General features: G+C 42.4%; 2 protein-coding genes and 1 long non-coding RNA gene across 11 annotated transcripts in view; 2 read left to right on the top strand and 1 right to left on the bottom strand.

Annotated features, from left to right (window-relative positions):
- The window catches only part of LOC311521339 (uncharacterized protein), a gene marked incomplete at its 3' end in the record, with an annotated part of 19480 nt that extends 5560 nt beyond the window's left edge, over nt 1-13920 (bottom strand). The window contains exons 1-4 of the mRNA XM_084629620.1: nt 13864-13920; nt 11739-11791; nt 8542-9010; nt 7375-7429 (exon numbers count right to left, since the gene is read on the bottom strand). Of these exons, the coding sequence (XP_084485746.1) occupies nt 7375-7429; nt 8542-8962 (476 nt within the window). The 5' untranslated portion in view covers nt 8963-9010; nt 11739-11791; nt 13864-13920. The remainder of the gene's footprint in view (nt 1-7374; nt 7430-8541; nt 9011-11738; nt 11792-13863) is intronic.
- Nucleotides 13921-62247: 48327 nt separating this feature from the next.
- Nucleotides 62248-437193, top strand: NEDD4L (NEDD4 like E3 ubiquitin protein ligase). Of its 9 annotated transcripts, none has more exons than XM_084629492.1 (31): nt 62533-62712; nt 147298-147371; nt 229318-229399; nt 235037-235075; nt 240131-240184; nt 315117-315167; nt 338211-338272; nt 338393-338495; nt 347201-347367; nt 357807-357939; nt 358195-358371; nt 364592-364666; nt 367120-367179; nt 375464-375595; nt 376123-376242; nt 378377-378574; nt 384817-384894; nt 386863-386917; nt 391263-391321; nt 404295-404360; nt 405820-406049; nt 409682-409803; nt 411113-411183; nt 413640-413735; nt 419745-419818; nt 423394-423454; nt 424312-424371; nt 424890-424997; nt 428631-428727; nt 429537-429609; nt 431721-437190. In XM_084629492.1, exons 1-31 carry the CDS (start codon nt 62665-62667, stop codon nt 431821-431823), a joined length of 2928 nt encoding a protein of 975 aa, XP_084485618.1. In that variant the 5' UTR covers nt 62533-62664; the 3' UTR covers nt 431824-437190. The 9 variants fall into 9 exon arrangements, with proteins under 9 accessions (XP_084485620.1, XP_084485618.1, XP_084485619.1 ...); XM_084629498.1 differs by lacking the exon at nt 62533-62712 and adding an exon at nt 63583-63600; XM_084629494.1 differs by lacking the exon at nt 147298-147371 and having other exon boundaries at nt 62248-62712.
- A 42011-nt stretch (nt 437194-479204) lies between these two features.
- Nucleotides 479205-487480, top strand: LOC311520398. The gene is made up of 4 exons (XR_014711579.1): nt 479205-479343; nt 483515-483570; nt 485396-485524; nt 487183-487480. It is a non-coding gene; the product is annotated as an uncharacterized lncRNA (long non-coding RNA).
- The last annotated feature ends 21403 nt before the right edge of the window (nt 487481-508883 follow it).

Consider the following 508883-nt stretch of genomic DNA (forward strand, 5'->3'; position numbering starts at 1 on the left):
GCTAAAACAGCCATCTATAAAACCAGAGAGAGGAGGTTGGCCAATGAAGCTTCCTGCGACTGTAGGGCCGTTTTCTGATCCTCAGTACATTCACATATCTGGGCGGAGATCCACCAACTCCCTTGATGCCTTCGAGGAAGTCCCCCCCGCTTTAGGCCATCAGGTAACTCAGGAAGGTGGAAGACCATGAGTGTCGAGGAAGCCCCCCCACTCTGGGCCCAGGCAAGCCTGAACACTTCTCTCCCCTGAAGGCTGCTGTGTTATACATTGTGTTTGCTTTTGTTTTGTTGCAGTTTTGTTTGATCTTTTTTGGTGATTTTTTGTAAGTGTGTTATGTAAATAAAATTTTGTCCTGCTTCAAAAAAAAAAAAATCACTTCCCGGCTTTATAATTCTATCCCAGCTCCTCTCCCAGTTGGGCTTCATCTGCAGTTAGGTCTTATCAAGCCCCCGGCTCCTCTCCAGGTACAGCATATGGTTAATTGCCCCTTTCTGGCCAACATTAAACTGGTCAGGACTTGTGTGAGGTGAACACTCCATCCCAGGTAATCATACACAGCTCAGAAAAAGATCAGCTCTGGCCTTTCAGTAATGTTAGTAACATATATTTCTCGTCATCCTCTGTCTCATAGCGTTGTTACATTTGTCATGGTGATGACCATTGTAAAAGTGACAAGGACTACTTTAGAAATCACCTTGAACTAGATTCCGATACCTTTGTGCTGGGTAGCACTGTCCTCGGTGAATAGTCTCATTAACTTCAGTGGGGCTCCCCTCAACAGTCAGGGAATCAGAATCTGTCCCTGCATAACCAGCTTAATAATGATATCAGCACATTCACTTTGTTGTTTGTGTGGTACGATGTTATCTTTGCTTTGTAGTTAGGGTGGTGATGAGATGCTAAAAAACCATTTAGAGCTCCTATTCTCAGCTCCAGACCCTTTGCTCAATGGTTGCTGTTGAGCATAACTCATTCTGTTGCTATTATAACAGCTGGGTTTGCTACTCTTCTCTGTCTTCATCGTTGCAATGCAAATCATGTAGTTTCACTGACAAAGCATATGTTGTTGCCTTTTATTAACACGTAAGCATTAAATATGCATGCATATGCTCTATAATTACCAAGCAGCACTTCACATAAAGAAGTCTGAGTCTTGCAATGTGCACAAGATGAAAATGGCCTAACACGTTTTTCCTTTTGAGTGAATTCATGGCTCCCTTTCAACATCAATTCCTCCTGATATTAGGAATAAATTGGCAGTCAGGGCTCAATCTGGCTGCCATTGAAATCAAGGACTTCAGCTGAATGGTATTGATTTCAGAATGAAAAAGACAATGTGAAAGCTGATTTTATCAGCTTTTGATGGGGAGAGGGGAATCTCAACAAGTTATATACATCAGAAGTTATACTACAGCTTTATGATCTTACCTTTTAGTAAAGTAGTAATATTTTTATCCTTCATACTATTACAATTATAGAGTGGACATCTTTTAATTTTTATGGATCTTTTTCTTTTTCAGAGTGGTTGTATTTTATAAAAGGAATGAGAGGAAAGGTGTACAACAAACTACAAATGTGTTTAGTCCTTGAAGATGTTAGGGCCCCTGGCTGATTATCCACTAGCCCTGGTCTCTTTGGGGGTGGAGAAACTCAGAGTATTATTGTCCATTCTACTATGTAGTATTTTTCTTACAACAGTTTTGTACTGTTTTGATAATAATCATAGAGGACACAATGAAGGACAAAGACCACAAGAAATAATACTTCAAAAAGATTTAAATGACATAACATTATTGTAAATAATGTTGCCCACAACTTCAGCTTCATATTTTTCATGCCAGTAGTTTACAATAATGAAAACAAGAAACCACAAGATGAGAGTGGGATGGAGGCAGAGATGCTTTACAATGAGGGGAGTCCTTTCTTCTATAAAGCCGTTGAGAGGTATGATCTGTTGAACCAGTTGTGCAACAAAGAATCATCATACAACCTTCCCTATGCTGCTATGGCCAAGGTTAGGCAAAATACTCCAGCGAGTTCAAATCTCATGCACTTGAATGTTGTTGCTGGAAATGTTGTAAGGGAAACATCCTCTAAAAACTATTTATTTCTCTTTTAAATACTAATGGAAATAAGTGAGAGAGTGATACTGACTTAATACAATAACTGAACCATTAATCTTCTCTCACTTACCTCTTCTTTGCCTCACTACTTATTTTAAAAAACTAAAACAAGAAACTAGCAGCAGCAAAGACATGCACATGTTTAAACAGAGTAATCCTGTGATTGTGCTGCTGTAGCCCTCATTCTTTTTTCCCCATCCCATTTCCTCCTTGCTTTTGGTAACCCTCCCTTATTGTATCATGTCTCAAACTTAGAATGGGGCAGGTCCACACCTCTCTTTATCTTGTGAGAAGCACCTAGCACACTTCAGGCAACTAGAACATAGTAAGTAACAAATGTGAGATGGAAGATATTAGCATATGTGGTGTGACTGTGAAAATGGGTAGTGACTGCTCCCACAGCAACTTCTGTGAGCAAATGTAACACAGCCCAAAGTGAAAAAAAACATTTGTAATGGGAGAACCATGACACAGTGGTATTTATATGGACATGCTTCTATTCCACAGCAAACTTCTTGAGACCTGAGATATGCTAAGGACTGAGATTATGGGACAGTTTCTTAACCAGTATAAATTGGCAGAGCTCCCTTTACGTCAGCAGAACTCCTCTTTCACTCTAGCTGTGTACCCTGACCTAGGACTGGTATCAACAGTACAGACCTCACCACCACCACAGCAAACATCCTTGCTGGCAGTAGAAGTCAAGGAATGAATGAGCATGCACAGAAAGCCACCTTTCCTCTCCTAGAAGTCTGCTTAGGACAGGGTAAGGGCACTGTGACAGAATATACCAGTGTACACTATTGTAGTAATCCTTGTACAAAGTGTGCCTTGTGACGTATCATTTCAAAACTCACAATTTGCTGGGCATTATTATCCTGGTAAAATATGTTTGGCAACATTGTATGTAAAGTTATAAGATTCCACTGTATGGTGTTACTAAAATACATTCCAAGGCTGGGGAGCGGCCAAGCCAGTTCCTCAGAGGCAAAGGGCAAGCTAGTGCCTCAGGTCAATGGGCCATTATCTGTTAAGTGGCTATTCATTGGGAGGAAAAGGGGCCTGGGCAGAAAATCTACATTTTAGTAAGGACACAGCCTGGGGTTCCCATCCACACAGTCTGCCTGTAGCCATAATCCCTGAAGATGCTTCTCAAAGGTCGGAGACAACTATAAAAAAGACAGGGGAAACACGCCCAGGGACCTCTCCTCTTCTCTCTTTCTCTCTCTCTGTCCATTGATTCATTGCACCAGCAGGAACAAAGGAAGCAGCCATTATATGGAAGAAGGGGTCCTGGCCTAGAAGTTTGGCCACTAACACTATTGAGAGCATGTGGTGAGAAAAACTTTGCTTTGAATTTAACATAGTTTGTTAAGTTGAACATTAGTTGCATTTTATCTTTATTTCTCTTGTAACCATTTCTGACTCTTATGCCTCTTTACTTGTGTTGACTTAAAATCTATCTCTTTGTAATTAATAAACTTGTTTCATCTAAACCAGTGTGCTTGAACGGAAGTGTTTGGGAACCTCCATTTGGGATAACGGGATTTGTGCATATCATTTCTATTAATAAAATGATGGACTTTATATGAGCTTGTATTATCCAGGAAAGGGGTGGGCACATACATTTGTGGGGGGAGATTTGGGGCTGGGAGTGTGTGGGGGTCACCCTGCTGTATAATTCAGTCTGGTAAAAGCCTGGGTGTGACTGCCAAGCTACAAGTGCACACAGACATAATTGGGAGTGATTTACAAGCTAGAGACTGTTTGTGAGCAGTCTAGGTGTGGAGGCAACAACAGCAAAGCAGTGTAAGGGCACCCCAGGTTAGAGGGCAGGAGTGACACACCTACTCACTAGTCTAGATTATACCCAGGGTATGTCACAAGCACATAGATAAAGCAGTGTGTTTTGCCTTTTTCTCCAGGATTGCGAGCATGGCAGCTGTCATGAGTTCTAAATTCAGAGCTGCCCTGCAGAGATCCTCAAAATGTTTGAGACTTTATTTTTGCACTCCTCTCCAACCTAATCAGCTTCCTTCCCAACTGAAGGCCAATCTTGATTCAACAGAGCCCAAGTTCACTATATTTAGCTACATTTAACTATTTTTAATTGTATCCTCTGTAGATGAACTCCACTCTGCTTGCATAAAGCCTGTGTATTTTGGCCAAGGTAGGTGAAGTGTGGAGGATTTGGAAAGGGAATTCCACCTCACCAACCATGCCAACACTGGGCCAATGAGCAAGGCTGCTGCACACCTCCCCACATCCATTGGAGTAACACCAACAGTCACTCCAAGGCAGTTTGAATCTGGGGATCCTTAACATCAGTTAATTAGACAAAGTGTCTAAAATTGGGCATGCAAAATTAGTGGACATTGAAAATGTTGGCTTAAGCTTTTATCTATGGGTAAGGAAGCTGAGATGATCACAGCAATATTCCTGACTCAGGATCCTATTCTCAGCAAGCACATTTGAAGCTTATACATAGTGTACCTTCATGGCCATGTGTTAAAATGGCATTGTGCCAGCTCCCGAGGGGGTATGCCAGTTTTAATAGGACATATGTGCTAAGAAAAGACACATTTAGTAGGGCAGCCTGTCTAATGCTGCAAGTACCAAATCTTCTGCCAAAAGTCCCTTTTATAGAAAACTACAGCCCTGTTTACACGTGATCATGTTGCTCAGTGCCTATGTTCCTAAAGAGTCTACCTCTTCTGGGGAGGAAGGGCAGACAAAGGGGTTGTGGCAAAAAAAAAAAAAAAAAAAAGTGTAGTACCACAGAATGGTCATGAACTCATTCAGAACACATGGGATGACAGGACATCTGTTACACAAAAACACAACCTTGAGGCATGTGCTGTAAAGGCAGGACCATGGTAAACAATGGCTCTGGGATGAGTTTTTTTCATAGAGGAGGCAAGCAGCTGGACCCACAAAATACACGTTGTGCATTTTCCCTGAAAAGTGGAAGACCAGCAGTAGATTCATAATACATACTGACTGGTGAATGATGCCCTTTCAATTTCTTTTCTTTAAAAAACAAACTAAACAAAAAACGCTTTGCACCGATCAATTCTGCATCTGATTCGTGCCACCATTTGTGACCTAACTGTATGTGGGTTGGCGAAAGCAAGATCACCATTGTGTGGGGGTTGATTAAAATTAACAGATCGGCTGGCTCTAAGTCACGAATGAAATACAAAAGTAAATTGACATAAGGGAAACTTGTGCTCATTATGAGACAGAGGCTGGAACCTTTAGCATATCTCTGACAGGCATATATAGAAAACCTATGTATTTTCCTTTTAGGACATCAGCTGCAGTAGTGTAATCAGCTAGCCTAGTAGGGGTGAAGTGATGCTTTTTTTGCCTCTGTCTTCACTAACAAGGACAGCTCCCAGACTGCTGCGCTGGGCATCAAAACATGGGGAGTAGATGGCCAGCCCTCTGTGGAGAAAGAGGTGGTTAGGGACTATTTAGAAAAGCTGGACGTGCACAAGTCCATGGGGCTGGACATGTTGCATCCGAGAGTGCTAAAGGAATTGGCGGCTGTGACTGCAGAGCCATTGGCCATTATCTTTGAAAACTCGTGGCGAACGGGGGAAGTCCCAGATGACTGGAAAAAGGCTAATGTAGTGCCAATCTTTAAAAAAGGGGAAGAAGGAGGATCCTGGGAACTACAGGCCAGTCAGCCTCACCTCAGTCCCCAGAAAAATCATAGAATCATGGAATATCAGGGTTGGAAGGGACCCCAGAAGGTCATCTAGTCCAACCCCCTGCTCAAAGCAGGACCAATTCCCAGTTAAATCATCCCAGCCAGGGCTTTGTCAAGCCTGACCTTAAAAACCTCTAAGGAAGGAGATTCTACCACCTCCCTAGGTAACGCATTCCAGTGTTTCACCACCCTCAGAGTGAAAACGTTTTTCCTAATATCCAATCTAAACCTCCCCCACTGCAACTTGAGACCATTACTCCTCGTTCTGTCATCTGCTACCATTGAGAACAGTCTAGAGCCATCCTCTTTGGAACCCCCTTTCAGGTAGTTGAAAGCAGCTATCAAATCCCCCCTCATTCTTCTCTTCTGCAGACTAAACAATCCCAGCTCCCTCAGCCTCTCCTCATAAGTCATGTGTTCTAGACCCCTAATCATTTTTGTTGCCCTTCGCTGGACTCTCTCCAATTTATCCACATCCTTCTTGTAGTGTGGGGCCCAAAACTGGACACAGTACTCCAGATGAGGCCTCACCAATGTCGAATAGAGGGGAATGATCACGTCCCTCGATCTGCTCGCTATGCCCCTACTTATACATCCCAAAATGCCATTGGCCTTCTTGGCAACAAGGGCACACTGCTGACTCATATCCAGCTTCTCATCCACTGTCACCCCTAGGTCCTTTTCCTCAGAACTGCTGCCTAGCCATTCGGCCCCTAGTCTGTAGCGGTGCATTGGATTCTTCCATCCTAAGTGCAGGACCCTGCACTTATCCTTATTGAACCTCATCAGATTTCTTTTGGCCCAATCCTCCAATTTGTCTAGGTCCTTCTGTATCCTATCCCTCCCCTCCAGCGTATCTATCACTCCTCCCAGTTTAGTATCATCCGCAAATTTGCTGAGAGTGCAATCCACACCATCCTCCAGATCATTTATGAAGATATTGAACAAAACCGGCCCCAGGACCGACCCCTGGGGCACTCCACTTGATACCGGCTGCCAACTAGACATGGAGCCATTGATCACTACCCGTTGAGCCCGACAATCTAGCCAGCTTTCTAATTTTTCTAAGTTTTTAATTTCAGGCTTGACAAAGCCTTGGCTGGGATGATTTAATTGGGGATCGGTCCTGCTTTGAGCAGGGTTTGGACTAGATGACCTCCTGAGGTCCCTTCCAACCCTGATATTCTATGATTCTATGTGGGGGAGGAAGAGAGGAGGAAAAGTGTTCACACAGCTCATGTTTAGCTCTTCAGCCATTATGATGTCATCTGTGTTGGGGCATTTTCCATATATGATGTGGGAGGGAAGATTTATCTTCCTGTTTGCAGCAGATAATGGGAGAGGGGTGCTTGCGTGGTAAAAAGGGGCCGTGGCCAGAGCTTTTCGTTTGGCTTTCTGAATCATCCTCTGACAAGTTCCACATACTCATGCAGCCTAACTTCTATGCATCCTCCGTAGCCAAAAGGATAGGACTCAGATTTTCTATCAAACACAAGAGCCTTGTATGGGAGCACTTAAACATTTCATAATACATACTGCAAATTCAATACTTGCTGGACAACGGCATCAAATAACATCTTCCTTCTAGAAACTGAAGACACAGCAAATAAAATGATTGTTATTATGCTGTATTTTACCACACTCAAAAATACGCCTGATACTATACAGAGAAATATGTGTCCCTGCCTCAAAGAGCTTGCAATTTAAGGCACCAATCCTTCAGTCAGATCGGGGTGAGCACCGGGTCTATGCAAATGTGACTGCAGGTTCAGAGTGTACTTTACACACCATGTGATGAGTGAAGACAACACCCAGTATGGTAGGGATCAGGTGAAAGGACAATATTATAACAATAAAATCACATGGGTGATTCAATTAAAGCAACAGTACAACTAGATGGGTCCACTAAAAGCTTCTGTGACCAATCCCACCATCAGCGCTCGTCTTTGCCCTGATCTTTTGGGTTCTCCTCATGAGTTCACCCACTTTAGCCTCCAGGCAATATTGCTCACTGGGTTTGGATCCGACCTGAGAGGGGATATATGCTCAGGATGCTTTTTTCCTTTCAACGTGTCTCCTTAAAGGTTATGAGGTTCTCTCATCTTTGAGGATTTCTGCATGGAATTATCTGTACATTAGTTGTAACAAAATCAAGATTTATCAAAAATAGACAAAAAATGCAATTCAAGCAAAGGAAACAGTTTGCTTAACGTACCTAGATTTATACTTCTCAAGAGCTGAAAGAGCTCTTGAGGAGCTAAGACAGTCTCAGCTTAGTTACAGACTAAAAAAGAAAAGTGAATGGTTTATGACCCTTCAAATATATATGACCCCTTATGACCCTTCAAATATAATTAAAGGTGCGTGAACCGCAAGTAAAAAACCATCCTGATGGTAGGATGATATGGCCATAATTATATGAAACATTAACAGCATGGGAACAATTTAAAAGGGGTTGAGAAATTTTTCGACAGCCCAAGGGCACCTTTGTACTAGTGCAGTTAACTACACGCGCACAGGTGACATTGTGAGCCCCGGCCGGGTACGGTGTGTGGAGGGAGCTAGCCGTGCGAGGCAGAGTATAGTTGGCCGGGCCCCAATTAGCCATGCTAGAGTACTGGGAAGAAAGATTCGCATAAGCAGAGAACAGTGTCTTATTCTCCATCTCCTCAGGGTGATGACATACTGGAATAAGGCATGTACCTAACAAATCTCCGGCTGCTACAGAATTAGATAGACAAAAGTGGGTAAAATTTGCTATTGAAGCCAATCTTTCCCATATGTTATATGTCATTCGGGCTCGTAACGGGGGAAGCGCTTCCGAGCCAACCCCTACAGGAAATAGCAGGCACAAAAGGCACACAATCATCACAGAATTAGCAGTGATTTGGGCGAGAATCGCCACAAACAAAGTCTCAGGAGTCTCTGGCTGTTGATCTGCTGCCAGTCTTCGTTGGGCCGCGGCGACCAATGCTTTTACTGCTCCCCATGTCATGGGCCGGTTTGGGACACTATGCCTCCTCCGTTTCCGTCCCGTCGTTGTCGACTCGGGGGGCAACGCGGTCTCCTCCAAAGTCAGCTGAAACTCTGGTATGGGATTCGACAGCCCCTGGTGCCATGCCATGTTGTTTAAGTGCCGGTCGCACACACCGAGCTGGAACCCACAACGGTCCTGCAGGGAGAGACACAGCAGCATATCCCCGACCCCAAGTGATTAGAGGTACTGGGCCCAGCCACTGTGGATCGGGCAGCTGATGGTAAAAGACACGCGGTCTTTCCAGTACCTCAGATTTGTGAAAATGCCGATCCGCAGGGGTCTGCTGATCTGCATTCAGTGTTAAATTATTTAAAGTAAACAAGAGGATATGCATTTGTTATTGAATGTCTCCTAAGGTTCGGAGACGCAGCTCCCCTTGTTTTAATTGTTTATCTAGCAAGGTTTTGAGTGTGCGATTGGCACGTTCAACAATGGCTTGGCCCGTGGAATTATAAGGGATTCCGTATTTAAGACGGACGTCCCAGCGGGCACAAAAGGTGGAGAGGGCTGCAGAGCAGTAGGCTGGGGCATTATCTGTTTTAATTTGGCAGGGGCGACCCATAACAGAAAAGCAGGCCAGCAAATGGTGAATAACTTTGTTAGTGGCTTCCCCACGTTGTGGGGTTGCCCAAAGGAAGCCCAAATAAGTATCAATGGAAACATGTAAAAACGAATAGGGGCGGAATTGTGGCACATGAGTAACATCCATTTGCCACAGCTGATTTGCTGCGGTACCTCGGGGGTTAACGGCATAAGAAAAAGTAGGAGCAGCAGCAGCACAGTGGGGGCAGGAACGGGCATGATCAGCAGGAAAGTGAAACTGCCGGGCCAAAACAGAGGCAGACTGATGAAAAAAGGCATGGCTTTCAATGGGGTCAGAAAAAAGGGAATTTACCTGACCACGCAACGCGCAATCAGCGCGTGCATTGCCCTCAGTGAGTGGCCCAGGCAGAGGGGTATGACTGCAAATATGAGCAACAAAGTAAGGGAAATGATGAGTGGCAAGAAGATGCTGCAAAGACAAAAACAGGCGAAGGAGGTCTGCATCAACCTGAGGGGTAATGAGGGCAAGGGGTAAATGATCAATTACCTGATAAACATAATGGGTATCCACAATTAAATTAAAGGGACAATCAGCAAAAAGTTGAAAGGCCAAAATAACAGCAGCCAATTCTGAACGCTGTGCAGAACGCTGAGGCAGTGTAAAACGAGAATGCCAACGAGGGGGGGTCACCCAAATGATAAGTGACTACACCTCGGTGGGGAGAGCCATCAGTAAAAAGAGTGACAGCGGAAACAATGGGTTGAGAGCGGCTAAGATGATGAACAACTAGGGGCACCTTTTGGGTAATGACCAACCGAGGATCTTTTGGAGGATTGTAAGAAATCTCTCCCACATAATCACAAAGAGCAACCTGCCAGGCCAAGGAGGTGTGGCACAAAGAGTCAAATTCAGTACGGGACAAGGGGAGCACAATGGCAACTAAATCAGTGCCAGTGAGTTGCACTGCACGGTGGCGGGCTTTACGAACAAGATCAGATAGGACATCTAAATACGGATAAATATTTCGAGGAGGGGTGGATGAAAGGTATAGCCATTCTATAATAGAGACGGCTGTGTCTGTACGGGGTACAAACAGAGCCGCAGTTGGCGTATGAGGGGTGGCAAGAAGAACCAATCGTAAGGGACGGACCTCTGGGAGTCTGTCCACAAACTGCTGACTCAATGCTGCATTGATTTGTCGAATGCAGGCAGTATGCTTTTCAGTGATGGCAATAACTGCACCCGGTGCCCGGGCTCCACGCAGGAGCTCAAACAACGGCTGCAGCATTGAAGTGGGGAGACGAAAGTAGGGCCGAATCCAATTTAAATGACCCAAAATCTGTTGTAATTTAACAAGGGTTAGGGGTTGAGGTAGAATTAATTCCGGACGAACCGGAGCAGCATAGGTTTGTAAAACCTTATATCCGAGGTAGTGGTAGGGATAAGAGCGTTGGATTTTTTCTGGTGCCACTAACAGGCCATTTTGGCCGAGAATCTGAGATAAAGATTCAAGATGTTGTGCCGTGACCCGGGGACCACTTAGCAAAATGTCATCCATGTAATGGTAGACCTTTAGCGAAGGGTACTGGGCACGGAAAGGGGCAAGGGCCTGATCCACAAAAAGCTGACACAAGGTTGGACTATTTTGCATTCCCTGGGGCAAGACCTTGCACTGATACCTGTGAGAGGGTTGCTGATTATTATATTGTGGCACCGTAAATGCAAATTTTTCGCGATCTTGAGGGCAAAGGGGGATGGTGAAAAAACAATCTTTTAAATCTAACACACAAAGTTGATCGGTTTGAGGAATTAAATTTGGATTTGGTAAGCCAAATTGCAAGGGGCCCATAGGTTGGATGCGTTTATTTATTTCCCTTAAATCATGTAACAGCTGCCAAGCACCCGATTTTTTCTTAATAACGAACACCGGGGTGTTCCAGGGACTAGTGGAGCTCTCCAGTCGCTGTGCTTGCAAATGCTGCTGCACAAGCGAATGAAGCGCTTTTAGCTTTTCTAGAGGGAGGGGCCACTGGTCAATCCATACGGGCTCTAAGGATTGCCATACCAAGGGTAATGCGGAGGGCACGGTGGGTGAGGGAGGGTTTTGGGCCATCAGATGTTAATATCAAGGGTGGTGTCTAACTTTGTAAGTAAATCATGGCCCCAAATATTGAGGTGGACAGAGAGTACAAAAGGGCGGATAGTAGCAAGGGTACGGCCTCCCGGTTTAGAGACTGTGACCCAAGACAAACTGTGGCGCCCGGGTTTACTACCCCCGATCCCCCACAATTCTTTAGAAGGAACCGTAGGCCAACTAACCGGCCACTCCAGATCACGAATCACCGTAACGTCAGCTCCAGTGTCCACCAGCCCTGTAAAAGGAACATCATTTAAGAGAAGTGTTAACTGAGGTTTCGAGGGGCGGACTGACATTGTCAGAGCAACAAGTGGAGAAGACGCACTGTGAGACGGCGAGTGAGACAACGTCTATCCAAAGCCGCCTCCGCCCCAAGTTCGATCCTCGGCAGCTGGCACCTGATAGGGGACTAAAATCAATTGTGCAATTGACCGTCCACGCGGGAGCGACTGTGGAAGATGAGTCCACACCTGAACCTTAATAATGCCAGTGTAATCAGCATCAATGACCCCTGGAATGACAAAAAAGCCCTGTTTCCCAGCATGTGAGCGAGGGAGAACAAGACCTACAAAGCCGGCAGGGAGAGGTCCCGTCACCTGTGTAGGTATGGCACAGACCTCCCCTGGCAGCCGAAAGTCTGTGTCCTCCTGCATGATCAAATCAAGCCCTGCACTTCCAGCAGTCGCCGCCCTCATAGAGTCTACGGATTTTAAGGCAGAGGAGCGGTTGTCTGAGTGGGAAACACCCCCGTTTGGCCCTGGGTTCGGGGGGGACCCGTCGCGCGGTTTCCTGACCCGCTACGACACTGATTAGCCTAGTGATAACCTTTCCCACACTTGGGGCACTTCTTGGAGGGTCGGGCTGGTGCCTTAGATGAGCGGCACTCCCGCTGAAAATGACCCTCCTTACCACAGCGGTAACAACGCTTCCCCTCCTTCCCAGTTTTTCTCAGGGCGGCAGCCAGAACTCCAGCCTTGTGGGCTTGTGTGCCAATGTTCTGGCACGCCCGCAGCATGTCTGAGAGCTCTGAAATACCAGAGGCTTGCGCTGCCTGGAGAGCACGGCGGCAATCCTCGTTTGCATTTTCAACTGACAATTTTAACAGGAGCTCGTGAGCTGCCTCAGTGTTATCCACCTGTCGGAGGATAGCCTCATGCAATCTGTTGGTAAAATCCAAAAAGGACTCTGAGGCACCCTGACAGATACTGACAAAGCTTTTGGTAGGCTTGCCTGAATCCGGGACCTTCTTGAAAGCATGCTGGGCACAGGTGGAAATAATGGGGAAGACGGCCTGAGGGAGTTGAGACTGCATCTCAATAGTAGCAAACGGGCCCTCCCCTGCCAAATGCTCATAAATGATACCCTGCTCTCTATGTACCTGAGCTTGGCGTTCTGCCATCTGCCGATACTCACTAATCCAAATAACATACTGACTGGGTGATAACATCATGCGCAGCAGCGTTTTCCAATCCTCAGGGATTAGGGAGTACCCAGTACCTATCCCTTCAATGAGACCACGCACAAAGGTGCTAGTCAGGCCAAACTCACGAATTGCTTTCTTTACCTCTCTAACCACCGAGTATGGCAAAGTGGTCCAGGTGCCCACGGGGTTGCCCTGGTCATCATTCTGCCAGGTCACCGGGCAAACTGAGACCAGATCAGCCAGCTCCTCCGCTGTGAGATCTGATCGAGCTTTCGCTGCGTGAACCATTTGTTGCACCAGCGAAAGCTTCTGAGCAGATACAGATGACCCTCCGGGGGGCCCCGGAGCGTGGGGCCCCACGGACGGAGGGTGATCACACACTGGCTCCGGTGGGGAAGGCAAGGGAGGCGGTGGTAATGAAGACACTGGGGGCAAAGCAGGGAGAGGGGGGGCTGTGGGTATGGGAGAGGGTCTTTCCGAAGCAACACGCTGGGTTGCATCAGTAGAAAGGGGGGAGAGCTGCAACGGGGATGGCTACAGGAGCCGACGGGCGTGGCGAGATCACCAGCCTCGTGAAAGAGGGCCTATCCGAGGTGACTCGAAGTATCGCGTCGCGACAGAGGTGCCAGGCATGTAAAGCCTGCACGGGCGCCCGAGGCTCTTCGTGCAATGTCTGGCCCAATCGCTCCCAGTCTGCTAGCTTAAGGCTTCCGGCTTCAGGATACCACGGGCACTGGGCACGCACCTCCTGTAGCAGGAGAGTAAGTGCTCGAGCGGGGCAGTCATGCTGAGCCTTACGCAGCAAATACTGCAGCTCATTGCGGTGTTGCACTTGCAAAGCAGAGAGGGAGCTTCCCATACTTACCACAATGAAAAATACTCACCGGGATCCACGAAGCGGATGAGTGACGCGTCTGAAACCCTTGCCGGGCGAGGTGAGTGCTGAGTGCCCCACGTTGGGCACCAGTTGTGGCGGTTCAATGATGAGACAGAACACAGCTTTATGCAAGCAAGCAGGCTGGTCAGCTGAGATGGGCTGTTCTGCCCCCCCGCCTTCCACCTTCTCCTTTTATTATATTTCTCCCCCCTAAGCATTACACACTGCTACCACAAAAAGATACACAAAGGAATGTATGACGTTGATTAATATACTTATTTACCATCCTTTATCTACTACAATCCTGGTTCTCAGGCCTTGAGCCCAGGCTAAGAAAGCTTCCCACAGTTGCTGTCCCAACAATCAAGTTCTCATGGTTCATATCTAGCCCTTGTCCTTGGATAGAGCAATGTGTGCATTGCTTCTACAAAACAGTCAGGGTGTGCCCCGCCTGCTTCCAGGTGGAATAGCTAAACATGAACCCTTCACACAGGGACTAAATTTGGAGTGACTCGACCAGGTCATTCTCTTTAGTCCTGCAGTCAGTCCTATTGAACCGTGTTATGGTGAGCAGGCAGGCGATACAGATTGCTAGCAGTCCTATTGCATCATCTTCTGCCGGGCAGCCATGAGATGTGGATGGCATGCAGTCCTTCTGCACCGTCTGCTGCCAGCCAAAGATGTAAAAGATAGCTGGAGTGGATCAAAACAAGAAATAGACCAGATTTGTTTTGTACTCATTTGCTTCCCCCCCCCCCGCCTCCCCCGTCTAGGGGACTCATTCCTCTAGGTCACACTGCAGCCACTCACAGAGAAGGTGCCGCAAGGTAAATCTAGCCATGTATCAATCAGAGGCCAGACTAACCTCATTGTTCCAATAAGAACAATAACTTAGGTGCACCATTTCTTATTGGAACCCTCCGTGAAGTCCTGCCTGAAATACTCCTTGATGTAAAGACACCCCCTTTGTTGATTTTAGCTCCCTGAAGCCAACCCTGTAAGCCATGTTGTCAGTCGCCCCTCCCTCCGTCAGAGCAACGGCAGACAATCGTTCTGCGCCTTTTTTCTGTGCGGACGCCATACCAAGGCAAGCATGGAGGCCGCTCAGCTCACTTTGGCAATTAGGAGCACATTAAACACCACACGCATTATCCAGCAGTATATGCAGCACCAGAACCTGGCAAAGCGATACCGGGCGAGGAGGCGACGTCAGCACGGTCACGTGAGTGATCAGGACATGGACACAGATTTCTCTGAAAGCATGGGCCCTGCCAATGCATGCATCATGGTGCTAATGGGGCAGGTTCATGCTGTGGAACGCCGATTCTGGGCTTGGGAAACAAGCACAGACTGGTGGGACCGCATAATGTTGCAGGTCTGGGACGATTCCCAGTGGCTGCGAAACTTTCGCATGCATAGGGGCACTTTCATGGAACTTTGTGACTTGCTTTCCCCTGCCCTGAAGCATATGAATACCAAGATGAGAGCAGCCCTCACAGTTGAGAAGCGAGTGGCGATAGCCCTGTGGAAGCTTGCAACGCCAGACAGCTACCGGTCAGTTGGGAATCAATTTGGAGTGGGCAAATCTACTGTGGGGGCTGCTGTGATGCAAGTAGCCCACGCAATCAAAGATCTGCTGATATCAAGGGTAGTGACCCTGGGAAATGTGCAGGTCATAGTGGATGGCTTTGCTGCAATGGGATTCCCTAACTGTGGTGGGGCCATAGACGGAACCCATATCCCTATTTTGGCACCGGAGCACCAAGCCGCCGAGTACATAAACCGCCAGGGGTACTTTTCAATAGTGCTGCAAGCTCTGGTGGATCACAAGGGACGCTTCACCAACATCAACGTGGGATGGCCGGGAAAGGTACATGATGCTCGCATCTTCAGGAACTCTGGTCTGTTTCAAAAGCTGCAGGAAGGGACTTTATTCCCAGACCAGAAAATAACTGTTGGGGATGTTGAAATGCCTATATGTATCCTTGGGGACCCAGCCTACCCCTTAATGCCATGGCTCATGAAGCCATACACAGGCAGCCTGGACAGTAGTCAGGAGCTGTTCAACTACCGTCTGAGCAAGTGCAGAATGGTGGTAGAATGTGCATTTGGACGTTTAAAGGCGCGCTGGCGCACTTTACTGACTCGCTTAGACCTCAGCGAAACCAATGTTCCCACTGTTATTACTGCTTGCTGTGTGCTCCACAATATCTGTGAGAGTAAGGGGGAGACGTTTATGGCAGGGTGGGAGGTTGAGGCAAATCGCCTGGCTGCTGGTTACGCGCAGCCAGACACCAGGGCGGTTAGAAGAGCACAGGAGGGCGCGGTACGCATCAGAGAAGCTTTGAAAACCAGTTTCATGCCTGGCGAGGCTACGGTGTGAAAGTTCTCTTTGTTTCTCCTTGATGAAACCCCCCGCCCCTTGGTTCACTCTACTTCCCTGCAAGCTAACCACCCTCCCCTCCTCCCTTTAATCATTGCTTGCAGAGGCAATAAAGTCATTGTTGCTTCACATTCATGCATTCTTTATTCATTCATCACACAAATAGGGGGATGACTACCAAGGTAGCCCAGGAGGGGTGGTGGAGGAGGGAAGGAAAATGCCACACAGCACTTTAAAAGTTTACAACTTTAAAATTTATTGAATGCCAGCCTTCTTTTTTTTGGGCAATCCTCTGCGGTGGAGTGGCTGGTTGGCCGGTGGCCCCCCCACCGCGTTCTTGGGCGTCTGGGTGTGGAGGCTATGGAACTTGGGGAAGAGGGCGGTTGGTTACACAGGGGCTGTAGTGGCAGTCTGTGCTCCAGCTGCCTTTGCTGCAGCTCAACCATACACTGGAGCATACTGGTTTGGTCCTCCAGCAGCCTCAGCATTGAATCCTGCCTCCTCTCATCATGCTGCCGCCACACTTGAGCTTCAGCCCTGTCTTCAGCCCGCCGCCTCTCCTCCCGGTCATTTTGTGCTTTCCTGCACTCTGACATTATTTGCCTCCACGCATTTGTCTGTGCTCTGTCAGTGTGAGAGGACAGCATAAGCTCAGATAACATTTCATAACGAGTGCAGTTTTTTTTCTTTCTAATCTTCACTAGCCTCTGGGAAGGAGAAGATCCTGTGATCATTGAAACACATGCAGCTGGTGGAGAAAAAAAAAGGGACAGCGGTATTTAAAAAGACACATTTTATAAAACAGTGGCTTTCAGGGTACTCTTTCAGGGTAAACCTTGCTGTTAACATTACATACATAGCACATGTGCTTTTGTTACAAGGTCGCATTTTGCCTCCCCCTACCATGTGGCTACCCCCTCAACCTTCATGCTTCATTCACCATTCCAGAGGATATGCTTCCATGCTGATGACGCTCGTTAAAAAAATAATGGGTTGATTAAATTTGTGACTGAACTCCTTGGGGAAGAATTGTACAACTCCTGCTCTGTTTTACCGCATTCTGTCATATATTTCATGTTACGGCAGTCTCGGATGATGACACAGCACATGTTGTTGCTTGTTTTAAGAACACTTTCACTGCAGATTTGACAAAATGCAAAGAAGGTACCAATGTGAGATTTGTAAAGATAGCTACAGCACTCAACCCAAGATTTAAGAATCTGAAGTGCCTTCCAAAATCTGAGAGAGACGAGGTAGGGAGCATGCTTTCAGAAGTCTTAAAAGAGCAACACTCTGATGCGGAAATTACATAACCCAAACGACCGAAAAAGAAAATCAACCTTCTGCTGGTGGCATCTGACTCAGATAATGAAAATGAACATGAGTTGGTTCGCAATGCTTGGGATGGTTTTTGAGCAAAACCCATCATCAACATGGACGCATGTGCCCTGGAATGGTGGTTGAAGCATGCACATCTGGCACATAAATATCTTGCGATCCCGGCTACAACAGTGCCATGAGAATACCTGTTCTAACTTTCTAACTGACATTGTAAACAAGATGTGGGCAGCATTATCTCCTGCAAATGTAAACAAACTTGTTTGTCTGAGCAACTGGCAGAACAAGAAGTAGGACCGAGTGGTCTTGCAAGCTCTAAAATTTTACATTGTTTTATTTTTGAATGCAGTATTTTTGTAAATATTTCTATATCTGAAAGTTCATCTTTCATGATAAAGAGATTGCATTACAATATTTGTATTAGGTGAACTGAAAAATACTATTTCTTTTGTCTTTTTACAGTGCAAACACTTGTAATAAAAATAAATATAAACTGAGCACTGTACACTTTGTATTCTCTGTTCTAATTGAAATAATTGAAATAAATATATTTGAAAATGTAGAAAATATCCAAAAATATTTAAATAAATGGTATTCCATTATTGTTTAACAGTGTGATTAATCGCACTATTAATCATGATTAATTTTTTTAATTGTGATTAATATTTTTTATCGCTTGACAGCCCTAATTAGTAGTACCATAATGTGCATTGAAATTACATAAGAACTGGTGGTGATACACTGGGCACATTAATAGAAATGCCTTAATATGTATTTGATAGAATTTTTCTGATGCCTTAGGAAAATAATATGCCTTTAACAACTCTGTGTGAAGGATTATTGTTCCCTTTTCAACCGAACAAAATGAGGAGATTAAAAAAATTAAATATTAATATTGTATTCAGACTGATAGAAATCTCAAAGTTAAGGCAGGTACAGATCCTCTGACCTTTGTTCAGATTGCTCTCCTTTGTCTTTTCAGTGATATGAGTCAAGGACAGAATGGTTCTGCCTTACCTTTGAACTTGCAAGGTTTAGTTTACCCTGTATCAGCATTGTAATTAAGCAATAATTGATTACAATGCATTCCTAGGTGATTATTGCACATCTTTGAATAGAGTTTCAGCAAACACTCAGTGCCTAAAGCCAGTTGGCTAAAATGCAAAAAGTGCAGAACCACTTGGAAGTAATGTACACAGTGTAAAATCTTGTCCCTATGGAAGTCAATAGGAGTTTGCCATTCGTCTTCAGGGGAGCCAGGATTTCATCCAATGTCTAGAGTATTTTATTATTGCTTGAAATGGAAGTGTTGATACAAATATTGGGTCAGATCTTTTCTACAATTTGAGTCAGTTGCAAAACACCCATTGACTTAACAGGCAATAGAATCAAGCACAGGGATAAGACTAAGCCCCTGAAATTACCAGGTAAAACTGAAATGGATAAGAACTCAAGAACAGCCCATTCAGATAATTTCATGTATGTCTGCCATTTTTAAAGCCATTTCACAATGTTGTTTAAAGTGACTCAGGGCATGGCTACACTTGCAGATGTAGAGCGCTGTGAGTTAAACCAGCCCTTGGAGAGCGCAGCAGTGAAAGCGCTGCAGTGTGTTCACACTGTTAGCTGCAAGTGCACTGTCGTGGCCACATTTGCGGCACTTGCAGTGGCATTGGGAGCAGTGCATTATGGGCAGCTATCCCACAGAGCACCTCGTCCCATTCTGGCACTGTGGCTTGTGGGGAGGGTGTGGGGCATCCTGGGTCCTGTCCCAATGCCCCATGATGCATCGTTTTGCATCCCAGCAATCCCTGAGCTTCTGTCTACTTTTGGTGCCATCTTTCAACGTTTTTTGTACTGCGCGCTCTGTCTTCCCTTTCAGTCTGCGGGAATGGATCCTGAAGTACTGAGGAATATGCTGATGGGTCTCGCCAGAACGTCACAAATTGCAGTCGAGTTACTCCTTAAGCTACAAACCAACAGTGACGAGTCCGATGATTGTGTCGACTCGCATAACGCTTATGACATGAGATTGTTTGTGGCATTCATGGACATGCTCACCGCAGTGGAACGCTGCTTTTGGGCTCAGGAAACAAGCACTGCGTGGTGGGATCACATCGTCATGCAAGTCTGGGATGACGAGCAGTGGCTGCAGAACTTTCACATGAGAAAGGCCACTTTCATGGGACTGAGTGATGAGCTCGCCACGACCCTGCGGCACAATGACATGAGATTGAGAGCTGCCCTGATGGTGGAGAAGTGGGTGGCTATTGCAATCTGGAAGCTGGCAACTCCAGACAGCTACCGATTGGTTGCTAACCAGTTTGGAGTGGGAAAGTCAACCGTTGGAATCATGTTGATGCAAATTTGCAGGGCCATTAATCACATCCTGCTCAGAAGAACCGTAACTCTGGGTAAAGTGCATGACATTGTGGCTGGCTTTGCACAAATGGGTTTCCCTAACTGTGGAGTGGCGATAGATGGGACGCATATTCCAGTTCTTCACCGGCCCACCTAGCCTCCAAGTACATAAATCGGAAGGGGTATTTCTCTATGGTTCTCCAGGCACTTGTGGATCTCCACTGGCATTTCACTGACGTTAACACAGGCTGGTCTGGAAAGGTGCAAGACGCGTGCATCTTTTGAAACACAGGCCTGTTGAGGAAGCTGCAAGCCATGACTTTCTTCCCAGACCAGAAGATCACCGTAGGGGAAGTCGAAATGCCCATTGTGATCCTTGGAGAACCCGCTTAACCTTTAATGCAGTGGCTCATGAAACCCTACACAGGGAGCCTTGACAGCAGCAAGGAGTGGTTCAACAACAGGCTGAGTCTGTGCAAAATGACTGTGGAGTGTGCTTTTGGCCATTTAAAGGGCCGCTGGCACTGTCTGTAAGGAAAGCTGGACCTGGCTGATGACAACATCCCCACGGTTATATCTGCATGCTGTACTCTCCATAACATTTGTGACGGGAAGGGTGAAAGATTCACTCAGGCATGGACGTCGGAGGTTCCACATCTGGAGGCTGAATTTGAACAGCCAGAGAGCAGGGCTATTAGAGGGGCCCAGCGTGGGGCTGCAAGGATTAGAGAGGCCTTGAGGGAGCAATTTGAGGCTGAAAGCCATCAGTAATATTTGGTGCCCTGCATGGGAGTGAAGTGCAGTGGTTCCAATGTTAGTAGAAATCTGTGTTTGCTAATTATGATGCACTGACTTGTAGTGCCTGTTGCTTTCCTGGGCTAAGGTGTCTTTTACTTAATGCAATAATAAAGAATGTTTTCAGAACCAAAAAATTCATTTATTGAGAAGAAAATTAATTTATTGAAAAGAAACACAACTGCTTGGGAAACAGAAAGGGCAAAGGGGTGGGGAACGGTCCAATCACAAATTTGCGTATGTCCTGTTCTCATACTCAGCCTTCCTGCCTGGAGTGCTGTGCAATGAGTACTGCACTTCTGGCTGGCTAAAATGCAGGGTGATGGGGGTTGAGTGCAGTGGGTAAGGGTCATAGTTTGCAGGGCTGGGTGGTGAAGCTACAGGTGTTGGAGGCAGCTGGTGGCAGTAAGAATCCGGATGGTGGGGAAAGTGGGTTGCAGGTGACATGGGGGCACAAAGGAAAGAGTTTTGGGACAAGGGCTGCCGGGGGGCGGGCGCAGAAGTGCTCCACCTGCATTGCTATGAGCGCCTGGATCGAGTCCGCTTGGCGCTCCAAAATGCCTAGCAGCCGCTCCGTGCTTTGGCGCCAGCGATCTGCATTCTGCTGGTGCACCCTCTTTTCACTCTCCCGCCACTCCTGTGCTTTTTGATTTTCGTTAAGGGACTGCTGCATGACTTCATGCAGCATGTCCTCTTTGCGTCTACGTGGCCGCTTCCTGATTCTTTGGAGTCTTTCGGACACTGATAACAAGGACGGCTGGGATCTCAAGGTTGCATCTGTAAAGCCAAAATGCAACACTTAACAGAGGCAGCATTGTTCACACCAGACAGAACAACGGTTCGGCCGTACTTAAAGCCAATCACAGTCTACACAATAGAAGAAATTGCCCATCCCAAAGTGAGCACACAACCCACAGGAGCCCCAAAATGGTGAGTAAGCACAGGGTCAAGTGTGACCAATTGTTTCACGGCCGTACTGTCCTCTGGGGTTCTGTGGCTTGGGGAGAGCCAACAGCTGCAGGGGGCCCCTGTATTGAACACTGTCCCCACTTTTTCCATTGGAGTTCATCCTGGAAGATATCTTGCTGCTGAGGGTGACCTGGGAAGCAAGGGTGGGTCTTCTACTACAATGCAGCTTCTGCCCTGGCCCAAATGCAGCTTGCCTATGTTCAGCAATGGTCCTCCCACCCATCACGGCACAGTGATGCAGACATGTTAGCCTTACTGGGCAAGGAGCTCAGTAGTTCTTCCAAGGAACCTGCGCAAGCGCACTGCCCAACTTCTGCATGAGACCTTTGAAGAGATCACTGAGGCCGATTACCGTGATGTGAAAGAGCACATCAATGCCCTATTCCGCATCTAGGCATGCATGCAGCCCTAATCTTCCTCGCCCCAAGAGTCCACACCGAACAACTTCCTTTCCAAAATAAAAGCCGCTTATCAGGGACCTCCTCTGGTGTTTTGTCCTTCCCCAAGCACCGGCCGCCGTGACTGGCTACCTTCCCCCTGGCTTGAGAACAGCTTCTGGCTGCATGCATCTAGGGATGCCGGGCTATCTTCCTCCTCCTCAGCACCCTTGCTCCTGCTTTCCTCCTCCTCCTCCTCCTCCTGCCTTGTGGAACCGGGCTCTGAAGTGTCCATGTTGGTACTTGGAGTGTAGGTGCGGTCACTCCCACGTATTGCATCCAGCTCTCTGTAGAAACGGCAGGTCATGGGGGCAGCACTGGAGCAGCGGTTTGCCTTGCAGGCTTTGCGGTAGGCATTCCGCTGCTCCTTCACTTTAACCCTGCACTGCAGAGCATCCCAGTCATGGCCCCTTTCCATCATGTCCCTTGATATCTGCCCAAAGGTATCATAATTCCTACAGCTGGAGTGCAGCTGGGACTGGACAGCTTCCTCCCCCCACACACTGATGAGGTCCAGCACCTCGCCATTGCTCCATACTGGGGATCACCCAACGCTGGAGGCATGGTCACCTGGAAAGATTCGCTGAGAGCACTCCATGCCTGGCTGAGCAAACAGGAAGGGGATTTTCAAAATTCCCAGAGAATTTAAAGGGCAGGTCTGGTGGTTGGTCATCTGAGGGCAGGGCAGTAGAGTTTAAAGTTGTCATAAATATAAAGGGAAGGGTAAACCCCTTTGAAATCCCTCCTGGCCAGGGGAAAGCTCCTCTCACCTGTAAAGGGTTAAGAAGCTAAAGGTAACCTCGCTGGCACCTGACCAAAATGACCAATGAGGAGACAAGATACTTTCAAAAGCTGGGAGGAGGGAGAGAAACAAAGGGTCTGGGTCTGTCTGTAGTCGTCTTGGCCGGGGACAGAACAGGAATGGAGTCTTAGAACTTTTAGTAAGTAATCTAGCTAGGTATGTGTTAGATTATGATTTCTTTAAATGGCTGAGAAAAGAATTGTGCTGAATAGAATAACTATTTCTGTCTGTGTATCTTCTTTGTAACTTAAGGTTTTGCCTAGAGGGGTTCTCTATGTTTTTGAATCTAATTACCCTGTAAGATATCTACCATCCTGATTTTACAGGGGGGATTTCTTTATTTCTATTTACTTCTATTTTTTATTAAAAGTCTTCTTGTAAAACACTGAATGCTTTTTCATTGTTCTCAGATCCAAGGGTTTGGGTCTGTGGTCACCTATGCAAATTGGTGAGGCTTTTTATCCAACATTTCCCAGGAAAGGGGGGGTGCAAGTGTTGGGAGGATTATTCATTGTTCTTAAGATCCAAGGGTCTGGGTCTGTGGTCACCTAGGCAAATTGGTGAGGCTTTTTACCAAACCTTGTCCAGGAAGTGGGGTGCAAGGTTCTGGGAAGTATTTTGGGGGGAAGGACGCATCCAAACAGCTCTTCCCCAGTAACCAGTATTAGTTTGGTGGTGGTAGCGGCCAGTCCAAGGATAACGGGGGTAATATTTTGTACCTTGGGGAAGTTTTGACCTAAGCTGGTAAAAATAAGCTTAGGAGGGTTTTCATGCAGGTCCCCACATCTGTACCCTAGAGTTCAGAGTGGGGGAGGAACCGTGACAAAAGTGATGACCAGAGTGGCTAGAACAGGCATTGTTGGACACTTCTGGAGGCCGATCTGAGCGCATTAATAGACCAGGGCATCCAAACTCGTGCTGTGGTGCTCCAGTTGGGCTGCAGCAAGGGTTATGCTTCTCGTGGAGGTGGATTACCAGGAGCGCTCCAGCCACGAAGTCCGGGCACTCCACATGCCTTGCCAGTGTGGACACGTCATGAGTTAGGGTGCCCGGGGCTGCTTAAATGCATTCTAACTCGCAAATGTAGCCAACAGTGTAGCCAAGCCCTAAAGTACAGGTTATGTCAAAAATAAATTAAATATGTGGATTTGACTGGATGGCACACAGCATTGCCAAAACTACAACAGGCATAGCCCCAATCCAAGTATAAGAGAGAGAAATTTTCTGTTCCACTGATGTTCTAAATGAATTAGGGTGGGATTTGCAAAAGCACCAAGCATTGGCTTAACTCTGCTCCACCTGAAATGGATGGTAAAACTCCCATTGACTTCAATGAGAGATGGGTTTGGTCAAAACTGAGTCCTTTTGAAAATCCTGTCTCTAAAGTTTCAAGTGACGCCTGATGCTAAAGCAGCAAGAATCGTACAATGCAAACTTACTAGGAATTCAAAGAAGGAACAGCCACTGCAAGGGTGCAATAAATGTGTGTGGGGGGGAAGTGTCTGTGTGCACACAAAGGTGTAAAAGAAAATTCTCTATTACTATCATGCTTGTCTTATCACACACACAGAAGTAAAATGTTTTGGTTGGTCTCCTGGCCAAACTTGATCCCACTCACTTATAATACTTTCATCATTTTATGGTGTCCTGGCATGATAAGGCCATTCATCCACTGAAGATATTTTTTTACTCTGCTGAGCCAGCAATATATCTTTTAGTCAACCCATAAGCTCCCCCTCCCACTACATATATTATTCTGTCCTCCTGCAGAGAGGAGATTTAGGCCAGCATGGACTAATTTACCACAAAATTGTGGGGCTGAGAATTCTTTCCTTCCAGTCCCCTTGTGGAGCTGCATAGCACCCAAGCCAATTACTTGGGCTGTGCAATGAGGCTGTGAAAGGATGAGGTATGTCAGGGTGGAATAACAACAAGAGGGTCTGATTTGACCTGATGTGATACACAGGTGCAAAGGGATCACACTGTTCTTTATAAGCAATTCCTGTCTCCGACCTGACAAACTCCCTACACCTAATACACCACTTTCATGGTATTGATCCATAAAAGGTAACTTGTGAGGTCTCCACTGAAAGAGTCTGTAATTTATCGGTACTCATAATCATGGTGAGAAGTGTGTACGGGTAATATTTAAGGAATAGGTTTCAGAGTAGCAGCCGTGTTAGTCTGTATTCGCAAAAAGAAAAGGAGTACTTGTGGCACCTTAGAGACTAACCAATTTATTTGAGCATAAGCTTTCGTGAGCTACAGCTCACTTCATCGGATGCATCCAATGAAGTGAGCTGTGACTCACGAAAGCTCATGCTCATATAAATTGGTTAGTCTCTAAGGTGCCACAAGTACTCCTTTTCTATTTAAGGAATAATGTAACTATACTGAAAATTTTGCCCTTGTGGTCTTGGAGCAAAAAGTGAGTCACCAAGGAATCATCTCTCTTAGCAATATCCCCAGCAATGTCCCATTCAAGTGGGAGGGAGTTGTCAGTTATGTAATCTATTGCTCAATTATCTCCCTTTGCACCAACCCAGAAAAGTCAATGGAAAACCATCAAAAACAAACCATAAACATCTAAACAACTTGGAAGTGAAAAGGAAGGACAATACAGGAAGGGGACCCCCTGTCTGTGAACAAAGATAAAAGACTGATTCAGTATATCACAGGGTAGAGAAAGGCACTTTGCAGCTATTTGCCAAGGACCTTGATGAGCAAGGGTGCTTAGGGAAAGACTGGTTTCAGAGTAACAGCCGTGTTAGTCTGTATTCACAAAAAGAAAAGGAGTACTTGTGGCACCTTAGAGACTAACCAATTTATTTGAGCATAAGCTTTTCTGAGCTACAGCTCACTTCATTGAATGCATACTGTGGAAAGTACATAAGATCTTTTTATACACACAAACAATGAAAAAATGGGTGTTTACCACTACAAAAGGTTTTCTCTCCCCCCACCCCACTCTCCTGCTGGTAATAGCTTATCTAAAGTGATCACTCTCCTTACAATGTGTATGATAATCAAGTTGGGGCATTTCCAGCACAAATCCAGGTTTTCTCCCCCCCCCACCACAAACCCACTCTCCTGTTGGTAATAGCTTATCTAAAGTGATCACTCTCCTTACAATGTGTATGATAATCAAGGTGGGCCATTTCCAGCACAAATCCAGGTTTTCTCCCCCCCCCCCATCCTTCCCCCCCCCACAAACCCACTCTCCTGTTAGTAATAGCTTATCTAAAGTGATCACTCTCCTTACAATGTGTATAATAATCAAGGTGGGCCATTTCCAGTACAAATCCAGGGTTTAACAAGAACGTCTTGGGGGGGGTAGGAAAAAACAAGGGGAAATAGGTTACCTTGCATAATGACTTAGCCACTCCCAGTCTCTATTCAAGCCTAAGTTAATTGTATCCAATTTGCAAATGAATTCCAATTCAACAGTCTCTCGCTGGAGTCTGGTTTTGAAGTTTCTCTGTTGTAATATCGCAACTTTCATGCATGTCTGTAATCACGTGACCAGAGAGATTGACGTGTTCTCCGACTGGTTTATGAATGTTATAATTCTTGACATCTGATTTGTGTCCATTTATTCTTTTACGTAGAGACTGTCCAGTTTGACCAATGTACATGGCAGAGGGGCATTGCTGGCACATGATGGCATATATCACATTGGTGGATGTGCAGGTGAACGAGCCTCTGATAGTGTAGCTGATGTTATTAGGCCCTGTGATGGTGTCCCCTGAATAGATATGTGGGCACAGTTGGCAACGGGCTTTGTTGCAAGGATAGGTTCCTGGGTTAGTGGTTCTGTTGTGTGGTATGTGGTTGTTGGTGAGTATTTGCTTCAGGTTGGGGGGCTGTCTGTAGGCAAGGACTGGCCTGTCTCTTCTTCTTGGGGCTAGCAAGTGCTGCAAAAGACCGAACATTGCGGTGAGAATCTACTTTATTAAATAGGAATTAAAAGTAACTATTAATAAGCGTAGGTCCTAGTTCCCATTTTATAATATTTAACCATTTGTTTCCATCACTTACACTTGTTTCTATTTTAATCTCTATTCTTTCTTAAATAAACTTCCTTTTGTTTCACTATAATTGAACTCCAGCACCGTGCATGATACAGAAGCAGTGGGGTAAGGTAGAGCTGGCAAACTGGGGCGCACTGCTCTTTTGGGAACAGAAGAGCTGGGAGTTCTGTCAGTGATGGGGCTGGACACTGAAGGGGGACACTTTTGAAGGGAGACCAGGGCTGGAGTGCATATATTATCAACCTGCAGGGCAAAGACAGGGCTGATGTAGCCCAGAGGAGAGTGCTTGCATGGCTGACAGGCTGGATGGGTTATGGAGCTAACACCCAGCTGGCATAGGCAAGTTCCCTTATGCTGGAGGCAGGTGGCAAAAAGGAAGTGCCTCAAGAAACAGCAGCCAATCCAGCCTTGCTGCAGATACCAAAAGAGTGGCACCATCTTCTAGTATTTGGCTTCAAAGACATAATATTTAAAAATTAGTCATTCAAAGATAAATAACAGAATTCTGACCAAAATGCAGCTAGATACTGTTTGGAGGTATAACCCTAAAATGACCATTTCAGTCCCAGTAAAAACACTGAGCTTAGAAATAATCAAAAATGGGAAAACGATTTCACAATTTAAAAAAAATAAAAATGGTTGTTTCACAGGGCTTGAAATTGACCATGCTTCTGTATGTTTATTAAAATGTGACTGGAAATATCATGAAAAATTATTTAAAAAATTATTGAAATCATTTTTAAATCAAATGTTGTTTGCCCAAAACTGAAAATCAGATTTTCAGTAAACAAATATTTTAATATTTTGATAAATGATTTATATTAAAATTGATGAAACTTCAATACACATATTAAATGATGTCATAGAAACATTGCAAAAATGGAAAACTTTCAATAATTTTGAAAAAAATGCCGAAATTTAATTTTAAAAAAAGGTTATTGAACTAAAAACGATGTTCTTACAAAAAAAATGTTACCAGTTATAAAATGAGACAAATGTTCAATTGCAGCTAAAGAGCATCTAACGAGGGCAGCTGCTTTCTTCTGTGTAGAATTCTGTTTGCTATCATTTTTTATGTAAAATAATTTAGTTTCTTTTGTTTTTAAAGCCACAGGCTGAAAAAATATAACAAAAAATGTATTACCTAAGTCCACAGACTCAATGGAACAACCAATTCACTGCGAACTGGGCTTCTACTTTTAAAAAAAATTGATTTATATTCCTCCCTTTACACACACAGCAATTATTCAAAAGACAAATACCTGGTATGACAAAATCGTAAATAAATCTATTCTTCAATTAAAAGTACCACCAAATTAAAAGCCACTCTTTAGTCAGAAAGTTAATTTTTTCCCACTTACAAGTAACGCTTAAGGTCACAGATTAGAGAATGAAATATTTATCTATTTTTTCAATTTATTTACTTTGTGCATTTTACAGCACTTTTGCACTTAGTCAATTTCACTCTTTTCCTTTCATAATCAGTTGGGCCATGATGCTGCTTCAGATCCATCAGCATTTTGGAACATTCGTATGTAAAAATCTTCAGACAGAAGCGTGATGGGTTTTTTTCTAAGTTAATGGGGTCCCCTTAATTAAGGAATAGTTCTATATGTGATGATTTTGCAGTCCCAGCTCTTTATCTTTTGAATAATGAATGCCTGGGTAATTAGAGAGTCACATTTGTTACTTCTATCCCAATTATTAGTTCCCTCTTTTTCAGAGATACACTCCATTTCTTTTATATCTGATGGCAGTTAGCACAATCCACCTGTCATCATAAATCAGCAAAGATTACTGACAACAGGATGACTCAAGAGAAAAGCCTTGTATTCCTATGTAGATTCCTAGATGTTGCCACCCTGTCAAAGGTAGTCAGATCAAAAAGTGAAAATCTGTCAGCAGAAAAAAAAATAAACATTTTACTTCAGAGCAGTAAATTGGGATTCTTGGCATAATGGCCCACTTTCTGTTGAAATCAAAGCAGTGACCTGGATTTAGCCCAGCTGAGGATCTGAAGCATACTGCTGATGTACTGACACACATAGGGGCTTTTGTAAAGATAACCTGTTGCTGGGAACTTGTGTCCTATACTTTTGCATTTGCTGGGAGGTTGTTATAATAAACTGTTGCTGGGAATTTGCAAACTCCTAACAAATAGAATATGTGGTATGTAAATGTCTAAAAGGCCCCGGCAACAGTTCATCATCATAAGACTGTTTGGTAAGCCTATGAAACAGCCCACAGATTTCAAAGTGCATTTTTTGCCTAGGCTATGGCTCTATTAATATTGCTCAAATCAAGTCGATAAACACCAAACCATCTGTGTTTTGTGAAGATCATGGTTTATTTATCTTTTCTTTGAATGAGTCCACTGACAATGCATGATTAAAAGTAATAGGGATTTACAATGTAAATTTAAGCATATATATTGGCATGTTAAAATGGTCTTCTTGGTAGCATTTCCTGATATTTCAGTGACAGCTGGTACTATTGACTTCAGCAAGGGAAACAAATTATGAGCACAAATAATGGAAAAAGCTGAGCTTTTGCAGTGGTTCAGTCTATTCAGTGATGTTCTATACCCTCTTGCTTTATTTAAAAATACTAGAGTCTGCTTGTTTATTTGGAGGTTTGATGATTATTTAACATTTTTATCTAGTGCAATAGTGTGCATGGTCCTTTTAAAGAGAATAAAGACATGATCTTTAATGTTTGCAGTATTGTTGTAGCTGTGTTGATCTCAGGATATGAGAGATTTAAGGTGGGAGAGGTAATATCTTTTATTGGGCCAACTTCTGCTGGTAGAAAAAGACAAGATTTTGAGTTTACATAAAGCTGAAGAAAGGATGAAAGTTTGGAAGGCTTGAGAGAAAGGTTGGATTTTGACAAAGAATTCGAAGGAGTAAGACAATCCCACTGAATATCTCTTTGGATCACATTTTTAGCTCATTTCTACCTAATGGAGTGGTTTTTATTCTGATGGATCACAGTGATATTTCACAGATCTCTTCCATGCTTATAATGTATGTGTGCATATTTTAGGTATTATGGTTGTAATTCTGCTTTTCTTAATATTCAATAAGATGACCGAACAAACCAAATTGAAAGAGTCACTTTCTTCATTCCACCAGCCTTAACTATTGTGGAGGTGAAAGACATATTCCCTCAGGAGAATGTAAAGAGAGCAGTTGTGGCTGGCTGGTTTCTTGTGCTCTCCCACTCCTTGTGCACACATGCAGTGACTGGCCACAATTTGTCCCTGTATAGAAGGCTTAGAGATTATGATTCTACTCTCATTTGCCTGGTGCAAATCAGCAGTAACTCCATTGAAATCAATTGAATTACATTGGTGTAAAAAAAAGAGTAAGTGAAAGGAGAATTAAGCTCAAAGACACATTTTTTTGGAGCAGCTCTAAGGCCTGATTTCCAAAGACACTCCCTCTGAGACCCCTCTTTAGACACCTATAAAAAGAAAAAGTATGTATCGCCCCTCTGACATGGTTAGTTACCACCCTTTACCTTGTACTTGTTGGTTTGATCAAAACATCTCTTGGCATCACGTTGTGATCTGACTTTATCTTTAAGAGGGAGTCAATGTGTCCTTGTATCATCTCCGAGGAGTATGTTTGTACCATACTTGGTATCGGGGTGTTCTGGTACCACCTTCTGGAATGTGTTTGTGCGAGTGTCCTGTGCCGAGTACTTCTCAGGAATGTACTAGGCACAGGACACTAGGCAGTACCAGCCCTGTTCTTGCCAGGTTCTGTGAACTTGCATGCAGGCAGAGCCTGATTTCTGCTCACAGCCTGACTTGTGCTAACTTTGCTTTATATTAGCAGGCTTTGACTACTACTTTAGTTCAGTCCTCAGACCTCATACCAGGCCTCTTATACCAGGCCTCATGTCTCAGGCTCTCTCTTTCTACTACACTGGTGAAGAGCCTTCTGCCACCATGCTCCAGGAATCCAACTTTGTCAATGGTCTGATATCCTCTATCTGCTCCAGGCTGACCCGTTCTCAACACAGATCCACTAGATCCTGAACCATGCGGATATTTGACCCAACTCAGATTTCCAACTAGAGAATGACCTTCTCTATTGAAAGGTTTGTATTTATGTTCTGGAGGGACAACCTAGGTTTCAAGTATTGAAACTATGCCACAATTTGCTACTTGTGGAATCTGATTGTGAGAAGCTTCTGGTGGTCAGGCATAATAGCTTACATCAAGGATTATATAAGGTCAGATGAGCTCTAAGCCCATACCAAGAACCCACAATCAAAACCCCTAGGTTTCCTCCAGCATCTGCCCACGTTGCTGAAGCCTTGGTCTACTATATCAATCGACTTTGTTGTAGAACTGCCATGGTCCCCAGGATACCCTGTTATCCTGGGTGTTGTTGACCTCCTAACCAGGATAGTGCACTTCATCCTGTGCTGTACTGTTTCTAACACACAAGAGATGGCTCAACTCTTCCTGGAAAATGTCTTCCACTACCACAGGTTCCCAACAGGCATTGTATCAGACTGGGATCCCCAGTTCATGTCCCAATACTGGCAGAAATTTCTCAAACCCCTTGTAATTGAGTCCCTCATCTTGCCCACATATCACCAGCAGACTAATGGACAAACAGAGAGGGCCAATCAAATCTTGGAGCAGTATCTTCACTGCTTTTTGAGTTACCACCAGGACAACTGACTTCCCCTGTCGTGCTACAATGAATACACATTAACAATGCAATCAAAGCCTTGACTCAACATAGACCATTCTTCGCAAATTATGGCTTTCATCCTCACTTCCACCCTGACTTGCCCATGTATTCCCTAGTCCTGACTACCCACCTATGCTGGGTGCACCAGGAGCTCAAAGAATACTTGCAGTCTGCCAAAGAAGCCTATAACCACCATGTGGCCCAAGATCATCAGGCTGCCCACAATCATATCATAGGGGAGAAGGTTTGGATCTCTGTCTAGAACCTTAAATCAAATCATCCATCTGCCAAGCTAGACTACCATACCTGGGCCTCTTCAAGATTATAGAACAAGTGAACCCAGTGGCCATCAGGTTATAGCTGCCCTAGCCCTTGAAGATCCACCCTGTCTTCTACATCTCACTTTTTTAGAGCCCTACACTGAGAACCCATGTCCAGACCGCTCCAACACACCACCACTACCCATAACAGTTCAGAGACAGGAGGATTACCTGGTCCACCAAATCCTCAGATCTCAGTGAGCTAGGAGAAGGTTTCAGTCCAGACGACCAGTCTTGGGAAACAGTAAAGAACATCCACACTGTAGCTCTATTGTGAGAGTTCCATTAGAAGAGCCCAAAGCCCCTGGGAGGTGCCCTCAATGGAGGGGTGCTGTCAGGAATCAGGGCCTGCAGCACAGCCAGTCTCCAGGCAACCTAACAAGTGCAGCTGACCTATAGTAGGGCTACCTGACTGGCTATAAGAGTCAGCAGACTGGCTCTCAATCCCAGCAGCAGCAGCAGTCCAGCAATGGCTCAAAACATTTGCCCATGGCTGCAATAGCTTCTGCTCCTGCCTTGTTCCAGACCTTCTCCTGCCTTGGAACTGTCTTGCCTCATGCCAGGTTCTGACCTTGGCTCCAATTCCAGACTTCTGGCTCTGGGATCTGGCCTCTGACTGTGGTTCTGACCCTGGACTCCAATTTCTGGCTACCGACTCCCACTCCAGCTACTGGGCCTAACTCCTGCTCCAATGACTAGCACAACCACCCACTGGCAAGGAGACTATAAGATGGGTATGTTAAATTAGCTCCCACCAATTAATTCACATTTTTTTCACCTTTTTCCTTTCTCTTGGTTTGTAAAGTTAAACCATCTTAGATTTCTTTATACCTATTTAAGCCATTAATATTTGCATTACATTAGTGTCCACAGGGCCCAGTCAGCTCTGAGGCCCCACTGCGCTAGGCTGTGTGTATAGGGTTGCCAGGTGTCTGGTTTGTGACCGGAAAGCCAGGTCAAAAAGAGACCCTGGTGGCTCCAGTCAGCACTGCTGACTGGGCCATTAGATGTCCGGTTGACGGTGCTGCAGGGCTAATGCAGGCTAGTCCCTACCTATTCTTCCACCGCGCTGTGCCTCAGAAGCGGCCAGCAGGTCTGGCTCCTAGGCAGCGGGGCCATGGGGCTCCACGCACTGCCCCCGCCCGGAGCACTGGCTCTGCACTCCCATTGGCTGGGAAGCACAGCCAATGGGATCTGGGGAGGCAGTGCCTGTGGGCAAAAGCAATACGCGGCGCCTCCTGGCCCCCCTGCCTAGGAGCCGGACCTGCTGACCACTTCTGGGGCTCAGCGCAACGCCAGAATAGGTAGAGAGCCTGCCTTAGCTCTGCTGTGCCACTGACTGGGAGCCACACAAGGTAAGCCCATGCCCCAACCCTGAGCCCAACCCCCTGTCTCAGTCCTGAGCCCCCCCAAACCCAGAGGTCTCACCTCCCCTGCACCCCAGCCCCCTACCCCAGCCCAGAGCCCCCTCTCACCCTGAACCACTCATCCCCGGCCCCAGCCCAGAGCCCACACCCCCAGCCCAGAGCCCATATCCCTTCCCAACCCCCTGCCTCAACCCACAGCCTCCTCCTGCACTCTGAATCCCTCAGCCCCACCCCCCCACCCTGGAGCCCCCCTCTCAGACCAAACCTCTCATCCCAGCCCCACCCCAGAACCTGCACCCCCAGCCGGAGCCCTCACCCCCTCCCGCATCCCTACCCCAGCCCAGTGAAAGTGAGTGAGGGTGGGGGAGACTGAGCAACTGAGGGAGGGAGAATTTAGTGAGCTGGGGTGGGGCCTTGGGACAAGGGCAGGGCTAGGGTGTTCAGTTTTGTGCAGTTAGAAAGTTGGTAACCCTACGTGTGTGTGTGTGTGTGTGTGCGTGTGTTTTAAAAAAAAAAAAGTTACACTTCCAGACCAGGAGTTGCTTTATTAAACTTAGTATAAAAAAAAACCCAAATAAACACAGCTTACAGAAGTCCCATTGCTACTGAGTCCTTTTAGAGCACACTCAACTTTGCTGCTGCCACCAGAACTATTCCCTTTGACCCCATCAGCAGAACTTCAATCCATAAGGGACAGGGCATAAATAAATCTACTCCCTTATGAGTAGGCATAGCAGAATTTGATTTTAATTTGTTTATAATTTCAAGGGAAAATGTTTAATGTTTATTTTTATGGGTTTTTTACTTTTATATATTTAAACTTTCACAATTGCGCAAAATTATGTGGCGGTCAGGCAATAGGCGGTCAGACAATTATTTAATAACAGACACTGAGATTCAAAACATTAAAGCTTTACAAAACAACAAATTGTCAAATTTTAAATGTTAAAAAACAAATTGCCGACATCACATGTTAAAATATACAAATTAGATACCCTTAAATCAAACTCGAATGAGTTCTCAAGCAGAATTTTCTTACTTTGCTTATCCGTGTATTTCAGTTATTATCAAGGGAAATATTTATGTGTGCAAAGTGAAATCAACATTCACCAATAAAAATCTAATTCTTCCACGCCTGTTTATGAGTGGTACTGTCCCCTTGTAAATGTAATGTCATCCCGACATATCTATTAGCCAAATATAGCAGGCGTCCATCCATCTGACTTATAAGCAGTAGTCGATGAGTCCCACAAGGTCTACTTGCCATTCTTAATTGAGTCTTTGGGTCTTTCCTCTGTCACAAGTTCTGGTAATGATTTGTGGAAGTTTCTGCATCTCTCCAGTTTATTTCACATTAAGCAGAAAGTTTCTGTGGTAGTTTTAGTTCCACTATCCAACTGAATAGTCAGTTCTGAAGACCTGAAATAGCCATAACTCCTATCTTTGGGGATGTGATCAATGGTATAACCATGCAACTCCAAGTCACTGGGGATATGGCAAGCTATTTAGAAAACATTCTAAATTAACATAATTACAAACTATCCACAACTATAAAACAATTCATTGAGAACAACAGTTATACCATAAATCTGTGACAACTAATTGGCCCCTTAAAGGCAGTAGTGCCTCTTGGTCAGCCCACTCCAACATGTGGCATGGCCCATTAAGGGTCTAATTGAGAGAGCTATAGAGACCTAAGGGGGGTGACTCCAGGAATGAATCATAATTGCAGAAGGAATCCTGTTACTGTTCCTTTAAGGATGTAGGGCCGGAAGTCATGCAGAGAGGATGGGGCAAGGCTCCCCTCTCACCTAGCCAATAAGGAATGAACTGGGAGAAGGGGTCAATATAAATGCTGCTTCTTCCTTCACAGGAGATGCCAACAAATACAGCAGGGAGCAAGGAAGCTCCTGCAGGCCCTGCATTAACAGGGAGAAGACAGCAGCAGAGGCGGGCTGCTTGCTGAACCCTCCCAGCCTGAAGGTAAAAGGACAGACTGGGAAAGGGACAGCTGGGGAAGAAGCTTCCTGAGGCCCACTCCAGCTTCATGAAGGAGAGTTAGGAGGCTCCTGTATTGAATAGAGATTAAGAAGGATTGCAGAGAGAGAAGAACTGGAGGATTTCAGCCCTGAGATAGGGCTCGAGCTAAAAGAGCCTGGGTAGGAAGAGATCCAAGGAAGTAGCAGCAACCAGTCAAACTGAGCAGTATGTGGCTGCTGTGTATAGAGACCTTGGTTTGGAACCTGGAGTAGTGGGTGGACTCGTGTTTCTCTATCAGCCACAGGTAAAGGACAATAAACCCCAAGAAGAGGAGAGGCCTTCTCTGGGAGCCTGAACAAAGGGCTGAGTTTAAAGGGTCAATAGTTGGAGCTGAAGGTCCTAGTGAGGACAAATAAGCTATCTATTGATTGGACTCTTTAATACCCCCAGAGGACCAAGCCACTGAAGACCCACCAAGGTTGGACAGCAGCGTACAGGGGATACTGGGGCAAGAAAAGTACCACACTCACCTGCTAAGAGGTGCTCAAGAGGTGAGTACCTCTCTACAAAGCCAATATCATTTCATTTACCAATATTATATGAATCTTGGTTAGAATAAAGGATAAGGTACACGAATAGGTACTTGGTATGGCATGTGACAAACATGAGGATAACCCCATGGTGCATTCACCAGTCCCATCGCTGGATTTAGACACTGATAAGTAGGTGTCCATAACTGTCCACATGTCAGTGTCTGTGAGGCTCTTTTCTCTCTAGTCAGATGACTTCGTATGTGTGATGGGATCCTGAGGTACAACCTGGAACTGTGGGACTGCTGTGCCCCCTTAACTCTCCAGCCTAGGCTGTCTCTCACAATGCTTTGCTAGTGACAAGCAGCAAACCCCTCCAGGTGCTGTTATCACTCAGCCACCAGCATACAGAGACACACCCAGCTACATTACATCAATGCTCTCTAAACCACTCATGAACTATACAGAGGGAAACACCAGCTAATCCCCCCAACCTTGCGCGGCAGAAATGTACTGTTCAAGATCTTCTCTTGGACAACGCAAGCTCATTAATCAGTTTGCCACTTCGTCAAAGGATAGTGGACATGCACCAGCTTTTGTAATCTGCGCTGATTCCCCAAGCACTTTAGATAAACTCCCTGATAAGGATAAAACATTAAAATAAGTTTAACAACTACAGAAAGATAGATTTTAAGCGATTATAAGTGGTAGACATAAAGGTCAGAGAGTTACCTATGAAAATAAAAAGTAAACATGCATTCTGAACCCTAAACTTGCAGATGAAGCAAGATTTGAATCAAACAGCTTTTCTCACCCCACTGGATGTTGGTGGTGGGTTACAGTTCTTAATACACAGGCTGAATTTCCTTCTCAACCTGGGACCAGTCCCCTCAGTTCAAAGTTTTTGTTTTCCCAGCATTCTTGTTGCCTTCAGCGTAGGTGGGGGAGGAGAGGTGGTCTCATGATGCCACTGTCCCTTATTTTATGCTCTCAATTCATGTCACAGGAAAGATACTGGTCTAGGCATGTCCTGGTGGACCTTGCTGAGCCACAGAGCTGGGCAATCCCCATTGTAAATCTCTTGTTTACAATTTCGCTGCTGGTCAATCGCCCATGATGGCTGCTTAACGCCCATTTGAGTGTGGGTCACCACCTTTATTTTCATTGTAGAACTAACAGAGGGTATCTCCCAAGCCCACAACATATTTCAATATCAACCATATAGCAAAATCTCATAACTTCATACACACTAATGATATACATATTTTGACAGAACAATCAGTTTCGGTAGATCATGATCTTTCATACGGTATCTTACATGGCATGCTTTGAATGAAATATCACAACCATGTACCAATGATGAATCTGGGGATTGCAGGGTGCTACTTTGAGATACAGTGTGTCACAGCATGTCACTGGATAATTCTGGTGATTGGTCATCTTGTAGACTACAGGTTTGGGGCTCCATGGTCCCATTTTGGCATTCATGTCTTTCTGTGGCAGGTACAAATGTCACATCAGCCTGATCAGCAGTTTCCAAGTTTAGAGGAACATCAGCATCCTCATTTCCCAGATGTGGGTGAAATGTTTCTCTCTCTGCATTCAGAGTCTCTGTGCCATGGGCTGTATCTGGTACCATCACACAATGTAGTTCATCATCACTCTCACTCTCAGAATCATTGGAGTCCAAATTCCTGTCCTCATTTTGATCTCTTACTGCACTAGTTTGCCTTGTTCTGTGTCTTTCATTGTTGTGGTTTAGAGTGTGGTGTTATATCCAGGGGCAAGGAAGTCACAGGGAAGTATGATTGCAGTGGGAAACTCTAACACATCCTAGTCCATCTTCTGCTTTTACTTCATAGACTGGATACCCCCTTTCCTTTCAAGTACTACATGAATCTTATCTTTCCAACAGGATCTAAATTTGCACGGTGTCCCTCTCTCTGAAAGATTCTAGACAATTATTCTGTCACCTGGCAAGAGGGCAGCCCCATGCACCTTCTGATCATGATTGTTTCCATGAGCAGCAGATTATTGAGAAGATTTTGGTGCCAGTTCACTAACTTCTTTCATCTGCTGTTTCCATTTCTCAGTATAATTTTTATTGTCCCTGTCACAGCTTCAGGGTAACTGCACATGTATTCCCTTTCTGTGGTCCCTTGAGAGCACCCACTTAATGTTTCCAGCTCCCAGCCATCACATCTCTTGGGTGGAAACCCATGTCTCTCTCCTTCCTGACTGGGGTTTTAAAGTGGCGCAGCTCCCTGCCTTACATGGTGATATCCCCAGCAAGCCAGTCTGCCTATAGGGCAACCCCTGTGCATTGCTCTCTTTCCAAGGTCTTTGTCACAATTTACCACATAAAGTTACAATTTACCACATAGCTCTTTCTAAGCAAGCACACTTGTTCTTAAAGGTAAAAGCATTACAGAGAAAACATAATAAAGAGTTTTAAACACACAGTAAACATACCAGGAGTCACCCATCAGTCTTATGGGGCCTAGTAAGCTAAAGTTTTTCCAACCATTATGCAAAGAATGTGGGTCTCTCTTAAACGAAAGGTCCTGTCCATTTGCTTGAGCAGAAAAAAGGCCTTGTGTCAGTTCAAGATCATCCTTTTATGCAAAAAGCTCTTCCTTTTGTCTTCTAGTCTCTGGAAAACCCAGTTTAAGCCAGTATATTTAAACCACTCTAGGGGTGGTACCTCTCTAGCATTGTTTAGTTTCAGTGATTTGCTTTAATCTCTCTCTCTTACTTTCTCATTCACACACACACACACACACACACACCGCTTTTTGTCCCTGAAGGAATTGTGGTAACCTTGCCCCTGGAGTTGTATACAATCCCTGGCCCACAATGATGCATAAACTTAGTACAATATGATCCCCAAAAATACTGCATGGGATTGCAATGTCTGTCCTAGTCCCCAGGTGCAGATTCAGAATTTATAGGCCAACCAAATGTAATGTTAGTGGGCAGACTAGTTAGTGGGTTAATCATGACCTTCCATTTAAAAAACAGAAGAGTGACAACTCAGTAGCCTCATCTTGTGTATAATCATAGGCATGGAGTATTTATTAAAAAAGTCCTTCCAGTCTGACTTTTGTTCTTCTGGAAAAGTTTTCAATGTAACCAGCAGAGTTTGGTCAGCCTTTCTACTTGCCGATTGCCCTGTAGGTGGAATAGGGTTGTGCAAGATGTTTCAATTTTACAGTAGTGCTGTAATCTTTTGAATAAATTATTTTCCAACTCTGCGCCTTGGTCATATTGGATTATTTTGGGGAAACCAAATTTTAAAACCAAGTCATCGAAGATCTTGTCTTGCCTGCCTTTTTGGTGGTAGGGTAGACTTGGACAAACCTAGTGAAGTGACTCACTATGACTAAGATGAAAAGGAGTACTTGTGGTACCTTAGAGACTAACCAATTTATTTGAGCATAAGCTTTCGTGAGCTACAGCTCACTTCATCGGATGCATACTGTGGAAAGTATAGAAGATCTTTTTATACACACAAAGCATGAAAAAATGGGTGTTTACCACTACAAAAGGTTTTCTCTCCCCCCACTGTGAGCCACTAGCCATTAATATTACTCTCCGCTGTAATATTACCAGCAGGAGAGTGGGGTGGGGGGAAAGAAAACCTTTTGTAGTGATAAACACACATTTTTTCATGCTTTGTGTGTATAAAAAGATCTTTTATACTTTCCACAGTATGCATCCAGTGAAGTGAGCTGTAGCTCATGAAAGCTTATGCTCAAATAAATTGGTTAGTCTCTAAGGTGCCACAAGTACTCCTGTTCTTTTTGTGAATACAGACTAACACGGCTGTTACTCTGAAACCTATGACTAAGATGTATTCATATCCTTCTTTACTTCTGTCAAGATGCAAGTTTATTGATACAAACCCAAATGGCTCTGTTTTAACTATATTAGTGGAGCACTGGTAGGCTGGTGAGATTTCATGCACATTGTGTAGAGAGTTGTCACTTTGGATGGGCTATTACCAGCAGGAGAGTGAGTTTGTGTGTGTGGGGGGTGGAGGGTGAGAAAACCTGGATTTGTGCTGGAAATGGCCCAACTTGATGATCATTTTAGATAAGCTATTACCAGCAGGACAGTGGGGTGGGAGGAGGTATTGTTTTATGATCTCTGTGTGTATATAAAGTCTGCTGCAGTTTCTACAGTATGCATCCGATGAAGTGAGCTGTAGCTCACGAAAGCTCATGCTCAAATAAATTGGTTAGTCTCTAAGGTGCCACAAGTACTCCTTTTCTTTTTGAGATTTCTTTAGCATCCCCACATATGCAGACTGTACAGTACCCATCTCCTTCCAACTAAATTAGCTATTCTGGTTTGCTTCTTGAGTGTTAGATGTCAAATGGAGGCAGGTCCTGGTAAATCAGATGGAGTGCCAGCTTTTCCTCTGCTCTGTTGCGACTTCCTGACTGGTCCTGTTCTTTACTGCCACATCTGTAACAGGTTTCAGAGTTGTAGCTGTGTTAGTCTGTATCAGCAAAAACAATGAGGAGTCCTTGTGGCACCTTAGAGACTAACACATTTATTTGGGCATAAGCTTTCGTGGGCTAGACTCCACTTAGTCAGATGCATGGAGTGGAAAATACAGGAGAAGGTATAAATACATGAAAAGATGTGAATTGCCTTACCAAGTGTGAGGTTAGTGGTCCATTTCAGACAGTTGACAAGAAGGTGTGAGTAACAGCAGGGAGAGATTAGTATTGGGGAAATTAAGTTCAGATTTTATAATGACCCAACCACTCCCAGTCTTTATTCAGGCCTAATCTGATGGTGTCCAGTTTGCAAATTAATTCCAGTTCTGCAGTTTCACATTGGAGTCTGGTTTTGGAGTTTTTTTATTGAAGAATTGCCACTTTTAGGTCTGTTATTGAGTGACCAGGGAGATTGAAGTGTTCTCCCCCTGGTTTTTGAATGTTATGATTCCTGATGTCAGAGTTGTGTCCATTTATTCTTTTGCATAGAAACTGTCCAGTTTGGCCAATGTACATGGCAGAGGGGCATTGCTGGCACATGATGGCATATATCACAGTTAGATATGCAGATGAACGAGCCCCTGATGGTGTGGCTGATGTGGTTAGGTCCTATGATGGTGTCCCTTGAATAGATACGTGGACAGAGTTGGCACCGGGGTTTGTTGCAGGGTTTGGTGTTTTTGTTGTGTAGTGTGTAGTTGCTGGGAAGTATTTGCTTCAGGTTGGGGAGGCTGTCTGTAAGCGAGGACTGGCCTGTCCCCCAAGGTCTGTGAGAGTGAGGGATGGTCCTTCAGGATAGGTTGTAGATCCTTGATGGTGTGCTGAAGAGGTTTTAGTTGGGGGCTGTAGGTGATGGCTAGTGGCGTTCTGTTACTTTCTTTGTTGGGCCTGTCTTGTAGTAGGTGACTTCTGGGTACCCTTCTGGCTCTGTCAGTCTGTTTCTTCACTTCGCCAAGTGAGTATTGTACTACTTCTGCCAGATTGCTTGCAGCTAGCACTTCCTCTTCTCTGGGGTTGCCTGTCTGCATAGCTGCTCATACCATTATCAGTTCTTTTGTCACATGCCTGGACAGCTTGCCTTAAGGTGCCACCGGACTCTTCCTTGCTTTAATATGTTAACTTTGGTATTCACACCTTTGATGTAATCAGTCAATACCGGCCTTTAGTACCCTTATCTCATTAACTAGTGTGTCAACTTTGGATACTCCTTTTCTCTTGGGAGGAGGCAGATGCTGCTTTGCTTTTAACTTGTGCTCTGTATAGGACAGTGGTTTCCAACCTTTTCTCTGCCATGACCAAAGATACCTTTAATTATTTTGAGGCACACTACCATGTTGTCTCCAAATGAACTTGCCCTCTTATCGCCTCAGCTTAAGCTGTTTACCACCCTTGCCACTCACAGTCTGTACAATAAAGTTAATGTTTTAGAGTCTAACATCATTAACTTTATTGTTCAGATTGTGATAAGAATTTTCAGTTGACTGACACATTCACATCAAGACCCCAGTTCTGCCCCAGCCCCATCCAGTTCTGCCTCCCTAGCTCCCCCACTCCCACCCAGCCCCCACTTCATATCAGTTCTGTTCCCCCAGCTTCCCCACCCCATCCTGGGGGGCTGCAGCAGGGTCCCTGCTCCCCTTCCAGGCTGGGGGTGGGGAGCGGGTCTAGGGGCTCTTCCCCCAGCCAGCGGCTGCAAGAGGGAGGTGGAGGAGCAGAGGAGCTGACCCGTTGCTTACAGGAGGAGTTGGGAGAAGAGAGGGAGATTGAGCTATGGTTGGCTGGTTGCTCTTCCCCTGGGGGAGGTGGGGCAGTGAGGCAGACAGCCAATCAGAAGATGGCTTTCCCCTCTTCCTTCCTCCTCCTCTGCCCCCAATCCATAAGACTCATAGTTGCTATTTTAACCTTGCTTTGGGGAATGGAATGTGACGCATCATAATATTTGAAAGGGGCCTCCTCCCAGAGAGCAAAAGTACAGACTCTAATTAAAATACAAGAGAAGGGTTTTTTTGTTCACATGCAGTTTTTAAAAAAATTTCACGGCACACCGGTTTGAGCTGATGGCACATTGGTTGGGAAATACTGTACAGGGTAATTGCATAGAATTACCTGTTTAGCGTGTGCCTCTTTCCCCTCTTTTGCTGTTTCTCTACCACATCACTTACAGCAGTGTGCAGTTTATCAAACAACGTCTTATCTTCACCCTGATTATCTTTTAAATAAGGCTGCATCAGTCTGAATATTGTCATTCTGTGATCCTGTCAGGACTGAATAGAGAAACATGTTTTGTACTAGGACAGGGTCATATCTTAGGTCAGAGTCAGATTCTTGTGAGGCAAACCATACTTTGTCTCGAATCAGATGCTCAGACTAGGATGTCCCAAGGTGTGTCTTGTGGCTCTTGTGCTACTCTTGAGAGCTGCTGGTGAAGTTCAGTTGCACCTCTTTTTCCTGAAAATAGGACCTTAAAATGCACCTCAGTTTTGGCAGGCTCAGATTAGATTTCCCTCCAAGTAGCCTGTCAGGCTCAGTCATGGGCAAACTGCCCTGATCACAACTTCCATGATCTCTGCCTCAGTGTACTCCTTCCGAATGTGATTAACCAATCTTCTTGAGCTCAGTGATACTCAGACCTCAATGGTTCAGGAGCCAAATTAGTGATCAACATTACCCAAAAGAGCCATAGTAGTGTGAATTTATTATTTCATTTATATATGTTTAGCTATAATATTCTCACAGCAAAATGGCTGACCAGTTTGCTAATAACTCTGGTTAATAACTTATATTGGTTACTAATAACTAAGACAATTAGTTAATAACTTAGATTGGTTACTAAATAAATCACACTGTTTTAATATCATGTGCTTCAAAGAGCTGCAGGAGACACATGAAGGAGCCACTTGTGGCTCCCAAACCTCATTCTGAGTATCATTGGCTTAGCCTCTCCACTTGCGGAGAGTTCCCAGTCTGTCCTGTTCCTCTCTTTAAAGTTTGTTCTATTTTCTGGGGTGGGATAACAGATTTTCCATGGGGGTTTAGCTTTTAATTTCTTTCATGATTTCCTGAAACTGTATTTCAAGAAATTTTAGTTTTTAGCCTACTGTTTCTAAATTGTTTCTACTTCAGTTGTTTCACTTTGCTCCTCTTTTGCTGTATTAATGTAGTGTAAAATGTTTTAATGCCAGCAATGAAGGCAATCCCTGATCTTCATAAGTGTTCCATTCATAAGAACATAACATAACTCTTCCAAATCTTCCTGCTCATTTTAAGTAGTTTCTTAGACATTTGATTAAAGCAAAATGGCTTTTTGCTACAGTTTCGCTGTGACTTGTCCCAGAAATGTCCAGAGTCATATACTTCTCTTAAATGCTTATTCTTTAGTGGGTGTAAAAGTCTTCTGACCTCCCAAGTCCTCTCCCAGCCATAGTGCTTGTAAATAATTAAATCTTCCCTGCACGCTTTCCTGAAACCACCGACAGCAGCTTCTAGGAAGGTTCATCTCAGAGAAGTCAGATCATTGAAACTCTGCCTGTCCTGCACGGCTCACCAAACACTGCACTCCCAGACCAGGCACAGGTTTAAAACTGGAGTTTTAATAAACCAGTGTATTAAAAAAATACAGTTTGCACAAGCCGCATTTCTTTTCAGACCTTTTAGAGCACATCAGTCCTTAAAGGGACAGAGCACCCAGTACATCGAACCCTTACATTCCCTTCTGAGTACTACACAAACACACCGGACTACACATCCTCCGAATATGAGCCCTGACGCCCAGGGGCTCTGGAGGGTCTGCAAAAGTGTGTGTGAGGAGGCAAGCCACTCACTCAAATTCAGCCCACTTGCCCCTCTGTCGTGCCAGCAGGGCAGCGGTTTTGCTGGTACGCCAGCCAACTCTGGTCAGGGGCCAACCCCCTACCCCGCTGCTCATTGTGCCCTTACTAACTTCAAGTTCTCAAAAGTTGGGGGGGCTAGCCCTTTATACCCTCCTTCTCCCTCCCCCCACCCCAATCTCAGGCACCTATGATGATGCCTGGCTTTCCTTTCCCATAATCTCTGAAAAAAGTTTGTCATACAGTCAGGCTTCTTAGCATGAGCACAGTAGCTTCATCCAGAAAGGAGCTGTTATGTAAAAGTTGAAACCAGCCGCAATACAGCCAAGAAATGAATTGAGACAAACATTTCCATTGTTGTTTGAATAATCTTTTACTATTGTGTTTCAAGTAGCACACATTCATAACTCACCAACACAGTACCACACATCATCTGAAAGCAGGAGTCCTGAAAGGAGTGAGTATTGCATTCATATTTAGATCAGTTGTCTTGCAGGATTTTGCTCTACAACAATATTTTACAACTGTGAAGCCTCTTGCAGTTTGGAAATGTAAGTAATCATTTCCCATATGATGTTGATACTGTGAATGTGTTGTTGATCTTGAGGGCTTGCTGCAATGCCTGTCCGTTTTCTGACATGTTTGGGGAACATTCCAGGACTGAGATTGTCGGGACACATTTATTTATGTATTTATTTGCCTGTCTGATTCAATTATATTTCAGGGTTGTGCTGACCGGATTAGCTAATATGCCTATATTGTAATATCTCAACTTCTATAAAAATGCAGCAAATGGTCAGATTTTTGTTTAATAAACCTAAATAAAATGTAAAAAAATATACCAGTTAGTCATAGGGGCTCTAACTCTCCAAAACTCTAAATAAATGCTTACATGTGCTTCCATCCATTCATGTTTTACAAAGCACTTCAAGTGTACATTTAAGTGTTTTGCTGGACTAGGGCCAGGAAGTTTTGGCAACAGCACAGCTATGTGGCTAGAGTGCATTTATGTCAAATGCTTTTTCGTGGTCACTGCTAATCAGACAGAATCTAAACAACAAGAAACGAACATGGAGATACGAAAACATTATTTCAATGATGTAAAAATGAAAGAGTCCTACTTCTGGTCAAACCAATTTGATTATATCTAACTGGCTCACACTGTATTTATTAATAGTAGTATTACCATAGTACCGAGGTGCCCCAGTTATGGACCTGGACCATTGTGTTAAAAACACAGAGCAAAAAGACTGCCCCTACCCCAAAGAGTTGAAAATCTATGCCTGTCACTTGTACTGTTTGAGTTATTAAATGTTTGGATGTTTTCGCTTTTTAAAAAGCAAAATACACTTCACTGAAATCTATTGAAAGTGTATTTTAAATAACTGTGTCTCTGTTCAACAGTGAAAGTGAGATTAGGGAGGTATGTTCTGCTCGTGAACTACACACATCTTGGATACACAGAAAGTAGAGCTTCTGAAGCAAACAGGAATGAAAAGCAGAACCACAGTGACTAAAAAGAAAGCTAAATTAAAGCTTGATTAAATCTGATACAACTGTGTCAGGACAAAAGAACATTAAAAGATCCTCTCATAAGACTTTCTCATAAAATTTTTCATTAAAAGACAAACTTCTATTTAAAATTGCTGTGTTTTAGTTTGTTTTGTTTTATTTTTAAATTGTAAGTTTAAAATCTGCCTTGGAACCACTATTCTAAATGCTAGTTTTTCCTGGCTCCAGTCTTTTATACTATAAAAACCAAAGGGCAGATCCTCAACAGATGTAAATTGCCATATCTCCATTGACTCTGCTGGAGATCTGTCCTTGTGCACATAATATGCAGTTTATCAGAAGACCAAGAAGGTCTGTTATAGTGGAAGTGATAGTGTAGTAGTTTCTAGATGGACAGGTCTGGTGGAAAAACTCAAATGGTGGAAAAAAAGGACACCTTCCTGGCAGATGTCAGCCACCATCTGAGAGAATTGAGGGGAGAACTTCATGCCCCCAATTACTAGAGGGCTAAGGACCCCTAATAATCCTGTTACTGCTAAGGGGGGGCTCCCATAGTTGTCAGAGGTGGTTGCTGGTTTAGTGCTTTGCCCACATCAAGCTAATATAGTTTATCTATCTAAATTAGGGATTTACACTGTGCATCACCATGTTATCTGAGGGCCTTGTAGTTCTGAGGGCCTTTCCATTCTAAAAGTAAATATATCAAGGATCTCTGAAATTTCCTCTTCAACCCCCACTCAACAAGGCTGTAGATTTCTTTTTGTTTGTTTTTTTATATTCCCCCGACTGAACTGTATAAGAGATCACATGCATAGAACTTCTAGCTTTTCCAGTCAGCATAGGCAGCCTATACCAAGAACTGACTGTCTCCAAGAAGGAATTATTTTTGAGTTCCTGCTCTGCAGGTGTACTGTACTGTTGTTAGCAGAGATCTAACAGTGACTGAGACATTAAAAAATGTAGTTAAAGGGTTAAATTCCACAAGAAAAATGAGGGAAGGAACCTACCCTCCTGATCTCATGGAGCTATAACCCTTGTGACCTCTGCACTATCTCCCCATGAGGAAAGAAGATATTGCGCTTGATTGGAGGGAAGAAGAGGAGTGAATGGTGGCTCCACAGTACTGAAATTTCACTGCTCTGTCCATTCTCAACTTGATCAGCTCCAAAATCCCCACCCACTCCCACCTCTGTTATTGGATGCCAGGAGTCCTCCTAGCATGGTGCTCTGCAGTATGCATGGTGAAGGTTTGTATCCCATGAGTGGTCTTCCTCAGTCTTGACTGGAATCCATGCACATACGGCCCTCTGTGTACACACCCTGTAGGTGTGGGTTTTTTTGTCAGGGGGATGATTTACTCTGTTACCACAAAACTCCTTAAAACATTGATTACTATGCACGCATTTCTGTAACTGCGTTCCACAGTTCCCAGAGCCTCAGGTTCTTGAGTTCTACAACCAAAAGATCCTTTTCCGTGCCCCTCTCTGCTCCCTCACCATACCTCACTCACATTGGTTGTGCTTGGCCAGTGAGGACCCAGGGTTCTGTGTGAAGTTCACCTCCCACCCAGGGAAGAAGGCACATTGCGTGCTCCACCATCTGAGCACTTGCTCTGGCGGGCCGCCCCACCAGCTGCAGTTCCTCGCCCTGGCTGCCCTGCCAGCTGCTCATTCACCAGCCAACTCTCAGTCGCCTTCTGCGGCTACCTTCCTCTCTGCTGTGACCTCTGCACATCAGTCTCCTAGTAATTTTCAGCTCTTTGCAGACTGGGCAGAAACACTGCCTCACCTCAAGTGATTTAAGCTCTCATTTCACCACTTTAACATAATGAAAAGGTTCCTAATAAAGCCTATTTAGCTCTATCATTGAACAGTGAGAAGAAACAGGTTAAACCAGACTAGGGACCCTTAGGGAGAGTCCACATCTCCTGCCTGGGACAGCTATCCCCTCATCCCTCTTACTTTCACAGGGGTCTGGCATTTGAGCCCCTGCCTTATTGAGTTCCTTTCAACAGAGTGTGACCCCTCAAAGAGGCCAGGTTCAGCACAGTTCTGCTCCCCTTTACTCGTGCAATAAAAATAACATGGATAACAACATTTCACTACCCCTGCATTCAGTACTACAGAGTTTTGTAACCCAATGCCAGCCAAAGTTGATCACTTTTGAGCAACACAGCACCTGTCTACTGAATACCTACGCAGAGAATTCAAACCCTTCCAGGGTAACAGAGTCTTTTAGACAAAGTGCAACCAAAACACAAAACAAAGGAATCTTCAGCCCAGTCAGGATTGGCATCCAGACGGCTTCCTTGCAGGCAGGCCCCAGCAAGAACAGCCTGACTCAACAACCACCACCAAGTACCTAGACAATCTAACGATCTGGTCCAGGTCCACCCTCTACAATGGGCTCTGGCCAGCTACAGTCCTCAGACAGCACCTGGCCATCAACCAGGCTTCTTGCCCACATGTAGGAGCAGTCTGTCTGTCTGCTCTCAGACTCATAGATATTAAGGTCAGACGGGACCATTATGATCATCTAGTCTGACCTCCTGCACAATGCAGGCCACAGAATCTCACCCATCCACTCCTGCGATAAACCTCTCACCTATGTCTGAGCTATTGAAGTCCTCAAATCATGGTTTAAAGACCTCAAGGAGCAGAGAATCCTCCGGCAAGTGACCCGTGCCCCATGCTACAGAGGAAGGCGAAAAACCTCCAGGGCCTCTTCCAATCTGCCCTGGAGGAAAATTCCTTCCCGACCCCAAATATGGCGATCAGCTGAACCCTGAGCATATGGGCAAGATTCATCAGCCAGATACCCAGGAAAGAATTCTCTGTAGTAACGCAGATCCCACCCATCTAATATCCCATCACAGGCCATTGGGCCTATTTACCATGAATATTTAAAGATCAATTAATTGCCAAAATCATGTTATCCCATTATACCATCTCCTCCATAAACTTATCGAGTTTAATCTGAAAGCCAAATAGGTCTTTTGCCCCCACTGCTTCCCTTGGAAGGCTATTCCAAAACTTCACTCCTCTGATGGTTAGAAACCTTCATCTACTTTCAAGTCTAAACTTCCCGATGACCAGTTTATATCCATTTGTTCTTGTGTCCACATTGGTACTGAGCTTAAATAATTCCTCTCCCTCTCCGGTATTTATCCCTCTGATATATTTATAGAGAGCAATCATATCTCCCCTCAACCTTCTTTTGGTTAGGCTAAACAAGCCAAGCTCCTGGAGTCTCCTTTCACAAGACAGGTTTTCCATTTCTCGGATCATCTTAGTAGCCCTTCTCTGTACCTGTTCCAGTTTGAATTCATCCTTCTTAAACATGGGAGACCAGAACTGCACACAGTATTCCAGGTGAGGTCTCACCAGTGCCTTGTATAATGGTACTAAAACCTCCTTATCTCTACTGGAAATACCTCGTCTGATGCATCCCAAGACCGCATTAGCTTTTTTCACGGCCATATCACATTGGCGGCTCATAGTCATCCTGTGATCAACCAATACTCCAAGGTCCTTTTCCTCCTCCGTTACTATTAATTGATGCAGCCCCAGCTTATAACTAAAATTCTTGTTATTAATCCCTAAATGCATGACCTTACACTTCTCACTATTAAATTTCATCCTATTACTATTACTCCAGTTTACAAGATCATCCAGATCTTCCTGTATGATATCTCGGTCTCTCTCTAAATTGGCAATACCTCCCAGCTTTGTATCATCTGCAAACTTTATTAGCACACTCCCACTTTTTGTGCCAAGGTCAGTCATAAAAAGATTAAATAAGATTGGTCCCAAAACTGATCCCTGAGGAACTCCACTGGTAACCTCCCTCCAGCCTGACAGTTGACCTTTCAGTATTACCCATTGTAGTCTCCCTTGTCCACCTTTGAATTTTCATATTGATCCCCATCTTTTCCAATTTAACTAATAATTCCACATGTGGCACGGTATCAAACGCCTTACTGAAATCTAGGTAAATTAGATCCACTGCGTTTCCTTTGTCTAAAAAATCGGTTACTTTCTCAAAGAAGGAGATCAGGTTGGTTTGGCACGATCTACCTTTTGTAAAACCATGTTGTATTTTGTCCCATTTACCATTGACTTCAATGTCCTTAACTACTTTCTCCTTCAAAATTTTTTCCAAGAGACCTTGCATACTACAGATGTCAAACTAACAGGCCTGTAGTTACCCAGATCACTTCTTTTTCGTTTCTTAAATATAGGAACTATGTTAGCAATTCTCCAGTCATACAGTACAACCCCATAGTTTACAGATTCATTAAAAATTCTTGCTAATGGGCTTGCAATTTCGCGTGCCAATTCCTTTAATATTCTTGGATGAAGGCTATCTGGGCCACCAGATTTAGTCCCATTAAGCTGTTCGAGTTTCGCTTCTACCTCAGATATGGTAATATCTACCTCCATATCCTCATTCCCATTTGTCATGCTACCATTATCCCTAAGATCCTCATTAGCCTTATTAAAGACTGAGGCAAAGTATTTGTTTATATATTGGGCCATGCCTAGATTATCCTTAACCGCCACTCCATCCTCAGTGTTTAGCGGTCCCACTTCTTCTTTCTTTGTTTTCTTTTTATTTATAAGGCTATAGAACCTTTTACTCTTGGTTTTAATTCCCTTTGCAAGGTCCAACTCTACTTGACTTTTACCTGTCTCACTTTATCCCTACATGTTCTGACCTCAATAAGGTAGCTTTTCTTGCTGATCCCTCCCATCTTCCACTCCCTGTATGCTTTCTGCTTTTTCTTAGTCACCTCTCTGAGATGCTTGCTCATCCAGCTTGGTCTACAACTCCTGCCTCTGAATTTTTTCTCCTTTCTTGGGATGCAGGCTTCCGATAGCTTCTGCAGCTTTGACTTAAAGTAATCCCAGGCCTCCTCTGTCTTCAGCTCTCTGACTCTCTGGGACCCATTTTTCTAGAACCTGCAGGAATCACTCCTATTATCGCTGCTGGGCTTCCTGCTCTGAAGTCCAACACCTAGTGCAGGTGTGACGGGGCGGGGCTCAATGAACAGCGTTGACTGGCCCCAGGCCTCCTAGCCCTTAAAGGAGCCAGTCAAGACCCTGCCAAGTGCAGGGAAGGATCCAGACATGCCTACAGTGCAATTAGGCAGACTTGAAAGCTATCTGAGTTATACACATCAGGATGGTATTTTTTGACAGTCTCTGTTTGTGGTACAAATTATATACTTATTAGGATCAACATGAATACACATCTTTCTTATATTTTTCTTAGATGTATGTAATTGTTACATTACCAATACTCAGTGAAATATTTCAACACATCAGTTAGTGGAACAATAATATCATATTGTACTCCTCCCCCTGCCATGGCCCCCGCCCCCAGTAAACTGGTTCTTGGCCCCAGAATGGGCCTTTGCTCTTTTTTTAAAGAGGTATTTGTCCAACACTGTGAGAAAGGCACTTACAGACCGAAGGACTGTGAGTTTGCATAACAGACCATATACCATATTTCCCCTTTTCTACAGATATGTTCAAATATTTAATATCAGTAAAGAAAATGGGGGGTGGGGTGGGGCATACATTTTAAAGGGATAAAAGGAAATCATTTTTATTGCAGTATATAAACAACCCAGGCAATTCATTACTGGAGGTTATTAGTGGGGAAATGGTTTAGTGAAATTCAGAAAAGGATTAGTCATTTTTATTAATAGGAATAACATCTGCTGTTACACAAGCTAGGTGAAAAAGTTACAAGGGTTATTTTTCTTCATGCTTCAGGGCATAAACTAATCCCCAGCTAGGGCTGGGAAGAAATTCCCCTTCCATCTTTCTGGTATAGCATTGCACATTTGGCTAGGGACATTACTAAGGCTTCCTTGAATCATCAAGTATAGATCATAGTCAGAGGCATGGTGTCCGACTGTTCTGGTATGGCAATTTCTATTGTTCCTCACCTCCAATATGTAAATATCACAAGGTGCCACAGCACTATTCCCCTAACTGCATCTTGTTCTATTCAACTATTTGAAGCTTGATCCTTAATTGTGAATTTCCATCCATAATACATGTTTAATCTGATTTTTGTCTGAGACTTCAGAATAATTTAATGGACCTTTGGTGTATGAAAGAATAGCTCTGAGGCCTGTCATAAATCACTCAAACTGTACACTGGAGATTTAGGATGTCAGCAGCATCCCTCAAATGAGTTACATCTCCATATTCACTCTAGGGTCATCTATTATCCTAGATGTAGTAGCTAAAGTGGAATTATGCACGTAATCTTCATAAGAAAATAAACCCGTAATCTCCGTGATAAATGTCATGCTAAGGCATCACAATCCAATAAACCTGATGCCTTAATGCCAGAGAACACTAATTTTCTGCTCTAGCATCAAAGATCGTTTAGAGTGTGGGCGGGAAGAAGGTCACCGCGTGGAGGGACACCGCAGCACAAATGTCGGCTATCCATGCTTCCTTAGTGGACCCCAATTTAATCGATCCAAGTGACAATTCAACCCTTCAAGTCCAACTCTTTCAATTTGCCTACAGCCAAGTTGCTTGTCCAGTACAAGGGCTGGTCAGGAATGTGGATTTTTGCAGTCTGTGATGAATATCCCATCCCCATGCTTTTGGGGGAAGATTTGGCCAAACATGTGAAGCTAGCCAAGAGGGTGGGAATGGTCACCCACAGCCAGGCTAAGCAAGCCGTCACGCCTAGCTTTCTTCTGGAAACTTCTACCAGGACCCGGTCAGAGGTGATGGAACTGGATCCCATGCCAACATCTGCAACAGCAGTAGTGGATCCAATCCCAGAGACCCAGACAGAGCCAGCCCCAGAACCGGAACCAGCGGAACAACCAGCACCAGACCCATTGCCAGCACTGAATCCAGTACTTGCAACCCCAACACCAGAGGGCCCCACCGAACCTGAACCGGCAGCAGCCGATAACCCTACACAAAAGGCTCAGCCGGAGCCTGAACCCCAACATAGTGCACCAGCGGAGAGCGGTTCACAGTCAACAGAAACAGCCACATCCCCTACATCACTTCCAGAGGGACCAAGCCTAGGTCCACAATCCAATGAGGAACTGATGTCTCCAGCATCAAGCGAACAGCTCCAGACCGAACAGGAAGCAGATGAAAGCCTCCAGAGAGCTTGGACGGTGGCACAGAGCAACCCACCGCCTCTCAGCTCTTCTAATCAATCCAGGTTTGTTGTAGAAAGAGGACTTTTATAAAAGGAAACTCTTTCTGGTGGACACCATGAATATTGACATCCTCAGAGACAGTTGGTAGCTCCAACTAAGTACCGGGTAAATCTCTTAAGCTTAGCCCATGATCATCCTAGTGGCCATGCTGGGATGAACAGGACCAAAGACCGTTTGGGGAGATCATTCCACTGGGAGGGAATGGGCAAGGATGTTTCTACCTATGTCCTGTCTTGTGAGGTATGCCAAAGAGGGGGAAAACCCCACGACCAGATCAAAGCTCCTCTCCAGCCACTCCCCATCATTGAGGTTCCATTTCAGTGAGTAGCTGTGGATATTCTGGGTCCTTTTCTGAAAAAGACACCCAGAGGAAAGCAGTACATACTGACTTTCATGGATTTTGCCACCCGATGGCCGGAAGCAGTAGCTCTAAGCAACACCAGGGCTAAAAGTCTGTGCCAGGCACTAACAGAACATTTTTACCAGGGTAGGTTGGCCCTCCGACATCCTCACAGATGCAGGAACTAATTTCCTGGCAGGAACTATGGAAAGCCTTTGGGAAGCTCATGGGGTGAATCACTTGATTGCCACCCCTTACTGTCAAACAAATGGCCTGGTGGAGAAATTTAATGGAACTTTGGGGGCCATGATATGTAAATCTGTAAATGAGCACTCCAATGATTGGGACCTCATGTTGCAGCAGTTGCTCCTTGCCTACAGAGCTGTACCACATCCCAGTTTAGGGCTTTCACCATTTTAACTTGTATATGGCCACGAGGTTAAGGGGCCATTACAGTTGGTAAAGCAGAAATGGGAGGGGTTTACACCTTCTCCAGGAACTAACATTCTGGACTTTGTAACCAACCTACAAAACACCCTCCGAACCTCTTTAGCCCTTGCTAAAGAAATCCTACAGGATGCTCAAAAAGAGCAAAAAGCCTGGTATGATAAACATGCCAGAGAGCGTTCCTTCAAAGTAGGGGAACAGGTCATGGTCTTAAGGGCGCTCCAGGCCCATAAAATGGAAGCGTCATGGGAAGGGCCATTCATGGTCCAGGAGCGTCTGGGAGCTGTTAATTATCTTATAGCATTCCCCACCTCCAACTGAAAGCCTAAAGTGTACCATATTAATTCTCTAAAGCCCTTTTATTCAAGAGAATTAAAGGTTTGTCAGTTTACAGCCCAGGGAGGAGATGACACTGGGTGGCCTGAAGGTGTCTACTACGAAGGGAAATGTGCTGGTGGCATGGAAGAGGTGAACCTCTCCATGACCCTTGGGTGTATGTAGTGACAGCAGATCAAGGAGCTGTGCACTAGCTACGCGCCGACGTTCTCAGCCACCCCAGGACTGACTGAACAGGCATACCACTCCATTAACACAGGTAATGTTCACCCAATTAAAGCCCAACCTTACCGGGTGTCTCCTCAAGCTAAAACTGCTATAGAACGGGAGATCCAGGATATGTTACAGATGGGGGTAATCCGCCCCTCTGGCAGTGCATGGGCATCTCCAGTGGTTCTAGGTCCCAAACCAGATGGGGAGATATGTTTTTACGTGGACTACCATAAGCTAAATGCTGTAACTCACCCAGACAACTATCCAATGCCACGCACAGATGAACTATTAGAGAAACTGGGACGGGCCCAGTTCATCTCTACCTTGGACTTAACTAAGGGGTACTGGCAGGTACCGCTAGATGAATCTGCCAAGGAAAGGTCAGCCTTCACCACACATGTCAGGCAGTATTAATTTAACGTACTCCCTTTCGGGCTGCAGAATGCACCCACCACCTTCCAAAGACTTGTAGATGGTCTCCTGGCAGGATTAGGAGAATTCCTGGGCAGAACCCTGGAACATCTACAAAAAGTCTTTGACCGCAAAAGGGAGACAGGACTAACTGTTAAGGCTAAGAAGTGTCAAATAGGCCTAAACAGAGTGACTTACCTTGGACACTAGGTGGGTCAAGGAACTATCAACCCCCTACAGGCCAAAGTGGATGCTATCCAAAATTGGCCTGTCCCAAAGTCAAAGAAACAGGTCCAATCCTTCTTAGGCTTGGCCGCATATTACAGGCAATTTGTACCGCAATTCAGCCAAATCGCCGCCCCACTGACAGGCCTAACCAAAAAGAAACAGCCAAACGCAGTTCAGTGGACCGAAGAGTGTCAGAAGGCCTTTAACCAGCTTAAAGCGACACTCATGTCTGACCCTGTACTAAGGGCCCCAGACTTTGACAAACCATTTCTACTAACCGCAGATGCGTCCGAGCGTGGTGTGGGAGCAGTTTTAATGCAGGAAGGACCTGATCAAGAATTCCACCCTGTAGTGTTTCTCAACAAGAAGCTGTCTGAGAGGGAAAGCAACTGGTCATTCAGTGAAAAAGAATATTACAACATTGTCTACGCTCTGGAAAAGCTATGTCCATATGTTTGGGGACGGCGTCTCCACCTGCAAACCGACCATGATGCGCTACAGTGGCTTCATACCGCCACGGGAAATAACAAAAAACTTATTTGGTGGAGTTTAGCTCTCCAAGATTTTGATTCTGACATCCAACACATCTCAAGAGCTTCTAACAAAGTGGCTGATGCACTCTCCCGTGAAAGTTTCCCAGAATCAACTGCTTAAAATCGTCCTTGAGATGTGGAAAATATTGTTAGTCTTTATATACTTGGTAGTATATTTAGACGTGCATGTGTCTTATTAACTCTGTTTTCTCCTGGAGCCCCAGGAAGAAATCCCAGCCAGTGTTTCACCCTATCTGTGATTTGGGGGGCGTGTCATAAATATAAAGGGAAGGGTAAACACCTTTAAATCCCTCCTGGCCAGAGGAAAAACCCTTTCACCTGTAAAGGGTTAAGAAGCTGAAGATAACCTCGCTGGCACCTGACCAAAATGACCAATGAGGAGACAAGATACTTTCAAAGCTGTGGAGGGGGGGAGAAACAAAGGGTTCTCTCTGTCTGTGTGATGCTTTTGCTGGGACCAGAGCAGGAATGCAGGTCAGAACTCCTGTAAAGAGTTAGTAAGCAATCCAGTTATATATGCGTTAGATTCTGTTCTGTTTAAATGGCTGATAAAATAAGTTGTGCTGAATGGAATGTATATTCCTGTTTTTGTGTCTTTTTGTAACTTAAGATTTTGCCTAGAGGGATTCTCTATGTTTTGAATCTGATTATCCTGTAAGGTATTTACCATCCTGATTTTACAGAGGTGATTCTTTTACTTTTCTTTAATTAAAATTCTCTTTTAAGAACCTGATTGCTTTTTCATTGTTCTTAAGATCCAAGGGTTTGGGTCTGTGTTCACCTATGCAAATTGGTGAGGATTTTTATCAAGTCTTCCCCAGCAAAGGGGGTGTAGTGCCTGGGAGGATATTTTGGTGCGGAGACGTTTCCAAGTGGGCACTTCCCCTGTTCTTTGTGTAACACTTTGGTGGTAGCAGTGTTTAACCTAAGCTGGTAAGAATAAGCTTCGGGGGGGTCTTTCATGCAGGTCCCCACATCTGTACCCTAGAGTTCAGAGTGGGGAAGGAACCTTGACAACATGTGACTTGTCCATGTGACTCCAAAACTCCATCTTGGAGCTGGCCTTTGCAAAGGAGAGAGGAGGGGGTCTCCACCCACAAGTGAAAGTCTATTTAAGCCCCTGGGAGACCCCCTCCATTTTATCTTCAGCTGGCTCAAGAGAGAGCCTCTCCACCCCAAATGATACCTGGAAGAAACTAGGACAAAGGACAGTAACTACAGAGGGTGTGAGTGATTGCTGGACTCAGATTAGAAGAAGACTAGTCTGTAAAAGAAGCTTTTACATCTGAGGGTGAGGTTTCATCTGTAATCACTTTCTTACTGTATTAGGCATAGGCTTGCGTGTTTTATTTTATTTTGCTTGGTAATTCACTTTGTTCTGTCTGTTATCACTTGGAACCACTTAAATCCTACTTTTTGTATTTAATAAAATCACTTTTTATTTTAACCAGAGTATGTATTAATACCTGAGGGGGGGCAAACAGCTGTGCATATCTCTCTGTCAGTGTTATAGAGGGCGAACAATTTATGAGTTTACCCTGTATAAGATTGATACAGGATAAAATGGATTTATTTGGGGTTTGGACCCCATTGGGATTTGGGCATCTGAGTGTTAGAGACAGGAACACTTCTTACGCTGCTTTCAGTTAAGCCTGCAGTTTGTGGGACATGGTTCAGACCTGGGTCTGTGTTTGTAGCCTGCAAGCATGTCTGGCACAACCAGGCAGGGTTCTGGAGTCCCAAGCTGGCGGGGAAGGCAGGGGCAGGAGTAGTCTTGGCAGATCAGGGACTTATTCCCTTACTGAATGAGGGAGGCTACCTAGTGACAGAGAATGTGGAAAAAGCTAATGTACTCAATGCTTTTTTTGCCTCCTTCATGAACATCAGCTCCCAGACTACTGCACTGGGCAGCATGGGGGAGGAGGTGACGAGCCCTCTGTGTAGAAAGAAGTGGTTCGGGACTATTTAGAAAAGCTGGATGAGCACAAGTCCATGGGGCACTGCATCCAAGAGTGCTAAAGGAGTTGGCGGATGTGATTGCAGAGCCATTCGCCATTATCTTTGAAAACTCATGGCAATTGGGGGAGGTTCCGGATGACTGGAAAAAGGCTAATGTAGTGCCCATCTTTAAAAAAGGGAAGGAGGAGGACCTGGGGAACTACAGGCCAGTCAGCCTCACCTCAGTCCCTGGAAAAATCATTGAGCAGGTCCTCAAGGAATCAATTCTGAAGCACTTAGACGAGATGAAAGTGATCAGAAACAGTCAGCATGGTTTCACCAAGGGCAAGTCATGCCTGACTAATCTAATTGCCTTCTATGATGAGATAACTGGCTCTGTGGATGAGGGGAAAGCAGTGGACGTGTTGTTCCTTGACTTTAGCAAAGTTTTTGACACGGTCTCCCACAGTATTCTTGCCAGCAAGTTAAAGAAGTATGGGCTGGATGAATGGACTATAAGGTGGATAGAAAGCTAGCTAGATTGTCGGGCTCAACGGGTAGTGATCAATGGCTCCATGTCTAGTTGGCAGCCGGTATCAAGTGGAGTGCCATAAGGGTTGGTCCTGGGGCTGGTTTTGTTCAATATCTTCATTAATGATCTGGAGGACGGCGTGGACTGCACCCTCAGCAAGTTTGCAGATGACACTAAACTGGGAGGAGTGGTAGATATGCTGGAGGGTAGGGGTAGGATACAGAGGGACCTAGACGAATTAGAGGATTGGGCCAAAAGAAATCTGATGAGGTTCAACAAGGACAAGTGCAGAGTCCTGCACGTAGGACGGAAGAATCCATGCACCGCTACAGTCTAGGGACCGAATGGTTCAGTAGCAGTTCTGCAGAAAAGGACGTAGGGGTTACTATGGACGAGAAGCTGGATATGAGTCAACATGAGTCAACAAGGGCACATTGTTGCCAAGAAGGCCAATGGCATTTTGGGATGTATAAGTAGGGGCATTGCCAGCAGATCGAGGGACATGATCATTCTCCTCTATTCAACATTGGTGAGGCCTCATCTGGAGTACTGTGTCCAGTTTTGGGCCCCACACTACAAGAAGGATGTGGAAAAATTGGAAAATGTCCAGTGGAGGGCAACAAAAAATGATTAGGGGACTGGAACACATGACTTATGAGGACAGGCTGAGGAAACTGGGATTGTTTAGTCTGCGGAAGAGAAGAATGAAGGGGGATTTGATAGCTGCTTTCAACTACCTGAAAGGAGGTTCCAAAGAGGATGGATCTAGATTGTTCTCAGTGGTAGCAGATGACAGAATGAGGAGTAATGGTCTCAAGTTGCAGTGAGGGAGGTTTAGGTTGGATATTAGGAAAAACTTTTTCACTAGGAGGGTGGTGAAACACTGCAATGTGTTGCCTAGGGAGGTGGTGGAATCTCCTTCCTTAGAAGTTTTTAAGGTCAGGCTTGACAAAGCCCTGGCTGGGATGATTTAATTGGGTATGGGCCCTGCTTTTGAGCAGGGGGTTGGACTAGATGACCTCCTGAGGTCCCTTCCAACCCTGATATTCTATGATTCTACAATCAGTTGGCAGCCTCAAGGGGGTTTCTGTGATCCAACCCGTCACAAACATTTTCCACCTGGAGATGGACATGAGCTATAAAGCTTGACTCTTTATCTGGATTTTTGACCTACTACTACCAAACTCAAGATTATTTGTATCTGGGATTTTGTTTTAGTGAAGGGCCAGCTGCAACATTCGGATTTTCTGAACTTTCCCAAAGTTCAGGGGTTTTGGTTCAGACTCATCTCTGTAAAATGCAAAAACGGAGTAAGGAACATCCAAAACCACTCTGCATTATAGTTATTCCAATATTGGCATTGCTTTATAATGACAAGTAGCTGTCATTTTCACAGATGTATGCTGTTGCACACCTTAATTAGATTAGTGAGTTTAATTATATGTGGCCAGTGAGTGATCAGACGTTAATAGAATCATGAAAAGTTAGGGCTTCTCTAATTTTACAGTTGACAGGGAACACTGTAAGTATGGAGCTGCAGATGCCTTTTCAGTGCCTCCTCTTAATTGCCACAGAAATTGATGCCTAAGTGTCACTGAATTTCATGACCAAGCATAATCTAATTTACATGGAAAATCTCATGCCTGGCTGAATGACATTATGAAACTGGTTTTTAAATTTCATTTGCACGTTTTAGATTAATCAACATCCTAAGCAAGGTGAAACTGCCCTGAGTCTTCTGAGCAAAACCTCTATTATTCTGAAAAAGTGTTTAAAACCTGATGGATTTTCAAAATGACTTTAAAAATGGGTAACACAAAGCTATTAATATTCCTGAAGGAAAAGAATAAAATTGATCTTGAAAAATGGTCAGGGCTTTCCCCAAGTCCTGGCTACAATATCAGGAGCATATGGATTGGAGTTTGGGAAAAGTGCGTCTAAGCAAATGTCTCCTTTTCCTATTCACCTGAAAAAGGGAAGATTCTTGACCCTAAAACTAGTTTCTCATGTTTTATTGTTCCATACCATAGGGTGACCCGCCCTTCTAGCAAGTGCTGAAACCCTGCATGCAAATAAAGACTAATTTCTGATGACTTACTGTAGCAAGCACAGCTCACTAACCCCGGTTAGTGGATGAAAAGGAGTTATGGCTTGGGCTCCCCGTTCCAAGAGAGCTAAGAGCTAGAAAGAAGGGTCCTACAGGAAAACTCAAGGAACAGTCTGTCAGAGAGATTGTATGTGAGAGAGAGAGATTGCACATATGAGTGAGTTTAGGCTGTTTTACGCTAAGTTGCTGTTATTTCAACTGTCAATAAAAGAAGAACCCTGGAAAGCAAATGTCTACATTACACAATTCCCTGGACTGATAAAACCCAAAGTAACTTCTCAAATCAGCAGAGCTTGAGAGAGCATGATCACAGTGCATAAAACAACCAAGTTCCACTGAGTTGCTCAACAGGCCCTCCAGTCCACATTCGGGCTGTGCTCAGTCCTGTGAGATACAAAGAGTGATGGGAGCACATCCTGTAGCATCACTGCAATGCAAGCACACCACTCTGCATTGGACATGAATAAAGTTGCTGGTGCTGGAAGCCATGTGTGACTGGGGACCAGGACATGGAGCAGTCCTAAACACACAGTGAGGTGACTTTTGGCTAGGGAACAGTGAATAGGTAGATAACATGACAAGCCAGGGGGTGGGGTGGGATGGGGGGAGAGTCTTGGGGAATTGTGGGAAGGCACTGGAGAACTAACAACCAACAATTGTATTATGACACTAAGTTGTGTCCACACTAGAGATAAATGATCAACATTTGAAGGCTGTTCGCTGGTGGTCTGCCCTTACTTCTGACCATGCTAGCTGCCTCAGGTGATGGCATGAGCAAGACAGGACTGAAGGGGTTTTGTATCTGGATGAGGAGTGAGTTAATTGGAACAACTGACTCAGATCTCAGAGTACATTGTCTTGATCTCATAGACTTACCCATGCCTCATCATGATACCTGGATTGGCAGAAACTTACTAGAGAGAGATCTTATCTAATCCATCTATTTTATCTATTTGCTTTGGGCATTTATGCGGTATGCATCACCAAGGTATCCAGTTGCCAATGTCCAAAAGTAAAGTCGGTAGTAGAGGATTTTCCAGAGCAGGCATAGATTCAGTACTGCCATACAACTCCTTTCTGAGTCAGAGTAGCCCCTTTAAATGTGATCTAGGACACTTAGCTTTCTCTAAACTGCAGGTTCAGATTCTGAAATCGTTTAGCTTATTTAATAGATTTCTGCATTTATGCCCTTTGTTCAGACTATTACATTTCGTGCTTTAGAAATATATTGTTTTCTCTGAATCTAAACATCCTAAAGCAATCACACCTAAAGGGAGACCAAATAAATGAATATAATAATGCTTTATTGTGTATTTTAAAATGATAATTAAAATATGATTTAGAAATGTAAAACATTACCATCTTATACTGAAAATGTAGGTTTTATTCATTTTTAGAAGCACAAACCCTAGTGTCATAATTGTTTTTATGAAATCAGAACCAAATATTTGGAAACAGCACTTGTTTGTGTTTAAACATTTCCCCCTCCTTTGTTTGCAACCCAAACACTGCTGCACAGGAGAAGAGGGTGAAACTAACTTCTTCATAAATAAACTCACTAGCTTGTTTGAGAGAACTGTACACAGGAACCAAGGAGCATAAACAGCCAACAGCCAGCCAGGTTTTTACAGTCCTTTCAGTCGGAATAATCTCAGGCAAGCTAAGTGAGGACATTTATTCTTTATTATTTTTTACATCAGATTGTTAACCTGTCAGTGTCCGTTTAATTTTATGGAGGCAATTGCACATCTCGGCCACTGAGAGTCTCCCTTCCCCTTTGTCTCCCAGAGAAACTTAGGCGGAGTGGAAGCCCAGATAGAGGGAGTGGGGAATAGAGGGGACAACACAAAGCCATCTCAGCACTGGGGATATGAACCAAAAGCGCTAGACAAAGAGCAAAGGGGTGGCAAGAGTCTGATCAGAGCGGCCCATTGGGAACCAGCCAAGGAGATTCCTCCACCTCCACCTCTCCGGCAGCAGCCTCCCCACACAGCCTGGGGAGCGTTACAGTCAGTCCCCCTCGCCCTGCCGCTCTCCCCTCCTTCCCCCCTTCCTTTAATTTCCAAAAACTGCTACCAAAAAGGGGGTGGGGGAAGCCAACAAATCAACCCAACGTGGCGGTTTTACGCCCCTACCGATCGCGTCTTTGATTGGGCGGGTCAGGCTCTTTCCCCGCCCCAGTGGGCTGTGGCGGCGGCGGGGTCTCCCTGCTGCTGGGAAGGGACTGGAGCTTGCCTGGGGTTTGTGTGAGCGGGGCGGCGGCCTGGCGAGGCGGCGGCAGCAGGGGCGCGGGGAGCAGAGACGGGGCAGGATCGGTGCAACGGCCGCTACCGAGCCAGCCCGGAGCTGAGCAGCAGCAGCAGCGGGAGCGGGGCTCGGGGCTGCCGCCTCTCGTTCCCGCCCACCAGGCAGCAGCTGCGGGAGTGCCCGCCCCGGCCCCCCGTCTGCAGGGAGCACCCTGCCCTGGGGGAGGTGCGGGGCTTACCTGGATTTACTTGCCCGCCCGCATCGGCGGGGCAGTGCCCTCTGCCAGCGAGCCCTACCCGTGCACGGCCGGAGAAAGAGCTGCCCGGCTTTCGCTCCCTCCTCTGCCGAGCGGGGCGCTCGCCCAGCGGGACCCATGGCGAGCGGGGCTGTGGAGCCGGTCTACGGACTTTCTGAAGACGAAGTAAGTCGCTGGGGCTTGTGACACTTTACCTCCCCCGCGCCCCATTCCCGGCCGCGGTCCCAGCCCGCGGCTCGGAGGGGCCCGGCAGGAACGCCCTTGCACCGGCCCCGCGGCTGCCGCTGCCCTGCGCCGGGCTGCCCGCAGAGGGCTGGCGGGGAGGAAGCTGTAATCCGGCTCGCGGACACCCGGCCGGGAAAGGCGCTCGCGCGGCGGCAGCCCCCAGACCCCCCCGCAAACAGCAGAGCCCCGCTCCCCGCCTGCAGCGTCCCTGGCTCCGGGGAGAGCCCCAGCGCCTCCGCCCCGCTCCCTTAATGGCGAGGCTCGGGCAGGGAGACGGAGCGTAGCCTCCCAGCCGTTGCCGCTGGCCCCCGGTGAGGCGGGGCGGCGCTGGGCTGAGGAGCCCTTCTCCGCCCGCTGCCGGCAGGTGCTGTGAGGCCGGGGGCAGGGCGCCCCTGGGCCACGGTCTCCGCCGAAGGGCTCGGAGGCGGTAACCCGCTGGGCCCTCGCGGCACTGTCCCCGGCTTGGGTCCCCCCCCCCGGGCAGCCCATCGCACCGCGGGTGGGAACGCCGGGAGCTCCGGTGTGTGGGAGCCGCGGGGCGGCGACTGCGCAACCCGTGCTGCGTTACTCAGCACGCAGGTATTTCCTAGCCCGGTGAACGGGCTGAGCTGCCGGCAGCGGCCGCCTCGCTGGGGTTCCCCTTCCTCCCCGCCCACCCTTTGGGGGGAGGGAGCGTGAGGGCTGCGTGGGGTTTGACGACGGCATGGCCGGGGGCTGGCGGAGCCATTGTCAGCCTCCGCGCTGGGTCTGAGCGGGGCTCCGGGGACGTGTCGGGGCGTTGTGTGCCGTCAGTGCCGACTGCTGCTTCTGGCTGTGTCAGAGCAACTGGTATGTCCGCAAGTGTGACTGTAGGTCGCCGGGCACACCCTGTGTGTGTGTGTGTGTGTGTAATATCGATGTACATAATAATGGATGTGTGAGGTGCCTATGTAAATTATCTTTATCTGGCAGGGAGGCCATAGTTCAGAGAGTGTTTTATTTTTAAATCTGTAGAGCCTTCAGTCTGCTCTCCTGCGAAGAACTACACCAAGTGCTCTTGCATAAAGCCCATGACTGTTAACTGTTTAGATCCAAAGAGCAGGCGGTGTCTTATTTTACCTACACACTTACCATGTAGGTATGCATTGTCTTCAACTCCTGCACTCTCGGTTTGTTGCCTTGACTCTTCAGGGCAAGGTCTGCCTCTACTTGTGTGGCACCTAACACAGTGGGGCCCTGATCCTGACGGCCTCCTGAGTGCTGTGTACCGTATAATTCTGTACAGCAGGGCCCATGTATTTTTATTTGTCTGTAAGGACATGGGGCATTGGCACTACATACCTGATATCTTGGACGTTTGAGTTCTGTTGTACAGACACTCTTTATGCCACTGTAGTGTCAGCTAGGCCTGCCTTGTTCTTCTTCTCTTATCTGATCTTTCACCTTGTCAGTAGAAAGGAGGCTGTGTCCCCCAGAAAGTGGCAAGATGCAGACATTTGGGAACAAAGAACTAGGCTTCAGACTGAGGTATTGTAGGTGGAAAGACAGCTGCTGCTCCCAAGTCTTACTTAAGGTCTCTCTGAACACACTGTGTAGGAATACAAATTGCTGAGGGGCTAAACACATTTTGTTATATATAATGAATGAGACTAGATGTTTGGGTTGCATGCAAAGTGTTTTATATCTGGGAGCTAGTGTCAAAGTCAACTTTGTGTTTAATGGTGAATGGAGATGGAGCTTGATTGTCTTATCAGTCCTGCTGGTTAGCCAAATTATGCAGTGTATGCCAGTTTTATTAACTAGTGCCTTGTGTAGAAACATGGGTGGTGCTAACAATTTGAACCTTTGCAGACAGAATAGTCCATTCTACTGCCTCTGATTGGAGACTGCATTGTTGGGATGCTGTGTGTGGCAAAGAATAGTTACCTTTGGTCAGTATGCATAGTGGTCAATATAACAAATACCCAAACAAAGGTGACATGTTCTATTTATAAACTCTTCCAATTTCATATATCATCTTAGGGTCAACTTTAATGCTGCCACAGGCCAGCATCTAGATAACCAAGGAAATAGCTAGTAGCTATGATTGAGTGTAAATGCTGTTGAACTACTCCAGTTCTTATTGACATTGACTGTTGTACTCAAATTGAATCAAATCTAGGTGACTACATTATTGAATTCAAACTAGATAGGATCCTTTGTGTGTGGGTGTTGGTGTGTTGAGGATTGTTTCGTTTATAAAGCTGTGAAAGCGAACAGATACAAACAAGTTTTGTACAAACGTGGGGAAGAGAGAATGCATTAGAGGGGGTTTAGCTGTTCAAATGATTAAGATGAAGACAAAATTAGACTCTCTCTGCAATTCCTTTCCTCCTTCATCTGGCTTTATAAACCTTCTTCATGTACTCTTCAAAAGCAATCTTGGCTATATGTGAATCCTCAGGAACAAAATACAGCGGAAGCTCAATCTAAAGAACTCTCAGCACTCTCTCCTTATTTTGTTGACTGGGATCATCTGAAGGCTTCTGATGTCACCCAAGCGGATCAGATAACTAGGATTCTATTGTAGTATAAACTGTAAAAGGCTCAGAATCCTGCACTGACATAGGCCTGTTACTGTAATGCTTGAGGGCTTTAATAAGTTGAGGAAACAACTAGGACAACTGCTGTATCTGCAATACTTTGCCACTTTGTGGAGGTTTGGGGCATTCATGTCTCAGAAGATCCTAGCAAATGTATAGCTGTCAAGAGAGCCCAGGTCTAGGAACTACTATGCTGCTTTCAGAAGAGATGGATGAATAGTGACCATTTAATTCTGTGGCTTTTCTTTTTCTTGTTGTGTGAGAGAGAGCTTTTTCCTTTTGATACTTGTGCTTGTAAAAGGTGTTGGATTTGGCCTATACAGTGACAGTGCAGGCTTTCCATTCTGCTCCACCTGACAGGTTTCAGAGTGGTAGCCGTGTTAGTCCGTGTCAGCCAAAAAAAAATGAGGCGTACTTGTGACACCTTAGAGACTAACAAATTTATCTGAGCATAAGCTTTCGTGGGTTAAAGCCCACTTCATCAGATGCATGCAGTGGAAAATACAGTAGGAAGAGAGATCTACAGAGAACATGGAAAAAATGGGGGTTGCCATGACAACTCTAACATGAGTAATCGATTAAGGTGGGCTATTATCAGCAGGAGGGAAAAAAACTTTATCACAACAAAAGTTTTTTTCCTCCGGCTGATAATAGCCCATGATAATAGCTGATAATAGCCCACCTTGTTAGAGTTGGTATGGCAACCCCCATTTTTTTCATGTTTTCTGTATGTGTGTATAATCACACACACACCCCTACTGTACTTTCCACTGCATGCATCTGATGAAGTGGGCTTTAGCCCACGAAAGCTTATGCTCAAATGAATGTTAGTCTTTAAGGTGCCACAAGTCCTCCTTTTTCTTTCTGCTGATACAGACTAATATGTCTACCACTCTGAAATATGTCAAGTAAGTATGTGTTAAATAGATATTAGCTTGGGTTTCAAGTACCTAACTAAAAGAACCTCTGTGGCACTGCAACATTTTTGAATAGGCAATGATACCGCATTTAGAAGTGAAACCAGACAACTTTAAAATGTTATGGGAAGTGATAACTAGTTGACTATGTATGTATTTTAAAGTCTGAAACGTCGAATTAGAGTAAATTTAATAAGTCATGCTGAAATTTTAGGTGACTTCTATGATGGATTTGATGCACTGTTAACAATAAATATAGCTCCTATAACTCTCTCTCTGGTGATAGATTGTACCACAGACGATGCAAGTGGGAAGCGAGGTTAGCTTTTTGCATGTTACGTTTGGCTGTTCCTGATGGAGTTCTATTGTTCTGGAGCAGTCTCCCTTGCGAAACCACGTGCCTGTGCTGTGGAGCATCATTCGTATTGCTAACAAATGTGAGCTGCACAGGTTTCAATGGGATTATGGGAAGTAGTCTGTAAAATTCCAAAAGAAGAAACTATTACAGCTGGTTTCTTAAATGTATTTAACGTAGGCTACCATCACTGTCTCCCTTGGATCCTGAGAACTCCTTGTTTTTTCTCTTTCTGTGGCTGATACTGGAACAGCAGTTTTGCTTTAAATTCCTAGTTTCGCTTCCTCGAATATATTTGCTTACTCCACTCCAAAGGTGAATTTTTCCACCCCTCTGGTCCCATGTTCCTTCCTTGTTTTTGAGAGGGTCAGGCGCACATGAGAGTTGGGAGATTTTTTTTTTTTTTTTTTTTATGCAGTAAAGGAAAAATCAGAACTGGTTGTGGGAGTAAGTGTGTATAATTTTGTGTGTGCACTTTTTAGAGACGAGTCTGAATCAAAGCCAGATCCGAACATCCTGGAGGTTCGGCTCAAGATCTGAACTCTTCAGTGTAGGTTCATCACTCCCTGATCTTTTTAAAAACCGAGACTCTAACTTGGATTTTGTGTGGGGTTTTCAAAACTGCCTAAGTCACTTAGTGCTTTTGAAAATCCTTTTCTTAATTCATGTTGAGGTGAGAAAACACCTAACCTATTGGAAGATTTTCTGTCTCAAAATTTTTAAGTCACATATGTAATCTCTTGAAAATATAAAAAATAATCAGACACTTATCTGTGATTTGTCTTCCTACCTTTTCTGAATAGTCTATGATAAAACAAGTTATGAAGTTAGTCATGACACAAACAATACGCTAATTATGAGCAACTGAAAACATAATTGCACAACAGTTAATTTTTCTGTATTTAAACAAGCATTAAGAATTTCAGTGGAAGATCTTCTAAACCTTTTTTGATTTCTCTTTGTGATACTAGATTCCTAACACAGTGTCTAATAACCTTTTACCAGATATAAGTAAAATTCTATATTCAGATTACAAAGTTGAGATAAAGAACCATTCTTTCTTTGAAGATAAAGTGTAAAGAAGTGTTTTAGGTTGAATCTGTCGGGTATACTGCTATTAAACCCTTTTGTGGGGCACAGTAATGCATTAGTGATGAAATGAGGCCAGTAAAAATTCTCACAAGCCAGTCAAAATGTTTTTTAAACCTAGTGAGTTTTGTCATTTATCATTGAATATTTATGGGGGCAGATCCTCAGCTGGTATAAATTTCCATTGAAATTTGAATAAGCCATTGAAAAGCCATAACTATTTACATCAGTTGAGGATCTTCCCAATGGTGTTTAGAGATTGATGAGAATTGATGTTTGTTTCCTGTTGTCAATAGGCTGCCTTCACGATGTGGCTAAAATTAATGATAATCTGCTATAGAGATTGGCAGCCTAGCTTGCGATCCTAAAAACAGGGATGCTTGTTTAGTACACAAATATAGTAAGCTTTTTTAAAAAGCTGTGTACAGCTTTTTTATATATATATTTAAACAGCATCTTTGTAATATTTGTCAACTGTTTTGCATAGTAAAACATTGAAATGCCATTCTGCTGAAAGAAACCTTTTTTTTTTTTAAAAAAGAGAACATGAATCATAGAATCATAGAATATCAGGGTTGGAAGGGACCTCAGGAGGTCATCTAGTCCAACCCCCTGCTCAAAAGCAGGACTCATACCCAATTAAATCATCCCAGCCAGGGCTTTGTCAAGCCTGACCTTAAAAACTTCTAAGGAAGGAGATTCCACCACCTCCCTAGGCAACGCATTCCAGTGTTTCACCACCCTCCTAGTGAAAAAGTTTTTCCTAATATCCAACCTAAACCTCCCCCACTGCAACTTGAGACCATTACTCCTTGTCCTGTCCCCTTCCACCACTGAGAATAGTCTAGAACCATCCTCTCTGGAACCACCTCTCAGGTAGTTGAAAGCAGCTATCAAATCCCCCCCTCATTCTTCTCTTCTGCAGACTAAACAATCCCAGTTCCCTCAGCCTCTCCTCATAAGTCATGTGTTCTAGACCCCTAATCATTTTTGTTGCCCTTCGCTGGACTCTCTCCAATTTATCCACATCCTTCTTGTAGTGTGGGGCCCAAAACTGGACACAGTACTCCAGATGAGGCCTCACCAATGTCAAATAGAGGGGGACGATCACATCCCTTGATCTGCTCGCTATGCCCTTACTTATACATCCCAAAATGCCATTGGCCTTCTTGGCAACAAGGGCACACTGCTGGCTCATATCCAGCTTGTCGTCCACTGTCACCCCTAGGTCCTTTTCCGCAGAACTGCTGCCTAGCCATTCGGTCCCTAGTCTGTAGCTGTGCATTGGGTTCTTCCGTCCTAAGTGCAGGACCCTGCACTTATCCTTATTGAACCTCATCAGATTTCTTTTGGCCCAATTCTCCAATTTGTCTAGGTCCCTCTGTATCCTATCCCTGCCCTCCAGCGTATCTACCACTCCTCCCAGTTTAGTATCATCCGCAAATTTGCTGAGGGTGCAATCCACGCCATCCTCCAGATCGTTTATGAAGATATTCTACCCCTGGGACACTCCACTTGATACCGGCTGCCAACTAGATATGGAGCCATTGATCACTACCCGTTGAGCCCGACAATCTAGCCAACTTTCTACCTACCTTATAGTGCATTCATCCAGCCCATACTTCTTTAACTTGCTGACAAGAATACTATGGGAGACCGTGTCAAAAGCTTTGCTAAAGTCAAGAAACAATACATCCACTGCTTTCCCTTCATCCACAGAACCAGTAATCTCATCATAGAAGGCGATTAGATTAGTCAGGCATGACTTGCCCTTGGTGAATCCATGCTGACTGTTCCTGATCACTTTCCTCTCATGTAAGTGCTTCAGGATTGATTCTTTGAGGACCTGCTCCATGATTTTTCCAGGGACTGAGGTGAGGCTGACTGGCCTGTAGTACCCAGGATCCTCCTCCTTCCCTTTTTTAAAGATTGGCACTACATTAGCCTTTTTCCAGTCATCCGGGACTTCCCCCTTTCGCCACGAGTTTTCAAAGATAATGGCCAATGGCTCTGCAATCACCAGCCGCCAGTTCCTTTAGCACTCTTGGATGCAACTCATCCGGCCCCATGGACTTGTGCACGTCCAGTTTTTCTAAATAGTCCCTAACCACCTCTTTCTCCACAGAGGGCTGGCCATCTATTCCCCATTTTGTGATGCCCAGTGCAGTAGTCTGGGAGCTGACCTTGCTCGTGAAGACAGAGGCAAAAAAAGCATTGAGTACATTAGCTTTTTCCACATCCTCCGTCACTAGGTTGCCTCCCTCATTCATTAAGGGGCCCACACTTTCCTTGGCTTTCTTCTTGTTGCCAACATACCTGAAGAAACCCTTCTTGTTACTCTTGACATCTCTTGCTAGCTGCAGCTCCAGGTGCGATTTGGCCCTCCTAATTTCATTCCTACATGCCCGAGCAATATTTTTATACTCTTCCCTGGTCATATGTCCAATCTTCCACTTCTTGTAAGCTTCTTTTTTATGCTTAAGATCTGCTAGGATTTCACCATTAAGCCAAGCTGGTTGCCTGCCATATTTACTATTCTTTTGACACATCGGGATGGTTTATTCCTGTAACCTCAACAGGGATTCCTTGAAATACAACCAGCTCTCCTGGACTCCTTTCCCCTTCATGTTAGTCCCCCAGGGGATCCTGGCCATCCGTTCCCTGAGGGAGTCGAAGTCTGCTTTCCTGAACTCCAGGGTCCGTATCCTGCTGCTTACCTTTCTTCCCTGTGTCAGGATCCTGAACTCAACCAACTCATGGTCACTGCCTCCCAGATTCCCATCCACTTTTGCTTCCCCCACTAATTCTTCCCGGTTTGTGAGCAGCAGGTCAAGAAAAGCGCCCCCCCCAGTTGGCTCCTCTAGCACTTGCGCCAGGAAATTGTCCCCTACACTTTCCAAAAACTTCCTGGATTGTCTATGCACCGCTGTACTGCTCTCCCAGCAGATATCAGGAAAATTAAAGTCACCCATGAGAACCAGGGCGTGCGATCTAGTAGCTTCTGCGAGCTGCCGGAAGAAAGCCTCATCCACCTCATCCCCCTGGTCCGGTGGTCTATAGCAGACTCCCACCACTACATCACTCCTGTTGCTCACACTTCTAAACTTAATCCAGAGACACTCAGGTTTTTCTGCAGTTTCATACTTGAGCTCTGAGCAGTCATACTGCTCCCTTACATACAGTGCTACTCCCCCACTTTTTCTGCCCTGCCTGTCCTTCCTGAACAGTTTATAACCATCCATGACAGTACTCCAGTCATGTGAGTTATCCCACCAAGTCTCTGTTATTCCAATCACGTCATAATTCCTTGACATCACCAGGACCTCCAGTTCTCTCTGCTTGTTTCCAAGGCTTTGTGCATTCGTATATAAGCACTTGAGATAACCTGCTGATCGCCCCTCATTCTCAGTATGAGGCAGGAGCCCTCCCCTCACAGACATTCCTGCCTGTACTTCCTCCCGGTATCCCGCTTTCCCACTTACCTCAGGGCTTTGGTCTCCTTCCCCCGGTGAACCTAGTTTAAAGCCCTCCTCACTAGGTTAGCCAGCCTGCTCGCAAAGATGCTCTTCCCTCTCTTCGTAAGGTGGAGCCCGTCTCTGCCCAGCCCTCCTCCTTCATGGAACACCATCCCATGGTCAAAGAATCCAAAGCCTTCTCTCCGACACCACCTGCGTAGCCATTCGTTGACTTCCACTATTCGACGGTCCCTACCCAGGCCTTTTCCTTCCACGGGGAGGATGGACGAGAACACCACTTGCGCCTCAAACTCCTTTATCCTTCTTCCCAGAGCCACGTAGTCTGCAGTGATCCTCTCAAGGTCATTCTTGGCAGTATCATTGGTGCCCACGTGGAGAAGCAGGAAGGGGTAGCGATTCGAGGGCTTGATGAGTCTCGGCAGTCTCTCCGTCACATCACGAATCTTAGCCCCCGGCAAGCAGCAGACTTCTCGTTTTTCCCGGTCAGGGCGGCAGATAGATGACTCAGTCCCCCGGAGTAGAGAGTCCCCGACCACCACCACCTGTCTCCTTCTCTTGGGAGTGGTGGTCGTGGAACCCCCCATCTCAGGACAGCGCATCTCATGCCTTCCAACCAGCGGAGTCTCCTTTTGCTTTCTCTCCCCAGACATATCATCTGGTCCACTCTCCGCAACGGTACCTGTGGAGAGAACATGAAAGCGGTTAGTTACCTGTGTCCGCATTGCGGGAACCCGGACATTCCCCCTTCTTCTTCTTCTGGAGGTCACATGTTGCCAAGCTTCTTCACTGGCCTCTTGGCTCCGCTGTGCACCCTGCTCTAAATCTTTAGAGCTTTGTGCCCGTAGAAGCCTATCCTGAGTTTTGTCCAGAAAATCCTCCGTTTCTCGTATGCAACGCAGCATCGTTATCTGTTATCCTTATGACTGGTGTATGTATAACAAATGCAACAAACTGCTGAATAGCTGTTAAGCTTTCACCATTATTAGGTAAGAAATGCAAAAGTTAGTGTTCACATGTTATTGGAACACTGGTGCTATATAATTATTCTGTGCTGTATTCAACAGTCTGTCTTATACACTTGCAGCATAAACACTAAAACAGACTATATAGCTGTGGCTTCCAAAGTAGCCGAAGGGATTTGGACACGTAATTACCATAGAAAGAATGGTATCCATATTCCACAGTAACTCTAAAAATCTCACCATCACAGGTTAACTGGCCCCTTTAAAAGTGAGCATGGTCTAGTGCATCTATGACTGATCACCTGCTGCCTAGTTGGGCTTAAGGGAAAGTACCTGGGCCTGATAAAGGGGGAAGCAGGGAGAGGAAGCTATGGCACTTTACATTGACCTAACCCATGTAGTGTAGACCAGTGGTTCTCAAAGCCGGTCCGCCGCTTGTTCAGGGAAGGGCTGTGGGAAGTGGCGCGGGCCAAGGGACGTGCTGGCCGCCCTTCCCGCAGCCCCCATTTGCCTGGAGTGGCGAACCGCGGGCAGTGGGAGCTGCGATTGGCTGAAACTGCGGACGCGGCAGGTAAACAAACCGGTCCAGCCCGCCAGGGGCTTTTCCTGAACAAGCGGCGGACCCACTTTGAGAACCACTGGTGTAGACCATGTCTTAGAGGCTTCTGCTCTTGTCTGTTTGGAGTTGGTTTTCTGGTTAAGAGCACAGCAACTTGGCTGTATCTTTTCTATGCAAAATGATAGGACCTAATTGCAGTGGGAACAGTGACCCATAATTGAAAAATGGGCTGGAGGCTCTCTTCAAAATAAAGTAAACTACAAAAAAAGAAAACCAAAACATTTTAAGAGACAAAATATGGAAAACTCCACCTTGAGCCTGGGGCAAGTGCTAAGTATTTTGGAAAGTTATGAGTGTGCAAAGGTGGGGCGGTTGGTAACCTCTCTGAAACGTCACAGCCAATGCTCCTATTCTTAATTTACAGTCACTTGCAATTGTTGGAGATATGTACGATACAAAAAAGCCAGTTGTGTTACTGTAACTGCATACCTGTTCCTCCTCCCCACCTTGGGTACTGTACAGAGTTTTGATTAGTAAAACAGAGAACTGACACTTGCATCAAGATCTTGTGAAAAATAGCGGCTGCATTAGATGTTTGCATTTTATAAGCAAGTGGCATTGTTATGAGCGTCAAGGATGTAAGTAATTATATGTGTGTGTGTTTTCTTGCTATGACAATAAAATTACTGGGTTGCAGTTGTCTGTGTAGTACAGTAATTTTGGATTTTTCTTTTTTTTTTTTTTTAACAAAGGCTTACCTTTAACCCTGCTTTTAATGAGTAATAGGTATGTACTTTTTGTATTCGCAGCACTAGCAAATAAAATACTAGCTTAAAGTATTTAAAGTAGTATAGCTTTGTTAAAATGTGGGTTCTGTGGTCTGGCCAACCAGTGTCTTTCATGACAGTGGAAAATAGGCTGTCTTGACATTCTCTCTTGAACGCTGGCGAAGTATGGTGCTGGATGTGTCTCTGCAGTGATTTCTGTAATGCTACTGAGGGGCTTGCGAAAGAGAGCTTAGCTTCTCCATCTCTTCCCTTTTGTTTCTTGGTTCAGAATTGTTTCAAGCATCATTTCATGGACTGGCTGTTGGAGGGCACTGCCCAATGGTAGAATGAAAGTGATCACGTCCATCATTGTGCATCAGTAGTGCTGTCTTGAAAAAGACACCTTAGCCTCTTGTATAACATCCCAACATAACTCTAGGGAGGCATCAGGCTTCTTGATATTATGAACATGGCTCTGTGAGGCTGTAGCTACTTAATAAGCCTGTGTATGCAGTTTTCTTTTTTTGAGCTGCTATAGCCGGTCAGACATTGAGTGAAATTTGGGTAGAGTTTTCAGAGGGGAAGCAATAGGGGTGGGCTTTCGGATGCTGGAAGAAGCAGCATCACACAGCCTGAGGAGGTGATTGGCATCTGCAAGTGTGAGGGCTTCACAGGGCATAGCCCCTGCCTCTTGTAGCCTGGATGCAGCTCCTCCTTGACTATAGACTCTCTGTATTTCAGACTTGATGCATCTGCTCAAGGGAGCTGTGTCAGGGTTTGTGGGATAGGTGCAACAATCCACAGGTCTCGGCAACACTGTCACAGTGCTGCATCTGAAGCTAACCGATATATGCAACAACTATTCAGAGAGTCCTGGAGCAAGAAGAAATGGTGGAGTACTATCTAGTGTAGATGGAAACCTTGGATTTCAAGTGATCCACTAACATGAACTGCTTGGCTGATAACTGAAGCCAGGTTTAGCACTTCTGACTGACTTAGATTAGAAGAAGATGGGAATTTAGTAAACTTGAGAACAGTAAAACCTCAGAGTTACAAACACCAATCACACACCTCATTCAGAACCAGAAGTATGCAATCAGGCAATAGCAGAGACAAACAAAACCAAAAAACAGTACTGTACTGTGTTAAACGTAAACTGCTTAAAAAAAAAAACGGGGAGGGGGAGCAGTATTGTTCTCTAGCATTGTAAAGTTTCAAAGCTGTATTAAGTCAATATTTGGTTGTGAACTTTTGAAAGAACAGCCATAATGTTGTTGTGTTCAGAGTTCTGAATATTTCAGAGTTATGAACAAACTCCATTCCCGAGGTGTTCGTAACTCTGAGGTTCTGCTGTAATACAGAACCCTTTGGGAGACGTAGGTTTAGGGCTTAAACAAGATTTGTAAGGGGTGTACACTGGGTTTTTTGGTAAGTACATTTGAAATCTCCTGCCCCCCAAACCATAGTGAGCTTTGGATACATGATACTTTGCATTGTAAGAGCTGGGGTGCAGTAATAAATTATAGGAGCAAAACCAGAGAGAGATTCTTATAACTTTTCAACAGAATCTTGACCCATTCATAGCTTGTGTGTTCTCTTTCTTGCAATCTATGGAGTAAATCCTACTAACTTTGATAAGTTCCTTTGCCTCTCTGGCTTTCATTCGTACTTCTTTTTAAATGTTAATTTTTAATGGCTTTGCGTAAGAAGATTTTATTACAGCAGCAAAACAAATGTCATCCGGTTGCCCTGTCCCATGTGAAAGAAACAAGTGCAATTCTGTAAACATTCCATTTCAAGAATGTGACTGTACACCAGGAAAGAGGAATACAGTTCTACTACTGGGCACTGCAACTCAGTTTAGTGTTTACCATCAGCTGGAATTAAGAAGTGTGTATGGCTTTCAAAAGCCTTCAACCCACTGTCATGCTGACTTGGATATCATAGCTTTTTGATAATAAAAGTGAAGGTATGAATTTAAAACACTTCTTGTGCAGTAAATAAATAAATTAGCTGTGGAAATAAGTAAAATGTTGATAAGGAAGTACTGTCAAGTCTGATGTGCCCAGACTCTTATTTGGTGGGTGTGGAAGCTTTATTTAAAAAAAAACAAAACAAAAATCCCACTTCTGATTTAAAATATAACATAAAACTCTCTGAACTGCTTGTCCCTCTAAAATGAGAGCTGCTACACAGAAACAGTTCTGACTGGGCAACAAATGCAGTATATGTAATTGCAGTTTTCTCCCTGAGGTCTCTGTCTTGATTCTTATGAGCTGGCAGGATATGGCTACATGCCAGATTTGTGCTTTTAGAGATCAGGATTCTTGTACATTTTAAAATGCTACTGGTCATGAGAATGGAGGCAGGAAGTATGGAGGAGAGCACATGTGTTACTACTGCAAGCCAAAACAAAGCTGTTAAATTCATTTTTTTTTCGGGGGTCTTTGGATAGGTGTTCCTTCTTTTAGTCTTGTAATAAAGGGAAAAAGTTAATTTTCATTTTATTGGAATCATTCACACCAACTCACTGTGTCTTTATTAATTTCTCCCCCCCCCCATGCAGGAACTTGTGTACAATCATTTCTTGGGGTTTGTTTTTGTTTTTTAAGCTTTGATAAAGTTCCACTTCTAGGCTTGAGATAAACTAGCATATTTCCTGTACTCTATTATTTAGAAAATCAAAAATTGTTTCAATTGCACAGCTTCTACTGGACTTTAAAATTTCTTCTTATATATTATCACACTAAATAGCATCACAGGGTGTATGCAGGATAGTGAATAGGAATAAGACTTTTTTAAAGCCTGGGAATCTTTTCAGCAACAGAATGGTTGTGTCATCAGAAAACTTAGATTCTGACCTATTGCAGTGATGCCAGGCTTGAGATAAATGGTATCAAGAGTATCTCTCTGTAAGGTCTGCTTTCTCTTTGTGCATGTGCAAGTGAAGCAGCAAAATTACCTTGACAAAATCTCTAAAGAACCTCTGCTTTCCACTTTGTTTCTCTGCTCATGCCTGTGTCGTGGTGGTGGTGTTGGGGTGGTAGGAAAGTAGAGAAAAACTAATCTCCAGGTAATAAAATGAAATGGGAAGATGAAGCTGTCAAAGATTGGGATTTGATTGCATTTATTCTGAGATCTATGGGAAAAAGTTTATTGCATTGACTGAATATAAATAAGTAAACCCAACAATGGCAAACTGCTGATTGGGGCTGCGTGTTCTTTAATGTGTTCAATTATTTATCTCAATATTTATAAAACTGTAGAGGTACCTGTTCAAGGAATACATATATTAAGAATGAGCTAATTACTTTAACATCAAGATAATATATACTTTCATCTATTACAGGTTGGAGGAACATGCGAGTGGGGGGAACTACCTTTCATATGCCACAATATTTGGGTCCTAATAGTTTAGGAAGCTTAGGAAGATAGCTGTCACTTGTTTGCAAAAACTTATTTAACTTTCTTAGTGTGACCTTTTTGATCAGACGTCAATCCTGACACAGCGCAAGGGCAGGGCCTGCCTGAGAAACGCTCCGGTGCCCTGCCCCTCCATGTCAGGTGCACCAGGTGAGGGCAGGTAGGTTCAGCCTGACAGGATCCAAGTGTGGAGGGATTTAGTACGGGGGGGGATCCAGGTGTGGGGTGAGAGGGTTCTGTGTGGGGGGCTCAGTGTGGGATCTGAGTGCCAGGAGATCTGGATGCAAAGGTGCTTGTTTGGGGGGGGGGGTGTTCTAGATGCAGGGGCAATGGGACTCTGCAGGGGCCATCCAGGTGAAGGTGGTTGGGGCTCAGTGGGGTGGGGCTTCGGGTATGGGGGCTCGTCACGGTGGTCAAGATGTTGGGGGATGAGGCTTGTCAGGGTGGTGGTTCAAGTGTGGGGGGCTAAGCGGGGTTGCTCCTGGTGGAGGGGTGGGTCTGGATGTGGAGGGAGAGCTCAGCGGGGGTCTGGGTACAGGGGTGAGGGAGGATTCGGATGCAAGGGTTGGGGCTCGGGGGTGGGACTCTGTGGTGGAGGTTTGGGTGTGTGTGTAGGGGGTCTGGATGCCCAGGAGTTGGGCAAATAAGGGAGCATCTCCCTGCACAGTCACATGTCTCCCTGCAGTTGAGGAGCAATGGGGTGGGGAAGGTTTCTGGGAGTGGGTCAGCCCTGGCCACTCCATACAGGGGAAGTGCACTCCTTCCCCATGCCCAGCCCAACCCGGACTAGCATTTGATCCTGGCGCAGGGTAGGAGCCAAGAGTCGGGGCACCTCCAGCCCTGGGTGAGGCTGGGGAGAGCTGGATGCAGGGGAGGGGGCTCTGGATACAGGAAGTAAGGCTTGGAGGTGTGTGGGGGCTCTGGGTATGGGGGGTGCTCGGATGCATGGGGTTGGGTCTGACCCAGCACCAGCCAGGGTATCCCCAGCAGTAATTTACCTTTTCTCCTGGTGCCCGAAATGATGCACCTGTACTGCTGGGGAGGTGCATGTGACTGCTCTTGCAGCTTCCCTTTGCTTCCCCATCAGAAGGTCATTTTTCAGCGGGGAAGCAAAGAAATCTGCAGGGCACATGAATTCTGCACATGTGCAGTGGTGCAGAATTCTCCCAGGAGCAATGTCCGATAGGGGTATGAGTTCTCTAGCAAAGAGAAGTGGGAGAGCAATTGTGAATTTGTTCCCGATGCTCGGGGGCAGGGATCAAACAGGGCTGGCCTTAGGAAAAATAGGGCTCTGGACAAACTTCTATTTTGGTGGCCTCTGATCCTCCCCCATCCTCTCCAGGTTGCCCCTAGGCCATGGTGCCTTCCTACCCTCCCCCCTCCCACCCCACCATTGCCCCAAGCTCCCTTCTGTGGCTTCGCATTCTGGGCCCACCCTGCTCCTTGCCTTTTGACTATAGCACCTTGGGCGGTCGCCCACCCAAAATGCCAGCCCTGGGAATAAAAGAAGCCCAGACTTTGACTCTATAGGGTACTTATATGTTCACTTTTGCTGATTGGTGGTGTTGAGAGAGCAAATCTGGGCTTTGATGCAGTGGATGATGGAGTTAGGCAGTTACATAATTGGCTGCTCAAGACACATTGGCTGTTCCATGGAGTAATATATATAATAATACTACTGGGGAACTCTCACTCAATACATGGATAACTAATAACTATTTTCAAGTAACTCTGCTTCAGTATTCTGGTTAGGTCAAGGTCTTGCTAAATCTTGGTTCACTGAATTAAATTATAGCTGTATTAAAAAAAATCTCAGCCAGTATTTGCTTGTCTGGACTCCACAAAATAATTTTTAAACTGACTTTTGGAATAAGAATCTTTAACAGAGCGCAAGACTTCCTGCAGTCACTGAGCCAACTCATGGTTGTAGTTTAACATATAAATTTAAATTGGACTGTATATATGGCTTGTTACATCTGTCAAATTTTTCAGTTTATTGGCTTGTAACTCAGTTCTTTGTTTCTAAGGGCTTGATTTGATGTAGTGTTGCTTAGTATTGTGGCCATTATGTAATAAATCAGTATATGGGGACGTGAGAAAAATATGCATTTTTTTATAGCACTTCAAATTTGAAGAGACATCTAACCAGAATCAAGATTAAAGGCAATAGAACCTCCCCCACAGCACTCCCTGTTCTTCCAAATAGGTGTTTACAGTGTGTACTGTAATACCCTGTTTGGGAGAATGGGGAGCTGTGTGGGGGAGATGGTTGCATTTAGATGCCTCTTCAAAATGTAATGTGCTATAGTGAGTGAGTTGCTTAACTCCTTAAATTGTGCCCGGTGGATGTCATTGGTTTTAGATAGCAACGAATGCTTGGAAAACAAACGTAGGATCTTGGGCCAGTTAGCTTTCCAGCAGCCTGGAACTGAGGGCCATAAGTGTCCTCTGTCTGGTGAACTTTAAGGTATTTTTTTAAAATGCCAAATTATCAGGGCTGTGTAACTACAGCTGATTCTTGGATTGCTCTATTGCCTCTTGCTGGAAAACCATAACTTAAATAAATCCTATTTTACTTATATCTTACATAGCACAATAGTATATGACACTGCATTATGAAGGTGCAATGCTACAAAATAAAAACCCAGAAGAGCCTTCCAGTATAACCTCAGTAAGACCAGTGATGGACCTACTCACTCGTTTTGGCAGTACAGTTACGTATCCCGATCTATGGAAGCTTCTGCAAGTGCACTCCTCCACCTCCTTGTACTGTAATCAAGAGAAGGTTTCACTAGCTGTGGCAAAAGTCATTGCCTGTGGTCACAAGGGACAAGAGAGACCATAATTGTCTCTTGCTTGGTGAGAAAAGAGTTGTCCTTTTCCTACTTCGAAAAGACCGTATTTCAGGATTCTAGAATCTGGCACGTCCTAGATACTTGTCATGATGACCCAGCTAAGGCTTGCATTTATCATTAACTTGTGCGCCCCCCCTCCTTTTTTTTTTTTTGTTTTTTTGGTCAATGTATTTCTGGGGTGGGGAAAAAGGGAACATGTTCCGTCAGTGACTGCTGGGAAGTCCAACTGGCAGATTGGCTACATTGATTGCACAACCTGGAACAGTACATTGCCCTGGAAACCCACCAACAGCATAACAGGTCCCACATGAAATTCCCAACTCCAGCTGCTGCCCAGGAGAAGACTAGTAACTACCTGAGGTAACTGTCCCATGAATGAATGATTGTTATCATTATTTAAAAAAAAAAAAATTGGCTCTTCTTTGGCCTGGTCTGGTATTGTGTTTGGAAGAGCGTTGCTCCTTTACGGTTCCTTAGCAGGCACTGTGCTCCTGTTCTGCTGATGAGTAATAACCATTCACTGTGAAATATTTTACCGTGTGCCAGACCTGTATGTAAAGTTGTGGTCTCTCTTGCCACAGCTACCTTTTCTAAAGGGAGCAGGTATGAGCACATTTTGGTTTGTTTGTGTATATGAGTCCACCAGTTTTTATCCAGTATTCTTTTCCCGTCAATCCACGTCTAATTGGAAAATATTAAGTGTGTTTTAGCTAAAATGAGATCTTGAACAACTATGCTATTAGAAAAAGTGTGAACGATTGAGTGTGACAGACAGGAATCTTAAGAATCAGTGAGGCATGAGCCTGTACTAAAATGTAAATGAAAATATCCATAAAAACCTCCATAGTATAAAGAAATTCAAGTGTGTGGTTTCCAAGGCAAGCATAATTCAGCTCTTTTGTACATTATGGTACTAAAGTTAATGTCAACTTTATAACATTAACTTTAATCCCATAATGTGCAAAAGAGCTGAATTGTGGTTGCCTTACCCATAATTCACCTGTTTCCACTCCACTGGTGGTAGTAATGGTGGAACTGTAGTGCAGACAGGACTTATCCTCCAGTCCTGGTGCCTCAGCAAATGTGCTCCATCGTTCCTAATGTGGCATCCTATTCTTCTTGGATGCTAACTATTTATTTGTTTTAACCCTGACTGTTAATATTGACCCACTGTATTCTCTGTGCTTGTTTTAATGTCTGTCGTTTCAACTGCTGAACAGCAGTAATCCCAGCCTTCCCTGCCGTCATACTTCTAACAGTGGGGCTTTTTAAGGAGTCACAAGTCCATATGCACTGTAATTAAACTACTCTTCCCATCTTCCTTGCTACCAATTGATTGGCTTGGCAGTTATGTGCAGAACACCCTCACTTGAGGGCATTTTGCAGACAGCGATTTTTGTTGGTTAGGTCCCTCAAACTCATTGTACAGCTCCACCTCTGGGCTTTTCTCCTCAGACCACCAACACATTTACCATTTGGTGTTCGTATCCTTTGTGCTGTAAATAACTTACAACTGGATTCCTCAGTGGTGTAGGTAATCCCTTGAATGCATTCTAGGGACTGCTTAAGTGTGTGTGCAGCAGGCGAGGTGGGCGGGGGGTGGGGGAGAGGAGGGAAGTGTTAGGGTTGGATGAAAAGCAGAACTAAATGCCCAAACCTTAATTGGGTAACATAGGAAGTTTAAATGCAAATGTTAATTAAAATCCAGTTTCTTCAAATTGTCTGTAATTAGTTGTGAGCACCAGTAAACACTATGACCACAACCTTCGTTTTATTTAAAAAAAAACAAAAAAAACCAAAAAAACCAAGGAATACAGAAGTTTCTCAGTATTAAAATTGCAGTGTTTGAAATGTGAAAGTGAAGGCTCCTGAATTAACAGTAACCCTTCCCTGCTGAGTCTGTATATTAAGAGAAGTATTTAATACAAATAGTGTGATTAAAGTACTGAATGTGTGAGTTAGCATTGCTGTGGAAACCTGAATTGTAACACTTCATTCCCATTTTTGCACGTATCAAACATTTGAAACATTATAAATGTAATGAACTTACTGTAAAGCTGATCTACAAAGGAATCTGCTTGAACCTTGTGCCAACTCTTCAAAGAAAATCCCAAAGTTATATATATTTTTTTAAATATCCTTCCTGTATTTCTAGTGTAACGGGATTACCAGTTTTGTTATCTTTTGGAAACAACTCTTCTGACATCTCTGTGTTTTTTTGGAAGAACAGAAGAGGTAGTGGTCTTCTGACATCACAAGAGCCTGGTTGCTGATTTAACTGAGAATGGATGGGAGATCTAGGCTGATTTGTCTAAATTGGGTTTGTTTTGCTTACTGTTCTTGTTTAACACCTATTTAGCTCAAACTCCTGACAAAGGAGAAAAACCTCTTGTGAAATCATCAATCTCTCCAGAAGTCTGAGAGAGTTCCCACTGCTGTTCTCTGGTTAGCCAAAATGATTCCATCAAAAAGAGGGAAGATAAGACTTAGGGGGTTAATCTCCATTGCCCCTGAGCACAGCTTCAGTATAGTGTTTGGGGGGAGGAGGAGGGAGGAAAGCTGCCAAGGAGCCAATTGCAGCTCCCTGACTGTCACCCAGCTCTGGCATAAGTTAAAACTGCAAGGGACAGCTTTTAATTTACACTGCTGGTGGAAGCTGTCAGGGTTACCTCTGCTCCCTTTGTGGTCTCTGCAGTGCTTAATTTGTGCCAGAGCTTAGCCCTGGCAGTTCATAGCCCTGGCACCTTTTGGGGCTTGCCGGGTCAATTATGAAAGTAAAAAATTGCTTGAACACCAGCTCCTCTTTCAATTCTTATTAAGCACTGGGTCTCTGAGTACACTTCCTCGGAGTGTACACTCCCTCGTGCCTTTACCTATTTTGAGGTGAAATTCTACAGTTCTCCCACTCTTAGACCAGGCCCTGTGCTACGGTACCTTGTGTGTCAACCATGCTTATCCAGTTGGTCTGACTGAGTTCTGGCACCTATGGTTCCTGCCATTGGGAGTCTGTGACCTGTGTATACAGGAATCAGACAGCCTTCTTAACCGAAGTATTGCCCACATAATAGTGGGAATGACCATTTGGAGCAAAACTGGTTTTAAACTAGGACAGACGTGTGTAGACTATAGGCTTACCATCCCCTGATGGCAACTTAGGCTATGTCTACACGACAGATTACTTTGGTACAATTTATGTCATAAGTTATACTGACCCAAGTGCTCGGAGAAGCTTTCCCGCCGACGTAGCTACCGCTTCTCGTGGAGGCAGGAGTTAAGCTGACTGTAATTCTCTTGTGTTCCCAGGACTTCTTGAATACATTGACGTGGCCCACAACAGCAAGCCTTGGGGAGTTAGCACTCTAAAAATAGCTGTGTAGACTGTTCTTGGGAGTTGTGGCTTGGATTCTGAAGCCTAGAGAGGGAGTGGGCTTCAGAATCAGGGCTCCAGCCGGAGCCACAACATCAAAGCACTGTGTGCATGGCTGTGCTCTGCTAGCCCAAGTGTGTGCTCTGCTAGCCCAAGTGTGTCAGCCCAGGATGAATTGTCCCTTAACAGTCCTCAGGTGTTTGCTGAGAAGTGGCTTATCTTGAGCCACTCTTTCTTTTCCTCCTTGTCTTTTCTAACAGCTCTGCATTAAATTAAACCATAATTTATGAACAATGGTTTATTAAGAATAAACTCTTCAACTGTGTACTAGAGTTGGTTGGTGTGAGGAAATGGCTTCAATTTTTAAGCCATGACTACCTTTTAAGAGTTCTCCAGTATCATAAAAAGACCATGACTTTCCCTCTAGGTCAGGGGTTCTCAATCTTTTTCCTTCTGAGGCCCCCAAAGTGCTATTAAAAACTCCAGGGCAGGGGAAGCCTCAGAGCTCATGGCTTCAGCCCTGTGGGGGGTGCCAGGGCTCAGGCCGCTAGGCTTCAGCCCCATGGCCCCTTGAACTGGCTCTGCAGACCCCTGGTTGAGAACTGCTGTTCTAGGTCATGTCCCAGACAAATGGGAAGTGTGTGGTGATAGATAGAGTGCAAAGAATGATCTGCATTATGCCATTAATTTTCTGAAAATCTCCCTCCAGAGATTGCAAATCTCATGTTCCACAAATGTCATACGTACCTGATACGTAGTGTTGTAGCTGTGTTGGCCCCAGTATATTAGAGGGACAAGGTGGGTGAGGTAAAATCTTGTATTGGACGAACTTGTGAAAGACGGGGTTTCAGGCTTACACAGGTCAAGCTTGTGTGTCTCAGCACCAGAAGTAGGTCTAATAAGAGATATTGCCTTACCCACCTTGTCTCTTTAAGTACCTGATAGACATGATTTAAGAAGGGGCCATGCTTGAAGTCAATGGAAGTGAAATTTTCAGGATTGGCTTGTTTCATTGTAGGGTTCCAATAAAGACTAGAGGAGGGAAGAGGGGAGAACTGTGGGGTATTATCCCCTAAAATGTACTAAGAGCTAAACAATATGTAGAGACAGTGATTTCTAATCTGGTGACCAATCTCCCTGGGAGAATTCCTAACATCAGTAGGAAGAGGCCTACTTACATATTCCCATCAGAAAATGTCACTGCAAATAACTAAGATTTACATATCTAGACGCTCAATACGAATGCAAGACATGGCCATTTGGGCTGGCCACCACCTTTTAAAGTATTTACAGAGATTGTATTGGTTTCAATAACCTTCAGGGGAAGGAATAAACTTCTGACTTTTGGGGGATGGGGGAAGGGGAGAACTAGAAAGACAGTCCAAAGAGGTAACAAATATAAGATTGTATGTGGATATGCAGTGAATTGAGACTGATATCATGTCAAAGATTACTCTCTTTTGGGTTTGTACCAACCCCACACAACTGAAGGGGGGGAAAATTCTTTGGAAGAGTCCACAGCATGCTATCGTAAGAACCAGAACGAAAACTAAAAGGCAACAAATGAAAGAGATAAGAAGTATTCAGACTTGCCCAATTCCCTGGAACAATACTGCTGTTTATTACATTCATTGGATGCAATACCCTGGTGTCTGTTCAATTCTGAGTTACGCTATTGTTGGAAAGCAGTAAGGGGCAATAGAAGTAGCACATGATAAAACTGGAGATAATGGGCTCAGAACCGCTTACAACCTCTAACTTTGGTGGGTAGCTGCCACTATGACATGTTCAGGTAGTTTAAGGAACAAGATTAACATGAAAGCAAGAAGAACATCTATTTTCTAGACCCAAGAATGGTCAGGGCAGCCCTCCTGCAGGTAACACAAATGTGATAACCTAAAGCAATGACATTGTGAAGAAGTGTGTGTCTAGAGCTTCAGTCTATGCAGTGCTCGCTCTTTTACTGTGGTTGGCATTAGATCTTCTGTCCATAGTAATCAAACTGAGTTCCTGTGATGGGGTTTACACACCCCCATGTGGAGACTTAGGCAGGGGCAGCAGGTTTGGTAATTTTTGGTGGTGCCCAGAACAGGTAATTAGGCACGCTTGATAATTTTTGGTGGTGCCCAGAACAGGTCCAAGTCCCGGCCCCTGACACCTGCCTTGTAAGCAGATGTATATATTTTTTAAATAATGTAAAAATGTGAGGGCTCTGGGGTGGGGCTGGTGATGCGGGGTTTGGTTGTGTGGATGGGGGTTAGGGTGCAGGGGTGAGGGCTGTGGGGTGGGGCCAGGGATGAGGGGTTCACGATGCAGGAGGGAGCTGAGGGTTAGGGTGTGGGGGAATGAGGGCTCTGGCTGGGGCTGGGGATGAGGGGTGTGGGAGGGGCTCAGGGCTAGGGCAGAGGGTTGGGGTGTGAGGGGGTGAAGGCTCTGGCTGGGGGTGTGGGCTCTGGGGCGGGGCAGGGCTGGGGATGAGGAGTTTTGGATGCAGGCAGGCTGCCCCGGGGCTCAGGCCAGAAAGGAGGACTTCTCCCCCCCCCCCCCCCGTTCTCTCTTCACCGGCAGCAGCAAACTCCGGGGGAGGGGTGCCGCTCCCCCTGGCCGCATGCTCACCTTGCACCACTGCCATAGCATGTGCTCCTATGGCCTCTCTCAGGTCCAGGAAGCTCCCTTGCCTCCCCTGTTGTGGGTGCGTGGGGGTAGCCGCCATCACATATGCACCTCCTCCCCTGCTGCTGCCTCTCACTGGGGTTGGGGCTGCCCCTTGCCCAGCGTGGGGCAGGAGTGGTGACTGCAGGCAAGGGGGTACACTATGCCGGTGGAGGATCCTGCTGGAAAAGGGAAGAGTCCATGGCGGACAGGGCAGGGGCAGGGTCAGCCTGCCCTGGCCCTAGTGTTTAGGGGGCACTAGGATCCTGCAGCAGCAGTTGATGCTGGGAGCCAGCAGAGCGGAGTCAGCGTGGAGATGTAGGGGATAGGCAGGGACACTCCAGGGCCCGGGGGAGGCACGCAGGAGCAGCAAGTGGGGGCCGGGGGACACTCAAGGAGGCTCATGGGGGCAGCAGGCAGGGCCAGGGGAGAGACCTGGCCCCAAACATTGGTGGAGCCGGGCTCTGAATATTGCTGGAGCCCGGGGACCACGGGCCCATATAACTCACCACCCCTGGACTTAGGCCTTGTCTAAACTACAGAGTTTTGTTGACAAAAGGCAGCTCTGTGATGTGACTTTTGGCAGCAAAAATACCGTGTTTTGGCAACAAAATAAAGCCACCCCAACGAGAGACATAAGGCTTTTTGCACAACATTTTTGTCAACTAAGTGCCAGTGTAGACACCATGCTTGATTTTATCACTTTAATTGGCCTCCCAGAAGTGTCCCACAGTGCCCATCCTGACTGCTCTGGTCAGCCATTTGAACTCCACTGCCCTGCACCCACGTAAAACAACCATCCACCCTTCCCCCTTAGAAATCTTAGGAATTTTGGAAATTCCATTTCCTGTTGGCTTGGTGATGGAGAGGTCTCACTGCATCTTCCCAGGTGACCATGGTGGCTTATTGCAGCAAACGCTGTCCTGCTTGGACCACTGTGGATCTGCTGGATCTGCTCAGTGTATGGGGAGAGGAGGCTGTGATGTCCCAGCTGTGCTTGAGCCGTTGGAATATGTGTGCAATCTATCACCCCTCCACAGTTAAGGAAACCCATTTCTGCAAAGCTATTTCACGCACATTTCCCAGAGTCACAGTCCTTCGTAGCAGGATGCAATTACTTGCCCTGCATGCTTGCATTAATGTAGCCCCAGTGGTCAACTTCATGACTCCAAATTGATTCCTGACCGACCGGTAGCAGTCTGGAGTCACCACCTTCCACACAGTGATTGCCATGCACTTCTCTACCAATAGGGCAGCTCTCATTCTGTTGTCCTTGGGCCGTAGTGCTGGGGCAAGCTTCACACACAGTTCCAGGAAAGTGGCTTTCTACATCTGAAAATTCCATAGCCACTTCTAGTCATCCCAGACCTGCATGACCATATGATCCCATAATTCAGTGTTTTTGTTTCCCGAGTCCCAAAGCGACAGTCTACGATCTGCAGCTGTTCCGTGAATGCAAAAAGCAATCTAAAGTTGCTCCTATCCATATCACGCAGCATGTCAGGCAACTGGGAGTTGTCTTCAGTTAGGAACTTTGTGATTAACTGCACTGCCATCCGCGATGTTTTCATGACAGTTATCAGAACATAGGAGAGCAATGCAGGATCCATTCCTTCTCTCAAAGATGCTGGGGTGCACAGCAAAGAAGGGCTGTTGAAAAATGATGTGAAAGAAAGCTGGAAGCTCATGGAATGCTGGTACAGAAAGAAATGCATCATGGGACATTGAGCTCTATCCCAAGATATGCTGTGATCCGCTCCGCCTTCCCACAAGACCTAGCGACAGAAGTTGTCGAGCTGGACTGTGGGATAGGTACCCACGGTGCATTGCTCACACTGTCAATTATAGTGCCCCAACTGTGGACACACTCTGCTGACAGAGGGAGCGAGTGTGAACAAGCAATACCAATTTTTATTATAGCGCTTTTTGAGTGTTGACATAATTTTTGTCAACAACACTCTATAGTGTAGACAAGGCCTTAGGAAGGGAAGGAGAGTACTAGGCTGAGAGGGCCCCACCTCTCAACAGCTGTAGAGCATGCTCTAAATGAAGGATTTTCTCAAAAGGGGACTCTTGTTAGCTAGGGAGTGAGAAGGAGAGGCTGTCCAAAGGGAGCAAGCTGGCTTGCAGTTTCTGGAGGCAAAGTGACCCACAGGAGAGGGTCTGGACCATGGGGAAAGACCCACCCGGGAGGGTAGGGGCCAGCCTGACACGTTTCCCCTCCCCCACTCCCGGTTAAGTGAAAATAACTGGACACTAGGAAGAGACCTGCAGAATGCTTATTTGACTGACTGTTTCTGAGCCTGAATGGGAACTCCTGCTTGGAGGCTGTGACCACACCCCAAAACAAAGAGAGGGGGAGGTGGGAACCACCCCAGGGGAGAATGGTCATGTGCACCAGGAAGAGGTAATCAATACACACAACCCCTTTGGGCCCTGGGATGGGACTGGTGGAGAGGGAGGGCCTGGGTCCCCGTACTTTCCCCCTGTCCACCATCTCACCCCCACTAGGTACCTTCCCCCACCCACCATCTCACCCTGCCCACTATCTCACTATCTACTAGGTCTGCTGGCCCCTAAAAGAAACCAGCTACATTTCCTTTGACTGCTTAAATTGTATAATGTAAATGGAGCCTTCACGGTACCTTGTTTGTGTATAACAATACAGTTTGGGAATCACCTTGAATTTCTTGCCTCTGTCAAATCACAGGGCTGCTCTTATTTATTTAGCTCAAAGCCCAAAGAATCTTGGAGCAGTATTTGGTAGATGTTCGTAGCAAAATGGGGCCCAAGGCCGCCTTTAGCCGGTCTTCCTACCACCTTTGATAAATGTGTCGTGTCCGCTTGTGCTGCATAGTATGCCAGATAATCCATGAAAAACAAATGAGATACATAGTTAAATGTATTTGTGTAATGGACTCTCCTTAGTTAAGGTTGCATTTTGCTTCCATTATAAATATCTATTTTTAGAACCTTACAGCTCTGACCTAGGAAAAACTTGTTCAGCCTGAAAATTGCCATATTTATTCTTGGTACAAAGACAGTTTCTGCAGATTTGAAGAATGAGAAAAGGCTGTCTGATCAAACATACCTGCCTTTCATTGGTTGATATTCAATCCCAGTTATCTTTTACCTTTCTACTAAGTTCTTTCTCCCCTTCCCTTTTTCTCTCTAGAAACAAATCTGCATGCTTATTGAACTAGATCACTGTCTATTTTCTGATTTAAACATCTTCCCTGGCAACATTTTCCATCCATGTCTATTACCTGTTATGTGACATGGCAACTGTACAAATGACCTCTCTAGGCTTTGTTACCTTCTGTCTACTTCTCCTAATCTGTTGTGTGTATGTGAGAGAGAGAGAGAGTGTGTGTTTTAAAGTAAATGAACCCTAGTGCCTTTGCTAATTTGCCAGTCCTTTTCTTAACTTGGCTCTTGCTTCAGCAGTTTGAGCAGATAGCTAAAGCTAACTTTGCTCATCTAGGTGAGCAGAGCGCTACACTAGCTGCAGTGAAGCAGTAGCTCTGAATGACAGCTGCTTTGTGCAGCCATCAGTTCTTCCTCTAAACCTGTGAAATCTCAAAAGACCATTTGCTCAATGAGTACCAGCCCCTCTAGCCCCATTTCCTTCCCCCCCCCCCCACAACATTATATTGAGAACTGACTGGTTTTGAATTTAGTTTAAAACAAACACTTCCCTTCTATACAAAACACTGCCGCTCAACCTTACTCAGCCATACCCTTTTTTGAAAAAAAAAAAAAAAATTTGAATAAAAGCTCACCACTTTCCTTTGGTGTGTTTCCTATTCAAAAGCCTAGGCACTGCAGCTTCCTGCCAGACGCTAGAAGTGACAAGACACTAGAACTGAATGACTTATTCATTCAATGAACTTGGGCCTCTTTTCTGTTTGCCACTTGCCTGTGAGCAGTTTACAATGTTCTTTTACTTTATCTTGCATGTGAAATTATTTGCCAAATAATTCTTGGCTGGTAAAGTATTGGTGAGGAAGTATTTGAAATTCAAGCTGTGTAGGTCAGTTTTGATAGGAATCTTAAACTGCATCCAGTGTCCTAACAGGAGGAGTGGCAATTGGGGAAATAAATCCCCAGTGAGAAGATGCTTAGGTTCACCAGTTTCTATGATCATTCTCTTATACTAGTTATTTCTACCAGTGAACTCATCTGCTGGAGAGCTTTTTGGAAAGTGAACAACAGGGAAACAAACACATCCAAAGCAAATACTTACTTGTAGCTCTGCAAAATGTTATAACTCGATTAAGGAAAGCACTTACACAAGTGAATGACTCCCACTGAAATCAGTGGTTGTTCAGCACTTGCTTAAGTGCTGTGTGAATAGGGATTCCATGCTTCTGGGAGGATGTTATTGCAAGACTTTCACCTCCTGGTGTGTTGGTGGGTGTGTGTGTTGCTTTGAAGACCAAAAGGTTCAGATGGTTAAAGGTTAAACTTTCTGGGGCTTGCTCATAAGATGTGCAGCAAGCAACATCCGTAGCATAAATGCAGATAGGCTTTTGAGTATTCATTTTAAAATGCTTTGTGTGTATGACTGTTTCCCCCTTCCTTCCTTTGATGTAAGTCTGAGAGGGTGCTATTGCTTAAGAGATGAATTTCTTTCCTTGGCTGTACAGGCTGATTTCTTCCTCTAGGTGGAGTTGAGATTGAAATTGTGAAATCTGTCCTGCAAATATGTTTATAAAATAGTGTTCCTGGGCACAGTTAGTTTCAAAGGAGGACATAGCAGAAACTTCACTTTTGTAGAGCATCTCATTACTATGCATAGAGAACAGCTGTCATTAAACCCAGCATTTTGAAGACAACTGGAGAATCTGTCACTCAATGCAAGACACTTGAAGAGCATTCTAGTAAAGAAAGGTGAAGTACAGCAGCTCCAAAGTGTAGCAGAGTTTTATTGTTAAAATTCCTTTGCTATCCACATCCTGTTCTATGTTCTTAAATTTGTGGGTGAACTTAGTGCTCCTAAAAGAGTGATTTGAATAGCACTAGTTAGAAGCGGATACTGTATGGATAAGTTTTATGTGCAAATTTTCCCATACAGATTTTTTCATGCATTTCTCTCCTGATCTAGAACACTTTCCCATGGTCTGTGCTACAATGGAGGAGAGATTCAGGAGCAAAGACTATTGTGTTTTTCTGCTTGGCTTTTTCTTGAGACTATTAAGTTTCTTTAGTAGTGTTGAGACGGTTCCTATCTGTGTGTTTTTGTTGCAGGCCTTGACTAGGATGTAGTTCAGGAAACTACAACAAAACCCTGAATCTTGAAAGCTCCATCCCACATAAGTAATTAGGAAACTTTTTATTTTACCACTGTATGTAATTCTGTGAGAACCTTTAGTCTCTGCCAAACTTTCGAATATTAAGCTACAAAAACATAAAGCATCCAGAAAATGTCAACAAAAGCTTAATGTTTCTTCTGTTCTAGTAACACAGTGAATGAGGTAGAAGCTGTTTACTTTACAATTCTGCTAAGAATGGTTGGTTGGTTTGTTACTCTTCTTTCTACCTCCCCCCCCCCTTTTTTTTTTTTCTTTTTCTCTTTTCACTTCTCCCACCTCACCAAAACACATCTGTGTTTTGCTGGTATGAGGTCCTGCTCTGATGTGATGAATAACGGAATTTATTACAAACCTTGTGCAATACATTGATTCTGAATGTGGCTTTTGTTAAGCTTGGATGATCTGCATTTTGCGGCCAGAGTGCTTGGCAATAAACAAAATTGATTCTTTGTTTTGAATAATGAGCTCTGGATTTTTCTAATGAGTGTTTCTCAGTCTAGTCAGCATCAAGTACCATTTGCACTTGTCCCATAACCATCCTTTTCTGACTATAGTATTTCACAAATCCTGAATGAGTTCATTATACAATCCCCTTTAATGTATGAGTCTGATTCTCATTTGCAAAATAAAGATGCTTTTATGCCAGGGTGACTTCTTCTTCCAGTGAGATTGATTTTGTTTATGGATCACTCTTTTTTTTTATTTTTCTTTTTCCTTTCCTTTTTCCTTTTCTTTTTCTTTGAAAGAGGATCCTCTTTTCAATAAAGAGAAGATTGTTCTTTCCTGTTTAATAGCCTGGTTAGAAATACTCGCTGATTGCCTCAGGACAATTGCACAGTTCACCAATCTTCAAGCTGAAAACAGGACACAGATTTAAGGCTATATCTACTCTACCACTTATGTCGGTATAACTTACGTCACTGAGGGGTGTGAAAAAGCCCCATCCCTGGGTGACAGAAGTTACACTGACCTAACCGCTGATGTGAACAGTGCTATATTGGCAGGAGAGCTTCTCCTGCCGACCTAGCTACTGTCACTTGCAGGGGCCAGAGTAATTAAGCTGCTAGGAGACCTCTCTCCTGTCGGCTTAGAGTGGCTACCTGCAATGCGCTCTTCCAAAGCTCTGCAGTTTGAAAAACTGACACCTTAAATAAACCAGTATTAACCATGTACACATGAGAATTCTGCCTCTGAGAGGCAATAATACAAATCGGGGGAAGTAGCTGAGGTTACAAATGATCAAATAGCTCAAATAAAAATTTGAGAACCCCTCCCTCGCTCCCTCCTAAAACGGTAACATTGGATTGCTAGCAATAATCTCATCAGATAAAATAAATGAAAAGCTAAGAACCAACTTTTTTTCCTCTGACAAATGGCTCAAATTTAGGATATATTTCCTGTAGCTAAATTTATTTTCATGACTGCTGCAATATTAATCAGATTCTTGTTACTCTTTTTTTTATTTTAAAAAACTACAGCTGCATTTTTGTATTGTCTTCTCTTTTTGCCAGTGTCTGTAGTCTGTTTACCGTGTCAGCATATACGCTAGAGGAGGAGGTTATCAACTTCCTTTGCTAGACTTGCTGTCTTTAGTCAGGATTGCCTGCTTTTGTTCATAGTCAACTTCTAAAGTCTGATCAGTCTGCCTGCATAATATCGGGGGTTTTTTCTGTTTTTTTTCTTTGGTCTTGATTGACAAGTTTTTAACTTTTGTTTTAAGCATACAACAGTTTTTCCTAGTAGTGATTCAGAAGCTTAAATGGTGAAAATCCTATGTAAACATGAGAAAAGCGAAAGACTAATTCAAGGTGAAAAGGGCTTGTATTTATTTTTAAGCAGAGTGTGAGTGGGAAGTTAAGATAAATATCTTGTGTGCAGGGTTGATTTTGTCTGTATGATCAAAAATAAAGATGGTGGTCAGGTAGATGACTCTCATTCATGACTTCCAGACCTGACAGTGGCAACTAAAATAAAGCTACATGCTTTCTGGAAAAACTGCAATTGGAAAACAATGTAGCTCTCCGCCTGCTTGACCATGGAGCTTTCTCTTCAGAGACTGATAATAGAGGGAATGCTACAGATACTCTGAAAACTGTGTGGTAAGAGAGCAGCCGTGTTAGTCTGTATTCGCAAAAAGAAAAGGAGGACTTGTGGCATCTTAGAGACTAACAAATTTATTTGAGCATAAGCTTTTGTGATCTGCAGCTCACTTCATCGGATGCATTCAGTGGAAAATACAGTGAGGAGATTTATATACACACAGAACATGAAAAAGAGTGTTATCATACACACTGTAAGGGGAGTGATCACTTAAGATGAGCTATTACCAGCAGGAGGGGGGGGAGAGAGAAAACCTTTTGTAGTGATAATCAAGGTGGGCCATTTCCAGCAGTTAACAGGAACGTCTGAGGAACAGTTTTGGGGGGGGGGGGGGGAGAAATAAACATGGGGAAATAGTTTTACTTTGTGTAATGACCCATCCACTCCCAGTCTCTATTCAAGCCTAAGTTAATTGTATCCAGTTTGCAAATTAATTCCAATTCATCAGTCTCTCCTTGGAGTCTGTTTTTGAAGTCTTTTTGTTGTAATATTGCGACTTTTAGGTCTGTAATCGAGTGACCAGAGAGATTGAAGTGTTCTCCGACTGGTTTATGAATGTTATAATTCTTGACATCTGATTTGTGTCCATTAGTTATTTTACATAGGGACTGTCCGGTTTGGCCAATGTACATGGCAGAGGGGCATTGCTGGCACATGGTGGCATATATCACATTGGTAGAGGTGCAGGTGAACGAGCCTCTGATAGTGTGGCTGATGTGATTAGGCCCTATGATGGTGTCCCCTTAATAGATAGGTGGACACAGTTGGCAACGGGCTTTGTTGCAAGGATAGGTTCCTGGGTTAGTGTTTTTGTTGTGTGGTGTGTGGTTGCTGGTGAGTATTTGCTTCAGGTTGGGGGGCTGTCTGTAGGGAAGGACTGGCCTGTCTCCAAGATCTGTGAGAGTGATGGGTCGTCGGCAAATACTCACCAGCAACCACGGCCCATTGCCAACTGTGTCCACGTATCTATTCAGGGGACACCATCATAAGGCCTAATCACACCAGCCACACTATCAGGGGCTCATTCACCTGCACATCTACCAATTATAACATTCAAAAAATAAAATTCAGTTGGAGAACACTTCAATCTCTCTGGTCACTCGATTACAGACCTAAAAGTCACAATTCTTCAACAAAAAAAATTCAAAAACAGATTCCAACGAGAGACTGCTGAATTGGAATTAATTTGCAAACTGGACACCATTAACTTAGGCTTGAATAAAGACTGGGAGTGGATGTGTCATTACACAAAGTAAAACTATTTCCCCATGTTTATTTTTTCCTCCTACTGTTCCTCACATGTTCTTGTCAACTGCTGGAAATGGCCCAACTTGATCATCACTACAAAAGGTGGTTTTTTTTTTTTCTCTCCTGCTGGTAATAGCTCACCTTACCTGATCACTCTTGTTACAGTGTGTATGGTAACACCCATTGTTTCATGTTCTCTGTGTATATAAAATCCCCCCACTGTATTTTCCACTGCATGTGTCCGATGAAGTGAGCTGTAGCTCTCGAAAGCTTATGCTCAAATAAATTTGTTAGTCTCTAAGATGCCACAAGTACTCGTTTTCTTTTTGTACAGGTAATGTAACTCTGGAACACTTGATCGATGATTGATTGGGTGGGAAAATTGTGTTAAACGTCTATTGCACCTTACAGTGATTTGGACTGTCAGCAACATTGGCTTTTATTGTATCTAATAGCAGGGATTTAGAGTGATTCCATGGAGGGCACCCTGACAACAGAATAGTGGTGTTAGGTCCCCTTTCCCTTTCTGTCCTAAATAAACTTTGTCCTTTTTGAAGAATCCTATTACATGTGATCACTCTCAATATTTTAAAACAATGATATAACTAAAACGAAACTCTGAAAATTATATTCCCTCCACAAGCTTAGTCTAAATAAGGTCATCATGACAGTTCCTGTTTTTAGGAAAATTATTTAAAAAATGTTTTGGTTCATGGAGGGATTCAGGTTTCAGTGTTTTTTTAAAGTGGGGAGAGGTGGGAGAACTTAAGACTAATCTAGATCAGTGGTTTTCAAATTTTTTTTTCTGGACACTCAGTTGAAGAAAACTGTTGATGCCCATGGAGCTGGGGATGAGGGGTTTGGGATGTGGGAGGGGCTCTGGGCTGGGGCGGAGTGTTGGGGTGCAGGGGTAAGGGCAGCAGGATGGGGCCAGGAATGAAGGGTTCAGGATGTGGGAGTGGGCTCTGGGCTGGGGCAGAGGGCTGGGGGCGCGGGAGGGGTCAGGGTTCTGGGCTGGGGGCGCGGGAGGGGGTGGGGCTTGGGGATGAGGGATCTGGGGTGCAGGGGGGGGCTCAGGGCTGGGGCATGGCATACAGGAGGGGGTCAGGGCTCTGGGCTGGGGATGCAAGCTTTGGGGTGGGGCCAGGGATGAGGGGTTTGGGGTGCAGGAGGGGGCTCTGGATTGGGGGGGTTCTGGGCAGGGGCTTACCTCCAGCAGCTCCCAGTCAGTAGCACAGGGGTGCAGAGGCAAGCTTCCCACCTATCCTGGCACTGTAGACTGCACTGTACCCTGGAAGCAGCCAGCAGCAGGTTCAGCTCCTAGGCGGAGGTACGCAAGTGGCTCTGCATGGCTCTCACCTGCAGGCATCGCCCCCCAGCTCTCGGTGGCCGGGAATGGGCCAATGGGAGTGCGGAGCTGGTGCTCAGGGTGGGGGTAGCACGCGGAGCCCCGCTGTCCGCCCGCCTAGGAGCTGGACCTGCTGCTGGCCACTGCCGGGGCACAGCACTGTGTCCGAATAGGTAGGGACCAGCCTGCCTTAGCTGGGCAGCACCACGGACGGGACATTTAGTGGCCCGGTTGGCAGTGCTGACCAGAACCACCGTAACCCAGTGCCTTACATTCTGCGACCCAGTATTGGGTCACGACCCACCATTTGAAAACCACTGATCTAGATACAAATAAATTGGTTAGTCCCTAAGGTGCCACTAGTACTCCTTTTCTTTTTATTAAGTACAAATAATAAGATCTTTGTATTTGCTCTTCCTCATTCGTATTGTGACATCTCTTAGCTGTCCCAGTAGTCAGTGTTTCTTGATCAGAGAAGACGAGCTAATATGAGGTGATGCACTATCTGTTGGGACCTGAAGTCCCTGTGGGTTGCATCTCCAGGTTAGATATTATGGCAATCTAAATCTACTGAATTGGGCAGAATTTGTTATCCCTTTGGAGTAGTAGTGAATGTGGCTCACTTGGTGTGAGCTCGGAGGGCTTTCATGATCAGTCACACGTGGTTTCTGATTTTGGGTGGTAAATGTGATGTAAAGAGCTTGATAACCGTTTTCAAGTATGTAAAACGGTGTTACAAGGCAGGAGGGTGAAAAGTTGTTGTCCTATTCTCAGAGGTTAAGGAAAAGAAGCAATGGTCTTACGTTGGAGCAGGGTTTCAGAGTAGCAGCCGTGTTAGTCTGTATTCGCAAAAAGAAAAGGAGTACTTGGGGCACCTTAGAGACTAACCAATTTATTTGAGCATAAGCTTTCGTGAGCTACAGCTCACTTCATCGGATGCATACTGTGGAAAGTACATAAGATCTTTTTATACACACAAAGCATGAAAAAATGGGTGTTTACCACTACAAAAGGTTTTCTCTCCCTCCACCCCACTCTCCTGCTGGTAATAGCTTATCTAAAGTGATCACTCTCCTTACAATGCGGATGATAATCTGGATTTGTGCTGGAAATGGCCCACCTTGATTATCATACACATTGTAAGGAGAGTGATCACTTTAGATAAGCTATTACCAACAGGAGAGTGGGTTTGTGTGTGTGTGTGGGGAAACCTGGATTTGTGCTGGAAATGGCCCACCTTGGTTTTCTTCCCCCCCCCCCCCCACAAACCCACTCTCCTGTTGGTAATAGCTTATCTAAAGTGATCACTCTCCTTACAGTGTGTATGATAATCAAGGTGGGCCATTTCCAGCACAAATCGAGGGGTTAACAATCCAGGGTTGTGCTGGAAATGGCCCACCTTGATTATCATACACACTGTAAGGAGAGTGATCACTTTAGATAAGCTATTACCAGCAGGAGAGTGGGGTGGGGGGAGAGAAAACCTTTTATAGTGGTAAACACCCATTTTTTCATGCTTTGTGTGTATAAAAAGGTCTTCTATACTTTCCACAGTATGCATCTGATGAAGTGAGCTGTAGCTCACGAAAGCTTATGCTCAAATAAATTGGTTAGTCTCTAAGGTGCCACAAGTACTCCTTTTCTTGTTGCAACAAGGGAGGTTTATGTTGGACAATAGGAAATACTTCCTAATTGTCAGGGTTGTTAAGCACTGAACAAATTGCCTAGGGAAGTTGTGGCATTTCTATTATTGGAGGTTTTTAAGAACAGGTTAGAGAGATACCGGTCAGGAATGGCCTAGTTATTACTCGATCCTGCCTTGAGTGCAAGGGACTGGACTAGTTGGTCTCTTGAAGTTTCTTCCAGTCCTACATTTCTGTGATCTGTGATTCCTTTCATTATGCCATATATAACCTAGGCCCCAATCTTGCGAACATTTACACATGTGCATAACTCTACCTACATGAATAGTCCTATTGAAGCCAGTTGGACAAAGATTGTGTCTATTACAGTGTTAAAGAACGAGGCACACCTTTGGCATTATATACAAATGTAATAAATAATGACTTAACAATGATTTTAAAGGTATTTACATATTTCATCCATGGAATTGAAAGCAAATGTGCTTGCAAGGTTTTCTACCCCGGTGCCCTGATTACTGAATGTTCCTTTTGTACAAGTCTCTTTCCCAATTATAATTTAAATTAGAGTTTGGAGCTCTGACTCCTTGAATTCATAGGCACGTGGCTGCTGGATGCCTTTCCAAATATCCCTGTTCCCCAAAAATAATTAAATTTTCCTTGCCAGTTGAATTTTTAAATGTAAAATCTGATTTGGTTAAAAACAAAACATTTTTGTACAGTGCTCATCAGCATAGTATTTGAACATCTTGATAATGGGATTCCTGCAAACTTGCTTATTCATTGTTGGTATCATGATCAGACATTTGCCAGCAATTTTAGTAAGATGCGCAGTGGTAAAACCATGATGCTTGAGTGTATATAAATGAATATGTTGTGTGGTTTCTCTTTTGAGCTTACCCTGTTGCCTCAGATTTGCATGGCTAAATTGAACCAATGTCGTGTAATTTAAGCTCTGATCCTGCACATGGGCCCTTGCACTCTCATGCAGCTCTAAGGAAATTGTTGGAGCTCTTCAAGGGTCCACTTTATCTGATTGCAAGATCGAGGCCTGAGTTTTGTGTGGCGTGTGAGGATTTGTGTGTGCTGTGTTGTAAGCACTTGTAACACAAAAGTGAACATCATGTTGGCTGAACATATTATTTATAGCAAAGATACGTGTCTGGTGTCCATAGTAATGTTGGTATTTTTTCCTAAATTTGTACTTAGATCAGGTATTTTCATTTGTTTATGTTCCCTGTGGCTAGTGTGTTAACATTTTTATTATTCAGTCACTCTTGGGTTGTGAATTGGATGTATTAAGTGATGAAAAGTAACTCTACCACACACATTGGGACACCCGAGTTCAAATTAGAGAAATAAAAATGTATTTCCTACTTGATTTGAATTGTGGAGGAAGAACAACCAGCCCCCTAACTAATTAGCTCTTACTTCTGTAAGATCTTTAATACCTCACTTAAATGATGATTTTCTTGATGACTCCACAACAGAGGATATTAGGGTGCATCATTAAATTGAGTGCAATCTAGTAGTAATGTCTTATAACTTGGGGATATAATTATTGATATACAGTAATTGGTCTTCTGTGGTATGAAGAGGAAAAGATGTAAAATGATGATCTTTTAAAGAAAAATGTTCCAAATTTCTCAGACTTCCATATTACCTGTTCAGTTCTCAAGTAAGAGATGGGTTTTTCTAATTGCTGCAAAAACTGCTGGAATCAAAGTCAAGCTGTGTTTTCATTTATGCGTCATTGTCAGTAATAAATAATTTTGCAAGCATAACATATGTCCCATTGAGCCAAGATAGAATGTAGCTCACTCTTTCCTGAGGCTATGTTAGCTCTGCGGTGTGACAAGTCTCAAAGATAATAAACACTTTATTTTTTCCAATAAAATAAGTAGTTCAGAGTCTGAATATTTGCAGGGGATAGACCTATGAAGTAAGAAGGTCCATATTTTCCTTTTATATCTTAACGGCTTAAGAATCTCCAGACATCTCCAATCCCTGTAACTGTCTTTTAGGATGAGAAAATTTTGGTTAGTTTATTTCAATATATTTGGAGCTCTGTCAACAAATTAAAACCTTGCTTTGAAAGTACTGTGTACGCACAGTACTATACTTTGAACTGGTAGAACCAAATTATTTCCTGCACAATGTTCTTTAATTCACCAATAAATTCCAAGTATATTTTAACAGTATGTGTTGCTGCCTCCATTAAAAATGCAAAAGGACAGTAAGAGGCTGCTGTATGTGGCCTAAACCGTTAAATGTAGTTGGAATTGTTTAGTATATAGATTTCTCAAAGGCCAAATGGGCAATTAGATTTAAATGAGTGTAGAAGAATTAAACTTCCCTGTTAAATATACCACCCCTCCCCCCCCAAGACAGTAATGCACTTGTTCATATCAAGTGAGTTTTGCATTCCTCTTGAGTGAAAAGAGGGTGGACTAGTGGCAGAGCATTCCCCATGGGGACTCAAACTGTCCCCTCTCCCCCACCCGTCCAAAAAAACCCAACCCAAAACCAAACCAACAAGCCAAAACCAGCCAACATTGGCTATCCCTTTTGGCCTGAGCCCTGGTCTTGTGGCCTTTGGGAAAGCTACAAGATGCATCTAAGTTGTATGAGCTGCTGTAGACGGCCATGGTGGAGCTGCTTTGGGGTTGTTACGGGGGTTGTTTTTATTAGTGGTTCAGGGGCAGAAAGGCTGAACAAAACTAAGATTTTATGGAGAGGCGGGTGCTTAGGGTGTAGTACCCAGAAATATGTTAGATGCTTCACAGAAGGTGCAGCAGGACATACTCCTTGCCCAAAAGAACTTCTGGTCTCAAACTGCTTTGCTTAATTTTCAGTTTGTCTAGCCTCTGAGACTTACAAACCTCAGTAAAGCATGAGTTGTGAAAGCTCAAATTCTGGCAGACTGGTCTTTAAGAAATGAACCTTTTCTCTTGATCTCTTGCCTGGATTTTTATTATTTGTATTACCGTAGGACGTAAGAGTCCTAGTCATGGACCAGGACCCCACTGTGCTAGGCAGTAAGTCAGAGAGGGAGAGCTGGAATTTGAGTGAGTGATCAATTTTATGCAAATGAATTTTCCACACCTTCTGCACACCATCCAGTTCTGCCTGTCTGCTCACAACAGTGCTTGAACGTTTTATCCCACTGGTGGTTCTGCTGTCCACGCTGGAGTACGCGCTATAAGGTGGGGAGATGGATCCAAGATCTTGTCTGAAATAAGGTTAAAAGCCAACATGTTGGCTAACAGCTACCAAGTTTGAAAAGTCTAATGTGGACAAGCAGTGCATATTAATATATGCTAAGATGTCAAGTGAGAGAGTCTAAGGTGAAGCCTTGGCTTTAACTCCACCCACTTTAGCACATATTAAAATAGACATTGCCTTGTCTACCCTAGATTTTTTTTTTTCTTCAGTGTTAGTTTGTGTTCTAACTATTCTAACAGATTTCAACATTATAAGTTTAAATCCTAGTTTCCTCAAGACCAACTGGGGTGCGTGTGTATAAGATTCTTTTATGCTTCCATGTGAGTTGCTTAAAAAAAAAGTTACAAGAAGAGAGAGCCTCTGTAATTGGCCTGTGTTATACAGGAGAATAGACTAGATGATTACAATGGTCCCTTGTGGTCTTAGACCTCTACCTTTCTTCCATAGATTCCAAGTTCCCTCTAAGTCGCGTGGCCACGCAGCAGGCTATTAAGGGCTGCGCAAGCACGCAGCCACAGGGGCCTGGACTGGAGAGGTAAGGGGTGTGCAGGGCTGTGGTGGGGAGAGATGCCTCTCTCCTGGCCCCAGCCCCAGCTGGGACTGCCGTGGCAATATTACTCTGGAATAAGATTGTGGTTGTTGGAGAAACTTTGATACAGATTCATTCCAGAGTGTCCCATAGACAATGTTTATTGGCAGTTTTTTGTGACCGCAACTTTGGGGTTGTCCGAGGGAGATTCATAGCTTGAGGCCAGAAAGGGATCATTAAATCATCTAGTCTGACTTCTTGTATATCACAGGCCATTAAATTTCACCCAGTTACCCCTATATTGAGCCCAATAGATTGTGTTGTACTTTAGCCAGTCTCCCAGAAGAGCATCCACTCTTGATTTGATACGTCAAGAGATGGAGAATCCACCACTTCATTGGGACAAATTACCAAGGGTTATCGCCCTCACCGTTAAAAATTTGTGTTGCTTTAGCCCTTTCTGCTGCAACTTTGTGCTGGGAGTCAGGGTGGATTAAGCATTATAAATAAAATTTGAAATTAAAATGGGATTTTTAAAAATGCAAATGAAATGCAGGCTTATTTTTAAAAACCTGAAATTTACAATTTACATTAAGGCCTAAACATCTCATAATCTATTCAAACCACTTAAATTAAATAAATAAAATAAAAAAGAAGCAGCTGCCAAGTTTTTTTTTAAAAAGTCAAACCACTGAACTGATGGAAGCCACTAGGTAAGTATCTGGAAGCAGAGTTTGTTGAAGTTCTAAACCAACTTTTAACAGCAGTAGCCTCTTCTTTAGGTGCAGAAATTTTTTTCTTCATTTCAGTCTATTCAACTAGTTAAGTTCAATGACTAGTTCATTCAAAGTTAGGAAACCAATTGGGAGTTCAAAAAGCAGGAAAGTTTGTTTTCATCTTGGAATATATGAATAAAAACAAGGATGAAAGGATGACATTTACTGGTATTAAAATCTTGAAGGCCATGGTGACCAGAAACAATCAGTTCAATTGATTAGCTATAGACACTTTCTTTGTTTAATAATTGTTTGTTTTAAATGCAAAACATATTCTGATAAACTTTGATAAACCCTATTTCTTATGTGTCCAGCATATTTAAGATAGTTTTTATTTAATAATAAAAATGCTGTTTTGGGACATTAATTGAATTTAAATTTCCATCCAAATAGAGCTTGGCACTAATCACATGGAAAAAATTCATTTATTAATAAGAAATGCATCATTCACCATTTTCTAACACAATAAGAATATAAAAATAAAGATCTGAATAAATGTAAGTTAAGCCATATAACTGCTTAAATAAGGTATAGGTGTACCCTCCCTGGTGAGCAAAAAGAAGTACCAAATTTAGTGTAAATGCTGTATTTACGCCAGTTAGCGACCAATGAGAACCAGCCTTCCTTTAGGAAGATAAGAAATATAAATTAAAACACTGTTTAAAATTAATGATTAAATCTAGGTTACGTACTTTTTGATTTATGGTTAAAATTGGTAATCTAAATCAATCCAGCATGCTTGGGAGCTCATGTTCAGTTGCTTTTTCCAGTGTGCCCCCTTAGATCATTCTCAGTCCGAGCCTTCTCGGATATAGTCCCCCATTCTGAAGGAATGGTCTGCGCTCCTTATTCCAGATGTATGACTGCATTTGGGTATATTACAACGTTTGTTTGAATGTGCTCAGCTTACTTGGTGATCCGGACGGGTCTGTATGACTTTCCTGTCCTCATTATTATTTTTCTGCCGATCTTTATCATCTGAAAACTTTATCAGCAGTGATTTTTTTTAAAAATATTTTATTCCAGGTCATTGATGAAAATGCTGAATAGCATCAGGCTTAATACTGACGCCTGCAAAACACCACTAGAAACACCCTCTATTGATTTATAATGATTCCCCATTGACCATACTTTTTTGAGAACTGTTACTTAGCCAGTTCTTAATCTATTTAATGTGCTTTGATATTGTACATTGCTAATTTTTTAATCAGAATGTCATGAGGCACTAAGTCAGACGCCATACAAAGTCTAAATATATTACATCTATTCAGTTATTTTTATCAGCCAAACTTATAATCTCATCAAAGAATTAAATCAGGTTTGTTTGATTAGACCTATTTTCCATAAAACTGTTGCTTGACACCAATTATATTCATATCCTTGAATTCTTTATCAAGTGACTCTCATGACAGCTTTTCCATTATTTGGCTTGGATTGATGTCAGGCTAACCAGACTACAGTTATCCTGGTCATCCTGCTTATCGTTTTTGTATACTGCAACAACATTAGTACTCTTCCAGTGTTCTGGAATTTCTCTGGTATTCAGGACTTATTAAAAATTAACATAAAAGGGCCAGAGATCTCATCAGCCAGCTGTTTCAGGATCCTTCTGTGCAAGTTATCCGGGCCTTCCAATTTTAAAAATATTTATCCCTAGTAGATAAGTTAAGGGTAATAAATTCTTCATTGTCCAAACAGAGTTAAAGGATCAAACAGTAAATTATCCAATTAAAACAATAAACAAAGCCAGGCAGTAGACTTTCAGGCAGAGAAATAAGTTCTGTGGAACTATGCTTAGGCGATTTGCACAAGCTATTGATGTATATTTCATAGTTAATTTTTTTGGGTTTTTTTGTTTTTGAAGATAATTTGGGACCATTATATCATCTAGTGTCTGACCTCCTGAGTCTCACGGGCTACTAGTTTTCACCCAGAAACCTGTATATTCAACCCAGAAATTGAGTTGTACTAAAGCATTTCAGGTTTCAATACCCATTTAGTTTATGTGCCACAGGCAGAGAAAAGGAGAGACCAAGGGGCCACCAATGTTGGAGCCCCTACGGTAGCAGTGACTTTGATTAACGGAGGTGCCCAGATGATCCTCGAAGCAAATCAAGCCCTAGGCTGCAGATGAAGGTGAACCCCTTTCCTCTCTTCAGCCCTATGGACCACAAAAAACACACAGTGAGTGACACTGGAACAGTTTTTGGAGTGGAGGTGTTGAGCTGCACCTCTCTTACCCCTGTCCATGCCCCTCACCGTCCCCTAGAGCGGGGGCCAGGAGCAGGGCTGTGGCTCTGGGGCAGCGAGACGCGGATTGGAGTCAGGCAGCGGAGGCTGGGGCTACAGCTAGGGGCGGGTATGGAGCCCTGGGTGTGAGGTCAGCGGCCAGGACCCTGTACGTAGGGTCGGCGCCTGGGACCTGGGGCATGGGGCCGGCGCCCAGCTGGGACACTGGCAGCCAGCACACAAAACCAGGAGGTGCTGCAGCACCCCGCCCCCCGCACCCGTACTTCCCGTGGCTATGGAAACACACTGGTTCCCTTCCAATCTGACCTGGGGAAAACTCCTTCCCAACTCCACATCTGCTGATCAGAATAATCCTAAAAACATGAGCAAAACACACCAGCCAGGCATCCAAGACTATTCACTGTACCCCCTTAAAGCGCTGATCCACCTCGCCTAGTGTCCTCTCTCCAGCTCTGGCCAATGTCTCTAATGCTTTAGAGGAAGGTTCCCCTTTGTCCCACAGAATACAAGTATGTATCGGGGAAGGAAGTCTGCATCCCTCCCTTACGTCTCCCAGGGTGCATGAGGAGAGATCTAAAGAGGGATTAGATGAGATTAGATGCTGTTTTATGAGACCTGCTTTAATCCAGTTTCTGTGAGGAATTTTATGGACACTGTGTGTAGAGCTGGCAGTGTGTGTGTGTGGGGGGGGGGAGAGAAAGAGGGTGTCGGGGTGACTCCTTCTGGCCTTTGAATCTTAATTGATGAAGCCTCATTCAGCCCCTTACTTCACGGCAAGAACAAGACTGCCTGCATTGCCATCAGCATGCTCCTAGTACCTGCAGCTCTGTGCTAAGATAATGACCATACCAAATCTCGTGCTTCCTGTCTTCAGCTGGTCGCCTCAGGGGTCAGAGAGAAAATACTGCCAGAACTAAAAGACTGGGAAAGTATCGGGCTGTTGTTCCCAGCTACTGCAATGGATCAAACATGCCCAAACATCCATCCAGTTGTTTCCAGTTACTGCTGCAGTTTGCCATGCCTCATCATCACCACCTCTTCCTAGCAGAGGAAGTGACAGGAGGGCAGCAGCCCAGATGTGGCAGAACAAGCAGACTGTAAAGCGTCTCTTGGCTCACTGTTTAGTCTTTCAGTCCCTCCACCTCTGGGTTCCATTGTATGAGGTCAAAACATTTTTTCAGTTTGCAACAGTCTGAATTTGATCTATTGTCACGACTGAAGGTAAATGTGGCTGTCCAGGGCCATCCCTAAGGGGGTGCGGTGACTGGGACCTAGGCGCCAAGTTTCTATCTGCCAAGGGGTGCTCCCCCTGGCCCCACCCAAGCCCACCTCTTTCTGACCCCTCCCCCGAGCACGCTGTGTCATTGCTCCTCTCCGCTCCTCCCAGCGTCTTTAGATGCCATGAAACAGATGATTGGCAGTAGGTGCTGCGAGGGGCCCGCCAGCGGGCAGGAGGTGCTGGGGGGAGGGGGAGGTTAGTAGGGGGTTCCTTCTTGCCCCCCATCTCGTCTCCCTGTCTGTCTCCCACTTCACCTCCCTGCCTGCCTCCTCATGAAGCGTGGGGGCCCTCCAAAGCGCGGGGCCCAGGATGGTTGCCCCGATTTTCCATAGCCTATGGAGGGCTCTGTGGCTGTCCAGTACAAGGTCTAAACAATCTGGAGCTTAATAGGCAAAGCTTGAACAACAATAGCATTTTAATACTCTATTACAAAACTAATTTAAATCTAATCACTTGCCAGTGCTTTTGCAAACTCCATCTTGCCAATGACGTTGAAGTCTTTGGTGATGTGGTCATTGTGCAGAAGGTTTTGGCTTCTTTATTTTTTGTTGCTTTTAGCTGTCTTATTGCTGCTGCTGAATGGCTTTTAGAGGTGTTATCTTGAGGTGTGCTGAGCGGAGAGTGTAAGAGTTAGCATGAGTGCAAATAGGTGTAAGAGTAAGAGCTTGAGGTGTGCATAAGGGTTTAGGAGTATAAGAATTCTGAGGAATTTATATTTTTTCTCATCGCCTTGCTGAAGGTGGAAAAGACATCTTTCGGGGACTTGACTGGATTCAAGTATCAGGGGGGTTGTATCAACATGTAAGAGGGTTGTAATTTTTCTCTTCAGTGGTTATATTGCTTCTGTCTTTGTGTCAGGAAACTGAGAACATCTTTAAGTTAGAGTTTTAACACTTTTTATTCATTCCCTTTTCTGAGATATCCATTTAGTTCCATCAGGGATTAATAGGAGTTGAAATTATATTTCAAATCAGTCCAAACATTCCTATTTTCAATATAAAGTCTTTCAGCTCCTAAAATAGTTTTTAAAAATGATTTATAAAGAAAATATTTAACTGTACATGGTTAAAGAAGCTATTGTCCTTTCTTCGTCCTTGGAGAGGTGGTTTTTATCCTCCTGAATTTGGTGAGGAGTTGCTTAAGCATTGCCAGATGACTAACTCCCCAACTAATATAAATATTTTTATATTCAGATGGCTTCTTACATTTGTAAACAGTTATAGTATCAAATGAACTTGCTATATTTATGCCTAAAACGTATTATTATACACATAACATTGAAGTCACGCAGTTAAATGAAAGGTTTGGATTAGATGCAAATAAACATCTCAAAGGAAGCTTATGCCATCTAAATCCATTTGAGGGACAACTTAAGGTTTTTTAACATGAGTTAGAGAGAACCAATATCTTAAAACTTTTTCCACCCAGAAATGTCCTCAAAATTTAAAGAGTGAAGACATTAGTGTTTATAACCTAAATTGGTTTCAGTAAGAATATTTTTGGATTTCATTGTGTAGGTTTAAAACTAAACGGCTTTCTCCTTCCAAAAGAAGAGAGTGTAAGGAAAGTTCACTTTCACAAGCTGCTGTATAGCTCTGATAACATGTCCTAAGCATCACTCCTCTTAGGAATATCTGAATAGAGACCACCATCCAATTCTTTTACACAAGTAGGTCTTTGTAAAATATAATTAACTTGAGATAAAGATGCTATCCATACCAAACTGCTGTCTTCTCAAAGAACAGGACACCTGCTTTTCATAAAAGACAATCTTGTTGGTTGTTTGCCTTTTGACTAAATGGTTCCTGGACTTAAAACCTACCATTGAAGTATGCTTACAATTTGTAATTAGATTCTATCAAATGTTCTATACAACACACAGATAGCAATAACTAACTTATTTACGTCTTTCAAAATGTGAACTCTCATTTTCTAAGCATGATGTGTGTGAAAATAATTGTACTTCCTAAATTCAGTTGTAAAAGCAAAGTCAACATTGGCATAATTTTTTATTCTGATTTTAGGTTAATAACCATTTTGCATCAATATTGAGGTCTGCCTTTTACCACCCCTGAAATCTGCTTTTGAATGGTATAGAGAACCAGTTTAGAAATATTAAAGTTATTGCACTCTAAAAGCATTAGCATCTCTCCTTATAAAAAGTTTGCATCTGTGATAATAGTTTTCTCAGAAGCTCCTTAATGAGTGACACTCCCTGAATTATGTACAGTGGCTTAGAGGAACAAGCCCTGTAAGGGCCATGAGTTAGATCATCTCCTCTGGGGTTTTGTGTTGTGTACACATTAATCTATAACACTCACAACCCCCTTGCCCCCCTATTGCTTGTGGTCCGTAATGGGGATCATGGTGCAATATTTTATATACTAAATCCATGTTACCATGTGCCATAATGCGAGCCAGACCAGCAATATCACGGAAGGTCTCCCTGTATGAAAATCATTGTTGTTCTGTTAGCATGAGGAGGAAAGAAGGGGTTGGTCAGAGGTGTGTACTATGGGGAAGCAGGGGGATTTTCAGCTCTGTTCCACAAATCCCTGACATTTATCCTGTCCCTCTTCTCTCCCAGATTTGTTTCCCTTCCAAAAATGCCTGCACAGACTTCATCAGTTTGAGGGGCCTCTGCCAATGGCTGCCTTTCTGTAGAAAGGAGTAGGGACTCGGATCCCTCAAGGTACATATGCACTTCTGTTGTAGTGACAGCTCTGCCAACGTGGTCCAACTAATCCCTCTGCCCTTCAAAACCACTACACCCAAAACACTGAACAGCAGTTGGAGTGCCTGCAGATAAATGCAAATAGTCACATCCGTGGAACACAAACAACAACATGTTCTCTTAATTGTTCCTACTCGGGCCCTCTCATTATGACAGCACTTCTTTTGAGCCATTCCCAGGTGCTACTGCAAGCGCAAGACCTGGAGAAGAAGGATGATGGGGGGGCAGAGCTCAGCCAAGAGGGGAGTTAGAGGCTTGTAGAGGTGACGTAAGGAGACTGAACTCTATAGAGAGGGAGGGATGTGACCTTATATCTGGGGGGAGGGGGGAAGAGAGATAATTACCTTACAGGGAGAAGCCAAACCATCCTAGTTAATATACTACAACTGCAGATCTATTTAGCCAAAGAATACCATCAGGGAATGCTACATTTTCAGGGAACGTACATAAGCAGACAAACCAACCATTCACTGATGAGTACAATACACGGTATCTGAAAACAGCTAATCACACCCATTAGATGTATTCCAACTATTCCAAAGTGCCTAGATCTAGGGATCTAGATATACCCAGCCTTTGATTAACTGTCACACACATGCTGCAGAGAACACACACTCTGGGTGGGGCAATATCGGATATTTACTCTGCCCTCTTTGAGAGATGCTGTAACATGCATACTACCACTGTATCCTTACACCTGCTACTTAACACTTCTGGAACAGCGCACATGAGCATTGTAGGACAAAGCCTAACACTTTCTGCTTGTTAAGGCAAAACTTAGGGTTGGGTCAGGGGTGGGGACTTGCAGCTGCTTACACGCTGATACAAAGCCTATATACAATCCATCTCAGACTTGCAAATCCCTTTACTCTTGCCCTGAGTATTCCTTCTGAGACACTGCCTTTATTTACCTCTCACTAAGCCCTGGAGATCATTGTCAGTTATGCTACAAAACCAGTGGCGAATTAGCCACTGGGTCAATGGGGACTGTGCCCAGGGGCTCCACGCGCCTGGTGCTCCTGTTCGGGAGTGGGGAAAGCTCCTGACCCCACTCTCCGATAGAAGGCTGGGCAGGGCAAGCCTCAGCGCCCCTACCCTGCTCCCCAGCAGGAGTGCTGGGCGGGTGGGGAAGGGCAAGCCCCCCATGCCTTGACCCAGCTCCCTGGCAGGAGCGCAGGGCAGCTGGAGAGGGCAGGGCAAGCCCCCATGTCCTGACCCTGTTTCCCTGGCGGGGTGGGGGGGACCCCCACTTGCTCTGGCCCAAGGCCCTACAACCCTCTAATCTGCCTCTGTACAAACCTGCTGACAATACCCATGGCAAGGAGACATCCTCATGCACCTCTATTGACAAAATGTGTATAACTGCTGAAATGAGGCATACCCTTGACAGTACATGTGCGCTTCTCCTCATATCACTGACAGTTCTGCCAACCTGCTCCAACTAATCCCTCTGCTGTTCAACACAGTTGTACATAACAGAGTGACTGTCAATTGGAATGCATGCAGATAAATGTTAGAATTCAAATGTGTAGAATACAATAAAATATAATGACAGATTCTAAGGGCTAGTCTACACTGGCAGCGCTTTAACACGGCTTGTGTGGTCACTGCACTAGTGCTGGGAGAGACATCTTAAAAAAACCCACCTCCACGAGAGGCATAGCGCCCAGTGCTGGGAGCACGGCTCACAGCGTTGGTGCACTGTTTACACTGGCGCTTTACAGCACTGAAACTTGCTGCCCTCAGGGGGGTGTTTTTTCACACCCCTGAGCAAGAGAGCTGCAGTGTTGTAAATTGCCAGTGTACACAAGCCCTTAGTCTTTCCTCATGTCTTTGTGTATACCTATTATGGCACCACCTTTGCTGGGCCAGTCCTGGTGGCTTCTGGTAGATCACGAAGGGCAGAATTAAGGCTGTTTTGTGGAGGTATTTAGTGTTTCCTGACCCTTTTAAGGTTAATAATGTTTCGATTAATGGCTAATTGATCAGACTGTGATAAGGTTCTTCCCCCCCGCAGAAATCAGGCTATGCAGAACTAACACTACGGAGTTGAATATCTTGTGGAGAGTCTCAGGATGGATGTCAGGGACACTGACTCTGAGGGCAAAGTAAAACCTTAGATACCTTTATCAAAATAATGGATAAAGCTAGAAAAGGCTCAAGCCACATAACCTCGATATTGTATTATCTCTGTCTTATCTGTGGCATCATGCTGTGCATAGGCTCTTAGAATTGCATACTCAAACCCTTTATTGAGGACCTGGTGGTAAGAGACAAAAGAACTAGCCCTCTCTCTGGCATGCCACAATGTCTGATGGTCCAAGTTCCTCAATGAGTTCATAGAATCATAGAATATCAGGGTTGGATGGGACCTCAGGAGGTCATCTAGTCCAACCCCCTGCTCAAAGCAGAACTGATCCCCAATTAAATCATCCGAGCCAGGGCTTTGTCAAGCCTGACCTTAAAAACTTCTAAGGAAGGAGATTCCACCACCTCCCTAGGTAACACATTCCAGTGTTTCACCACCCTCCTAGTGAAAAAGTTTTTCCTAATTTCCAACCTAAATCTCCCCACTGCAACTTGAGAGCATTACTCCTTGTTCTGTCATCTGCTACCACTGAGAACAGTCTAGATCCATCCTCTTTGGAACCCCCTTTCAGGTAGTTGAAAGCAGCTATCAAATCCCCCCTCAGTCTTCTCTTCTGTAGACTAAACAATCCCAGTTCCCTCAGCCTCTCCTCATAACTCATGTATTCCAGTCCCCCAATCATTTTTGTTGCCCTCCGCTGGACTCTTTCCAATTTTTCCACATCCTTCTTGTAGTGTGGGGCCCCAAACTGGACACAGTACTCCAGATGATTCCTCACCAGTGTCGAATAGAGGGTAACGATCACGTCCCTCGATCTGCTGGCAATGCCCCTACTTATACATCCCAAAATGCCATTGGCCTTCTTGGCAACAAGGGCACACTGTTGACTCATATCCAGCTTCTCGTTCACTGTAACCCCTAGGTCCTTTTCTGCAGAACTGCTGCCGAGCCATTCGGTCCCTAGTCTGTAGCGGTGCATTGGATTCTTCCGTCCTAAGTGCAGGACTCTGCACTTGTCCTTGTTGAACCTCCATCAGATTTCTTTTGGCCCAATCCTCCAATTTGTTTAGGTCCCTCTCTATCCTATCCCTACCTTCCAGAGTATCTACCTCTCCTCCCAGTTTAGTGTCATCTGCAAACTTGCTGAGGGTGCCATCCACGCCATCCTCCAGATTGTTAATGAAGATATTGAACAAAACCGGCCCCAGGACCGACCCTTGGGGCACTCCGCTTGATACCATCTGCCTACTACACATGGAGTCAATGAACACTACCCACTGAGCCCAATGATCTAGCCAGCTTTCTATCCACCTTATAGTTCATTCATCCAGCCCATACTTCTTTAACTTGCTGGCAAGAATACTGTGGGAGACCATGTCAAAAGCTTTGCTAAAGTCAAGGAACAACATGTCCACTGCTTTCCCTTCATCCACAGAACCAGTTACCTTGTCATAGAAGGCAATTAGATTAGTCAGGCATGACTTGCCCTTGGTGAATCCATGCTGACTGTTCCTGATCACTGTTTCCTCTCCTCTAAGTGCTTCAGAATTGATTCCTTGAGGACCTGTTCAATGATTTTTCCAGGGACTGAGGTGAGGCTGACTGGCCTGTAGTTCCCAGGATCCTCCTCCTTCCCTTTTTTTAAAGATGGGCACTACATTAGCCTTTTTCCAGTCTTCCGGGACTTCCCCCGATCGCCATGAGTTTTCAAAGATAATGGCCAATGGCTCTGCAATCACAGCCGCCAACTCCTTTAGCACTCTCGGATGCAACGCATCCGGCCCCATGGACTTGTGCACGTCCAGCTTTTCTAAATAGTCCCGAACCACTTCTTTCTCCACAGAGGGCTGGTCACCTCCTCCCCATGCTGGGCTGCCCAGTGCAGTAGTCTGGGAGCTGACCTTGTTCATGAAGACAGAGGCAAGAAAAGCATTGAGTACATTAGCTTTTTCCACATCCTCTGTCACTAGGTTGCCTCCCTCATTCAGTAAGGGGCCCACACTTTCCTTGACTTTCTTCATGTTGCTAACACACCTGAAGAAACCCTTCTTGTTACTCTTAACATCTCTTGCTAGCTGGAACTCCAGGTGTGATTTAGCGTTCCTGATTTCACTCCTGCATGCCTGAGCAATATTTTTATACTCATCCCTGGTCATTTGTCCAATCTTCCACTTCCTGTAAGCTTCTTTTTTGTATTTAAGATCAGCAAGGATTTCACTGTTAAGCCAAGTTGGTTGCCTGCCATATTTACTATTTTTTTCTACACATCGGGGTGGTTTGTCCCTGTAACCTCAATAAGGATTCTTTAAAATACAGCCAGCTCTCCTGGACTCCTTTCCCCCTCATGTTATTCTCCCAGGGGATCTTACCCATCAGTTCCCTGAGGGAGTCAAAGTCTGCTTTTCTGAAGTCCAGGGTCCATATTCTGCTGCTTTTCTTTCTTCCTTGTGTCAGGATCCTGAACTCGACCATCTCATGGTCACTGCCTCCCAGGTTCCCATCCACTTTAGCTTCCCCTACTAATTCTTCCTGGTTTGTGAGCATCAGGTCAAGAAGAGCTCTGCCCTAGTTGGTTCCTCCAGCACTTGCACCAAGAAATTGTTCCCTACATTTTTCCAAAAACTTCCTGGATTGTCTGTGCACCACTGTATTGCTCTCCCAGCAGATATCGGGGTGATTGAAGTCTCCCATGAGAACTAGGGCATGTGATCTAGTAACTTCTGCAAGTTGCCAGAAGAAAGCCTCGTCCACCTCATCCCCCTGGTCCGGTGGTCTATAGTAGACTCCCACCATGACATCACCCTTGTTGCTCATACTTCTAAACTTAATCCAGAGACTCTCCGGTTTTTCTGCAGTTTCATACTTGAGCTCTGAGCAGTCATACTGCTCTCTTACATACAGTGCAACTCTCCGACCTTTTCTGCCCTGCCTGTCCTTCCTGAACAGCTTATATCCATCCATGACAGTACTCCAGTCATGTGAGTTATCCCACCAAGTCTCTGTTATTCCAATCACGTCATAATTCCTTGACATCACCAGGACCTCCAGTTCTCTCTGCTTGTTTCCAAGGCTTTGTGCATTCGTATATAAGCACTTGAGATAACCTGCTGATCGCCCCTCATTCTCAGTATGAGGCAGGAGCCCTCCCCTCACAGACATTCCTGCCTGTACTTCCTCCCGGTATCCCACTTCCCCACTTACCTTAGGGCTTTAGTCTCCTTCCCCCTGTGAACCTAGTTTAAAGCCCTCCTCACTAGGTTAGCCAGCCTGCTTGCAAAGATGCTCTTCCCTCTCTTCGTTAGGTGGAGCCCGTCTGCCTAGCACTCCTCCTTCTTGGAACACCATCCCATGGTCAAAGAATCCAAAGCCTTCTCTCCAACACCACCTGCATAGCCATTCGTTGACTTTCATGATTCGACGGTCTCTACCCAGGCCTTTTCCTTCCACGGGGAGGATGGACGAGAACACCACTTGCGCCTCATACTCCTTTATCTTTCTTCCCAGAGCCACGTAGTCTGCAGTGATCCGCTCAAGGTCATTCTTGGAAGTATCATTGATGCCCACATGGAGAAGCAGGAAGGGTCAAGTAGTAGCAAAGCAGACAGCAGTGGAAGAAGACCAGGAAAGATGAAGCCCTGGACCATGTGGTGACTGTCCTGTTATCGGGTTTGAGCATCATCTGCTCATACTCAGCTTTCCATGCACATATTTTGCCTTTTCATCCACATAATACTGAGACATACTTATTCTATAGGTTAACATATTAATACGTGTAACTGCTATTTCAGCTCATTACCATACCCGTCACACCTTGCTTAAGTGGATTTTGCAGTTATTACTTCCATGTTCCTTGTGGTAGCACTTACTGGAACATTCATTCTAACTCCTACCATCGAGCAAGTTAGCTCCCAGAATCTAAAGGTAACCATTAGGCCATTAATCTAGGCCAAGGGTTATGGCCAACTTGACCACACTTACGCTAATTTATCCTTCAGCTAATATTTTTACAGGATACAGGCCTGTAGATTTCTTGTGGGCTGAATATAATGAAAGCAGCTAAATATAATGAAGGCAAGCCAGTGACTATAATAGGCAAGCTTGCCCTATGGGCTACATGAGTACCTTAAATCTGAAAACCAGGAAATAGAAGTTTAAGTATAGGTGCACATTTTCTGGAACAGCACAAGGTGGCACTGGACAAGCTTAACTTTGCTTTTAACAGGGTTGTATTTTTTTTAAAGTTAATTAATCTAAGGAATTTAGCTAAACGTGTTTTAATAAACAAACACTCTGAACTGTAATGTACACATTTCAACTGAATTTTCAAACTGATAAGTTCCCTTAGTCAGTCATCCCAAGATAGGTGACACTATGGACCATTTATAAATCTAAATGATAGCATGTTTTTATAAAGGTAACTGGTTCGTACTTCAAGCTGTAATTATGGCTTTTCATTAATTGAAAAGTTTCATAATAGTCCAAAGCAATAGTCAGTACTGTAGGATTCTCTGGTATCTCTCTCTGCTGCAAAAATATTGTTGCTCAGTCCAGCCAATTATGTAAAAAATTCTTTGTTCAGGCCCATTGCCAAACAAGAAGGTGAGTTAAGGGAAATTGGTCTGCCAAACCCCCCACAAAAAAACGAGCTTAACTTCATCCACAAGAGGTTAGTGCTCACTGGACACCACAGATGTCAGCTCTGCCCAGTTTGCTTCCAATAATGCTTTGATATAGATCTCTAAATACATTTTCATCTATTTGGAGTTCTGTATACATGTTGTATAAAACTTTGCTATGGATAATGCTAAGGGCAAAACTCTCTCACTTTTCCCCGCTCCACCCCACCCCCCAGCAAAACAAAGCAGAAAAAACCCAACCAAACAAACTATAACTGAAAACCAAACTAATATTCTGGCTAAAATGTAATGAACATACATATACGGAAAATATACAGATCTGAATATCTGGACATATACTGCATCAGAGGAGTGGTAGAACAGCCATACAAAACCAACACTTTACAAAAATTTAGGTGATTTTAAATTATATTCTGCTATATAATTCCTTCCAACATTTCAGGTAAAGTCACCAGTTCCAAAAGAGTAACTGGTGAAAATGACTTGATGGGGTGTACTTGGCCTTTGAGACTCCCTACAGAAGACCCTGCAGTCCTCCTACACCCCGCCCCAAGAAGCAGCAAAGTGGCAGGAAAGGAGCAGCCAATCAGAGCAGAGCAAGTTCACATAAAAAGAGCTGCAGGGCCTTAGCAGGTCAGTTCTTGGCTGGGATCAGAGGAGTGAAGAAGGATGCTGCTCTCTGGCCTGGAGATAGAGAAGAACTTGAGGACATTGGCCCTGAGAGAGGGCTGGAGATAAGAAGCCTGATAGGAAGAGGCCCAAGGAAACAGCAGTGATGAATTGGAACAAGCAGTTTGTGGCTAATGTGTCTAGGGTCCCTGGGTTGGAACTCAGAGTAGTGGGTGGGCCTGGGTTTTCCCACCTGCCACAGGTAAAGTGGTATAAACCCCAAGAAGGAGGAAGGGCTTACTTGGGAGCCTGAACAAAGGGACTGAATTTAAAGGGCCCAGAGCCAGGGTTGAGAAGACCTTAGCAAGGGAAAATAGACTAGTAGTTATTGGACTCATTAATACCTGGTGAGGGGTTCATTTGGACTTGGCCAGAGGGCCAAGCCCCCTACTGAAGACCAATTAAGATCATCCAGGAGCTTGCAGGGAGTGGCAGGGACAAGAAGAGGAATGCGGTATCATGCCTAGCTCGAGGTGAGTTCCTCTGTACAGTGTGGAAGAACATGGTTTTCTTTAATCTGAGAGACCATCTATTACTCCATTTAAGGAGCATTTTAAAAGAGATTCTTACACCATTCCACCACGGCGATGGTTCAGGAAACTGCAAACAAGTATGTCCCCAAACAAAATAGTAATAGGAAGAGGAGAAAAAAACACAAATTGATGTTCTTTGAGGAAAGGTGGCTAAGATGAAAATATGCAATTTATGTTCACACTGCATATTGATTAAAAGGTTGGGTATAAACTAGCTGCAGTGAACTGCAGTTTTTATTTGAAGAAAATATTGTATGTGGCTGTATATTTCAGTGACCATCTGGTGATTTGAAGACATTTGGTTTTTTTCCATTTAAAGCCATATATCATTATCCATTGATTGACTGAAAATCATCTTCTCATGAACAATTGGAATACAGAACAGTAATCTCCATAGACACAGCAAACTTCAGCAAAGGGTGAAATATCTAATGAAATGACAGTGATATGTTCTTATAAGCATTTGAGTGATGCTTTTTTGACATGGTCAGGTTTAAAATAATCTCGAGTCCTAATTTAGGATAACAGCCCAGGTATATAATTTTGCTTTCTTTGTTGTTGCCTCATCAGATTTACTCAGAATTGTGTTTTTAGACATGCCATAATGTCGGGAAGAAACAAAATTTTACTAATTTTAAACAATAAGGGTGAAAATCTGTTACTTACGGTAACTTTCAAATGGTAACATGGCACCATTCAAACTCATGAAGCATTGCATGGGTGTATACATAAAGAAGAACTTCCCCTCACCCCCTGGCAATCTCACTCAAAGAAAGAAAAAACCTTTTTATGCAGTAATGGTAGTAGATCAGCACTCTATCAAGATAGCCTTGGTAAAATGGTTTTAAAATGTAATGTAATATAAATTTCCATTGTACTATCTATGTACAATTGCAAAAGAGTAAATAAGGAAGGAATTTACCCTCGGGTCAGATTGACCTAGACACTGAGGGGTTTTCGCCTTCCTCTGCAGCCTGAGGCACAGATCGCTTGCAGGTTTAAACTAGTGTAAGTGGTGAATTATCTGTAAGATGTAGTCTTTAAACCATGATTTGAGGAACTCAGTAACTCACAGGTGAGGGGTCTATTTCAGGAGTGAGTGAGGTTCTGTGGCCTGCAGTATGCAGAAAGTCAGATCAGATGATCATGATAAGAAAAGGAGTACTTGTGGCACCTTAGAGACTATGAAGTGAGCTGTTGAGCTGTTGCTCACGAAAGCTTATGCTCAAATAAATTGGTTAGTCTCTAAGGTGCCACAAGTACTCCTTTTCTTTTTGCGAATACAGACTAACACGGCTGTTACTCTGAAAAATGATCATGATAGTCCCTTCTGACCTTAAAGTCTGAGTCGAAGCGCTTGGGGTTAACTTTTTTATAACTGAAACCTTAAAAACACCCTTGCAACACTGACGTCTGCATTCAAATGTTGATTTATTTCCTTTATCTCAGATGTTATCATATTTGACTGCCTGAAAGAAATGTCTGTAAAATGGCAGTTCTTGTTCAAAGATCTATAGAAAATAGATGTAGCGAGTGACTTTTTGGAACTATTTTGGAAATTCACTTCTATATGTTGTTTGATAAATATGTACTTTAGTTTTCTGTGAAGTACAATTTTACTTTGAAAGTGGCAGGCTGTGTGTGTGCACACGCGTGTGCATTAGCTTCAATTTTTTCCATTGGTTTACAAGTCAGCTGTGTTGGGTGATTTTTCTAGGAGACAATCAATTTAAAAAAAAAATTACACGTGTCTTTTTTTTGTTTGTTTAGAATGGCTGTAACTGAAAAATATTTTACCTTGTGAGTTTTGATGGCACTTTTGTGTAGAGTCAGTTTCACTGTCTCCCAGGCATAATAAACTTCCCCAGTTTTATGGAAGACCAATAAATAGCAATAGGTGAGTGAGGAACATTAAAAAACAAAACAAACCACAGTTCTAAAAACACTTGCTGGGGTAACAGTTTGTGGGGATTTCCTGTGTGTTAAACTTCTGTACCACTTTCAATTGTTACTGCTGCAAATTCACTGTGAGGAAACAGTCAGACTGGTTTTTCTGGCTCAGAGATCACCAATAACTATAGGTTGTGCAGGCTAGACTTTGCTTTCACTTAAACTTTTGCAATCCCAGTCTTAATGTTGAAAAATTGAACAACTGACAAAATTTGGGAAGTTAGACCATAATCTATTAAGCAAGAGAGTAAGGCAGGTCTACACTACAGACCTATATTGCGATAACCACGTCACTCAGAGTTGTGAAAAATATATGCCCCTGAGTAACATAGTTATAGTATCATATACTGACCCCTCTTCCTCCAATGGACAGTGTTATGTCAATGGGAGAGCTTTTCCCACTCACATAGCTACCACCTCTTGGTGAGGCGCTGTACATGAAGACAAGCCCTAAGTCTAGCTGTGTGCATCTACATCTGTGCAGCTCCTGAAATGGTAATAGAAGTGAAGTGTAAGTGTCCCCTCCAGAAATATATGCTTTTTGGAGTACAACAGAGAGCAGATGTGAGGTGAATGCCTTCTAGATGGCATACTGGATTAATTCTGAAGCATAAAGCTAAAATAACTGGTTTGAAAGTAGCTTAATATACCGATGTCATGTGGGGTTAGTCTACTTTCTAGAAGGTATTTGCCTGTGGTAGTCCATCTGCAGAAGACTGTTGGTGTATCTTGAGGGGCAAGGAGATTGTCATGCCCTAGGTTGTAGATGGTGCCACCTATTGGTCAAAAAAAGAGTCTGACCTAGTGGTCAGAGGAGAATCAGAGGGCAGAACCAGGGGATTTGTGGTCAGAAAACAAGCCAGTGGCCAGAGTCAGGAGTCTGGAAGAGTTCTGAGGGAGGTAGGAGCAGGGTGGGGTTGAAGCAGGGCTGGTGTAAGGATGTTTTGCACCCTAGGCAAAACTTCCACCTTGCACCCCCCCCCTAGGCCCTGAGGGGCCCCCCCTGCGGCAGCTCCCCGCCACCCTGAGGCGCCCCTGAGCAGAGGTGAGCTGGGGCGGGGAGTTTCGGCAGCTCCCCGCCACCCCCTCTCCCCTCAGGGAGCCGTGCAGCAACTCCCCACCCCAGCTCACCTCTCCTCTGCCTGCTCCCCGAGCACGCTGCCACCGCCGCTTCTCCCGCTTCCCAGGCTTGCAGTGCCAATCAGCTGTTTGGCATGCAAGCCTGGGAGGGAGAGAAGCAGAGCTGAGTGGCATGCTCAGAGGAGGAGGCGGAGCAGAGGTGAGCTGGGGCGGGGAGCGGTTGTCCTGTGCCCCCCCCCCCCCGTTGTTTGCTGCAGGCGGCCCTCCCCGCGCCCCTCTGCCCCAGCTCACCTCCATTCCACCGCCTCCCTGGAGCGCACTTTTGGCCGCCCCCAACCACTTGGCGCCCTAGGCGACTGCCTAGTTCGCCTAGTGGTTGCACCGTCCCTGGGTTGGAGCAAGGGCCAGTGCAGGAAGCTGGTCTGGCACAGCTGTGGATGTGGAATGCATTGAGCTCGCTATTGCGACAAGGCTTAAATGGTGATCTGTTGGCTCTTCTGTCCAAGCAGGGAGCACAGTCACATAGTGAGAGTTTATTGGGCCCATCTGAGCTCTGTTGGGTTGCTAGGCGATTGGGCCTGGAGCCATCAGAGTTTGACCGATTGTTTCTCTCAGTTGTTAGCTCAAATGAGTTTGTGTAACATGATTGGAAAGCAGTTAAGATGTAGGCTAACACATTTTGAAGCTTGTTAGATTAGAGGGGAACCTTGGTGATAAAATAAGAGGGGCATTGGGGGCAACATCTACGTGAGGAAGTATGTAAGTACCTTTCAGACTGTACTATTGAAGCCAGCACCTGCCATGACTGCCCGCATCTAATTTACAGAGTGGAATAATGTTAAAGATTTTCTGTACTAGAAGCAGATACATGTAGAGGTATTGCCATCAGTCTAGTAGGCTACTGAAGATTCTTCCAAAATAATGAGTAGCAGTGAAACCCTATCCTAGCTAATTAGTCTGAAACATAAACATTTAAGGTCCACCCCATATGTTAGTGGAAACCATCACTTTGCTCTACAGCTTTTGAATGTGTAAATATTTGTCACCCCTTCTATCTCTAATGACTTAACATCTCTTGCCTCCGAAGCATTTGTGTTGGAGTTAGCTGTGAATATAAAATATGAATGTAACCTTTCCCTCTCTCGCTACCTGTCCCTCACTCCGTTTTTCCAAACCTCTTTGCCCAACGGTTCCATTTTCACCTAATATTTTCTCTTCATTCCAAAGGGTTCTTGGCAGCTGTTCTTCCATTTATGCCATTATTAAACAGACTTGCATAACAAAACAGACTTGCATGTGCCATTTACCATCATTTACTCCATTGCATAGTTTGTCAGGTGTCAAGCTGGTGGGGCAAGGGGGAGAAGAGGGAGAAGATTGGGAACCAGAGACTTAATGAATTTATTAACATATTCTTATTCTCCATCTTAATACTTTGATGACTGCACTTGGAGAAAATTCAAAACGTTCTGTTTTGGTACTACATGCTGTATGTTAGTATCCTTCATTTCTCTCTTGGAGCCACGCTCTAATAGAGCTTCATTTAGTGAGGAATGTTCATGGCTTCTTGGCTGACTGATCATCTAATTGACTAAAGTCACTTTTGTTAGTTACTGGCTGATGCTTCCTCATTCATTAGATTTTTTTTATAAGAATCCTGAGCATCAAATACACGCATTGATCACTTTAATTACACCATGACTTATGTGCAGCACTTTGCCCAATGTAAAAAACACTGCATGAAACGTTTCCTATTCTTTGTTTCTTCTTTGAAAATTTGTTGAGATTTCAAGGTGCTACTGGAACACCATTTTACAGTATGAAAAATCCCATGATGCTCAGTTTTGGAGAAGGTTTTGATACTTGACCAGATGCCTACTAACTGGAGGGCAAAACTGTTAGCCAGAAGTGGATACAACAGTGTAAAAGAGAGAGAGAAAGAAAGAAATAGTTGAGGGCTCTTCTGTGATGTCTAGGCACAATATCCTAGTGAGAAGTCCAGACCACACTCAGCTGCTGGGAGGAATCCCTGGCACTTTTGTGGGGACTCCATTTTTCCCTTGTCATCTGGCTAATGTGCTTGAAGCTCAACTCCCCCTTATTGCTGGAAGGAAACAGGTCTGTTCACTTCTTGGGCTGGCAATGGAGGTTGGATCCTTGTTCCCTTGCAAATAACTCCAGTGCCTGCCTCTGCCCAGAGCTTTCCCAAGAAGCATCAGTGGTAATTCAACATGGTTCTTGATGATTTCACTGCTACCCACAGGGTTCTGGATAGCAGCAGTGAAACTAACCAATCTTATTACCTTCTGCTTATACTTGGCAAAGCTATGAACAGCAGCAGAGGAATGATTATTGAACTTGGAAAGACAGCACTTCATTAGATCTACAACCTATCCTGAAGGATGACCCAACACTCTCACAAATCTTGGGAGACAGGCCTGTCCTTGCCTACAAACAGCCCCCCAACCTGAAGCAAATACTCACCAGCAACCACATACCACACAACAGAACCACGAACCCAGGAACCTATCCTTGCAACAAAGCCCATTGCCAACTGTGCCCACATATCTATTTAGGGGACACCATCACAGGGCCTAATAACATCAACCACACTATCAGAGGCTCATTCACCTGCACATCCACCAATGTGATGTATGCCATCGTGTGCCGGCGATGCTCCTCTGCCATGTACATTGGTCAAACTGGACAGTCTCTGCGTGAGAGAATGGGTGGACGCGGATCAGATGTCAAGAATTATAACATTCATAAACCAATTGGAGAACACTTCAATATCTCTGGTCACGTGATTAGACATGAAAGTTGCGATATTACAACAGAGAAACTTCAAAACCAGACTCCAGCGAGAGACTGTTGAACTGGAATTCATTTGCAAATTGGATACAATTAACTTAGGCTTGAATAGAGACTGGGAGTGGCTAAGTCATTATGCAAGGTAACCTATTTCCCCTTGTTTTTTCCTACCCCCCTCCTCAGACGTTCTTGTTAAACCCTGGATTTGTGCTGGAAATGGCCCACCTTGATTATCATACACATTGTAAGGAGAGGTGATCACTTTAGATAAGCTATTACCAGCAGGAGAGTGGGGGGAGGGGGGAGAGAAAACCTTTTGTAGTGGTAAACACCCATTTTTTTTCATGCTTTGTGTGTATAAAAAGATCTTCTATACTTTCCAGAGTATTCATTCAATGAAGTGAGCTGTAGCTCACAAAAGCTTATGCTCAAATAAATTGTTTAGTCTCTAAGGTGCCACAAGTACTCCTTTTCTTTTTGAGAATACAGACTAACACGGCTGTTACTCTGAAACCTGTCGTTAGGTGATAGTAATTCAGGGTAGGCAGATTATTTCTTTGCAATTGTGAGAGCTAGACGCTTATTTAAATGCAAGCTTAAATTCAGCGGACAATTACTTTGTTTTCCCATACTCTGCTATATAACCATAAAAGTCAGCCTGTGGACTATTCACAAGATCTGCTTTGAGATTGGCCATTTTAAATACTTATGGCAGACCTCTCTTTTATGTCAGGGTCACATTTTACCCCCACATCTAAATTCTGCCAGTTCAGATAAATTGCTTCTAGTGTTTGCATTCTCATGCATATCTCCTGCAAAGGCAATGATGTCAGCTGGTCACAAGTTTATAATAACTAAGGCTGAAAAGTCCTTTTGCTAAATTTCAGGGTGTAAGTGAAGATATCTGTTGCCCCATCAGATGAAATGCTTTTCCTGGCTGGTCCAGAGAACATAAACTACATTAACATGCATACATGGTAATAACTCTATAGGCCACCAAAACTCTTCTTGGCTACCTTGAAGGAAAATTATTTTTTTAAAAGAAATGTTACAGAATCAATGGTAGTAGATTGGCCAGTAATAAGGAGCAACAAAGTGCACCAATAACTAACTCAGTGCCAAGGCAGGTTATTTTAAAGGACAGCCTCTCTTGATCCCTCATTTGAATTGTTGGTACAGATGTTTCTACTTATTTTATTAGAACTTGCAACTCAGTAGGTAAAGGTACAAGTGCAAGTTTTCTGGCTTGTGGGTTCAAACTGTGCATATGTAAAGAGAAATCAGGCTTCCTGTTTTTAACTGCATCTGTAGTATTCTGTTGCACAAACTTTAGGGATACTGATATCCCCTTAAAAAGAAAAGGAGTACTTGTGGCCCCTTAGAGACTAACAAATTTATTTGAGCATAAGCTTTCATGAGCTACAGCTCACTTCATCGGATACATGCAGTGGAAAATACAGGAGGGGGATTTTATATACACAGAGCATGAAACGTTGGGTGTTACCATACACACTGTAACAAGAGTGATCAGGTAAGGTGAGCTATTACCAGCAGGAGAGCAAGGGAGGAAAAAACCTTTTGTAGTGATGATCAAGGTGGGCCATTTCCAGCAGTTGACAAGAACGTGTGAGGGAACAGTAGGGGGGAAAAATAAACATGGGGAAATAATTTTACTTTGTGTAATGACACATCCACTCCTAGTCTTTATTCAAGCCTAATTTAATGGTTTCCAGTTTGCAAATTAATTCCAATTCAGCAGTCTCTCGCTGGAGTCTGTTTTTGAAGATCTTTTGTTGTAATATTGTGACTTTTAGGTCTGTAATCGAGTGACCAGAGAGATTGAAGTGTTCTCCTACTGGTTTTTGAATGTTGGGTTTCAGAGTAGCAGCCGTGTTAGTCTGTATCCGCAAAAAGAAAAGGAGTAATTGTGGCACCTTAGTCTCTAAAGTGCCACAAGTACTCCTTTTCTTTTTTTTTAATGTTATAATTCTTGACATCTGATTTGTGTCCATTTATTCTTTTACGTAGAGACTGTCCGGTTTGGCCAGTGTACATGGCAGAGGGGCAATGATGGCATATATCTCATTGGTAGAGGTGCAGGTGAACGAGCCTCTGATAGTGTGGCCGATGTGATTAGGCCCTATGATGGTGTCCCCTGAATAGATACGTGGACAGAGTTGGCAACGGGCTTTGTTGCAAGGATAGGTTCCTGGGTTAGTGTTTTTGTTGTGTGGTTGCTGGTGAATATTTGCTTCAGGTTTGGGAGCGGTCTGTAAGCAAGGACTGGCCTGTCTCCCAAGATCTGTGAGAGTGATGGGTCATCCTTCAGGAGAGGTTGTAGATTCTCCCCCCTCTTCTCTCCCCAAATACCTGGCTTCCTTTGTTCAGGTCTTTTGGTAAGTCCCCATTCTCTCCACTTCCCCTCTCCCTTCAGTTAGGAGGCGGAATCACTTTCTTCCTGCTGAGTAAACCCACTTAGGATCTATCTTATCCATTCAAACAACTATTGTTAATGTCCAATATTCTCCATTGTTTCTGGTCTAGGAAGAGACATACGTTCAAGTTGGTAGGATATGGTGGATAGACATACAGAAAGCTTTCATGATACCATTTCATAATACCAGCCACAATTCAGAAGTTGTACAGACAGATCCCCAATTCATCACAGTTGGATATGGCTGCGTAAAGTTGTAAAAACAGATCAGTGTTCACATGGGGTGTTAGCTTCTTTCCAAAATACACAGTATTGTTGTTTTTAAAGCAGATTCTTGTAAGGAAACCTCTATATAAAGAGGGGTAGTAACTAAGCTAACTATTTCAATATATGGCGAAGTGGATATAGCACTGGACTGGGACTCAGGAGACTTGGGTTCTATTTCTGACTGCACTGGCCTGCTGTTCTGTGGGGGCAAGTCATTTAACCTCTGCCTCAGTCTCCCTACCTAGAAAATGGGGATAATGATACTGACATCCTTTGTAAAGTACTGTGAGATGTGTGGATGAAAGTGGTTGGCTCATTTCTTCTTCCCTTCCCTGATGTAGTCTCCCTTGAAATGCAGGACTGCTGTGACTCAGATTGTTTTAAAAATAATCACTTGTGTGCATTTAGCCTGCGAGCAAGTCTCTTGCCTTCCAGAAAACTACATGTGAGCTGGCTGACAATGTGAAAACAATACGCTACTGTTAAATAAGTAGCTACTTCTGTAAATGCTTGTTTCTATTAGCCATGTTAAAATTAAGATTGCATAGTTCTTCATATTCTGTTGTCTTTTTAATTATAATGTGTGATGGTCCAGTTCAAGTGCTGGTTCAGAGGCATAATATATTTAATGTGTGTAGCACAGAGGGCTAATGATCAGGCCTGTCAAATATGAAATTCATTTTGACCTGCAGGAGTTTAGGTTACCAGTGAAAATTAGTTGGCTTCTTGTATGGTTGCAGCACTCAGAATCCCACCCCTCTCCTTTGAAAACCATGAGGTCTAAATCTGACCACATCCTTTCTCTGCCTCCAGTGGTTCCTAATGTGATGGTTAGCTAATATTTGTTTTATTCAAATATAGGGCTCTTTTCTTTGTTTTTTAAAAAGATAGATACCCTATCTCTCATATGCTGTGGTCTCCTATCCTATTGGATAGGAGCTGGCCTACATCGCTGCTTAAGGCGATGTAACTTAGTCACTCAGGGGTGTGAAAAATTTCAGAGTAACAGCCGTGTTAGTCTGTATTCGCAAAAAGAAAAGGAGTACTTGTGGCACCTTAGAGACTAACCAATTTATGCATCCGATGAAGTAAGCTGTAGCTCACTAAAGCTTATGCTCAAATAAATTGGTTAGTCTCTAAGCTTTAGTGAGCTACAGCTCACTTCATCGGATGCATAAATTGGTTAGTCTCTAAGGTGCCGCAAGTACTCCTTTTCTTTTTGGGTGTGAAAAAGACACCTTTCTGAGAGATGCAAGTAACATTGACTTAAGCACTGTCCGTACTGGCGCTATGTTGGCGGGAGACGCTCTCCCACCGACATAGCTTCCACCTTTCGCGGAGGCGGAGTAATTATACCAATGGGAGAGTGCTCTCCCATTGGCATAGTGTCTTCCCCAGACACCCTACAGTGGTGCAGCTGCGTCAGTGCAGCTGTTCTGATGTAGCACCATGGTGTAGACTTGCCCAAAGTGGAACTGGATCTTGTCCCAGGTCTTGCCTATTTGCTGTGAGAAAATCCTCAGCTTGATATAGTAGCATTCCCTTTGCACATTAAGAGCTTTGCAGTTACAGAAATTACTTTTTTCAGCTGCTCACCACTTAGAAACTAACTATAGGAAACTGGTCAGGGTGATTTTTTTTTTCTTTTCTTTTTCTCCCTCATCTAAATTACACTTAAATATGTAATTTTTCCCCCCTCCCCAGCCCTTCTCTCTTCATCTTGTATAAGCCTGCAGTTCTGGCACCCTTCATGAATGCTCTTAACAAAACTAATCTGAGTATAAATTTTGCAAAAATTCTCCAGATGGAACTTTTTTTCATTTTGATACCTCTGCTAGGTAAAACTCTCTTAAATTCTGTTGTCCTGGGCTGTTAACAGTATTAATACAAAAACACACAACTCCCCCCAAACAGCTGTTCTCTTTCCTGTTAGAAAGACTGATCTATAGCTTAAAAAAACCAAAAGGTACATTTAGCCAGTTTCACAAGTTGCTGCTGATGAAGACACCTCTAATGGGACCTTGATTTCTGTTTTTCTGTCTCAAGTTAAATAGCTCTTGCACCCTGGAGACTTCTGATATCTTAGTTCAGTTTTCTCTGCTGATGAAATAATAGACTTGGGCTTCATATTCTTAATGCTTCTATCCGTTTTATTGTCTGACTGCAGAAATGCTGCTTATTAGTTCAGTATAAAACTCTATTAGGTATTGTAGCGTGATCCCAAGAGTGTTAAGTCACCGCAGGAGTCTTAATGCAAGTTCACATTTATATTTGGTGTGATGTTCAGTAAAATATTCTAGAAATGCCCAACGTCAGAGGCATCCATGCGCAAATTGGGCTTTCCACAGAAGTAGTGGTTGGCCATGTGCCTCTTCTCCCCCCATCCTATAAATAGAAAACCATCTACTTCCTATAATTGCACCTCTTATTGAGAGAGAATGCAAACTGCCAGCTATGCTTATAGATTTATTATATGTTGACTGGCCTTGGCCATGCTCTTGAGCTTTCTTCGTCACATCCAGCATCCAAACATGGAGGTTACAGCTTTATGCTATCTGGCTTCTTCTTCATGCTTTTGTTTCCTGCAGAGTAGGAGGAGTCCAAGTCAATATGGTTTTATGCATGTGTAAGTGGGGAAATAGTCCCGCTATTGTGGGGAACTTTCCTGCTTCTGCACTTACCTCGGTGAAGTGGGCTAGTGAAAGGATCTGAGTCCTCACTCCGACTTCCTTTACCCAGTGACCTCCCTGCCCTTGAGGACTCCCCTTCCACTCTCCTGTTTGACAGAGTCCTCGTAACCCCAACAAGGCTGGGCCAAGGATTCCTGGGGGGCTCAACCCCCCCCCCAACCCTGCTGCAGTCACCTAGGACAGGGGCTAGGGTGTCCCCACTCCGGGGTACTCTCTCTGCACTGGGCACTTTTCTGACCCACTTACATACAATTTAAAGCAAATACAAGTTATTTAATCAACAATTAATTTTAAAAAGAATAAGGAAAAATGGGAAAGGTTAAAGGAAACACATCACCCCGCTCTGTGGCACGGAACATCACAAACAGTGTCTCTGGAATGTCAGGGCAGTTCACAGTCTGCTCCTTGTAAGTCCCAGGCCTTCTGCTCAGGCCCTGGCTGTGCTGCAGGGATGCTGTGGATTGGACACTTGCTCTGGTGGTGGCCACACGCTCTCAAGCTCTAAGTGGTAGGATCCTTCTTCCCAGTGTTGCCCCTGCCCTGTCGGGGTTACGATCCAAGCCTGGCCTGCAGAGCCTCCTGGCTGAGGCGTCTCCCTGTGCTGGGCCCGCGCCCAGGGTCCCCCTCGTTCTCCCCAGCTGCTCACTGCACCCAGCTCTGGACTGTTCCAGCCCCAGCTCCCCCACTCTGTCTCAGCACTGCTGCTGCTGCTCTGCTCCAGCTCCCTGGGCTGCTTCTTTGGCCCCTCTGCCTGTGGTTGCTACAGCTCCGCTCCCAGGACAGGTCTGCTCTGCAGGCTGCTTCTGTGACTCTGCTCCCAGCACTGACCTGCTTTGTGGGCTGCTTTTCTGGCCCCTCTGGCTCTGGTTGCTGCAGCTCTGCTCCCAGGGGAAGTTTGCTCTCTCTGAGCTGTGCCTCTGGCTTTGGGGCTGCAGGTCTGCTCTCTCTGGATCTGGCCCAACTCTGCTCCCCAGCTCAGCTTGGTCCCCTGCTTTCTCCTTAGCTTGGCCCCACTCTGTCTGACTCAGGCAATTCCAGCTCACACGGAGGACAGGACCTCCCTGGCCTCCTGATTCCCTGATTAGCCTGCCCGTCCTGTCATTCAGGCTGACCTGGAGCATTGGCCTCTCCCCATTGTTTCTGGGGGCTGTCAGTCTCAGGGTTCTGATTCCCCATCCACCCTTCCCCCTTTTTAGTACTGGGAGCTAGCAACTAAAACACCCCCACCGAATGTTAGTAAGGGAGCAACAGTCCCCTTACACATGGTAAAACAATGTAAGGCCTTCTAGGATTGAAATTTTGGGAATTTGTTTGAGTGAAAGGTCCTAGGGGTTTTTGGTCTCTGCATACTTTTGTCTTCTCCCTGTGAGTGCCTCTTTTGCATCTTTCTGGTGAGTGCCTCTGGGATGAGGCCCTTACTGAGCCAGCTGGAACACACAATTGAGCTCAACTCCAGTTAACACTGCTGTGGTTCAGTGCCCCTCCCAAGTAGACTGTCCGATGAAGTGAGCTATAGCTCACGAAAGCTCATGCTCAAATAAATTGGTTAGTCTCTAAGGTGCCACAAGTACTCCTTTTCTTTTTGCGAATACAGACTAACACGGCTGTTACTCTGAAACCTGTCATTATGCAAGGCACTGCATTTAGCCGTATGGAGTGGAAATCTATCAACTGCATGAAAAAACTTGTACAGATACAGACAGACATAATCTTCCTTTCCAAATGCAAACAGATGGACATCGTACCAAAAGGACTGAAGGTAAAAAATCCATTACCATCTACATACCACACAGACTATGCTGACAGCTTGTGCCACACGCTCTCAAAGAAACTGCGGAATCACCTGATCAACATCCTCTACAGCAAACAGGGAAAGATTAAGAATGAGCTCTCAGAACTGGATACTCTCATAAAAAAACAACCTTCCACACAAACTTCCTCGTGGCTGGATTTTACTAAAACTAGATAAGCCATTTACAACGCACACTTTGCTTCTCTACAAAAGAAAAAGGACACTAAACTTTCTAAACTACTACATGCTACAAGGGGCCACAGCAATGGTTCCCTCAACCCACCTAGCAATATTGTTAACCTATCCAACTATAATCTCAGCCCAGCAGCAGCAGCTGTTCTATCTCGGGGCCTCTCCTTCTGCCCCTCCACCCCCAGGAACATGATACAGTTCTGTGGTGACCTAGAATCCTATTTTCGACGTCTCCGACTCGAGGAATATTTCCAAAATACCTCTGAACAACATACTAATCCACAGAGACCTCCCTACCAACACTACAGAAAGAGGGATTCTAGATGGACTCCTCCTGAAGGTCGAAACAGCAGACTGGACTTCTACATAGAGTGCTTCCGCAGACGTGCACGGGCTGAAATTGTGGAAAAGCAGCATCACTTGCCCCATAACCTCAGCCGTGCAGAACACAATGCCATCCACAGCCTCAGAAAGAACTCTGACATCATAATCAAAAAGGCTGACAAAGGAGGTGCTGTTGTCATCATGAATAGGTCGGAATATGAACAAGAGGCTGCTCGGCAGCTCTCCAACACGAGTTTCTACAAGCCATTACCCTATGATCCCACTGAGAGTTACCAAAAGCAACTACAGCATTTGCTCAAGAAACTTCCTGAAAAAGCACAAGATCAAATCCGCACAGACACACCCCTGGAACCCCGACGTGGGATATTCTATCTACTACCCAAGATCCATAAACCTGGAAATCCTGGGCGCCCCATCATCTCAGGCCTTGGCACCCTGACAGCAGGATTGTCTGGCTATGTAGACTCCCTCCTCAGGCCCTACGCTACCAGCACTCCCAGCTACCTTCAAGACACCACTGACTTCCTAAGGAAACTTCAATCCATCGGTGATCTTCCTGATAACACCATCCTGGCCACTATGGATGTAGAAGCCCTCTACACCAACATTCCACACAAAGATGGACTACAAGCCGTCAGGAACACTATCCCCGATAATGTCACGGCTAACCTGGTGGCTGAACTTTGTGACTTTGTGCTTACCCATAACTATTTCACATTTGGGGACAATGTATACCTTCAGGTCAGCGGCACTGCTATGGGTACCCGCATGGCCTCACAGTATGCCAACATTTATATGGCTGATTTAGAACAACGCTTCCTCAGCTCTCGTCCCCTAACGCCCCTACTCTACTTGCGCTATATTGATGACATCTTCATCATCTGGACCCATGGAAAAGAAGCCCTTGAGGAATTCCACCATGATTTCAACAATTTCCATCCCACCACCAACCTCAGCCTGGTCCAGTCCACACAAGAGATCCACTTCCTGGACACTACAGTGCTAATAAACAATGGTCACATAAACACCACCCTATACCGGAAACCTACTGACCGCTATTCCTACCTGCATGCCTCCAGCTTTCACCCTGACCACACGATCCATCGTCTACAGCCAAGCTCTGCGATACAACCGCATTTGCTCCAACCCCTCAGACAGAGACAAACACCTACAAGCTCTCTGTCAAGCTTTCTTACAACTACAATACCCACCTGCGGAAGTAAAGAAACAGATTGATAGAGCCAGAAGAGTTCCCAGAAGTTACCTACTACAGGACAGGTCTAACAAAGAAAATAACAGAACGCCACTAGCCGTCACCTTCAGCCCCCAACTAAAATCCCTCCAACACATTATTAAGGATCTACAACCTATCCTAAAGGATGACCCAACACTCTCACAAATCTTGGGAGACAGGCCAGTCCTTGCCTACAGACAGCCCCCCAACCTGAAGCAAATACTTACCAGCAACCACATACCACACAACAGAACCACTAACCCGGGAACTTATCCTTGCAACAAAGCCCGTTGCCAATTGTGCCCACATATCTATTCAGGGGACACCATCACAGGGCCTAATAACATCAGCCACACTATCAGAGGCTCGTATACCTGCACATCCACCAATGTGATATATGCCATCATGTGCCAGCAATGCCCCTCTGCCATGTTCATTGGTCAAACTGGACAGTCTCTACGTAAAAGAATAAATGGACACAAATCAGATGTCAAGAATTATAACATTCATAAACCAGTCGGAGAACACTTCAATCTCTCTGGTCACGCAATCACAGACATGAAGGTCGCTATCTTAAAACAAAAAAACTTCAAATCCAGACTCCAGCGAGAAACTGCTGAATTGGAATTCATTTGCAAATTGGATACTATTAATTTAGGCTTAAATAGAGACTGGGAGTGGCTAAGTCATTATGCAAGGTAGCCTATTTCCTCTTGTTTTTTCCTCCCCCCCCCCCCCCAGATGTTCTGGTTTTACTTGGATTTAAACTTGGAGAGTGGTCAGTTTGGATGAGCTATTACCAGCAGGAGAGTGAGTTTGTGTGTGTATGGGGGTGGGGGGATGTGAGAAAACCTGAATTTGTGCTGGAAATGGCCCACCTTAATTATGCACATTGTAGGGAGAATGGTCACTTTGGATGAGCTATTACCAGCAGGATAGTGAGTTTGTGTGTGTGGTTTTTGGGAGGGGGGTGAGGGGGTGAGAGAACCTGGATTTGTGCAGGAAATGGCCCACCTGATGATCACTTTAGATAAGCTATTACCAGCAGGACAGTGGGGTGGGAGGAGGTATTGTTTCATATTCTCTGTGTATAAATAAAGTCTGCTGTAGTTTCCACGGCATGCATCCGATGAAGTGAGCTGTAGCTCACGAAAACTCATGCTCAAATAAATTGGTTAGTCTCTAAGGTGCCACAAGTACTCCTTTTCTTTTTGCGAATACAGACTAACACGGCTGTTACTCTGAAACCTACCTTGTTGTGTGGATGATGGGACACACAAGTAAAAGTAAGGGGAAAACCAAGAGCTGCCATAAGTCTAAATTTCAGAGAAGGGACCACTCGCTTTACCACTCACCTTTCTTGAATCTTCGCTAGTTTATGCAGGATCCTCGATCCCTTTATACTGTTGCTTTGTCCTGGAGGCTTCTCTGGGTTTACTAATTTTGTTTCAAGATCATGGTCCCTGGTGGTGGGCATGTGTTAATTTGTAGATGTGGCAAGTGGAGGTATATAACCTCCCTTTCTTCAGGGGGAGTTACACTTATCCTTCCTAGTTTAAGGTTGGACTGGACAGAGTATGTATCTCCTTCAGGTCCAAGCACTCCTGGTTTTCACACCTGATGACCCTAGCTGTCAGACATATCATTTGATGCTGGGAACTCAAGTCATAATGTCCCTAGGTCTGCTCCTGTCTGTTATTCCAGAGCCCGGGTGTGCTTGATCCACAAATGCTAGAGTAAGATTCATTTGATTAAGTATTTTGAGCAGAGAAGGGGTGCTGTATTGGTCATACCTGTGTCACAACTGTAGTATGCCCATATGAGGCTGTACAGGTTATTTCTTCCATTTGTCTTGTCTGTTGCATTCCCTTCTGAAAGACTTAACAAAAGATTTGTGCTCCCTTCAGAGTGCAAACCACAGGTTTTTTTTTTTTTTTTTTTTACCCGCAGGGTCTCTTTAATTGAACTGGATTAAGCTCCCATCCTTTTTTGTTTTAAGATAAATTTATATTTTTGGCCATCTTTCATACTTTTTCCTATTTCTCAGCTGATAGTTCTCCTGCAGCCCTCAAGGGCAGTAGATCAGAAGTTTGATATTTTAAAGTCACATTTCAATGGCCATTTCTCATTTAGGAAAATTGGAGAGTTACGGGCAGTGTCAAGCGTACTGTGAATTCCCTTTCCATGGGACAAGTCTCTGTGTATATTTTTTTAAAATTTTTTGTTTAGACTGCCTGAGCTAGCTTGACTCCTTTGTTTCATATTAACTGGCTCAAAATGGGAATGCCTGTAGGGCTGAGTTCTTAGTCATTGGAAATGTGTTAGCCAGCCAGCCAGCAAACTGTAAACCACAGTGGGAGGGCATTCAAGCCTGTCCTTTTATAGAGCTGAGCGTATTCTTGGGCTGAGATAGAAAGCCATAGTGAATGAGGCATATGAATGGGAACCTAATCTCATCTTTAAACTGAGAGCTTGTTGGGGTATATGGAATACTGATCTTGCGGGGGTTGTTGCTTAGGTAATTCATATGTTTGAATTGTGCCTAGCACAACAGCATCTCAGTTCTGATGATGCCTCTGGGTGTTGTTGTGACACACAGAATTAACTATCATATTTGCTCATCTTGTATTAAAAGTGAGATGTGTTTTTCATGGGTTGAATTCTGCTTCAAGCGCACTCATAAGGTATGTCCCCTTAGTTCTGTTTACACAGGTTGCTTTATAAGTTGTCTGAAGAAAGTACAGTACGTGTCTTACTTTCTCAATTAAAATGTAAAATTTTGTTGCGCTATAACTTCCTGCAATGTATTAGTCTTAACGTGGTTATAACATTGATTGGTTTTAGTCCACAAGGCAGAACCAGTGCTAGAATGTTTGGTGCCCTAAAAGTACTAACTGCATTTCCACATGTGGATTGTCTAGCAGACTTGGTGCATAAGAACTAGCCCAGTCTGGTGTCTACACAGTATTTTGGAGTAAGTCTCCCAGTTGGGTTGGCAGGCTGGGACTAGAAGGGCTCTAAAATTAGCGGTAGAGACAGCATTTTGAATTGCAGCTCAGGCTCTGAAGCTTAGGGACTGTAATCGAAGCCCCTTAATCTTCTCTTTTGTTAAGCTTTTTAGCTTGAGCTCTCTGAGGCTATCACTATAAGGCATGTTTTTATTAATCCTTTTAATCACTCTTGTGACTCTTTTCTGAACCCTCTCCAATTTATCAACTTTCTTCCTGAATTGTGGACATCAGAACTGGGTACGATACTCCAGCAGCCGGTTGCACCAATGCCAAATACAGAGATAAAAATAACCTTTCTACTTTGAGCAGGGCCGGCTCCAGGAATCAGCGAACCAAGCAGGTGCTTGGGGCGGAAAATGTAAAGGGGCGGCAGGACGTCGGGCTCTGGGGCGGCAATCCGCCCTTGGTGGCGGTGGGAATTCAATGGCTGCTCCGTCACAGCACGTTTCGCACTCGGCGGCAATTCAGCGGCCGCACCATCACTCCACCTCCGTGTTTGGTGGGCAGGATTCCGCCTCCCCGTTCGCAGCAAGTTTTTGTTTGTTTGTTTTTGCCGCGTGGGGCGGCAAAAACGCTGGAGATGGCCCTGTACTTGAGATCCCTCTCTTTATCCATTTTAGGATTTCATTAATCCTTTAGGCCATAGCATTGCACTAGGAGCTCATGGTCAGCTGATTATTCACTGTAACCCCCAAATTATTTTCAAAGTCACTGCTTCCCAGAATAGAGTCCCTCATCTCATAGCCTACAGTCTTTGTTGCTAGATGTATACATGTGACTTAATATGCATAAATGTACATGTTGTTTGACTGGACCCAGATCGTGCTGAATAAGTGACCTGTCCTCTTCATTGTCTGCCACTGCCCCCCAATTTTTATGTCCTCTGCAAACTTTATCACTGATTTTGTGTCTCCTTCCAGGTCATCGATAAAAATGTTAAATAGCATAGGGCCAAGAACCGATTCCTTCACTACCCCAAAGAAACACACTTGCTCAGTGATGATTCCCTGTTTATAATTGTATTTTGAGACCTATCAGTTAGTCAGCTTTTAATCCACTGAATGTGTGGGATATTAATTTTGTGTTCTTCTGTTTTTTTTAAATCTCTCTTCATTTACCCCTCTTCCAAGAAAAAACTCCACAACTACATGCTTCAGCTTAATGAATTGACCTGTGTTCCTGAAAAGCATTAATTTGACCTGATGAAAACAATCAAAGACCAAAAACTTTCTGCCTGAAAATTGGAGAAGTCTAAAAACAGACACTGAAACTGAAAGAGCAATGGTATCTTTTATTTGGTTGTTTCTGTTGTTTGTTTTTTAGACCAATTTTAAAAAGAAAGTTATAGGGTTGCCAACTTTCTAATTACACAAAACTGAACACCCTAGCCTAGCCCTTTCCCCGAGGCCCCGCCCGCACTACATTCTCCCTTTCTCCGTGGCTCAGTCTCCCCAACCCTTGCTCACTTTCACTGAGCTGGGGCAGGGGGTTGGGGTGCTGTAAGGGGTGAGGGAGCTAACTGGAGGTGCAGGCTCCGGGGTAGGGCCAGAAATGAGGGTGTCAGGGTGCGGGAGGGGGCTCCATCTGGGGGTTCGGGCTCTGAGTTGGGGTGAAGGGTTTGGGGTGCAGGAGGGTGCTCTGGGTTGGGAATTAGGGGTTTGGAGGGTGGCAGCGGGGGATTGGGGCTGGGGCAGGAGCTTGGGGCATGGGGGGGTGCAGGCTCCAGGAGACACTTATCTCAGGCAGCTCCTGGAAGCAGCTGCATGTCCCCCCTCCAGCTTTTATGCCAGGTCCGGCCAGGCGGCTCTGTGCACTGCCCTGTCTGTAAGTGCCACCCCTGCTGCTTTTATTGGCCGCATCGGAGCCGGAGGGGGGTCAGGCCAGCTGATTCCTGGGAGCTGTGTGGCGCGGAGGCTAGCAGGGAGCCTGCCAGTCTGCTGTATGGCACTGCCAACTGGACAGTCAATGGTCCGGTCAGTGGTGTTGACCGGGCTGCCAGAATCCCTTTTCGACCGGGTGTTCCAGTCAAAAACAGGACACCTGTTCACTCTAGAAACATGTTGGGCTACATGAATGATGCAGTAGATACTGAAATGGTTTTGCACTTTGGGGCACTTGCAGGAAAACAAATGTGTAGTTCATGTTATAACATGAAAAATCTGTATTAAACTGTCATTCCCATAATTTTGTACATACTACTGCTATTTTTTAGTCTATTTTTTAAAAAAGAACTGGGTCTTTGCTTATTTGTTGGCCATTAATAGAAAGTAGTTGCTTTTTCATTTTATTACTTTTTGAGATTGAGAAAAGCTAATTTTGAGCTCAAACATGAGTTGGTACAGACTTACGCAAGCCTGTCCTCTGTAAAATGGCAAGATGAATTATTAAAGTAAAAAATAAAGTTGTGCAATCTGTTAAGAGGTTATAGATTTTTTGCTTCCTGCTAAAGAATAACTTACCTGCCATTTTTAGGGCTGCAAGAGTACATAACTTCATGTTAATCATTGGTCAAAACAAAACTAAAATTAAACGTGCTTAGCAATTAAATTCAGCTTGAATGTCTAACCAACATTAAACACTTCATGGTTGCAGAGCTCTACAGGCTGGATGGATAGACTGCATGCGTACACAAATGTGCACACACACAGAGAGTTCTGAAAATTGAAGAGACAATAGTTAAAAAGATAAGATTAGTTAGAAATTTTAATGTTATGTGTTTAAATTATATGGAATTAGGGCAAAATATTGTATATAATTCTTCAGTTGATGTATTTCAACTGGTGTAGTTTAATTCTGAGTCCTGTTCCAGAGCCTAGTAACAGAAACTCTCTAATACTGCAGTGCAGAAGAGACAAGTACAACGCCAGGTTTTATTCCATGCCAGGGCTGGTTTTAAAGGGCTTGGGGATAGCACATCCAGTCCCTGCAGTTGCTCAACTGCAACTCTTAACTGATTAAGGAGTGGCACTGGCTGGCGTTTTAAGAAGACCTTGCAAGCTCTGCTGGCTGGTGGATATAACATTGCACTCTCAGGGCAAGGAGGATTAAAAAGGTTAGAAAATTCCTGTGGGGTGTTGGGATTACCTGTATTTCTAAAGGAAGAAAGGATAGCTTTGGGGTGAGGGCTTTTTTTGTTATGTGAAAAATGTTTGTGGTAAATGTATAGTAACAGAATGGCAGGAGCCGAGTTGAAACCTGCACAGGGGTTATGAATGTATTCTCCGTAAGATAAGCTGAATGAAATGCAATATAGGAATTGTCCGACTGGGTCCTATCCAAAGTCCATTTCATCCTGTGGCCTGTCTCTGGCAGTAGTCAGTACCAGATGCTTAAGAAGAAGATTATCCCACAAAGTAGACAGATGTGGGATAATCTGCCACCTGCATTAGTTCTCATTCTGTTGTCTAAGAGAGACATTGGCTAAAGACCTGAACCATGAGGTTTAATATCCTACTAGAAGTTTTGTTAGTAGTTACAGCTTGGAATATGACAGGTTTCAGAGTAGCAGCCATGTTAGTCTGTATTCGCAAAAAGAAAAGGAGTACTTGTGGCACCTTAGAGACTAACAAATTTATTTGAGCATAAGCTTTTGTGAGCTACAGCTCACTTCATCGGATGCATTCAGATGAATCCGATGAAGTGAGCTGTAGCTCACGAAAGGTTATTCTCAAATAAATTTGTTAGTCTCTAAGGTGCCACAAGTACTCCTTTTAGTTCAATTTATGTCACTCCTTTGAAACGTTTTTTGTTTTGATTGCTTGATTTAGAACAATATTAAACTTTGAATTACAAGGCTTTTATAAATACACAATTTGTGCAGCTGCTGTTCACCAGTTCTACAATGTGTGATGATGGGAGACGCAGCTATTCCAGAATGTAACTAATGGGGGAGGGGGAGAAGAAATTTTGTGCAAGAAACAAGATGAAGAAGTGTATTGTTAATGAATGATGAAAGTTTGCCTAGTCAGCTGTGGATGAGAACTTCAGGAGGAAAATAAAGGCTCAAGTATAGGAAATCTTTTTGATTACAACTGCAGATATGTTACCTTTGTTTAACCAGAGATGTTGGGAGGGGTGGTAGGAGACAGACTTTAAATTAACAATGATTTTATAAGCTTATTGTTTTGCTCTCCACTTTATAAAGGAGACACCCATAATTAGGATAGTGCTTAGCTTTTTGTTTGTTTGTTTTTGTAACCTCCCTTGCTATCTTCATCAACACTGAATGAATCAAACCACCTAAAGTTCCTAGGTATGTGCTCCTCTGCTATAGAACTGTTTTTCTAAAAAGGCTTATGTGTAATTGAACAATATGTTAATGAGAGAGATTTTACAAAAATTTGAGTATTTTACTTTTTGGTAAATTGCTATATTTTTGTTCGAAAGTAGTCTTAGAAATGGTTTGGCCTGTTACTTATTCTTGTAAAATGTAATTTAAATTAAACGTTACCCAAATGAAACTCTCAAAGTAGTTATTACCAGGACCGGCTCTAGGAACCAGCAAAGCAAGCACGTGCTTGGGACGGCACAATTTCGGGGTGGCATTCCTGCCATCCTTTTGGGGGGGGGGCAGTTATGCTCTCGAAGCTTGGGGAGGCAAATTTTTTGCTTGGGGTGAAAAATCCTAGAGCTGGCCCTGGTTATTACAGTGTCTTTGTGCATTGTTTGGATGTTATCACATTTTGTTCACGTGAAGAACCGGTTTTGGGGAGAAGGAGCAGAGTATCTGGTATAGGACAAGAAATCCCCAGATATGGCCTAGCTCTGGTGTTCAGAAACTCCTAGAGCACATAAGGCCAGGAGGATGCTGACACTGGTTTACATCAGATTTAAATTTCACTTATGTAAAGAGTAATTCATTATTTCTTGAAATGAATAATGTTCTACAGTCTACTCTTCTAAACTCACCATAGTTTAGGATCCTGTTAACTGTGGGCTTTGAACAACACTCAAATATTTTTGTTTTTACAAAAAGAAAAATTGTATAAAAAACTAAAATTTCTAGTTAACAGATGACAAAAGCTTAAGGAAAAAGGGTAGGGTGTATGTGAGTGTTTGAGTGTGCGCAGGTGTGCAAACTTTTAAATGCTTTGTCCATTTAAAAAAAGGAAAAAGCTAGGCAACCCTAAATTCTTGGCTTTCAAATGTGTAGCTCCTTAAAAATACTCCAGAATTCTCTAATATTCTCTAATACAATATTCTATCTTTTTATCCCTAAAGATGTAGATTTGTATTTATAATCTTAACACTATCATAAAGTTCTTTTTTCAAACATCTTTTGATCTTTCAATAAAGACAAACCAAAACAACATATTAGTTATACCAATGCTTCAGCTGAGGAACTAAGGCAAAGTAGCTATCACCTCTCTAAAAGAAAAGGAGGACTTGTGGCACCTTAGAGACTAACAAATTTATTTGAGCATAAGCTTTCGTCAGCTACAGCTCACTTCATCGGAGCTCACGAAAGCTTATGCTCAAATAAATTTGTTAGTCTCTAAGGTGCCACAAGTTCTCCTTTTCTTTTTGCGAACACAGACTAACACGGCTGCTACTCTGAAACCTATCACTTCTCTAACCTCTTTCCCAGACATGGTCTACACTACTAAGTGAAGTCAATGTAAGTTGCATTGTATCTATACTCAAATTTGTCTCTGGTTGACTTAAACTTCCCATGGCAGAGACTCAGTAAAACCACCTCTCCAAATGGTCTAGAGCCATGGTTGACCTACTGAGGTGTGAGCGTAGATGCTGCATGACATTTGTTGACGCTAAAAGTCCTCCAAGCAGCTGTGTCACAATGTTGTGTTCCCTAAAACAATGTCTACTCTGGTCACAGTTTTAAACTCCACTGTGCAGGGGTCACGGAGATCAGAAGCCGGTCCCTGCATGTTTTTGAAATGTCTTTGTCTCATTGTCCATCTTGACGAGAAAAGCTAGCAACTTACCCTTGTTGGGTCCAACTGCCTAACTGACCTTACTGGCTCCATGCGCTAGACGTTCCTGTATGGAGTAGACAGAAAATATTGGATCTCCTGGGTCTGTGGGGAGAAGAGGCTGTGCAAGCAAGCACAGCTATAGATCAGCCCTAGAAACATGGACATCTACAAGCAGATTGCTTGGCAGTTGCAGGCAAAGGGGTATGACAGTGATTAGCAGCAACGTTGTGTGAAAGTGAAAGAACCGCACCAGGGATACCACAAGGCCAGGGATTGCAACAATAGATCTGGTGCTGCACTGTAGACTACTTCTACAAGGAACTGCATACTGTACTTGGCAGAGACAGTACCACCTCTCCACAGAGCATTGTGGATATGCTGGAGGAATCTGAGCTAGAGATCTCTTCTGTGAACAGTCAGGAGGAGGAGAAGGGGGGAGACATGGCAGGGGACTCCAGCAATGCCCGAAGCCAGGACCTATTTGAGGTGTAGCCAGTCCTGCCAGGCGAGTGCAGATGAACCTGACGAAGGGGAAGGGAACTTGAGTGAGTATGTGTGTGCATGCATTTCTCCTTACAGTGTTTAAAGATGGTGCCGGGCCCATGTCTGTGTGTCTGTCTGTCTGTTTCTCGTGTGTGTGTGTGTGTGTGTGTGTGTGTGTAGATATAGTGCCAATATACGTTGACACTTCCCTATACTCATACCCGTGGAATAAGGATTGAAATATTATTATAGCTTCATGCAACTGAAAATCCTCTTCTCTCTTCCCCTACTTCTCCTTTCCCCTGGCAGGGTGTGTGCATCCTGGCTGGGGCTGCAGAGTGCTATTGTGTGGAGGTGCTCCAACACTGAAGCTTTTAAGTATTTCTTATTAGAAGTGTTTATGGGAATAACAGAAGGGAGTTTTTGAAACTTACTTTTCCCTCTCCCTTGCAACTGTCAATCTGATGCTATTTCTGGTACGGTGACCTTGGAGGGTGCCCCCATCATGCCCCGATGAGGAGGAGAAAGAAGAGGACTAGAGAGGACATGTTCTTTGAGATCCTGCAAGCCAGTGCTGTATTGGATTGCAAATAAAGGGCTTGGAGAGCCAATATGACCAATAGTAGGGAGAGAGGAGGACAGGAAACAGGCCTAGGAGTCCTACCAGGACAAGGAGAGGAAAATGCACTAGGTCATAGTAGGTCTTCTCAGGCAGCAAACCCAAAAGCTGCAGACCCTGGTTGACCTACTGGTCCAAAAATCATAGTCTTCACCGTCTGCAGTTCTTGGAGAACCACATGGTGTTACGCCCCCCACATACACAACCACATACGTTACGCTCCTTGGGACAGCAAGGAGAACCACAGCTTTACATATGCTGACCTCTGAGAACCATATTTGGTGTATATGTAGCCACAACAGACTATGTTTGTGCTACATATACACAAATGGATGTAAATGTTTACTCCTTTTCTTATTTAAAAGTTTCACCCCCATTAATTTGTTAAAAAAAATTGTATAACATTGGATGTGGGTTTTTGTTTTTTGGGTTTTTTTTGCACGTTGATTTTTCTGCACTGTTTTTCCACGCAATAGAAGTCTATTTTTGGAAAATCAAATCTTCTAGTTTTACAGCAAATATTGCAGAATGCAAACTGTACTTGTAAATGTACACCGAGTGCCACATAATTGATAGCTTCAGGAAAATACCCAGTCATAGCCATAAATATAAAGTAATCACTACATTGTTAGAAGCATCCAAAACTCCAGCACAGAACACGACTGTGGCTGACTGGTAAAGTGCCTTATAGTGATACTGAGCTCCCTGAGGCTAACAAAGAGAAGGTGTTAGAGTGGAATCAAGTCATGCCTTAAGTAGCTACATGGGGAACAAATGTTTAACAATCATAGAACTGAAAGGAACCTTGAGAGGTCATCTAGTCCAGACCCTTGCGCTCCTGGCAGCACTAATTATATAGACCATTCCTGACATGTGTTTGGAGATTTTTAAGAGCAGGTTAGACATTGGAGATTCCACAACCTCCCTAGGCAATTTATTCCGGTGCTTAACCACCCTGACACTTAGGAAATTTTTCCTAATGTCCAACCTAAACTTCCCTTGCTGCAGTTTAAGCCCATTGCTTTTTGTCCTATCCTCTGAGGTTAAGAAAAACAATTTTTCTTCCTCCTCCTTTGTAACAACCTTTTACATACTTGAAAACTGTTATGTCCCCTCTCTCTTCTCTTTTCCACACTAAACAAACCCAATTTTTTCAATCTTTCCTCATAGGTCATGTTTTCTAGACCTTTAATCATTTTTGTTGCTCTTCTCTGGACTCTCTCCAATTTGTCCAACTCCTTCCTAAAATGTGGTGCCCAGAACTGGACACAATACTCCAGTTTAGGCCTAATCAGAGCGTAATAGAGCGGAAGAATTACTTCTCGTGTCTTACTTACAACACTCCTGCTAATACATCCCAGAATGATGTTCGCTTTTTTTTTTGCAACAGCATTACAATGTTGATTCATATTTAGCTTGTGGTCCACTGTGACCCCCAGATCCTTTCCTCAGTGCTCCTTCCTAGGCAGTCATTTCCCATTTTGTATGTGTGCAACTGATTGTTCATTCCTAAGTGGAGTACTTTGCATTTTTCCTTATTGAATTTCATCCTATTTTCTTCAGACCATTTCTCCATTTTGTCCAGATCATTTTGAGTTTTAATGCTATCCTCTAAAGCACTTGCAACCCCTCCCAGCTTGGTATCGTCCGCAAACTTTATAAATGTACTCTCTATGGCATTATCTAAATCATTGACGAAGATATTGAACAGAACCAGACCCAGAACTGATCCCTGCGAGACCCCACTCGTTATGCCCTTCCAGCATGACTGTAAACCATTGATAAGTACTCTCTGGGCTCTTCAGACTAGCAAAGAACAGTATAACAATACCATTGCTGGAAGCTGAAGCTAGACAAATTCAGACTGGAAATAGGGTGTAAATTTTTAACAGCGAGGGTAATTAACTTATCTATTTGAACATCTTACTAAAGGTTGTGGTGAATCACTGAGAACTTTTAAATCCAAGATTGGCTGTTTCTCTAAAAGATATGCTCTAGGAATTATTTTGGGGAAGTTCTATGGCCTGTGTTATATAGGAGGTCAGATCAGATGATCACAATGGTCCCTTCTGGCCTTGAAATCTAAGAATTAACCCATTGTTGTATGGGTCATAAGTGATGATCTCTTTAGCACTCTTTACTGACTCATGATGCTATTTAATGGTAGTTTTGGTAGAGCCAGGAAATGGAAACTTGTGTGTTATGTTGGGAAAAGCAGACTATTAATTTATCACTTTTGAGGGTCTCAAAGCTCTATATTTAACTGCCAAAAAAACATACTCCACTTGATTTTTGTATATCAATAATGACAGTTACAAATGTCTTTCCTATAGTTTATCCTTGTCATGCATTACCTAAAACTCCTTATTGCGAAAAGTGCATTGCTTTATGGAGTGGTGCCTTTATTGGAACATCTGTTTTTAAAGACATGCACCTGGAAGCAGTATAGTGAAGAAAGAGTGTACTTTTTGAGGTCCAATCAGGAAGAATGGTGGGACAAGTCTTTGTCTTTGAGGATTTACTCTCATTCAGTTTTTCCATCCAGTGTGAGGGAAGCAGAAGGATAAGATTTCAGTGAACACTGCTGATCTAGAATGTCATGTGGCACATACTATCAAATATCATATTAGTATATTTCCTCTGTTGAGGAGACTCCGGCAGAGGCAGTGAATCAGGTTAATAAACTTTTAGCCATGAAAATCAAATCTCCCCCTCCCCCAAATCTTCCATTTCAAATTAGCACAAGATGTACACCCTTTGAAGCCAATGAAGAGACTCCAGCTGACTTCAAAGGAAGTTTTATCAGGCCTTTAATTTGTGACAATCTCATAAGAACAACACGTCCTTGTAAGATTGGTTATTGCAATTCCTTCCTAGGAGGATAATAGTACTTCAGATGGTAGCAGACTGTTTAGCTCACTAATTTGAATGACCACTATTGTATTATTTCTGCTTTTCTGTTTGGTACATAGAACTTAAACTTCATGTTCATTTGGAGAGGGGGAAAAAAAAAAGCAAATAAACTACAATGTAATACAAAGTTCACCTTGCCCCTTGCAAACAATGGGCGTATCAAAAGTATCTTACTGGCTGATCAATTAAACAGAGTTGTGATTTGTTTGAGAATTCAGTTTAATTGCATAAGCTGGACCTTAATAAACTTTTTTTTTTAAATTGTTTCATGTTTCTATGAAAACTATAACCAACTTCGAGCACAGCTATGTGCGATACCTGTGCTTCTGGGGGGACAAAGACTGGCAGGTCTGAGACCGTTTCTCTCTCTTAGCACACTGTGGGTCAGTCTTTAGCGCTATGCATTGTCTTGTGTGTGCTTTCTTTTAAAGATGTCAAGAGAGGCTGTGAGTGCAGCACAAAACCTCTAAACCGTGCATTTAAAGCTTCCATTTAGCACAGCTCTTGAACTGGTGTGCTTTGGGAGTTGCTGAGTCCCATCCATTACTTTAACTTTCTTCACTTGGGAGAATTTCAAAACTCCTTTGAGTGGAATGATACTTTGTAGCATGTATTTAAGTGTAAGTAGGGGCAAAATACCACCACAGGATAAAGCCCAGTCACCTGCTGACTTTAGACATAATGGTGGAAACCTTAAATAACAGTCGTGAGTTCAGGTAGCTGTCTCACTATAAAGTCCTGTGTGACTGTCTCTCACTACTTATCAACCTTTATCATGTCTTTAACAATGATGCCAACCGTAAGCCCTCTTGTACAGTTTATCCCACGATTATTTCCTGTCATTCTTCCATGCCTGCTCCCTTTGCATGAAAGAACCTTGTGCTTATCTGCACGGGCTCCATCCATTCTAAACTGAAGTCACCCTTGAAGACCGTCTCTGTTGTAATGCCTATAAGAAAACTACGGACACCTCCATCCTTGTAAACAAATTAGGATATGTAAAATACATCCAGTTCAATATCTGGTAATGTAACTGTCTAGAAGCTACTTGCCCACCCACTGTTTTGGTCATGTTCCCTGTTTAGATTGTAAATTCTCTGGGTCAGGGATCATACTTCCTCAGTTTGGAAAGTACATAGCATGCTGTGAGCGCTGTTGGAAATCAGTAATAATAAAATGAAAAGTCAAAACTCTGTAAGCTTCGGAAAGGTATATAAATCCTCAGGCTTTTGGTTGTGAGGCATCCTAACTATGGAGGGGGAGGGAGGGGATTACAAGGAAGCTTTCCCTGCGGGCAGGTTATACAATCACAGCCTCTGCTGGGTTTCTTCCTTTTGAAGCATGTGACTCTGTCTGCTGTCCGAGGCAAGATACTGGTCTGCTTTTAGAATGGACCTCTGGCCTTCCTAATCACATGGAAGTCTTAAATACAGGTTTAATGGATGGATTCACTTTGTCAGCTTTCTAAAACAAATTGAGTAGGCATAATATGATCACGATAGTACAAACCTGTGAGAAATTCACTGGTTTCTGAACAAGCTACAAGCAGCGGGCGTCTCAGTTACAATAATTGAACCTTAGGGTCATCCACTATTATAAGGTGGTTGCATGTAAAAAAAGTGAAATTGTACATATGATGGCAAAACCAGTTTCAATGGAATCTTTCCCCAAACTGTTTGTATTACTGTAGCACCTAGAAGCCAGGCCCCAAGCAACATTTAGCTGGGCACAGGGCAAACACATAACAATGGGCTGCCATTCCATCCCACACATATACAGAAGCACAAACATATTCCCTGAGATTATATACATAACACTAAGTCAAACTTAAATGTCCATAATTTAGCCTGTCTCTTTTTTCTTCATGGTGAGGGGCTTGTGGCCCTCTTGCCGGGCCCCTCCCTTGGACCGGGCCCTGGTAAAGTATATCCATTTCCCCTCCCCCACCACACGTTACTTGGGGCCTGTCTAGGAGCCTTAGTCATGCACCGGGATGGTGTACAAACACAGAAAGACACCCTCCCCCCGCCCCAAAAGTGTCTGCCCCAGGGAGCTTGCAACCTAAGACGAGACAATAGGTGGACACAGGCAGATGGGGAGTACAATGAAACAGTGAGATAATATTGCTCAGTATGACAGACTGGTCTTAGCACACGAACTGTCTAACTGTTACCAAGGGTTTTGTAGGCATCGCTGCAAATGAGAGTATTTTTAAGGAGGGGTTTGAAAGAGGATTCTTTTCACGTTGCTGACAACCTTTTTATTTTAAAAAGGCTGGCCAAAGCACAGCGCACAAAAAAAGCAGTGTCAATATTGATGTTTAAAGACAGTAGAATGTGTCCGCATGATCAACTGCTGTGCAAGGTGATGAGCTGGTAATCTGCGTTTTCTGAAACTGCCACACCCGTCTCTGAAAAGTTATTTTTAAGCTTTGTATCGGCCAGAACATAGAATGTCCTTTATTTCAGTGGTTTTCAACCTTTCCAGACTACTGTACCCCTTTTAGGAGTTGGATTTGTCTTGCATACACCCAAGTTTCACCTCACTTAAAAACTACCTGCTTACAAAATCAGACATAAAAATACAAGTGTCCCAGCACACTATTAGTAAAAAATTGCTTACTTTCTCTGTATGAAATTTTAGTTTGTACTGACTTTGTTAGTGCTTTTTATGTAGCCTGCTGTAAAACTAGGCAAATATCTAGATGAGTTGATGTACTCCCTCGAAGACCTCTGTGTACCCCCAGGGGAACACATACCCTTGGTTGAGAATCACTGCTTTATTCCTTTGCTTTTGGGAAATCTGGGGGTGGGTGGGTTGGAAATCAAGATAATAAATACTTGAAATTTTGTACCATATCTAGATCTCACTTGCTGTTTCTGTGTGTTGTTTTTCTTTCCTCATGCACTGGTACTATTAAATACACATTATTTGATTAAAAAATGATAAAAATATCACTATTGGCAATTAATACCAAAATAAATGTCCTTTTCAAAATCATATGACCTTATATTGAAGAGATGAACTTGAAATCTGAGAAGCAGGAATTCCTGTGGAAATTCTCTGGATCATTTGAGATTTCAAATGGCCCTCTTATGCAAATAATCCTTCCCACCCCTTCTCCCCCTTTCAATAATCTGGCAGTTATATTCTTGCCAGCTTTTACTATGGCTGGACTAAGAGCCCTTCATGTCTCTGTTTGGCACTGTTCTCTGGGAGCTGAACTGTAGAGCTCCCTCCATAAGGCTTTCAGAATTTAACTCAGGATTGAAAAATAGACCAGACTCCTTCTATTCAGGAGACTCTCAATTCTTCCATGTTTGGGAAGTAGTGATCTCAAATACCTTCAAAGATCACTTGTATTTGCATGAGTAAAACACCTTTCTTTTTCTCTTTCTTTCCTATTTTATTAGGACGAGTCTCGACTCCTCAGAGTTAAGGTTGTTTCTGGCATTGATCTAGCAAAAAAAGACATCTTCGGAGCCAGGTATGTGTGTTGCATAAAAATTTGTAGTACGGGCACCAGAGCAATTTTATAGCTGTTTATAAACACAGTGAAAGATTCTGTGATGTGATTGCAACCGATGTAGATCATGGGATGTCTGTTAGGAGGCTAGCAAGCAATTTAGTCTCACACCCTCTGGGATAGGCCTTCCCACACCACAGAGTAGTGTTCTCCAAGTTTGTTTTCTGCCTCTGCGATAAGCACTACGCAAGGAGGTAGCTCAAGTTTTGGTAGTGGTTTTAGATACTGTATTTAAGATGCCTTTTTTTTTTTTCTTCCCCTCTGATTTTAAGAGGGGCAGAAGGCATGAAGGATGCAGTAACTCACTTTAGTTTCTGATAAAGCACCATTCCTACTATTGGTTTCAGCAGCAGTTGTGCTGGTAGGATTGTTGCACTGTGATTTATTGTTTTTGTTTGTTTGTTTTTGTTTTTTGGGTGTGTGGGGGCACTGTGGTTAGGGCAGTCAATCTTATCTAGATGTCACTGGTACAGTTCCTGTGTACTCTGCCTTTTAAAAAGAAGGTGGTTTGAAGGGTTTCCCCACCCCAGTCCATGTGGGGGAAGACTAGGAAGTGTTAACATGAAAAGAACAAGGAAGAGATCATGCTGATGATTTTGCCAAATAGGAAGCCTTCGCACTCCACAGGAAGGGCCTGTTTAATAAAATGCAGATTTAGTGAAGTGAAAGATTTATCAGGCTGAGGAGTCAGCACTTATGCAGCCATTTCACAGATTTTTTTTGGTTTCTTTTTCCCCACCTGCTAAGTGTTTCAGGAATCACTGGAATATGCAGGCTCACAGTTCAGTTAGGGTGAGAATTACAGAAGTTTTTCAACTGAAGACGGTGTCTGGATGAAGAGAGAGAGCCTGCCAGAGGGCATAAGCCAATTTTCACACAAGTGGCTGCTACCTGTCAATCAACAGAATGTGACCAGACCATGGTCTGCACTGATGTAACCCCAAACAGGGTGACAACTGGCAGAAATGAAAGCTGTGGTTAAGTGTTTCTGATGAAAAAGTATGGAAAGGCTGCTTTGCTTACTTCCAAGTCCTTTCCTTTTAACAATTTATATATTCATATACACTTTTTTGCTCCCAGCCTAGTCTTATGTTGCATGCACTAAACCAGTGGTTCTCAACTTTTTTTCAATTTGCAGACCCCTAAAAAATTTCAAATTAAGGTGTGGTTCCTTTGGAAATCTTAGATGTAGTCCACGGACCCCCAGGGGTCTACAAACCACAGGTTGAAAATTACTGTTCTATGGTAACTGACAACCTTTTACGGATCTCCTAGATGCAGATTGCAGACTTCCAGGGGTCCGCAGACTATAGGTTAATAATCACTGCACTAGACAGCCTGAGCCAAAACTTGCAGTCCTGAAGGAGTGTCCACTTAAACGTAAAAACTCTCTCTCTCTCTCTCTCTCTCTCTCTCTGAGAAGTGATATTTCATGAACGACCATGCGAATTAATAGGATGGGCATATTTGAGAATTTTTGGAGTGTGCCTAGAAGGTAAACAAATCCAAACCTCTGGAGACCACTGATAGTGAGGGAGTGAATTGTAAAGTTAAGGACCCTTCACAGAAATCATTCAGCCAGCAACCCCCTTTTCAAGTCCCCTTTAAACTGAGTAGGTTCTAGCTCGAGTATCCCTGCAGACTTCAACCACGTTGCATGAGGAGAGAGGTAGTTTCCAAACCATTTAGAGCTTTTCAGGTTAAGACCCACAGCTTGAATTCCATCAGAAAAGTTACTGGCAGCCAGTTTAGCGCTGACGGTAAAGAAGTGGACTCCATTACTCAACTAACTCTAGCTTCTTAATGTATTAATGAGCCTCCCTATGGATTATTTTGTGTTTCTTTAATTATGCAAAACTGTACTCCATAAGCTTGATTATCTAGTTTGAAACTACTTAAAAGCAGTAATTGAAGGTTTAATTACCTTTTGATTTTTGTGCGTGTGAATCTTGCAACAAACATTCCTTTGGTAGATGTGTGCAGAATGTGGTAAGACAAAGCCCTTTCTTTCTCCCCTAAAATTGCTATTTGAAATAGCTTTTGACTGCTGACCATAAGCAACAATAAAGTGGCTCATATTTAGAAGTGATCAGATACATAATGCTTGCTGAGTAGATTAGTAGCACTACTGTTAGTAGTGTTGGCTAACTTGCACTACCGGAGTACAATTGCTTGCATATCCATTAGCCTTTATCTCATGGGAGGCCTTTCACCTACTCTTGCAGCTGAGGGTGAGATGCTGCAGTAGCAAAGGGAAAAGGGGAACACATTCTGGAGGAGGGTGTTCTGGAGAATGGAGAAAACAATTTCCATTAAAAAAAAATTGAGAGTAGAACTATATTTTGTTAACTTTGCGTTTTCATCTCTTTAATTTGGCCTCCAACATTTTTGTACTGGTATAGACAATGATTGGCTTCATGTATTTAATTGTCACAAATGAAGAAACTAAATCTGGCCAAGTTTTAACTAAATTTGACCATTCATGTAGTTTATTTAAAAAACAAAACAAACTAGTGTTTGGGTAGGCCAAATTCTCTTATCATAGAGAATGTTAGTGTTGGGGTGTAGTGGCAAATTTAAAAAAATCTGAGGAAAATGAAAAATTCCTTAGCATACATGTAATTCTTTACAGGATACATGGGAAGTTGATAATTGAATCCCTGGAACTGTAGTATCTCATCAGCCAAACCTCTCATATTTAAGATGCCTTAATCAAAAGAAAATCTGCAGTTTGCTGAAGAATGGATAAAACTCAAAAATCAGTGTTCTATCTGTGAGTTCAAATGCTTAAACTGTGTGAATTGGCAAAGCGTTCTATTGGTATGGCCCTTAAATATTTAAAGTAACTTTAGCTTAGTGAAAACCCTACTGGACTTGAGACAAAACAGTTGAAAACATAAGTTGGAGTATGTTTTTAACTTTGTTTGAAATAGATATTTGCTAAAAATGATATGTGGCAACATACATTATCAATTTTACCGAAATGCTTGCACTGCTGAGCTGACAAGCTTTTCAGAAAGCTTTTTGTGGGAAAATTTTTTTTTAAATGGACTTGCACTTTCTGCTGATAGTTTTATAGTCATGGTGCTTGCCACAAATATCCGTATAATTCCAATGTAATTGTTAGGCATACCTCCCCTAAAAATGATCATGCTGATAAATTTGTGTTGAGTTAATCAATAATCAATGAGGAATGGAACTCTACATTACTTACGCTGTAGAACCTAATTTCAAATAAAAGTGGCTGGAGGAAAAGTGTGAAATTCTAAAGCTTGTTAAATTTTCTGAAGCATGGCATATGTGTCAGATCTCCTAAAATAGCACTCAAATAGTCATATCAAAGAGGGTGGTGTTCTGTTGGTAGTGGGCGGGAGGGGAACACGCACACAGCATAACTCTGTCGCCTGTTAAAAAAAATATTTTTTTTTTTTGGGAGGGGAATCATGATGGGATAATCTTTCAGCACTCTGTCACTGGTTCAAATCTTGTCAAACTCGGTCGGCAGCAGCTGAAAGCCATTGTGACATATTTAGTTTTGTGAAGTCTGTGGATATAGCAGTCTAGCTGCTGGGTAGTAAGTGTCCATGTCATGGAAAAGCCCATCATGCTTGCCACCCTTTTCAGCAGACTCAGAGAACTGAACTGAGTGGGCCACGTAGCCTGAACCATCCTCTTGTTCATAGGTGGGAAAAAGCACAGAGGTGGAGAGCAATGAATCAACAGGGTGGAGGTAGGAACAAAGAGGGAGTTCCGCAAATTAGTTCAGTGCCTTTCTCCAGAAAGATCTCTGATAGTGCCAGGTTCTAGTTTGCAGACTTCTGGTGTAAATGCGTGTGTCGATGTCTATTTTGTATAGCGTGCTGAACCCACACTCCTCGTGTGGCCCAGTCTCTGCAGTGCAGGAGTGGGGGTGCTCGTCCTCTCTCCCCCATTAAGAGGTGGACTGGTGGATGTCCTCTTTACCTCCTCATGTGTTCCAAGCCTGCGGAGCCTCTACCTCCCCTTCTCCTGAGTGCAGGCACCTGGTGGGTGGACTCTTTCCTCTGGCTCCCCCATTGGCTAAGTCTGTCTCTCTCTGCCTTTCGGCTGGTGAGTGGAGCTCTTATCTGGGCAGCCCCATATGGGAATGAAAGGTGGGGTGGGTGAAAGCAGGGGCTGTGGAAAGCCATTTAAAGTGGGAGGCATAGATTCTTTTCCTCCCACCCCTGTCTGATGCTCCTTGTCCCCTCTCAGGTGCCCTTTCCCATCAGCAGCTTGACACCTCTGGCCCATGAGCCCCTACAACTCCCCCCCCCCCCCTTTGTAAAGGGAAATTATGCCTTGTCAATCTACTAGAATTCTTTGAGGAGGTCAACAAGCACATGGACAGGGGAATCCAGTGGATATAGTGTAGTTAGATTTTCAGAAAGCCTTTGACAAGGTCCCTCACCAAAGGCTCTTAAGCAAAATATGCTATCATGGGATAAGAGGGAAGGTCCTCTCCTGGATCATTAACTGGTTAAACATAGGAAACAAAGGGTAGGAATAAATGGTCAGTTTTCAGAATGGAGAGAGGTAAATAGTGGTATCCCCCAGAGGTCTGTACTGGGACCAGTACTGTTCAACATATTCGTAAATGATCTGGAAAAAGGGGTAAACAGTGTGGTGGCAAAATTTGCAGACGATACAAAACTACTCAAGATAGTTAAGTCCAAAGCAGACTGTGAAGAGTTACAAAGGTATCTAACAAAACTGGGTGACTGGGCAACAAAATGGCAGATGAAATTCAATGTTGATAAATGCAAAGTAATGTGCATTGGAAAACATAATCCAAACTATACATATAAAATGATGAGGTCTAAATTAGCTGTTACTACTCAAGAAAGAGATCTTGGAGTCATTGTGGATAGTTCTCTGAAAAAAATCCACTCAATGTCAAAAAAGCTAACAGTGTTAGGAAACCATTCGGAAAGGAATAGGTAATAAGATAGATAAATATCATATTGCGTCTATATAAATCCATGGTATGCCCACATCTTGAATACTGCGTGCAGATGTGGTCACCCTATCTCAAAAAAGAAATACTGGAATTGGAAAAGGTACAGAAAAGGGTAACAAATATGATTTGGGGTGTGGAATTAAGGGGGGATATGGTTGAGGTCTATAAAATCATGACTGGTGTGGAGAAAGTAAATAAGGAAGTGTTATTTACACCTCATAACACAAGAACTAGGGGTCACCCAATGAAATTAATAGGCAGCAGGTTTAAACCAAACAAAAGGAAGTGTTTCTTCACACAACGCACAGTCAACCTGTGGAACTCTTTGCCAGAGGATGTTGTGAAGGCCAAGAACAGGGTTCAAAAAGGAACAAGATAAGTCCATAGACGATAGGTCCATCAATGGTGACCCTATCCTCTGCTTACCAGAAACTGTGAATTGGCGACGGGGTGGATCATTTGATGGTTACCTGTTCTGTTCATTCCCTCTGAAGCACCTGACACTGGCCATTGCCGGAAGACAGGATACTGAACTAGATGAACCTTTGGTCTGACCCAGTATGGCTGTTCTTATGGCGGGAGGATCTGCTGCTGTTGTACACATGAGCACTTTTGGGTGAACTGACACCCCCCACCCCCCTCCAAAGGCTCAGTTTAGAAGATACAGGGAAAACGTCATTCCATTATGATACACCCATCCCATACCCTTGCCACTACAGGATATCACTCCCAGTGTTGGTGGGGCATCATTGCTCACAGATACTGGCTGTATATATCATGTGCTCTCTGGATGACTGAAGGCTGTCAATTTCCCAGAGCTTTCTTTCTGTCTCCTTTCAAAAGCGAAAAATATTGTGTGAGGAGGGCAGTCAGGTGACCTACACTAAATATTGATACACATTATCTCTGGAATGAGTGACTCATAAAGTGTTTAATGAAATGGTATTTTGAAAACCAGCATTAGAACTGCATAATTACAGTCAGAGTAGCTGATAAGCTACTTCAGGGTTGTCACAGCAGTATTTAATACTGGGGCACAATAATGTGAACACTACTGTGTGACTATGAAAGGTGCCTTACAAAACATGTTACATCTTATATATACAACCATCTCAATGGGCTTTCTTTTAAGTATTTAATATCAGGAATTACTGCTATGGGTCATCTTAATTTTAGACATTAAAAATGATCAGTTGCAAATTGTTGGAGTTTGAAAGTCCTCTTTTTCCACTGATTACTTCTGAAGAAAATCACTATCATTTGGAGTACTTGAGAAAGTATTTTAAAACAAAAGTTGGACTCCACAGTTTTTTTTTTCTTTTCCTTAAATGAAAAGCTGTAACTGCTTTTGGTCTGTGGTATTGCAGTTAGGCTGTAATTCAGGATATTGGAGAGCTGTTCAGTTAAGGTGACCCATTGTACAAAAAAAAAAAAATACAGATTGGCAGTTAGAATAGCCCTCATCATTGACATAAGAATACACTCCACTGGAATGTAAAGTTCCATTTCATAGAGGTAGCTAAATTGGAGTGATTTCTAGGTGTGCCAGATTTCTTCCTAAGCAATTTTGTTAACATTGAAATAACTGTCTCATCTTTTCTGGTCTAATCAGTATGGCACAGTTTAAAAAAAAGCGCACAAGGGATCTTAGCTATATAACAACTTTTAAGTATTGTAAATCGATGTCTCATGAAGCTCCATCCTTTTGGATGGAACATTGCTAGCTATGCAGTGGGCAATAAGAGAATGTTAATTTCCACGAGCAGCTTTGTTTTTGTGTAACCATCATTGCATGAGCAACTTGAGGTTGCTATTGAAATTAAAGCATTATGATTTGAATAACTTTTTAATTCCGTCTCTGAAAATGATTGTTACCTTAAATCTTTGAGTTAAATTATTGAAGGAATTCATACTCTTGTTTATCATCCAGTGCAAATTATAAAGCCATGAGTCATAAGCGTGGTACACACTGAAAACAGTGCTGTATTTATTTTTTTTATGTATGTATTTGTATAGTGATAGTGCCCAAGACTTCAGTCAGGATTGAAGTCCTAGTGGGTTAGTCACTGTACAAACACATGGTTCCTGCCTCAGAGAGTTTGCAATGTTAAAATATAGTCTCATGTCCTGACAGTGTTGTTTACTAACATTTCAGTGATGTGTACATGATCTTCTCATCCTTTTCTCCCTTGTCACGCCCCCTTCAACCCCCCCGTGATTAATTCCCTCATTCACTGCTTAAGTGAGGCTGCTATGGTGGTTCTGATGACTCTCCCAGTAATAAGTATTTACGGGATCATGCTGTAAATCTGTTTTCTAAGTATATGAATAAAATAGATTTGATCTATTTTTGGAAGTGTGGAACGTAACTCTATTAATCTAGGTGTTGTCTATGTGGGGAAATGGATTCATAACTATAGTGGAATAATTATTATACTGTAGTTTTGCCAGTGAAATTATTCTGCTATGGCTAGGCCAATCCATTTCCCCATGTAGACAAGCCTTTAAGGTAGAGGTATGAGTGCTTAGCAGCCCCTGAAAGTTAGGGCCCCTGTTGCTAGACCAGTGCAATACTTTAACTAGCTCATAAAATGAGATCATCAGAAATCACATATTGCAATTCTGAGTGATTTACTTTATGTAGTTCCTCTCCCCTGCTGTCTTGTTTTTACGTCATGTAAAATTTTATAACTATTTTTAAAAATTGTTTATTACAAAAAACCATATTTTAGGGATTTAACGTTTAGTCATCTTAATTCAGAATTAAAAAGTTGTTGGGTATCTACGACATCTCTGAGGATGGAATTTGGTTGGATGTATTGCTGGGTTATTTGGCATAATTTTGTCCACTTTTCAATTTCTTTTCAATGTCTTTCTTTTCCAATTTCTCTCATTTACATAGGAACAAACCAGAAATAACCCAGCTGAAGTCAGGGTAAAGTGAGTGTAGGAGAAGAGAATCAGGTCCTTGGTTTTTATCTGCCAGCACAAGATCCTCTCTCCTCTGTGTTTGTAGAGCTCATTGCTAGTCTGTGCTACAGGACCTCGTTCATTTCACAAATGCATTCTCCCTCCTTTCACAAGCCCCTTCTGATATCTTGGCTCCATCTGGAGTTTGCTGCTGTTGACCACAGCATCACCGCAGCGCACTAAGAGTAGAGATGTTTTCCTTCCTCAACAGCATTCAACACAAGCAGAGAGGAAGTAGCCAATGGTATTTTTGTTGTTATAGAATATCAGGGTTGGAAGGGATCTCAGGAGTCATCTAGTCCAACCCCCTGCTCAAAGCAGGACCAATCCCCAACTAAATCATCCCAGCCAGGGCTTTGTTCTGTCATCTGCCACCACTGAGAACAGCCTAGCTCCATCCTCTTTGGAATCCCCCTTCAGGTAGTTGAAGGATGCTATCAAATCCCCCCTCACTCTTGTCTTCTGCAGACTAAATAACCACAGTTCCCTCAGCCACTCCTAATAAGTCATGTGCTCCAGCCCCCCTAATCAAGTAGCACATGTATAACTGAGAAAAGAAAACTTGGCTCACAGGTGATAAAGATGACAGATATTTATACCTTTATATTTACCAGGGCTCCCATCATTGTTAGTTCTGTTCAAATAATGTGCAAAGAAGCCTGGTATGAAGACCCCAGAGGTCATGTTACCTTGGAACATAATTTTTAAATACACAGTTCTTCCCACTGTTCATTTCCTCTTACATAATAAAGGACTGCAGAAGGCAATTGAGTGACGTGAGTTAGTGTCAAGAAGTTTAAACTACTTGCCTACACAAATTCCTTTTTTAAAATGCACTAGTACACAAGAATTAGCTGTTCAGAACACCCTAATAAGCAACTTCTGTACAGATTATATTCATGGGAGCCTGAGCTCCCTCTGGTGGCTAATTTAACATATACATTTGTCTTTTACTTTAGCTAAAATACATTGACTGACTTTTTTTAATAGTTAACGGTATATTCAAATCCTGTTATTAATTGTCCTTGCTAGTATGAAGACTTCTTGAAACTAAAACAAGATTAACTCAAATTAAGCATGATTTTTTAACAGTGAGGTTAATTAACTACTAGAAAAATTTACCACGTGATGTGTTGGATTCTCTATTGCTGGAGATTTTTAAACCAAGGTTGAACTAGAGCATTTTCTTTTTCTTAAATAAACAACCCCCCCCCCCACAACCAATCCTCCCAAACAACAAGAAAAAAATCAACCCCCCCCCCCATTATCCCCCACTGATTGGTATCACATTAAAAAGTGGTTGTACTTTTATTTTTAATGCAACCAAGCTTTCTGTAAAACCCCATTCAAACAGGAATTAATTCAGGAAAGGCCTATGGTTTTTGTTACTCAGGAGGTCAGGCTAGATGATCCCTTCTGACCTTAGAATCTATGAAACCCTTAATTCAGCAAAATAACATCGTCATATGGGGTGTGTTAAAAAATATTCTTATAACCATTATCTTTGGACATGAGGGATTGAGCAAAATCACCCTCAGGACAATGCCAGGCTGACAAAAGAATAAGTAATGCTGTCAACATAACACTCTAGTATCACAAAACAGAAAATATTTGAGTGACTGTTTGTGATTCTATTACAGTATTTAGCCTAGAGGGCCTTTCTGCAGGTGAGGCAAAAAGAAAGGCTATGTCTACAGTGCAATTAGATACCTGTGGCTGGCCTGTGACAGCTGATTCAGGCTTCCCAGGTTTGGACTGCAGGGCTGTTTAATTGCGGTATAGACGTTCATAGGGTGACCAAACAGCAAGTGTGAAAAATAGGGACAGGGGGTGGGAGGTAATAGGAGCCTATATAAGAAAAAGACCCCAAAATCGGGATATCTGGCCACCCTAGATGTTCAAACTAGGGATGGAGCTGAGGCTCTAGGACCCCACGAGATGGGAGGGCCAGAGCTCTCCAAGCCTAAATGTTTGCATTGCAATTAAACAGCCCAGCCCAGACAGCCTAAGTCAGCTGGCATGGGCCAGCCGCTGGTGTCTAACTGCAGTGCAGATACACTTAAAGTGTACAATTCTGCAACCCTAACTCAAATGAGTAATTCCTTACATGAGTAATGATTGAATCCAAGAGGACTGCTTGCCTAAATAGTAATTATTTAAGTAGGATTCGACAGGCTGAGACCCTGAAGCGTGAGCTTTAGGAACATAAGATATAACCTGGAAGCCCCAGGCTATTGAGCTCTGTCCCGCATCATCACAAGCATCCCCGTCATACAATTGCACTCATAAATTTGCCCAGCTCTCTCTCTTAAAACTGAGTTGTTTGCCCCTACAGCTCCTCTTGGGAGGCTGCTCCAGATAAAATAGGAATTAACTGTGTTTAAATTTAAAACAAACGCACAAAAAGAGCCCTAGTCAAATGTTAAAATGAATGTGCAGAGGTTTGAAGCGAGAGTGCATGCACAGAAGGAAAAGGAGTGGGGTGGAGAATTGAGCATGGGTGTGAGCAAAGGTTATTTTAAAAGAAGGTAAGATATTCTCAAGTTATCTAGCCCTTGTAAGTACATGATCTTTACCAGTATTGTCTGCCCTCCTCCTCCTCTCACCCACTATTCATTAAGCCCACTTGTGCATCTGGTTATAATGGGGGGTTTGGTTGGTGTTTTGTTTTGTTTTTTGAGGTAGGATGGTGATGGCTAAGCACCACTTTGGGATTCAGGAGAGGTGGGTTCAGTTCCTGGCTCTCCTATGCTTCCTGTGTGAACTTGATCTCTGTACCTCAGTTCCCCATCTGTAAAATTAGGATAGTACTTCTTTTTTTCCCTGCCCTCTTACTGGTCTGTTATATGGGGCAGGACTGTCTTTTACTATGTTTGTATAGTGACTAGCACAGTGGAGGCCCAATTCTGATTGGGACTTCTAAGCACTATCGGATCACAAATAATTTGATAATCAGTTATTCCGATCCACCTTTCAACCTAGCCATTTGTTGTTGTTTGGCAGATTTCTTAGGGACATTGTTGCAGAGGTCAGTGCTGAAGAGGGATTTGAATGAGGGCACAACAGTGGCTTTAAGCTAAAAGAAGTGCATTCAAAGGGGCAGCATGGAAGATGCAAGCATTTATGCAAGAAGCTGAAAAACGGGTGGTCGAGACTGGCATTGTGAGTGGAGAGGGAATACCACTCATTCGAAAACTATGACTGATAGTAAAGTTAGTGATGTGTGAAAGAAATCTATTTTTAGAGATTGAAAAATGCAGGTTAATTCTGGCTGCTGTAAAAGAAGGAAAAAATAAGAAAATTTGACAACCATGGAGGTTTGAGGTCAATAATAAGGTCTAGATACGTATGTATTAAATTTACACTCTAGTGCAGGGGTTCTCAAACAGAGGGTCACAAGGTTATTACATGGGGGGTTGTGAGCTGTCTGCCTCCACCCCAAACCCCGCTTTGCCCCCAGCATTTATAATGGTGTTAAATATGTTAAAAAGAGTTTTTAATTTATAAGGGGGTTGCCCACAGAGACTTGCTATGAAAGGGGTCACAGTACAAAAGTTTGAGAACCACTGCTCTAGTGTGTGTCTGATGGTATTACATTAAAAAGTGGTTGTGTTTTTATTTTTAATGCAACAAAGCTTTCTCTAAAGCCCCATGTGCGCTCTTAGACTCAGATATTAAGGTCAGAAAGGACCATTATGATCATCTAGTCTGACCTCCTGCACAATGCAGGCCACAGAATCTTACCCACCCACTCCTGCAATAAATCTCTCACCTATGTCTGAGCTATTGAAGTCCTCAAATCATGGTTTAAAGACTTCAAGGTGTAGAGAATCCTCCAGCAAGTGACCCGTGGCCCATGGTGCAGAGGAAGGCGAAAAACCCCCAGGGCCTCTTCCAATCTGCCCTGGAGGAAAATTCCTTCCTGACCCCAAATATGGTGATCAGCTGACCAGCCAGGTACTCAGGAAAGAATTCTCTGTAGTAACTCAGATCCCATCCCATCCTAGGCCATTGGGCCTATTTACCATGAATAGTTAAAGATCAATTAATTTCCAAAATTATATTATCCCATCATACCATCTCCTCCATAAACTTATCGAGTTTAATCTTGAAGTCAGATAGGCTCTTTCCCTGCCCTGCCCCTGCTCTAGCCAAGCCAGCCTGTCCCCCCTCCCCATCTGCCCCCTTTGCCAGGGTTCTGTTGCACTTTAAAAGTTGGGTAATGCAGAGATGGGGCTCACGATCCATCGTCTATAGCCAAGCTCTACGATACAACTGCATTTGCTCCAACCCCTCAGACAGAGACAAACACCTACAAGATCTCTATCAAGCATTCTTACAACTACAATACCCACCTGCTGAAGTGAAGAAACAGATTGACAGAGCCAGAAGAGTACCCAGAAGTCACCTACTACAGGACAGGCCCAACAAAGATAATAACAGAACGCCGCTAGCCATCACCTTCAGCCCCCAACTAAAACCTCTCCAGTGCATCATCAAGGATCTACAACCTATCCTGAAGGACGACCCATCACTCTCACAAATCTTGGGAGACAGGCCCGTCCTTGCCTACACATGGCCCCCCCAACCTGAAGCAAATACTCACCAGCAACCACACGCCACACAACAGAACCACTAACCCAGGAACCTATCCTTGCAACAAAGCCTGTTGCCAACTGTGTCCACATATCTATTCAGGGGACACTATCATAGGGCCTAATCACATCAGCCACACTATCAGAGGCTCGTTCACCTGCACATCTACCAATGTGATATATGCCATCATGTGCGAACAGTGCTCCTCTGCTATGTTCATTGGTCAAACTGGACAATCTCTACGTAAAAGAATAAATGGACACAAATCAGATGTCAAGAATTATAACATTCATAAACCAGTCGGAGAACACTTCAGTTTCTCTGGTCACTTGATTACAGACCTAAAGGTCACAATATTACAACAAAAAGACTTCAAAAACAGACTCCAAGGAGAGACTGCTGAATTGGAATTAATTTGCAAACTGGATACAATTAACTTAGGCTTGAATAGAGACTGGGAGTGGATGTGTCATTACACAAAGTAAAACTATTTTCCCATGCTTATTTCCCACCCCCCCACTGCTCCTCAGAGGTTCCTGTTAACTGCTGGCAATGGCTCACCTTGATTATCACTACAAAAGGTCCCCCCCCTCCCCCCCCGCTCTGCTGCCGGTAATAGCTCATCTTAAGTGATCACTCTCCTTACAATGTGTATGATAACACCCATTTTTTCATGTTCTGTGTGTATATAAATCTCTTCTCTGTATTTTCCACTGAATGCATCCGATGAAGTGAGCTGTAGCTCATGAAAGCTTATGCTCAAATAAATTGGTTAGTCTCTAAGGTGCCACTAGTACTCCTTTTCTTTTTGCGAATACAGACTAACACGGCTGCTCCTCTGAAACCTGTGAGCAACAAAGGGTATGACCCTCTATGATGTGTAGGCAGCAGCAGAGGGCACCAGAGGGCTTCATCTGCCTGCAGCACCAAATGGAAGCTTTGTGGGCCTGATTATAGGGGCATACAGGCTTTTCTGGCTTCCCAGTGGTCATAAAAATCAGTAGGGTTCTGCCCATTGACACCTAGAATATACCCTGATATGTTGGAATGGATCAGATGTAGTTTTCAAAAGTTACCATATTACATAAAGATAGGCAAACAGCAGTGATCATTAGTTGAGTAGAGGGCCTTGCTTTCCTCGACCCACTAGTAGGCATGATTGAAAACATTTTGAGGGGCTTTATGAAAAGTTTTTAGCTATCATTTGAAAATTTGTGGTGAACCAATTTTGAAATGAAAACTTTTCCTTTTGATTTGAATGGAAATTAATCTCCCCTCCTCTTCCTTCCCCATCCCTTTCTTCCCAGCTTATTTCATTTTGAATCATTTTGTTGAAAAAGAAAATCTCATGAAACACAATGAAACTATTTCATACAAAAAAAAATCTGAAAGCATTCCCATTTTTTCAGCCAGCTCTGCTTACTAATGTTCTTCATGTATTGATTTGTTTGTAGATCTTACCTAATTATGGGCATGCAGGAACCCATTGGGGAAGTTCACAGGGCAAAGAATCAAAAGTTCAAACAAATTCAAGGGGAAGAAGTGGCTCTAACTGAGGGAACTAGTGTTGTGTGTGTGTGTGTGTGTGTGTGTGTTTTTGTTTTTTTTCTTTTTTAAAACATAGCCTTCAGAAAAACTGAAGACAAACATTTCAGAGTGAACTGAATTATGGTGTAAGTAACACCTGCTATTACTATAATTGAAAGAAGCAAAATAAGCAGAGTATTTTTTTCTACTTTGAGAATTTGACAGCGCTGTGTGTCTAGTCAGCTTCACTGTTTCCCCTATGTTTACAATTGGTTTGTGGGTTTTTTTTGGTTTTTTTTTTTTTGCTTTTTTGGGCCTTTCACACAGCGACAAGGAGAGAAGAGGAAAACCTTGACAAAACAGGAAAATGTAGTTGTGGAACCACAGAAAGGGTGAAGTGAAACTAGTTTGAATTTATCTAAGCTGACGAATTCTAAATTGAAACTATTGGGGATTGGTCCTGCCTTTAGCAGGGGGTTGGACTAGATGACCTTCTGAGGTCCCTTCCAACCCTGATATTCTATGAATCTATGAAACTGTCCCTTTTTATGTGTTCAAAGTGCGTTGTAGCTGGCACTCACCTGTGTGGATCAATAAACTTTGATATTGGCTTCTTTTGTGTATTGATCCCAAGGCACAATATTTGGGATGTTAGACTATCCTGGTTGAAAGGGAAGTGAGCCCATGTGATTGTTAATGGGAGGGGAGGAGGTCTAGTTAGTGAGATGCAGTCCTGCTAGTCAAGGAAAGTGCAGGCCCCTTACTGAATGAGGGAGGCAACCTAGTGACAGAGGATGTGGAAAAAGCTAATGTACTCAATGCTTTTCTTGCCTCCTTCACGAACATCAGCTCCCAGACTACTGCACTGGACAGCCCAGCATGGGGAGGAGGTGACTAGTCCTCTGTGGAGAAAGAAGTGGTTCGGGACTATTTAGAAAAGCTGGACGAGCACAAGTCCATGGGGCCAGATGCGCTGCATCTGAGAGTGCTAAAGGAGTTGGCGGCTGTGATTGAAGAGCCACTGGCTATTATCTTTGAAAACTCATGGCGATCGGGGGAAGTCCTGGACGACTGGTAAAAGGCTAATGTAGTGCCCATCTTTAAAAAAGGGAAGGAGGAGGATCCTGGGAACTACAGGCCAGTCAGCCTCACCTCAGTCCCCGGAAAAATCATGGAGCAGGTCCTCAAGGAATAAATTCTGAAGCACTTAGAGGAGAGGGAAGTGATCAGGAACAGTCAGCATGGATTCACTAAGGGCAAGTCATGCCTGACTAATCTAATTGCCTTCTATGATAGAGATAACTGGCTCTGTGGATGAGGGGAAAGCAGTGGACGTGGTGTTCCTTGACTTTAGCAAAGCTTTTGAACACGGTCTCCCACAGTATTCTTGCCAGCAAGTTAAAGAAGTATGGGCTGGATGAATGGACTATAAGGTAGATAGAAAGCTGGCTAGATTGTCGGGCTCAATGGGTAGTGATCAATGGCTCCATGTCTGGTTGGCAGCCGGTATCAAGTGGAGTGCCCCAAGGGTCGGTCCTGGGGCCAGTTTTGTTCAATATCTTCATAAATGATCTGGAGGATGGCGTGGATTGCACCCTCAGCAAGTTTTCAGATGACACTAAACTGGGAGGAGAGGTAGATACTCTGGAGGGTAGGGATAGGATACAGAGGGACCTAGAGAAATTAGAGGATTGGGCTAAAAGAAATCTGAGGTTCAACAAGGACAAGTGCAGAGTCCTGCACTTAGGACGGAAGAATCCTATGCACCGCTCCAGACTAGGGGCCGAATGGCTAGGCAGTAGTTCTGCAGAAAAGGGCCTAGGGATTACAGTGGACGAGAAGCTGGATACGAGTCAACAGTGTGCCCTTGTTGCCAAGAAGGCCAGTGGCATTTTGGGATGTATAAGTAGGGGCATTGCCAGCAGATCAAGAGACGTGATCGTTCCCCTCTATTCGACACTGGTGAGGCCTCATCTGGAGTACTGTGTCCCGTTTTGGGCCCCACACTACAAGAAGGATGTGGAAAAATTGGAAAGAGTCCAGCGGAGGGCAACAAAAATGATTAGGGGACTGGAACACATGACTTATGAGGAGAGGCTGAGGGAACTGGGATTGTTTAGTCTGCAGAAGAGAAGAATGAGGGGGGGATTTGATAGCTGCTTTCAACTACCTGAAAGGGGGTTCCAAAGAGGATGGATCTAGACTGTTCTCCATGGTATCAGATGACAGAACGAGGAGTAATGGTGTCAAGTTGCAGTGGGGGAGATTTAGGTTGGATATTGGGAAAAGCCTTTTCACTAGGAGGGTGGTGAATCACTGGAATGCGTTACCTAGGGAGGTGGTGGAATCTCCTTCCTTAGAAGTTTTTAAGGTCAGGCTTGACAAAGCCCTGGCTGGGATGATTTAATTGGGTATGGGTCCTGCTTTTGAGCAGGGGGTTGGACTAGATGACCTCCTGAGGTCCCTTCCAACCCTGATATTCTATGATTGATTCTAGTGCAAGATGTTCCAAAACTGAGTCAGACCCCTGAAACATGAAATACTTCTGGTAACTGAGTCTTTACAGTTTGTTTTTCAGCTTTTCTCTGCAACCATGTGGGCTAGAATCTTTTTTTTTTAAATTTAAATAAAAGCTTTGATTGTCAGGTAATCCCAGGACTCCTGCGGGTGGGACTTTAAGAAAAACACCAGGTACAGCAAGAGGCTAAGTGCTAGAATTGAAAACACTGGAGATGCAGCCCATGCTCTGAAAATTTGAGAAAACTCTGGGTAGCAGGACGTCACTTGGTATCCGCACCTTATCTCATGCATTTTGTCTCCCGCAGGCAGCATGTTTAAGAAGAAATCAATAGCTTACTAGCTGTCTGTGCACAAGATCCTTAAAATTTTAAAAAGGTAACACTTGGGGTTGATTGAACCTTTTAAGCATTGTATTAAGATGCTTTCTGTGAATGTGACCTGCAGTGGGGAATGGATTTGTGCTCCCTTTTGCTTCTTTCAAGAAATAATCTGAAAGAGTCTCTTAATATTAGGGTATATGTCTCACAGGTGCTGGCTTCTAATTTTCCCTGGAGGTGCTGAACCCCTGCTCAGTCCGAAGCCCTGACCCACTTCACCCCTTCCTCCAAGCCCCCACTGCGCCTTTTCCAGGCCCCATCCCCATTTCTTTCCATCCCCTCTCCTGAGCACACCTTATTCCCGTTCCTCCCCCTCCCTCCCAGCGCCTCCTGCACACCACAGAACAGCTGTTCTGTGGCATGCAGGAGGTGCTGGGAGGGAGGGGGGGAGTTGATCAGTGGGGCTGGTAGCGGGTGGGAGTGGGGGGTGGGAGAGGAGCTTGGCTGCCAGTGGGTGCTAAGCACCCGCTAATTTTTCTCCATGGGTGCTCCACCCCTGGAGCATCCATGAAGTCTGTGCCTGTGATGTGTAATGTCAAGTTTACTCTTCTCTGGGTATGCTGGAGTACTCCTTATGGATCAGATGTGGATAGCAAGTTCCCTCAGTCTTTAACGGAAAAGGCAGAAGTGTTGAATCTCTAACACAAACTTTTGTCGTAAACATTTCTCAGGTGTTTGAGTTAAATGGGTGTTAGTAACATTGTTAATCAGGATTTTCACTTGTATGGTGCACATAATAAACTTACAAGTTCACCAGAATCTTGTAGCCTTTCAGGAAAAAGACTGGTATATAAAGGCCAAAGCTTAACTTTATATGGGGCAAAACCTCTCTCACCTCCGCCTCCCACCTTTGCTGATCACTTTTAGCCATCAAGAAGAAGAGCTTTCTATTTTTTATGCATTACTAGCCCTTTTTCCTTTTAAATTTAGGAGTACCCCAAATCTGACACAGAGGGACATACTGGCAGCTTGTCAAGAGGCAGTGAAAATTTATCTGCACATTAAGTTTCTTTTTTTAGTCATAACTTGTATTATACAGTCAAAGGCTTGTTTCTTCCCTGATGGATGTACGAATTGAAATGTGCTCATTTGAGTTCATTAGCAGTAAAATCCTGCAATTGTCCTCACCTTGCAGTTATGGAGGGTGCACAACGGCAGTTATTGCCTCTATCCAGCGGTCTGGTCTACGTGGGTAGTCTTATACCCCAGCAGTGTTCCATTGGAGTCAGTGGTATTTCCCAAGGGCACAGGAGTTTGCCTGTGTGGTGCCAATTGCAGAATTGGGACCTAGGCCTGTGCCAGTATACTTGACTTCATGCATCTCAGGTTTCAGGTGGATCTTCCATATCCTTTGCTTCTCTGGAATTAATGGTTATGAGTTAACAAAATCTGTTTAACACTGCGAATGTCTGCGCATCCTGAACCTTTGCAAGCCTCCCTAAGTAATCTGAGAATATTATTCTAATTTGTCTACTATTCATTGATATTCCAGGGGTGCTTCACTCTGTAAATCCAGAATAACTGAGCAGGATTTGACCCTCTTTTCCATTTAATAACACTAACTTCTTATGCTCGGGGTGGGTGTATGTGTGTGGATGGCAGTGCTTTCAAACAACAAACAAAACCCACCCAACCCCGCACATCTGCCTTCCTGCTAACATACTTATTACAGCCACAGAGTAACCCTTGGAGCTGTGCAAAACATGAAGTAAAAATTATCCACTTAAAAAGGTGATTTCCAAACTTTGTGATACAAGTTTTTTTCTGCTTAATGCAGATGTTGGTCAGTCATTAACGACAGTTAAAACCTGCCCCAAAGCCTTTTCTCATGAAACAACTCCTAGGTTAACCCAACTTTAGACAGGTGCAACAAAACAGTGTCTCTTTAAATCCCAGTACCTTATTAAATGCAACCAGTAAAATGAGTGTTGACAGACAAAACATCAACCAAACCTATAAATGTAGGCCAATAACATGATTGAGCTGATAGGATAGTTATGTAGTGCATTTCCCACCAAAAAATACCAAGGTGCCCTACATCATGGAGGTGTATCTTCATCTGCTTATGACACACAAATGGCTGCCTTTTGAGATGGAGGGTGGCAGCCACACAGGTAACTGGTATGCAGTATACCTGTACAACTGGTAAAGGAAAGTAGGAAGAAGTTGCACTTCGGGGTTAAGGCAAATTTTCATTTTAAAAAAATGATCACTGGGGATGTAATCCATGTACAGCAGACAGGATGTCCACTTTTGAGATCACCAGGGCTGAGTGTTCTCTTGAGAGACTGATTCATTTGTATGCAGCGTTGGTCCCAGGATATTAGAGAAATGACGTGGGTGAGGTAATACCTTTTATTGGACTAATAACCTCTGTTAGTGAGAGAGACTAGCCTTTGAGCTTCCTGTCGGCAGGAATGACCTGCAAGTCATAGAATAACAGAGTTGGAAGGGACCTCTGGAGGCCATCTAGTCCAACCCCCTGCCCAGAGCAGGACCAATCCCAACTAAATCATCCCAGCCAGGGCTTTGCCAAGCCTGACCTTAAAAACTTCTAAGGAAGGGGATTCCACCACCTCCCTAGGTAACGCATTCCAGTGTTTCACCACCCTCCTAGTGAAAAAGTTTTTCCTAATATCCAACCTAAACCTCCCCCACTGCAACTTGAGACCATTACTCCTTGTTCTGTCATCTGCTATCACTGAGAATAGTCTAGATCCGTCCTCTTTGGATCCACCTTTCAGGTAGTTAAAAGCAGCTATCATTCTTCTGCCTCATTCTTCTCTTCCGTAGACTAAACAATCCCAATTCCCTCAGCCTCTCCTCATAAGTCATGTGTTCCAGTCCCCTAATCATTTTTGTTGCCCTTCGCTGGACTCTCTCTAATTTTTCCACATCCTTCTTGTAGTGTGGGGCCCAAAACTGGACACACTACTCCAGATGAGGCCTCACCAATGTCTAATAGAGGGGAACGATCACGTCTCTTGATCTGCTGGCAATACCCCTACTTATAGACCCCAAAATGCCATTGGCCTTCTTGGCAACAAGGGCACACTGTCGACTCATATCCAGCTTCTCGTCCACTGTGACCCCTAGGTCCTTCTCTGCAGAACTGCTGCCTAGCCATTTGGTCCCTAGTCTGTAGCAGTGCATTGGATTCTTCTGTCCTAAGTGCAGGACTCTGCACTTGTCCTTGTTAAACCTCATCAGATTTCTTTTGGCCCAATCCTCCAATTTGTCTAGGAAGTGCTGGTGCCAACCACCAGGGACCATTATAGCACCTGCTCAGCACTGGCACTGGTTTTGCTGCCCTCCCCATTGAACCTAAACAGGAAAGGAGAAGGCAGCTGTGGCAACAGCAAATGGAAGAGTGGGGACGATGGTCAGGGCCCCAATGCTGGTCCCAGACAATGCCATCTTCTCCCTCAGTTTCCGGTTACTCCTACCCTACCAACCTGCCTTGCCCCCACTCAGCCATCCAGACACTGATCTGCCTAGTGAACAATTGTCATTTGGCTCTGAATGTGGTCAAACCAAATGTCTCAAAGCCAAAACAACCAAGTAAGTAACTAGTATGAATGCTGCATGGTACATGTCAGCATTTTTTAAAAGGGCTCCAGAGGTTATCACCCTGGCAATTTCAGCCTGGTAAGCCTAACTTCAGTACCAGGCAATAGGGGTGAAACTACAATAAACAGAATTTAGACACACAGATGAACACAATTTATTGGGGAAGAGTCAACACAGCTTTTGGGAAATCCTGCCTTACCACTCTGTTAGAATTCTTTGAGTGGGTCAACAAACGTGAACAAAGGTGATCCAGGGGATATAGGATACTTAGACTTTCAGAAAACCTTTGCCAAGGTCCCTCACCAAAAGTTCTTCATCAAAGTAAGCAGTCATGGGATAGAAGGATCAGTAGGTGACAAGATAGGAAACAAAGGGTAGGAATAAACTGTCAGTTTTCATAGTGGAGCAGGGTAACTAGTGGGGTCCCCAAGGGTCTGTATTGGGACCTGTACTGTTCAACGTATTCATAAATGATCTGGGGAAAGGGGTAAGCAACGAGCTGGCAAATTTTGCAGATGATACAAAACTACTCAGGATTGTTATGTCCAGAGCAGACTACCAAGTTACAAAGGGATCTCACAAAACTGGGTGACTGCACAACAAAACGGCAGATGAAATTCAGTGTTGATAAATGGAAAGTAATGTATTCCCAAGGGGTACCCATTCCTCTGGTTGAGGATCACTGCTTTAGAAAATGCTAATGGTTGATGAGCAGCAGTTATTGCCTCTGTTGACAATGTAACTTTGTCCCCTCCAAAAATTCAGTGGGGTTGGGTCTGGTGGTAGGGTATACTGATTCCACACTGGCCAGGATTGGCTTAACTATATTCTATGGGCTCAGTTGGCTGTACCCTGCTGCACCTGCTTGGATGAAGGAGTTAAAAGGGGAGAGCACCACTCAAGTGGGGGCTGTCTGGGGAGCAGAGCAGACTTCTAGCTCCTACTCTGAGAGTGAGAGAGGTCTTGTGGAAACAGGAACTGCTTGAGAAACTGCTGTCAGCCAGATCCAGGGGGAAGGTAGGCCTGATGTGGGACTACAGTCAATGGCCTACCTACAATGTCCTTGAGAGACTGCTGACTGACGGAGCCTCTCTGAGGGAAGGTAGGCCTGACACAGGACTGTTGTTGGAACTTACTACCAGAAGCTTGCCTGGGAAACTGCTACCTGTCAGGGTCTCCCCAAAGGAAAGGAGGCCTGACGCAAGACTGTTTGTTGTTTCTTTGTTCCCTGTGCCTTGTTTGTTACTGCAGCAGGTGGTGCCTTACCTGAAGGGATCAACAGCCAAATAAAAAACTCCTTTTTGTTTCATTACATTTGACCAAGGTTCTTGGAAGTGGTTTGTTTTGAGCCCAGGAGCAACGTGGGTCACAGCCTGGTAAAAGTCAGGACGTGGCAAAACGTGGGGTTGATAGTTGAGGTTATTGAAACCATAACCAGGATGGTGCTGGGAAGCACTAGTGCTGGAGATGCAATCCTTTGCAAAGTGTAATTGAGGGGAGAATTTATATTGATTATGTAGTACAGGGCAGAAACCAACCTGCTTCAATGGAATTCAGGTGGAATTTGCAGCCCTCAGTTACAGGGGGAAAAAATAAATCTTTGTACATAGAGCAAGTTGGCTCTGGAAGTCCAAGTGACCCAATAAATATGAAACTACACGATGCCAGATTTAGTCAGTTTCTGGGGTTACATAAACTTTATCCTTTTTTGTGTGTGGGAGGAACAGGTTGTCTTGGTTCAATGTTGTCTCAACACAAATGGATTAAATCTAGTAATTTTGGAAACCAGTTAGGTGCACATTCTGCTAACACTCACTGGCTGGATCAGCAGTGAAAACAAAATGACTTACTACATTTTTTGAGAGACAAGGTGGGTGAGGTGATATCTTTTATTGATCCAGCCTTTGTTGATGAGAGAGACAAGCTTTCGAGCTACACTCAACTCTTCTTCAGGTTTTTTCTTCAACTTGTCTCTTATCTTAGAGGCTGGTCCAATAAAAGATATTACCTCACCCACCTTTTTCCTCTAATATCCTGGGATCAACGTGGCTACAGCAACACTGCATATGTTTTTTGAGGCTTAAAGTAAACTCCGATAAGCCAGTATAAATAAAGTGATTTAGAAATGGTTGTTTTTCTTCAAACTTAGTCCCTTTCCATTTGCTCTTGTAACCTTGTCTCCGAAGGTAATGTGGGGCTTTTAGACAGAAGAGATGTGATAATTGGTATTGCTGCAGCAAATGGAGTCATCTGAAGTTGCATCAGGTAGATGACATCCTCCAAATTACTTTCAGAGGTAGGGTTACAGACATGCAAATGGAAAATTCTTTAGCCCTTTAATGGTACCTCCAGGGGTATTGCATTTTTTCTACTACCTTTTAACGTTCAACAGAGTTCCTTTCCTTATAAGTCTGTTTGTAGAAGGAGAAAATTATTAGGTTTTATTCATGTCGCTCTCAGCTCTAACAGGAGGCTAGTAAGAAGTGATGTTAGTTTTAAATGCAGTAATTGGCAGGTTACTTCATGTCTTTTTATAGAGTCAAATACAGCATCTTTTATGAAAAGAAATTTGAAAACTTCCAAAAACAAAATAGTCTTAGGAGCCTTAGGGCTCTTTAGATATCACCACTTTGTTCAGGCTTTTCCAGGGATAATTGGAACAGGTATAACTTGGCAGTTAGGTTTTTATTATGCTATTTTGCTACTGGGCAATACAGGAAAACTCTAGTTTGTATTGCATTTAATGCCACTAACGTGCATTAGAATACACAATTCCACATACAATAATCATCCCATCCGTGAACAAAATAAAGGAGTTTCTTCCGGCCCAGCACTGAAATCCTGATGTACATGTAAGGTATGCAAAGAACAAATTTCATCAGAGACTAGTTTAGCCAGAGGGATTTACCTTTCTGATTCACCTGGCCCGGTTAGCTTTTGCTGCAAAGTGCGGTATGTAAGCACAGTTCAGTTTGTTCTAGTACAGAGGTCAGCAACCTTTGAGAAGTGGCATGCTAAGTCTTCATTAATTTAAGGTTAAGCATGCCAGTAATAAATTTTACATTAAAGGGGCCCCCCAACGGAACCCCAGACTGGTAGCAGGCTGAGCGGGGCTGGCGTCCGGGACCCCGGCTGACAGGGGCTGGCTGATGGAACCCCAGACCGGTTGCGGACTCAGCACGCTGCCAATCTGGGGTTCCGTCCGCCGGCCCCTGCGAGCCGGGGTCCCGGGCGCCAGCCCCGCTCAGCCCGCTGCTGGCCCGGGATTCCATCCATCCAGGCCGGCAGCCAGGACCCTGGCTGGCAGCAGAGTGCCCCTAAAAATCAGCACACGTGCCGCAGGTTGCCGACCCCTGCCCTAGTATATGGGCATCAGTCTGAAAATATAACATCAAGGAGCTAGGATTTAGTGGGGTGAAAACTCATTATGTTCAAGCCTGCTAGTAGCACCTGATTCAAGGAAAAGAAACCTCCTATTTAAGCATTGCCTACATACTGGAGGTTGTTGTCTAAGTTTATAAATGGTCTTTTAAAACCATGAACTAGCCCCCTAAATCAGATTTTTTAAGAGTTGGACCATTATATTATAATTATTCAATCATGTATTACTGTTCAGATTCCTGTCCCATCTAAATTATAACTGATGTGTACAGCTGCCATTGCATCTCACTTAAACTATGTTTGTTTTACAGGGCAAGAGTGACGTATTACTACATACGTACTGCGTCTGTGCTGGGGGTGGGGTGGAGATGCATTTGTGTCTCTCTGCTTGAAAGTTGTTTTTTAAACACACCCCAAGAAGCAGTCAGTCTCTGTTCTTAGATCTGCAGTATGCAACCATAATAGGGTGAATTATTAGGGGACAGGGTGGAAGCCTTCGCTTTTCTGTTCCCTTGGTTTAGTAGGCTAATAGCATCTAAATATGTTGGGTTGCTCTCCGCCCCCCCACATTATCCCCCTCCCCAGTTGGCTATAACAACTGTGGTAGTGAGGGGGAGGTGAGGCAGGATTATAGAAAATCCCTTTGTTATCCCCTTGCCACCTTGCTCAAAATAAAACTAACAGCCAGTGTGGGTGTGTTCCCCCCCCCCCCCCTCTGGGGGAATTAAATAGAGTGTGCTGGTCTAGTTTTAGTTTTGCTTTTTTGGAATATCAGTGTTACATGGAGTTGTTCTGCGAGTCCATAAACTATTATTGAAGCTGTCCAGCCGCGGGCCTCTTCACTTGACAGTAGTTAATCTGCTGGTGTGTTGAGGCCACTACCTATCCTGCCAACCAATCGCTGCCTATCATGCTGCCCAATATTATCTCATTGTTTCCTTGTACTTCTCCTTCAGCCTGCCTGTCTGCACAAGTTGTCACTTCTCTTTATACACTGGATTGTAAGCTCTTTGGAGCAGGGACTGTCATTTTGTTCTGTGTTTCAGCAGTGCCTAGTTCTTTGTTAATACAAATGATCTTGATCAACTGGAGGAGAGAAGCGGTAGTGGTGACTTGACAAGTTACCACATCACTCCTAAGATTTTATCAGTAAGTGGTTTTTAGTGACAGCCCTGTTCTTCCCACAGAAATCCTATTAAAAAAAAAAAAATCCATGCATTGATTCTCTGTTTTTAGGTAATGTTTTCACCTGCCTTGATTCTGAGGGATAATGTTGGATCAAATAAGCAACCCTGGAAAACCAGTAATTTTAATAGACCACACCTCTTAATTCTAGCTATGATATATACACAAAGATTTACAAATACTCTCCTGCTGGGTGGAGCTCTGCTATGTTGGGTGGTGTGAAACTGTCTTGTGGGAAACTAATGATTCCAACTGCGCAAAGCACGTCACCATCTTTCCCAGCCAACACATATCGGTCCCTGCCAAAATGTGCATTTGGATGAGCTATGCAGAATGTGGTCGTGCCTCGTCAGCCAAACTTACTGTAACAATGAATTCTAATACAAATGAGTGAAATTTAATTGTCTACATTTGATTTTTCTTAACAATGGTGTTGTCTTCATTAACTCATTTCTGTACTCCCAGTTCTCCTTGTTTATGTGCATCTGCATCCTCATTTAGGGGTATGCCTGCAGTGGCTTTTCTTTAGCCCACTGCTCTTCAGTGTTGTACTTAGCATAACATTTTTTTAACCCCATCTAAGTAAACACGTCCTCATGACAAGTTAGCCATGATGAAATAAGTTCTTAACCTGCTGTGGTTTTCTGCCTTCATTAAAGTAACTCGCAATCCTTTATCTCCTGCTTTGGCAGACACAGTGATGCTTCTGTGAAGTGTTTATTAAATGTGCATCTCAGGGGCTCAGTCACTGCTATGCATCTTTCCAAGTATTCATTGAATAGGTACTTAGAATGCAACATACCTTTTTCAGGTTGAAATCAAGATCTCACCACACTTTTAGATGGGCTTATTCCACCCAAAAGATTCCCAACAACAAAGCTTCAGGATCTGACTGTTTTACCTGCTGAAATCGACAAATGTGCAAACAGAGGCTTGCTGCAAAGATTGCAAGAGGCATTGCTACTCTGTTGGGGGGGAAGAAACTGTACCACAAGATTTTAAGGATGCTCGTTTCATTCAACTCTATAAAAACAAAGGAGACAGAAGTAATTGTAATAGCCACAGAAGTGTGTATCTTCTGGGGAAAAAATCTTCAACCATATTCTTTTACCTAGCTTTCAAACTTCAGCTGAGAGAATCTATCCTGAGAGCCAGTGTAGCTTCCGCTTTGGAAGGTCCACCATAGACATGGTCTTCTCTGTAAGACAACTACAGTAAGTGCAGAGAGAAGCATATTCCACTGTACATGGCTTTTACAGATGTAACAAAAGGCTTTGACATTCTGAAGAAGCTTGGTTTGCCATCTGCATTGCTGAACCTTGTGAAATCCTTACATGATGGCATGAAGAAACTGTGATGTATGAAAACCAAGACATTGACTTGAGATTGTTTAACATCAACAGTGGAGTGAAGCAGGGTTGCGTACTGGCTCCTACATTGTTTAATATTTACTTCTCATTTGTGCTTCAGCATACGTTCCATGATATTCGAGACAGTGTCTCTCTTAGCACTAGACATGGAGGTTTTTAAGTTTGCAAGGTTCAGAGCTAAGATGAAGGTGAAGGAGATCATAAAGGACCCGTTTGCAGATGATGCATCCCTTGTGGCTCACACTGTCGATGCCCTACAACATCTTATTACCAAGTTCTCTGATTCATGCAAAATCTTTGGGCTAGCAATAAGCTAGAAAAAGACTTATGCACCAAGGCTCTTCAGAACCAGTTCCAGATATCACCTTCAAAGGGTATTCGTCCAGATGTTGTTGAGCAATTTTGCTACCTTGGCTCTACTGTTACCAGCAATGTAGATCTTGATGCTGAGCTCCCTAGTAGAATCAGCAAAGCAGCCAGGAACTTTTGGCCTTTTACAAGACAGAGCCTTGAACAATAACCAATTCTCAAATAAAGTGAAAATCCGTATCTGAGACACGTGTTATCCCCTCTTCTATATGGCTCAGAAACATGGATGACTTATGCCAAACATAGCAAAACACTAAACAGTTTTCATATCAGATGCTTGCATAATATTCTTGGAATAAGATGGCAAGACAAGATGACAAATGTGGAAGTATTAAATCGTTCTGGTATGTCATTCGTGGGAATGTTGATTAGTAAGGAAAGACTCCAAGATTTAGCATCCTTTGGAATCTCTGGATGATTGGGAAAGGAGTGCAGGATGCTTCTCTGGTTGGCAGAACCAGCTTGTCAATGGAGTGAGGCAGACTGGATCAAGTTTTGTGGTGACTGGCATCAGAGAAGGAAAGAATTTTGCTGCTCGGATTCAGAGCATTGCTAGCGTGTGGGTGTGCCCTACCTGTGGGTGGGACTGTCATACGCACATGGCACTCAGCGGCCATCAAAGAACTCAGTGGCGCATACACCATGCTCCGTAAAGAGTGACTGTGCCCCCCCAAAAATCCACTCTTGGGGGCCATCCTCATTTTGTTGTGATCATCACTGAAGTGTGGGGGGGAGGAAGGGTTTTTGGGGGTATGGGGAAAGCTGGGGGGAAGTTGTAATCAGTCTTAACTGGATGACCATTCTGACCTCTTTCCAGCATGAAATATTTAACACAGCGAGATAGGGATGAGTCATTGTCTTAATACTTCTCAGACTCTGTATAAGAGCATTGTTTTTATATGTGCTAACTTCACATGGTTGAGTTCTAGTGGCCTGGTGTCAGCCTTTTGGAATATCAGCCAGAGATCCTAAGCTGGCTAGTAATTAAAGGTTGTCTCCTTTGCAGCTTATATCGGCATAATTTGTCACTTGGGGTGTGACTAAACCACCCCTGAGCGACATAAGTTACACCAACATAAGCACCAATGTGGACAGCGCTATGTTGGTGGGAGAGCTGGCATAGCTACCCGTTGTCACAGGGACTGGAGTAGTTCAACTGATGGGAGAGCTGTTTTATGGTGGCTTAGAATGGCTACATTAGAGAGCTTACAGTGGCATAGCTGCAAGCTCTCCAGCGTAGCCGTAGCCTAAGTCAGTGGTTCTTAACCTTTACTGCAGCCTGCACTCCTTTGGTTCTCAAAATATGTTCTCACACTCTTTATCAAAAATAATTGAAGTAAGTCTGTTCTTTAAACCTGTTTGTATATTACAGTAATCGTTAAATTAATCATAAAAAATACATAGGTTTGCTGAAACCAAGTAGTTGTACTTACGTGCCTGTGCTTAATTTGTGTTGATGATTTACCTTCTAAAAAAATCTTGCATGTCTCGCACCCCCAGAAAGGGCATCTCGCACCCTCAGGGGGTGCATGCACCCCAGGTTAAGAACCACTGGCCTAAGTGAAGATGGGGAGAAGATTTTGTTATCTACAGTGCCAAGATGTTTCTGGTGACAGGTACATAAGAAATACGTGACTCTGTAAGAGAAGAACTGCCATGTTTAGATTGTGATGGTAAGGGAGTGTCGGGCTATCTGGAGTGGCTCAGAAGCGGGAGTACAAACTTCAAGGCAGACCGTTAAAAAGCAGGGCACAAACCCGAAATTGGTTGTGATTTCTGTAGTTAAATTTCACCAACCATCAAGTGTTAACTCCTCAAGTACTATAACAGCCTTAACATGAAGTCACAGCCTCTGGTCCATCTTGACACCCACGCAAGCTTGCCTTTGTCTCTTGCACCAAAAATCACACCAGTATTCAGGTTATTCATACTCCCGAAAGTAGAGTTACTTATCCCAGATTAATTGCACCTTAGATCCTGTACCAAACACCACTTGTAACCATTCTATATAATAAATTAACTCAAGATTTATTAACTAAGAAAAAGAAATGAGCATTATTTATAAGGCTAAAGCAGGTAAACACACACACACACACACACACACACACACACGTTACAGTCTTAGGTTCCAAAAGGTAATAAAAGCTTCTATAATAAGATGTATATGTCCTTTAGGGCTAACGCAGGGCAAGTACTGGGAATCCCTTGCTTATACTAAAAAAATATTTGCCCCTCAGAGCAAGAATAAAGATACATTTCCTTCTTGTCAGGGATTTTTATTCCCTTCCCCCAGAGTTCAAGATGGTTTGAGTCCTCATGTACATCTCTTCTTCATCAGTGTGTGGATGGAGGGGAGCAATCTAGAAAGACTTTGTCCTTTGTTTCACAATGGCTCATTTGGTTTCCATTGTCCTTCTTGTGTGCAGAAGGTAACATCTTCTGAAGGAAACCAGCCTTTATGTTAATCAAAGATTTTTTTCTTATTACATGGTGAGTTACACCAGGGGTTCTCAAACTGGGGGTCAGGACCCCTCAGGGGGTCATGAGGTTATTACGGGGGGAGGGGTGTTGTGAGTTGTTGGCCTCCACCCCAAACCCTGCTTTGCATCCAGCATTTATAACGGTGTCAAATATATAAAATCTTTTTAGTTTATAAGGGGGGGTGGCACTCAGAGGCTTGCTGTGTGAGAAGGGTCGCCAGTACAAAAGTTTGAGAACCACTGAGTTACACAGTTAGAGGTTTACTGTGCAAACACTTAATATAACCTTATAAGATGGGTACAGATGTTAAGTTAGAGTAATACATGCAGCATCCTATAAGCGTTTCATAAACTCTAAACACTAAAGATAGTTTTACAAATCTAACACCTATTTTGATAAAGCTAACACACAGGTGAGCAAGACTGGTTTCCAGCTATGCATTCATCAGTGTTCAGGTGGGGCCTAGGGACCTTGACATGAGCTGGCAGCTGGTCTGCCAGCATCACAGGGAATATCATCATCTTTTGTCTATCAGATAATTTTCCTGGTCTTAATTTTCTACTGGCTAGAATTAATAGGGAGTAGTAGCACAAGTGGGATTTCTATTGGGACACTCCTCTATGACTTCAGATCCCTTTTATTTTTCATTACAGTACTTTCAGAGAGAGAGAGAGAGAGAGAGAGACTGTATATACACATTTTAAAATGAAATATGTAAGAATTTGACTCTGAGGCCAGAGTTGAGGATTTCATTTCTCTTGCAGCAATTGGTATCCAGTATCTCCCTAAGACAGAGCAGCAAACGTTTAAAAACAAAAATGATGCATCAAGTATTGAATTAAGTGTAAACATGGATTCTCTTGTTGATTTTAATAATGAAGTTTGTTCTTAACACAAGCTTTGCCATGTTGTACTAGTTCATAAAGCATATTAATAATCTGCTACAGAAAGAGTTTATTGTGGGTAAGTTTATTGGAGGCACTTGAGCTACTTTTTAAATGTAGTAGAACAAATATGTTGAGCCCTAGGAAGAGAGTTTTCTGGAATGCAGCTTTTCAGGATAAAAAGCATTCCAAAGCGCAAGTATTTCTGAATGTATGTAAGTGGCAAACAAATGACACTGTTCTAATGAATGCCAAGAAAAAGGAACCGCTGAATCTATCTAAGGCCCCAGTCCCACTTTGGGATCAGCTCTACTTGTATGCCTCTAGTTTTCAATTGCGTAAGAAAGCAGGGCTTTTCTGCAGTTAATCATAATGAATAAGCAAAGAGGCTATTTGCAGCATATTCACAATGTATAAAATGTGCCAAGTTTTTCATTAGAAGTTCTATTAGTTTCAGTTTTTGTTAGAACACTGGTATCAGGTGGCTAGAGCTACACCCAATAGTTTGAATTAACCCACATTTTGTCAAGCAGAATTTTTTTTAAAAAAAGCTATAGGGCTGGGGGCTCACATGACTGCTGCTGCTCCCAGATCTCTCTCTCATGTGGCTGCTTCTGCATCTTCTTCTCCAGTGGTTCCCTAATTTATTGCTCCACTTGTGGGCTGCTTCTACTGACCCCAGACCACTGTTCCACACAGGTTTCTCCCTCAGGCCATGTCTATATGCAGACCACTAACTTTCTAGTAAAGCTGCTGAAGTTTGTTGTTTGGGCACATGCACACTTTGGGTACTTGCATCAGCACTGTGTGTACTCAATGGGAGAGCTTGTGTCCGTGTCAAATGCAGTGAATCACAGGTAGGTATCCCAGTGTGCCCTGCACTGCAGGCTGGCTCAGTGCTTTGTGAGACATTTTTGCAGCATTTTTGTGGGATACTAATGATTTGCCTTGGGATTTCTAGAAGCTAGGGGTAGAGTTTCCACCATGCCACTTGCTCCATCCCATACTTTCCACATCCCATAATTTTCATGGCATTTTTTAAAAACTCCCACAATCCCATCTGGTGCTTTCCAGTCTCCGCCATCTACCTGTAAGAAGCATGGCCATGCTGAGCTCAGCACAATTCTCATGAGTATTGCTTCTGGGCCTGAGAAACAAGCACTGATTGATGGGATTGCCTGCATATCCCAGTTATGGAACCACACCACCTTGCTAATGCACACAGAAAGGGATACTTTCCCCTGGATATGGGAGGGCTAGTTGCTTACTGAAGTGCTTCGCCTTTATCAGTGTGGGCTGGTCACGGAAGGTGCATGGCACTTGCATCTTTAAGAACACAGGACTTTATCCCTTGTAGCTCTTCGAATTCTTTCCAAAGGGCAGGTTAGCATTGGTGATGTTGACATGCCAGTCTTGATTCTGGGGAATCTAGCCTACTCCTTGCTGCCTTGGCTCATGGAGCTGTAACTGGTCACCTCAACAGCACCAGGGAAAGGTTCAATTACTGATTCAGCAGGTACAGAATAACTGTTGAATGTTGTTTTGGTACACTGAAGGGATGCTGGTGGTCTTTACTAACTAGAATGGATCTTAGCCAGAAAAACATCCCCATGGTTATAGTTGCCTGTTATGTATTGCATAATATCTTTGAAGTGAAGTGGCAAAAGCTGTAGCAGGGTGAAGTGGACCAGCAATTTGCTGAATTTGAGCAGTCAGACATGAGGGCTAACTGCAGAGGTGTGTTACTGAGAGAGGCCTTAAAAGACCATTTCAGTAGTCATCCACAGTGTTGTCTGTTAAGTATGGGTGGGTTTTTGCCTCCCACTATGAATTCCTTAGTGCTTGGGGTAAATAAATAAAGATACTTTGTGGTTTCCAAAAATAGAATCTTACTGTGTGCAAAGAAGCAGGGAATAAAGTTAAAGTGCAACCAAACACATATATTGTCCAAAAACTTTTTTTTCACCGACACTAACAGGGTAAACTGTACTTTACTTTGTTTTCACTTAGTGTTTTAAAGAAGGAACACTTATATCCTGTAGCTAAAATGTACAACAGTATAGCAGGTGGCATGTACTCTGGTTTTACGGCTTGGTGTATATGTAGCAGTTCTCCTTGTTGTCAGGTGTGGAGTGGTAGATATAAGGATGTTCACCATGGTGCCATGGGGGTGACCATTGAATTCTCCCAGAACTGAAGAGGCTAAAGTTTAGGGTCTTTGGGCATGTAGTTCAACAGTGCACTGCAACAGTTGAGTTTGTTGTCTGAGCAAACTCATTATGTCCTGGGGTATTTGGATTGGGAAAAGGCAAATATAGTGCCCATCTTTTAAAAAAAAAAAAAAAGGGAAGGAGGAGAATTCAGGGAACTACAGACCAGTCAGCCTCACCCCTGCCCCATCCTGGAGCCCCCTCCTGCACTCCAAACCCCTCATCCCTGGCCCCACCCCAGAGCCTGCACCTCCAGCCAGAGCCCTCTCCTGTCCCCTAACCCCCCAATTTCATGAGCATTCATGGCCCGCCATACAATTTCCTTACCCAGACATGGCCCTCAGGCCAAAAAGTTTGCTCATCCCTGGACTAGCATCACATAAGAGCTCTGTGGCAGAGGCAGGGATAGCATCCAATTCTCTAGGGCATCATTCAATTACTTAACCATGAAACCATCCCCTCTCTTCCTGCAATACCCTGCCTCATTCCCTACACACCTTCCAGTGGCCCTCCAGACCTTATTAGGCATCTGCCCCAAGAATTTAAATGGCCCACCCCAATGCACAGTCTGAGCCAGCTGAAAACATGGAGCTGGTCTGCCTCCAAACCATGCCCAGGAAACATCTGTATGTGCTAATGCTCCTCACCATTCATTTCCTTGCCCTTGTGTCCTGCCCTGACAGCAAGTGTCAGGATATGCCACCCAAGGAGGGCAAGGAACGCCAGTGGACCACTTTGGTCCCTCAGCCTTCTGGGGATAGCCATAGTCAGCTCCTTCACAGAGCCATGAGCACGGGCATGTACCTGGTGCAGTTCACGAATTCCCCTGACACCTGTTCCTTTTTCAGCAAGAAGGAGACTCTGGTGCACCTCTAAGTAGCGTGTATCAGGTAGCAGCCCATTCTGGTTCCTCCAGAACCTCTTACTGAGGTTCTGTTTGCTCTTCTCCCTGCACCTCCTGATCCACGCACACCCCTTCCGTGGCTCCATGAAGCCTTCTCGTCAGCCTCCTCCTGGTGCTGGCCAAGATGGCCATCCATCACTCCAGTAGGAGGATGCTGGACAGAGGCATGCTCTCTGCGACTGTGGGGCCTATTTCTGATCCCTTATCCGATCACTGCTCCAGGCAGAGGAGTTCAGGAGGCAGTTCTGGGCTGGGGAAGGGGTGAGGGCTCTGGGGAGGAACGGTTTGGGTGCTCAAGAGGGTGCTCCAGGCTGTGACCAAGAGGATGGGAGGGGGGGGGATCAGCTCTGGGGCCAGGGGTTGGGGCAGGGGAGGAGGTTAGGATTGCGGGCTCCAGGTGTCACTTACCTCAAGCAGCTCCTAGAAGCAGGAGCATTTTCCCACTCCAGCTCGTATGTGGAGGTATGGCCAGGTGGCTCTGCGCGCTGCCCATCCATAAGCACCACCTCTGCTGCTCCCATTGTCTGCGGTTCCCGGCTAATGGGAGCTGCGGGGACGACACCTGAGGCAGGGGCAGTATGCGGCGTCCCCTAGCTGCCCCTATGCATGGGAGTCAGAGGGGGGACGGCTTCTGGGAGTTGCTCCCCAGTGGGAGCTCACAGGCCAGATTAAAAGGTCTGATGGGCCGTAGTTGGCCAAGTCCTGTGCTAGTGACTCTGATGCTATCCTGATGAGTGCCATAGAAAAGCTCTTGAGGAAATTAATAATTCTGTGTTTAGAGCAGGGCTTGAATAGTGGGCAGTAAATAAGGCCTGGAGCCACACACAGAAAAATGAGGACTGTGAGGAACGCCATCCATCCTGATTGCTGAATGAAGTAGGGAAGAATAGTATGTGATCATGTCATTGAAGACTGTATCATGAGGCCTACACACTTGCACAGGCAACCTTAAAACTGGCATTTCCTAACTTTTGAGTGCCTGACACAGAAAAATTTACATTGTTTAAATGTAGGTGTAATGGGGTCACATCTCTTGCAAGTGCCTTGTGGTCTAGTGCGTGTGCCCACACACACTCTACTTGTTTGTTGGGGGGTCTTTGCTGACTCAGCCCTCTGGCTGAATCACACACAGTCTGTATGTGAAATAAAAACAAAGCAAACCCCTTCCAGAGTACAAGTCCAACTGGGCGTATCTCAAAGTCCTCAATAAGATCTCTTGATCTGCAGCCCTATATTTGAGCTTGCTCCTCAATCAGGCCTATCACAGTACCCTGGTTTGAATTGTCTCAGCCCCTTGTGGGCTCTCTCAAATTGTCCCTGCTCTTCAAGCAGTCTTGGTCCTGGCATGGGACACATCCCCCAGGACTTACTCCCTGGAGACTCTTCACCTCTCTGGACCTTTTGGCTGCAGCTCTTGACCTGGGCCACTAAAAGTTCAATTCCTCTTCTGGAATGCATCAAAGCCCTGGAGTGAGTGAGTGAGTGAGTGAGTGTGTAACACGTAGCTCTAGCACGTTCTTCACCCTTACCTCAGAGCTTTGTCCTGGTGGAGTCCCAGTAGCTAGCTCAGAGCACCATCCACTCTCCTCCAGCTCTAGCAGGGAACTACTCTGTCTGGCCCTGCAGCTCTTCTTATATTAGTCTGGTGGACCCTGATTGGTTGCTTTCCACGCAGCCACTGTAGATAGCTTGGAGGACCCCCCTACTGCCCTTTTCTAGGGCAGGGTGTGGCAGGGCCTTCAGCAGGGGGCCTCGTGGCCTAGTCCACCTTATAACAGTAGGGGGTTTTATATGTAATTTTATATTTATGTTAAAATAAAAGAATGTATAGTCTTTGTTTAAGTGCAGTTCTGCTCCGAAGAGCATCTCCCCATGTGTCATTGCGGGCTTCCAGACATATTGGGTCTCTGTGGTTTCCTTACTAGGTTGGGAGAGTTTTTAGTTGCTGGAGGACAGATTTTGCTGAGCATCAGGAAGATGGGTGCTGATCTTTGGCTCTCTGTGGTTACTGTATCTTTTTGGGGTGTCATTTTCAAAAGCATAAGGGTGGCAGTTGCACCATTGACTTTATGGGAACAGAAGTAGGCCAGTGCTGTGTACTTATGAAAGTCCCAACTTTTAGGACCAGGACATATTCTCAACCAGGGGGTCATGATCAGATGTCAGATTTATATTAAAATGTGGGAGGAGGTTCCAGGGAGGGTTTTGATATGGAAAAAGGTTTCACAGGCTGGAAATGGTGCATCACTGGTCTGTAACTGTCTGCACAGCAGAGTTTAAAACGCTTTGTTATCTAGCAGTCAGTTGCAGCCGAGGTGGCTGGAGGCTAAACCTGAGAATGAAATGGTGCTGGGTGTTCTTGTGAATAGGGACTCTCTTGCTTGTACTAATGTTTAGTGCATTGGATTTTGGGGTACATAACTGTGTGATTGTTTTGTGTTTAGGGTGGGTGTTTGGTAAGAGTGAAGCTGTGGTTTCTGGTGTGAGTTGGAATACTTTGTGTGGAGTTCATTTGGGTCTTTTGGGGGTGGATATGTTCTGGAGGCTCTGGAGATTGGAGCAAGACCTCTTTTGTTCATGGGATGGTAGAAGGAGGAGGCTCCATTGAGTAGCTGCTGCTAAGCTGGGTAATCTACTTCCATGAGTGTAATGTTTAGTGTACAGACCCTTAATTATGTAGTAACTGAACTATTTTACAAGAATAAAATTTATATGTGTAAGCAGTGTCAGGATGAGCTCCACCCTGACATCTGGTGGTGAGGTGTGGCAAGTTGTGGAAAAGAACTTCAGGGGCTGATCTCATTTGCATAGGCACACCCACCTTGCCTAGAATGAGGCCATAGCTGCCCACTTTGGCTGCTGTGGGATCCCCAGTGTCTCTGTTATTGGGGCAGGAAGAATAAATTTTATTACCCTGATTATGGGAACTGTGCTTGGACTGTACTTGGCCTTTTGTTATGATGGAGGGACTCACCATCAACTAAGAGCACTCGCGAGGCAAGGGTCATGGGTTCCAAAAGTCTGTGAGTGGAGAGAGGCTGGGGACAAGTATTAATACTTGGTGGCATGGGCCCCTTGGTGAGGGCCTTACATGCTAATTGCACTTCCTCCTCTCTCCACTGTGGAATATCAGAGCTAATTTTGATTTCATTAGAAATCTAGTTACAGGCTGCTGAGCTCACTTTGGGCTAATAGTGCACCAGCACTGAGGCTCCCCTACTACAAGCTGAATTCACCAAAGAGCTGAACTGACTAAGAGCTGAAATCACTGAGCGTTGTGTTAAGTAGTGGGGGAGCCTGAAGATATATTGTGGAACAGTTTGCGGGACGGCTGGAGTGCCTTGTGGACAGGCTGGTGGAGCAGTTCATAGGACAGCGGGAGCGGCTGGTGGGTCGCGGAGCAGTCCGTGGGATGGCAGGAGCTGCGTGTGGGCCGCAGAGCGAAGTAGTTTGTGGGGCGTCTGGCGGAGCGGAGCGAAGTGAAGGCCTATGAAGCTGTGGGGCGGTCAGCTTCAGATCATGTAAGGTGCCTCTTACCTCCGCCCCCATCTCCACCCAGGTTGGGAGGTAAAGCTCTGTAGATAAACTTTTGAACTCTGGGGCTGCCCTGACCAGAGACAGAGACTTTTCGGTCACTGGACTTCTGGGACTTTGGGTGATTTGGGGTTGCTGGACTCAAGAACCAAAGGGAAAGGGCATGCCCCAATTTGCTTGGGGTGGGTTTTTTGCTCATGGGTTGTGTTATAAATCCTGTTGGTGGTGTTTCCCCAACATAATGCCACATTGTTTCTCTCTGTTATTAAAAGGCTTTTTGCTACACTCAGACTAGGTGCTTGCGAGAGGGGAAGTATTGCCTCTTGGAGGCGCCCAGAGGGGGTGGTATATATTTGTCCCAGGTCACTGGCTGGGGGCTCGAGCCGGTTTGCATTGTGCTATTGGAATGGGTCCCCTAGATATTGAACCCGGCCCTTGTTGCTGCCATTTCTGACGGGCAGAAGGGTTACATATGGCACTCACAGCTGTTGGTTTCTGACCACCTAACAAACTAGAACTGAAGAAAATAGTAACATATCTCAAAACCCATCTTTGAAACAGCATACCGATGTAGCCTTCAAACCTCACCCCAGCATTGAACAAATATCTTCCCCACCAGCAAACCAAAGGAGAAACCATGTTTATTGCCAATAATGAGTTCTGCTCAAAAACATTTCTTCTGTTTCAAAGGGAAAAACATTCTGAAAGGGACTACTTAAACAATCAGAAGTCCTCCAGTAATATTTAATGTAAGAATTCAGTTCCCAGGTAATAAGCAAGCAGTGTTCATCCCAGACTATCGTGGGTGGAGGCTTTTAAATAGTTGTTTAGCCACATTCCTTAAGTCTTTTTCTAAGACTAGCTTGCAAGAGTAGCTTCAAATAGAGTATACTCAGTGACCTGGCTAAAAGATCACAAAGATTTGGGTTGTCTTGGCAAGGTTCATGTCTGGAAGAACATGTTGCAACTCTCGGATGTTTCCGAGATTGAAACAGTGATGCTCGACCACTACTGAATACAAGCTTTATGTTCAGCAGGCAGCCAAAACTGTCTTCTAAATTACAGATCTTTTAAAGAATATTTTTGTTTCTGAAGAGTGAATTTGGGCCTTCCTACTGTTAATTACTTGGTTAGTACATGCGCCTAGACTGGTGCATGTAGAAGTGTGTGTCTGACATGTATCCGCTGTCCTAATGAGCCAGTAGGGGGTATGACTTGTGGAGTGTCAGTTCTTGTGCTCTGCACTTCAAAATATAAAGAGAAGGATTCTTCTCTGAGGAATTTGCCACAAAGTGTGTTTTGCTTTCAGCTATTTGACACAGCTTCTCTCCTGTGGAATTTGTCCCTACCCAATGCAATACCATGGTGTCCAGTTCTCCTATTGTGGAGCTTGGTGGCACAGTAATCTAATAATAGTGCTTTTATGTGAAACTTTTCAGCTTCACGACTTGGAATAAATATTAAGAACCTTCTCCTCTTTGCTAGTTAGGTAAATAGAAAATTTTCTTTGGCTTATGATGTTTCTACATTTAGATGTCCAATTATGTCCTCTGCGTCTCTTCAAAGTCAAGATGTGAACTGCTTCCTGTTATTATACCTATGCATTGTACAATGTAAAGAACTGTTATTAATTCTTCACTGTATTCCTCTCTCATGTCCCAGTTTTCCTTCTAGTGCAGCTAACATATCTAATGTATTCATGGTTTCCACAGATATTCTTGATCTTACTGTCTCATCCAGTTGCACATTTTGCTTATTCAGTCTGCAGCATGTTCCTGTGGAAAAAATAACGTATTTTGTTTAACACTATGAGGCATAGTGAGTCCAGTCTGAAACACCATCTTCAAAGCAACCTACCTTTGATCTACACTGCCCAGTAGAGCCCTGTCCAGGAGGTGTGGAAGGCAGAGTTCTCTCTGTGGTACCCAGTCCCTAACCCACATTCTTTCTGTGGAGCTGTGGATCTGCATACAGAGGAGGGGATAAGGCATTGTCATTCCTATACGGTATGAGGAATCCACACACTGCTGACTAACTTTGGTGGGAGCTCTCACGGGAGTAGGAATGTGTCTGATAAAAAGGCGACAGCAGCCAGCCAGAGACAGCCTGGCTCCAAGGAATCGTGTTGCTAAAGAGATGGCATAACACAGTGGGTAGGGAAAAGCAGGCATGGAATTTCTGCTGAGATAACTATGATGCATCCATGGAGCACCATATGTCTGGACATGGAGGACATTATATATATTCCCTGTCTTAATTTTAGTTTGCATTTGCTAGAAGCCTACAGAAACTTCCATTACTTACAGACTTTAAGGCCAGAAAGGATCATCATGATCATGTCGTTCTCAACCGGAGGTATGTGCACCCCATGGAGTACACAGAGGTCTTCCAGGGGGTACACCAACTGATCTAGATATTTGCATCGTTTTACAACAGGCTACATAAAAAGCACTAGCCAAGTCAGTACAAACTAAAATGTCATACAGACAATAGCTTGTTTATGCTGCTCTACATACTAAAATGTAAGTACAATATTTCTATTCCAATTGATTTATAATGGTATGGTAAACATGAAAAAGTAAGCAGTTTTTCAGTAATAGTGTGCTGTGACACTTTTTTGTATTTTTATGTCTGATTTGTAAGCAAGTAGTTTTTAAATGAGGTGAAACTTGGGGTATGCAAGACATATGAGACTCCTGCAAGGGGTACAGTAAGTCAGGAAAGGTTGAGAACCACTGATCTAGTCTGACCACCTGTATGTCTCAGTCAACAGAACTTCACCCACCCACTAATAGGCCTATAACCTCCTGCTGAGTTACTGGGAAGTTCTTAAATCTTGATTTAAAGACTTCAAGTTACAGAGAATCCACTCTTTACTTTAGTTCAAACTGGTGAGTGATCCATGCCCCACACTGCACAGGAAGGTGAAAAACCTCCATTGTCTCTACTAATCTGAACTGTGGGAAAGTTCCTTCCTAATCCCTAATATGGAAGTCAGTTAGATCCTGAGCATGTGGGCAAGATCCACCAGCCAGACACCTGCGAAAAAATTCTCTGTAGTAACTCAAGAGCCCTCCCCATTTAGTGTCTCATTTCCAGCTGCTGGAGATATTTCCTACAAGCTGTTGTGGATGGGCAATATATCATTGTAGGCAGTCTCATCAGATCATCCCCTCCATAAACTTATCAAGTTTGATCTTCAAACAAGTTAGGTTTTTTACCTCTCCATCTCTCCTTGGAAGGCTGTTCCAGAACTTCACTCCGCTGATTATTAGAAACCTTCATCTAATTTGAAGCCTAAACTTATTGATGGCCAGTTTATATCCATTTCTTCTTGTGCCAACATGGGCGTTTGACTGGCTGTAACCAAACATTTTTTACCCTCTTCTTTTGGCAGGCAATCATAAAATACATTTTTCTGAAAAGGAATGAATATGCTTGTTGGAACTGGAAGCCAAGATCAATAGAGTTTTTTATTAAAAAACAACTTAAGGTCAGAGCCTCAGCTAATGGAAATTAACTTAAATGGTGATATTCCTATGTACATTAGCTGAAGATTGGCCTGTAAAGTTTTTGAGGGGTTTTGAGAGGAGGAATATCAGGTTAAATAGGTTATGATTTTTTAAAATAAATCTCTTGGGTTTTATATGTTTCAGAGTAGCAGCCGTGTCAGTCTGTATCCGCAAAAAGAAAAGGAGTACTTGTGGCACCTTAGAGACTAACAAATTTATTTGAGCATAAGCTTTCATGAGCTACAGCATCATCGGATGCATGCAGTGGAAAATACAGTGGGGAGATTTTATATAGACAGAGAACATGAAACAATGGGTGTTGCCATACACACTGTAACGAGAGTGATCAGGTAAGGTGAGCTATTGCCAGCAGGAGAGGGGAAAAAAAACCATAACCTTTTGTAGTGATAATCAAGGTGGGCCATTTCCAGCAGTTGACAAGAATGTGTGAGGAACAGTAGGGGGGGAAAATAAACATGGGGAAATAGTTTTACTTTGTGTAATGACACATCCACTCCCAGTCTTTATTCAAGCCTAATTTAATGGTGTCCAGTTTGCAAATTAATTCCAAGTCAGCAGTCTCTCCTTGGAGTCTGTTTTTGGAGTTTTTTTTGTTGAAGAATTGCGACTTTTAGGTCTGTAATCGAGTGACCAGAGAGATTGAAGTGTTCTCCGACTGGTTTATGAATGTTATAATTCTTGACATCTAATTTGTGTCCATTTATTCTTTTACGTAGAGACTGTCCAGTTTGCCAGTGTACATGGCAGAGAGGCATTGCTGGCACATGATGGCATATATCACATTGGTAGATGTGCAGGTGAATGAGCCTCTGATAGTGTGGCTGATGTGATTAGGCCCTATGATGGTGTACCCTGAATAGATATGTGGACACAGTTGGCAATGGGCTTTGTTGCAAGGATAGGTTCCTGGGTTAGTGGTTCTGTTGTGTGGTTGCTGGTCAGTATTTGCTTCAGGTTGGGGAGCTGTCTGTAAGCAAGGACTGGCCTGTTTCCCAAGATTTGTGAGAGTGATGGGTCGTCCTTCAGGATAGGTTGTAGATCCTTGATGATGCGTTGGAGAGGTTTTAGTTGGGGGCTGACGGTGATTGCTAGTGGCGTTCTGTTATTTTCTTTGTTGGACCTGTCCTGTAGTAGGTGACTTCTGGGTACTCTTCTGGCTCTGTCAATCTGTTTCTTCACTTCAGCAGGTGGGTATTGTAGTTGTAAGAACGCTTGATGGAGATCTTGTAGGTGTTTGTCTCTGTCTGAGGGGTTGGAGCAAATGCGGTTGTATCACAGAGCTTGGCTGTAGACGATGGATCGTGTGGTGTGGTCTGGATGAAAGCTGGAGGCATATAGGTAAGTATAGCGGTCAATAGGTTTCCGGTATAGGGTGGTGTTTATGGACCATCGCTTATTAACACTGTAGTGTCCAGGAAGTGGATCTCTTGTGTGGACTGGTCCAGGCTGAGGTTGGTGGTGGGATGGAAATTGTTGAAATCATGGTGGAATTCCTCAAGAGCTCCTTTTCCATGGGTCCAGATGATGAAGATGTCATCAATGTAGCGCAAGTAGAGTAGGGTCATTAGGGGACGAGAGCTGAGGAAGCATTGTTCTAAGGCCACCATAAAAATGTTGGCATACTGTGGGGCCACTCGCCTCTGTGGCCAACTGCAGCCCAAGGTTTTAGCCACTTGTCTCAGTGGCAAACTGCAGCCCTTCACTGGCCACTCCCCTCAGTGGCAAGTTCCTGTGGAGGAGGATGGGGGGAGACCCGAGCCCACATACTACTCTAGTTCCCGACCCAGGGAGCTTCTAGGCGGCAGCCACATGCTGCGTCTCTTTCAACCTCCACTGTCCATTTCCCTGGGCCACTTCCCTGTAGCCCTAGCATCTTTTCTGCTCTTGTACCCAGGCTTCTGTCTTTCAGCCTGTCAGGCTGGAGCTCCCTCTCACTCCCTGACCCTGCTCTGTCCAGGGTGCTAGCGGTTCCCTCAGGGACCTAGTCCTTTCTCCCTGGGCTCCCAAGAGGGAACTGACTCCTCTTGGGAGCCCAGGGAGCTCTCTCTATATATGAGCCTGCTCTGCTCTGATTGGCAGCTCCTTGCAGCCCCTCACTGATTGGCTGTCTGCTGCATAGCCTCCCCAGGGCTGCTTTTAACCCTTTCTCCACTCCCTTTCAGCCTAAAGACTTGATCAGCCCTAATGGTGCAGACCAATTGCTCTTCTCTGTAATAAGGCTTGTAAGAGGGATGTATGTTATGCTTTTAATACTTTGGGAACAAACAAAAAAACTGTTAATATAGAGCTCTAAGACACCAGATTCCGTCACTATCACCTGTAGGCAAGCATGTGTGAGACAACGTGGGTGAGGTAATATCTTTTATTGGACCACCTTCTGTTGGTGACAGAGACAAGTTTTCGAGCTACACAGAGCTCTCCAGGTCTGGGAAAAGTACTCAGAGTGTCACTGCTAAATGTAAGATTGAACAAAATTAAACGATCTGTTCAATAGATACCACACTCACCTTGTCTTTCTAATATTCTGGAACCGACATGGCTACAACACACTGCGTACAGGAGTTGTGTGTCTATCTCCAGATTTCCTCTGCGTTTCTTGATTGCCTGTTACTCCCCCACCCCTGCTACCCTATCGTTTGTTTGGGTATTGGGCAGTAGTAATGTGGCTGCTTGAGTCTGGCTGACCATAACAGCAGGTTTTATGTTGCTTTCATCTTCACAAGAAAAAAACATCATTGTGTTGGGAGAAGAAACAGCAGGAGAAGCTGACAGGGCTAACCAGAAAAAAAACCTACACACCCACCCTGAAATTAGTAGTAACGATGAATGACTCATCCAAAATAAGTAACTTTTATTATAGTGTATTCTCTTTTTCTCAGTTTTTTAAACTTCCCTGCTCATGGAGTTGCCAGTTTTCTTCCTGAGGATATACTATAGAAAGATTCAAATTCAAACTGAGCAAACCACCTTGATATTTAGTTCATTTGCATGTCTCTGCGCTTAGGAACATAGGAATTGCCACACTGGATCAGCCCTGGGGTCCATCTAGTCCACTCCAGTATCCTGTTTCTGACACTGGCCATTACCAGAGGCTCCACAGGAATGTGTAAGAACCCTGCAGTAGGCAGAGGTAGGATAATCTGCTCCCACATTAGGTCTCAAACTTATCTCTAATAGGTAGAAACTCCTGTAAGCCCTGATGCTGTGGGTTTAATATCCCTCCCAAAATTTTTGGCCTCATTAATTATAACTCTGGATATTCTTTTTATCCATACAAATGTCCAGTCCTATTTTGAATCTTGCTAATTTCTCAGCCACAATGAATTCCACAGTCTAGTTATACATTTTGTGCAAAAGTATTTCCTTTTATCATTTTTGAGCTTGCCACCTTTTAATTTCATTGAATGCCCCTTTGTTCTTGTGTTGTGGGTTTCAACAGAAATTTAACATGATATGCTTAGACAAGTTGGTAACATGGAAGTACAAGAACTCTCCTGAGCAGATTTGCAATTGTGAGATATCCAGCGTACAAGGTTTGGTTAAGCATGAAATGTGAGGTTGCTTATCTAAAGTTTGAGGCCTGCACATCAGTAATAGAGCCTCTTTGCATGTGCCTGTCCCTCACCTTGTCTATTGGTTTAAACTCTGCAAAACCTGTTTATCAACTCAGTCTGCTTATTAGTGCTCATTAGCACAGCTGTTTCCCAGCACTCCTGTGTTGACTGTTTCTGCTCCTAAAAATCACCAATGTCATGCATACGATGAAGTGAGCTGTAGCTCACGAAAGCTTATGCTCGAATAAATTTGTTAGTCTCTAAGGTGCCACAAGTACTCCTTTTCTTTTTGCAGATACAGAATAACACAGCTGCTACTCTGAAACAATGTCACTAAATTTGCTTATTTCTTCTTCCACTTCTTGTTAAAGTTCCAGATTATTTGCTTTTAAGAAAAGTCAGTGGATTGACATGACGTAGGGGAAATTCAAATTTATAGGTGCATGCACTTTTGTTCTGAGCTAAGATCATTCGTTTTCATTCATGTAAACGTGTGGTTTTGTTTTGTTTTAAAGATTCTGGAGTAAAATATTTTGTAAACTTTTTCATTTCTTTTTATGCTTTTATTTGGGCTAAGTGAGAGAAACAAAAACATAAAGATTAAATTTTGTTTAGCTTTTTTTTTCTAGGAAGACTTTTGAACTCCTTGTGCTCTTGATTCATTACTATAACAAATACATATGCAAAATGGATAAGCACACCGAACAGGGTTATGACTATTCGAGCACAGGATTTTAAAAGAACTACCTTGAAGGGTGGAGACACTATAGGTGGAGTTTAGTTGTTTTGTTTTTTTTAAACTCTTTCACCCACAGGCATTTCTTTGTAGCTGTCTTTGATATGAATCATCATTATACCTAGCAGCTCTTTGAATACCTTCTTAGTTATGTTAAAGCCTTGCTAAACGTGTAGAAACATAAGCTGAGGTGTGTGTCTGCTTGGAAACTAGAATTCTGAGGCCTGTAAAATAGATTTGGGATTTACATTAATACTGCAGGCTCTTACTATTCTTGGATATGGTACATTGCTGTTTCTGATTGTAAGCAAGGAATAAGGTAAGGACAAAAGTCGGAAATATTTTTCTCCTGAAAGTAAATGTATCTTTATTCGAGAGACAAGGTGGGTGAGGTTATATCTTCTTGGATCATTTTCTGTTGGTGAGAGAGACAGCTTTTGAGCTTACACAGAGCTCTTCTTCAGGTTCTTTATTCGAGCGCAGTCAGTAGGAGCGTTGTGCTTTGTTTTCGGAATGGTATCTGAGACTTATATAACAGTGAAAACACAGTGTGCCTTATTTCTTATCTCAAATGTGCTTGGTGTGATATAAACACATAGGGAGACACAATCTGTATCCTGAAGAGCTTACGCTCTAAAAAGAGACGAAAAAGTGCAATAGACAAAATATAAGCAAAATGTTTGAGGTGATATTTCTTCAACATTAGGTGCAACTAATCTTTGTGCCTTTTTCTGTCTTCCTACAGTATAGCCAAGCATAAGAAATGCTTATAGTGACAAAACATCATAATTTTCATAGGTATCCTGTCATAACAAGGTTGCTTTTTTTACAGTCTCCTGATGTCTATTATTTACTTTTTCTGCTAAGTTTTTACTTTGTTCTTAAAAATGTTTTGTGTTGATGTTTAGAAATTCACCAGTATTAACTTGAAAATGGTGTGTTACTGTGTAATTCCCTTACTGCTTTTAAATGTAAAAATCTCCTAACAAAACATAGAGCTCTGTCTTATGCTCATATTGATTATTCATTCTGGACTACACAAAAAACAAAAAAAAAAAATGTGTTTAGGTGAGCTGGCCAAACAAGGCGCTTTCCCCTACGCTCAGATGTAACCATCTCCTCTGTGCTGTTGTTATATCACCATGCACAGGCAGAAGTACTGTTTTGGAGGGGATCACTGAAAATTCTTCAGAGCACTTAAATATTGAACTGATGGTTAGTTTATAAAAATGCATTCACTGGGTATTGTTGCCTCCCTCTTGGCTTATCACTGTAAGAGAAATGTCCTTTAGTTGCTTGTGCCAGGTAATGTGCATAATTGCCAACATTTTAAAGTGCTCGAGGGCAGCATTTCCCAAGCTTTTGAAAGCTGAGCCTCACTTCAGGGAAATGACTTCAGTTGTGCTCTCTTCTGTTGAAAAAGTGGATAGAGTTCAGAGAGGAGCCATGAGAATAATTAAAGGATTAGGAAACCTGCCTTACAGTGATCCACTCAAGTGGCCCAATTTATTTATCTTAACAAAGAGAAGGTTAAGGGGTCACTTGATTCCAGCCTGTAAGTACTTACCTGGGCTCTTTGATCTAGCAGAGAAAGGTATAAAAGATGATCCAATGGCTGGAAAGTGAAGCGAGACAAATTCAAACTGGAAATAATGTGTAAATTTTTAACAGCGAATAATTAACGATTGGAACAATTTACCAAGGGTCATGGTGAATTCTTCATGGTGAGTTCTTCATCCATTTTAAAATAGAGATTGGATGTTTTTCTAAAAGAAATTTTTCTGGGGAAATTCTATGGCCTGTTGTTATGTAGGAGGACAGACTATATGATCACAATGGCCCCTCCTGGCTTTGGAATCTATGAATCCTACCATGTCACCAGGGCAGCATGGAGGAAACTTTGCGCTGCCACTTTGCCCCAGCTTAAGCTAGTTCTTTGCGTCCCCAGTGGGCATGATGCCCTGTGATCTGGGAAATGATGCTGTAATTCTCTGCAATTCTCAATATGAACTAACTAGAGCCTGAGAATCACTTTGTCTGTAGCTTCTGGAAGGTTTTATATGCACTTGTGCTAGCACTTTACAAACATTGTCTAATGATCATGATATCCCAGTGAAGGTAAATATTAACCCTTTTTACAGAGGAAAGAAACAAACACAGGAAGGTTAAGTGACTTAACTAAGGCTCAAGAAGGAGTCTGTTAATGCCCTGGTCAGAACTATACCACACTGACTCTTGCATTTAAGTTTGGCTACAAAGGTAAGTGGGGGTCACAGTGGCTGACTAGCAGAGTAGCTGGCTCAGTTGCCGACAGTCACCTGGCTGGACCTTATAGCAACTGAAGCTATGTGTAAGCAGCTTGCGTGGTGTTGGCGTCCCTTTCCTCCACATATGGACCTGTCGTTCCCCCCAGCCCCCACCCCAAATCAATAGATTGGCTATGCGTCTCACAAGTCCCAAAGGCCAATCTGTGAGGTAGAAATATTTTTGTAATGAGCAGAAGTACTCTGTTCACATGTGCGATCCCTGAAATCTGAGGGCAAGGAGTCACAGCTGTGGGCTTTGTGGGTCCCAGAGATTAGCTCTAGAAAAAGTGACTAAAAGTCTATGAACATGCGTGGCAGAACTTATCAGCTGTGTAATACTAACATTCACTGTTATGTTACCCAGGGATTTGTAGAGAGGGATGTGTATGCATCTGTGTGAGGGCATGAGAAGGACCTTCAGAGTTCCCTTTGTTGAAGAAAAACGGTGTAAGAGGCTAAATCAGAGCAGCAGCCAGATTATATCCCCAGGCAGGTGGAGAGCTGAACCTTGGATGCCACAGAAGAAAAACCCCTCTCTGCCTCCACTTCTGAGTCCAGCACATTGGTCTCTCACTAGTCAGAATCACATGTGCTGTGATATTAACTGGAGAGGGTTGGGTAGCACAAAGGAATGTCTGCCATTTTGCTTTTAATAGCAATGTAGTCATGCTCAAGACTTCAGTTTACTTTGAAATAATAGTACTGTTTTGAAACATGACATTCCCTTTCGTAAGAGGGGCCTGGCATGTAAATACTTGGATCACAAGTGATAGTAAATTTTATTTTGAGGGTAGGTGGTTGCAGTTTTTTAATAAACTGAAAAAAGCCATTCTGGGGGCATTAGTCTTATCTCTCACATGGGCCTGCACACTCCTCCTCTTCTATTTGTTATAAGTGGAATAAGATAACATGAGGTTATTGATACCATGTAAACTGTTTCATGGCAAATTTAATAGGCAGTGGAGTTCTCCCCACGTCAGCTATCATGAATAGGGTCCCAGCAATCATGAGATTTTAAATAAATTGTTGGGGGTTCTGTTTTTTGCCTTCTGGCTTCTGAGCCTTTTCGGGTACATCTTGACAGCTGGTGGGAGTGAATCTTGCAGCCTGTGTTGACAGATGCAGGCTAGTGGTGCTTGGGCTAGCATGCTAAAAACAGCTGTTGTAGATGTTGCTTTGACATTCGGGCCTGTTCCTCCCTAAGCTTCAGAGCCAGTGTCTCCACATTGCTATTTTTAGTATGCTAGCACGAGTGTGTCAACCCAGGCTGCGCGACAGTGCCCCGAGCACCTGTGTAGACATACCCTCAGGGGTTCAGAATTTTCTGCTTTCCTCCACACCCTCTGCCACCACTATGCTATGATAATAACTGAACGCATGTCACACTTCCTACAAATGCCGTTCCCTCCCCCAACGCTCCCCCCAAAACAACAACCAAAAACGCCTGATTTTAAATCCCCTCCTCGTTCATTGAATAAATGCTGTTTATGTCAATAGACTTTTGATTCAACTTTTAAGCGGCAAACTTGTAAGCAGCAATACTACTGTCAAGTACAGATGTAATGTATAACTCGAGGAGAAAAATCCCTCCCTCTTTCCCCTTTGTATAAAAGCAGAGGCTTGCTCGCTCTTCTTACTCTTCTGCTATAGTTTGCTTCAGGATTATCCATGAGGAGAGTGCCTCTGCTCCGGTACAGAGAACTTGCATTGAAATATTTTCCTAATCTACATTTACCCTAAAATTATTTCATGCTTATATTAAAATTTGTTGCAATTCAATTTTCTGTCCTTGAGCAGAGAATGCCTTTATTAGCAATAAAACTCCAATGAGGTAAACATAGGTAATTACCAGAGTCATTTCATGAGCATTTACTTTAAGAAATCATTAAATTCTGTGATTCCAAGTAGTGTTTAATAATGTGGTGACAAGCTGAGTAAACTTTTGGCTAATAAGAGCCCCAAAATTATCTCTCTGGTAGTAGTAACACAATATGACGATACCATAACAGAGAAGAAAGAATACGTGATAAAGTGCTGTTCTTTTAAAAAAAAAAAAGAATAAAAAATAATTAGATGTACCGATTTTGGTTGGATGTCAAGAATGAAAGAATTGTCACTGCCTGTTCTAAGAAATATCAAAACTATTATTGTCCCTTTCTAGGTGGTGGTGGTTAAGTAGTATAGTAAAATGCATTGAGAGAAACCTGCTGGAGAATGTTAAGCAACAGTAAAGAGCATCTGATTTGCTGAGGAATAGTTGCTGAGCTTGTAAACAAAAGTAGGTGGCTGTCTGGGTGTGGTTGGTGACATCAAGAAGCTGAGAGCCAGCATGTATGCACCAAGGGTAGATCATGTTTTCTCTTCAGAGCATGCAAAGTTCAAAGAAAGGCAAACCTTTCTGAAGAAACTGTGGGAGAAAGACAAAGAGAACGGTTAAACCCTCAAACCTATCGTTTTTTCAGATAATGACGAAGTGATTCCTGGACTATCATGAACTGAGAGTTAAAAATCATTTAGAATCTGTCAGCTAACTTATAATTGTCATGTGGACATCTCCATCAGAGGACTTTGCAAAGCAAAATATTTAACTTGTAAGTCAACATTTCTATGCTGTTTTGAAATTCCCTTTATATCCCATCCTTTGCTACAGATTGCAGCAAAATGGTATGAAAGAATGGCAAGTGTATGTATGTAATGTAATGTATGCTGTTATCAGATTGAATGATTAGATGAAATTAACTTCCTTGTTCCTGCTGAACTACAAACTTACAGGGTACCTTTTCTGCACCCCCACATCTCTCAAAAATTATTTTTCCACCTGAGTCATGAAAAGGTCATTTGTCTTCCTTATTGGAAGTCACATTAGTCATTCAAGCCAATTGCTCTTTTGTGCTACAATCTAGGAATTCTTTTCATTCAGTGTACTTATCTGGCCCCCATTACTGTGGTATTGGAATGCTTCATGAACTTTAATGTATTTATCCTCACAATACCTCTGTGAAGTAGGAAAGTATTATTAGGCCCATTTTACAGATTGGGAGCTGAGGCACAGCGAGAAATGACATGCCCCAGATCACAAGGGAAATTTGTGGGGAAGCAGAGAATTGAACTCTGGTTTCCAGAGTCCCAGGCTAACTTTAATTACTGAATCATCCATGGTATGCTGATTATTTGCCACCATCTCTTCATTTTATAGTACTTCAGGTTCAGTTTAAGCAGCCTAGGAGAGAGAAAGAACAAGGCTTCTGCTGGACAGAGGAATGATGATTAAGAAGCTGTAAGAGGAAATAAAGGGGCGCAGAAGTTTGCTCTGCACTTAGGAACAGGGCAGTGACTTCAGAGGTGAAAGTTGAGCATAGAATCCAAAAGGTGCATCCGTACAGATGAATGGATGTGGATCAAGACATTTGTCCAAGATGAGTGAATATACCTCAGGTGCTGACATAGGGTAGCTAATGCTCTGCAGAAGAATCCTATTTCACATTCATTTTCCAGGTCACAGAAACTATTGTTAAATGAAAGCGGATTGGTTTGGAAGAGTACAGACTGTCATAGGGTTTTATGTGAGGATAACAAAGGTGTTTTCTTGGTAATACACTTGTGGGGAGTTTTATTAATGCTAATTAAAAATTGCAGTCACTTCTGAAATTCTCATTTGATTAAATAAAACCCAGTGATAGGGAGACACTCAATCCTGTGAAAAACAAATGGGCTCAACACCTTATTCGTATTTGTTTAATGCAATATGTGCTTGCTAATGGTGGTTTTGTCACAGAATAACTGCATGTTTTTATTTAGAGAATTGACAAGAGTTACTGTTGAGAAATGAGAATTGATCTTAGCAACAAGTATTGTAAAGTGCTATTTTTGCCAAACATTTAAAACTGTACGTGATTCTTTCTGAAGTTCTTTAAAAACTGAGCCAGGTATCTGCAGGCTGGAATAAAATACTTCTGGAGGCTTAGCTATCCTGTTCAGATAGCTACGACACTTCACAAGTTTCCTGATAACTACCTTCGAACAGTTTTGGTAAGGTTGGTGATGGTCCCATGGAATAACCTGATGCTCTTATCTGTCAACCAATGCCCTTATCCTACATTCTCTCCAAGCAACTTGACCCTTGCTCCCATGCATAACCGCACTTACTTCATCTGGATCTGCTGGATACTCAGCACTTATCAATTGGACTGCTTATTTAGTTGCCTAAAATGCAAACATAGGAGCCTAACATTAAATAACCAGTTTTTTAAAAGTTTATTCCTGTCAAGGTTCCTCCCCCACTCTGAACTCTAGGGTACAGATGTGGGGACCTGCATGAAAAACCTCCTAAGCTTATCTTTACCAGCTTAGGTCAAAACTTCCCCAAGGTACAAAATATTCCACCCGTTGTCCTTGGACTGGCCGCTACCACCACCAAACTAATACTGGTTACTGAGGAAGAGCTGTTTGGACGCGTCCTTCCCCCCAAAATACTTCCCAAAACCTTGCACCCCACTTCCTGGACAAGGTTTGGTAAAAAGCCTCACCAATTTGCCTAGGTGACTACAGACCCAGACCCTTGGAATCTTAAGAACAATGAACAATCCTCCCAACACTTGCACCCCCCCTTTCCTGGGAAATGTTGGATAAAAAGCCTCACCAATTTGCATAGGTGACCACAGACCCAAACCCTTGGATCTAAGAACAATGAAAAAGCATTCAGTTTCTTACAAGAAGACTTTTAATAAAAATAGAAGTAAATAGAAATGAAGAAATCCCCCCTGTAAAATCAGGATGGTAGATATCTTACAGGGTAATTAGATTCAAAAACATAGAGAACCCCTCTAGGCAAAACCTTAAGTTACAAAAAAGATACACAGACAGAAATAGTTATTCTATTCAGCACAATTCTTTTCTCAGCCATTTAAAGAAATCATAATCTAACACATACCTAGCTAGATTAGAACTAAAAGTTCTAAGACTCCATTCCTGGTCTATCCCCGACAGAAACCAGCATATAGACAGACACACAGACCCTTTGTTTCTCTCCCTCCTCCCAGCTTTTGAAAGTATCTTGTCTCCTCATTGGTCATTTTGGTCAGGTACCAGCGAGGTTACCTTTAGCTTCTTAACCCTTTACAGGTGAGAGGAGCTTTCCCCTGGCCAGGAAGGATTTCAAAGGGGTTTACCCTTCCCTTTATATTTATGACAATTCCAAATACCATTTTTGGTTATCTAAAAATAACCTAACTAATCTGAACATTAGTCAGACATCTTCTAGTCACCAAGAGCTTATGTAACTGCAATGTAAAGAATTGCCTAATTACAGTCATAATTACTGGAAACCCTGCCACATCATTTGAGAAATTTGTCATAGAATCATTGGAGCGTACTGAACTATTTATTGACTCATTGTAACACATAGTGCATAGGACCAAATGTGATTAAAGGTACTTGGGAGCTGAAGAATTGAAGTCTAAATGAAATGTTTGTTCAAATAGGGGGGTAGGCATGGGGTTTTTGTGCTTGTGTTTTTTGTTCAGATTTTTTATTTGGTTGTTTGTTTTAAAGAATAAATTAGTTGTGCTGTAATTTATTCTTATCTGATTTTTTTTAAATGAGTTCAGTCAATTTATTCCAGGTATATTGTATTTTTTAATATCAGTATTTAGAGCTCTGATTCATACCTGTCATTTGAAAGTTCTTCTTCAAAGGCTTGTATATTTCAAGAGACAGTGCCAACGTAGGGAAAGCAGTCTCTCGTAGTCCCTCTCCCAATGAGCTCCAAACTCCACAGCCTTTGATAACAGTTTGGGACTCACCGACAGTATAATGGAAATATGCAAGCACTTGAAGGAAAAAATGGTTACTCGCCTTCTTGTCGACGTCTCCGACTCAAGGAATATTTCCAACATACCTCTGAACAACATACTAATCCACAGAGACCTCCCTACCAACACTACAAAAAGAAGGATTCTAGGTGGACTCCTTCTGAAGGTCGAGACAGCAGACTGGACTTCTACATAGAGTGCTTCCGCTGACGTGCACGGACTGAAATTGTGGAAAAGCAGCATCACTTGCCCCATAACCTCAGCCGTGCGGAACACAATGCCATCCACAGCCTCAGAAACAACTCTGACATCATAATCAAAAAGGCTGACAAAGGAGGTGCTGTTGTCATTATGAATAGGTTGGAATATGAACAAGAGGCTGCTTGGGAGCTCTCCAACACCACTTTCTACAAGCCATTACCCTCTGATCCCACTGAGAGTTACCAAAAGCAACTACAGCATTTGCTCAAGAAACTCCCTGAAAAAGCACAAGATCAAATCCTCACAGACACACCCCTGGAACCCCGACGTGGGATATTCTATCTACTACCCAAGATCCATAAACCTGGAAATCCTGGGCGCCCTATCATCTCAGGCATTGGCACCCTGACAGCAGGATTGTCTGGCTATGTAGACTCCCTCCTCAGGCCCTACGCTACCAGCACTCCCAGCTACCTTCGAGACACCACTGACTTCCTGAGGAAACTACAATCCATCGGTGATCTTCCTGATAACACCATCCTGGCCACCATGGATATAGAAGCCCTCTACACCAACGTTCCACACAAAGATGGACTACAAGCCGTCAAGAACACTATCCCCGATAAGTCACAGCTAACCTGGTGGCTGAACTTTTTGACTTTGTCCTTACCCATAACTATTTTACATTTGGGGACAATGTATACCTTCAAATCAGTGGCACTGCTATGGGTACCCGCATGGCCCCACAGTATGCCAATATTTTTATGGCTGACTTAAAACAACGCTTCCTCAGCTCTCGTCCCCTAATGCCCCTACTCTACTTGCGCTATATTGATGACATCTTCATCATCTGGACCCATGGAAAAGAAGCCCTTGAGGAATTCCACCATGATTTCAACAATTTCCATCCCACCATCAACCTCAGCCTGGTCCAGTCCACACAAGAGATCCACTTCCTGGACGCTACAGTGCTAATAAACGATGGTCACATAAACACCACCCTATACCGGAAACCTACTGACCGCTATTCCTACCTACATGCCTCCAGCTTTCACCCTGACCACACCACACGATCCATTGTCTACAGCCAAGCTCTGCGATACAACCGCATTTGCTCCAACCCCTCAGACAGAGACAAACACCTACAAGATCTCTATCAAGCATTCTTACAACTACAATACCCACCTGCGGAAGTGAAGAAACAGATTGATAGAACCAGAAGAGTTCCCAGAAGTCACCTACTATAGGACAGGCCTAACAAAGAAAATAACAGAACGCCACTAGCCGTCCTCTTCAGCCCCCAACTAAAACCCCTCCAAAACATTATTAAGGATCTACAACCTATCCTGAAGGATGACCCAACACTCTCACAAATCTTGGGAGACAGGCCAGTCCTTGCCTACAGACAGCCCCCCAACCTGAAGCAAATACTTACCAGCAACCACATACCACACAACAGAACCACTAACCCAGGAACCTATCCTTGCAACAAAGCCCGTTGCCAACTGTGCCAACATATCTATTCAGGGGACACCATCACAGGGCCTAATAACATCAGCCACATTATCAGAGGCTCGTTCACGTGCACGTCTACCAATGTGTTATATGCCATCATGTGCGAGCAATGCCCCTCTGCCATGTACATTGGTCAAACTGGACAGTCTCTACGTAAAAGAATAAATGGACACAAATCAGATGTCAAGAATTATAACATTCATAAACCAGTCAGAGAACACTTCAATCTCTCTGGTCACGCGATTACAGACATGAAAGTTGCGATATTACAACAAAAAAACTTCAAATCCAGACTCCAGCGAGAGACTGTTGAATTGGAATTCATTTGCAAATTGCATACAATTAACTTAGGTTACCTTGCATAATGACTTAGCCACTCCCAGTCGCTATTCAAGCCTATTTCCCCTTGTTCCCCCCCCCCCCCCGCAGATTTTTGGGGGTGGGGGATAATAAACAGTTTCATTTTGAGCAAGAAGATGGGGTTTCCTTTCAATTCTGCATCTGGCACGGTGCTTTATAAATGGGCAAATTAGTGGTTGGGAGGGGAACAAGTATTAAGCTTTTCTTTTCCTCTTCCTTCACCGTCAAAAAAGACAGACTGATTCGTACTTAGAAGCAGTTGTTATCAAGTAAAGATATACATGCCATTGGATCAGCTTAGAGCAGGTTAGGTTGTGAGGGGATATAGTGACCTTAAGAATTTCGTTTCTAGTTGTTTGGCAGTTTGAGTTCACTAAAATAATTTATCGCAGCAAATTTGAGAAATGTGCTTAAAGAGCTTTAGTTGCTCACGTAAGCTTTTTTCTTTGCAGATTTGAGAGTCTTCTGTTGATTACATTTGTCACTCATGTGGCTTTGGGCAAGTAACTTTATTAAAGTATCTATAAAATTGAGATACTTGCTTACCTGTCCCTCAGGGGTATTGTGAGGATACTTTTAGAGTATTTCTTCAGTGCAAACATGAGTCATTGACCCTCGCGTGTGACCACTAGAGTTGCCCTAATTGAGGCAAGAGTGCACACACTTGAAAGCCCTACACAAGTTACTGCATCCACACTATCATTGTACTCCATTGTGTGAGGTGATAGGCCTCTTGGGGCATATCCTAGAGTTCTTAGCGCTACATTAATCTGAGCTGCTATCCGAATACTTCCACAGCGTGTTGTGGAAAAACCTGTCTGTCTTTTCTGGCCACCTGTGCAGAAATGGGCTCAGCCCACCAACTCACCAATTTCTGTCTGCAGCCTTCATTTTGATACACAGCATGGATCCAACTTGGAATGATGAGCTGCACCAAATATTAGCATTAATGCAACTTTCAATATTGGCAAATGAAATATTTTGCTTATCAGCTTCCTTAGTGGGTCATTGTAGCCATAAGAACATTAAAGACTTAGTACATCACCTTCAAACACAGCACTAAATTTGTTTATAGCAGAAGTAGAACAAGTTTATTAACAAAAGAGCATGGATTAAGTAATACCAAGTAAAAGAGAGAAAGGTAGAGGTGGTTACAAGCAAATAAAAGTGAAAACAGATCTGAAAGTCTAAAACTTAATATAGCAAGATACAATCTTTGTTCAAGATGATTTCTCTCACGTACAGTCTCCTTTCCAGCTTTTTACTGGCCAGCCTGGTCAGGACTCATCACAGAGGTCAAGTGGTTTGGTTTCTTTGTCTCCTAAGATGAAGGAGAAAGATAGAGTCTCTCTCTCTTCCTTATATCCCCAAAGAAATGCTTTTGTCTTACAAGTCAAGAAGACCACCTGGGGATTCAGTCTCTGGGTCTCTCGGAGCCATGTTCATTCTCTGTTTCTTGAGTTAAGGATCAGGATATAACCCCTGCCGTTTAGCTCAATGGCTTTGTTTACTGCTAATATGTAAATTGATGTAAACCCACAATCCTTTGTCTAGGACAGACCTGTTTGTCATCTTTACCTAGGCTAGGCTGTCTGGCCTTAAACATGTTTTAGTAACAGCATACAGAGGGAATTCATAACTTCACATATAACTTTAACACATGCATTTTGCAACGATATTAATAAGTTGCTTTCATGTGATGCCTTACAAGACATACCTTATACAAATATTAATGCATTAGTGTGTAGGATGTGAATCCCTACGTGCCTATGGTCATAGGGTTTATTTGTCTGTCTAGGTTACTGCTTTTCATTTGACTCTTCACTCTAACCTCCTATCCCCCTGGCTCTCCAGAGGACCGTTCACATGCTGGCTGCCAGAAATTCTATTGGTCGGAGGTTCCCAGGCTTCAGATTGGCAAACTTCTGGAATGGGGCTGAAATGCCCTCCTACCATTGGCAGCAATCCCTGGCAGAGAGGCCAGTCTCACCTCTCTTTATAACTGGTATCTACTATTGGCCTTTGGTAACTTGCCACAAAAAGAAAATGTTCATACACCACAGTAAAACGGCCTTTCCCCAGTTAGACTAGGTACACACCCACTCTCTTCCCACCTTGTTTGTCTAGACTTGGTGAACCACCAACAGCAAGGTACTGATGTTGCCACAACCCAATGCCAGCCTTCTTTTAACCTGGGGATGGGGGTTTGAGATCAACATTTTCCTCCTCCTAGTAGGCTGCCCCTGTACCCCCAGACTAAAGGGCCCCACCAATCTGGTTATTCTAAAAGCACCAGATACCTGCCTTTCACATCCCTATTTCTGGTAAAAACACCCCTGCCATGTGAAGGCAAGTGATGGGGAGTTTGACTGTCAGAGGTTATCATAGACGCTGGCCTTTTATGGGAAGTGTTGGGAACGCCGCACCCTGCACATAACAGTCCTTTTGAGGAGGCTCTTACCCAGGGATGAAAGTAGAAATAGGGACTTACCAGTACGGGGCTGGGTTGGGGCCGGCTCTGGCCCCCAGAAAGGGTGGGGCCTCGGGCAGAAGGGGCGGGTATGGGGGGGGCCAGAGCCAGCTCCGGCCCGCCCTGTACCAGTAAGTGCCCTCCCCTGCTGGGGTAGCAGCGGCAGCCGGGGGCTCTGGCAGCAGTTTAAACGACCCAGGGCTTGGCCACCACTACCACCCCGTACCCTTTAAACCACTGCCGGAGCCCTGCGCTGCCGCCGCTACCCCAGGGCTCCGGGGGCTATTTAAAGGACCCAGGACTCCCCTGCTTCTACCGCCAGGGCCCTTTAAATAGCCCCCGGAGCCCCGCTGCCGCTAATCCAGGGCTCCAGCAGCCGGGCTCTGGTGGCAATTTAAAGAGCCTGGGGCTCCAGCCGCTGCTGGGAGCCCCGGGCCCTTTAAATTGCTGCCTGGGGAAGCCAGGCCGCCCCAGTACGACGCACCAGCTCTTGCCAGTACACCGTAGCAGGGCGTACCAGCTTACTTTCACCTCTGCTCTTACATTACAATATGAGCTAGTAAATAGTTGCTATGCTCTTGAACACCATTGCATAACAGTGCAGTAGAACTTTTTCTCTTTGAAAAATTTTTAAGTGATATAGTTCAGTTTCATGTATTAAACATTTTTCTTTTAAAGAAGAGCTCTGTGTAGCTCAAAAACTTGTCTTTCACCAACAGAAGTTTGTCTAATAAAAAATATTGTTTGAATGTTTGCTCATGTGCAATCTATGTGAGGTGTGTGTGCTTGCCACATGCACTGGTCCCTCAGTGGTATCCATAGGGGACCAGCTCTGGTGCCTTCTGGAGTGGCACTCATATGCTGCGTTATAAGGGGCACCACTGGCTCCCCCCGACCCTCAGTTCCTTCTTACCGCCAGTGACGGTGCTGGAACGTTGCTTTGCTTGGGCAAACCTTTCCTTCTCTAGAACTGTTCGTTGCGAACCTTCTATTATAAATAGTTATATCAGTTAGTATTTGTTCCCTTAGTGTGTTTTTAGTTAGTGTCCCAGAGTTAGCTTTGGGATGGAGCACGCCCCATTCCCGGGGTTTGAGAACTGTGACTGTTGTAGGAAGCCTATGCCAGTCAGTGACCCTCACACGAGTTGTTTAAGGTGTTTAGGGGAGCCTCATATTAGTCACAGGTGATGCATCTGCAAGAGCTTTAAGCCTCACACTAAGAAAGAGCAGGACATCCAACTTAAAGCGCTCTTTATGGAGTTGGCGCCGACACCGGAGCAGCTGCGATCAGACTGTGTGCACAGCATTGTGGCTTCGGTGTGGAGCGCCATGCCGGTACTGTCATTGGAGGGACAAAAATCCACCTCCCTGGCACTGGCCAATAGGAAGAGGAAGACTGGGCAAGGTTGTCTCCTGTTCGCAAGGGCAAGGAAAGGGCGGGAGGCGAGCCTAGACCCACAAAGGGCGTCTCATCACCTCCAAGTGGGAGTCAGACCCCAGCTTCAGTTGAGCGGGTTAGCCCATGCCAGGACGCGCCGGACAGCGCCACGGGAGTCTGGCACCTGGAGATGCTGTTGACTCCAGAAGCCCTGCAGGCAGCGCAGGATTTCTTGTCCCTCCGGTGCCACCTACACCAGTGATGGCAGCTCCCAGATCAAGGGTTAAGCCTGCCCTTTGACCACCCTTTCGGTCCCCATCAACGTGGCTCCGCTCGCCACCTCAGGGAGTGCCTCGCCAGCACTCGACTGCTCAGAACCACCGCGCCTTGGATGTAGTGCTGTCTACTAATCAGAGCCCTCAGCGCCGGTCTCCAAATTCCAGACATTGCTCTGCGGGTTCTAAGTGTTGGTCGCTTGTAGTATGGTGTAGAATTACCGAGGCACACATGATCCTGCGACCCCGGTACCGGGAGCATCGTAGCCGCTCCCCTTCAGTACGATGCCGATCCTGTGAAAGCCTCCATTGGGATTCTCAGTACCGGTCACCCGCCTGTTAACATAGGTCTCCATACCAGTGTTCACGCTCACCATCACAGCTTAGGATGCAAGGTATATGGTCTGCAGAGGAGCTGACATTGCATATAAACCTCAAAGAGCTCAGGGTGGTTCGCCTACCCTGCATGGTTTTCCTCCCACAGTTATCCAGCCAAGTGGTTCGAGTGCTGACGGACAACACAGCCTCAATGTTTTACATCAACAGGCAAGGGGGAGCACGCTCGTCGGCCCTCTGTCAAGAGGCACTCCGCCTATGGGATTTCTGCATCTGACATGCAATCCACCTGAAGGCCTGTCTCCTTCCTAGCGTCAGGAACATGCTGGCAGATCGCCTCAGTAGGTCCTTCTCTCACCACGCCTGCACAACTCCACTAATTAGGTGAGTGGCCCTTTGTTCTCTTGTGTGCGGCCACCCAGGCACGCACCTTAGAGGGAACTATCCACAGACCACCTGGAGTGGTCCGCGGACCACAGTTTAAGAACCTCTGTATTAAGTGATATCTGCATCTAAACCTTTAAAGGGTTTTCTGAAAGGCTCTTTAACTACTGAATATTTCTGAGGGTGGGGTGATCTTCCTGTCTCCAGTGATATCTCCCAGTGGAAGAGAATGGCCATATATCTAGGAGAAGAAGAAATATTTGGAGAGTCAAAGTGCATTTCTAATCCAAAAATTAATCTCAAAATCAGATATGCTCACTTGACGTGCAGCATCCATCCCTGCAAAACCAAAGGTTGGTACGTGACCGTCAAGCTGGATTTGCATCTCCTTGCATAGAATCAGCCGTAAAAAGATGCAGTGGGAAGCATGGATACAGAACAGAATGGCGAAGCAAGGCAGCCAGCAAAAATCAATATGGTGGAGATTGTTGAATGGAACTGTTTTGGTGCAGAGGATAGTATATTTGAATCCTCTGATATAGTGCTTGTGAATGGCAATTGTGTACTCTGTAAATTTAATAGCTAATCCTTATCTGGCTACCTGCCATTGCACGCTAGCTAGTAGAAATTTCTACATCTATAGTTCATGTGCCAAGAAAGTTTTTAGACTTTAGCTATAGCTTTGACTGCAGACAGCTCTCTCTTAATAACTACAGTGTAACTTTACTTTGTGATAACACAAGGTCTTTCCTGACTGCATTTCCCCTCCCTTTTTAAAGAGAACAAATAATGCTGAAAGATAGATCCTGGGCAGTATGTCTATTAAATAATCTGAAGTGTGTAAATGTGGGAACAAAATTGAACGGAACTCTTGGAGCATCCAGCCAAATAACGTGTACAGTTTTAATTGCTTGGTGCAATCTGCTTACATTTTTATTTGTCAGGATAAAAGGCTACTTGTTACAGCAGTAAACCTTAAGAATTTTATAGCTAAATTAGCAACATATTAAAATCAAATACATCTCAGTTGCCTATTCAGAGTAGACTAAAATTAGGTTGCCAGTTAGGTGTAACATTTGTTGCTCATTGCAGATTTACAGGCTACTCTTATTGACAAAAAGAGGTTTGGCATAAAGGTTAATTACGTATAGGGGTGCCAACCCTCCAGGATTGGCCTGGAGTCTCCAGGAATTAAAGATTAATCTTTAAAGATTGTCATGTGATTAAATCTTCAGGAATATGTCCAACCAAAATTGGCAACCCTAATTATGTATGCTCTAGGATGTGACCTGAGCTGTGCAGCCTGGAATGTTTGTAAATGTCATATTTGATCAAACTTGCAGAATAGCAGAGAAGAAGTTTGTTTTCTGGTTGTACTGAAACGGTCTCATTTATTACATTGTTTGACGAACGTAACCAGCGGTAAGAGTTAAATGTAAATGATTGTTAAAATACATAAAAAGAAAAGGAGTACTTGTGGCACCTTAGAGACTAACAAATTTATTTGAGCATAAGCTTTTGTGAGCTACAGCTCACTTCATCAGATGCATTCAGTGGAAAATACAGTGGGGAGATTTATATACACAAAGAACATGAAACAATGGGTGTTACCATACACACTGTAACGAGAGTGATCAGGCAAAGTGAGCTATTACCAGCAGGCGGGGGGCGGGGGAGAACCTTTTGTAGTGATAATCAAGGTGGGCCATTTCCAGCAGTTGACAAACATCTGAGTCTGAGGTTTTCTTTTTGCGGGTACAGACTAACACGGCTGCTACTCTGAAAATACATAAACACATTCCTGCCTGTCTGAAACTTGTCATTATACAAGCAAAGGCATCCAGTGAGCTAGTTCTTACTAGAAGGAATGTTACATATGTAAATATTTTAGATTTCATTTTCAACCAACCAAAAAACAAAACAAAACACGTGTTTCTTAAAGGTGATGGTTATTTTTGTAAAGAACTAGTTGAATTATTTGAATCTAAAACTTGATTGATTTAATATTTTCACAATTAAAAGTGCTGAGTTGTGTTTGCAATGATTGGTGTAAGCTTATTATTCATCTTGAGTATCTGGGGATGACCACCACATATTTGTGAATGTTTGAGTCCTGACATTTTTATTTATTTTAGAATGAATGTTGTGAACTTGGAAGTTGAGTGTTTGTTCTTCATTTTATAAAGTTTTCTTAATCTAATGGTGGATCAGAGCCAATATCATGTGACTTAAATGATCCCAATGCAAATAATGAATAATAAATAGCTGAAGTGAACAATTTATGAAAAAAACAAAAGGCTGACAATGTATTCATCAGAATTCTTTGAATACTGATGGCTGACTAATACATTAATCAAAATCAGGATTTTCATGCAAGCCACTCTCAAAACATAAAAAGGGGCTAAACTCACAATGAATAATAATAGTTTGATCAGCTCTAATTATTTAACTTCAGTAATGATGGGCCAAATGCTTCTGAATTTACATCCTCTGAAGTCAGTGGGGTTGCATAAGGTGTGAGTCAGGACAGAATTTGGCCCATTTTGTTCACAACCTTGGTCTCTATGCAAACAAGAAATCTATAAACCTTCCTCTTGTTTTAAAAACAGATATGCTTCAACTACAAAACAAATTCACCTGGAATGTGCCTGATTATGTGTGGTTATTTTCAGATCCATTACAATGACAGTAATTTTTCTTCATGCACTGGCCTTGAGTTCAGTCTTAGGGCATGGCTACACCGGAAACTTCAAAGCGCTGTCGTGGGAACGCACCTGTGGCAGTGCTTTGAAGTGTGAGTGTGGTCACGCGCGAGCGCTGGAAGAGAGCTCTCCCACCGCTCAGAGCCTGTCTACACTAGCGCTTTAAAGCGCTCAGACTTGCTGCACTCAGGGGGGTGATTTTTCACACCCCTGAGCCAGCAAGTTAGAGTGCTATAAAATGTAAGTGAAGCCAAGCCCTTAGGCTTGGTCTATGCTTACAAGTTAGGCTGGCATAATTGCACCACACTCCTGACTCCGCTGACTTAATCCCCAGTGTAGATTAACTATGTCGATGGAAGTATGCTTCCTTCAACCTCACTACCATTGTTCAAGGAAACGGTGTTGTTACCCCAGTGGAAAAACTCCTTCTGTGCTTGTAGGCTGTCTCTAAAATATGGGATTATACTGGCATAGCTATGGTGATGTAGCTATGCAAGTATATTCTCTGCAGACATGCAGGGTCGGCTCTAGGCACCAGCAAAGCAAGCACGTGCGTGGGGCGGTGCATTTCCAGGGGCAGCATTCCGGCCATCCTTCTTTTTTTCAGAAAAATCCACCAATGTACGAAAAAAATAATACATGAAGATCAAAAAAATCTCCAGCAGTGCGATAGGAGCGTGAAGTGAAAAATATCGTGTCACATCGTGACACGGTCACTCATAATGTGAACGTGCGTAAATGTGTAAACGTTAATGGTTATTGATTAATTAAATCAGGAATCACGATTACTTGTGTATACTGTGCCGCCCTATTGGCGCCATTCACGCCAATTTCCGTGGTGCGTTGGTGCCAGTGGTTATAGGGCTAAAATGCCGGGACAAAAATGAAAACGACTTTCCAGTACTGCCTACCGGCAACAAATAGAGAAACGTCAAAAAGAATTAGAAAAACTAATCTTGTACTTCAAATAAGTATTTTTTTAAAAGTTGACAATCAAGGAGAAAGCTCTAAGCAATGCCTTGAAAGTGATTATTCATCAACTGATGAAGACCAATTGAACCAAAGATTATCTTTATCAACTGATAAAGATGAACATCAATCCGACCAAAGATTATCTTTGTTAACTGATAAAGACGAAGAATCACAATCCATCCAAAGATTTACTACTTCCGCTGAAGAGTCCAGAAATGAAGAACTGTTATCCAAATCTAAAACGGAAGAATAATTATTGGAAGGTGATGAGACTGACATAGGATCGGATCCAAGTACATGGCCGAACATAATTACTGATGTAATGCTAATGATTATTGTGAAAAAAGGTCCTTCAAAACTACATCCTACATGTGAATATCCATTTAATATCTATTTAATGAGTCGAATCGTCGATTTTTTTTTATTTTGTTGCACCGGAAGACACTACATTGAACTCATCATTACAGTGTATAGTTGAACTCAAATTGTTTGTAATTGTGATTTTGTTAAAATTAAATGAGTACAGTAGTAGGAAATTGTTTTATTTCACTAACTACAATGTTCATTTTTTTTTTTAATTTTAAACAGTCAAAAACAAAAACCAAAAAAACATTGCAAAGTGCAAACGTGTAAAAGCCAAAAAAAAAAAAAAAAAAAGGCGGGGGGAGGAGGGGCAGCCAAAATTTTTTTTGCTTGGGGCAGCAAAAAACCTAGAGCCGGCCCTGCAGACATGCCACATTTTGGTCAGCAAAGACCAGTAAAAAATGGTTTGGGTTACAGTTTAAGGGTTAAAAATGCTACCTATGTTTTAAGTTGTGTTTTTAAAAAATCAGACTTTAGAAGCAGTTTTTAAATGAACTATTTTCGTTTTAAGTATCAGAGGGGTAGCCGTGTTAGTCTGTATCCACTCCATACATCTGAAGAAGTGGGTGTTTTATCCAGAAAAGCTTATGTCCAAATAAATTTGTTAGTCTTTAAGGGGCCACTGGTCTCCTCGTTGTTTTCATTTTAGTTTTAAAATTTTTGCTTACAAAAAATAATTGTAAAAGCCTGGTAACTGGTATCCTCTTCCCCAGGATTTCAAACACAGGGTAGGTAAATGTTGTCTGAATTCACGGAGGCATATCTATGCTGCAGGCTTCTTTTGATAGCGCATAGAATCCTTGCACGTGTGTTAATAGTCAGCGAGGCATGGCTTATGCAGGTAAATACACACTTGAAGGGTGGGGCATGTACACGATTACATACTCTACATGGTTCTTCAGTTGTCCAAGCTGTGTCTCCCTGTCTACGCCAGCGGTGTAGTGTCCCAATGCGGATTGCTGTTGAAGTCTTTCCCCGCCAGAGTCTTTCACTGACCTATGCTGCACACTGCAGTGTGGATGCAGCTTGCTTTTCACTGCGACATGTAGCTACACATACCCTACATGCTGCTGCCAGTGGTCATAGTGTAAACCTAGCCACAGTGGAATGTAGTGGCTCTAGGTACTACTGTGAAGTATGTCTTCCTCCCTTTTTGTACTGTTTCAACATCGGGCACAAATATAGCCCAGGATTTGAGAACCAAAATGCTTTGGCTGCAGAGTGGAGCTATGGGGTGAAATCCTGACCCCCATTGACTTCAGTGGGACCAGGATTTCACCTATTGTGTTTGAAAGGGGCATCAGGTATTTGGAGGTGGAGGCTGTGAGGAAATACAGATTATACTTAGTACATGGTTGGGTTTTTTTTTTTTTATATAGGATTCCAAGATTGGTTCTAATCCTTTAGCTCTCACCAAAAGATCTGCTGTACTTCACCAAACACCACTTGGCTGAGGCTTAAAAAAAATTATTATGTGGCCATGTTGGATCATATTAAAGAAGTTCTGAATTAAAATCACAAATGAGTTTGATTCCCCATAGTTTAAATTCCAAGGTATTACTAATTAAGAGGTCTTTTGGTTTTTGGTACTGTTTCTCTCCCTCTATGTGTGAAACTTGCAAGCTGTTAATTGCGTTAGTACATTCTAAGACAGAGACTGTTCTCAAAGCAATTCACACAGAGAGAGATTCAAAGCAATACGCTGTAACAACAGAAACAGCACCCAGAGACTCCCCACCCTTTTGTTGTATTAACAATTGTGATTAAAATAGAGATAGAGGATGTATGTGGATGGATGCTTGGTGTGGATAATAACTGAATGATCAGGCCGGTGCCAGCCTAAGAATCCAGTGTCCCTCGGCTGAAGAAGGCATCAAGTGGAAATAACCAGAGGACCCCCGGAGGGCAGACTGAAATCCACCCAACAGCCTCAAGAATGGGAGAACCAAAGAACAAGATAACATCTAGCAGCACGGAGCGTCAGGAATGTGCTATCTGCTGATTGATTCAGCAACAGCATGATGAAGCAATTCCCATAGACTGGCATAGGAAGAAATTCCTATAAAAATGGACTCTAGAAAGTGAGAACTTTGGGGTCTGATTCTTCAAACCAACTTCCAGGAGCATCAGATGAGCATCTGACCAGGCCCTGCTCCCTCCTCATGTCCAGGCCACCTGGCCAGTGGCTTGGCATGAGGCTGGTAACTATGATAACAACCTTGCAGAACCTGTGTGTTTGTATGAATGAATGTGTGAATAAATGTGAGATTGAATGGAATGTTATAGCTATAACTAACTGCTTACTATGATTCTTTCTATATTCACAATAAATGTGGTATTTTGCCTTTTCCCCTTTAATAAGATCCGGCTGGTTTTTGTTTTTATTGGTATAACAGCCAGACCAACCATGATCAATGGTTCTTGATACTGTTGCAACATAGGGCAATAAATCTGACGGTATACTGCATCTAAACCTGCAAATTATGTGGTATAGGGCTTCTGTAACTCTTAAGCAGTCTAGTTAGAATGGATTCTTCGTCTGATATTATAAAATTTAAACTCAACTATACCACCTGACTGCCGCTTATGTCACAATTTGAGAACCACTGAAATATGGCGTTTGATTTCACCCCTCCTGAAGAGTCCCCCTGAAGATTAGAAAGATTTTAAATACTAATTTTAAAAACATTGTGTGAAAAATTCACTAAGAATATGTAGGCCATCTATGTATGGACTTCTGTGCTTGCTCTTTCTCAAGGATGTTGTCTCATCTTTAAGGATCTCCAGCTCAGTGCTTAATTTGTAATTCTGGGGTTTAAGCAATTTTTTTTTTTTCTAACTTTCATAACTGATGCAGCAAGCTCAGAGGTGCCGGGGCTATGAACTGCCAAGCCTAGAGGAGCCGCGGCTCAGCCCTGGCACAGATTAAGCACTGCTGCGGCTACAAAGCACAAAAAGAGAAACGATGCGCCTGATCAGAGGAGAGATTTGGAATGGATATATACAGTCACTGTAGAGTATAATTGCTTCTTCTCCTCATATTTTGTTTGAAGTAACTTTAACTGGATTTCTAATAAATGTCCTGTGTTTATAAGGCTCCACGTTTGAGATTAGTCAGATGAAGGAAAATAATAGTTTGACATTCCATATGTTTTATACACAGACCCCAGGCTGAAAATGGCCTATTTTTGCATACATGTGTTACTTAAACACTTCAGCCAGGCTGATCCAACAAGTGACATCACCATTTAATTGCATCTGCATGCTGATAACGGCAATTGCTTTTTCAAACTGGCAGTTGCCTCTTAAGGGTCTTTTTGTTTTTGTTTTTTCCCCTCATCCAGTTGTTGCTCTGGGGTTGCATAGGCTGTGCTTTTCATGTATACTCTGCTATGAATTTGTTGGGGAGTGGCTGAAATAACTCATGAGATTTCAAGTCTTATGGATTATGTTCCTCACTGTACTTTTTTAATAAATATTATATTACATTATAAAGTTTTTTTCTTGGAAAAGTACAAAATCAAACAGACACAATGAACAAGACATTTAAATTAATGGCCATCACTTTGTAAATGACTGGACAAAGTGGTGCAAATTTAATTTGTACTCATGTAAACTTATGATCTCTTGCTTTTTATTACTTTTTTGTATCCTTTTAAAAAAATTAACTAGGAAAGGTCCCAGGCATGACTAGAAGATCAGTGTGTAATCAAAAAAAGTTGTTACTGGACTTATTAAAATCTTCTAAAAGAGAAAAGATTGCTTCTGCTGTGTTTAAAACTTCAGTGAATCCATTTTGTATCTTTCCCTGTGGGAAAATAGCCATGCCCTTCTCTCAAAAATACTGAAAATGTCACGGAGAAAAGAAGGAATGCCTCTCCCAAATTTGTACCTATATTATTTCCCTTTTCTGAATCTCATTTCTATAGTGGTAGGGAGGGGTTAGTGTTAGGATATAGGTATTCAAGCCTGTCTGTAAAGGCCTAGACTCTAAGAATTTAGGTGTATTCTTATCACTTCACTGGTTATAGAGGTATAAAAGAAAGAATCAAAATCACTGTCTGCCGGTGTAAGGTCCTTCTCTTACTGTGACAGTCTGAGGCCCTGTTCTTAGGTTAAGGCCTTTGGCTAAGCAGCAGAGGTAGCCATAAGCTGGGAAGCGAACAGGTCACATCCTCACATTCCAAACTAGTCACATTGAAATAAGGTGCTATTGGGCTGTTAGGAATACAATCCTGTCCTGATAATGGCCTATCGCCTCCAGAGAAAGGCAAGTGCCTAGAAAATGTAAACGGAAACTTAGTTTGATAGCATCCTGTCTGGCAAGAACTCACTTATCAATAGCTGGGATGTGAAATCCTCATTTCTGTGTTGTTCTATCACTGTAGTCTCCATTTTCCCTATTGTTTGTCAGTATAATCTCTGTCTGGTTCTGTGATTGTTTCTGTCTGCTGTAGAAATTCATTTTGCTGGGTGTAAACTAGTTAAGGTGGTGGGATATAATTGGTTAAATAATCATGTTACAATATGTTAGGATTGGTTAGTTAAATTTCAGGAAAATGATTGGTTAAGGTATAGCTAAGCAGAACTCAAGTTTTACTATATAGTCTGCAGTCAATCAGGAAGTGAGTGGGTGTGTGTGGGGGGAAATGGGAACAGGGAATGGGGGTGGGGAAATTGGAATCATGTTTGGCTAAGGGCAGGAATGGGAACAGGGATACAGGTGTAAGGCTCTGTGGTGTCAGAGCTGGGAAGGGGGACGCTAAGGAAGGAAACTGGAATCATGCTTGCTGGAAGTTCACCCCAATAAACATTGAATTGTTTGCACCTTTGGATTTCGGGTATTGTTGCTCTCTGTTCATGTGAGAAGGACCAGGGAAGTAAGTGGGTGAAGGAATAAGCCCCCTAACAGTTAGTAGCTATAAGATATATTAATCTGTTGTAAAATCATTTACAAATATGTAGGGAAGGTTCGACCTCTGAGTCTTTTCTCAAAAGTGAAGTCAAGAGATCGCTCAGTTTGGTTTATCGGCCACTACCTTCTTTTCATTCATGTATCTCTTCAAGACCCACTTCTGCCTGGATGCTGGCTGTAGGGTGGCAGGTGTCCGGTTTTCAACCGGAATGCCCAGTTGAAAAGGGATCCTGGCGCCTCCAGTCAACACTGCTGACCGGGCTGTTAAGTCTGGTTGGCGGCTCAGCAGGGCTAAGGAAGTCTCCCTGTCTTCCCCGGCTCTGCGCAGCTCCCGGAAGCAGCTGGCATGTCCCATCGGCTACTAGGCAGAGGTGCGGCCATGGGGGCTCCACGCACCGCCCCCACCCAGAGTGCCAGTTCCGCAGCTCCCGTTGGCCGGGAAGCACAGCCAATGAGAACTGCAGGGGTGGCACCTGTGAATGGGGGCAGTGCACAGAGCCGCCTGGCTGTGCCTCCGCCTAGGAGCCTATGGGAAATGTGGGCCGCTTCCAGGAGCCACCTGAGGTAAGCGCTGCCCAGAGCCAGCACCCTGAGCCCCCTTGCCCACCCAAACTCCCTCTCAGAGCCCACAACACTCAATCCCTCCCACACCCCAAACCCTTGCCCCAGCCCTGAGCCCTCTTCCGTACCCAAACTCCCTCCCAAAGCCTGCACTCCAAAGCCCGCAGCCCCACACCAGAGCCCGCACTCCTAGCTGGAGCCCTCAGCCCTGTTCTCCCCCCACCACCCCCAGCACAAGAACAAATGGATATAAACTGGCCATGAACAAATTCAGGCTGGAAATTAAGATGAAGGTTTCTAACCATCAGAAGGGTGAGGCTCTGGAAAAACCTCCTAATAAGCAAACAATTTTAGTTTTAAGAGAGCTGGAGAAATGTCTGAATGTAACTGTGATGGTAGGGGCTCAACAGCCCTGGGGATCACTTCTAGTTTGTCTTATGTTCCTAAGAAGCTCCTGCTTCAGGGTTTCAGCTGGCCACCTACAGCTGTCAGGGGAGGAATCCCTTCTCCCTCCCTCCCCCCCCCCCCCGCCTCCCACTGCCTCCATGTGATCTTTTTTTTGTTTGTTTAATCTTTCCTCTGAAGCACCAGGAATAGCCACAGCTGGAGCTGGAACATAGGATGGGGAGGGCCAGGGCTATGACGTTGCACTGAGTATTCTCTCAGGTGTTGAGCTGGCTGCTTCCTGCTCAGATGCTCAGGATCTGAGTGCCCTACGTGAAGTCTGGAAGGAATCTTCCACCAGGTCAGATTAGCAGTGGCCTTCAGCACTTTCACCTTCCTCTGCATATTTGTGTGGGTACATGTCACTTGGGTATATCTCATTTAATCATTCCCCTGCATTGCAGGGGTCTCTGGCACTGGTGTAGCTTGGTCCCTCCTGTTCTCTCCCTGTGGATTTCGGTTGTTGGGCTTAGAGTGCAGGTGCTGGGTTGTATTGGTGACCTGTTGCATACAAGAGGTCAGACTAGATGATCTGGTGGTCCCTGCTGGCCTTAAAGTCTATTTCTCTGGGTATATGTGATGCCCAATTAGGTGCAAAACTGTCTGTTCAACAAATGCTTGATTTTTCGCAAGCACTTCTTCTGGTGCAGTGGTTCTCAACCAGGGGTACCCGTACCCGTGGGGGTACACAGAGGTCTTCCAGGGAGTCCATCTACTCATCTACATGTTTGCCTAGTTTTACAACAGGCTACATAAAAAACACTAGTGAAGTGAGCACAAACTAAAATTTCATACAGACAATGACTTGTTTATACTGCTCTATATGCTATACACTGCAATGTAAGTACAATATTTATATTCCAATTGATTTATTTTATAATAATATAGTAAAAATGAGAAAGTCAGCAATTTTTCAGTAATAGTGTGCTGTGACACTTTTGTATTTTTATGTCTGATTTTCTAAGCAAGTAGTTTATAAGTGAGGTGAAACTTGGGGTATGCAAGACTAATCAGATTCCCAAAAGGGGTACAGTAGTCTGGAAAGGTTGAGAGTTGCTGCTCTGGTGGATCTGCGGCAGTGCTTACCAAGTACTGAATACTGTTCTGAGATGTATCAACATGCTCAGTTATGCTGGTATACTAGCAAGAATGCTTGATTAAATGTGTAGTGGTGGTTTATTTTGAGAAATAATATTTGAGGTGCATAAAAGAACATTTTCTCAGGCATACAAGTTGTGCAGAATTACTGGCCTGCAGAACAGCACTAGAATTAATCATACTCATTTATATATCCAATGTTGTTTTCTGTTTTAAAAGTACATTGTGTTTCGTATAACAGTGGGGTTGGAGGGTAGGTGAAGAAGTGGTATAAAACTTTTTTTTTTTTAAAGGCTGATTTTAATTCATATGAGCAGGGTATTACTAGAGACCTAACACTTGTAAATTTGCCAGTCAGATTACTTAACAGCCTCAGCATTCCTCTAAGTTTAAGATTATGGTCTCACGGTAGCAATACCATTGTTAAGGTTGCGCCAGAATTTTCAGTTTCACCGTGTCTGTACCCCAGTGTCTCACTCCGCAGCCCCCTTCGCCCCCCCCAACCCCTTTTTTGTAAACATACCTTGGGGAATTTGAACTAAATTTCAGCCACTAATTAGCATGTGGGGTTGATCTCAAATACACATTTTGGGTTTGCATGTCATTGGTTTCCTGACAAAATATAGGAAAATCGGAACACTGGTAAAGCCTGATTTCCTCCCTCTCCCCTCCCCACCCTGCGTGCAGTGCACATTTGCTGCCCCCGCTAACTGAACAGTCACATTGTGACATGAGAGATCATCCACCACTCCCTCCCTCCAGTTCATTTGCATACTTGGTGATTTGTCCTGTTCACTGAAGGAATCAGGGTGTGTGGTTTAAAAATAGAAAAGAGGGAAATACAGGCTGTATTATGATGCATACGCACAAAGAGGATAAATTAAGGTTGCATGTTTGTTATAAGTGCAATACAATGTTTATTATTATTAAAGAAGGCCAAGGGAGAAAGGGATAAAAAAAGTAGAAGCAATGGACTAGGCTGATTGGTTGTCCATTTCATTTAGAAAACATTGTTTTTATTAATATCCCAAAATTCATTCTCATGAGGGAGAGGGTGTGTGTGTGTGTAGTAGGTGAAACACAATGCACAGGAAGTGAGATTGGAAATTTGGGTGGTAGTCGAGGGGTGTGATCAATGGAGACAACTGAGGGGGAGAAGGAAGATAAAGGATACTGTAGTCTGGAAGGTGGAGATATGGGGTTTTTGAAGGATAATATTTGGAGGAACAAATGATGAGACTAGAAATTTGAAAAGAAGAATGAGGGAGCGAATGTTTGGAGAGGGGGACGTATTTACAGCCTTGTCTGTGTTGGAGGGGATCGGGTGGGAGGATGGGCCTGAGGTACTATGTGGATCGGAGTTCTGCCTCCACAGTTTTGCTGGTAAAATTACTCCATTGGACTCTCTTATGCTTCTGGGACCATTTGGCATGAGAAATGGGGGAAGTATCCTTCCAGCGCCTGTAAAATGGGTTATAATACTTAGAACATTTGCTAATAAAATGAAGAGTCCTCCTTTGAGTGTTTGCAGATGTCCATTCCAATGTAAGTGTGTGTACATCCCCGAGCACAGTTGCTGGAATTTTTCCCTGTAGTGATATCCATCGGGTCAGCTCCAGCACCCTCTGGTGCTGCTCACTCATAGCATTGCTACAAGGGAGCCCTGCCAACCCTGCACTCCTTCAGTTCCTTCTTACTGCCTGTGACGGTTACTGGAACTTCCTCCCAGTGGTTTCCTTCTCTTCTTTAGTGTATATCGTTATCATAGTTCTGTTACTTAGTCAGTTGTTAGTTTTTAATAGTTAGATAGTTTTGGATGCCTCTGTGCTTATTTGGCAAGATTTGTCCACTCCCCGGTGCCAGGACATGCTTTGGTTACCAGGCTTAAAGCCCTGCACTTCTTGCAGCAAGCCGATGCCATTGACTGACCCGCACTCGAGTTGTCTCAAATGCTTAGCGGCATCTCACAGGAAATGCTGCTGCTAGATCTGCACGGACTTCAAACCCCGCACCAAGAAGTACCAGGAAGTGAGGTTGAAGGTCCATCTCATGAAGGCAGCCGCTTCAGAGCCATGCTCAGAATTGGCACCAAGCACCTCAGACAGTGTACCGTTCAGTTCACAGTACTGTTGACTCCATAGCCATTTGCAGCAGCCAGAGACCTGCTTTCACTACCAGTCCTGGTGTTCCTAGAGGTTCTGGCATCAGTACCGCTGAGCGGCAGAGATCTGTCTCCCTGCCTTCACCTGGTACCACTGCCATCCTCTAGGGAAAAGCCCCCTTTCGTAGCCTCTGCTTGGACTTCTCTGTGGTGCTGATCACCAGCACTGAGGAGGTCAGCACTGCCTTGGTCTCCTCACCGCAGTTCATCCCCTTCATCGGAGTCCAAAGTGGGGTCCTACTCTTCCCACTGTTATAGTCACCCACGCTGCTCCCCAGGCCATTCCTACCATGCTGTAGCCCCAAGCGCAGGGGTGCCCCTGAACACTTGGCCCTAGGCGGGCTCCACAGCCAAGCACTGCCACATTGGAGACCAGAGATACCGAGGGTTGGGGCTGCAAAAGGGCACTTCCACACAGACCATGTGTTGGTTCAATCATCATGTCAGTGAATCGAGGACTTGAACTGGGGACGGTGAGCACCAAGTCCAGGTGATGTTGCAAAGGTGAATATACCATGGCCACCCAGGCCTTGAGAGGTCTGAGACCCAGTCTTGTGCATTGCACTGTGTATGTGCATGGTGCCATGTGGCCCAGAAGGCTCATACATTTACGGGCAGTCGTGATCAGATGTGTCTGAAGGGACCTGATCAGGGCTGTGACTGACTGAAACCGATCTTCTGGAAGCAAGGTCTTCACCTGTACGGAGTCGATAACCACCCCAATGAACTCTATCGTTTGTACTAGGATAAGAGTGGATTTCTGCTTGTTTATCAGTAGACCTAATTCCCAGAAGGTTGATTTGGTTGAGATGGATGTAGGATTCCATCTGAGCTCTAGACCGGCCTCTGACTAACCAGTCGTCAAGTTACGGGAATGTGTGAACTCCCCTTTTTCCAAAGATAGTTGCTACTACCACCATCCATTTGGTGAAGTTTTGTGGGGCAGCCAATAGGCCAAACAGAAGAACTGCAAACTGGTAATGAACTAGGTTGAGGACAAATCTTAGGAACTTTCTGTGGCCTTAGAAATTCAGTATGTGGAAGTATGCATCCTTTAGATGAAGGGCAGCATACCAATCCCCTGACTCCAGTGAGGGAATGATGAAGCCAAGGAGATCATGTACAACTTTAAGTTGTTGAGATAGTGGTTGAGACGATGCTGATTTATGATTGGTCTGAGACCACCTTTGGCTTTTGGAATAGAACCCCTTTCCTCTTAGATGATACAAAACCTCTTCCACGGCTCCCACTCGAAGGAGGAACTGGACTTTTTGTTTCAATAGTTGTCCGTGATAAGGGTTCCTGAAGAGGAAAGGGGAGTAGGGGGTTAGGAAGATGAGGCAGACAAAAACTGGAGAATTTTTATTCCACTTCTATTGTGCTTAGTACCCAATGGTCTGAGGTAATGTGGGTCCAGGCATTGAGGAAGTGGGAAAGGTGGTTGGAAAACAAAGGGGAAACCGAGTCCGGTACTGAGGGGACTGAAATGTACTCGAGCGTCTCGTCAAAACGAGCGCTTTGAGCTCCCTGAGTGTCTGAGGGCGGACTGCACTGGCCTTGTTTAGGAGGTCAGAGGAGCGGGGGGGAGGGAGGGGAGGTCTACATTCGAACCCCTTGTTCTTCCTCCTTCAATGGTCTTGTGTGGCTGGCTCAGCAAAATAACGGTCAGTCTGTTGGGGCCTATAATGTTTTCTGGATACCTGTTGGGCATTACAGTTCCAGAGATTTCAGGGTCACCTTGGAATCTTTTAAGTCCATGGAATTTGGTGTCTGTGAGCTCAGAAAAGAGAGAGGACTCTTCAAAGGGGAGCTCTTGGAGGGTTTGCTGTACCTCCTGGAGAAACTCTGAGGACTGCAACCACAAGCTTTTGTGCGTGGTTACAGCCATGGCCATAAATCTAACTGTGGAATCGTCAGCATCCAGGACTGCCTGTAAGGAGGCCCTCGCTATTGTTTCCCCTTCTTCCTTCAATGAAGAGAACTCCTGTCTAGCTTCCTGGGGGAGCAAGTCCTTAAATTTGTGCATCAACTACAACATATTAAAGTCATAGCAGCCAAGCAAAACTTGTTGGTTCGCTATGCAGAGCTCCTATAGATTAGGCTTTCCAGTCAAACAGATTTAAATTCTTTGTGTCTTTCGCCTTGGGTGTGGTGCCTGTTTGACCTTGTCGATCCCCTTTCATTGGTGGCTGCCACTCCCAGGGTACCCTGGGGGAGGGTGCAAAAAAAGAAACTCATACCCTTTGGCTGGTCCAAAGTATTTCCACTCTGTCCATTTTGCCATAGGTGGAAGGAAAGCGGGGGTCTGCCACAATGCTCTAGTCAGGTCCATAATAGCCTTGTTGAGTGGTAGAGCTACCATTGAGGGAACCTTTGCCGACAAAATGTCCAATGGGCTGTGTTTTATCTCCTTGACCAACTCTGCTTGTTTACCTAAGTTTGAGGCCACCTGCTTTAATAAGTCCTGGTAGGCCATGTGGTCATCTTGAGGTGGGGAGACACCTGCTATGCCACCACCTCATCTGGGGAAGAGGAGGAGGCTATGACTGGCTCAGGGGCCTCTATCCCTCCCTCTTGTGTTGACCAAGACTCTCAGGATTTCTTCCTGAGGCTCAGTGCCAGGCTCAGCGCCAAAGTCCAGGTCAGGGGTCTCGTGGCGCGGTACTGGAGATGCCCTACTATCTGAGACCACAGAGTATGAACATCTTGAGATTGTGCCGTGGCCTGGGGGAGACCTCCATGGGTTCCAAAATGGCCTTTGCATGGGCGCCGGTTCCCATGGACCCAGTGGCCAAGTGTTTCACGCAAGATGGTTATCCATTTCCTTAAAGGCCCAGAGAGGGTATACTCCCCAGGTAAAAGAACAGATTCCTCCCTGGGATCTAAACCTTGTCCTGTCCAAACTTACAGGTCCACCCTTTGAGCGGCTAGCAATATGCTTGCTATTGCACCTCTCCTGAAAAGTGGCTGCCTTAGTGGCCGTCACTTCGGCCAGAAGGGCTTTGGAGATCCGGGTCCTCACATCAGAACCGCTGTATACAATCTTCTTTAAGGATAAGGTACAGCTGCATCCACACCCAACTTTCCTTCCAAAGGTGGTCTCAGAATTCCACTGCAGTCAAGCAATCTTTCTGCAAGTATTCTACTCAAAACTGCATGTGAACAGAGGAACAGCACCTACACTCCTTGGATGTTAGACGGGCAAAGGACTAAACTGTTCTGTAGATTGACTCAGCTGTTCGTAACGATAACAGAGAGAACGAAGGGCCTTTCCATCTCCGCCCAGAGGATTTTGTCTTAGATTACCTCATGTATGGCATCCTGCCTCTGGCTAACCTGACTGCTTGTTCCACAAGATCACAGGCTTCTTTGACTGCTTTTCTAGCGCAAGTTCCTATTCAGGACACTGGTCCTTGGTGCACATGTTCTCAGCGCACTATGCCATCACCCAAAAAGCTAGAGATGATGCCAACTTAAGCCTTGCAGTCTTGCAGTCAGCTTGTTCTTGAACTCTGAGCCCACCTGCTGTGCAACTGCTTGTGAGTCACCTGCATTGGAAGGGGCATGTGCGAACACCTGAAGAAGAAAGAACAGTTACTAAACTTTCTGTAATTATTGTTGTTCAAGATGTGTTGCATATGTCCATTCCCAATCCTGTCCTCCATCCCTTTTTATTGGAGTCAGTTGATAAGAAGAAGCCAAAGGGGCGTGGGGTCGGCAGGGCCCCTTATACTGACACTATGAATGCGCAGCATCAGAGGGAACTACAGCCCACCTGGCGGGAACCACTAAGGGGAAAAATTTCCAGTAACTGTGTTCTGGGCATGCACACACCTACCTTGGAATGGACACGTGCAACTCATCTCGAAGAACAATAGTTACAGAAACCTTAAAACAAAGGTGATAATTCAGTTAGAGAGAACATGGGTTGAGAGAGAGGGAGGAATGGGTAACATTCCAAAATGTTTGTACTTTTCTTGCAGGACTGAATTCCAAAATAGCTTAATCACAGACTAGTCACAAAGCATACGTTTCTTATTGCTTCTCAGTCTTGCAATAACAGTATGTACTTGGGTCTCTTAATTTCACACTTTGCTGTACATAGGTGGCCAGTATAATCTCTGCTATTGCTTGAAATTCTAGGATTTGGTTACTGACACAATTTTTCTTAAGTGAATGTATAATCATTCATTGTCTGTCTGATTGGATCTATAGAATGACAGCTCAAGTGCATAGGTTAGTAGGGAAGCAAATAACTTGAAGTTACATGAACTTATGGTTGCACAATGGACTTAACTTGAAGCAATCAAAGGCAAAAAATAGCTGTTAAATATCTGTAATATTTCATTATATTTAAAAACAAATGGTACAGAGGCTAATGTCCACATTGTTCTTTCTAATAGCTCTATTAGTATAATGCAATCTTGCTTTTATTGCAGTTAGCAAACATGTTAAGGTTCATGTTTAGAAGTGCAAGCTGACATGGTTGTTTCTATTGCATTTTATACAGTATGTGAATGTATATGCCAATTAGGGTATGGCCATCCCTGCTATTGGGCCAGTATGTTCTGTCTCTGTTCTCTTCTGGCTAGAAGCTTTACCTGATGTGTTACACAGGAAGTCCTAAGATACATATTTCTAAAGTGTAGAGCTTTGCTCTGTGTGAGGGGGAATTGAGGGTAAAGTGACCTAAGAGAGAAATCCTTTAAATAGCGTACACTTGAAGCTGAAACTCCAAATATGACAAGCTGTGCACCGTCCACTGACATGTCATGCTTAATTTACATGTATACTCCGAATGCCAGATTGCTTAATGAGCAGCCCCCTCAAATTTTTTTATTATACAGCACAGCTGGAAATCTGAGAGCCTGATTATGATCTCTTTTATACAAGGGCTAATTCTATAAAATTGAATAGATTTGCTCTTCCAGATTTATGTTGGTATGAACAAGAACAAGGTTTAGTAGCCATGATAATCTCTCAATACCATTCCTTACACCCCACATCCAGTGGTTGAACAGAGTGAGCTAGAAATTCAGCCAGTGGTGGTAGGTTGGAGACAATAAAAGCAAGATATTGTGAAGGATATTTAGGCCTTGTGGGAGGCCAGAGGCTGAAAGGTGTATTTGGTATGGCTGGATATTGCCCTCCTCCCCACCAGGCAATATTTTACTAAGTCTAACAAAATAGCCTGATTTTCAATTATTGGCTGGTATACTCTGCATTTTTATTAGGTTATTGTGACAGTAAATATTAGATAGTAAATGTTGTGCATTAAACAATCTACAGTTCCATATGAATTAGATGCATTTTTTATTATCAGTGTGATGCTTTAATCTCATTTAAACCAGGGTGATTAGTGTGAATTTAATTACATTTGCGGTAGCTCAGCTATTGATATAATGAGCAGCACAATGTGGAGTTGTTGTTTTTTTCCTTCATCCTACTGTAATATTTCATTTTCAAAGGTAAATTAAAATTCTTGTGTGGTGTAAATTTAGTTGCGTGCCACAGTGATACTATCAAGCAGTTTAGTTAGTTAATTGGATTTCAGATAGTGAAAAGTAGTGGGGATGAAAACATAGAGGATTCAGAAATTCCTTTCAAATAATTTGGACGATCATCTGAATCTGTCTTGTGCATCCTTTCTCCAGTCAGGCCCAGATTCCATCCCATTTGCTGTGTTGCATCCTTGGAAAGATGACATGGAAGGAGTTCAGCAGTCTAGCTACTGCTCTCTTATGGGTTTCTTTCCTTTTCAGGTGGGAGTGAATGGTCCAGTCCCACATTCTGGTGTTGAGTCTGTGTGAGGTTATTCCGCTTCTCTGCTGTGTAGCAGAGTTGTAGCAGGATGCATTAATTGCTTTGTTGGGTCCTACCAATATGCTGCCACTTAAACCATAAAGGGCAGGCTGCAATTGATACCCCAGAGTGAATGGTGATATTGGGAGTTGCACAAGCTTGGTAGGGGGTAGTTCAGGTTCCTGGAGCATACCGGGTTCTCTTCTCCTTCAGCTCCTGTGAGAGTTCTTTCATATACTTTGAGACTTCTCCATACTGCCATGCACATTTTCATAGGAATGAGACTGGGCGGCCCACTGTGCAGCTTTGATTCAATAGGACTCACTAATCCGTCTGCTGGATCACAATAATCTGCCACTTCAAAGTGGCCCTAGATGTTACCCTAACACTTCGCCATCTTTTTCAGGTGGTAAGGCAGGGAAGAATGAAGGGGGCTGTCAGGGTTCCTTCCCTACTCTGAACTCTAGGGTACAGATGTGGGGACCTGCATGAAAGACCCCCTAAGCTTATTTCTACCACCTTAGGTTAAAACTTCCCCAAGGCACAAAGTCTTTGCCCTTGGATTAGGTAAAACACTTCCACCACCAAGTGATTTAACAAATAATCAGGCAAAGGACCACTTGGAGTTCCTATTTCCCCAAAATATCCCCTCAAGCTCTTACACCCACTTTCCTGGGGAGGCTTGAGAATAAACAAGATGAGCACAGACCAGCCTTGGATTTTTAAGACGCCAAAAACCCAATCAGAGTCTTAAAAAACAGAACTTTATTAGAAGAACAAAAAAAGATAAGAAAACAACTCTGTAAGATCAGAATGGAAGATAATCTTACAGGCAGTCAGATTCAAAACATGGAGAATCCCTCTAGGCAAAACCTTAAGTTACAAAAAGACACAAAAACAGGAATACACATTTCCTCCAGCTCAGCGAATTTCACAAGCCAAAACAAAGAAAACCTAAGGCATTTTCTAGCTAGATTACTTACTAAACTTTACAGGAGTTGGAGGGCTTGCATCCTTGATTTGTTCCCGGCAAAGGTATCACACAGACAGAGAAAAGCCTTTTTCCCTGCTCCAGATTTGAAAGTATCTTGTCCCTTCATTGGTCATTTTGGGTCAGGTGCCAGCCAGGTTACCTGAGCTTCTTAACCTTTACAGGTAAAAGGACTTTGCCTCTGGCCAGGAGGGATTTTATAGCACTGTATACAGAAAGGTGGTTACCCTTCCCTTTATATTTATGACAGGGGCATAACATATGGGATTCTAGGGGCAATATTAGGAACGGGTTTACTTTTCTCCTTCCCAAGAGAAGAAATCAGGTAAGGAAAGAGTTTGGAGGCTAGTGGAGCTGTAGCAAGCAGCTGGTCCTGGCTGCATGGGTGAGATTTTTCCCTCAGTGGAGATAAAATTAATATGGAAGGGGAATGGCAGCTGCTTACGACTTTTGTGGGTTCGGGAGTTAGAGATAATGCCTTCTTCCTACAAATTTGGTATAAGCCCAGCTTCACCAGAGAAGGGGATTGGATTCACATAGTGACCCAGGCACTAGTAGAAGACTTCATAATTACCTCAGGCCTGGGAGTAAGATGGACTGGATAGGCCCACGAAATGTTGGAATGCTATAGAATGGAACATCAAAAAGAAGGGGACATGCTGACAGTCTGAAGAGGCTGTGGTCTTAACTCCTCCTTCCCCCACACTCCTCTTGGTTGGTGCCAGTACATGTGTTTTAGGAGATATCTTATGATTCAATAAAATTGTGACCACTTGACCTTATGGCCCCTGCCATTTGCAATAGACCTTTTCCAAAACCCAAAGGTTAGAATTTGGTCAATTACTATTTTAATTCTGAATGAAACATTTATTTCTATTAAATGGGTATGGTGGACCAATGGGAAATTGGATGAAGATCTGCAGAATATAAAACGTTTAAGAATTACTTAGGCAAGTTAGATGTCTTCAAGTCGGCAGGGCCTGACAATGTACATCCTCTAGGTAATACTTAATCCTGCTTCAGTAGGACCACACCCACACACCCACCCACCCACACACACACACACTCTCTCTCTCTCTTTGTGTGTGTGTGTGTGTGTATATATATGTGTGTGTATGTATGTATGTGTATCTCTCTCAGAAATCTAGAACTGGAAGGGACCTGGATAGTCCAATCCCCTGGACTGAAGCAGGACTAAGTATTACCCATATATATATATATATACACACACACACATATACTTTTTTTATCATTTAAGTGCAACAGCTAGAACAGGGGTGGGCAAACTTTTTGGCCCGAGGGCCACATCAGGGTGCGAAACTGTATGGAGGGCTGGGTAGGGAAGGCTGTGCCCTCCAAACAGCCTGCCCCCTCCTGGGACCCCACACCCCAAACCACCCCTCCAGGATCCCACCCCCATCCAACCTCCCCCGCTCCCTGTACCCTGACTGCCCCGACCTATCCACACCCCTACCCCCTGACAGGCCCCCCGGGACTCCCACACCCTATCGAATCCCCCCTGTTCCCCGACCCCTGACTGCCCCAGAACCTCCGCCCCATCCAACTGCTCCCTGACAGCCCCCTGGGACCCGCTACCCAACCCCTGCACCACTGTGTGTGCGCGCCGCCCCCTTACCATGGCGCTCAGAGCGGCAATAGCTCACAGTCCTGCTGCCCGCATCACGGCATGGCTGCAGGAGAGGGGGGGCAGTAGGGGAGGGGCCTGGGGTGAGCCTCCTGGGCCAGGAGCTCAGGAGCTGGGAAGGACGGTCCCGCGGGCCGGATGTGGCCCACAGGCCTTTGTTTGCACACCTCTGAGCTAGAAAGCTGCTCATCTCAGTCATAAAAAATCACCATTAAAGTAACATTATTCTACTGTTACATCTTGGATTCAGGCAAGAGGTGCTCATTTCTTGTTATGTGGAAAAAACAAATGTTCAGTTCATTTTCTGATACTATAATCGGTCTTTAAAATATTTCTGTTTGCACTTGCTTATTTAAATAATGTTAAAATAGGTTTAATACAGAGACTTTTGTCCCAGGAAACAAGTTTTTTACTAGGTGTATTTGAGGCTATTAATTATTTGTGTAATGAGACTAAATGAACAATTCACATTCAATTTGCATCTATTATAGTTGTCAGTAAAATTATAACCCTATTAAATGTGACATCTTCTTTTGCAGTGACCCCTATGTGAAACTTTCTCTGTATGTAGCAGATGAGAACAAAGAACTTGCTCTGGTGCAGACAAAAACTATAAAAAAGGTAGGTGTTGATTCTTACTTGACTGTGTTCTGGAAGTATTGAGAATGCTGGAGCATGTTTCTTCTGTACATGATATTACAGCATTGATGGAAAGATACTGTCTGTGCATGTTTGTATGTATACTGGATAACATTTTCTTTTTTCTAAATCTAACTCTTACAAGCTAGTGCATGCATTTGCCTTTAGCCAAGTGCAGACTCTGAACCATAACTTTATAACCAAAGCTTCTCAGCTGAGATTTGATGTGTTGAATTGCAATGTTGCTTGCTTTTGTAAGATTTATTTAAAAATAATATTAAGCTATCATAAAATATTCTTTAATTGATTGCAGGCATGTGAACAATTGATTGACTATTAACAGAATGGTCTTTCTGAGAGTCTTCTCTCCCAAGTCTTTCTATATCTATTTTAAAATATTTGATATGGGCATTAAAATGCAGGGCAGAATTGTGAGCTACTGAAATTCATTTTTGAATAATCTCTGAAGATATTTTAAAAAATCATTTCCAACTGGTACCAAACCTAAAGGGTTTTTTTTTTTTTTTTTAAATTTCTAGCTTCAGTGAAAAGTGTAGAGAGACACTATTAGCCACAATTTTAGAGGTTACCTGCTTCCTTACAATTAAAGTTGACTGGATGTTATGCAAAAAGGGAAAAAGCAATAATTTTAATAAAGATTAAAAGAAAAGTCATGCCCTAGTATTCTATCCTATTTTATAATAATTATTTAAAACCTTTTTGATGTATTGTCTCCTTTGGTATCATAATTTCACTGATTCTCCCCCCCCCCCCGTCCCCCACTATACAGTTTTTCTAGCTTGACAAGACCTCCCCATTTGTAGAGTAAAAAAGGATACAAGAAAAGAAACTTTAAAACAACAAACAAAAACCTACACCCTCAGTTTCATTTTATCATTACAAATAAAGTAAAATTTAAAAATTGTGAGAACCTCATATTCAAAACATGCAGCACCATGTCAGTACATGAGAGAGACACAGTGGAACAAAGAATACATTGTCTAAGCTGTCTGAAAAGCAAAAGAGTCACCGGGGGCCATGATATTGCTCCCTGTGAATATGTCTAAACTGCAATGTAAGCCCAGAGTTAGCAGAAGTCAAGTTAGCAAACCTTGGGTTTGTTAATCTAAGGCTTGAGTGTTTACACTTATTTGTAACCCCAGGTTAGGAATTGCTGAAGCTGGGGTCCCAACCTGGGGCTCCAGCATCTACACTGCATTATGTGGGCCTGAGTCCAATTTCTCAGACTTCCTAGACCCACCCAAAATGTGGCCACACCAGCCCTTTGTGGTGCAGTGACTGTCCAGAGGACAAAGAACGTTGGCCCATGGGATTGTGGAATACTCTTAGCAGATTTCCAGAGCACGAATCCAGTGGGGCTGCATCTACACTACAAAGCAATAGGGCTTGAACCCTGGGTCCCTGCTTGAATGAGTATTGGACCCTCAACCCCCATGGCATTCTCAGACCCTGGGTTAGCACAGTTTATGTGTTGGTATTGGGGGGGAGAGGGAGGAGGAGAAGGCTTGAGGCTGAGTTAAAATGCTGGCTGTCCATTGCAGTGTAGACATACCTTGTGGGTACAGGGATCTGCTTCCTTGAGCTCTTTGCAGGACCAGGGTCTAAGAGTATGAACTATTAAAAGTAAAAAGAATTGAAATTGAAGGAATTAAAAAAATAAAACCTCAGGTGTTTGCTAATTACACTGATGTGGAAACTCCTTTTTTTTTTTTTTTTTTATAATAGGGTTTTTGATCTTATGTTGTCCACTTTAAAATATATTTTTGGGCTCTACTAACTTTAGTGTCAGAGCCTCTCCAAATCTGTTTTTAGTTTTGGTAAAAGTCCTTAGTGAAAAATTCAGCTCTACTAAGTTGCTACAGTAACAGCACAGAACATAGTATTTTGGGAAATTGTTTTTAAATACCTTTGACATTTATAACAAAATAATATAGGTATGTGGGAAGCTTTCTTTTGATGATGGAGGTTTTTTTTCATAAGTAGGATTCACGTGTCATCCTGCTATCATGGAATTTTTATTTGTACAGTATGCACTCTTATTCTTTTTATATCAATGGAAAATGTGTAAGCGTGGTCTGTGTGGGAAAGTCTTTTTAGTAGAGCCTAGGGTTTGAATTTAAAGAGAGATAGTATGTGTTCTTTCCTTTATTTATATATTGTTGTTCCAGTTGAAGAGTGCCTTTTTTTCAGATTAGTTTATGTTGCTTGGGATGGGATTTAAACTGTATGAATAAAAAAAAAAAAGTCCACTCTTTATACTGGAATAAGAGTTCATTTCTTGATAGATTTTATTTTTTAAATAAAAAAACAGATTTTTAATTTAAATTAAATAACTTTTTTTCCTTTTTATATATCTATTTAAAATTAAATTTTAAATTGATAACTTTTCATCCATTAAAATTATTTAAATAAAAAAATAAGTACATATTTGCTGCTTAAGCTTAAAAGAAAGGCAAACCACTGAACTAGTGGAAGTCACTGGCTAAGCACATGGAAACCACAGTGTACGGAAGTGCAAAATCAGCTTTTGATAGCAGTAGTTTTTTCTGAAGGTTCAGAGAATATTTTCTTCATTCAGTTTATTCAACTAGTTCAGTTAATGGCTCATTCATTCAAAGATAAAAAACTGATTGGGAGTTGAAAAAGCAAGGAAGTTTGTTTTCCTTTTCCAGTTTATAGTAAAAACTAGGGTGAGTTGATGACATCTACTAGTACTAAAATCTTGAAGGACATGGTTACCAGAAACAATAAATTCAGTAACCACAGATGATGATGATGATTATAATTTATTATTATTTTGTATTATCATAGCTAGGGGCCTTATTCATGTCCAGAATATATTTTAATTTTATAATAATCAGTTTTAAATGCAAAACATGTTTTGATAAACTTTTTTTCTTATGTATCCAGCACATTTTAAGGTAATTAACTAATTTTAAAAAATAAATTAATTTATGTTTTTGTTCACTTTAATTGATTTCTAATTTCCATCCAGACAGCTCTTAATACAGATCATGAATAAAAAATTAATGATCTAATAAATAGAAAATGGTGAATGATGCATTTCTTAACATAATAAAAATAAGAAAATGTAATTGCTTAAATAAACATGTATAGATATAAGCATATCCTCCTGGCTAGCAAAAAACAAACAAACCACATTTAATGTAAAGGAGGCTATATTTAGTTGAAAATCAACAAGTTTTAATGGTTACCAGCCAATGAGAATCAACCTTTCTTTAGGAAAATAACTAAAATTTACAAATGCAAAACAAAATTAGTCAGTAATTTAAATCAAGGTTTCCTGTTTTCTGATTTAAGTCATAATTAAAATAGTAGATTTAAATTGCTTTGATTTAAATCAAAAGGAGTACTTGTGGCACCTTAGAGACTAACCAATTTATTTGAGCATAAGCTTTCGTGAGCTACAGCTCACTTCATCGGATGCATGCTGTGGAAAATACAGAAGATGTTTTTATACACACAAACCATGAAAAAATGGGTGATTATCACTACAAAAGGTTTTCTCTCCCCCCACCCCACTCTCCTGCTGGTAATAGCTTATGTAAAGTGATCACTCTCCTTACAATGTGTATGATAATCAAGGTGGGCCATTTCCAGCACAAATCCAAGTTTTCTCCCTCCCCCCCAGTTTTTTTACAACAGAAAAACTTCAAATCCAGACTCCAATGAGAGACTGCTGAACTGGAATTCATTTGCAAATTGGATACAATTAACTTAGGCTTGAATAGAGACTGGGAGTGGCTAAGTCATTATGCAAGGTAACCTATTTCCCTTTGTTTTTTCCTCCCCCCCCCCAGACATTCTTGTTAAACCCTGGATTTGTGCTGGAAATGGCCCACCTTGATTATCATACACACTGTAAGGAGAGTGATCACTTTAGATAAGCTATTACCAACAGGAGAGTGGGGGTGGGGGAGGGGAAACCTGGATTTGTGCTGGAAATGGCCCACCTTGATTATAATACACGTTGTAAGGAGAGTGATCACTTTAGATAAGCTATTACCAACTGGAGAGTGGGTTTGTTGGGGAGGGGTGGTGTGTGGGGGGGGGAGAAAATTCCCTACCCCATTAAGCCAGGAGTTCTGTGTTCCCCACAATCCCCCATCATGTCAGGGACTCGTCCCCCATTCTTCATTTCTTCCTATTTTCCACCCCACCATTTGTTTTTCTGTCTGGGAGATAGATCATTCAGGATGTCAACATTTAAAAACTATTGGGAGGATGGGCAGAGCTGAGATGGAGGTATTGCTATGCTGGAAGGTGCTGATCAGATGCCAAGAGCTCCATGTGTTCCTCTTTTTACTTCTCCTGCTTTTCCAGTTTTCACCAAAACCATGAGGATTCTGCCCATTGATGCTTAGAACATTCCCTGAAATTTTGGAATTAAGTGGATAAAGCATTCAGAAGCTATTGCATTACATAGACAGAGAAATACTATTGAGTTAAGTGCAAGACCTCACTTCCCTCTGCCAACTAGAACAAAAGCCCTCACTCTGAGTGGGATTGTTGTCCCTCACAACAATGGAAATATTGAAACAGTGACACGTATTTCTTTAACTTGTTTTAAAAAATGGCATGGTAGACTTAGGAAGCTTAAAAACAAGTATTTCGCATGGCAATAAAACAAATCACTGCAGTTTTCCTTGAAATGTGCTGAGACATAGGATTGTTTAGTATGCTTTGATACTTGGTGTTGAGCCTGTGATTAAGGACAGCTTGTGGTCTGTATATACAATTTTATATAGCCTCAGGTCCGTGTTCGGCTTTTTGGGAGAATTAACTTTCTGAGCTGTATGGAGCAGGGATGATCAATAATAAGGGTGGAGAGAGCCGGGGGAGAGGGGCAGGGGGCAAGGATGTGTGTGTTTGTGTGTGTGAGAAAATCGTTTGACATTAAAATGAGCTGAATGGGCACTTCAGATTATTCTTTTTCAAAAACTGAATGACACATATTGCTAATATTCTTATTACTAATCTGTTCATTTTGATAATTTTATACTTGGTCTCCTTTTAGGTTGTAAGCTAATTGCATATTCTACTCAAATCATTAATACAAAATTGTGGTGCTCCATAGCCTTTATTTGGGAAACTGGGGGAAAAGAGCCCTAAGCAAATTCAACAAAAACAAATGTTACCTTTTTGCAGTCTAGAGCCATAACTTTCTTTGGAGCACTAAACTCATCCTTGTATTTAAAAACTGGTCATTTTGCTTACTTTGGTTTATATTATAAAACATTTCATTAAGATTAGTCTTCCTTACAATCTCTCTGCATAGATCCTCAATCATATCCCTTCTACTGATAGATTCCTATTTATAGTTAACATCTATTTCTGGATCATCCAGCTGAAATACCCTCCCATGCTCAGTTTGCTTGGTAGATGAGTTTAAAATCATTTGACAGCAATGTTTTTATGCTTGGTGGTTGTTGCTATGAAATATTAAGGTTGTTTTTTATTGACTTTTAACAAAGATTTTCACATGCATGCACTTGTAAGTGGCTGCAAATATACTGGCAGCTGCAATAGACTTGAAATCAATTATTGTTTACATTAAAAAATTAATTTCTTTTACAGACACTGAATCCAAAATGGAATGAAGAATTTTATTTTAGAGTAAGTTTTTTCTTTACTTGTAATAAATCATTTAACTACAAATAGATTAGTAAAATTAAACACACCACATTGTAAAGGGGTGGGAAGGAGCTTATTCTCTTTAGTATTTTACCCTTTAAATATTTCTTGTGTATTTCAAAGAAAAATCACTTGAACTGATGTAGTTACTCCCTAATATCTGTTCTAAAGGATGGAATAAAACATAGGATTTGCCATATGGTTTAATGTATGAAACGGTTGTTGCACAATTTGATAATGGTTCTTTTTATACATGCTTTGAGTTTATGTATGTAGAAAATGTAATATGTTTCACTCAAACATGCATTTTTAGCATATCATGTTTGCTGTGGTATTAAACTGGTAATGTAGTGGCAAATAACCAGAAATTCTTCCTAGGGCTATATGATAGCCCAGCATAACTAGATGAAAGAGACTAAGTAAGTGTTTCATGGTTAAAGATCTTGAAAGTTGAGCGAGCATGACAAAAAGTAGTGAAGTGCAAACAGAAAAGGAGAATTGAAAGAGCAATTTTTGGCAAGTAGCATAAAAGCAAAGAGAAAATATCAAATTTATTTTATTTTTGTAACTTTTTAAACTGGTCATATCATGTTAGCAATGTTAATAAACTGCACTTAACATCTTGTGCTTTTCTATTATAAGTAGTAGTTGACATTTTCATCATAAGATGTTAAATATTCACAAAATGTGAAATAATAGGCTCAAAATAAAAAAATACTCTGAATTAAATGTAATGTATTTATGGAATATAAATAGCTAGTATGAAAAACATCTTTGATCTTCAATTATTACAAAGAGCTTTCAAGGAGCAGTTACTTAACTTCTGTCCAGTTGTAGTTTTTACAAGAATAGGTTAGGTAAAATTTCAACAGTTTAAATTTAATCTTCAGAACAGCTGTTTGAGAACAGGGAAAGGCATTGTGGATTTGTTAAAATGGTAATATCCTGTCAAAATGCATTTTAGCTGTTGACCATTGTGCTAATTTGGTAATTTACAACAGAATATTTGTTAATATCTAATTTGGGGAGATTATAAATGCTTTAAAATGTGAATTCCATTAAAATAGCTTTTTACAGGGTGAAATTTAATAGATTTTTATCTCTAAAACAATCTTCCGAGAGATAGCTATTTTGATTCCTATAATCTACTACAGAAGGCACTTGAATCTGTTTCTTTGAGTAATGCAGAATCTCTAGGAATCGTCTTGGCACTAAACTCAGTATGACTGGCCCCAGCTTTTTCCATTTCAGTTACAACAAGGTTTGATATATGCAAGCTTCTCATTAGTAGAACATTCATCTGGTCATGTTACACTTTCACATATTAAGTTTGACATTTCTGATTCTTGGGATTCCCTGTTAAAGGCTACAAGAAAAATGTCTTCAAAGCAAGTAGCAAATCAAAATGTTCATCCATTGTCAGAACTAGGTGTTACTAGTTGCATCATTAGTATTTATTCCCAGTTAACCTACTTTGCTAAACATAATTTTGAGTACATATCAGTAATTTATCATATGGTTCCAGTTACCAAAAAACCCAAAGCATTAAAAGCCCAGGAAATATTGTGTTAAGAATAAACTTAAAAGGAATCCAAACATCAAGGCACCCAAACAACCTTAACTCTGTCCCTGTAGTGATGTGCTGGAGGGGAAGAAGCAATCTTTGGCTCTATCTTCTCTGACAAAAAAAGGTAGTTTTTACCACCAGGTAAACTAGGTGACGTCAACACTATCCTCCCCTTCACAGCCCTGTGACTGACCTCACTTAGTTTACCTTATGGTGTCTTGTCTCCACTTTGTATTTACTGCAGTCTCTTGGAGCCACAGCACTGAGTTTTCAACACAAGGTAAACTAGAGGAGGTCAGTCACAGGGCAGTGGGGGGAGGAGAGTGTTGACTTTGGCCTAGTTTGCCTCATTGTAAACACTGTAAGTGCCTTGTCTCCACTTAAGGTTTTACAATGAGATAACTATCACCTCTTAAAAAGAAAAGGAGTACTTGTGGCACCTTAGAGACTAACCAATTTATTTGAGCATAAGTGAGCTGTAGCTCACGAAAGCTCACGCTCAAATAAATTGGTTAGTCTCTAAGGTGCCACAAGTACTTCTTTACTTTTTGCGAATACAGACTAACAGGGCTGTTACTCTGAAACCTGTTATCACCTCTTAGTTAACTCGCTGCCAATAAAACAACAAAAACACAACAACAGCAACTTTGTGTCAGCGAAGACAAAGCCTTATGGCAGGTCTATACTACCATTTAAGTTTCAGAGTAACAGCCGTGTTAGTCTGTATTCGCAAAAAGAAAAGGAGTACTTGTGGCACCTTAGAGACTAACCAATTTATTTGAGCGTAAGCTTTCGTGAGCTACAGCTCACTTCATCGGATGCATACCGTGGAAACTGCAGCAGACTTTATATACACACAGAGAATATGAAACAATACCTCCTCCCACCCCACTGTCCTGCTGGTAATGGCTTATCTAAAGTGATCATCAAGTTGGGCCATTTCCAGCACAAATCCAGGTTTTCTCTCCCTCCACCCCCTCCACACAAATTCACTCTCCTGCTGGTGATAGCCCATCCAAAGTGACAACTCTCCACACAATGTGCATGACAATCAAGTTGGGCCATTTCCTGCACAAATCCAGGTTCTCTCACCCCCCCACCCCCCTCCGAAAAACCACACACACAAACTCACTATCCCGCTGGCAATAGCTCATCCAAAGTGACCACTCTCCCCACAATGCGCATGATAATCAAGGTGGGCCACCCCAAGCACAAATCCAGGCCTTCTCACCCCCCCCCCCCCACCTCCATACATACACAAACTCACTTTCCTGCTGTGTGTGTGTATGGAGGTGGGGGGGTGAGAAGGCCTGGATTTGTGCTGGGGGTGGCCCACCTTGATTACCATGCGCATTGTGGGGAGAGTGGTCACTTTGGATGAGCTATTGCCAGCGGGATAGTGAGTTTGTGTGTGTGGTTTTTGGGAAGGGGGTGGGGGGGGGGAGAGAACCTGGATTTGTGCAGGAAATGGCCCAACTTGATTGTCATGCACATTGTGTGGAGAGTTGTCACTTTGGATGGGCTATCACCAGCAGGAGAGTGAATTTGTGTGGGGGGGGTGGAGGGCGAGAAAACCTGGATTTGTGCTGGAAATGGCCCAACTTGATGATCACTTTAGATAAGCTATTACCAGCAGGACAGTGGGGTGGGAGGAGGTATTGTTTCATATTCTCTGTGTGTATATAAAGTCTGCTGCAGTTTCCACAGTATGCATCCGATGAAGTGAGCTGTAGCTCACGAAAGCTCATGCTCAAATAAATTGGTTAGTCTCTAAGGTGCCACAAGTACTCCTTTTCTTTTTGCGACTACCATTTAAGTCTATCTAACTTGCGGCACTTAGGGTTATGAAAAGGACACTTACCTGAGCAACGGAAATTAAAGCGATCTAAGCGCTGTCCACACCGGTGCTATGTCAACGGGAAACGCTCTCCCACCGACATAGCTTCTTACACCTCTCGCAGAGGTGGAGTAATTATGCCAGCAGGAGAGCACTCTCCCATCAGCATAGAGCTTCTTCATCGGACAGTGGCGCAGCTGCGTCGATGTAGTTCTTCTAGCGTAGACCTGCCCTAAAATAATCTTCATTCATCTCTAGCAGTTCCATCTCATTAATGTCTATAAACACTAGCATGATTTACTCTTAGTCATGCAATGGCTATGTGTAAATTTCAGCCTTTGTGTAGCTACATGCTATCCCCAGAAAAAGATGTACTCTTGGCTCTCTGCTGTTTCAGACATTATTCAGCGCTAACTCAGATTTGATTCCACACTGGGCAGGTGAAAAGCAGTGCATCTCTATACACAGTGCTGAGTTGCAGAGCAGCTTGGAAAGCACAGAGCTCATGCAGTCAAGTGCTCCTCTTTTGGTGGTATGGTTGTGCATTCAGGATTTGCAGAAAACCAGATATTATGCTACACACATTTGTATTTATGGTTTTCACTGATGTTTTTCATGGTCACTTTATACTTCCTCCTGGATGAAAATACAGTCGGATCATGAAAACTTGTGTTACTTAGAGCGTGTAAATGAAACCCTGCAGCACTATAAAAAACTCATGAAAATCCTACCCAGAAATGCACATACTAATACTTGTGTGCACTCCCCTATTTGATGAATCACAGCTCCTTGCGCTAGTTCAATTTGAGGGATTTCCCCCTGTCTACAAACCCACATAAGTGTCTGCCTATTATGGAATATCTTCTTATGTTGCCTCAAATAGAGAAGTAGTCTTAGCCACCCGTCTTACAAAAGCTTTCCTGAAAAATGTACTGACCTGGATTAACTACCATAGAAACTTGTCCTTCATTGGTGGCCTTGTTGCCTCCTTGATCATTCCTTGTTTTGAGGGCATCTATGTAGTTCAACGTGTGTCCGTGGAAATTACATCATGGAGGTGTACTCATTTCTCTGCTAGTTTTAAAAAAGTTTGCAGAGGGTATGCCTTCTCACCTCCTCAACAGTGTTTCTAAAGTGGCATATGTGGTTAAATGGGCTAGGAACAGTGACTGACTGGATCTGGGCAGAGGCTGAAAAATAGAGGAACTGCATAATTCTGAATGGCATGTTCAGAATCCATAACAAAGGGGAATATCCTTTAAAAATTGTATTTCCTGCATCACACCTGAGCTAAGAAGTTACAGTACCAAGAAAGCCCCTATAGCCCCATGGGACATCCATAAAATGTCTCAGCCTCTTTGAAGCTTTCTCAAGGAACAGGGATGTAGTATACTAGGTGCTCTATTAATAACTGTAAGTAAAAACATAATATTGAAAATCAGAACATTTCTAGTTGTACATTTAGGACTTATATGTGTATTTACACACTAGGTATAGTTAGAGATATATACAAGGCCAGTCAGCCCTATTTCTATTGCCTTGGATTGGTCATTTAGCAAATTATTGTACCCGTGAATGGTTTATGTCATATAGATAATGAACATGAAGTAATGCTGTATATTTTTTTGTACAGGTAAACCCAACTAATCATAGACTCCTGTTCGAAGTGTTTGACGAAAACAGATTGGTGAGTGTACTACTGTATTCCCCTTTGTGTGTGTTTTACTAATCACACAACTAAACATGGAAGTAACATAGCTCCTGAATCTTAGTTCCTGGAAATTTGGCATACCTTAAATTAAAGTTTATTTTGTTTCAGTGGTGTAAATATGTACATTATGGAAAGTAAAGTACGGTATATAAAGCAGGAATTTGACTGTTTTACTGGCTGAGCATTCATAACACTCATCTTGAACCAAAGTTGTCTTATTCGGTGGAGACATTTAGGGAAGGCATACTGCAATTACTTACTTTTTAAAATCTTCTTTGATATTTTTGATAAGATTAAATAGGTATGTAGGCAAAAATCTCTAAGGTCCGATTTTGCATATAGTTGATGTAAGACATCAATATAATCACAATTTATAGATGTATTTTGAGGAAACTTTAAAAAGCAGTCTTAGTGGAATAGCATACTGTGTGAGCCACTAACAGTATATTTAACAACACTTTATAACCGAGGATGTGGTGCTATAGCACAAAATATTCTGTTCCTTCAGATTAGATAAGTACAGTATGTCTCTATCAAACTTACTACATTGGGGGAAAATATGCCAGATATATTTTGGGTAGTTTGAATATCTTTTTGTTAATTAAAAAAATCTCTCTTTAAAAGGTAAGTTTTTTTTTTTCTTTCAGCTTCATCAAAGCAAATATTAATGTAATGCAAGGAAAATTATATAAACTCTGTATAGGTAACCTTTTTCAGGGGGGAGAAATCCAGAGGGCCACTCATTTAATGTTGTGAGGAAGTACAGTAACAAATCCGTGTCACGGATATATGAAGACTCTGTGGTGATCAGTGTACTGAGAGGCATTTAATGGGTGTTGAAATTGGAATAATCTGTTTGACAAGCGCAGGTCTCTACCATTTGAACTAGTGGAGAATCTTGATAAACTCTTGCTAGTTGTAGGCTTTTTATCTTTTCTGCAGGCCAGCCGGCAGAGTGGAATAATATCAGAAAACTTGAACAAGTTCTATGCGAACCAGCAGAGGGTAGTGATGCACACAGTCAGACCAGTATGTGACAGTATAGTGGTGGTCGTTGAAAAGACATTTTTCAACCATTACCACACAGGGACATCTGAGAGGTAGCAGTTTCCCTTATATCTCATACTAGTGTGTGGTAACTTTGCACCCTTTTATTCTGAACCAATGTATGTATTAAAAAAGAGCACTTATGGTTAAATATATATTAGGATTCCAGGTTATGTGCCTAGAATGAGGGAGTATTGAATTGAGTCCTCTACGATTAATTTCTGTAGCATGAGTATATTTTTAGGATCCAAAACAGCTTACTATGTTTGTCTGTTTTCTGTTACAATTTATGCTGGAATATATACCTACTTGTAAAGCTTACAGTTGTAAGATGTGCCCCAAGAATAATTCTTTTGTTTGTTCATCTTGTTTCTAAACCACCGGAGAGTTGTTTGTGATTGCAGTAGGTTCCCCCCAATCCGTGGTTGCAAATTTAGTCTTTAGTAGAAAAGAGAGACTTGCTTACTTAAATAGCACAGAAACATGCTGTTATCTGAAAAGTGTGTTAAAATAATACTAACACCTGTGCTTGCACAAGGCAATCTACAGTGCTGTTACTGCGTAGCAGATACCGATGTTTTTCTCATTGTTGGCTCATAGTCCGGTTAAAACAATAGAGGATTGTACTGGCCCTTGGCAGTTTTATCATTTAAACCAACTTCCATTTCTCTTGTACTTGGTTGTTTTCTGTATTTGAAAACAAGCTGTTGTAAAACAGTGGTTTAAATGTCTAGATCTAGTATTGACCCAACACCTATAAGTGTAGAGCTGTTGAAAAAACTAATTCTTTGGAGCTTTCATAGGACCACGTTGCCACTTGTTGAACTGAGGTTATTTAGTTTATCTCTTTTGTAGAGAAACTTTTTGTTTAAACAGATGTTGTTTCTGATTCATGCGAAAATGCTCTAAAACTTTAGTGCACCTCAGCTATGACAGCCCCTTTTTAAACACTGAGATTCTGCTATGTGGCAGGGCTGAATCTGGATGTTTATTTTAATTTTTGATTGTAACCCATATGTTCTTCTTTTGAGATCTTTTGGCTCTTAGCAAGCATAGCTATACTCCATGCTGGCAATCGGACTTGTGGTAATATTGCTAACTTTCTCATTGGAAGGCTGCCAGCGTTGGGCAGCGTTTCTGTGCGGCGCTCAAGTCAAATCATTACAAAACTACATGCACACCCTTCTTCAGTTTTCGCTCGTCTTTGCTGCCTGGTAAAACAGAAAAAGAAACTGTCTCCTGCCATCTTGTTCATTTCTGCTGCTATCCTTGTCTGAGAAGTCTTTGTCATGTGTAAGGTTTCTTTGTTGCGATTTCTAAGGGAAGAAAAGGATCTGTATGTAGGATGAGTAGGTTATGCTGTGTTTACAATGGTAATGTGAAGGTTGTGGATTTTTTCCAGAGTGATTAGTTTGTTACTTAACCTTTTAAAGAACCAGGAAAAAAATCCTAGAGTATTAACCATGGACTAATATTAATTTATGTTCTACCATGGTAGCCTAATGCTGTAGTATTAGGGGGTTGACAGATGAAGCCTGAATTTGTCTACTTGATCCAGTTTTGTTCTTCTCAATCTGCATTGTGAAGTCCACTTTTAACACTTAAAGAGCTTTTGTTGCAGTTAACGTTTTTGTACAAAAGTGGTCTGTGAATGTGATGTGGCTTAGATTTATATCAGTGCCGAGTGTGCTTGCTGCCTTAGTCAGCTGTGAGAGCTCTCCCGCGGGGGCAGCTCTTTTCTGATGGAAAAGGAGCAGCTGTGAAGGTGCTGTTTCAGGCTCTTGCTGGTATTAAAAAAAAAAAAAAACAACCAACACACAACTAGCTTGCAGTGGAGAGGGGGAACCAGGTCATGTGACTCTAACCATCCTACCCTATGTCACAGTGTGTAGGAGCACTGATTGCTCTTATCCAATCATGCCTGGAATGCTGCTTGCCACTTGGGCTATTTCTGCTATCTGTCGCTATCAGTGCTGCAGTGCTAACAGTTTGGCAGATGGGACACTTTTTCTTGGAGTTTGTCTTTGTTTTTAACTTCTGGCAGTGCCTGAATTGTTGCTGTTCTCCCTCTCTCCCTTTCTTCTCTTTGTTAAACCATGGCCCATCGGCTGCGGTTTCATTTTGGCTCTGGACGAAGCAACACAGCCCCTGAATCTGAGATCCTAGAGCGAGAGAGAGAAGATGACTTTTTCATGGCTTTCCACACTTTGCCAAGAAGAAACAGTCCTCATCCTTTCTCCCGACATGGAGCGGATTATGGTGGCGGAGATTTGCAAGAAGTGGGCTGCTTAAAAAGAAGCACATCTATGTTTATTCCTCAGCTGCTGAACAATATTGATGTGCGTCCAACAAGGAGCTCATCTATGCAGATCTCTCTTCAGCGCAAAGCTGTGAACGGCTGTGCTGATGAGTGTGGAGCCCCAGAGTCTCCTGAGGAGACTCTTCCATGTAAATTCTCAGACTTCAGGGAGCATTACACATGCTCAGTTGACAGCCATTCTTTTTCTCCAAGCAGTCCACAAGTAACCCCAGAGAATTCTCCACCCAGGATGCCTGAAGAGATTGGGCAACCGCTTAATGGAGCTGTTTCCTGTAATCACAGAATATTTTGTACAATTCCTTCCAATAACCAGAATGATGCTGCTGCAACTACTGCCCAAGAAGATGAAGCAAGTGAAGCGGCTTCAGGGTTAAACATAAGTGGTGTAAGAATTCAGCATCGTGCTTCAAGCGCAGATATGCATCAGGTTATGCTATTGCCATTTGGTTCCGAGGTTCAGAATAACGCCCTTGCCTCTGAACCCAGACGCTGGTCTTTGCAGCATCTGCCAGATATGTCAGCAAATTCAGGGAAAAAGTTATTTGTTTTCCAGTTGCAGCAATCGCAGGCAAGTGATACAGGTACAGGAAGCGACTATAATTTTGGTTTTACTGGAACAAAAGGGAATAGATTGGTCAGGTATCCTCGCATACGGCTGGAGAGGAGTACTTCCTACCCTGTCCAGCCGCAACCAGAACAAATTAGCCCTGTAGAAGACAGAGGGAATTCAGAACTGCATACAAATAGCAGAAATGGGTCAGAAATATCTAGAAGCAATTCGGTAGAGAGGATTCCTCAAGGGCAGGGATGCTTGTTTAAAATCAGACCAGATCAAAACACAAGGCAGCAACACTTCAGAATTCTTGTAACCCGTGGTACTGAAGAACAAAATCAAGTTCCTGATGAAGACAGCCCTGATACCTCTGGGCCTACAGTGACCAGTGCCGCGGTAAGTAACATGCTGAAAATGCTTCTCCTTGTGTTCTATCAAAACTTAAATGGTAAAAAAGAAAAGCTACTGAATTTTAGGTAAGTAAAGAATTTCACTCATTAATACTGGTAAGATCTACAGTTCTCTGGAACAATCTGTAAAGCATCCCTAACTCTAACCTAAAATAGTTTTGCTTCCAGTTATGATTACATCCAGTGCAATGTTTTGTTGGAGTCCTAGTGTCTCACATGTTTAACTCAGTGTTACGTCAGCTGAAGAGTTTTAAAAAATTGGAACACCCAAGTGTCACTATTTGCTTTTATTTCTTTATTAGTTTGCTAAGTCCTTGCTGTACAAAGAATTACATTTGTGAAACATGCTTCAATGCTTTCCATATTATTTTAAAAATATATGTAAAAATGAAATTGAAATATACTAGCAGTTCAGGACTTTGTGGGGACAGAAATCGGTAAAGAAATCAATTTTGTTTTCTCAGTACCAAGTGGTGAGAATTGTTTTATTTCAAAGAATGCTTTTGCTCTTGACCTTCTTTAAAATAAAAACTTTTCACATTGTCCTTTCAGTGTCATATGAAATGTGATCAAACTACTGTAAATGCAACTTAGGCATAATTTATTACAATATCTTATAATATAGCTTTGGTGTGGAAGATGATATACAATCTTCTTATAATGCTTATTTCTCACATAATATATGAGAGAGAGATGAAGTTCTATAATGTTTTTTGAAACATACTTTATAGGCCCATGCGTGGGTAAAACTTACAGGGGCATGGGGAGTCATTTGCTTGAATTGCTGTGCAGTGCAATTTAACACTGCCCACTTGAGTTTCTAAGCTCAATGATGCTGTATATAGAATAGTAAGTACCCTATCTCCAGCTGTGAAAACAGACTCACAAGATCAGCTTTTGGCCTTTATTGCTTGTGTGTGTTCTCATTCTCTCATGCGCTCTTTCAGTGAAATGTAGTACAGAAAGACAGCTGCTAACTACAGCAAGACCATAAGATGACTCTGCAGCTTTCATAGCAAAAACTAACAGTATGAAAGTTACTCCAAGATAACTTTCTTTTTAGCACGTCAGTGTACGTTTTTAACACATGGACACGAATAACTAGCCCTCACAGCCTTTGTGGGGAAAATTCTTCTTTTCTGCTATATACCATATCACACCCTTTCTGTATAAATTGCTAAATGTGTTTGCTGTCAGCCTGTGAATATTTTACATTCAGAATATTCCTGCTGAAAACTTCTTTTGTTTGGATTTCACTATCACATTCAACAACATGTTAAAACATTTGTTCTTTCATTTAAAACACTTTTTTTTATTTTGAGAAGTTTTTATCTTGTTTACATTAGAGTTAAGGCTTTGAAGTGTAAACTTCTTATCAGGCCACAGATATTCCTGAAGACTTGAGGATGTTTGAATCCTGGATTTTGGGAGAAAAGGGGCCAGCTGTGAAGTTTTACTTCAGTTTTAACTTTTCCAAAGTTCGGGATTATTTACATCCAGGGTTTTGGTTCAGGCCCCTCTCTTCTCTTCTACAAGTACACTTGATATTCTTTAGATACCCGCATCCCACATCCAGTGGGCTGCCCACAGCTCTTCATCTTAAACCATTACTCCACATCACCCAAGTCCTATGTCTAAACCGCCATTTTCCACTCGTTATCCCTGGTTTATTTCCAGCACTGTAAATATCATATAAATGCTTCCATAAATCAGGGAGTGGAAGAAGATTTGGACACAATCCGATTTGTGTAACTTCCCAAAAGGTTGTTCATCCCCACTTCATTGTCCCTGCAACAGTACCCATCTCTGTTAGACAGGAGAAAGGAATCCCTGAAATCTCTCCTGAACTTGGCCTCCATTATAACAATATATTTATGTTTTGGGGTATAAATATATAGATTTTTCTAAACCAGTTATACTGCATGCTACTGAGTGAACTCATGGCAATCAGGTTTAGCCTCACGCACAGTGAGTCAGTCAGTCGTGTACCTTGGCAGTTGCAGAGGCACTCAGTCTAAACAGGATTTAAAATCTTTATTGCATATAGGTTTCCTTAATTAAGACTTCTTAAAGATATATCCTACTTTTCTGACGTTATTTCTAGTGAGCCCAGAAATGTTTTGGGTGGAGGCAGTTTACTAGGCACATTTTACTAGGTGGAGGAAAGCTGGACAATGAAAAAAAGTTAAGAATGAAAGGTTTTCTTTATTTAGTCTACACACACAATGTTTTTCAGTGGAGTGTCATTTTTAATTCATCCCTTACAAGTTTGTTTTGATAGCTCACATGATGATGAAAAATTGTGTGCAGAAATTTATTGTTTCATTAAACTGGGAAGAAAAGTTTTTCCTGTTAAAACTCTTAGGGTAAAATAATTTCTAGACTCTTCCAGTTAAGCTAGTTTGTGTGTATTTGATTGATATAGGGCATGGGCCCTGGACTGTAGACAGCAGCTGCTATAGCCTTATTTATCTTGAGTGAAAACATTCATGCGGGCGTCTGCAGTCCTACTGCTACCAAGTGTTTATGATCTTTCAAATATCTTCTGTTTTAATCAGAAGTGTTTTTGGGCAGGCAGGATGTATTTCATTCAGTTATCATGAAATATTAGATAAAATAAGAATATATGATCAACTTAAAAACCATTTATTGGAAGTCTCGGTAGATTCTTTGTGTTACTCTGATAGTTTATATGGAGTATGAAAGTTTTCATGCTGTGTGTGTCTGCATATTAAAAATGAAGTTATTCTGCCTATTGATATGTTCGTGTTTATATTATTGGGTTTTTGTACATGTATGCTAGAAATACTGTGATAACTGAACATAAAAAATCCCATGTAAGGGGTAGCTGGTGTTGGAGAATATCCAAGTACTCCCGTGGGCATTTGTTATTGTTAAGACCAAAAATGCAAAATATCTTGACAAATAAAATATTGTAGTATTGTATTGTATTTACTGAGAAGGAAGACCTAACCCCTCCAGGGTTTTGGAATGCAGTCCTGCAGTTGTCACAACTGAACTTTCATTCTTTTTCTTCCTTCCTCAGGAATATCTTTCTAATCAGATCCAACTATTAAGGTAGTCACTAAGTCCCACTGAAAATTGTCTAAATTTTGCTGTGGGAAAATTATGAGCTTGGAACTACTCTTTAGTTGGCTTTTTAAATGGGTTTTCTTGAGACTACCTTCTTTTAAAAATCTAAATTTCTACAAGTTTCTGATACAACCAGAATCTTTATCTGTTTATGTTTATACACGTATATCTGTACTATACAAGCAAAGGTATGTTACTACATACTTACGCAATGCTATCCTGTGCCCATTGAAATCAGTGGCAAAAATCACATTAACTTCAGAGAAAACAGGATTGAGCTGAAAATAATATGTTCTAATATACAATCTCACTTCCTCCTTAATGGCGTTCTTGGTGGCATATATGAAAAAAATAAAACATTATAAACAGATATTTTAAGAGAGAGCTGGACTATACTTTTTACTATATATATAAAAATGTGGTTGATATTTGACTGTAATTTCTGTATATTAGGATTTTCTAATTACTATTTAAAAATTATATTTTTAAAAGAATACCTATTTCCAATGTACTAATTAGCCATTAATGGAAACATAAGAAATACTAGAAATGAACTGATCAGCTTATCTAGTTTATTTTAAAAATTTCTGCTCTTTTCAGATAACTGCATCAGAATATACTCTTATGGTATGTCTACACTGTATGCCTCCACATACGTTTTTGCCCAAACACCATTACCATCCACATGCACAACCCTCAGGCAAGGGTTTATTTGCACTTTGAACCTGCGCTTGCTTGCACAGAATTAAAACCTGAGCTGTGCTTTATCTCTGTCTGGAACCCCTTTGCTGTGAGGGTGCAGACAAATACTTAATCACTCAAATACTAATAGTCTTCCATTGCCTTGCTGCTATTCAGATTCTCCCACAATTGATAGAATTGACTGGGAAAGAATGCTAGAGCATCTCAGCACACAGAATCACAGGATATTCCCCCAGAGAGACACAGACAAATGCAAAAAAGTGAGGACACAGTGACACGGGTAGGGCTTTGCTGTGGTCAATGCTCACACTTGGGGTAGGCTAACCTGTGTGCTCAGACCTGGGTGCCAATCACCTGGGCTAACTGTGCAGTGTCCCTACCCTAATACCTCTTCCCTTCTCCATTGTTTGTTTTCAGAAGATGGGAACATAGACAACTAATGTTCAATTTGCAAACTCCCACTTGCAACAGATTCTCGCTCCTATTTAATTTATTTGTATCTGTTTTATACTTGGAGTATTTTGAGCTGCAGTCTCTTCAAGGCCTCCTACCCACTTAAAATATTCAAACATCAGCATTTTAAATGTTCTTGACTGGGGCCAAGTAACTGTAAATTTATCCAGAAAGTACTGAAATAAATTATTAATAAGGTTGTTCAAACCTGGAGCATAATAAGGTGACAAGTAATAGCCAACATGGATTTGTGGAGAACAAATTGTGTGAAAACAATCCTCCTTTGACCGAGTAACCAGACTAGTGGGGGTGGAGTGGGGATAAGGCAGAAGCAGACGTGTTATATCTGGACTTTAGTAAAGTGTTTGGTACAGTCCCACATGACATTCTCAAAAGCAAATTAGGGAAATATGGTCTAAATAAAACTACTGTAGGGTGAGTGGACAACTGGTTGAAAGACCATATGTCAGTGGTTTGCTCTCAAACTGGGAGGACATAACTAATGAGGTCATTCAGGGGTCTGGGACTATTCAATATTTTCATTAACACCATGGATAATGGAGCGGAGAGCGTGCTTATAAAATTTGTGGATGGCACCAAGCTGGAAGGGGATCTCAAACATTTTGGAGGACAGGATTCAAATTCAAAATGACCTTGAAAAATTGGGGAATTGGTCTGAAGACAAATGCGAAGTACCTCACTTCGGAAGGAAAAATCAAATGCACAGCTACAAAATGGGGAATAACTGGCTAGGTGGTAGTATTGTTGAAAAGGATCAGGGGGTTAAAGTTGACAAATTGGATAAGTCAATAATGTGATGCGGTTGCAAAACAGGCAAATATCTTTCTGAGGTGTATTAACAGGAGAGTAGGATGTAAATAGGATGTATTTGTTCCACTCTATTCGGCACTGGTGAAGCCTCAGCTGCAGCAGTGCCCGCCAGTTTTGACTCCCACAGCTCAAGAATGACTGGAATAAATTGAAGAGAATTCAGAGAGCAATAAAAATAAGAGGTTTGGGAAAAATAACCTATGAGGAAAGCTTAAAAGAACTGGGTATGTTTAGTCTAGAGAAGAAAAGACTGAAGGGGGGGGGATGTAAGTCTTCAAATATATAAAAGGTTGTTATAAACAGGATCGTCACCAATTGTTCCTCTTGTCCACCGAGGGTAGCACAAGAAGTAATCTTAGTTTGCAGGATGGGAGATTCAGGATATATATTAGGAAAAACTTTCTAACTGTGAGGACAGTAAAACAATACCTAGGCAGGTTGTGGAATTGTTATTATTAGAGGTATTTAAGAACAGGTTGGACAAATGCCTGTCCACTATGGCCTAGGTTTACTTAATCCTGCTGCAGAGAGGAGGATGGACAGTATGGCCTCTTGAGGTCCCTTCTAGCCCTGCATTTCTATGATTCTATGAAATCAGGATGTATAGAGAGGGTAAAGATTTGTGCTCTTGAGACTTACATAAAATGAGTAATTGACAATGGAGAATTGTATGGCTACAGTGTCAGTGAGGATTTCTTCGTTTGTTGTCTTGTTACCAGAATCCCAAGGCTTTATAGAATGGCATTTGAAAGTTGTCTTGTGTATGTGTTTGTCTCTAAGGTGCCACAAGTACTCCTTTTCTTTTTGCGAATACAGACTAACATGGCTGTTACTCTGAAACTTGTGAATGTGTGTTTGTAAAACAGGGGTATTACATTCTAAATGTTTTCTTAATATTCTTTGTCTGACCATCTCTTTCCAGAGTCCCAACTTTTTTGCTTTTTACACCTCTTGGAGACAAACTTGCTACTACTTGTTCTTACAGCATTGGCTGCCTTAGGTTTTATGTGTAGAAGCTCATTTGGCGGGTTTCTGAAGCTTTTGAGCTCTCTAAATAAGAGGTGCCTGCAAGTTACCGTAATCATGGAAAGCCACTACTGATGGACAGTTAAACTGGCGTTTCTTTAAGCCACTTGGAGAACCAGAAGAGTTCATTGCCCCCTGATCATACCAGAAGTCATTTATTTGTATTTTCTATTATCCTGACTACCACTTCAGGGACACGCTGCCAATTCCACTGCTAGTCAGTGTGCTGGGAGCCACGGGTGACCGTGAAACTTGATTATACTGGTGGCTGAGTGTTTTACTAACGTAGACCATAAAAGCGTAGTAGCATCTAATGTTGCTAATTGTTCATGTAAAGACAATATCACTGTATGCTGTATATATGATTGCGAATATGTATTTGCACACAGTATTCAACAAAGTAAAGCCTTTTAGCCACCTACCAGCCCTGCAGTGGTCTTGGGAATGAGATCTGAGTGCTTATATCCAGGAATAAACTGCAGATCTCTTGCACGGAGCACCCCTACATTTCAATAGCCAAGCCACCAAGAAAATGGCATTAGCTCAGTCTCGTTTGTCAAAAGTGTGTTGTGACTGGGATGTACTGTTTGCTAATTGATATGTAGTCTTAATTGTAAAGGGAAATAATCAATTTCACTCACTGTGAAGGTGGGATTGTTTTGTTGCCTGTTTGGTTGGTTGTGTGTTGTTGGAGCACCATGCTTCAAGGTTCCTCCACTGTGCTAACACACATGATCTGTTGAGAGCCAGAGTGTTTTCACCTGGCCAGTGTTACTGTAAAGAAGAATGTCTATGATATGGAGGGATGAAATGTGCCCCCCCCCGCGAAGAAGAACATTTCAAAAAAGGCACAGCTGGGGATTAAAAAAATGCAGCATAGTTAAATAGAAAAGATGTATTATTGTACTTCTGTGCCTTAGATGTCACCTGTGTAGACAGGTGGATTGGTCCCTCTTCTCTGTGGAAATCAGATAGGTCGCAACTAATAGCTGATCATTTTGAAATGGGTAGTGACATCTGTATACTTGAGCTCTTTTTATTCTCTCCCCCCCCCCCCCCCCAAAAAAAAGTACAACGTCACTGGATTATTTGGAAACCGATTCACCCAAAGAGTGCTCATGAAGGAGGCAGCATTCCAAGAAATAATATATCAGGCCTTCTATGCAGGCAACAACAGCAAATGAGGCAAATTCTACAGTTGTTTCAAACTAGGGCGAAAAGGCTCAGGAGTCTCTGATGGCAAAATCCTTATCTTTCAATCTTATATCTCCTGTCATGTAATAGACTTCTGTAAGGCATTTGACTTGGTATTGCACAACATTTTGATTAAATTATAATGATATAAAATTAACATGGCACACCTTAAATAGATTTAAAAGCTGGCTAACTGGTAGGTCTGAATGTAATTGTAAATGGGGAATCATCATTGAGTGCTTGAGTTTCCAGTGGAGTTCCACAGGGTTTGGTTCTTGCCCCTGGGCTGTTTAACATCTTTATCAATGACCTGGCAGAAAGCGTAAAATCGTCACTGATAAAGTAAACACAGAAATTGGGGGAGTGTTGAATAATGAAGATAACTGATCACTGATGCTGGGCAAACTGGTTCACTTGGTAAGCTAGGCACATACAAACAATTTAAGTTTTAATACAGCTAAATGTATTCATCTAGAAACTAAGAAAGTAGGTCATACTTACAGGATGTGGGACTCTGTCCTGGGAAGCAGTGACTCTGAAAAAGACACAGAGGTTGTGGAGGATAATCAGCTGAACATGAGCTCCCAGTGTGATTTTGGGGTCAAAAGGGCTAATGTTATCCTTGGATGAAAACGAGAATCTTGAGTAGGAGTAGAGAGGTTATTTTACCTCTGTATTTGGCAGTTGTGTGACCACCGCTGGAATACTGTGTCCAGTTTTGGTGTCCACAGTTTCAGAAGAATGTTGATCAATTTGGAGAGCGTTCAGGGAATAGCCACAAGCATGATTAAAGAAAAGGAGTACTTGTGGCACCTTAGAGACTAACCAATTTATTTGAGCATGAGCTTTCGTGAGCTACAGTGAGCTGTAGCTCACGAAAGCTCATGCTCAAATAAATTGGTTAGTCTCTAAGGTGCCACAAGTACTCCTTTTCTTTTTGCGAATACAGACTAACACGGCTGTTACTCTGAAACCAAGCATGATTAAAGTATTAGAAAATATGTCATATACTGATAGACTCATGGAGCTTAATTTATTTAGCTTAACAAAGAGGGAGGGTTATGGGGTGACGTGGTCACAGTTTATAAGTACAAGTATGTAATAATGTCTAGCAGAGAAAGGTATAACATGATCCATTGGCTGGAAGTTGAAGCTAGACAAATTCAGACTGGAAATAAGGAATAAATTTTTAACAGTGAGGGTACTTCACCTTTGGAACAATTTACCAACGTCGTGGTGGAGTCTTCAACTTTTTAAATGAAGATTGGATTTTTTTTTTTCTAAAAAGTATGCTCCAGGAATTATTTTGGTGGATCTCTGTGACTCGTGTTCTACAGAATGTCAGACTAGATTATCACAATGGCCTTGGGATTTATGAATCTCTGTCCTTCATGTCCTGTTAATGTAACAGCCATTTTCTTCCCAAACCTTCTACTAAAAATTGCTGGGGATGCACGTTAGATCCCATTAGACTGCAGAAAAGAGGATTCCTTACCTAGTAATTCCTTCCTGTAGTCCAGACCCACCAGTGCTAACATCTAACAGTCAGTATGTAGGCAACAAATGTCTGTGCATATTTGTGTTATGGCTTGTTGTTCATGTTTAATTGTTGAGATGTGTTGAGAGGAAAGGGGAGCGAAGGGAGTGAAAATGCTATTGGTAGTTATCTGCCTGATTTGAAGGCGGAACTAATCTATCTACTCTGGTGGAACAAAGCTGCAGGAAGTATTAACAGGCAAACATATTTTTGATTCACTCATTTGTTTTTTCCTCTTTCAAATAAATGAAGCCCTGCTGAGACTAATAAGAGACAACATAAGCTTTGCATTTAAATAATTCTCTTCTAGGCCATGGCAAGTCCAAGAGAGTCTATATGCTGAGATAGGGTTTAGATGCTAACCTGGTGTGATCTATTGCAGAGCATTGCAAGATAAGTTTTCTGCATCTTTAAAGGCCAAATATAAATGAAAATGGCTTTCCTCAGCCCAATTTAATATTGTAAAGATGTGACTTATTTCAAGCAAGCTCACCTTACCAGTTTACTCACCGAGATGGGAAACCCAACTTCCCCTTAATTTCACTCTTCTTGTTGAATCCTATAATCAGTCACCAGCCTGCCCCAGGCTCCCCATGGCACTTCCTTTTCCTAGCATGCTTCATTGTCTTCAGCTGGCCCAGCTCTCCTATGTTTCAGGTGTCTGAGTATAGGGAGCAGTGGTCTTTCTGGTCTGGGAAGAGGATTAACTGCTTCCCTTTCAACTTCTGGAAAGAGTCTATAGACACTATCAAGGAATTTGAAGAACAAATAGACAAAATGATTTAAAGACAAATGGTGTTTCTTATGTACTTCAGAGAATTTTAATTATTTATTCATCCATCTTGTTCTTGAGTGGAAGATGAAATAGGTTAGGACCAACCCTCACTCCATTCAAATTGCACAGACGGCAAAGATGATAGTTTTCTTTTTGTATGTATGTATATATGTATGTTTGTTGCTCTTACCTATTGTACAAGGATATAGAGAGAGTTTTCATTGCAAAAAGCCAAATCCAGATGCATTCACATGCCCGATGTCCCTGAAATGGGAGATGAAAGCGATTATGGATGAGCAGAGCTGAATATTTTTGCTGCTTCCTTTTTAAAAACTTGTATTAAATTTTCCAGTCTTTGTAAAACACTCCAAGGCCTTAAATAGCACAAAGCAGTGAATTGTCAAAATGTCAACAGAATGTATCGTGCTTTTCTTCCTCCCAGCAGCATAGTCTTGAGCCTATGGAGATGCTCCCCTCCATACTGGAGTAAGTCACTTTAAAGCCAAACCTGACCTCCAACAAAACCCTCTGGGGGCAGAGGGCTATCTGGTACATGAACTAGGAGAGGGGGCCCAAATTGGGTTGTGTGCCTCTTTTCAGGGAAGAAGGATGAGGGAGGCAACTTCATTGATTTCAATGAGAGCTGAAGGTATATAGTACCTTGCAGGTGGTTTCTATCTTGCAAAATCAGGAAGCATCATTCCTATAATACATTTATCAACAACTAGGTAGTTTTTTTGTTTTGTTTTTTTTAAAGACTCAAGCACTGAAAATGCTGTGTCTGCTCTTTATCCCCAGCCCTCCACAAAGTTTCCCTGGAGTCTGTTCCACACTCTGATAGATGTCCCTTTTGGACGTTGTTTTTCCTGAAAGTCCAGACTTTCCTCATTAATCTATAAAGCAACCAGAATAAAAGCTTGAATAGGAGTTCTGGAAATAATATCACTTTTTATAACAATAATAAAACATTTGCTCTGCATGGAAAATTTGTATGTTGAGTTTCAGCCCAGAGTGATCTTTTTTGTAAAAAAAATAAAACTGAGTTTATAAGACACTTGGTTTATAATGGAAATAATGACACAGAATTTTAACAGTGAAGGTGCCAGTCAGAGTGACTTCAGCATAGATACATCAACAGAACATCCTAGACATCCATACACCTATACAGTGTTACTTAGTTTGTGATATCAAACGAGGGTACACATTTGATAAAAGGCACCAAATAATATAAAATTTAATAAATGGTGTTTGGGTTTTTTTTGGCTATTTGTTTCACAGAGACTGCTCTAAAGCCAGCAGTTTATCTCCTGTTTTATTTTAATTCTTTCCTGATTATCTCTCTGTAGAGCATGGTGTTAAATAAGTTCATTTGAAATATGCTGATTTTTTTTTCAGTTAAGATACTTATTGTAGCCTCTAGATGCTACACATAAGTAATGAAAAAAGAGTATGTTAGTGACATTGGCTCCGCAAACTGCTAAAACTCAACCCTGTGTGTGTCATCTCCACTTTTTGGCAAAATCCTGAGTGAACAGATAGGCTGGGCAACTCTGACAGGATCTTCGGGGTACAACCTGAAATGGCATACCGCTGTGCTCCCTTAACTCTCCGGCCTGGGCTGTCTCTCACAATGCTTAGCTAGCGCCAAGCAGCAAACCCCTCCAGGCTCTGTTATCATTCAGCACAACCACATATGGAGCCCCACACCCAGCTAAATTCCATGAATGCTCCCTGAGCCACTCATGAATCCCACAAAGAATGGCACTAGCAAATCTACCAAGCCCCGAGCCTTGCACCCCAAAAACTTTACCATCTTGCCTTGGTCAGAAGCTCGGCCAGTGTAAGTTTATTACCCAATCCACCCCTCCCTCGAAGTGGAGAGCAGTGTTCCCTCTAATTTTTCCCATCCATGTGCAGAATGGGTGGGGCCAAGGGGTTTGGAGAGGGCTCAGGGCTGGGTGCAGGGGTGTGAGGTCTCCGGCTGGGGGTGCAGGCTCTGGGGCAGGGCCGAGGATGAGAGGCAGAGGGCTGGGTGCTGGGGGTGAGAGCTCCAGCTAGGGGTGTGGACTTTGGGGTGGGACTGGGCATGAGGGGTTTCGGATGCAGGAGGGTACTCAGGCTACGGCAGGGAAAGAGGACTGCACACAGCAGCACCTGGGCTCGGGGGACAGGTGCTTCTCCCCACTGCAGCAGCTCTTGGACTGGGGCTGCAGGATAGGCATCTCTCCCCCAGCCCCAACAGGTCCAGGCTGGGCACAGCTGGGTATGGTCTGCTCCGGCCGCGCCACCCTATCCATGCCTGTGTCCAGGCCATGCTGCCCTGGCCATGCCTGGGGCCGGGCAACTCCGGCCGCGCCACCCCAGCAGGTCCGGGTGCCCCGCTGCACTTGGGGCTGGCCTGGGCTGGGCTATGCCGCAGCAGAGTTGGGGCTGGGGGAGTTGGGGGGCCTGGCTCAGTAGGAGCTGAGGGAGGGATACCCCTCCCCTGGCCGTAGCAGGTCCCTGGGCAGGTTCCCTGAGCGCCTGCACGGTGCTAAATAGTCTGCTGTGCAGCTGTACAGCTTACAGGGAACTTAGGTGGAGAGGACAAACACAAGTCTTTGTAACCTGAGCTGAGATTTCCCAAACACTTCAACCAAAACACTCTGTTTTAGGTAAAATATAAAACAGATTTATTAACTATGGAAAGATAGATTTTAAGTGATTATAAGTGGGAGGCACAAAAGGTCAGAGATAGTTACCAAAGAAGATAAAAGGTAAATGCACAGTCTAAATCTTAAACTTTATTAAACTAGGCAGTATTTGGATCAAGCAGTTTTCTCATCCCAGTAGATGTTACAGTGCTTAATACATGGGCTTCCCCTTTAAGCCTGGGACCTGTCTCCTCAATTCAAGTCTTTGTCTTCCTAGCATTTTTATTGCTTCCAGCCTGGGGAGAGGGAGAAAGGCCAAAGCATGATGCTACCATTCCTTATTTTATACACTCAATCTATGTGGCTGGCAAATACTAGCCCAGACGTGTCCTGATGGTCTTTGCTAAGTCACAGAATTGAGCAATCCCCCTTGTGTGATCTTGTGCAACTGAGTCAGAGTTGAGCAGTTACCATTGTGTGGTGCTTACACAACTGTCATTGAATTGTAAATACCTTGATTACAAGTCCTCTGATGATTAATGGTCACATAACACCCTCCTGGGATTGGATCACCACCTAGCAGTAGAGACTCTCAAATGTACAACATATTTCAGTAACAACCTTACAGCAAAATCTCATAACTTCATACACAATAACGATATACATACTTGAACAGAAAATGGGTTTCAGCAGATCATGACCTTTCATATGATATCTTACATGGTATGCTGTGTATGAAATATATCATAATTATATAACGGGTGAATATGAGGGCTCCGGGGGGCTGCTTTGAGGTACAGAGTGCCACGGCAGTGTGCCCTGATGGCCAGAAACTTGAGGTCTCTTGGAACTATTGGGAGAAACTAATTCCAGAGCTGAGGATCCTGCCATCCATACATATGAGTCCCCCATCTTGTCTTCCAATCAGATCCGTGAAGGACTTCCCACTCCTCAAATTTTGAGAAATATATATACAGATGCTCCCCGGGTTGCGCAAGACCTGACTTACACAAATCTGCACTTATGAAAGAAGTTCCGTAACCTAGAAATAGGAGGAGTTTTTTTGTTTTCGTTTTTTTTGCATAACAGTCGGGTTATACATTTTTGACTTACGCAAGGCGTAACTGAACGATTGCGTAAGTCAGAGAGCATTGGTACAGTGTTTTTCTGTTAAGTAAGAGGTGCAGAGGAATTGTTTTTAATTAGGTCCATCATGCAAATTGATACTTTTGTATAAAAGCAGAAAATCAAAAATGCTCAGTATATACTCTAACTTTTCTCAGTATAAACTGAGTCAGGTGGGCCGATTCATGCACGTGCACACACACATATGCTCCCCTCTTATCTTTCGTAGATGATTGCTCAGTTTTTATAGTGTGGCCATAATACGTAGTGTAAAAAGAAAAGGAGTACTTGTGTAATGACACATCCACTCCCAGTCTTTATTCAAGCCTAATGTAATGGTGTCTTTATATTTATATTCTTTATATTCTGTTATATTTCTAAGAAAATAACAGAACGCCACTAGCCATCACCTTCAGCCCCCAACTAAAACCTCTCCAGGGCATCATCAAGGATCTACAACCTATCCTGAAGGACGACCCATCACTCTCACAGATCTTGGGAGACAGGCCAGTCCTTGCTTACGGACAGCCCCCAACCTGAAGCAAATACCAGCAACCACACACCACACAACAAAAACACTAACCCAGGAACCTATGCTTTCAACAAAGCCCATTGCCAACTGTGTCCACATATGTATTCAGGGGACACTATCTTAGGACCTAATCACATCAGCCACACTATCAGAGGCTTGTTCACCTGCACATCTACCAGTGTGATATATGCCATCATGTGCCAGCAATGCCCCTCTGCCATGTACACTGGCCAAACCGGACAGTCTCTACATAAAGAATAAATGGACACAAATCAGACATCAAGAATTATAACATTCAAAAACCAGTCGGAGAACACTTCAATCTCTCTAGTCACTTGATTACAGACATGAAAGTTGTAATTCTTCAACAAACAAACTTCGAAAACAGATTCCAACGAGAGACTGCTGAATTGGAATTAATTTGCAAACTGGACACCATTAAATTAGGCTTGAATAAAGACTGGGAGTGGATGTGTCATTACACAAAGTAAAACTATTTCCTCATGTTTATCCTCACCCTCCCACCCCCCACTGTTCCTCACACATTCTTGTCAACTGCTGGAAATGGCCCACCTTGATTATCACTACAAAAGGTTTTTTCCTCCCCTGCTCTCCTGCTGGTAATAGCTCACCTTACCTGATCACTCTCTTACAGTGTTTATGGTAACACCCATTGTTTCATGTTCCCTGTGTATATAAAATCTCCCTATTTTATTTTCCACTGAATGCATCTGATGAAGTGAGCTGTAGCTCATGAAAGCTTATGCTCAAATAAATTTGTTAGTCTCTACAGTGCCACAAGTCCTCCTTTTCTTTTTGCGGATACAGACTAACATGGCTGCTACTCTGAAATACGTAGTGTGCATCTGCTTGAGAAGAGTGACAGCACATCAGTCCTTTCAAACACTTCAAAATCCTCTCAGAAACAAACCATCTGGGGATCTCCACATCTAGTAGCATTCCAGCCCTTGGGTTCATAGCTGACTGGTCCTTGATTAGTGAAACAACAGTCTGTAGCCTATGTCCAAAGTGGGACAGGTATTGGGACCTAGCCCCCACAGCAGACCTCCTGGTCCTGCCTATATCATCCACTGAGTCCACAAGACTGTCTTAACTCCATTATTTATAACTTCCACTCCACTCCTCTGTGCTCGGATTGGCTCATCTCTTGGAGTGTGACTGGGTGTGACCTGCCAGTTGGATTGCCTACAATTAAAACTCCTATACTGCTTCAGAAACCGGTACTGAGCATGGCTAGTAGCTGTGACACCCTATTTCTGGGCACAGCGTAAAATTCTGCAATATAAAGCATGTGGGTAATGGTAAGAGTAGATCAATAATACGCACTCAAAATGTATTACCATACAACAACACACAACTGGCCACAACTTACTCTGCAGTCCTGTTGGCTTACAAGTGTTGTTAGGTGCACAAAAGCGTGTAGGCCTGGAAAATGATATGACTGTTTTATTAAAAAAGCAAAATACTTAAAAAATCCCACAGTAGTCATCAAAGCACAATATTAATCCTCATTGAGATACTAATTTGTGCTTTAAACCCTAACTTTTATATGCTGTTAAATTTTTGTTTGAAAATATCCACCCCTGCTGATTATAGCTGTGTCTTATTTTAAATTAATACCTCTTGCATAGGTCCACTGTTTGAAACTACTTTTATTTTAGGCCCTAACCATAATAAAAGCTGTGCCTATCAACAGAGCGCATAACATAATTATATCTTTTAGAATTGATTCTGTGAAGTTAAAATTACACTTTAAACAAAAATAAATTAAAATGGTTTAGATTAGAAATGTTTAGATTATTAGAGCTGCAGCTGTTAACTTTCCACTTTTTTCGTTGTTGCTGTTTTACTTTCTGCATTTTTCTCAGCTTGGACCATGAAAATTTAATTATATCAGTTTCTTCTTTGTTCACTATAACAATTGTCTGTTTCACTTCTAGGTCCCCAATGCTGTAACACTTTTAGGTTGCAAACATGCAAGGGAGTACTTGTTTGAAACTTGTTAAAGAAAAACAACCCTGAAAACATTTGTTAATTTCAGGTTTTGAAAAAGTGTTTTTTAATCTAAATTCAAAGGTGATTTTGGGTGTTTTTCTCTTCAAAGGCAGAGTTAGAACCTCACTTCTTAATTTACACACATGAAAAGTCCTCTTTCCATATCTCTCTACAAAGATTTAAAACTGTAGAGTGTAGTAGTTGCTAACACTTCATTATTTTTAGAAACTCTATCAGAGAACACTTGCAGTACACTGAACTATTATAAACAAAAGTGCACGATACTTGCCGGAAAATGAACACAGTACTTTTGCTGACGCATTAACCATTCTGTGCTGTTTATTCACATACTGATTTGAAAAATTCAATAATTCATAATGAAGGAACCCAGTCATTACTGTGAAGTAGCGAGGTATGTGTTAACTGCAAAGCCCAAATTAGCTTTAATAGTTTCTTCATGTCTTTTTATGTTTTTCAGTGTGGCTACATACACTGCTGGCCTTAAGGCAGCGTTAAAGCCTTTGACAGCTTTCTTGATGCAGACAGCTAGTATTCCATTTGAGATTCAGAGGGCTTTCAAGCTCTGACCATCTAATGAGAGAAAATATTCTTTATATTTTTATTTATTATATATATAAATAAATGATATTAAGTGCCACGTTAAACTTCTTCAGAATTGAGTTACTTGTTGCATTGTTGTTAGGTGCATTGAAACTAATCCAAATGAGAGACTAGACAAGTCTGCAGATTGTCATGGATGAAGACAGAACACTTTAATTCAGAAATGCAATGTTTCATCTAAAACCTTTTTCTTTTTGGAGCTATGTATTCTGTTTAAAGTGACAAATATAGTAAATTTCTACCTCTTATGCCCACATCAATATGTGGAATGGTTGTGGTGCCTAATAAATTCTGCCCAGTGAAATGTAGAGAGTTAAGTTAGTCTTGCAAATGGTTAGTATGAGAAGTCAGTTAGATTCATGGATATTTCTAGCCTAGTTTGTATCGATTTAGAAACTAATAGTCTGAATCTCTAATCTGATTAGCTGCTAATAAATTTTTTGTTAGCTTGTGTTTTAACCTCTAATGCAGATAAATGACTCCATTGTCATCATTTTTTATAATGGGCCTAATTTAAACTGTTACAGCAGGATTTTTCTTTCTGAAATTTTGCAAGCCAGACATTAGAAGATCTGTCCACAGGGTTCTGTAACAGACCAGTTGTTGCTTCATGCATCTTTTCCATTTTCATTTCCTAAATACGTAATTTAAAATGGGTCAGAAATTAAGAAGTTTCTAGAACCCATCCAGAGGTTGCCAGGAATGGGGTTAACCATCATCTTCAGGGTTTAGGGAGGACTATTGTTGTTTTCCCTGGGTGCAGGGAATTTTAAGGTAGCATTGCTGGGGCAGGCATGTGGAATTACTTGAGAAATGTTTTGAGTCTGGTCGTGAGAATTGCAAAGAAAGGATTACTAGGAGGAAGGACTGGATCAGAGATGAGAACTGAGATTCCTCTGGAAGTTGGGTGAAGCAAGCTGAGATTTTGAAGCCTTTACTGGGACTTCACCTGAGGAAAATCCTGTTGTGTATTTTGATCTCTTAGGGGCAAGACTTGTTTTATGTTCACATGGTTTTACAATAAAGCATATCACAAAGGTGTTGAAACTCCCCTTAGGTGAGCAGAAATCTTTCCTGCATCAGTTGATTATATATTTCAGGAAAGATCCCTTCCTAATACGAGCCACTGTACGAAAAGTGTCTCCTACAATAGTAGGAAAATACCATTTAAAAACACCAGTGTTTTTTCTAAGGGAATTTAGTCATGTTAACTATTACATTCAGCGGCCAAGATTTTGCAGAATGGCTAGTAGTTGGATGCTTCAACTCTTGGATGCCTCTAAATGTTTCTGACAATGGAGGTCTGGTTCCATTACTAGGGCTCCTAGGTGCTACAGTAATACAAATTATAATGGAAGCCGTTGTCTGGTCTTCTCTGTGTTCTTCTTTGGCACTACTTAGACTAACATGCTTTCAGAAGATGCAGGCTTTGGCTGTACAGTGACTCAGAAGAGTTAATTTGCTTGACAGCTTCTACTGATTAACCCCAGTTACCTTTGTAAGGAACTGCTAGGTAGATTCCAGGAGTTTTAGACCAATGCACCAGAACCACAAATACCTAATTTACAGGTATCAATACTAATATTTGTCTACTACATTGGTTAACACTAAAAAAGTAAGTCAAAATAGCTTAGGCCTTTTTCCCATTCCTACAATGAAGTGATGTGACATCAGTTGCTCAAAGCTTAGACAAATGTTTCTTTTTAACATCAGTCATTAAGTTAAAGTTGCAAAATTAATTTTGGAAAGTGAATCATGTTATTTTCAGGAGACCTATGTGGCTGCTGCCAGTATCTCCATTGGATAATTTATTTTCCTGCTCCTACTATTTCTAGTTATTCACCTTTTGGCCTGTTGTAAGTGTAGGACGTACATCATCAGCAGTTTAGCATTAATAAAAAGCAAATTAAAACTGAGAAAGCTAGGGGTGGAATATAAAGTATATTTTAAAAATATTATAACTAACTCACATTTTGGGGCTTATATAGACTTTCGAGTGTGAGTGTCAAGCCCTAGGTATTGAGCCTGAGAACTGAAGTAAGTTGGCTATTTTGGGCAGAAACATTCATTCCCTAAAATTGGAGGCTGCAGAGTATCAACTCGTATAGTAGTTTTTTGGTGTGTATTAAATGCAAAAAAAAAAAAAAAATGGTGGCATGTAAGTTATTTAAGTTTACAAGACCAAGCATAAGAACATTCCAAAAGTTAGTGTTTCTTTGGCAACATTATCTCTGTCACATTGTACGTCTTACATTATATGGTTTTAGAACATGTCAGGTGTTAACTAACCAAGATAAACATGACTTGGCATTCTTCGTAGACTGGGGCTGTTGTAGTTACCATTGTGTCACCTGGTCATGGATAAACCCAACTGGAACCCTAGGTTTAATCATGATGAGCTGACATCATATTAAATAAGATTTTTTTTTTTTCTATACTGCCTGCTTAGACTTGTTTAACATCCTGTTAGCACTGCTCCTCAAGGTCATGTCCTAACACAACCTAATTTTCTACAGAAGACAAGACTTCTCAGAGTAAGGTATTAAGCTTTATATTTAATGAGGAAGAGAGAAATAAAAAAATACTACGTCTGTGCAATATGACAATATTGATGCCCCCAGAGCAACCTTAACATGGGACGACCTGCCTTGTGGGTGTTTGAGCTGACAACCTTCATATTTCATTAAGCTAATTTTGGTTATTTAATTTACTAGTATTAAAAAAAAAAAAGAGAGAGAGACTAACAGAAGTTGGGGGAGGGTTTTTAAGGAATTCACGATGGAGTAAATACTATGAAATCCACCTGTGTGCGCTTAATTAACTGCCCAAGCAAGTACACTGCATCTGTGCTTAACTGTGCACCTGGAGATTTAGAAAATTTCTTCTTTCTGTACTCAGACACTTTTAAATTACCATACCTTTTTTTAATAAACCACCTCTATTTTTCAAACTGAGCAGTCTCACTAGTCCGTAATTTCTATGTCATGTTAAAAACATCAAGTTTTCTATATACAAGTTTAAAAAATATTTTTAAAAAAGAAGCGTCTGAGGGAAAAATGGAGAATTTCAGCCTAAATGGTTAATATTTCGTAAAGCTAAGAGCATATGAAAATGGGGAGGAAGGCAGCTACAATGCAGTTTCTTGTAACTATAGAGTATGCTACAAGTCATCTTCTGTAATAAAAAACTTGTGCAGGAGTAACCTGGGCTCTCTTAATGAGAAATCAAGCTCTGTGTATTGCACTTCGCAGGACTTGTTTACCCACTGTCAAATTATACGTGGGGCATTCAGCATACACTTTTAAAAAAAAAAAATAGTTGACTCCTTTTGCCAGCTTCATCCAAAAGGGAGCAGACATTTCAGAAAGACTGGCTTCAGCCCTGAGCAGGGGGCCTCAGGTTACACGCCCTCACCCAGGGCGGGGAGGGAAGGAGGGAGGCAGGACTCGGGCGGGCTCAGGCTTCGGTCTCCCCTCCTGGGATTGTGTAGTAATTTTTGCTGTCAGAAAGGGGTCGCGGTGCAATGAAGTTTGAGAAGCACTGTGCTAGAGAGTATTTTTCATGTCTATTGTGGCCAGCACTTGATGTCACTATTCCAACTGTTGTCCTCCAGCCAGTCATGTGCTGCTCTGTCACCATTCAGTCTAGAAATGTGAAACAGAACAAAGGAATCTATCAAACAAGAGAGCAATTGTAGTGGGGAGAAATGTTAATCAGCAAGGGTTTAAGCAGTGCTGCTGAAAAGCAGCCACAATGCTTAGAACCTTTTTTTCCCCAGCTGCTGAGTTGTCTGCCTTCTTTTCTGGTATGTTTTTTTTCTTGACTAGCATGCGGTAGCATTGGTGGACTCGCCAGGTGACATCAATTGGAATGCTTGTGTCAGATGCCAGCCAAAACAGATGCGGGAAGAGTAGGAGGAAAAGGAATTAAATGTCCTCAATTTGCAATGCCAGCTTCATTCTCCATGGAACTGGTGTGTAGTTTTTTGTTTAGTTCAGTTTAAAAAACTGTTCCTTTTTGTAGCAAATGTTAGCTTTGTGAAATGCTGGAGTTTCAGTGAATTTGGAATTGGAAACAGCTCCTTATTAGGTATTGCTATGATGCTCAGTTTTTTTGTAGAATTTTATTAGGGTTGCTGCAAATAATTTGTCAGAAGTGCTGGAGATTTCTTGAGTTTCCAGCCTTCCTTTTATATTGCAAACAGCTTTTGCATATAAATACATCAACATAATAAGTCGGGTTTCCTCTAGGTTGCAAAACTGTATATTTGTATTAACGTTATGACATCATCCTATCTTCCCATTTGTTGTTGCATGCACGTATTCATATTTGAAGTCTCTGCCCTAAAGAGTTTACAGTCTCTTACTTTGTACATCACCTAGCACAATGGAACAAATTTTCTTTTACTGATAATAGATATTATCACTTAACTGCTACCCATGACTGTAAATTACATGCACAGGGTCACATCATAAATATGAAATTGGAAGTACTTTTTTGCCATTCATTGACACTATAAATATGTTGACATTATTGAACGAGGCTGAGGAGTATGAAAGGTTGTATACAAAAGCATATTCTGCTGGCATGTGCAAGAATTAATGTAACTAAATTGTTTAAATTCTTATCTGATTATTTATTATTTCATAATCTCCAGTAGGAAAAAATAATGTGAGGAGAAAAACTTTGGAGATGATTGGTGGAGTCAGTGAATTAATTGTATTTTTTGTTTCTGTTTCCTGCTATAACTTTGAAGCCATGGTGAGGCTATAGATTTCTGTAATCTATATGAACTGTACATGGTACAGTAGGTCATGTCTCAAGAACAGTGAAGTCTAACAGAAGCATAATTCATCAAAGAATTTGAGCTATAATCTGTGAGATGCTTGCTTTTCAGTTCACTCTTGCTTTAGATAATATATAATCCAAGTTGAACAGGAACTGCAGAGCACTTTATTATGGAGGAGAAGGCACATTATGGAACTGGAAAAATGGAAAGGACAACATTTGTGGAAAGTTGATAAGTCATTATTTTCTTATTTAACTGTGTTTGTTACTAATGAATTTGTTACTAGTCTTCGTATTGGAAGTAAATGGATGAATCTTTATTTTTAACATTCTTTGTCTTGTGATAGAAATAGACATTTGTGTTTGATTATAGAATTTATTTTAGAATTATTTTGAGAAATTAAAAGCACTATCTTTTTTAAGGTTTCAGAGTAGCAGCCGTGTTAGTCTGTATTCGCAAAAAGAAAAGGAGTACTTGTGGCACCTTAGAGACTAACCAATTTATTTGAGCATAAGCTTTCTTGAGCTATAAATCAGAAGTTCACTGACAGCAGTAGCATATTTCCATGATATAATTTGCCTTTGCTGTTGCATGCATATTTTTGCTGCACCATATTAAATAAAAACAGCTGTAATACATATTTGCATAATACATGCCCAGAATTTAGAGTTCTGCCAATGTTTTGTAACCATTAGCAAAACTGTTAAAGACCTGTTCATCTTGAGAAAAATATTACTCCAAATGCTGCCAAGGTTTAGTGTCTGGTTGGGCAATTTCTGCGTAAGTGCCAGTCAGACAGCTTAGAACTTGCTTAGCTGGTTTTTGGAAACATTTTCTGAGTAAGACTCCGCATGTTTTTCTTTCTTCTGTTCTATCCCATTTCTCCAAATTTGCTTCCTTTTGCCAATTCCATCGTTTTTTCTCTCTATCATTGCTTCCTTTTGCTTAACTTCAAACTAGGATGGTCTCATTGCCCACATAGTCTAAGTACTACATCATTCTCCAAGATAAACGTGTTGATGGGTACTAATGTAGTATAATTTAATACTCAGGGAAGGTGCTTACTGTGACTTCTCCTCCCCCATTCTCCCCATGCAACTTGCTAAACGTTCCCTTACACATCACTGAGGAGTGTAACCAATTTGGAACAGAGTTTTGAAAATGTTAATGTGACATTTATTTAGAAACATACATGCAGTTTTTAAACATAGATGTACAATAAAAATGTAAAAGTCACTCTGGCTTAAATTTCAATATCCTGGAGGATCATTAACACAGATGCATCTTCAGCTTCTCAGAAATAAGAGAAGAGTAGACCTTTGACTATGGTGTTCTATGTGGTCAAGTTACAGTGAATTTCAAAACACCATTGGGATTACTGGTGATTCAGCCTGCCTTCAACTGTTTACAGTGGCATGTGCCCAAGACTATGGTATGTTTAAGTGGAGTATGAAATTGCAGAAATTAGTGTACCTTAACAACATGGAAAATTGGGAACATTTTTGTCTTGAGCGTAATATATTATGATTAATTGCCGAGTGGGCAGATGCATATTTGTATATATTGCAGTATTTATTCAGAAATCTTAATAGAGGAATATTACCACAGTGTAATAAAGGTGTTCATCACATGTGATAGATGACTAAAAATATGTTCCCTCTTAAAGAACTCCTGTCATACCATAGAAACAATTCTGATGTCACGCATCCTTGCTGGAAAATAATCTGTATTTACATAGAGTAAAACCAATAAATTTATATCTAAATAGAAATTATGGGGAAAATGCAGAAAAGATATGTGACAGTTAACTGAGGGTTTTATAAAACACGGCAGTGATTTATATTTGCATGTGAGTGTGTACCCATGTGTAGATGATACTTAAGTCCACACCAATACTTTAAATCCTATTTACTTCATGACTTAGTCATCTAAATGGATAAGCAAGTATAGCTGTAAATATATTTATACTTATTACTTAATAATGTAATACTATTAAATAAAGCATGAATGACTGTCCTGTTTAAATGTACTGACCCAGAATTAGAAGATCTAGCAAGAGATAATTATAATCCTAATGGAATGTGGTGAGGCTTGATTTTAGGCTTTACCTGCCAGGAAAAGACCACTGTGAATACATAGTAATGGTAGATAATTTGCAAGAAAACCCTAAAGCAGGCAAATTAACCCTTTCTAGAGTTTTTTGTTGTAAATAAGGTTGCCAAATTTCATTAGACGTATTCGTGGAGATTTAATCACATGATATCTTTAATTAAAGATTAATCTTTAATTCCTGGGGGCTCCAGGCCAGTCCTGGAGGGTTGGCAACTCTAGTTGTAAACCTAAATTTCCTCTCACATTTGTACACCTGGAAGAAGTGGGCAGAGGTTTTTCTGATTCAGTTTTGCCCTACTTTCCCTCCCTCCCCACAGGCACTCTTTCTGCCCCCAAGATAAGGCAGGTTCCACTTCCCCATTTTGTCATCCCGAATGCACACAATCCATTCCTCACAGGTACACTATTAAGTTAAAACAATAAGATAAAATAATAATATAAAATCCACAATTGTTACAAACTACACCTGCAGTTTTACTATAATTGTTTTTTTTTCCAAATGAAACTTATTACCTAACCTTTTTTGAAATATGGTCTAGAGTGCATAGTCTGTTACTAGTCAGTTTCACTTTCAGAATTTCATGCACTTGCATAATCCTGCAATGGTTGGCTGTTTTTCCTTTTTCAATTTTTCACTTTAAAAAACCTAAGTAAAAAAATAAAATGTTATTGTAACCCTTGCCCTCCTTTTTTTCTTTCACTCTCCCTACAGTTGTTTGCTGTCATTCCTTGCATCTTGTCTAAAAATAGATTGTTAGCTCCACAGGTCCCTGTTCTTTAATACACTTATCAAACTTTGTGATGTCTAAATAATTAACATTTTTGCATCCTTCTGAGAGTCATTTTAAAAAAAAAGTGTAATTTAAAAACAAATGTTTTAAAGTGTAATTAGCATATTAAATATTATACTGGGTGTCCAATATTCAGATATGCCCCTTTGTTTTTATGGAGAAAAGTCCCTTAATCAACTGCTGTAGATTAGTCACTGGCTTTTTGGGGTAATGTTTTGTGGTGTCATATTTGACTAAAAACGGTGTGAAAAGTACTATTACTCTTGGACATCAGTTCTTTGTTAGGACTGTGGGTAGCATTTTAGCTCTTGGAACTAGTAAACATTGATTATTATGGCACGTAACGCTTCAGAAATCCCCCATCTGTAAATCTGAGTGAACAATAGCTTGGTGATACCTTGCTTTGGCGGAAGAGGAGGGTGTATTTTTCATGTTACATAGCCATATTTTGTTATGTGGTGCAAAAATTTGGTGAAAGTGCTGTATCTATGAACGGTTGCAGCTTTCTGTCATTTTTATAAAGTTATACTTCCTGGAAATGTGGGTTATAGCTAGTTATATACAGGAATACATTCTGCAGAGTTCTGTACATAGCACAGCCAACATGCTTTGACCTGTTATGTCACTGCTGTTCTATTCTTAATCTATTTACTGAGGAAAGTTGCCAATTACTGTACTAAATTATGGGGGGGGGTGCTTTTAAAATGTGGGGAAATAAGGGCTGAGGGCTAAACTGAAACTGGCAAACTTGTTGAACTTGTTGCATGCTTTCAACGTAAGCCTTTAGAGACAGAAGGTGAACGTTTTTAACACACTTCTCTAACCCTCTGTTTCTCTCCTCACTCACCACTAACAGTTGAAGTTGTTAAGTCCACTGATTCATTCATTAGTTTATATAGACTAATCGTTTTCAAACTAGAACTCTCAGCAGCAGGGAAGGCTATGACAAAAGGGAGAGATTAAATATTTTGCCTGACTTTTCCTTAAAGTTGCAGGAGTTTTGGTGAACTGCAGTCCAATTGAGTAATATTGTTGTACCAATAAAATAAAAACCAGCAGGATCTTATTAAAGGGAAAAAGGCAAAATACCACATTTATTGTGAATACAGAAAGAATCATAGTAAGCAGTTAGTTATAGCTATAACATTCCATTCAATCTCATATTTATTCTCACATTCATTCATACAAACACACACACACACCCCCACACACAGGTTCTGCAAGGTTGTTATCATAGTTACCAGCCTTAGAGTTGCTCATGCCAAGTCACTGGCCAGGTGGCCTGGACATGAGGAGGGAGCAGGGCCTTGTCAGATGCTCATCTGATGCTCCTGGAAGTTGGTTTGCAGAATCAGACCCCAAAAGTTCTCACTTTTTAGAGTCTATTTTTATAGGAATTTCTTCCTATGCCAGTCTATGGGAATTGCTTCATCATGCTGTTGCTGAATCAATCAGCAGATAGCACATTCCTGACGGCTCCAAGATGTTATCTTGTTCTTTGGTTCTCCCATTCATGAGGCTGTTGGGTGGATTCCAGTCTGCCCTCCGGGGGGTCCTCTGGTTATTTCCACTTGACGCCTTCTTCAGCCGAGGGACACTGGATTCTTAGGCTGGCACCTCCCTGATCATTCAGTTATTATCCACACCAAGCATCCATCCACATACATCCTCTACCTCTATTTTAATCACAATTGTTAATACAACAAAAGGGCGGGGAGTCTCTGGGTGCTGTTTCTGTTGTTAGAGTATTGCTTTGAGTCTCTCTCTGTGAATTGCTTTGAGAACAGACTCTGTCTTAGAATGTACTAACGCAATTAGCAGCTTGCAAGTTTCGCACATAGAGGGAGAGAAACAGTACCAAAAACCAAGAGACCTCTTCATTAGTAATACCCTGGAATTTAAACTCTGGGGAATCAAACTCATTTGTGATTTTAATACAGAACTTCTTTAATATGATCCAACAATATTGGTATAATATTTTATGTTGAGAAAATGCTGTTACCATTTTCTGTGTTTTATAAGTTGTCAGTAATATAAGGAGGAATCAGTTTATCATTTAAGATAATATACTATGTAGGGTATTTGTGGGAGTTTTTAATGGTATCAAGATAGAATGATGGTTGTCTAAGAAATCTTTGTGATACGTATATCCAGTTTATTGTACTCATGTAGCTAAAAAGAATTTACAAAGTTCCTAACCTCAGATAAAATAAATTATAATTTTTAAATATTAGGTGGTGGTCAGGGGAAAAACAGCTGGACAGGTTTTTTTTAAATTATTTAATCTGTGATGAGAAACTGTACACATGGTTAAAACCTGATACAAATTTTAAGAGCCAAGCTATAAACTTGTCAACAGAGTTTATAATGGAAATGATGGCAGACGCTTAGCTAAGAGTTTCTCAAATAAATTTAAAACTGATTTTGTTTTTTATATGTACTGATAGCCTAGAAAATGAGTAATTTAACTTATGAAATGTGAAAGACAGATCTGTTTGAAAATAATACTCTCTAGTTAGTTTTACTGAAACCTATTGTTAATTTTGATCGGTTTTTGACATGGAATCATAACTGTAAAAGATCTAGCCTTTTAAATTTTTAAGCAGAAGAATTTATAAAGTCAGGGTTTAAAACAAAAGGTTGTTATTTTGAAATGGCTGTTGCTCTTGAAATTAGATGTTGACTGAATACAGACTTAGAAACCTATAATTGCAATGCGTTGTAAATGGATTTTTAAATCCCGTTATGCTGACGGCTCAACTGAATCTGAAGGTCATGGGAAAACTTAAGAGTTTTAATAACTTTGTATAAGCGAACTATCATTTTAGTATAACAATCTCTTGTTCTAAATGGCAAATGGGGGTATGAGCTTTCAAACAGAGTATGAAAGAAAAATGTGTTTATCCACTGAATCCTCATCAAGTTTCAGCCCACAAGTTTCATAGCCAAAATTTAAACTTCCAGAAGGTTTGGGTGTAAAGCCTAAATGTTGATGGGATAGCAGAATTAAGAAATAAGATACTGGATATTTGTTCATTCTTTGGAAGAAGGTGAATTTGGTTTTAATGAGTCTGTTTTATAGGGGATTTTCTAGACAGACTATGGTAGGAAGGATTAATCTTGCCCTGGCAGAGGTTTGGATGATCAAAAAAGTTTTTTTCCCCTCCTCTGATTAAGGTCTAGATAATCCCCCAACAAGGCAAATCCAGTGTAAAGAAAAGGAAACGGAGATTCCTATGGAGTCTTCTGTGAAACTGCTGTTTGTTGCGCTCGCTCTCTCCCAAGGAAGGTCAGGGAATTTGTCCCTCCAGATCTACAGGTGTCTTAAAATCCTGCAGAGGACCAACTCCTCCATACAGTTCCCTAACCACCCTGTTGGTTTCATGAATCATGTTCCCATCTTTTCCCCTTTGTTTTCTATCAGCAAAGGAGCAGTCAGTGTTACCTTATGCTAATGTTGTCCGCATCTTTTTATCAATCGTCTGGGTTGATTGAGGACTGCTGTAAAGCATGCCCACGACTCCAGCCTGATGCCTTCCATAACACAGATTCATGGCCTGGCATGGGCATTTGGAGAGGCCTGCGCTCCTCAGAACCTATACTTCTTTTTTCCCCCCTCTTAGGTCCACTCTCTCTCTCTGGCTTCCCCTTCATGCACTGCAGCAATGAGGACATTTGGACCCTATTCTGGTAAGATAAAGAGAGAAGAGCAGCAGAAATTAAACGTAATGCCTTTTTAAAAACGGAGTGGATCCCAGGACTAGTCCAGTATGATTTTCAAGGTAGTAAAACAAATACAGATGGCTATTTAAATGTTAGTGCCACTGCCAATAAGTAGATACGAATGGGGCATTTCGCCAAGTTAAGCATTTGAGTCCTTGGAGACTTAGAGGTGACATCTGATTTCTTTAAATCTTTAACAAGGTGGATTACTCATTAAAATCTAAAGCACAAGGATGACAGGAAAAGGAGAACAAAGAAGAAAGTGGCAGGGAAATGGAAAATGTAGCAGTGGAAGACCTAAATATTGTTAACTTGTGACCACCTACATTTTAATGGATATTTTTGTGCAGTACACAGAGCCACATGGCAATTAACAGGGACAGTTGGGAGGAACTTATATCCTGCTTCAAAAACAGACACTTACTGCTCTGAGATAAGGGAGCCTTTAGTTTTCAGTAGTATAGGGTCTATGTCAGTTGAGTGGCTCTTGCTGTATCTAATAGAAGGCAATGGTACTGTGGCAAAATACCTTGTTCGCCTCAGTAGGCTCAGTCCTTTTTAACCTTGGAGACTCAGGTTTGGGGTAAGGCGAATCCTTATAGGTGGCGCTGGGTCCTGCTACTCCTCTCCTCAGTCAGTCCCTTGTGCTTGTCTTCCTTCCCTTCTGGGGAGCGAGTGCAGCCTCCCTACTGGGAAGGTCTGGTGTCTTGCTGCAAACAGCCTACTGGCAACTTCCCTGCTCCTCTCACTCCCTCACTCTCCCCCTCCTACCACCCAGGGGAGGGTTTAAAAAGGTCCCAAGTAGTTGGAGTCAGCTGAACCTAATTGCTTCCCTAGCAACCCCTTTTCCAGCTGAACCTTATTGCCCCATCGTTCTCTCTCCTCAGTGGATAGGGAGGGGCCTTTTAAACCTCTGGGACTAATTACTACATCCGATGAAGTGAGCTGTAGCTCACGAAAGCTTATGCTCAAATAAACTGGTTAGTCTCTAAGGTGCCACAAGTCCTCCTTTTCTTTTTACCCCCCTTTTGTAGTTGTTTGTCCTGGGTTTACCACAGTACACATACACATTAGCCAGTTCATTACAATACTCTTACCCCACTTAATTTTTCGACTGGTTATGTGGATCACCAGAGTTTTTAAAGTTGAGCTACCAAAACACTGGGAGCTTGTAATAAGTGATCCTGAAAATAAGTACAGTACTTTGCTAATGTTCACCACCACAGGCTTTAGGGGGTGACTTTAAATTTAAAATGTCTGTGGATAATGCCCACAAACTTACTAATGTTTTCTCACGTTACTGGCACTAAGTCCTTATAATTTTAGATTATTATATGGCCTCTTTTGATGTCTTGGGGAGGAAAAACGGGGGAAGTGGGTTCTTTCTCCTTAAGCAGGTATTAGTAGAGCACATAATTGTGGAATCAGATATTTGAAACTTGATTATGCACTTTTATCCTTTATAACTTATTTTTGTGAAGTACCATAGCATAAATAAACTTTGTCTAAAACAATGGCTCAGAAGCACATACACTTTTCTCTGTTCGGTTGAGTTCATTTGTCATCAGTTTTGCTACAATTTCACTTTGATGAATTTCAAGGTCATTCTCCACCTTCTTCCAGTTTTAAGATGTAAACAACTCTAGTTAAATTATGGACCTTGCCCAATCTCATTTCTGGCATCATATGCTGCCGGAGCATGGGAAGGGTGCAGGGAAGCACGTCAGAGCTTGGAATATTATGTGCAAAGTAAGAATTGTTCAGTGTCTGTGAGAAATTGCTAGTAGCAAAGAGTAGCTGGTGTATTAGAGAGGCACCTCTCTCACACATAATTAAAGTTCAAACAAATCTTCCATTGTAATTCTGATTTTTGACACTGCTCCCTAACTTTTCTAAGTCAGTAGCAATCTCTTTGAAGTTTCACATCAAAGATTGTATGCCAAGGTAAAAAGTGTCAAGGACAGCAAGGACAAGCAATTTTTGTGTTTCAGAGACATGAAGGTCTTATATTGAAGCATTCTCACCTGGACATGTTCTTTGACCTGTTATGGCCGAGATCTAGAAATTTCAGTTTTAGTTTGTGTTCTCCCTGGAGAGGACTGGTGCCTTTAACTAACTTTGGGGCATACGTTTTTAGTTTAGTTAGTCTTACATGTGTTAGGAGAGCTGTAACATATTAAACATCAGTTGCTGGCTTCTGCGTGACTTTGGAATGGTATATCTGCCTGTGTTGGGCTTCTCAAACAAAGCATCATTGTTTTGTGCTACTTGGAAAGCATATAGATGCTGTGGGTGTCAGGCTGGATAAGGCCCATAAGACTTTTTGCAGGGCCCTGTTTCTCCCAAGACAAGACCAAGGAGACATGATGACTGGGAGAATGTTGTTCTTCCTCTACCAGCGCCTTCGCTCTCTCTACTTGCTCTGGAGAAGAGAAACTCCTGGACTTTATCCCAGGTTCCCCTGTAGGCATCATCTAGCTTGGCCCCCTTTAAGGTAGGGTGACCAAGGTGTCTGGTTTTTGACCGGAAAACCCAGTCAAAAAGGGACCTTCGTGGCTCCAGTCTGCAGCAGGTTAGTCCCTACCTGTCCTGGTACTGAGCTGCACTCCGGAAGTGACCAACAAGTCTGGCTCCTAGGCAGGGGAGGCCCCACAGGGCTCTGCATGCTGCCCCTGCCCCAAACACCGGCTCCATACTCCCATTGGCCAGGAACCATGGCCAATGGGAGCTGCAAGGGCGGTGCCAGTGGGCAAGAGCAGCGCACGCAGAGCTACCTGCCGCACCTCTGCCTAGGAGCTGGACTTAATGGCAACTTCCGCAGTACTGGACAGGCAGGAAGTCTTAGCCTCCCCGCTGTGCTGCTGATCGGGAGTTGCTGGAGGTAAGCCTGCTCCCTTGCCCCATCCTTGAGCCCCCCTCAAACCCGGAGCCCCCTCCTGCACCCGAAACTGCTCATCCTCGGCCCCAACCCAGAATCCTCATCCCCTCATGCACCCCAGCCCAGAGCCCTCTCCTAAACTTCCAAATCCCTCATCCCCAGCCCCACCCCAGAGCCTTCATCCCCAGATAGAGCCCTCACCCCCCCTGCACTCCAACCGCTGGCCTCAACTCGCATCCCCCTCCTGCATGCTGAACCCCTCATCCCCCACCCCAGAGTCCACACCCCCAGCTGGAGCCCTCACCTCCTCCCGCACCCCAACCTCCTGCCCCAGTGTGGAGCCCCCTTCCAGACCCTGAACCCCTCATTTCTGTCCCCACCCCAGAGCCCACGCCCCCCAGTTAGAGCCCTCACCCCCTCCCGCACCACTGCCCTAGCCCAGTGAATGTGAGTGAGGGTTGGGGAGAGCGAGCTACTGAGAGAAAGGGAATGTCATGTCCCAGGGGCAGGGGCAGGGCCTGGGGGAAGGGGCGGGTTAGGGTATTCGGTTTTGTGGGATTAGAAAGTTGGCAACCCTACTTTCCGGTGAAATGTTAAGCTAATGGAGGATAAAACTTGGAGACAATTTTGGCTGTATTTATTTTGTGGCTGGTCTGTGAATTGACATGTCAGCTGCCATGTAGTTTCTGAATATAGTAACTTTCATCAAAATAACAATGTTCATCATAATTAATTCCTGCATTGTTAAGGTAAAACAAAATAAAAATCCTATGGAAGTAGAAAAATAAGACCACATATATATTTACAATTTTTATTTAAAGTTTATAGGAAATGAATTCATCTGTGATGTACTTTTAATGTATTTTAGGCATTACACATTTGTGTGTATGTATATATGTAATAAACACAAGTATACTGGTGTTATCAGGTACTAATCCATGATACGATATGGATACCCATGGTTAAGTAACAAGAATGCGTAGCCCAGCAAGCAGTAATTAGCACTATTGCAATCTCTCTCTTCTTGCTTAAACAATGTATTTGTTCGGTGACATAGGATGGAGATATTTGAGATACTGAGGTGTCCTTTTGGAGACAGGGTGTCCTTTTTCCAGTCTGCTCCTATGTTTGGAATTGCCCTCCTTTTTCTTTGCACTAATGTGTCTCACTGCCCTCTTTCAAATATCTTCAGGAATTTTTCTTTTTTCAAGCTTTCCACTATTAACTGCTGCTCCTGTGCCATTTACACTTGTGCTGGCATGTAAATATGTATTTTTATAATATATGAAATTGACAAAGTAAATGAGAAGTATCAAAACAAAAGATAGGAAGAGTGATGTGGCAAAACGTGGAAAAAATACACGTTCCCCCCCAAGCAATATTCCTTGCAGATTGTTTACTATTTTACTCTCCACAACTTCACCATGGTATGTAATAAATGTATTTGGTTTGATTTAAGCTTCCATCCTGCAAGCTGCTGCCATGAGCCTTCCAACTGCTTCATGGAGGTGGAGCCCCCTTGCACAGAGCAATTAATAGGATTGTGGATCTTATGCCCCAATCCTGCAAACACTTATGGTATGTACTTGACTGATCTATCGCCAGTAGCATCATTTAAATTGATGGGGTACTCATATTAAAGATATTAATGTACATTGGCTTGAAGCTTATTTTGTAAGTTCCTTTTGGCAAGGACCTCAAATTTTACTTACCTAGGAAGTGTCATGCACATCAGTGGATTTGTGACTTTCTAATATACAGATTGTCTTTTAATTTTCTCTCCACTTAGGTGGTTAAAATAACAATTATTTTAACATGGGCATTTTTATTGCCATACATGCTAAATATTTTTTCTGAATAAAATTTGTTATATTTATTTATAAGAGGTGATCATTTGGTGGATGAGGAAGCAAGAGGCATACCATGCTCAGTTAAAGTTATAATGCATATGGCTATTTTGGGGGAGAGGGGACAGAACTTTCAGAATTTGTTGGCTTAGCTGGAGGAGACTTAAAGCCAGCATTCTGCATGATCTGCAATCTCAGCGGTAGTCGCTATGAACGGCATCCTGAAAGACAGCCAAGGCTGTCCATGTAAATCAGATGATGACATCCCCTCACACTGGGTGGACTATTATCACAGCGCCCTGAACCAATTGCCACCTACCACTTGCTCAGAGCTGGACAATTTAGCAGCCACTCTGGTTTCAGATCCAAACACTTGTACCAATGCACCAACGTTGGATGAAGTGAAGCGCGCCATCTGTAAACTGAAAAAGGGATGCACAGCCGGCGCTTATGGCATTTCCCCAGAGTTGATAAAAAGCGCTCTCTACCCTGGGGTAGAATCACTTCTGGCCATCTTTTGTCTGGTGTGGAGAATTGGAACCTTGCCAACCGCCTGGAAGGATGGTATTGTGATCCTCACCTTACAAGGGCAAGGAAATGAATGTAAGAGGCTACAGGCTGGTCACCTTGTTGTCTGTGCCAGGGAAGGTATTCCTGAACATGTTCTGCTGGCGCATTTGGAGCCCCTGCTGCATCGGAAGTGTTGCCCCCAGCAGTCAGACTTTATGAGGAACTGGTCCACATTAGACACCATTTTGGCCCTCCACTTACTGTCGGAGACACACCTTGAGTTCGAGAAGCCCCTGCACATAGTGTATTGTTGATCTTAAGATGGCATTTGATTCAGTTGACTGAGTGGTGTTATGGAAGGCCTTAAAAGGTGTAGATGTCCCAACCATTCTGCTGTACTTGATTTGCAAGCTGCAGAACAGAACCACTGCTCATGTTTGTCTTGGGAATCGGATGTCAGCACCTTTTAAATCAGTATCTGGTGTCAAGCAAGCTGTGTCTTGGCCCCTGCACTCTTTTTGTCAGGCAATGGAATGGGAAACATTCCATCAGATCCATCGGCATTAAGATGGGTGATCACTTGCTCTCAGACTTTAACTACACAGATGACACTGTTGTTCTAGTACAGAGCTCCGACAGGTTTCACAATGCACTCCAACAAATGGAAGGGGAGCCGACTAAGGTTGGCCTCCATGTTTCGTGGTCAAAAACAAAGCTGCAAAATCTAGGATCAGGCCCACCAATGGCCCCAATCTCTTTGCATAATAAAACTACACAGCATTCTCCAGCTTTTCCAGTTCCTCCAGCTCTCACACGGAGGTTCTCCACCACATTGGCCTCGCAGTCTTGGCCATGGGTCACTTCTGTTTTTCTTACGTTTAGATTTGTAACCTATTCATTAGTTGTCCTATCAAAACCTTACACAATATTATGCTTTTCTCCTTCTTCCGATCTGTTTTTCTTATTTTAATATCTTAATTTTGAGTTTAACTTTGGCTGTTCTTGAAGTGGTTTCTCCCTTAATATTCCAAGAAGTTCTCAAACGATTAGGTTTGGTTGTGGGCAGTGACCAGCAAACTCCAAAAAGATCCACTGGATTTCTCAGTAGTTATCTTTGTTTTCCTTCTCCCCTGTACAATTCTGACTTGATAAGTTAATTTTTCTATTACCAGAACGTCCCACACTATTTGATACCAGTCAAAAGATTTAGGGGAGTCACTCCTCTTTCACCACCTTGCTCTTCTAGCAGCAACTAGGAGATGAGTGATCAATTCTTTGTGGCTTTTTTTTATAAGATGCAGAGTTTTCAAAACCATTTAATAAAAATGCTAATGGGTTATCTGACAACTGACACCCTGTTATCTCCCTTCTGGAGTCTCTAACGGCTTTTTAAAATGTCTTTAATATGTTGGCACATCCACCATATGTGGAGAAATCCTCCCATTTCATTACTTTCTCTCCAGCATTTGCCCATCCTGTATCATAACGTTGTTTTATTTAAAGTGGAGTTAGGTACCAACGATAAAGAATTTTAATATAATTTTCTTTTATGTGTGTTTGAGGTGTGGGATCAGTGCTGCATATGTTCTCCATATCTCAGTTTTCGTGTCTCTGCCTATGTCTGTTAGCTTTGCATCTTTTCAGAAACTTGGTTATTTCCTTTAAGTAACAGTTAAAGATTACTTTGTACAGAATGGAGAGTAAACCATTATGTTTCAAGGAGGTGTAGCGAATAGATTTTCAAATACTGTCAATTTTCTGCTGAGGTTTGCCTTTTGTGAAGGTGGTTTGAAAAATGTCTCAATTGTAGGTATTGATATACTGGAATGTTGGTGTCTTTTGCTAGTTGTATTTTATCAAGTGATCTAAATGTATTATCTCTAAACAGTTGGCCAAATTTTGATATACCTATGAGTTCTCATAGGTCAAAACTTTCCAGGATTTATTGGGGTTAAATTCTATTTTGTCTACTTTGGGTGTTACATGGGATGGGCATGGACTTAGCTTTCTAAATAAATTATCCCAAGTTTCTATTGTTACTTTCATAAAACGGGGTTATATAATGGTTTTGGCTTATAGGATTTCTTTATCCAGGGGATGATGTGGAGTTTGATTGCACAACAGTGGATGTGGAGTTTGATTCCGCAGTAATGAGCTAGTTCTGTTCTACCAAGTGCTTATTAGGGTTTGGTGTTATCCAGTATATCAGGTTTTTTAACTTACTAGATTGATAATAGTGCTTAATGTGTGGTAGAGCTAATGCTCCTTTTTGCCATGACCTTTGGAAAATAGATTGTGTAACCCTGGGTTTCTTATTTCTCCAAATGAATTTGTTTATCATGGGTTGCCATTGATCTAATATATTTCTTGGGACCAAAACCCGGGAGTGTTTGGAAAAGGAAGTTAATTTGCAGTGAGATATTAATGTTAACTACTGCAGTTTTGCGTAACCATGATATGTCATAGTTTAACCAATTTTCAAGGTCTGTTTTGATTTTCTTTCTTAAAGGAATATAATTAATATTATAGAAGTCTTGCTGTATTTCAATAATGTGTATTTCCAGGTGTTTTACTGAAGTAGATATGAGTTTCTATTTATCTTTTATATCTTTCTGTAGATCAGAGCCCATACCTACATCCAGGAGTTCTGACTTGTAGATTATTTTAAATCCTGATATTTTGCCAAATTTTAAGATTTGCTCATTCAATTTTAGTAGTGTTGAGCTGGATTCATAACAAATACATGACATCGTCTGCATAGGTTAATTTGTGTTCCCTATTTTCTGTTGAATTTCTGTTTATATTAGGATTATTTCATATCAGTTGGGCAAATGAGTCCATCACCATGTCAAAAAGAGGAGGCAATAATGGGAGTCCTTAGCATATGCCTCTAAAAAGGGAAAAATTTCTAATAGATGTTCATTTACTCTTACAGTAGCACATGGGTTATCAGTTGTGCAAACTGATATTTAATAGTTCTAATATCTGCTAAAGGTACAGTTTAAAAGACCAACCTTTTCAACATCCTTGAAAGAGAAAATTATGCAAGTTCAATGTCTAAATTCTCAAAGCCAATCCTACTAAGAGACTCATAGATTCCAAGGCCAGAGGGGACAATTAGGATAATCTAGTCCAGTATTTTTCAAAGTTCAGGTCATGACCCAGTACTGGGTCGTGATATGTAAGGCACTGGGTCGCCTTACTCAGCATCCAGGGACCCTAGTAGCTCTGGTTAGCACCACCGACCAGGACGTTAAAAGTCCCATCGGCGGTGTTGCCCGGCTAAGGCAGGCTAGTTCCTACCTGTTCTGACACTGTGATGTGCCCCGGAAGCGGCCAGCAGCAGGTCCTAGTCCTAGGCGGAGGGGCCATGGGGCTCCGCACATGCCTGAGCACAGGCTCCACACTTTAGTGGGAGCTGGGGGTGGGGAGCGGTGCCTGCGGGCGAGAGCCGCACGCCTCCGCCTAGGAGCCAGACCTGCTGCTGGCCTCTTTTGGGGCACAGCGTGGTCTGCGGTGCCAGGACAAGTGGGAAGCCTGCCTCTGCACTCCGGCTCTGTCGTTGACTGGGAGCTGCCAGAGGTAAACCCATGCCCTAACCTGCGTCCCAATCCCCTGCCCCAGCCCTTAGCCCCCCCAAACCCAGAGCCCCTTCCTGCACCCTAAAGCTTTCATCCCTGGTCCCACTCCAGAGCCTGCACCCCCAGCCCAGAGCCCTGACCCCCTCCTGCACCCCAACCCTCCTACACCCTGAACGGCTCATTCCCAGCTTCACCCCGCAGCCCTCACCCCTGCACCCCAACCCTCTTTCTCAGCTCTGAGCCCCTCCCACACCCAAAACCCTCATCCCCAGCTGTAATGGGCATCAACAATTTTCTTCAACTGAGTCCCCAGAAAAAAAGCTTGAAAACCACTGATCTAGTCTGACCTCCTGTGTAACATAAGCCATAGAGCTTCCCCAAAATAATTCCCAGAGCAGATCTTTTAGGGGGGAAAAAATCCAATCTTGATTTAAAAAAAATAGTCACTGATGAGGAATCCACCACAACCCTTGGTAAATTGTTCCAGTGATTAATTACCCTGACTGTTAAAAGTTTATCTGATTTCCAGTCTACATTTGTATAGCTTCAACTTCCAGGCACTGGATCATACAATATCTTTCTCGGCTAGATTGCAGAGCCCATTACTAAATTTTGGTTCTCTGGGTAAGTACTTCTTGAATTGTGAGCATCAAAACTGAACACCATATTCCAGCTTTTAATCCATTTAATGTGTGCCATGTTAATTTTATATGGTTCTAGTTTTTTAATCAAAATGTTGTGTGGTACCAAGTCAAACACCTTTCAGTAGTCTATTACATCAACACTTTTACTTTTGTCAACCAAACTTCATCCTGTTTAAAAAAAAAAATCAAGTTAGTCTGACAGGATCTGTTTTCTATAAATCCATGTTGATTTGCATGAATTATTTTATCCTTCTTTAATTCTTTATTAATCAAGTCCCATATCAGCTACTTCATTAACTTGCTCAGAATCAATGTCAGGCTGATGGGCCTAAATTATCTAGGTCATCCCGTTTACCCTTTTTTTTAAAATGGCACATCTGTTGTCCAGTCTTCTGAAACTTTCCCAGTACTCCAAGACTTTCTGAAAATCAACATTGGTGGTCCAGCGAGCTCCTCAGCCAGCTCTTTTAAAACTCTTGGATGCAAGTTATCAGAACCTGCTCTTTTGAAAATATCTAATTTTAATAGCTTCTGTTTTTATGTCCTCATAAGATACTAGTGGAATGGAAAGAATATTGTCATCACCATATGATGTGATGAGACTGCATCATCTGTTTTTTCCCCAAATGCAAAACAGAAATATTTATCAAACATTTCTGCCTTTCCTGCATTATTATTAATAATTCTACCAGTTCCATCTAATAATGAACCAATACCATTGTCAGGATTCTTTTTGTTCCTAACATATTTTAAAAACTCCTTTCTGATGTCCTTAACTCTTTTAGCCAGAGATTTCTCCTTGTATCCTTTGGTTTCTCTTATCAATTTTCTACAATTCCTAACTTCTGATTCATGTTCATTACTATCAACGTCTCCTTTCTTCTATTTGTTATATATATTTTTAAAAAAAATTTTATAGCTGCCTTCACTTCCGCTCTAAACCAGGTCAGTTTTTTAACCAGTTTATCCTTCGTTCTTGATTTTGGACTTTTGAGGCATCTAGTAAGGTGTTCTTAAAAGATTCCCAATTATCATTCACATTTTTCTGATTCAATTCTTCCTCTCAACTGATATGGCTCATAATTGTTTTCAGCTTTGTGAAATTGGCCCTATTAAAGCACCAGTATATATATTACTGGTTTGGACTTTAATCTGCTTGCATACTATAAATGTGCAAGTCATAATCACTTGTACCTAAGCTGCTATTATTAGGTCTCTGATCAGTTCTTCTTTATCTGTTAGGACAAGGTCTAATATGGAATTCTCTGTGTAGGCTGCAACACTTTTTCTGTTAGAAAATTGTCGTCTATAATATTTAGAAATTCCAAGGGATGCTAGCATGGCTAGCTCAGTTGGTAGAGCATCAGACTTTTAATCTGAGGGTCCAGGGTTCAAGTCTCTGGTCAGGCAAAGAAGGGGTCCCTTTCCCCCTGTTGAATCCCCTAAGAACTTCAAGACGCATCTCTTTGACGCTACTTTTGATTTAGTTGGGGATTAGTCCTGCTTTGAGCAGGGGGTTGGACTAGATGACCTCCTGAGGTCCCTTCCAACCCTGATGTTCTATGATTCTATGTTTTAGTACTGGCAGTGCGAGACTTCCAACATATATCACTCAAATGGAAGTCCCCCATGATCACACAGCTTTTTTTTCCTGCACACTACAGATAGGTGAATAAGAAGCTGGTCACCCTGTTCCCTAGTATGATTTGGTAGTCTGTAGCAGACACTAACTAATACACCATCTTGTACTTTATCAGTTAGGACATTTATCCATAAGTATTGAAGATAATTTTCTTCTTAGTTATCAGTGACTTGGAAGCAGGTGATGCTATTTTTGACATAGTGCCACCTCCTCTTTTGCCCATTTGATCATTCCCAAATAAGTTATAATTATTGATGTTTACATTCAAGTAGCGTGAATCATTCCACCAGATTTCAGTAATACCAACTAGATCAAATTTATGCTCATAAATAAGCAATTCCAGATCCTCTTGTGTGTTACCCAGGCTCTTAACATGGGCGTATAGACAATTCAATAATTTCTTCTTTTCATGTCCTTTGGTTTCTTGATCAATTTTGTTTTCAAAATTTTGATTTTGTGCTGAGTGCTCATATCTTCCCTCTTTTTACCCTTCCTTATTGATATGTGTTTAACACCCTCCTGACTATTCTAGCCACCCCGTCTCCGAGGAGATTGGTCCCCCTTTCACTGAGGTGGCAGCCATCCAAACTATATACTCCCCTTTCCTCATAAAAGGTGGACCAACATTCCACAAAACCAAAGCCCTCCACTCTACACCACTTACCTAGCCAGTGAGTCACTGTCAGTATCTTCTGCCTTCTGTCTTCCTTTGTTCATGGGACAGGAAGGATTTCTGAGACGATCACTTGAACGTTCTTCTTCTTCCGCATGTTTCCAAGTTCCCTGAAGTTCCCTATTATCTGGAAGATATTCCACAATGCAGTGTCATTTAGTGCTGATGTGAACCAATGAATTCTTGCTAGTGGATTTCAATAGCGTGATGTCTCATGTCTTGGCCCTGGGAAGGCAGCGCACCATCCTGGTGTTCACCTTGCAGAATATTCTTTCAGGTTTTCCAAAGATTGAATCTCCAACAAGGATCATCGTTCTTCCTTGAACTGTTGGAAAACTCTTGGTAGGCAAGCTTGATATTCTTACAGGTTTAGGCTGAACTACCATCCACATGTATGTCTTGTACATCTCTGTAATTAGGACATTACACAGAGATTGTTTTATGATGCTTATTGAAAGCTTCAAACCCAGTTTCACACCAGTTATATCACTTTTTTCTGAAATAACCTACCCAGCTTGGTTTGATTTTTGCTATTTTTCTGAACGAAGGAAAGACAAATGCGGTTTAATCCTTTGATAACTTTTCATGGAAGTGCATGTATGTGGTTAATGGCATACAAACCAATAATGGATTTCTGAAATTGACTCATTCATACTATTATGAACTATAGTCCTCTCTGAAGTTGACATTTATTAAAGTATTGATGCTTCCTTGATTTGTGTAGTTGTTTAGTTATCCTTTTCCTCATTCCACTTGTTCGACAGTCCTAATTGGAAGGTCTGAAGTTCATGGCTGCCTTTGGCTTTTCACTGGAAATTCTACTGCTGAAGTGATCCAGAAAAGTGGCCAAGTCATAGATTCTTTACTTCCTTTTTGCTCATTTCAGTGTGATTAACTTTGCTTTCTTCCTGCTTTGGAGGAGATAAGGTGACGCTTGACCTAGAACACTGAGAATGGATTTCATTTTCTCAGTAGGATATTTCTTACCCTTTCTCACAAAATTGGGGGATAGGAGGCAGTAGCAGACCTACCTGTGTTGTCTCAACAAAATGCCTAATACACATCTAATTTCCTCTTGCCCTCTCCCTCTCCCTATCCATCCATCTGTTCTTCCTGATTCTCCTCTTCCTCACCAATTCCTGTTAGATTTTGGTCTTCTCTTCTAAGCAGCTCGTTCGAGTCCGCTGCCGTTAATTTGTCCAGAAGAGCTGATGAAACTGCTGCTTTTTAGGCTGGTGACTGTGACTCCCTCCCCCCTCTCTCCTTCCCCTGTTAGCAGCTCAGCACTCCTTCCTGAGTTTCCTGCAGGTCTGTGTAGCATCTGAAGCGCAATAGGACTCAGATCCTGTTTGGGGACCCTAAGCTATTCCAGTAATGCTAGTGGATACTGATTCTTGCCATGTGTCAGGGGTACGTGTATATATAGATAGATAGATATATAACCTTTTGTAACCCTCGCCCATATTATGTGACTAAAGCCAGGAAATAGATTAGCCTGTTTCCAGCACTTTTGAATAGGAAGCAGTTTCATTCATGGTCATGGAATAAATCTTGCGTGGCTGTCCTTTTCCTGGCATCTTCTGGAGTTTTTGCATGTTACTCGTGTTTCAATAATAATACTTCAGAATTTGACATGGTACCAGATGTGTGTGAATATATTTTAATAACTAGTTGTCATCCTAGAGAACTATTTTGTATGTTAAATATTAGCTGTGTGTTTCATGTACGGTAGCATTTAGGATCCTGTACAGTAGCCTTTTCTCACTCAGCTACCACTATTTTGGAGCACTATTCCCTAGTCATTGTAACTTCAACTCTAACATGGTGTCTTTTGTTTCTAGCTTAATCCATGAAGGCCCTCTGTCTGGATGTTAGACATTTCTAATTTATGGTAGGGCATTACTCTTGATCAGGCAGGCACAAGTGTACATAAAGCCCTGGGAGCCAATCCTGCAGTGTCTCATAATTAACTGCTCTTAATGGATGGAAACAATGCCGAGGGATTATGGTAATGAAGACTTTTCATATAATAGATTCTGGTTGAGTGAGAACAAACTCATTCCAGTGGTATTCTAGGGAGAATCACTCATTCAGTAAGACACACATGTCTATTAGAGCCTTTTGTGTGCCTCGAAAAGACTGGAAAAGCATGCAGAGTCTGAAGGAGCACATTTGTTATTCAGAGCAATCTTGATAAGGTTCCCTGTCCAGTCTCCTCCCTTTTCTAGCCAACTTCAGGCTCTGGGTTTTCTTCTGCCCTGTGAATAAATAAAACTAAATGTTTCATCGAACACTAATAAACGTAACTTAAGTACATCATCCTGATAACATGTCATCATAATAGAACTCTGGCTTTGGCAATGAGAGAGAGGGAGAAAGAGAGTATTATGGAAACAAGTTCTAATTCATTGGGACAGCCATTTTTAATGTAACTTTCTGCATATGCTAGCAGAGGAACAGATATCATTATGTACAAAAATAAACAAACAAATTAATTGGGTTGGAAATACAATGAAAACTTGAAATTGGCACTGCTGCGCTTTTCAGTTTGAGAGGATGAGACTTGAAATGTGTAAAACTGCTGTCGCTAAAATACTTTATTCTGCTCTCTATTCTATAGTTATATTATATCCTTTATAGTTGAACACACAATGAAACAGCATTTATTATGGAGCCAGTAATAGAAAGTTATTTTTCAGATGCTAGATTAAAAGCAGACATGGAAGCTCTCTTCCAACAGTTCTTTTTTAGAAGAGAGTTACTGTTAAAAAGTACTTTTAAAATAAGGCTGCACTATTCGTAATTTGTGTATCAAAATTTAAAGGGCTAGAATCTATTGTACAGGCCTAATAGAAAGAGCTGCTGAAGTTCCTGTGGTAAAAGTTCAGTAAGCCCCACCAAACTTTCTGCTACACCATGGAAAATTTGTCTGCTGATGAATTGGGTTTAAAGGTATTTAAGCCAATAATGTTAAAATCCAGTGTCTGGACAGATAGAGTCCAAATATAAAATATTTATGTGATATAAATAAAAAATATGAAAGAAACAACCAAGTTGATTTGGTTTGTCCATTCAGTAAAGCCAGCAGGTAAGAGATAAATAAGTGGGTCAACATGAATTTCATGCTTGAATGTGCTAGACAACAAATCCCAGACCTGAAACCAAAAATATGAGTTATAGCTATAGTCCCAGAAAGGACGATAAAATATACGTATGTACACAGTTTTAAACAGGTTGCAGATCGCAAAATTGCTAATTAGAAATCTGGGGCTAGATGAATTAAAGTTCTGGAATAAAGTTTATATTGGATTTCCTTGATGTCAGAGATGAAAATTGCTGGAATGGATATATAAGGGTCTGATCCAGAGGTCACTGAAGTGTTCCATAAGCCTCAAATCCTCGATCCCCAGTAGGATCCCATATTCCCTTCTCATTTTTAATCAGATGATCTCCTAGTTAGTGGCTTAATCTCATAAAGAGAATATACTCAGGTGGAGCCCAATCTATTACAACAGGATTTTTTAAGGAAAAAAACCTTTACAAGTAATAAATAAAAGTGGGTAATGGACAACTTAATCTCTGAGCCTTAAGATGGTCAATAACTAGTTAGGTGGAGAAATTATCCAAGGGCAAGGAATTACATTTAAAGTAGAAGGAAGATCAGCTGGGAGATTGCTGATCATTTCCCTTGCTATACACATATAACTAGATCTATTAATATTATGTAAAGAGTAACATGACAGATTTCAGCAGTGATATTGTATAGTATGAATTCTGGAAAACTGACTCCTGTGAGCTAAGTAAAAAGCATCAATTTCTTCTGAGCCTCACGAGAACCGATTTCTGCTCAAGTAAATCTTGTAAGCATGTGACTTCAGCTTTTTGATACAGTCGATAATATACATGGAAGCTTTTGCAATTTACACAGAAGACCAGGAAATAGCATTTTAGACAAATGCATATGTTCAAAACAAGTGGGAATGACCATCAATATTACAAAGTTTGACCTTGTATATAGAGTGAATACATTTGCAACAATTTAATAGTCCCAGAAATTGAGCTGAATGCTGGAACCATTCAAATGGGAGGGAAGAAAATTAATACAGGAGGCTGGAATCTGAGCCAGCAAGATTCTCTGATATTTGTATATCAGAGCCCCGGACAGAAGGGGCAGGCTAGCTGGGAGCTAGCCTCCCCAAGCCCGCAGTTCACCCACCAACTATGGATAGAGGTTCTCCCATTTCATGCTTCAAGTTGTAAACTGATGGTAATAAGGGATTTGAAGGGTTGTTTCTACATGCACAGCATTGCACAATTACAACCTACATTTTCCAGAGCTTTGGATAGGTGTTCAACAAAATGAAATAAAATTATGGTATGTTTTCCCTTCCTCTGAAGTTTTAGGTATTGGCCATTCCTGGAGGCAGATTATGCTTTTTTATGGACCAGTGGTCTGATCTGGTATGGCAAATTATATGTTCCACATTATGGCGAATCTTTACTCTAATCAGTCAATTAAATGAATTTCCCTCTCTCTCTCTCTCTATGTGTGTGTGTGTATATATATATAGTGAAACTGATGTATGTTTCATTGCAGAATAAAAGGTATGGTATTTAGATGTATGAGGATTTGTACAGAGATGCTGGAAAAGCTCACATTTAGGGGAGTAGTTTGGAATGGAGTATCTCTCAATATTGTGTAAGAGAAGCTAAAAACTGTAGATAAGATTGTAGACAGCGAATTCATGGCAGGAGATACTTAAATCATTTACTTACCTCTTAAGTGACTGAAGTGTTGGTTGAATCCAACTCATTTGTGGGGGGAGGAGGACAAAGTCTGCTAACACATGTCAATCTACAGAAAAGAACGGAGTAAATCCTGTATAAATTTTTGGTATCTTTGGTGTAATTTTGACACCAGTAAACCCACTATGAAATCCTTGTACACAGTCACAGCTCAGCAGTTCACCTTGGGCTTTCCCACATAATAAATTGCAATGTAACTTCCTGCTAAGAAGGTAATCAAGAAAATATTTTAAAGGAGTATTGATAGTAAAACTATATATTGATTTACCTATGGTGAGCTTGTAGCAGCTTGGTGTTCTTACATGTAATGCTGGAAATTAAATTGTACTACTGCTTTATGGTCAGATGATTTAAAAGGCCCTAATAGCTTTGAAGCATTTGCCCAGAAAGATTGAATGACACATTTTCAGAATCAGTTAAATAGTCTCAGATTAAAAGAAAACTGTGAAAGTGGTGTTAAGGCTGAGAATACCTTAAATCCTTCTTTTTAAGTTTTTTTTTTCTTTTAACTTCTAGGACCAGATCCAATCACTACGGTCTGGCTGCTTTGCCCCACTACAGAGCAGCACATAGCAGCCATTGTAGACTAGCCTTTTTTCCTCCTCAATCACTGACAAGAGTTCTTCTTTTCCAAACCCATCCTAGATCCTATCCCATCTGGCGTCTGCCCCTTGTACTCCACTGAAACAGCTCCTGCCACAGTCTCTAATGAAGTCTTTCTAGCCAAAGCTCAGAATCAGTACTTCATCCTCATCCTACTTGACCTGTCAGCCACCTTGGACACAGCTAGCCATGCTCATCATCTTGAAATAGTGTCCCTTTCACCACCCCCAACTTTCTGTGGAGGTTCTCTAGCCTTCCTTTTTCTCCCCTATTCTTCTGCCTCTACACCTTATCTCTGGGACTCTGTCCTCTGCTGTTTCTCCTCCATCCCTTATCTCTGGGTAAACTCATCCTCAAACACAAACTCTCCTTTTCCATCATGCCTACAAAATCCTTGACAGTGATTAGTCTGCTGTTGTGCTGAGACCACTAGATATGCTGACCAGTACTGTCTCACTCTTTCCTTGTGCTCCCGTCTATATGTCTGTATTCATCTGTTGACTCTTTTCTTAGATTATAAGCACTTTGGGTCTGGGACTGATTTTTTTTTTTTCCTGTTTGAATAATTTCTAGCATGATCAGTCCCAGATCAGTGACTAGGGCTCCTAGGTACTATGTAATACAAATAAATAATGTTAATAATAAATTAACATTGGAAAATATTGTTTAATGGCTCAAAAATAATTTCCACCTAACGTGCATCTCAGGAGCCCCCATTCTCCATCCTGTGTAAATCTTTTCCACTTCTATTTCCCTTACAAACCTGAAAACTAAGATTTTAAAACTATATTCACATTCTGTAAAATGGAGTATACAATTCTATACTTTTCGAGATGACTTTATGGCTAAGCGTTTTAGTGTTATATAAATTAATGATGATACAGTAGTCTATGTGGGAGTCCAGTCCTATTCCCATTTAAGGTAAATGAACATTGCTTTACTCAGTGCATGGAATGACAGAGTCCTGTTGGAAAAAAATAAAGTGTGAACATGTAATTAAAGACTGCATTATAATGTGAATGCATAAAGAGAAGAATTAAGATTGTACAGGCAAATTTAATTCTAGCATTTCCTAAATTTTGATTCCTTGAATATGCATCTTATAACATTCTTTTAACATATATTTTATGTAATATATACAAAATACATTCTGTATATTATTTCCAAATGCTATGTGGCAAATAATATGTACATTCATTATTTTAAATAGAATCTATTCTAAGTGTCAAAGATGTTAGAAAACCTACTATTATCACTGGTTTAAAAATTTTTTTTATCCATTGTGCTCAAAACAGCAGCCTCAAAGTTCTCATGACAGTTGTCACTTCCCATCATATAGTCACATTTGAAAATTAAATGTGTTCAATTAAAGCAGTCATTCAAAGACTAATCCTGATGAATCTTCTGGTGGAAAAAGTAACCTTTTGTAACGCTACAGGTATGAGAGTCTAGTGTGAGCTGGTTTTAAAACATAATTAACTTTAAAAGAATGGAACTATACAAACATGAACCATTCTCTTCAAAATATTCATGTGAAGGCTCTTTATGGCTGAATCATTAATTTTCCAGTGTATATCAGTGTTTATACACTGTGAAAAGAGGTTTTTACCATATGTATTTTCAGTCTTCTGTCCTTAGTAAGTTTTCTTTAATAAATAGCTTACCATCATATTTTCATACAGCTCACTGTCAAAACATAAAGGAAAGTATGTTTGTGTGTGTCTGTGTACATTTTATATTACCAAAAAAACCAGACAGCTATATTAGCAGACAATTATTACAGTTGTAAAGTCAAGCACGCAAAAGTTATGAAATGCCACAATTAAGGCTGCTTGTGCATATGAATTATGACAACAGTCTCTTTAATTACATGATCACATACTATTTTTCCACAAAGTATGTGGGGCACATAATGGATGGTACTCAAAAAATTAGCAACTATTCAGTATTTTGTTTCCTCTTCATAGTTCAATATGTGGCACTGGGCCTTATTTACGGCACACTTTTCAAACCCAGCTCTGAAGTCAGAATTATTAATTGTCTCATTGGCTTTTCTGTGGTGGCCATCATTATGGTATCTGAGCACTTCATGAACCTAACAAATTTATTTTCACAAGACCCTTGTGAGGTGAGGGAATTGTATTATCCCTAGTTTTTAGATAGGGAACTGAGGCACAGAGGTTAAGTATAGAAGCATCCCATAATTCTGGGTGCCCAATTTCAGACATGTACGGTTTGTTTTTTCAGAGTCCTGAGCATTATACAGCACTTGATATGTCCAGAGCACAGCTCCTGTTGATTTCATTTGCAGTTGTTGAGTGCTCAGCATCTGTAAAGCAAACCACAGGAGCTCAGTACTCCCCACAATCCTCATTCAGTCTCTCTTCTGCCCCCTCCGCTTGGTTCCTTGTCCCAGTCTTCTTGCTCAGCCAGTCAGTCTCTCCACCCACACCAACTCCCAGTCCTAGCTTCCCTCTTTTAGTCTCGTAAAAAAAAAATGTCAAGGTAACAGTGTCCCTTTAACATTTCAATATCAGTTGTCCATTTGGAATAAATTCTGTTCTTTCACTTGCTGTTCTTTTAATTTGTTGCCAAATGAATAAAATAATCCTACTGCCAGGTTTGCTGTTTACAAATGAGAGGAGAGGGTAAATGTTTCAAATATTCAATGCTAAAAATATCTTTCTGTAAACTCATATCTAATGCAAGTATTGCAGTCTGATTGTGAAATCTAGAGAGGTATAGTAACATATCATGGTATGTGAAGAGACTAGAAACTGACAAGGTGTCTGTGATTGGCTGTTAAAACCCTTCTCTATGAAAACAACATGAAAAACATTTTCCAGTACGATTGCTATCCAGGTATGAAACCGGTTAGTGAAAACTGAAATAACCACCATATTGTGTTAGTTGTGTTTTCAAGAAGAAGAAGAAAAAGAAGCGAGGCCTTAGGGGACGGGAGGCGGTGTTTTTTTGTGAAAACATTCTTACATTTTATATGATATTTAGAATAGAATTAGCAACACAGAGGACCAAATCGATGAGGGAGAGATTTTAGTGGTAAATACCATTTTAAAAAGAAGGCCAACAAATTATTTGATAATTAGCCGAGACCAGAGTTTAAGTATCTGTTTCTATGCCACATTTGATGTCACCTAAAACCATGCAGCCATTTCTCACACTGCTATAGTTGTAGTGATTTTTAGCTGTGGCAGGAGTAATACAGAATGTTGAACTCCACTTCTGTTAGATGAGTTTTTTTCATTTTTAAATTTTGAGTGAAGCACAGCATAAATAAATATAAATAAATACTGTGGTTCACAAAAAAATTTAAATGAAAAAACTCATTAACAAAAGTGGAGTTCAACATTATGCATTACTCCTGCCACAGCTAAAAATCACCACGACTATAGCAGAAATGGCTTTCAGTGGCATCAAATGTGGCATAGAAAAAGCTATTTAACCGTGTGTGTGTGTGTGTGTGTGTGTGTGTGTGTGAGAGAGAGAGAGAGAGAGAGAATAGATTACCTGACGTGTTCATTCCCTCTGCAGCACCTGGCATTGGCCACTGTTGGAAGACAGGATACTGGGCTAGATGGACCTTTGGTCTGACCCAGTATGGAAGTTCTTATGAACTCGTTACTGGATAAATTTGTTACTAGATAAAACATGCCTATCACAACGTCTAGGTACATGTACAAAAATATAAACCCACATATGTTCAATAAACTTGTGATGTTCAACTGACGATAGTGTTATAAAAATAAACATTTCCCTTCTCAAACAATCTTGAATACCTTATTTACACTTCCCTTTTAAAAGAGCGCTGCCATTCAACTTTTAACATAAGTAATTGCAATTGCACCAGGTTATTGAACTTATTAAAAAACACAAAACAGCTGATCTAAATTAGATTTCATTTATCAAAGTATCTCAGTGATGGTATCGGGCTCTGTACAAAATTGTCTAGCATTCTAGTCTTAATGGTTCTAATATTTGCCATCTAATGTAGATTTTAAGATGTTATGAGAATTCATAATCTTTACCTATTTAAAAGATTTGTTTAGTGGGGACAAATATGTTCAAATCCTGATTATCATGCAACTAAGCAGTACTCTGCTAAGTATGATGAAATGTCATTGTTGACAAAAGGAAAATGTGGATCTCAGTGGTGCTTGGAATTAGTCCTTAATAAAAGGAAGCATTGGCACAATAAAGGTAGTCTAATAAAAATGATCATGTAGGTCACTCTTTGTTTGTACATTATTAATTTGAAATCGTTAAGTGTGTACAAAGTATAATTCTTAGAAAGGTTGCATTAAATTGGCAGGTGACCTAATTCTTTTAAATACCCACAAGTGACAACGTGTCTTAATGCAATTTAGTTAGCAAAAAGAAGAAAAATATATTGGAACTTGGCCAGCAAGAATGGAACTGCAATAATCCTATCATTAAGTAACAAATGGGTTTAATAAAATTATCATCCTGGTTTCATTCATGCAAACTAAATAAGGGACTTGCTGTGTTACAGATCTACAATAACTGTAGTCACAAATTACTTTCTACATTTTAAAATATATTTTAAAAATACACACAAAAAGTTAAAGGAATAATAGATGAACCCATCATGTCTAAGTTAAGAAATCATACTATCTAGTTATTGTTTTTAAAAAAACCTTTGAATGTTTATAAATATGTGAGTCTCTTTTTTCACTTTTAAGATCCCAAATTAATGGGGAGCTAAAGTTCTTTCTCCTCCTGGTCATCTATTTGTGGGGCAAAGTGGGGAGGTTTCATAAGCCAAACCAACCAAATAGAAGATCTTCCAGTTACATTTTTGGTATGTTTTTAAATACATCAGGTTGGTAGTCCCAAAATATGATTTTTTTTAAAAAAATTACATCATATATATGCACACTGTTCATACAATTGCTGGCATGGCTTTTCCCATCTCCTAGAATAATTGTTTATAAAAGAAATGTTGGCTCTCTCTTAAAGTAACAAAACCAGAGCTTTGCTATAATTAGGATTTGAGGTATCAGTATGTTTGCTCAAGGAGTGAGAATAATAGCTCTGTTTTGAGGTGAATTAATGGTTGCATGTACAGTTATTTTCAGATAGCAAATATCTGTGCTTTTGGTTTGTTTGGTTCTTCCACCTAAGCATATGCAACTGTATTAAGTTAATTTCAATGAGGAATTGTATAAGTGAGAAAATCATTACAACTCTGGAAACAGTTTCCTGAATGGCTTGCAGTGATGTTACTTCTGTGTTGTATCTCATGTGTAATGCACAGTTTAAACTCTCTTGCTCAGTTTTATATATAAATTGAGTTTTATAACAATTGCTCAGCCTGAGGAGAGCATTTTTACCCAGCTATGGCACTTGCATGGTTTTAATCACTTGCCTTTAGCTTTATGGTTTAGGTCATGACACTTGTTGGCATCCTTTCGTCTGCGAGAGACGGTGGGAATTGCAGCCTACGAAGTAGATAGTTTGCATTGTCTCATATGACTGAATAGTCCAATCTGAGATTGACATGATCTTTGGCAGTTATTGCAAATATTTGTATCTTGACTGGGAGCTGCTTGTTTCCTACAGGCTCTTTTCTCTTCAAGCTGTAGGAGCCAGCTTCTATCATCGATTCTGATACCCTGATGGAGACAATGGCACCACTTGTTATGATCACTTGCCAAGATTTCCCTTTGGTCAGGATCAATTCCAAATTCTTTCATATCTCACTTGCATGTGTCTTTATAGCGAAGCTTGGGACGTGCTGTTGTTCTTGTTCCCTCTGATAGCTCCCCGTATAGCATGTCCTTGGGTATGTGTCTGTCTTCCAACCTCAGGTGGCCCAGCTAGCGCAGTCATCTTTGCTTGAGCAGGGCTCTCACACTTGGTAAATTTGCCCTTCAAAGAACCTCTGTGTTGGTGACTTTATTCTGCCATTTGGTGTTGAGTATGTGGAGTAAACAACATAGGTGGAAACTGTTTAACCTTTTCTCCTGATAAGCATAAGTTGTCCATGTTTTCCCACCATACATGAGAGTGCTGAGGATGCAAGCTTGGTACACTAGCATTTTGGTTTTGATGGTAAGCTTTGAGTTGTTCTATGCTCTTTTAGTTAGTTTGCTAAAGGTGGTGGCAGCCTTTCCAATATGAACATTTAGTTCTTCATCCAGTGAGAGGTTGGCAGTCACTGTAGAACCTAAATAGCTGAACTTTTGGACTGCTTCTAGCTGGTTTTCAGTTAAGGTAATTGAAGGATCTTGTAGAATCCCCTGTCCTAATACAACCGTTTTCTTGATGCTGATGGTAAGAGCAAATGCCTGACAGGCACTTGAAAGGTGGTCCATGAGTTCTTGTAGTAGATCTTCATTGTGAGCTATGACGGCAGCATCATCAGCGATTAGAAGTTCCCTGATTAGCACCCTTTTGACTTTGGTCTTTGACATAAGTTGGGACAGGTTGAAGAGTTTCCCATCTGATCTTGTGTGGAGATACACTCCATCTTTCATGTCCTTAAACACGCAGTTTAAGATTATCGAGAAGAAGTTTCCAAAGTGTGTAGGGAAAAGAATACATCCTTGCTTCACTCTGCTTTTCATATCAAAGCTGTCCGAAGTGGACCTGTCAAACTGGAGAGTTGCTCTCGTGACACTTGAGGCATTCTGTAACTACCCCAAAGCACACTTCCACTCCTGTCTTATGGAAGTAATAGCCTGTTGTAAGTCACGCTTGGCGACATGTTCTGTACTCACTGAATCTCTGCAAGTCCTAGACTTGAATTCAACACATCTCCACTGCTCCCTAGTTAATAGGATTTGAAACTGACACAGCTTGGCAACAAAGAAATGAAAGTGAAAATGGCATCTGAAAATATTGTTAAACAAACCTTTCTAATTATAAGGAAAGTTGAGTACTGAAATAGGCTACCAAGGGAGACTGTGGAATCCCTGGTTTCAGAGTAACAGCCGTGTTAGTCTGTATTCGCAAAAAGAAAAGGAGTACTTGTGGCACCTTAGAGACTAACCAATTTATTTGAGCATGAGCTTTCACTGGAGGTTTTTAAGAACAGGGCAGACAAACACCTGTCAAGGATTGTCTAGGTTTACATGGTCCTGCCTCAGCGCAGCGGGATGGACTAGATGACCTCTCGGGGTCCCTTCCAGCCTTACATTCCAAGATTTATTTAGTACAAAGTTTAAAGATAAGCTGGCTGTGAAACTGATAAAAACATTTGTTACCATTTCTGCCTAACATCAAGCTCTGATAATTAAAAAACATAACTTGCATGCTGAGCCATTATAGAGCTCTGTTTGTAATCTAAGGATAAAACTAGGACTTCTGGGACTTTCCAGTTAAGTTACAGCTAGGTTCAAGCAGAAGCAGCAATGAGGACTTTGGAAAAAAAACAGAAATGATCCCCATACTATTAACCCTTATGTAAGTGATCTAGTTTTCATGAGCCAAACCAAGCAAATTCAGGGATAATGTCACTTAGTATTGAAATGTAGCAATATCTGGGATGGAGTATGGGATCTCTTTAATAGTTCATAGAGATAGTACACCAAAATTTTAAGATAGGAAGCTAGGAACATTATGATCAACCAGAAATGGACAGGGAATTTTAGGTAGGCAGAGTGTAATTACCCAAACTGGAATTTGTCCAGTACACTAGAGCAAACATCTGTAGAAAACTTGTACGGGATTGTTAATGACCACAAGTAGTCACAGCCTCAATTTCATGTCACCTCTGAAAGTACAGTACAGTTTCTGTAGCAACTTTGATTTTTCCCCCCTTGATTTCTCCTTGCAAGTACTGATCAAACCTCACCCTCCTTTGCGTCTAACTGCTGATGGGTCACAAACCAATGTGATATGGCTGCAGGTGATCAGGTTGGAGAACAAACCATATATTATTTGGGGGATTACTTACATCAATTAGAATCCTCCTAGGCCATTCACATCACATCTTTTGTCCAAATTGTTTTATTTTCCTTATTTATTAAATGTCTTTAGTACTCTGGACACAGAACTGTTGTTGTGATGTCTGCAATATCTAGTAAATGAGTCAGATTGCCTCGTAATCTGATGAATGGGTTAATTGCCTAATGGCATTAAAACACTCAGATAATAGTGTACCTTCCATGGTGTTGAGACTAAAACCCTTGAATTACTCTTAAGGTACATTGTCACTTAAATTTGTAAAATACTATCCTCACTGTATATTTTCAGAAATGGACAGTCTATTGCTTAATTTTAAAAATGGTTACAGAGAGCCAATAAAACATACAACATTCTGACTTTAAATACGTTGGTACGTTTTTAATGTGTGCTGAACTGCCACAGTCTGGGTTGTGTTAGACTCCACAAGACATGGGGTGACCCAGTTGTTAAATCCTTTTGGGTATGAAACAACCGAGACTATTAGAAGTTACATGTAACACTTGACATCATTGGCATTCAATCTTATTCTGTTCTAACCTTTATAAAATGACCTTTCATGTTAGCACAGAGGAAAACTGATACTATATCAACATTATGGAAATGTGTAACTTATGTCCCCTTGATTACAACTGTAGTTTTAAAGCACATTTTTATAATGGCCTTAATGGTGTTTGTTTAATCAAGCACTTGCTGTAAATTGGGGCTAATGTTAATTAATGTTGAATGCTGGTTGCCATGTATTTGATCATCAAAGCAATGAATCTAAACACTGTGTTCAATAACTATGGAATTACACTGTCGCTGATTGCTTTGAACTGAAAGTCACTTTCATACTCATAAAGCAACTGTGCTGTATTTTTGCAGAAGCAGCTCAGTAAAAATATGACAGGTTTCAGAGTAGCAGCCGTGTTAGTCTGTATTCGCAAAAAGAAAAGGAGTACTTGTGGCACCTTAGAGACTAACCAATTTATTTGAGCCTAAGCTTTCGTGAGTCACAGCTCACTTCATCGGATGGTTTTTAAAAGTAGAAAAAAAGTCATTCCTTCACTTAGTGGCCTGTGGTAGAAACAGAACATATATTGCATCTTCATTGTTTGTTAGTTTTAATTTTAGTGACTGTGCCCATTCTGTTGATGTTGCTGCAACACCACCTAAGAACCCTAATCGTAGACCAGTAAACCCCCATCGTGTTGTACATAGCAAAAAGACGGTTTCTGCTCCAAGGAGCTGACCATCTAAATTGAAGCCAAGTGATAACAAATGGAAGTAACAGACAGACAAAGGAAGCATAAGTTAACAATGGGACTGCTCTGTTCATCTTCGGGGGGGGGGGAACATGGTAGAGGAGAGTTTTTATGGGGGGGTTTTGTAGGTAACATGGCAGAGGAGAGTTTTTATGGAGGGATTAGAAGGACAGGAAGATGGCTTTGTGACATTTTTACAAGGAAAGTTACTTAACTTTGTTTCTTTGTTTTGAATATAAACAAAAAACAGTGAAAACATATGGAAGTTTCCCCTTGTGGAGAGAATATAAGATGTTAACTTGATGTGAAGTTCTTACATAGAACAGACTGTTTGTTTTGTGGGGATGAGGGGAAACATTTGGATGTCTTTACCTGTAACCCTTCTAAAATATGTCTTAAATAACTGTGTGTATTTATGAGTTCTTGGGCATGCCTGGCATTTTAGTTTAATGCAGTGTTGATCATACAATATTATTACTATTTTCCAGTCAGCATGTTTCTGGAATGAATGTATGTGTGCTCTGCATCCTTCATTCAAATAACTTCAGCCTATGGAACTTAATAAGCATTAAGATGTCTTGGAATTTTTGAAATTACAGATTAGACTATTCTGATAATCTTGGTGTGCCAACTGTGTAGGAGATGATAGTGCAAATATACTTATTTTTTAAATCGCTACATTGTTAAGCCAGGTCAGATGGATTTATATGCATTGCTTTACACATTGTGGATCTTTTTAGCTTTCAGTGTATAAGTGGACGTTTAGATCTATAGTACAGACCTCTACCACTGCAGGTAATTTAGTAAGTAATAGCAAATAGTAGACTATTATTTTGCCAAATTACCCCCTGCTCCAAAGCATGCAGGTGTTAATCTCAGTGAAACAGTTTTAAGAATTTTTTTTATTATGTGCAAAACAAGGCATTGTTCCCGAATCACATTCTTGGAAAGGGCTGAACCATTTTAGCTGAAACTTTCCCAAAAATTGAGCCAAAGGCAAACACCTGGCCTGCAAAATTTCAGTTTGAATAGTTAAAGTTAGGCAAAGTTACAAGCAACCTTAACTGTAGGGGCACTACCAGCACTGCCTTAAGAAACATAATGTGTTGGCATTCATTTATTATGCTGTATGCTCCTCTTTTCTCGTTCGATTAATGTATATTCACAAAGACTTACTAGTCCAGAGAGAGTGCCAGACTATGGACAACGATAAGTAGATATTTAATATCATGTATTCTTCTGATAAAATCTTTAATAGGTTGGTCTTACGTTTTTTGTGATGGGGTGGGGGGGTTGTAATAGAAGTTTTTAGTTTAGTAACCAGTTGGTTTGCATAGCTATTAAATTTTGCAGTGTTTTTATAATTAGATATTAATATAATCTCTTTTATTCTATTTTTTATTATTCTATTTTATTATTCTATTATTCTATTTTTTTATTTTCTATTTTTTATTTTATTTCAGTTTCTAAATATTGTATCAAATTTTGCTTGACTTTGCTTTACAAGATGTAATTACATCAAATCTTATTGATAGTTCAGTAAAAAACTAAGGTGATTGACTGAAAATACCTGATTACAATGTTTTATCAGGGAACAATGTGTTTAGTTGTAGTTAAGGTACAAGACTGAGTCCTAAAATGTTTAAGAACTCTGAAATATAACAGCCCACCGGTTCATATGTAATGCCAGTCAGCTTGCATAGCCAGAAGGAAGATAATTTATCTTTTCAGTGCTATTTGGCCTTCCTACAATTTCCCAGCACCTTCAGCAGCCCAAGCACCCCTTGAACAAGATCAGTTGCAGTAACAGGCTGCACTGTTCTATTTCAAGAAGTGACAAAAAGTTATTTCAAGAAGAGATGTTGGAGTGCTATTAAGAGAGCCAGAAATGATGCAGATGCACCTACTCTGGGAGCACTCTGTCATGTGGAATTTCACTGAACCTTTTGGTAGCACATCTTCTACACAGTCCCTAGTGAGATGGAGACAAGACACCAAAGTTTTTGCTTAACTTTATAGTAGGAAAAAGGCAAGCGTAGCAAGTACATTCTTACAGGTTAGCTGAAGATAAAATTATGTTAAATTATTATGGAAGAACCTGATTCTTTTTCCCCGCCAAGTTTTTGTAAGATGCCTCAGCTGAGTGATTGGTTTCAGAGTAACAGCCGTGTTAGTCTGTATTCGCAAAAAGAAAAGGAGGACTTGTGGCACCTTAGAGACTAACCAATTTATTAGAGCATGAGCTTTCGTGAGCTACAGCTCACTTCCTCAGATGCATATCGTGTTTCCACGATATGCATCTGAGGAAGTGAGCTGTAGCTCACGAAAGCTCATGCTCTAATAAATTGGTTAGTCTCTAAGGTGCCACAAGTCCTCCTTTTCTTTTAGCTGAGTGATTGTTTGCTAAAGTATCTGAAGAAGTCTGAAGGATGTGCTACCATGGTCCTGTGGGGAAGGGAGAAGTTTAATTCTGAAAGGCTTGCTCCTTTGTTTGCCAATCCAGATGCTGAGCATACTGTCCAGCAAAATCATCTCTTGTGAGAAACTGTAACGTGCCTGGGAATAGATCTTCCATTAGCAACCTCCTTTTTCCCTGCGATCCCACCCTTACCTGTAAATGTTTCGGTTTTTGTGATTTCCCTTCCTTTCCCCCGTAGCTGACCCTTAATTGTCTTGTAAATCTTTTCCAGAAAAGTGAGTACACGTGGGAGTCTACAGAGCTGGAAGATTGCCTGTCTGAATCAGATTAGAGAGGGACTATTTTGTCAATGCTCTCTCAGCTTCCTTGGCCAATTAGCTGAGACCCAAGAATGCTAACCTAGGTATTTTTTCCTTTGCCTTTTGAAAAGCACTATAGGTTGAATGTTTCAGGGTCAGATCAATAAAATGTTTGTTCTGGATTAACTTTCTTTAAAACATAGTATCTTTTTTTAAAATAGGATGGATTCATTTCATCGTTTTATAAATGGCATTATTTTACTGATGGATTTAGAGGGAAGATTATTTTTATCTACAAATTATGTTTGTGACTCCTGGATCAGACCATATTATATACTATTCACTTTTGTTGTAGTTCTGCTTTTTTAAGGCAGATTTCCCTATTTTTCCCATTTTAATTTGTGTCCTGTTTCTTAATTATGGAAGGCTCCTCATATTTGCAGAAAATAATAATAAACTCCATTTGTTTTGCTGCCTGTCTGATGGTAGGATGGCAGGGAAGATATCCATCCAGTCACAGAACTGTAATATTTAGGTGAATAACGGCTTCCCTTTCCAATAATTTAGGGACATGTTTCTACAGGTGTGTTTCGTGTACTCTTGAACATGTTTGAATACAATGTTCTGAATCTGTGGGCCAGTACAGATGAATTGTAAAAATTCTTCCACTCACTTGTGATTTTTAAACAAATCCTTTCTTGGTAACAGGGTTCATGAAAGATTATAATACGAAAATAAAAGATTAGTCATCCAGTATGCACATCCATTATAATGTAAAGCTAATGTGCACATGCACACTCTTAAATTTTAATTTAGTTTTATTTTTTTCTTCCTGAATATCTCTCATATGCTTACTCCAATCCTTTCTGCTACAACAAAGGCTCTTAAGATGGCATAGCTTTATTCCATGCAAGGAATTTGCTTTGAGTGCTGACTTTGTTGTCTGGATACAAACTAGGTTTTCAGACGAGTTTTTAAGAACATGTGGTTTTACTGTGTGTCTTCGTAGCATCTATATATCCTCACCTGCTGAACGCTCACTTCAGATTGTGACTAAAGTGCACTCACTTATGTGAAATAGAATTTTAAAGAATTAATGGCTAAATCAATGATTGCTAATGATGCTTCTTAGCATCACTGGGGCTTACAACCTTTCACTGATGACAGCTGTCTTCTAAATATGATCTTTAATGACTCCACAGATAAAATATGGGTGAACTCTGCTGCATAGCAAAATTGATTATATAAATTGTATATTCTACATATTAATGTCCTTTTTCTAAACTAATATCTAACTTACTGCATGAAGCTATGATCTCTGCTAGTAACCTCTGATATTAACATTAATGAATTGTAGTTGATGTCTCAGTTCTTATTGCTCTTCTAGAGCACACCAAAAATGAGATTCAGGGTGCTTTTCAAGCGACTTTTTCAGACATCTTATTGTCATAGAAATTGGAGATGGGAAAAGACCTATTAGCTTAACTGCTTTATTCCCCCAAGTGGAAGAGAGTGCCAACAATTAATATCATTCCTGCAGAAAAGAAAAACCTTTTGTATAAGACGAATAATGATAAAACTCTAAAGAAACATTAATAAAAGTATGTTTAATTTTATTAGTTTACAATATATGTGAGTCTTCAATAGAACACATACAACTGTCATTCAAAAGGGTAGTAAATTAACATGAAAATATTCAGCCTTTGTGTGACACATATGAGTAATTCCCTAGCTTTCTAAAACTGGCTTCTGTTTTTTGGATGGGAAAACCCTTCCATTTGAATGAGTGAATGTTTGAAAGGACATACATGAATTTTAAAAAACCCTGTAGATTGTTCATTTGCTTTCTATGTTTTTCTAATCAGGTCTTCCTAATTTTTAATAACTCCGATACTACAGTGAGGAGCTTATAAATATATTTTTAAAAGGTGGTTTATGTATATTTATAATAAATGAGTGCCAATAATGCTGAACACTAAGAGTGATGTGGCCCCTCCTTACAATTTAAATGTTCTAGTTCTACACAGAAAGCAAAGTCAGGTGTAACTGATTCCCAAAATACGTAATTCTGAAACTTCATTCTGTTGACTACTGTGGGCTCCCTTAAGTCTCAAATTATGTGCCTATGCTTTGTTTCTTTGTAAAGTCCCTTTCCGTACAGAATCCATGCGAGGTGTAAGTTAGCGGAAAGCAATTTTGTGGTTTTGACGTTTCCTGCCATTCTGTTTAGAAATACTGGATGGCATCAAGAAAAGTGTGAACCATTCTTCAGTTTCTTGTCTTTCCTAAGCTTCTGTTACCTTTGAAGTTGCTGCCTCAGATGAACACAGTGGATGAATGGCAGAGCATTTAACGTCTCCTTCTCTGTTTCTTCATGCACAAAGCTGCAGAGACCATCCACCTGTTCACTCAGTGTGTACATCTTTGGTTCTTCTCATCCTAAACTACAAATTTCCATGACTTTTAGAAGGTGGCTTAATACGTTAGCTTTGCAGTCACTGGTTTACTATAAATTTCAAACTAGGATGTATGGGGTTTTTTTTCCTGTTGGAGCTTCAGTGACCTTTGAGTGTGCCTCATGTCCACTGTGGAGAAACTAGTACACTTTCATAGTACACTTCAGAGAATGTGTTCCCCTCTGCCATAGCAGCTACTCTTACTATATTGTAACTGGGTTTTGGTGTTTGGGAAGAATAGTACTGCATTAACATCTCTGCTCCCACATTCCACTGTGATTTACTGGGTGACTAGAAACATTTCTCCCTGAATGCACAGCTGGAACAGATCTGCTGGCTCTGAGACTCTCTGCCAGTATAATATTCGCATGGATATTTCAGTCACTCAGTAGGACATCTAAGGCCTTTTCTGCATTTGAAATTCAGCAGTCAGTGGCCACTAACTGTCATAATTGCCATGGTGCAATCCTCTAGTGTAGGTAAGGAAAGCAGCAATTTCCTCAAGTATAGACAAGACCTAAGACTTTGGCTATTGTGGGCATACACAAGGAGAACAAAGGGGTCTTCTAGTTCTTGCAACAGCACTGGGTTCCTACAAGACAGACAGGTAGGTGAACTGGATGGTTGGGTAGGTTTACATCTTTGAAACAGGTTAGATATATTTATATCCGATGTGAGAACAGAGAAGTGGTTGCTACTTAATTCAAAGTGGTATCTCAGTAAAGGAAAATGAGACATTATAGGAAATGGCGAGGTGTTTGTGTCTTAACCATTATATACAGACATTTTTAATCATAATATTTTGCTAATTTATTTTTTTTTAAATCCGATCCACTTACTAACACTAACTGCCATGAGCTTACATGCCAATTTAACCATCATAATTTCTCTGTTCTGGGGAAAATAACATTATCATCCTGAAATATCTCTTCCAAAGTGGGCTTGTTCCTTTTCTGGTGATGCAAGTTAAAATAGACAGAAGATGTCCTTGTCCTGTACTGTATGCTTTGGTGTTGTAGCCATGTTGGTCCCAGGATATTAGAGAGCCAAGATGGTTGTCATTGGACCAACTTTTTTTGGTGAGAGAGGCAAGCTTTGGGCTTACACAGATATATTCTTCAGGTCTGTACTGTCACATGAGAGGCAGAGGTTATGTTTCTCATTGTCTGTTCCTTAGAACTACAAAGGGCTGTATGTTGTGTAGGCAACATGCTCAGATCATGGTGGTGGGGGAGGGGTGGTGGAGGACAAAGTATGGGGTGGCGGAAGAGCCCCTTCTTGGTGACAGTGTTGAGCCCTGAAGGGAACTACACTGACACATGCTGTCAGGCCATGTATTATGGGGTGTAACTATGGGAAACACTGAGGTTTGGAGCATTGAAAGGAACACAGAGATACAAATGAAAGCGTTCCAGCAGTCAATACTTATGCTTATAGTTGCTTCTTTGCAGAGCAGATTGGCTGGTATTTTCCCTGATTCTGTTCCTCTCCAATGGGGATATTTTAAAATATCTCTTGCATCTGGCAGATAATCATTTGGTACAGATGATAGACATTATACACTCAGATAAAACAGTTTAATTCCATAGCTGAACTGCTCTGGAGTGTGCCAGTCCAATTTAGTAACCCAAAATGTTGCCTCATTACACAAGCAGAACTGTGGCTTGGGATTTTCAACACCTCCCACCCAAGACCAATGTAAAGCATGAAGACTCACCTCCCGCCCCCTCACCATATGCTGCTGCTATCTCATTTGGCCCACACTAAGGACATATTACAGATAGAACAGAACAAATGCCAGAGAACAATGACATTTACTCAGGGATTGGCCCCTCCAAAGGGTAACACATGTTGGTTGTCTTACTGCCAAGGCTCTGTCTCTTGATGGCCCTTCTCAGCTGTGAACGTGTACGTTGGCTGACTCAGAGGTTTCTCACACAGAACAAACACTGCAGTTCAAAACAAGACACTTGCAAAATCAGTGTTGCCATTGCACATCCTGTTGTTGACTATCTGAAATGGTACAGGCTGCTAGCTTTAAATTCATTGAGGGTGAGTGCACTATTTTGTTCTTTACAGTTCCATCAATTATCCCACTAATGTTATTGTTGCTTTAGTTTTAAAAGATTTTGAAGCTCAATAATGTGCTGAGGGTAACCACTCTGACACCTAAGCTGGACTCAAAAGATTTCCCATGAACCTGGTACAGTAAGGTTTCTTTTTTGCTGGCAGCTGCAATTATCCTTCAGTGAACTAGATCTACCTTTTCGCTGCTACTTGTGTATATTTAGAGAAACAACTATGCTTAACATTATGCAGGATACACCGGGCCCACTCAAAACCACAGTAATTTGAAAACTGTGACCTAAGGCAGTCAGATGAATAGAATAATTTCTGAGATATTGCTCCTAGCCAGAGACAGAAGCATGACTGCAGACAACTGACAGACTCTATTCTGAGCATTGATCATTCTGAGCATTGGTCATTTGGTGAAGAAAATGGTCTTGATTGATAACTTCCAAGCTATTCATCATGCTGAAGTTGTCTGGGGTTGGTTGAAAATGCAAATTTTAGTGGAAAAACTAATAATATTGTTGTAGACAGCTGAAGCGTCCTTACTTCTCAGCTGTCATCCTGCCTGTGTCCATGCTGCCAAACTATAAATTAAGTTTCCAGGTTGGGCATGCTTCCTCATTGCTGGGTAAATTCCAGTCCCTACTTTCTCCATCTTGCAGGCAGAGGATTGTTAACCCAGTGTTGTGTTGCCAATATCAGCCCCATGGTAACACCTCAGAAGAAACAGGGAGGAGGGGCAAGCACTATGAATGAAGACAGCCTGAGGGCTTGATCCTCAGCTGATATATATTGGTATTGCTCCACTACTTCATTGGAGCTATGATTGCTTACATCACCTGAGGATCTAGCCCTCAAGGTGGAAAGAACTGGGAACAATACAAAGGAGGGAAGAGTAAATGAACAAAGTGTGGAGATAATGGTGTCCAATATTGTATCCACATTGGAGGCCTGAGAGGTCAAGTGGTATGAATAACAAATTATAAAGATGTTTGGCCACAAGTTTAAGTTGTTTATTTGATAATGCTTTGATCATTGTGATATTGAGTAGAGTATCATAATGATAAGTTTTGTGTGTCCAAACCTCTATGGGTCTTGTGTAAAGAAGAAGGTAATCACACCAGCCAGCAGTCCAAGTATGTAAGCCAGTGTGGGGACTAAGTCTAAGATCTAGAGTTAAGTATCTTGAGTGCAAAGAAGTCATCCTAACTGTTAAGTCTGAGTCTAACTATAGTCCTTCGTAACATAATGGAACAAATGTTAGAAAGATTTTGTCAGTGCCACGAGGATAAACAGCAATACAAGCAATAGACAGCATAGATCTGTAAACCACAAATCACACCAGATTGTCTTGATACCCTTTTTTATTCAATATAAAATATTAGTGGATGAAATGCATTTTAATTTTAGTAAAGGATTTATTATTGGAGTTGTAAAATTTATTCTTTTGACTCTAATATGAATGTCATGTGCAAGCAAAATTGTTTGGAGGACCATAAATGAAGAGTAAAATCTGTTAAATTGTGCCTGTAAAGGTCCTGTAAACTTCACTGTTAAGACTGGGTTACTTAAAATCTTCAAAGAGAGGTTAAAATATGGACAAGAAAAAAAATGTGATTCAACTTAGAAAAATGCAGGCTTGTGTATCTGGTAGAAAATCAAGAATGTAGATTTTCAGTTGCAGGGAGATACCTGGTGGAAAGCAGAAATGCCATAGGAGAAATACTGTGGACTGTAAAAAAATTTCTGCCTTATGGCTATTCCATGTGGTTTATGGGCTACGTATGCAGAAGCATCAAGCCACAAGGCTAGGAATTTATCATCACACCTTGATTTTGTTAATTTCTGAGCACATCTAAGAAATGTCAGGAAAATGTGGATAAAATGGAGAGAAATTTAAAAAAATATGAAACAAAGATAATTAAGAAGCTGGAAGATGAGTAATACTTGAGAAATAGTTAAGGTTTTCTACACACTCAACATACCTAACACACAACCAAGGCAATGAGAAAAAGACCCTCTAATCTTCCATGCACAGCCACACATGTCCCCACTACCACAGTTACTGTATATCATGACCTTAATTCTACTCCTCTCTCATCCATTCCATGTAAACCCTATTTATCAACCTGCCCCCTCCTCACACAATTAGTTCTGGATGTTTTGGTGTTGTCGTTTGTAAAGAGCATGACGAAAGGCTGGCATCCACGAGGAGAGGATAAGTATTAATACCCCCTGCCCGCATACCTTAAGTAATCACTGAAGTTGAGTGCAGTACTCTTGAGTGAAGGAGTATGTATCTATGTGAAACTTACAATTATGAGGCTAAAATAAATGTTTTACTTACAGTACAGTAGCTAAAAATTCACATGTAATTTTTAGTAATGAACCAGGCAAATTATTTGTTGGGCATTCTTAGTTGATGTGCAATGGGGAATGTGCTTAACTTAAGTACAATTCATATGAGAACAAGTATTTTTACTTGTGTAGCAGCATTTGTGTTCATTGAAAGGGTTGAGTTGTTTACACTGTCGAAGGCTATTGTGTCTGTAGTTTCCTTACAGCACAGTTTTACTTCCTCTTTCTCTCACAATGGCCTTTTTGGAGGAAAAAACCCTGTGTTCTCATTTCAGTGTAGCAAACATACCTGCTTGTGGGTTTACAGAGATGATTTTAAATAACTAAAAGGGAGGTGATATAAACAATGGGATTTTTTTCTCCACTGACATTTATAGGATTATAGTTCAGAGGGTTTTAAGGAAGTAACACAAATATTTTGATCCTAAATTAAGATTTAAATTAACTATTTTACAGGCATGAGTGTGAGTCTTTATACAGCTTGTAATTCAGAAATGCCTTGCATCAACTACAAACAGGTCATCTTATCTTCAACAGCCATGGAATCCACTTCTTACCCACCATTTGCTACACAATTCTACTCTCTAAAGTGAACTTTCTTATTTTTTTTTAAAAAGTCTGTGTTATGTGGTTGTGAAGATAGCCTTGAAAATATGAACAAAATGTAAATCAAGACAGTGATGTCTGCCTAAATCTACAGATAGCTTGAAGCAACAGCAGTGCGTGGCAGGGATAATGTCATGACGTTTAAAAAAACTAGACATTTGAACTATTAAAATGTTACCGGTTAAACGTTAGGCTCCGTGGCCTCCCCACGTACCCAGGATCCCGGCTCCATGCCCGGGGCTCAGCAGCTGCTCCCACGTCAGAGACTCTGCTCGCTGCCGAGCCCCCCCACACACACACACACACGTCCTGGCTGCCCCCTCGCACGCCTGGGGCTCTGTTGCTGCTTTGTGCAGAGCCCTGGGCGCAAGGCCAGCAGCTAGGACCCATGGTGCAAGGTGTGTGGGGGGGGGGGGGCAGCTGGGATGGGGGGAGGCCGGCAGCCAGGATCCGGGGGGGGGGGGGGGGGGCAGGGCAGCAGAGAAGTCCTGCAGCTGGAGTTTAAATGTTAAGGAATAGCTTACCAATAAGACTGATGCTTATCAGTTAATCGGTTAACATTTTACATCCCTAGTGAGTGGTGTGATCTGTCCCTTGCATTGCAATAGGTGATTTACTCTGCAACACCTTAAATATCAACATTAACTATTTCATTTCTGATTATTTTTGTTCCCCGCTACTGTGTTTATCCCACAATCACAAACTGTCTCCAGTCATCTCCCAGCCACCAAAATTGCTACTCCTTGCAACATTACGTATCTGATACAATGGAAACTGGAAATGTGGGGATAGCTTAGAATATATTGAATTGAATGTGGAATAAATAACTTAAAGGCTGTTGTACTGATCATATTGTGTATTTTCAAAATTAATTGATTAAAAACCTCAATCTTTAATGATGCTGCTACAGAATCCAGGGACCTTACTGCAGATTCAGTCCAGCCTCCATTGGAATACATGGACCTTGTCCACTGCAAGCTATGAGTTAATGCAGGGAATTCATTTTACAAAAGCTGTAAATGGTATAAAACTACTAACTGGAGGTTAATTTTCCATATTTAGGAAGTTTATTAGACTTTTGGCATATGTAGAAGGAACGGTGTAACAGGAAAGAAAGGTGTGTTTGAAATCTCTCTCAATATTCTCCTGTAGCTTCCATTTTTATTAATGGGAGTTGCATGTGTGTATTGATGAGAGAATAGGAATTACATAATTTTATAGAACCATGCAGCTCAATGTGCATGGTCTGTTTTTAGTATTCCAGCTGATGTTATAGGTGATAATTGAGGAGGAAATTGACAATAGCCTTCTTGGATCAAAATACCCACAAGAAGGTAGAGTACTTGGGTGAGACAGAAGCTAAGTTGAGGGATGTGTGTTAATTCACCCAGTTGAAATAGAAGTTACATGCTAATAGCTCTCTTCAAAAATATGCTCGTCAAACTTAAAATGCCTGCAGTTTTGAGATAAGTAAGCTGCATTGTAAAAGGATCTTTGGAACCTAAGTTTAGGGCTTCAATCTATAGTAGCAAAAGCATTGTATACTGAGAAGTGCCAATAGTTGTAAGCCACAAAGCTGGAACGATAAAACAAGAAACTCCAGGATAGCAGGGGAGGGGGAGCGTGGGATCTAGTATCCAGGTCAAAGTTTGAAGACATGTTGGTGCTCTCTGAAATTACTCACCACACCAAAACATAAAAATAAAAGTGCTAACCCCACGCTAGCAGGTGAAACTCCACCGACCTTCCTGCCCTCTCACCCCCTTCATTCTTTTCTCAGTCAGGAAGCTTTGCCCTTCTGTGAAATTCTAAGGCTCTTAATTCAGAATGGAACTTAGTACTTGGACTTTGCTCTCCCTGGAAACTACAGTTGATAGCATTTCTTCATAATTTATAGTGGATAGCATTTCTTAATTTACCACCTTGAAAACTCTAACAACACAGCACGTTGAATGGCTGGTCTGGATGTTTGAACAGAAGTGTCTTCATGCAAACTACTTGGTCAGAATAAAAACAAACCCTCATTGGCGAGACTTGTTCGTGATCAGAGGCCACTGAAAACCACAATGCTTGACAATGTGAGAAATCTTGAAGTCCTAACAGTCAGCATCCTTTTCTGAGATGATTTATTATGGTAGCACCTAAGAGCACTAATCGTGGAGCAGGATCCCATTTTGCTATGCGCTGTACAAACACAACAAAAGCAGTCCCTTCCCGAAAGAGTTTACAATTTAAGAGCTACCCAAAGTGCTAAATCTTAATAAACACAAAGGATAATACTGCGTATATGGGGGGTTGTATGTTCAAAGTATTGCATACACATTCATCCAAAGAACATCTCAGTGTGAGAGAGAAGTAAATAGTAGTATTTCAATTTAGATATGGGGAAACTGAAGGACAAAGAGGAAATGATACGCCTAAACTTGCACTGCAGCTCGGTGATAGAGATAGAACTCAGGACTTACTCATTGTTTTGACCACAGTACCTGTATGGTGCACCTAGAAAGGGAATGCTGGTCTTGCGATTAAGGCACAGAGCTTGGAGTCGGGTAATCTCTTTTCTATCCCTGCCGCTCTTTGCAGGAAATTCAACCTGCCTCTGTTTCCCTTGGTAAAATAGGTGTAATACTTATTTACTCCTGAGTGTTAAGAGGCTCAGTTCATTAATATTTGATATTCTTTTGATGGAATGCACAACAGAAATGCTTTCAACTAGGTTAATGTGATTTGATCTGCTATGTGATGCATACATTGCAGTGGTGCAACTTCAAAGAACTATTTGAGCTTTCTCTGTTAAATAGAACGGGCTCTAAAGTGAATGTTTCTAACAAGTGCATTGAAGCATTTGAAGATCAATTTAATTTAGATTAAGTTTCTCGAACACTGTAAATGAATAGTTTAAAATGAGTGAAAGGTTTATTCTGTTCACATCACACTGGAAAAAAATAATTAGCAGTGCTTCACATCCGTGGAGCTCAAAACGACTTACAAAAGCAGTGGGAAACAGCTGAAGAAATGCTAATAATTTGTCCAAAGTTACTCAAGTCAGTAGCAGAGCTAGAAATAGAATCCAAGTCTCCTGATTTAGTTGTCCTGTGTCCTACCCACTGAACCAGACTGTCTTGCCACTGAATCACACTGCCTTTTAATATATATTAGGGTTATCCTAGCTTATTAAAATTGCACATTCACTCAGATAGTCTGTTTATATGACTTCATTGGTTGTGGCAGCACGGCCATGTTTTGAAACCTTGCTCTCTTAAATCAGCACATCTAATAGTCACTTGTAGAGCATCTGTTTAGGCCAGTTGGCTTTATCCAGTTCTTGTTTTATACTTGACAAACTATTGACATTCTAGCTTAACTTGATTTTTCCAGTTTATTTTTATAATCATCTTTACTTTCACTATGCAAGCGTTGTCCTTGACGTGCACAATGTAAACAAAAATCGGGAGCTTTATGGTTTTAATTTTTAGCTGTTGTTTAATTGTTCTGTCATCATCTTTGTTAGAAATTACATGTGGAACAGGAATATTTAAACTCTGTCCAGTAAGCGTGGAGGTTCATTACTACATGTAAGATGCCAAAAAAGCCAGGGATAACTTTATGGGCTTTTTTAAAAGTACAGCTACTAGGGTAGTAGCAGGTTTCAAAAATCTGAATTTAGAGATGCCATTTTGTAAACAGTACAGTAATAAAGCTAAATGCATGTATTCTGGAGGATGAGCTGGCTCTGGGGAATGGTAATAGGACACTAAAATCTCTCTTATCCAGGTCATCAATTCAGTTTACTATCTATCAAAGAAGTGAAAGTACCACGGTTGTTTAGCTTATTTCGTAACCTAATTCTCCATGTTATCCAGTCAGTCATGAAATACTTTATTTTCTGCTGACACACTGTATTTTTTATGTGAAGATATATTTTGTTCTTTACTTTCTCTGTTCTGAATGCACAGTAGCTCTCTAATACTAGAAACATGAAAACATGATAGTGGGCAAATGGGAGGATTTGAGGATGCACTAACTACCTTAAAATTAAAAAAAAAATGTAGGAAATTCAGCATTGTTTTTCTTATGCTTATTGTAATGTTGCTTTTTTGAGGTCAGTTGTCCTTGTTTTGCATTTTTAATAGTAGTATAACACTAAAATGAATTGCATTCATATTGCAGGGCGCTACAACTGACATTATTATTATGAATGCAAGTTGATGGGACAACTTCTACTGGAAAACATCTTCCTCTCTATTAGTGCTATAAGAAGCATATAGGTGCTTAGTACTTGTTAAACTATCAGTTGCAAGTGTCCCGCAGTAAAGGAATCCAAACAGCTCCACTGACAATGTAGTGAAGTTTCTGTCCTGGAAGGAGATGGTTGCTATTAAATCATAGCTTTTTATTTATTGTATGTCATCATTATGCCAATGAAAACATTGAGATGCTTGTTTTTTCAGCTATCTTTGTACTAAATGCTTTACAGCACAATTAGAAAGATGTGGTCCCTGCCCCCAAAGGGTTTACAATTTTATTTTAGTTGTAACCTATCAATTAAGGCAGCGGAGTGAAAGGTTGACAATGATTTTAAGATGTATATTTTTGAAGACTCAAAAGTATTGTTTTGGTTTTGTTTGTAATAGTGGAGAGGTATGTGAATAAAGAATTCAGTACTTCAAACACTGGGGTAAAAAGTATTCTTTCAAGCTTTCCATACAAAGACTATAAAAATATACATTACCTTGTTCCATTGTTCACTCAGTACATCAGCTGCATAGACTTGCAAGATTCTTGCTAGACCTGCAAGACCTCCACAATAAATAATTCAATCCAAGTAGAGGGAAAATCTGCCCTGAAAGAGGGCTCAACCAGAATATAAATCCAGAACCCCTTTTATTCTGTGTGTTATATTCAGCAATGAGACTGTGTCTCTGCCTAGAGATCAGGATGAACTGAAAAGTAAATTCAAAGCCTGAGGCTGCAGGCACCATAAATAAAATGATTCCACAGGGCTTTGGTCTCTGTTGTAGAGCAGTGCTGTTTTCACAAGAACCACTAATTGCAGCTTAGTTATCTTAGTAAGGGCAGACTTTACCTCTTTACCATATCTGTTTAGAAACTAATATAGTGAAAGTAGTACAAGCCCTTTGTCTTTTTATGTGCAAGAGAAATAAGCTGTGGTGATATTAATACCTTTATACTGGTGATACTGCATCCATGTGCTTTAACTATATCTGTTTCTAAACTGATGTAGTTAGAGGTACAAAAACTGTACGTAGCTATAACATGCAGTGTGGGTCATCAGAAGGGGGATTGAAAGCTTAATCAAAAGGCTCCAGGTAGGATGAATCACTGCATCTCATAAGGTAAATACTTCACAGTCATCGAGAACACCCTGGTACTTGTTCTTAAAAAATATATACAGTGATATTTTAATTTTCTTTTGGTAGAACATTAATAAGCAAGCTCTTAGTATGGGAGTCAGTTATTTAAATTTCATCCACATCTACTCGGATTGATTGATTTGGCTGACTTAGTTGGAGAGGAGCAGCACTTTGTATGTAGCTCTTTAGTGTAAAAGAAGAGGCTATGAAATTTTGAAGTAAACATAACTTGGTATTAACTTAATTTTAGCTTTTAAATGCCCAAGCGGTCTGCAGAATGCACAATGCCAGAAGTCCCAGTGGAATACATGAGAATGTACTTGTAAGAGTTTTCGATATGTTGCATTGACAGCAGGTTATTAGAGGAAACATTAGTTAAAACTTAGTAGTAGTGCAGGTACATACAGTGGTCTAGGAGAACAGTGGCCTTTTGGAGGGACATAGTAGAAATGTAATAAATATTTTGCTGAATTCCAGGAACCATGTCTGCCAAGTAGGGATGGTTGGCATGTGTGGGGGTAGAATCTAGGCTTAGTAAAATATTAGTACAGAGTTGTCTCTGGCTCCATTGTGACCTTCCTGTTTGCCATTTCCCCACTTCCTGTTGGTTTAGAAATGAACTAATAAACAAACATTTTTTTCCTTTCTGTTTTATTAACAGACTAGAGACGACTTCCTGGGTCAAGTGGACGTGCCACTTAATCATCTACCGGTAAGAGATGTTTATATGCTCATACGTAGTGGATCTCAAATTGAATACGAGCCAACAATGTGGTGCAGTTGTGAGTAAGGCTATTATCATTCTGGGGTGTATTCACAGGAGTGTCGTGTGTGAGACATGGGTGGTAATCATTCCATTCTACTTGCAATGGTGAGGCCTCACGTGGAGTACTGTTTCGGATGCCACGTTTTAAGAAAGTTCTGGACAAATTGGAGACCAGGGGAGAGCCAGGCTTAGAAAACCTGATCTATAAGGAAAGGTTAAATATACCGGGCATGTTTAGTCTTGAGAAAAGAAGACTGAGGTGGAGGGAGCTGATAAATCTTCAAATATGTTAAGGGCTGTTGTGATCAATTGTTCTCTATGTCCACTGGAGGTAGGACAAGAAGCAGTGGGCTTAATCTGCAGCCAGGGAAATTTAAGTTAGATATTAGGAAAAAGCTTTCTAAGTATAAGCCTGGGAGGATGGACGAGATAAACTTTTGATGTCCCTTCCAGCGCTACATTTCTATGATTCTGTACTCTGCCTTGTCAGTTCCTTGTGTGAGAAACTTTTACATAAATGCTTTACAGACTTTTCTCTCTATTGAAGGTGTAATGCCGTCTCTGTACAGCTGCCATTGCTGCAGCAGCAACATTAGTAGCTATCAGGAGAGTGTGAGGCACAGCAAACTAAGGAAAAGTTCAGTGGCCCCACAAGTCACAGCAGCTGGGAGAAGTTTTCCTCCCTGGGAGTGTTGGACCTTGAGACAGGATATCTAGAGACTCTGCAGGCTGTCCTCCATTTCTGTTGCTTATTTCTTAGATCTACCCCGACTATTCTGTGTCAAATGGTGACTGAAATGCTGGCCCACAGTCTGGTAATTTCTCACTTAACTACTGTAATGTCCTTATAATCATCCTCTGGCCTCTTTTCACACTGCCGCCCCCTCTGTTTGGAACAATTTTCCTTCCTGTGAGCCAAGCAAACTCAGTCTCCTCCAAACCTTTCCTTAAAAATCACTAGTTTTACTTTGCTTTCCATTGCTGACCTACCCCAACTCCACCGCTCATAGGCTTGTGTTTAATCCTATAATTGTGGGCGTTGTCTGTCTTAGATCATACACCATGTGGGGCCTGGAAACTGCCTAGCATGTTTTGAGCACTACTTCAGTGCTAGTAAGAGCAGTAGCCATAAGAACATAAGAATGGCCATACTGTGTCAGACCAAAGGTCCATCCAGCCCAGTATCCTGTCTGCCAACAGTGGCCAATGCCAGGTGCCTCAGAGGGAGTGAACCTAACAGTTAATGATCTAGTGATCTCTCTCCTGCCATCCATCTCCACCCTCTGACAGACAGAGGCTAGGGACACCATTCCTTACCCATCCTGGCTAACAGCCATTAATGGACTTAACCTCCATGAATTTATCCAGTTCTCTTTTAAACCCTGTTATAGTCCTAGCCTTCACAACCTCCTCAGGCAAGGAGTTCCACAGGTTTACTGTGCGCTGAGAGAAGAAGAACTTCCTTTTATTTGTTTTAAACCTGCTACCCATTAATTTCATTTGGTGGCCACTAGTTCTTATATTATGGGAACAAGTAAATAACTTTTCCTTATTCACAAAAAGAAAAGGAGGACTTGTGGCACCTTAGAGACTAACTGTCAAGGTTCCTCCCCCACTCTGAACTCTAGGGTACAGATGTGGGGACCTGCATGAAAAACCTCCTAAGCTTATCTTTACCAGCTTAGGTCAAAACTTCCCCAAGGTACAAAATATTCCACCCGTTGTCCTTGGACTGGCCGCTACCACCACCAAACTAATACTGGTTACTGGGGAAGAGCTGTTTGGACGCGTCCTTCCCCCCAAAATACTTCCCAAAACCTTGCACCCCACTTCCTGGACAAGGTTTGGTAAAAAGCCTCACCAATTTGCCTAGGTGACCACAGACCCAGACCCTTGGATCTTAAGAACAATGAATAATCCTCCCAACACTTGCACCCCCCCTTTCCTGGGAAATGTTGGATAAAAAGCCTCACCAATTTGCATAGGTGACCACAGACCCAAACCCTTGGATCTGAGAACAATGAAAAAGCATTCAGTTTCTTACAAGAAGACTTTTAATAAAAATGGAAGTAAATAGAAATGAAGAAATCCCCCCTGTAAAATCAGGATGGTAGATATCTTACAGGGTAATTAGATTCAAAAACATAGAGAACCCCTCTAGGCAAAACCTTAAGTTACAAAAAAGATACACAGACAGAAATAGTTATTCTATTCAGCACAATTCTTTTCTCAGCCATTTAAAGAAATCATAATCTAACACATATCTAGCTAGATTACTTACTAAAAGTTCTAAGACTCCATTCCTGCTCTATCCCCGACAAAGAAGACTACAGACAGACACAGACCCTTTGTTTCTCTCCCTCCTCCCAGCTTTTGAAAGTATCTTGTCTCCTCATTGGTCATTTTGGTCAGGTGCCAGCAAGGTTACCTTTAGCTTCTTAACCCTTTACAGGTGAGAGGAGCTTTCCCCTGGCCAGGAGGGATTTCAAAGGGGTTTACCCTTCCCTTTATATTTATGACACGCCCCCCAAATCTCAGCTAGGGTGAAACACTGGCTGGGATTTCTTCCTGGAGCTCTAGGAAAAACAGAGTTAATAAGACACATGCATCTCTAAATATACTACCAAGTACATAAAGACTAACAATATTTTCCACATCTCAAGGACGATTTTAACCAGTTGATTCTGGGAAACTTTCACGGGAGAGTGCATCAGCCACTTTGTTAGAAGCTCCTGAGATGTGTTGGATGTCGAAATCAAAATCTTGGAGAGCTAAACTCCACCGAAGAAGTTTTTTGTTAGTTTCCTTGACGGTGTGAAGCCACTTCAGTGCAGCATGGTCGGTTTGCAGGTGGAAACGCCGTCCCCAAACATATGGGCGTAGCTTTTCCAGAGCTTAGACAATGGCGTAACATTCTTTTTCAGTGACTGACCAGTTGCTTTCCCTCTCAGACAGTTTTTTGCTGAGAAACACTACAGGGTGGAATTCTTGATCAGGTCCTTTCTGCATTAAAACTGCTCCCACACCACGCTCGGACGCATCTGTGGTTACTAGGAACGGTTTGTCAAAGTCTGGGGCCCTTAGTACAGGGTCAGACATGAGTGTCGCTTTAAGCTTGTTAAAGGCCTTCTGACACTTTCCGGTCCACTCAACAGCATTTGGCTGTTTCTTTTTGGTTAGGTCTGTCAGTGGGGCAGCGATTTGGCTGTAGTGCGGTACAAATCGTCTGTAATAACCGGCCAAGCCTAAGAAGGATTGAACCTGTTCCTTTGACTTTGGGACAGGCCACTTTTGGATAGCATCCACTTTGGCCTGTAGGGGGCTGATAGTTCCTTGACCCACCTGGTGTCCAAGGTAAGTCACTCTGTTTAGGCCTATTTGACACTTCTTAGCCTTAACAGTTAGTCCTGCCTCCCTTATGCGCTCAAGGACTTTGTGTAGATGTTCCAGGTGGTCTGTCCAGGAATCCGAAAATATGGCCACATCGTCAAGGTCGGCAACTGCATATTCCCCTAATCCCGCTAGGAGACCATCTACAAGTCTTTGGAAAGTGGCGGGTGCATTTCGCAGCCTGAAAGGGAGTACATTAAATTCATACAGCCCGAGATGCATGATGAAGCCTGACCTTGCCTTGGCAGATTCATCTAGCGGTACCTGCCAGTACCCCTTGGTTAAGTCCAAGGTAGAGATGAACTGGGCCCGTCCCAGTTTCTCTAATAGTTCATCTATGCGTGGCATTGGATAGTTGTCTGGGCGAGTTACAGCATTTAGCTTATGGTAGTCCACGCAAAAACGTATTTCCCCATCTGGTTTGGGAACTAGAACCACTGGAGATGCCCATGCACTTTCAGAGGGGCGGATTACACCCATCTGTAACATATCCTGGATCTCCCGTTCTATAGCAGTTTTAGCTTGAGGAGACACCCGGTAAGGTTGGACCCTAATTGGGTGAGCATTACCTGTGTCAATGGAGTGGTATGCCCGTTCAGTCAGTCCTGGGGTGGCTGAGAACGTTGGCGCGTAGCTAGTGCACAGCTCCTGGATCTGCTGTCGCTGCATACGCCCAAGGGTCATGGAGAGGTTCACCTCTTCCACACCACCAGCACATTTCCCTTCGTAGTAGACACCTTCAGGCCACTCAGCGTCATCTCCTCCCTGGGCTGTAAACTGACAAACCTTTAATTCTCTTGAATAAAAGGGCTTTAGAGAATTAATATGGTACACCTTAGGCTTTCGGTTGGAGGTGGGGAATGCTATGAGATAATTAACAGCTCCCAGGCGCTCCTGGACCATGAATGGCCCTTCCCACGATGCTTCCATTCTTTGGGCCTGGAGCGCCTTTGAGACCATGACCTGGTCCCCTACTTTGAAGGAACGCTCTCTGGCATGTTTATCATACCAGGCTTTTTGCTCTTTTTGAGCATCCTGTAAGTTTTCTCTAGCAAGGGCTAAAGAGGTTCGGAGGGTGTTTTGTAGGTTGGTTACAAAGTCCAGAATGTTAGTTCCTGGAGAAGGTGTAAATCCCTCCCATTGCTGCTTCACCAACTGCAATGGCCCCTTAACCTCACGGCCATATACAAGTTCAAATGGGGAAAACCCTAAACTGGGGTGTGGTACAGCTCTGTAGGCAAAGAGCAACTGCTGCAACACTAGGTCCCAATCATTGGAGTGCTCATTTACGAATTTACGTATCATGGCCCCCAAAGTTCCATTAAACTTCTCCACCATGCCATTTGTTTGATGGTGGTAAGGAGTGGCAACCAAGTGATTTACCCCATGAGCTTCCCAAAGGTTTTTCATAGTTCCTGCCAGGAAATTAGTCCCTGCATCTGTGAGGATGTCGGAGGGCCAACCTACCCTGGCAAAAATGTCTGCTAGTGCCTGGCACACACTTTTAGCCCTGGTGTTGCTTAGAGCTACTGCTTCCGGCCATCGGGTGGCAAAATCCATGAAAGTCAGTATGTACTGCTTTCCTCTGGGTGTCTTTTTCGGAAAAGGACCCAGAATATCCACAGCTACTCGCTGAAATGGAACTTCAATGATGGGGAGTGGCTGGAGAGGGGCTTTGACCTGGTCTTGGGGTTTTCCCACTCTTTGGCACACCTCACAAGACTGGACATAGGTAGAAACATCCTTGCCCATTCCCTCCCAGTGGAATGACCCCCCCCAAACGCTCTTTGGTCCTGTTCACCCCAGCATGGCCACTAGGGTGATCGTGGGCTAAGCTCAAGAGCTTGGCCTGGTATTTAGTGGAACTACCAACTGTCTCTGAGGATGCCAGTCTTCCTGGTGTCCACCAGAAAGAGTTTCCTTGTATAAAAGTCCTCTTTCTACAACAAACCTGGATCAATTAGAAGAACTGAGAGGCGGTGGGTTGCTCCGTGCCGCCGTCCAAGCTCTCTGGAGGCTTTCATCTGCTTCCTGTTCGGTCTGGAACTGTTCCCTTGATGCTGGAGACATCAGTTCCTCATTGGATTGTGGACCTAGGCTTGGTCCCTCTGGAAGCGATATAGGGGATGGAGCTGTTTCTGTTGACTGTGAACTGCTCTCCGCTGGTGCACTATGTTGGGATTCAGGCTCCGGCTGAGCCTCTTGTGTCGGGTTATCGGCTGCTGCCAGTTCAGGGTCGGTGGGGCCCTCTGGTGTTGAGGTTGCAAGTACTGGATTCAGTGCTGACACTGGGTCTGGTGTTGGTTGTTCGGCTGGTTCTGGTTCTGGGACTGGTTCCGTCTGGGTCTCTGGGACTGGATCCACTACTGCTGTTGCAGACATTGGCCTGGGGTCCGGGTCCATCACCTCTGACCGGGTCCTGATAGAAGTTTCCGGAACAGAGCTAGGCCTCACGGCTTGTTTAGCCTGGCTGCGGGTGACCGTTCCCACCCTTTTGGCCTGCTTCACATGATTGGCCAAGTCTTCCCCCAACAGCATGGGGATGGGATAATCATCATAGACTGCAAAAGTCCACATTCCTGACCAGCCCTTGTACTGGACAGGCAACTTGGCTGTAGGCAAATTGAAAGAGTTGGACTTGAAGGGTTGAATCGTCACTTGGATCTCTGGGTTGATTAAATTGGGGTCCACTAAGGAAGCATGGATAGCTGACACTTGTGCTCCGGTGTCCCTCCATGCGGTGACCTTCTTCCCGCCCACACTCACAGTTTCCCTCCGCTCCAAGGGTATCTGGGAGGTATCTGGGCCTGTGGACCTCTGGTGTGATTCCGGTGCAATGAACTGTAATCTGTTGGGGTTCTTGGGGCAGTTGGCCTTTACATGCCCCAGCTCGTTACATTTAAAACATCATCCAGCTGACGGGTCACTGGGGCGAGGAGGGTTGCTGGAGAACGGGGTGGCGTGACAATAAGGGGTCTGGAGGGTTCTTTGGGAGGTAGGTGGGGCTTTGGGCGGCCCCCAGTAATAGGGTGTGGTCTGGGGTGGTCCCTTCTGGTCTCCGCTCCAACTGCGACCAGTTTTCTTCTTCTCTGCCACCTCCACCCATCTGGCTCCAATCTCTCCTGCCTCGATTACAGTTTTGGGTTTCCCATCTAGGATGTATCTTTCTATTTCCTCAGGAACACCCTCTAAGAATTGTTCCATTTGCATTAGGAAGGGCAAATTTTCTGGAGATTCAACACTTGCTCCTGATATCCAGGCATCCCAAGGTTTCACAATGTGGTAGGCATGTCGGGTAAATGACATGTCTGGTTTCCACCTTAGGGCTCTGAACCTCCGACGAGGCTGCTTGGGTGTTATCCCCATTCTGACTCTCGCCTTGGATTTAAACAGTTCATACTTGTTCATGTGTTCTTTAGGCATTTCAGCTGCCACCTCAGCTAAGGGTCCACTGAGCTGCGGCCTCAGCTCTACCATGTATTGGTCAGTAGAGATGTTGTACCCAAGGCAGGCCCTTTCGAAGTTTTCTAAGAAGGCCTCAGTATCATCACCTGCCTTGTAGGTGGGGAACTTTCTGGGATGGGAAGTGGTACCTGGAGAAGGATTGCTAGGGTTTGTTGGTATATTCTGCCGGGCCTTTATCCCCTCCACCTCCTCCACATGCTTCCTCTCTTTTTCCTTCTCCTCCTTCACATGCTTCCTCTCTTCTTCCTTCTCCTCCTTCTTCAGCCGCATGAGTTCTATCTGTCTTTCATGTTCCCTTTGTTTTTCCTCAGCCTGAAATTTGGCTAATTCCAGCTGTAGTCGAGCTGCGGATTTGGTCATTCTAACCTCTCTGTTTTTAACTAACTTTACACCCGAGGTTTAGAAATAAACAAACAAAACTTGGCTGTAAAATTTTGCTGTGCTGGAATAGAATACCTATTCTCTGATAGTGATTGTCAGCCTACAGAAAAAGACAATTCCCTTGTCTCTGCTCTGGGCCCAAATTAAAGCAAAAAACCTCCAACTACTTGGAAACCTGCTTACCCAGCCCAAAGAAAAAGAAAATGGGTAGAACACACACCCCCTATTTACTTTTAGGAAGAAAAGAAAAAAAAAAAAAACTCTGGGTTGGAAGACTGTGAATTTCCCTGCAGGAGTTAAGTACCCTGCCTCCAGGCAAAGAAAACCTGCAATTCACAAAGATAATCCCCCTTTGTCTCTGCTTGGCCACAAAGCAGAGAAAAAACAAGCTGCTTTCAGTTTCAGCTGCTTTCTGGACTTCCTTTCCAAAGGAAAAAAAAAAATTCCTTTTTAAAATCTGTATTTCTAGTTCAAAAAATCTCAACTGGATCTCAAAATGATTTCAGGTTAATCCCACCACTATGCCACCATGTCAAGGTTCCTCCCCCACTCTGAACTCTAGGGTACAGATGTGGGGACCTGCATGAAAAACCTCCTAAGCTTATCTTTACCAGCTTAGGTCAAAACTTCCCCAAGGTACAAAATATTACCCCCGTTGTCCTTGGACTGGCCGCTACCACCACCAAACTAATACTGGTTACTGGGGAAGAGCTGTTTGGACGCGTCCTTCCCCCCAAAATACTTCCCAAAACCTTGCACCCCACTTCCTGGACAAGGTTTGGTAAAAAGCCTCACCAATTTGCCTAGGTGACTACAGACCCAGACCCTTGGATCTTAAGAACAATGAATAATCCTCCCAGCACTTGCACCCCCCCTTTCCTGGGAAATGTTGGATAAAAAGCCTCACCAATTTGCATAGGTGACCACAGACCCAAACCCTTGGATCTGAGAACAATGAAAAAGCATTCAGTTTCTTACAAGAAGACTTTTAATAAAAATAGAAGTAAGTAGAAATGAAGAAATCCCCCCTGTAAAATCAGGATGGTAGATATCTTACAGGGTAATTAGATTAAAAAACATAGAGAAACCCTCTAGGCAAAACCTTAAGTTACAAAAAAGATACACAGACAGAAATAGTTATTCTATTCAGCACAATTCTTTTCTCAGCCATTTAAAGAAATCATAATCTAACACATATCTAGCTAGATTACTTACTAAAAGTTCTAAGACTCCATTCCTGGTCTATCCCCAACAAAGAAGACTACAGACAGACACAGACCCTTTGTTTCTCTCCCTCCTCCCAGCTTTTGAAAGTATCTTGTCTCCTCATTGGTCATTTTGGTCAGGTACCAGCGAGGTTACCTTTAGCTTCTTAACCCTTTACAGGTGAGAGGAGCTTTCCCCTGGCCAGGAGGGATTTCAAAGGGGTTTACCCTTCCCTTTATATTTATGACACTAACAAATTTATTAATAAAGAAAGGGGTAAACAGTGAGGTGGCAAAGTTTGCAGATGATCTAAACTGCTCAAGATAGTTAAGACCAAAGCAGACTGTGAAGAACTTCAAAAAGATCTCACAAAACAAAGTGATTGGGCAACAAAATGGCAAATGAAATTTAATGTGATAAATGTAAAGTAATGCATTTTGGAAAAAATAACCCCAACTATACATACAATATGATGGGGGCTAATTTAGCTACAACTAATCAGGAGAAAGATCTTGGTGTCATCATGGATAGTTCTCTGAAGACATCCACACAGTGTGCAGTGGCAGTCAAAAAAGCAAACGGGATGTTAGAAATCATTAAAAAAGGGATAGAGAATAAGACGGAGAATATCTTATTGCCCTTATATAAATCCATGGTACGCCCACATCTTGAATAATGCGTACAGTATTAATACATTTATTAGTCTCTAAGGTGCCACAAGACCTTCTTTTCATTTTGTGGATATAAACTAACACAGCTGCTACTCTAAAACCTTTCCTTATTCACTTTCTCCACACCACTCATGATTTTATATACCTCTATCATATCCCCCCTTAGTCTCCTCTTTTCCAAGCTGAAAAGTCCTAGCCTCTTCTCCTCATATGGGACCCGTTCCAAACCCCTTATCATTTTAGTTGCCCTTTTCTGAACGTTTTCTAATGCCAGTATATCTTTTTTGAGATGAGGGGACCACATCTGTAAACAGGCTATGAAAGGCATCTTTTAAAAAGTGGAAGTCAAGTCCTAGTGAGGTAACTAGAAGTTCTTCACAGTCTACTTTGATCTTAACTATCTTGAGCAGTTTAGTATCATCTGCAAACTTTTCCACCTCACTGTTTACCCCTTTCTCCAGATCATTTATGAATAAGTTGAATAGGATTGGTCTTAGGACTGACCCTTGGGGAACACCACTAGTTACCCCTCTCCATTCTGAAAATTTACCATTTATTCCTATCCTTTGTTTCCTGTCTTTTAACCAGTTCTCAATCCATAAAAGGATCTTCCCTCTTATCCCATGACAACTTAATTTACGTAAGAGCCTTCGGTGAGGGACCTTGTGAAAGGCTTTCTGGAAATCTAAGTACACTATGTCCACTGGATCCCCCTTGTCCACATGTTTGTTGACCCCCTCAGAGAACCCTAACAGATTAGTAAGACATGATCTCCCTTTACAGAAACCATGTTGACTTTTGCACAACAATTTATGCTCTTCTATTTGTCTGACAATTTTATTCTTTACTATTGTTTCAACTAATATGCCTGGTACTGACGTTAGACATACCGGTCTGTAATTGCCAGGATCACCTCTAGAGCCCTTCTTAAATATTGGCATTACTTTAGCTATTTTACAGTCATTGAGTACAGTAGCTGTTTAAAGGACAGGTTACAAACCATAGTTAATAGTTCCGCAATTTCACATTTGAGTTCTTTCTTGGGTGAATGCCGTCTGGTCCCAGTGACTTGTTACTGTTAAGTTTCTCAATTAATTCCAAAACCTCCTCTAGTGACACTTCAATCTGTGACAATTCCTCAGATTTGTCACCTACAAAAGACAGCTCAGGTTTGGGAATCTCCCTAACATCCTCAGCCATGAAGACTGAAGCAAAGAATTCATTTAGTTTCTCTGCGATGACTTTATCATCTTTAAGTGCTCTTTTTGTATCTCGATCGTCCAGGGGCCCTACTGGTTGTTTAGCAGGCTTCCTGCTTCTGATGTACTTAAAAAACATTTTGTTATTACCGTCTGAGTTTTTGGCTAGCTGTTCTTCAGACTCTTTTTGGCTTTTCTTACTACATTTTTACATTTAATTTGCCAGTGTTTATGCTCCTTTCTAGTTACCTCACTAGGATTTGACTTCCACTTTTTAAAAGATGCCTTTCATAGCCTGCGGTATGAGAACAGGGCTGTGTTAAGGGGTGTTAAAATGGTTCCAGTGCAACTGGGCCTATAAAGGGATCTTCCCCCCCACACCTTTTTTTTTAACTTCACTCTTTTCTTCCATTGTGTGGCCCCAGGCTTCTCCATTTCATACCCAAAATGGTGTATTCAGGGGATGCTTTGCAGATGTCACTGATATCTACACCAAAATAAGGGAGGGTCTTTCTGGAGATGGGGTTGCAGTGAGATTTACTGGTGTTGGGGCAGTGGGAATTGAGCACACTGTGAAATTCAGTAGGATTGAGATTCTCTCAGATATGGGAAGATCTATCTGTGGATAGGGAGCTGGGGATGCAGTGAAATTCACTGGGATTGGGAGCTTTGAGATTTTGGGTGGGTTCTCTGGGGACACAGGCCTGGTGGTGCAGTCAGATTCAAAGGGGTTGGCATTGCTTTGGCTGGGGGTGCAGTGGGATTTGATGGGGTGTGGAGTCTCTCTGGGGATGGGGGTACAGTGGCAGGCGGAAGGGGTCTCAGTCCTTGGGTCTGTGCTGCAGCTTCTGTTTCTGCCCTCCCATTCCTGCTCCTCCCTGCCTCACTCCATTCTCTCTCTTCTGGGCTCAGCTCAGAGCCTGTCCCTATAAGATGCTGAGTGGCCAGTGTGGGATGATCCATGCCCCCTCTGGCATCTCCTGGCCCTCCACAATTTCTAGGCTGCATCATCCCCACCCAGAGCTGCTACCTCTGCTCCGCTTCCCCATGGATGCAGGTATTGCCCACTCCCTGTTTACTGACGGGTGGGCCAATGAGTGGGCAGTACCTGTCCATGGCAGGGTGGTGTGGAGTCAGAGTAGCTGTATGAGGCAGTAGCTCTGTGCAGGCCTCAGTGACCCTTCTTGAGGTTCAGAAAATGTTGGGGGGTCTTCTACCCCAACCCCACTTCAAGCACAGGTTATAGCTCCGAGTTTCACAGATATTCACTAGATCTTTCACCAGCTACCGTAATCAGTCCAAACTAGCAATTAATTTGTGAAGAGCTTAATGGGTGAGTTCTCATGGTCAACTGTGATTTCCAACATGAATATCTGCAAACACAAGAGTGGTGCTCACAAGCTGCAGCAGGCCCGTGAAAAAGATCAGAAAAGTTTGAATCTACAACATTGCATGAAATGTGCAAAGTTCAACCATTTCCAGATGAAAAATCTGCAGATGATTCTGTTGCTTTCACTTCTGAGCCTTCGTTAGCTAGTGAGGATGCTGATTTGGGTTTGTCAGGTTTGTTGAGTGCCAGAGTATCTGATTCTAGACACAGAAAGTTGCCCGCTAGTTGTTCGTGCCACTTATGGATGTGGACAATGAAAGTGGTTTTATTATTGAAAGCATGGGGCAGAATTTTGACTTTGACAAGACAGATCCAGCTATTTGGTTCCAAGTGATGGAGTCTGTTAGCCTGTTTTTCGTAGAAAACTGTCCCATTGTTAATTTAGAACAAGACTTTTTGGCAAGTGAATGAAAAGAAGGCAAGTATTAAAATTGTGGTTCTTTATCAAACACCTAATGGGGAATTCCACCCGTGATCTTGGTTCATGTACAGTTAGACTTGCCACCTCATTCTGTTTTGCTGCTTTGCTTTTCCAGCCAAGTTCATCATTTTCCTTTCATAAAACTGCTTTCACAAACTTTTTCCACTTTTGTGTTGGCAAATTTATACACTAATGTTCAAAGGAATACATGGAGGCAATCACCCACTGGATGAAATTTTCAGAACGATTGGGGAAATGGTTCGCACAGTTGAGAAGGGTATACAAACCTGCTAACAAGTGCAGAAGAACACGTGGTGCCATATTTTACATCATCTTTTGCTGTACTTAGGATTGAGATGAGAAATTAAACAGTCCTTGTAGTGCTAACTTTTGGGGTTTACTTGAAATGCTTGCAAGGTATGATAGTGTGTTGCAAGATAATGTGGAAGCTATTAAAACCAGTACTGCAAAAGTGAGGTACTTAGCACACCAAATTCAAAATGAATTTATAGATAGGATCACAAGAAAGGTATGGCAGACTATTTATTTTTGATGAGTGTAGGATAGCTAAATACTTCTCTATTATGTTTGTTTGCACTCCAGACCTTTGCTGAATGGAACAAATATATCAGGTGTTAAGGTATGCTCTGGTTCTGAAAAATGGAGTGAAGGTGTTGAGAGCTTTGTAGATACTCTTCCCTGTTCTGGTGTGGATATTAAAGAAGCTGCAGGGGGGGAACTGTTTAGTTATGGCTGATTGCAAGGGCCACAGGTGTGACACAGAGCTAACGTGGCTGCAGCATACAACAGTGTTCAAAATCAAATTCAGCAGGTAAATCAGCACATCTTTTGTCCCATGTGCTGCCCATTCACTGAAACTGTGGGGGAAGCTGCTTAATGATTGTTCCTCAAATTGGAATTGTTCAATGATTGCATACCTTGGCTTCTGCTTCTACTAGTCATTGGGATATGTTGAAAAAGCATATTAGCATGAAAAATGCCAAAACATGACAAGATGGTCAGCAAAGGCAGAGGGAATCCAACCCCTAAGAAATCAGGTTGAGGGTGTTTTTTATGCTTTTTAGACACGACCATGTCTTCACGCAATCTTACACTAGAATTTAAGTTGGAAGCTGATAGCTTGCAAACCAGAGCTTTCAATTGTTGTTTTGGCAGAAATACGATCTACTATCTTGTCAAAAATTAACATTATGAGCAAAAAATTAGAGTCTGGATCTTGACATTCAAATGGCTTGCAGTTTACTTGATGGCCTTCAAGATGCTTTGCCAGAATTATGAGCTTCTAGGTTCATTTCATGTAAGAAAGCTCCAGCTTCACAGACTGAAATGTTAGGAATATCCGTGCAGCTCAAAGAGAAATGACCTCAAAGGAGAAAAATAATGCCAGGTGAACTTGCAAAGAACAAAAGTTCATGAGGTCCTGAAAAACTTTTCAAAACCCATCTTAGACACAATATTAACACAATTTGGAGAATAGTATGCGTACGTATGATGAAGTCAGAGAAAGGTTCGCTTTTTTTACGAGCGGGAAACTAAGTCTCAGCAGCAAAAACTTAAAGAGGCACGCTTGAAACTTAGCAAGCATCTACCCAGAGGATTTAAAGTATGAGAGTTTTGAAAACAAAATTGAGCACTTTGCCAGTTTTTGTAAATGAATCTTTAAGGATGACTTGGAAACAAAGGTACCCATTGATCTCCTTAGCTACATACATGAAAGATCTTTAGATGTGAGTTTCCCTAACATGGAAACAGAACGGCGTATATTTTGCTGCCTTCCTGTAAACCATGGCTGCTAATGGAAGCAAACTAACATTAATCAAGTCCTATCTAAGAACGTCCATTGGACAGGAAAGGTTAAGTGATCTGGCAGTTATTTCTGTGGAGAACTAGGAAGCAAGGCAGATAGACTGGGTTGAGCTAATAAATTAGATTATTTCAGTGAAGGGTAGGAAGTTTCCTTTGTAAAAATACTTAGTGCTGTGTGTGGTTTTTTGCTATTGGTGGGGATGGACAGATTTGAGTCTTCAAATTGGACCTAGAACACCCTGGGGAACAGCACGGCATGAGAAGCTGCTGAACAGCAGCTGGAGGGTTATTAAGAAGCCCCCATTCATCTAGGTGGGGTTCTTTTGGGATGACTTACACAGAAAGGTCCTTTTGTGACTATTTCCTGTTACAGAAGAACTCCCCAAAAGCTAACAGTGAGTTTTCTACAGATGTTAGCTGCAGAAAGGAATAAATAAGGCAATCAAGTTAATGAAAATCTTACTTTAAAAATATTTTTTTAAATGATTGACCTCTGACTGTAGCAAATGTACTAAAATAAATTCTTTTACTGTTTTGAATTATTGAAGGGAATTCCTATCCAAATAAAACTGAAGTAATAATGCAAGTTTAGTAATGATATTCAGTATCATTTAGAATGCAATATTACTGTTTTATGAGTCAACAATGTAATACCGTTGCAAAAAAAAGTGCACGTAATTCTGGAATGTAGCAGCCGGAGTGCTGTAAGCAAGACACAAGAAGTTATTCTTCCACTCTACTCAGCACTGACAAGGCCTCAGATGGAATATTGGGTCCAGTTCTGGGTATCATACTTTGGGAAATATGTGGACAAGTTGGAGAAAGTCCTCTCAAGCAAAAATGATTAAATGATGAACTATGAGGAAAGATTGAAAAAACTGTGTTTGCATAGTCTGGAGAAGAGAAGACTGAGTGGGGGCATAACTGTCCCGAAGTATGGAAAAGTTTCTTATAAAGAGGAGGGTGATAAATTATTCTCCTTAACCCCTGAGGGTAGGACAAGAAGAATGGGCTTAAATTGGAGCAAATGAGATTTAAATTAGACATTAGGAGAAACTTCCTAACTGTAACGGTAGTTAAGCAGTGGAACAAATTACCTAGAGAGATTGTGGAATCTCCATCATTGGGGTAGGTTAGGTTTAGGGTAGGTTTAAGAGTAGGTTAGACAAACACCCGTCAGGGATGGTCTAGATAATACAGTAACTCCTCGCTTAACATTGTAGTTATGTTCCTGAAAAATGTGACTTTAAGCGAAATGATGTTAAGCGAATCCAGTTTCCCCATAAGAATTAATGTAAATAGGGGGGGTTAGGTTCCAGGGAAATTTTTTTCACCAGACAAAAGACTGTATACACGCACGCAGTATAAATTTTAAACAAACAATTGAATACTGTACACAGCAATGATGATTGTGAAGCTTGGGTTGAGGTGGTGAAGTCAGAGCATGAAAGCGGGTGGGATATTTCCCAGGGAATGCCTTACTGCTAAGTGATGAACTAGCACTCGGCTGAGCCCGCAAGGGTTAACACATTGTTGTTAATGTAGCCTCACACTCTACAAGGCAGCACGAAGGAAGACAGCATGGCAGACAGAGACACACACCCTTTGTGTGGGAAAGAGAGAGATGTGCATTGCCCCTTTAAGTATGCTGACACCATTCTAAGTACATTGCCTTTAAAAATATCAGGAAGTTGTGATCAGGAAGCTGCTGCCAGAAAGCTCAGCAAGCTCTCTCCGTCCTGAGCCCTGTCCTGTCCCCACCCTGCTCTATATGGAGAAGGGGTAAGAAGGGGGCAGGAGTTGGGGGGGGGAACACCCTGACATTAGCTTCCCTCTTCCCCCCTTCCCTGCACTGCAAGCGGGAGGCTCCCAGGAGCGGCTCCAAGGCAGAGGGGGGAGGGACAGCTGAACTTCTGGCAACTGATAGCCTGCTGGGCGGCTGCTGCACAGGGAACTTAGGGGAGCGGATATGGGGGCTGCCAGTGCACCCTGGTTCCAAGCCCCCACCAGCTAACTGCAACGAGCTGCTCTTCCTGTAAGCAGTGGACAAAGCAGGCGGCTGCCAAACAACGTTATAAGGGATCACTGCACAACTTTAAATGAGCATGTTCCCTAATTGATCAGCAACGTAACAACGAAACAAGGTTAACCGGGACAACTTTAAGTGAGGAGTTACTGTACTTAGCCCTGACTCAGTGCAGGGGAGTGGACTAGATGACCTGTTGAGGTCCCTTCCAGTCCTACATTTCTATGATGCAGTGATTCTATTTTAGAAATTGTGAATAATAATACAAAGTCTGTGCTAGCTGTGCAATCTAGAACATTCTTTATAAATAACCCATAACTTTTAATATATGGTAATGTGTAATTACTACATTTCTGTAGTTAGAATGTAGTTGCCTAATTTTTGTCACATTATAGTTCAATGAATGAATGCATTCCAGATTTTTTAAAACTTAGCTCAAATATTTGGGATAGTGGTGCAAAGAAGTGTGATTAAGGAACCCGTATGAGGATGGGGTGAGGAGAGGGTGCACTTTTTTTTTTTGAGGTTGCAGGTTGTAAAGGTTTGAGAACCCCTGTCCCTGTAACCCCCTTCCTGTGGCATATGGCATTAATTTCCAGGTATGCTTTATGAAACATCAGCCTGTATAACTGTACTTTTACCTGAGTGTAGCTTTTATGGCACTTGTCCAGAACTGAATATGTCCAAGTCTCAAACACTGAGAACAATGTAACTTTTCTGTCCTTGTGTTTATTATTTGGACTCTTTGATTAACTGTACACTGGCTAACTGGTGACCATTAACTATAGCTTCTGTGTAAGCTTCAGTTTCACAGAGTCATATTCCCAAAGCCACAGATAATCATAGTGCTGTATTGACACAGTATTGTGTCCTTGTCATTGATTGTCATGAAACAGACAGATGAAAGTCTTCCCAGTATGACTCATAAATCCTTATGGAAAAACTACTTGAGCTGTTGAATTGCTCTAACAAAATCAGGTGTTGTGTACCATTGATTTCATTGTCGACAGTCACCTATTGTAGCTGAAAGGCTTGTATTGTAACTTAATTCTATAAGATTCCAGTTATCTATTTGTTTCCTTCCAGCCATCATGGGGCTGCACACAGTCTCCATGCAGCAGTCTAAATTCAGACCTAAATTATATACAGTCCCCATTTAACCATGTAATCAACGATGAAGTTTGGCTCCCTTTAATTCTCGAAGCATATTCAACCTGTTGATGTGGTTATTGTGCCCCTCATTCCTTCTATGTAAGCTGCCCCCTGTACATATGGAAACTTGGAGACTGGAAGCTTTTCAAAATTTAGAAACTGGTAAACGAATCCCAGGTGTAATTCTGGCCCCACTAAAGCCAATGGAAAAACTCCTGTTCACTTCAGTGGGGTCTGGATTTCACCTCTGATACTTTAAAGGGCCTCATTTAGAGCTGGCCCTTTAAGAAAACAGGCTGAGCAGGTGTTGTTCAAATGTTTAAGAGACTATCAGTGAGAACAGTGGAAGAGCTGGATTAGCCATTGAAAGACAGCGAGATTTGCTTCAGCACTTATAATAGATGGATGCATCTGAAGAAGTGGGTTTTACCCACGAAAGCTTATGCTCAAATAGATCTGTTAGTCTTTAAGGTGCCACACTCCTTGTTGTTTTTGTGGATACAGACTAACACAGCTACTCCCTGATACTTAATAGATGGTATGGCACTCGTACCCTGTTGTGATTGGGAGCGAAAAGAGGTCCCTTACAAGGTAACATAATGCCAGTGGCAAGACAGGAAGACAGACTAAACAGCCTTCCCCAGTCCCACACACACAATGCATTCAGCCACTCACTGGTGTGGGATGGAAGTCTTCCTTCTCAAGGAAACTTGGTTCTAGTAGATAAATGCAAGTGGGGATTCTCTCACAGGAGGTTTCCAACTTGCTAAGCGTTGCCACAGACACCTCTTTATCTTTGAGGTCTGCTATGGCTGGACTCTTTTTGCCTTAGGTTTCCTGCATGGCCAACCTACCAATCTTAGTAACTTCTTCTGGAGCAATTACTCCTCAAAAATGCTGGAGATATTGTGCTGGGTCATGGAGGAGGGATGCAGCAAGGGAAAATGTCAAATGGCTGAAATTTAAAACTCTGAAAAGTGGCTACCCACTACTAGAACTATAGTATTAGAAGGCGTTTTGCTCAGGACCAGCCTAGAGAACTAGCAAAGTGGTAGGCCACAGAGTGCCCCACTTTCCTTACAAATTGTGCAACTCAGAACTTGACCCAGTCTCCCAATCCAGCAATAGGACTGGAGGTGTAAAAAACTCATGATCTTTTTTGTAGCTCGCGTCCTCTCTTGGTCAGGGCTCTGCACATTGAAGAAGCTATCTTTCTTTAATAGGTGAGTTAAATATGTGTTTTCATGCAGCTTTTGGTCCCTATTCACTATATAATACAGCTTTCAAATACATTTCTAAGCTACTCCAGTCTTGCACACAGTAACAGTTTTGGAGTGGCAGGGGAATGAATTATTTGAATATTTACTTCATAGGTGGAGTCATTCCAGTTGGATCAATATATATGACTGCCTATTTATCACCATTTATTGGTCCCAGAAAATCCAGGGGTTTTTTTTCAGTAAATATTTATGCCTAAAACAAATTTTCTTTTGCTTTTTTTTTTTTGTTCGTTTTTTTGTGCTCCTGATATTCTGCCAGCTATTATTTCCCTATTTTAAATTAACTACAAGTGAAAATGTCAAAAATTGAGAGCCCAGGGCACAAAAAGCTTGGATCCCACCAATTTTTTTTTATTTTCTGCATAAATAAATGTTTTAAATAAATCCTTATTCCATTTTCAGTGACTTTCTATCCATTAATGTTTGTAAATAAAGCAAAGTAACCCTGTATTTTATATCTTACGATATGTTTGACTGATAAGTAACGTTTAATTTCTTGGTTGCAATCCTAACATTATTTGAACATACTTTTGGATTTAATAAATACTATAAACTTACATCATATATGAGTGTATAGTTTTCAGTTGGTTTATGTTTTAATGTATGAACTGTGATAGACCCAGGCCAGTTGGGTGTAGCAGAAGGCAGATATACTGGCCACTGGATTAACAGTTTTCTGTTCCCTGACTGACCAGAGCAGGGAACAGATAGCGCGGGACCCACGGGGACAAGGTCGGAGCTCTGCCACAGAACATAGTATTGCATGAAAGTGACAAATATTTACATGAACTAATTCCTAAGCTATGTATTATAGGAATGGGGTTTGATATCTATTTGCAGTATTCATATTTAGCAGGAGAGGGATATGTGTATTCCATGTTGAGATATTACATACTATTCATTATGAGTTCATTATTTTTTAAAGGTGAGGTCTGCTTGGGTCATAACATTGTTATTGGCTGCTTTTATACTAAATAGTTGGAAGATTACAGCGTAAGTTGTAAAGTTCCTGGACGATCATGTATTCTGATATGAAAAATGATAGCACTTTTAGACCTAACAGCATATGTACTGTAATGTGTGGGCGAAGGTTGTCCTTTATAGATGTATATGGCAAAATACAATTTAGATGTAATAAACCCCACAGTTATAATATGTTTCAGAGTAACAGCCATGTTAGTCTGTATTCGCAAAAAGAAAAGGAGTACTTGTGGCACCTTAGAGACTAACAAATTTATTTGAGCATAAGCTTTCGTGAGCTACAGCTCACTTCATCGGATGCATACTGTGGAAAGTGTAGAAGATCTTTTTATATACACGTATTTTTTCATGCTTTGTGTGTATAAAAAGATCTTCTACACTTTCCACAGTATGCATCCGATGAAGTGAGCTGTAGCTCATGAAAGCTTATGCTCAAATAAATTGGTTAGTCTCTAAGGTGCCACAAGTACTCCTTTTCTTTTTACTGTTATAATATGTTGTGTAATCTCATACAAGATATTATAGAGCACATATGGTGTGGACAATCACATGGTATTTTTACATTCGTTTTTAGTAGCATTAATTAGCCAAAATGAAAAATAAAGAGCGAGAACTGACAGAGGCACATATTGTGTAAGTTAGTGTGAAGAGGCATTAGCTGCTCCCAGTTCTCTCTCCACAATCAGTAAGATGTCTCAACACAGTGTTACCCTGTGCATGGCTAAGATTCCAGACTCTGTAATCGTGAGTTATCTACATGCCTTGTAATAAGGTATCAATAGTAATTTGATGTTAAAGGAACCACATAGAAGATTTGACAAATAAAATGATTATCAATTTTTTTCTCATTAATTCTTTCTTTTATTACTGAAAAGCATCATAGTAAAGTTTAAGAGTTCTTTGATTAAGTTTTCATCCTGTCTGTTCTGTTGACTTGTTTGGCAAGTCTCTGGACTTCAACTTTGCCATCTACAAGATGAAGCTAATAAAGCAGAGTTCAGAACTTATGTTTACATTCTCTGCGTCACTCAGTGTGGTAAAACATTATAGAAGTGAGGAGTGATAAATCTAATCTCTATGCATATTTTAGAATTCTGTCCACTTGTTAATTCTTTCTTCTTTAAAAGAAGGAAATATGTCTCTTATAGGAATTCAGTGAAAATGGAATGCAGGAAATGACTTGCAGGAAAGGAGGACTTTTCAGATGAAAAAACTGCATGGTACTTTAATTATAAACCCTGAAGGAATTAGTGTGGAGTTTTTTTAATCTTTGAATATTGATCAGTGACTTTTTACCCTTTTTTGCAAATACAACACACAAGACCTTGAATTTACAGTTGGGAATGGGAATCAGTGCTCCTTGGTCTGCTTTCCAGCTGTATGGTTCTATACGACCATGGACAAATCAGTTCAACCCAAGTTTTCAGAAGGGTCCATTAATGTGGAGTGCCCAGTTGGAGATACCTGTAGTGCTCCCTCGTTCTCCAGTCCGGATGGAGGCCCCTCTGCCTCGTTCTGTTCGGGTTCAGTCCTCAGGCTTGGGTCACATCGGGGGGCAAGCTGTAAACAGTCTAGAGCTCTGGGTCTGTCTGACAGAGGCAAACAGACAACAACAGTCTGGGGCTCTTGCCCCATGGCGGGCAGCGCCCGGCGTAGTCTCTAGCTCATAGCCCCTCAATGGGGCTGACAACACTTAACAGTTGTCCTTTGGCTGGGCTGGTAGCAGGCTGTAGCCTCAGCCTCCCAGCTCAGGCAGCCAGCAAATACACCAAGTCAATAAGCTGTAGCTCTTTGGGCGGGGCAGAGCAGGGAGCAGGCTTTAGCTTGGGCTTGTGGGCTCAGGCAGCCAGCCAGCAAACAAACACAGTCAATTAGCTCTGGTCCTTTGGGTGGGGCAGAGCAGGGAGCAGGCTGCTCAGGCAGCCAACAAACACACACAGTCTTGGAGTTCAGGTAAGGGGGAGCGCCCATACAGTCTAGGGGCTCTGAAAGGGGTTTACACATCCAGCAAGCAGTCTAGGGTGCTAGCAGGGAGGTTCACAGAGCACAGGCCTCCTGGCCTAAAGTGGGGAGTCTGCCATCCCGGGGTTGGGATGGCAGGGGGACGCGGGCCCGCCCTACTCCACCGCGTTCCAGCCCAGGGCCCGAACAGTGGCAGAGTGGTCTTTCACTGGGTCGGCAGGGTTCCAGCCACAACACGCCGACTGAGATGCAGTCAGCCCTGTAGCCAGCCAGTCGTGGGCTGCCCCTGGGCTACATCCTGCCTCCCCGGGGTTTGGTACCTCTAGCCTCCACAGGTTCTCAGGCTCCTCGGGGTATACGGCCGCTGGTAGTCCTGGCAAGTCCTCATCTGTGTTCATCTCCTCTGGGGACAGGGCACGGCAGGGTACAGGTTCTGCTCCTGGGTGCTGCAGCAAGGCGGAGGCATCTGTCTTCTCTGCTGGCTCCAGCCCAACTCTGCTGCAGAGCCTTCCTTTCATATTTCCTGCCCCGCCCTGGTACTTCTCGGGAGGGGGGTGTGGTAGGGTGGGTTTGGCTCCACCCACCAAGGGGAGTGTAGTGCTCCCTCGTTCTCTAGTCCGGATGGAGGCCACTCTGCATCACTACAATACCCTTCTGATTTTTGGAGATGCTGAGGACTTGGATCTCTTATGGTCTTCAAGTAGAGTTTTGGGAGCCCAGCACTCCTAGAAATCAGATTTGAGCTAGCTCTGTGTGAGCGGACAACTAGTGTACAATTACAGTATTGCCAACCCCAAGTGTACAAAAATCTTGAATCAGGCCCCCAAATTCATGGGTTTTAAAAAAAAAACAATACATTTTTGGTTCTCATTTGACTTCTGGTTTTTGAGTCTTATGGTTCATGTTCCCAAGCTTTTCCACAACCTTAAAGGCTAGAATCTTGGAGGGGTAGGGAGGATGTTAAATGAAAGATGAGATTCTCTTGTAAGCAAAAGACTCCAAGAGCTACAGCTTTAAGAAAACCAGCAAAGATCATGACATTCATGATAAAATTAGGAGAATTGGTAACATTGCACATCAGAAAATGTAACCTCTGTGCTTGGTGTTACTTAGCTGCCTTGTGGATTTGTTGAGAGACTTAGATGTCTTTGTGATGTGCTGTGAAATCCTGAAATGAAAGCTAATTTTATAGCTGAATAGTGTTTTATTAACCTTCTTCAAAGGGGTGAGAAATGTTATTCATATATTTATGCAGCTTCTTCTGGCTGAAATCAGAGCACAATGCACTGTAATTTTAAAACATTACTGTTAGGTGGCTGGAGCAAGTTATAGTGAGTTGTTTTACTCAGATTTTTTTCTTCCTCTCTTCACTGATTTGTAAATATTTCAATAGTGTACATAAATGATTCCTGGTCCAACTTACTGTTGGTGTTTATAGCGACATCTAGTGGACCTATTATTCAATAATATGCAACACCTATAAATATCACCTCTTACTGGTAGACCAGCGCTTCCTTTTACTTTAGTTTATTCAAACATGTTTTTCAAGTGTTTCTAGTAAACCCTTATAACAAATGTAGTGTGTATTTGTGTATTCTTGAGAGTCAGCACTTCAATTTATTTTTTTTATGACTTTAGACAGAAGACCCAACCATGGAAAGGCCATACACATTTAAGGATTTCCTTCTCAGACCAAGAAGGTGAGGGGTTTTGTATCCAACAAAAATTCTGTTTAACTAACTTAGTAAAGAAATAATACTTTATTTTTAAAATAATACTGCTTGATTAATCTCCTTTGTTAATATTGTCTTGTTCTTTAGCCACAAATCTCGGGTGAAGGGTTTCTTGAGACTGAAAATGGCCTATATGCCAAAAAATGGAGGACAAGAGGAAGAAACTAGTGAACAAAGGGAGGAATCTGAGGTAAGAAATTTCACTTATTTCCCTTACTATTTCCCCCCAGTCCCATATTATAACCATGTTGAAGTTTTTGGGCTCATTAAAGACCAGGTATAAATCTCAACACAATGCCATCCTGTAGTACATGGAGGAAGGGTAAATGATGATTTTTGAAGAAAGCAACTAGAGGAAATTACTCGTTTATTTAGTCTCCTCTGCCTTTGTCATGAGTCATTTCAAGTCAAGGCCATTATTGTACATTTTGCTGTCATCAGAAAAATAATGCATTTAAGACTCCTTCCTCCAAAGAATCTACTTAATTATAAGATTTTTATCTTGATTAGACAAATAAGTCTGTCTCAGTTTATTATATTTGTGTCTTTTTGAACCTGGCAGTTTTTCTTCCTTTAGTGCCCAGACAAGGTGCACTAGCTAGCACCCCCTCACCTACCTAATACCCCTCTTTCCCCCCCCCACCCAAAAAAAACCAACAACCAAACCCTCCTGCACTGAATTTTCGTTAAGTGATATATTTCTTTATTTTGGTCCATTTTTATTGCTACCCATTTAATTAAGTTTTTGCTTTATTTTCCACCAAAAAGGAACCTTTTTCCACAGCCATATTTTCATGATGAAAGCAAGCGTCTTTTTGTTTGTTGTATCATTTTAGTGTTCACCTTTCTATTACAAATAATTTTAAAATGAACTTACTATGTTCTCTTTGATTTTTACTCTCTTTCATTCTTTCGTTCACTCCTCTTGCCTTTCCTTTTTAAGAGCGTGTATCTACACCTCTTTTTGCTCCACTGTTTATTCCTGTGGTCTAATTTTGAAGTCACATTTTTTTTTATATTAGTTACCTTCATAAATAATTTGAGAAGGATTAATAAATGATTAATAGATGCCATATGCATATGTACAGACATAAGTCATATATCTTATGCATGGTTAAAGGATATCAGGAGAAGGTGTTATAAAAGCAATCCATAAGCAGCCTGTTGACCAGTGGACTCAATAATAATTGATTAACCATTGATTAAAACATTTACAATTTATTATCCCTTTATAAACTATTTCTTCAAGGAACCCTAATATAAAGTGTGGCCAATTTTAAGTACCACTACTTCTCTTCTTCTTCTTTCTACTTCCTTGTTCCTGTCATTTTTCCTGGAGCAAATGTTCTCACTCTTCTTCCCATTACTTCCTTCTCACTCTCATTTCCTCTACTTCCACACTCTCATTCCATCTTACTCCATCACTGTGTTGTCTATCCACCATTCTCATTCCCTCTCATTTTTCCACTCTTTTCTTCTATGGTATCCTCTTACCCCTTTCCCCACTGCACTTGCTTTCCTTTTCTGGAGTCCGTGCATCATTGTATTTGGCTCAGTGAATATCTCTGCCCATTGTAAAACTGCATTCAAAAAAGCTAACTATGTTAAGAAATGGGATGGGGAATAGCACCTGAAACATTAGAATGCCTTTATACTTTTATATTAAATCAGGGCATGGCCTTACCTAGAATCCTGTGTTCAGTACTAGTCACTTAGTCTCAAAAGGATAATGCAGAACTGGTGAGGGTTCAGAGAAGAGCAACAAAAATGATCAAAAGGCTGGAAAAACTCCCATATGAAAAGAGTGAAAAAGGATATGGAATGTTAACTTTAGAAAGGAAGTGAAAAATAGTGGACATGATAAAAGTATATAAAATAATGACTAATCTAGAAAGGGTAGATTAGGAACTTCTGTTCTCCCTCTCTTCCATATCTCATAATACAAGAACAAGGGGCATTCAATTGAGTTAAAAGGTAGAAAATTAAAAACTGATATACGAAAATACTTTTTCACACAACACATGACTAATCAGTGGAACTCATTGCCACAGGAACTCATTGAGGCTAAGAATTTAACAAGATTCAAAAACGGACTGGACATTATATGGCTATCAAGAATATCCGGATGATATTGCGGATGATACTAAACTGGGAGGAGTGGTAGATACGCTGGAGAGCAGGGATAGGATAATGAGAGATCTAGAAAAATTGGAGGATTGGGCCAAAAGAAATCTGATGAGGTTCAATAAGGATAAGTGCAGGGTCCTGCACTTAGGACGGAAGAACCCAATGCACAGCTACAGACTAGGGACCGAATGGCTAGACAGCAGTTCTGCGGAAAAGGACCTAGGGGTGACAGTGGACGAGAAGCTGGATATGAGTCAACAGTGTGCCCTTGCTGCCAAGAAGGCCAATGGCATTTTGGGATGTATAAGTAGGGGCATAGCGAGCAGATCGAGGGACGTAATCGTCCCCCTCTATTCGACATTGGTGAGGCCTCATCTGGAGTACTGTGTCCAGTTTTGGGCCCCACACTACAAGAAGGATGTGGATAAATTGGAAAGAGTCCAGCGAAGGGCAGCAAAAATGATTAGGGGTCTGGAACACATGACTTATGAGGAGAGGCTGAGGGAGCTGGGATTGTTTAGTCTGCAGAAGAGAAGAATGAGGGGGGATTTGATAGCTGCTTTCAACTACCTGAGAGGTGGTTCCAGAGAGGATGGTTCTAGACTATTCTCAGTGGTGGAAGAGGACAGGACAAGAAGTAATGGTCTCAAGTTGCAGTGGGGGAGGTTTAGGTTGGATATTAGGAAAAACTTTTTCACTAGGAGGGTGGTGAAACACTGGAATGCGTTACCTAGGGAGGTGGTGGAATCTCCTTCCTTAGAAGTTTTTAAGGTCAGGCTTGACAAAGCCCTGGCTGGGATGATTTAATTGGGGATTGGTCCTGCTTTTGAGCAGGGGGTTGGACTAGATGACCTCCTGAGGTCCCTTCCAACCCTGATATTCTATGATTCTATTCTATGATCCAGCATCATAATCAATGGCAACAAATATTTTGGAAGGAATATTAGACCTTGTGCTTCAGGATGAGACCTATGCTGCGGGATAGATTATTCCTCATCTGATTACTGCAGGGTTCTTCCTCTGAAGCATCTGGTTCTGGCCATTGTTTGGGTCAGGACACTGGACTGAATGGACCATGGGTTTGATCCAATATGGTGATTCCTGTGTTCGTCTTTGTCTGACAGTTTTACACTCTTCCTGCATACGTGCTTTCTCTCTTCCCCTCTTACATACATGTGTTCTGCCTCCTCTTCAGGGAAAGTTCTGACTCTCTCTGTACAGTGTAGCAGTGTAGCTGGGGGTAGCTCAGGTGATGGCTTGGGCTAGCTGCACACCTTTGTACCCAGGGGGTCTGGGCAGGCATATACTCACGTGGCTAGCCCGAGTGGCTACTTGCACTACCCCCCAGTTACACTGCTATTTTTAGCATGCTAGCTCAAGCATACCCTCAGGGCACGTCTACACTTAAAAAGCTGCACTGGCACAGCTGCACCACTTCAGTGAAGATGCTACAACACCGTCGGGAGAGCTTCTTCCATGGGCATAGTTAATCCACCTCCACAAGAGGCAGTAGCTATGTCGAGAAGAGAAGCTCTCCCATTGGCATAGCGCTGTCTACACAGGGGGGTTAGGTTGGTGTAATTGCATCGCTCAGAGGTGTGGATTTTTCATACCCCTGGGCAACGTAGTTCTCCTGATGTAAGTTTGTAGTGTAGATCCGGCTTTAGTGTCATCTGTCCCTCCACCCTGTGGTGAGACAATAATAATAAACAACCTTCCTGAGTGACATAAATTATGCTGGCATAAGCTTCTGCTACTTGTGGAGGTTGGTTTTTTTATGCTGATGGGAGAGCTCTCCCCCATCGGCATAGAGTGTCATCACCACATCTGCATCACTGCAGCGCTGTACGTATAGACATGGCCTAGGCGAGAGAGACAAGCTTTCGAGCCACACAAAGCTCTTCTTCAGGTCTGGAAGACGTACTCCCAGCATCTCAGCTAAATGTGAGGTGGAACAGACTGTTTAGTAGTTAGTAGTTGTTGGAATAAGCCATAAATCCAGTGTTTCTGTTGAGTCCATGATTTCTAATGTCTAGCAGAGTAATGAATTTAAGCTCCCAGGCTAGTCTTTTGAAAGTGTGGTACAGGTTTCCTTTGAGGATGAGGAGAGAGAGGTATGATATAGAGCGATCGCTCCGTGAAAGGTGTTCACCCAGAGGTGATGGGGTGGTGTTGTCTTTTATCATTTTCCTGTGTGAGTTCATTCACGAGCATAGGGATTGTCTGGTTTCATCCACATAGTTGTTATTGGGGCATTTAGTGCACTGGAGGAGGTGTTGTGACAGACATGTGTCTTGTCCGTGGATCTTGAAAGGTGTGCTGTGGGAGGTGTTGATCATTGTAGCAATGGAGATTTGTCTGCAGATTTTGCATGTGTGGTTCTGGAAGGGTCTGATGCCGCTTTGAGTTGGTGTGTCCTGATCTGTAGGGAGCTTGCTTCTGATGATGATCTTGGAGAGGTTTGGAGGCCTGAAGTGAGAGTTAAGGGAAGATTTCTTTTGGATGATGTCCCCATCGAGTATTGGTTGTAGTTGTTTGATGATACCCGGTATGGGTTCCAGTGGGGAGGGGTGACATCCAGGGGTATGCTGTCAGAGGGGGTTTTATTTCTGTATTGAAGCAGGTTCTCTGGGTGTTTGCGTGGTCCATTTCATGATGGGATCTGCTTCTCTGGTGGAGTGTCCTTGTTTGGCGAAGCCTGTTTTAAATGTATTCAGGTATATATATCCCGCACTTTCTCCTCAGCATATTCTGTGGTATCTGAGTGCCTGACTGTAGATAACAGATTTCTTGGTGTGTTTGGAGTGGTTACTGGATCTATGAAGGTAGATATGGTGATCCGTGGGTTTCTTGTATATAGTTGTCTGTAAGGTTCCATTGCTGAAGCTGATTGTGGTGTCCAGGAAGTTGATGCTTGTGTCGGGATGTTCCAGAGAAAGTTGAATGGATGAGCGGTGGTGGTTGTAGTTGTTGTGGAAAATCTATGAGGGAGTTTAAGCTGTCTGTCCAGAAGATGGAAATATGATCTGTGTATCTCAGGTATCCCATTGGTTTTCTGGTGCTCTTGTCAAGCAATTCTTCTTCAAGGTAGCTAATGAAAAGTTTGGCATATTGGGGAGCCATCCTACTACCCATGCTGTTCCCATGGTTTGAACAAAGTATTTGTTGTTGAATTTAAAATTGTTATGGGTGAGGATGAAATGGATGAGTTTGCTGGTGTGTTTGGGGTGGATATCTGAGGGCTGTCCATTGTCTTGTCGACATTTGAGGCAGGCAGCTTATGCCATCATTGTGAGGTGATGTTGGTGCTTAGGGAAGTGACATCTGTGGTGGTAAGGATGATGTTCTAAGGCAGGTTGTTAATCTTGTGGAGTTTGTGGAGGAAATCATTTGTGTCCTGGAGGAAGCTGATTCTCTGTGTGGTGAGTGGTTTGAGGATGGTTTCTATGAATCCCAATATTTCTTTGTTGGGAATGCTGTGGCCAGATATGATGAGTTTGCCTGGTTCTCTTGTTTGTGTATCTTGGAAAGCATGTAGAAGGCTCCTGAGGTGGTTTCATGGGGGATGAGTTTCTAGAGTTTCTCTTTGAGTTGTTTATGATCAAATCCTTCCCTATCCTTAAGTTCCAGGGTAAATTGTGGTGTGGGGTCGTCTTTGAGTTCTTTATAATAAGTGGTGTCAGAAAGTAGTCAGTTGGCCTTGTTATTGTAGTCATCATGGTTGAGGACTACAATGGCGCCCCCTTTGTCTGCCGGTTTGTTCACGATCTGGTTTCAGGGACTGTATGGCTGACCTCAGCAGTGGAGAGTCTATGGTGGATGTGATGTTTGTTAAGAATTTCACAGTCAGTTTTTTTCATGAAGTTATCATGGTTATGATCAAGAGTTTGGTTTCATCTGCATTGTGGTGTCCAGTCAGATCTCCACCCTCCTAAGCATCTGCCCAGCCTAGCAAGAGGGACATGTACTGATGATTATGATAATGTTTAAGTTTTGGTAACAAGTTAATCTCCCTCTTGCTTCTGATGTAGGTACTGATGCTCTATACCTTTGCAAACACACCAGCTCTTGCAAGTGATTCTGAAACTCTACGTTATTCAATTACAGTAGTTCTATTATGATTTTTCTTTCATCCCCTCTTGAATACTTTCCCTCTTCTGCAGTTTACTCAGTGATTAAAAACCTTCAGAAAAATCTATCCAAGTATTTTATATTTGGCATAAACACAATAGAATACATTAGATAAGTCTCCCTTAGGAGGATCACTTTGATTCAACTGTCTTCATGCATTTTTCATTGTCACTTTCTTGGCAGGACTGACTTTGCAGAGTGTAAAAACTCATTCAGTCACAGCAGTTGCCTTGCAGTAAATTTATATAACATTCTCAACTCTTGTTTTGTTCTAATTTCAGTTAGATCTCACAGTGGATGCTAGTTAAAGCCCAATTGTTGTTTTACTCTACCATGAGTCTGCAGTTGTCATATGTCCATATTGTGACAGTAATCTCTGTTTTACTAAAAAGTAAATTTTTGGAGGTATCTCATCCTAAAATATTTGTCTCTCTCAGCGGGGGGAGACCTCCAAAGCAAATCTGCATTTCCTGGTAATTAGCACAGCACCTGTTTTAAAAAATTAACTTTTTTTCAAAAAAAATTATAGGAGTGAAATATTTATTGATGAATTTACAATTAGTGGATTGAAGCTGTCATAAACAGTCACTATACAATCTAAAATAGGTCTCAAAATATTACATAAGGCAAAATGAATAAATACAGTAATTATTTACCTGCACTGGAATTTGAAGACACCACTGCCATTAGTAACATATTATTTGAGAGGTTTCAGAGTAGCAGCCGTGTTAGTCTGTATTCGCAAAAAGAAAAGGAGTACTTGTGGCACCTTAGAGACTAACAAATTTATTTGAGCATAAGCTTTCGTTAGCTACAGCTCACTGTGTGGTTAATGAATTACTTATAAGGCTAAGTACACTTTTCAATGTATAAAAAACAGCAGCATTTTACTCAGCCTTTGCTCCCTGTGCCTGTTTTGTATTCCGCGTCATTCTGGGCTAGATCCCCAAAGGGACTTACACGTTGCAATGCTCAGTGTTGCAACATCTAATTTTTAGGTGCCTTGCCATCCAGTGGAATCCGCAGCCCTCAGTTAGGCACCTAGGCACTCTATATAATGCATGTGAAGCATTTGGGATTCACACAAACCAACATGCTGAGCAGGGAGCCATCTTAGCTGCCCAGCTGAAAATTCCAAGGAGAGGGGTATGTCCTCAATCCTGGCCTTCAAAGGGACTTATCTTTGCTTAAATTTCCTCCTCTGCATGGTGAGGAGAAGAGCTTTAAAATTGGGTCTCCCTTCTCTCAGGTTAGTGCCCTAACCACTGGACTTTAGAATCATTCTCACTCTTTCTGGCCCAGTGCACATTTAATTATTTATACACAGTGGAACAGCTTCAACAAGAGAGACTGAGAGAGCCCCACATCAGGATATCCCATAGTTCAGTGCTTAAGGGAGAAGTGGGAAATCCAAGTTCAAATCCCTTGTCCCTCTCATCCATTTCCCACTTCCACTCCCCCAGCCATTTTGTGTGAGTTTAGGCACGCTCAGAGCATGCCTACCAGATCAGGCCTAGCAGGCAAGATAGGCCAAGGAATGCCTAGTTTGAGGATCCTGCTGTGGCTTACGCATGAGATGGGCACTTGGGTGCCTAGACAGAGGCAGCTACATGCATGCTCACTGGTAGAAACTTAGGTGAGACTTTAATGCTGGAAACTCAGACTCCTGAGGATTTTAGGCACCTACAGAGCAGGGGCAGCAGAGTGCGGGCTTTGAGGACCTCCATGACTGTGAAAAGTTGAACTTAAATGTCTGAAGTGGCAGTTAGGTACCTGAGTCCTTTTGTGAATCTATCCCCATCTGCCTAGCTAAAATATGATTTTATATATCTTTACTTCATGAGCTAGATCTCCTTCTGCCTCACACAAGGTCCTAATATTACAGGACTCTGAACGTGAACATGAGAAAGTGAGCATCATCAACTCCAGTGGAAGTCAATGGGAATGGAGTGCTCTTAGGCCGCACTTAAGCAAGTTAAGCGTGCTTAAGCGCAAGCGTAACTTTGCACATGTGCAGCTGGGGGGAAAAGTTGCAGACTAGGGGTAAGAGGAGGTTTTTAGGTTCAAATGGGGGTAGAATTTGGTGTAGAGAATCTTGTTACTGAGGCTGAAGCACAATCTAGAAAGAACCCAAACTGACAGCTGGTGACACGAGTACAGGGCTCTGTGCTAGGAGATCTGATTCTAGGATGGAGTCCTAAGAAAAGTAATTTACTAGGGGGTTGGGAAAAGGACAAAGCATACAATATATTTTTAATACATTTTAACTTCCCATCGTCTCGTCTCCTTGGACAATTAACTGGTCTAATTTCTGTTGAGAAGTGAACTTACTATAACACAGTGACTGTTAGCATTATACAAAGTACTTGCTAACACTGAAGTGTTATTGAGATAGTTTAAATACATCCTATGATCTGAAAAGCTTATACTTTTTTTTTTTTTTTTTGCCAAGGTATGAGGCATATTGTATAACAGTGGGACAGGTTCTGTTTCATTCAATTTGAATTTTATTCTTAATTTTAATTCTTAATCCATCACTTCAGAAACTTTTAAATGTAAGAAAACATTATACCCCAAATCCACAGGAATTTAACGTTTTTTTGTTTAACTTAAATTTTATCATTTTTTCTTCCTAAGCGTGCATGGGAGGTGGTTGACTCCAATGACTCTGTATCTCATCATCAAGAGGAGTTACCACCTCCTCCACTGCCTCCTGGATGGGAAGAAAAAGTGGACAATTTGGGCCGTACTTACTATGTCAACCATAACAACAGGACAACTCAGTGGCACCGACCAAGTTTAATGTAAGTGTCAGAGCAGTTCAATAAATTGGTGGAACATGCAAGATTATCAGTGAGGATGGTGATTCTTTCAAACAAGCATTATTATTATTATTATTATTATGAATTCACAATAGATATCCCAGGCAGTAGGCTGAACTAATCTTAAAACAAAAGACCTAAAGACCTAAAAATGTTCATACGTTGTTCTTTACAATAACAGATTAGCTGTAAATTTGATGATAATTGTGATAAGCATCTGGGAATATAATCTGGTCTGTGTGTGTGGGTTGTTTGTTTGTTTTTTCATAAACCAACCACTCTAGTTAGATGAGAATTAAAGGCTGAGGTCCTTCACTTGGAGATTAAATTGTACTCATTTAAAAAGTGGTATTCTCTTTTTTAAAAACCTGTGTTGCAGCTAATGAAACACACATCTGGACCATTTTACTATTTTAGACAAATCTGGAATTAATCAATCTCCAAGCACATACAAAATCTTAAACACTTGAATAGGTGTTCATTACTACAGGGACATGGGCACAGGAAAAAATGAGAGTTTTCTGTATATAATAGTCCCAGTTTGAAGCCAGGGGATTCCTTAAACACATAGGACCTGATACAGAATGCACTGAAGTCAACGGATGTCTTTCCAGTGACTGCAGTGGATGCTGGATCAAACCCATAGAGACAGATTCTACAAGGTGTTAAGTGTCTTCTGTATGTTGCTGAATGCCCTCAACTCTTAAATGGCTTTAGTGGATGTTAAGGGTATTCAGAAGGATTGGGCACATGGTAAAGTGCTTATTACAAATATCATACCCTATCCTGCCTTGGGATCACCTAAATCAGGCCCTTGTACCTAAACAGAATTCCACTGGCTGCAGATTGTAGAAATTAGACCACTTATGTTAACAAACTAGAGGGTAATCTAGTTGAGCCCTCCATATACATGTTATCTCTGTAAAATAGAATTAATGAACAAGTTTAACTGAACAGAATTGGTTGTAATTAGTTTTGCTGCTTCAGGATGTTGGTTTACGTCTTGATGTCTGGTCAAGAAGAGGGATTTTTGGTTTTTTTTGTTTGTTTGTTTTAACCTAGCCCTTCTCTCGCAATTCAGTTTTTATAAAGGCAGACTGACTTCCTCTTTCATTGAGCCTCACTGACAGGGGGTCAGATTTATGTAATTTGTTAATTATATTTACATAGTAACCATACAACCTAGATCTCTGCTCACCATTCCTCTTTATAATTTGTATGCATATGATATTTCTCATGCAACTCCCATTCACAAGTTAAGGTAGGCTCACATTGAAAGGTAAAATCTGACACGTACTAGAGCTGCAAGAGCCTTGGGGACATTTACAGAAGGAAACAATGCAGCCAGCCTTAGGGGTGTTCTCTGGCCTGCCTGGTTAGATAATTTACAGTGGCTGTGTTGAAACTGAAGTTCAGGCAGTCACCTCAAAAGCCCAGCTTACTCAGTAGGATGACATCTCGCCTGACACACATTTGTAGAGATCCTGAAGTAAGGAAGCGCCCTTGTAGGTCACCAATCCGTAGGAATTTTCAAATTATCTTATATCTATAATGTTCAGTTTTCCCCTTATTTATAGATGTCAGTTGAAGCTTAGAGACACTGGCTTCAGTGCTGGTGCATTTGATAGTAAATTATAGATTTTTCTTAATGGTGTTACAACATTTGAATGCAAGGGGACTTATGGTAAGAAGCTGTCAGTGTTTTTAATGTCCTGTCAGCTCTTCTTGAACCTCACATATGAATATCTGTAAATGATTTGGTAGTTGCATTAAATATTGGGGGAACAGAGAGGTCACAAAAGGTATGAGGAGCTATATGGTTATTGGAAAATGCCCTAAACAAAGAGACATATCTCCTTACGAGGGTTTAAGAGCTCTTCGGTTTTATTCATGTGTGGTCTAGGTGTCAAGATACCCATATTAGCTTTGTGCCATTATAGATAAGTTATTTGTACTTTCATGTGTGTATATAAAAAGCTTGCATATTAGGTACATAGATGTATTGTGGAGAAAGTGTGAACAGCAGTACAGTATTCTAACTACATCATACCCATATAATAGTTAACACAAATTGACCAAAAAGGCTATTAGGGACATATTGCAGGTTATTGGAAGGTCTATGCAGACTAGTTAGATTATTTATTTGTTAAGAATGTGCTTACAACAGGAATTATAAAAGAGGAAAGCGAAATCTACAGCATACCTATTGAGTTTAAATGAAGCTAAAACTATTTCACTTTGCTAAGAGATTCTAATATACACCAAGATGTGTAATTTATGTAATCTTCTACTGATGGCAGAGGTCCTTCCATGTTCTTAATTCTATATTTCTTCTTATTACAAAATACGGTAGGCCATGCATAATTGAGTAAGGTAAGATCTCTCCTGACGTCAAACACTTAGATTTATTTTCCTGTTTGACATGTAACTACTCTTCTTCCACATTGGGATAATTATTACAGTAACATCTTGTGAATATTAATTTATATTTATTATCATAATTATGTAAATCTGTGTTGTCTACATTTCTTAAAACCCTACTGTTTGTTCTAGGTTTCCTCTTAGTTAGAGATTTGGATACTAATATTTTTATGCAGACAGTGACTTCTAATTAGAATGTATATTTATTAACAATAACAGTTGTAATAATTAACATGATGTTGTGCCTTTTTATTCTGTATGTTTTACATCACTTTTAAAACCAACTGATATAATGGAGTTTGGAATTCCTGAATGATGGGCTTGTACTCAGTTGTCTTATCACTGTGGACTTGTCAAACAAACATGATTTCATTTTCTGAGTACAAGTTTGGTTGATAAAGATAATGGGGTAGATGTAATATATTGAGATTTTGTAAGGCATTTGACTTAGTACTGCACAAAAACCTGATTAAAAAAATAGCACAATACAATATCAGTAAAGAATATGTTAAATGGATTAAAAACTGGCTAACTGACAGATCTCAAAAAATAGTTGTCAGTGGGGAATCATCCTCATCAAATGGGGATGTTTCTAATGGAGTTCCATAGGGCTCAGTACTAGGCCTGATGCTATCCAATATTTTCATAAATGATCTTGAAGTAAATGTAAAATCACTGCTGATAAAATTTGCGCATGACACACAGGTTGGCAGAGTGGTAAATAATGACAAGGGCAGAGCAGTCATACAGAGCAATTTGGTAAGCTGGGCCTGTTCAAACAAAATGTGTTTTAATACAGCCAGATGCAAAGTCATACATGTAGAAGCAAGGAATGCAGACCGTTCCTACACAATTGCGGGGGGGCTGGATCCTGGAAAGCAGTGACTCTGAAAAGGATTTAGTGGTCGTAGTGGACAAACAACTGATCAGAAGCTCCCTGTGTAATGCTATGGCAAATAGGGCTAATGTGATCCTGGGATGTATATATAAGGGAATTAGAAGTAGGGAGGTGGTTTTACCTTTGTATACTTCATTGATGAGTTCTGGTGCCCAATTCTGGTGTTCATGTTTTAAAAAGGACACTGCAGAATGGAGAGAGTACAGAAAAGAGCCATAAAAAGGATTGGAGGGCTGGAGAAAATGCCTGAGAGTGAGAGAGTTAGAGCCCAATTTGTTTAGCTTATCAAAAAGATTGATTGACTGACTGCAGCATATAAGGGCCTGCATGGGGAGAAAATATTGGGTCCTAGAGTGCTTTTTAATCTAGAGGAGAAAGGCAAATAACAAGAATGAAGGGCTGGTAGTGAAAGGAAGACCAATTTAAATTGGAAATTTAGGCACAGATTTTTATAATGGGTGATTAATCAGTGCAACAAACTACCAAGGGAAGTGGTAGATTCTTCATCTCTTGATAGCTTCATATCAAGACTGGAAGCCTTTCTGGAAGCTGTGCTTTATAGTGGTCCCTTCTGGCCTTGAATCTATGAAACAGAAGTAGAAAACCTGGTGGCTCATGTGAGTGCTAGTAGGCTGTGTATCGTCTCACTCGCAAGTCATATTTCAAATATAGCCTACTCAGGTAATGAGGAAATGTGGTGATGAGAGTTCTAGGGTCTGGGTTTGTGGCATGTGGCCTGAGAATCACTTGTGCCCCTTGAGGCTGTAAATCATATCTGTTGAAAGTGATGGTTATGAGGAAACTTCTTTTCTTAACACGATCGCCTTTGAAGGCTACAATTTCAAGCTTCAAGGGTCATACGTTGTAGGGGCAAGGTTGCAGAAGATTGGCGAGGAGCTAAGTGGTGGACTGAATACGTGACTGGATGTAAGCGGAGGATGCAGGCAGTTTCAATTAACTTTGTCCGACAGACCCTGCCAAAAGATATTGTAGCATAGCTCAGGATATTTTTGCCTGCAAACAAGTTAGTTTATATAATAAACATAAATCATACATATAAGAATGTAACCAGCTGTGACCCCATATAACCCCGAGATAAGCGCAGAGAATATAGTGCTGCAGAGGACTCTCCCCCCCACCCCCCGGCAGAGTCCTGCCTGGTCAGCTGTCCCGAACGGCCAGAGTCCCCTGCAGCCACTCCGCACATCCTAGGGGCTCTCCGCGCAAATTGGAGCGTAAGTTCTTCCTTCAGTAAAGTGTAGTTTACTATTCTTAGGCCTGAATGTCCTCCTTTCGCTGGTATCTCCCCCGCCCTTGTGGGCACATAAGTGCAATTCCCCATTACTTCCAACATGCTCCATGCATCAGGCCTGAAGGGGAGAGAGGTGTAGGAACTGGCTGTTGTGAGCCTGTGCCTGCTTGGGATTCCCTTGTGCTAGGGGGATCCCCAAAAGGGGAATTATATGTGGCTTTCACTCCCAACCACTTTGCATTTCCCATTGATGATTCCCCATGAGGGAATCTCTAGCAGGAACAGAGCCAAAATATGTTTTCTTTGTCCCCCTCTCCACAGTCCCTGGTGCAGGGAGCATGTTGGGGGTGGGGAGAAATTGCTGGAGAACAATGTGATTAAATTACTTAATTTCTACTTTGTGCAAAGGGGGCAGAGCAAATTAAGAAATCTAACCCAAAGTATTGATTGTGGCTCCCTGAACTTCCTGAAATAACATATTCAGTCCTCTATCTATGTGAAATGAGTTGGTGGTCCAAGGCCAGTTCTTTCTCAAGAGGCTTCCATATCAAAAAATCTCTGAATAATAAATACCATCCTTTGTTGGCAGCCTCATCAGAGAGAACTAGGATTGACTTAAGCATAGAGATGGAAGTAGCATCTTAGCTCTTGTGATGGTTCCTCAGGAAATGATGTCCAGTTGTGGGATACCTACTGGAGGTAATGGGACAGGTGTGCCTAGAGCTAAAGGCCCATCCCCTCAACCGGTGGGGCAGAACCATTGAACCCAGACTACAAAAGAATTCTTGGATCTACAAATGAACAAAACAGGAACAAGAGTGAGGTAAAAAATTAAAAATCAAGGAACCAGAAAGGGATGCTGAGCAGAGAATCCCAGACAGCACCTCTGATCCTCTAAGGAGTCAGTGGACACCACCCAGGGAATTCTTCCCAGAGACTTGACCAGATAAGAGACTGGAAATAGGCCCTGCAGTTGCAGAGCACACCAGGAGACTTTGTGGGGCCACCAGTGGGGTGTCCCTAAATAAGGAAGTGCAGGAAAAAGCGCAGCCAAAACCACTATAAGAGGTTCTGGAGGAGCCAGAAGAGGGGCTGCAGCCTGGCATACTCTATGTAGATGTTCACCAAGGTCTCGCTTTTGCTGCAAAAAGAACAGGTGTCAGGATTCTCTGAACTGTACCTGATGTACGCTCATGGCTCCATAGAGGAGCTGCCTGCTAATATTCCCAGCAGCCCATGGAATCAGAGTGGAGTTCAGACTGGCCTGCCAGTAAGTGGTAGCAGGTCCCACCCCTTGGTGTTGGGACAGGACACAAAGGCAAGGAAGTGGATGGGAGGCACACAGTTCGGAGACGGACTGGCTAGATGGCCTTGAGCCTGCTCAGGTTGTGTGCTGGGGATGCCTGGGGCAGAGGGTGATTAAAAATCCCAGAAGGCCCGGAGTGAGGGGTGGGCAGGGAACACTGACCCGCAGGACCCGCTTGTTATAAACAACGGAAGTGGGTAGTCGAGGCTGTCCTAGTCTCCTGCAGCACCTGGTAGAACCATAGAATATTAGGATTGGAAGAGACCTCAGGAGGTCATCTAGTCCAATCCCCTGCTGAAAGCAGGACCAACACCAACTAAATCATCCCAGCCAGGGCTTTGCCAGACCTGGTCTTAAAAACCTCTAAGGATGGAGATTTCCACCTTAGGTAACCCATTCCAGTGCTTCACCGCCCTCCTAGTGAAATAGCGTTTCCTAATATCCAACCTAGACCTCCCTCACTGCAACTTGAGACCATTACTTCTTGTTTTGTCGTCTATCACCACTGATAACAGCCTAGCTCCATCCTCTTTGGAACCCCCATTCAGGTACTTGAAGGCTGCTATCAAATCCCCCCTCACTCTTCTCTTCTGCCTCTCTTTGTAAGTCATGTGCCCCAGCCCCCTAATCATTTTTGTTGCCCTCCGCTGGACTCTCTCCAGTTTGTCCACATCCCTTCCGTACTGGGGGAACCAAAACTGGATGCAATACTCCAGGTGTGGCCTCACCATTGCCGAATAGAGGAGAATAATCACATCCCTCGATCTGCTGGCAATGCTCCTACTAATACAGCCCAAATGCCGTTGGCCTTCTTGGCAACAAGGGCACACTGCTGACTCATATCCAGCTTCTCGTCCACTGTAATCCCCAGGTCCTTTCTGCAGAATGCTGCTTAGCCAGTCAATCCCCAGCCTGTAGCGGTGCATGGGATTCTTCCTTCCTAAGTGCAGGACTCTGCACTTGTCCTTGTTGAACCTCATCAGATTTCTTTTGGCCCAATCCTCCAATTTGTCTAGGTCACTGTGGACCTTATCTCTACCCTCCAGGGTATCTACCTCTCCCCCCAGCATAGTGTCATCTGAGAACTTGCTGAGGGTGCAATTAATCATAGAATCATAGAATATCAGGGTTGGAAGGGACCCCAGAATGTCATCTAGTCCAACCCCCTGCTCAAAGCAGGACCAATTCCCAGTTAAATCATCCCAGCCAGGGCTTTGTCAAGCCTGACCTTAAAAACCTCTAAGGAAGGAGATTCTACCACCTCCCTAGGTAACGCATTCCACTGTTTCACCACCCTCTTAGTGAAAAAGTTTTTCCTAATATCCAATCTAAACCTTCCCCACTGCAACTTGAGACCATTACTCCTCGTTCTGTCATCTGCTACCATTGAGAACAGTCTAGAGCCATCCTCTTTGGAACTCCCTTTCAGGTAGTTGAAAGCAGCTATCAAATCCCCCCTCATTCTTCTCTTCTGCAGGCTAAACAATCCCAGCTCCCTCAGCCTCTCCTCATAACTCATGTGTTCCAGTCCCCTAATCATTTTTGTTGCCCTTCGCTGGACTCTCTCCAGTTTATCCACATTCTTCTTGAAGTGTGGGGCCCAAAACTGGACACAGTACTCCAGATGAGGCCTCACCAATGTCGAATAGAGGGGAACGATCACGTCCCTCGATCTGCTCGCTATGCCCCTACTTATACATCCCAAAATGCCATTGGCCTTCTTGGCAACAAGGGCACACTGCTGACTCATATCCAGCTTCTCATCCACTGTCACCCCTAGGTCCTTTTCCGCAGAACTGCTGTCTAGCCATTCGGTCCCTAGTCTGTAGCTGTGCATTGGGTTCTTCCGTCCCAAGTGCAGGACCCTGCACTTATCCTTATTGAACCTCATCAGATTTCTTTTGGCCCAATCCTCCAATTTGTCTAGGTCTTTCTGTATCCTATCCCTCCCCTCCAGCGTATCTACCACTCCTCCCAGTTTAGTATCATCCGCAAATTTGCTGAGAGTGCAATCCACACCATCCTCCAGATCATTTATGAAGATATTGAACAAAACCGGCCCCAGGACCGACCCTTGGGGTACTCCACTTGATACCGGCTGCCAACTAGATATGGAGCCATTGATCACTACCCGTTGAGCCCGACAATCTAGCCAGCTTTCTACCCACCTTGTAGTGCATTCATCCAGCCCATACTTCCTTAACTTGCTGACAAGAATACTGTGGGAGACCGTGTCAAAAGCTTTGCTAAACTCAAGAAACAATACATCCACTGCTTTCCCTTCATCCACAGAACCAGTAATCTCATCATAAAAGGCAATTAGATTAGTCAGGCATGACCTTCCCTTGGTGAATCCATGCTGGCTGTTCCTGATCACTTTCCTCTCATGCAAGTGCTTCAGGATTGATTCTTTGATTCTATTGATTCTTCTTGATTCTAATCCCATCATCCAGATCATTAACAAAGATGTTGAACAAAAGTGATGTGGCACTCCGCTTGATACCAGCTGCCAACCAGATATCGAGCCGTTGATCACTACCCATTGAGCCCAAAAATCTAGCCAGCTTTCTATCCACCTTATAGTCCATTTATCCAATCCATACTTTTTTAACTTGCTGGGAAGAATACTGTTGGAGACCATATCAAAAGCTTTGCTAAAGTCAAGATATATCACATCCACTGCTTTCCCTGTATCTAGAGAGCCAGTTATCTCGTCATAGAAGGCAATCAGGTTGGTCAGGCGTGACTTGCCCTTGGTGAATCTATGTTGACTGTTCCTGATCACCTTCCTCTCCCCCAAGTGCTTAAAATGGATTCAAAATGATGGGTGATATACAGGGTGAGCAGCCCCATGCACTGGCCGAGCGCCACAGGGTCCACCCAGTCCCTGCAATCATAGTCCAGGAGGTCTCTGATTCTGATGGCCCTGTAGATCTGGTTGCTGAAACCAGCTTCCAGATGCTGGGGAAGTCGTGGTAATAAGATAAACAGCTTATGTTATTACCAATAAATTAAAAACCAGCAGTATCTTATTAAAGGGGAAAAGGCAAAATACATTTATTGTGAATACAGAATCATAGTAAGCAGTTAGTTATAGCTATAACATTCCATTCAATCTCATATTTATTCACACATTTATTCATGCACACACACACAGGTTCTGCAAGGTTGTTATCATAGTTTCCAGCCTTAGAGTTGCTCATGCCAAGCCACTGGCCAGGTGGCCTGGACATGAGGAGGGAGCAGGGCCTCGTCAGATGCACATCTGATGCTCCTGGAAGTTGGTTTGCAGAATCAGACCCCAAAGTTCTCACTTTCTAGAGTCCATTTTTATAGGAATTTCTTCCTATGCCAGTCTATGGGAATTGCTTCATCATGCTGTTGCTGAATCAATCAGCAGATAGCACATTCCTGGCAGCTCCATGCTACTAGATGTTATCTTGTTCTTTGGTTCTCCCATTCTTGAGGCTGTTGGGTGGATTCCAGTCTGCCCTCCGGGAGTCCTCTGGTTATTTCCACTTGACGCCTTCTTCAGCCGATGGACACTGGATTCTTAGGCTGGCACTTCCCTGATCATTCAGTTATCCACACCAAGCATCCATCCACATACATCCTCTATCTCTATTTTAATCACAATTGTTAATACAACAAAAGGGGGAGGAGTCTCTGGGTGCTGTTTCTGTTGTTACAGAGTATTGCTTTGAGTCTCTCTCTGTGTGAATTGCTTTGAGAACAGACTCTGTCTTAGAACGTACTAACACAATTAGCAGCTTGCAAGTTTCGCACATAGAGGGAGAGAAACAGTACCAAAAACCAAGAGACCTCTTAATTAGTAATACCCTGGAATTTAAACTATGGGGAATCAAACTCATTTGTGATTTTAATTCAGAACTACTTTAATATGATCCAACACTCATGGGTGGAGATAAAAGAACTACCAGTTGTATTGGAGCCCTGAGAGGTGGCGGAGGAAGGTGTGCACTAGCATGTTCTATGCCAGATGACCTGCACCGTAAAAGAATCTCTGCAGGGCTGAAGGCAGATGGCATGTACCTGGCTGCAGGTATAGTCCAGGCCCTGTCCACCTCTCCAGGAGGAAGCTCAGGACACCTGCAGAGACCTAGTACTGTGCCAGCCAGAAGAACTCTAGGATTGTCTTTTGGAAGCTGGCCAGAGTCCCTAGGGGTGGGTGCTTGGTTTTGAACTGGTGCCAGAGTATGGGCAGGACTAGTTGGTTGATCACGAGCACACACAATGGTGGGGTAGTGTATTGAAGTGTTGGCTGCTCTACCTGTTTTATATATAAAGGATTTCAGTATCTAATGTTGTCAGAGTAGCTGCAATGAGTACTAAAATCTGTTCTGTTTTTTTTAACTTAAACAGAAGTCCTGTGATTGACTTCAGATTTTATTTGCTTTGGGCTAAGGGTTGATCTTTTTCATTACTTGTAGATGGACAGAACATCTTGAATTACAATGCATTAATTTAGCATTAATAGTTTTCCTGTTCTCCCCTCTATCCTTGCTCGTTTCCACAATGTCCAGTGATGTTGCATCTGATTCGGACAACAACATCAGACAGATAAACCAAGAGGCAGCCCATAGACGGTTTCGTTCTCGGAGACACATTAGTGAGGATTTGGAGCCTGAGCCTTCGGAGAGTGGAGAGGCATCTGAAGTATGTACAGGTCTTGAAATCATTTCCTCAACAATAAGAAACTGTTCTATAGTGTTACAAGAGTCCCTATAACTAAGTTAAATCCCTCCAAACAGATTCCTTTTAATTATAAGTTAGTTAATACACAATTTTTGAGATAGCTGCCTGAGCCAAATTCTGGTGATAATTAGGTGGAATGAAACTGAATGAGGTGCTTTTTCCAAAGCCGTGCAAATTCACATGTCTAACTTGCCATAATCTTTTTCCTTTTGTCAGCCCTGGGAAACCATTTCAGAGGAAGCGAGTATAAGTGGAGATTCCTTAAGCCTGTCATTGCCACCACCCCCAGCTTCTCCAGTCTCTCGGACCAGTCCTCAGGAGCTGTCTGACGAACTGAACAGAAGACTTCAGGTCACTCCTGATTTCAATGGGGAACAATTTGGTTCTTTGATTGTAAGCATTGTGCTCACCATATATATTACTGAACTAACCTTAGTTACTATTAAGTCTGATATGGTCTGAATCATCCATCTGTTAGGTAGTAGTTGGAAGGTATTATGAATCAAGTATTGTTTTACACTTGAGAGTTGGGATTCTTGTTTTAATAACTTCAATCTTGTCCCATAAATTGATATTTGAGGTTGAACAAGAGCAAGAATTATTATTAAATATGCATTTATCTTCTAAACAGTGAAAGATCGTGGATAAAATCCTGCTTCCACTGAAGTTAATGGAAGTTTTGCCATTGACTTCATTGGAGCCAGAATATTTCCAGTGTCTTTAAAAACAAATCTGGCTTATAGTATGGGTTTTTTGTAAATACCATCTTTTGATTATTAAAACTGAATATTTAAAAAATCCTATTTACTTTTTACTGTTCGCTTTTTCCAGTTCAGTTAGAAATAGACTTGTCAGTTTTGGTGTCTGGTTGTCAAGTACTGGCAAAATATCACAATGTTGAGATGAATTACACACCACTGCGGAATGTTTATTTGGATTTCAGAGTGTGGTGGTTTTGAGTGGGTGTGTGTATTAAAATTTTAAAAGCAAACATAGAAACTCGTCTTTTGATCTTAGGTTTTAGCAGATGCTAAATTTCAACTGAAGTGTCTCTTTGAATTTGGTTGTACAGCTGGATATGGTCAGAATGTCACCACTCAACGTAGTACTAAAAATAATAAACAATACTAATGTTACTTGAACAGATTTACCAAGTCACTCACATGAAGGAAGACTTCTTTTATTTTCATTGAATTTTAAGTCATTTTTTATTAAAATATTACACTTTTACACTTTAAATTTTACACTTTATTACAGGACAAAGCCTGGCTGGGATGATTTAGTTGGTGTTGGTTCTGCTGTGAGCAGGGGTTTGGACTAGATGAGGTCTCTTCCAACCCTAATTTTCTATGGTTCTATGACTTATTATGGATTTTGTAATTTGTTTCACTGAGATGAACATTTTTTGAAATCCTACTAGTGGAAATGATCTTCGCTTTATAGCACTGTTACAGTGATGGTCATTTTACAAACAAAAGATATTGCTTCCGTGTATGTTTGTAATATATTTTAAAACAAGGGCTATTCTCTGAAATTGGAACTTGGCAAAGACCTCACTATTTGAACTGAATCAAATATTAAAAGGCTTAAACAAGATGCAGTTGGAGCTATTTAGCTGTGGTAAAATAGGAAATTTCAGGGTTTTGTTAGATTTGTATACATTTACCCTCCTTAGTAAGATGAAAAGTTACAATCTGTATTTGAAATATCTTATAATTAAGGCAAATGGATGATATCATGGAGGACGAGTAATATGATTGCAAGTGTGGGAATGTTTCGTGTCTGATAAAATAAACAATGGTAAATACTGAATCCAACATAGAAAACTGAGTATATTGTTGTCTCATAGGACATCTTATTGCAGTTCAGGAGATAAGAAGCCTAAATTGAGATATGTTCTCGTTAAGTATTACTTTACAAAATTAAGTAGATGTAAATTCTACTCAGAGCCTATTTGAATAGATATCTTATGATGATTTGAATGTCAGCTGCTGGCTAGTTTAGCAGACTCTGTAGCCCCAATCCTGCAACCAGAACTTACATGGTAGAGCCTGGTGCCTTTGTGGATACCCACTAATTTCATAGCGATGCTGGGGACAGGAGACTAGCCACATGGAACCAATAGCTTTGGCTGAAAAAATTGTCTAAAATAAGATACATCAATAATAATTTTTGTCCCACACATAGTGTATGTGGCAGCAAAATGAGATTTTCTTTTTTAAAAACTGATTTTCACTTTGTGTATACTCTTAATACAATTTTTGATCTAACAAGTTTGAATCTTTTGGGGAAAGACTGAAGGTTCTGAGACTCACCTTATTAACTTACTTTATGTTAGGTTTCAGAGTAGCAGCCGTGTTAGTCTGTATCTGCAAAAAGAACAGGAGTACTTGTGGCACCTTATAGACTAACAGATTTATTAGAGCATAAGCTTTCCTGGGCTACAGCCCACTTCATCGGATGCATAGAATGGAACATATAGTAAGAACACATACACACACACACACACATACACACACACATACACACACACACACACACGGTGGAAGTTGCCATACAAACTGTGAGAGGCTAATTAAGATGAGCTATTATCAGCAGGAGAAAAAAACTTTTTCTTTGATAATTAAGATGGCCCATTCTGTCTAAATTTGTTAGTCTCTAAGGTGCCACAAGTACTCCTGTTCTTTTTACTTTATGTTGTTGTTTATTTGTATTCCCGAAGCACCTGGGAGTGTCAGTCTGAATCATTCTTTAAACAGGCCAGATAGTTTGTATATCTGTAGTTCACAGTTATCCCATTATTCATATATTGTTTGCCAGTTGTCCTCTGCATAGAATGTCTGAGATATGAATTGTGCAAATAAACAGTCTAAAAATACCCAAAATCTATTTCTACGCACAGAACCTGCAATCTCATTCAGACGATATAGAAAAGCAGTGCAATAAGGTATCCAGAAAGAAGCTGACACACAAACAGTGCTTGTCAGCTAAATTAATAGGCTTCTAACTTGCAACAATTCAATTAAGAAGGAGCATTGCTGATGCTAGAAGGAGAGAATACGGTTCAAAGTGAGAGGTTGTTTTGAAGCTGATTGATTTTCTTTCCATCTTATGGAATTCTCATGAGTAATAGAAAAATCAGTGACACTAGGCCTAATGCCTTGAATCTAAAGTCCAGATGCTAGTATGTGAAGCTAGTACACTATATGAGGATATTATAAAGTGAATGTGTTTTTTAACATGTTTCAGAATAGCAGCCATGTTAGTCTGTATCTGCAAAAAGAAAAGGAGGACTTGTGGCACCTTAGAGACTAACAACTTATTTGAGCATAAGCTTTCGTGAGCTACAGCTCACTTCATCGGATGCATGCAGTGGACATGGAGGCAGTGTTATCCTGAGAACCTGCCTTGTTAGCAGGTGTTGAGCCTGACAGGTGTTGCTGAGCCCTGGTCCGTTGTTGCAGGTGAACCTTTAACCCTACCCTAGGTATAAAGGAGATTGGAGTGGCTGTCTGCACAGAGAGAGGGGATCTGGGAAGAACAGTCTTTGAGAAGGAACCTTAGTTGCTGCCAAATCTGAGAAGGCTTAGGGCCGTAATTTGTGTTCATTTTGAGTCAGTTTGTTTATAAAGCCAATTTCTATGGAAGTAGCCTGTGCTTTGAAGTAGAAAGGAAAAGCCACCTGTTCAGGCTTACATTTCAGTGTGAAAAATTGAGTGGGACCAGCACTGGTATTTTTAAAGATCTAGCAGGGTGATTATTTGGGGCTCATCAATAAACTAGTCCCTTCCCCCCTCACACTAGTTCTAAAATGAGACCCCTTTTAAACAAAAAGGGGATGGGGATGTGCAGCATTTGGACCCTCACTCTCACTGCTGCACTGTAGTGATGTGTTGAGGTCCATGCATGCAAAGGGTAATTCTCTAAGTAAGCTGTGTCTAGAACTGTTAGGTCTCCATATGGAGCAGTTTTTTGTAATCCTGACCTCTGTCTTTGTGACTGGGGCCAGGAAATGCAATTCAGTCATTTACCAGTATTACTTTGTGTCACGCTTAGTGTTGATAATTCTCTCAGTTCTATCATGAGTAAGACCCTACTTCAGTTGCGGGATGGTTATCAAATAATTTTGTCTGAGTTGTGGGCAAGACACGGAAAATCATGGGAAAGTAATAATGGACCTTTTATTGATCGTGGTTATTTGGAAAAGCCAGAGAAGTCCTATTTGATTAAGAAAAATTTGCTGTAACAATATAAACACTCAAATATTATGTTATGCCTGCTAATTTTTTCGATATCAAACATTTTGCTGCAACTATATTACAATCATTAATGTGCGGGGCTGACAGCCCAAGCCCTAGCTGACAGCCCAAGCCCTAGCATAAATGGAGTTCTACTGTACTAATAGGGAAACGAGTGTGTGTTGCAAACTCAATATTTATGCAAAATTGTGTGTGAAAATAGGGTCCAAAGTAAGCTAATTAAAATCAAAATTGCGGCGGAAGTCTAATGTTGCAGGAGCTGCAATTTCCTCAATATTGCAAATTACGTAGGACCTTAATCATGTCTTATGATATTGGATATTTTTCTCAAAGCCTTAGTTCCCTTTGCTGTAATGGGAAGCAGTGTCTAGCATAACGTGAAGAGACATTTAATTGCTATGATTGTCAAAATAGGTTTTTTTAAGAAGTCCATAATCTTCATATTCACCTGGAAAGCTGGGTAATCCATCTGAGTCTCTGTCTAGTCAACTCAGATTTTATCCTCAAAAAATATAGGTAAGAGACAGACAGTTTTCCCGCAGCATAAGAGCTGGACATGCTACATATTGCATTCTTGAGGCTTCCTTTCGTTTGTGGTTCAGAAATCATGTGGGATGGAGGACTTCTAAGATCACAGATGCTCTCTTATCCTTTGACCGCCATTAAGAACCTTAGTCTGCAGTGAGTTCATACTCTGTTCCCCATCAGTCTTTTACTCCTATGATAGCACCGTATGGTGCTAGGCTGTTTTTTTGACAGGGGATACAAATGTCTTAATAAAGGAACCAGTTCTTTAAGGCAGGAAAAAGCTTGCACTGCAATGTAAAGCTCAAGTGGTAGGTACCTGTCTGCAGATAAGAGTGTCTGTTTCCACCAAATCCAGTAGGAGCTGATAAAAAACACAGGAAAACCTGATTTTTAAAAAAGAGGGACAGCAGCGCACACAGACAACTAAAGCACATGCCTAATAGTTATTAAATGTCTCTTTATTATACCACCTGTAATGTTTATTATGACTACAGATACTGTTGTGATAGGTACAATATAAATACCGATACAGAATGACAGAAGACTAAGAGTAATATCTGTTCTAATCCTAATGAATTGGTCAACTTCTGTGTTAAATTACTGAGTTGATATCAGTTACATATTACTATTAACTGCAGTTTCATCACAGACTTATGTCTGCACAGCAGTGGAAGATGTGACTTGCAGCCCGGGTAGACATGCCCACTCTTGCTTTTATCTAGCTACTATGCTAAAAATAGCAATAAAAAGGCATTGGCACAGGCTTCAATATGGGTTGAACAAGCTCACCCAGGACCCTGGGTATGTACTCTCTGCTATTTCTAGCGTGCTAGCTGGATTAAAGCTAGCACAGGTATGTCTATTTAGGTGGCAAATCATGATTTCCACTGCAGCGTGGACACAGTTGCAGTCTGTATACAATGAATTCACATTTTACACCTGCAGGTGTTCTTACTATTTCTATCTTTTTAAGGTAGGAATTGATTCTTGGGAGTACATTTGATAATGCATTCATCCTACCAACCATGACCAGGGCACTGGATTCCAACAAAGATCCACCATAGCCACTATTCCAACATGTGTTCTGGAATAGAGCTTTCAGCCCTCAGTGCACAGGGTAATGTGGGCATTGGATCCACTTAATCACTCCTGTGTGGGAGCAGCATCCTTCCCTGCCCCTATGTGGGTGACAAATGCAGCATTTATTTGGCGCAGGGAATCTTGTATAGACTCTTCATGTGAAGTGAGTTCCATCCTATAGGTTAGTGAGGGGCTGCATTGAGAGCCGCAGAGAGTCGAGCAAAGGTTTTGTATTTTTCTTTATACTGCCCAGTCCCATCCCATATTCCCTGAGCTCTGTCCTCCGAAGCTACATAGAAACAGACTCTCAAAAGCACCATGGGACTTTCACTCAGCCATTTCATTTGGGGTCAGCCTTCCCACCTTGCTGCCAGTTACAGGACTGTTTAATCTGCTGTGTATTTTCCAGGAGAAGTTGCCAAGTAGCCAGCCCTCCTCCCTTGAAGTCTGTTCGTAAGACATCCATAACTGGACTGTTAAATAACAGGACGAGATGTGTGGCTCGCTTCTTTCTGTTTCCAGTTAGTTCAAAACAAGCCCAGGGTGAAATGCTGAGAATTTAAGAGAATGGTTTTTGATTGTGACACAAGATTATGTAGAAATATAAAGGAGATGGAGATTGCAGGGAAAGCATGGTTTATTTTGGACTCAGAGAGTAATATTGAAAAATAGAAATGAATTTGATAAAATGAAAATCCATATGTGTTTAATGCATTACAATTTAGGAAGTTTTTCCTTTCTTTCAGCAGAGAGATCCTTCTTCAAGATTGAGATCTTGCAGTGTAACAGATGCAGTTGCTGAACAATCTCACTTATCACTGGTAAATCAAAGCTAATTTTTATTTCTTCTATACTTTGTTTTAAATATTCTTTGGTTCTGAGTGGAACCTTTTCCTGTTGCAGAGGCTTCAGAATATTTATACAGAGGTGGTAGGAATATGACTGTACGAATCTGTAACTGATTCCAAATTAAGATCATGTTGCGTAGGTCAACATAGTAACGCGGTTTTACTGGTTTTACAAAAGATTAAGTCAAGACGATTAAAGACAGTGGATGAAATCGTGGCCCCACTGAAGTTGATCAAAGTTTTACCATTGACGTCATTGGGGCCAGGATTTGAGCCCATGCAGCTAGTTCTGGCCTCATTTACATCTCTGAAATCTGGAGCTGGGTGTCACTGAGGGAATTTGGCCCAGTGCTAGGTTTTTGGAAAATCAAATACACACATTTTGAAATAAACTTATACCTGGGCTTACAGGGAGCTATATAATTAGAATTGGGCAAAACTGGTGACATTTTTCATTAAATTTGAGAGGTGGGCAGTGGTTGGGGCGGGGGTTGTTTTTTTTTGGAGAGTGGGGAATAGGGGTTGTTATACTTGAAAATTCATGGACTGTTTTGTGCGTGGGTTTTTGTTTTTGTGTGTCAATATTATTTAAAGCCATTCAAAATTTGCACAGAAGTGTTACCATAACATTTTCTGGCCTGTGAAGAAACGTAAAAAAAGAAATAGACGCACACCCATAGAGGTGGTGGGAGTGGAGGCGAAATCAACACTTTTTGAAATGTGAAAAAATTTGCAGCAAGTTAGTGGAAAACTTTTCCAATTTAAATAAAAAGAAATTGGCTAGTATTTCAACCAGCTTTAACAATCCCCTTTATGAAGGGCCATGTAAAACCAAAATCTAACGGCCACAATAATTTTCTGACCAATATGATATGTCAACAAGGTTTTCCTAATATAGTAGCTAAGAAATTAACTGAATCCCTTTAAACAGGAAAAGAATCCACATCCCAAGGTGGTTGTTAAACAGGAAAGGTATCTTTGGGTTCTCTTTTACTCTATAGTTATTTAGCACTTTACTGCTGATGTCCAGCAAGCTCTACATTTTTTTCCGTAGAATTGGGCAAAGTGGTGGTGTCGCAGATAGAGTAACCTAGAATAAAGTTGCAGTAGATCAGCCTTTGACTGTGGCTGGCCAGAATATTTCGTAACGGATGATATTTCAACAAAAAATTGACAATATTTCCTATAGAACCTTCTGCAGAAATCTTTTCCCCATTTTTTACCAGAACTGTAAATATGGACATACAAATGAAAAGGATCATTAGAACTTGTATCTTCAGGAAATAACAAAATATGAATAATTATCATCTTTTTTATTGTTAAATTGGTGTGATTCAGCCACTTTTGTATTTGAAATTGGCTAAGTTTTTTAATATAAATTTGTCATTGTATTAAACAGTTGACATTTTTTTTCCTATTTTTATTGATTAAATTCACCGTAAAGCTGGAGATTATCTAATGGTTCTATATATGTCATTATGAAATGGTGGCTTTGCAGTAATAGATGTTTCTGTATGTGTTCAAGGGAAATGTATATAAAGTACTACCTACTTATTGATCCTACTGCATTAAAAATATTGTGGCTCGCAGCAAAAGCATACTCAAACGGTCTCTCCTCTCTATTATAAGTGATTGGCTTGTGCTGGAATCTGCACCAGCCAGCTTCTGCTTTTTCAATATTTTTGATTCACTTCTGTCCTTTGTGGTTTGTGGGTTGTTTTAACTGGTGTATAAGGTTAGGCTTTGTTATGACTCTTCCTTCAGTTTATTGTTTTAAAATGTTTACTACATGAAATTAGGTGCTCAAAACAGCAGTATAAAAAAGCATTACTTTAAAACTGGGACATACCTGATCTAACCAATCATCAATCTCTACTGAACTAACAGTCATTTTTCCTCTAGCAACTAAACCCTTCCTTTATTTCTAATTAAGCTGTCTGTCCTGGAACATATTGCTCCTTACTGAAAACTTGGAACACCAATTTCTTTTTTTATTATTATTATTATTATTACTATTATGACTTTTCACAGGGCTGTGCGCTCACTGCTAGCCAGAAAATTGCCTCTTCGTTTCTAAATGTCTGCGCTTTATGCTTGTAGAGCTGAAGATGTAAAATTGTTTTTGTTTGGAAAAGTAATTATTTAAACACCTTACATTATAGCACTAGTGTATATAGAGAATCCTGCACCAAAACTATTAGACTAGTGCCTCAGTCTTTGAATTTATAAGTGATGTGTTCATCTGGGTTATCAGTGATCGATGGCTTCATTTTTCTTGCTGCTATCTTTTATTTAACATTACTTCAGTCTAATTGCTCTCCATTAAAAAGTGTGAGAGAGTGGCTATGATTCCTGAAGATGTGAGCATAATCTATTACCTTCATCACTAAACATACTTATCTGTAACATTAATTATCATTTAACAGCAGAGTGGTCCATCTAGGAGAGCTCGTTCTTCAACTGTCACAGGTGGTGAAGAACCAACGGTAATAATACTCTTTATCAAACACTTTCTGTAAATGAAATATGGGTTGGGTTTAGCATGTTTTATGACACTGGACATTTTTTCATACAGCAGCAGTGTATTGGTTTAAACTTTTCAGAAACCCTAGCTAAGTTTTAACGTTTGTTTTTCACCTTTTACCTTGAAATAATCTTTTCAAGTAGTATGATAATATCACAGTAATATTAGCATACTGTAAAGATACAGATATAATGCAATTGATTTTTAAACAGAGTGACACTCTTGGAAAATACCATTGACTAGTGCTAAAAAATGGAAAGATATAGCACTTTATTTTTAAATGCAATACTAATTGCAATGTTGATTATACACGGAGACCCTTTAAAATATAGCACTTACCATTTGTGCTGACTTAACACTAGACTTATTCAGTTTTATTCTTAGGCCTGGATCCTGCTTTGAAAACCATGCAGGCAGAGGGATGTACCCATGTAATTCTCAGTGTAGTATATGGTCTTTGTATACTACCAAGTTTTACTTTCCTTGTGTCATTAACTAGCCCAGTGCTGGATATTTGACTCTGAATGTTTCAAGAAAATATTTTACAATGTTTAAATTGGAAGTTTGATATTCTGAAACCATTTTGCGTAATGTAGTTTGTGAAGCTATCCCATACACTTGCAATCTGATTAAATGTGAACCTAAAGCAAGTGGATTGTCCAATAATAAATATATTCAGCTTTTATAAATATATATGTGCACCAATGAAAACCAGTTATATATATATTTATTTTTATTGTGGAAGTAGCATGAGGCCCTAATTCAGGGATCAAGGCACCGTTGTGTAAAGCACTGCATATGTTCTTTATTGAACTTTAAGGAAACGTACCTTGTACCTTGAATTAAGTGTCAATACCTTTCACGAACACAGAAATGCCTTTGATATCTGTGGAAAAGCTGATTAATAACCACGTAAAGCAGACAAAATGTTCTGTATTAATTTCTAATGTAAATCCAGTCTTTTGTTGGCAGATAGTTCCATTAATTACACACGTTTTATACAATTTTATATTCCTCTACTAAAAACTGAATTCAGATTAGAGCTAATCTATAAATGCCTGGTCAGTAACGCCACTGTATTCCAAAATAGGCATGCAATGTTGATGTGATAGCCAAATATATTGAGGCCTGGTACAAGGAAATTCTTGTTGAATTTTTACATTCATATTGATTATGCATTTACCATGCCAATGTAGACCTTCAGTGTTTAGATAGCACATTGAAATTAATGCACAAAATATTAATGTACAGTGTAATGATACGAGATCTGTCTATTGTATTGCAGGGGGCCTTGTTTTTCACTTAAGTCAATTACAGAAGATGAGCAAATTTTGATACATGATTATGTAAAGTGGGTGCTTCTTTGAATGTGCATTGATATATATTTGTGTGTGTGTAAATACACAATGTTTTTTAATTGGATTGCTTTTAAGAGCTTTATTGAAAGTCTCAGAGGAAACTGATTATTTTCCCTTGAAATGTTTTATGGTAAAAGTAGACTGGACAAAGCACTAGTTATCACAAATGGCAAGAGGATGAACAAGATAATTTGCATAAGTGTCTCCCATCTCTGATTTATCTTATGAAAGGAAACCAGTAAAGAAAATATAGTTTACCTTTGAGAATGCATAAAGTACTGGTAAAGAGAACTGAAAGTTCTAATTTAATGTGTTTTAAATGGATTGCGTCTGAGTCTCTATTTTGGATTGCAAAGCTCAGTTTATATTACAAAGGAATACTGCCAATAACTGGATTCAGTTTATAAGGCGTTAGGAGACAACAAAAAGGAAGAGACGTGTTGCTATATGTGATCTTTAATGATTCCACCTCTAGTGACTCTCTTCGTTTGTGACTGTCCTCATAGCTCCCTGTAAATCAAACCTGCTATTGGCAATATTCACTAATGGACTTAAAACATCCTTTTGGTTTTGTCTTGAATACAATGTATGTGATTAAAATCAAGTGATTTAAAAACTTCCTTGAAAGCCTCTGAGGTAGCCACTTTTAAAAAAATGTATATTGTTGAGAATTTCAATAGCCTCTCAGTACAATGAATGCATGTATTTGTATACAGTACCTCAAACCCTAGAACAGATGAACGCCTCACCTGTTGGCTGAGAGTCATGTGACCTAAACTACTTTTGTTCTGACAAGCTAATCAATAGCTAGAACACCCCAAATCATGACCATTTAGGAAGTGACTGAATCAGGATTTCGAGCTGTCTCAGCCAGATTTGTTTAACTAATTCCTCTTCTCCTCCCCTTCTATTTCCTCCCTTTTCTTAAATAGATGGTCAACTTTCTACCCATTCTTTACTTTTCCTGGACTCCTGATTTTTTCTTTGAACCATGGAGGCTGTTTTTCAGCTCAACCACATGAAGCATTTGCCTTTAAATGAAAGAATTCTCTTAGCACTGGCTACTGTAATAGTTCAAAGAAGAGTTCTGGAATTGATAGGGAATCTGATCAGAGGGTAAAGCAGATGAGGGAGCTACTGAATAATATGTTGCTGGAGCTTTAAATAAGGAAAACTAATGCACCTTGGATTTCAAAAGTGATCTGTGGGTGACATAGAGATACTGTGACCCACAGTGCATTGTCATTCACTTTTTCAATCTCTGGGTCAATTGTTTTCCACTGTCTCAACTTGCTTTACAATATCTATTTTGTAACAGGGTGAATGTACAACATGAATTGCTGTTTTATAAGGCTACACAAAAAAGAGGTTGTTAGATTGCAGTGTAATTATGATGGTGAATCAGGCCTGAGAGATTTGTGATGTTACTGAACACACAGGTATCTGTATCGCTAGGTAGCCTTACTTCAGGCCTCATGCAGCATATGATCCATGCGCAGAACCTGTAAGGCATCAGCCTTTAAATTCTCTGGTGGATGTTTTATCAAAAGTAACTGGAAATTTAGATGCCACAATATTTTAACAAGAAAAATAAACTTTTAGAAAAGGAGTACTTGTGGCATTTCCGATGAAGTGAGCTGTAGCTCACGAAAGCTTATGCTCAAATAAATTTGTTAGTCTCTAAGGTGCGAGGGTCCGCTGTACTTTCAGCCACATTATTGTTGTGAATGACTTTCCTACCTGGTAATGAGATTTTTTTCCTCTTTAAATTGAACATAAATGCTATAGTGTTCTATAGATAAGAATCCAGTAGTGATATTTCCTATAGGACATTTCCATTTCCATCATTTAAGCAGTTACCCCATGTGTTTTTCTAGCAGTGAAACCTCATGGTTTCTGGTGCATTAAGCTGCTTCCATGATACACCCTACTAATGCCTCTTCGTTACAGTTTTCCAGTTACCATGTGTGTCATTTTAGTTTTAAAATACTGTTTACAGTTTCAGTTTTATATGGAAAATTGAAGATTTTTAAAATACCGTAACAGATAGTAATATTCAATAAAGTCAGTTACACAAAAAGCATTTCCACCATATAAGGGAAATTACATGTTATATCAAGGTATAAAATGCAAAATATATTTTGTAAGATTCACATACCGACAACCAGGACTGAATTAGAACAGAGGAGATACACATTTTCTGAATTTCCAAAAGAGTGATGCATGTAAGCTCTTGAATGTTCCTCAGTTTTAACCAGGGTGGAAACAATTCACCAGTTTTGTAGGGTAAGAGTAACACTTTATGATGGTGGTGAATTTTTAAACTAAATACAGCAAGCAGCAGTTAATATTAACATGTTGGTTTGCCTCCTGTTCAGAATTATCTTACCCCTTCCTCAGTGCAGATGGTAGTCTTTTGTGAGACTCAATCAGGTGGAATACTTTCCAAAAATAATAGATCTGTGTCTGCCTAAAAAGAATCAGGTTCCACCTGTGCTAAGATGGTCGGTAATTTTCAGGCTAATTTATTCCAAAAATTGGTTGGCTTTATTTATAGATCTGTGTTGAGATAGTCTTCAAAGAATGCTTTTGGGCTGCTCATCATGTTGCTAATGTACATTACCTCTTTCTTACATTCAGACTTCTTCCCTTTTTATGAGAGCTCAATATTTAGAGAACCTCCTGGATGACTCTCCATCATCATTAACGACATGAGAGCATATACTCTCAGCCTCTTCTCCAGACTGTAATATCTTTGCAAGATCAAGCCCCTGATACGTACATCTTGAAAAAGTGCTGACAGCCCTCAATTCCCACTAACCTCAGTGGGAATTTAAAGTTACTCAACACCTCACAGGAGTGTCCAGTACCTTGCAGAATTGAGCCACATTTGAACTAGTAGGATTTAAAACTCACGGACAAAGTGTCCTTCCTGATACTTGGGGGCAGGGAGGGAGGACATGTGACCACCCCATGTATTGCTACTGGGAGGGACTTTCAGCCCCACCTCCCTGGGCCAGGGCAACCAATCCCACCGGCTCCTGGGGGGCTGGGGCCACATGGGCATGGAGCACGTGCCTTTGGGCATGGCTGGGGCCAGCCCGGCCCAGAGACGCTCAAAGCACCATTGTCCTCCCAGAGCTCATGGACACCTCAGCAGGGGTGGTGTGAGCAATGCCCATACCCCTGGCAGAGGTCAGGGAACCTGCTCCCAGTGGCAGCCCTGCACCCAGCCCAGGGACTGCCGTGCTCTCCCCACCGCACCAGAGTTACCTGTGGGGAGGATGGGGGCTCTGTCGTCCTGCTGCGCCTCCCCGCAGCACAGTTTCCAGCTCGCTTGGCTGCTCTCCCTAGCAGCCGGGCCCAGATAGGGAGAGGAGGCGGCGGGAAGGAGCCTCTTCTGAGGGTGGCTGCTCCAGGTCGCTGCCTCTGTGCAGCATGGCAGCTGCCTGAGAGAGAGCCCGCCTGGGAAGGTGGCATCCCGCCCCTTCCACTCCCTGCCAAAACCCAGCTGCCAGGGATAGGGGGGCTGAGTGAGATGGAAACATGATTGGCGGGGAGTGGGGGGCACTCCAGGTTCTCGCAGGCAGCCACCGTGCTGCGTAGAGCAGCGACCCGGAGCAGCCATCCTCAGCTGGCATGAGAAGCAGCTCCATCCCGCGCCTTCTGCTCTCTGCCTGGGCCCAGCTGCCAGGGACAGGGGCCAAACGTGCCAGGGACAGGCGCAATGGGAGAGGGACAGAGCCCCTGTCCTTCCCCCTCCCTCCCCTCCCCACTCTCCAGCAGGCTGAGCAGAAATCTGGGGCAGACACTTGACCCTGCATGCCCCCCTACGTGTCGCCTATATGCCCACGAAAACATGCTGTTGGTACATCCTTGCTTACTGATTGATACCCTGAGATCAGGTATTGGTATAAGAAATACTTCCTGTTACTGAGGTATCTGTATATGAAAAGTAGTTCAGTGCAGAATTTCAGAGGTGCTGGCCTTTGCTTCCTGAGCTTCCTGACGTGCTGAAGGACACTATGTTCCTCTCCTCAGCTTTCCCATGATAACACTCACCTCTGATCTCCACCATTATTTCTTGCTACTGGCAAAAGCATCAGAACAAGAACTGGCTGTAATGTAAGTGGAATCTCAGTAGTTAAAGAAACTGCTGCTTTTTACACAATAAGTAAGGAAGATTGCACACTGAGAACCAGCAGAAAATCCCCCTCCCCTCCCCGAACAATACTTCAGTCCTCACGTTTTCTTGCTACTTTCTTCAGTTGCATACCTTTTCCATGGCTTACTTGAAATTGCAACATCACACCCTATGCTGTTAAACAAACATGAGACCTTTATAGTCTGATTTCTGTCTAAATATGGAGCAAGAGCATGACAAACTTGCAAAATCTGTTCTTTCCCTTTTTGCTTAACATCTGAAAAGAACGTCAAAGATGTAAGAAATGTTCCATCTGCAAAATGTATGTGGTCCTTTGGCTTGTGTGCTGGGTAATTGCCTTAAATGTCTGGCTTCATTGCACAGTGTGAATGAGCATTGGAGGAATCTCTCCTCTGAGTCTAGAGTAAAGGGTAACTGAGTTTTTCAGCCTACTTCAATTATTTGCATCAACTGCAGGTTGTCAGACAGTGGCAAGACTTTACAATCCTTTTCTTCTGTTTGTGTTTTTGTTTTGGTGTTTTAATGTGGCTCCTTTTAGAAACAGGCTTGTCTCAGCTTCTCTTATCTGAACAGGCTTTAAAGAGCTCTTAAATTTTCTCTTGCATGCAGCAGACAGGGTTTCTTCTCTCCCCTCAAGCAGTGTTAAAAGAGGCACAATGGCTATGTACAGCTTGGACATGAGCATAGATTCTTTCTCTGGTTCAGCTGTCAGGTCGATTTCTTCCGGATCCAGATACTGGCACTTGTTATAACATCAATACTACTACGCTCAATGTGAAACTCACAGGTTATGAACAAAATCAGTTTAACTGCTTAAATACAGGCATTCTCCCTACCCACCTTGCTGTGCTTCCACCTTAGATAAAATGCTGGCACTGCTCGTCGTGCCTTAACATCAATATTTTTATTTTGACTTCTGTGAGAGGAAGTTATTTGTCCTTTTATATCTATAAGAGAATGTCACATCTATTGTTGCAGTCCACACAAGGAAAGCCATTCTAAAAAGCAGATTACAGTAAGAAGGGGCCTTAGTACACTTCCTTATAGCTAGAAAGCTGCCTACTTCTAAGGGGATTAGTGGTACTGATGCTAAAATAAAGCATTACACAGAAACTGACAAGACAATTAAGCTTAGGCACTTGCTTTCTCTTGCCGGGTCTTCTGATAGAGGCATTTGATTTCATCATTCTCCTGCCAATCAAAACTTGGTCATAAGAAAGAAGAGACTCCAGAATTTAAAGATTCTCTCAATAATCTAGGCTTATTGAAAGGCTACTGCTGGCTCCCTGCAAGTTCTTCAGGTCTCTCACCACATACCTGTGGATTAATTAGACTCCAGAAGCTTGTCCAACAAAATGAAAAGGACTTTTCAACAGAAAAATCTCCTGAAAATAATGAACCCAGTGAACCCAGTACAAATTTATTAAGGGCCAGATGCTCACTGGAGTTACACCAATTTACACCAGCTAAGTATCTACCTGTGACGGGGCGCACCCTCACCACTTCTCTGGCGCCTTCTTCTGGTCACTCTGGGAATTAGCTCTTGAGGCTGGTCTTTTTTGCACCACCATTATCTGTATGTTGACACATTTTACATTCATGTCCTCCTTTTCCATTGCTTGCTAATATGTCCCCTGTACTAAGGGAGTTGTGGAAGATAGTGGAAGAAACGTCTTTTCCTATTCTGATGACACACACATCACTTTGTATTTTGGGGGGAGGTTGCAGGATGGTGGGACCATGGCTTTATCTTTAAGGTGGATAGTGAGTCTCAGAAAATTTAAGCAGGACTTCCATCCCTGAATCTATTTGCATTCTTTCTTAGCATTTACAAACTGTCGCCTGAACAATAATGAATTAATCTATAGTACACCCTATGAGGTAGGTTTCAGAGTAGCAGCCGTGTTAGTCTGTATTCGCAAAAAGAAAAGGAGGACTTGTGGCACCTTAGAGACTAACCAATTTATTAGAGCATAAGCTTTCGTGAGCTACAGCTCACTTCCTCAGATGCATATCGTGGAAACTGCAGCAGGCTTTATATATACACAGAGAATATGAAACATATTCTCTGTGTATATATAAAGCCTGCTGCAGTTTCCACGATATGCATCTGAGGAAGTGAGCTGTAGCTCACGAAAGCTTATGCTCTAATAAATTGGTTAGTCTCTAAGGTGCCACAAGTCCTCCTTTTCTTCCTATGAGGTAGGTTATTTATTCCCTCCATTTTACAGAGGTGAAAACTGTGACTGACCTAAGGCTGCTTACCCAGTCCATGGGAGAGCCCAAGTGAGAATTTAGGAGTTCTTGACTTTTCCTTTAGGCTACGTGGCCTCTCTAGCAGTGACTCATGTATAGCAACTTTAGTGAATAAATACTACCCCTAACAAAGGGGAAACAGTGAAAGCAGTTCCTACCATAATGTGTAGTCTCCTGTTTCTTTTGTAGCTCCTTTAGTTTCACGACATGGAAGCTGAGCTGTTTTCTGAACAAAGCACCTGTAGCTATGCAAATGTGAACCGGACTACCTGCGTGTGGAAGGGAGGCGGGTGTTGGGTCAGATATATGAGAAAGAGAGCCTGTGTTAGAGAGAAATTTGAAGACATGCATTTCCAAATTTTCCACTGTATTTGATTGAAAGAATGGCATAAGCAGACTTCTGAAGATAATTAATTTTTTTCAAGCTACCACAAAATAATGATACACAATTTTTTTTGCATAAACAGCCATCAGTGGCCTATGTACATACTACACCAGGCTTACCTTCAGGCTGGGAAGAAAGAAAAGATGCTAAGGGACGTACATATTATGTCAATCATAACAATCGAACCACAACTTGGACTCGGCCCATTATGCAGGTATGAAGTTTGCTGTTGAAATTAAACAGTACAACAGAATGCTTAAAATGTGTTGGGTCTAGTTCCCTTTGAAAAGCTGTTTTAAGGTTCTTAAACAGAAACAGTCTATGCAGTGCATTGGCAATTTAGAATAAAGTTATTACATTTAACCAGGAAGATTTACAGTGATTAAGATTATGTTTGCTAAATTTCTGTTAGGGCCAGAATAAAGATATAACCACAGTGGTGAGAAATGAGAGAGATAGTAAATATATTCAGGGACAAATTTTAGAATCAAATTCAAAATGAGGATTTTAATCTGTGTACTAATTAAAGCCATTTATAGTAGTTTGTTCTTGCCTAAGCAGTTGTTCATTATTTAAAGCATGAATCATTTTTAATTCCATTGAACGTGCTTTTTGAAATAATATATTTAAAGCTTATTTAGAAAAGGATTAACAGAGTACTTATGGCTTTCTTTTAAACAGCCTAACTGCAGATAAACATGATCCTGACACTTAGCTAACTTGTTTTTGCCCCTGAAATAGCTTGCAGAAGATGGTGCAGTTGGGTCAGCAACAAACAGTAACAACCATCTAAGTGAGCCTCAGATAAGACGGCCTCGTAGCCTTAGTTCACCCACAGTAACTTTATCTGCTCCACTTGAGGTAAGAAATCCTGTCTCATCTAACAAAGATCACTTCTGTCCTGACTTCTCATTCTTTCTGTTGTGTTTGACCTTTTATTTTCACTCCAGTTTTGCAGCCAATACATTCTTCTCTCCTGTTCTGTTAGCTTTGCCTCATGATGATGATATTTTCTTCTGAAGTTTTGTTCACGTGCATCTTCATTTTGTACAGTAACATTGCCTAATTTTTCTTACTCAACTCTCACACTCATTGCTGGGTATGGGGAATATTCTTTCTCCTATAGTTACCTTTGCTATCATTGCTTTGTTTCATTTGTGTGTGCATATCCTGTAATATATGTATTACCGTAACTTCTTGCTGCAAAAGCATCAAATTAGAAATATTCTCAAAAGCTAAAACATTTATTTTGAAAGGCAAGTGCAGTAAACTGTAAGTAAAGGCTCTGCAGCTTGAGTCTGGAAAGCCGTGGTTGAAGTAAGGACATCTCAAAGCTTTTGATTTTGTATTTCATTCTTTTCAGCAGGGTATTTTTATTTCCTTTTAGTGCTTTTGAAGATATCTCCTGAATTTAGGGACAGACTTAACTGTCAGCTTTCTTCATTGGAAAAAGTTTTCCTGAATGGTTTTTGTGGACTATGGTACAAGTAAAGGCAGCGGTCTAAACTTTTCAAGTCTAGATGCGTAAAGTTCAGATTCTAAATCCATATTAAAACAACTAAAAATAAGTGCCTGATTTTCAAAGGTCTGAAATGCCCATTGACTTCAGTGGGATTTGTGAGTACTCAGCATTTCTGAAAAAAGGCCATATATATATTTAGGACCATAATTTTAGGCAACCAGATTTTAAAATTTGTCAATTATTTATACTGTAAATGTATTCCTCTATAATAATAATTTGCAGTTTACTCTCCTTGAACATCACTGTTCTTGCCTGAGAACTTCTGGATAATAAACAGTACACTAGTATGCAAGATTAGTAAATAAGGCACTGATCATGCAAAGTGATCCACCTGCATAAATGTTTTTGCTGGAATGGAATTCCACTGGACCCAGAGCAGGTGAATCTCCTTGTAGAAGTGGCATCTAAAATATGCAAAAATATTCTTGACTACCGTATAATAGATATTTAACTTTGAAAGAGGAACCAAACTTACCAGAATGGTAGTTTTTAATCCATACCTGTATTTTGAATTATGAAGAAAAACTGATTCATATACTCAATATTGAAATCCAAGATTTATAAGTATCTGAATTATAAAATGTATAAGATAATAGAGGTAAATGTAAAAGTATTTGATTACAAATCATGCTTCAGTATCTACTTATTTGTGCCATTTACTGATCCGTAGATATGTCATTAAAATATAATCAGTGTTACTCAGCCAGGCAGTAAACAAAGTTAAAAGTAAGTGGTTACTGTAATGGGTAAAACTTAAGTGCCCAGGTCCCATATTCAGAAGTGGCTTGATTTCTCTGGAAGTTAAATGTGTATGCACTTTTGAAAATCTACTAGGCGCCTATCTCCATCTTTAGGTGCCTAAATACCTTTAGAAGTCTGGCTGTTAGGTTTTGTAGTCTCGTTGAAAGTCAATGAAAAGGAGGCACTTTTGAAAATTTTATCCACTATCTGTAGTTACAAACTGGTCTGAATAGTTTGAACTTTCCTTTTATTTTAGGAACTTGCTTAATGCTTATTTTAAACATTTTGGTTGGTGAAATCAGTTACTAATTGATGAAAAATGCATTTGAAGTATCTTACACTGCCTTTTATTCATCTATACTTTTTTGCTTTAAAATGTTTGTCACATACAGTGCCATGCAAACAGCAAAGTAATGCCTGTATTTTTTTACATAAAATTGATTTTTGGTATTTATAAAGAGGCAGTAGAGAAAGGTATCTAAGATGTGAGCTACAATAGCCCTATTTTTGGGAGAGGAAAGTGATAAAACACCATGGCCTTCACAATGAAAGCATATTATGTAATAAGGAGCAGCCAATTTTAAAATAAATTAGTGATTGAGATAGCGATACCCCTTGTTCCTGTAAATTGTATCCCCATTGAAAATGTGTTCAGCTCGTGATACCAAGTGTCATTCATAATATAATATAAAATGATATTTGTGGAGTCTTAATGTTGCTCGTTTTCCACAGGGTGCCAAGGACTCTCCTGTGCGCAGAACTGTCAAGGACACCCTTTCCAACCCACAGTCTCCACAGCCATCACCCTATACTTCTCCTAAGCCCCAACACAAAGTGACACAGAGCTTCTTGCCACCTGGCTGGGAGATGAGAATAGCTCCAAATGGCAGGCCTTTCTTCATTGATCATAATACTAAGACGACCACATGGGTAAGATGAATTCTAGCTTATAAAATTTTAACTCTGTTGGTGTTTTCTGGATATTTTTACCTGGTTATTTTTGTCTTCCCTCCTGTATACCCTCCTTGCTGTTGTTCCATGTACTCATAGGCACCGACTCCATGGGTTGCTCCGGGGCTGGAGCACCCATGGGGAAAAATTAGTGGGTGCTCTGTGCCCACCAGCAACCAAGCTTCCCCCTGCCACCGCCAAGCACGCCGCGTCCCCGCTGCTCCGCCTACCTCCCAGAGCTTCCCATCGCCAAGCAGCTGTTTGGCAGTGCTTAGGACTTTCCAGGATGGAGTGGGGAGGAGTGGGGACGTGGTGCGCTCGGGGAAGAGGCGAGGCAGGGGCGGAGACTTGGGAGCAGGAAGGAAGCAGGGACTTTGGGGAAGGGGTGGAATGGGGGCTGGGTGAGGGCAGTGCAGGGGTGGGGTCAGGTACCCACCGGGAACAGTGGAAGTCAGCGCCTATGTTATGTCTTGTCTTTAATTAAATTGTAAGTTCATCATGCAGGAACCTTGTCTGCTTAAGAGTTTGTACAGCACTTAGCACAATTGGGCCATGAATGTGACTGCAGCCTGTGGGCACTGCTGTAATACCAAGATTTAACAGTGACGCACCTAACAAATTAACATCCTGAAGTGGCTGTTGTAATATCTATTCCTGCTGTTTGAGGATTTACACATCTTTTTCTCGTACGTCATTGCCTTTTATATACTGTACTATACACTGTATATTTGACAAACCGGTGGACAAGACCATCATTTTGAACAGATATTTTATTTAGGCGTAAATTTTAAAATCCCGAAAGAGATTTAGGAGACCCCAGAGTTTGAATCTAGAGTGTTGTCTTAGCCCATTCTAAAGCTACTGTCCATCTGCAAAATTTAAGTGAGTTTGGATTTCAAAGGCACACACTCTTCCGAAGTGTTTTGGGTCCACTGTTTAGGTTTGAGGCTCTCTCATAATTTTAATAAATTTCATTGTCCCTTTCACTGCTCACATATTAAAATGATTATAATAAATGTTCTTCAGTCATCACGATTCTACTATGTTATCTGCCTTGCATCAGTATACCGCATTTTTCTTTAATTTTTTATTGTGTACTATGTTAAAAAAGAAAAAATGAGAAGCTAAACTATTTTTTAAAAAGTTAATGGAGAATCAAGGGACTCAACTGCCCTTTTGGTTTTTTTGTTTGTTTTTTTTTGCTTTGTGAGAATAATGTTCTTGGCAGTTCTCCATCCTTAATTTATCTGGTTATGTGTATACATTGCCTACTTGGAACTATGCATGATATATACCAGGGGTAGGTAAACTTTTTTGCCTGAGGGCCACATTGGGGTTGCAAAACTGTGTGGAGGGCTGGGTAGGGAAGGCTGTGCCTCTCCAAACAGCCTAGCCCCCACCCCCTTTCCGCCCCCTCCCACTGACTGCCCCCCTCAGAACCCCAGACCCATCCAATCCACCCTGCTCCTTGTCCCCTAACTGCCCTCCCTGGGACACCAACCCCATCCTGCTCCCTGTCCCCTGACTGCCCCGCCCCCTATCCACACCCCCGCCCCCTGACAGGCCCCCTGGGGCTCCCATGCCTATCCAATCTCCCCTGTTCCCCGTCCCCTGACTACCCCCTCAGAACCTCCGCTCCATCCAACTACTCCCTGTCCCCTGACCGCGTCTCCCCCCAGCCTCCACCCCATCCAACCGTCCCCTGCTTCATGTCCCCTGACTGTCCCCCGAGACACTCTGCCCCTTATCCAAACCATTCCGCCTGCTCCCCACCCCCTTACCATGCCGCTCACAGCAGCAGGAGCTTGCAGCCCCACTGCCCAGCCGGAGCCAGCCACGCCACCACGCTGCCCAGCAGGAGCAGCAAGCCAGAGCGCTGGCGGCTCCAGCTGGGCAGTAAAGCTGCAAGCTCCTGCTGCTGTGAGCAGCATGGTAAGGGGGTGGGGAGCAGGCGGAATGGTGGGGGAAGGGGGAACAGCAGGGGAGGGGTTGGGGGCTAGCCTCCCCAGCCGGGAGCTCAAGAGCCGGGCAGGACAGTCCCACAGGCCAGATGTGACCCACGGGCTGTACTTTGCCCACCTCTGATATATACTGTCTGCTGCAGAATTTAGGCATCCTTAAGGACATGGTATCAGCCTGGAATTTTAACTTTGAATTTCCTTGCCTAATTCTGTTAGCTGGATCCTTGATTTTACTTCAATGTCGGTCTTTGTGGTTCATTGTAAATTTTGTTCTCAGAATAATGTTTTCTTTACCCTACAATGACTTTGTGAGTTTTGGATTGGGAGTTAGCTGGCTCCTTTGTAGCCACGTTTCTTAGACTGATGTTTGTTGCTGTCGGAACACATCATTGTCGCTCTCGACTCTAGAAGCACATTGGATTATACAGTCACCCATTTTTATTATAGTGTTATTGTTCAAAATACTTACACTTAAGGGTCTATTTCATTTTCATACTTACAACTTGACCATAAAAATGTACTTGACTCATAGTTTTGTATGTACTGACTCAGCTGGGACACACATATTTTTCCCCTTTAAAAACACTCACTATTTGAATTACATAAAACAGCTTTGAGAGACCTGTGTTTGTGCGCGTAGAAGTCAAAATCAGTTTAATCTTAAACAATAGAAATTTAGGAATATGTTTGTATCTATATATTAATATCTGGGAGAGATTTTCAAAGGTACGAATGACAGGTGCCCAGTTCCCATTCATTTTCAATGGGATTTGGGCACCTAACTCCATTTGTGCTTTTAAAAATTCCTCCACAATCATTATAGAACTGTAATCTCAGATCCAGGAACTGTCTGAACATTGTCCTGAGCTCTCATTAGCACTTACACCGAATTCACCAAAGTGCTTAAGGGTGTTTTTAATTCCCATTGACTTCGGTAAGACTTAAGCACAGATTAAAATTAGTCTCTTAATTAAGTGCTTTGCTGAATAAGAATATGATTGATATTCACATGGTTAAGTGCTTTTCTGAACATAGCCTAATAAATAACAATAATAATAATGTCTAATATCTTATTGTTTTGAGAAATACATAAATGGCTGAGATATCATATTGAGGTTTAAAAATAGTTCTAATATGATGCCTGATGTTGAATAGGAAGGTACTTTTAAAAAATTATACCAGTTCTCCATATGTCAGAGTGATTACTGTGGGTATGTCTACATTGCAAAAAAACCAAAACAAAAACAAAACCCAACCCATAAACCTGTGGCAGCAAGTCTCAGACCCCGGTCAACTGACTCAGGCTCAAGCTATTAGGCAAAACTAGCAGTGTGGATGTTCCCACTCAGGCTGAGAGACCCACACCTCTCACTAGGTTTCAGAGTCTGAACGCCAGCCTCAGCGGGAACATCCACACTGCTACTGTTAGTGCTGTAGCATGATCCCAAGTCAGTTGACCTGAGCTTTGGGACTCGGTGCCACAGAGTTTTTGCCGTGTAGGCATACCCTGAGTTAACTATCTCTGTTTATAAATATTATCTAATTATTGGTTGGTCTATAATGTCTTTAGAGGTTCAGTAAATTAATTTTAAATTTAACAATTATGTATTTACAAAATAAATTAGCACATTGTCAATTTATTTTGGCAATCATTTCTTTTTAAATAATTTTCCTTTCTAATGGAATTTAACATTCAAAGAAAACTCAGGTAAGACTCAGTATGAATTAAGAGTCCAAACCATCAGTTTGGATTTTTAGCCTTAGATCTGAATTTGCTAACTTTTGTCGTTTTCATAGAATCATAGAATATCAGGGTTGGAAGGGACCTCAGGAGGTCATCTAGTCAACCCCCTACTCAAAGCAGGACCAATCCCCTGCTTTAATTAGTTACAGTATATGTCACTGACAAAGAGTCTATGTGATTTAATTCTAACACTTGTACGGTTTCACTGTGACTTCAAATCCTCATATTGAATTTGGAACTCTAGAAATAGAGAGTGAATGTGTAAAAATTGAATGGATTAGCATATGGAGCCACTGTGCCTTGTCAGTCCAAGCTATGACTTTAGTAATTTGAGCTAGCTTAGTAATGAAATACTCGAGCTTTTCCACATCATCACTGCAATGTAATTGCTGCTGGTTGGATTCAGTTTTAAATACCGTGCACTTTTATTTGTTATATGTCATGCTGGTGCCAAGTAATCTCTATCTACATTAGAAGCCTCTAATGATGGTTCTTAGTTTAAGTGCTGCAGTATTTGGGTAAGCCCAAATATTTTTGTATCTTTGTTTTCCATGGGTTTTTGTTTTATTTAGATTGCTTGTGGTATTTTATTTGTACTGTTTGGATCCAGGCAGCCATTAATTTAATGTCTATACAGTGATATGAACATAAGGAGCTCTTCTTCCTCTTCCTCGTTTTTTCCAAAATAAGTGAGAGATATGGCCTTCTCCTGCCTGATCGGTTAGTTTTTCTCTCTAAATTTATAAAAAAACAGAAAGGTGCATATTTTTCTCTAAACCCTCCATTAGTTATTTAAATTAGAATTGATTATAGACAGAGAGAATCTAGCAGTCGTCCCACGTGATGCAACAATCACTAAATAAACCATACAGTGCAGAAAACAGAAATACTCCACTATTCCTGAACATCAGCTGCCAAGCAGTATCCCCCTCCCTAAAAGCTTGTGTAAAAGCCTGTCTTTTTGTCTCCTGAAGGTCAATAGATTCAGTCAGTCTCAAACAATGCAGAGGGTACATTCCAAAGGATAAGGGCCTTCTTGGAGAATGCCCTGCTCCCAGAAGACTTCCTACACATCCAGAAAATGAAATATCCAGGGAGGAAGAGATCCTGCATCATCATGGCTCCCTTTGCCATTATAAATGCCATTGGAAAAACACAAACCTGAATACAATATTTGAAACCCACACAAATATTAGAAACTATTAATCTTAACATGGCCAAACTGCTTTCTCGGCTTGTTGATAATTGGTGAGCATTCCTGGACCTGGTTAGCTGTGCTGTAAAGTAATGACTATTTTAAAAAAGAAATTCTGTACCAGGAACCACAAGTTAGTGTGTTTACAAATTCAGTAAATAGGGACCTGTGATACTATTGTGGTCTGCATCTGGAATAAAGAATTGAAGCTGGTTTCATCATGAAGTGGCAAATGGTGAAGTTAAGGTTGTATTTTGCCTGGGGAAAGAAGGCACTATAGAAAGATATATTTTTCCTTCTCTTTCCTGCTTTTAAATAATGCAGAACTGAACAGCTATTATCCTGTTAGCAACTGTAACAAAAAATACTACGATGAGGAAAAAAATGAGATGAAAAGAAAATACACACCCATACCTGGCCTTTGACATGACTTGCAAATATGTACCAATTCAAAAATAGTATGAAAAATTCTAGGCCAAAATTGTCACCTCCTTCTACCAGAAAATGTTCTGATGCTATAGTAATGAGTACAGTGTAAAAGCTGAGACGCACACAGTTTTCTTAGTTTTGAGTTGGCCAAGTGCAAAACTTTTAAAAAGGAATGTACCATAGGGCTAACCATCTCTTGCCTTCATAATAGTCTAAAAAAAACCCCTTCTTCCATTTTTATCTGAGTATGTGCATTATATGGACTTTGACTTGCTTTCATAAGGAAGTTTCCCATGGTAACTTTCTGTCCAGATTTTTAGTGCAGCAAGGGAGATGACAGTGTGCATAACCCTAGGAGAAAAGAAAGATGCCGGCATGCTATGTAGCAACCTGACAAAATCAAGAATGGACAACAATGACAAATGGACACAAGGTGTAGAATCCCAAACACATTGTGAATCCCAGTCTGATTTATTGTATGTAACTCTCATAGCTGCCTGAAGGTTTGCACTTTGGCAGTGCTTGTGTGGCAATTTGTTATGCTATACAAGTATTATTGGATTGAATATTGACTTACTAATGGTGACAAAGCATTCATATAAAGTATTACCATACAATGTATAATATCTCTTAATCCATTTAAAGCAATTAAGTGCCTCATTTTATTACATGGAATACTAGCTCTGCAGTTTGGTTTGACTGTCTTTTATAAGCTGATAGAAATATCTAATAATAGAGAATTTCCACACAGCTATTGTTACCTGTTTTGAGTCCTGAAAACTAATAAATAGTGAACTGGCTCTGATCTAACGGACCATATTATATCTGTAAATAAGAAGCATCTTTGTGGTTTAAATTGTTATGGATTTACAGTGCTGTATTTATGTTACAGGAAGATCCACGGCTGAAATTTCCAGTGCATTTGAGATCAAAAGCTTCTTTGAACCCTAATGATTTGGGCCCTCTTCCTGTGAGTATCAATTTGACATATTTTACTATATGCATAAAGACCTCTTTTGAGAATGAATGTATACTACTTTCTGCATATACTGTATGTGAATCTGTGTATTGTGTGTATATAACATTGTGATCTGAGTAATGTGACAGGAATACACTTTCCAGAGCCTGCTAATAACATTTTTGGAGTGGTCAACCACTTATTAGCTTAGCTGAAAGTTCAAGGAATGCAGAAGCTTTCTCCATGTCTTTATCATTGGCTGTGTGACACTGGATGGTTAAAAGTTGTTGCTGTGAAAACTAAAACAGTATACAAGCTTGAATCAGTGGGGTCTAAGGAAGGGCACATCCTATAATCAAATAACATTTATGAATTAATTATGTCAGTTAGCTTGCAGATCTCTTTGCCTGTGTTGTTTTATTGGCATTCACAAATCTAACTTAATATTTTGTTCTGTCTTGGAGAAGGAGTAGGTGGTGTGCAGTATGGTTTAATTTAGATTTTGAATGACACTTCTACATTCCACATAGAAAACCACCACTGTGATGCAAATGTTACTTGGGATTATATTAGTAACCAAAGTACACTGTTGCTTTGCTTCATAATCAAAGTAAATTATAGAGACTTTCTATCTTGATCAAAAGCTTTGCTCTTAAAGGCAGAAAGTAATATCTGAACATTTTGGATTTCTTCGTGTGCTTCTGATTCAGTGCCTGATGTCAGTAGTGCTCATTGGTCTTGTCGACACTCTGAGGAAGATACTAGCAACACTGGAAACATTAGCGGAGACAGGCCCCTGGTTTCCACCAACACTCTCAGCATCTAATCCAGCTGGGAAGAAATCTAACTGGCCCTGTCTTGACTACCAAAAAGATGTTTTTGAAATCAATTTAGGGAATTCATTCGTTACCTTGACTTGAAATACCAATTAGCACCTAGTGTAGGCCCAGTTTAACACCTTTACAATAATTTGTTAGCTGGTTACAACACAAGACTAAAGCAGTTTTAAAAGAAAGATAGGTGTGCAGGAGGCTGTTTTATTGGCATTTTTCTCATGTAAATTGGGTGTGCAGTTATGTCCCGGGGGGGGGGGGGGGGCTTGTTTACATGCAGAGTTGCACTCATTTAACTAAGGTGTGATTTTTATATTGATTCAGTTTAAACTGAGCAAAATGCTGTCTGGACATTCTTAAGTCAATATATATCATTTAAATCTGCTTATATCATTTAGTGCAAGTTGATCAGAAACAGGTTTAAGGTAAACTGGAACAAGCCATTTTTAAATCAAACTAGTGTGTGTTTGCATAGGTTTTTGCACGAGTTTAACTAAACCTGTTTAAAAGCAGATTGAAATTAAAATAGTTTAATCTTTTTGTTGTAGAAAAGGCTGAAGATGATGTAGAAGGTACATCATGGAGTAGGAGTAGGTTTAGGGGTAGTACATGGAGTAGGTGGTGGTTTTGAATGGTGCTTGGTGTACTAAAAGTCTTCTGCTTCCATTGGTGGGAGGATAGGAACATAAGGATTGTCATAGCGGATCAGATACATGGACCTTCTAGTCCAGGGTCCTGTTTCTGATATTGGCCAACACATTATGATTTAAAGAGGGGTTCAAGAAACACGACATAAAGTAGCTATTGGGGTAATCCACCCCTTATGAAGATCTCCTCCTGTCCTTTATATTTACTGATTGCCTTAAACCCTGAAGCAGCAGATTTCACATCTCTTCCAAAACTTTTTAGTATTTACTGTTATAACTCTGGGCACTCTTGCTATCCATATAAACATCCAATCCCTCTTTGAATCTTGCTAACTTCTTGGCCTTTGATGTTAGCCTTCTGTGATTGTTCTGTGTCTTCTAACTTATTTTAAAAAAAGAACTAGCTTAAGTAAATGTAGGTGATGTATTTCTCTGTGCCGTGTGCAGTAATACAGTAATATTATTTTAAATAACATTCTTTTTTTTTTTTATAATTCCAGCCTGGTTGGGAGGAAAGAATCCATTTGGATGGAAGAACATTTTATATAGATCATAGTAAGTAAGCACCTAGGTACTACTGCAGGTAGACAAAGGGAGTGAATAAATATTGAAGTGAAAGCTTTATAATTTTACTCTTCATTTAGGAAGCCAGGTGTTGATATGTGGAGACATTGATACCAGAGACTTAGTGCCCTCATACGGTACTGTATATTCTCCAAAAGCTTGCTTTTAATTGGCTCATCAAGCTTTGTCCCTCTCTGATCTTGTGAAGCATTAACATTTCTTCTTTGTGGTTTTCTTTGTTTTTGCTGATATTTTGGATTCTTTGTTGTTGTTGATGATCCCATGGCTTATTTGCACTTATTTAATAAATTAAAATACACACTAGGAATAGAAAATAAGATGAGAAAAGATGATGTATCCACAAGTCCATATGTAGGCAGTGGAAGAAATAACACTGATAAGTAATTTTCCCTCCCACTTCCTTAAAAAGGTCTTGTGGCAATGCCAATTCTGACCTTATTTTCTATTTGTAGCATGTTTTATTGCACCCACCCCGTTAATATCTATCCAATTCTGTTATTGAAGTTCCAGTGTAAGTGATGTTTCATTGTAGACTTGTCTTAATACAGCATCTCGGAACAAGTGTGTGGATTTTTGTTGCTTGAATATAAGTGGCAGTCTAATAGAAGATTTTTTACCTTTCAGCCGGGTTTATTTGAAAGGGGTTCCTATTAATGGGGATAATCCTCACATAAAAATATAGAGACAATGAAATATCCTTAGAAAAATTGGAAGTGGGGAGGATAGCTGCACAAAACCTGTAAAAATTAAAATCTTAAACCATTCTACCGGTTTGACAGTATTAGGTTTTTACTTTATTTTAGTGTCAGTAGTATTAACTGCTATGCTTATTCTCTATATTTTAAAAAAACTGTCTGTAAAACAGATTGCGATTTTTTTAAATTGCATGCTTAGCTTTTAAGAGGTACCCTGCTTTGAAATAAGGAATTGAACTAATAGATTCTTTGCAGAGAACAAGATTAACCTGTTCCAAATATTACTATGGAATTCTTAGTGCTCTTTGCACTTTTATTAATTATTTTAATTAGCCAACAAATGTATGGAATCTTAGAGTTAAGGTTAGCAATTTATCCTGAACTCCTGTTATCAAGGGGTCCAAGAAAAGAAAAGAGCTTGATTTAAGACAGTGTCACATTTACACTTGCTGTAATTCCCTGTCTTTCAATAGTTTAATTAGCCAGACCCTTAAAGTTATTTGAGCATACGTTTGTCTCTAAATATAAAGGAAAAATTTAATGTATACATTAGTCAGATTTCTAGTGAATTTTTAGTGATTATTAAACATTTTACATTTTTTTATTTGAAATTTCTCCCTCAATTCCCTCTCCTGAAATGCAGGAGTTTTTTGGCTTTGCAGATGGCAAACTGCAAAAAGCAGTTTTTTCCCGGTGATACTTGTTTCCAGAAAACACCCATGTTCTCACATTGTTACATCACTGTGGTTACCAGTGGACAAGCAGCAGGGGTGAAATCAATGGTATCACAATGGACTTGTTCCAGTTTCTTTGCGATAACCTCATGCTCAATATTAAGCAAAAGACTATGCAGAATGTTCAGTGACTTGGCTTGCCCAATATTAATAATAGTATCTGTCTTCACAGTATTCCTAAGGAATATAATGACATGATATTCATGCAGTACACAATTGCAGTAATGTAAGGATATGGTTGTAATATTCCTGTTTCATATATATTAATAAAATAATAAATGTATAAGTCCCAATTACAAGTTTATGAAACAGTATGTACAATGTACCCCATTAACTAGCCACTCAACTGATCATCAACATCTCTTGTATTCACAGTCCTCTGTCAGTTAAAGTGGCTAGTTATTAAAGAACTATAACGGGGTATACTGACCTTTTATAGGGTTGCCAACTCTGACTGAGGCTATTCCAAGAGATTTTTCCCCCCTCAACATGATGTAATGTCCTTTTCTTAAAATAGCCTATTAAAATCTCCTGGATTGCTTTCAGTAGTCAGTGGGAGATGGACGCTGATTCTGGGAGACTCCAGGCCAATCCTGGAGGGTTGGCAACCATAGCCTTTAAGAGAAGAGGGGGCCAGAAGACCCCATTCTGAGAGTTGGAATGAACAATGGCCCAGGAAATGGTAGTGGAGGAAAGGAGGCACTCCTGAGGAATTGGGAGTTGGATGGGTGGAAAACCCAGAATCAACACTTTAAGGGCCTGAGATCAGGAGCCCTCCAGGGTGGGACAAGGCTCCCCTCTCTTTCAGCCAATCAGGAGCCATCTCTCTGAAGGACAACAGAGGGAGGCTGCTGCAAAGGGATATCTGGCCATGAGAGTCGGATCAGTAAGCAGCAGCCCTGCTACAAGTACCAATCATTCTAAAACATTTCTGTGTAAAAGATTGTGATTATTTAAATTAATGGTACACCATCAACTTGAAATCCAGCCAACGCTATTAAAGGGCTAATAGATTCAGGTACTATTCATGTCCTGGTTCCCCCCACAATTTTTGTGATTCTCCAGCTCTATAGTCCTATTTTCTTAATGTTTTTCTCTCCCCTATTACAGTGCAAAAGGCTTGTGCAAACAAACAGCAGAGAAACTGACTCTTGGGGAACAACAAGACTGAGTGCTATCAAATGCACAGCATAAACTAATAAAGAAAAATTGACTTTCAGTTGTAGGAATCCTGAATGTCACTTGTGGAAATAGTAGATTAAAAAAAATCAAACAGAAATTTCACATTTCAGAAGTGATTATTTTAAAACATTCCTTTTAATAATGATACATAAATATTTTAATTTCCAAGCCCTCCAAGGGGAAGTGCATTGGTCATAAGATACAGAGCTTTTCTTTCCCTAAGACTGGTTCAAGTTCAGCTGGGTCAGTATTATGACCAAATGTCATTTTCCATCTGAAAGCTGTTCGGTTGCCTGTGTGAAATGACTTAGTTGTCTCTGTCCACCTACACTCGCTATATCTGCCCAGGCTGTGTGGAAGACATTGGTCTCCAGCGCCTTCCATAAGCATTCCATTATACACTTAAGATGCATAAAGAGAAATACAGAAACAGTATTTTAATATTAAATAATTATTAACAAATAAGAAAATTGCCACAGTTTTCACCCTTTTTTATTCTCTCAACACTTTCTTCAGAAACGTTGTTTTAAACTTCAGCTTTCACAATCCGATCTATTTTTTGGCCATTTTAAAATTAAATCAATATTAAAAACCAACAGATCTTTCAGGCAAGAAATTTGGGGACTTAAAAAAATGTGTGGGGGGGAGCTTGATCACAGTTGTTACCGTACAAATGATAAAGCATAGCAGTACACATAATACAAGGATTGTTATTCCACAACTAGGGCAGCAAATTGATGACTTAGACTTTGCCATTGCAGATGGTAATCTACTTGGTTTTTGGAGCATTGTCTTACTGTTGTGATACCATCATTCCATTGTGGTTCTACTGTGTTTAGATTTTTATCTGGAATATGCTGTGTGCAGGCAGGGAGAATATCACTATAATACCGTATAACCATTACCCTACCAATGCTCTAAAAATCTGCAAATGCAAACACATTGTGTTGCTATTGTATCATTGGCAGGAGCCATTTTGGTCAAAATTGAACATGCTTCCCTTGTGCCACAACTTCATAAGGGAAGGCAAAAATGTGCACTCTTAACCTGTTTGTAAAATCAGTAGCTAGGGTCTATGTGTCTTTCTGGAATGGAGGGAATTTCTTCCCAGTTCTATTTCAGGTTTTATTTTTAAATTGTTGTTTCTTTCTTCTTCTAAATTTATAAAAAATAATTTGATCATATCATAGTGTGAGCTCTTGTCAAATTTTTTTTCATTTTAATTGGATAAAGAGATGCATTTTAATTGCATAAAGAGATGCATGTAGTTGAAAGTTGCACAAGAACACACAAAAAGTTTGAATTTAGTAAACTTAATCTGGCATTTGAAGGGGTTCTTTGCTTGTCTTTACCTTTTGTGCTCAAGACCTTTGTTTGCCTAATCTGAGTTAAGTGCATTTCAAGCTCAAGTTATAAATCCCTGAAGAAAAGGGGTTTATAATTTAAATATTGACACTATAGATCTTTAACAGCAGTGTGAGTATACTGGATTATACGGTAGTTTTGCATTTTTGAATGAGTGTTCCCAACTAAACAGTGTGATGGGGTTTTAATGGATGGGGTGTACGCAGTTCTTTCCTAACCTTGAAGTACTAAGTTATGGATGTTGCAGGGAGGTGGGATGCAAGTGACATTTTTTAAAAGGATGATTTTATGGGGTGGTAGAAGAGAACTAATGGTATGATTTCTTTTGTTAACTTACAGATAGTAAAATTACTCAGTGGGAAGACCCCAGATTGCAGAACCCTGCTATTACTGGTCCTGTAAGTATTATGTATGCTAATGGTTTTGAATGCCATATATTAAATGCTATGGCTGAAACTCTCTCCTGTGCCAAGATCCACTTGATTCAGGGCAGTAGGGACTGTCATGTAGCTGCTTACAGCTGATTTTCTAGGTCAATCTGTGCTGCTGCAGCACAAGTTAGAACAGCCCTATGGTTGCTCTGACTTGCTGGCAGCAGTCCCAAGCAACAGGACGCCAGTTGGGGATTGACAGAGCACACTGCACCCCAGTCCTGCCCACTGTTCCAGGGCCAGACAAGGTATGGTATAGATCGGGGTAAGCAACCTATGGCACGCAAGCTGATTTTCAGTGGCACTCACACTGCCAAGGTCCTGGCGTCCGGGGGGGTCTCTGCATTTTAATTTAATTGTATGTCTCTTAAACATTTTAAAAACCTTATTTACTTTACATACAACAATCGTTTAGTTATATATTATAGACTTATAGAAAGAGACCTTCTAAAAACGTGAAAATGTATTACTGGCACGCAAAACCTTAAATTAGCGTGAATAAATGAACACTCTGCACACACTTCTGAAAGGTTGCCCACCCCTGGTATAGATAGAGGCAATCTCTGTGTCTTCTGAGACCTCCCCATGTCAGATGGCCAGATTTGGAAGCTTGCCAGCCCTCTAATTTCCTTCCTTTCTTCCACCAGTTATCATATAATGGAATTTCTTCCTTAAGGGCCCAGGAAAAATATTTGATCAGTGGGTCTCTACCAATTATAACATAAAGGAATTTCTTCCTTTAAGTACCTAGGAAAAATATTTGATCAGTGGATTCTCCCAATAAATCCCTGACTACTCCATAATCTTGACTCTGATTTATCTTAGGTATCTGATCAGAGTGTATTATTTGCTGCATTATTTCCTCTTATGAAAATCCCATCTGTTCAGATACTGCATGGCTAACAGATGGACAGTTGCCACTCTGACTTGCTAAAACCCCTTCGTTTGTCACTGTTTCCATTCTTCTGCAGCTGCAACAAGAAACCATCTCCACCAAATTGAAACAATGAAGTTAGTCTCTAAAGGATATTCATTACTAAGATCATCCTTAGGTAGAAAAAGTACTTTTCCAAGGCAGATTTTTCACTGTAGGAAACAGACATTGTGGTGATGAGACTCCAGATAGAAATCATGCAGAGGCCATATCCAATTTAATACAACATAAGAGATGCTACTTTCTTGCTCTTGGCATCCAAGAAGTAGGCATTAAAAATGTAAATCTGGATATATTTTGTCAGCATGCAGTGAAGACTCCTCCTCTGGCCTCCCTTACTCTTTCCTCACACATCTTTTCTATATTAAAATCCTCTTCCTCTACTATGGCTTAGAACATAACAATCCTCCATTCCCTGAGCAACTCTTCCTTGGCTTCCTAGCACTTCCTCCATCAAGCTGAAATTGCATATCCTCCCCTTCAGACTTCTGCACAGTAATGCCTCTGTCTGCACCGCAGGTCTTACCTTCTACACTTTATGCTCTCACTTCCCAGTTGTGACTCAGTGCCTGTTTTTCATGCCATTCCCTACGCCTTGAACATCCTCCCTCTCCTGTGTGGCAGGCTAACTCACTCTCCAAACCCTTCCTCAGACATGTTTCAGATCATTTTCCAGAATTTGCTCCTCTGGTTCATCTACTCCTGCTCTGGTGCCTCAACATTTATCAAAATAAACAGAAGACAATTGAAAAAGTAAAATAAAAGAAGCAAGATACATGACCAGATTGCTGGCTGGTGTAACTTGGGCTAAAATGGAGTTACACCAATTTATACTAGCTGAGCATCAGGTTAAGAACAAGAATTGAGTTTAAAACTAAGTTTGTATACAGTCTGTTCCCTTGCGAAGCTACGCTCTCCCAACTCACTGTTCGCTCTTCCTTTCCTTCCTACTCACCATTGATTGTAGGTAATTATGTATTTTTCTCAAAAACCCTGTCATTGAAATTCAATGCAAAACTTTGACTTCAGTGGCACAGAATCGAGCCCTGGGATCATAATATCCTTTGGCCATCTTGGTTTTTATCTGTGGGGGAGGGGAGGGGGAAAAGCCAATTAATGGTATTTTTTAAATGGTTGGTCCATTTGCGTTTGGTACTTATCTGATGTTGCTAAGTCTCCATCATTTAGCCCTTAACAGTAACCAGTCAGTATATTGAAAAGCAGATATCTACTTTTAACTTACCAGTTGATCATACTGAAAGTTACAATTTTATTACTGCATTAGAAAAACTCCAACTAATCACTGATGTGAATAGGCCCCTAATGCACTCAATAGGCCGATCTTTTTCAAATACCATGTGCGTGGTCACCAAGAATGTCTTTCACGTAAAGTCGTTCAGTTCTAAGGACCCTGCAAGAAACTCTGAGAATAGGATGTTGGAGTTTTTTAGTTTAATGCTTATGTGAGCCTAGCAGCCTTGTGTGATGCTGAGGGCTCAGGTCAAATCTGGGTTTTCAGTCCTTGGGTTCTTAGGGACTTGGATTGCTATGGAAGCACTGTATTGTGCTGAGTCCCTGAGCCTGCGGTGGTGAAGGAGATGGGGCGGGAGAGTAGAGGAGCTCTTCACATTCATCACTTATCCGGGGTGATAATTGCTGACAGAATTCTGGAGCTGCGAAATTAGTGTTCATTTATTTAGCCAAATATCTAACCAAATAAAAGCTATATCTAGTCATTATGGAAAGGTGGTGACTGTCTTAGTAGCAGGTGGCATAATCATAGTATCTGGACGCTATTACAAACATATAAAGTACATACATTCCCTAAAGGGATATTGCATTGTGTGAGTAAGGTATTTAGCCAACAATAAGCATGCCAAAAGATTCCTTCACTCCTGTAATAAAGTCACATTCTTATCCTCATCAGGGGATAATGATTTTTTCAACTTTTCACATCTCATCTTCCACAAGGAAGACAACCTAACAGGCATATTTCAACCTCCCAGTTTACACCCACATCCAGCCAATTATAAACCCACTTCAAGACAATCTGAAACATTCTTATCCCCCAGATGCATGTCCTGAACTGGCATTTGTGATGCAGCTGGGAATGATTGAAGAATATGCAGCTCTGATGACATTTTGGAGTTCAGAGCTATTCTTTTGCCCTCATGGAAATATACTTCAAGTGTTTAGAGCTGCTGCTCATTTGCTTTAACTGTATTGATAGATCTACTCTTTTGTCCTGTGGAAGCAAGAGGGCAGAGGAAAGTAATGAGGTGACAGGAAAGGATTTTTTGCTTTTTATTATGATCTGTCAAGGCCAAGTGCCCTCTTCTTTCTCTCTCTCTTCCCTGCTCCCAACCCCAAGTAAATTTCCTTTGTGCATGGAATCTGAGGGAGAATGGTGAGCTAAGGAGGCCTGCGCGCGTGTGCCCACACGCGCACACACACACACACCCCAGTTGATTGGCATGGAGCAGATTGCAGCTTTCCACTGCCATTACTCCAGTCTTTTTTTTTTTTAATACAAGGGTTTTTGTACATGACTCTCGTATTTGAGGTCTGACAGTCATAAGGATGGTGAGGAAGAGCTTTGATTGACGTCTTTTAGCTGTACCCCTGCCTTAAGGCTGGTCCAAATGAGTGCTTTCAGGTCTGGGGCCACTAGCTAAAAGGGTTGGCTTTAAAGAATTTCCCTTACACTTTTGTACCCATGCCAGTTTGTGCTGTATTTCCTTCAAGTATATAAGCTAAGTAGAGTCTAGCTGGGTAAGTTCTTGAATGGGAGACTTTCCGGACCCACCTCAGTGTTATGCATGTTGATGGTGATTCAGTAGAAGGCACACTTCTGAGTTAGTATCATAAGAACAGCAACACTGGGTCAGACCAAAGGTCCATCTAGCCCAGCATACTGTCTTCCGACAGTGACCAAACCTAGGTGTCACAGAGGGAATGAACAGAACGGGTAATCATCAAGTGATCCATCCACTGTCGCCCATTCCAAGCTTATGGCAAATAGAGGCTAGGACACCATCCCGTCCCATCCCGGCTTATAGTCACTGATGGACCTATCCTCCATGAACTTATCCAGTTCTTTTTTGAATCCTGTTAGTGTCTTGGCCTTCACAACATCCTCTGGCAAGGAGTTCCACAGGTTGTGTGTTGTGTGGAAAAAAACACTTCCTTTTGTTTGTTTTAAACCTGCTGCCCGTTAAATTCATTTGGTGACCCCTAGTTCTTGTGTTTAAAGAAGTAAATAACACTTTCTTATTTACTTTCTCTACACCAGTCATGATTTTATAGATCTCTATCTTGTCTCCCCTTAGTTGTCTCTTTTCCAAGCTTTTCCCAGTCATATTAATCTCTCCTCATATGGAAGCCGTTCCCTTCTCCTAATAATTTTTGTTGCCCTCTTCTTTAACTTTTCCAATTCCAATATATCTTTTTTGAGATGTGGTGACCACCTCTGCATGCAGTATTCAAGATGCGGGCATATCATGGATTTATATAGAGCCAATATGATATTTTCTGTCTTATTATCTATCCCTTTCTTAATGATTCCTAACATGGTTAGCTTTTTTGACTGCCTCTGCACAGAGATTGGATGTTTTCAAAGAACTATCCACAACAACTCCAAGATCTTTTTCTTGAGTGGTAACAGTAATTTAGACCCCATCATTTTATATGTATGGTTGGGATTATGTTTTCCAATGTGCATTACTTTGCATTTATCAACATTGAATTTCATCTGCCGCTTTGTTGCCCAGTTTTGTGAGATCCTTTTGTAGCTCTTCGCCGTCTGCTTGGGACTTAACTATCTTGAGTAGTTCTGTATCATCTGCAAATTTTGCCACTTCACTGTTTACCCCTTTTTCCAGATAATTTATTCATATGTTGAACAGCACTGATCCCAGTACTGACCCCTGGGGGACACCTTTATTTACCTCTCTCGATTCTGAAAACTAACCATTTATTCCTACTCTTTGTTACCTAACTTTTAACCAGATATTGATCCATGAGAGGACCTCCCCTCTTATCCCATGACAGCTTACTTTGCTTAAGAGCCTTTGGTGAGGGACCTTGTCAAAGGCTTTCTGAAAATCTAAGTACACTATATTCACTGGATCCCCCTTGTCCACGTGCTTGTTGACCCCCTCAAAGAATTCTAGTAGATTGGTTAGGCATGATTTCCCTTTACATCTTCCCCAACAAATTATGTTCATCTATGCATCTGACAGTTTTGTGCTTTACTATAGTTTCAACCAGTTTGCCCGCTACAGAAGTCAGCCTGTAATTGCCGGGATCACCTCTGGAGCCCTTTTTAAAAATTGGCGTCACATTAGCTATCCCCCAGTCATTTGGTACAGAAGCTGATTTAAATGTTAGGTTACAAACTACAGTTAGTAATTCTGCAACTTCACATTTGAGTTCCTTCAGAACTCTTGAGTGAATACCATCTGGTCCTGGTGACTTATTACTATTTAGTTTATCAATTTGTTCCTCTAATAACACCTCAATCTGGGACCATTCCTCAGATTTGTCACCTTAAAAGAATGGCTCAGGTTTGGGAATTTCCCTCGCATCCTCAGCCGTGAAGAGTGATGCAAAGAATTAATTTAGTTTCTCCGCAATGGCCTTATCATCCTTGAGTGCTCCTATAGCATCTCAATCGTCCAGTGGCCCCACTGAATGTTTAGCAGGCTTCCTGCTTCTGATATATTTTTTAAAAAAAAATTGCTATTACTTTTTGAGTCTTTGGCTAGCTGTTCTTCAAATTCTTTTTTGGCCTTCCTAATTATATTTTTACATTTCATTTGCCAGAGTTTCTCCTTTCTATTTTCCTCACTAGGATTTAACTTCCACTTTTTAAAGGATGCCTTTTTTTTCTCTCACTGGTTCTTTTACTTTGTTGTTTGGCCATGGTGGCCCTTTTTGGTTCTATTAGTATCTTTTTTAATTTAAGCTGAGCCTCTATTACGGTGTCTTTAAAAAGTTTCCATGCAGCTTGCAGGGATTTCACTTTTGGCACTGTACCTTTTCATTTCTGTTTAACTAACTTCCTCATTTTTGTGTAGTCCCCCTTTCTGAAATTAAATGCTGGGCTGCTGTGGTGTTTTCCCCACCACAGGGATGTTAAATTTAATTATATTATGGTCACTATTGCCAAGGGGTCCAGCTCTATTCACCTCTTGGAATAAAGAATTGCTTCTCCTCTTATGGGTTCCAGGACTAGCTGCTCCAAGAAGCTGTCATTTAAGGGGTCGAGAAACTTTACCTCTGCATCCCATCCTGAGGTGACATGTACCCAGTCCATATGGGGATATTTGAAATCCCCCATTATTATTGAGTTTTTTATTTTTATAGCCTCTCTAATCTCCCTGAGCATTTCACAGTCACTGTCACAATCCTGGTCAGATGGTCAGTAATATATCCCTACTGCGATATTCTTATTATTCGAGCATGGAATTACTATCCATAGAGATTTTATGATACACTTTGGTTCATCTGAGCTTTTTACTTCAGTTGATCCTATGCTTTCTTTCATATATAGTGCCACTCCCTCACCAGCACGACCTGTTCTGTCCTTCCGATATATTTTGTTCCCTGGTATTACTGTGCCCCACTGATTATCCTCATTCCACCAAGTTTCTGGGATGCCTATTATATCAATATCCTCATTTAAGACAAGGCACTCTAGTCCACCCATCTTATTATTTAGACTTCTAGCGTTTCTATATAAGCACTTTAAAAACTTGTCACTTTTTAGCTGTCTGCCATTACATGATGCATTTGAATGGGACTATTTTTTATTTGGCTGTTTCTCATCAGATCCTACCCGAATTTTATCATCTTCCATCCTCTCCTCCTTACTAGGACATAGAGTATCTCCATTAATAGATCCTCCTCTAAGGCATCTGTTGCCTCCCAGCATGGAGTTTTGGTGGGAGAGTGGAGAAAGACTGCACTGTGGAGCTAACTTTTTTTTACTGAGCTGTGTCATAGAGGTCATGACTGCCTGCTGTGGAGTTAGCTTCTACTTGATTTCATTTGGCATTGTAATTTTCTGTAGAAAAGTTCCTAGAATTTCAAGAGGGGACTTATTTAAACATTTATAAACCCAAATAAATAAATTTATTCTCAAAGATCTTCTTTGTCATTTCCCATAAAGGTGCTCTCAGATTCCAACTCTTAATTATTTTCTTCCAACCTAAATTCCTTCTTATATTTTTAGCTTTTCATTTCTGTTCTAAAATTGTTCCATGGTGTTTCTGCGGACCGTCACATAGCAACTGCATTCTTCTCCCGAGGTGTCTGCGCTCTAGTGGTGATTCACGTGAACCCTAGCTATTATACAATGTCACTTAATTCCTTCTTAGGGTGTGGGGAGCTAATTTCATTTATAAAATGCTTTAGAATACCTGGAATAAAGGAGTTATAAAGGTGTGTATTATTTATATTATTGTTAACATTATTAGCAATTTTAAATTTTATAATCATTCTTATTGGCGCACATACAATCCAAAAGTTTGGTTCTTACCTTTGGTGCTATTAAGAGAATTTCAGGCCTGGGAATATCAAAATGGTGGATTTTAATACCCAAACTGCATTTTACTCTATTCCCATTTCCTACCTTTCTTCTTTCCTTCTAGCCTTTGAAGTTGTAAAAAGTTACCTTACAAAAGTACGTATCTTTCAAAGCCCTGTCCTAGTAGTGAATTCTGACCAACCTATCTTTCTGGGAACTCTTCATGCCGATTTCATGCCTCTGCCCATATGGACAAAAAGCCTGATTTACGTTAAGTGCACCACTCTCCATTCTGCACTAGTTGGAGCACAAAGAGCACCCATCACAAATATCAGTTTTGTCAGCACACAACTATGTGCTCTCAGGGCCATTTTAAGGGCTTTTTTTTTTTTTTTAACAGTATTTAACTTCCGTTGACGTTCTGTAAAAGAGAGATAAGAATACTTCCTTTCAAAGTCTGTTGAAGTCTTTACTAAGGGTATGTCTACACTACGAAATTAGGTCGAATTTATAGAAGTCGGTTTTTTTGAAATCGGTTTTATATATTCGAGTGTGTGTGTCCCCACAGAAAATGCTCTAAGTGCATTAAGTGCATTAACTCGGCGGAGCGCTTCCACAGTACCGAGGCAAGCGTCGACTTCCGGAGCGTTGCACTGTGGGTAGCTATCCCACAGTTCCCGCAGTCTCCGCTGCCCATTGGAATTCTGGGTTGATATCCCAATGCCTGATGGGGCTAAAACATTGTCGCGGGTGGTTCTGGGTACATATCGTCAGGACCCCGTTCCCACCCTCCCACCCCCCGTGAAAGCAAGGGCAGACAATCATTTCGCGCCTTTTTTGTCTGCTGCCAGCCGAAGATGTAAAGGATAGATGGAGTGGGTCAGAACAAGAAATAGACCAGATTTGTTTTGTACTCATTTTCCTCCTCCCCTGTCTAGATCACACTGCAGTCAGTCACAGAGAAGGCACAGCGAGGTTAATCTAGCCATGTATCAATCAGAGGCCAGGCTAACCTCCTTGTTCCAATAACAACGATAACTTTGGTGCACCATTTCTTATTGGAACCCTCCGTGCAGTCCTGCCTGAAATACTCCTTGATGTACAGGCACACCCTTTGTTGATTTTAGCTCCCTGAAGCCAACCCTGTAAGCGGTGTCGTCAGTCGCCCCTCCCTCCATCAGAGCAACGGCAGACAATCGTTCCGCGCCTTTTTTCTGTGCGGACGCCATACCAAGGCAAGCATGGAGGCCGCTGAGCTCATTTTGGCAATTAGGAGCACATCAACCACCACACGCATTATCCAGCAGTATATGCAGCACCAGAACATGGCAACGCGATACCGGGCGAGGAGGCGACGTCAGCGCGGTCCCGTGAGTGATCAGGACATGGACACAGATTTCTCTGAAAGCATGGGCCCTGCCAATGCATGCATCATGGTGCTAATGGGGCAGGTTCATGCTGTGGAACGCCGATTCTGGGCTCGGGAAACAAGCACTGACTGGTGGGACCGCATAGTGTTGCAGGTCTGGGACGATTCCCAGTGGCTGCGAAACTTTCGCATGCGTAAGGGCACTTTCATGGAACTTTGTGACTTGCTTTCCCCTGCCCTGAAGCGCATGAATACCAGGATGAGAGCAGCCCTCACAGTTGAGAAGCGAGTGGCGATAGCCCTGTGGAAGCTTGCAACGCCAGACAGCTACCGGTCAGTTGGGAATCAATTTGGAGTGGGCAAATCTACTGTGGGGGCTGCTGTGATGCAAGTAGCTCACGCAATCAAAGATCTGCTGATATCAAGGGTAGTGACCCTGGGAAATGTGCAGGTCATAGTGAATGGCTTTGCTGCAATGGGATTCCCTAACTGTGGTGGGGCTATAGACGGAACCCATATCCCTATCTTGGCACCAGAGCACCAAGCCAGCGAGTACATAAACCGCAAGGGGTACTTTTCGATAGTGCTGCAAGCTCTGGTGGATCACAAGGGACGTTTCACCAACATCAACGTGGGATGGCCGGGAAAGGTGCATGATGCTCGCATCTTCAGGAACTCTGGTCTGTTTCAAAAGCTGCAGGAAGGGACTTTCTTCCCAGACCAGAAAATAACTGTTGGGGATGTTGAAATGCCTATATGTATCCTTGGGGACCCAGCCTACCCCTTAATGCCATGGCTCATGAAGCCGTACACAGGCAGCCTGGACAGTGGTCAGGAGCTGTTTAACTACAGGCTGAGCAAGTGCAGAATGGTGGTAGAATGTGCATTTGGACGTTTAAAGGCGCGCTGGCGCAGTTTACTGACTCGCTTAGACCTCAGCGAAACCAATATTCCCACTGTTATTACTGCTTGCTGTGTGCTCCACAATATCTGTGAGAGTAAGGGGGAGACGTTTATGGCGGGGTGGGAGGCTGAGGCAAATCGCCTAGCTGCTGGTTACGCGCAGCCAGACACCAGGGCGGTTAGAAGAGCTCAGGAGGGCGCGGTACGCATCAGAGAAGCTTTGAAAACCAGTTTCATGACTGGCCAGGCTACAGTGTGAAAGTTCTGTTTGTTTCTCCTTGATGAAACCCCCCGCCCCTTGGTTCACTCTACTTCTCTGTAAGCTAACCACCCTCCCCTCCTCCCTTTAATCACCGCTTGCAGAGGCAATAAAGTCATTGCTGCTTCACAGTCATGCATTCGTTATTCATTCATCACACAAATAGGGAGATGACTACCAAGGTATCCCAGGAGGGGTGGTGGAGGAGGGAAGGAAAATGCCACACAGCACTTTAAGCACAGCACTTTAAAAGTTTACAACTTTAAAATTTATTGAATGACAGCCTTCTTTTTTTTGGGCAATCCTCTGTTGTGGAGTGGCTGGTTGGCCGGAGGCCCCCCCACCGCGTTCTTGGGCGTCTGGGTGTGGAGGCTATGGAACTTGGGGAGGAGGGCGGTTGGTTACAGAGGGGCAGCAGTGGCAGTCTGTGCTCCAGCTGCCTTTGCTGCAGCTCAACCATACACTGGAGCATACTGGTTTGGTCCTGCAGCAGCCTCAGCATTGAATCCTGCCTCCTCTCATCACGCTGCCGCCACATTTGAGCTTCAGCCCTGTCTTCTGCCCGCCACTTACTCTCTTCAGCCCGCCACTTACTCTCTTCAGCCCTCCACCTCTCCTCCCGGTCATTTTGTGCTTTCCTGCACTCTGACATTATTTGCCTCCACGCATTCGTCTGTGCTCTGTCAGTGTGGGAGGACAGCATTAGCTCGGAGAACATTTCATCTCGAGTGCGTTTTTTTTTCTTTCTAAGCTTCACTAGCCTCTGGGAAGGAGAAGATCCTGTGATCATTGAAACACATCCAGCTGGTGGAGAAAAAAAAAGGGACAGCGGTATTTAAAAACACACATTTTATAAAACAGTGGCTACACTCTTTCAGGGTAAACCTTGCTGTTAACATTACATACATAGCACATGTGCTTTCGTTACAAGGTCGCATTTTGCCTCCTCCCACCGCGTGACTACCCCCTCAACCCTCCCCCCTCCCCGTGGCTAACAGCGGGGAACATTTCTGTTCAGCCACAGGCAAACAGCCCAGCAGGAATGTGTCCCTGAAGAAAAGCACCCTATTTCAACCAGGTGACCATGAATTATATCTCACTCTCCTGAGGATAACACAGAGAGAGAAAGAACGGATTTTGGTTGAATGCCAGCAAACATACACTGCAATGCTTTGTTCTACAGTGATTTCCCGAGTATGTGTTACTGGCCTGGAGTGATAAAAGTGTCCTACCATGAAGGACGAAATAAGGCTGCCCTCCCCAGAAACCTTTTGCAAAGGCTTTAGGACTACATCTAGGAGAACCGCAAATGCCAGGGCAAAGTAATCCTTTCACATGCTTGCTTTTAAACCATGTATAGCATTTTAAAAGGTACACTCACCAGAGGTCCCTTCTCCGCCTGCTGGGTCCAGGAGGCAGCCTTGGGTGGGTTCGGGGGGTACTGGCTCCAGGTCTAGGGTGAGAAACAGTTCCTGGCTGTCGGGAAAACCGGTTTCTCCGCTTGCTTGCTGTGAGCCATCTACAACCTCCTCCTCCTCCTCCTCATCTTCTTCGTCCCCAAAACCTGCTTCCGTATTGCCTCCATCTCCATTGAAGGAGTCAAACAACATGGCTGGGGTAGTGGTGGCTGAACCCCCTAAAATGGCATGCAGCTCATCATAGAAGCGGCATGTTTGGGGCTCTGACCCAGAGCGGCTGTTCGCCTCTCTGGTTTTCTGGTAGGCTTGCCTCAGCTCCTTCAGTTTCACGCGGCACTGCTTCGGGTCCCTGTTACGGCCTCTGTCCTTCATGCCCTGGGAGATTTTCACAAAGGTTTTGGCATTTCGAAAACTGGAACGGAGTTCTGATAGCACGGATTCCTCTCCCCAAACAGCGATCAGATCCCGTACCTCCCGTTCGGTCCATGCTGGAGCTCTTTTGCGATTCTGGGACTCCATCATGGTCACCTGTGCTGATGAGCTCTGCATGGTCACCTGCAGCTTGCCACGCTGGCCAAACAGGAAATGAGATTCAAAAGTTTGCGGTTCTTTTCCTGTCTACCTGGCCAGTGCATCTGAGTTGAGAGTGCTGTCCAGAGCGGTCAGAATGGAGCACTCTGGGATAGCTCCCGGAGGCCAATACCATCGAATTGTGTCCACAGTACCCCAAATTCGAGCTGGGAACGTCGATTTAAGCGCTAATCCACTTGTCAGGGGTGGAGTAAGGAAATCGATTTTAAGAGCCCTTTAAGTCGAATTAAAGGGCTTCACTGTGTGGACGGGTGCAGGTTTAAATCGATTTAACGCTGCTAAATTCGACCTAAAGTCCTAGTGTAGACCAGGGCTAAGACACTCATTAACATCAGTGGGATTTGGATCAGGAGTTTCCATGCGTTGAAGTGCTTGCAGTCTTTTGTCCTGTACTGTTTGTACATCTCAGTTCCTCAATCTTGGTTGGGGCTTCTAGGTGCTATGACAATGCAAATAATTAAAAATAATGTAAAAGACCTTATGAGGACACCTGTGCCTTCCTAATATGACACGTTGGCCCTGAGAATCAATCCTGCTTTTTTCTTTTCTTACCCTTTTTCGGGTGGTGTTTCACCCTTTCTGTTGCTAGTACCAGAAAAAAGAGGATTGTGTAGTAGTTAGAGCAGAAGATTGGGCTCAAATGATATGGTGCTATGAGACACTGGGTCTCAAATTACCCATCTGTAATATGGGGATAATACCCCCTGAGGAGGGGGTTAAGTTTTAATACTCCTAAAGTGTTTTTGGGTCCTCAGGTGAAAGTTGTTGTGTTGGTGCAGAGGATTATTTGCAATATCCATATTTAAAGCAAATCACCGTTGACTAAGACAGCATATTTTTAAACTGCTGGATATTTTTAATTAACATTTTAGGGGTTGCAGTAGTCAGATTGCATGATGTATTCAATTATGCATATTTATAATTTTCTCTCTTTCAGGCTGTTCCCTATTCCAGAGAGTTCAAACAGAAATATGATTACTTCAGGAAGAAGTTAAAGAAACCGGTAAGTAATTGCCTGCCCTGTGTTGGAGCCAATTGCCTTAGGGTAGGAAAACAACAATTGACTGCCCCAAGAATAGATAAGCAGTGCTGCACTCTGTTACTGTACATTCACCAGTTTTCCTTGCTCGTCCTACCACAGCTAGCTGAATATGAACAAATTGACTGAAGCTTTTCTGTATGGATCAAAAACGCTTTCAGTCTCAACCAAAACTGATAACTTGAGCCTCGAGGGCTGGGTTTCATTTATAAATGGACAATTAAAGCAGTGAGGCAACAAAGAAGCAGTAACAACTTAATATCACCTCAGAATTTGCACTAATTGGCATGTGTGAGGACAAGCTCAGATGAAAATCCAAGCCTTGAATGGGCATAAGGACTGAGACTTCCCTCTCACCTCAGAGGTGGTCTGTGCAAGAGCATTGTCGCAGGAAATTGGCAGAGCAGTGGGGAAGTTGGTGTTGCTGCCACTTATGGTATATTGGGTCTGTGAACAAAGAGGACTTCAATCATCAACATCTTTCACCAGCACTAAAAATCGCTTCGTGAAAATAAGAGACGAGCGCTCAGTGCTAACTTGCCTATGGTATTGATTGGCTCAATAATGATTTTAAAGTTTTGGTAGCCATAACCAGATTACAGGGGGTCCTGAGGCATTCTTTTGCTATACATGATATCTCCTTACCTTTGCATCCAAAATCTGTGAGGGCTGCTTCTTTCACTGTATTAAAATGCTGCACTTCTCAGGCACCAAATAGCAATTTTAGCAGCCGTGTTAGTCTGTATTCGCAAAAGAAAAGGAGTACTTGTGGCACCTTAGAGACTAACAAATTTATATGAGCATAAGCTTTCGTGAGCTACAGCTCACTTCTTCGGATGCATTCAGTGGAAAAAATCCGATGAAGTGAACTGTAGCTCACAAAAGCTTATGCTCAAATAAATTTGTTAGTCTCTAAGATGCCACAAGTTCTCCTTTTCTTTTGCAAATAGCAGTTGGCTTTCTGCTGCATTAAACAATATAATTGGCAGTAAAAATGTTTGCTTCAAGCCCATCTTAGCAGGAAAACTAGACATTTTTTTCCAATTTCTCTCCTGTCGCTTGTCTGTTCATCCCACCTTATTTTCATTCTGCTTATTCCACACACACATTCTTACTTCTCCTTTGCTTTTTTGCTATTTGTCTTCTTCTGTTGACTAATTTTCTTTAATATGCAGAATAGGATGGAAACCTTTGAGCCATTACAATGGAGCTGGCCCAGACTTATACCTGAAGGTAGTTGAAAATTTCTAGACACAATAGTAGGCTACCGTCTTATAGAGGGGGTGAAGCTCTGGAAAACAGGGTGCTGGAGAAACCTTTGATTCCTTAGCTGGGTTACTCACTGCTCTATGCTGTCATCTTAATACCGCTAGCAATGATGTGTAGGCTATGCATTCAGATCGACATTTCTCCTTTCGTGTAGGCTGATATACCAAACAGATTTGAGATGAAACTACACAGAAATAATATTTTTGAGGAATCCTATAGAAGAATCATGTCTGTGAAGAGGTCTGATGTACTAAAAGCTAGACTCTGGATTGAATTTGAGTCAGAAAAAGGACTTGACTATGGAGGCGTGGCCAGAGAATGGTTCTTCCTGTTGTCTAAGGAGATGTTTAATCCTTATTATGGACTCTTTGAATATTCAGCAACGTAAGTGTCCATTAAAATATTTCCATTGTAAGTGATCCAGATTAGTATTTGGATAGAAAAAAATGTTATGTAGTAGATCCCTTAGATTTTCCTTTGGGATGTACTTTTAAGTTCTTTAACCAAGACCAGTGTAAAATGTCTCTCTCTATACTGTGGTTTGTTACTTATTCCAGGAAACCTTCTGAAATGAAACTGCAGCTCTGATCTATTTGGCAACTTTCATTGTTTTGTAAATGTTCCACATCGTTTTGCAAGGCAACATACTGTAGGCATTTGTGCGACTAGCTAGCAGTAGTGAAAGGAATGGTACAAGAGAAGGGACTCATTTTATGTCACTCCCAATACAATGCATGGTTGTTGCTCATTTCAAATTCTGGGGTTTGGGTTGAAATTCAGCTCTCGTGGGCCAGCTTCTCGTTTACACTAACGACCCTTTACACAACTCTGGCACTATAAACGGGCCTTAAAGTGGGAGTGAATTACATTTACACTCATTGTAAGGCCCGTTTATGTTGCCAGATCAGTGTAAATGAGAAGCTGTCCCTTGTGCTCAAAGTGCCTTTATGTAATGTCATGTTATGTACTTAACTACTAATACAGTGGTTAAAGATTGATTTGTTTATTGCAGGCAGTGCTTTCTGTGTTTGGTGTCAATATCGAGTTCACTACTTTTTTCCAATAAAAGTGTTGAGTAGGCTGTAAAGGAGATGAACTGTATAAACAAGAAATTCCTTATTCTGTGTATCAGCTTCTCTTTTCTTTTCTTTTTAAACAATTGCACAACTTGCAAAGGAGCGTTCTATTTTTGTGTATAAGAAGCACAAGGTTGTAAAATATATGACTAGTTCAAAGTGCTGCAGAAACGTTTTTGCCTTTGAAAAGGTCCTTTTCATTCATTGGATATATGCAATAATGCATGAATATTTTAAACAAAAACTATTTAAGTTTTAAATTCAATTTGGCAGAAAAAGAGTAACAAGAAATCCCACTGAAGTGAGAATTGTCATTAAAAACAGGAATGAGAAATCATTACAGATAACATTTTTAACCTATGCTGCTAGGAAGCTTATTTTTTCCCCCTAACATTGTGGTAATAAAATGAATTTAGAATTCATGCTTGGAAATACTCATATTTCCAAAGTATCACTTACCTATTAGTGTAGTCATTCAGTCCCCCATTGCTGTGTGGATCACATTACTGTTTAACTCTTACAAGATATACAGGCACTCCCCTGTATATCTGTACGCAAGACCCGACTTATGCAAATCCGCACTTACAGAAAAAGTTACATAAGCTAGAAATAGGAGGTGGGTTTTTTTTGTTTTTGTTGGTTTTTTTGCATAATGGTTGGGTATACGTTTCTGACTTACCCAAAATTCGAGTTACGCAATGTGTTCCGGAACTGAACGATTGCGTAAGTTGGGGAGCATTTGTATTCAGTCTGAAGAACATAAACTAGGTAGCATCTATCCATGGTTTTGTGGGTTTTTTAATAAATCCATTGTCGTATTAGCACAATGACTTTATAGCAAATTTGGCAAGGACTGTATTCTTAGTTCTAGTTCTCTCCCAGGCTTAATCATTAGAATCTGTATTGTTCAGAGGTGGAATCAGGGCCAGCTCTAGGTTTTTTTTGCCGCCCCAAGCAAAAAGTTAGCCGCCCCAAGCTCCGAGAGCGCAACCGCCCCTGGAATTGTGCCACCCCACGCACGTGCTTGGTGCCTAGAGCCGGTCCTGGGTGGAATTCTGGCTATGACTCAGGTGCCAGGGAACCTTGCACCCCTGAGGATCTCTTGCATTTCCACCTTCTTTTACATTTCCCTCTCCCTTCACTAGTTTTTTCAAAGGCTTGTCCTCACAGCAACGTTTCCTTCGATGAAGGGGAATTATACAAGGCTCTTTTCTGAGCCAGTCAGGGTATGTCTACGCTGCAGTGTAAACCCAGGGTTAGTGGGACTCAAATCAGTTGACCCATGATAGGAAATCCTGGGCTTCAGCATCTATGTTGTATTTTAACCATATTTTAAGACTTTTCTCACCCGTGCTTGAACCTAGGGCTCTGGGAACCACACTGCAGTGCACAGACCTGAGTCAAAGGAACCATATCCCAGAGTCCCTACTCTTCCCCCACACACACACACCGAAATATGGCTGCCATAGCCCTAGGACTGTGGTGCACTGTGGGAAATCTTTACTGCTCAACATGCAGGAAGCAGCTTGCTTTGCAAAAGGCTTGATCGATTTGCAGAACAGGAGGCTCTCTGATAATGTGCTTGCAGATCGGTGATCAGAAGAATTGGCTTCTGTTTTTAATAGTGTGGATTTCAGATTGTTCAGAAAGAGAGGACAAAGGAAATTGTCCCATGGAATTGAGATACTTCCAGCTGACTCCTAGAACCCAAGTCAAGCGAGGCCGCATCTACACTGCAAAGCAATAGAGCTCAGAACCAGGTTGTGGCTTAACTTGAGCTCAGACCCTCAGCCCTGCAGGGTCCTGGGACCCTGGGTCCAGGTCCTGGGACCGTGGATCCAAGCCCTGGGTTAGCATAATAATAGTGTAGACACAAGGGGGGTTAGGCTTGAGCCCAGGCTTAAGCACGGGCTTACATTGCGGTGTAGTCATACCCTCAGTGCTATTCAATGTGCCCACAAGAGGACACTCCTAGAGATAGTCATATTAAGTGCTCTCGGGTAAAAGCCTGGTTCTGTTGAAGTCAATGGGAGTTTTGCCATTTACTTCAATAGAGCCAGGCTTTCACCCTGTCTTCCCCAGGGGCCGGGTGTAATATTTTTACTTTTGTCAGCCAGAGAGTTCAGGACTCACATTGTGAACAGCCACGTGGCAACGGTCATGTGATCATTGTGTTTATCGTAGCAATGTATTATTTTCTGTTCATGTGTCATCATTTTACAGCTCTCCTCTTATTTGTCCTTGTGCCCTTCTTTTCCCCCAGCATACAGACTGGGTGAAAGAACATTCTCACTTCATTCTCGAGGTTGCTGTGGTGCCAATGGCCCATCTCGATGTTAAGATTTTTTTTAAACAATTAGACATTTATATGAATAAGAATAGTATTGGCTGTTAGGTTTAGCGACAGGAATGATAAAATCACAGCAGCAGCAGCAGTCCTTGCGCTGCATGGCATAACCTGATCACTCGCTCAGGTCATGTCTTAGACTATAAACCCTTCAGAACAAGGACTATGTCCTTTTCTGTGTTTGTACATGCCTCAGTTTGGTCATCTGGTGAAGGCTATAGAGGTATTACATATTTAAGAAAAATAACATTTTTCCTGTGGTGAAGTGGTGCACGGTGGAGAATAGGGTGTAATGCCATTCTCACCTATCCTGCATTCACCACACTTGGAGACAGGTATCACACAAGTGGCAATGTCAGTCACTTCTGGTATGGTGATTCTTACATTCCTAACAATACAGTTTTGACTCCCTCACCCCAGTAAGCAATCTGTAAAATGCAGCAGCTAAGGCACACAAAGAAAAATTTAAATACTGACCTACTTGACTGCAGAAATAGAAAATAGATGGCCCAAAGTCAAATTGCTTATTAATGTATCTGAAGTCAACTACTTGATTATTTAAACAGTTTTTTTTTTCTCTTCAAAAAAAAAAGGGACAACTATACCCTTCAGATTAATCCCAATTCAGGTCTTTGTAATGAAGATCATCTGTCCTATTTCACATTTATTGGACGAGTTGCTGGCCTGGCAGTGTTTCATGGGAAGCTATTAGATGGTGAGTTTAAAAAAAAATAATAAATGTTGTTATGGCATGTGTCATTTTTATTGACTTTTACTCCTGTGAGCCCTTGCAGAGCCAGCATAGCTAAAGGAGAGTGAGCTGCATTCTGTTCCTGGTAGCGCATCACCTACAGAATTGCTTCCTATGTTCAAATCAGCCACAGCTGAGGGCTGTGAGGTTGCACAAGTGGCAGTGAGGATATAATTTGATCTGTAGAATCTTTTATTACTGGTGTGGTGTGAGAGAGAAATATTCCAGGTTGACCTTGGGATCCTGAAATAAGCATGCAATTATAAAGATGACTCTTTCTAAACTGAGTCCATTTTATCTGGAGTCACTAAGGCACAATAAACCATGAACTTCACAATGTCTTTTTTACAGTCACTTTGCAGAGCAGAATGGCACCTCATAAATTGGGAGCTCAACCCTTGGACCTAAATTCTCCAGACTTTTTTATCTCTTTTACATTGTAGCTCCATTGATAGTTACACTGCCATAAATCTGTTGCCATGGAGTGGAGAACTGGTCCTCTGTGCTTACAGAAAAGATGGGAAAGTCGTGTTGACTTAAGCAGTTGTATCTGTGTTAACAGAGGGCAATTTCTTTGCCATTGGCAAGCTAAAGCAATACGATGCTTTTTTAAACCGGAACAAATCTATTCTATGCCTTGACCTATGGTGGGTAGAGCAGAATAGTGGAGGTTACGCTCTCTTTCCTCCGCTGCCTGAATGATTTTATCCTCTAACAATTTAATAATTGGAATTGCCGCAAGCTACATCATAACCTTGAGGCAATACATAATACTAAAATATGGGTTTTCTGTGCAGCTGCTGCAGCTGGAGTGCTATTTCAACTCATTTTCTCCCAAGGACTCTGTCAGAATGACAGTGGATGTGGATGCTGGGTGGATTGTTGTGGAAGGCTAGGGATAGTGATCAGTTTTAATGACAACAGTAACACAGGACACTTCCAAGGGACTGTTGTAATGAGTGGCTGTGGTTAATGAACGGCCCCCTGGCTTCACTTCAGGATGTCATCTCTCTTAGCTGATTGTTAATCCCCAAGAAATGACCTATGCTTGTACTGTTACTACTAGGATATATTACACTGCAGTGGCTGCTGATTATAATTTTTTGTTTTACACTTGCTAATCTGATATCAATGTGGTATTTTTTTCTTTTCTAATTCTCTCCGTATTCTTTCCTTGGGACATTGAAAGGTGTGAAAGAGTGCTGGTTTTAGCAGTGTTATTATTTGCTGAGTCAATCTATTTACTTGTGCCTCTTCGGGTTGTTTTTTTCAGGCTTCTTCATCAGGCCTTTTTATAAGATGATGCTAGGGAAACAAATAACACTGAAAGACATGGAGTCAGTGGTAAGTGAACACTTAAAACTTATTAGTGTTGAGTGACACGGTGGGCAAGGTAATATCTGTTATTGGATCAACTTCTGTTGGTGAGAGATACAAGCTTTTGTACTCCACAGAGCTCTTCTTCAGGTCTGGCTCTTGGAGCTCAAAAGTTTGTCTCTTTCACCAACAGAAACTGGTCTAATAAAATATATTACCTCATCCACCTTCTCGCTCTCATATTCTGGGGCCAAAACGGCTACAACAACACTGCAAATAACTTCTTAGTGTTGTCAATTACATGAGTTTCTTCTCTGGGGAAATTGTAAAAGCTAATACTTCTAATAAACTACATGGTGGCAAACACAAGTTAGAGCGGTGAGAACTTGGGGAACATTTCTTATTTTTTAATAGATGTACTTTTGTGTCTGCCAAGATAGTGATTTTAGGCGTAATCCATTAAAATTATGGGGAAAAATAGGGGTCAATTAGAAAAACAACTTGAGGTGCTTTTTTGTTTTCTTATTTATGCTGTAGACTTTCTGCTTCCTCCTTTCCCTTCCCAAACTAAGTAGACCAATGGGCAGGCATATAGAATCATAGAAATGTAAGGCTGAAAGGGACCTTGAGAGGCCATCAAGTCCAGTCTCCTGTGATGAGGCCAGACCAAATAAAGCTAGACCAGCCCTGACAGGTTTTAGTCCCACCTGTTCTGAAAAACCTCCAGTGATGGGGATTCCACAGCCTCCTTTGGCAGCCTGTTCTACAGCTTAACTACTCTTATAGTTAGAAAGATTTTCCTAATATCTCATCTATATCTCCCTTGCTTCAGATTAAGTCCATTACTTCTTGACCTAGCTTCAGTGGACATGGAGGGCAATTGGTCACCATCCTCTTAACGTATTTGAAGACTGTTATCAGGTTTCTCCTCAGATGTCTTTTTTCAAGATGAAACTTGCTCAGTTTTTGTTATCCTTTCCTCATAGGTCCTGTTCCCTAAGCCTTTTTATCATTTTTGTTGTTCTTTCTGGGCTCTAGGCAGTTTAAACACATCTTTCGTAAAGAGTGGCATCAGGAATTTGACACAATGCTCTAGCTGAGGCCTAACCCAGGACAGTTACCTCTGTGACTAGAGCAGGACAATTATCTCTGTGACTTACATTTTTACTGAGGGAATTCTGCACCAAAAGAACAAAAATTCTGAAAAATTTTGCACAATGTCAATAAATGTCTAGCATGGCAGTGGGGAGCACAGGCCGCAGAGGTGGGAGATCACTCTGCAAGTTCCCCCACCCTAGACACAGACCCTATCTGCCCTCTCCCACTTCCTGCCCCCTGACTGCCCCCCTCAAAACACCCGACCCATCCAATCCCCCTTGCTCCTTGTCCCCTGACTGCCCCAACCCCTATACACACCCCTGCCCTCTGACAGGCCCCCCCGGGACTCCCATGCCTATCCAACCACTCCCTGTCCCCTGACTGCCCCCCAGGTCTCCCTGCCCCTTACCCAATTCCCCCCCCCCCCACCCCTTACCATGGGATGGGGTTCAAGGTCTTGATAATCCCCCTGGATCATTTCTGTTAGCAGATGTAAAACCGATGCTGCCTGACTAGTTCTTAGTTCTACAACAACTCTTCTTGGTCTTCTCAACAGTTTGTTCCATGGGAGAGGAGCAAGATGCAGTTGATCTTTGTTGGTGTCTAGAGTGTCACGGGTATTTTTCGATCAGTGACACATGACCGTGAATGCACTGCTTTAAAAATGCCGTTCAGCTGCTTGATCTGTGCTCCTCCTCCTCCCACTGTCTTTGTCATGCTCACTGGAGTTTGCTTGTCACTTGTTCAGTCCAATGAACAAACCCTGTTCTGATCGGATTCTGAGTTAATAACAAACTTTTCACTTACTTTTTTTGCCTCTTTTAATTGGAAACCTTAATTTTTGATCACCTTTGCAGGTGCCGTTTTCACTATTCTTTTTGTTTTGTTCTTTCTCTCCTGTTGGCTCATTCTTTCATTGTAAATCTAGGAGAAGTTGAGGATATGAACCATCCAGGGAAACAGTAGGCATCTAGTAGTTGATGGATTTTTTCAGCTTAATAAAGCAACTTAATAAATTGGTATCAGCTTTGCCTTGGAATGAAATGATACTACTGGGCTATTACAGACCATTTTAATTTGATTTATTTTTGTATAAATAACACAGTCATGAGTGTGAACATAGAAAATATAGTATTCAGGAATAATGTAAATTAATAATGCAAACTATCTGATTTCCACTTTGTTATAGCTGTACCAAAATGAAAAGGAAGACTGTACAATCAGATAAGAAATGTGAGAGATTGCAGTCCATTTTAATTATTTCTAGAGCTCTAATTTCAGTTTATTGGTTTTTATATTTATAGTCTATAGCATGTAATGTCAAGTAAACAATAATGTACGCATTTTCAAAGAGTGCTTAATCGTAACCTGGTCTGTTACTACAGGATAGTGAATATTATAACTCTTTGAAATGGATCCTGGAAAATGACCCTACGGAGCTGGATCTCATGTTTTGCATAGATGAGGAAAACTTTGGACAGGTATGTATCAGTTACTAAAAAAGAAAACAAAGATTTCAAACTTACCTTTCCTTCTTCTTTACTTGTCAGTTACTGCCAAACATTCACTAATACTGGGCAGTATTTGTGGTTTGGGAACTCAGTCAGAACTTTCAAGTGTTAATGGTTAGTGCTGCCAACTGCCACGCAGGCTTCCGATCCTGGACTCCTTTCTCCAGGGGTCAGCTGAGACTATGGGAAAGTTCCATAAGTAAGTCCATTCAGGCCCAGTGGCCAGGAGGGCACTAAATAGCAGTCCTCTCAGACAAACTGTATGGGAAGAAGTGGTGTACACAAGCTCTTCTCCAACACTGTGCTAGAAAAGTTCCTCAGCTTTTGTTCTGGAGGGACCACTTCTGGAGTGAAAGAGTAGGTGTCTTGATGCCCTATGCAGACTTTGGGCTCTGTGATCAGACTGCCAATTAAGGTGCCAAGTGAAGATGGCGTTTGTTTTTACTGTATACACACTATTGAAAATGAACTAGATCAAGAACAACCAACTTATTCTTGGGGGAGCTGGTAGCAAATGCTATTTTTACATTGCCTAACATTCTCCATTATAAAAGATTCTTGTGACATTCGTTTTAGAAGCTCTTCCACCACCTATATTTGCAGCAGGCCTTCGATATTCGCAGGGGGACCCACCCTGAGGCTACCAAAGTGCCATTTCTTTGTCCCATGAAATTCCGTTAAGCCTTTGCTGAGAAACTGTTAAAAATCACTATTTTCTGTCTCTCACTTACATTTGTCAGGAAAACTCTGGCAGCCTGCCAAAGTAACTAAACACCACAAATGTTCTAAGGTAGTGGTTCCCAAAGTTTTCGGAAGTGCTCTCCTCCCTCCCCCCTGCTGGAGTTTGGGGGGGGGTATGGACAGGGGTAATGGGGCCGGGGCCACAGCTGTGGGAGGTTCTGGGGTTGGGTCTGGGAACGAAGCTACAGCCAGGGGTGAAGGACGGCTAGCACTGGGAGCGGAGCCGCAGCCGGGGCTCGGAACGGAGCCGCGGCTAGGCCACAGAGTGGGCCAGCAGCCAGGGCTGCAGCCGGGTGTTGAGCTGTGGCTGGGGGCAGAGCGGGGCTGGCCAGTGCTCCCTCCCTGCCCCCCATGGGGGCTGGCCCAGGCCCCGCTATCCCACCCCCTTAAATGTTCCACCACTGCCAAGGCAGCACAGGCTACTTGGGAGTGCCTGGAAGCTAACAGAATAGTTGTGGCAAGGAAAGGAACTAGGCTGGATTCCCTTCCCCCACACTCAGCACACTGCCTTAGTGGCACAAGGTGCCTGCTGGGGGCAGTACATGGAGCAGGAACTGGATCAGGCTTCCGCACTCCCTCCACAAGTCTCCCCCACGCACACTTAGACTAGTATCTGGCCCCATCAGTCCATTCCCTCCTCCCCTTCCACTTGGGGCACCACAAAGGCCAGAGCTCCCACATTTCCCAGAGGGGTGCAGAGGGCTAGAGAGAGACTCAGGCCAGGGTCCTCCCAGCTACCCCCTGCATCCCATATAGCCTCTGGGAGAGCCACATAGGGCAGGAACTTCCTCAACTCCTGGGTGGTGGGGGAAGAGAGATACAGGCCAGGTTGGGCATCCATTTCTTTTCTTTCTCCCCCACCCCCTGCTGTTTTCCCCATCTGACTACCTCCAGTCCCACCGTCTGGCCAGCAGTCCATCTCTCTTTGGTGCCTCTCCTGGGGCCAGCCAGTATCCATGTCATTTGGGAGTGGTGGAGAGGTGGTGTTGCCTGATTTGTCGCATCACCTCCTTTCTGCAATGGTAGAATTGAAAACATTCCCCTTCCTTCTGGTCTACTACTTTCCCTCTCAACTTTGAGACTGGTAGACTCCCCACATTAATGCAGAGAAATCCCACAAGGAGTAGTGGCACGTACAGGAGTATTTCCAGTCTGACTGCAGTAGACTGGGGTTAGGAATGGTAAACAAGGAATTTCAAAAGGAAGGATACTTCTTGCTTCCCCCAAAAGGTATAAATGGAAGCAGGTCATTGGTAAGGGAGTATGGGACCTGTTATGGGACTGAGGAATCACAGCTCAGCCAGAGACTAATGAAACTCACAACTAGGCAAAATGCTGACAGCTCCTTTTGCTGCAAAAGCCTTTAGAAGGTAGCATGTTGTGTTGTCATGTGTTAGATGACAACACAACAGCCCAAATTTTCTCCAATAGTTGATTTCACTGTATCGCACCGAAGTGCTCTGAGGAACTAGCTCCCTGAGAATCTCCTTGTGTAAGTGACTGGATGAAATCCTTAAGGAAGTTGTGTATACCAGAGCGGGAGACATCTTTGCTTCCTGAATTTGCTATTGTCCTTGATGTTTTTGTTCTATATACATAGACCAAAAATATGCAAGAAGTGAAGAACAGTAATAGAATTTCAAACATCTGTTCTTTCTCCTTTAATGAACAACAGGGGGAGGATTTTGATAGTTCTTACAAACAAGGCAGGAAATCCATGGGGTGGCTATTATAAATATGTGAAGTGCTGGGGAGCCTCCTTTCAAGAACATAAAATGAAAGGACACTGTGCTACATTCAGAACCCATAATGGCTCTGAGATTGTTTCTTATTGTCTAAATGCAATGTAGCTTCTGGTGATGGGAACAAAACAGCAACAAAATCCTGCCTCTTCCTGGATGCCATACAGGACAAGGAGTAATGGTCTCAAGTTGCAGTGGGGGAGGTTTAGGTTGGATATTAGAAAAAACTTTTTCACTAGGATGGTGGTGAAACACTGGAATGCGTTGCCTAGGGAGGTGGTGGAATCTCCTTCCTTAGAAGTTTTTAAGGTCAGGCTTGACAAAGCCCTGGCTGGGATGATTTAATTGGGGATAGGTCCTGCTTTTGAGCAGGGGGTTGGACTAGATGACCTCCTGAGGTCCCTTCCAACCCGATATTCTATGATTTTATGATTTGTGTCTGGGATCTGAATAGCTTTATCCCCTTTGACCAGGAGGCTAAAGCTGTTCTTTTATTTGTGATTTTCTTTTGTTGTCTTCTCTGACCTTCAGGTATTGCATAGCTGGGAGTCTCTGTGCTCTGCGTGTGTGTCCGTCCCATGTTGGTGATAGTTTTTATCAAATCTCTCTTTTCTCAGCACCATTTTACTAGATACTTAGTTTATTGTGTCCCCAGTTACTGGCGACTTCTGAAATGAAGATGCTGAGAGTGAAGTACAAGGTTGTACCTAACATGGGCTAGATTCACTTCATGGGTTCCACCAGTAGAACTAGATTTCAGGATGTGGCAGTAGAAATTGCCAGGAGCAGAACAGCAGCTTAAAGTCAACCAGTGCCTTTCATCCTTTGTCTCCCTTAAGATGAATCCTAGACCAAATTTCAGAGTAGCAGCCGTGTTAGTCTGTATCCACAAAAAGAAAAGGAGTACTTGTGGCACCTTAAAGGCTAACAAATTTATTTGAGCATAAGCTTTCGTGAGCTACAGCTCACTTCATCGGATGCATTCAGTGGAAAATACAGTGGGGAGATTTATGTACATAGAGAACATGAAACAATGTTACCATACACACTGTAAGGGGAAAAGGAGTACTAGTGGCACCTTAGAGACTAACCAATTTATTTGAGCATAAGCATAAGCTGTAGCTCACGAAAGCTTATGCTCAAATAAATTGGTTAGTCTCTAAGGTGCCACTAGTACTCCTTTTCTTTTTGCAAATACAGACTAACAGGACTGCTACTCTGAAAACTGTAAGGAGAGTGATCACTTAAGGTGAGCTATTATCAGCAGGAGAGCTGGGGCGTGGGGGTGGGAACCTTTTGTTGTGATAATCAAGGTGGGCCATTTCCAGCAGTTGACAAGAACCTCTGAGGAACAGTGGGGGGTGGAGGGGGGGGAAATAAACATGGGGAAATAGTTTTACTTTGTGTAATGACCCATGCACTCCCAGTCTCTATTCAAGCCTACGTTAATAGTATCCAGTTTGCAAATTAATTCCAATTCAGCAGTCTCTTGTTTGGAGTCTGTTTTTGAAGTTTTTTTGTTGGAGAATTGCAACTTTTAGGTCTGTAATCGAGTGACCAGAGAGATTGAAGTGTTCTCCAACTAGTTTTTGAATGTTATAATTCTTGACGTCTGATTTGTGTCCATTTATTCTTTTACATAGAGACTGTCCAGGCCAAATGGACATCCTGCACTGGAGGAGCGAATCAAAGCTCATGTTTGCACTGTAGGTGTACTCACAGATTCTGACTAAATACCTAGAGTCCAGTTCCAGCATAATGTGAACTCGGACTAGTACTTCAGAGGGTTCTCTCAGGGACTTGTTTGGCTGTTCCCATGTGTTAGTCAGGAATCTGGAGACCAGCCTGAAGACATTGTATTCGCTTTCATGACAAATATACTGTTTTTATTTTTTTCCTTTGCAGCTGCTGCTAAGGGACATATGTTGTTTTACAGCTCATCTTGTGCTCAATCTGCCATTCCATTCTTTAATTAAAAGATCCCATTCTCTGGCTTATGCAGTGCTCATCCAGAGTAACTTCTGTTGAACTCTTGTTTGTCAGTTTTATTTTCCTCAGATCATTGTTTGCATCTATTTTAGTTTACTGTAAATTTTGACATTTCTTGTTTTAAAGGATCTACCAATGAGTAAGTGGCAAACAAATACAGTAAATTGCTTTCAGTCTTAATACTTTTTTCCCCATCTAGGTTACTCACTTTCTAGCAGAATTATATAATCATCAGAAACGTTCTTTAGAATTCTGTGCTCATGGTTTTTCTGCTTAACAAAATCTTCTAATCTGCTTCATGGTGGTGCCCTTTTCCAAATCAAAGTTTCTCTGATTATTATGCTGTCTGCTAACTTTTAAAATTCTTCAAAATACTTGTCTAGATCTTGAGATAGCTGTTCCACATTTTGCCAAAACTGTAACGTGTTCATTATCCAAATGATTCTTCATACTCTGACCTAGGGTTCTGATAATGTCCCTCCTGCTAAACAATTCAGTATTAATGAACCACTAAAGGAGATTTCATTTGTAGTGGGCGCCTCAGATCTGCATAGATTCCAGGGGCACCCTCTTGCTCTGGCACCACCTCAAAGGGGAGGCTCCATAGAAAAGAGCATACAGCCTGGACTGTGTTTTTCTCATCTAAGCTCCACAGGGAATGATGTGTGTAACCCACCACTCAGACATCACCCACCAGTCAGACTTCACCCGTTTAGCGACCCCAGCCATGTGAAATAAACCCCCCCATACAGAATCTGGAGAAGGGGAGATGGAGCCCATGGTAGTGAATGATATCCCCTTTTCTGCATGGGAAGAGGGGACATTCGTGAATGGAGACGGAAGGAGAATGACCCAGACTCTGGTGTGGTAGTAGGCAGTTCAGGAGATGCAGAGGGTAAAAGTGCCACCTTTATAGCCCCCAATCCTGTTCCCTCCACAGACTGGACCAGTCCCTAGCATAAGTTAAAGCAACCCATGTCTGTCTTATGTCTAGCTGCCATGGCCCCAGCACTCATTTTCTTTTACCCCTGGACACTGCTCCCTGTACTACCCAGGGGTTTGCCCATACTGGAGAAATATGCCAGTTAAGCTGACACTGTAGCAGCTTTGTGTTGCTGGAAGATAGCCACCATAGCAGGCTTGCTGTCCCAAGTGTTGTGCGGTGGTAATCCAAAATTTGCTTCACAGTCAATACAGTGCATAATGCAAGCTCATAAATGACCATACAGAAATCTGTCCTAATGATTAGCTAGCTTTAAATATGAAACATCTTGACACTCAGTATAAAAGCCTCATTAGCTATTTCTACATATTAGTTACTTTTTAACATACATTGAAATCTATAGAGGGCTTATGAATTAGAAAATAGTTTAACAGATACTTATGTAATAACAGTCTCCTAATGAACTTTTAACACACTATTCAAAGATAGTAGATCTTAAAGATATATTTCCTGAAATAATTCCATGTTCTGTTTGTTTGGTTTGTTTTGTCTTTTAAAATACAGACATATCAAGTCGATTTGAAGCCAAATGGGTCAGAAATCATGGTAACAAATGAAAACAAAAGGGAATATATTGAGTACGTATATACTTTATTGTATTAATTTAAAAGTCTGTCTAACCGTAGTAGCATGCTTTTTGGAACTTAACCTGCTACGATATTCCAGTGTGCAGCATAAATTCTACAGACAACTGATCATTAAGTAGAAAAATCCTTTTTACTAACATGGTTTGTCTGAGTATTAGTGTTTTGCTGGTTTGGGTTTTATCATTTTTAGTCACTGTAGAAAGTACAACCAAGACTAATCAACCCAATGCATGGAATGTATTAAAAGCCATCTTGATGTTTTGGGAGGTGGTACTTTCAATACTGGGTATCTATCCATTCTGGGTTTTGCCATTATTAATACTAATTAGCAAACAGTAAAGCTCTAATTAATGTATTAACAAGCACTCATAAACAAAACTCTTTTTACTTGCGTAGTATTTTATAAATGTTTTGTTCAACATTCTGGTCACAGTTCAGCAAGATGCATGAGAGTTAGGCACACGCTTAAGTAACATACTGAACTGGAACCTGTAAAAGGAATAGTTGCTACTTTTTTACTTTATATTGTTGGCAGGTTTCCAGTGTACTGACTGACTCTCCTGGGAAAACCATTAGAAATTCTCATTTCTCCTCTGTTTTTATGAATTCTTTTCTGTTGCTGCTGCTAACATCTAAAATATACCTACAAGCCTAATTGTTTTTACTTGATTGAAGACATGTCACTTTTCCTGACTGTTGTGTTTGCAGACGCACAAAACTAGGTGCTATAAACATTTATTTTCTCTTTCTTCTTAATAATGAGCAATAAAGAAAAGCTCTATTAGGGGGCTTATTCCTTCACCCACTTACTTCCCTGGTTCTTCTCGCATGAACAGAGAGCAACAATACCCAAAGTCCAAAGGTGCAAACAATTCGATGTTTATTGGGGTGAACTTCCAGCAAGCATAATTCCAGTTTCCTTCCTTAGTGTCCTCCTTCCCAGCTCTGACCCCACAGAGCCTTACCTGTGTCCCTGTTCCCATTTCCCCTTTTAGCAAAACATGATTCCAATTTCCCCACCCCCATTCCCTGTTCCCATTTCCCCCCCCACACACACACACACACACACTTCCTGACTGACTGCAGACTATGTAGTAAAACTTGAGTTCTGCTTAGCTCTACCTTAACCAATCATTTTACTGAAATTTAACTGGCCAATCCTAACATATTGTAACGTGATTATTTAACCAATTATATCCCACCACCTTAATTAGTTTACACCCAGCAAAATTAATTTCTACAGCAGACAGGAACAATCACAGAACCAGACAGAGATTATACTGACAAACAATAGGGAAATGGGGACTACAGTGATAGAACAACAAAGAAATGAGGATTTCACATCCCAGCTATTGATAAGTGAGTTCTTGCCAGACAGGATGCTATCAAACTAAGTTTCCTTTTTCATCTTCTAGGCACTTCCCTTTCTCTGGAGGTGATAGGCACTATCAGGACAGGACTGAATTCCTAACAGCCCAATAGCACCTTATTTCAATGTGACTAGTTTGGAATGTGAGGATCTGACCATTCGCTTCCCAGCTTATGGATGCCTCTGCTGCTTAGCCAAAGATCTTAGCTAAGCACAGGGCCTCAGACTGTCACAGTAAGAGAAGGACCTTACACCTGCAGACAGTGATTTTGATTCTTTCTTTTATACCTCTATAACTAGTGATAAGAATACACCTAAATTCTTAGAGTATAGGCCTTTACAGACAGGCCTGAATATCTATATCCTAACAAGCTCCTTGAAAATCTAGGGCTATGTTGTGAAAGTTTGCGCAAGTGAATTCTGCTTGCACCTAGGTATTTCCTGTGTTGACTCACATATTCAAGTTATTCTCAGAGATGCGGAATGGGTAGCTTTTACTTGTACACGTCCTCATTTCCTCGTTGTACTTTCATTATATGGAAATAAATAGCATATCTTAAAAAATCCTTTCATAAAATTCCACAGGGATTCCCGCCCCCACTCCTCCCAGTACATGGAAATAATTTGTATTCTCCATTACACTAACAATACTCAAGCTAATATGTATGAAAATATAAACTACACCTTTGTCTTCCTCACCTTCTCTACCCACCAAAAAATAAAACATACAAACCAATAGCTCCTCACAATCCTGATAACTAAAATGTACTTCTTATATGACCCCTATATTAATTATATGTTCACAATAATCAAGAGAGTGTGTTTGTGAATGTACGGAAGGAATGAGGAAGGAATTGGAATTCTAAAGTGTTATTCAAAAAGACACAAAATGTTAATGCAGAAGTGATTGAGTATTGGAAAAGAAGCGGCATAAATGTTTGAGTTTCAGTACACCTTGTTGGCAGTATAGATTGTTTAAATATAGTAGTGACTATTGTTTGCAGACTATTTAAATCATTTTACAGTCCTTCCTAGGAGAAATAAATAAAAAAAGAAACAAAAAACCCTTCCCAAAAACTGAATTCCTTGTTTTATCACAGGTGGATGTATCAGTGCTATTGTCTGTAGATATAATTTCTGTATAAATTCACTTAATCTGTAGAAAATTGTTAAAAGTTCCAAACTCTCATTCTTTTGGTCCTAAATCACACTCAGATGAATTCTGTTTTTAATGAATTGTTTGACTTTTCCTAAATAATCCATTAGTACATTGTATACCTTCTCTTGACCACTCATATAGTAAAATGCAGTAGTAATTTTTATAATGGTACGAAGGTAAGCAATCATAATAGTAATATAGATTTCAGTCACAAAACAAGTAGCTACAAAATTTCTAATGGAAATGCAGGCTGTAGGCAAAATTCAGAAGTTTTGCTTTTTAATTGAATTAGTGGAATGACTTACTATCCCAAATTCACTTTATATGTATAAAACATTCAAGCTAAGACTTTTAAAAATGGGTGCCTGAAGTTAGGCCCTTAAGTCCATATTTAAATATCTAAATGAGTCAGTAACTTAGACTGGCTTCACTGGGAACGCCTGGGTGTTTCCGTGCTTTTGAAGGACCGACTATTTCTTTAGTTGCCTAAAAAATAAGGATAAATAAGTATCTTAGTCTACCTTGAGGGTCCCATTTTTTAAAAAACTTAGCATTTTCTAGGCTATTTCAATCAGAGACCAAGTTGTTTCACCATGTTCTGCTTAAAATAAATTTAATCTCCATAGGAAAAAAAAGATTAATTTAACTTCTGTACTTTTAGTGCAAACTTCCTAATGATGTGGAACAGTCATATCTAAAGATTTTTAAACATATATCCAAAGCCATTTAAATGTAAGCTGTTCATTGGGATTACTATTTTTTATACTCATCTGTGATTTTTTTTCACCACCTTATGTCTTCTCATGGAAATTTGAGCAGTTAATGAAGAGATGCACATATTCATATGCTCAGTAGACATCCAAACTCAAGCATAAATTGGAGGCATTTTTCCCTTTGTTTGCTCTGTTTATTTTATATCAGTATTTGATGAATGATTACTGAAGCTATAAATGAGAAACTGAAAACATTAGAATAGTGAGATCTTTAAACATTCTGTTTATATCTTCTAATAAAAGTATTTCTGTTTATCTGCTGTAGCTTAGTCATCCAGTGGAGGTTTGTAAACAGAGTTCAGAAACAAATGAACGCTTTCTTGGAGGTAAGCTTCATTAGTTGTTTTCTGCCAAATAATCTTTTCAATTTATTGTGGTAGAGCAAGATTCATCTTTTTTGCATGGACTTGTCAGGCCTCAAAGTTATGGGTGGGAAATCTTGCAGGATCCCAAAATTCTACAGTGTTTAGAAAAAAATAGTAATATCCTGAAAATGCTTTTATGGCTCCTCTCCTGTAATATTCATTCTCTTTCAACTTAATTTTAAAGCCTTGAAAACCTTTTAAGTAACATGAACTTCTAACTGATGATCCTAACATCACCTTTCTATTGTGACCACCAACTATATTCCATTCTCAAAACCCTTCTTTTCCTCCCCAGCCAGCAGCGATTACTTCTGTGCCACACTGTCCTGCAATCATGGATCCTGGAACCCAGCGATCCACAGATTCTACCTTTAATTCTCCCTTGCGTGTTTCAAATTTCATTGCAGTTCTATCCATTGCTGCACATTTTTCAGGCTCTGGCTTCTAGAAAATTACAAGGGTTGCTACTGCAGAGCACCAAAGGCCAAGTGTCTGGCTTCAGTCAGTTCCTCCCTCCCATCAATTCACGAACAAGAATAATTTCATGCATAGTCTTACAGAAACCACATAGTGGTTTGGGTTTTAGAAGCCGACAGAAATTCTACTCACCATAGGCCTGTTGAACTGAAAAATCCTTGTCTGAAAAAACAAATAAATAAAATTTCCATGCCACAATATAATAATCACCATCTGGTATGGAAGTGTATGTTCATGTTAAGGAAGTTTGCTCTAAAATTAAGAAATGTCAGCCAAAAGAAAAACAGATATTATAAATCTATTTTTGAGACGACATTAGGTTTGTTTTGTTTTTCTTTCAGGGATTCACAGAACTCCTTCCTATAGACTTGATTAAAATTTTTGATGAAAATGAGTTGGAGGTTAGTATCTTTACATGACTTTGTTTTGTAGACAGTAAATCAGTACTGCACATTATTCTTAGAAATACTAGTTTCTGGAGTGAATGGTGTGTGAATGGATTTGAGGGAGCGGGTAGATTTTTCTCTCTAATTATTTGGTCTAGTGAATGTGTGTTTTAGATCATCATGACCTAGAGTTGAGAGAGGTGCTTCTCATTAAATTGGGGGGGACAAACAAACATATTTGTACAGATTGAGGTAGGTACTTAAGCATGTTCAGAACTTGCTGATTCAGCAACGGATGTGGTCCCTGTCCCACTGAGCGTACATACTAATTACATTCATCTTAGTGCACAGGTCAACGTTCTTCAGGAACTCTACTAGAGATAGTGGAGCTTCCCTTTGTATTTGTATATGCACGGCCTAGCAGTTTAAAAGGAGACAGCGGAGGGAGGGACTAAGACTGTTTTGTGTAGCTATTTTGTTTTCCTTTGTGCACCATTTTCTATTAACATCTTAACAATTACATCCATACTTAGTTATTAATGTGTGGTCTTGGAGATGTTGATGTTAACGACTGGAGACAACACACAATCTACAAGAATGGTTACTGCCCAAATCATCCTGTCATCCAGTGGTACTGGAAGGTAATATTATTTACCCCACTCTTCTCATGATCCTTCTATTTCTGAGATGAATGCTGCACTGTATGATACAGTATGTTTTGGTGTGAAGTCTGTTTTTTTCTCCATGAAAACACCGAACAGTATCTTCTACACACACTGGATAATAACTACCATTCTTCTTTTGTTGGTTGCCACTTTACTGTTCAGACCCTTTTCCAGATCGTTAACGAATATGTTGAACTCTGTCAGAGTTTGCAGATTATACAAAATTATTCAAGATAGTTACGTCCAAAGCAGACTGCTTGTACTGTCACCCTGTTTAGCAGGCTACCAGGTCTGAGTGTGTGTGGTTTTTTGTTTTATCCTTTTTGTGCTTTGCCCTCTTCTACTGCTTGAAATTATTTCTTTCCAATATTGCTGTTTAAGCTCTCCACATATTTGTATACTGTCATTGTGTCTCCCAGTGATCATTAGCCTAGCTACACATACTTAGTTCTCTTAATATTTCCTTGATAATGAAAAGTAGAGTTGCATCATAGGCATGTAGAGAGGGGGTATTTACTCTTCCCCAGATTTGATGCCTCTGCACATACAACCCAAAGTAACTTTTCTTTTGTTTTTGATTTGTTTATCACATAGCAAGCTCGGCTCTAATTTGCTATCTGCTGCCACATCTGTTTCTTTCCATGCTGCTTTCTTTCAGCACTGATTCTTCCTCCCAATTTAAATCATCCTAAGGCTAGCCTTGTTGTAGCACACCCCTCCCCCCAAAAGCCCTTTGTATAGACATGAGTGTGACGGGTTTAGTCACAGAGACCCCCTTGGGACTGTCACCTGATGTGCTGGAATTACCTCTGAGTCCGTTTTCTTTGCCAGCTTTGCCTGCCTTGTCGAGCCAGACATGCTAGCCTGCAGCAACACAGACCCATGTCTGGTCCATACCCCAACGCTGCAGATTTTAACCAAAAACTGCTCAACAGGTCACCGATCTCCAGCACCCAGACACCCAGCTCCCAGTGGGATCCAAACCCCAAATAAATCCATTTTACTCTGTATAAAGCTTATACAGGGTAAACTCATAAATTGTTCGCCCTCTGTAACACTGATAGAGAGATATGCACAGCTATTTGTTCCCCCAGGTATTTATCACTTACTCTGGGTTAATTAATAAACAAAAGTGATCAGTATATCAGTAAAGTATAAAGAGTAGGATTTAAGTGGTTTCAATTAATAACAGACCGAACAAAGTAAGTTACCAAGTTAAATAAAAGAAAACACGCAAGTCTAAGCCTAATACATTTAAGAAACTGAATACAGGTAAATCTCACCCTCAGGGATGTTCCAATAAGCTTCTTTCACAGATTAGACTCCTTCTTAACTAGGGGATTTCTCATGACTGGCAGCCCCCTTTGTTCTGTTCCACCCCCTTTTTATAGCTTTGGCACAAGGCAGGAATCCTTTGTCTCTCTGAATCCCCACCTCTGCTTCTAAATAGAAAAGCACCGGGTTTAAGATGGATTCCAGTACCCGGTGACATGGTCACATGTCCTGTGAGACCCAAAGCCTCCATTCTTTCGGCCTGACTCACAGGAACAAAGGAAGGCTTACAAGTAAACAGAGCCATTTACAACCAATTGTCCTGGTCAATGGGAGCCATCAAGATTCTAAACCACCATTAATGGCCCACCCCTTTGCATAATTACAATAGGACCTCAGAGTAATACTTCATATTTCTAGCTTCAGATACAAGAATGATACATTCATACAAATAGGATGCACAAACTTACTAGATCATAAGCTTTGGAATGATACCTTACAAGAGACCTTTTGCATAAAGCATATTCCAGTTACATTATATTTACACTTATAGACATATTTTCATAAAACATATGGAGTGCAATGACAATAAGCACTTCAATTTTACTGTTATCCTTTTGCGCATAATGTTTTAGGAGTGTCTCCTTTTTGACCTTCTCCCTCCGCTCTCCCAATCTCGTTTCCCTTTCACGTGTTGCTCTGGTGTTCGTAGCACCATAGGGAGCTAACCCACGATACTGGCTTGATTTTGCATCTTCAGCAGTTTACTCGGTCATTTTGATTCTCACAGATCTTATTCTTTGCCTCGTTCCTTAATTTTTCACTTCAAGATACACCTGTACTTGCTAAATATGGAGCTGTTTTGTCAGGAAGGCAGGAGTGTTAGCTTAAATAAATGTGAACACTTGGTTAGAACATAAAGCATGAAAAATAAATCTGGAGCTATATGTTTTGCTGGATAAGGACATTGAGATGTTTTTGCTGTCAGTAAAAGCGGTAGGCTCCAGATATATAAATGCCACCCTGATCTTTACATACATCCAGTGGCTAAAATAGCCATAATATACATGTGTATAACTGCCGCATCAAAACAATATCTTAGGGAATAATTTCGTGTAATAAATATAAAACTTCTCTGTGATCTGACTATATTGAATTTAGCACATCCAGTTAAGCAAATCTAATCAAATTATATAATAGAAAATAGTAGCAAGGAATTGCATTATGCAGTTTTAAGGAATCTCTGTCATTTGCTTTTCTGTGAATTCTGTTAGGAAGATTCATTTCACACACTTTGCTTGCTGCAGCTGTTTATATATGTCAGTTCTCCTTTAAGTGATTGTGCGGGTGCCTATGGTGGGATGTAATTGTGCACAATACATCTTGAAGAACAACCGTTATTGTACTACTCCCGGGGGAATTCTGCACCTCTGCGCAATGCAGAATTTTGCAGAAATTAATGTTGGGCACACAGAATTTCCTTTTTTCCCCATAGAATGGGCTGCGGAGATGTTGGGTGCCACTAGGGGCCGCTGGACCCGGCAGAGCCCAGCTTGCAAATGGAAGACATGGCTAGGTGGGAGGGGGAGGAAACTGGAGAGTTCCCAGCAGCTGCAGTTCCCAGCACGCTCTGAAGGAAGGAAGCGGCACACACGAAACTCCGTGCAAGCCCGAAACCCAGCATCAAGCTGTTTCTCTCTCTGGATCCCTGGTCGGGGGGTAGGGTGTGAGTGCATGGGCCGGGGGGGGGCTCCAGCTCGGCTCTGGGGGAAAGAGGGGGGCAGAAAAGCAAGAACTAGGTTGTCGTAGGGGTTTAACTTTCTGCTCCTGGGGGAAATTTTGTGTGTGTCTCTGTACTGTTACATACATACTTACTGACAGGGTTAGGGTTAGGGTTAATTACCAAAATAATTGAAACTGGAGTGATTATTAGTGTTATTTTGACAAATAAAGTTTTCAGAATTTTAAAATATTGTGTGCAGAATTTTTAATTTTTTTGGTGCAGAATTCCCCCAGGAGTATTTTACAGGTAAGTAACTATTTTTACTGATAGTACCAAAAGGAAAATCAACTCATCCAAAATACTGAAATAAAGTGTATTACTCCCAACTGATGCCAAAGCAGTGGGCTGTTTTGGCCTTTATGACAGTTGAAAGAAGAGTCTCTTTATCTAAGATTAGAAAGGCTGGTATCACGCCAGTAAAAGAAAATACTGTAAGTATTTTGAAGTTATCTGTCTAGTTGTTGTGTTACAATACAAATTATGTTTTTAAAATCCTCCTGATGCCTGCACACACTGTTGTATCGTGCCTGCTGACTCTCTCTCTTTGTTATTAGGCTGTCTTACTGATGGATGCTGAAAAGCGTATCCGGTTATTGCAGTTTGTTACTGGGACATCACGAGTGCCTATGAATGGATTTGCTGAACTTTATGGTGAGTTAAAAATTGAAGGTACTTAAAGATGTTTAGCACTAAAATCTTTTTATTGTTGCTCTTTGAAATGGTTGGACCAATTCTGAGTAGGATAGTGTGCCAACAAGAGAACCTGTGCACGATAGGGGTATTACAAGATGGAAGTTTTCACTCCAATGTCAATTGAATTGCTCCTTCCCAACCCAAAAAACCTATGGAGGCTTTATGACAGCAGCTGTGGAGGGCATGTTCTTGCTCTCTGCAAGAATAACCTTGATAGGGTAAAGAGTCTGTGTATGTGGCTGCTGCTGTGCAGATTGGAAGCCCACAAGTACATCACGTTTGCAGTCTTAATGTGTACTTATTTTGTGGCATTATATACATTGCACCTGAAATTAACTGTATGGAATAATGAGTAGACAGTATCTATAAATATAGGGTCAGACACTTAGCTTCTTTAACTTAGACTTCACTGACGTGAAAGTACACCAATTATACAAGCCGAGGATTTAGCCTATAATTTTGCAAACATTTAATTTTGAGTTTATAGCATTTAAGTAAAAAGAAAAGGAGTACGTGTGGCACCTTAGAGGCTAACAAATTTATTTGAGCATGAGCTTTCGCGAGCTACAGCTCCTATGAAGTGAGCTGTAGCTCACAAAAGCTTATGCTCAAATAAATTTGTTAGTCTCTAAGGTGCCACACGTACTCCTTTTCTTTTTGCGAATACAGACTAACACGACTGCTACTCTGAAACCTAGCATTTAAGTATTCTACCTAAAATCCAGTGCTTAAACTATACTTGTGGGGTTTTTTTACTCCTTGTCCAGGTTCAAATGGTCCTCAGCTGTTTACAATAGAGCAATGGGGAAGTCCTGAAAAATTGCCCAGAGCTCACACATGGTGAGTAATGAAAACATAAAATTAAGGAGTTTATGGATTGTTACACTGCCAAGAAAGGATGGATCTGGTGACCAAATTTGACAGGAATATACTCTATCTCAAGATCATGTCTTTGTCCTATAGAGATGGTTTTCTATAAAATGGGATAATCTCCAACCTTGTGCATTCACTGCCACAGTTCTAAACATTCAAGAAGTTTAGAATTATCTGCTCTCAAACTGCAGCCAGCATGAAACCGACAAAATTCCAGGAACTAGCCAGCTCAACTTCGGTCTGTTCTAACTGCTTGTCTTAGTTTCCAAAAGGTTCTTTGTTTAATCCTGTCCTTCAACACATTAAAAGCTGATCTATGTTAGAAAACTAATAGGTGCAAACCCGTAATGTAGATGCACTTAAGCCACTTTAAATCTTATATACTTTTATTTGGGTAAAGAATTTCTGTTCTGTATGACGGTGATCCAGTTGTCCCTTGAAGTTGGGAGACATTTCTCTTGAGCTATAGCTGATCTGTTTTAATGTATTTGTTGCACAGAAAGGATTCTACTTGAAAGCCTTTTCACCTTATTTCAAGCAATTGCTACTCCTATACAGAAGCTGTTAATTTTCTATCAAATTTGAAGGCACCCATTAGTCTGCAAATTGTCTTAAGCACTTGGCAATTAAACAAGTATGCTAATGAGATGGAACTGTTGTCTATAACCATTTTAATCCCTTCTGCTAGAAGACTTTTTTGTGTCTCAAATGTAATTTACCTTTTTCAAATGGATAAGGGCTTAATCTTGCAAGGTACAGAGTAGTGGGACTTGATCCACCACATCACTTAAAGCATGTGACTTAAGTGCTTTGCTGTGTCGGGGTCAGAGCACTTGTCACCTTTGATGATCAAGCCCCAAGTCCCACATTTTTGCCATATCAGTATTATGCTGGGTGAATCTTCTACCTGGATCGCTTTCCCTCTCACCATAAAAATACTAGTTTTAAATTAATATGAAAACACTTGTAGGTGTTGGCATCCTAAAGTTTGCTATGTCACTTGATAGAAATGATGAGCTTTGAACAATACAGAATAGTGCATGGGGCTCTGTTTACTTTGAAAGGTAGATTGTACAGAGAGGGGGACAGTGCTTCTGAGTGGCACAAGGAAAGGAACAAAAGTGCCTTGCATTAGAAGTACATTACTATTCTGTCCCTTGTTTCGTATGTATTACAGAATTATTACCCCTTCCTCTTTCTGTCTGAGAAACTAATGAATGGAAACAAATATGTGAGGTGGGAAAGAGGGACTGGCAACAGTACAAATAGAGGGCTGATATCTTTTTCTTTCGGTGCTAGGATCTACTTCAGAAATCTCTTGTTCCCCTCCTCCCTCTCTCCCCCAACCACTACTACTTTTGCAGGCAGCTTTTACTCTCATCACCACATGCCGGGATTCAGTTTCAGTGAATTACTTTTATTCTCTTTCTTGAAAAGTGGATAGAAGGAGTTCTGTGAAAATCTGTGAGCCAACAAAGCACAACCACAGAAAACCACACTGTGAACAGGAGCAGCTGGTTCCAAAAGGCTCCATATGCCCCTGCCTTGTCAGACGATTCACTGAAAAGCGGACGCCCCAGCCCAGTTGACTTAATTTAAGTTAGCCAGACACATACATAAAACTCAGATGACAGGAACTGAGAATCTGTGAAGCAAAAAAAGAACCAAAAGATTAATTATTGTGAATGCTTTCCATGTATGGAAGCCCTATAAAATAAATGGGGTTTAAATTCTTTGGTGTTCTATAGAAAATAAATCTTACAGCATTTAATAGTAATCACCTTTCCATAGGTTTTTGAACCATCCTACAGAATTTTATAGCAGGAGGCTGCACTTACTTACAGAACAATTTCTGTTATCTATTAAATTATCAAAGATGTTTTCAAAGAGCCTTTGGTTTTGGTTTTGGTTGCTGTTCTCACTCCCCTGGAGGGAAAATGAGCATCTGACCTTTAAATTCAGTGTATCTCTGCTGAGTCTTTGGAACTGATGAGGCCTCCAAATTATATGACCTCCAGATACTTTTGTTTTACTTTAAGTTGATTATCAAATGATATTTTTTTCCCCTTCAATTTCAGCTTTAATCGCCTTGACTTACCTCCGTATGAATCTTTTGAAGATTTACGAGAGAAGCTTCTTATGGCAGTTGAAAATGCTCAAGGATTTGAAGGAGTGGATTAAAACAGCAATTTTTTTTTTTCCATCGAGCAAGTTCTGCTTGAACTGTTGAATTTGCCTAATGGACATTAACAAGTGACAATGGCAGAACAGTTGCACAATGTTGGTTCATGGAGCAAACTCTTCTACAGTGCCGTTGCCTAAATTCAGAAATTTGAACTACAATCTGTGGATAACATTTCTGATATTTCCACAGTAAATCACCAACTGGTTGACACGTACTCTAATTTCAGCAGGACTTGTTCTATTTATGTTGTGCCTCTGTAGGCAAAGCCCTTAATAAATATTTTACATACTTTCTAATGACAATGAATGGAATTAATCACTTTACAGGTATAGTATTACAACTCATGTTTACTTTTTAAATGATTTAGACATTTTCAGATTTTATTTCATCACAATTAAAAATGTCATCTACTTGGAAAAATGAGCATTTCTTATCTTAATTTCATACCAGACTTGATGCCAGTGGCATTTTTACTTTCAAAATGCATTTTGAGCCTTGTGTCCCCAACCTATTAGAAAAGCTGGAGTAAATGATGTGAGAAATTTTCTGCAGATGGAATATATTAATGGCAAATGTAAAAGCTTTTCATTGAGCACATTAATATGTTCTGTACCCAAAAGAAAAAGTATAGATTGGATGTTACATTTTTGTATAAATCAATAGAATAGTTACAAGCTGAGAGAGGATCATAACATAGCATGCCAAATCTCATGGTCAATAAAGAAATCACCTCATTATTCCTTGGTAATATTTATGTGTACTATAAAACATTTTGGGATAGGGTTGGCATTATCAATATAGGAAAAAATGCTTAATCCTGTCATTAACTTTGTACAGTGATTCTTTTACTATTCTTTCCTCTTTACTATTTGCAATGGAGGCATTTTGAATGAAATTTGGCACTGCTTGATTTGGAACTGTGGAAACCAGATCTGTTTTGTCTCCTATTTGTATGCATTTGCGAATATTACCTAAATAACAAGGTTTTTTTTTGTTTCTAACTGCACCAACTCTAAAGGCACTTTATGTAACACATGGAGGTCATATCTGTTTTTTATCATAAACATTAATGTGATTATATTCCTTCTCACTGCACATGTCTTTCGGGTGCAATATCTATCAATTGTGAATTTGGCTGCTGCTGCTGTATAAAAACCAGATGTAGAGCTGGGCCTGCAGACATGTTCTCACCTATTGTTTTTGTGATTTTTTTTATTCAATCACAAAGATTTATTTAATATATACGGTTATCTAATCAATTTTGTTACCTATGACATGTTGCATGCTTAAACTATAATGCCTGAGTTGTATCTGTTGTGTGATAGATTAAAGGCAAAAGAGAAGACTTGCATTTGATCGACTGAAGTTAAATGGTTAACATAGCAGTAGGGTAGGTTTGAGGGTATGCATTCAGCAATTTGATTATGTTCAGCTTTGTGAGCTTTTGTCCACCTACATAACACACTTTGTTGTTTTTTCTAAGAACCCGACTAACACTTATTCACAAGCAAGATTACAGGGTGCAAAAATAATTGAAACAATTTCACCCCTTATTGCCAAGAACTGAGCTTTTTTTATTTTATTTTATTATTATTATTTTTAGCACATGCAATCCGCTGCCAGCAATGCGTGTGGCAGCAGTTGCAGGCAGGGAGTGTAATAAGTATTAACTCTAGCCATGAGAGCTAATTTAGCAAAACTCATCAAAGCTAATAACATTCAACAAATGCTAATTTGTCAAACTTTGCCTGGCTTGGGATGCAGCCTCAGTTTGCTCACAAAAGTTTGAAGAGTCAATAGGTGCATGAAGAAGTTTTGAACCTTCTAATTTGAATGTAGATTAAGGTTAATTCCCTTTCTATATTAATTTTATTTTCAGACATTCCTTTTTTCCATCTGGTGAGCTGAAAACATAGACATGAGAATGAAGTGGGCTGGATATGACTAGATGTAAAACACTATATTGATAGCCTCTTACGCTTTTAGTGAGTTGGATCTGATCTTTCTAATGTATATCTACATGCCAAACTTCTGTAGCTAGAACATGGAATTGCCTTTAAAAATCTGTCATATTCCATGGTCAGTTTTCTTTTTAAAAACAATGTCTTAATTGGAAGAGTTTTTGTATGTTTGGAGGTAACGTTTTGCTTCAGTGCCATGTAACAGAACCTTATTTCAAGGACTCCTATGAGTTTTTGCTTTAGACTTGAAATATAAACTAACGCTTATGTAATAAGGGATAATGTAGTCAAGCAGTTAGGCTGGGGGAACTGGGAGTCAGGAGATTTGAGTTAAATTCCCAACTCTGCCATCACTCTCACTGTTACTCCTTGGTTGAGTCATTTAAATTCTGTGCCTGTTTTCCCATCTGCAAAATGGGCTTCAGATCTGTGTGTAAAGATGAAAGGCTCTATATAACTGCAAAAGATGGAATAATGGAGCATAACACTTTAAGATCAGGCTTTTAGAAAATTAGGCTAACGTCTTTTCAGATCCACTTACACATAAACTAAGAATAGAAACTCCAAAAGACTTCAGTATACATTACTGTATTGAGGTAAATCCCTGTTATTAAGGAGAAAATTTGTATTTTTAATCACTGAAAATACTCATTGTTGGAAAATAAGTACAAGAAATGTTTCTCAAAAAATATCCCCCAGCCCCTTAGAGTCCAGAGAACTTAAACCTTACTGTAGAAGTGAGTCTGTCCCTTTTTGTCAGCGTCTCTAAGAGACCCTGGTATTCCAGCAAGTAATCCTGGCTATTACCAAGGTAAATTTATAATGTGAAAAGTGAATTGTTCAGTCTAACCCCTTTATTGCACAAAGGGGTTAGACTGAACAATTCATGTTATGTGTTGCATATTATAAGTTCTTTTTCGTTTGCTCTAGCTAACAGGCGGTTCCTGAGCAGCACAATCCTTGGCCTTGTCTACCCTTGGATTTTAGCCACCACTGAAGCTGTGTTGATGTAGCTGCACTGGTGCAAACCTCTAGTGTAAATGCACTGTACTAGTGCAAAGTAGATGTTGCACTAAGGTAACTTACCTTAGTGGCTAAAAACCTTACTGTAGAAATGCCCCTTGTGTCAGCCAAAAGGCTGTTACCACTTGTGGAATCTGTTCTTTAAACCCGAGAATTGTCTTCAGTTTTGCAAATGACTTGTGTGAGGTCCAGGTACCTAGTGTGTACTTCAGCAAAACCGCATCTGTAAGGGAGTTTGATTCTATTCTACAGATTACTTTGTAACTAAGAACTGTATATGTTGAAGCTGTTTTTGCATTGACTGTTATGATATAAAGTTGATTTCTTGGAGTTTCTGTTCTAATACACCGAACCTCTTAGAAGTTCTTCTGGAATTCCTGACATTGTATTTGAAGGACTCTTTCAAGGGAAAGGTGGCTAAATGTCTCTTATTTATTAAACCTTAATTAATGAGGAGATTGCTCCATTTGGATTTGTGCTCTAACTTGGTGCCTTTCTTTAATATTCAAATACTGTATTCACATTCATTGACCCGGACTATGTATGAATAGTTCACCCCCTTAATCATAAAACAGATACTTTTGTAGAATTTGTATTTTTTAAAAGATTCTATCTGGCCAAATTATTGTAATTTCTTGCTCACATCAAGTCTTTTATATCTCTGGCTCTCTTGTAAGGCAGGTCAGTTACATACCATAATTCCAGCATTTATTCCTAGTTGATAGAAACTCATTATGACTGGACCTAATGTCTTCCTGAAAATTTATCTTCCTTTTGTCTTCCCACTGAAGTTAACCCCCAAAAAAAAAGGGGGGGGGGCGAATTTGTTATTTCATTCTATTTTATTATTAAATTTCTCATCCTAGAGGAGACATCCCTATCTCTGAACTTCTCATGCAGGGAGGGCAAGCTGCGTGCTCTCTTGTAATATTTTCTGACAAACCAGCAGAGGATGCTGCTCTACAGACTAACCAAGTATCTCACCCCCCCCCTTAATCTCCACTACCCCAAAAGAAATTCACTACCTCTGTTATGTGATTAGCTTTTACTGACTGGTGATCAAGACTGCGGAGTTCAGTATCATAGTTGCAAATCTCACTTCTGAGATACAGAATCTGTTCATATACTTTGAGTGAAACCGTGGCCTTGATGAAGTCAATAGCAAAACTCCTAGTGACTTCAGTGGGGCCTGGATTTTGCCCTTTGTGTTCTGGAATTTATAACCGGGAGGGATAAGTGACACATTTGGACCACTTTTTCAGATATATGTACAGTATACCCAACTATATACAAAACTGAATTTTTAATATGTAAGATGAAAAAGGAAAAAACCCTTTTAATTAGCAGAGTGGACGTTTTACAAGCATGAGGGTGTTTTTAATAGCAAAAGTCTTTTCTTTTGCTTGTATGGAATTTTGAAAAAGACCTCTCTTCCAACATCTGTTAGACGTTGCACTAAAAAGCAATGCATGTTTGAAATGCATGGGGAAATTGTTTTGATAAAACTGGAATCTAACCCATATTAATGTTACATATCCCTCAGGTCTGTCATCCTGCACACATAACCTTACATTCATATCACATGACCACCACCACAAACCATATTTAATCACATGCCTCTATACTTCTAAGCCATCTGGATTTTCCTACATTGCTCTTTCATTTAGAATGTCATGTTTTCCTCTTTCAGTTAACGTCAGTGTAGCTTTTGTTCTTTTTTACCACTATATATACACATATATAAACACAGCGTGTACCCACATACAGCAGTACATATATGTAATGCATTTTTATACTTTAATCAATTCTGTGTTCAGGATTGGCTTCTAAAGAGGACTGTGAGCAGTTTGTCTCCAATGCAGCTTTAGCAAAGCCATGCCATAGTGAATACATTATGATTCTCAGAACCCAAATAAAACCACTAGAAGGTGATTTTGCTATGCTCTGTGTTTGTGAACTTATGCCCTTTATTCAAATTTAAACCTGAAATGACTACTTCCAAAGGTGAAAAATAGTTTCAAACATTCCAGATGAAATTCACGATCTTTCGTAACTTTTTATTGTAAAACCGCCTGAGAATATGAGGCTATTTAAAATTATATTAAACTACATTAAAATTGATGTAAAAAAACAAACAAACTGAAAACTACTACTTATAAATAATGCTCATTTTCACAATCAAAATAGCTTTAAAGTATGGTTGGATTTGATACACAGTGGAAAATGTTTTTTGTTTTTGTTTAAGGACAAAATCATTTTTTCCATTTATTTTCTTAAGAGAAGTGAAGGAAATTGTAGTTTGTTTCCTGACAGCAAAAGATCAATGTAACAAAATGAGATTGTTGTAATGAAATGACGCAACTTGTTAAATATTTAATAAAGAATTATGGAAGCTGGAACATTTTATACTTCAAATACATGGTCTGTCTAATTGAAAGTTTGTTGTATTGTGTTAAAAGGGTTGTAACTTCCAGCAAAGTTCGGGGGAGACGCAGGGCAGTAAACAATGGTAATCAGAGCATCTATGTACAATTTATCTGAAGCATTACTACCATCCAGGTACTGCATCTCTTTTCTTGATAATTACTACTTGACAGTTGTTGACTTGCACAATTAACGCATGGTTAGTATGCACACAATATACTGTTTAATACCATGGCATTCCTTCAAAAGAATGTGTTAAATACGGAACCTCCTTCCCCACACACACATCTCCCTACCCCAACTCATGCACCAGTGTTAAGCTGTTTTTAATAGCAAAAAGTAACTTTTGTTAAAATTATTTCAGCAGATGCAAGAAGTGAGCCCTTTTGTTTTTATATTGTTCAACTTTTTCTGCAGTTACTTCCAAGCTTTATTTTGTGATTCAACATACCTACAACACGTATATAGTTTTAATCCTGCATCAGTGAACAATCTTTACAGATCTTCCCACTGTAACTATTCAAATGTAGGTTTTGAACAAGAACACAAAAATATAAACATTAAATGCAATTAAGTATGCTGCTTTTATCTCATGCATATACTATCAAGTTCCTAAACATCTATAAAAGGAAACTTCCTACATGCACTTTAAATAGAGCATGCTAATTTATCTTAGAACATGGATTAAAAAGAGAGATGTCTTAATTTAACAACCAAGCCTATATTACTGCTATATAGCTCATCCTCTTTTGTACCATGCGTTTCAGTGCCACAATTCAAACTCAAAATACAGCAGTACTAAGTAACTAAATTCTTGGCCACTAACCGTAACATAGATGATGTGCATTACAGTCGCCAAACAGGAGAGGCAGGAAGTTTGGGCAAGGATCTTCTTTCTTCTGTGTTTGTACAGCACCTAGCACAATGGGATCCAAGTCCATGACAAGGGCTCCTAGGTGCTGCGGTAATACAAAGAAACACTAACAGAGAAATCAGAGCTCTTGGTTCAAGCAAGGCACACTTCTGACTCAGCAGACTACTTTGGAAATACTGTACCTTCCTCCACCACTGTCACACTCTCTGTCCCCAGTACTAATGAGCAAGGTAGGAGGCGTAATAATGAGAAAGGGAGCTGTATATGTGCTCGGTAGGAAGTTAGTCTTTAAAACTAAGAATAATGTGGGGTTGGGGCTCCCTTAAACTGTCCTATTGCTGCCCTGAACTTGACTTCAAATAGGTGCAGAGGTCACTCGAGACAATCTGCCACCCAAGGCAAAACTTCAGTGTACCCGACCCTCCCATCACCTAGAACAGAGGTTCTCAACTGGGGGGCGTACACACTGGGCTCTCTAGGGGAGTATGGCAAGCTTTCTGATGGCTCAGTGGTTCTAGGATAAGGGGGGGGCGGGGCACGGTAAGCGCCAGGTCTAGAACCATGAAGGTTTGGTCTGGCCGCCCTGCCACCCCAGGCAGAATCAGCCACCTGAGGCAGCTGCCTCGTTAGCTTATAGCTAGAGCAGCCCCTGGGCAGACCCCCTCAGCTGAGTCTGGAGGATGAATTTGACTTACATCAATATTGCAATTAGGTGCCCTATGGCCTTCTACCATACCTTCCAATTAACCACAGCTGAGGGATCGCACAGACAGTGCAATTCCATTGTCGGCTCAGGCTAATGCTGGGTTGTATATCATTGCCCAGGAGTTGCAGAAGGGTCTTGGGAAAAAAAGGACAATGGGCAGAAACATGACATTGCCCCACCATCTTCCAGAAACACTGCAAGACACCTGCAACAAATACCTGATTGCTATCAGTGACTGGAAACCTTTGCCATTAAGTTCCTGTGGGGTGTATCATTGAACATCCCAAGTGATCATTTAAAGATACTGAACACCATTTAAGGACTTAACCCGTCAGAATTCTGAACAGATATTTTCCTTGCTGATTTGCTTGAACATACCAGTATTCTGATCAGGTCTCATTTCAACAGGGAAACTACTACTTCATCTTCCTCCAACCTGCACTGACGGCCCTTCACTCTCCAGCTATGGAGGCTACAGGTTCCAGAAAGCCAAAGGTTACGCCAGAGACAGCTTTTGTTGACAGACTTGCATTGTTTGTTTTTGAAGCCCTTTATTTTCGGCTTAATCACTTCCCAACAATTCTTCTGCTTCTGAGGCTTGGAATATGTTCAGGTGCTCACTGGTGCGTCTGCCTTCAGCTCCGCAGCAGCAATTAGTTTTTACCTCTGAACATTCTTTTCCTGCACTTGCCCGTTTGCTCCCTTGACGATGAGTTCCCCCTTGCCCTTAACTCATCCCCTCTCCATCCTTGGGAAGCTTTACTCTTTCTGAGACCTCCTGCTGCCAGGACATCCAGATGACATTTTTCAAAGCTGATCCTACCAGCCACAACTGAGCCCTTCGGCTGGAACTGGCACTGTCTGCATTTTTCTGCTTGCTCCTTTTAAAGAGCAAATATCTTGGTAATACATAGTAACACACTGTATGTAGTATTCCAGCACACTATTAACCTGGGCTTTTAACCAAATAAATAAAGACTAAATGGCCTTGAAATTCTGCACTTTTCTTCCAACGATGCCTATTTATTTTGTTAATGCTTTGGCAGTTATATTTAGTATATGCTGTTTCCAAAAACTAGTACAGCAATTTCCTTACAATTTCAAATATGAAGTGAAAAGCAAATTGCAATATGGCAGCTTCCCTTTGTGGAAACGGTTGGTTCATCACTGGTACGGCATCTGCTACTGCCAAGGATTAAAGTGCATCACCCAACGAAGATATGCTACCACCTCAACAATGTTCTACGTTACTCTTCATTCTGATGGATGCCAATGTACCTGACAAATTAGGCCCACGACTCACTGCAGTCACCTCCAAGGAGCAATATTTAACAATGAGATTCTTCCTATTTCTCGCTGCCTCCTCCTCCTCTCTTAGTGGCAGGACCAGTAGCAGCACTTCTTCAACCCTGGGGACACCCCCACCTCTGACAGTAAGTCATGAGACTTGAGAGGAAAAAACAGTAAATCATGAGATCTCTATCTAGGTTCTTGCACTGGACCAGCTGAGAGCCTTCATTTGCAAGGTCTCATCTGAAAGGTCCTCAAAGGAAATAAAACTGCATGGAAAACAAACTCTCACTCTGGGAAGGTGAGGAAGGGCTGAACCGAGGCAACAGCTTTGTAATGGCTGGGAATGGAATTCTGTCCTCTGAAACCATCTGCAAGCTCTCCCCTCCTTTTTCCCCGTCCTTATTAACTGTTCCCTTCTGTTACCTTCATCTGGAAAAAACGTTCACCTCCTAGGCATGTGGGGAATAGAAGGGTTCACATGAAGTTCTGTCATCAAGTATAAAATGATGAACAAATTGAAAATGGCATCAGGGACTGGCACTGTTTTGAAAGAAGCATCTGTTTAGAACTGATAAGCCTAGAATAGAATGTTGAACGTGATCAGTAATAAACATGTCAGTCTCTTTATTTATTGAACATCAGAGGGACGGGGACACCCTTTACCTTGTATCTGACGTTCAGAATGGAGATCGTCCTAGGGACTGTACTGCGTAGACCTCTACGGACATTGCCAGTTTCAGTCCTTGGCACCTAGGCCTAGCTCCACTGAGGTGTTTAGTCTGAACTCCAGACTTAGGCACCTGAGTCCAATTTTTTGGCACCAGTGCCATCCACAAAACTCCCACTCAGCTACCATTTTACCCTAAACTTACTCAGCACTTATTTTTGCAGTAAAAGTTCCTTTGGCACGTAAGTTTCTGGGAATGCACGCTGATGCCTCGCTTCTCAATGCCCTGAGGCCTATTTCCCTCCTAAGATCAAGTGCAATCCACAAACCAGAGGAAGAGAGACCGTGGAATGCCTATTTCACCTGCGGGGCCCAATCCGGTAGGCATGCTCCAAGGCCACCTCCTGGATCTGGTCCCATTCAAAATCTGGCTGGAGGAGGTGCCTACACAAAACAGTCACTGGGCCAGAGTGAGAGTGACTATAACTTGATAGTTAGGGCACCCCCAAGCCAGTCCTCCCGCTCCAATGACTATTTATTCACAGCAGAACAGTTTCAACAGGAGAGACTGAGGGAGACCCACCTATTCCATAGCTCAGAGGTTAAAGCACGATCCTGGGAGCTATAAGACCCCTACTCACATCCTCTCTCCCCTCAGATTGAAGGGGGAATTGAACCTAGATTTCCCAAATCCCAGGTGAGTGTTCTAACCACTAGGCTAAAAGGAGGTGGGCACCACCTCATACTCCTGTCATTTTGCAGGAGGATGTACTTAACTCATTCTCAAAAGAAACAATTTAGGTACCTAAGCCATGTGACTCCAGGAGAAGGGTTGGCCAGACCTAGTAGTCTGAATCACAGTCCAGAATCATGAGACAGGAGTCAAATATCGGCTAGGTCAGGATACAGGAAAGTCAGAAGCAGGAGACAAACTGGAGATCAGACCCACGAGTGAGCTGCCAGGAGTCATGCTAAGTCAGGAGGCCAGGAAATCAAGCCAGGGTGAGCAGGAAGCACAAGGCACACAGTCCAGAACAGGGTGAAGCCCCATTGTTCACAGGGCTTCCTGTTCCTGCTGCTGGCTTAAGTAGGGCTGGTGGGCCAACCAGCTGCTCTGATACTCTGCCAATAACACCTCTGGGGCAGAGCATCAAACTGGGGCTGGGTTCCTGAGTCCCAGGTAAGCAATTGTCAGCAGACTACCAGGTGGAGGGTTGCCATGTGAGCACTCCCGTGAATCCTTTGGAGCCAGGTTTGAGACCTGTGGGTCATGACACCTAGAGGAGGAGGAAAGTTGTTGAGGACTTGACAGTTAAGGCTACATTTTTAAAGGTATTTAGGCACCTACCTTCCATGAAATCAATAGGAGTTAGGTGCCTATCTGCATCTTTAAGCACTTAAACACCTTTAAAAATCTGGCCCTTATTCCCTCCTAGAGGCTGAGTCCCTATTACCTCAGCAATCCCTCCTATTTTGAATTAATTAATTCCAATTTTCTGGCCTTCTGATCGTCATACTCTGCATTAGTCCAAGAGTGAGGCTGCTATAAACCAATGCCATTTACATTCTTGAGCAATGCTGTCTTGAGAATGGTACTCCAGGGTGTGATATGGCAACTTGACAGGTCGAGCTACTGCTCCAAATGGTTCCCAGGCTGCATGGAGGGAGCTCAAATGAAGAGAAACAATCCTTTGATAATTGGGAAAACTAATCAATGACTAGTCTTAGTCAGCAGGAGCCTTGTTGTTCTAACTCAATTTATTCTTACTCAGATGCCTCGGCTATTTTTACCCAATTTATCGCTTCTTCAGATTGCCAGGGGAATCTCTCTAGCCTGAGTTTCTGGACTGAATTTGAATCACCTGCCCAATATTGTATTAATGGATCTTCTGTTTTGCACTAACTTGATATTTATAATTGCAGAGAAGATTCCCCAGCAAATTAAATTTCAAACAGCAGTGAGAATTTGGAGCTGAAACTATGAAATGGCCTTAAATTTAAACAGAGCTAATAAACGCTATGATAGAGTATATTGCTTTGAACAGATACTGTGTGATTTAAAAACTCATTAAAACCTTTCAAGGGGTCATAACTTGTTTGCCACAGTTTGTTTCATGGCACAGTGACATTACAGACTTCTAATTTGTTTCTCTGCTGTTTCAACTTAACCCCAACTCCTTGCTCCTCCTCCCCCAATGAAAATAAAATAGGTTTTATACTGTGCAGTGTTTAAAGCAAGTCAAGGTGAGTAAGATACAGTAATATATTTTAGATATTAAAGATAGACCTGCAGCCAGCACTATATGCTCATTTGGATTGTCAGGCAATATTTTGCCTCAAGGACTTGAGATAATACTTAGTGACTAGAACTATACAATAATCCAAAGCCTTTTCTTAGGCTGTTTTTGAGTTCTGCTGGGTCACCATCTTCTGTATGTCCCTGGGTCACAGCAATTGGTAAGGAATAAAGCAGACTGTTCCTTCAGAGCTAGCTCCTGCATCTCTATTCTAGGAATACTGAACTAAAATCAAAGGGTGAAATATGAGTCCAACACCTTCAAAGCTGTTTGCCTAAAGTTAAGCAGCTAAAAATCCAGTTAGCCACCTAAATAAGTGGCTTGATTTTTCAAATGTACTAAGCATCCAGCTGTGCTAAACGAGGGCAGTGGGAGCTGCTGGGTGCTAACTATTTTTAAAAATCAAGGCCAGCTTTACACTAGGAAATTAGGTCAATATAACTACATTGCTCAGGGGTCTGAAAAATCCACCCCCCCGAACGATTCAGTTAAACTGACCTAACCCCTGGTGTAGATCGTGCTAGGTCAACGGGAGAATTCTCCCTCCAACCTAGCTACCGCCTCTCAGGGAGGTGGATTAAAATGGATTTAGGCATCTAAGGTTATGTCTACACTACAGACCTTACAATGGCACAGCTATACTGCTACAGCTGTGCCATTGTAAGGTCTCCCATATAGCCGCTCTTTGCCGGCAGGAAAGAGCTCTCCTGCCAGCATAATGAAACCACCCACAACGAGCGGTGTTAGCTATATCGGCAGGAGAGCCTCTCCTGCCAGCAGAGCACTGTCTACACCAGTACTTTTGCTGGTGAAACTTATGCTAGTCGGGGAGTGGGTTTTTTTCACATCCCTGAGTGACAAAAGTTTGACCGAGAAAAGTGGTAGTATAGACAAAGCCTAAATGTAGGCACCTAAGGTGAAATCTGGGTCCCATTAAAGTCAGTGTGAGTTTTGTGATAACCCGGAGGTTACGTCTACACTTACAGCAGCATGTAGAGTACAGGCGCTACACAGATAGCTGCATGCCCCAGTAAAAGGCAGGCTGTGTCCATACTTGTGACTGTGGTGTGCCCCTGCACGCTGCACTGAAAAGTTCCTGCAGCAGGGAGGTGTAGCAGGACACTACACTGCTAAAAAGGGCAATGCAGACGTGGGAGGCTCTGGTTGGCCATGCAGGGTATCTACCCCTGGGGGTTCAGGCGTGTAGGGCACTATGTTCTGCTCACCTGAGCCATGCATAACCATCTACGCTGCTATTTATGTCTATGCTAGCTGGGTGTACAGTGTCTGTACTCTACACACAGCTGTAAGTGTAGACTTACCTTGAGTTCTAGGTGTGAGCAGGCAGGGATTCTATAAAATCTCACTAAATTTGGAAGATTGATTTTAACCAAAACCCTAGATACATACAGACATGTCCAGATATTGGATGATCAGGATCTGCAATGTCCTAAACCAGGATCCCATGTGATTCAAATCATCCTCAAACTTTGGGAAAGTCCAACTTCAAAGTTTGCAGCCCAGCCTCACCTCTTGTAGTAATTCTCTCAGATTTGAGTCAGTGTTCAAGTCAGCATCAGGCGGGCCGGTAAGTGCAGTAAAAGAGCCTTCCTAGCCAACAAGGGACATACATTCTAGCCTGCATTAGCCTGAGGCAGGGATGTTGTCTCCCAGATCCAGATTCCCCTCGGCAACCTAATCTCACTTTCTTATCGCACCAGAATTTTTCATGTGGCCAGCAGACTGAATTCTAGCTGCCTGTTTGTTCTCCATTCACTTTGGAATCCTTGTGCAGTAATATGCAGACAGTTAAAGCCGCTAAGCTTAAAACCAGAACAGGCCTTAGTATTTTAGAGAGGGCCCATGGAACCTCCAACTGTAAACTACTCTTCTCCCCTGGGATCACATTACTATATGCAGGGCAGTACTAAAGATTGTAGTGGGGAGGTTTAGGAAGCTGCTCCAACAGCACACTGAACTGTCTAGCTTTGGGTTCAAAGTTTGTATAGAGATGCAGGAGAAGAGGGGTCAGCCACTTATGCTGGGGTCAGGGCATAAGGTGGGACTCTGCTTTCAGTATGGCTCTCTCCTTCAATGTTCTGCTTGGATTTTCTACTTCCAAAAAAACCCATCACAGCAGAAAGAGTCACAACTAGTAATATTACTTGCCATTTTCTTGGTCCAAATGAGTTTGGAGTTGAGTATCTGTTCTCTGATCTTGTCTTCAAATCAGTCCTAGGCAATTTATTACCGTTCATTTTGGTTTGTTAGATGTGAGTCCTCTTGAACATTAGGTGGCTGTTCAGTCCTTTAATAGCAGGCAAAACAGCACTGAGAACAGTTATGCATTCTATACCATTTTTTTGGTACTGCCTTGAGTCTAATCTAGTAATGGAATCCTTATACGCCCGAAGTCCTAATCTCAGAGAGCATGTAATGAGTGATGTTATTCCTTCTGCTTCAAACATGCAAAATTCTTGGCGATCATCACTAAACTGTCTGTCTCAAAGCTCTTTATTCTGGTGGTCTCATTAAATATCTTTATTGAATCATTCAGAACAAAGAACTGGGCTCTTTCATCTTTAATTAAACTGAAAAAATCTAGGAAATCTTAACAAACAAAATAGGGAATCTACAACAGATGCCAACTTAAAAACCACAGCAAAAAACGTGCAAGCCTCAATTCAAGAAGCACTGACAACCTGTATCTTGGGTAAATCCTGGGGCAGTGAGAAGGAAGCTGGTCTACTGCCATGGAGACGCACTTATTAAAAAGCTATTTATGTAATTACATAATCCTTTGCTGCTCTGCTGAGCATTTGTGCTACTTTTTAAATTGTTTCTCATCAAATATAAAAACCTCTTGTGTTGCAGTGGAGTCCTTTCAGATGTGCCAATCCATCACACCATATTTTAATTGCTCACTTCAACTCTGATGCTGATGAGAGGTGACTTTACTGGCACCCATTAATTAATATTTCTTAGAATCATAGGACCGGAGGGGACCTCAAGAGGTCATCTAGTCCAGTCCTCTGCACTCAAGGCAGGTCTAAGTATTACAGACCATCCCTGACAGGTGTTTGTCTAACCTGCTCTTAAAAATCTCAAGTAATGGAGATTCCACAACCTCCCTAGGCAATTTTTTCCAGTGCTTAACCACCCGGACAGTTAGGAAGTTTTTCCTAATATCCAACCTGCACCTCCCTTGCTGCAATTTAATCCCACTGCTTCTTGTCCTATCCTCAGAGGTCTTTCACCAAAAATGTTCACCATTTTCCAACTATTTCTAGAAGAATGTGAAACTGAAGAAGAGACAAGAGTTCCTTCTGGAGGGTAATTAAGCATTGGAACAACTTATCTAGAGATGTTTTAAATTCTCCATCATTTTAAGTCTTTAAATAATCAAAAGTGGATATCTTTTGAAAAAACATGCTATAGCTCAACCAGAAATTATGGGCTTGATGCCAAAATTATTGTGTAAGGTTCTTTGGCCTGTGTTTATACAGGAGGTGAGGTTAGACCATCATAATGGTCCCTTCTGACCTTAAAACCTATGAACCCAAGAACTTCTGGTCATACTACAATATCATACTTTTTTCCATGGTAGATGGATTGATAGAGTAGGTGGGACATATTAGTTTTGTGTTGGGTGACTGCTATGGGAAATCTAGCTTAATTTTATATAGAAAAGCACAAACTAAATTTGTCCTAGTTTTTAAAATGTGTAAAATATTGTTTTTTAAATTGTGACTTTGGGGACAGTTAGTGATCAGTGTAAATGACTGATCAGAAATATCTGTGTGAGATTACATTGTATTGCTTGAGAAATACCACATGATCATGTAATTAAAGACTGGCATAAGGTGTATATATACAGGATGTGTGGTCAACCTTAACTTTGTCATTACATGGGTTTTTAACAGTAAAACCCTGGTTGACTTTTGATAGGAAAAGAGGACTCGATTTGGCAAGGTGCTGAGCAGTCTAGCCCTGATCCAGGGAAGTACAGATTTAGTTTAGCTAAATGAAAACAGAACTAAGGCCTTTGTATATTTCTGAACCAACTGCTCTGTCCATTGGGTTAGCCATGTTCTAGAATCTTTCACAGCCCTGCAAATGTACGTACTGTATTGCATGTGTGCACACGCAGGCAGCTGTGTGCTAAAAAGTTCTTCCATGTGGGGAAAATGAGTTTCCTGTCTGATCTTCAGAATTTTCCTTTAAGTTACGGTAAAATCTCTCATTTTCTCTCCCCATGGCCCTCTAGCACCATTAGATTAGCTAGAGGACATGCCCTACTAATGAAATCAGTTTTTAAACAAAAGACAGAACTTTGAACCTTGGGCCAAAGTTAAAAAGTAACAGAGATGGATGCTAGATCAATAGCTGGCAAATATTAGCTGTGTGCAACTGATTAGCATGCAATTAAAAAAAAAAAAAAAAGACCCTCACATTTCCAACCTTCAAATATCCCAAGACCTGCGTGGAAAAAAAGAAAAACTTTGAAACTGCTAGAAACTTAAACCCTTAAAACTGAAGGCACTGTGTAACATTTCATGTCCTGCCCAGTAAGGCCCTGACCTTGCAATGAGCTCTCTATGAGACCAGTGCCTACGGGTTCTCAATACTAATGAATTTCATTTCCCTGTCTCTTGCCGTGCCAACCATTTATTTTGCCCCAGTGCTTTATTTTTGTGAACGAAGGCAATAAAGAAAAGTTGTGATTAGTTTTAAGCAGCTGAATTGTCAATCAAGTTTTTAGACAGTTTGTTTAGTTCTGTAGGAAGAAACTGGGATGCCTTCTTGTAGTCTCATAAGATTATCACACACACATATCTGCACCTCCCCTCTTTTCTATCATGTCCAGAGATAAGGAAGCATAACCCTGCTGTCCCTTTTAGCCCTTTGGTCAGTAAGAACACAGTTAATTGCTATCCGTGGAAATGTAAGTTCATTCTCCTTTAGTGCATTCTGTTTACTTTCAGATATATCCAGGCAAATGGCTAGCTCCACCCAAGCTAGTGCAACCAAGCATGAATTCTACCTCCCGGCATGTGCATGACCCCCCCGCACTCACAGGGAATTCACCCTAAAGGAAGGCGAGTGATGTTTCACCATGGGGAAGCAACCCAACCAGCTGAGGCTGTTTGGAGGATGAACTGAATGAATGAAGCCTCCAGCTACCTAGGCCATGCATTTCCCCACTTAGCTTTTTTATCTCAGTTAAACGGTAGAGGAAAAAACTTGAGCTGTTGTCCACTAGCACAACCTCTGCCTTTGTGCCTCCCTCAGGGTCTGCACTGGCTTCTGCTGGCATTGATCAGGAATTAATCTGGGCCTGAATGTGAACTTTATTGTACAATGAATTCAATATATCCAGGCACATCCAAAAATCTCAGCTAGAGGCACTGAGGGCTTGTCTACACTACCGCGCGGGGTTGACTTAAGATACGCAACTTCCGCTACGTGAATATGGGGATCCCATGTGTGGGTGCGCATGTGCGCCATGCTCTGGAGCCGGAAGCATTCATAGTAGGGTCCGCTGACCCGCACATGTGTCATGCGTCGACTCTGTAGCACATCCGAGGCGTGGAGGCTGTGCGGGTTGACGCCGCTCCAGTTCCCTCTTACCGCTGCATGGCCAGAGTTGGAACCCATGTTCCTCGATGCTCTTAGTTTGCGAAGAGAACTGCTCTTCGATCCTTTGTACATAGTTTTTCTTCATTCTGTATAGTTGTCCATTAGTTAGTCCATTAGGTTCCCGTTGCTCTCCCCTCTCAGGGGCTCCTCCCCGGCCCGAGGACTATACCCCGACAAGCCGGTTTTAAATATTGTGCTTCATGTCCACACTCCTTATCTGTGAGCGATGGATGAGCACCAACGTTGCCTTGCTGCCTTGGCAAAGTGCATATCGCTGCCCGCTGCTCCATCTGCCACTTGTTCCCACTTCGAACTCAGGAAGTCAGGGAACTTCGCCTCCACAAGTACCTTATGGAGGAGACTATGCACCCACAACTTGGATCCACTGCAGCGCCGCCCAGCACTGGCGGTGAACGCCTCCCCGGACCCTTTCCACCCGGCACTGATGGTACCACTACAACTGCCCAAAGCCCACCGTGCACACAAGAAGCACAATCATGGGCACAAAGGCAGCTCCCCAATAGGGAGCACCTCAAAACACAGTGTTGCCTCCCCAAACTGTGCCAAGTCAGGTGAGAAGTCGCACATCTACCTGGACAGTCCTGCTCTGAAGAAGCCCCTTTCGGAGCATAAGTCAAAGCACTGTGCTCCACCAGTGTTGCTGCCAGCAACAGTGACTGGCCCACCGCCATCACCCGTGGCTCCGTGGACGGCTCCGTGGACACCTCCGTGGCTCCGTGGACCATCTGGACTTGTACGTCAAGTCCCGCACACACATTTGTCACTCCTGACATCGATAGCCAAGCTCATGCTGCTCTCCACACCCAAGGTCTTTGGTCCTCTCCAACTGCCGTCTCCTGCAGACAGGCTTCTTTTGCTTCAGCCTCCCTCTCCACTCTCTCCGTCGGTCCCTTCCACAGAAAAACTTCTTCTCTTCATGGACCGTCTGGTCTTGTCCCGTCCTGCACTGACAGTCCCAACAGCTCCACCTCTGCTGGACCTGTCCTCTGAACTGGACCCCACCTTCTCACCTGCATGGTCATACAGCCCAGAACCTCAGCACAAGCCATAACAACCGATGTACACCCCACCAGTCAACTTGTTCCATTACCCATGGGCGCTGCCAATGCCCAGCGACCCTTATGCCTGGCCCTATTGGGCTGCTTGAAATCCTTACCGCGAGCAGGGGGTACACCCAACTGCCTGTCCCCAGCGCACACCACCCCTCCTTCTGTGTAAAAGGAGCCTCAGGACGTTCCCACTCCATCAGCATCACTGGCACTGTTGACACCTCCAGTACCCTCTGGCACCTCTTCCTCCCAGAATGATGCACTTATTCCACCCTCTTTCTCTCCCCCGCCGATGACCATGTGCGGTACCAGGCCCGACTCTGCCGTATGGCTGCGGCCCTCTACCTGCCTGTGAAGGACATCCAGGAATCCCAGACCCAATTCCTAGACATCCTGCAATCCCCTGGGCCCTCCCGTACAGCCCTGTCTCTCCACAAGGCCATCTTGCAACCAACCCAGGCTGTCTGGCACACCCAGGCTCCCTGTGCCCCTACTCCCAAGCAGGCAGAACACCGCTATTTCATACCCTCTAATGGTACAAGCTTCCTCTTCTCTCACCCGCCACTGAACTGTCTTGTGATTCAAGCAGTGATTGAGTGTGCCCGCCAACAACACTTTAATTCCACCCCACCTGATCAGGCCTCCAAGCAGCCGGACCTGCTGGGCCATAAGATCTATCCTCTGCGGGTCTCCAGTTCCGCATTGCCAGCTACCAGGCCATCCTGACCAAGTATGACTTCCTGTTGTACACGAAGCTAGCAGACTTTCAAACCCTCCAGAGAAGCATCACAATTTTCAGACCCTTCTGGATGAAGGCAAGGTGGCACTCCAGGCCACGGTTTATGTTGCTGACACTGTGTCCCACTCAGTAGCATCCGGGATTGTGCTCTGCCATGACTCTTGGCTGCAATCTAGTGGGTGCCCGAAGAAGGTCTAGACCATCCTTCAGGAGCTCCCCTTTGATGATAGCAAATTGTTTAGTTACAAAACTGATGAGTCCCTACACTCCTTCAAGGACTCTCGGGCCACCCTCCGGTCACTGGACCTCTAGACCCCGGCCCCAACCCACAGACAACAGCGATCATCCTTTCAACCTCACCCTTGTGCCATCTACCAGCCCTACCCTGAGCACCCACCAGACTCCTCTCGGCGTTGCCTATGCTCACAGCAGCCCCACAGCTCCGCTCCGGCTGCTTCCACCTTCTCCCAGTGTTCTTCCTAACAGCCCTTTTGATTCTTTCTCCGAGATCCACAAACCTTCCTCTACCCCTCCCACCTCCCCTGCAGTTGCTTTCAGGGGTTGTCTCGCCCTCTTCGCCTACAACTGGGGCATGATTACCACCAACTGCTGGGTGCTGGACGTTGTTCAGTGGGGGTATCTCATCAAATTCCTTTTCTTTCCATTCCGTCGCCCACCCCAGAGGCATCCAGAGGATCCTTGCCAATACCATCTTCTCCGCCAAGAAGCAGATGCCCTCCTTCGAAAGGGCGCCATAGAACATGTTCCACAACACTACACGGCTGTGTTTTCTACTCCCCTTATTTCCTTGTGCTGAAGAAAGGGGCTGGCCTCCGACCTCTTTTGGACCTCTGGCTGTTAAATAAGTTTATCCACAGATTCTGGTCACACTCCCCCTCAAAATCCCATCTCTTCCTCCTGGAATCTGGTTCGCAGCTCTCAAAATGAAGGATGCATATTTCCACATAGACATCCACCCTGCCCATCACAAGTTCCTCCTCTTCACTATCCATTCCAGGTCCTCCCCTTCAGGATTGCTACTGCCCCCTGCAGCTTCACGCAGGTTTTCGCCATCGTGGCGGTTACAGGCGTCACCTGGGTCGCTTCATACTTCCCTTCCTGGATGATTGGCTCCTCATGGTACTATCCCGGACCCACCTCCTTGCCACTATCCAGACCTTACATGCCCTGAGGATCTGCGTCAACAAGGACAAATTGGTCCTCATCCTTATCCGAACGCTCATCTTTATAGGGGCTTGCCTAGACTCTATTGCAGCCCACGCCTTTCTTCCCTCGGGCCGCTTCGCCGCTCTCATCGCACAGCTCTGCCACTGCCCATACACACGCACAACTGCCACTGCCGCACCCTCCTGGGCCATATGGCGGCCTGCACCTCTGTTACGCCGTATGCCCACCTTCATATGCACTGCCTGCAGTTGTGACTCCACTCCGTCTACAATCCCCAGTCGGACCACCGCGCAAGCCGGTCTTAATTCCCCCCTTCTGTCCTGGACTCCCTCACCTGGTGGTGCAACCCATCCACGCTCTTAGCAGGCATCCTCTTCATTCCCCCCATGCCATGCTCCCCACCGATGCCTTGCACTTCAGCTGGGGTGACCATTTTGATGGGCACATAGCCCGAGGCCTCTGGTTGCCCAGGGAAGCACGGATGCACATCAACATCCTGGAACTGCGGGCCGTCCACCTTGCTTGCCGGGCCTGCCTGCCTTTCATTCACTCCTGCCATATCCAGCTGCTGTCCGAAAACGTGATGGCATTGTCTATATCAACAAGCAGGGTGGGGCCAGGTCCCCCTCCCTTGCATGGAGGCCATTCTCCTTTGGAACCTCTGGGCACTACACCATTTTCTGCCCACTACACCATGGCCCCTGCTGCTGCATTAGATGCGGCAGTTGGTCAGGCTGTCCAGCAAACTGTATCTTCTCAAGAGCCCTCGCGCCTGCCTCCATGCTGACCACTGCTCATTATTCTCCCACATTTGGAATCCACATAGGGACCATTACTCGAAGAAGAAAAGAAGGTTATTTACTGTAGCGAGAGGTTCTTCGAGATGTATGGTCCCTATCTGGATTCCAATCCCGCTCTCCATCCCCTGTGCTCTGGGCTCCTCTGCTTCCTGTAAGAGGGAACAGGAGCAGAGTTGACTGGCATAGACTCTTAAAGCCTCAGAGGCGCCACGTGGTTGACACATGTGCGGGTGAACTGACACTACTATGAACAGTTCTGGCTCCAGCACATGTGCACCCACGTTTGGAATCCAAATAGGGACCACACATCTCGAAGAACCTCCAGTTACAGTAAGTAACCTTCTCTTGCTCCTGACTTCAATGGGAGAACGATCAGCACCTCCTTCATGCCAGGAAGCCAAGTTTTCGTACCACTATCCTGCCACTGGCATTGTGCAATGGCTTTCATATGGCTGGATGGGTGGGAAAGAGAGAGAGAGCAAGAAAAGTCCTTCCACGCCAATGCTAATTCCATTCCCTAACTCGTCTAGCCAAAGGTGCCGGTAATGTGAATAACTCCACTTAACTCCACAGAGCCCTCATTTGGGTCTCAAGCAAATGGGGATTGTTAGATGTGCAGACCTCCATCATTGCCATTGAAACCAATGTGGGAGATACAGGTCTCAGGATCACAAGCCCTTGGGCCACCCTATCCAGTTATTTTGTCTGTCTCACCGTAAAATATATCTGAAACTGAAAAAGATATGGAGAGGATGGCCAGGGAATTCATAGGAAAAGCAGAGTAAAGAAAGGGTGGGCATGCATACACATAAGAAGGGAGATAGCAAAACTCACATTACTTGGCAGGAAAGGAGCATTAAAAGGAACTGGGCTGAGGTTTTTAAGATTAGGACAAGTAAAGTGACAACTAGAGAGAGCTCCAAATCAAAACTCTGGATCTGAATGGCCCCAGATTTTGGGGGAAGAGGAGCAAAGGAGAGAAGGAAAAAAGAAGCTGGGGTGAGGGAGGAGGAGAGTGCTTAAAATATTAATCTGGATCTGAATATCCATGAGTGATGGGGTTCACATCCACATCTGAATTCTGTATCCTATCTCAAATGAAAACCAAGCAGTCCTCCTTTACTCTGGGCCATGACATAAGAATGAGAGTTCACTGCAGAGAATTAGTGGTGAGTATATCGGAATAAAGGAAAGGAAGTACTTCTGTGTGCAACATGTGGTCAGCGTGGGGAATTTGCTGCCATAGAAGACCATAGAGTCAAAAAGTGCAGCTAGATTTTAACAGGGGCTGAATAATTTTGCTAACAATGACACTTGTATTTATGGCTGTCTGAGATTCAATTACTCTTCTCTTGCTTCAGGATACAAGTTACCAGGGTAAGTCAGGAACTATTTCCCAGGTGGCCAAGTGCATTAGTGGGGGGGTAAAGGGTGTCACCTTTTTCTGAAGCATCCCATATTGGCCACTGTTAAAGGTAGGTCAGTAGAGTAGGTGAACTAAGACCAGGGATTGGAAATCCTATTTTGTTATGTTCCTTATTCACAAAGTCTAAGAAAAGCATAACCCTCCCTTTTTCTGTCTGAGCAACAGAGAACCGCTCCCAAAGCTGAGCCCCCAGCACTCGTATCCTACAGAGCAGAGAACCACCAATCCAGGTGAGCAGGGAACTCATAAGGTGCTTCCCAGTGACAGCAACAGCTCCTATTTATCATAGCCTGTGCCACAGAAATGCATTTGTGTACGATACAGAGTAAACAAAAAACTCACTGTACAGTAGCTCCTACATGCACACTTCTAGGATAGGACCATTAATTTCCTCCTCCCCAAAACAGAAACCAGGCAATGTAAAAAGTGCTCTGGTTTGAAAATGAAAACGGCAAATTGTGAAAGGAACCCATTCCAGTGTACTGATATAAGCAGCTATCCATTTCAAGCTGCACTTACAGGAATAAAAAAATACAATGTTTAAGAGAGGCCAGAGGTCCTTTCCTGCTTACTGCACACATCTGACTTAGTGGTGAAAGTTCAATGGCCTTGTTTTAAACCTAAGGTTAAAGTTTCTTTTGTGACTATAGAAAGCTTGTAGTTCAGTGACATTTAATGGTGTTGCACTATGGAGATTCTCATGACTGTCACAACACGTTCCAGTTAGTCTCCAGGTGTGTTACCCAATTTTTATGTCCTCAACCAGACGGCAGCCTGCTATATGCATACTACAGGCTCTTGTGAGCGAAATATCCCATTGTGCCATTAGAGGCCCCAGGAAACAAAGCTCTCAAACTGCAGGCCATAATGGATTTAAGCATCCTTCTCAGCCAGTTGAAAGCTTACGGTAAAATTGACTAGTCTGAGATAACACAGTACCAAACATCAACGTGCACATGCATTTCTGTGCTACTTTTTATCTACTCTGGTGGTATCTGTTTAAATAGTTTTTGTTTGAGCAGATCTGTCCATACACCAAAGGACAGGAGTCCGATGACCGAAAGGTCAGTTTATCTGGTCATCCATTCAGGAAGCTGATATATGCCCCTACTATCAGTTTCCAGTGGTGGACCAAAAAACAAAGCAAATAAAGGGCTTTCTTCATCTCTGGAAAAACAGAGACTCAGCGGTATTCTGTCTAATTGTGCAATGATATGCTCAAAAAATACCATTTCTGGCTCTGAGGTGCTCGCTTGCTTTTTAACAAAACCATCTCTGGCTGTGAGACCAATGTCCTGGGATTACATCACAATACAACCCAGATTTGGGGGTCTGATTCTGCAAACTCCTGTTGAAACTGCTAGTTTGGGGTGTATAGGGAATGCAAGATTAGGCCTTTTATATGCAATTTGACTCTTTTGTGTAGGAAAGAAGTGGGGCATTATCATATGTTGGAAAAGGTTTGATTTATAATGCACAGCCTGATTCTGCTTTCCTTATTCCAGGTGTTAATCCATTAACCTTGCTGGCGTGTAAGACGTCAGAATTTGATCTATATTTTGCTGAATGGTCTGGTGGTTAAGGGCTAAGAGTAACAACATCTGTGTTCTATTCCCAGCCTAGACACAAGATTCCTCTGTGATCTTAGGTAAGTCACTTAACCTTTTTGTGATTCAGTTTCCTCATCTGTGCAATGGGAATATTATTTTTACCAGGTTACTGGGAGACTAAATTACTTAATATTTATAGAGATCTTTAATAGCCTCAGCTGAAAGGCACCACCACTGTACAAGCTACTATCATTTGTACCACCTACACTGTAATGAAAACAAAGCTAATTTTTAAAAAGTTCACAATTACTCTGTGTTCCAGTTGCATTTCAAGTCCTGCATGCCCAAGGACATCACACCATAAGCAAAAGTTTTAGAAATAACAAAAATAACTCTAATATCCTCAAGGCTGCAAAAAGAAACAAACATAAATGCTAAATCTAATCTCAACTATACAAATCCATATTTATATATATATATCTTCAGTACAGAGCCTGGGTAGTAATTGAAATCATATAACAGGCTTGTCCTTTTAGGGGAATCTTAAGTGCCAAATTCCCATTAACTTTCAATGGGAGTTGGCTACTTAAGAAAGGAAGTATTGTCCAATGGTGAGGAACCAACCTGGGCTATGGGAGCCCGGTGTCCCATTCCCCACCACAGACTTCCTGCGTGATCTTGGGCAAGTGACTTACTCCCTTTGTGCATAAGTTCCCCATCTGTAGAATGGCAATAATAGCACCTCTCTATCTCGCAGGGGTGGTTATGAGGATAAATATGTTTAAGGTTGCAAGGTATACTTATAGGTACTTAAGATAGATACATACATAGACAGAACCACCTTTGAAAATCTCCCTCTTTCTGGTTGTGCCTTTTCTCCTTGTCTAGCTTTAAAACAGACTGGAAATGAAGAAACAATGGGTGTCACCAGTGGAATAATTATTCAGGGCCCATTTCTGATACCCTTCCTCTTTATATTGAGTAACACCTGACTTCAGTGAGGCTAGTCATGAAATAAGCTGCTATTCAGCATGAGTAAGTGTACTAGAATCTGACTCCCAATTGGATCTCTGATGAAAATGGCATTTTGCTCATGGGCTTCCATGTTCACTGAGAGAACTCTGAAATGGGTTTCACTGTCCAGGATGATTTGAATGCCATTATCTTTTCAAGCAGGCTCAGTCTGGCAAATACAGTTGTTGGATTAATTCACAGTACAAAACCATGTGTGATTTTCAGAAGACCCAAATGACAGTTTCCCCAGCCTGGATTTGAAATAATCACAGAGGTAAAAAAATGTTCCTGGCATTATAAAAATCACATCTACAGGGGAAAGATTTTTGAATTCACAAGGCAAAGCAGTGGCCCCACTTCCATGGAATTGTGGTGGTTCATAAAAGAGATTCCACAGCATAAGCTACAGACTAAAATATTATTGAAAATAAGTCACCTGAAAAAATGAAAAATGTTTAGTTGTGGTTCTACATTCCTGGCATACTAAAAATTGCCACCTCAGTGGGAATGGCCAAAGGGCCCCAATGCTCAGTGCTCATTCCTGCACTTTGGGCCTGGGAAGTTTTGATGGCTTCAAGCCACCTTTGTGTTCCTCGTATTCTTGGGGCAGCTGGGGGCTGACTAGGCCCCAGGCACAAGTTAGAGGAGTCACAAGGCTGCTCTAACTTAGGGCATGTCTACACTACAGACTTTATCTAGCACAGCCAGTCAGGCATGTGCAAAGTTGTGCTCCCTGATTAACATAGCTATTATACCAGCAAAACTGCATTTTTATGGGTATTTTATGTTTTGCTTGGCTGGAGTAACATAAGCTAAACCAGCAAAAGCACAGCTTTGCCAGTATAGCTGCATCCACACTAGGAGCACTTTGCCCGTATTGAATACTGGTATTCGTATACCAGCAAAACACTCCTAGCCTTAGTCTACACTACAAAGATTTTCCAGCATAGCTACATGTGAAAAAAAATCACACCCCTAACCAACACAACTATGCCAGCAAAACCCCTGGTGTACACTCAACCGTGCTGACAGATGATTGCTTGACAGCAGACGTAATAGGTGGTTTAGCTATCCCAGCAGAAGAACTCTTCTGTTGGCATAGTTGTGTCATACCAGAGGTTTTGCCAGCATAACTATGTCAGCTAAGGGATGAGATTTTTTCCCACTCTTAGCCAAAATAGCTAGGAATATTGGTACAGTAACTCCTCACTTAATGTTGTAGTCATGTTCCTGAAAAATGCAAATTTATGTGAAACGATGTTAATCCAATTTTCCCATAAGATTTAATGTAAATGCAGGGGGTTAGGTTCCAAGGAATTTGGGGGGGGGGCAGACAAAAGGCATTATATACTGTACAGTACTGTATTGTACTGTGGTTGGGAGGTGCTCCTAGCTTACCTCACACAGGCACAGCCCGCTGCAGGCAAGGACGCTAAGAAGCACCTTGCACAACAGCATCAGCTTCCCCTCAGAAGAACAGGCGTCGACTTTGCCAGGGGGTGCTCCAGGCCCACCTCTTCCCACCCCCACTCCACCTCCACCCCAGAGCACACTGCGTCCCCGGTCCTCCTCCTCCCTCCCAGAAAGTCTAAGTGCCACCAAACAGGGGGAAGCACTGGGAGGGAGGGGGAGGAGGCGGAGAAGAGGAACTTGTACAATGCTCCCTTGTAAAGTCGCTGCTCTTCCACAGAATCTTACAAGCAGTGGACAGAGCAGGCTGCCAAATGACGTTATAAGGGAGCATTGCACAACTTTAAACGAGCATGTTCCCTAATGGAGCAGCGACGTAACTTCGAAACAATGTTAAGCAGGAGGATGTTAAGTGAGGAGTTACTGTATACTGCTACTCCTGTCAGCTTATGCTACATCTCCAGTAGGGGGCTTGGCCAGCATAGCTACGCTGGTATAGCTATGCCAGCAAAGGATTTGTAGTGTATACACGCGCCTAGTATAGACATGGCCTTATACTCATGTTTCCATTTACAATTTGCTGAGAATAGCCAGAGTGCAGAGTTACATCTCCTATACCAGAGACTGTGACACAGGTTGCCATAAAACTGTTCTCGCCACTGAACAGTGGCTGAGGTCTTATCTACACTTGAAAATTTTGATTACCACAGCTATGTCAGTTAGGGTGATCTTTTTACTAACAGAGACCAGCATAACCCACACTGGTATGAGCACTTTGTACTGATACCACAGTGTCAACACATTGCTTCTTTCACTGGGAGGTTAGTAATATGATGTCCAGTGGCCAGTTGATAACACTGGTACGTTAGCGAGGTTGCATAAAGCACAGAGTATGAAAAACACTGGCACTTACCAGAAGCACCACATGAAGGTTGCCCTACTGAAACCTGGGAAATCCCCAGATGATGCAGTCAGCTACTGCCCCATCTCTCTCCTCTCAACCACCAGCAAGCTCATAGAACAGGCACTGCTCCACAGTCTGTCTGATATTATCGAAGACATCCTCCCAGCGGAGCAGGCAGGATTTTGCCCAAAGAGGAACTGCTGTGACCAAGTAGCTTCACTTACCGGCCACACTGAAGCAGGATTGCAACGTAAGTTGAAGACAGGGATCGCCCTTGTTGATCTGTCCTCAGCATATTACACCATCTGAAGACAGGGCCTCCTCCTCAAGATCTCCTGCGTCATTCACTGCCAGCGAACGATCCACCTCTTGGCAGCAATGACCAGGGACCACTACTTTAAGGTGCACCTTAATGGCCAGATCAGTAGACCAAGAACTCTTAACTCGGGCATCCCTCAGGGCTCTGTCCTGGCCCTGATACTTTTTAATCTATACACCATGGTTATACCAGCAACAGAGTCAAGGAAATTAATGTATGCAGATGACATTGCCCTAGCTGTTCAACATATAAGCCTTCATACCATCAGCTGCACGCTAACCCAAGATCTTAACACAATTGCTGATTACTTCCAACGCTGGAAACTTAGGCCTAACCTGAAAAAAAAAAAACAGGTAACCACTTTCCATCTGAACAATAAAATGGCAAATACCAAACTTGATGTGCAGTTCTGTGGTGAGAGCATCAGCCATGAGGCTAACCCAAAGTATCTTGGCGTTACACTGGACTGGAGTTTGACCTGTCAACAAAACCTCAAGAACACCTGCAACAATTGCCTTGGTATATTCTGCAGCTCAATACTGTGCGCCAATGTGGTCTCACAGCAGTCACACTAAACTCCTTGACTCTCAACTCAATAACACTAAGCACATAATGTCGGGGATGCTCAAATCGACTCCAGTTGACTGGCTCCCAGACCTATCACACATCCAGCCTCCACAGATTAGAACATCTTGGTTTCTTACCCATGTCAATGCAAACACGAGGATCCCACTGCACAATGACCTGCAGAACCCGCCAAAGACAAGATTAAAATCCCGCAACCTTCTATGAAACCACATCAAGACCCTTACACCCAACTTCAATGCTGAGGTTCAATGGAGAACCACATGGAGCATTTCAACCACTCTAAACAAACAGCTTGTCATTGACCCTGTCAAGGAACCACCAGGTTTTGATAAACGTCAGAAAGACTGGTGCAGATTGAATCACATCAGGACATCTCATGGGAGATGTGGATAAACTCTCTTTATAAGGAAAATGAGGCAAACACCTGTATGCGACTGTGGTCACCAGGCACAAACGATGGAGCACAGCATATCTTCGTTCTTTCACCAGCTCACGGCTGCGGCAATGTGCTGATTATCAAACCTAGATATAAATTTGTAGTCGTTGCTACCTACACAAGCCATACAAAAGAAGACTGTATCTATGCTAGAGGGTTTCGTCAGTTTAACCATACCAGTATAGCTAAGCAACAAAACCGTGCCAGTTTAGACAAGTCCTTAGAAACCCCTTTAAACAAAGGATATTGCCCAGCGGCTGTCTTCACACACGTTATGGCTCTTTTATGCCATGGAAGGAAAGTAAAGGGGCTGCCAGGCTAGATCGAAGAAAGAAAGAAAACTGAGGCCATTATTGGACAGTGCTGACTCAAGAAGAATAATTTATTTATAATGCATTTTAACTCCATAACAAGTAAGTTATACACGAAGAATGGTAAAGTTGTCATAAGATCAACTGCAAGAAAGGTCAAATTTAAATTGCCTTGCAAGAGTGCTGAGCTTTCATAAAGGCAAACCAAGACATTTACATAATTAAACCTAAGTGAGAAATCGTGATATTTGTTTCTGAAAATGACTTAGCAGCAAAGCTAAGGCCTTGGCTAATTGCTTGCTCTACACTGAATGCACGTGATCACTTCACATGAGTCATAAGCTGACAAATAAATTACTAAAAATGTTTGAAAATGACATTTTCATCTTAAGTCTTTGTTTTGTCACACAGCCCATTTGCACAGAGCTGGCAAATTAAGTTGTTAAAGTGGTTACTCAGGGGATTTAGTGTCTTCAGGATTGAAAACTTTGTCCTTAAAATAAATAAATTAAATTCACAGAGAGACACACACACACAGACAGAGGATTTTCATGAAGAATTAAAGGCTCAATCTAATGGCTACCAAAGTAGTGAGTGTCTTTCCACTGAATTCAGTGGGCATTGGCTCAGACCCAAAGTAGGAAATATACTTAAGTTATGCTGATATAAGCAATAATGTAGACATAGTTTATGTCACTCAAAGGTGTGAATAAACCACCCCCCTGAGCAACATAGGTTATGCCGACCTAAGTGCCAGTATTGACCTTCCAACATAGCTTTTGCCACTCACGGGGGCTGGACTAGTTAAACCGAGGGGTGACCTCTCTCCTATTGGCTTAGAGTGGCAACACTAGAGAGTTTACAGCAGCGCAGCTGTGCTACTGTAAACTCTAGTGTAGCCGTGCCCTCCCTTACTTACCTAGGGCTAGTCTGCACTGGAAACGCTCAAGAGCTGCCGTGGCAGCACTTTAACATGGCTTGTGTGCTGGCGGTGCAGCGCTGGGAGAGAGCCTAAGAGACCCACCTCCAGGAGGGGCGCGGCTCCCAGCGCTGGGGCACTGTTTACACTGGCGCTTGTCGGCGCGGACGCTTGCTGCGCTCCGGTGGGTGTTTTTTCACACCCCTGAGCGAGCAAGTTGCAGCGCTGTGTTAGGTTATGTCTTAGATTTAGGCTATGTCTACACTACACACACCAGAGTGCTGTAGCATAGACACTGGCTACAGTGATGGGGTTTCTGTATTAAATCCATCCCCTCAAGAGGCAGTAGCTCAAAGAATTCTTCCATCAGCCCAGCAATGTCTACACCGGGGTTTAAGTTAGCATAACTATGTCTCTAAGGGGTGTGAATTCTTCATAATCCTAGGTGACGTAGCTAAGTCAACCCAAGTTTTAAGTGTAGACTAGGCTTTCAAATCTCCTTTGCCTAGGGCCATATAAAGCAACCCATTCTTCCCATTCTGTCTGTCCAGACCAAGACAGTAGCCTTCAAAGGTCTGCGCTCAATTTCCTCCTGTATCCCTCACCTTCTCAATCAGTATGTCCTAGAGCTGGTAAAACATAAAAACCAAAAAATATATTTTCATTTAAAAAAATATGCCAGCAAAAAATTTGTTTGCAATTTCACAGGAATTTTTTTAATTAATTCAAAAAACTTGTATTTGTTTCCATTCACATTGAAAATACCATTCCATTTCATTTAAAGAACCTAACCCAATTCAAAATGAAATGGAATTTATTTAGTTTAAAAATTCCCCCTTGAAAAAAAATTGTCAAATAATGTTCCCTGAAAAAATCTAGTTGGACTAAACTCAGTCTTTTTGGAAGAAAAATGTCAGGCAGTTCTAGAACTTCCTTGCTCTTCATCAGACGCTGCTTCTCAGTTTACATAGTTTGGGGATAATAATCCTGTATACCACAGGACTGGCATAAGGTGACTGAGAGCAGATGGTAGAAGGGGGCTATAGATATGAATGATGACAATTTTGGAAAATGAGTCACAATCTTAACTATAGAGCTACTACCTCAGCTCCTTAATTGCTGTTGTAACCAGAGCAGCTGTTTGGATAACGTGAGCCCCACCTTAATCATAGGAGAGTTCCTAAATCTCAAAGACTCCAGTAGTGGGAGGCGCTGAGCACTGTCCACTTCCAGAGTGGAGGGTGCTCAACAGATTATATGCAAATACATCTGACCCTTTGCCAAGCTAGACATGGTTTCAGCCAAAACAAGCACAGGCACTAGCAAAGGATCAGGACACTCCTCTTTCACCACTGCATTTCCCTTTCAGCAACAAAATCCTTGAGTCATTTTTTGTTGGAGAATTGCGACTTTTAGGTCTGAAATTGAGTGACCTCCCTGGTCACAACAAAAAAACTTCAAAAACAGACTCCAACGAGAAACTGCAGAACTAGAATTAATTTGCAAACTGGACACCGTTAAATTAGGCTTGAATAAAGACTGGGAGTGGATGGATCATTACACAAAGTAAAAGCTATTTCCCCATGCTAATTTCCCCCCCCCTATTGCTACTCACACCTTCTTGTCAAGTGTTTGAAATGGGCCATCCTGATTATCACTACAAAAGTTTTTTTTTTTTTCTCCTGCTGATTGATCTCCCCACCTTAATTGATTGGTTTGGTCTCGTTACAGTTGGTATGGCAACACCCATTTTTTCATGTTCTCTGTGTGTATATATATCTTCCTACTGTATTTTCCACTGCATGCGTCCAGTGAAGTGGGTTTTAGCCCACGAAAGCTTATGCCCAAATAAATTTGTTAGTCTCTATGGTGCCACAAATACTCCTCAATTTTTGTTGTTTTTTCGCTGATACAGACTAACATGGCTACCACTTTGAAATCTGTCTCCTCATACTGTGTATACTCTGTTGCAGTGCTTCCAAATCCTCTTTCAGGTGCATCAGGACAACTAGAACCTGCCCCTGTCTCTCACTGAGGTCATTTTCAGGCAGATGCGCTCTCAGCATGACCACTGCTGCCTGCCTGCCTAGAAGATCTGGAATAACTAATGCCCTGTTAACAGAACACACATGCCCCGTCATCCCAAAGAGTATTAATAACTGGCAATTGTAGAAGTATAGACAGGGCTGGACTGGAAGGTCTAGACCAGGTGTTCTCAAGCTTCATGGCACCAGACCCCCTTCTGACAATAAAAATTACTACACGACCCCAGGTGGGGGGACTGAAGCCTAAGCCTGCCCGAGCCCTGCTGCCCCAGGTTGTGGGGGCAAAAGCCTGAGCCCCACAGCCTCAGGCGGGAGAACCAAAGCCAAAACCCAACCTTAGCCTCGCTGCCCCGGGCCCCAGCAAGTCTAAGCCATCCTTGGAGACCCCATTAAAACAGGGTTGCAACCCACTTTGGGGTCCCAACCCACAGTTTGAGAACTGCTGGTCTAGACAGACTGAGCAGTACTTTTTCAGCAGACTACAAACAACTGAGTAATTTCTGGGGAGTGAGAGTTCTTGTAGCCATAGGAAGGGAGGAGTTGCACCAAAAAAAGGGAAATCCCCCCCCACCACCACCAATGTTATTAATTCAAAAGCACAATGTATTTAAATACTTTCTAACTGTATTTCATTCAGTTAGAAAGTAGTCTAACTTTCTCCTGAATGAACATTTCAAACATTAACTTGCTATATCCGTCACTTTTGTTGTTCTGCCTTTTTCCTTTCTTTTTAGTCAGCTTGCTCTTTCAGTTATATAGTTGGTGTGTCTTCCTCTCTTAAAAATGGTGCCATTATTATTTATTTTTTGTACTGTAGCGGGCCCTAGGAGCCACAGACATGAATCAGGACCCCATTGTGCCAGGCTCTGCACAAACACAGAGCAAGAAGATAGTCCCTACCTCAAAGAGCTTACAATCTAAGGCTATGGCTACACTATGAGGCTTTTAGCGACACAGCTATGCCGCTAAAAGGCACGCAGTGTAACTGCTGTTTGTTGGCAGGAGAGAGCTCTCCTGCTGACAAAAAGCTTCCAGACCCCCATGAGTGGCAATGGCTTTGTCAGCAGGAGAGTGCTTCTGCCGATAAAGCGCTGTTCACAACCACACTTTTCGTCGGTAAAACTTTTGTCATTGCGGGGGAGGGTGGTTTTTTAACACCCCTGATCAACAAAAGTTTTGCCAACAAAGTGCCAATATAGACAAACCCTAAGTAAGTTTCTCTGAGGAGTTACATTCTGTTTTCTTGATGCTCCCACTATTGACCTCTTAATTCACTTTGGTGGGGTATCATGAAAATTATCCACCCCAGCGATAGGCAAAAATAGCCTTAAATTTCTGCTGCTGTGATTTTCTGGCCTGTAAAATAATGAGTACATTTTCTATTCAAAGTTGGGACTGGCACAAGGGAAATTTTTATTGGAGGTAAAAAACGAAACAAACCCTCCTTCTGTTTGTTGACATAACTACACAAAGACCGTGCTTCTAAACACATCAGCAGCAGCAAGAGTAAGCAGAGTTGTCCCTCCCAATCTCCTGAGGTATGTTACATAGTACCATCTTGTGGAAATGCCAGGAAGTAGGCTGGAGAAGGGCATGGGAGCCAGAATTTAAGAACTCACTGAGTAAGATATTAAGTAAGAAACATTTCATGAAATGGGAGACTCCTTGATCCCTCAAGAACACTAGTGAGGGACCCAGAGTACTTATTATGGTACTTACAATACACTGGGTGTCTTTTTTTCCCCCCCTCTTCCAATGCTCTTGAAACAAACTAGTGAAACTCTCATTTCAAAGACACACACCTACGTTTTTTTTCCAATCTCTACATTTTCCATGAAGCCTAGCACTGTTCATCCCACACCTGAAGAACTGCTTGGGCTAATTGTTTTTGTTTTTTTAAGGGCAGCACTCACAAAATACTGCCCAACGATAAGAAGCACCCACTTCCTGTTTACATAGTGTGTTATGTCTGAATTACTGTCTGTTGTTTTGTCTTTTTAGATTGTAAATTCTTTGGAGGCAAGCACAAGTGTTGTCCTGTGTGCGCTGCAGAACTGCCACTCAACAAATAATAATCAATTCAGCCAATGGAAAGGATTAACTCTAGTTCAACTGAAACATTTACAGGTCTGGGAAGTAGAGGAATCGATGCATGTTTGTGCATGGTCCTGAAAACAGGCAAATGAGTCCTCGTTGGTTGTGGTTTTCCCAATGAAAGTGTTGCACAGGTCCTGTTTAAACTCATGTGCCAGATGGCTGATCTGGGGTCAGTCTGCTCAGGATCTATTAGTCTCACACTATTTATCTGATCCAAGACCCAGTGTAGCTAAGGTTTAAATTCTTACCTTTCTTGCCAACTGAATGGCTCCAGGGTATTTTCTCATTGTTTCATTAGCAGTAAGTGCTGCAGGCAGAGTTGGAGGAAAGAGATCTTTAAGCATGTAGGTACATGCTGAGAGGCCTGAGTTTGTCTGCTGGCAGACTACAGACATCTTCCATTCAATGGTGCCTGGGCCCTGGTGATGCACCAAGTTAGGTCCCTCCTGAAACCTGACCCACTTTTTCTAGTTCAACTCATCAGGCTATGCTCACAGATGCCATACAGTGCCTGGGTGAATTTGTGCATGCACCCCTTTTATTCTGTGTTGTATTTTTGGTTGAAATACCCAAGCAGCCAGTAGGGTTAAAATGAATTCTTTATTTAAGCAAATTCCCCAAAATGCAACAGCTCCCACCGCATGGACTGTCTCTTGGTCCTTCCCAGACTACCTTGATTAACTTCCCACGAGTGTTCTCCAGCATGTATTCTATGTGCCAGCCCTGCGGGGTTCAGTTAACCTGAGTTACAAACCGCAATCCTTTTTGGCGCTGCCAACTCTCATGGCTTGATCATGGGTCGCATGGTGTTGGCAGTACTGCCAACTTCAAGAGATCCCCAAAAATCATGAGTCTGATCCCCAAAAATCATGAGGTTTTTTTAAGAGAATACTGTGGTTTTTCGGTCTGTCTTTTGATTTTTGGACTCCCCCTGCCATCCCCAGTGTGTGTGTGTGTGTGTATGTGACAACTGGTGTTGCCCGCTCAACCGCTTTTATTTGGTAAGCGATTTTGACACACACCCCACGGCTGCAGGAGCTCTCACCCACACATCTGCCTGTCCCCTGCCAAGTAACTAATGCTGCCCCCCAATCTCCAAATCAGTCCCCACAACTCTTCCCCATCAGTTCACCCCCCATCAGTTCAGCCCAGCCCACAGCCCCACCCTCCATCAGTTTAGCCCCCTCTAATAGTCATCCCCCCCTCGGTAGGGTTGTCAACTTTCTAATTGCACAAAACCGACCACCCTTGCCCCACACCCTGCCCTGTCCCTTCCCAAGGCCCTGCCCCCATTCACTCCATTCCCTCCTGCTCTGTTGCGCGCTCTCTCCCACCGTCACTCATTCACTCATTTTCACTGGGCTGGGGCAGGTGGTTGGGGTGCAGGGGGGGGTTGAGGGCTTCGGCTGGGGGTGCAGGCTCTGAGGTGGGGCCAGGGATTAGGGGTATGGGGGACCTCTGGTCTGAGACAGAGGGTTGAGTGTGGGAGGGGATATGGGCTCTAAACTGGGGGTGCAGGCTCTGGGGTGGGGCTGGGGATGAGGGGTTCAGGGTGCAGGAGAGGGATCTGGGCTGGGGCAGGGGGTTGAGGTGTGGGGTGGTGAGGGCTCTAGCTGGGGGTGTGGGCTCTGGAGTGGGGCCAGGATGAGGGATTTGAGGTGCAGGAGGGGGCTCGAGGCAGGGGCAGAGGGTTGGGGCACAGGAGATGGTGCGGGGAGTGGGCCCCAGGCAGCACTCACTTCAGGTGGCTCCCCACATGCGGTGACATGTCCCTCGGCCTCTAGGTGGAGGCGCGGCCAGGTGGTTCTGCGCACTGCCTCTGCCCGCAGGCACCGTCCCCACCTGCAGGCACCGCCCACACAGCTCCCATTGACCATGGTTCCCGGCTGATGGGAGCTGCAGAGCCGGCACTCAGGGTAGCGGCAGCGCACGGAGCCCCAGTGGCCATCCCTCTGCCTAGGAGCCGAGGGACAGGTCGCCATTTCTGGGGAGCCACGCAGAGCCAGGTAGGGAGCCTGCCAGCCCCATGTCAGCCAGACTTTTAAGGTCTGGTCAGTGGTGCTGACTGGAGCCGCCAGGGTCCCTTTTCGACTGGGCGTTCTACTTAAAAACTGGACACCTGGCAACCCTACCCCACAGCCTCACCTCTGCTCCTCCTGGGGCTCTCCACTCCCTCTCTCTCAGGCCTGGGAGGCTGCAGTGGGGTCCACTCTCTCCCTTCCAGGCTGTGGGGGGCAGCTCCAGATGCTCTTCACCCCCTTTATGCCCCTTCCCATGCTACGTATTCTGGGTGGGGGAGCAGAGGCACCGTTCCCATTGCACACAGAAGAGGAAGAGCGAGTGGAGGTGCCCTGAGCTGCTGGCTCTTCAGCTCTCCCCTCCCCTCCTGTTGGGTTTGCCCACAGCAGCTCTGATTGGTTGGTCTGCCCCAGCATACGGGCAAGTGGGGAAGGCAGCCAATCAGAGGGGGGCCGCCATCCACAATAGGGCTATAATTTTCTGGAGGGCTGGAGCTTCTCCACAGGGTGACCATATTTCCCAAACTAAAAACGGGACACCGCATGGAGCTGGCCTGAGCCACCTGGAATCGCTGCTCGCCTGAGCCCCGCCAGTGTCTCCCGCATGGGGCTGGCTTGAGAGCCCCTCTCTCCCACATGGGGCTGGCCCGAACTGCCTGGCATCACCACTCACCTGAGTCCCATGCCACTCAAGCCCTGCACCGCCTGGGGCTGACTGCCCGAGTCCCATACCTCCCAGGGTTGGAGCTGGGGCTGATCACCCAAGTCCTACACCACCCAGGACTGACCACCTGAACCCCGCACCCACTAAGGGCTGGGGCTGACAGCCTGAGCCCCACCACCCTGTACCTCACATCGCCACTCCCCCCCCCCCAAACATTCCTCCACACCCTCCTGGGGAGGGCGCACCCCACTGGTTTGGCAAAACTGGGCATTTGTTCTTATTGCTCTTGCCAATTGATGATCAGTTTTGCCAAAAAAAAGTCAGGACAGCCAGGACAGGGCTTAAAAAGGGGACTGAGTCAGCCAAAATGGGACGTAGGGTCATCCTAAACATCTCCAGTCCCCCAGAGACTGGGTACAGTCCAGTCAATATCCTGTCACTTGTGAAAAAGCCACTATATTTAGTGTCTTTTTAAATGTCATGGCTCCTGAAGTTATCAGATAATTACTATTATTTACTAATAAGGCAAAGAATTTGTCGCACATATTTTTAGTAGGAGTCACGGACAGGTCACGGACAATAAAGAAAAATTCATGGACGCCCATGACCTATCCGTGACTTTTATGAAAAATATACATGACAAAATGGGGAGCTGCAGTGTCTCCATGCCCTGGCTCAGAACTGTGGGGTTCTCCTGACCCCCAGTGGCTCTGAACTTAGGGCACTCCCCCTGGCCCCCGTGGCAGCTGGGAGCTCTGGGACATGCTGGGAGCTCCCAGGGGTCCCCCGCAACCTGCAGCAGCTCTGAGGCACACCCCCCACCCACTGTGGCTGGGCACTCGGGGCCCTCACAGTTCCTAGCCGGGGGTGGCGGGGGTACCCTGCAGCTCACAGGCTCCACAGGCTCAGGTCATGGAGGTCTCTGGACGTCACGGATTCCCTGACCTCCATGACAAAATTGTAGCCCTATTAATTTGTTAATTATTTGTATTGTGGCAGGTCCTAAGAGCCCCTGTCATGGACCAGGACCCAGTTGTGTTAGGTGCTGTACAAACAAAGACTGGGGTCTCAACTTTCCTTTAAAAATACTACATGTCTACCTTCATGGTTTGGCTTTTGGGGGGGCATGGGGATGAGTAGCTTGGGCCCATGTTGGATAACAAATTAATTCCCAGGACCAGTGTGTTTAATTCTCCATGGACATTAATTCCCTCATGTTATAATTCCACATAACTATTGTAGGCATTCACATATGACTGCAATTCACGTTTTCTTTAAAGAATTTGATGTAAAATGCATGGGGCTGTAGCTAAGCAAAAAATTTTAAGCAAGCCTGACCTTGCTGCATAAATCATTTGCTCTAATGAATAGGCCCCTGAATGCTTGTGCATTTTTCCTGGAGTAAAACAAGGCACCGGCCTAGTGCCTGGAGAAGGCTGATAAGAGAGATTAATATTTAACATTTTCAAGTTCATGTATTGTAAATGCCTCTATCCTAAAATGGTTCAAACAAGTTATCCAAATGAATATGGTACTTTAATGCATCCAGTCACACTGGAAATGCATGTGCATTTTTTCATTGGCAAGTTTACAAGTGGGAACACGTATTTTAATGTCCCGAAGTGTCCGTGACTGAACAGGTATTAGTATACTTCAGATTGACATACTGTTTATTTGCTCAGTGAGCCTTTGTATCTAGGATGTACAACATATTTCCCTCATCCTGGGGGGGGGGTATGCATATTTGGTGAGAAAGGCATCTTTTGAGGCCTAGCAACCACAAAGTAACTGTAACTGGGTGGCAGGGTTATTCTGTTGACTGAAAATGTTGACACGTATTGGAACTTGACTAGGAGATGCCAGTTGATTTCTGCTGAGTCACTGTGGAATATATATCTTGCAATTCCACCCTGCATATAAGCGAGCCCCCTTGGAAAAAGAAAACTACAGTTTGGAACTGAGAAGCCCTAAAGACATAACCACAATAACAACCAAGCCTGGGGAGAAGGCTTGGGCTCAATAAGTTTGTTTCAGATCTTCAAATCTGAGTAATTGTTAATACAGCAAATCCATGGAAAAGGGTGAGTTTTGAATCCACACAGCAGATAGAGGTTGTATTTAACAGCAGTGTGGTAATGCCACCTGTTTGCAGCACTGTACATACTATGCAATTTCAAAAGCAGCTGCTCAATACGGACTGCAGAATAGTACTGTAGATAAATTGGAAGAACAGCCATTAATATATGGCAGAAATAACTCACACAGATTTATTTTTTAATGGAATTCTAAGCTTTGGGCAGTTTTGTGTGTTTTTCGGGCATGATGAAACTCCTCAGAAGAACACATCCTGTTTTCAAGAGCATTCTGGGAGCCGCTGGTGAGTCCTAAACTTCCTTTCTTATAGAGTTTAACCTTCAAGCTTTAAAAATCAACAAGCAGAAAGCATGTAAGTAAATAGTGTTGAAATGCTTGTAAATTTCAGAGTTTAAAAGTCTTTCCATTTGGAGGTGAAAATAACTAGATTTTTGCTTGGTGCCTTCAGAAACTCAAGCCTGTCTTCTGTTTTCAAAAACTTCTTCCATTAGGATTAGTAAAACAAAAATTACATTTTTGCTAAATTAGATTCCAACATAAAATAATAATTAGAAATGATTAGAAAATGTCTGGGGGTTTTTATCCTGTGAAAAATCAAAAACTTTGGACAAAAGCTGATTTTGGCACCACGACTGTGTGGCCTAATAGGAATTGTACTTTGGGTACCTCAAGCCCCCATTTTCCTATGTGAGCCAGGATCCTCAGCCAGACTACATTTCCCATGACGCACCATACCCAGGTACTCTGAGGATGCCCCACAATGGCTCAGCGAGTGGGGAAGCTGTGGTGCATCATGGGAAACGTAATCTGCCTGGGGACCCCAGCCCACAGATGAGTGTATGGGCCTGAGGCAGTTTGAATTACAATTCCAATAACTCCACTGCAGTAGCATTTCCAAATCTTGATTGGGGGTGTGTGTGTGTTTCAGCTGAAAATTCATCCTCCTTCCTAAAACAGTATCAATGCAGTCACTCAAAAGAGGAACTTCTCCTGGCATACAGAGAGAGGCACCTCCCTGCACCCCAGACTTAGGCACATCTCTCTCAGAGAGGGGTGGGGCTCAGCACATAAGCCTCTGGTTGGCATCTCCCATTGGCTGACTTAGGCAGCTCCCCACCTAGCCTGCTGGCTTTTGTGAATCACTTTCTAAGGTGCCTTTTTCTCCCCAGTCCTTATTCTACAGGGAGCCTCAATGCATAACTCAAGGCTTTTTTTAATCTCAGTGATTTTTCCAGGAGCCAAAAAGTTTGGTGCTGTGACGCTTAGCATCACAATGCCTAAATCCTTTTGAACATTCAGTTCAAAGTCATGAGGGTAAAATTCTCAAAAGCACCTATGTTGCTATTTATTGGTCTAAGATCGAACCTGCTGAGTATGTTCATTGTATGTAAAGTTATGCTCTCAAAAATTCTGCATTGCAATGTTGTTAATGGGATTAGGAGATTAGAGGTTGTGGAAAGAGAAATGAGGATGGTATGAAATCCCTGATCAGGGAACCATTTACAGTGCTGTTTACTAATTCAGTGTATTTAACAACTGTCAGCTCAGGGAAAAGGGAGAAATTTAATGAACTGACACTTGGTGACCCAACTTCAAGAAAGGACTTTACTTAATGCTTCCTGGAGGAGATTTGCTTTATGTTTACTTCATGCTTCACAGAAGAGAAACATTTGCACAATCACTTAATCAAACCACCACTTTCCCACAAAATTACTGTAGACAGCAGACAAGCCCATGAGAATGAGGAGTTGCACTGAGCATGCTTAGAATATCCCCTGTGTATCCAGGAAGAGGGGTTGGCTCTTCCTTGGTTTATTGAAAGTAAAGAGGCCAGGGATTCCTGAATCCATCCTTGGAAAGGATCTCAGACAGAGAGTGAAAGCTGTGGGTGAAATCTATTACTTGGGCACGCTCACGCACACACCTACACCTACACCTACACCCACACCCACACCCAATGAATTGACCATCCCAGGGTAAGGTAAAGGAATAGCAGGCCTCTGACGTGAGCACAAATTCCCCACCACATACTGAATAGTGAACAGGAGTTGCCACCTGTAGGTTATGGTGAGAGAGAGAGGACACATGCGCTGAAAGGGTTGATTAGTTATTTAAAACGGTCCCCAAACCCTCTCCTTTCCCTATCTCCAGTAGACAGGAGAGGCAGCCATAGCCTAGGGCTGTAATAATTCCTATATCCTGTAGAGATGGAGATGAAAGATCACTGCTGCTGGGGGAAGTTCATTCCTGTGAGTTATATAACTCCCATCTTTGGAGGCAGGCCGCTTCACCTTATTCCTGAAGAGACTGATTTAATGAGCAGCCAGAATGTGGGTTCACATGCCCAAGGCCACCTACTTTCTAATCTGGATGGGCCCCACTGGTAGTAAAAGTTGGTCTTGGAGGATTTTATGTCAACAAATTAATTTGCACTCTGTTGCCATTGGCAGAAGCAGCAAAATCTGCACCAGGATTTATGTTCAATGAACCTGAATAATGTAAAATACTGCTGCATAATATACAGTGTTTCCCTGCAGATATAGTATGTAGGGAGCTGGCTTTTCTCTTTGCCGCTGTGAAGATTTAGGGAGTGATGATGAAAGATACTGTTTATGGACCAGATTTTTAAACAGCAGCTTCCCTTGTGCCTGCAATCATTTCCAAGTGTAATTTAGGTCACTTGGACATAAGGGTGTGTTTGCTTGAGAGGCAGTGTGGCCTAGTGGCTAGGACAGTGGACTGAGAACTCAGGAGACCAGAGGTTGAGTCCTAGCTCTGCCACTGGTTTGCTGAGTGACCTTAGGGAAGTCATTTAATCATACTGTGCCTCAGCTTCCCCAGCTGTAAAATGGGGATAATGATGCTGATCTCCTATGACGGTATATATCCTCATTACTACTCAAGTCTAAGTTACCTACATTCTTCTGACAGCTATTTTGAAGGTGTAAAAGGGAAGTCTGATTAAATCTAGGCTGAAAATCAGGCCCTATATTTTTAATTTCAAGATAACGGTCTCCCTTTGTTTCCTGGGGTTGATGTGTCAGTGTGGTGAGTCACTATGGGGAATGCCAGCATGGCGTATAAGAGTTGATATAATGAGGCTGATCATTGGGAAATTCAAATCAATTTAGTTTACTGAAAGCTCCAGTGGAAAAGATCATGGTTTCTAGGTTAACTACCTTTGATCTGTTTCATCCTTTTTTTTTAAAAAAGTTAATTTTTATCTTCCCACTACTCTGAACTACTGGCCAGTCATAGATAATTTTTAACTCCTAGCCACTGATTCATTCGGGTCACAGGTACTTTCCCCTCTGTGTGTATTTGGGATCTATATCACTATTATACTTGTACTGCATATGACTTACCTTCATCTGTTATACTGTGCTAAAAGAGTTAGGTGAAACTATGATTTTGCTTTACAGGGTATTCTACAGTCCTTTTATTTTGATTCATGTGCATTCATGGCTCTTGAATAGCATGATAAAGTAAAGATTCGAACAAATAAGCAAAATTCAGCTGAAATGATCATGGAGGATGCTTTAAGTCATGGAGCTTCTCTACCGATTTCCATGCAAGGCTGTAGGGCCAGATCCTTAGCTGATGTAAATCAGCATAGCTCCATTGAAATCAATGGGCCATAATGATGAGTCAGATTTGATTATTTCAATGGAGCTATGCCTGTTTCACATCATCTGAGGATCTGGCCCATAATTTTGATCCAGGTTTTGTGAATATCAGTAACCCAAGCCCAATTTTTGGGTTTGTAACAGGATACAAAGGTTTTTCCATAGGCGAAATATCCAGGTCAGAAATGGTTTAATTAGTCCCAAGTTTATTTTATCATACACCATAGAAGATAGAGCTGGAATAAAACCATAAAGGCACTAGTCATTAATGCGGGATGTTTCCTTACATTATTGCCATTGGCGTAATAGTTAAATTCTTAAATCCTTCAGGAAAAATCCCTTTGACTTCAAATATGTGCCTTGCCAAGGACTGCAAAATCAGGCCTTTCTTGAATCCCTCCAGAGCTAGTGCCTCCACTGTCCCCTTTGGCAAACTGCATATCAGTGTCCCATGTTTCAGTGAAGAATATTTGCTCCCCAACTCCTCCTCCTTTTCAGTTTTGAGGGCCCAATCCTCAAATCAGTCCACTCAACAGACTGCTGTTGGCTTCAGCTGGAGTTGTGGCATGCCTTGAATGGAGAGCAGTCTCTTCTCTCCAGGCAGGGGTGGCAGCTGCCATTTTGTGCTCGCGTGCAGCCTGCAATCTGTGCTCTCTCTCACTGGTTTATTTGTTCTGTTCATATTTAAAAAAATTATTGTTCTGAGTGGAAGGGTATGAAAAAAACAATCCAGGCAAGCCTCATTTAGGTGATGTAAATGGGAGCACGACCCCAAGGTCTCACAATCGAATTGAGTGGTGGAACTAGCTTTTTAAAGTCTGGCATCTAAGGTGCCACAAGTACTCCTTTTGTTTTTGCAAATACAGCAGTTTCCCCCAATTGTGTTTTTAAGCTTTCTCCAGGCTGCTCTTGAAATTCGTTTTACTGGGCACATGGTGGCTTTATGCAGACAAAGTCTGAGCTAGCTCAGACGCATTGAGGGCCTTTTCAGTTAGCATTTCCCTCCTTCCCCCAAGAGAGTGTTCCCATCCACTACTCCCTTTGGAGTCATATCCCTCTTACACTGGGTGGAGGAATTGCCTAATACATCATTGTTTTCCCCAGCCACTTTATTTTGCATGTGCAATATGGAGTTGAGGGCTGTACTCAGAAAGACAATGCTTAACCCTCTCCTTGCCAGTTTCTGGTCTGGTTCAATTCTCCCTATTGCAGGACCTAACCTTTAGCTTCTAGATCATAATTTCATGCTTTACCTCTTTCAAAGAACTGTGAAAAGCCCCTGTTTCCTGCCTTGGTAGTAGTTTATTAACTCCTTCAATCGGTGCAGTGTTTTTCACGTTCTTCCCTCACCCTTCTCTCTCCTCTTTTCCCCACAGCATATGCCTGAGGTCGATCTATTTCTTCGGTTGCCATCTTTACATAAGGCAAATAATATAAAAGGATTTTCTTGCTTTCACCTGTGGGCCAAATTTAAGCTTCTTATAGAGCAACCAAAGTCAGTGAGATCTGCTTATATATATCTGAGGGTAGAATTTGTCCCACATATTTATGTATGGTGTATGTATTGTATCATGCTTATCTGCTCTTGGATCACATTAGTGACCTTTAACCAATCCAATTAGTTTTCTTCAGGAATTTCAAAACAATTTGGCATTTTATTTCAAAGAACCGGAGCAGGAACAGCTAGTCCTCAGTGACAATTGTTGCAATTCTATCACAAATTATCACCCATTATCTCCATGTGCAGTGGTGAAAGCCTTTACTTTATTAACTTTAGTGGGTCATTTAAAATTGTAGCACAGAGTTTTTGGGAAAAGAACTTTTACTCATGAACACACTCCCAGCAGTCATTACCTAGGGACACTTCCCTTCTAAAAAATAACAGCATACTTAAAATCTGTTGGAGTTTAGAGAAATTACAGCTCATAAAATACATTCTAAATAAATGATTACTTTTTGGTTGTCTTCTGTCTCTGCTGTTTTACAGTTAAGTACAAACCTTTCCCATCATACCAAGTACTTCCCATAAGCTTCAAAAACAGGTCCAAATTTTCAGGATTGCACACACAATTTGCACATACAGTTATGGTATCTGTACAGGTAAGTCATACACATAGTTTTGCACAAGCCAATTTGGACAGCCTCTTAAACATACTGCGATCTCCAGTTAGCATGTTAATCATTATTATTTCTTCTTTGTATTACCTGGCTGGCACCTACAGGTCCCAACCAAGAGTGGCCCCATTATATAGTGGCTATACAAACACAGAGTAAGAGAGAGGCCCTGCTCCCCAAGTGTTTAGAATCTAAATAGACAAAGGGTGGGAAGGGAAATGGAGAGACATTGCTATGCTGTGACTTGTTCATTGTCAAACACAGGGTTAGTAGCAGAGATGGGATTAGAATGCAGGGCTCCTGATTCACAAGATAGTGCCCCAACTGCTAGACCACGCTGCCCCCCCAGAACAGGCAGAAGCAAACAGCTGCAGCTGAAGATACAGGAATATATTTCAACTAGGGCATATTTATCTCACAATAATTGTGATCCCATTATTAGAATATATCTCTGTTCTCTCTCTGCTGTTATTATCTAATCTTTATACTGCAGAATCCAGAGCCCCATTGTGTAAGGTTTTGAAGACACACACACAGAAGAAGAACATGGTCTGAACTCACAGGGTGCAATTCTGGTCCTGTTAAAGTCAATGGGCATTTTTGTTTGTCATTTGGTGATCGGCCAGGTTAGGTGAATACAGTTCACACAAATTTCCCAGAATTATGTTCCTGTTAAAGAGCAATAGTGATAAACTGTGGCTGCCCCGTGCAGCTGCATTGTATAGAGTGAACCCCTCTCTTCATCATGGAGTATCCATGAAGGAGGAAGCCCGGATATAATTGCCATGCATCCTTGAGCACTCGGGTCTTGGCAAAGAACTAGCAGGTGCTTCCCTTCAGAAGGACTTACGCTGCTTAAGTGCTTTGCTGAATCAGGACCTAGGTGGCTTGTCTGGCCAATGTGGCTAGTTGTGCTTTTCACCCCCATAGTCCCCAAAGAGTACATGGCCAGTTGATTTGGGGGTGTGGCAGGTCCCGCCCCTGGTACAACAACTGCATTTACAAGCAGGAGGTAGGGGCAGCTCCCACTTTAAAGGTGACGTAGGGAGCAATAGGGCTTGTCATTCATTACTTGCAGTATTCTCTCCCCACTCCCCCTTTCCTGGTGCATCTCTGGATGCATAAGCTAGCACTTAGCCTCTAGACTTTGTTCTTCTTGTCTTATTCCAATCTCGGAATTCCTGCCAAATGTGTTAACATTATTCGTTTGTGTGTTTGCGTCAACAAAAAAAACCCCAAATCTTCTTTTTTAAAAAATGGAACATGATGCAATGAATTTGCAGAATATTTTCTGTTTTCTCATTTTAATACACAGGAAAAATGAACATTACAAAAATGCATCATTGGTCTCTCGCATCATTAAAAATGCTAGGGTTTTGAATGGGGAAAAATTATCCTGAGAACATAGCTGTAATAATAAAAATAAAAGAATCCTGAGACCCAGCAGTGGCGTTCCTTTCTTCAGATATAACACAATTAAACACACTCTTTCCTTCTCTCCCCATTTACAGACATTCTTGGTTTTATGTTGCAACAATGCCAAGGGGCCCCATTGTGCTAGGCACTATACAAATACATAATGACAGGTTTCAGAGTAGCAGCCGTGTTAGTCTGTATTCGCAAAAAGAAAAGGAGTACTTGTGGCACCTTAGAGACTAACCAATTTATTTGAGCATAAGCTTTTGTGAGCTACAGTTCACTTCATCGGATCCTTGTCCTGAAGAGCTTACAGCCTGAATGATGGAAGGAGAAACACAGACTTGCTCGACATCAAACAGCAGCAGTCCCAGGAGCAGAGGGTATGTCTCTTGAGTGGACTATCACTGTACTACTACATGAAGGGCTTGAGCCTGCTGGGCACTTGACCACTCTTCCAAAGAGAGCGCGTCATTACCCAGTGGCCACTTTACAGTGCTTTGAGCCTTCATGTGGGAATAACTTACACTGCACCCGCTTTTAGGCCCCTGTACACTGTGAATATGGTGCCCAGTGGTCTTAGTGTAAATGAGCATTCCAGCCCCAAACTGCAGTGACCGGTAAGGGTGCGTAATGCCACATAGGCATGTTCCCTAGTTGCCACACCTCCACATGTGCCATGTGAAGAGGTCCGTTACAGCACTAAGCAGTGTTATCTGCTCACCCATCCACATGCCAGCAGCTGTATCCCATCTTGTTTTCATATTCTTTTTAGTTGAGAAGAAATAATTTTTAAAAACCTTTTCTAATTAAAAAAAAAAGAAAAGAAAAGAAAGAATTAAGGACAGTAAAGCTTAGGCTAGCTCAGCACCGGGCAGCTTGTTTGGACTCAAAATGTAACTTTGGCTTATAGTGCAGGAGGTCCCAGGTTCAAATCCTATGCTAGTCCTCAGAAAGGTGAAATATATGGAACCTTTACTTTTGGGATTTGTGTGATGATCTAGTGGTTAAGTCTCTAGACTGTGACTCAGGAAACCTGGGTTCAATTCCTAGTTCTCCCACCCTCTTCTTGTGTGAACAGGCATAAGGCTAATGTATGCCTCAGTTTCCCTATCTGTAACATGGGGATGATACTTCCCTACCTTGTAGGAGTCTTGGGAAAATAAAATCCATTAAAGACTGTGCAGTGCTCAGGTTCTTTGGTGATGAGAGTCACACAAATACCTCCACAGAGCAATGAACTTAAACAACAAAAGGTTAACACACAGATCTGTGCAGGAAATGGTAACATTAGCATTACACCCCATGCTCACTGGAGGTCAGATTTAAACAATTAATGTAGATATTGAGGCTGAATAAACACTCTTCATCTGAGAAAGAGTTAAGCAAACACAGAGGGCAGTTGAAGAAGAACTTTTCTTTTTTGATGTGTGGTTGCAATATCACTTTTTAAGAAACACTGTTTCAAGTCAGGGTAATTCAACTATTCCCACCCACCAATCCACTTTCCCCCCTCTCCACCTACCCTCACACACACTACCCCAAGGGAGGAGGAAAAACCGGATTTTCAAGGTTTTTTTCCTCTGGTCTGTTTGACTAAAGGTGACTCCTGCTTAGTGGACAGAGGGCCATCCCCCACTGATCAATATTTTAATGTGACTTATCAGAAAGAGAATGAATTGTTTACTTAAAAACTCAGGATCCCATAAAGGGCAAGGGAAAAGTGTCCACTGGAAACAGAAGTTCTGGATTCCTGCCTGCTGCTGTAAATTCATAACAAGGAAGCCTAAAACTCAAAGGATCAGAAGAAAGTGGTGTCCAGCAAAACAATGCGTTAGAATCAAAACTCCAACAAAGGCACAGCCAGCAGTTATGTGGGATGGTAAGTACTTTCCTGGGTATATTTCAAATGAGCAAAATGAAACAAACTCTTCAGGTGGGGGAACGTATAAAAATTGAGTACAACAATGATTTCAAATGCCAATGCCAACCTGCTACACTAAAATGTTCTTACAAGTCTGTTGCCCCTCAACACAGATGAAATGGATTTTGTATTATAGCCGTAGGATCTGTTCCTGCACCTTTTAAGTCAATAGGAGTTTTTCCCATAACTTCAGTGGGTACAGGATGAAGCCTATAGACATCCTAAATGCTTATTGAAAAAATAATGATGCTAACGTGCTTGGTTAGACTTTATTTGCCTTGAGGATTAGATACATCTTGAGAGTTTAGATACATGAAAAAGACATGGCTTGGGATTCTCCTTCGCAAGCACTGCTTTAAAAGTATTCCTTTTCCTTGCAATGGTGTTCTGCCTTGAAGGGCTCCACGCTTTAAACCCAAGTCTGAAGAGAGGCTGAAAGCGGAAAGTTTGTGGTGCTACAGCATTTACATTCTGCTTCTACCCTGGTCCAACGTGTCACCTTCTCCTTGCCTTTGCCCTTTACTCTGTTGCACTATTTTAACAATCTCAACCCCTCAGGAATCAATGATCTTCTCTATTCTGCATCACTACCTATTGTTTTCTGAAAGATTTCTGAGCATGCATAGGAACTGCTGGGAGTTCCCATGCGTGGATAGTGGGGCTTTGAGAATGCCTCACTTTCAGTCACATTGCTTGTCTGAAATATTATTTTAACTTTTATATTGCAGTAGAGCCTAGAGGCCAGCTCTGCTGGGGCCCCACTGTGCTAGGCACTGCACATATATATAGTGCATGACAGTCCCTACACTATATATATGTGAATTAGAATGTAAATTTCAATATGCAGTGTTTGCATCCCTTTCCACTAATAATGCAAGTGAAGGTTTGTTTGTGAGAATAGAAAATAAAATTCAGGTCCATAGCTGAAAATTTGTATCATGACAAAGTGAAATTTGTTTTGGATGTAACTGGGAATCTAACATTTAAACTAAGACCCCTTCTTTAACTTATATAACTGTGTGAAAACGAAAACAGCAGCAGCCTCCTGGTGTTGCATACAAGGTATGTTACAACCCCCTCTTTCTCCCAGAGCTTGCTCCTTCTTAGCAGTTAAGCTAGGCATATCTGCCACCCTGCGTAACAGCAATGTGCTGGCATTCACCTGCACAGCTGTTTCCTGCTACAGATTGTGCAGGCTCCAGAATAGATAGAAAATAAACTAAGGATGATCAGTGCATTGAAAAAGGAGCCATTCCCACCCATCCATTCGCAGATCACATATGTGCACAAAAACAGAGATGACACAATAGTTATATTAATAAAATGAAAAAGAGAGAGAGGTCTAGCACATTAACTGGCAGGGTTAGGTTGTCTTATGGGCAGTCCATCTGCTAAGGATTGACTCACAAGTTGACTAGTATTCTCAGTAGAAATGTGCTCTGGTTTAATTAAAATCAGTTTAAAAATCAATCTAGTTAAACTGGTCCAAAGACCAAAGGTTAGACTCACTTAAGTTTTGCTTAAATCAATGTATTTTAGGTTGGTAACTCACTGATGCGAATTAAACTGATTTCAGCAAGTATTAAAACAGATGACGGGCATATGTATTAGGGGCTTGCACTGGTTTAACTTGATCAATTTTTAAACCAGTTAAACAAATAGTTTCCAGAAAGGATGGAACATTTGTGTGGATGAAACAATTGGTGGCAGGTTTCTTGGATGGAGCCAATTGCGGAAAAAGCTTTATTAGAGTCCAAAGGATCCTGCCATGTCCTGTTTTTTACCTGCCATGGAATAGGATGGCATCATCATTATCTCTTTCAGAGAAAGGAAACCAGGAAACTGTTCCTCTTCCAATTTAAGCCACTGAGAGTTTTGCCATTCACTGAATGAAAGCAGAGTCAGGCCCAGCATGTCTAACAGTTGCTGGTCCTTCCTTAAATTATGATAACATATTGATTTATACTTGCCCAACAAATATGTCTCATATTTTCACCAACTATTTAAAATTCCAGTGAGTGAGTTTGTCCTAAAATTAAATCTAGGCCTCTTTCACTCTTCTACCCCATTGTAGGGCATCAGGTATACTCTATGAGATGTTCACCTACTAAGGAGCTCTGACGCTGCTAATAAAATCCCTATGTCAAGATAGGAAAACTGTTGAGAAAAATCACAGCAATCATCCAGAGGGGGCACTTAGAGCATACTTCACAATATGTATTTCTGGTGCTCATGTTTTAGGTGTATTAAAAACATTTAGGCAACTGGAGGGTTCAAAATTTGCTAATATGTTCCTTCCATGTCTGCACTTCATCTCTGATATGGCATGCCATAGTAGGCCCCTGTAATTAACAGAAAATAACCACTGGATCTCTGCTATCATGGTATGGCAATTGTTGCTAAATGCTGACATTTAAAATGGTGACTGTTGTGTAGGAACATGTGTGAAATGTGATGGTTCTTCTCTATCCATATTCTATGCCTCTCATGGGGCACACACTTGTGCAGGGTTTGTGTTTTTACAAGCAGCTGCTGATATAGACTTGCAGAGGATGGGAAATCTGGCAGGTGACGATAAGGGACACATAGTGTATATGAGGGTGTGTGCATTGTTGGCTTTGAATGTAAAGCCACTAAAGGAAAATAAATGACTTTAACAAGAATTTAAGTGCAATGTGCACTGTGGGGGTGTGATTTCTAAAGCACACTAATATATTGCTCATTAATCGGTCCCTGCAGACCCTGCTGGTCTGCACTAAAGGTTCCCTAGTGTGGTTTAACATTGTGCTCTTTGAAACAGTGCTATATCGAAGTGCATTAGGGAACATAGTAAGCATCAGCTGGATCTACATGGACCAACTAAGGGCAGGTCTACCCGACTGCTTAAGTCAATCTAACTTATGTCATTCATGGGTGCGAAAAGACACTCCCTTGAGCAACACAAGTTACAGCAACTTAATCGCTGTCCACACTGGCATTTTGTCAGTGGGAGATGCTGTCCTGCCAACATAGCTTCCACCTCTCATGGAGGTGGAGTAATTATGTCGACGGGAGAGCGCTCTCCTGTCGGCATAGAGCATCTTCCCCAGATGCACTACAGCAGTGCAGCTGCATTGGTGCAGCTATGCAGGTGTGGTGCTTAGACCTGTCCTAATGTCAGCACATTAGTATGCTTTAAAAATCACATAGTGAGCATTATCACACTGTGTAGACATACCTTCAGGGAAGAGAGAATGTTCCCTGAATATCCAAAGAACTCCTCCCTCAAACCTTCTCAACTCACTTTTAACACACCCAGCAATTGCAACTAGGTGCCATAATGATGGGTGAATTAGATAAGAAAGAATAGAAGAAATGAAATACACTAGCAGTGGATGCATCAGAATACTTCTCTTGGTCTATTGGACAGCATCTGAAAGCTGCTGGCTTTCTTAATTATGGGTGGAACACGGTTCAAAATGTATATAAGAGGGATATATTTTAGGGCCTGTCTAAATGGAGATGGATAAATTAAATCAGTTATAGAGGCGTTCTGTGTCTTATCCTTTCACACAAATAAACAGTTTTCTTCACTTCCGTGAATAGATCAGCACCCAATCAACAGAGCTTTTGGAGCCAGACAATTCAAGTTCTCATTAGCCGCAGCAAACTATTAAGGAATCCTATTTCAGCATGCAGCACTTATCAAAACCCACTCTGCGCTGTTCAAAATGAGCAATTAATGACACATACTGTGCTGTTCCGGAAAAAATTCCACCCTCTCTAGAGGGATAAAGGAATCATATCGAAAGGCAAAAATATGTCCTTTTGCTTCCCAGTTCAGATGTCCATTTTTTGAAAAGTGATAGAAAATTATGTTATTGTTATTATTTATGAATAATAAATCATGACGTTGCAGTTACATACGGTACCTTTTATCTGAGGAGATCAGTGATTTACAAACATCTAATACCCGCAAGAATCCTGCATGAAGTGTGTTGTGGGTTGATGGTTTCTGTTTTAATCAGGAAAGAGATAGGAGGAGTAAGAAGAAAAGATGGAGACTCTGAACCCTAACCTTCCCTTCTCCACTCCCCTCTTTTCATGTTTTCCTTGTTCCCTTGCCTATTCCCCCTTCTTTCTTTTCCAGTGCTCTCACAGAGTGTGGCAGGAGATGGTTTGGTTCAGGAGATGGTGGAGGGCACAGTAAGTATCACATGCTCTTTAGCACTGAGGTAAAACTGCTCAATGAGCAGCAGTTATTGCTAAAGCTACTGCAAAAACTCCTAGCTTCATCTCCTTTTCAAGGGAATGTTCACTGTTCACAAAAGCTACGTGACATATGGTAACTACGAGCCTGGCCTGGAACTTGTTGAGCAAGGTTGGGCCCTGTGGGCCAGATTAACAAAATTATTGTTGCCCCTTTGACCTGAGTGATCAGCCAATATTCAGGACCTTGCAGGTTTATTTTACATTTGGAAGAGAAATCCATGATACCAGTCAGGTATATTCTTTGATGCTGTCCTGTTAATAGAATATCAGTGTTGGAAGGGACCTCAGGAGCTCATCTAGTTCAGTCCCCACTCAAAGCAGGACCAATCTCCAATTTTTGCCCCAGATCTCTAAATGGCCCCCTCAAGGATTGAACTCTCAACCCTGGATTTAGCAGGCCAATGCTCAAACCACTGAGCTATCCCTCCCCCCTGTTTATTTACAAAGGATGCACACAAAGCCTGTTTCCCTCAGTGCAGCAGAAACAAACCACAGCAGGCAGTTTCCTTGCTTACGATTCCCCAAGTCTGCCTCTCCTTTGTTCCGTGCCAAAGGAGCTCTGTCAGACTCCCTTTTGGGGCCAGACTCCTGACTGCTTCTCTCACTGTCTGCCTCTCTCCCTCACAGCTTGCCAAACACTCTCCTAGCCTCTGTGTGCTTAACAAAGGAACCACTCAGCCCACATGGCTTATGGTCTGATCAGGACATGCCATGTGCCTTGTTGCCTTGGGTGGTGACTTCCATTGCTTCCAGCTACCACTATGTAAATAGGGCTTAATTGCTTCTTCTATTTAGCTTGAAAGAAAGGTGCTTTGCAGCACACCCATCCTCTTTAACCGAGTCTATGACTGTCTGTAGATCAAAGATCCACTTGATGGCGGCCTTCATGTTGAAAGGTACCTAGTGGGATTTTCAAAAGTGCCTAAGCAGGTTAGGTATCTAATTCCCATTGAAATTTAATGAGAGATAGGTGCCTAACTCACTTCTGTAAATATCATTAGGTGCCTATCTGCGTCTTTAGGTATCTAAACACCTTTGTAAATTTGGCCCTTAGAGACTCAGCTAGAATTATGCAACCTTTACTCATGTTGGTGAGCACTTATGCAAGCAGTCCCACTGATTTCTGTGGGGCTATTCATGTGAGTAAGTGCTCACCACCATGAATAAGGGTTGCACAATCTACCCATAAACAAGTGTACACTATAATGACAAATGCTGGGGAATTTGTTCCCTAGCCTCCTCCGATGGACAGTGCCATGGGATCTTTTATGTTCACATGCAACGTACCGGAGCACTGTTTTTAAATCTCCCATCTGTTAGACCTGCACTTTGTTTGGCTGGGTTCAGCATTGCAACTTTACTTAAATTGACAGTGGTTTTTGTTTTTTTAATGTCTAAGATGCGAACCAAGTGACCAAATTAGTAGGCAAACCCAATCAGCATGATAAAGAGGAGCCCTACTTCATCTGGCAAATCTGACAGGATTAGAATGGCCCTTTAAAAGTATATAAATATCCTTAGGGTACACAGCAAGGCTTTCTGTAGAAAGGGTGCCAATTCCTTTCACCATTAGTGCTTGCAAAGTACTTTCCTAGTCTATTTCCCAGGAAGCTTTTATTTTAGAGTCTAGAAATAGTTTTGCATATTTTAAGTGTGTATTTCTAGGTTTCTATTATGTAATCTTATAGGACTGATAATTAAATCTTGGAACTACTGGTGTGGGGGACGGAGAGTATTGGGAGTATTTTCTTCCTTGCAGGTAAGACTGACGGGCCACTTGCTTTTGCAGTGGGGGAGCAGCAGTTATGGTCTTCAATGGGAGTTGCATGCACATTGGTACTGCAAGGATGCATAGAAGAGGAAATGAAAAATACCTTCATCCTGCTAGGTGCTGAGTACCCTTCACTTCCACTGAATTCACCTCTGATCGGGCACTTACGACTTTGCAGAATTTGGCCACAGGAAATACAGGAGAATTTGGCCTATCAAGGGCAAATTCTAATATTGAAAGTGCAGTTCCACGCTGAAAAATGTCTCTAAAAGGAGCACTGGGGGGATGAGGGGAAAGCTCCAAGTTTTTCTCTCAGTGACTCCACACCAGAAGTGCCCAGTTTAAAAGCAGAAAGACGTTTTCCCTTAGGGCCAGCTCTACAGACTCAATCTGGGATCTGAAACACCAGGGTAAAGCTTGTCTGTGCAGGAGACAGAGCTTTCTAGGGAGCCAGGTCTGAGAGCGTGTGATGAATTCCCCTGATACTAAGGGCCACCACAAAACCCACCATGTTTTGGTGAAAGTGCAAAGCCTTCCTGAGCAGAACTGCCTTTGACCTTGCCTTTCCTAACATAAATAGCAACATGGGTATTAAAAAACAACCAACCCCCCCAAATCCCACCTTACTCAAACATGATTCCCCCCCTCTCCCCCATGCACACACTTCTGGCGCTGAGAGAACAAACACCGGACAGAGGTTAGTCACGTTGCTTAATGAATGATGGGAAGATACTACAGTGATGAATGTGGTGTAAGAACTTACATAGAGTAGAACAGAATAGCTGAGGTCTTTTCTTCTCCTGCATCATCACCATCAATACAGGTCCTGAAGGGCAGTCTCTGCTTGCTGTTCTAACTGTGCAGCCCCATTGCCTGTGTGAAGCCAGTTACCATGGTGATGCATGTAGCAGGAGAGCCTAGCTTGAGAGGAAGGATGGCCTTGTGGTTAAGGCACAGGGTTGGAGAGCTGGGTTCATTTCCTGGCTTTGCCACAGATTGCTGTGTGACCTTGGGTAAACTGCTTAGTCTCTCTGTGCCTCAGTCCTCCATCTGCAAAATGGGGGGGTAATGACACTTATTTCACACACACCAACACACACACAAACAACATTCCCTTTGTCTGTGCTGTGTATTTAGTTTATAAGCTCTCTGATGCATGGACTGCCTCTTACCATGCATTTGTACACTGGAGCCCTGCCCTCGGCTGGGGACTCTAGGTGCTACTATGATACAAGTAAATCGTCATCATAAAAATCAAATGGGTTTGAGCAGTGGTAACTAATAGCAACCTAGTGGGCAATGTGTCTGGTGATGTAGGGTGGAGGGCTAGAACACAGCTTAGTCTCCCTTAGCTGTGTTGGATCTATGGAGCTAACAGGAGTAGAAAGAATATTTTAGTAATTTAAGGGCTTGATCCCACCCTCACTGAAGTAAGAGATAAAACTTCCACGGGGTTCAGTGGTATAGGACTGTGCCTTTAGGGCCTGATTCAAAGCCCAGTGAAGTTCATGATTGATTACATTGAGCTGTGAATTGGGCACTAAATAAATGCAGGGCACAGCTGTGTGGAGAAGCAAGGTGCCATTTTCACCTAAAGTGTATTCCAGATTATAACCTCGCTTTAGCAGTGTAAGGTGCCCAGACTAACCAGTGTAACATTGTAAAGTGCCCAGACTAACCAGCCCTGTAAGTGCGTGCTGTAGCTCGTCACTGATTTTTCAAACTTCTTTCCATCATTCATGTTTCACTTGTGATCCTTTCTCTGTTTGTTGCAGATCCTCAACGCTGAAGTTTGGGACTTGCCTGTATTTCAGCTCCTACAGACTATTTACTGCCAGAGCTATGGAGTGTGACAATGGTGTTTGTGTCCAATCTATCAAACGCCATTATCACACTAAATAGCTACTGTTAGATAAGCCATCAGGTCACAGAAGGAAGAGAACTCTGAGCAATACATTTCCTGGCTGTGATGAGGAATAAAGCAGGTTTGTTCTCGTATGTCATGATGACTGTGTGCTCTTTTATAAGCTATACTAAAATAATGTACAATAAACAAATACTCTGCTGTTCGTACTTCCAGTTGAAAAACTCCTTTTTAAAGTATACATTGTAATGAACTTAATGCTGTCCATTTGCTCTTACTGAGTCATGCTTATATTCATGGATTGTAATGTTTTGATTCAGCAATGCAAGTGGCTGGGAATTCTTCCCTTATTTAGATTTCTGTTAGGTTATAGCTGGCAACCTGCAGCCTCTATTTAAGCAGTGTTGTCAGTATTTAATGCATTTAATTAACATGTTTTGGCCTTGAACATATTCTTCAGTGAGATCCAGTGTGGCACTGAAACAAATGTATTTGGAGGTCAGTTGTACAAATGCAACACACTGGATTAATGATTAAAGAACATGAATCAGGAGTATTGTTGCCAAATCATAAAACCAACATGACACTGTCAGAAAAGAAATCCAGGGCCCAGTCCTGCAATCCTTATGCAAATAGTGTTTGGGCATAGGGCTCTCATGGAAGTCAACGAAAGCTGTGGGTGCTCAATATCTTTAAAAATGTAGGGTCAGATTATGAGCCCCTTGCTCGTGTTGAATAGTCCCTACACATAATCCTGTTGAAGCTAACTTGGGAAAGACTGTGCTACCTCACATGACTAATGGTGTCACAATCTGCTCCTTATTTAGGTGCCTATTTGTAATTACCCGAGTTTGAAACATTTGGCTTAGATGCCCAATTTAGCACTTTACGCACCCAGGTTTGACTATTTGGCCCTAAGTAAAATGAATGCAGGAAAGAGCAGATAATGATAATCACTGCCATAGGCACCAAATTCGCCTCTTTCCCTTGGGTGCTCGACCCCCACTCTGCCCCCAGCCCCGCCCCCACTTCACCTCTTCCATGAAGCCTTTACCCTTCTCACCCCTGCCCTTCCCCCATTCCAACCCCTTTGCCAAAGTCTCCACCCCCTCCTACCCCTATTCCAACTCCTTCCCCAAATCCCTGCCCCGGCCCCACCTCTTCCATGCCTCCTCCCCTGAGCGCACCACATTCCTGCTCCTCCCCCTCCCTCCCAGAGCATGGTAACGCCACCAAACAACTGTTGGGCAGCGGCCCGGCGGGAAGTGCTGGGAGGTAGGGGGTGGAGCAGGGACGCGGCGTGCTCAGGGCGGGAGGAGGAGGAGGCGGAGAAGGAGGGGTGGGGGATGAGGGGAGCTTGGCTGCCAGTGGGTGCAGAGAACTCACTAATTTTTCCCCAGGGGTGCTCCAGTGCCTATGATCACTGCTTCTGTATTGTAGCATTAGATTAGCAAGTGGTGAGCTAAGTAGAGCAATTGCCTTTCATTCATGGCATCTATATAGTTCTCCTTATTAGGGCATGGAAAACTTGTATTTATATAAACACGACATAAATCTGCCATTGCAGCTGCACTGCATATCCTTGGATGAAGACAGCTTTGTTCCCATGTTGGACAAGTATGAAAAATAAATTGTGATGATGCTAGTTTCTCTCTTGGTGGCCATGTTCCCCATTTTAGAGAAAACGCCAGCAAGAAGGTGGCTCATCAGAAACTACAGAATGCCAGTAGTGTTCCATCCCAGCTGTGACTGCATGCTGGCCTTTACAGGCTAGATCAGGCATGGTCTGTAAAGAGCCTTGCAAGAAAAGCATCCTGCAAGATAATGAGTGAATACGAATGTAGCATTCGGCTTCCCACAAACAAAGGAAAGGAAACTTTACTCACAGCCCTATGCGACCAGTGTGCCATTTCTCCTTGCAGACTTGTCAGCCATTGCTTTTTACCTGTTTTTTTGCAAAGGTATTCATTCACCCTATGACCAATGCCAAATGACCTCCAATAGCTCAGAAGAGCATGCTGGAACTGTAACACAAAGCAGAAATGGGTCTAGAATGGAAATATTTATTGTTCATGGTTACACAACCTGGCTGATTAATTGAGAGTGACAAGAACCCAGAAGAGCTTGCAAACAAATACAGCCTGGGTTTTATTTCACAAATGCTCAAAGTTCTGACCATGTTCTGCTAAAGAAGTTTGTCCATTAGATTACCCATAAACAAATGACAGTAGCCTACAAATGGTCCATCTAATCTATGGTGCAAAAATTATGTTGGATAAACATGCTCAGTGTTTTCAGAAAGAAAGGTAAAAATATTTTTACTTCCTCAAGTTTCTCTCTGCTCTCAGTACACCCCTTCTACCTTCACATCTATCTCTTCCTGTTTCAGTCCAATTGGCTGATGGTCAGGGGGTCTGTAAAATCCCCTCTTCTCCTTGTCTTGGTGAGAGAGAATATTACACAGATACACAAAGCTAAGAAAAAAGTCAGTACTGGGACATATTGAGCCTGCTGCCACAGCATTTGGTAGAGTCTGGAATTTCCCTGTCTGAAGTCTCCCCTTCTTCATTACTGTAACTATAGAGTTGTCTGTTGAGAACTACTGGGCTAGGTTATGAATTAAGTGTTGGGATTTTGAAATGTACCTAAGGGAGTTAGGCACACATCTCATTGGGTACAACTTTGAAAAGCTCTTAAGTGACTTAGGAGCTGAAGTGCCATTGAAAGTCATTGGAACTTTGGCTCCCAAGTCACTTAGGGTATGTCTACACTGCAATTAAACGCCCATGGCTGGCCTGTGTCAGCTGACTTGGGCTCGTGGGGCATGGGCTGCAGGCTGCAAAATAGCAGTGTAAATGTTTGGGCTCAGGCTGGTGCCTAATCTCTGGGACCTCACGAGGGGGATGGATCTGAGAAACTGGGCCCCACCCTGAGCCTGAACATCTATACAGCAACTTTACAGCCCCACAGCCTGACCCCACAAGCCTGAGTCAGCTGACAAGGGCCAGTTATGGGTATTATTTTGCAGTCTAGACATACCCCTAGGGACTTTTGACAATTTTGCTCATTAACTTGCAATGAGAATTGGGCTCCTAATTTCCCTTATGCTCTTTTAAAAATTCCAGCCTACAATGATTTTTAAAGTCAAGTGATTACACGTCTGTACTGGTAAAAAGAGTGCTTCACGCAGTTGTCTTTCACTGAAGCGTAGCATTATCTCTGGAAGAAATTATAGATCAACATTTGTGATTTATCATATAGAAATTACATTGTATTTGCATCTGCAACCATTTGTATTGTTCATCCTCTCTGAACAGAGCATTTTTTGCGAGCTCCTGAAGTTTTTGCATTGAAATTGATAAACCCCAGTCCTTGTCCCCAGAATGTATTCCTATAAATCAGGTTTCAGAGTGGTAGCCGTGTTAGTCTGTATCAGCAAAAACAATGAGGGGTCCGTTTTTCCTATAAAACAGTTATTGATGACAAAGTATTGGATTGGTTTGCGATGTGAAGAGAGAGAGACAACGTCATATTAACATTCAGTTTTAGTTTAGGCACTTGGTAAAAAGAATTCTCCAGACTTCAAACTAGCTGATAATCCTTCAACCCAGCTAATAGTCCCACCACAGGTTGCTCTCTCAGGGACCTTTTAAAATCAGTACTACCCACACTTGCATGCTGTTCCTCATCAGAACTGCCTGTTCAGAAGCCTTTCCACTTATTGATTTCTTTTGCGTTCTGGAAACTTTCAGAGCCACCTGGTGCAGACCGAATTAGAGGCAGCAGTTAGAGGCTGATCATTCTGATCAGCCGCGATCCAGCTGCTACCTCAAAGTGGAAACAGCTCTTGCAAAGAAGTGCGGAGAAAGCTTACTACCTGTGGGATAAATACAGTCAGTAAAGGTGGCAAAGTGAGTAATTTTAAGAAAGACAAATGCTCTTGAGTTTTATATCACAGAATCATGGGAGTTACAAATGGAAAGGCCCTACAACATTGTTCCCTAGAGAACGTTCTCTAAGTGCTTTGTCCAGGCCACTTTTAAATGATTTAAAAATTAATGGAGATGTGTATTTTGAAAATAAAAAGCGCTATCCAAGCATCCATTTTAAGCTTTCCCTGGAGTTTAAATTCGTTACAATGTCTTAGACATGCGGTCGATGATGGCTCCAAATTTATGGATGCGCAAGGCAGTATAAATGCCTAGCTAAATGCAAATTGTGATCTGAAGAACTCTGTGTAAGCTCGAAAGCTTGTCTCTCTCACCAACAGAGGTCAGTCCAATAAAATATATTACCTCACCCACCTTGTCTAGCTAGATGCAAAGTCTATTTATTTAAATGCAACTATTTAGCACCTATTGCTGTGGAACTTCATACAAAAATGAAAACCCTGAATTGATAAACTATCCCAGAGTAGTAGTGTTACCCCATTTGACCTGAGCAGTTAGCCAAATTTGGGGTGTTGGGGGTCGTTCCAGTTAAGAGGAGAAATCTATGACAGAGCCAGGTATTTTCTTTGGTGCGGTCGTGTTTATTTACAAATGTTCCAAGATTATCCTGTTTCTACGAACACAGGAAGACTCAAACAGCTTGAGACAGTTTCTTTGCTTGCTGTCCCAAAGCTGCCTTTCTGATTTTGAAATTCCTTGGGCCACATGGTTCAGTGTCTACTCACGTTCTACTCACGTTTTTCATGTGTCGGTGTTTGGGTGCTAACTGCTGTTGTTTCAGCCACTTCTTTATAATGGCTTCTTTACATTTCTCTTAAATGAAGGGCATTGGTGATTTCTGGCTCACAGCAAGATATAACATAAACTGACCCATAACACTAGTATTAGCAAAAAACCAATCCCCTCCCCACAACCCTGCTATTGATAAAAGCACCTCAGGCTGCGAATGGCACATGATTTGCTAGAGCGGCAGCCAGAGATCATGTCTCTTGGAGGTGTTAACCTGGCATTGTTAGCCCCAGCTTAGGTCTGGCATAACTGAGGCGCTTGTGGGGCCAGCACTAGATCCACCCTGCTGAGGCAGTGCTGGATGACTCCAGGTGGTTAGGGGATGCACATCACGCCTGGAGCTGGCAGACCACACCTCCTCTGGGGCCTGGCACATGGTGAAGGCAGGGGCGCCCCAGGCCTTTTTCACATGGTATGTACAACTGAATCACGCTCACTTTAGGGCATCACAGTGTCATTCAGGTTTGGCCCAGTGACCCCCTCTGTTGTGATGGAGCAGGCACCAGGTCACATTTCAGTGAGTGCATTGTGACCTGGCATGCGGGGTTGCAGGGCCAGTCAGGTCTGGGGGCCCTCTCAGATAGGGGGCCCAGGTCAAACTGCCCCTTCCCTTCCTCCCATGGGTGACACTGCACCTGCCAATGGTATGCACGGTGCATAATGTATGTATGGCTGCGGGACCACTGGACACAGAGCAGAATGGCTCTGGGTGGCTGGGGAACATCTGGTGGGGTGTACGTTATGGCTCCCTACTGCCTGCATAACACCACAGCACATGCCGTGAATGTCCCAGGGGGCCAGGTGACAGTCAGGGCCTCAACTTACCACTCTTTAGGGAGAGTGGTCTCCAGACTTTTTGGATCGTGCACCCCCAGGGCCGGCTCTAGGGAAGCAAAAAAAAAAGAAGAGATGCAGTCGGCGTGCCACCGAAGATGGAGTGGGGAGAGCCGAGTTGCTGCCGAAGAGTCAGAAGTCCAGGAGCGCTGCTGCCATGCCGGCGGCGCTCCTTCGGCGGTGCTCCTCCCACCGCGCACCCCCAGGGATGGTCTTGCGCACCCCACTTTAGAGACCACTGCTTTAGAGCACTGTGTTGCAATCCTTGCTGGCCCTGTAGAGGGAAGAGGGGGGTTCTCTCTGGGGTCAGTCACATCCCCTTCTACTGGGTGGCTCAGGGTTTTGTCATTATCTTGTAGGTTAGCATGCACAGCAAAGAGATCAGCCCTGACTTTTCTGACTAACCAGTACATTCCCTCTGCATTGTCTCTATTTTTTCCTTATGGAAAACCACCATCTTATTACATCTGTCCTTTGGCTCATTGACAAAAGGCCTGACTGTGTCTCCTGCTTTCAGAGTCGTCACAGATTTTTCAGCGTGCAGCTTCCTCCCACAGTTCTCTGTGTTTTTAGTTCCATTCTCTGAATCACTCTCAGTAGCATCCAATTCTTGAAATCTATAAATATCTTTAATTCCACAGTGCTTTTGCTCTCCATGCTCTCTCTCATTGCTGGACCCTTCTTGAAAGTTGCTAATCCACTGTCCTCCAGTTCCCCTCTGAGCTATGCAGCCTGCATCCATCACCTTCTGTCTGCTGCAGTCTTTACACCTTGACTTCGATGGGCATTTTGTCTGAACGAGGACTGTGGAATAAGTCTCCTGATTGACCATCAAGTGCCACAGACAGTGATGGATGGATAGATCCTCTGCTGTGACTCCCCTTCTGTTCCGGAGAGCATTTCCTCTGTGCTTGAGAACAGTCACCCTTGTTTCTAACTCAGTGACAGAAACATTTAGCAACACCACTGATCCACAAGGAACTTGATTCTGTTATATGACCGCAGGTTTCAGAGTAATCCGATGAAGTGAGCTGTAGCTCACGAAAGTTTATGCTCAAATACATTGGTTAGTCTCTAAGGTGCCACAAGTCCTCCTTTTCTTGTTACATAACCGCAACCTCAGCTCACTTCAAGGGAAATTGCTTGCATGCAGCCGCCGCCATTGCAGAAAGCAAAGATTCTCCTGTCTCCTAAAACTCACTAATCCCAATAATTTCACACCCACAATATTGTACAGCAAAACCTTTAAGCTGAATCATAGTAGCCGCTGATAACTATGGTTTATTTTTCAAAAAGCCTTTTATGAGAGCAAACTGGTGGTGGGGAGGGAAAGATTTCCAGAGACTAGTCTGGGGACAATCCTGCTCTCTCTCCTTGCTCTGAGTGAGCGTAGTGGTGCCTTCCCTTCTGCAAAGCCCTGTGGGTGTTGCCTTCAGCAGCAGCTGCTTGGCTTCTCCCCCTTTGATTGAGAAGAGAGAAGAAAAAAGCGTCCCATTCCTGCAGTGCTGTCTAGGGAGTTAATGGCAATGTTGCTTGCCCTCGCCTCATTATGGATAAGATGATTCTTCTTGTGCAAAGGACATTTTATGCTATTTTTCTCCTTCTGCTCCCTAAACCCAGTGTGATGCCTGCCAGAACATGATAGCCCTACAATGACAACAGTACCAGCAGGAAACTAAAAGCCTGTCATCCTGGAATAGCCCTCGCAGTCACAACATTCGCATAGGTCCTTGCCCACTCCAGTACGGTGGGATGCAAAATAGGATGCACCAATGCCTATGTTTTAGGAGTGCAAGGGCTGTATTGACTTCCACCTGCAGCCCTAATAAAGGAAAAGGGCATCACACTGACACGGTTCTCCACCCCCGTGGTGCTTCGTGGCAGAATGATACCTGTGTAGATTACATTACATTACTGTAGCGCTCTGAGAACTCCAGATGAAAAGTGATTTATTGAGGCTTTTATTGTAGAGCTGCATGATCTTTGCAACACCCACACAAGTGTTACATTTGCTGAAGTTTCTTGAAGAGTGAAAAAGAATGGAGGAGGATTGGGGCAGGGGGAGGAATAATAGATCCGGAGCCTTGCAGATCATTCGTAGGTCTAAAAGTTACATGCTACAAATTATTCTGGGGAAGGTCTATGGCCTCTGTTACACAGGAGGTCAGACTAGATGCTCACAATGGTTGCTTCTGGCCTTGGAATCTATGAAGAGGCAAATAGCATAACAAAACCCGTCGGAGTACAATGCAGTTTGATCATTGTGCCTGAGAAGGTTAATGAGTGTAACAATGGGTGATTGCTGTTAGCAGATACAAAGGTGCTTTTGACTGCTTTGCAGATCTGAAGAGTTAATCTTGGGAGTGGTCACTGATGAGATTTCACCTGACCCTAGCGCCATTCAGAAAGAGCATTATTTTGCATGGGATGTATTTGCTGGAATTAGAAAACAGATATATTTGATGCACACATGGATATTTGCGTTTTGCTTCTGTGATATGAAAGTTGGGGGTGAAACCAAGCAGCCAGTATGTGCTGGGACTTTTCTGATGACCCTTTCTGTTTCTACAGAATTTAAATTCATATTTAAAAATGACAATGTAAGCAAAATGCTCATTCTGAAGCCTAACAATGAGACCTACAATATCAGTATTGTTAATGGTTTCACTGCTGATTATTTTAGCATTATTTTGCAGTACCCTGGGATTGTGGGGAAGATGTTAAGTAGAGTGTCACTTCTTCTTTCCCCCTAATGTGACCCTGTGGTGAAAACTATTAGCTCAAGTACAGTGTGTTTAGTGGATATTCAATGAATGAAAATTTTAATATAAATAAAAACATTACTAACCTTTATAGTCATGAAGGGAACCTTTCAAATGGGAACCAATGCACTGTGGTCTTGTGGAGCATTCAGAAACGGACTAAAACCATAGCTCTAAGAAATATGTACTATTCCTATTCATCTCAATAAAGTGTTAACACTGAAGCCTATGATACATTCTTTGACAACTGTGTTAACTGTTTCACTGATGATCATGAAACCTCCAACTAGGATACATTGGGAGGGACTATGAGTGGATTTGGGGCAAAGCTGACTATCATGGGTGCAATCCTGACTCCACTGAATCAATAGCTAAACTCCCATTGACTTCAATGGGACCAAGATTTCACCCCATAGCTGTACTTTCCCCCTCACTCTAGGCTGACTCCTTCCAGTCTCGCTCCTCAGCCCAAGCCAGTGAACTAAACTGAGATGAAATGCACTCTTTCCTCAGCTTTTAACATACGCTGGGTTAAGTTTACTGGTCCAGACTGGCAAGACATATAGTGCATATTAATGATCTGGAGGATGGAGTGGACTGCACTCTCAGCAAGTTTGCAGATGATGCTACACTGGGAGGAGTGATAGATACGCTGGAGGGTAGGCATAGGGTACAGAGGGACCTAGACAAATTAGAGGATTGGGCCAAAAGAAATCTGATGAGGTTCAACAAGGACAAGTGCAGAGTCCTGCACTTAGGACGGAAGAATCCCATGCGTCGCTACAGACTAGGGACCGAATGGCTCGGCAGCAGTTCTGCAGAAAAGGACCTAGGGGTTACAGTGGACGAGAAGCTGGATATGAGTCAACAGTGTGCCCTTGTTGCCAAGAAAGCCAACGGCATTTGGGGCTGTATAAGTAGGGGCATTGCCAGCAGATGGAAGGATGTGATCATTCCCCTCTATTTGACATTGGTGAGGCCTCATCTGGAGTACTGTGTCCAGTTTGGGGCCCCACACTACAAGAAGGATGTGGAAAAATTGGAAATAGTCCAACGGAGGGCAACAACGATTAGGGGACTGGAACATATGACTTATGAGGAGAGGCTGAGGGAACTGGGATTGTTTAATCTGCAGAAGAGAAGAATGAGGGGGGATTTGATAGGGGCCTTCAACTACCTAAAAGGGGGTTCCAAAGAGGATCACTAGGAGGGTGGTGAAGCACTGGAATGTGTTACCTAGGGTGGTGGTGGAATCTCCTTCCTTTGAGGTTTTTAAGGTTGGGCTTGACAAAGCCCTGACTGGGATGATTTAGTTGGGGATTGGTCCTGCTTTGAGCAGGGGGTTGGCCTCCTGAGGTCCCTTCCAACCCTGATATTCTGTGATTCTATGCAGAGTAATCACTTGTCAGCCTATGAAGGAAAGGACTTTAGATCTGTAAAAGATCAGAACCAGTTCCTTAGTGATTATTTGAAATTGTCTGTCTCTCATGTGTGAGACCAATGTATTCTCTTGGTCATTCACTCACACTGAATGTCTTTGGTACTCTGTTGGCGGGGGTCATAGGTTTGCTATTTTTAATGTTGCTATTTATATTATGGTAATGCCTAGGAACCCCAAATCAAAGAACAGGGTCCCATTGTGCTAGACATTGCACAGACAGACTAGTAACAGAAGAGATAGTTAGTGTGAAGTGCCCCAGAGTAGCTCATAATCTGCATAACAGCAAGCAGGTGAATGAAACAGACAAGCAGGTTGGGGGTGGGGTAGGAGGCTCAGATAGTAAGACAGAGTTGAGTTTAGTAGAAAAGCAGAAGTCTCTGCTCACCAGTTGCCTAGCCCATGCCAGATGGTAATGATTTATAGGCATCATGGCAGAGTTACTTTTAAGCTAATGTGAATGATTTTCAGCTAAGATAAATTTAAGAAAATTGATTTTTGTTTCCCTGTGGCAAACTGTCAAGGTGTAATTATTTCAGTGTAGTTGCACTTCAAAGTGAATCCAAATGCCACAGATTTTAAAAAAATCTTTTAGGAAACAGTCATTGATTTTAACTTGTTTTTAGTTCTGTTGCAGGCAGATCATTGTATAAAAACTAGTGTACTTTTGAGTTTTCCTATCCTAAGCAGGAAAAAAAGAACCAATGGGCACACCACTGTCAAAGTCAGATTCAAGACTCAAGACTCACTGAATTTGTCAGATCACTCTGAGGGCAACTAATTCAGCAACTTGTCCTGAGGTTACAGAAGGTAAAGGCGCAGCTTCCAGGGTTTCAGAGAGTGAAACTACAGCGTATCCTGCAAGGAGATGACCTTGGTCGTCTCAAAAACAGGAACCATCAGTAAATAAAACAAGGTCAGAGTTAGGGAGAGGGACATCAGAAAGATCAGAGCGCGGGACGGTGACAGCAGAGACAGTTGCAAGGCAGTCGTGGGGATCACCGTCATTAGATAAAGGAAGGAGAGTGGCAGGGTTTAACTGAGAACAACGCTTTATGGTGATATATGAAGCTGATAGTTGTAAAAGTTCGTACCTGGTAAGGCGGGCAGAGGAGAGCTGGCCTGTGTTATGTTGTCGCAGGAGAGTTTCTACAGAGGGAGGGACCAGGAGGGTAAGAGGAGAGCGAAGAACAAGGGAATCAGATATTTCGACTAGGTGCGCTGCAGCAGCCACAGCACGCAGGCAGGGGGGTAAACCCTGGGCTACAGGGTCTAAAGTGGCAGAGAAATAAGCCACTGGGCGGTTCTTTTCTCCGTGCAGCTGAGTGAGAACTCCAAGTGCACACCCAGATTGTTCGTGGCAGAAAAGGGTAAAAGGCTTAGAATAGTCAGGCAGCCCTAAGGCAGGGGTAGAAGCCAAACCCTGTTTGAGGGAAACAAAGGCAGAATTGGCCTCAGGGGGCCACGGCATGGGGTCAGGCACAGAGAATCGAGTGAGTTCCTGGAGAGGTTTTGCAAGGGAGGTGTCATAAATGTAAAGGGAAGGGTAAACCCCTTTAAAATCCCTCCTGGCCAGAGGAAAAATCCTCTCACCTGTAAAGGTTTAAGAAGCTAAAGGTAACCTCGCTGGCACCTGATCAAAATGACCAATGAGGAGACAAGATACTTTCAAAAGCTGGGAGGAGGGAGAGAAACAAAGGGTCTGTGTGTCTGTCTATATGCTGCTTTTGCTGGGGATAGACCAGGAATGGAGTCTTAGAACTTTAGTAAGTAATCTAGCTAGGTATGTGTTAGATTATGATTTCTTTAAATGGCTGAGAAAAGAATTGTGCTGAATAGAATGACTATTTTTGTTTGTGTGTCTTTTTTGTAACTTAAGGTTTTGCCTAGAGGGATTCTCTATGTTTTGAATCTAATTACCCTGTAAGGTATCTACCATCCTGATTTTACAGGGGGGATTCCTTTACTTCTATCTACTTCTATTTCTATTAAAAGTCTTGTAAGAAAACTGAATGCTTTTTCATTGTTCTCAGATCCAAGGGTTTGGGTCTGTGGTCACCTATGCAAATTGGTGAGGATTTTCACCAAACCTTTCCCAGGAAGTGGGGTGCAAGGGTTGGGAGGATTTTGGGGGGAAAGACGTGTCAAAACTGCGTTTCCCAGTAAACCCAGTTAGAGTTTGGTGGCGGCAGTGGATATTCCAAGGACAAAAGACCCTAGAGTTCAGAGTGGGGGAGGAACCTTGACAGGAGGCATATTGGGGAATCCATTGTCTGCAAAATCCAGCCATGCCTAAAAATTTCCGGACCTGGCATGGGGAGCGGCGGCAGGGAAAGCTAAGGATAGGTTGGACGCGGGTGGGAGAAAGTGCACGGGAACCCAGGGAGAGGAGAAAGCCAAGGTATGTGACAGAACCTTGACAGAGTTTAGAGCGAGAAACTTTGTGACCCTTATTAGCTAGGGCAGTAAGGAGCACTAAAGAGTCAGTTTCAGAGGCAGACAATGAAGGGGAACAGAGGAATAGATCATCTACATATTGGACTAGTGTGGACCTGGTCAGGAAAACAAGGTCAGCAAGGTCTCGGGCTAATGCTTGGGAAAAATATGACGGGCTTTCAGTATACCCTTGGGGCAGTGTGGTCCATGTGTGCTGTTGCCCCTTGTAAGAAAAGGCAAACAGGAACTGGGAGTCAGGGTGAACCGGGACAGAGAAGAAAGCAGAGCACAACTCAACAACAGTAAAATGAGTTGCATCTGGTGGGATAGAAGCCAGAATCGTCGCTGGGTTAGGGACAACGGGAAAGGCAGGTATGACAATGCGGTTAATAGCCCGAAGATCCTGAAGAAACCGCCACGATTTACCATCAGCTTTTCGAGCTGGGAGGGTAGGGGTGTTACAGGGGCTGGAGCAGGGGATAATGATACCTTGTTCCCGCAGGGCGGTCATGACTGGAGCAATTCCAGCCTCTGCTTCAGGGTTTATAGGGTATTGAGACAGGCAAGGCAGAGGTTTGGAGGAATCAACAATAATGCAGATGGGGTCAGTATGTAAACAGCTCACTTCAGACGGGTGGGTTGGCCACAGAGAGGATGGGACCTGTGAAATTAGGTGTTCAAGGGACGGGACCAATGGGCAGCAGGGGGCTGGAGTGGAAAGGGGAGTTTCAGACAGCAGGGAGGCTACAGAATCACTCAGAGAGGACTGGGGGATTTGTAAGTAGACACCATCCACGGAACAGTAGATGGTACAGCCAAGTTTACATAACAGGTCCCGACCCAAAAGGTTCACCGGAGTGGAATCTGAGAGGAGGAATGCATGGTCTGCGGAAAGGGGACCAACCTGGACTGGTAAAGGTTTTGAAAGGGGATAAGGGGTTGGGACTCCCGTAATGCCCACAGCAGATATGTTTTTTTTGGAGCGGGGAACCTTAGGCAGGTTGGCAGTACGAATTGCAGAGAGCGAAGCTCCCGTATCAACAAGGAAAGGGAGAGAAAGATCATTAATAGTCAAAACACATTCACCTGTAGGAGTGAGAGGTAGTAAAGGAGCTAAAGTTTCCTGAGGTTCCCTGGTGTTCTGGTCATTGCTGTGGGACAAAGTAAGTCTGGGGCCTGTCGGTCTGTGCCGACAGGGGGTCTAGCTGGTTGTTTACAGAGCTATTAGGCCGGCTTGGACACTCATTTTTCCAATGTCCGGGCTGTTTACTGTAATTACAAACAGCCCCAAAACCCGAAAATCCAGTTCCACAGCCCCTCCTGTGACCACGTCCCCGTCCCTGGTACTGTTTACCTTGCCCTGAATAATGCTGTATTTGCAGGGCCATTAACTTTTGGGAAGATTGTTCCTCCTTTCCCTTTAGAGTGTGATGGCAGTGTTCTGCCACTGATTGCAATTTATCCATGGTTTCAGTTTCCCACCCAACACTTATTCACTTTAGCATACTGCCAATAGCAGGTAGGAGGCCATTAGCAAACACATGAGCCAGGGCGCCCTTCCCATTTTCATGCTGTATACCAGAATGTTGCAGAAAAACATCAGTCAGTCGGGTGCGATAGTCACCCGGACTTTCTCTCTGTCGCTGTTTACAGCAATGTATGGCTGTCCAATTTTGTTTTTGGAGTCTATATTTGAGGGATGGCCTCATGTAGGTTTTTGTTGGATCATATTAAAGAAGTTCTGTATTAAAATCACAAATGAGTTTGATTCCCCATAGTTTAAATTCCAGGGTATTACTAATTAAGAGGTCTCTTGGTTTTTGGTACTGTTTCTCTCCCTCTATATGTGAAACTTGCAAGCTGCTAATTGTGTTAGTACATTCTAAGACAGAGTCTGTTCTCAAAGCAATTCACACAGAGAGAGACTCAAAGCAATACTCTGTAACAACAGAAACAGCACCCAGAGACTCCCTGCCCTTTTGTTATATTAACAATTGTGATTAAAATAGAGATATAGGCTGTATGTGGATGGATGCTTGGTGTGGATAATAACTGAATGATCAGGGAGGTACCAGCCTAAGAATCCAGTGTCCATTGGCTGAAGAAGGCGTCAAGTGGAAATAACCAGAGGACCCCCGTAGGGCAGACTGGAATCCACTCAACAGCTTCAAGAATGGGAGAACCAAAGAACAGGATAACATCTAGCAGCACGGAGCCATCAGGAATGTGCCATCTGCTGATTGATTCAGCAACAGCATGATGAAACAATTCCCATAGACTGGCATAGGAAGAAATTCCTATAAAAATGGACTCTAGAAAGTGAGAACTTGGGGTCTGATTCTGCAAACCAACTTCCAGGAGCATCAGATGTGCATCTGACAAGGCCCTGCTCCCTCCTCATGTCCAGCCCACCTGGCCAGTGGCTTGGCATGAGCAACTCTAAGGCTGGTAACTATGATAACAATCTTGCAGAACCTGTGTGTGTGTGTTTGTATGAATGAATGTGTGAATAAATATGAGATTGAATGGAATGTTATAGCTATAACTGCTTACTATGATTCTTTCTGTATTCAAAATAAATGTGGTATTTTGCCTTTTCCCCTTTAATAAGATCCTGGTGGTTTTTATTTTATTGGCATAACATTTTAACTTGGTCTTTACACTTTTTCCGGTATTCAGCGTCAGGACCAGTGTCTGGTAAAGTTGAATGGCGCTCACTGATGGGCCAGTTGGCTGCTGTGAGCCATTTTCCATGCTCGCTAGGGGTTACCAGTAGCTTGCACAGCTGCAGGAGGTCTGCCTCAGAGGGTTCATAGGTGTCGCACACTAACAAAAATTCCTCTGCAAATGTGGTAGGATTTTCCAGGGGCTTTGGAAAGCCTTTTACAGTTGAAAGGAGCTCTGTACGAATCCAGGGTTTATAGCTCCAAGTGGGACCCTCTTGTTGGCCCCCAGTATGCAGGATTCAGAGGGGAGCCTGGATAGGTTTAGAGCCAGAGCGTAAGCGTTGGGCCCAATCAGTGTCCAGGCTATCTTCGTATGTATGGGGAAAAACAGAGGAGTCAGGCAGACTGGAGGGTTTCGGGGGAACGGGGGGGTTTTCTTTACGGGTCTGAGTGGTATTGGAGGAATGGGCCTGGGCGGTATTGGATGATCCGGACTGGTCTGAACTAAAGACCCCTTGGAGTTGTTGTGACCGCCTATTGATCCGATGCAAGGATGCCAGGCCAATTAATGCCTCTTCCTCATAGTCATCCCCAGAATTTAACAAGGGGTTTACTTTGTCCTTTTCCACAATGAGATGGGAGTATGAAGGGGGATGGGATAGATCCTAGTTTTCTCGGAGAACGGGATAAAGGGGAGTGCTCGGTCTAGCAGCGGGAGAGGAGGCTTCTAATAAAGCTTAATTTATCATTTGAATCTTAGAGAGGCAAGTTTTGATTCTGTCCACATATGATTTGCCTCTTCCCACCACTGCATGAAACAATCAACCTCTCCTTTTGCCAATTTAGTTTTAGGTTGGCCGAGTTTGTCTTTTAAGACGTCTACTCAGTCTTTGTCCCAAGATCCTAACAGTGGCCACTGAATTTTGGGATTTCTCCTGAGTTAGTCCATTTTTCCAGAAATTTACAGGAGTCCAGACCCTTCCTAAAATACATAAAATGAGCCGGTGTTCCTTGAGGGAACTGTCCCAACTTAGACGTCTGGTTACCCATACAGGAGGACTTTACACACCAATCACACAAGAAGGAAAGTCGGGTTCGTCAGAGCGATGCCCGGTGCAACACACAAAAGGAGCCCACAGGCTACTGCCTCAATCACCCTTGCTTTCACACCAAGGGTTTTACCCAAGGCGCGGTGTGGCTGCGATTGTGCAGATTTCACTCACTCAGACTGTGGGGACAGGAACCCTTTGGTCAGCCAATCCCTGGACGGAGACAGCACCCAGACTCAAACAAACCACAGGGAGGACGGATAGACAGAGACAAGACAGTCCTCAGTCCAGACAAAACACAGAAATAATTACCTGACCAGATTCCTGATGTCAGATCCCGGGATCCCTTGGGGAGTGGGAACCAACAGGTTCAATGGCGTAGACTTCACTGTGGTCATGCACCCTTCCGTTCTGGCGGAGGACCGCTCCGGCCAAATGCCCAGGTGCCGGCTTGCCACAGCCGTCCTAAGAAAGGTCAGGAGTCACACGGCCCCAGTGAAGATGGTTGCCATCTCGGTGGAACCTCCAAATTGTCAAAGTCAGATTCAAGACTCACTGAATTTGTCAGACTGCTTTGTTTATTAGCAAATTGCTTTGCCAATGCGCCCAGATATGTGAGCCCCTGCAAAAGCTCAAGCTAACTTATTTATACAGATAAGCCAAAGCCAATTTAACATGAGACAAAAGGAAGAGAAACTGACAAATATACATACATCTCTTATTTGCATACTAACATTTACCAATCTCCTAGCTCAGTAGGAGCTCTAAGTTAATTAGTTTGAGGACCCATTGTCTCACACTCCTTAATGTTTCTCTTCCTGACAACTATATTTCAACAAAACCTTCAAGCAGCATTTCTTTAATAAATTATAATTTCAGTATAATTAATTCTACTTTCACACCACAAATATCTTTAAGATTTGTTATGTGCATTACATTGTGAATGTATTAACAGTGTATTGTATCTCTAATATGCTTATTAATTGGGAAGAATGGTAAAAATCAATAAAATCTTGGGCAGTGGAAAGGCAAAATGTTTTCATAGCTGTGAAGGGATGTCCACATTCATTTAACCTTACTACAGATAGCTGTTATTACACAGCACTTCAGTGCACTTTTGTTCTGCAAGGTGATAATAATAAGCAGCCTTGGAGTAGTGATGTCAGTACTTGGCTGAACAGGCAACTGAAAAATATCAAGAATATACCATCAAAATACTTCAACCCAGCCAGAACATGCCCTGACTCTTTAAAGTCACTGATTAACCCTCCATCAATGGACTTCAATAACAGCAATCCCCCACAGGAAAGAATATTTCATAAGACTCCCTTATGATGGTTTCTGGTGGGGAGAATGCACTTTTCTTCTTTGGGAAAAATCATCTTTCACAAAGAGCCTTTCAGACATTCTTGTCAACTGCTGGAAATGGCCCACCTTGATTACCACTGCAAAAGGTTTTTTCCTCGCCCTCCGCCCCAGCTCTCCTGCTGGTAATAGCTCACCTTAAGTGATCACTCTCTTGTTACAGTGTGTATGGTAACACCCATTGTTTCATGTTCTCTATGTATATAAATCTCCCCACTGTATTTTCTACTGAATGCATCCATGAAGTGAGCTGTAGCTCATGAAAGCTTATGCTCAAATAAATTTGTTAGTCTCTAAGGTGCCACAAGTACTCCTTTTCTTTTTTCAAAGTGTTGTGTTCCATGAGCACATCTCAATCAAACCAATCCCTAAGCCGGATTTGTGGTTTCAACCCGTTCCACTTATCCATCAACGGGTTTGGATAGAGTTTTTGATTAATGAATTAAGGAAAATTTTATTATCATTGGTTTGTATTATTGTAACACCTATGAGCTCCAGTCATGGCCCAGGACCTCATTGTGCGAGATGCTGCACAAACACAGAACACAAAGACAGTCCCTGTCCCAAAGAGTTTAGGGCAAATCCTGCAATCAGCACTGCAGGGGTGGAACCATGGAGCCCATCCACGTGGAGTCATTTGCAGGATCCTTTCCCTCTATGTTCTCTAATCAGTAGTGAACTCACCAGATAAGTGCAATGGGGAAGTGAAATTCTTCAGGAGGGTACCAAGTGTCAATAAAACTAATTAGACTTTTTTCCTTCCCAAATCTACACCTCCTGGAGATGTGAGATAACAGAAAGCAGGCAGCCTATCACTAAAGGGGGAAAAGGAGAGGTATTTAAATGTCCTGCTGAAACATACATAAGTAGACAAATTCTAGTCACCAAGGGAAGTACCTGGCAGTTGCTGGCTGTCCAGAATCTTCCTGGTCCAGAAAGACCAAGAAATCACTCTGCCGCTCCTACACCAAGAGATATAAGAGGGCATGACCTTTGCAGAAGTGAGTGTGCCCTGCATGTATATGCACCTACACATACTCAACATCTGGATCAAGCAATATTCCCTGGATGAGGCTTCCTCACTTTTAGCAGGACTGAGGCAGAATCCAGACACAGTGATCATAGCAAGTCTTACAAGACAACACGTAAGAACATAAGAATGGCCATACTGGATCAGACCAATGGTCCACCTAGCCCAGTATCCTGTTTCCCAAAAGTGGTGCCAGGTGATTCAGAGGGAATGAATGTAATAAGGCCATTTTTAGTGATCCATCCCATCATCCAGTCCCAGCTTCTGGCAATCAGAGGTCTATGTACATCCAGAGCATGGAGTTACATTCTTGAACATCTTGGCTAATAGTAATTGATAGATTTATCCTTTGTGAACTTACCCAATTCTTTAACCCATTTATACTTTTGGCCTTCACATCATCCTCTGGCAAGGAGTTCCACAGGTTGATGTGAATTATGTGAAGTACTTCCTTATGTTGGTTTTAAACCTGCTGTCTAATAATTTCATTGTGTGACTCTTGGTTCTAGTGTTATGTGAAGGGGTAAAACACTTCCTTGTTCCCTTTCTCCACCATTGATGGTATTACAGACTCTACCATATCCCACCTTAGTCATCTCTTTTCTGAGCTGAACCGTTCTAGTGTTTTTAATCTCTTCTTGAATGGAAGCTGTTCCATATGCCTAATCATTTTTGTTGACCTTCTCTGTACCTTTTCCAATTCTAATATATCTTTTTTGATATGAAGCAATCAGAACTGCCTGTGGTATTCAAGGTGTGGGTGTACCATAGATTTATATAGTGGCATTATGATATTTTCTGTCTTATTATCCATCCCTTTTCTAATGGTTCCTAACATTGTGTTACTTTTTATGACTGCTGTTGCACATTAAGTGGATATTTTCAGAGAATTGACCACAATGACACCAAAATCTTTCTTGAGTGGTAACAGCTAATTCAGACCCCTAACATTCTGGATGTACAGTTCGGATTATTTTTTCTGATATACATTACTCAGCATTGAATTTCATCTGCCATTTTGTTGCCTAGTCACCCAGTTCTGTGAATTCCCTTTGCAACTCTTCACAGCCAGCTCTGGATTTAACTGTCTAGAGTAATTTTCTGCAAACTTTGCCACCTGACTGTTTGTCCCCTTTTCAGATCAGTTATGATATGCTGAACACCACAGGTTCAGTACAGATCCTTGGGAGACCCCACTTTTTACCTCTCTCCATTGTGAAAACTGACAATTTATTCCTACCCTTTGTATTCTATTTTTTAACCAGTTACTGATCCATGAGAGGACCTTCCCTCTTATTCCATGACTGCTTAGTTTGTTTAAGAGCCTTTGGTGGGGAACCTTGTCAAAAGCTTTCTGAAAGCCCAAGTGTACTGTATCAGCTCTATCAACTTTGTCCCCATGCTTGTTGACACCCTGGCCCTCAAAGAATTGTAATAGCTTGGTGAGGCGTGATTTCCCTTTACAAAAGCTGTGTTGACTCTTCCCCAACATATGTTCATCTTTGTGTCTGATAATTCTGTTCTTTACTATAGTTTCAAACAATTTGCCTGGTACTGAAGTTAGGCTCACTGGCCTGTAATTGTCAGGATCACCTCTGGAGCCTTTTTTAAAATTGGCATTACATTAGCTGCTTTCTAGGCATCTGGTACAGAGGCTGATTTAAGCAAAAGCTTACATACCACAGTTAGAAGTTCTGCAATTTCATAGTAGAATTCCTTCAGAACTCTTGGGTGAATACCATCTTGTCCTGTTTAATTTATCAATTTCTTCCAAAACCTCCTCTACTGACACCTCAATCTGTGACAGTTACCCAGATCTGTCATCTAAAAGAAATGGCTCTTACATGGGAATATCCCTCACATCCTCTGTAGTGAAGACATATGCAAAGAATTCATTTAGCAATGGACTTATCTTCCTGGAGTGCTCATTTAGCACCTCAATTATCCAGGGGCCCCACTGATTGTTTGACAGACTTCCTGCTTTGGATGTACTTAATTATTTTTGCTTAGTTTTTGTTTCTTTTATGCCGTGCTGAATTACTCTGTACTACACTTTACTTGCCAGCAATGTTCCCTTGAATTTTTTACATCCATGTGCGGAATGAATTTTGTTATGTGCACCAATATGGAGGTGATGTGCGGTGGGGGTGGGGCCAAGGGGTTCAGAGTGTGGGAGGGAGCTCGGGGATGTGGGGGATGAAGGCTCTGGCTGCGGGTGAGGGGATGAGGGAGTAGGAAGGGGCTCAGGCCTGGGGTAGAGGGTTGGGGTGCAGGCTCCATCTGGGGGTGCAGACTCTGGGGTGGGGCCAGGGTTGAGGGGTTTGGGGTGCAGGCTGCCCTGGGGCTGCGGCGTGGAGAGAGGACTCCCCCCAGCCCTCTGTCATGGCACCATCCTGGGGCCAGGGGAGAGGCACCTCTCCAGACCAGGCCCTGTGGCTGCATGCCTGTGCAGCCCTTGATAGCCTGCTGTGCGGCTACGCAGCTTACAGGGAACTTAGCTTGCCAGTGTTTGTGCTACTTTCTGTTATCTTCACTAAGATTTGACTTCTGATTTTTAAAGGATGTCTTTTACCACCTCTTTTGCGCTGCTGTTTAGCCATAGTGGCATTTTTTGTCCTCTTACTGTTTTTTTAATTATTATTAAGGATATACATGTAGTTTGAGGCTTTATTGTGGTGTTTTAAAAGAGTTTCCATGCAGCTTTCAGGCATTTAATTCTTGTGTCTATTCTTTTACGTTCTAGTTTACTTTTTCATTTTTGTATAGTTCACCTTTTTGAAATTAAATGCAACCATGGTGGGTTTTTTTGGCATTTCTCCCCTACAAGGATGTTAAATTAAATTATATCATGGTTGCTCTGAGGGTTGCCGAAAGGGGGGCGGGCATGGGCCCATCACTTTAAAAGTGGTTTTAGGGGGGAAGAAGTGGCATGGGGCAGGACCTCAGGGGAAGGGGCAGTATGGGGGTGGCGCCCCAGGGAAAGGGGCCAGTGGCTCCCCCACTTTTAGAGAGCTTCTGTTGCTCCTGGTTGCTATTACCAAGCGGTCCAACTATATTCACCTCTTGGACCAGATTCTATGCTACACTTAGGATTAAATCAAGAATTGCCTCGCCTCTTGTGAGTTCCAGGACCAGCTGCTCTAGGAAACAGTCATTTTATGTTTCTAGAAATTTTCATCTCTGTATCCCATCCTGAGGGGACATATACCCAGTCGATATGGGGGGGGGAGTTGAAATCCCCCATTATTAGTGGGTTTTCTGTTTTTTGTAGTCTCTCTGATCTCCCTGAACAT

The sequence above is a fragment of the Lepidochelys olivacea genome (assembly GCF_965140295.1).
Source record: "Lepidochelys olivacea isolate rLepOli2 genome assembly, chromosome: 5".
NCBI classification, from domain to species: domain Eukaryota; kingdom Metazoa; phylum Chordata; order Testudines; family Cheloniidae; genus Lepidochelys; species Lepidochelys olivacea.

Bases quoted from the DNA above. Each gene is read 5' to 3' on its own strand.
- NEDD4L (XM_084629490.1), top strand. From the start codon at position 243,352: ATGGCCCATCGGCTGCGGTTTCATTTTGGCTCTGGACGAAGCAACACA. The intron at 347,368-357,806 runs GTAAGTGTCAGA...CACAATGTCCAG, and splicing joins TGGCACCGACCAAGTTTAAT to TGATGTTGCATCTGATTCGG. The intron at 384,895-386,862 runs GTGAGTATCAAT...TTATAATTCCAG, and splicing joins ATGATTTGGGCCCTCTTCCT to CCTGGTTGGGAGGAAAGAAT.